Below are 527115 nucleotides of genomic sequence, written 5' to 3'. Positions count from 1 at the left end.
AGAACAATGTGATCACACCAGCCACAGAGTCTCTAAGATCTGTAGAAAAGAAATGAGAGGAAGAGCCTGTGGACAGCATGCAGCAAAGCAGCAATCAGTAAAAAGGGAACAATTTTCTTCTTACTGCTTGGTACTTGGAATTTCAATGCATTCTCATGATTAGAATAACAGCAACAAAGAGTGTAGTTCTCTGATATGGCCACCCATAAGAGTACTGATACATATTGCATTACAGTCTTAATCTTTATTCTGCAACACCTTTCTTCCTTATTTTATATGACTCAGATGCTACATGCTACATTTTAGGCATGATTGCTACATTTTAAACACTCCACAATCTGGTTAATTCTGTCTTCATTCAAGACATGGTCCTGCTGTTGGAGCTGCAGTCCCGGCTTCCAGAGCCCCGCTATTCAGAGTGTGTGGGCATATCAGCAGTGTTACCTCTAAACTTATTAGAAACACAGAATCTCGGTTCCTAGCCCCAGACATACCAAATTAGGAGTTTTCCTTTATAACAAGATCCCCATGTGACTTGTACACACATTTAACGACTAAGGAGTATTTCCATAGAAAGTCTGGTTTAGTGACTGTGCTCTAGGGATTATACACTTTTTTATAGGATATCTACATCTTTTTTTTAAAACCTTTATTACTTTTTTTTATTTAAGTAGAGTTGACACACAATGTTACATTAGTTTCAGATGTACAACATAGTGATTCAACTTCACTCTACATTATGTTGTGCTCACCATAAGTGTAGCTACCATCTGTCACCATGCAATGCTGTTACAGCATCATTGACTATAGGAATCTACATCTTAATAAGCATCCCAGGTTATGCTGGTTCAAATAAGCTTCTGAAAATACCTTCCAAAAAAATATAAAGGATCGTTTTAACAACAAAACTTGAAGTAATAGATTGATAACCAAATATAAAGTGATCAACCTAATATTAAGATATAGAAGAGTAATGTTTTGGGCATGGAACCCACTTCTCCCTCTGCCTGTGTCTCTGCCTCTCTCTCTCTCTCTCTCTCTGTGTGTGTGTGTGTGTGTGTGTGTGTGTGTCTCATGAATAAATAAATAAAATCTTAAAAAAAAAAGAGTAATGTTTCAAAGAGAGTGCAACCTACCTATCTTCTGGTTCAACTCCCTCATTTGACAGACAAGTAGACTGAAGCACCATCACAATAAAGAACATAATATGCCCAGGAGTAAGTGGCAAATCCAATTGAAATGCACGTATCCTGACTCCTAATCCCAGGTTTTGTGTTACATAAGAAAAGTAAATGGAAACAGAGATTCAAGACAAAACAAAAATAAGTGCAGTAAGTGTATAACAAGTCATGATCCAAAAAGCAAACTGAACATGAACAGGACTGGCAAAGCTCTCTCTCCAAAACCTTCAGGGTTATAATTTCCTTATGAACATAATATTTTTAAAAACTAACCACTATAGAAAAATAAAGTCAGAAAAAAAAAGAAAAGAAAAAGAAAGTCAGGACAGAGCAATTATATACAAAGATGAGAGCCCTGGGATATATTAGAGGTATGACTGGCTAAGAATTAACAGCAGTAAAACACCACATTTGGCAGAATTTTCCAGAGATTATAACACCTGAAAAAATATTTTCATAGAACTAGGTAAATTGTATGGAATACTTTAATTGCCTGAAAGTCCAATTTTATCTTATAAAGAAACTTAAATTAATTGGTCTATAAAATAGAGAATGGAATCATGCATTTTTACTTGCAGTAAAACTAGTTAACCCCAGCTTAATTAATCAAAACTTTCAATGAATGGAAATGTATATGTGCTGCTGAAGTAAGCAGTCAATGAATGAAAATGTAATATGTCCAATAGTTAGAGACAAATCATAGGGAAACAAACTCTTATAAGAGATATTTTTCTTCACAAAAATCTTATAGAAGATAAAGAGTCATTTCATATTTGTCTTCATCTCCTCCCCCAACTGTGAGGTCTGGAATCCTGGGCATGTAACCTCTTCTATTTCATTTATAATCCTTCCTCTTCTTTGTCTAGCTCAGCTCTTTCCTAAATAGTATATAATCTATTCTCAATAAGAATGAGTCAATTGTTGTGCACAGCACCTGGCTCAAAGTGTCTGGTATGGAGTGGTTACTTGACCAATATTTGTCACTTGATTAAAAAAAAAAATTCCAGTGCAATACAAGGGTTAATCAAGACCCACTCTACCCATATAACGTAAGAATTATTGTGCACCATTTCCAACATGAACACATTGCTCCAGCTGAACACAATACCCATTGAATGCTAGCTTCCAGGACCTACAAACATAAAAGCTAGAAACAATTTAAAACTCACATAGAGTAAGTCTTGTTTCTTAGATAAAGAAATGGAGGCCTGATGAGGTTTAACAGCATGGTTGTTATTGTTCTTCCTGCTGGGTAAAGCCATTCATTCTTTTTATTTTTCCCAATCACGGATGTTCCCCGCATTTGTACTAGAGACTGTCAGCTGCCTGCCAAAATGGACCTTCCTCCTCCTACTGCAATAGAAGGTCAAGTATGTGCCTGGCCAACTAGATTGCATGTCCCTGCCTCTCTTGCAGGGAGCTACAGTTAATGGAATATGAGAGGAAAGCAGGTGTTCATTCCAGGAGTAGACTCAAATAAAAGTGCACTCCAGCATCTCTGTGCTCCCTTCCCTTTGGCTGTCTCAGAGACTTGACCTGAGTGTCCTGAGATACAATACCGTGAAGGAGGAAAAGCAACTGCCAGTCTTAGTGCCTTTCCAACCATGGAGGGGAGCCACCCAGCTAACAAAAGCTTACCCTGGACTGCTATGTAAGAAAGAAACCAATATAGGGGTGCCTGGATGACTCAGTCAGTTGAGTGTCTGCCTTCAGCTCAGGTCCTGATCCCAGAGTCCTGAGATCAAGCCCCCCATTGGGCTCCCTCAGCAAGAAATATCCTTTTCTCTCTCTCTCTCTCCTCTCTCTCTCTCCCCCCACCTCCCTTTCTTGTGCTCTCTCTCTCTCAAATAAATAAAATCTTTAAAGGAAGAAAGAAACAAACAAACAAATAAACAAATCAATATATCCCTCTTGAAGTCACTGAATTATTCAGATGAATTTGTTGCTGCACCTCAGCCTGACCTAACAAATACAAACATTGCATAAAATCTTCTCTGTGAACTTGAGCCCACTCTGATCTCCATCTGTTTAAATTGTGTCTTCCAGTCTATGCTAGGCATCAGTAATAATTCTGTACACACGTTTTTAGCTTCTCTTATTATTTATACTTCTTCATGTGTCCTAGAAAGAAAATCGGTCTGGGAAAGCCAGAGATTACATTTTGTACTTAATTTGAAAGTCCCACAATGCCCAGATAAAGCCATTGCCTTTTAAATGGAATATGCATGGTAAGTTGCATTCAAAGATAACATAAGAAGTTATTTTCTTAAAAAATTGGTTTTAAGAATGACCTATATAAAAGAGTGATGGGAATTCTTAAAAGAGAGTGAAAACACAATTTAAGAGTCATGCTAATTCCACTTCAGCTACTGAGATGGGAAAGAGGTGTATCTGTTTTTTATTTTATTTTTTGCTAGTAATCCACTTACATAGATTCATAATTCCCAATTTACCAACACAGCATCCAATGCAAGATCTCTTTCCCACCCCTTTTCTATAGCCAAGCCTTTCCTATCTCAAGAGGAAAATCATAGTTTATACTTCTCATGTCTCCTGGCAGAGATATATTAATATATTTTGGAGTGCTTTAAATGATTGCAAATATTTTCTTCAGTTTTCCATTATGCTCCCTTTGGTGTGTATTCTGGTTAGCTGAAGCATTATGATGCATTTATTTGTTGTTTCCTTTTTAAATTTAATTTATCACTTTCAGATACCCAAATTCTAAAAATTAAAAATGCTATTCATAATTCCATCACTGATAAATCTATTTATTCTTATATTTTCTGTCTTGTCTTTATCCATATATATAGATATATGTGTATATATGTGCATAGCTTTTATGTAGTTGTAATTATGTACAGCATGGTAATTAATAAATAGAGCAGTATATCTCATGTATAAATATAACACTTGACTGGAAAAAAAATAACACTTGACTGGAATAAAAAGACACTAAGAACATTTCCTGAAGAAAGTATGTAGAAATTAGTGTATGGCTAGGTGTGAACTCAAAAATGGGATACCTTGAGACTATGTGTGTAATGAGATGCCCTCTGCTTTCTCTCGTTTTGTCATCTATCTTATGACAAATAGAGTGTAGAATGATTCTAGTCTGTGAAACATAAAATAGTTTTGCAGAACTTGCTGTATCAAAAAATATATTACAAATCTTAAGAGGATCCCACTCACAGTAGAATCTAGGAAGCCAATTCACTATCAGAGCCTCTATGACATCTCACATGGTAAGTGGAGCCTATCATTATCCCAATCCCACTCCACTCACTTTCTGAAAGGACCATGCAAATCACAGAAGTATAGGAGTAAACGAGTCTTTATAGATAAAGGGAGCTACTGTCCATTGAAGCCTACTATGGGCCCAGTACCATCCTAGATGCTTTACAAATGAGCACAGAGGTTAGAGTTGATGTAACCTGGATTTATGACCTGAATTTGCCACCAGCAAATTTGCACATAGCTGTGTGAACTTGAACCAATTACTCAACCTCTCTGAGCTTGATTTTTTTTTTATCTGCAAAATGAAGTTACATACTTGGCTCATAGTGGTGTTGAGGTGAATGTAAATATCACATATTGTAAACAATAACGAATGACAAGAACCTTAAAGCACAAGACTTTTATTATTTTTTTGCTATCAATACTTTTATGCATTGTGGATATACCAAAGTCTGTGCAAATAATTAGATTTCATTATTTTTTATTCAAAATCAATCTCTAAAGTTACCTGGTAAACCAGTGAAATCATTCTTATTAATGGAGCTCAAAGCTGTATACACAGGTAGACCAGTAGTTGGTCTTCTCAAGTGTCTTCAGAGAGATGGCTACTTAAGGTGTATTCTTTTTTCTTTTTAAAGAAAAAATTAAAATGTAGACATGGTGTCTTGCATAAAGAAAATAGAAGATTTTAAAAACAAAAAAATAGTTCTTTTCATAATATTCATAATCTAAAGCTCAGATTTATTTTTAAGCAGAGAATAGATATTGCACTAAACAAAAGTAAACCAATTGTACTTAATTAATAAATTCTATTTAACAAAATAATCATCACAAAAGGAAAATTTATAAGTAAAATGATGGCCAGACATAGTGGGCACCTAGTGGGTAATCTTGCCAGCTCCCTCTTTTAATGATTTTATTTTCATATAATCAACCTAGTGACATTGCTAGATTCCAGCAGCTATTTCATACAATATGACCTTGCCTGTTGGACTGTTTCAGTAGCACTGGGAATAAGCATCTCTTGTGTGTTGGGCCAATCTGAAGATTTCTCTAGGGATTTGAGTTAGGACAGGATCAAGAGACAGTTCATCATGGAATATTACACTTAAAGACCATTGCGCATGATGTTTTCCAACATACAGGTAAAGAAACAAATGAAGCTATCCTACAGAAAGAGAAAGAGAGAAGCAAACAGAAAGGAACAGAGAATAGAACAGGCAAGTCCTGAGACTACTTAAGTCTCTCATTCTGGTTTATTTCCAGGGCAGACTGCAATCTCTGCCTTTGGGTTCAGTAAGACTACTCTATATATCATTGTAATAAATGTCGTATTTTTCCCCCCTAGAGATAACTGTATTATTCGAGTCCCTGCAGAAAACAGAGATCACTCAGTTGGAGAATCCTGTGGGACAAGCCTATTGTTTGACTTTAGGCTTGGTTAAGTTATGGTGCTTTAGCCACTTGAATGGGAGTAGACTTGACCTTTGCCCTATCCAAGCAGAAGCTTTAAATGTAATTGTGGGGTTTGAGTTGGGTTCTCCCTTGAGTTTTCTGCCCTGTGTCATGAAAACATCATATCCTTTCAGCGAGGGATGTAGAATCAGAAGACACCCAGGATCTGAGCCACTGCTAATCCAGAACCCTCATGTTGGAAAAAAGCAAAGGTCTATCATTTTAGGCTGCTAAAATTTTGCAGTTGCTTTTTGTCACATTAAAAGCTGACAAATACTGTGATGCACCAATAGATGTGCAACAGCTAGAAGCCATTACCATTATTAGGCTAAAGAAGTAAGGAAAGAAAGAGTATGCTGGAGTAGTAAAGAAAGTGCTATGTAGCTGATGGGAGCTGTGGTCAAAAAAACGCAGCCACCACTCAAAGAAGTGCAGAGGGAAGAAGTGAACATCCAGATCTCTCTCTCTTCTTGCCCTCATTCATATCCTACAGCACCTCCCATTGCCAAACCCAACCAGAAGTCGATTAACAAGACAGTCCAAGAGAATGAGTGAGTCCCCAGGGCTCAGAATCCCGGAATATAAGCAACACAGTGGCAGACACTAATCACTAGCCAAAATATAGCCAGTGGATTGGTAGAGAGTGGGAATGGCAAGTGTAGAATAAACCAAGACATAGCTCAAATAGATTTATATTATAAGCAATCAAGAGTTCTCTTAATGTGAAAGATAAATTTGACTTACATAAAGAATAAGTGAGAGAAACATAATGATTTCAGATAAATCTCTCGATAAAAAACAGACCAGAGAGACCACATGTTACTACTAGGCTATAAGCTACTTTCTTGGGGGAAAACAACTTGATGGGAACAGGAATCACACTGTATTAAGCAGATTACATGATACCTAGCATTGTTCCACATACTTTGTATGTTACATAAATACGTGATTAGGGCAATGATGATGATGATAGATTTGCTTTCCTTCCAGCATCAATTTAGGTGGTGTATTTCTATTTTCCCAATTATGCAACATAGAAAAAAAACCTTTATTCTACAGTACTCAAAGATTTTAGGTAAAGAAAAACGGAGAGCATTATTTTGCAAAAGACAATCCCAAGATGTGAGATTCTACTAGTGATTTATTCTACTACGTCATGGGAAATAAATGTCCTTTCCAACTGACCGAGACTCTTTTCATTTGTCAACTATTGATCCCCTCCCACAACCTCTCTTCTTAGCTCCATGATTCTTCTAGAGGTTAAACCAATGAAGCTGAGTCCCATTTATTTCTTCCTACTTTATGCTGTGGTATCACCATCGATAACATCAGAGCAGCCAGCCACTCATCTTCAGTGAGCAGCACTGGCAGATACTAGCTAGGGAGGAGGTTTTAGAGGTTGTCCAGGCATTTCCTCTCAGGACCCAATAATATAAATTAAAACTTGAAAATAACTATAGAATGCATATTTTAAAAAATTATTTCCTTTAAATTTCATGTCTATCTACAACTGCATTGCCCTTTGTTAGCGATTCTAAAGAAAAGCAAGAAGGAAAATCATAGTAGACATCAGCAATTGCATGTTAAATAGGAGGCTGGTGGGTTACAAGAGGAAGAATAAAGGGAATGAGCCAAAATTAAGGATAAAGAAAAATCTCCAAGACTCATATACACAGTGCTCCTGATAATTTACTTCTAGGGTCCACTGACCATGTTCCTTTTGCGTTTAGTTTCTCAAATCCTGCTAAAGAACTTTCTACTCCCTAAAGATTTGCACTTATTGTTTCTAATTCATGAATCACTGCTTCCTATTTCTGAACTATGATACAGAGATGCTCATCTCCCTTTTACATCCTCCCATGAGCTTGGCATGGTTCTGAATACCCCAGGTGTTTGGAGTCCTCCACAAACACTTAGAATACCCAGACACTAGTTTATATAGTAGAAGCAAGAGGCCAAAAGAAAATGTATCTGTCTAAATAATTGCTTTTGATTCCCTTAGATGGAAGAGTGATTTTATCATTTGAGGGATATCATCATTTGAATTGCTCTGGCTTTCTTGTTAAACTGGAAGCTACTCAATTAAAAAAAAAATGTTTCTTCTCAATTTTTTCTGGTCTATGAAACATTAACAGCAGTCATCTGCTCTTAGTGGTGCCTGACCAATATTGCTAATATACAAGTAGTTCTATCTCTATTTATTGATGCTCCATCTTATCCAAGAAATTGTTTAAGGTGGCTTATAGGAATGGCCTTAAAATATATATATATGAACTGTTATAAATCAATAATAACAACTGAGTTTTATGCTTCATGAAACTTTATTGTTTGGTAGAAGAGGTCTAAATAGGTCTAATGACTAATAAAATGACTAATAAAGAAGAGTGACATTCAGTGAGCAAAGTTTGCCATAAGTGTAGGAGGAGAAAATATGGATGTGCCATCCTACTTTTTCTTTTTTTTTTTTAATTTTATTTATTTATTGAGACACAGAGAGAGAGAGAGAGAGAGAGAGAGAGAGAGAGGCAGGGACACAGGCAGAGGAAGAAGCATGCTCCATGAAGGGAGCCCGACGTGGGATTCAATCCCTGGGCTCCAGGATCACGCCCTGGGCTGAAGGCGGTGCTAAACCGCTGATCCACCCGGGCTGCCCCCATCCTAGTTTTTCAATGCAGAAAATGAAGCAAAGCTTAATGAAAATATAAGTAACTGATCATGTACTAAAGGTCTTCCCAAATATGACACCAAGGCGGAAACCATGAACAAAAGACTAATAAAATTGATAATTCAATTTTTAAATATTGAAACAGACTACATAAAAAAGATAAACATAAATTAAAAACTGGAAAATATTTGACAATATTTTCTTCTTTAATTGGAGTATAGTTGATACACAACGATACATAGTTTCAGGTGTACACCTTAGTGATTTGACAAGTTTATACATCATGCTATGTTCACCACAAGCATAGGTACTATCTGTCCCATTACAGCTCTATTACAGTATCATCGATTGATAATACTTATTAAATAAGCATTCTTACCCTTTAAGTTTAAATACCTCTTCTAGATCAATAACCAAATTATGGTCTTCACAATTAAATATGGAAAGAGAATATTATCAGCTGCACCTAATAGAAAACCCAAATTATGATGTCTTAAGGACACAGAGGTTTTATTTTTCTCATGTAATACAAATCTGGAGGTATGGTCTCTTGGGCTATTATGGAATCATCATGATGTAATCTTGCCAACAGGGACCAGGAAACTATAAGAGGGAAAGAAAGAGGGGAGGAAGGGGGATGGATGGAAGAAGGAGAAAAAAACTTAGCTCAAGAGAGATGGCTGGAGGAAAGTTAGGAAGAAAAATGGCTAATAGATATATGAAAACAGTTTTCTTTCTCATCATTAATCAAAATAATACAACTAAGATATTTTTCACATAACATATTGGAAATTTAAAAAATATTTTGATATTCAAGTCAAAAGTATACAAGAAAGAAAATTATGCATCGTCTGCCTTTCTTGAAGGCAATTCGGCAATATCTTCAAAGCCTTTATGGTCTTGCTTATTCTTTGACCCTGCTGGTGGACTGCTTAGGAGCAAGTCAAAGATGAGAGCAAAGATTGAGCAACAAGGGTATTCACTGGAACACCATGACTAATATGAAACACTAAAACAACTGGGATTTTCAGACAGAAGCCTGGTTAAGAAAAATGAGGCACATCTATGCAATAGGATTTTGTGCAGTCATCTAAACTGATGATATGAAAGAAGATCCTGTTGGGACAAGTTCATCAAAGGCAGGTGAACAGTAGCTTACAAAGATTATTTTTAATTCTTTACAGCACATAAAATGGTGAGCTTTGGGATCCTCAATATTTTATTCCACAAGCATGGTTACAATAGTTTGAACCTGACAATCATTCTAAGGCAGAGGAAACCAGACAGCTGACCCTCCCCCAACAAACTTAATAAGGCACCAATTGCCCACCTTTCAGCAGCACTATTTTCTGATAGAGTCTACAAAATGAACTATTTTCAAAATGTATGCCAAGGAAAATAAATAAAATTATTTTTCAACAAACCATCCTTTTATTCCCCCCTATCTTTAGCCCTCACCCAGTGGTCATGGTACTTGCTTCCCACACTAAAAATCTGCAGACCCTTTGACATGACCACCTTTGTGATGCTCAGACTTCTCTCTTATTTGCTCTCTTTAATTTGTCTTTTCTGCTTGTCCTTCACACATTCCCTACTGACCCTCTTCAGTGAGCAACACAGCCCCCCCACCCAAACCCTGGAGGCTGGAGCCGCTTACACCAAGCCCCACCCCCAGCACCCTGAAAGTGCATCTCCACTAGGGCAGGTCCACCTAAAATCAGCGCACCAGGCCCCTTCCCCAGAAGACCAGCACAAACCCCTGGCATATACCAAGTCTACTGATCAACTCTAGGGGAAATAAGGTCTAGCTTCTTTTTTTTTTTTTAATATTTTATTTATTTATTCATGAGAGACACAGACTGAGAGAGAGAGAGAGAGGCAGAGACACAGGCAGAGGGAGAAGCAGGCTCCATGCATGGAGCCTGATGTGGGACTTGATCCCGGGACTTCAGGATCACACCCTGGACCAAAGGCAGGCGCCAAACCGCTGAGCCACGCAGGGATCCCCGAGGTCTAGCTTCTTTTAACAAGCCGACCAAAACATACCAAGTTAAAACTTGCCACACGGTGGACAACATCTGAACACCTCCCACAGCAGGCAAGGAGAAAGTCTGCGGGGGAGAGACTTGAGGGAAGGAGCAGCCAAACGCATGTTCCCTATGTTATGTGCTCTCAGGCCCCCTCAGCCATTCCCAGGCTGTTTCCCAAATGCAGTACAATTTATGTGTGCTTCTCTTTTAAAAGTTTCCCTGCAGCAGTCAAGTTGGGACGGACCAGTAACGAGTCCAGCAAAAGAACTACCTCCCTATTCTTCGATGTTCTCCTTCAGTTAATGTCACCTAAGATCACACCAGTTTTCTTAGTAATCATGTACATAGAGTCATGTCAGATTTACTATCAACACAAACCCCCCAGATTTTCATATATTTCCCCCATTCTAAACATGCATAGTTCCATTTGCTTTGGCCCCAAAGTTCCATGTGTTTTGGCCCTAAGGTTCCAGTGTGACTCTATTATATTTCAATATATTGCAATAAGGCATTCTTACTCGTGGAGGACATTTACCACAAGGAACAACTTTAGTTAAGAAAAACTATAGGGCAACCCGTGTGGCTCAGTATTTTAGCACTGCCTTCAGCCCAGGGTGTGATCCTGGGGACCAGGGATTGAGTCCCATGTAGGGCACCCTGCATGGAGCCTGCTTCTCCCTCTACCTGTGTCTCTGCCTCTCTCTCTGTGTCTCTTATGAATAAATAAATAAAATCTTTAAAAAATAAAATTAAAAAAAATTTTAAAAAAGAAACTATAGCGTTTCTTTCTGGCAAAAATCAAGGAGTTGTTTCAAGTCTTTTCTAACTCCATATAATAAAATCCCGTCAGCTGCAAATAAAGAATGGTCACCTTGGGGCACCTAGGTGGCTCAACTGATTGGATGTCTGCTCTTGATTTTGACTCAGGTCATGATCTCAGGGTTGTGAAATAGAGCCCCCGTGCCAGGCTCCGTGCTAAGCATGGAGCCTATTTGAGATTTTCTCTCTCTCCCTGCCCTCTATTCCCCCCCCTGCATGATCTCTCTTTCTCTCTCTCTCTCAAATAAATAAGTAAATCTTAAAAAAAAAAAAAAAAAGAAAGAAAGAATGGTCACTTTTCTGTTCACTGCAGTGAGACACGGGAAGAAAACAGGCAAAATGCAATTAACTCACTCACCAATAATGTGTGTAAGAAACAAGTGAAGGAGAAGACATTTCAAAACATACCCTGGCATACCCCAACTGAAAATTTTTAACTCTTTCATCCCCAAACCTTCCCTACTGACTCCTATGTAGATCCTGTCTGAGTATCAACATAGAAGGTCCCATGCTGAATATTAGCACCTTAGTCCAAGGACAGGTCCATAAAATTACAAATCATTAAACATTATTTTTATTTAATTTTCTTATGAGGTGCTCATGAATATAACATAGTCTATGGCAGTATAGCCTTGTCTAGAGGCCATGTGCTCGTTGATAGATATTCTCTTGAGATGCAGCCTTAGTTACACGATGTCTGGCCAGGATACAATGTGGATGCAATGATAAAGAACAGATAAATTATTTGATTAAGCAAAACAGTGTCCTTTTGACTAGACTGCCAGCTTGCTTGGACCACTGATCTTTTCTTTGTTGTTCTCGTTCATTGTTCTTCCCTATCACTTAGCAAAGCTCCTGACTCCTGGTATGCTCACTTACTTGTGTGGTATTCAATTGAGAATAAGAGAAGACTACCTTTTGGGTCCATCCATTTAGGGCCATAATCCTAGAATTCTTAAAAGTCCACCTTTCAAAATGATTCTCTAAAAGCTTAGGTGATAGTCAATATTCTAGCAGGAAACGCAAGATACACTGAAGAAGTATTTTGAAGAAAATTTAATAAAAGGACTATTTTTAGAGCTGTTGCAAGAATAAAGGGAGTACCAAGGGATATTGAGGCACCCAGGGAAAGCCTCTGTGGGAAATCCCTACTATTCCTAAGCCTGAAGGGGAAGGAAAGGAAACTGTTACACAGACCCAGTGAGTTAGAACTACTACAGAAAAAGACATTAAATAAGAGCTGAAGCCATAAAAGGATGAAGACACACCAGAGTCTGAGCCTGGAGCAGAAAGAAACAGAGAAAGAAACACCCGACATTTCACTTTATTCCTCTACTATAAACAGCTATTAAAATAATAATAATGAGGTAAACATTTTTGTGCATATTTTTCTACCTCTCTGATTATTTTCCTAGGATAAATTCATAATGGCAGAATTGATGGGTCACAGGTGAAGACTGTTGAAATATGGATTACCTCCAGGAAGAGTGCAGCAATTTTTACTATACAACAGACCCTCAGTGTATGACTGTGTTGTGCTGTTTCTTAACATTCTTGCTAATTAACCTCCCTGCCTCCAGATGTCAAGTTCTCTCTCACCTCAATGACTTTATTTCTATTGTATACCGTTTATATTCTATTATATTGTGTGTGTTCTAGTTATTTCTATTGAATACGGGCTAACGCTCCTGACCTCGTCCTGAAAGTGTTTTCTAACTCATCTCTGCCAGCTCCTATTTGTTCTACATTTCTATCACACTCCTGGCACCTCACCAAGTACAATGCTTTGCAATCATTTGTTCATTTTTTTTAATCTCTTAAACTAGGCAGTGAATTATTATTTAGGAAAAGGATGATTTATGAATAGTGGTAGTATAAATACTCAACTCTGTAACCTCACCACCTAACTGAAATGTAGGACACACGCAGAGCTATGTTTTAAGTGAAAAAGATATGGAAACTGACCACCATCGTAGTATGACCCAAGGATGGTCTGTCCATCCCCACGCCTTTGTTGTTCCATTCAGCCTGGTTCTAGTGTGAGTCATGTATGGCTGGCTCAGCTGTGGAGAAGAGTGTTTCTCTTGAGAGTTCCACAATGCCCCGCCAGTTATAAGAAGCTACCCGGCCCATTCTTTAAGGGCTATTGTTCACCTATCCTTTGATTATTTTTTTTTGTTTTTATTTTTTTTTATTTTTATGATAGGCACACAGTGAGAGAGAGAGGCAGAGACACAGGCAGAGGGAGAAGCAAGCTCCATGCACCGGGAGCCCGATGTGGGATTCGATCCTGGGTCTCCAGTATCGCGTCCTGGGCCAAAGGCAGGCGCTAAACCACTGCGCCACCCAGGGATCCCTCCTTTGATTATTAAAAGCAGAAGAGATCATCAAGGAATGGGGAACCTGACTGGGGATTGGCCAAGCTCTAGACTAGGTGTCCCTCCAACATCTTTCTTCCAGGATCTGTTCACATTCATCAATATACTTGGCATATATTTTGTTATTCAGAAAAGACAGGAGAATTTGAATGCTATAAGAGTGGAGAGTGGATGGGAAAACCTGAGGGGGAAGTTAAAAACCAGAAGCAGGGATGCCTGGGTGGCTCAGTGGTTGAGTTGTCTGCCTTTGGCTTAGGGCGTGATCCCGGGGTCCTGGGACTGAGTCGAGCATCGGGCTCCCTGTGAGGAACCTGCTTCTCTTTCTGCTTATGTCTCTGCTTCTCTCTATATCTCTTGTGAATAAATAAATAAAATCTTTAAGAGGAAAGAAGATAGAAGAAAGAAGAGGAAAGAAAGAAAGAAGAAGAAAGAAAGAAAGAAAGAAAGAAAGAAAGAAAGAAAGAAAGAAAGAAAGGAAAAGAAAAAAGAAAAGAAAGAAAAAAAAGAAAAGAAAAGAAAAAAAAGAAAGAAAAGAAAAGAAAAGAAAAGAAAGAAAGAAAGAAAAGAAAAGAAAGAAAAGAAAAGAAAAGAAAAGAAAAGAAAAGAAAAGAAAAGAAAAGAAGAAAAGAAAAGAAAACCAGGAACAGAAGGACATCACTCCCCATTCAGCCAAAAAACTACACTTGAGTCTCTGTGACAAAATATAAAGGCAAGAAGAGACAGGACTGTTTTCATTAGTGTTTGTTATTTAATGAAAGTATTGAAAAGTCATCAGGGCTTTGGCGAGAGCCAGAAGCCGATGAGCCCCTGCACCTCTGAGTTCCAGCTGTGTGGCCTTGGGGCCAAGAGGTAGACAAAGGCAGAGAAGTGAAGGTGGGCACTGTGCCCCATGGCTGCAGGGTGTTCACTGAGCGACACTGGCTCCTGACCGGCAGCTCTCATGCACCGTGTGGCAGTTGTGACAGTGAGGCCTTGGCAAGTGGTTCTGCAGGTGAAGAAAGTGGACAATAGAGGAGGAACCACAGAGGGCGAGTGGGTTTGACCTAATAACTTCTTAGAGCTTTTTTATTTCTGAGTCCAGAGTCTATGATTCAAGCTTTAGATATTGAAATGCTCCTGAACGTGGTCCTCAAAATTCTTTACTGACTTTGGTGACCTCCTGAAATCTCTCGGTTTCATTCACTAACATGCTGATAACCCCAAATTTTTTTTTTCTTAAAGATTTTATTTATTTATTCATGAGAAACACAGAAAGAGAGGCAGAGACACAGGCAGAGGGAGAAGCAGGCTCCCCGAGGGGAGTCCAATGCCGGACTCAAACCCAGGATCCCCAGAATCACAACCTGAGCTGAAGGCAAATGCTCAACCACTGAGCCACCCAGGTGCCCAACTCCAAATTTTGTACCTCCAGCCCCTATCCTGCCTATCCTCCCCCTGTGAGCTTCTCACCTGCAGTTGCCCACTTGATATCTTCACTTGGCTATTCAATAGGTGTTACACACACAGTGTCTAGAAGAGAAGTCTCCATTTCTGTCCCCTCCTCCTTCTCCAGTCTCCACCGTCTCAGTAAAGGGCAGGACCATTTACCTAGTTTCTCAGACAAAAAATTTAGCAAACTTCATTGATTCCACTTTCTGTCAGGCTCTGCGTCCAATTTAACAGTAACTCCTGTTTGCTTTTCCTTCAAAACTATGTTCCATCAGACCACTCTTCAGCACTGCACCACAGGTGTGCCTTAGTCCCAGCTATCATCACGTCTCCTGTGAATCATCATCATAGCCTCCCCTGTCCCTACTTTGTAGACTCCGAAGAGCTTTCAAGTTCTTTTGAAAATTGAAATCCAAGCATATCACTCGCTTGTTTAAAATCCTCCGGTAGCATGCCAATATACTCAGAAAATAATACAAAGTCCATTTTATGACCTAAAGGCCTTACCTGCCCTAGTACATCCCCACCTCTCAAATTTCATCTTCTCTCTCAAGTCTGGCTCGTCTATGCTCTTTATGTATGCTGGCAAGAGATGGGCTAGCTGCTTCCCAAACCTGGACCCTCTTCTTCCCAAGCACACAGCTAGGTTGCATTTCCCAGCCTCCTGTGCCAGTGGAAGTGGCATGTGACTGGGTTCTTGCTGACAAAATAACAAAATGAGTGATACGTGCCATTTTCAAACCTGGTCAGTTAAAACCCCCCACAACATGTTTCCCTCATCTGCCAATGGGATACAGAGGACTCAGGATGCTAGAGAGTGGTAAAGCCACCAGGGGAAGGGTCCTGGGTCCCTGAAACAATATGGGGAAGCACATCCACTAAATTGACACTGGCCTCTGCCATGAGCAAGATATAAGCATCCTTTGGGGGCTTCGGGGTGGCTCATTTGGTTAAGTGGCTGCCTTCAGCTGAGGTCATGATCCACGGGTCCTGGGATCAAGCTCTGTATCAGGCTCCCTGCTCAGTGGGGAGTCTGCTTCTCTCTCTCTCTCTCTCTCTCTCTCTCTCTGCCTGCAGCTCTCCCTGCTTGTGCTCTCTCTCTGTGTGTGTCAAATAAATAAATAATATTTTTTAAAAGAGAATAAGCATCTTTTGTGTTAAACCACTGAGTTTCCATAATGGGCACGGGTTGTATTAGTTTGGTTCCCAATCTCTCCAAGAGCGTCCCAGATATAACTTAAACCAGCCCACGTGTAGGGCAGAGAGAGCCAGGCCACTCCAGATTCATAGGTGGCAGGTTTAATAAACAAGGGAACTTATTTACGAGGCTTGTCTTGGGTGGCCACATGACAAGTAGATCTCTTCATCCACTTGTCAAATCTTAGAAATTTACATAGACGTCTTAACTGGGTTCGGTTGTGTATACCATCCAGATAGTCTCAGGACCACATCACTGCTTTGAGGCGGGATCCTTGGGACAGTTTCCAGGACCAGAAGGGGCAAGCAGAATGCACATTTCAAGGGTAGGGAGGGGAGTGAGGAGTCTCTGACTGTTGGGGTCCAGTTCCAAGGTTATCCAGTGTTCATATACATTAAGTAACCTCCTCCAACATCTGTTAAAACATTTAGTCTCCCCTAACTAAAGCATGAACCAAACTTTTTCCTGTGTCACTTACTTCCTCTGCTTGAAAACTTCTTTCTGTGTTCATGTGGCCTATTTCATTAGATCTTTGCTTAAGGGACGCCTGGATGGCTCAGTGGTTGAGCGTCTGCCTTTGGCCCAGGGCGTGATCCTGGGGACCCAGGATTGAGTCCCACATTAGGCTCCTTGCATGGAGCCTGCTTCTCCCTCTGCCTGTGTCTCTGCCTCTCTTTCTCTGTCTCTGAATAAATAAATAAATAAATAAATAAATAAATAAATAAATAAATAAATTCTTTAAAAAAAAAAAATCTTTGCTTAAATGTCACCTCCTCCAAGAGGCCTTCTCTGACTACTCATCCAATCTAACCTAGCCCTATTTCCCTGTCTATTATCTTCTTACATTACACTAATTTTCCTCAAAGTGCCTATCATCACCTAACACTGTTATGTATTTCACTGTTATGTATTTCATTTTTATTTTTATTGGCTCTCTCACACTACACTATAGGATCCATGAAGACAGTACCAGCTGCTTTTTTTCTCTTTTTGTCATTTTTGTATATCTCATGCTAGATCAGGATCGTGTATTCAAAGGTGAGTAGCTGGAAATTGTGTGGCATCTTTGGGGGAGGCAACTGTATTTTGTTACAGCTTGAAAGGAATTCAGTGTGTGTGTGTGTGTGTGTGTGTGTGTGTGTGTGGTGCAGGAGGGGAGAGTAATAGGAGCTCTCTCACTACCTGAAGGAGTGAAAGAGTGAATGAATGAATGAGTAAATGAGGGAATTTTAGCAGCTCTTCAGCAGCATGGCCTTGTTTCAGCTGCTATCCCCACAAATCCAATTTCTGCTCACACACCCCATTTTCAGATATGCAGCAGCGCCTACCTCGTCACTCTCCATCAATTAAGCTCTCGCTTCCCTTATCTGAACAGCTCCAAATGAGGCAGCGTGCCTCCTGAAAGGTGAAATCCTGTCATGGCTTTAAAAGTTAAAGTGAAAAAGCAAAGGGAAACTCTAAGAGTGAGACTCTAAACTGTTTGGGAGTCTGATGGGGACAGAGAAGAACACGGTAGCCCCAGGGCCCCCACAGTAAGTGCGTCCCAGTTCTCCTCTCTGGAGAGTGAATGAGTAAATGAGAACTTCCGGGCCATCAGAACCTCTAGTCCTCCTCTAGTCCCCGGCCCCTTGGTTGAAAGAACATTAGTGCAGTTAAGAGTTGGACAGCCTTAGGTTCAAACCAAGTTCTAACCCCATCAAGTCCTCCACTCAAACTGAGGTCATACTCATTAATTGAACAATATTTATTTATTCCATGTGCAACTCTATAGTAAGTGATGGAAAAAATATCCACAAGATAAATGTATAGAATGCCTCTAGGAGTTTATAACCTAGTAGGAAAGACAGGCATGAGGTCACAATCTCTTGGTTACAACTGTAGTAAATTCCCTGATGAAGAAGCTACTTGTTCTGCGAAGGTTGACATTGGTCCATAGCCTGTGGGATCAGGAAACATTTCTGAAATATAATTGGGCTGAAACCTAAAGGATGAAGGATTAAACAAACAAAATCAGGTGACAAGGCAGGAGGGTGATGAGAGTATGCAGGGTGACCCAGGAAGGCCCCTAGATTATTTAGAAACATGGCCCAAGGCCAGAGTGGCCAGTACATGGTGAGCAGAGTGGAAACCCATGGAAGGGAAGCAAGGGCAAGATGGTACCAAAACTGTAGGCCAAATTTAGGATCTCAATATGGTGCTAAGAACGATGGGAAATCATTGAAACATTTAAGCTAGGGAAAGACAGCAGGGCATAATCAGTTCTGAATGTTGTAACGATGGTTCAGGTCTCTGTGAAGAGGATGGGTTGTTAGAGAGCAAGCATGGAAAAGAGGGTCAACTAGGTAGTAAGAACCACAGTATTGAAGTAAAGAGTAATGATTTCTTGGACTAGAGTTAATAAAGATGGAAAAAGCAGATGGACTTGAGAGATATTTAGGAGGCAAAGTCACTATGTCTCCTGGTGAATTTGGCATAGGCAGTGAGGGAGAGGAGTGCCCCCAGAAAGACTCCTGGTTTGGGTTTTTTTTTAATTTGTTTTGTTTTGTTTTTAGACTCCTGGCTTTCTAATTTGAGCAGCTTAAAAGATGTGCCACCATTCACTAAGATAAGATCCACTGGGAGCAAGACAGGCTAAGGGGAAAGATTGTAATTGTGATTTGGGACATTGTGACTTCGCAGTGGCAGCACTTAGGAGCCCATGTGTGCAATGGTGAGAACAGGACTAACCTAAAGAGTGATTATAAGCCTGGTGCATGGCCCACCAGAGCAAATGCTCTTTCCCTTTTCACCTCCTGCCTTCAGTCACTAATTCATTCCATACCTCTCAAGCAGGCTTCTAGACACATGAGCGAACCCTTGTTATGGGATTTACTTCCTAGAAGGGTAGACTGATGATAACATAAGCAGACGGTATTCTAGGCAAATGCTAGGAAGATAAATAAGGCAGGGTGAGGAGGAGAGCTGGGGACTGCTTTTTGTAGAGTGGCCAAAGAAGTCTCTCTGGGGAGGTGAGAGTTAAGCATAGACCTGAGTGCAATGAGGAAGCCAGCCATAAATGCAATGATGGCAAAGAGGGGTCCCAGCAGAAGGGACTGAAAATCATAAAGACCCTGGGAGGCCTTTGCTTGGTTGGTTCTAGGGCCAGCATAAAGACCTGTGTGGCTTGAAATCAATGAACAAGGGGAGCCTGGTAGGAGTTGAGACCACAGCTGGGCTCTGGCTTTCACATGGAAGCTGCTGGAGGACTGTGAGCTGGGGAGTGACAAAAGCCGTGCTCTCCAGGGCAGAATGTTTTAGCCTATGCCAGAAGCAGAAGCCTTCATCAATAGGACCAGCTCTCTCTAGTGCTCCTTTTTATTTTATTTTTTCTATTTCTACCCCAACTCTGTGAATGAATATAGAACAGCTGTAGAGGGGATCCCTGAATGGCTCAGCGGTTTAGCGCCTGCCTTCGGCCCAGGGTGTGATCTTGGAGTCACGGAATCGAGTCCCACATTGGGCTCCCTGCATGGAGCCTGCTTCTCCCTCTTCCTATATCTGTGCCTCTCTCTCTCTCTGTCTCTCTGTCTCTCATGAATAAATAAATAAAATCTTAAAAAAAAAAAAGAACAGCAGTAGAATCCAATATTTTTTTTAAAATGACATTTATGGAGTATTTACTGTGAATCTCCCAGGCCCTTTCACATGTGTTAAGTGGTTCAGATAGAAGCCTCCTTGCGTTTACACCCTTGCTGGAGATCAACCACTTGGCTCATGTGCTTGTACAGCATTTTATTTGGTGTTCATGTCAACCGAGGAAATGGATTTTATTACTTCCCTTTCCCAGATGAGGGAACTGAGGGTCAGAGAAATTAAATAACTTATGGAAAGTCACACAGCCAATAGATGGTGGAGTCAGGATTTCCCAATGTGCCCAAGGTTTGCTTGCACGGCTCAGTGATAAGATGTCCCAGCGGCACTGGAATCCCCCACCCGAGGGTGTTTTATATTAGAAGGAATGGATCTGAAAACAGGCAGATGACAAACCAGCACATAGTATGTTAGCATTTCAAAAAAAAAAAAAAAGTACATCACTAACAATGAATGGAAAGAGAAATTCTCAAGCATAGAAGTGGGAAGAATTTTCCCAGCAGAAAGGATGCAGAGTATACATATTGTTTAAACACCCATTCGACTGGTTCCCCCCTAACTACACATTAGAATCATGTACGAGGTGCTTGTGTGTGCGCATATGTTCACATATACACATATTTCCTGTGGCCCTTAGATCAGTGAAGTCACTACTAAAAGACCCCAGGTCTATTCTACTTTACAGCCACGATGCAAAATGCTGTGAGGTTTCAGTTGTCAAACTGTATCATCCACGCCCCTGGCCTCCTTCTCCTCCGTTGGGTGACCTGTGGGGAGCCGGGGAGTCTATATGTTAAATAGTGAGCCAGTGATTCCAGTGCTAGCAGTGCAAGGACTGAGAAACACTGGAAGCACAATTCTATAAATGGGAGCAATGGTCATATTTGCCAGAGGCAGCCGTTGCACCTGCAGGCAGGAAACAGGTAAAAGGCAGGGTGGGTGCTTAAAAGGAGAGGCTGCTGGAGGTTAACCAGAGTGGAAAAAGTCATGACTCAGCAGAGCTCAGTGGGGACTTTGAGGGACTCTCCGACTTTTAACCCGCCTAGTTGGAAAAAAAAAAAAAAAAAAAAAAAAGGAGCATCCATTACTATGAACAGGAAGAACAGGATTCATAGCATTTTGTTTTCAGAAAAAAAAAGTACTTTCTCTTTTCAGAGTTACCATTTTCCAAGTGGTTTCTAAGTGCTTTTAATATGGAGGGCAATAACTTGGGCTTTTTTTTTTTTTTTTTAATAGTGCAGAGCTAATTACCAGACGTAGCCGTACTGCAAGCATTTAATGCCTACATAAAACATGGGGCCATAAAAAAAAAAAAAAAAAAAAAAAAAAAAAAAAAAAAACATGGGGCCATAATGAAGATAATTGAAAGTATGACTTTCATCAATATTTAATTAGCATTTGGTGCTAACTCATTATTTCGGTACAATTAATTTGACATCTTGCTATAAGTCCTGAACAGATTTCAATCCAGAGGGCTGTTTTATTGGCGAGACATGTGTAACATCACACATGCCCCTGCCCAGAGGAAACAATATGAAATATGGGGGAGATGATTGACAGTTTAATATAGTTCTGAATAGCAAAGCCTAATATATTAAAACCAAATAAGCATGTTTACTTAGCAAGGCGAATCCAGTACTAATGAAACTCCGAGCCTTGCTTGCCAGTCAGGGCTAGAACCCCGCTATTTCAGCACAACTTCTGGGGTGTCATCTGTTGCAGCAGTCTGGGGGCACTATGCAGAGTAAGGGCATGCTGTTGGTCACCTGTGAGCCAAAGCTGACAACTCACACACTTGAAGGATCTAAGAAGCTCAAGGACGCATTATCCTGCTAAAGGCAAGGGATGCCACAGCAGGAGGGGGGTGAAGAACACAAGGCTCAGATCCAGGAATCTGGGTTTTATGCCAGTCCTATGATACGGCCACTTGTTAGCCTTTAGGCAAGTCACTGAACGATCCTGGGACTCAGTTTGTGTATGTGTGGAAATGACAAATAAGCCTGATTAGATCAGTGACCCTCAAACTATCTGTGGTAAAGGTCCAGTTTTGCGTCTTATACTTTGTTTTGTTTTTCTAATTTTCAAGTGGTTGTGAATTGATATGTCCTTAAAATACAATTTTTAAAAAATGAACAGAAAATACTGTGTTCCCAATGCTGTTCTGGGCACTGGTGCGATGAAATACCAAATAAAAACACAAACAAATTTCCTGAGTCTATGAACCTTATATTCTAGTGGGAAGAAGAAAAACGGTAAGAAAACCAATAGGGCAAAAGATAATTTGGGATAGTGCTGAGAGATGGGAGGAAAGAAACCAGGAAATGGGTTAGAGAGCGATAGGGCATGATGGGCTGTTTTCACTAGGTGGTCTCTGAAGGGAAGCTCTGAGGCAAGGATTGAAAGTTGAGTTTGAGGGGTACCTGGGCTTAGTTGGTTAAGCGTCTGACTCTTGATTTCAGCTCAGGTCATGATCTCAGGGCCCTGGGATCAAGCCCCACATCAGGCTCCTCGCTCAGTGGGTAATCTGCTTCTCCCCCTCTGCCCCTCCTCCTGCCCCCTCTCTCTCCTTCTAAAATAAATAAATAAATCTTAAAAAAAAAAAAAAAAAAGGTTGAGGTCAGATGGTAAGAAGAGCAAGGCATGCCTACGTCCTGAAGAAGAGCGCTCCGGGCATCTTTATTGCCTGCCAATTACACATCAGCCTCCAGCCTAGATACGAGGGTTGCTGATTGATATCAAACACTCCTTGCCTCTGAAAAGGTCATTTTCTAATTAATACTCATAAATAATTAGAAGATTTTGATGTAAGGGATTTGGATATTTTATTGGCCTCTTGATGTGACTAATGGTTTAAAAAAATATATTAACAGATAAAACCTTTATTGAGCACCTGTTATGCGCCAAGCCTTTTTCAAAGCAATTTTCATATACTCATAGACAATATAAAGTAGGTTTGATGATGATGATGACTATGTTATTACTATTTAACATTTAATAAAAAGGCACAGAGTAGGGGCACCTGGGTGGCTCAGTGGTTTAGTGTCTGCCTTTGGCTTAGGTCATGATCCCCAGATCCTGGGATCAGGTCGTGCGCTTCTCCCTCTGCCTATGTCTCTGCCTCTCCCTCTGTGCCTCTCATGATAAATAAATAAAATCTTAAGAGAAAAAAAAAAGGGGCAGGTAATTTTTTACCTACTCACTCAGCAGGCAGTCTGTTTGTCCCTCTCCATCTGCTCTTCCCCACCACTCGTGCTCTCTCTGCCTCTCTTTCAAATAAAGAAATAAAATCTTAAAAAAAATAAGCATGTGCTGTTTATGTTAGGTTTTCAACAAAACGGTTTGAATAGTTTATGTTAGTAGGTAATTTCCCAAGGTCAGTTAGCAAGTAAGAAATTAAACCCCAATAGTTTGATGCCAGACCCAGCACTCTAGACCTTTTGTGTTAATAAAAATGTTTTTCCTGTACAGATTGCAGAGGTCAATATGGTTTTTAAAAGGACACTCTTTTTATTTTGTAGCTGTATTTTTCTATGCCTATATTTTGTTCAGTTATTTTGCAAATGGAAAGTTATATATTCTTCACTAATTTATAACTTAAAAAAATAATAGAAAAAAACAATAAAAAGGCATATAAAGTAAAGTCCCAATTTTTAATTCGTAGGCCTAAAAGAAATACAATTACTCTTTGAAATTGCAATAATTGTTCCTATACTCTTCGAGTTTTGTACTTATCTATGTGGATCAGTGAACATTTGGGGATCAGACTTGGGCGCTGCTTTAGACTTCTCTCGGGAAGAACCAAGGAATTGAACAGATTTTGAAACAAAATGAAGAAAAAGTGAAAAGCACTCTGACTATAAGATTGGCTACTTCTGAGAGAAGGAGGAGCGGTAGCGCTGGCATATAAGGGAGGAGACTGTGGCTTTTCTTAAGATTTAAGTGAGAAACAACCGTGTACCTAATTTTGAGTCAGCCACCCCTCTGAGACTTCCTGGGCCACACGTTCAAGAATAACACACTTACTTTGAGTTCTGCTGGGAACAGAAGGGGAATAAACTAACTGGACAAATTGGGATGCTAATCGTATGTATGATATATCAAAACCTTGGAAAGGCAGAGGGGTTGGCTCTATGATATCCTAAGATGGGTGCTGTGTGTGTTTTGTTTCAAACCGTTTTGTTGAAAACCTAACATAAACTGCACGTGCTTATTTTTTTTAAGATTTTATTTCTTTATTTGAAAGAGAGGCAGAGAGAGCACGAGTGGTGGGGAAGAGCAGATGGAGAGGGACAAACAGGCTGCCTGCTGAGTGGGGAGCCTGACCCAGGGCTCGGGGCTCCATCCCAGGACCCTGGGATCATGTCAGACGCTTAACTGACTGAGCCACCCAGACGCCCCAAAACTGCACAAAGTGCACAGTATGATAACTTTTGACGTGAACATACGCATCACCTCCAAAGCCACTTTGGCCCCTCCCTTCTAACCTTCATCCCTTTCCCTCCCCTCCATCCCCCAACCCCAGTTAACCACAGCTCTGCTTTCAATTTATGGGCTAGTATTCATTTCTAGAAAATTATATAATTGGAATCAATACTATTACCTTTTTTAAATCTGATTACTTTTACTTTGCATAATTATGTTGAGGATTATCCATGTTATTATATTTATATATATTATATTTATTATATATAATAATTCATGTATGTATATAAATACAAGTCCTTTATCAGATATATGCTTTTCAAATGCAAATATTTTCTCCCACAGTAGAGTGACTTTTCATTTTCTTAATAGTATCTTCCAAAGACTGGATGTTTTAAATTTTTATGAAGACTAATGTATTTTTCACTTTACAGATCATGCTTTTAGTGGTATATCTAAGAAATCTTTAACTCAAAACCACAGGGATTATCTCCTATGTTTTCTTCTATAAATTTTGTAGTTTTAGATTTTACATTTTGCCTTTGATCCATTTTAAGTTAATTTTTTATATAGTGTGAGGGATGCATGAAAATTCAGTTTGGTTTTTGTTTTGTTTTGTTTTGTTTTTTTGTTTGTTTTGCATACGGGTATCTAATTGTCCCAGCACTATTTGTTAGAGTATCTTTTTTTCACTGAATTGTCTTTGCATTTTTATTAACAATCAATTGATCGTATGTATATAGGTCTATTTCTTTACTCTCCATTTTGTTCAGTTGATCAATTTGCCTATCAGGAAGCCAACACCACACACTGCCTCCACTACTGCAGCTCTATAATAACTCATAGTCAAGAAGTTTGACTTCTCTAACTTCGTTCTCTTTTTCAAAGGTCTTTTGGCCACTCAAGGTCATTTGCATTTCAATATGAATTTTAGAATCATCTTTTGAATTTCTGCAAACAAATCTGTTGGAGTTTTGAAAAGGACTGTGTTGAATCTGTAGATATGGGAACAGACTCCTCAAATGAGTCTTCCAATCCATAAGTGCACTACTCATCTCCATATATTTAGGTCTTCTTTCCTTTGACTCAATAATGTTTAGTTTTTAGGGTATTGGTCTCTCACTCAGCTTTTGTCAGAGTAATCCCTAAGGATTTCATATTTTTCCATGTTATTGTAAATGGCATTATTTTCTTAAATGTAATTTGACTGTTGGCTACTAGGATATAAAAATACAGTTAATTAAAAAAAATCATTCTCACTCACCATATGTCCAAGAAAACTAAACAGAGTTCTCAAAAGATGGTAGAATCTAGGAAATGCAGTTGCCTTTGAGAAAGAAGATGGTTAGCAGGACTTATCATGCAGAGCCCTAGGTAATGGATTGTTTTCTCCCTGTGCTCAGGAGAGTGGCCTAGGGCACTGGGCTGCCTGGTGGCCCTGGATGTGTAGGAAGCCATCCCATGGATAAGAGATGCTTACTTCCACTGGGGAGATCAGCTTAATGCAAGGTATCAGTTGTCATCCCTGTTAATGGAACCAGGGCAGAGTTTTCTGAGGAGCCCTGGGCTAAATATTGAGTTCAAAAGGCAGGAAGAAAATGAAGTCTTGAGGGAATGGGACCACTGGAGCAATTCTGGCCCTCGTGTAGAGAATTCACATCTCAAGAGGAGGGAGTCTAGGTTGAAATCTTTTGCTGGAATAACCAGCTCAGTGAGAACAGCTTCAGCTACCATCCTGAATAGGAGAGACCCCAGCCACCCCAGTTCCCTAATATACCTAAGTTTGGGGTACCTGCAGAGTATGGAGGAGACAAAAAACAAGAGTCTTACAGGTGGGGTATAACAGTCCCTATCAGCAGAGGACTGGGCTGCTAGCCATGTGGCCAAACTAGCAGCAGGATCAACCATTGCACAGATCATGCCATCAGAGAGATGTAGCTGTTTCTATAGAAGCAGTCATAGCAGGGAGCATCTACTTTTATTTTATTTTATTTTATTTTATTTTATTTTATTTTATTTTATTATTTATTTTATTTTATTTATATTTATTTTATTTTATTTTATTTTATTTTATTTTATTTTATTTTATTTTATTTTATTTTATTTTATTTTATTTTATTTATTATTTTTCCTTTTATTTTAATTCCCAAATAGCATATAGTGTTTTATTAGTTTCAGGTGTACAATATATGATTCAACAATTTTATACATTACTCAGTGCTCATCATGGTAAGTGTACTCATAATCCCCTTCACCTGTTTCACTCATTCCCCCACCCACCTCCCTTATAGTAACCACCAGTTGGTTCTCTATAATTAAGAGTCTGTTTCTTGGTTTGTTTCTTTCTGTCTCTTTTTTTTCCATTTGCTCATTTGTTTTGTTTCTTAAATTCCATATATGAGTGAAGTCATATGGTATTTGTCTTTCTCTGACTGATTTATTTGACTTAGCATTATACTGTCTTAATCCATGTTGTTGCAAATGGCAAGATTTCATTCTTTTTTACGCATCTTCTTTATCCATTCATCTATTGATGGATACTTGGGCCGCTTCCATAATTTGACTGTTGTAATAATGCTGCAATAAACCTAAAGGTACGTGTATCCCTTTGAATGGTATTTTTGTGTTTTTTGGACAAAAATCCAGTGTGCAATTAACTGGATCATAGTTCTATTTTTAAGTTTTTGAAGAACTTCCAAACAAGTAAAATATCAAAATTTTAAATGAAGACAATGTCACATCGAGCCCTATTGGAGCTTGAGGTAAAAGGAAGAATGTGTCCCCTATATGTATGCTTTTATTTTTTTTTAATGCCTAGTTTTTTTCCCAGAATATTAAAGTAGTCAAAAAAAATATTGAAAAAACTGAAAAGCATGTGTATTAAAACTCATAATATTATTTTAAGTATAAATATTTTATTTACTCTAAAAATAATTTGTTATAATTTAACTTTAATGGAAGCAAGCTCACAATAATATTTAAAAATTTAATCCTTGGCCTTGTAGACATCACTGTCCCAGAGCTGCTTGTGCCTCTCAGCCATGGTCGACCCCATCATATTCTTTGATATCTCCATAGAGTGAGTCCTTAAGCAGTGTCTCGTTCCAGCTGGTTGCAGACAAAATTCCAAAGACACCAGAAAACTCTTGTTCTCTGAGCACTGGGAAGAAAGGATTTGGTTTCAAAGGTTGCTACTTTCCCAGGATTATTCCAGAATTTATGTGCCAGGATGATGATGTCATACACCATAATGGTGCTGGTGGTAAATTCATCTATGGGGAGAAATTTGATGATGGGAATTTTATCCTGAAGCACACAGGTCCTTTCATCTTGTCCATAGCAAATGCCAAACCCATCACAGAGTTCCCAGTTATTCATTTGCATTGCCAAAATTGAGTGGTTGGGTGGCAAACATGTGGTCTTTGGCAAGGTGAAAGATGGCATGAATATTATGGAAGCCATGGGGTGCTTTGGGTCCAGGAATGGCAAGACTAGCAAGAAGATCACCACTGCTGACTGTGGACAAATCTAATAAATTTGACTTGTGTTTTATCTTAACTACCAGACCATTCCTTCTACAGCACCCTTTCACTCCCATCTGCTCAAAATATCCTATAATCTTTGTGCTCTGACAGTTCCATGGGTTCCATATTTTCCTTACTCCCTTCCAAGTCTAGCTGGATTGCAGAGTTAAATTTATAATTATGAAATAAAAACTAAATAAAACAAAAAATAAAAATCTAATTCTCAAAAAAGATTTTAGACATTAAAAAAATATAAAAATATGGATAAATGGGTGGGGGATACACTTTTCCTTTTGCCTCAGGATTCTAGCTTGATTCAGCACAGCATTACTTTGTGAGAATAAAACCATATGAAGAAAAACAAAACAGAGAGAAGTGACGGCAGGGAGAAGGTAAAGAGCCAGAAAGAGAACCACAGAAAGGGTAACATCCTTTGCATGTGTGCAGCTGACTGTATCAGAAGCAAGCTCTCTACCTGGACTTTTCAGCTATGTGCATTAGTTTCTGTTGTTGTTATCACTGTGTGATTTGTGTTTCTGTCACTTGAAATTCAAAAGCCGTGTGTAAGCTGGGTCTTTGTTTTAAGTCGGGTTCCTGAAGCAGACCTTGAGACGAGATGTGAGTTTAAGTAGTTTACTTGGCAGGTGATCCCCAGAAAGTACCAGGGCAGAATGAGAATGTGAGACAGGAGAAGGAAGGGAGGGGGAAAAAAGGAAGCTTTGTGAAGTGGTGTGCCACTTAAACACCTCTGGGGCTCTCTGTAGATCACATCTCAAATTCCCCTCACCCCACCTGAGGTGACAAGCTAGAGTATTTATCTCTAGCTCCCATCTGCCATTGGCCCCTGGGGGCTCGGACTCCCTAGCATTTCAAGTCTGTCTCTTGCTCAGGTCAAGACAAAGATGTTAACCAAAGAGTATTAGGTACTCGCAGTAGAAGGCCAACCAACCGTGTGCACTGGAGTGTTCAGGTGCACCTGAGTGTTCAGGGCTATGGTGAGAGCACCTGCGATGTCTATCACAGTCTTGAAGGATGAATGCCTTTACTAAAGACACATAGAAAAAAGTTTCTCTGTTTACAGGTCAAAGTGGGAAGCTGGTAATGTACAGTGGAAACCTCATAAGATTTGGATTTAGAAAGAGCATTCTTGAAAGTTATATTATCTCCAGATCTTACTGGTTGTGTAAATTGGACAAATCTCTTAATGTCTGTGATTCATCTGTATGCTTTCTCTTCTGCGGAATGAATAGAATAGTGATAAAACTGACCTCAGAGCAATGCAATGAGGATCAAATGAGATATGGAATGGATGAGAAATTCCTTTGAACAATCAATTTTAATTTTTTCTGTTAGGAGGTCTTAGCAAAGAAGTTTCCATGTTGTAGGGTATTCAAAAATCTCTTAGAGACCTTATTGAAAATAGAGGGACATCGAGAACTTCTGATTCAGGGCACCTGGTGTATAACCTTAGACTCCACATTTAGTGTTCCTCTGGAACACTAAAGCAGGTGGCCTGTGGGTCACACTTTTAGAAACACTGCAATAGCAGAGAATATATAGAGGGAGAAAGCAACTGGCTATGACTGAAAGAGAAGCCTGAGTAGAGAGGTGAAGGTCATGTAGGACACTAAAGGGAACTTGGATTTACCATGTGAGCTAAGAGGCAACATGTCAAATGCTTTAAAATAGGGGATTAAAGTGGTTAGTATCATACTGGAGAAAAATGCCTTTGGCTGCAGCATTGAAGATCAATTGGGGGGGCAGCAAGGTGAGGACTGAGAAAATTATGAGTAGGGGGGCTGGTAGGAAATGAGATCAGGAATTGGGGGAATAAATGTGAGAACAGAGTAACAAAGGACATGGAGAATGGGGAAACAAATGCTAATAACAGATTTTAAGAGAAAAAAAGCAGAACACAAAAATGTGTATGAATACTTTTTGGTCCTATTTTGTTGATACATTTGTGTGTATATATATGTAAACACACATACACATTTACACAGAAAAAGGAAAAAAGGAAATGCAACCAAATGTTAATGCTTATCTCGGAAGAGTAAGCTATAATGGGGACTTTAAGGATTTTTTTTAAATGCATATTTTTCTTCCAAAATGCTCCATAATAAACATGTATTACTTTTATGATTATGCAAAAATGAATGAATGAATGAGAGAAAGAAAGGAAGGAAGGAAGGAAGGAAGGAAGGAAGGAAGGAAGGAAGGAAGGAAGGAAGGAAAACTTCATTATAAAACAATTTCACACGGATGGCTGAGAAACAGCCAAAGAGGAAAATCTATAAAAGAACAAGGCATCCTACTTAGGGACTTAGAAGCAAATTCTGGTGAACCTTTGGCACTATTAGTTAACTTTCATGTGGCTTTTTAGGTGTTTTTTCAGCTACTACTGTAACCTCATATGCCTTTAAAATACAATTAAATAAAAGTTACTACAGGTTGATTGATGGCTGGAATCTTGCTTGGTTGCAAAGTGAGTACAAGTTGAACTATGTATATATTCCACATTCAAGGGGTGAAATGCTTTTCTGTTTCTTTAATGATTTTTAACTTTAAGGTAGTCAGATATACACAAGGGAGGGGACAAAAATCCATAGTTTTCAGAACTGACAAGAAAATGTGTAAAGCTTAGTAAAAATTGTGCCAAGTACCATGGTGTGGTAATATATTCAAGAAAATCCAATATATCGAATAGTTCTTAAATTAGCATATGTTAATTTTGGTTGAATGAAACTTGATGGTTGATTGGAAGTGAAAAAGAGTAAATGTAATTCATAACAGCAAAATTGGGGGTAACATAGCATGGAGCATTCAGGATTGGCAATTTTTCTACTTTTAATGAGCTTCTGATGAAGCTCTCATATTCATACTGTCATTTTACAGAGGAGGTCCAAAGGTTTCCTGGGCTCCTTAACACAGCCAGCAGCCCTGAAAAATCCTCACAGTGACTTTCTGTTGACATCTAATACAAGGAAACCAGGAGAACTTCAAAGAGAAAAGTCAGACTGGCTTCAAATAGGTAAAGTGCTAGTCACCTCACAGTGTTAATGAAGTGTATAAAGAGGGGTTTTCATGAAAAGTGAGGTTGAGCAGGGGCATCATCCTGGTGGAGGAGTCATAGGAGGATTTGTGCTCTGCTGTCTCTCCAAGCAAGGTAAAAGGCCCCAGCAAACTTCCAAGAGAGTAAAGACTGGTACATATTTAGGCAGAGCTTGTAAATAGGATTGCAAGGCAGAGTTTATATGCTAGAGAATATGGGAACAAGGGCAAAAATCTAAATAAAGCAATAACAAAATACAAGCAGATCTCAAGTAAACACTATGGAAACACCGGCTGTTTGCTGTTTACTACCCAAGAGGTCAAAATGTCTCCCTAGAGTCTTGTCCAGCAAAAGCAGTTCCTAATTTAGTGATTCCTACTTTGTAGACTGTGGAATTCTAAAGAACCAAGAATTTTGCAAGGAGTCTTTTTACCTATAGATACGCGAGTCTTCTCATCTAAGAGAATGTAGAAATGTAGAATTACCTGTAAAAATGTAGAATTACCTGTAAATGGCACTGACATTGTTTCTCACCTATATTTATGTGCGTACCACTATTTTTCAAATATATGTTGATTTTATTGAAATTGTTAGTAACTTTGGAAATTTGATCTTTTTGCAATCAGCACACACCCAAAATATGGCAACTGTGGTGTGAGAAACTTGTGGTGTGTTAAAGTTTTTGACATTCAAGGAATCTTTCCTTGCTCAAAAAAGCTAGGAAATCCTGCCTTAAATAATTTACAATTATCAGTATTTGATAGTAAATGAGTTTCTGATAATAGCTGAGAGCAGAGGTTCTTGATCTTGGCTGCATGTTCTAATTACCTGAGGAGCTTTTAAAAACTCCAATACCCAGATCATACTCAGAATCTATGAAGTGAGATCCCAGCATCAATATATTTAAAGCACATGTATTTCAATTTTAATCTCTTTGAAAACTGAAAAGACACACATGGTAAAAATTTCAACATATAAACAAGTATATGCAATGAAGTGTCCCTCCCACCTCTTATTCCAACACTTTTATCTTTTTGGACACTACCACTATTACCAGCTCTGGGCAATGAATGATGCAGATATAGCCTAAGCATATATAAGGATAAAAATTGATATTTTGGGCAGCCCAGATGGCTCAGTGGTCTATTTTTTTTAAAGATTTTATTTATTTATTCATGAGAGACAGAGAAAGAAGCAGAGACACGGGCAGAGGGAGAAGCAGGCTCCATGCAGGGAGCCTGACGTGGGACTCGATTCCAGGACCCCAGGATCATGCCCTGGGCCAAAGGTAGGCACTAAACCGCTGAGCCACCCAGGTGTCCCGGTTCAGTGGTTTAACGCCACCTTCAGCTCCAGGGCATGATCCTGGGATACCTGGGATGTAGTCCCAAGTCAGGCTCCCTGCAGGGAGCCTGCTTCTCCCTCTGCCCATGTCTCTGCCTCTTTTTCTCTGTGTCTTTCATGAATAAATAAATAAAATCTTTTTAAAAATTGATATTCTTTTTATCTCATGAATTATTAACAATGATCCTCACCAAACATAGGCCAGCCTATACTGTACGGATGGATGTAGCATAAAGCCATGATCCCATGGGTTGCAAAGAAACAAAGCTGCTAACCTGATCAGAATCAGTTGCTTCTAGGTTTTGCATAAATATTCCTTTGCTATTTGTTCATTAATTTTGCCATCTGTTAACTCTCAGTGACAGACAAGAAGTAGTAGACACCAAAGGTTAAGAAATACTTTGGGAGATAAATTTTAGTTTGAGAAAATTCTATCAGTTAACTTAATTTTTATGCAAATAAATGCCACTGTTCATTGCCTTGAAGGATTTGGAGTAGTGCTTGGGTAGAGAAAGGGTGTTTTATCCTGGCTCCATTTCTTTAAATATCCAAACCCTAGAAGAAAGACAGTGAGCCAAGCACAAAAAGCATGTCCCAGGATTTGTCCAAGATTAATCAGAATTTGCTCTAAAGACCATGCCTTGGGATCCCTGGGTGGCTGTGGTTTAGTGCCTGCCTTTGGCCCAGGGCATGATCCTTGAGTCTCGGGATCGAGTCCCACATCAGGATCGCTGCATGGAGCCTGCTTCTCCCTTTGCCTGTGTCTCTGCCCCCCCCCCCCTCTCTCTTTCCCCCTCTGTCTCTCATGAATAAGTACATTAAATTAAATTAAATTAAATTAAATTAAATTAAATTAAAAAAAAAGAACAACCATGCCTTTATCTTTTCATCCCTCTGGCAGTCTCTGGGTGTCCTCTTTCAACAACCCACCGTACCCTCCACCCCATCCTCTAAGGGCAGGAACAATATCTTGTCCTCAATGCATCCTGAGTCCCTATCACAATGGCTGGGCCTAGAAGGTAAGACCCACATGAACAGAGGAATCCCAGCAGATCTACTAGCAAAAAGGGACAACTCTCAAGTTGCAATGAATAGTGAGTGTGAGTGCTTGAAAATGGCACAAAGGGTGATCTGCAAAAGTCACCAAAGAATATATATTGTCCCAGAAGTTTTTCAGGGGAAAGAACAAAAATCAGAAAGCATAGGTTCAAGTTCCAGTACTGGAACGATCTCTAAGGCCTTGAGCTGAACAATCTCTGTGCCTTAGGAACTGGATATTTGGAAGCCTGGGTTTCCTTAGAGATGTGAGGTGGATGGGAGCATTGTGAGAAAGTGGCCACATGCATCAGACTTGACCATTCAGAACAGTGTTTGTCTTATATCTGGCTATGAGTTCTCCATAAAATCTTATTTGAACAAAGAGTTTCTTTGCTTTAAATTTGGTTTAATTCCACTAAACTGATCATTTCTGATATTTCCTCTGGCTCAAACATTGTAGGATTCAATAATTTCTAGATTTAGCGGCTATGAAATTAATATTTTAGACTCCTGAATTTTAAAATTTAGTTCTTCTTTGGCCTGGGAGTGACTCGTTTTCTAGAAATGTCATTGAAAACATTATAATAACGTTCTCACTCTGAAACCCTAAATGCACATAGACATAAATGCATTAATGGCTTTTCATTATTTCTTAAGAAAATCAATAATTCTCTTTTCTGGTTAGATTTGTATAACAGCAAATAGAATTTTCTAGGCATATGAATGACCCGCAAAGACTTATCTCTTCCGGTGAAAATTTCCAGTAAAAATCAAAATACAGAAAATATTTTTGCTTCCCCCCAACTTCCCAACAAGCCAAGGAGGAAAGTACCACTTTTCTGATAGCACCCACTTCACTTCATTTAAAGATAACAAATGAGAGAGACACTATCCTAATAGGAATCAGAGGACTGAGGATTAATTATTTTCCCGGCAGCTGACTCTCCCACCCTGTCGGAGGGCCGGGCTTTTCCTCAGGGAGCTCTCCTGCACGGCTGATAATGCTGCCTTATGCAGAGAAACAGCAGCATCTGCAGTTGTCACCCTAGACTTTCAAAGTCTCAGGGCTGAGCACTTAGAAAAATTTAAATTCTTAGACATATTGGGAGGGGTGCTGGACTGGCATCTAGCAAACCTGAGTTTTGGTCCTGGCTTCTCCATGTGACTTGCCCAAGTCTCAGATTTCTCATCTCCTAGATGGGAATAATGATCCATGTTCTACAGATCTCAAGGGATTTTCAGGAAACAAGATGCATGAAGGTTCTTTATTGAGGGCTGTCTTAGTCAGCTGGAACTACTGTAACAAAATACCTTGGTTGGGGCAGGATGGATGCACTTAAACAACAGACATTTACTTCTCACAGTTCTGGAGGTTGTGAAGTCCAAGATCAAGGTGTCAGCTGATTCAGCTCTTGGTAAGAGCTCTCCTCGTCACTTGCAGGTGGCCACCTTCTCATTGTATCCTCAGAGGGGAGAAAGAGAGAAAAAAAAAGAGAGAGAGAGAGAGAACTCTGGTCTCTTCCTCTTCTTATAAGAACACTAATCCCATCATAGAGGAATGATCCTATCAGCATTTATTCCAACTTCTTTCTAGGATGTCTTTCTGGATTGCAGGCCTGGAGGTTAAAAACATTTCTCAGATGACCTTGCAGCTGGTGATTATGGGTATGACTTGGACTTTGCTAACCACATGTGATGATGAGAGGCTTGAGTATGGAACTGAGTGTAGCAACAAGCCCAGTTTTGCTGGTGTCAGCTGTAACAGAAGTGGTACAGTTCCATGGCAGGCAGCTGGAGTGGCTGCCTCCACACAAGAAAGGCAGTTTTGTGATTGTGGTAGCAGCAGCAGTTCCCTTGTCAGCAGGTTCTGTGGTGTGACCTTCTTCCTTGGAGGTTCTGCTAGTTGGTTCTCTTAGTCCTTCCAGTGATTCTGTAAACCATTTAATAGTTGGCTGTCAGTCCTACCTTAAACTCACTAGAGTCAGAAGATATTTCAGTTTCTCCTTGAGTCAGGGGCTAAGGACAAATAGGATCTCAGAGAGGTAGAAACAGGTGTTCAAAGTGATGTTCAAATGTTAAAAATTTCTGTGTGGATTAAACAGAGAATGTCTCAGTACAGACCAGCAGGAGAAGTAGATTGAGGAGCTGATCACTGGACCAAATTTGAAGGTTCTTGTATGTCATGCTAAGGACATTATGCTTTTATTCTGTAGCTAATAGAGAACAACATATTCATGAGTGTGTGTTTCTGAATGATCCTCAGCCAGGATTACAAACAATCTTATAATTTTAGGGGCTTACAATAGGGAGTACTTCTTTGTCACTCATTCTGTCTACCTGTCTAATACAGTTTGATTCCAGCTCAACTCCACTTGGCTTCACTCTAGGACCCACTAATAGTGTACCTTCTTTTTACTTGGAACATTCAGGTCTTTCAACAAAGGGAGAGACAAGTTAGAAAACCACTTGTGGTTTGCAACATGGACAAACCTGGAGGGCATGATGCCAAGTGAAATAAGCCCAGAGAAAGACAAATACTGTATGACTGTATACTGTATGTATATGTGAAATCTAAAAAAGTGGGACTCATAGCAACAGAGAGTAGAACAATTGTTGGCAGGAGCTAGGAGATAGACAAGAGATGTTGGTTAAGATTATAAATTTTCAGTTATAAGATGAACAAGTTCTGGGGATCTGACTACAGCTAATAATACTGCATTATAAACTTTTGTTAACAGAATAAATCTTAAGCGTTCTCGCCACACACACACACACACACAATGGTAACTAAAAAGAAAGAAAACTGCAGGCAGGTCCTTAGAGCCTCTGCTTGGATACATCACAGGACATTCCCATTCCCATTTTATTAACCAAAGCAACTCACACAGCCACATCTGATACCAGAGCAGGGAAAGATAGGAAATCCTCTCCCTCCTCCCTCCCCCTACCTCCACCACAACAGAGCAATGGGAAGGAACATTTTTAAACATAATAGTTTGCCATACTATAGAAGTCTTGCAGAGAGGAGATTGTAACAATGAGCTCTTATTCATCCCATGACACTGAACATTCATTGGCTTTTATACATTCTGTTGTGATGGCACCAGAATGGAGGGGCTGATAAGATAGGCAAGGTCTTTGGCTTCATGGAGCACTTAGGCTCATACTTACTACATGTCATGTACTGTTATAAACACTTTCTCATTATCTCATTTAATCCTCATACTAATATTATCCCTCGTTTATAGATTAGTAAACTGAGGCTTACTGAAGATTTTACTTCATTTTTTAAATTTATTTTTATTTTTTATTTTAAATTTGACCAAGTCCAGACAGAATGTGGTAGACCGGATCTGAGCCATGCACTTACCCTCTGTGGTAAATCATCACTTGGCTGCAGTAGTCATAAGGAAGTATGGTGGAGACCAGTGAGATGGAGAACAGGGAAAGGCATCAAGGGCAGATAACAAGTAGTAGACATGAGTAGTGAGTGGGAGGAGTCTCAGATGAGTGAGGGCCCTTGACAGATAAGTGAGTGGTTTAACTTATCTTTAATATAAGTGAGTCAGAAAAAAAAAAAAAAAAGAAAAAAAATATATATCTGAGTCAGAAGAAGCCGATTTGTCAGGGAAGATGGTGAACATGATTTTGGACCATTAGGTTTTTAGACATCTATGCGTCACCCAAATACATTTTGGAAAAAATGGTTCGGAAACCAAGAAAGAAGTAAGGACTAGAAATATAGGAGCGTGGTCATGTAGGGTTTTCACTGATGTCATGAAGTAAGAGATTGTATACCATGTATAGATTAATTTAAAATGGTTAAGTAGCTAATTCCAATTGCTACAAATCAGAGTAACCTGATGGATTTTTTCTGTAGCATGGGAGATATTTTTCAGGTGATGCTTAATTTGAAAGTTATCTTCTTCCTGTCAAAAGTCACTCAGTAACAGGAGCTAGATCAAACACTGCAGCGTATGTGTTAGAGAAGAATAAACCTCTTTATGCCTCACAATTAAATGGATCTTTACTGTAGCTAAGGGGAATCGAAATAAGGAGGGAGGTATACAGAGTTGACATATACTCTGCACTTTGTGTCAGAATTAGAAAATTCTCTACACCTAGAATATCACAAGTAAATATGTGGGTCCATAAATGTATGAAATATGGACCAGGGTGTATGCCAAAAATACTCACCAAACATCATGCAAGACTGAGGGTCTGACAGGAAGGAAAGGGAGCGATTCCTCTGAGACACCCTTGATGAAGGCTTTCCCCAATGCTCTCATTGGATAAATGTGAGTTATTCCAGAAGGAACTGAGGATACAGTGTTTTAAAGTTGGAAACTGTCATAATGCGGTTTTTTTTTTTTTTGCAGTTCCTGGTGTTCTGCTCCAGAAACCATAATTTATCTTTGTGGCCTACCTTTTTATTCTGGAAAGAACCCTTCCTTTTCAGTCCCGCAAATGTAAGGTGAGCACCAAAACACTGCCCTCAGGGAAGCCTATGTGTAGCAAATATAAATATTTAAGACTGAAATACTAAGTAAACTGCATAGCAATGTAAATTGGGTGTTTTAGCAAAGTATATCCCTGAATCATTAAATTCCTCAGACTAAAACAGGAGTAGATTGTCCTATGCTTGAAAAATGTGGCTTTCCTGAGAAAGGCATGTGAATTCGCAACTAAACAATTATTTATAAGAAATGAGCACCAAGACCGGGCTGCTTGAGGAAATGAAACAGACTTGCTTTCTGTTCTCACTGGAGAAAACTGGTGCTGATGGAGGCTGCCCTTGGCACCTTGCTCCTGGGATGGGATGGGTGGTCTCCACAGGTGTGCTGCATGGCTCAGTGAACCAGACTGGGAAAGGAATTGTGGGCCAGACCCCATCCTGAGAGTCAGGAAGTGATCCACCTTCTCTTAAGAGGAGTAAGTTATCTGACTGCCAAGTATCCTTCCAAGAAGCTAGTCTCAGGGCAAAAACAAGGTGAAGGAGGTCCTTTCTCTCTCCCTCTCCCTTGGATTGCAAGTACTTTGAAATTGGGAAAGAGGATGGCTAGGCCAAAATCCCAAGGAAAGTTGGGGTTTGGGTGCATTCTGAGGGTGGGGGGTACATATTGAGTGGTCTCTGCACAGGGCTGCAAGTCAGCACCTACGTGACAAGGACCCATTCAAAGGATATTTCAGTCAGACCAATTCTCTGGAAGCTAAGCTTAGTCCTTCTAGTTGCCCTTGTTAAGTTCTAGTCTGTGTAGTACTTCTGTTCTCCCCTAGTTTAGAGCTAAGTCTATTCAGAAGTCCAATCACAGTGTGTCCGTGCTGGGAGGGTTTACAAGACAATGGGTGGGTCCTCCCAAGGCCAGTGGGGATTTCAATAGTGGTCTCCATCAGAGGAGAGCTGCAACCAGCAGAAGAGCCATCACGTGAGGCTAACAGCAGCAGAGCCCCCTGGGAGGGATTGTGCTTTTTTCCTAATTCTTGCAAAGGTTCACTGAGCTAGGGAAAGCCCTGACTTCTTTGCTGAGGAGAACCTCTCTCCCCTCAAGAATGGCCCCTGGGACCCTTCTATTTTCTACAAGGAAAGCAGTTAACAAAATTCCTCCATGTCTCCAACTTGTCCTTTCTATCCAAGGATGTCTGAACACTCAGATACTATGTTCCCCAAGGGTACTCTCTGGCACAGCCTCCAATTTCTAACCTGTGAAACCTGAATCACTCTCTTCCTTTCAGTGTGAATGCCAACAAAACATCCCCACAAAGAATATCCCTGAAGATGCTATCTTTTGAACAACACTTTAAATGGTGAAATACAATTCTGGACTCATGACTCCTGATTTTGAAATAACTGTAGATGTCTTTACTGGTTTTTCTTTCCCTTTATATTCTAAATCAATGTTTTTCTTTTTCTTGGTTCTCAGATTTTGCATGCGATAATTTGGCATAAGGTACCTGGAATTTTTTGTTATCCCCATAAAAAATTTCAGGCCAAGCTATTAATGTTATGTCATAGGGCAAATGTTATCCTGAATAGAAACAGCTCAAATGGAACACTTAAGTCAGTTTTCAGGTAGCAGGATCATACTTGAAATTTGAGGTTTATTTACATTAAAGTTACTAAGTGAAAAATTATTTGATTTTTTTCTACCCATGTCAGCCAGTGTGCTTGCTTTTTGCCTCCAGGTACTCATGTGAATCTTTCTTTGTACTTTTTAACACTTAGGTCCAGAGGAGCAAACAGGAAACTATAAGGGGGAGAAACCTTGGTTGAAAATGAGAAAACTTAGATCATTTACACCCTGTTTGAGTACCTTCTTACTGTTTGTCTTTGAACATGTCAATTAAACCTCTTACTTTCTATTTTCTCTTATCTAAAAGTAGTATTAGTACAAAGATATAAAGAGAGTAATCTGAAAAATTCTTGAAATTATAAAGAGCTTGCTAATGAAGTATTAATTTTTTCTTCATATGCTCTACTTACCACATTTCATGGGAACACTTGTGCTGACAGGAGTTTGGACTTTATTTTAACTGGATTTCCCTAGGATTCCTGAGAGTATTTGGCCTTTCTTTATGTTATTTGGTATAAATGTGAACAAAAAATGTGCACACAATAAATATTTAAACTTCAAGTCATATTTTGCTTTTGAGGTTTATGATAATTCCTGGGGGAAAATATTTAGACAGTGTTTTATCCTGCATTCCAGGGGGCAGAGCCTGAGGCAAAATGTGTGTGCTAATATTTATCAGAGAATACTATTCCCAGGTGGCAGGAATAAGGGAAGGGAGAGAGGCAGGCAGGGGTCACCAAGCTGGCTGCCACACACTGGATCTTAATGAAGACTCTTTTATGAAGCCTTGTAAATCACTGAGACTCTGGGTGGCCTGCTGTCTGGTAGAGAAAGGGAGAAGCATGTATTGCTTCTCCACTTTCGTTTCTCAGTGGCCAAAGGCTTGCCTCCCAGGTTTGCTCCCCCACACGTACAGTTTTACCAGCCTGAGTAGTCCAAACACCTCCCAACTGTAACCAGGGTGCCTCCCCACTGGAGCTGAGAGCTTCTGGCTGCACCTGTGTGAAGTCAGGGTGTGCTGCAGTATACCTGGGGGGCCAAGAAAGCACCCAAAGCCCCAGTGGGAAGCCTCACTGTAAGGATCTTAAATGGTGCCTAAGCAGTGGCAGCTCAGACTTAGTATTTACTTTAGGGATTATTTTATTTTGCAAAAATGTAATTCATTTGTATTTATTTTCTCCATCACTTTTCATAACAAATATAGGCAAGAGGCATTTATCAAAATGGCGCACTTATTAATTCTTATAGGTCCTGTGGACAGAACACCCAAAATACCATACAGCTTCTGAAATATTTAGAAATATTGCAAAGCCTCAGGAAATGCTTTTTTGGGGCTACATTTGAAGACTGAGTTTTCCCCCTGTTATGCACTACATCCACAGGTTTTGTGAGCTCTCAATCAGGAAAAGTGACCTGCTAAAAAGGGCTAACCAAGAGATTCCACGGATTTCTCAGCCATTTAACCACTGTCAGACTTCTAGGACTCACTCTAAGGCACTGTAAGGGTAGGCTTTCCTTTTATACTTCCACAAGTTTTCTCTGAGAACAATGTTCCCACCTTCCCATTTAGCCAGGCCTCCAGACTCCCCTAGTTCTCATGCTACTCCATGCAGAACTCAATTCCCATCCAGCCTTGAGTTTCCAGATACTCTGTCCATGTTCCTGGGCAGAGCACACTTCTCTCTTATTCATTCATTTAACAAATATACTATGAAGCATCTACTCTGTGCCAGGCATTCTTTTAGGCTCTGGAAATGCAGTGATAAACACAGACAACTCCCTAACTTTTGTGGGACTACATCCTAATGGAGAAAGCAGGTAAACTAATAAAAAATAATTTTAGATGGTGATAAGTCTATAAAAGAAATAAACAAGATCATGAAACAGTCTTGTAGGCTCTGAGAATCTAATCCTGGCCTAATTTATTCATGGCTGGCCACTCTTCTAATGTCTTGCTACAAGCCCAAAAGTATGATGCCTGTGAATACCTTTAGGCATCATAGAGTCTCTTACCTTTGCATCTTTGGTGTCCCTCAAAGTGCCCATTAACCATTAAATGCTAATGAGAGCCCAGGTCTTAGTCTAACAAATATGTGTTCTTGAGGAAGGGTAGATGATCACTTGAGGTACAAGAAGACTTCTTCCAACACTCCCACTCAGGTAACATGATGCCTAGAGGTTCTCCCCAGGAATGTTCCTTGGGAGATGTCCTATAATGAAAGCTCAGTGGTTTTGAAAGAATTTGGCCTGTCCACTCTCACCAGGAATTTCTTCTTTTATTATTAGATCTAGATTAACATATTTGGAATAAAGACTCACAACCAAATTCCAAACTAGCTCAATTTTTAGACTAATAATTTTCTCCCCAATGTACTCCTTACACTCTCGAAGGAAAGAGAAAAGATGGAGGAGGAGGCCAAACAATACAAACAAAGTAAGGTTTTAGAAGGCTTTCTGCTTTTATTATACCTACACATTATTGGTCAGGATAGGCTAGCCTATGTTGCGGTAAGAAATAATCCCATAATCTCAGTAGTTTAATTAAATAGAGGTTTCTTTCTTGCTCACAAAAAGTCTACTGTGTGTCCATATAACACTGTAGAGCCACTTTCCTCCATGTGTGACTCGGTGACCCAAGCTGGGTATCTCAACATGAATCCGAATCAGGCACTGTACCAGTTTATCTAGCCTTGGTCTGGATGTGACACACATCATTCCCAACCACAGGCCGTTAGCCAGAACCAATCATGTAACCCTGCCTACCTGTGAGGATGCTAAAAAAAGTGAGGCAGCAACTGGAATGTTTGTGAAACACCTCTCTCCCACGGTGGTCATGAAGGGTATCATGGAAAGAGCATAGAACAAAAGGGGCATTCATGAGCCCAGGGAGCCTGATCTTTGCCTGCCTCACACTACTACTACTACTACTACCAACGCCAACATAGGGAGGTTCAGGTGCAATTTTGCGCAACAGGTAGAATAGAAAGGACACCTGGAAATGTATCTCACTTTCCTCCAGATTTTGCCACTAACATCTGCTATCCATGGCTATGGTTACAATAACCTCTCCTAGAAGCTATAATTTCCAAGACAGCTTACCCAAAATACCAACGTTCCCCCGAAACAGTTCAAAATACTTTCATGACAAGTTCTGGAAATAGGGCCAAAAACATGTTTGCAAATAATCTACTTCAATCAGTTTGTGAGATAGTTATGAATGTAAGCAGTTTGATTTTGTTATCAGATTTTACATGTTGCTCAAATTCAGAGAGACTGGACACCATTATTTAATATTCTCCTTGGAAAACAGGAGGCTGACATCTGCCCAGTTTTTCACAGATTCTGTTGTGACCAGGAATAGATTCTGCAAACCACAAAACTCCTTCCTTGGGAGCCTGTTCTTGTGGCTGACGGAAAGGAAAGAAACTGTGTACATAGGCATTTGCCTGTGCTTTTGTGTGTGTGTGTGTGTGTGTGTGTGTGTGTGTGTAAACATGGACAATTAGCATCAAAGGCTCTTTTTTTTTGTCAATTCTCCCAACAACATACCACCAAATTAGGGTAGTAAGACTTCATTGGCAACTTCTGGAAAGGGAAGAGGATTGGGGTAATGGAAGAGATAGAAGAAAGCATGCCCATTTTCAAGCTAATGCCTACCAAAATATGGCAGATCATTCTTTTCCATTCTTAGGTACTCTTGGATGTCACTCATTCATTCATTCAATAAATAATAAGGACTGCTGTTAGTCCTTAACTGAGGAATGAAAAACACTGAGGAATCAATGGTCAGTAAAATTAACACAGTTCTTGCTCATGAAGCTCAGTCTAGATGGGAGAAAAGTAGTATACAAATAATTGCATAAACAAATATATAGCTTGCCAGTAGATGGCCTATGTTTGTTTGGTATCAAAGTTATTTTCTGCTCTTCCCCTGATCTGTTGCATTTCCTTTGCCTTCTAACTTCTTGAGACGTTCAGCCAACAGAAAACACAGTCAGGATTGGAGGATTGTATGAAGGGAAAAGCCATGAGATATTTCTTCTCCCTCTGTCTCTTTTGGACAGCCCTGGCTGTGGCTCTAATTCCCACTGTGTGTCTTCTCCCTCAAGATTCCAGCACCTAATCAAGCATCCGCAACTTTTGGGCTCTGAAAATATTCTGTCCCCATCATTCCTCCAGCCCCAAGGATGGTAGTGGTTTTCATCAACAGTTGCTTCCCACAAGTCCAGCATCTTTATAACCAGTTCCCTTAATTTTCCTCTAACATGTGTTTCCTTTCGGGGGAATCACACAATAATAAAAATTGTGAGGAGGGCCAAAAAAGGAAAGTATGTTGTACCTAGAAATTATATAATGAGAACTCTATTGTAATATTAATGGTCAGAGGAAGCTTTTCTGAGTAGGTGACATTTCAGCTGAGATATGAAGGCTGAATCAAAGTTAGCCAGACAAAGCATGTGATGAAGAGGGTCCTTAGGCAAGAGAACAGTGTTAGCAAAGGATCTAAATCAAAAGAGCTAAGAGCTGTTAAGGAGTGGAAGTACGGGTGGCAGTACCTGTGTACAGGGGTGAGAGGTGAAAGTGTCATAGAAAGGACAGCAGAGGGCAACCCTGCTGGTGCAGCAGTTTAGCCCACCTGCAGCCTGGGGTGTGATCTTGGAGACCCGGAATCAAGTCCCACGTCAGGCTCCCTGCATGGAGCCTGCTTCTCCCTCTGCCTGTGTCTCTGCCTCTCTCTGTGTCTCTCATAAATAAATAAATAAATAAATAAATAAATAAATAAATAAATAAAATCTTTAATTAAAAAAAAAAAGGAAAGGACAGCAGAGTCAGGAACAGATTGGATCATGCAGGCCTGGTGGGCCATGTTAAGGCCTTCTGTAGCTATCATAAAGACAATGGGAAGAAACTAAAGGCCTTTAAGCAAAAGACGAAGATGATACACATATTTTAAATGGTCATTCTGTCTATATAGTAAAGATATAATAGAATGTAGATGTGAAGAGACCAGTTAGGGTGCACAGAAATAGCTCAGGCAAAAGATGATGGTAGGTCCAGCAAAGGATAGTATTAGAAACAGAGAAAATTGGACGGACTCAAGAGATATTTAGGAGATAAATCAATTGGACTTGGTGATTGATGAGTTAGGGAGGGGTGATAGAGAGAGGGATGCCAAGGGTGCCTTCTGGAGTTAAGCTTACACAGGGGGGTGGATGGATAGTGGTGCCATTCACCAACACAGAAAACACTGGAAAAGCAATGGGTTGCATGTGCATGAATAGAGTAAGAGGAGATCAATTATAGGTTCAATTTTGTTCATATTGAATTTAAAGTGCCTTAGTGGTGTCTAAATGCATTTGTCTCTGGTAGGCAGTTGAATAGATGGGGCTAGAGCTCTGTGGCAGGCTAAATTTTTATTTCCAATTCTTCATTCTCCTGTAATAGAATTTTACACCCACACCCTTTGCCATGTAATTTTACAGTTATCCTCACCAGTGGGAGGAGCATTTGCCCCGCATTGATCTTGGCTCTGGCCATGTAACTTTCTTTGATCAGTATAATATTAGTGGATGAGATGTAAAAGGAGACTTTAAAACATGTTTTCATGTTTGATTTGTCCTCTTGTGCTCTTTTGATCTTCTGAGACAAGAGTATGTTTTAGGTAGCTACTGGCCTTCCAGCCTATGCCCCAGAATGAAGACACATGGAGCTGACCTGAACAACCTGAAGCGTGGGTCAGCCTGACCGATCTGAGCACTGCCTTGCTCAGCTGATGTGAAGATATGTGAGCTTTTGAAGTTATGCATCAAAAACCAAGGAATATTGCCAAAGAAAAGGCAGACAAGTCCAGACAAGAGACTTAAATTTGAGTCATTGACCTATAGAGATGGTAATTATAACCATGGTATAGATGAGACTCTCAGGGGTTACAACTATTATGAAATTTTTGAACACATCCACTTGGGATAAGGCTGGACAAAATTTCTCTAACTGGCCTGTCTTTGGCCCAGGTAGTTCATCTCATCTTAATATCTTTAGCCCTTCCTTTTATGGCACCCCAATCAAGTCTGATAATCAGGTACTCAGTCTCCAGAGCTGTGTCACTGCATTCACACCCAAACTCTTCATTTATCCATCTTTTGACTTATACATCTATGATGCATTCTGAATTATGCATTCTGAATTGGTATATGATTGAGTGACAATGGCTTATGCCTCTCAAACAATTTGCTTTTTAAATAGGACCTTCAATGCATTGGGCCAGAGTCAATCAGAGTATCAGGTTATATGAAGTTGAAGTCTTCACCAAGGGAAGCCTCCATCTACATCATCAAGAAAACTGCCTACAATCATTAATGTAGAATACCATTCAACATTCTCTAACTGCCAGTGGGAAGATTGAAACAGGATCATTTCTGAAGACTCAGTATAGATTACCAGATACAAGGAAGAGAAGGTGGATATGTGTGTTAGGCAAGCTGTTGCATGGTTTATTCAGCTGAGGAGCTTACATAGTTGCTTCAGCTTAGAGATAGCTCATATTCTTATCTCTCTTTCTCTTTTTCTTTTATTTCTTTTCTCTCTCCACCTGTTAACTGATTCATTCATCAAAACTCTTTACTTAGGTTTCAATAAAGGAAACAGGTTAAAATACTTAGATAAATCTCTTGTCCTATTCTGTGCAAATTCCTCAGCTTATGAACTACCATGATGGAAATTTGTATTCATTTTCCTCCATCCCTCTGCTTCTTTCTGAAGAAATCTCTCTCATATTCATTATATTTGCAATCTACTTCACTCTATTCCATAAAGGACTCCTTTCATCTTTCTGAGGACTGTTTCTAATAAAAATTTTCCTCTTCTCCATTTTAAATCAGCCTACAATGGAGTTGAAGCCCCTCGATACTTCTAATGCAAAAATCAGGAAAGACCCGATGGCATTCACAGCTTCTTCAGTGGGTGTTTAAGGGGCACTAGGCACATATTGGAGGGTCTGGCTTGCAGCTCCAACTCTTACACCAGGAGCTTTATCACTATAGATAGTGTTGTCCTTTTCTTCAAAATGGATACAATATCATGTTATTTGCTATATGTGACTATTGATCTAATTAAATAAGAAAAAACTTTAATATGGTTAAATATCGGGAGCTATAGCTGTTATGAGTGTAACTGAACAAAAGAACCAGTTCAACTCACAGTAACTTTAGGAGTTGGGTTTATTTTTCTCATAGAACAAGTCTAGGGTAGGCTTGGTTCAAGCATTAATAGTCTCTTATTCCCCCTTTATCAGGAGAGCATGAACTTTCTCAGAATGTACTCCCAACAGACTTGCACTTATTTCTCATGGGCTCAAAGTAGGTCATATGGCCTCACCTAGCTCAAAGGAGATTGGAAAATACAATGTTTGGAGGTCAGCAAATGGCAAGAAAACAGTTAGAAATATTTGGGGCCGAGTGTCATTTAAAATTATCTACCACAGAAAGCTTTGAATTAAAGTTACTTTAATCAATACACTACAATCTGATACCAAATCTAATGCATGGATTTCTTTTCCCACACCAAACAATTCTCTGACACCAGTTGGGTTTCCTGTAGCACAATTCTGACACCATCTACCTAGAGATAGCAGAAGATCCCACAGGTTCAGGGCTCAGTCCCACAAGACTGATTTCTACTTCAGATGTTAATCACAAGTCCAGGTTATCACCTGTATCTGACTGACTGACTATAGATTGGACCCCTTCTTTGGGTTTGATTGATTTGCTACAGTGCCTCACGGAATTCAGAAACATTTTGCTTACTAGATTACTTATTATAAAAGGATATAACTCAGGTACAGCCAGATGGAATAGATGGACAGGGTAAGGTATGTGGAAGGAGCATGGAGGTGCCATGTTCTCTCTAAGTGTGACGCTCTCCCCAAACTTCCACGTGTTTACCAACCTGGGACCTCTCCAAACCCCACCTTTTGGGGGTTTTATGAGGCTTCATTACATAAGACAAGATTGATTAAGTCATGAACCATTAGCAGTTGATTCAACCTCATGCCCTTCTCCCCTCCCCTGAGATCAGCAGGCTGGAACTGAAAGTTCCAACCCAACAGTCACATGGTTGGCTCCTCTGGCAACCAGGTCCCACCTTAGGTGCTTTGTAAAAGTTTAAGCTTGCAAAAGAACAAGGTTATTCACGAAAACTCAGGTGTGGTTGAAAGGAGTCCATTATGAATATGAAGACATTTTTATCACTCTTCTCACTTAGGAAATTCCAAGGGCTTTAGGAGCTCCATGCCAGAAATGGGGACAAAGACCAAATATTTATTTCTTCTTATAAATCACAATACCACACTCCTAAAAATTCCCATTTGAGAAGTTGAAGTTCTTCCATAGGTACAAAATGTCTATTTGTTCAGAAAGAGCAAAAACTAGAAAGAAGTTACTTGTATCCTAAGACCCATTGAACATTGTGCCTCTTCCTCAGCTGTGCTTCCCTGAGATTGGCCCAAAGCAATCAGGTGACTCAGTTGGCTTCATAAATAGAAGTTCTCAACAACAGAATGCTCTTCTCTGGCTCAGAGATGTTTAATCTAGTGCTAAAAGTGTGGTCTCTGAAGTCAGATGGGCATAGATTGAATTCTGACCCTGCCCTTTTCTAGCTGTTGATCTTGGGCAAGTTAATGCTTAAAACCTTCATATTACTCATTAGGAAATGAGAATGAGAGTGTTGCTTACCTCCTCTTACCACTATGAAGATTAGATGAAAAGCACTAAATACAATAAGCCATTGTATACTAACCACTCAGTAAATGGTTTCTCCTATCAACATTAATAGTAAAACTTTTTCAAATTTACAGATTTCCCCAACTTCATCTCAAAGATCCAAGTTAACAATAAAAGTTATGCTGAATAATGATCTATTTTTCCCTCCTTTGCATCTAAAATTGAACTACAGTTTCTCTTGCTGGAATCCATCCTAGATTCTTTGTAACTGTTAATGTTTGAATGACAAACTCCCCCATACATTTACTAAGGCCTGTGAAGAAAACTATACCATTCCTGAGTTTGGTGATCAGTCCAGATAATATATCTAGTAAGCTTATTAGTTGCCTGTGGTAGTATCTTGCCAAATTCAATTTGCAAAGACAACAACTTTATAGCCATTTCTTTTAATCTTGTTTGTAATATTGCCTATTAGATAGAAGCTGTACCATGCCAGATCTTGTTCATTTCAAAGCAAATTATAGGAGGTGACTATTGTGCACTAAGAGAGAGTCCAATGTTTCACCAGCAGGGCCACAAAATCAGACATCTGCTTTTTGACAAGCTGACAGATCCCAAGAATTGAAATTTGATGAATCTTAATGCTGTCTGTCACATACTACAATGTTCTTCAATTATTTCTTTGTGAAAGAATGACTAATGATAATTCCTACTAGAAGATCATTTGCATATTCAAGCTCCATGTTTTGCAGAGAAGAGAATGTTGATTTGTGGAGAGGGCAAACTCCTTCCCTCCAGATGAAAATGCTTCTTTTCTAATACAGCTATATTAGGCTTGCTGTTAAAACCCAGGGAGAGATAAAATAAAAATCAGGAGCTAAGTACAATCTATTTTGTTTCTAAGGGAAAAAAAAAACAGTATTTTTTTTTTCATATTTTGGACTAGGTTTCTTGAAAACGTGCTCTGCAGCTGCCATTGTTCATAAGGGAAAAATGATCTGGATACAATTGGCCTAATCAACTCTTAATCTGGGAGCATAAGTGGTTGATTACACCTAGTTTTACCCATGCAAGCAGCTGCTAACACCAGAGTCCTTTGGCAAATGCTGCCCCTGACTTAAATGCCAGGTAGGTGGCACTGAAGACTTCAGGCACAGGGGCTCAGACACAGAAGCTGAGCCATTGCATCTGGTGGAATCATCCTCAGAGCAAAAGGCTCTTGCCCAGATGAATAAGTGCTAAGATAGCTGTCCTGCCTAGAGCATGAGCAGCTACTGGCCAAGGTTGACTCTTTACAAAAGGTGGAGTTGGAAAGAATCAACCAAAGCCATGCCAGCGTGATTTGTTAGACAGTTTGGTACTGAGAACATATTAGGAAGACTGGCTGCTGCCATAAGACTGTGCATGGTTCTTCCCAATTGCAGAGGAAACAATAATATGATGCAAGGTTAGAAGAAGCAGTAGCATCCTCCTCTACTTGGCCACATTTTTTTAAATTTTTATTTATTTATGATAGTCACAGACAGAGAGAGAGAGAGAGGCAGAGACATAGGCAGAGGAAGAAGCAGGCTCCATGCACCGGGAGCCCGACGTGGGACTTGATCCCCGGTCTCCAGGATCGCGCCCTGGGCCAAAGGCAGGCGCTAAACCGCTGCGCCACCCAGGGTTCCCCTTGGCCACATTCTACTTCAGCATAAAGCCAAACCTTCCCTGGGCTGTCTACAAAGTCCAACAAAGTTGGAAGCAGTGACTGGTACATGAAGGATAAATAGGAAATGTCCAAATGAACAAAGAGGACAGGGTATTTCTCAAAGGAAGACTCTCATGAGTTCAACCTACAGGCTTGAAAACACCATGATAGTTGTATCAGTTTTGTAGGGCAGCTGTAGCAAAGCAATAGCAAACCTGATATCTTTTTTTTAATAATAAATTTATTTTTTATTCGTGTTCAATTTGCCAACATACAAAATAACACCCAGTGCTCATCCTGTCAAGTGCCCCCTCAGTGCCCACCAACCAGTCACCCCCACCCCCCGCCCTCCTTCCCCTTCCACCACCCCTAGTTCGTTTCCCAGAGTTAGGAGTCTTCCATGTTCTGTCTCCCTTTCTGATATTTCCTACCCATTTCTTCTCCCTTCCCCTCTATTCCCTTTCACTATTATTTATAGCAAACCTGATATCTTAAAACAACAGGAATTTGAAATCAATTTGAAGTCTGAAATCAAGGTGTCATCACGGCCAGGCTGCCTCTGAAGCCTGTTGGGAAGAACCTTTCCTCGCCTCTTCCAGCTTCTCGTGGTTCTTGGTATTCCTTGGCTTCTCGCATGGTCTTCTTATAAGGACACCAGTCATCGGATTTAGGGCCTACCCTAACTCAAAATGACTTCTTCCTCTTACCTGAATTATATCTACAATCACCTTATTGACAAATAAGGTCAGACTCACAAGTATGAGGTGTTGGGACCTCAACATACCTTTTCAAGGGAAAAATTCAACCCACAACATTAGCCCATGAAGAACAAATAGGAAGAAGCACTAAGTGAATATAGAGGAGAGGGTATTTAGAAAGAATATCATGAGTCAGGCTTGAAACACCACTATACTTGTACAGAAAAATAAGCAGTGCCATAGTCTGGGCTCTCCTCCCTCACTGTTTACTCCCAGCAGACCTGATCCTCGGTGCTAAGACCTCTGGCTCTGGTTACTCATTTATTGCACATGTAGAGAGGTCATTAATGTAATCACAATACATCAGCTCTCCCCTGACATTTGTAGGGCTCCAGATAAGAATACAGAGACTTGCATCACATATGTCTATTATTTAACAAATTGTTAAATAAAATATGTTTTGTTCTCTTGTTTTGACAAATACACCATCATTACACAAAATTTTAAAAGAAAATGGAAAGCTATGTTTTTGATTTAACTGAAAGTTAGCAAAATGTCAAAGATGATCCACCCGAGTGTTCTGTTGGAGGATTGTGATGCTAGGATGAGTAATAAAATAAAGATATACGTAATCCATAAATTATCATATATTTATCCCAAAGAATTTATTTTTCTTGCCTTAATTTCAGAAAACGTACTAATTATGTTGTTGTTATCAAGCTTTTCACATAATTTGTGTTTTATTGACAGGATTGCCAAATTATACCAAATTCCTTGAGTGATTATTGTTCTTAGGTAGCTTCTATGAATTTTAATCTTAAGAAACTGCTCTGCTGAGGCAAGAGCAACTGATATCTTCAACAAAATGCTTAAAACAATGCCTAGATTCAGAACGAACCATGAATTTTGCACATCATGTTCAAACATAGTTCATTTACATAGGAAAGTTTATCATTGTCACAGAAAAAATTATATTTAATCTCATTATTAAAATTGTTGTCACTTCTATATTACAGTTTTGGCCATTATTTAAAGCAATATCTAGAGCCATTTAACATTTATTTAATTTTATTTCAAATATTTCAATATTGAGATGTTTACATAGAAACCTGAAAAGAATTGTATCTTGTAAGATTCATTCAGATCTCTTCAAACAGGATTCTGTTTTAATCTCTAATAGCCAGAGGACAATCTACTTTTTTTTAAGATTTTATTTTTAAGTAATCTTTACACCCAACATAGGTCTCAAACTTATAACCCTGAGTTCAAGTCACATGTCTACTACCCACTGAGCCAGCCAGGTGCCCCCAGAGAATACTCCTCTTAAACATTAGCTTCAGGATTATTTGCATATATTATCTTCTTCTCCTTGAAGTCATTTTTGTTTCTAACTTCTAACTAATTTTCTCATATTTTATTGACTTGTAACTTTCATTGTGCAACTCATGTGTGGTCCCTTTTCTTTTGATTATAAAAATATATTCTGTATTTAAATACACATGTATGTGCATATGTATATACATGTGTGTGTACATATGCACACATGTGCATATGTATAAAATATTTGGATTATTTTATAAAACAAAATGTTTATCTATCACTATGTGAACTGAGGTGGATTAAGTGCTAATTCATGTATCTTCCCCCTATACAACAAATTGGAACAGAAAGAGAAACAAGAAAATGAATGCTGGGCACTACCAGGCAGATATTTTGGTAGGCAAAATCTAGGATATTTATGCTATCAAAGAAGGAAGATTGGACAAATGAATTTATTCACCTTTTCTTTTATCTAAATACTCTTCAAATCCAACTCTTCCTCAAACTCCAAATTGGTTTGAAGCAGTGACTCAAACTCTAAATTTTCACAATTAACTATTCTTTCAGAGATACAGTATAAGAAATTTGGTGTCTCAGGAACCTGATATATGTGTGCTAAAACATAGAAGGCTCAGAGCCAAAGAAACTCTTACTCCAGTATAAGGGAAATACTGCAGTCATCAGTGTCCTGGGACACCACTCAGCTTAGTTCACTGGCTCACTGGCTCACTATCATAGGGACCTGTCAGACAAAAGTGGCCACGATAATCACATTCATAAACTAGGGACATCTAAACCACATATGTGCATGTACACACATACATACTGACTTTAAATCATCCATGAATGTACCTTAACTGAAATGATACTACCAATAATACAATGATATTAATAATAATAATAATAAGGAGGAAGGGGGGGGAGGAGGCTACTATTTATCAAAGAATTACTATGCACCAAACTTTGTGGTTTCTGCTATAAACATACTATCTCATTTATTTATTATTTATTTATTTAAAGATTTATTTATTTATTTATTCATGAGAGACACACACACAGAGAGAGAGAGAGAGAGAGAGAGAGAGAGGCAGAGACACAAGCAGAGGGAGAAGCAGGCTCCAAGCAGGGAGCCTAATGTGGGACTCGATCCCAGGCCTCCAGGATCACACCCTGGGCTGAAGGCGGTGCTAAACCACTGAGCCACCCGGGCTGCCCTACTATCTCATTTAAAAACAAAACAAAGATCCAAAGAGGTTATAACTTACACAAAGTCACAGCTGGTAAGCATCAGAATCAGATTCAGATCACAGATTATTCTGACTCTAAAGTTCATGTCCTCATCCACTATAGTGCATGACTTTAACAGGGCAAGACAACATTAATCATTACTCTCTTTTTTCTCTATGTTTTAATTTTTTAAATGAAAAGAATTTCATGAAAGACAACACTTCATGTTAAAATATTCAAGAAATATAAAACTGTATGTAGCAAAAACCTAAGGTAATTATTTAACTTTCCACCAGGACCCTTTTCTCCTTCCCAGGTAATGACAGGGTGTAGCTTAGTGTACATAGACACATATATGGTTTCCTTTCACATCAATTAAGTCAAGAAATACGTGTAGTTTGTGACTTACCTTTTTTAAACATAGCAAAATGTCTTGAGATATTTTACATCTATATCACTAGATCTACCATATTATTTTAAATGACTAGCATTTTAACGGTTCCTCTATCAACTGGAATTTACAACACTTATATTTTCTGCTATTCCAAAAATGCTTTGTTGAATAGCCTTATACATACAAACTGGCATGTACATTGATTTTGAAGAATTGATTAATAGGATTTGAATTGCTAGTTTGCAGAGTATACTTATTTTACCATTTTGATGGAAATTGGCAAGTTGTCTTCCAACATTACTAATTCATATTCATACCAAGATCATACATGACTTTTTCTGCCATGAGAGATGGTTTTATTTAAGGGAGTGTATTTGGAACTCTGGAGCTAAACCATTTCTACCTATATTCAAATGGTGCCCAGAGTTTATATAAATCTGTTTAATGTATCCAGCTATCTGTGGTTGAATGAATAAAAAATCATTTTTCCAAAAATACTAATCTCTGCACAAATCCTTACTATGACATATGGCCTATAACCTTTTCTTCTATAAAAACAAGACCCTCAATTAATTGCAAATTAAATCTGAATTTTGGTTCTGTCAGGCTTAGAGATGCTAGTGATAAAACTTGCATTAATATTGCAGTCTTTAATTTTTTTCTTCCAGATTTATTGAGGTATGATTGACAAATAAAAATTGTATGTATTTAGATTGTATAATGTAATTTTTCCAGGTGTACAAGATGGTAATTTTAGTATACATATACATTGTGAAATGATTACCACAATCTAGTTAATTAACATATCCATCATTTCACATAGTTACTGTGTGTGTGTGTAGAGGAGGTGTTGAAAGACATCTTAAGATCTCTTCTCTTAACAAATTGCAAGTATTCAATATAGGATTATTAACTATGATCACCATTCTGTATGTTAGAATTTCAGAATTTTATCTTTTAACTGAAAGTGTGTACTGTTTGACTAACATCTCCCTATTAAGCCCTGTCGCCCAAGTCCTGTCAATAACATTATATTCTCTGTTTCCACAAGATCAATGTTTTAGGTTCCTGAAAGTATGTATAAAAATATAACCTCTAATAAGAATTATAATTGTCATATGATCCAACAATCCCACATCTAGGTACATATGCAAAGGAAACAAAATCAATATCTCAAAGAGATATCTGTACTCCCATGTACATAGCAGCATTACTCATAATATCCAAGATATGGAAACAACCCAAATGTCTGTCAATGGATGAGTGGATAAAGAATTCCATTGTTGTATGTGTGTGAGTACATTCAGGAGAAACATTTTCATAGAACGAGTAGACCAAGTCTCTGAATATAGTGCAAATCAGTATGTGATCAACATCCTAAGAGAGAAGCTCTAAGCATTCTAAGATGGAAAAATTAATTCTAGCTAAGGCAGCATAGGAAAAATTAGAAGGAGAAAAAGAAGGAGGAGGAGGAGGAAGAAGAAGCCAGCGTAAACATTTGTCAGCCACTGTTATATGCCTCACATCCTTCCCTGACCAACTAACACCAATACTCATTCCTACCTCTCTCATGAGACAGTTAGTCTTCCACGGGAACATGTCACAACTTAACAGCTAAACTACAGGAAGATTCTAGCACCCCAAATAGTATTATTTGCAGGAGTTAGAAAAAAAATGTCAGCAAGTCAAGACAATTTAAATTACTTGATATAGGTTGAATATTTATTTAGTACAAGTCATGATTTCTTTCAGAGCACATGGTCCCTGACAGCTATTTCTTAGAGATTTGTTGCATAGCCATGTTGCTGTGGACGGGTTTTAAACATCACCCTAAATATATGCAGTTGTTTTATATTTAGAATATATATAAAGTAGAATTTATAGAATATGTATAAATATAGCCTAGGATGCTATAGAGAGACAAAAAGAAACTATAATTGTGTTCATGAATTACACTTACGCAAAAAATATTTCCTCCAGTCAGTAATTGGTAGAACTAGTTGCTTATGTCTGTTCTCATATTAGGTAATTGTGAACTTGATCCCAAGAAGTAATATGACAGTCAAGAATAGTTACTGACATGTAAAAGGCAGCATTTCAAATCCAGCTTTGATGGGTGTTTAAATAACTGTACATCTGAAATCTCTTGTCTTGTGCAGCTCTTCAGAGCTCCTTCCTATCTACTAAGATTGGATGCTGTCTGATTCACACATAGCTGAATAAGTCTGCTAGTAAATTGTCTATGGAAAACTTTCCCTTCACAAGAATTGACATCTTATTTTTTATTGAATGCTACATCCAGCATAGAACACTACATTCAATGACTGCAAAGTACACATGGAATACTCAATAAGACAGACCACATGCTACGGCATAAAACAAGTCTGGAGAGATTCCAAGTGAAATTACACAGAATACGTTCATCAGTGACAATGGAACTAAGTTGGAAATTATTAACAATAAAATGTCTAGAAAACTCCTAAGTACTTGGTAATGAAACAACTCATTGCTAAATAATCCATGATTCAAATAATAAATCATAAAGGAAATTAGAAAATATTTCAAGTTCATTGATAGAAACATAATCAAATCATATGAGGCAACTAAAACAGTGCTTAGAGAGAAATTTATAGTGTTATTTAAATGCTTATATCTGAAAATGACATAAACATAAAATAAATTGTGTAAACTGCTATAAAATAAATTGTGTAAAATTCCACCTTAAGAAGTCATGAAAAAGTAGAGGAAATCAAACCTAAAGTAAGGAGAGGAAAGAAAATCATATGGATCAAATAAAAATCAATGAAATAGAAAACAAACAATAAAAAAGTCAATAAAACCAGAAGTTCATTCTTAGAAAAGGTTAATAAAATGGATAAACACTGAGTAAAATTGGATTGAGATGAAATGAGATAAAACACAAACTACCAATTATCAGAGGGTAGGTGAGCTTACAGACATTAAAGAGATTTTTAAAAGGATATTATAAACAACATAATACCAATAAATTGAATAAATTAGGTGAAATGGACAAATACCTTAAAAAACAGAACTTACAAAATGTAATAAAGAAATAAAGCAAATTATATAGCTTTATATTTTTTCAAGTTGTATATAATTAAAAATAATCCCACAATGAAAATTTTAAGCCTAAATGACTTTATCAAACATTTAAGGAAGAAAACAATGATCTACAAACTGTCAGAAAATAGAATCGTAACATTTCCTAATCTGTTTTTTTGAGGCCAGCATAACCTAATTTCAAAATATAACAAAGATATTATAAGATGAGAAAATTACAAACCAATATTCCTGTTAAGCATATATAAATATCTTTAATATTTGAAAATCAAATCTAACAATAATAAAGAGAAAATAGGAAGCAGGGTTTACCTCAGGAATAAAATTTAGTTTTAACTTTTGAAAAACAATATAATTGGGGGCAGCCCTGGTGGCTTAGTGGTTTAGCGCCGCCTTCAGCCCAGGGCGTGATCCTGGAGACCCGGGATCGAGTCCCACATCAGGCTCCCTGCATGGAGTCTGCTTCTCCCTCTGCCTGCCTCTCTCTCTCTCTCTCTCTCTGTGTGTGTGTGTATGTGTGTGCGCCTGTAATAAATAAATAAAAAATCTTTAAAAAAAAACAAATATAATTCACTATATGAAGAGAATAAAGAGAAAATGAGGATTATTACCTAAAAAATGTATTTGGCAAAAGTTAATCACCAATGAATAATAATAATAATAATAATAATAATAATAATAATTAAAAATTCTGAAAACCAGTTAACACACATGAATTTCCTCAATCTGATAAACTGTATTTATGAAAAGTCTGCTAATATCAAACTTAATGGTAAATATTGAATACTTTTCCTATTAGATCAAGACTAAGGCAAGGATGTAACTCCCACCACTGCTATTCTACATTGTATTGGAGGTCTCTGCCAGGGATTAGAGCAAGAGAAGTGTAACAACTGTATTATGATTGAAAAAGGAAGAAGAAAAACAGTTATTTGCAGATGATATGAGTATACGGATAGAAAATCCTACAGAGAGGCACCTGGGTGGCTCAGTGGTTGAGTCTCTAGCTTTGGCTCAGGTCGTGACCTCAGGGTTCTGGGATCAAGTCCTGCATCAGGTTCCCCACAGGGTGCCTACTTCTCCCTCTGTCTGTGTCTCTGCCTCTCTTTGTGTCTCTCATGAATAAATAAATAAATAAATAATCTTAAAAAAAAAAGAAAGAAAGAAAAGGAAAACTCTACGGAGCTATAGAAACCTATTTGAATTAGTATATTTGGCAAGGTCACAGGATTTAAGGTCAAATTACAAAAATCAAAAATCATTTGCATTTCTAAATACAACAAACAATTCTAAATTATTTTTTTAAATATCATTATCTTAGCATCAAAAAAATCAAATAACTAGGAATAAAGATAACAGGGAACCACTGAAAATAGAAAACACTTTTGAGAAAAATGAAAGAAGCCTTAAAAAGTGAATAAATATGCAAACATGCATGGAATTTGAAGGGTCAATATTGTTAAGATATTTGTAAGTGCTCCTCAAATTTATTTATAGATTCAGCGAAATCTCACTCAAAATATGACCAGGCTTTATTCAATGGAAAATGACAACTAATTATAAGATTTATACTGAAACAAAGGATTTAGAATAGTCATGACAATCTTGAAACAGAACAAAGCTGGAAAACTTTCACAACATGATTGCAAGCCTTGATATAAAGCTATAATAAAAAAATAAAATAAAATAAAGCTATAATAATAATACAAAAAAAGAAATCAAGGTATTGGCATACAGATAGATATATATTCCAACAGAACAGAATCAAGACCTGAACATATTGGTCAGTTTGTCAATGACTGATTTTTAAGAAAAGTATTCAGGGAATAGGGAGCAACTGCTTCATGGGTATGGGTGTCCTTTTGGAGTGATGAAAAAAGGTTTTGGAACCAGATGGAAGCTATGGTTGCACAACATTGTGAATGTACTAAATGCCCATTAAAATGGTTAATTTTATGTCATGTAAATGTCACTTTAACAACAGCAACAAGAGATATCAAGTGAATTCAATGAGGTAATGAAAGTATTTTCAACACAATAACACTTGAACAACAAGATATTCAGTTGAAATTTAAAAAAAAGAAGGACTTTGATAATTACCTCATGCCATTCACAAAAATCAATTCAAAATGAATCGTAAATCTGTATGTATAAGCTAAATTCCAAATGTTATAGAAGAAAACAGAAAAAAAATGTTTCCATGAACTTGGGGCAGGAAAAAAATTTTTTGACAGGAAACAAAAAGCACCAACCATTTTAAAAGATAGAAAATGGTATTTCACCAAAATGTAAACTTTTTTGCTCAAGAGTCCCCATTAAAAAAATGAAGAAATAAACCATAACCTAGGATGGAAAAAATACATATATTTGGCATAGGATTTGTATCTGGAATACACAAAGAAATAAAAATTAATAATAAAATTAATGACAAATAAATAATACATTAAATTGTATTAAAAATAAAATAAATAATAAAAATCTTAAAGTGGGTAAAACTCTTGAACACTTCACAAAAGAAGATATATGGATGACCAACAACAGTTAGTGTTCAATGTCATTAATTTAACAATTAAGTCACAATGATATCACTTAACACACTAATGGAGTGGCAATAACTAAAAATGTAGACAAGAATGTGGAATAACCATAACTCCTATAATTTGCTGTGGGAATGTAAAAAGGTACAACCATTTTGGAAAACTGTGGGTTGGTGTCTTATATAAAGTTAAACCTACACACAACCTATAATCCATTAATTCCACTCAGAAGTAGAAATGAAAGTCCAAAAGAAATTAAAATATTTCAAACTTACAAAACAAAACCTGTACATCAATGTTCATAGCAGTGTAATTCATGATAGTTCTTAAATGGAAACAATTCAAGTGTGCATCGACAAGAGAATTAATAAATTGTTATATAAACATATAAAAGACTATAGCTCAGAAATTTAAAAAAAGGGATCCCTGGGTGGCGCAGCGGTTTGGCGCCTGCCTTTGGCCCAGGGCGCGATCCTGGAGACCCGGGATCGAATCCCACATCGGGCTCCCGGTGCGTGGAGCCTGCTTCTCCCTCTGCCTGTGTCTCGGCCTCTCTCTCTCTCTCTCTCTCCGAATAAATAAATAAATAAAAAATCTTTAAAAAAAAAAAAGAAATTTAAAAAAAATTACTGATACATACAACATATTAATAAATTTCTACAGCATTATGTTGAGTGAAAGAAACCAGATATAAAAGAGTACATACTGTATAAGTTCATTAATATGAAATTCAAAAACAGGCAAAATTAGTCTATGGTGGTAGAAATCAGATAGTGGTGTTGCCTCTGGAGGAAGAGGATTGGCTGCAAAGGGGCATGAGGAAATTTTCTGGGGTACTGGAAATATTCAATATGATTGGGGTAGGTTGACAATAAGAAAAACTTATTATACTGTACACTTGAGATCTATGCATTTTGTTTTATGTAAGTTATATCCCAGTTAAAAATAGGAGAAAAGAAAAGCTATCTGAAAAAAAAACTAGAAAAAATTTCCAAAGAAAATTAAAAAAACAAGCGCTACAGAATAAGATGGATAGATTAATCATCTTTATATATATTATATATACAAAACCATATATAATGACATATATAATATATATAATAACACCATAAAATAATGAAAAAACAAATGGCAGACCAAAATACAAAGAGTTGCAGCATATGAAACGGTCTTAATAATCTTAAGATACAGAATTTCTTTCGAATCAGTAAGAAAAACATAAGCAGTTCAAGAAATTTAGCAAAAATGCTGACTAAAATAAAATATTAATATCCTTCAGTTCAGAAATTGCACTTCGTATTTTCACATGGAAATATATACAAAGAAGCAATATTTACAAGATATCCATTGTTTATAAATTTAAAAATTCAAGAAACCAAATGTATAGTTCATTATCCTAGAATTCTATTGACAAACTATAGTATAACCATATTACAGAATTAATCAAGGTAACTTAAAACAGATGAGGTAGTTCTATGTATAGTCACACTGAAAGATTTCCAATACATGCATTAAATAATATATAAAGCAAATTAAAATAAAGAAATGTTTCGATTTCAAAATTGATGTTTGGGTTTACAATAAAACAATTTTTAAAAGATATTTAGCTCTACTTCCTATTCCCCTACTCCTTCTTGAACGACTTAATCTCTCCAGTCATAATATGGGTTAGAACAAGATGGAACACCATAGAATAGAAAGGAGAAGTTGCAGTGTCCCAGAGTGGAAGGCCAGAGTCTGAACAAGGTGACAAGGATGCCCATGTGAACTTGGGAAGTGGTGTGGTAGTACAGATAGGAGATTGGCCGCACGCACTCAGGAAAACTGATAAAATAAATAAACCTGTTAAGGATAATGTAAGACACTTTAATCACTGGTAAAGAAGGGGTCTATCACTATGAAAAGGAGAGCACTAAAATGCATCCTGTGGTTTGGTATTGGATTTGGAAGTATCGATGTAAACCTGTGGTTTTCAAAATAGAGATGGATATAGAATAAGTATAGAAAAATACGTAGGTATATAAATGTATATGCATATACATATACACGTACATAAACATATATTCTCTAGCTCTGCACATTAAAATGATTTGGGAACAGAAACAGTCTAGTCACAATAAGCAAACCAAATGCCTAGATTCTGACTTCTAAAAACCATTCTCCACTAAAAGGAACTGGAGTTCCTTGAAGAAATGGCTGATTCTAGGGCTGAGGCAGAAATATAAGTCTGAAATATCTCACTGTATTAGGAAGAAAGTGCTTAAAGAGTATCAGGAGACGTGGCCAAAAAACCACAGAAGTCACCATGATGAAGCTCTCACTGGCCAGGTCAGGGACAATTTGACCAACAAAAGAAATGATAGTTATGTCTTATAACCCACTGAATAAAATAGAAAAGCATCCATGTTCATATGGATATAAGTAATACATAAGAAAAAAAGTAAAAAATTTGATGAAAAGTGGGATACTTAACTTGGTTTCAAAGTAACTCTTCACAACATGCTTACCTAATTACAAAAGTATAAAAGAGTGACATAATAGTGGAAAAGCCTGGCAGGCAGCACCTTAATTAAATGTCAAAGTGAATATAATCAGTAATGAGACCACCGAGAGTCATTTACCACTAGATAAGACACAATGAGAAGGACACAGATTTACTTCTGTGATACTCTTGCTAGTGTGTTCCTGGGTGTAATCTGAATTTAATCAGAAGAAAAAAAAATCAAATTAACCCATATTGAAGGACATTCTACAAAATAACTGGCCAGTAATCTTCATGAGTCAAAATCATGAAAGTTGAGGAAAAACTGTAGGAGACTAAAGACATTATAACTAAATGTAACACGTGAGGCTGAGCTGGATTCCTCTGCCATAAAGAACGTTACTGAGACAACTGATAAATGTGAATGGAGTCTCAGACTAGATGGTTTTAATGTTGATTATCTGATTTTGATGATTCTCTTGGATAACATCCTTGTATATAGGAAATTTGCACTAAATATTCAGGATTATAGAGTATCAGGTCAATAATTTCTTCTCAAATGATTGAGGAAAGCAAGTCTTTGTTCTGTACCTGCAAACTTTTACATCTGTGATTGTTTTTAAAAAATTATTCTTAAAGACAACTATGTAAAACAATAGTACATAAAGTACATTATAAATATGAAAATAGAAAAACAAAACTGCATAGTTTTACATACAGACCTGTGAAAACAGTGAGTTGCATTTGAGAAAAATGGTTGGTTGGAGAAGTTAAGAAGGATTCTTGTTTGTGATTCAAAATATTTGTGTTGCTTGGTTTTTTATACAGTGAATAATATATTCATATGTTGCTTATATAAAGTGGGAAAGAGGACATAAAACTGTCACTATTTGCAGATGATATGATTATATACTTGGAAAATAAAATTAACTTGAAAACTACTAGAAGCAACAGAATTCAATAAGGTAGTAGAGTAGAAAATTAGTATTCACAAATCAATAGATTTCATATATAACGGAAACAAGTTACAAAATGTAATAGGAGAAAAAAAAATCCCATTTCTAATTGCAACCAAGGAAACAAAACAAAAAAAAAGGTATACCTTCTAGATGAAAAATAACAAGATGTTGGTTCTCTCCCTAAATTAACTTCAAAATGTACTGTAATCACAAAAATATCAAAGGACACTTTTAAGAACTAAAAGAAACAAAAAACAAAAAAAAACCCAGTTATTCTAAAGCTTATGTGGGGGCAGCCCGGGTGGCTCAGCGGTTTAGCACTGCCTTCAGACCAGAGCGTGATCCTGGGGACCCGGGATTGAGTCCCACGTTGGGCTCCCTACATGGAGCCTGCTCCTCCCTCTGCTTGTGTTTCTGCCCCCCCGCCGTGTCTCTTATGAATAAATAAATAAAATCTTAAAACATGATAAAGCTTATGTGGAAAAATAACATGGAAAATTCTGAAAAAGAATAACACTGAAAAGAGACTAAATCTATTATATGTTAAAACAGATAATAAATTTTGCATAATGAAACCAATATGGTATACTGCAAGAATAAAAAAGGAAACAAAATAAATATGGAACAAAAAAAAAAAAATCCAGAGATAGACCTACATAAAAGTGCATCTGAAATGACAGGGGACAAGATGGACTTTTTCAATAAATGATGTTGGAAGAGCTAGATAGCCATCTAAAAAATAATGTTGGTTCAAATCTTTCATCTTATAAAATGATAAATTCCACACGAATCAAGTAATTATCTAAAAAGTCTTTTAGTCTTCAAGTCTTCTTGAGCAAATTTCTTTACAAACTTGGAACCTTTCTATGACTCAAAATCTAGAAGTTATTAAAGAAAAGATAAACAGAGGGGATCCCTGGGTGGCGCAGCGGTTTAGCGCCTGCCTTTGGCCCAGGGCGCGATCCTGAAGACCCGGGATCGAATCCCACATCGGGCTCCCGGTGCATGGAGCCTGCTTCTCCCTCTGCCTGTGTCTCTGCCTCTCTCTCTCTGTGTGACTATCATAAATAAATAAAAATTAAAAATAAAAGAAAAGATAAACAGATACACCCACCTCTATAAAAATAAAAACTTCTACTCAGTAAAAAACAAAACTACAAGCAAAGTCAAAATATAAATAATTGACTGGAAGAGTATTTATAGTTCACATTAGAAGTATAGTGCCAATTTTCTTAATATATAAAGAGCTTCTAAAAAATATATGAATAAGACCCATAACTTAACAGTAAAGGGAGAAAGGAGATGAATAGCCTCTTTTTAGACTGGGGTGGAAGGTGCACCACAGGGAGAGTTCCTTAAATGAAAACAAAACAAAACAAAACAATACAAAACAAAAAAACACTGAGTTTTATTCATAGAAATAGAAATACAAATTAAACCCCAAAGCTAAAATACTATTTTCCTCCTGTCATATATGCAAAAATTCCAACCACTTAATGATGGCTAAGCTTCATGGAAATGGCTTTTTCATTCATTGCTTGGTGGGAACATAAACTGCCCCTGCAGAAGCAATGTAATGGTAGTTATCCAAGGTGCAAATACTCTTACCATTGGACCCAGCAACTCCATTTCTGAGAATGTATCTTAATCCCACATCTGCACACATAGGAGGATGTAACGTCAGTGTTACCTACTACAACACTGTTTACAATGGCAAAGGATTTCCCTGATATCAGTAATCATCTTAAAAATACCACCAACCTGAAAAATCCATTATTTGGGGATGATAAAATAATCCATATAATATTCTTACAATGGAATATTTATTTACTTTTTTTTTTTTTTTTTTTTTACAAAGGAGAGGTGAGGAAGATAAGAAACTAATACATAAATTGTGGTGTTAAGTTTTTTTTTAAAAAAAGCAAAGCATATAACAGCAAGTACAGTCAACTTTTTTTTGCAAAAAAAATAAAAAGGAAAAATAAAGAATATGTTGGCTTTTGTTTTTTGCTTATATTGATTTAAAGATATTCTGGATGAAGATGCAATTACCATTAAAAGGGGCAATGGATTTGGAGATAGGGATGGGAACAATTTTTCACTATATTACTCATCTTAACAAGCTAACTAGACATGGGATTATGCTGTATGAAACTGGCAATATTTAAATAGTCTGATTTATAAAAAAAATTATATCATTTCTAATACTATTGCTGTTGCCATTTTATAGATTTTGAATGTATATGAGAGTCTTGAACATGGGAGATGCTGATATTATTGGTATGTTGTAATATGATCAATTGCATTAAGAAGTCAACATTTATAAAGATGTCATCTGAGGAGTTGGTACATTTCCTCTTATGGGATAATGTTAATTCATCAACTCTTTTTGCCTTGGCTAACTAGAATCTCAAAAATGTATGGACATTAATGATTGTCATGTTTTCTCTTGCTCTTTTCTTAATTTTTGTGCATGCTTTAAATTTTTTTTTCTGTGATTAAGTTTATCTATAAAAAGTATAGTACAAAAATGATTAATAGCTTAAATAGCTAGTGATCCTCTCTATCTAGGGGAAATGGAAGCTGTACATAGTAGTGGGTACATACCCGGACAAATTAAGCTTTGATGTCAGATAGTCACATAAGAGGTACTAAAAGTCAATGACTATACTGTAATCAAAGAGTCAAGATATACACAATATTTTTGTTGCCACATGGATCTCTGAAGATGTAAGGGATGTGAATTAAACATAAATAAAAATGCAGGTTGGACCTTGAGTTCAGGGGGCTGGCGAGACATATGATCTTATCCAAAGTTTTTTAAGGTTTTTTTAGTACCCTGAGTAAATATTTTCTCAAAATGACATGGTGAGCAGGACTGGGGTGGCAGCTCTCCTAGAAGCAGAAAGATAAAACTTCATTTCATAATTCTGAGAAACACTTCCCTAAATGCACACTTACTTCTGTTCGTGGCTCATGAAGTGTCCTTTCCTTATGAGATGTTCTCTGATTTCACCAATGGTTGCAATCCAGTCTCAGATCCAAAGGGTCTTCAGGAAGAAACTGTTCTCTTGCCTGAGGTCATCAGTAGTCATCTTGTCAAGGTGCACGGAGTCCTCCACAGGACCCAGGAGAGAGCAATGAGAACCAGCAAATAACTTCTCACTCTCTCCAGCCTTCCTTGAATGATAATGAAATCAAAGGGAAGGGGCCAAGGAGAGGAAGAGAGAACAAAGAAATGGAAGGTAAAAGGAGTAGGAAAGGATCTGCTAAAATTTATAGGTCTTAAGACTTTAAGTAGGTCACTCAATCTGAGACAATTTTGGAAAGAGGTTCTCAGCATCTTTTTTCACAAAACTCAATAGCCTATAAGACACAACATTGACCAAGAAGACAGGAAATCACTTAACTTAAATGTAGATGAAATATAGAGATACATTTTATTCCAAGAGCTACAAAAGGAATAAAAATATAGCCATTATATAAAGCCCTTTCTACAAATCTGAAAATAAACATTTTGGAGAAGAGAAGGAATGAAACACTGCCTGATTGGAAAACGCAAACAAGCAGGTGTCTGATCTAGGCAGAAGGAAGACAGACCATGTAAGGATCGTTTAATTTACAGATTAGCAAAATGCTGCAGCTTCATGTTTGCTCTGCTGTCTTTTCATTCCCATAGTTTCTAGTTCAGGAAGTTGGTTCAACATTCTTGTTTTGATAGTTGAGAAACGAGGGCATAGATCTTATTAAAAAGACCAATGGTTTCAGCCTTGATAAAGATAAAAGTCAAATTTAATATCCACAATATTAATATTTCATTTCTAATCACTGCAACAAACAGCACCTGGTTTTATCTCAGAACCAATTCAAGCCCAGTTTGATTTGTAAGACAAAAAGAGGATGTCCTAGGTTTATCCTTTATTTAAAAACAAAATTAAAAAAAAAAAAGAAGAAGAAATTAAGAAATTCTCTACTTAGCACAATAACAAAGAACATCACAAACTTTTCTTTTGGTATCTCTAGATCCTGTGTCCTGGCTGCCCCATTTTGCTGGAAGGAAACAAGACTTGAGAGGTCTCCTGCTAATTTGAAAGAGAAAGTCATTAAGCGCAAGGATGCCCAAAGGCTTTGGCCAGCATCTGCTCTAGGATGCAGCTGATCCATTATGGATAATTAAGAGACCGTAGCTAGGTACTAAAAGAAAAGAAGTCAATTTCTGAGAGTAGCCTGTCTGTGGTATGATTCATTCAAGTTTAGTGATTAACTAGAAGCTCTTAGCAGCATTAGGAGTGAACTAATATCCCTTTCTGGAAAAACTGTTCTATACTGCATTATCTCACTGTCCAGGCAGTGTCAAGTTTTATGAGGTTTGAGGTTTATACAATTCAGGGAGGTGCCTCCTTAAGAGAAAAAAAGAACTAAAACATTACTACAAAATTTATTAGAAAAGTATCTATTTTGAATGAGAAACAAAATTACAATAAATTACAAACTTTTCATAGCTTATATAGACATCACAAAATCAATATAAACACCATATTTTTACTAATTGCCTGACATATACTTTTTTCTTACAGTTTGCATAAACTTCGAACATTTTTTCATATTGACAATTTTGTGATTTATTGTCTTTAAAGAGGTAACAGAAACATAATTCAGCCTGAAACATGGCTGATGAGATTTGTTATAGTACTGATAGTTTTTTAAAAAACGTCAGCTTCGCAACTTGTTATTGGTAATGAGATGCATTATGTCGGGATGCATAAAACATGACTTTGCACCGAGTTGTATTGCATCTTCAATACTGCTACAGGTTTTGTGCTGAAATACAAACATTCGGATAAATTTCACACAAATTCCATCAAGAAAGAAAAGATGATCATGCATTGATAATTATATATGATGCATTAGTGAGTATATTAACACGACTTCTGTTTTTTTCTAGGTATTAATGAGAACTAAATTCACCTCTTGAAAATTTACACATTTGAAAGTAGACTTTTCTACAAGCCATTTGGCTCCATACTTTTCAAACATTGTTCCTCCTTCATTATTCATTACTTCAATGCCAGGTGCAATAGGACATGTTTATATCATGATACAAATTATGGTCCTGTACTTTTTTTTTTTCCATAGGTTTTAGGCAGGTGGCACAATGGGCAGTAGGGATTATCCCTGGAAGCCATTCCTACCAGAACAGCTAGCAGTAACTTAACTATACATGAACATTTGTGTCCCACATCCATACATCTCACAAAGCTCAAACTAAATGTATTCTCAACTCATCTTTCCTTGGTAGGAGCCTCAAAAGGCTGTGGCCACTCCAAAACCCTCTCAATACAAGGGGAAGAGTGACAAAGAAAGTCGAAGTGAAAGGCAACTATCTTAATTCCATTAAAACATTTTGCAGTTTCTATGAAAACACATGAATATTCAATCACATTACCAGATTTTCTCCCAGAACCCTGGAAGGAGTTCATCTGTGCGAGTGAGGGAGCTCTGAAGCTGAAGCTTTATTAGTTTCATGATGAATCCGCATTCACAAGCTGGCCACGTGAACAGTTTGGAAATATTGGGTCTGCCTCTACATTCACGCTCACAGCCATAAACCTGAGTTAAGGCCTCAGCATCTTTGTTCTATAATTGCTTTCCTGCTCTTCTTTCTGTCTCTAACTGGAACTTCTCTCCCTTTTCCTAACCTTCCATGTTAGCCTCATCTTTCTCCATTTTATTTTCATACTTCCCACATCAGAATTTTAAGATGATTGCTAATTGTGTCATTGAAAAGAAGAAAACTTGATTCTCTAAAGAGCAAGTTTCCTTAAACTTAGTAGAGCTGGTGTTTGGTTTAACTGCTGATGGATCAGTTGATGGTGGTAGTGAGTGATGAGAATGACTTCCTCCTGTAGCCAGGTTTGTGCTTGTATGTATGTCAGGTATGGCAGTTGCATTCATAACCACTCTGTCATTCAATCTTCACTACATTCCCATATGGTAATAAAGATATCAGTATTTTAAGACATGAAGCAATGAACTCAGAGTTTAAGTAATTTGTCCAAGAACACAAAGCTGGTAAGCAATAGAGGATTCAATCGCAGTGATACTAACTCCCAATTGCTTAGTAACATCTATGTGGGCTGATAGCAGGAAACACTGGTGGTCAGTAGACTCAAATTCTAATCATCAGGCTTAGACCAAATATTCTTCAATGTCGATGCAGCTTTCTCTAGACACTATCACCAGGCATATCAAATCCTTTCTCTAGGCCAGAGCACATCCCCAGGCTCTTCGAGATAGAAAGTTACACACAGGAGACTTTGTTTTGTATCCCCATTTGCTTTTAAGCCTATTTAACATTTTAGTTGTTTTTGTTTGTTTGTTTGTTTTTGTTTTAGATTTTATTTATTCATGAGAGACACACAGAGAGAGGCAGAGACAGGCAGAGGGAGAAGCAGGCTCCCTGTGGGGAGCCTGATGTGGGACTCAATCCCAGGACCCTAGGATCATGCCCTGAGCCGAAGACAGATGCTCAACCAGAGCCACCCAGGGGCCCCAAGCCTCTTTAATATTTTGACAATATACTATCCAAAGCAAGGAAGAAGCTCTGAAATTATAGTGATGACATAGAGTTATAATTTTCCTGCAGATGCTAACAGCTCTCTGATATCCATTAAACAAAGCTTACTTTGGTTATTTAGGGAAAAGAACACGTCTTCAAAAGACTAAGGTCTTTTTTATAGGGGAGTAAGCCTGAGACTAAGTGGAAGAAAAAAGAGAAATTATGAAAGGAAACATGCAAAAATAAACTAAGTAGCAGGCTATAAGGATCAACATGACAAGAAAAATAACCTTAAGTAAACAAATGGAAATTTTTTAAATAATTAAAAAAAAATCCTCTGTCATCACTGCTGGGCCTCAGGGAAAAGTTGGTGATACTTTGCTTGTATTTTTCTTTCATGCTGACTTCTTCAGACATAATAGAACCAGGACGCCCTTCAGTTTCTTACCACTAAACACAGAAACCTATCATCATCTGCTCTGATTCTATCATCTTTTCCTCTTGTTCAATAGACCAGAATAACTATCTTTTCTTATATTTAAGGCCACTTACTTTGTGGATTATCATACCAATGTGTGTAGTCAGAAATCTTACCTGGTACATTAGCCTGTTTCTTCCATACTCATGTTTTCCTCTCACTGGAATATTTCCATTAGCTTTACAAGTGTTTTAGTTACGAAATTTGTAATTGTGCGTAATATAAAAACTCAAATGGTAAAATTAAACCTGTTAGGAGAAAGATCAGTCCCGTACTTTAATGCCACTCTTGCTTCCCAGAGGCAAACTCTGCCAACTGCCAAATCTTTCCCCTGGAACTTACCTTCCCCTTTCCAAACTTCAAACTTACAATTATTCATTTTTTACTTAATTTTTTACTGTTTAGTTTCAGACATTAATTTCCCACTAAGAAAGATTAAGAACGTAAAATCACAATTTTTGGTTATGACCATATTTAGTGTTTATATCATGATGCCGGTATAAAAAACATCGTTTTTAGGTGGGCCACATAGTATGTTCTGATTTCATTCCCTCTCTGTAGAACTTATTTTGGTTCTCTTATGTTTTTGTTTGTACATTTGTTTACTTTCCAGGTTATCAATCACTAACTCATCCAAAACTGTCTTCAGAGCTCTCTAAATAAATATGATAAATAGATGGAAAGTCAGCTCTATGGGAATAAGAGCACTGAAATAGTAAATATGTGGGTAAATAGAATATATTTAATTTTCCTTTTTAATTTTTTAAAAAGAGCTATTTGCTGTTTAGAACGATAACTACAACATGATATTGTAGGGTTTATAATATACATTGAAGTAAAGCATATGACAAGAGTGGTGCAAAGGATAAAGCAGTGATAAATGAAACAGCTGTACATGTTTTATAGTTTACATGAAAGGATGCAACATTAATTGCAAGTAGACTGTGATATGGACACATAATGCCTAGAACAACTACCAAAAATGCAAAAGTACAGATTAAAAAGTAACAGAAGAAACAAAAGAATGTTAAAAACATTTTTTTAAGAAACAAAAAAGAGCAGGAAAGGAGCAAAAAAGGAACAAAAAGCAAGGAAAATACAAAAAGCAATATCAAGACAACAGACGTAAATTCAAACATATTAGTAACCATATAATGTAATTTATGTATTTGTTGTTTACACACACCAATTAAAAAGCAGACATTATTATACCAGATAAAAAAGTAAGACACAACTAACTATAGATTGTCTATAAAAGACTCACTTTAGATATAAAAACACAAACAGGTTGAAATTGAAAGAGTGGCAATATATGCATCATGCTAATATAAGCTTAAAAAAGCTGATGTAGCTACATTAGTATTACTAAAGCAGACTTCAAGACACCATCCTAAGAGGTGGAGGACTATTTTAAGATCAAGTCATTAGAAAAACATTAAAATTCTAAGTCTGTATCAAATAAAAGAGCTTCAAATACAAGAAGTAAACATTGATGGGACTCAAAGGAGAAATGAACAAATCCACAGTTATATTTACTAGGCTACTGCTACCTTTAGGATGCTGCATTAGTCTTACACATATGATTTCATTTACTTTTCGCAATTCCTCAGGTTATCTGGTTTATGATAGTTTAAGAGAAACTACTTTTCAGTATTTACCTCATTCATGTGTTGTGGGAATTATCAGTTCCTAGAAAGTTTGAAATCATTTCAATATAAAGTCAATCTAATTCCAAGCCTTTTTTGAAATCATTTCGATTTAAAGTCAACTTAATTCCAAGCCTTTTGTGAAGGTAATTATATAACTGTTTCCATTTTTTTTCCCTTGATCTAGTCAATTTGGGTAATTTGGAATTTTAAAGGGCTTTCCTGGACTTAGTCCTACTGGGATTCTCTCACTTGGATTTCTATCCCTAAGACAAGACACACAAACACAGAGGCACTACATATCAAAAAGCACTACCCTTCTTCACCTCTACTGAATTTCAGTAAAATCACCATTCCCTCTTACCCCTGGGCAGTCACAATTGTTCCTTTATAGGAAGTGCTCTTCTTCCTCTATGCCTGGCTAGCAAGTGTGGACTGTGAGATGTGCTACACAGCACCCTTTACTTTCCTTTCACAAGGCTTATATTTTGTTACTGATTTTAGTAAATTCCATCAGAACGGGGCATTTCTCTCTTATTACATTCCTAGCTAGCACAATCTGCTGAATGAGTTCATTGCTGAATAAGTTCTTCTTGCAGTAGGTTTGCTTAACATATTCCACTTGCCATACAAGTTCTGCTGTATCTTTGTAATTTTATCTTTGCCTTCTCCTTTTTTGTGTGTCCTAATTGGTTTTTCCCACTTTGCCACACATAAAATGTTTTGTTTATGCTTTGGAGGATATGTATGTATTCTATTTTAAATTGTACCAGAGGATAGAGTTAAAGCTTCTTAATTAAAAAAAAGTCCTTAAATGTCTATAACTCAAAGTTTAAAAACCAGTAAGAAAACATTTTTAATTCCCATGTATGCAAAAGGAAGAATTTTATACTTTTATTTCCCAATTCCAGTTCCCCATCTTCCTCTTGTCCGGTTTCTTTTTTATTTATACAATGGATGACCACTTTTACATTCGTATTTTTAACACTTTTATTTTTACATTTTATATAGGTTTTTACTTCTAAACCAGCCAGGGTTCAACAGCAAGGTAAGATGGCCCCTTTGCAGGGAGGCTAATACCTGTCTCCATAGGTCTTCCTGAAGGGAAGGAGAAAGGGCAGGCAGGGTTTGGAGCCTACCAGGTTGAGGTGACCCGGTTATGGTCAATTTTTACATTTATATATTTGTATATGTTACAATGTTAGAGCTCCTTCTAACAGTTTAATACTCATTGCCAGTCCTCTTAAGCCTCAACTTCCTATGCCTAGATCCATTTTTATTAATATTCATCATTGCCTATGCTTCGGGTACTGTTAATATACTACTTCTATGTAATTTAAATGTTAACTTTAGAAGTTACTACATAGCTAAGAGCTTTTGAGTCAAAATATTTTTCAAAGTATTGTCAGACAAATATGACTTTAAAATATTTATTTCTTGGATGCTCACACTATCTTTCCAATTTTCAAGTCACCCAGCGTCTCTAGGTTTGGGTTACTACTGATGAATTCTAACTGGAGCACTATAAATTTTCTCATTTCCAAAAATAATTTTTTAAAAAATATTTATTTTTAAATAATCTCTACACTCAACATGGAGCTCGAACTTACAACCCTGAGATCAAGAATCACATGCTCTACCCACTAAGCCAGCCAGCACCCCAAAATTCATCTTTTTTAATGAAAAATGATTAATATTTTTAGTCACTGTGTTCAATTAGTCCTTTGGTAATATCAACCAGATTGTCCAGTAGAAATCGTAGGCTCGACAGGCTCCAAATCAACTCTTTTTTCCCCCCAAATTGTTGTTACTCTTGTGATTACTGTACCTGTGGACGGTACTACCCTCCACAGTTAAATACTGTCTCTTCCTTCTACCACATGGAATTATTTCCAAGTCCTTGCAGTATTTCCTCATAGATATCTTCCTTTTGCTCTATTTCAGTGCTCCTAGCCTACCAGAGCACTGGCATTCATCTCTTCAGAAATCCCCTTCTTACCTTTTCCTCCAGCTCCTTGTAATTCATCTGAAGATTGATTGGTCATGACATACGGCACCTAAAATCCCTCAATGCTTAGGTTATATTGGATTCCTCTGATAGGTTCAAAAAATCATGATCTTCACATTCCGATTTACTCTTCCCTTCTCTTACACATAAGGATATAGCCATATTCATCTTCATTACCATACATGTTCTATATGAACCTTGGTCAACCTCTGTGATTTCACGTAATGGGTTGGATGACACTCCCACTAAGCTAACTTCTACTCAACTTCAATTTAGAAGACACTTCCTCAGAGGCTTTCTGGGATCTTCATCTCCATCCCAGATAAGGTGGCCCTCTTGTACTCTTATCTCAATTCACATACTGTATTACATAACTGTTTTCTTTAATAATATAGACTTATAAGGATATGGGCTATTTATAGTTTGTTTATATTATCAAGTTTGGTACAGTGCCTGGCACTCTATTTAATTACTTGGTGATAGAAATTAAACGGAATCATCTTTATTTTCATCTATTCTTGTTCTTGTGATCTGCGAGTTTTCATAAGCCTTGTCTTCTTTTGATTCAAATTTCTGCTTTACATTTCGGCATTAATCAAGTTTGATGCATCTAATTTTGCTTCTCTTTTTTAACAGCACATCATTTCTATTTTTCCTGATTTCTACCCATTCCACCATTTTCATGAACTGTACATCTTTTTGGCTAAAATTAAGCATATATTCTAATAACCTGCTATGGCAGTAAACCTGTTTTTGAGCAAAGTTTTGTTTTGGGGTTTGTGTGTGCTATTCTGTTATTCCTAAATTCTACAATTATTTGGGTATACCTGACTCCTTTATAAAAAACATTAAGGATGAAAGGCAATAGAAGAGGTGAAAAGGAAGCATTCGTAACCGAAAAGACAAACTTTTTTGCCACTATCCACTACAGATACATGCAAAGCTCTCTAATACCAAAAAAGGAGCAATAACATATCACAACAAGATTTCTACCAATGTGTCTATTTAAAAATACAAAACAAGTAACACTCTTGGCATTCTCTTAGAAATAAATGATTTTTGGGTGGTAGAACAGAGGAAACACTATATTCCAATGTTCTAAAAACTATATTCAGAGTGCTGGCTGTTGCAAAGTAGAAGGGGAATGGTTATACATACTTCATTTAAGGTTTAGAATTATGACCACTACCTGTCCTATTTTACTTTAACTGAATAGACAATGCTCTTAAGTTTTTTATTCTTCTAGGGGTAATTTTAGTGTGCGTGTCTGTGCATATGCGTACGTATCTGCTGGGTGTATGGAAGGTTTTCCACTGTGCATTTGTACCGCTACTTTGCCCATGATTTTATGCATTGATTCGGTTACTGTTACTAAACTGGGCCAGGAACACATTGCCCCAATTCTGTCCTTTTTGAAGCCAGTAAATAATTAAGTTGTCAGTTAAAATTGAGAAGGGACAGGAGGACCAAGGAAAGGTGATCTTTACTACATTAAAGTTACATGACATTAGCATAAATCTTTGAATAATAATGCCTACATCAAAGCACATATAGGTATAATATCTCAGTTAAGGAATAAGTTTTTAGTAGGTTCCCCAAAATGGTAGTTTTCCTATGTAGGAAAGATTACTATGCTTAAAGTTACCATATCAAAGTTACCACATGGCTCTTTTGCAAAGCACCATAGCAATCTGAAAATGAAAAAGAGTTCGTATTTTCAAATAAACACAAAATAAACCAATTAATTCTGAATAAGTAGTAACAACTTTATTTTAACTCAATGTGCTGAAATGCAAAAAATATTTTCAGCAACAAGATACAAAAAGTATGTATCTCATCATTAACATCAGCTGATTAAAAATGAGGCTGAAAAGTTCAATATAAGTCTTTACACATTTGAATCTTGAAAATCAAGTTCCCCCAAAATTAATTTCTAAATAATTTTAGCAGAATTTTATTTTCAAAAATGGGACTCACTTAAGTTATATCTTCATTCTAAAAAACTGGATGTGAAATTAACTAGGTTACAGTATACAACGATAAACTCTAACAAACAGAAAGATTTAAATATAAGAATTCCTTTTCAAACATAAAATCCACATACTGCAAACAGAAGACACGGTGTGGTGATTTTATTCCTAGTGAAGAGGAAGTCTTCCATATGGTAGGCACTCAATATTTGTTCAACTAGACCTAAAATTGACATCATTCCATGAACACTTAAATAAAGTAGAGCTTATAATCTGTATAAAAGAGGTTTGCAAAATACTCATGTGCTGAAAGTGCAGTCTTTATAATCTGAAAACAGTAAAACCCCCCACCTCCTTTTGCAAGAATACACTGAATATTTTTATTTTATCCATCAAAGAGCAAGAATGTCTGAGTCAGAATAATTCACCTTTCAAACACCTTGTTATGAGGAAAGCTTGCTGAGTTGGATTTTAATAAAATAATTTACTAAAGTCTCTAGTGTCCACGGGGTAGCAAATACGATCCACATTTTTATAAAGAATTTTACTTAGTTTTACATTTATGCACAAAACTTACATGGGTAAATAAATCAGTAATTATTTGGCAATTTAAATTCTAACTTAGGTCTAGTTTAAAAATAAGCTAATAATGTTCATGACAAGTTTTTAAGAGGTCTTTGCAAATATTTTAAAACTTAACTTTAAAACTGATGTCCTAAAAAGGCACTGTTTTCACATTTCATCATGCAATAAATGGTCACATTTGAAAATTATAATTTCCTGTCAACCAATTGTACCCCAAAATAAAGCACATTTAATGAAATATTTCAACTAACCTGAATTCTCAACATTTAACTGAGTCCTATTTTCAGAAATTCACTCTTCTGAACATACCACACACAAGTCCAAGCAAACACAAGTACGTGCGCACACACACACACACACACACACAAATGACATAATACATGCATGGTTCTCCAATTACTATTTCAATCAAGACAATGACACACGAGTATTCAAGGAGGTAACAATGGCAAGCCATAACATTATGGCACCTTCATATTTGTGCTCTAAATACCAATATATGTTAAAATTTAAAAATGAAAAAGGCACAAATATAGTGTTTCTGTATCTCAAGCTGATGAACAGTTCTCCAATGGTTACTTTGATAACATGTAACATTTAAAACGAATCACTACTTTTCTAAGGAAAGCTCTGTTTAGGTGATAAAAGGTAAACAAGAGCAGGCTGACAAAAGGCAAAACTGCTCAGGACAGAGTCTGTGCCTACAGAAAACAATGTGTGTGGTTTCAAAATGAAAAAATAAAAAAGTCTATTAGAGCACTCACATCAGAATACATTAAGTTTTTTTCATTGCCTCAAGAACCCACAATACCAACAAAAAACAAAACAAAAACAAACCTTAATAAATAAAAAGAAAAAATAAATCAACTATGATATGATTCTGTTAGTATAATGATAGGCATTATATTATCTAAAAAGTGGACATTTCTACAAACGTGGATATTCTCACAGCACAGTGTTTGACGTTTTTGGTACAAAATGTGCTACCAAACTTAAAACAAAAAACAACTTTATAATAAAACCCTTAAGATTTGCAATAAACACTAAAGTAAGTAGGTAGGAGCAAGCCGCAGTGTTCATTATATGGGTATTACTGAAGTCACTATGGTTAGAAATGTAGATGCAAGCAGTGAATTAATTCACAATGTGCCTGTGTGCATTTGATATAAACTGATACACCAGTACTTTTGATGTATTAAAACAAGGTTCTATAGCCTGAGGAATTTTAAGACTGTGGCAAAATATCAAAATCTTAACTTGTATATGTATGTGTGCATATTAAATTTGTACATTGTAAATTTAATGGACTCAATCTGGTTAAGGAAGTAAGTTTCTGCTGCCTCCAATATTCTTACACAAGGTGGAGTCCAATAATATGTAAGAATCCTTCCATCCCAAGAGATTTTTCTTCAGATTTAACACAAGAAAGATTCCAATTAAACTACACAGAAAGAAATGAAGATATCTGAAAATATCTTTTCAAACTACAGTTTGTTGTGGATAACACTTATTTGACAGTCTATGTTTAATGTAAATATGAATCACTCTTTATATAGTAAGACTGCTTCAGTGAATACCTAATAAAGAGATAACAAAAATAAAATCTATTTTAAAACCCCGGGCTTCATTTTTTTTGTCCTAAATTCAAAAATTAAATAAACACATCATACAAATTTTAATTTGGAGAATAAAGTATATATGTGAATATATAAGAATATGCGTTTTTTTTTTTTTCCAGTGACACCTTTTCCCTTATGGTCAAGTATAAACTTTGCCTAAGAAGCATATTGTCACTATTACAGGAAATCAGATGCAGTGACTTGCCACTGATCATTCCTATTTCTCTGGGACAATGCACCAGAACAGACCTCCACTGCGAACAGAGCTATCTAAACACTGAATATGTGTATGTGTTTAAAGCTAAATTCATTTATAATAAAGAACTGGCCCATGAAAAGCAGTTTATAAATAGTTTATCCTGTTCACATTATGCAGAATTTCAATATCATCCACAATGTTAGTACAGTAACTGAAACAGAAAGGAGAAAGCTTAGGGGGGAAAGAAAAGGTTCAGAGTGTGGCCTAACATATTTCTAAGGGCTCTCTCTCCTTTAGTCTGCAAATAATATCAGTTCACTGTTTTCAGAAGGAGAGTTTATTTTTGTTTATTTGTTTATTGTTCAAATCGCCTTCTCCAAAGTGTGATAAGGATTTGTTTATTGTTCAAATCGCCTTCTCCAAAGTGTGATAAGACAGGAATAAATTCAATGATAAATATCTGAAATTCAAACCAATTAACTATAATCAAGAATATCTTTCTTATTATCACAAACATCCCAACTGCCTCCATCGATCTTAAAAAATTCTTTCAAAAGTTAAGACACAATTAATTATACCCTATTAATACCCTCAAAAACAAAAAAAAAATATATGTACCATTTAGCATACAAAAGATACACATTAAAAGTGCATATATTTCTTAATTGGCCCACTCATTAATTTTACATTTGGTCATCCTTATTTTCAACATGGACAGAATTCTTCATATAAATGTAGGTCACTATAAATTAAAAAAAAAAGTTAGTTCCGCACAAAACATGCTTTCTTTTTATTGAAATCTTAACCTCAATCAGTTCTCAATCATTGTAAACCTGAATAAACCCACAAAAAAAAAAAAAAAAACAAAAACCACCCCCCCCCCCCCAAAAAAAAAACACACAAGCAAAGGTTTGTTATGCTTCTCTTAGTTTGTTGGACAGTCAACACACAGACAGACATCACAAATTTTACTAAAAATTTGGGCCAACTCATTGCATATTTGCCCCAGAAATGAAAAATAAATTAGAATTGAAGCAGTGTATTGCCGTAACTTACCTTAAAGGTAAGCAGGTTCTCCTATATTTATAGAACTTAGACTGGAGACATTATTAGTAATCTCCAATACAAGTGCTTTTAAGAAGAACCTAGTTTTAAACTTTGAGACAGCATAGGACAAACCTATAATATTCATTATGCTTTTCTCAAACTAATGGAAGATCCTTTTGAAACTTAATATCTTCAGTTATCAATATTACTGCATTATGGAGCTAGTGCAATCCTGCATAGCCTTAGTCAAAGTGACAAGGCACAATAAAAAATTAAAGTATATGAACAAGAGAAGTCACTGAAGATAATTTAAGGCCTTGAAGTGAATTAGAGTATAATCAGTCTAATTTAAAGCTGAAGAATAAACCATAAATTATCCACCTGAAATGCAAGCAATATGCTTTTTCAGCTTCTGTTCTGTGGACAAGACAACAGAAACAACTCTTGTTTATGGTTTGTGTATTAGAATCCTTCTGGACCTGGAGGAGTAAAAGTCAATTCCATTTTTCTACAGTTCATGGAAGATTTCAGGACTGTTTTAGCCGTTTGCGTGGAATGCCAAACTGTGGACACTGTGCAGACGCTAGTGCTCGGAAGGCTTCTGCTACTAAATGAGGGTGAGACTGAATCATGGACTTCCACCCTGATGTTTCCATTATGTCCGCTGCTTGGCTGAAAAATAAAATTAAGTCATATTTATTAAAGAGTTCTTTTCAAAATATTGTTATTTTAAAAAACAACTTTCAAATTTCAAAATGTTTTAAACACTTTGCCTCTCTATGTCATCAAGCCCTGTGAATTCATGAAAATACCACCTTTACCTTACTGGTATATTTTCTGTTGCAATGCAACTATTAAATTCTTCTGGAAGTGCTAAACTCTGGAAGTATGTATGTGATACTTTTCTCCATAGTCCCAACTTCCATTGTTACCATTTCTGTACTAGCTCTTTCAAGAGCTCTTTTTCCTGGCTGTTACACACAGGTTTTCTCTAAAGTTCCAAGGTTGGACCTCTGCTCTTCTCCCTTAACTTTCATTATTCATCCTATCGTATCCACTCTTCACAACTGTAACTATCATATTCCAATGATGGTAAGGACTGACTTGCTAAATCCTAGACCTCACCACAAGGTACATTCCCAACCACCTTTTTTCCTTATTTTGCTAGGGTCTGAGGACCTACACTTTCAGAATTGTCAAATAAGAACTCAATAGGTCCCTCTCCACACTTAAGTTCTTCCCTTATTTTCAATCAGCTAATGCTTTCACCATTACCCAGTTATTCAAGTCAAAAAATGTGAGAAATTCTAGACCCCATTCTTTTCAATCATCACTATTTTAATTCCCCAAGATATTTCAAATACCCAGTTAAGGTTCACATCATTTTGCATTTGGATTATCATAACAGTCTCCTAATTTGTCTTCTAGTTTCCTATCTTGCTCCTCTCAAAAGAGCTTTCATGAGCTGTGTTAGTAACAAATAGGTCTATATTATATCCTCTGGGATCTTCTCATAACCTCACTCTGATCCTATACTTTTCTTATCACCAAACTTTGCACATCTGATTCCCTTTTGTGTGGGATAAACTTTTACACTTCTTCCCTCTTCTTTACCAGGGTAACTCTTAGTAATACTTCAGGTGTTTATTTATACAATAATTCTTCAAAAAAGGCTTTCTTCCCCTACTTCTTTTACTATATGCTTGGATGGGTATGCTATACTTATATCTATTGTTTCACTTTATTTCAATTACTTGTCTAGTTCCTATTCGCCTCCTGCTAAACTATAAACTCCATGAAGGCAGGGGAAACATTTGCCATGTTCACCACTATATTCTTTGTATAAGCACAATGCCTAGGGTATTTACTGAATAATAAATACAATTATCTGTCAAATGAATCATCACTTACTGGTTCATGCTTCTACACTTTGGATTGAGCTATCCTTTCTGTTCACAATGTCTGTTATTTCCTTCTTAGTTTTGCTAATTCCTATTCATGTTTAGAAGACTCAGATGTCACCCAGGAAGCCATCCTTAAACCATCCAGCCTGTACATATCTTCTATCACATTACTTACCACATTTTAATGAAATAATACATTCATGTACTTGTTTTATTTCATTAGATAAATATCTCAAGAGAGGGATTTCTCCCAATTGTTTTTATATGCAATGCCCTAGCATAGTGCTTGAGACACAACAGTTTGGTTTGTGGAACCAAACAGTAGCTAATAACAAATCAACTTTTTTCAATCTGCCTGACATCTTATTACCTGCATGTCACTATGTTTATAATTTTAACTGTTTAGAATCATATAAATACCCCTGAATATACCTGACATTTTCATTTATTTAATTCAACATATATCTATTGAAGATCCATATATACCATAGCTTCACCAGGGGATATGAAATAAACTGGTACTTTTTAACAGTGAAAAAAGTTGCACAATGTAAAATATTTTAACAGAGTAAAACTAGAACTTGAAAGTGGCTAAGCATCAAGAATCATATAATTATCATTTACTGCTAATAAACTATATTTTAAATTCAAATGGATTTTTAGGATCATATTCCAGGATGATAATGTATTATCATACACTAACCAATATAAAGAACAACCAATAACTTGAAAGTATAGTCACTAATGCCTACTTTGTGAAAACAGAATTTACAAATTCATAATAGTTCAGAGTTAACCAATATCATATAGATAAAAACAGATAACAATGGGAAGTAATTAGGTCAACGCTCCTTTTATTGTCTCTAACTTTTTTTTTTTTTTTACTTATATCACCTTTTGATAATGTGTGAAAATGGAATTGAAGGATTTACAAGGCAAAAAACCAATCAAAAGCAGGTACAAAATCTTGACACTATCAAGTCTTCACCTTCTGATTTTGAAAAATTATGAAAAGTAGACAAATCACTCCAAAAATGTGAGAAGAAAACATAAGAAGGGAATAATTAAGTTTTAGTAGTTCACATTCAGAAGGCCCAGGCTTAGGAAGATGTAACAACTACCATACCTCTTACAGTTTTACCAGGGAAAGGAAAGAACAAAATGCTACCATTTGGAAACATTAGGCAGCTCATCTAAAATACCATGTGATTCAAGGTACTTGGTTAACTTAAGAAGCAGTGGGTGAGGATTCAAATGAAAAGACTTTCTAGGCAAATCTGGAGGGAACACTCCTCAGAGGATAAAATGAGTATTTCCCACATTTTTAGAAATGCTTACTGAAGGGGCAGGGAAAAGATCCCCGGTAGCCATTGAAATACCTGGACTCAGCTATATACTATGAGCATATGTGCTTAAGAAATTAAAATGTCCATCCCAGTTCACATTAAAAGCTGATCTACAAGGGAGCATAGCCTCAAGAATCCACTAAGTCAAATTATTATTTTTTAAAATTATTGGCAGTTTCATATAACTAATATCTGGATTCATACTTATTGCAGATGAGCAAAAGGCTATGCAAACACTTAATTTCATGTATGCAGATCAACTTTAAGTCAGAAACTGATGTCATCTTACTTGCTGTTCCAGTTTTTCCCATCTTTACACCCAAGCTGTCGAAGTACACTGCACCTGCATTGAAGATTTAAACACACTTAAAAAAAAGTCCGGTGAAAAAAATGTTGAAAGTGTCAGTCCACTGAAATACAGGCATATAGCTTACCTATTAATAAAGTCTATGGCTTGTGCTTTCAACTGTTCTGCACTGTGCAAATCTGCAAGGACAAGGGTATCAGCAACATTTTCTACTGAGAGGTTACTACACAAAGCTTCTTCACACATGACCTTCAGCCGTTCCAGTGCATACTATCCAAAAGGAAAACATAACAATTAAACATTTACTCAAACTACCAAGTTTTAAATACCTGGTACTTGTAACTTACAAAATACTTGATATCTGTAACTTAGAGAATAAAGTTAAAGTACACTACACTCTGAACTGAAAGTTAAAAAAGTCTTAAAGTTATTTTAACCTAATATTAAGGAGATACAAATGATGAATTCAAGATAAAGAGCAATTTTCTTTAGGAAATCTCAATTTGTGCAAAATACATACTGTCAATTTTAAAATCAGGGTTTTAATTCTTTTAAAAAACTCTTCTTGTTCAATACTCTTAATGAGTGAATTTCTATTCTCTATTAAATGCCAAAGTGTATCAGCCAGTACACTGTATACTGCCACTGCTCAATCTTGAATAAATTCTAAAACTGAACAAAGCACTTTGATAAACAGTTATTATGACAGCTCTAGCAGCTTTATTAAAAGTAAAATTGATATACAACAAACTGCACATATTTAGTTTATATTTTGATAAGTTTATACTATATGGTATTGTTAAATCATGACACTGAACATATTCATTATCCCCAAAAGTTTCTTCCTATCTATAATTCTCCCCTCTTGTGCTACCCCAAGCGACACCTCTGATATGCTTTCACATCCTTGACCATACTTAATATGGTCTTTGTAATTTCAGCTTACAGTATGCATATAGAAATATCTCATATGGTTTTAATTTATATTCCCCATAATAATTAATGATGTTGAGCAACTTTTGATGTAGTTAACTGACATTAGTTCAGGAAGTGTTTGTTCAAGTATTTTCTCTATTTTTAGAAGAAAAGATTGTTTTCTTATAATTAATTCCTGACAGTTCTTTATATAGATTGAATACAAAAGTCCTTCAGCAGGGGCACCTGGGTGCCACAGTCAGTTAAACAGCCAACTCGTGCTTTTGGGTAAGGTCATGATCTCAGAGTCATGAGATCAAGTGCTATGTCAAGCTCCTTGCTCAGTGAAGAGTCTGCTTGAGATTCTCCTCATCTCCCTCTGCCCTTCCCTCTCCTTATGCAAGTGTTTTTTCTCTCTCTCTAATAAATAATCTTTTTTAAAAAGCCCTTTAAAAAAAAAAGCCCTCTAGCAGATATATTCTGAATAAAAGCTGCTCATTGGATATATGCTTTGCAAAGTATTTTCTCCTAGTTTGTGGCTACTGTTTTCATTCTCCTGTGTTTTCCTGAAGTTTTTAAAACTTACATAAGTCTAATTTATCCATTTTTCTTTTCTGTGTTTGTTGTTTTCTGGTGCCAATAGCTAAGAAGTCTTTGCCAAACACAAGACTGCGAAGACTATGTTTTCTCTTAGAAGTTTTAGATTTTAGGTTTACAATCCCTTTTGCATTACTTTTTTATTTGGCTTGAAGTTCATATAAAAAGTTCACTTTTTTTCAGGCATTCAGGTATCCAACTGTTCCAACACCACTTGTTGAAAAGACTATCCCTTCTTCACTTAATTGTCTTTTCACTTTATCAAATTAGATATCCACATATATGATAGATTGTTTCTATACTTTCCATTCTGTTCCAATAAATTGTTTCTCTTGTCACCAATCAACATGGTCTTAAATGAAGCTTTATAAGTCTTGTTACCATGCAGTCAGTTCTAGTACTCCATTTTGATCTTTTTCAAAGTTATCTGGCTGTTCTAGGTTCTTGCACTTGCACATAAATTTTCAAATCCACTTGTCAGAAAGCAAAATAAAAATTCTGTAAGGGACATGCTGGCTCTACTAATGAATTTTAAAAACTGAAATTTAACAATATTAAGAATACTAGTCCATAAATTAATTTTTTAAAGATTCTATTTATTTATTTGAGAGAGAGAGAAGAGGGGAAGAGGGAGAGGGAGAGGGAGAGGCAGACCCCTTGCTGAGAGGGAGGCTAAGGAGGGGCTTGATCCCAGGACCCTGAGATCATGATCTGAGCCAATGGCAGCTGCTTAACTGACTGAGCCACCCAGGCACCCCCAAATTTCTCTCCATTTATTTAGGTAGTACCTGAATTTCACGTACCAATATGTTATAATTAACAGGTTAGTTTTGATCTTTTGACAGATTTATGCCTATATATTTAATATTTTTGATGCTATTGCAAATGTCATTTTTAATTTAAATTTTTATTGAGATAGTTACAGGTTCATGTACATTTGTCAGAAATTAGTAGATGCCAGCTTAGGAGAAAGATGGCAGTGGAATAGGAGGACTCTAGGCTCCTCTTGTCCCAGGAACACAACTACATAATTAGACTCATCCTAAATACGCTAGAAATAGACTGGAAGACTGACAGAACAAACTCCACATAAGGGAGAGAAGAGGTCCACATGGATAAAGGGAGGAACGTGGAGATATGGTTTAGGGGAGAAATGGCTGGTGGGTGCTATGGAGGGGAGGGAGCTGTGTTTATGGAGAAGGGTGAGAATAGAGGAGCACACAGGATAATGCAAAGGGGAATGTTTCCACAAAAATACTGGCTTGCAAAATGAGAGGAGCTGAAATTCATGACTTCCTACAGTACACAGATTTTAACGGTCCGTGGGCTTGGCCAGGATAGAGTTTGGAGGTTACTGTCCTGCTCCTTCCTGGACGGAAGGCAGACAACAACCTAGGCACAGGCTGTGTGAAAACAGCAATCTGAACTACGACTTGGACACACCTGGGTAAGAGTATTTGCTCTTCTCTGAGAGCATCCCCAAGAGGCAGCATTCATAGACACCTCTCCTAGAACATAGGAGCTAGCCAGTGTCGGCTAAATCCTCCACCCCTCAGCATAAACACAGAGACAGCACAGCACCAATACTGGGTGCCTTACTTGTTAACATCAAGCCCTACTCCCTTGCACTCTCCAGGATCATGCTTCTCAGTTAAGCTTTGATGAGTCCCAAACAGCAGGTCCTTCCTTCCCCCAGGAAACCAGCACAAACCCCTGCCCATAATATGGCAGGGCCAGGCACTTCTCAAGTGCACACAGGACATTCTCCAGAATAACGACAAATTAGGCTACACAAATTAGGCCTTAACAAGAACAAAAAAATCTGAAATCATACCATGCATCCTTTCTGACCACAATGCAATGAAACTACAAGTCAACCACAAGAAAAAACTGGAAAGACCACAAATACAAGGAGGCTAAACAACATGCTATTAAACAATGATGGGTCAACCAAGAAATCAAAGAAGAAATTTAAAAAAGAAAAACAAAAACAAATGAAAGTGAAAACACTGGTCTAAAACCTTTGGGATGCAGCAAAAGCAGTCTTAAGAGGGAAGTATATAGCAATCCAGACCTACCTTGAAAAGCAAAAAAAAATCTCAATCTAACTTTTCACCTAAAGGAGCTAGATAGAGTAAACAACAGAGCAAGCCTAAAGCCAGAAGGAAGGAAATAATAAAGATTAAGGAAGAAATAAATGATACAGAAACTTAAAAAAAAAAAAAAAAAAAAAAAAACCAAGAGAACAAATCAATGAAACCAGAAACTGGGGAAAATTAATGGAATTGATAAATCTCTAGCCAGACTTCCTAAAAAGAAAAGAGAAAGAACTCAAATAAAATCGCAAAGTGAGAGGAGAAATAACAATTGATGTCATGGAAATACAAACAATTTTAAGAGAGTATCATGAAAAACTATATGCCCAACAAATTGGCCAATCTAGGAAAAATGGGTAAGTTCCCAGAAACATATAAACTGCCAAACTAAAACAGGAAGAAATAGAAAACTTGAACAGACTGATAACCAGCAAAGAAATTCAATCAGTAATCAAAGAACTCCTAACAAAGAGAAGTCCAGGGTCAGATGGCTTCACAGGCCATCTTTAATACCTATTCTTCTCAAACTATCCCAAAAAATAGGAAAGGAAGGAAAACTTCCAAACTCATTCTATGAGGCCAGCATTATCCTGATACCAAAACCGGATAAAGATACCACTAAAAAGGAGAACTACAGGCCAATATCCCTGATGAACAAAATACTGCACACTGAATCCAACAATACAATAAAAAAGAAAATCATTCACCACAATCAAGTAAGATTTATTCCTGGGCTACCAAGGTGGTTGGCTCAGTATTCATAAATCAATCAATGTGACAGATCAAATTAATAAAAGAAAGGCTAAGAACCATGTGATCATTTCAACACATGCAGGAAATGCATTTGACAAAGTAAAACATCCATTCATGATTAAAAACCCTCAACAAAGTAGGTTTAGTGGGAACATATCTCAACACATAAAGGCCACATATGAAAAACCCACAGCTAATATCATTCTCATTGGGGAAAAACTGAGTCTTTCCTCTGAGGTCAGTAATAAGACAAGGATGTCTACTCTCACCATTTTAATTCAATATACATAGTCCTAGCCACAGCAATCAGACAATAAAAAGAAATAAAAGGAGTCCAAACTAGCAAGAAGTAGTAAAACTTTCCCTATTTGCAGAAGACAATAAAAAATCTGAAAGGCTCCACCAAGAAACTGCTAGAAGTTGTACATGAATTCAGTGAAGTCTCAGGATACAAAATCACTGTACAGAAATCTCTTCCATTTATTTCTAAACACTAATCATGAAGCAGCAGAAAGAGAAATTAAGGAATCCATGTCATTTACAACTGCACCAAAAACAGTAAGATACTTAGGAATATACCTAATAACAAAAGAGGTGAAAGATCTGTACTCTGAAAAATATAAAACACTGATGGAAAAAAAAGATGAGCAAGAAATGGAAAGGCATTCTATGCTCATGGATTGGAAGAACAAATATTGTTTAAAATGTCTATGTTATCCAAAGTAATCTACATATTTAATGAAATCCCTATCAAAATTATCAAAAACATTTTTCACAGGGCTGGAATAAACAATCATAAAATTTGTATGGAACCACAAAAGACCCTGAAACCAAAGCAATCTTGAAAAAGAAACGCAAAACTGGAGGCATCACAATTCTGGACTTAAGTTGTATTACAAACCATAAAAATGCTAAAAGAACACCAGCAATAACATTTGGCCACACCAACTTCTTTCTGCATGTCTCCTAATACAAGGTAAACAAAAGCAAAAATAAACTATTGGGACTTCATCAAAATAAAAATCTTCTGCATAGCAAATGAACCAATCCACAAAACTAAAAGGCAACCTATGAAACAGGAGAAGATATCTGGAAATGATATATCCAGTAAAGGTTTAATATCTTAAACATATGAAGAACTTATAAAACTCAATACCTCAAAAAGAATAATCCAATTTAAGAATTGGAAGAAGACATGGATAGACATTTTTTCAAAGACACTCCAACGGCCAACATACACATGAAAAGATGCTCAACATCATTTTCATCAGGGAAATGCAAATCAAAACTACAATGAGATATCACTTCATACTTGTCAGAATAGCTAAAATCAACATAATAAAGGAGGTGTTGGTGAGGATATGGAGAAAGGGGAACCCTCTTGAAGTTGGGAATGAAAACTGGTGCAACCACTGTGGAAAACAGTATGGAGGTTCCTCAAAAAGTTAAAAATAGAAAGAACTACTGTATTACCCAGCAATTGCACCCAAAGAATACAAAAATATTAACTCAAAAGGATACATGCACCCTGATATTTATAGCAGCATGTCTACAACAGCCTGTATCCATTGACGGATGAGTGCATAATGAAGTTGTGTTATGTATGTACAATGGAGTATTACTCAGCTGTAAAAAAATGAAATCTTGCCATTTGAAATGACATGGATGAAGCTAGAGAGTATTATGCTAAGTGAAATAAATCAGTCAGAGAAAGACAAATATCAAAATAATCTCACTTATATGTGGAATTTAAGAAACTAATGAGTAAAGGGGAAAAAAAAAACAGAGAGGCAAATCGAGAAAAATAGTCTTAACTATAGAGAACAAACTGATGGCTACCAGAAGGGAACTGGGCAGTGGGGGGAAGGGGGAAGGTGGCACGGGATGTTAACTAGATGATGGTAATAAAGGAGGACACCTGTGATGAGCACTGGGTATTTTATGGAATTGCTGAATCACTATACTGTACATCTGAAACTAATATTACATTGTACATTAAATATCTGGAATTTAAATAACAACTTGGGAGGGAAAATAGATTCTATATATACCTGGCCTGATAATGACCCCACTGATAACATTTTACAAAACAAGTACAATATCACTCTGTCCCCACCGGTGTGTTTGTGTGTATATGTGTGTGTATGTATATATATGTACATACATATGTATATATACATGCACATATTCACACACATAAGCACATGGACGAAAGTGGCATGAACATCAATACTTTCAGAAAAGCCACCCAATATGCTTTCATGGTTGAGAACTACTGGCTTTGAGATTCTTCTGGTATTTTTACATTGTTTCTCAAACTTTAAGAAATCACCATTATAAAAAAAGATTATAAAACTAAAATTTTTTCCTCTATGCTATCATGTTAAAAAAATCTCTGAATACAGGGAATTAAATTAGAAAAAATCTAATATTTTCTTTTTATTTTATATATTCTAACTAGCTCAAGATATTTTTATGCCTTATTCATTACAAAAAATCTTATTTCCTATTATCTTCCCCAATATGCTCAAGAACCATCTATAAATTGTATAAATTAATACTTCAATTTTAAGTTATTTGGAGTTTTCACTTGATGATAGCTTTCTAGATACACATGAAGCTTGAGGAGATTTTTCAGCTTTTTAAGACCTAATTACTTACTTTGTCTGCAGCTGCCAACAAGTTGTCAGCCATTTTGTCAAGGTTTGGTGCTTTCCCTGTGTAAATGAATCTCATCATTTCTTTAAAAACCTCAGGGTCTACATCATTTATTTCCACTCGATTCTGATATTGAAAACAACAAAAAAAGTTATACTCAAAGAACTTACACACACACACACACACACACACACACACACAAATGAACCAAAGCGAAACTTTGATGACAATTTAAGTAAATCTGCACCCACGTACTCTACTTTAAAATGGAGGTAAGTAAATCTTCAGTAAGCTAAGTAGGCAAAGTGAAGCAGGCAGGTCTAACAGGAGAAGCACTAACATGTAGGCATATAAAACCTCAATTTCTCAATTCAAGAGTACAACAAAAACCAAAACAAGCATGCCAAACAAAATGTGTGTTCAGTTTCTGACCTCTATTTTAGAAGAAGGCAGCTATTAACTTTTTCTTTGTTGAATTCTGAGGTCATAGTACAATGCCTAAGACCCCATAACCACCAGTGCTATTCCCAGCTTTAAGCAAAAGTAGGGTCAGGTACTTCAAATAATTCCACACCCACTACCTTGGAACTCTTCCTTTTGCAAAAATGGCATGCCATAGTATCTACTGACGCATCACCTCTTTGCTCAATACATACTGAAGTCCAAAGAGTAGTCATTCCTTTCTCACTCCTACATTTTTGTGTTTGGTTTCAGTCACAGGACCAATGAAGCTGAACATCTAACACTAAACAATACCACACTTTCCTGCCCCTTTGCTGACAATAATATTTGACATTATTCATGTCTCTTTACGTGGAGTCATCAGAAGGCTAATCATAGTACCTGACAGAACAACTAAAGGAAAGAAGCAGCTATGTGCTGCAGCCTTTAGTTCTACAGAAAGAATGGAGAGCCACAGAAACAAACTTAGGAGTTATTCAGTTAGAGCTCACATGTAATGCAACCAGCAAAGAATCAATCTCTGATCTTTAATCTGACTACATTTCAAGAATGACAAGTGAAGGTGAAACATTTGGGAAAACCAAAGAGGTAGTATATTGATTACAGTAAATATATAGTAACACTGATGTAATTTGTCATTTAAAAAATCTAATAAATATCTTATTTTAGTGGTAGAAAGAATGTAAGCATTATTTTTGTTTTTGGGGAAAAAAAGGGTTACAAAATCAACCCACAGTCTAGAAAAGATTAATAAACATCTTCACCAGAGAACTCTCAAACAGCTATAGACCCGAACCATCCGTTTGGATAACAACTACCTATTTATTTTGCCACCAGATGGATGTCAAAATAGCTATTATTTGGAATATTCAACCACATTAGGCTACATCTATTGCTCTACTACAAAACACATATTTTCCACTTTCTATTTCTTTTCCTATCTATTTCTAAAATCATAATGTAACAATAAGAACATGCACCGTTACTTTCAAAATATACATTTCCCTACTCTACATTTGCACAAATTAAATATTAGCCTTTAAACCATGTTTACCTTTTTGCTTTCTTCCATTTCATGTTCAAACATTGCATTAAAAACTGGGGATCGAGCTGTAACAAGATTAAGCATTATTATTTAATGCACAGATTTATGGAAAAAATGTGTAATATTACCCAAAAGTTAAAAGTACCTGCAAGTACAGATTTATGAGCTTTAAATTCTTGTCCTCTCACAAAAAAACTGCAATCTGTAAATCTTGTGTTTTCCCAGAGATTACCTAAGTCTTCTGCTAATCGACATTCAGGCACCTTCAAAGTATTTGTATTAGTATGTCCTGATATATTTACTGAATCTTGGACCACACTCACCTAATAAAAAGGGACAAGAAAACACTTTTACAAATTAGTATCAATAATTAGTTAAGTCTGTATTTAAATTTCTTACCATTAAGATCATTTGGATATTTCAAAGTACTCCTGATCAAAAATGTTAATATTTGGAAACTAAATTTAAGGACACAATTTAAAGGAGAGAATATAGAAAAAAATTAGAAACAAAAAAAAATTAGAAACAAACTAGATCATTTTCTTTTCTTTATTAAAAAGTTTTTATTATTTGACAGAGAGATAGAGCCAGAGAGTACAAGTAGGGAGAATGGCAGAGGGAAAGAGAGAAGCAGGTTCCCCCACTGACCAGGGATCATGAAATGGAGCTTAATCACAGGACCTGGGATCATGACCTGAGTCAAAGGCAGATGCTTAACCAACTGAACCACCCAAACACTTTCCAACTAGATCATTTTATTTTTTTTTAAGATTTTATTTATTCATGAGAAACACAGAGGGGGGGGTGGGGAGAGGGAGGGAGAGAGAGAAAGAGGGAGAGAGAGAGAGACAGGGGCAGAGAAATAGGCTCCCTCTGTGAAGCCCATGTGGGACTCGATCCCGGGAATCCGGGATCACGTCCTGAGCCAAAGGCAGACTCTTAACCGCTGAGCCACCCAGGCATCCCTAACTAGATCATATTCAAGTGACAATGTAAATAAATGGCTTATCGACTGGCTGGAATGCTTGGTTATTCAAGTAATTACAGCAATTATTTTTCAGGAAAATAAAAGTCACAAGATTATGTCAAACAAATAAGCAGGAGACTTTTTTTTGTGAGGTGAAGGAAGAAATTTCCCTAATTTTTATTTTCTCACACCACAGACCTATCAACATTTAAAGTTTACTACACATATAATAAACATGGCATCCCACTCATAATGACTTTTAATGGTATTTAAAAAAGGTTATAAAGCTATAATCTATGATATGTAATTTGGAAAGTATTTTAAGTATGATTCCATGTTTTGACTCTAGTAAAATTGATTTAAATATCTAGTAATATTGATTTAAATTGTAAAGTACAAGAATTCTCACAAAAGCAATTGCATTCATTAAAATTCATAGAAATCTTTTATAATAATCAACAGTAAGAATACAAATACAATTTAGTTCAATTTGTAGACCTCTTGTTTATGAAATAATAAAAGTTAGTATGATTTAAACACTGCTTTATAAAGATTTCAATATAATATGGATTAAATTTTCTCTCATTAAAGGTGACTATATACCAAGTAAAGTCTTATAACCACTAAGTCTTGTGCACCACTTTTAAGAAAGAGTATGTCATTAATATTAGAAACTTCATACTACATTTAATAAACTGAAGAAAATACTACTCAACTAGTAAAGCAAATATTTCAGAGTAAATGAACCATTATTAGTGCTATGTATTAGCTACCTACTGTTTTAAGCTTCTTAGCTTTGTGGTCATGTTATATAGCAGTAACTATTCACTAAAAAACATTTCATAAGGCATTTATTAAATAAAAGTAGGCATAAATAAGGACACATGTCAATATAGTAAACTATGTAGAAAATCTAACTTGGAAATGGATAAACTGGACCAAACTACTACCATGCTAACACAGAAAGCATAATAATGGTCCACTGTAAAAAATCTGGAGAACATTAAATCTCAGGAAGTTCTCCTTCATCCTGATGTATAAACCAGTATTTCATGGGAATGAATGGATACTTCTAAAGAAAAATGAAATTTTTCATTTTTCTAAGGATGTCTTTATTAACCACTTTGTTTTTCCAACTTGCATTATTAACTATTTGGAATAATACATATAAAGAAAATCATCTAATCCAATCACTTTATTTTATAAAAAGATTTCAAAGGAAGATCAAAGAAGGTAACTAATGTGTCAATGACACTGGCAATCAGTATCCAAGGAAGACTAGACCTATAATTCTCAGATTCCCCCCCCCCCTTTTTTTAGCCCATATTTCTACTACATAAATACTTCTTTGGGTATCTTTTAAAATCAGTGGTACTACTTTAACGTAACCATGGTTCAAAACAGGATTTATCCCAACAGTCTTGTAAGATGATTTTCTAAATATAGGAGCCAAGAAAGGGCTTACATAAATAAGCACATTAATAAATAATAAATAAATAAAGCAATAAAGGTTCTATTAATTTAATTGTCCAAATTATTTTTAAATGACTACAAAAAAGAAAAAAAGCTTCCACTAATTCTTATCTGATTGCCCTGTTACACCATCCATTATAATTTAATACTTTAAAAATGCTGGTATTGATATGCAGGGTTTATTTAGAGATCACTTTTTTTTAATCATAGACAATATTTATTTCTTCCTATGAAGCACTGCTTTTAAAAATTTCTAGACAGTAGGAAGTGGATCAGTTCAAGTATCTGCATAAAACATGCAGTCAAATCATTAAAATGTGACAACATATTTAATTTAGGAAAATATTTTTAAAATTTTATTATTATCCTAACTCAAAATAATACATTAACTGTAAAAATTTGGCCAAAATCAGGTGAAAGAAGAAACAAAATGATTAAAAAATAAAGCCATTTTTATCAGGCATAGATCTTGATGATGTTATATTTTTATTTTGTATATGTAATCATAATTCAGAAGAAGCTGTATTACTGACATATACAACTACACAGTATTATCATGGCGACCACAAATTTTATTTTATTTTTTATTTTTTTTCGACCACAAATTTTAACTTTAACATTTCATACTTCACGGTGTATTCAAAGGACTGTTTATATAGCAAAATTAATGATCTAATTAAAAATTAATATGGAATAAAATCTGATTATGTTCCTGATACCTATAATTAAAAAACGGGTAAATTTTTCATTTTTTCTAGCACATATTCAAGTATAGGTAATCAAAATTCTTACTGAATGGAACCTAGAGTAAAAAATTCAGAAAAAAGTCTGAGATTCTTTCCTATGGTTAAATTGTTCTTTCAAAATAAAAAGGCAAAGGTACAATATTCAAAATTGACAAATGCTGGAAAGTGAAACCTCATACACATGTGTAAATTCTAATCAGTTGTGACTACCCCAGAAATCTGGGTTTCCTATTAATGTGAACTGAGGTGACTACTGTTTCTAGTTTTAAAAAATCTTAATTCTCCAAATGAGTTTTAAAAACTAAGGATTTACAATGGTTCATAGTGGTACAAATTTTGCCACTCTAATCAACTATATAACCATCCCTCACAGTGGCTCCACAGTGAGAAACTTTCAATAGTCCAACTGCACATCATCCTCTAAAATAGTGGGTTTTAGACTTTTTGATTGTCATAGATAGGCATTCTTCTTAAAAATTTGATTGACAGAAACAGGGCTGTCAACTTTTCATTTTGCCATAACAGGGCTTTTTAAAGAATAAAATCTAACCTCATCTATTATCACAAGTATTTTAAAACAGAAGTGATATCTTAGCAACAACAACAAAAAATACGATGGGAAAAAAGGTGTATCCCTCTAAATGAATTAACTTTATGAAAAACTCAATATGTGCATGTATTTTACCTATATATGTATAATCTTCTGCAATAAGGGAATAATAGTATGTGTTTATAGATTATGAGAGGATTTAAACTCTGTTAGATTTTAAAAGATGAATTCATCTAAACAGTTTTCTTTTTTTCAAACATATTCCTCAATTCCTGTCTTCTGAATCTCTTTGGGAAGGAGACAAGGGGCAGAGCTCTTTACACTGCTAGAAATATCTACCTCTGGCTATTTGATTCACAGTATGGAACTTGCAAGATGAAGTTATGTCTTGCAGAAAAAGGGTAGCACCAAACTGCCTTACCTGTCTACAGCACCACTTGCAGGGGAGGGGGAGGAGGCAGTTCTTTAGGTAGAGCAGTGCAATGCTTCCTCCTCTTCTGCAAGCAGTGCTGGAGGTGCTGTAGAAGGAAGGGCATCAATGAGAGGTATGGAAGAAATGGTGGAGGGCATGAGGACTGTTTGTTCAAAGTACTTTTGCCCACCAATGCTAAATACGGTGCCCAGGGTAGAAGTCTCTACATCTGTAAAAAGATATATATTACAACTATCCAAAACTAAATCTGATCAATGCCAACTTAAACTGTAAGGCATGGTGGGTTATATTTTTAGGAGGTCAATAGCATGGATAAAAAACAGAACTTCAAAAACATGTTTTGAAAAAAGATCTTAATTTCAGCCTTCATTCTGAATTTCTTGGTTGACTAGGTTCCAATGTAATATGCTCAGGAAAATAGAGACACTACTTTAATTCTAAAAAAAAAAATTATTTTTTCTTAAAGTGTTTGTTTATATAAAGACTTTAAACTGCAGTAAATTTTTGAAACTGGATTATATAGCTTTTTAAGGTACTTTAAATTCGAAGATTTAAGATATCTGCTAAAATTCTGGAAGAGTCTACATTAAGGATGCTAAAATTTTCAAATAACCTGTATTTATTTAAAATACTACTCTGAATATGTCTATTGGCAACAAATGCTTTAGTATTTGTTTTACAAATTGTTTAATGATAAACTCTGCTGAAGACATCTGTGGTATGTGCTTTAACCAACCAAATAATTATATTCATAACAAATTCATCCTACAGTTCATTTAACTTGTCTAAGTGAAAATAAGATACACTATATTTGCATTAGTCTCTAGAGCCACATTTCAATTATTTTTCTGACAGCATAAAAATGTACAATTAGTTTATAACGTTGTCAAGAAATTCTACATATTTTCTATAAGGAGATTAAAGCTAATTTAGTAGCAGTTAAAGATACCATACTTCCAAGACGCTCGTTGGTCTACAATAACTTACTGAAATCTAACAATGAGTGTACTTGATCATAACCTTTCAATTAATATTCTTATGAAAATTATCAACTACCTTAAACATTTTTTTTTTAATAATAAATTTATTTTTTATTGGTGTTCAATTTGCCAACATACCTTAAACATTTTGATAAAACTATGTTACTGGTGTATATTCTCTATAAGTATATTGGTAACATAATATAATCCTTGAATTCACTCCAAAGAGGAATCACGACAATTTGTATAGATAAAACCATGAAATGATAATGATGATATAGCAAATTCCAGCCTTAAATTAAGAAAAATCTTAAGCGTAAATTATTACAGGGGCTATGCTGGTAACTGTTAAAATATGACATTTTATACAAATAAATATACCTCAGAAGTTAGTGAACAGGCATGGGCAAATCTTAATAAAAATTTGGGATGCTATTGCTTATAATGCCAATAACATCAGTTTAATTAAATGAACTCAATTGTCTGAATAAACAAAAAGCTTCCCAATCTTTTCAGGCACTCTCATTATGTACGTATGTACATATTTCAGTACGTATTCAAACTGATACACTACTAATCATGTTTAAAATGGTCAACCTGAATATAACAAAAAATAATGAACATCTACGTTAGAATTACTCAGGATGAAGAAGATACTTAGAAATTTTCATATAAAGACATATACATCCATAGTCTCCCTAAGAAGAAGAAGTATTTAGTACGTGGTAGTTTAACTATCATATATAACTTATAGCTATAGACAAGGCATATTTTTCAGAATGGGCTACTTACTATATTGATTTCTATGACAATCTAGTTTTACTGATAAAACATTTACAAATGAAACCTTATTATACCAGTTACTTAATTTTAAAAGCATACCCAATTACCCAATTTAAAAAAAAAGTATACCCAATATCATTCTATTTTATATTTCTGTTTTATCATGAAATAAAACTTTGGGGTTCCTTGAAATAAAAAATGTACCCACCTCACAAAATAATGTAAGCTTGTCATCTGGTAAAAGACCATTAGCTTCATCAAGTAAAAAATCCCTTCGAATGAATTTTTTAAAACCCCAGTCTTTCCCTTGTACAAATCGATATGCTCTTTGGCTTTCTGGTGGAAAACAGAATAGAAGTTTAAATTAAAAAATCATCTAAGAATGTTAATGATAACACAGTTAAATGAAACCTCAAACATAAAACTTGGCCAATATGCCCATCATAAAAATAATAGATACATGTATTCATACATGAAATGTCTTAAGAGTTATATCAGGTAGGACAAGATTGTTTCACAGCACGATTCAATTTTTGGCCACCATCAATGAACTCACTTTTAGATTTCTGGATCTCTTAAGTAAAAGAAAAGCCATATTAAATCTCCTGAAGAAGAAAGATCTTTCTAACAATGCAAGCCCTTGAGTAAAGAAGGAGGAACAGAATATACTGGCCTAGGCATACTCCTCATCAGAACGTGATTAGAAACACACACCTCATTTCTTGCTTCTACTTTAAAAATGTACACTCTAAATCACCAGGGCATTCTTTAACTTTCTTGGGGGCATCTATCCCACTAATTTAAGTTTTATTGACCTGGAGAAATATCCATAAACTGGTAAAAAAGCTAAAGTCTCTTATCACTCCTAGATCTTTGGACATAATTCCATCACCCCTAAAAACAACTTTCATAAAAGTCTAACCATCTGGTTTTAGTATTATTTGTAAAAGACTTTATCAATAATGTCTAAGGTACATGTTTCAAATGCCTAACATACTGTAGGACTGCATATTATATAAAATAACCGAAATCCTCAACAGAAAGTATTTACGATCTATTATACAAAGAATTAACTGGAGGTGAAAAACGAGTAGTAATAATGTCTAAGGTGCATGTTTCAAATGCCTAACATACTGTAGGACTGTGTATTATATAAAATAAACGAAATCCTCAACAGAAAGTATTTACAATCTATTATACAAAGAATTAACTGGAGGTGAAAAACCAGTAGTAATAAATCTAATTGAAGACTCCACATTATGAATGCTAGTAGCCCCTCAAAATTCTCATGTGGAAATCCTATCCCTCAATGTGATGGCATTAAGAGGTCAGTGATTGGAATTAGAGGAGTTCGTGAAGAGTGTATCCCTCATGAATGTCATTAGTGCTCAATTAAAAGAGACTCCACAAAGCTTCCTAGTTCAATCAGCCATGTAAAGACACAGTAAGAAGTCAGCAGCCTACAATCCAGAAGAGGGCCTTCACCAGAACTTCACCATGTTGACACTCTCTCTGATCATGAACTCTCAGGTGTCAGATCTGTTAGAAACCAATGTCTGTTGTTTATAAGCAATCTGGTCTATGGTACTTTATTATAGCAGCTTTAAACTAAGATACTTCACTACCATAAATGTCAGATACCAGGAAAATATGTGAAACTATGTATTACTTTGACAATAAAAAATATTATTTAAAACTATTCGGAGGAAATTTTTTTGTAATGATATTACTTGATTCTGTGATTTACTTCTAGAAATCACTTAAAATTTAATGTGACAGTTCATGATATATTTTCCTACTATGCATACTGTACATTTTCACAATGCTCTTCTATTATGAAGCTTTAGGCAACATCATTTCAGCTGGCTATATATGTGAAGCTTGAAATGAATGTAATAGACCCGGAGACAGAAAAATTGATTTCCTTTGGTCAGTGTTCAGTCTACTGCTCAAAAAAATTCTAGTGACAAAATACCAGAACATTCAAACTTTTATATTGTTCCACAGATTCTGTTAGCTGGCAAAAACAGCAAAGGGGAATTATTTCCTGACCACAATTGTATTTGCCAGGAATTGAACTAGGCACCTTGCCCTAAAAGCAACTATTTTTCTAAGCAACAAGTATCATTTTAGGACATGAAAAAGTAAAATTTTAATATTACTTTTAACAAATGTTGCATGTCTTATGACTAAGATTTTGTTTTGTTTTTTATATTTATATATTTACTTAACAAAATCTTTTACAATGCTTATTACATGCCAAGCACTAGTCCATGCTGAAATCTAAGCTTTAGTAAAACAACCATAACTCCATTTAAAAATAAACAATGGCCACATAGCATATTTTAGGTTAAACAGATTTCAGTGGGGGAAAAATATCCTTTTCTAGGTAAAAGTACATAAGTTAACATGTAGTTACTGAGAAACTTCTTTACTCCAATTCACTTACCCATTGCTTTTGTTTCTTCCCTTTTAGCGTTTAGAAGGGAAAATTTGAATTTTGCTCGAACTTCACTTTTTGGACAGCTGACTAAAAGCAAATATAAGGACAAGTAGTCTTTACTTTCATCATCTAATCCCTTTGGATTTACCCTCAGGCACCTAAAATAAAACAATAGGCTCATATGGAGGAATATAAAATTTAAAACATTCAAGAGAAAAATAAAATTAGTTATTAAATAATATCACAAATACTATCAATATCTCTAGTTCTTTATAATTCTCTATACTATTAGGAACTTATTAAAAATCTAATATAAAATTAGACTAATATCTATTAAGAAACAATAACAAAATCATAAAGTAGCTGAAGATAATTTCAAAAACAAAAATCTTACCATTTCATTTTGTCACTGGGGCTGGATGAGAATGTTGAACTTTTTAACACTTCACCCATCTCCTCTCGACAAAAACTGAAGTTATTGATGGTCCACATGTAGGAAAATTTCACTACTTTAACCTATGAGATTCAGAAGACCACTTTTACAATGAGGACTTTTTGCTTTTAACTTGTCATATGTTAAAAATCTCCTGACCCACTTTCCTAATACTTGGAATAACTATAACAAAATGCTTTACAATATTTTCAAAAGACTACAAAATTTTTAAGTGACATTAAGTAAGGCACTTTTAACAGCATGTACCTGTGTATAACACCAGCTTTCTGCTATAGGACCAGTAGACATATCTCCAGGGAGAGGTGGGCTAGGTTCCCGAGACATTGCCACTTTATTGCAGTCTTCCAAGATTTATACAAAATCCCACACAGATGAATGCTTTACTGCAAAGAAAAAAAAGTTTAACTTACTGAGCGAAAAATTTAAGTGACTGAATCAAAAGTAAACAGTCATAAAACGATTAGTTTCCCAAATTCGATTATGAGGGAACATGCAAGGATTTTGTTACTTTAATAATTAAGAAAAAATCATAACCATTTGTGACAGAACATTTAAAATCTAAACAAACTTAATGCTTATAGACATTATTTCATAAAGGTATACTTATCAAAATATCACAAACCAAAAATAACACTTAATAGTAAGGTTAATCATTGATAGCTTAATAGTAAGAGTATAAACATAAAATCATAAGATAACATGGAAGCTCACTGACAACAGTTACAATTGAGCTTTGAACAAGGTTGAGATTAGGAGCACTGAACCTCCAGCAGTCAAAAATCCACATATAACTTCTGACTCCCCAGAAACTTTACTAATAGCCTACTGTGGACCAGAAGCCTTATTGTTAATGTAACAGCTGATTAACACATATTTTGTACACATGTATACAACATGTATTTTGTATACATGGATAATATATACATATTATAATATACTGTAGTCTTATAATAAAGTGTAGTCTTATAATAAAGTAAACTAGAGAAAAGAAAACGTTATTAAGAAAGTTACAGGGCTATGCCTGGGTGGCTTAGCGGTTGAGCATCTGTCTTTGCTCAGGGCGTGATCCCAGGATTCTGGGATTGAGTCCTGCATCGGGGTCCCTGTGAGAGGCCTGCTTCTCCCTCTGCCTATGTTTCTCCCTCTCTTTCTGCCTCTCATGAATAAACAAATAAATGAAATATTTAAAAAAGAAAAGTTACAAATAAAATGCACTTACTGTATTTATTGGAAAAAAAATTTGTGTATAAGTGGAACTGCACAGTTCAAACCCATGTGTTCAAAGGTCAACTAATATCTGATGCACCTTGATCCTCTGATATATTCACAAAAATCAAAAAGGTTGCAAAGTTAGAACAGTCCTGAATATTACTCATCTGTCAAAGCCTTGCCCAAAACACAGAGTGGGAACTAATAAGCAATATTTTATATGAAGAATTACTTAGATTTCCACAAGTGTACCTCTATCTCAGACAAACAGGTTTCAAAGATTTTGTTCCTGTCAGAGTGCCCCCTACTAGATAATATGTACTTACCATAAAATTTCCTCCTAGTGAGCTATTCTTATACTACATCCATTTGGACACATAATTAATTCAGCATAACCTGGCCAGGACATTAGTGACCAGAGGATACTTTCTAACTTGGAAAGTCTATAAAAGAAAAGTGAAACCCAAGAGGACACAAGTAGTGTTAGTTTGCAGGGGTGTGGGCAGAGATGTTTTAAGATTGCTTTCAGACATAGGCATATCATCCAAAATTCATATATTTGTTCTGTGTCTAAAACAATGGAACTATAGTATGAAACAAGAAACTAAAGACTGAAGAAAGCTATCGGAAAGATGCATAGAAACAAAATGACCTATGAAAGTTATGAAAAAATTTAAAAGTACAAATGAAGAAACATATTAAAAAATCTGCACCAGAAATAATAAAACTACCACTGAGATATATTTCTGTGAAATTCAAAATGAGAAAAAAATGTTAAAAGGTATACATGTGTTTGTTTCACTATGGCCCTGTTTTCATTTTTAAAGGCCTGAGGATAACAGGATAATTACTATAGAGTTCTAAGGGGAAAAAGAACTGTAGCAAAAGGATTCTATGCTATATTATGTTTTTATTCATGTTTAAAGCAGCAAAAATTTATTTCCAGATTTGTAAAATATGTAAACCACCTCCACAGCAATTTGGCAAAGGGACAGATTCACCCAAGTTATTTTCCAGCCAGCCAAATGAATCAAAAGCAGAAATAGAGACAAAAACTTCCATCATGATGGAAGTTCTGATTTTTATACCTCTGAACATTATAATAAACCAAAATGTTTTAAAACTGAATAGAAATATAAAAAAAAAGTTCTCAGAGCACTGTGACAAAAGTCAAATGAAAACATGAAATATAAAGTATGAAAATACCTGTGGCATTATTTGATGGCCAAGAGAATAATTAATATAATTTCTGGCAAGTAAGAATAATTTCAAAAAGCATTCAGAAAAATAGTGAGATATATCAGCAATTCAAATGAAAAGAAAAAATTTAATCTCATTTGTAATCAATGAAATACCAAAGAAACCCCACATACAATTTTTTAAACTATAGTATAGTCAAAGATTATTTTAAATCATTAATCTCCATAGTCAGCAAAACTGCAGAGGCAAACATTTACTAGTTAAGTCTTTTAATTTTTTTTCAAGATTTGTGAGAGAGAAAGAGAAAGCGTGTACACACAAACAGGGAGAGGGGCAGAGGGAGAGAGCGCAGCAGGCCTCCTGCTGAGCAAGAAGTCTGCCACCTGGGCTTAGTCCCAGGACCCCAGGATCATGACCAGGGCCAAAGGCAGCAGTGTTACAGTCTGAGCCACTCAGGTGCCCCTGGTATTACAGCCCTGGAAAAGCATAATTAAGTATAAATAAAGTACATTTTGTGATCTACATGTAGAACTTCACAACCATTAAGAGTATTAGATTTTCTTAATGACAGGGAAAGTATTCAAGATCTGTTGTATGTGAGTATACTTTCAAATAATAGAATACATTTAAAAATATATAATATATATAATATACATATATTTATATATATATATATATATATATACACCCACACCCACACACACACATATATAAAGAGTATGCCTAAAAAGATCTTTTATAAATAGGATATAGAATTAATACAAGTATGGATGCATGAAAAGAACAGACTGGCACATAGATGCACTGAGTTGCACTTTCGCACTGCAGTTGCAACATGGATAAGATATACACCTAAATATTAATAGAGGTTATCTCTAGGTGGTGAGATTTTCTAATTTTTGTTTATATAAAGATATTTAAGTCATTTTTAAAAATAGAAATAGTTACTTGCACACCATATGAACCCACAGAAAACATACACGCATGTATTACTTTCCAAGTAGTAGATATTGAGGTGTTCAGTTAAACACTATTGTTAATCTTTAATTTTCTTAAGACACCAACTAATTTAACATTAATAAAATAAATAATTCTTTTAACCATAGGAGTAAATACTACAAAGTTCTTTAATGCCTCTACAAAAGTTACTACTCTCAAGTATAACTCACAACATAAACATAATTCATATATAAAAGCCAACTAAATAAAAGGCTACAAAGATTTTTGGTCTTTTCCCAACTACATCTGCAAATGATGCAGTTATGTAATGGGATATGGAGAATTCTGGTAAGCAGACTACTGGTGAGTGCTCACAAGACATTATGTATCTTGTGTATTATTCTTCAACAATTCTATGAGATGTGTGGTAATAATCCCATCTTAACCATGACAAAATGATCAGATAGGTTAGAAAGCTTTAGACTGTAGATAACCAGAAAGTGGTTGAACACAACGAATTTAACCAGCTCCAAAGTCTATATATACTTTTTTCCATGGAATCAGCTGTCCCTTCTGATATTACAGAGCTGAAACAGCCCAAACCTATCTAGCCCAACTCTCATTTTATAAATGTGGACCAAGAGGAGAGAAATGGACTAGAGAAATAAATTTTCCAAGTTTATATTGTTAAATATTAGAAGAAAGAAAAAGAACTCCCAAAGTCCATTTCAATGCTTTTTCCAGTATTTTATTTTTTTCCTTCTCTACAAAAAAAAAAAAAAAAAAAGAAAAAAAGAAAAAAGAATAGTAGACTATCAACTACATCCAGGACATTCAGGACTTCCTAATCTTGTTCTTACAGAAAAGCTTGCAGAAAGAGAGAGCAAAACTAAAATAAGATTTGGAGAATAATGAAAGATAATCGACACATATTAAGAAGTAAAGTAAAGGTTTCTTCCATATTCTACATAGGATTTTAAAAATTTTAAGTAGGGTTTCCCAGTTTTACTTATTAAAGGGAAACAAGACTTGTTACTGAAATAAACACATAATTTCCTACCTTAACAAAATGTTTGAGTGCCAAATTAGTGTTCATATGTTTGTCATAGACATATACATAACTCCATAAATTATAAAGAATTTCAAATGTTCAAAAATGTCATGGAACCATCTTCCCACTATCCTTGTGTGCCCTCTCGCCATTAAATCTCCTCTCCCTACTAGAAGTTATCTGTATCCTGAATTTATTATCATACCAACGAATTTCATCACATTATTAAACACTTGTGAATCTCTCAACTATATAGATAGAAGCTCACAGATGATATAATAAAGTATATGTACACAGATGTCACTAAAAGTATCAAAGTGAGGAACTCCAAAACTCCATCCCTTCACAAAAAGCAATGAATAGGCTGGCAAAAACTTTTCTGGAACTCTGGAATCAAATGAAAACTTAAAATCAGGAATGGATGATGAAGAATGTAGCTGCTAATTTTCAGGGAGTACGTTTTAGCATACATATAACCATGGCCCCTCCCTAGTTCAGCAGCAACAATGAAGACATCAGCCCATATTCCTGGTACAGGCTGCTGGTACCAGAGGGACCTACACAGACTTTTCTAAAAGAATTGTGGTTGTATGCTTTATCTAGGCTCTAATTCCCTGAAGGATCAGCTCTAGAGCCTGCCTTTGTTTCATATTGCTTCAGAGCTTCCATAGTGAAAGTGAGGACTAAGGCAGAGTTCTAAACAGCCTGCCTAAGGAATGTCCTAACAGAGAGCATCGGCTGCAAGGCTAGAAGTGGTTTCCATGTATTTATGAAAGGCAAAAATAAGTTGAAAATGAAAAGATGGGAAAAGATATACAAATAACCAAAGCAGACATCACTCAAAATTGTTATAAGACACAGAGAAAGACATACATATTGATAAAATGATCAAGAAAAAACAACTATAAACATATATGCACCAAACAACAGGATCCAAACTATATTAAGCAAAAACTAACAGAATGGGAGATATATACAATTCTATAGTAATGGCTGAAGGTATCAATAACTGACTCAACAATGCACAGAACAATCAGGAATAATAAACACAAAAACAGAGAACTTGGAGAGCATTTAAAAAAAAAACTAAAACTACAGACACCTATCAACAGAATATATATTCTTTTTAAGTGCACATGGAACAGTCTCCAGTTATACCATATGCTAGGGCATAAAACCAGCCTCTAATAAATCTTAAGACTGAAATCACACTAACCTAGAGGAAATGGACACATTCCTAAAAAAAAAAAAAAAGAAAAAAAGAAAAAGAAAAAACACTGACTCAAAAGCAAATAGAAAATCAGAACAGACCTATAATCAGTAGAGACTGAAAAAAATAAAAAAAAGAAAAAAAAAAAACAAAAAACTTCGAAGCATGACAACTTGAGGAACTCCACAGATTTGCTCTCCAGTAAAAATTTCAAAACTACAACCATTTGTTGTAGTTTTGGAAATAGTCCTGGGGACAAAGAACAAATGAAAAGATGTACTCAAGAAAATCTACTAGGGACTGTAAGAAAGGTAAGAGTTTGTGATGTTTGTACCAGGACCTACCTGCCTGATCTCTTTCTCCTAGCTCAGGAAGGCAAGAAACTCCACTACAGACTGGCACAGCCAAAAGCACAGGGCTCCCTCCCTCTTTCCCCAGTGGGCTCAGGGGTCTCTCTTATTAGGAAAGTTAGGATGTCAACATTTCTCATCCTGCCTCCAGCTACCTATTGCTAAAGCTAAGGTACTAGATAGATGTGGCCAAGAAGTATGTGTGAGGAGTGGGGGGCTCTCTCCTTCGATGCAATACACACTGATGGAATGTAGACTCTACCTTTGCATAAAGCTGCTAGAGCAATGGCTGCTATTGTTCCAGCTTCTAAAGTGAGGGTTCCACACTGGGAGAGCCAACCCAAGAAGACATGAGGGTACCCTCCCACCCCCATTCCACCAACTGCTCAGATCCTAGAGCAGAGATATCGGGTGAGAAATGCATCACTGTCCCCATTACATACTCAAGCTCTGATCTGGAGATACGCCCTGTGGGATGGTGAATGGAGCCATAAAACATATAGCTTCAAATCTCTTCCCTGAGAAATACTGACTTTGCAAGGGAATGAACAAAAGTGCTCTGAAAAGCAATGGAGGTCCTGGTGAAAGGCAACCAGGAGACTGGAGGAATGACTAGACATAAAGACTAAGCCACAGGTTTGGCTGGCTGGCTGGTTTGCCAGAGAGAACAAGAAAGGGAGGTAGGCAGAAGTAGGCCTCCTAGAGTCAGAACAAACCTGTAGCACTGACTTTAAAACTATCCTTCCAAAGGAATTCAAATTTGATTAGTCTGTGTAGCAATTAATGCCTGAGTGTACTGTTGAAAATGAAAGTGTAATTAGCACTAGATTAGGGGACATTAACAGCTATATGTGGTCAGGAAGAGAGAGCCTAAAAGAGCCCTGCCAAAACCAGTCATCCCAGCGTAATTGTAGGAAAACTCAAGGTTGTGCCCCTTCAGGAGAAACGTCCAAAGGTTAACATTCTGGTGTGTGTGTGTGTGTGTGTGTGTGTGTGTCTGTGTAAGGGGATGTGGGGGTAGAAGAGGAATGCAGACTCCACTAAAATAATCCAGCCAGACACTAAATAAATAAGTGAGATACAGTAGCATGCACTAGAAGGGAAAAACCAGCTCCAAGAATTTTTACATTATATAAACATGTCCAGTTTTTAACAAAAATTATGAGATGTGTTAAGAAGAAAGTATGGCTCATATAACAAGAAAAAAGGAGATAACAGAAATAACAGAAACCAGTTGCAAGAAGATGTTGACTTTAAGAGACAAAATCTTCAAAGTAGCCACTGTAAATAAATATTCCTAAACAACTAAAGGAAGTGGATTTAAATACAGAACATCAGTAAAGAGTCAAAAGTTACATATGCACAAAAAAGAAATTCTGGAGTTGAAAAGTACTATAACTAATATTAAAATTTCACATATGGGGCTATATTCATATACAGTAGATATGAATTGGGAGAGGAATTATTACACTTGCACAAAAATCAAGAGAGTAGACACTCTAGACATAAAAGAGATGAACAGAGACTCAGAGAAATGTGGGACACTATTAAACACACTGACATACAAAGGAGAGAAGAGACAAAAAGGAGCATAAAAAATATTTGAAGAAATGACTGAAAACTTCCCAAATTTATTGAAAATGATATATGCACATTTAGAAAACTCAACTAACTCCAAGTAGAATAAACACAGATATCCAAAGACACAGCATAGTAAACATGATGAAAGGCAAAAACAAGAAAGGAATAGTCACCATAATGGCTACAATTAAAAAAAAAAAAAAAAAAAAAGAAGTACTAGTGTGACCAGGTATAGAGGAATTGGCAAACTTGTATATTGCTGGTAGAAATGTAAAATGGTTCAGCTACTGTGTAAAACAGTTTGGCACTTCCTCAAAGTTAAACACAGAATTACCCTAAAACCCAGTGGTTTCAGTCCTAAGCATGTATCCAAAATAATAGAAAACAAGTGTTCAAGCAAAAACCTGTACATGAATATTCACAGCAGCACTATTAACAATAGCCAAACATTACTAGCTAAAATCAATCCACAGGTGAACAATCCAAAAGACCATCAAGAGATAAATGGAAAAATAAAATGAGGTACGCCCATACAATGAAATTTTATTCATTTTATATTCATAAAAAGTAAAGAAGTACTCATCTATGCTACAACATGGATGAACCACAAAACACCATGCTAAGTGAAAAAAAGCCAGACACAAAAGGCCATACATTGTATGGCTTCATTTATATAAAATATCCAGAACAGGCTGATATATGTATATATATATATATATACTTGTGTGTGTGTGTGCACACACACACACAGACAGACGGAAAGCATAGTGGTTGCCAAGGGCTGCAAGGAAGGGGGAGCAGGGAACTGAGTGCTCAATGGGTATGGGGTTTCCTTCTGAAGTAATAAAGTTCTATAACCAGCTAGTGGTGCTGGTTACACAACATCATGAGTGTACTAAATAAACACCATTGAACTATACACTTCAAAACTGTTAAGATAGTGAACTTTGTTAGCTGAATTTTAGTCCATTAAAAAAAGTATATGCAATACATGTCCATATTCACATAGACATACTTCTTTTGTGATTAAAAAGGAAATAATTATAGAATTTCTTCTATCATTGCTGAGTCTAAATTAGCTACTATTATATAATAAAGTGCTAAACAGATTGTTTTTAATGACTCTTAAAAACTACTACATTTTTTGACATTTGTCTTCAATTGGGTATTAGCTATTAAGTTTCCTAGTGTATTAGGTATCAAGTTTCCATTAATGAAATATGAATTAAACAGCAAAGTAGGGGTACCTGGGTGGCTCAGCTGGTTAAGCGCCTGCCTTCAGCTCAGGTCATGATTCCAGGGTCCTGGTATTGAGCCCTGCATCAGGCTCCCAGTTCTGTGGGGAGCCTGCTTCTCCCTGAGAAGAGTGCGTGTGCACGCTCTTGTCAAATATAAAAAAAATTCTTAGAAAAAACCCCAAAAAACAGCAGAGTTGTTTTTTTAAAAATCATCGTCTGAAGAATATTATCAAAATTCTATCCAGTCATACAATGGAACTACCATGTTAATGGGATGCCACTTTGTGATATTAATTATCTAGCATTTTATTAATTCTTCAAATAACAAAATGTAAATTACTCTTCAACTGTGAAATACTACCATATTTATGCTAAAAGTTACCTTAACCACATCAAGAAGTTATAAGTGAAAATAGCCTGAAACTGCTAAAGCAATTTTATATACATGATGACTACGATTTTGAAATGAAAGGAAATAAATCAATATGTAACTTAATATATTATGTTCAACAATTTTGCTAAGACTGTTGTCAGGAAGAATAACTAGACTAATACATGTTTATAAAAATGATAAAGTAATAAATAATGTATGTGTCATAAATTTCTTACTCTCCTTGAATTAAGAATATGATGACTTCGTGGGAGTACAAGAAGTATTTATTATATGCTTAGATATATCATGCACTCTGACCTTGAACCATAAAAATAATTAACATATAGTTTCTATTCTGCGGAAGATTATAAGCACTTTCAAGAAGGATATCCTGAAGATAGTCCCCGAGCTGGATTCTGGAGGAAGCAAATAAATGATAAGACCACAAACTATAGCACAGATTTAACAGCAAGTGTTCCATGCTGAGACCAGCTTGTGTCATTGTTTTGTCATGGATTCTACAATCTTATAGACATTGGGCCTTTCCTTTCTCTATTAAAGGAATTTTTAAATTTCTCTATTTACTTTCTCATTTCCCTTGTTTGTAAGTGAATAAAATGAAATTGTGTGTATGCTTACACTCTGCACAAACTGAATACTAGAACAGACATATAATAATGAAAACTTCACAAGTGACATTTGAGGATAAGCAGTAGTAAGGGCAGTGGTGGTAAGGGTGATAATGACCCAGACAAATAATTAAGGTATATAAACAGTACTTGAAGGCTATCACAGGGTCTTCTGTTTTGAGCATAACAGAATACCTGGCAGGCAACTTAGGTAACTTAGGTTCTGTTGCTAAAGTAGAAAACCTGAATTAAAAATAAAGTATCTGTTTAAAGACCTCTAGAGCTGCTCAAGCAATCAGGACCGGGATTCCAAGATTCTAGAGAAGAGGGAATAATCTAGAGGTAAACTGATAGATTCTAGCTACATTATTCTCTAAGAGTATCTGCTGCTCAGTCTAGCTAAAATGCAGAGTGAGAATCCAGGTTTTGCCCAGGTCAAGGGCTACTGCCAAGGGACAGAAATAAAGATTTTGCTCCCCTTGTAGGGTAGGAGATAAAAATAGGATACTTGAGGGGTTAAGACCCTGATTAAAAGTGCCCTTTAAGATTTCTGCCAAATGCTGACCTTGCATGGAGCAGGAAGCCAAGAAAAAAGCCTCCAAAAACCATAACAAAGTTTTCAGATATTTCATACTGCTGAGAAGATAAGGACTAGATAGAGTTCAGGATCTGCCAGGGAAAGGTACTAGAATAAGGACCTCAGGTACTCATTTGGAAAGCCTGAAAAGGTAAACTGAAAGATGGAGAAAATAGATGAAAACAGAGTTTTATTTTAATGCCTTAAGAAACAATCAAGTGGAAATTCTAGAACTGGAAAATAACTGAAGTTAACAACTTAATACCTAAGTCTAAGCAGCAGACTAGACAGCAAAAAATAGAATTAGAAAACTTTTAAAAAACAATAAAAGATACACTAAAGCACAAAAAAATATGAAAAATATAAAAAGTACTAGGACAAACTTGAGACACAAAGTCTCACATATGGGTGAGTGGATCCACAATATTTGAAAAGATAACTAAAATTTTTCGAAAATTGGTCAACAAAACAAACTGTAATGTCTTTTAGGACTTAAATATATGTACAATTAAAATGTGTGACAACAATAATGTAAAAGACATGAGGATAAATGGAATAAAAAGCATTATAAGGTTCGAGCATTCTTGGGGAATGGTAAGCATAAGTAAAAATATGATAAACAAGGGCACCTGGGTGATGCCATGGGTTAAGTCTCAAACTCTTGGTTTCAGCTCAGATTGTGATCTCAGGGTTTTGAGATACAGCCCAGAGTGGAGCCCCCTGCCCCTCCTCATCACACTTTGTCCTCAGCATGGAGTTCGCGGAGATGTCCTCTCCTTCTCCCTCTACCCCTCCAACTCGAGCTCTCTCTTTAAAAATTAGTGAATCTTAAAAAAATTATATGATAAACGAAAAGGGAAAAATATAAAAACAGAAAGTGAGACGGTACATAATAAAATAAATAACTACGATTATATATAAATGTTACCTATGCCAGTTATCAGTCTGGGTTAAACAAATACTCGAAGACATAACTACTAAGTACAATATCAGATCCTGGAATGGGAAAAATATAGTAGTGGGAATACTGTAGGCAAAAGTAATTCCACCAATGTTAATTTCTTTTTCTTTTAACATTGTTGTTTTATTCAATAATATTGAAGCATTTACATTTAATGGCTGTTTAATATGGGGCTTAATATGGTGTTATGGTGTTAACATGATGGGAGGCTGTGTGAAGAAAGGGAAAAAAAAATGCCACTATTTGCTGTTTGCAGAAGACATAAACATAAGGGTAAGAAAAGTTTAAATGAAAAGAATGGGAAAATGTATACCTTACAAATCTTATCCAAAACAAAGCAGGTATGCTATACTAGGATCAGACAAAACAGATTTTAAAGCAAGAAGCATTAGGAAACATAAAAGGGAAAGTAATAAAGAGAAAAAAAGGTCAATCACAAGAATGTAATTATTTTTTTTTAAGATTTGAGAGAAAAAGAAAGCATGTGCATGGGAGGGAGGGACTGGGGGTGGGGGGAGGCAGAGGAAGAGAAAAAGAATTCCAAGCAGACTCTCCTGAGCAGGGAGCCCATGTGGCTCAATCTCAAGATCCTAAAATCATAATCTGAGCAGGACACCAAGAGTTGAATGCTTAACACACCCCAGGCACGCACAAGAACAAAATTCTAAATATGTCTGCATGCAATAGGATTTTGCTTTCAAAAATCATTTAAGAGGACATTTAATTCCCTCAACAAGTGAAAGAACAACCTTAATGACATATATACACACATGTACAGGGAGAGAACATGGAACTCAATAGCAAAAGAATCAAAAGTCTTCTCAACTCCACAGAAAACATTTACTGAAACTAAACATATTATTGCAATATAAAGAAAGCCTTGCAAATAAATTTCAGGTCACAATGAAGTCAGAGTATGAATCTTTATCATACTAAAATTAAGTCAAAAATCAATAAGGAGAAGATAACTAAAAAATTAAATCCCCAGAAATTAAAATAGCATTGCAAATCTATTGGTGAAACAGAAATCACAATGGGAATCAGAAAATATTTTGAACTTAATATTAAAGATAAGGAATTTCCAAACTTGTAAGATGCAGCTTACAATTGATGTTTAGGAAATTTATAACCTTTCATGAATATACCAGAAAAAGAAGGCTGATAAATCAATGACTTAAGCTTCCAACAACAGAGGCTAGGGAAAAAAAGTTAAGCTCAAAGAAAACAGAAGAAATAAAGGTATAAGCAGAAACCAATGACTAGGGGAAAAGATACAACAGAGAAAATACAAAGCCAAAAACTAGCTCTTATGAGGCTATAATGAAAATGTTACTATTTAGTTGGTAATTCAGATAAAAAGAGAAACTATTTGAAAAAACATAACTTACCAAAACTGATCAAGAGAAAGAAAAAATCAGAAATAGTCCTATTTTGATTAAAGCTGAATTCATTATTAAAAACACTCCACAGGGCAGCCTGGGTGGCTCAGCAGTTTAGCACCTGCCTTCGGCCCAGGGCCTGATCCTGCAGACCCGGGATTGAGTCCCACATTGGGCTCCCTGCATGGAGCCTGCTTCTCTCTCTGCCTGTGTCTCTACCTGTCCTTCTCTGTATCTTTCATCAATCAATAAATAAAATCTTTAAAAAATAAAAATAAATAAAAACACTCCACAATGAAAACTTCCACAGATGGCTTTACTGTATAAGCTGTTCCCCAGAACAGGACACAAAAACAAATTTAACAGTATGTTTGATGAAACCAGTGTTAACTTTTATACCAAAATCTGTCAAGCACATTTTAAGAAAGGAAGATAAAGAAAATCTCTCATGAACACAGATGTAAGAACCCTAAATAAACTAATAGCAAAATCAAACCTACCATCGCATAAAAAGTATACTATTTCACAGCGAATGGGGCTTTGAGTAGTGCAAGAGCAATTAACATTAGAATTAATAATGTAATCATCCTGTTAGCAAAAAGGAAAGACAGAACACCTAGATAAATGCAGAAAAAGCGTTTGATAAAATCTGATACTCATTCTGGACAAAAATTATTTACAACTAGGAATAAGAAAAGCTTTCTTAATTTTACAAGTATTTTAAAACATACACCTATACCCCTAAAGTAAGAGTTCCTACTGAGATAAGGGACCACTGTCAGTGCTTTCATTCAACACTGTACTAGAAGTTCTAGCCTTAAGGCAAGAAAAATAAGAGGTATTAAGAACTGAAAAAGAAAAATGATCATCATTCATAGATAACATGAGTGTGCACAAAATAATGGAATTAACAAGCAATTTTGAACTGAATCTCTAAAATTACACTGACAGTTAAAGTATAAATTAACATAACCACTTTGGGAAAATGTCTCCAGTACCTATTAAAGTTAAACAAATGAACACCTTACAACCCATCAATTCCACTGCTGGGTATATAGCCAACAGCATATATACTAATGTTCATGAAAAACATGTACAAAAATGTCCACAGGTGGACTCTCTATATAAATATGAAAAAAAAGGATTAGAGTCTTGTGATAGACAAAAACTTCTTAAAAATGACCCAAATGTCAATCAACAACAGAATGGATAAATTGTGGCACATTCATATACTGGAATTCTATATAGCAAGGAGACTGCAGCATGGATGAATCTCACAAATAATGTTAAGACAAAAAAAGCCTGGCATGCTGTACGATTTCATTCATACAAAGTTTTAAAACAGGTGAAACTAAAGGTATAAGTCACAAGAGCAAAGGTATAAATGGCAAGATTTTGAGAACTTGTGAATGATAAAGTTTTTAATTTAAAAAAGTTAATTCAATGACAAAGGGTTCTGTAAGAGATAGAATAAGAAGTTGGGTTTTGTACAACTCAAGAGTTTGGATAAAGGAAGTAGGGGGAGTAGAGGTTGAATTACAAACATATTCAAAAAGGCCAATAAAATTATACATCATAATTATTATAATTTTACACAAGTATGCACAGAGCAAAATGAGACAATGAGATGAGTGTTATTTATTGGCTTCCTATGAACCCAATAATGCAGTTTTACTATTCTAGGAGGTGCTCCCTAAGAGGGAACAAGACTCTAGTAGCCAACCCCTGCAAATACGCTTGTTACAGATTCTAGCAAGCCACTAAACAAACTTCTTTTTCAAACATTTAAGTCATATAACTTAGGGATTTTTCTCTGCAAAAGTATCTTCAATATTACAAAGAGAATCAATGTGAAAATTTATTTTCTAATAATCTGCTTGATAGCCAACTTCCTGGAAACTCATCTGCTCTCTAAGTACTATCTAAAATGTATAACTTTGTCCTAAATAGTAGCAGCAACTTAATAATATCAAGAGTATTTTGTAAAGACTTCCTACATGCCAAGCTCCAGTATTTATCTAATTTGGTTTCCAAAATAACTCCATAAGGAAGGTAGCAAATGCCTCTGCCAATGTTACAGATGAACAAACAAGGGTGCAAAAAGGTTATTTAACCTGCCCAAGGTTTTAATGCTAAAATATGGCAATATCAGCCTTGACTTGAGCTTAAGCTTATAATAAATTCTTAAAGAGATCCTTTCTAGCACCTGTTTCTGTTAGTAACAGAAGGAAAAACAGGGAAGAGCTTGGTTCAAAAACCCTGAACAAAGGAGATTCATACCCTCTTCCAAACTCAAGTGGAAGATATAGAGCCTTCTATCAATTTTCAAATTCCTAAATACCCAGATCAAATATTGCACCTAGGATGGAACTCTGAAAACAGAGCATGGTTCTAGACAGAGAAGTGAGCACATTTATCTTTTATATCTTCTAACATTATCAATGAGATTGCAAGTTTTTTTTTTGTTTGTTTTGTTTGTTTTTGTTTTTGTTTTTTTTACAAAAGAATAAAGACATAACAGGGTTGGAAAATAAGGGTGATATTGGTGGATCAGAAATTTTGAGAAATTCAAGGCACATAAATGGGAATAAATTAGCAAAGACATTAATTAGATGGGAACAAATTATGGAAAAATTAAGGAAGAAAAATCACAATCCAAGACAGGAGAGATACCCACAGTTCTTTCAAAGAGGCCCAAAGAAGAACCGACCTTTCATCAAATACAAAGGGCAGGAAAAGGCCAAGTGGCAATCATAAAGTTAATTATTTTAGAAATAGTGTTTGGGCTAGCTGAGACAGCTGAGACCCTCCCCCTTTCCAAGGCTAGCAGTTGTGGCTTCTACCATCATGCCAAAACCCAGAAACTGCTCTCTGAGGGAAGGTGGCCACCTGTCTGGGGACATTCCTTATAAGACTGCTTGAGAAACAAACAGGACTAAGATAGGACACAGAAAATTTGGAATGGGATAGGGAGAAGAGATAATTCCTAACAGAAATTAAATGCTACACAAAATAAAGCCATCCTTACTTTGACAAGTGGGGGGAGGGGGTGGAGAAGGGTCCCCAACCTATGCACACAACCTAAAGAGAAGTAGGTAATGTTGAAATACTTTGTCCACTTAAAATGAATGCATCTCTAAAGCCTTCCCATTCAGGGAAGAAGCCTGATGGGGAAGAGACCTATGGAACTTCAGGGAAAACCATGCCAGCCAAACACCATTATTTAGTAACCTACTTATTCACCACAATATATTAATGGAAAACTAAAGACAACAGACATTTGGGAAAAGATCCAAAAATGAAAAACAAAACAAAATAACTGGTAGAAATAAATGGAGGCAATACAGAGGGCAGAATGGTATACTCAAAAAAAGTTCTCATTAAGTTCACTTGAATAAAACAAGAATAAGCTTTGAAAAAGTGGTCAGAAAAGATTAATTCTTGCAATTCTTATACATGGCCATAACTGATGCATGAGTGCAAAGTAAAGGATAAAAGACTACTTTTGAGGAGATAGACCAAAAATACAAAGAACATAGGAAATAAAAGAAACTAGGGACCTGAAGGTCAAGTTGAAGAGAGAATATTCACCTAATGAAGGAAATAAAAACAAGAAAAATGGGACATATAAAAAGAAAAAAACAGAAAGCGAAGCTACTACCATGATCTGAAGGAAGACACAAGTTTACAGACTGCCCTCACCAAGTTTCAACATACGCATTGAAGAAAGTATCTATTTAGAGACACATCTTAGTAAAACTGCTCAATTTCACCATGTTATCTACAAAGGAACAAGTTACATTGAAATCTGAATGCCATTAAAACATAGGATAAATGCTTTTAAGATTCATAAGGAGAAAAAAATTTAAACTTAGGATTCCATATTTAAATTTATTCATTAATGCAAGCCAAATAAAGGATATTTTCAGACAACAAATACTTGAAATTTGTCAGCCTATATAGATAATTATTCAATGAGGTATTCTGAACCCAAAGAAATCCAAATGCTTTTTGCATGACACACCTTTATGAGTGAAAACCATCTGAACATATGCTCTCAGTATACATGTTTATAAATAAATATACCATTATATTAATATATTTGTGTATTATAAAGCATATCAAAATTAAAAAATAATCAGATAAACATATAATTTCAGATAATATTCTAACACCCCTTAAAATTATTCTGTGTAAAAAAAAAAAAAAAAAAAAAAAAAAATTATTCTGTGTATCCTCTTTAATGTGGATGGATGCTTCATTTTGAAGACCACAGTTCTAAATCAAATGAAAAACAAATCCAAGGGGAAAAAAACATGGAATTGAAGAATAGAACTGAACATGTCTCAGAAGAAGAGAAGGAAATTGAAAAAAACTAAAGGAGAATCTACCAAAATTTGATATTTGAAAATTTTTCAATTGCAGTTTTAATGTACACAGGATTACATTTCGTTCTCTTTGAGACCATTCTATTTTGTTCTACAGGAAGTGTTAAATAATCACGTTGTAAATATTTCAGGGTTTAAAATTTTTAGTATTGATCTATAAATAAAGCAAAAAAGAATATACAGTTAGAAAAGAAAATGTAAATACCTTCATGATATAAAATTAACAATGACTAATTGGAAGATGAAGGGAGTATGGAGAGGACCAAGGCTATCTATCATTCCTAGAGGTAATACTATCCAGAGCTTAAAAAAAAAAAAAAAAAAAAAAAGAAATAATAAAAACCACTAACAGAAATAAAAGCAGTCCCATTTACAGTGAAAGGTGGAACAGGGAGTGGGAAGATTACTTCCTATCCTTTTCACTCTCATGTAACATGAATCTCAACACAATTAGGACTTCTATTTTTAAGAAGTAGTATTAGCCAGGAGTGGGGAGCAGTATATAATACAGTATGCCCATTTATTTTATTATTATTTTCTTTAGTATGCCTATTTAGAAAACTGAAATTCATTACTCATTTCCATAGCTCACATTAAACACTCCTATTATCATCTCCATCACCCCCTTCATTTAAGTGCATTTTACTACTTAATGTACTATGATCTCAATGAAGGTTTTTTTGTTTTATCTATTTCTGTACTGCAAAGCCTCAGTGTGTAAAAGAGGGAGAAGGATTAATTATATGGCTTAAGGGAATTAATGGAATAGCTAATTATAACTAATATACATACATGAGAACAGAAAAGTCATCTTGTAGTTCCCACTGCTTAAAAATCTAAAGTTCACTAAAATGTGTATACCACGAGAGAAAAGTCTCCTCTTCCAAACAGAAAGTTACTGACACTCAGAATGATTTAACTCAGTGGTAGTATATCCAGACACAGTGCTGAGAAGAATCTTTGGGGGAAGGGGCAGATGGTGATAAATACACCAATGGCAATATGTTAAACTTTCAAGAAAAAAACTGGCTATAGATGGGGAGAGCGTTCCTTCTTCCTGGCGATAAGGGGAACACCAAAAGAGCTGCAGGGAGTAGGAGGAGTACATGGACACCAGGAGCCATGGCTGCCGTTGATGAAATTATATGGGGCCTTAGTCTTAAGGAAAAAAAAATGCATGGGGTTGAAACAATACCTTTGTTTACCTTATAATCTACTTGCCTGGGCTTTTAATTCTTTCCTATTTTGACTACTGAGAGGCTTAAGTAAAATAACTGTCTTATAGTTTGAACTGTAATATCAAAAGCAGAAGAATATCAGTAATTTTATATGATCCAGCTTAATGGTCCCAGTCTCTATAATCACCCAGAAGGGTTGTTAAGCCAGAATGCTATGCCCAAACTCAGAATTAATGATTTAGTGGGTCTGAAATGGGCCCTAGAATGTGCATTTCTAACAAAGATCTGAGGTGGAACTGGTGCTGCTGATCTAGGGATCTCACCTTGAGAACCACTATCCGAGTATGAGGGTTCGATCGGAAAGCTATTAAGATTATAAATACAAAAAAAAAAAAAAACCCTCATCATCACTACCCTAACTATCCAGGTGTCCCAGCTCTGACTAAATCTTTCACTTTACTTAAGTGTTATCCTGCAGGATTAGGTCAGCTTTCAATTTTTTTTCCAGGGTCTTATGGACTCTTCTTTTGAAATTCACATCTGATCACTGAAAGTAAGTAGGTAATTTAATTGCATACATACATGGAAACTTTACAAGGATAGGCAAAACACAGACATTTAATGACAATTCTTTTTCTATTTGATGATTCCTAAAGGTCATTAATACATTGTGGTGAAGGTATCTACAGAGATTTAAAGCCTCTGCTTATTGCTGCCTGGTCAACACCAAAGTCCTCCCTTAAAACAAAAACCAAAAACGGGATCCCTGGGTGGCTCAGCGGTGTGGCGCCTGCCTTTGGCCCAGGGCACGATCCTGGAGTCCCGGGATCCCTGCATCGGGCTCCTGGCATGGAGCCTGCTTTTCCCTCCTCCTGTGTCTCTGCCTCTCTCTCTCTCTCTCTCTCTGTGTCTATCACAAATAATAAATAAATCTTAAAAAAAAAAGACTAAAAGTCAACCCCTGCATATGCACATTGTAACTTCAAAAAAAATCACTGCATTTCTGTTGCTTTATTAAAATTTCAGAGAAAGGATTAAAAGTAAAAAAATCACTTAACAACAATCCTAGATATAGATACGTCATTTTCCTTAACAACGGATAAAAATGAGGGAAAATAAGCTCTTGGGTCCGTGTATTCTATTCCTAGCCATTTTCTGCAAACACTGAGCTTTAGCTATACAAAGAGTCTGGGGAAAGTATCATTAAGTCCCACCCGGTTCTACAACGACTTAATACAGTAAAACTCATACCCTGTAGACTAAGACTTACTTGATATCACCACATAATTTCCTCACACTGTGATGAACTTCTTTAAAAAAATAAATAAACTACAGATCATTTCAGAACGAGATTGCTTTTTCTACAGCATAACATAATTAAGGACACTCTGGATCTCTGGAAGCTACTTTTAAAAATCATTTGCAAACAACTACAATTTTATGTCCTATGAGTTGCTGAAAGTTTAATTGTTTTCTTACTACTTATGTAATACATCAAATACAAGCACAATCAAGATATTCTGTATGTTAGTAAATTGAACACCAATAAAAAATAAATTAAAAAAAATAAAAAAAAATAAACCAAAAAAAAAAAAAAGCACAATCAAGAAAAATACAAGCCTATCTGCAAATATATATTTTACTTTTTAAAAGGAGGTTATTTCCAGAAATCTCATAAAGACAGGAGGGGTTTTTAAAAATCAGCTTTCATTATCATGACAGTTTTTAAGCATGGTTAATAACCTCATAAGGTAAGATTTTAAATTGTGAACTCAAAAGGGGTAAGACTTTTGAGTTTGAGCAGTCAGGAGACTATTCATTCAAAGTGGCTAAGTTGCAAAACATTTGTTTTTTCATTTTTTTAAAATCAATTATTCATTCCTTTAGTCTCTCTCGTATTCACTGACCGATTGGGGAACCTACACTCATTTAGACCCTACTGAAACTAGGAAGGATGACAGATAGCCCCTGACCTCATAATTTGAACTAGATCTTGTAGGTCTCTTAGGGAAAAATCTTCCATAATTTCAAACGTGCTTAAGAGAACAAACAAAATGTAAAAAAACCTGATCATGTCTTTTTTGGTAAAAATTTCAAAAAGCTAAAACTAAATGTTGTTACCCAAATACACGTGTGTGTGTGTGTGTGTGTGTGTGTATTTTTTAAAGTAGTCTCCATGTCCAGCGTGGAGCCCAATGCAGGGCTTAAACTCACAACCTGGAATCAAGACCTGAGCTGAGATCAAAAGTTAGACGCTTAACCAACTAAGCTACCCAGGTGCCCCTATATGTATATACTTTAAAGTAGCCCTAGTACAACTAAGGGAACAAGATCATCTAGATACTTTTAATACCAAAGCATTACCTTGAGTTCACGATAGTCTCTAAAATCAAGTTTACTTAGGCATTAGTCTAATTTTTGAAAATTTTAGCAATGGCTTAAAGATCCTAACAAGACAATCAGAAATTACCTATGCATAATTTGTTTTGTTTAAAATGTATGAAAAGCATGACAATATATGTTACAAACTTTTTGATATAATTTAAAAATGTTAATTTGCCTAATTTAAGAACTAATTTATAAGTTACAGTACCATACCACACTTCTTTTACCCAACTCAATGTAGTAAATTATCTCAATTAACAAATGATAATTTAATCTTATCCTTTCTATAAGCACCAACACTTTAATCTGTACATCTTAAATGCCACCTCTTCTATAAAACTTTTACTAACCAATCTATAACCCCCCATCATATTTCCTCAGTAAAATTAATTACTCTCTAACTACTCAAGTACTTGTATAACCAATGCCTTTTGCGTAGAATTTATTGTAGTTATGAGTACAATAATCCATAAGATTTTACTTTACACTTCAGAACTTTACTCTTTCATGTATTAGCTAATTGGATCCTCTAAACAACCCTGTGAAGTAGATACTTCTATTTTGCAGATAAGGAAACTGAAACACAGAAGCAACGTGATTCATGGTCATACAGTTAAGAAACAACAACAAAGTAGTCAAAAATTAAATCCAAGGGTTTTAGTTGATAATACACTTTTTCTTTATATATATATTTAAACATTTTACTTATTTATTCATGAGAGAGACAGAGAGACAGGCAGAGACATAGGCAGAGGAGAAGCAGGTTCCCTGCGGGGAGCCTGATGTGAAACTTGATCCCAGGACCCTGGGATTATGACCTGAGCCAAAAGGCAGATGCTCAACCACTGAGTCACCCAGGTGTCCCATAATACAACAATTTTTCTAATTCATCAAATATGCCTAACTAGTTAAGAGTACTGTATTTTTATATTTACGTAACCATGGCTTCATACCGAAGGCAACAGATAGCAAAGATATACTACCTGGTTTGAGTTAGCTATGGAAAAAGTATTATATATTTTCTAGGCAGCATATAATTTATTGCCACCTAGAAAACTAAGTAGCAAATATAATTTTGTATTACAGAATGATCCAGGAAATACCATCAGGGTTTTTAAGAATTTGGTTTCTGATATTAGACTTAAATTCAAAACCTGAAGCTGTGTGAGGTCTCTGGGCCTCGGTTTTGTTTGTAAAATAATAATAAATGGTAATACTTCAACAAATGAAGTAATAAATGGCAATTACCTCCTATGACTAGTGTACTATGTGGAAATGTATAGAAAACATCTAAATTGCGCCTGGTATACAGAAAGCGCTGAATAAATGTTTATTGCGCATACCAATATTAAACTCAAAGATAGAACTAGTTTACAAGACAGTAACAGTCTCATAAACTACTAAGAGGAGCAAAGTCCAACTTCCTCTAAGTATGTTATTTTCAGGTCTTATTTTTGTTTTTTCAACCTTTATCACTTGGCTGTCCAACAAATTGTATCAGCTATTAACTGCTGCTCTCACATTGCTTATCTCTAATGGCTTCAGTTCCTTTTCAATGCAAGTAATGTGGAGGTATAACTGGAAAAAGAATGATGTTCAAATGTCTCTTAGGAATCATGTAACATTCAAGGAAACTTTTTTTTTTAAGATTTTATTTATTTATTCATGAGAGACACACACACACACACACACACACACACACACACACAGAGGCAGAGACACAGGCAGAGGGAGAAGCAGGCTCCATGCAGGGAGCCCGATGTGGGGCTTGATCCGGGGTCTCCAGGATCAGGCCCTGGGCTGAAGGCGGTGCTAAACCCCTGAGCCACCCAGGCTGCCTGCAAGGAAACTTTCTGGTGTAATGAAAATGTCCTGTATCTTGACTGGGCTGATGTCACACAGGTGAATATATTTGTTAAAACTCACTGAAATATAACTGGAAGACCTGTATATAAAACAATGGAAATTTTTTAAAAATAAGGACTTATAACCCTTGAACAAGTTACTTTTAATTTCTGGCCCTTAGCATCCTCATCTTCAGAAAGAAGAATTCCTCACCCAGGAAGATTTTAATGAGTATTAAAGGAGATAAGATCTGATAAGTACTTACAGTAGTTTCTGCAGTTAGTTGCCAATTCTGGATCCACTAAAATTAACCCTAGACATTTTTCAAATTTACCTAAGTCCTAAAACAAGGATTCAAGACAAAAGCTGTATTTCCCTTTTCTTACTTTTCACAACTTTGGTGTTTTTGCCCTCAGTTATGTTTTGTTGTTTTTATTTTTTACAAAGTCATAATCTTTAGCTTTCATATTTCTCTTCCTGCTCTAGGTTTTGCAGGGATCAAAATTTTTTACCTTTAAAGTGAAGACTTCTGTACCCATCTTGCCCAAAGCTAATCAATCTACTACTATTCCTTCCTCCAAGAGTTTAGTGCTTCGATGACAAAACACAGAAACCCACTGCCAGAGATAAGAATTGTAATAATTGTCTAGAGATCTGAAAGATATACAATTTTGAAATGTCATCTAGTCAGCCTCTGAAAATCAAGAATAGTCTCCAAATATTTCAGCGACCCTTAATAACCCACTAAGAAACTACCATCCACTGATTTATGTAAAGCTATATAATTTATTTCCGGTATTACTCTTTCAAATGTAAAAATGTCTAATTAAAATTGGGGTAATTAACTCCATTTTTGAAAATACAATTGTGTTAAAGAAACAGTTCCTTTTAATTCTCAAATAATTTTTTAAAAGTGTCTAAGCAATGTCCTTTGTTCTAGAATTCTAGGACACTGAAACAACTTCACATTCATCTAGCATGTACTGAACAAACATTAAGTACCTAAAAGGTAAGGTACCAGGCACTGGAGAAATAAACACAAGGTCAGAGAGGCAAATACCTAAAGAAGCTAAGACAGAATTGCTAAAATAAAGTCCTTTCCTTACACCTGTGAAGAATCTAGAAAAAGGAGACAGACCCAGAATTCTTTCAACCTCCCAGTGTGGCTTCCAGACCACTTTTCTAAACTTCTGCCAAAACTGTATGACAACCACATGAATCGAGTGTTATATTCTCTTACCCTCTTCTCCCTTTTATCATCTTCTCATCCCTCTTCCAGTCAGGCTCCTTTATGGAGGACTTCAACACTCGTCTCCATGTCTTTTTCACAGTTCTTGCCATCACTTTGTATGGCCGAACTCCTGTTCAGTTCCAAACTCCCAGCATCAGAGTTACTTCACCTTCCTGAACGATCTTATCCACTTGAAATTTTAGCAATCTTTTTCAAAGATACTGACTTAGAACTTATTACCTAAAATAGCTTGAGCAAATGATGAAAATTAGGCTTCAGTATACCATTTTTATAATAGAACTTATTCCTTTCTGTCACCAAATTAATCCCAATACTGATTCACAACATTTCATTAAGCCCTATCCATTCTTGTCATTATGCCCATTTTGGCCTCACTTATTCTAATCAAACTCAAAACACTCACAATACCTCACTTCAAACACTCTAGCAAACATCCGTCACATTTCTCTCCTTTGCTATTTTACTACAGTGATTCTGTAAACCTTCCACTCCATGTCAATCTATCCACCCACAATTTGCTCTTTCATTTGGGTTTCTGAGCAATGGTGTAAAAAATCTTTATAAGCAGAAGAGTCATTTCTTAAGTGGATGCTTTCATTAAGTACACAGTTCTGTTTTTAACTATTTGTTATCAAAAGGGTTTGTTGCACAATAAGTCTTAACAAATAATAAAATAAATTAAATTAGAAATTCAGTTCCTCAGTTGTATTAAACTCATTTTAAGTGCCCAATAGACACAAGTGGCTAGTGGCTACCACAATGGAAAGTGGAGATTCTAGAACGCTGCCATCATAGCACAAAGCTTTATTATACATTGTTGCTCTACACATTCCATGGCAGGATGAGACAGCCACTATCTATTTCAGCTCAAGGAGCCTATAATTTCCCACTGCCTACTGCCATCCTTGTGACTCTAATCTTGTAGGCTACAGCACCCGACATGGAACAAGTTGGTACCTAAAGTAGTCAATAAGGGCAGTGGCATCACCTATCTCTTAACACCTGAGACCAGAAGTTGGTTGCCCACCTCCTGGTATTTGCATCCCAGACCACTTAACAATCATAGAAATCCCCATCTTGATAACTGTCATTAAAGGAAAGAAGGGTTAGAAAAAGAGAGTTGTACTTAGTAGATTCCTTTCAGATTTTACCGCCTGTTAAAGACAGAACTCATTATTACACATTCATTTTATATATCACTAGACTAGATCACAGCAGCAGCTGGAAGTAAAAATCTACCAAACCCACCCAGGCTTATTATAATTCAACAATTAGTAAATAATACTTCATTAAAAAGATATCTACTACAAATGCTAAATAGAACAAGGACAATGAGACACAAGACTAAATTAGTACTACCTAAATAAAAGCAGGATAAACCATTGTCCTCAAAAAAGGTAAAAGAAACTACACTTACTGGATCTTTCAGTTATTAAAATCTATGGAAAAAAATTGGCAAAATAGTATGCCTTAGGATAAAGGGTAGTAGGGATCCACATGTCTACATCATTATATCCAGTATGTACATCGCCATTAAAATGACTTTATTTTCCTTAAAGAAAAACATTTTATTGAAGAAAAACATTTCAGATAGCTGCTTAGTTTACAGGGGAGAAAAAAGAAAAGAAAGAAAACGAAATCAAAAGAGAAAGGAATAAAGCAAAATGACCCATGAAGAACAATATGTTAGGAGATCCTGAATTTTAAGCCAGTCTTTTCTGAAATGATGTAGCACATGGTCAAACTGGAGTTAACAAAAGGTTATTGTATCCACCTATCAGCCCTACCTCTCCACTAGGAAATGGTTTGCAAAATAACCTGAATCGTTTTTTAGGCCTCATGGGAACACTTTAAGGACATGAATGCCATCTCAGCTCTTCTGATGAGCTAATAATTCCAAGATTCTCATGACTAGCAATAATCAGTAACTACTTACGAATGTGTAAAGCACAAGTATTTATCAAATGGCTGCTCTACCCAGGAACAGTATTTTCCAGCAGTAAGAAATGAAGTCAGATATAAAAATATTAGCTATAAAAAAACATATGAAAATGTTAAAAAAGGGGGTTGTGGCCTGGGTGGCTCAGTGGTTGAGCGTCTGCCTTCAGCTCAAGTTGTGATCCCAGGGTCCTGGGATTGAATCCTGCATCAAACTCCCTATAGGGAGCCTGCTTCTCCCTCTGTCTATGTCTTTGCCTCTCTCTGTGTGTCTCTCAGAATAAATAAAATCTTAAAAAAAAAAAAAAAAAGCAAATGTTAAAAAGGTAAAACTATCTTAACCTGCAGTTATCAGTTTATATGTGTGTTTTAATAGAAGAAATTAAGAATAAAAGGTACAGGAATGACACTTCCTTACATAAACTCTAACATGATCTACATTCATTGAGGAATAACCACAATCTTAATACTTTCAGGATACACAGGTAGAAATATTTTTTGCATCCTTGGTTTTCACTACACAATTTAATAATGAAAAATATATTAGCACCACTGCATTCTGTTGACACAAGATGAAACTCCACATATAATAAAAAATATTTTTTATAATAAAAAATTAAATATAAAACAGTACACAGCATGCTGTGGGCATATGGTAAAATTATGTCAACTTTCAAGGTCTGAAAACTGAGTAAGCCCTGCTGTGTAGATATTTTCCTTATTTAAGGGGTAGCAGACCTTAACAACAAAAAAGTGAACCTACACAACCTACAATTTGGGTAGAAAGTTAAGTAAGAGCAAGTTCATTCCAGCATTGTGTAATGAGAGCTTTGAGCCAATGTTGCAGACTCACTCCATAAACTAGCCTACAAAACTTTTCTCCAGCTTGCAAAATCTTAAAGCCTTCCCCATGTTTAGCAATAGTTAGGCAGAAATACGCCATCTGTCAGAAAGTCAGTGAACTATACAGTGAAGCTATCATTTTCATGACAGTCTCATTTTCCTTAAATTATACTTAAATTTGTTTTATATTCTGCATCTTATCAACTGACAAGACAGCCAGAATCATCTGATGGGTTTTGTGAAAATAAACATGTCTCTATTCCACTTTTCCTTGGTGTGCATGCGGGTATGAGTGGGAAAAGGAACCATGCTTATTTTGAAAACCTAGCCTTTTCACAATGCAATACCACTTTACATCCACCAGAATGGCTAAATAAATGAGACAATATCAAGCAAGTGTTGCAGAGTATATGGGACAAATGGAACTCTCATTCACTACTGATGAGAGTATAAACTGATATAACCAGTTTGGAAAACAATGGATAATACATGCTAAAACTGAACAGAAGTACACACCATGACCCCACTACAAGGAAAATACACTACACAAATGTGTATGTGTGCAGCAAAAGACACATACATAAGAATATTCTATAGGAGCACTATTCACGGCAGCTCAAAACTGCAAACAACCTAGGTGTTCATTCACAGTAGAGTGGAGGGGCACCCAGGTGGCTCAGTCAGTTCTACATTTGCCTTCAGCTCAGGTCATAATCCTGGAGCCCTGGGATCCAGCCCAGCTGAGCTCCCTGCTCAGTGGGAGCCTGCTTCGCCCTCTCCTCCCTGCTCCTGCTCTCTCACTGTCACTATCTCCGTTTCTCTCTCTCAAATAAATAACGAGAATCTTAAAAATAATAATAATAAGCCAAAGAATAAAACACCCAGTAGAGTGGGTTTTATGGCATAATTTATGGCATATACAGTAATACAGTGACACAATATTATAGAACAATTAGAATGAATAAGCTACTGCTATGCACTACACCAATGGATCATATAAAAATAAATGGTTCTGCCAGCACCTGGGTGGCTTGGTCAGTTAAGTGTCTGATTATTGATTTGAACTCAGGTCATGATCTCAGGGTTGAGCCCGTACTGGGCGTGGAGCCTGCTTGGGATTTTCTCTCCCTCTCCTCCTTCTGGCCAACCTGTGCTTCCTTACATATACTTTCTCTCTCTCTCTCTCTCTCTTTCTCAATAAAAAAAAAAATAAAATAACAATAATAATGATGATGATAATAAAAATGAATAAATATTTTGGGTAAGAAGCCAGACAAAGCTGTACATGCTGTATGATGCTGTATGATATGCTGAATGCATGTCTTCAAATGTATATTAAACTTCAATAAAAATTTACCTAAAATAAAAAAAATACATAATAGCAGCTTAATGCCTAAATGTCTGTGATAAAATCCTGTTCCCAGTGCCAAGTTCCTAGCAGTCTAAAATCAAAACACTTTTTAAAATCTTTCCTCATGACAATTTAAAAACATTTTTATATTAAAACAAAGAAGGCTGTATTAACATTATAGAAACCAAGAGTCAAATCCTTTTCTGGAGCAAACACTAAAAATATTTGAAAAAAAAAAAAAATTTTAACACAAAGCTCTCCTCCACCACTACCTCGACCATTCATACAGACCTTCACCTCCCTTCCATCAACAAAGAATTCACTCTTCTGCCAATCATTTAGAAGAAACCCTTGAAAAGTAATGACCTACCCTAGCAGGGTAGTTATAAGGATTAAAACTAAGAGTGCAGCATTGTGCCCAAGCATTCAATGATTAGACAGTATTTATAAATCCCAAATAATGAGGATTCCAGGTCAACTGCTATTTCCAATTCATCAATGTAAAAATAGAACCTAATATTTAAGAGCTGGTCAATAACCATTTACGGAATAAATGAATGATGTGAGCTCAAAACAGAAAGAACAAAAACAAAGCAAAAGTGAAAATGAAGAAAAAAATCAAGTTCAAAGGAAGGTCTTAACCTATTTTTATTATTAGAGCATATGACAAGATTTTAAATATCAAATGAATCAATCATGAAAATAAAAACTGCCAGTATTATTTTTCCTCCATGTATTTCACAATGCAAGAAGTGGGATGTTTTAACTAAAATTAAAACACTGTTCTTTAATTTGAAACTCTTTAAAAATATTTCTGAATGAATTTCTTATGAAGTTGACAGGAATCATTAAATATATCACAGGTTATTTTCAATATATTCATCATAGCAATCAATATTCTGACCATGTCTTAACACACATGAAGACTATTTTTATGAAAATAAAATGCAACTTAGATATCAAAGTTGTCAAGACTGCCATCTCACATTAGTTTTAAAAGACATAAAAAATAAAAATAAGACAAATCAACAAAACACTTTAATCTTCATTGGGTGCTCCAAATACCAATGGCCCATTTAATAAGGCCCCTTGTCCCTCCCTTTCAAACACATTTACCTGCATATCCTAGATCAGAAACAGCAATATTGTTCTTAATTAACCAACATTTACACAAAGCATTTAATTATGTAAAAAGTACTATTCTAAATGTGACTATAATTTGGTTCTTACATAATACTCTTTTAAGGTAAGTACTGTTACCATTTCCATTTTATAGATGAGAATGTTGAGGCAGAGATGCTAAGTAACTACTTAAATTCAAAGGTTTTAAAGGTTATTATTTATTTGAGAGAGAGAGAGAGAGGGAGAGAGAGAGAGAAAGCATGAGACAGAGCAGAGAGCACAAGCAGGGAGTGCGGAGAAGCAGGCTCCCTATGGGGCAGGGATCCTATGTGGGGCTCAGTCCCAGGACATCAAGATTGTGACCTGAACCAAAGGCAGACATGTTAAAGCAGGATAAATTTTCGTTTCATGTTTGGGAGGTTAGTTATTTTGAAGAACTTTGGTCATAATCACGAAATGCAGTATTAATGCCACATTTCATGAATTCTAAGATACCCATTTTTTCCCTTATTTTGATATTCCTAAAATTGATGGCATTTTGCAATTGTAATTGATAGTGTTTTCTCCCATTGGGTACATAAAATAATGGTGCATCTTGTAATTAATGGCAAATATCATTCAAAAAATTATAGTATTATCTATACTTAATGAGATTATTTTCTAAATGTATTTGACAGTGTTGGGTACAAATGCTTTAAAAAGGGCAGTTCTTTGAGAAAATCTATGAGAAAATTCTATGAAAATACCTTTACACTATAGTAAGTTGCTAGTTTCTCAGGCCCATATTCAAATAAACTTGATTATACTTTGTGAGAAAGAAATGCAGATTTTGTTATACAATTCAATGATGCAACTTTCATTGATAAGTGATTTGCTATGGGGGGAAGCACACAAATAAAACAGTGAAAATAAGATACTTGAGAAAATAAAAATCATCAAGACTAAAACATAAATCAAGGTACTCCCAAATACCACTTGATTCAAGCCAGTTTCTCAAATGTCACTGATAAAATACATGAAAAAAATATTTTCAAGTTTTAAAAAATATACTTTAGGGGCATCTGAATGGCTCAGCCAGTTAAACGTCTGACTCTTGATTTTTAGCTCAGGTCATCTCAGGGTCCTTAGATGGAGCCCTATGGCAGGTTCTGCACTAGGAGTGAGCCTGCTTAAGATTCTCTCCCTTTCCTTTAGCCCCCCTCTCTCAAAAATAAATAAATAATACACTTTTAATGCAATCAGAAATGACAAATTTGCTTAGTGTCTGCCCACTTGAGCTCTAACAAAACTGGACATATTAAACTTGAAGCTCAAATGCCATGCAGGAATAACTAAAAAAGGTTTAAACTGATACTAAAAATTGCCGAAGTTTTTAATTAAATCAAATTCAATTGATTTTTAATTATTTTGTAGCTTCCTATGTTGATACTTCAGAATGAACTCATATTCAATGATTGTGTGTGTGTGTGTGTGTGTGTGTGTGTGTGTGTGTGACTTCCAGGATGAAAACTACCTTTCAGGGAAATTTCCCACTAAAACAAAAATTGTATCCAAATTACAACCGAGTAAAGCGCCTTGAATCTATTGCACTCTTTACCTTAAAATCGCTTAATTACCTTGAGGGAGAGGGGTGGTGGGAGAAGTACAAATGCATATACACACAATAAAGAACTGTTAAATTTCCTTCAAAAAACATGTCCAGACAGGAAACAATAGTTTCTTCTTTGCTAACTAATCTCAAATAGTATTTTAAAAGCACCATACTACTTTTAAATCATACTACAACCTTTGAGATCTTGCATTACTTAATAGGAGAGTAAAGCAACTCTTTTTAAATTGTCATTCCTATTTATTCTCATATCTAATAAAGAATGAGAGTAAATACAACAATCTCAAAGGAGTATTTTCTCAGCACACTGCACGAATTTTCTCACATTTCTTATATATTTTCTCATACTGCACGGATGAATCACTTCCATCACACAGTTGCTTTTGGTGTATAAACAACCTATGGCAATCATGGTTTGAGGTAACACCATTTTATATTTGTAAATAATTTTATTTGCTATCTTTAACTTATGTAAAGTTTTGTTTCACATACAGTAGTTATAGAACACGATTCAAAATATAATGCTAATAATTATTCTGTCCTCCTTTAGAACATACAGAACATCAGAGCTCTACATATATGTATAAATAGGAGGCCTCAAAAGGTATGCCTCTAAGAACCATAGCAATACATGAAATATATACAGTTGCTACGCAAGATTCAGTAAGATTTAAGGAAACAAAAACCAGGGAGAAGGCAAGAACAAAAGATATTAAATAATAAAAATAAACTTTAAGTAAGAGCTACAATTTTCCTAACAAAATTTAAGGGAGACTGCCTTAGCCAATCAGAGTTAACATTTCTATAATAACTCACTGAATTCAGAAGCAAATTTTGATAATGCCCATTCCCCTTTTATTTTAAAGCAGACAAATTCTAGAACCTTTACTCCTTTACTGTGTCTTTAAAATCCATTTAACTTCATTTTCCCTTTTAACACACTATTTTTTTTTTATCTTGCCAATAAGTTTTTGCCAACCACAGTGCTCTTCAGAAAAGTAATCCCTGCAGATGACCTGTGTCCTACTATAGTGCAAGAGAGTAAATCCAGGGACATTTAGACAACTATCTAAAATAGTATTTATGGTATCAGGGGCCTGTTCTTATTCTATGGAGTCCAAAAGCACTATGAATAACCATATACCTGAGGTTTAGTAGTAAACTCTTAAAATCCTTACCAAAGCCTTCATTTTTAACTAAGTTTCAGAAAAAGTTTGTATGCATTACATTTCTCCCATTAAAAAAAAAAAAAATCAAAACATAACCAAGATTTTTTTGAGTTATGCTAATCAATTACTTAATGATTCTAATAGTATGGATGTAATATATAAAGTTAGCCAATAAAAATAAAACATCACCTTGAAAAGAAATGCTACAACAAAGACTAATCTTCAACTTTTGAAGATATTCATAGGTGTCTCCATATTTGGTGTCCACATGGGTAGTGATATTAATTAAAATGGCACACAGAAAGAGGTACACAAGTGCAAGAGAAAAATTTTTGAACGGCACAATCTACCATGCATATGCTAGAGCCCCAATCCCTTGCCTTTGCATGCTTTCAAAATACTTGAAGTATCATTTCTTTAAACTACTCCACCACTGCACTGCCCTCTCCACCTCTCTTCTTGTCTTTCAGAAAGAGTCAAGTGTCATTTTTCTTAGGAAGCCTTCCCTGATGCCTCTTCTCCGTGCTTCCAAGGCAACCTGAATAAGCTGCAATGACAGCACTAATCACACTAACAATATTTAAACTGTCCAATGCCCTTAGTCTCTTAAGTTTAGTCACAGTTCTAGAAGTTTAATATTCAATACCTGATGAATAATAGTTCTTTAAAAACATTCTGCCTGAGTATGTTCTGAATGAATGAGTTGTAGAAAGAATTCGAGATGCTTATAGAATATCTACATGGTGATAAATAGAAATAGAGTCTAAATTGAGTTAGGAAGATGGCTCATATTATAGATATGATAATTTTGTCCTAAATTTGGGATTGTTGCTTTGGCAGATTTAAACAAATTTCATCATCAACTAGTTTATGGATAGACTACTGAGAAATATAAAATTTTCATGTTGCAGGGTACCTCAGCAGGTTGTGTCTGACTCTGGATTTTAGCTCAGTCTCATGATCCTGAGATCCTGGTGTCAGGCTCCATATTCTGGGCATGGAACCTGCTTAAGATTCTGTCTCCCTCTGCCCCTTGCCCCCAATAACTACCTAAACAAATAAAAATAATAAAATTTTCTTCATGTTGCTTAATCCAAAGAGTACTTTTTAGTTGTCCACTTGAGTTCTCAGTTTCATTCAACATAGCTGACATACTTGATGATCCACTCCTTCCTTTTTCAAATAGCCTATTGTCTATTGCCTTGGCTTCAGTGATGTCAAGGAAAATTTCTTCCCAACACTGGCTATACCTTTTCAGTCTCCTTTGCTACATGTCTTTTTACCAAAATTTAAATGTTGAAAATTCACAGGGGACTACTATATCCCTTTATCATCTCTCTCCCTGGGCAATCTCATTCCCCATCTGTCACAGTAAGATATCAATTGTAAGCCATATACTTAGGATTCCCAAATGAATTATGATCAATACTCTCTTTGCTTCCCAGAAATTAACAAAAAACAAAACAAAAAAGCTGCTTTTCTCCCCAGTATTCTCTGTTAGTCACAAGAATCGTCAACCCTAGAAATTCTGCCTTTTCTCTCTAGACCTTTTAATCTAATTTATCACCAAATCCTATCAAATTACCCCCCCCCCCCCTTTAATCTAGCTACTTTCTATTCCTGCCATACTGGACCAAGATTCCATCATCTCTTGCCTACAGTACTATATTAGCTGAACTCAATTCTACTCAAAGGTGTGGTCTGCAGACCAAGAGTCATCCATGAACTGTTACTGGTCTGAAACAAGGTAAATACAGTATCTAAAAGAAGTATTTAGAAATTTGTACAGCAATTTGACAACTGCCACAACATCCATTTTTTTCTGCCTCATGAAAGTACCAGTACAGGTTAGAAACCAATCGAAACCAAACCAAAACAGGTCCTTCTCCACAGATAAGTTTGAGAACCCCTAGCCTAACTGGTTTCCCTGCATTTATACTTGCCTTTCTCCAATGTGCCCTCTGCAGAGGAGTCAAGTATATTTTTAAAGTAAAAAATCTAAGTAACTTATTCAGCTTAACATTATCCAGTGGCTTCCCACTGCCAGAATTTAAGTAAAAATGCTTAGCAATGATTGACTATTGTGATCTGCTCTAATCTCATTTTGCATCACCCAGCTTTTCAGTTCTAGAAAGCTGAAATTGCCAACATTACTTGAGTAACTCGTTAATCCTTCAGATTTAACCTAAAAGTCATTTGTCCAGAGGAGAATTTCCTGATACATTAGTAGGTTTTCATTGCTTAATATTAAGTGTCCTTTGTGGCAATTATCATAATTTTAATTATTATTTTTGTAATTAGCTATCTAGTATCTTTATTCCAATAGCTTTTGCTTCCAAGAATACAGGTACATTCTTTCCATTAACACACATTACCAGAGCCTAGCAGAGTGCCTGGCACATATTATTTGTTCAATAAACTTTTCTAAGTTGAATAAATCTATGTCAGGAAACATAATGGTGAGCAGGACCACCAAAATGCAAATGCCTTCAATATCTAGTCATACTTAAGACTTGGGATAAGTCTGTGCACTTACTATGTGCTTCACAAAAGCTACATCTCCTTTACTTCTCTAAACAACCTAAAAAAGGAAACTTCACTGTCAGAATTTTTTTTTTTCTTTACCCAGAAAGGTGAAGAACTTTGCCTAAAGCAACCAACAGGAACTGGAAGATCTGAGAGGCAACAAAAAGTAATAGATTACCCAATATCATCTGGCTCCATTACTTATAAATCTGTGTGATTTTATGGAAGTCAAATAATGTCTCAGTTTCTCAGGTTCCTTATCTGTGAAAGAGATATAATAAAGCCTTCTTCAAGAGATAGTTATGAGGTTTAAACAAGATGCTAAATTATTTGAAACAGTGCGTGGCACAGTGTTTTTTAAGTGTTAGTGACTACCATTACCTTTTATATTACCACTACTCTCTAATAAAACAATTTTACCTGCTTACTTGCTTATTGTCTGTCAGTGCCACATTAAAATAAATTACAAAAAAGCAGATTCCATATTATTATTCTCTGATGGAGCTTTTCTCCAAAAATTAAGCCCTAAATAGAAACTGACTTAAGTGATTATTTACTCAGTTCTCTCAATGTACAAAGCTAGTACCATTTCAGGTCCATAAGAGAGGAGTTAATTCATTATATGCCTTGGATACCTTAGAGCAATTAGGGCTTGATATTCACTAGAACTCTTGGCCCAGAAGGGCTGCTCCTGTGTATCCTCAATGCCTAGCATGAAGTAAGTGCTCATTAAATAATTTTAGAAAGAATATGTACGAAATCAATGGAAGAGTGCTCAGCACAGAGAAGATGCTGAATGTCAATTTCATTCCACCCCCTTCAAAGTTCCTACAAGCTTTCAAAGTCTTACTCTAGGGGAGGAGTCATTTTTCTTGAACCAGGGCTTACACCATTCAAAGCCAAAAATGCAGAATACAGACAACAGGAAAGCTAAAAGACAAAGAAAGCAGTGTTGGCAGAAACTATGTGAAAGATAGGTAGAATCTGGATATGTGGGGAAAAGAGCAGAGGTTATTTTAGGCCAGAGAACAGCATACGCAAAGGTACTGTCACTCAAAGTTTGGAGTACGTTTCACTGGTGACACAAAACAGGATTTTAAGCTATATGCGGGAAAACATCTTTATTTTGATAGTTGCATACGTCACTATTTATAACGTTATTAAACTAAGCAGTACCGATTTGGATTTTAATGGAATTGTCATGGAATACACAGGAGGTAAGCAGATATGGCAAGAGCTGTCAGGGTTTTCTTTTTGTTTGTTTTCTTTTTTAAAAATAAAAAGGTTTATTTTTTTCATGAGAGAGACGGAAAGAGAGGCAGAGACACAGGCAGAGAGAGAAGCAGGCTCCATGCAGGGAGCCTGACGAGGGACTCGATCCCAGGACTCCAAGATCGTACCCTGGGCCAAAGGCAGGAGCTTAACCGCTGAGCCACCCAGGTGTCCCAACTGTCAGGGTTTTAAAAGAGTGAGTGAAATTTGGGGAAATATCAAGGCACAGTCATATTCATAAACATAATACGTTGAGAGAGAAAAGCTACCAGTCTTTTGAGTGAAGCCAAGCTCTTCAACATAAGAGACTGATGAGAATAATCAGTTTTAATTATTTAATTAGCAGCATACTGAAACTTTTATCCATAAAACCCTCCTTTGCCACTATGATAAACCCGCTATATATTTCAATTTCATTTATTCTCAAAACAAATACAAAATGTTAAGGATTACCTGAAGCTGGGACCGACCTGCTTGGGGGCCTGGAAACTTACCTGAAAATAGGGAGCTACAATTCTGCACTTTTCACACAAGGAGGAATTGATTCTTACAATACAAAATATGAATCATAACAACATCAAAAAAAAAAGGGTGTTAAATGAGAAGAGCAAAAAGTAGCCTCCTAGGTCCATCTTTCTTCCTCAAAATTAATCTACCAATAGCCAAACCCAGTAAAGCTAAGGGATGATGATGAAGAACATTTACCAAGCACTTCCCAGGTGCCAGGAACTGTTGTATTTTATCTGCGTAAGTTATGCTCTTATCACCATCATCTTATCAAGTATATCGCTAGCCCCATTTTATAGCTGTAAGAATACTGAGGCACAGAGAGATTAAATAAGTTGCCCAAGGCCGGAGCTGGTAGTTGGCAAAGCAGGGGTTTAGATCCTGGCAGTTGAGTTACATCCGAGCTCTTAACCACCAGGCACCATTTCTCCCAAGAATAACAGGATGATAATTTGAAATATTCCACTTTTCCCATTATGGCAGCAGAGATGTAATTTTCCAAGGTATAAACCTTTTATTACTCAAATTTCCTGTCTAAGAAATAGTGGATTCAGCTGTAAGGAAAAACTGGGGAAAACAAGTATGATGGAACAATCTAGGCCCAGGATTATTCAAATACAGACAAAGCCTCCAAAAAAAAAAAAAAGTATGGCTGAATGACACAGTTCACGGAGAGAGAAGCCAAAAGTTAGGATAAGCGAAAAGGTCGACCTTATTTCTACTGGGTCTCACTGCTCTGAGAAGAAGGCGACCACCGTGTCTCCCCTTTACTCAGTGCACAGACTCGGGAGAGGGGACCGGGGACACCTGGGCCCTGGGCCGCAGAGTTAGTTTGCCGCGAGCTGGTGAACGCGAGGGAGCATCTGTGAGGGGGCGGCCAGAGCGCGGGGAAGGTGGAGGGCACGACCCCGCAGCAGGCACCGGGTGGGCCGGCTGGAGTGGAGGACGCGCCCCCAAACGGGCTCACGGGGTAACTTCACAGACACGTGTCGGGGGTGAAAGGTGCGGGGCGGGGGGGGGGGGGAGCGCTGGGGGGGGGGGACGGGGCAGAGCTCCGGCTGGGAAAGGAAACAGGTAGGTATCCCCGGGCGCGCGGAGGCACCAGGTAGAGGGGCGGGAGCCCGCGGCAGGGGAGGGGCGAGGCTCGGGGGAGCAGCGGCTGCTCCGCGATGGGGGGGGGGGGGGGGGGGGGGGGGGGGGGGGGGGGCCGAGCGGCGGGCGCGGGAGGCAGCCCCGAGGGAGCGGGGCTCCGGGGCCGCCCCCCTGCAGCGCCGGAGGGTCGGAAGCGCCGCGGGCGACGGCGCGGGGGACGGAGGCGCGGCGAGGACCTCGGCGGGGGAGGGGACCTACCCGGACGCGCGGGGCGGCGGCGGCGGCGGCGGCGGCGGCTCCTCTGGCGCTGAGGCGGCGGCGGCGGCGGCGGCGGCGGAGGTGATGGCGGCGAGTCCCTGTGGCGGCCGCCTCCACCGAGCCGCATCCCTCCTCCGCGGCCCGCCCTCCTTCCTATCTCCCGCTCCTAAACTTCTTCCCCGGGATAAACAGACCCGCCGCCAGGGGCGGCCGCCTCCGCTGCTCCCGCCCCCGCGCAGCGCGCCCCCCCCCCCCTCCCGGCCCCGGGCCCGTCCGGGCTCCGGCTTCCGAGTTGCGACTCCAGCCCCAGCCCCAGCGCGCGAGGGCGCGTGCGCGCGGCGGCGGCGGCGGCGGCGGCGGCGGCGTGGGCTCGCCCGGCTCCTGCTCCCTCCCCCCCGCGCCGGGCACTTCCGGCCGCCGGGATCCGCCGCCGGGTTTTGGGAGCCGCCGCGCGGCCGTGGGGAGGACGGGGCGCTCCCCTTCCCCGGGGTCCGCCCCTGCGCCCGGCGGCGAGCTTCGCCTCAAAAGCCCGCCGGGGATGCCTCAGTCGGTGGACGAGGGGCGCGAAGGGCGGCAGCCGGTTCTCGGTGATTCTCGGGGCCGTGCTGGGCTGGGAAGCCACCGCGCAACTTTTACTGAAGCTCCGTGGCGAGCTCCCACCTCCGCGAAGCGGCCCGAGGCAGCGGCGGACGGTGTCCCGCGGGAGCAGAGGCCACCCGGGACGGTCCTGGATGGAGGACGCGGGCCTCAGGCCCGGGAGCGGGGGCGGCCGAAGCGCAGCTGAGGCGGCGTCCCGGGACCCCTCGTCGGCTACTGGCGCTGCCGCTGAGGCGCCGCCCGCACAGAGGAGACCGCCTCCCGGAGTGCAGAGAAAGGTGACGGAGGGCGCAACATTTTTCAGCACTCGTGAGAGAGAACTTGCTCTAGCTGACAAGAATACTCTTTTTTTTGTTATTTATTTATTCTTGAGAGACTCAAGGAGAAGCAGGCTCCATGCAGGAGCCCGACGTGGGACCGGATCCCGGGACCCCAGGATCAGGCCTTGGGCCAAAGGCAGGCGCTGAACCGCTGAGCCACCCGGAGATCCGAGAATATTCTCATTTAAAGAGCTTTGAGGGACCAGTGCAGGCACGAGTATCATTTAAAGACCCTCCCCCACTCCCAGTTCCTTTCAGTTTTTTTAAACTGAGCACCAGTCAACTGTTTACCCGTTTTCCTAAGAACGGGAGACAGAGAGAGATGGAAGAAAAGCATTTTGTTATTTCACTAGGTGTTGAGCCCTGAAAGCACAGACTCACTCGTATGATCTTTTAAAAATCACTCCCCCACCCCCCCTTCCCAACAACTTTCCAGTTTCATGGTAGAGATGATTCGCACCTCACAGATAAGAGCAACTGAGGATCAGCAATAAGAAGTATCTCGTTCAAGGGTAAATGGAGTTTGAACACTGGGAAAGCAGATCTCCCTCCCTTCAAATCAATAGTACTTTGTATTATTCGTGTATTTAACACGCAAAAAACAAGCGAGGGATACGACCAGTGCTAAGGAGTTTCAGAAAAAAAAAAAAAAAAAAAAAGATCAGCATAACCATAAAATCCAAAATGGCCTTAGCCAAGGCTTAAAAAGCAGAAGTGTAAAAGTGAGCATTAGTGGGCTAGGGACTGGTGGGGAGAGGAAATAGCAATGCGAAATTCTCCAAAACGTAAGAAAGTATAGTTAAGGGCAGCCCCCGTGGCCCAGCGGTTTAGCCCCTGCCTTCCAGGGTGTGACCCGGGGGTCCCGGGATCGAGTCCCACTTCCGGCTCCCTGCATGGAGCCTGCTTCTCCCTCTGCCTGTGTCTCTGCCTCTCTCTGTGTCTCTCATGAATAAATAAATGAAATCTTTTTTAAAAAGAAAGTACAGTTAAAACGATTTGCTGTACCCATTGTTGGACTGTTAACTTTATGATATGTGACAGAAACAGTGGACATTGTGTATGATTTCCCGTCCAGGCCTTTTAGCTCTTTCAACCCCTTAAATTATATCCTACCATCTCTTCCACTAATCATTCTTAGGCACTGATGTAATATACTCAGGCAATCAAATTATAATAAATCCTTGAGGTCGATTTTTTAATTAAGAAATGAGTAGTACTTGGGTGACCCTTGACATTTAACAGGGTTCTAGTTCCACCATAAGAATGTCAAATAGCTCATCAGGATGTTCTAATAGAATCCTTTCCCTAGGCTTGATCTTTTTGCAGAGTGAGGACATACCATTCTTTTTCTTGGTGACTTTATCCATTGATAAGGTAATACTAAGAGTAAATATGGCTTATAACTAACGCTAATAAAATTGTGATGGTTTGGCAAAGTAAAGGATGACTCTGGTCAATAAGCTTGGATTAAAGTTCGGTACTATGATACCAATACCCTAAAGAACTACCTTTCTTGATTTGATTTAGAACTTAACTGGATACCTATTGGAAAAGTAGACTACTATAGGCTATAGTTTATTGCTGCCGTAACTGATTTTTATAACTATATAAAGAAGTAACAGCTTTATCACTGGTGTAGAGCACACACTGGTGGTGTGCTTCCACCAGTCATTTATCAGGTTTGCATTGCTTAAGGCATTAACTGTTAGGGTGTTCCAACTCCTTAGACACCAAGAAACTTTTGATACTCCTTTTTCTGTTCACTGCCAGTTTTCTGTAGAAAACCATTCACACTCAGTGTAAGACTTGGAAGTCCTACTTACTGTAATTAATAGGTTGGCAGTTTATAAAGATCAGGAGAGCCACTCTCTTTCATGAGCATAAATGAGGACTAGACTTTGGATCTTCCTGACCCAACTCTATGAGGCTGATCTGGAGAGCCAACCAAGCATCCCACTTTGATATTTTAGTGACTGCAGCATTTTAGTTCTCTTTTCTAAATTAAAAACACAGGTGCTCCCATTTCATGACCGGGTACAGACAATGGACTCACTGCCTTCCATACCACCACCTGTTTTGTGCTATCATTTTCCAATTCTAGCTATCAAAAAAACTACAGCGTGCCATGGCAAACAGTTCACAAATTCATTTTTCTGTTAGTCAAGAAAGTGGCAGTATGCTTTTTAGCAAACATAATATCCTTCATGAATCCTACATGAAGTACTCTTGTATTTCCCGGGACATTTTGCTTATACCCCATCCTTCCCAGTGTCCACCAGGCTCTCCTCTCCTAGTGAGCTGGCTTCCCCATATTTTTCTAACCATTATCCCTTCCTGTCTTAAATTTTCTTCAAGGGAAACAAACTCCGACCTTAATTCCATAAACTAACACGTGTGACCAGACATTTAAAATAACATTTAGCTTTTGGAATTTATATGGAAAGAACAACTTGGTTGCTAATTATTTTACACTGTTTTAAATTTTAGGTCTTTTACTTGGAAAACACTAAAGCTCTTTAATAACTTGTGAGTTATTTTATGGATAATTTTATTTTCTCATATCTCCATTTCTCTCTCTCTGGCTTTTTGCCTTGCATATGAATTCCTAGTTTTGTAATACTTTCGCATTATATGATACTCATTACGGATCTGAAAACTTTAGAATTATACCTACAACCCTTGTGCAATGATGCCTATAGCAAGAAAGAGCCTGCAAGTTTGATGTACTTAACATTCAAAAGGCATTTCCAGAAAACTGAGATGGGGCCCACCTAGAATCTTGAGAACAGGATCATTTTTGTGTCCTTTGTTTAGGTCCCTCTTTGGCACCTTTATTTTCATGTCCCCAGCCACATTATTTCAAATATTTCAGTATACTATTGTTTTAAATTAAATGTGCATTCATATATTTAATGCTTTGGTCCTTTGGATAATCTGTGGGGTCTACTGTAAGATGATTTTTGCTATTTCTCTTTTATCACCATGTGAAGAGTACGAGCTGAGTTGCAGTTCATTAGTTGGCATACTGTTAACGTTTTATAACCATTCAATCAAATATTAATTTTAATCAGTCTTGAAATATTATTGAGGCTCTTAAAACATTAGCTATCCCTAGATTCTGGATCACTAATACCCAGTGAATGAGAAATGGCAATACCTCTACCTAGGCAATAAATCGTCTTGGAGGGATCCCTGGGTGGCGCAGCGGTTTGGCGCCTGCCTTTGGCCCAGGGCGTGATCCTGGAGACCCGGGATCGAATCCCACGTCCGGCTCCCGGTGCATGGAGCCTGCCTCTCCCTCTGCCTGTGTCTCTGCCTCTCTCTCTCTCTCTCTCTCTGTGTGACTATCATAAATAAATAATAAAAAAATAAAAAATAAAAAATAAATAAATCGTCTTGGAAAAGATCTTGGTTACCCTATCTACAAGTTTTCTGTTTACAATGGAATGGGATAAAAACAACAAAAATAATCTCTTTGACAAGTTTATCCAAAGCCCCTACAGCATCCCTCCAGGCATGCTGTGAGAACTCATTCTCATCAAGGTCACTTACAGTTGCTGGAAATCTTTTAGTGTGCCAGGATCCAGGCGGTTGCTGCTGCCATGATCTAGTAGTCCATGATGACCTCTTTCTTCTTCAGCTTGGCTAGGTAAAAGCTCTTTCTCCTCTGCTGGGGCCCTGGCCCTGGCCCTGGCCCTGCCCTGCTGTCAGGTAACCCGAGAAGTTGTGGTTGATCTTGGACCTTGGAGATAGTCCCAGGAGAAGCCTAACGCTCTCCACTGTGCTCTCCAGCCCGAGGTCACCAGCCTCTGCAGCAGCCTCAAATGGCTCTAGAGGTACAGCTGCTCAGTCTCCTCCTCTTTTTATCTCTGCTCAGTCATCACAATGTCCCCGGGTCAGGGTCTTTGGTCCCCTCCCAGAGAGACACACCCTGCTGCCTATATGAGGATGATTTCTGGCTAGAGGAGTTTATTTAAAAAACTGCCCCTGCCAAGCCCACTGGGTGGTTCCTTGTCTCTCTAGCTTTCTCCCTGAAAATTGGAATCTATTCACTTCACTCTCCTCTGACTCTGATTTGAGAAGTAACCGCTCCATGGTCATTTTCTCTGGACACAATAAGGGGCCCTCCCTCCCTCCAGAGTAATCTCAGATGATGTCCTGTTTCACTTAGACTATGAAACCCCTCCCCTCAAGGAGGAGGCATATAGAATTGGGGCCTGCTTCCAATCTAGAAGTCCTAGAGGTCCCATTGGAGGAAATGTTCTAGCAGTGTTCCTGGGATTGCCCAGTGGCCAATCACACTAGGTGAACTTGGGAGCCTTAGAACTTCTGTGTCTCAGTGTTCCTTGACTCACTGATTTTCACTGCTCTACTTTTAGTCCTTTAGAAGGACTGAGTTCTCTGACTCAGTCCTTTCTTCTGCCTCTTGCCCCTTTGGAAACTAAGTTTAGAAACTTTAGAAACTAAGCCCTGCTGTCTAGCTTTTGCCAAGTTTGCATTCATACCCCTCCATAACACTGAGTGGCCACCTGCCTCCAGATGGTTCTCTACTATTCAGTGTCCTTTGCTGCCAGCTTGCCTGCCAGTTTGGAAACCCTGGTATGACCATTTCCAAAATTAGAAACTAGACTGTGCCATCTCCAGGGACACTGTGTTGTACCTCCCAGCACCCAGTCAAGCCCAACCTCTGCATATGTCTCAGATACCCTTTCCCTAAGCCTCCCTCTCTTCCCCACCCCCACATTTCTGGCTTTGGTGATTTGGGTTTCTGCCTTCCTCTTGCCTGCCCATCCTTGCTGAAGTTCTAACACCCTCTTGACCATCCCTGCCTGGACTATGGGAGGCTAAAGAAGGGCCAACTAAAGGGCTACATAATCCCTGGATATTCTATTAGAGGCCTTATTCCACATCCTGTCAAATATAGTCATATCTCAGATGAAAAATACAATGTTTGGCTATGCAAAATGAAAGATTCATATAATTTTCCTCTTGAAATATTTATTAATCTCATTTTGCAGTTTTCTGTATATTTTAGAGCCAAGATATTTTTTTCCAGCTCGTAATTTGATAAAACCTGGAAAAGCATATGGGCTCTAGGGGCTGTGCCTTTAGTTAGAACCTGAGCCTTAAAATGATTAAAAAAAGAAAAAAAAAAACTGGCTCTGGGTGGGAAGGACATAAGCACTTCCACACTGGATTCAGGTTCACGCCTTCCCTCTACCTTCCATTATCACTTAAATCTTTTTCTTTTCCAGTTTTTGATAACTGGGCTTCTCTGTTTGATCCCCTGACTCGGTCACTCACCTTTTATTCGACCTGCTTACACAGACACTCCCTTTATTCCAAATGCCAGCTGGCCTGCTGGGATTTCACAGCATCACAAGACCCCACATTTGCTTTCACAGTGCTCCTACCACTGGGGGCCCACTGTTACAATCTTAAAGCCTCCTCCCCTTAGGAGACTATAGCTTTTGACTATGGCATTTGTTTGCTTGACCCTGTAGCTATGAGGATGTTCTCTGCACACTGGACTCTCATAAATCTGCAGCTGCATCCACCTCTCTGGTGGCTCCTCCACTCAAAGAGACAGATCCAGTACTGCATATGGATGCTTCAGTCTTACCCTGTCTGCTGGGACTGACCAGGGATGACCACTTGTGTCTGAGGTATGATAGCTTCCAGGAATCATACTTTACATTTTTGTACTTAAAGTACCTGTTCACATTTATCTGCTTTAGTTATCTCATTCCGTAAAGGAGGACTTTTATGCCTCAGTTAACAACAGCATCACTGTTACACTTTTCTGGAGGTTTTTCTAATCATTGACTATTGCAGATTGAGAGTCTGCACAAGAAACCAAATATCCCAGTAATTACCCTGGATTATATCTCTTCTAAATTTAACCATTACTTAGCTGAAAGAACCATTAGAAATTTAGTTTTTCCTTTCTATGATTTCTGATTTTATAGTAGTGATTCTGCAATTTCAAAATATTTCTTAAAATTAAATTATGTATATTAAGTACAGATAGTGAACGAGTTAAGAGGGAGAGCCTACAGTAATACATTATGGCCTCTTTAGTCTACTTTCTCAGTCTTTTTCCCCAGAAAGAACATTAGGCCAGCCTTTTAAAAATTGTGTTCTCCTATAGGCTACAAATTTGAGAGGAAAGGTGATGAATGTTTTTATTTTCATGTTGTCAAGAACTCAGAAAGAAATTGCTTCTGTTTTGAATGTGGAGCCTACTATGTGCACACAGATTTCCTTTCTGAACATCTATTAGAGGGGGTTTTTTGTTTTTTGTTTTTATATATCCTTATTTCTCTAAGTTGTCATTATTTAGGTCTAGATATTTATGTAAAATGTTTTTGTGCTCCATCTGTCAAATTCCTTTTCTGAGTTTGATTTTTAGTTAACTTATTTATTGGGTCCAGGATAGACCTAAGATCTGTTTTTTTGTTTTGTTTTGTTTTTTTGTTTGTTTTTTCCTTAAAGGAAAACACGATTTAATACTGGAATAATCATTTGATACCTTGAACTAATTTATGGTGTCCTTGTATTGGGAAAATGCCCACAGGACAGTGTGATGGCTCTGAGCTTGTGTCCTTCAGATCCATCTTTTGGCTTTTCTGTGCTCTAAATCTCAGACAGCTCCTGGCTATTTCCCAGGCCCTGTGTCAGCTGGCTTCCTATTGAATTAAGCCAATAGAAAGCACTGTCAGGAGCCTGGAGTGTGGGAGAATGGGAGAAACCAGTGTATTTCTCCCCCTCGCTTTCTTCCTCAGGCATTGTTCCAGCAACAATTACGTATCCTCCCAGGTTTCATCCCCTGCTTGACAAGCCTACCACAGAATCAGCCCTGGGCCCTGGCAATACGGTTTCCTCTCTCCTGCCTGTTTCAAATTATTATGGCTTCCTGTGGTTGCTAATCCCTGGATTCCTCTCAGTTTCTCCATCACCTGTACAATGAATTCCTTATATCAAATTCTGTTTGAAGTAATGACTGTGGTCTCTCCTTTTCTGGTTGGATTCAGCACCTTTGTCCATTTTATGTTTTTATAAGAATCTTACCCTTTTTATAGAGGAAAGAATGATTTTCACAAAGAAGTGGTCATTTTAAACTTGGGATGTGTCTGTGCGTATCCTCATGACTTGACTAATGTCTTTGTTCTTTCCGCTTCTTATCTCCTATACTTGCTTCCCACCTCCCAAAATAGCCAACCCATTCCCCATTCTCTGCCACTTTCCACCCTTAAAGCATACGACACCTGTCTTTTGGAGTCGTATCACCTTGGATGCACAATGATTTATTTGCTTTTTTTAATTTTTAAATTCCTTTTTATATAATGTTCTTAACAAGACTGTGATAACTGTAAGATAGCAAAAAGGAGTACTGGATTTTTCATCCAGAATTTGAATCTGTGGAACCTTGCTTGAATCCTTAAGCCTCTTCTTGTACAACAGGCCCTTGGTAGTAAAACAGAGAAAAGATGACTTCACCAGAGCTATGAACAAATGAGATTAAAACATGAAAGGATTTTGTAAGTGATAAAATGCTAAGCAAATGCAAGAGATTATTTAAAGCTGTAAATAAGAGTGGTTATTTTTTTCTTAAAACAAATGTAATTTTAAAAGTCTCAGCAAAGGTATTTCACAGTTGGAATTTATGCTGAAGTTTAATAGCTTCATATCTAACACATGACTTTTTAATTTCAGTTCTGTTGACATTTGGGACTAGATAATTCTTTGTTGTAGGGGGCTATTCTGTACACTGTAAAATGTTTAGTGGTATCCTTGTATCTGTCTGCTAGATGCCAGTAGCACCCTCCCCTTCAGTTTTGACAACCAGAACTTCTATAAACATTACCAAATGTCCCCCTGGGAGAAGAGAGAAGCAAAAGTACTAATCTAACCAAATCTACTTGGGAAAATGTCACCTCTTTTTAATTTAAGTTGTTAAAAATAAATAAAGGAGTTTGGCTTTCTAGAAGACTATGGGGAAGGACTTCTAAAAATGCAACTATGAAACATAACTTAAGAGATCAATAAACCTTGCAATGAAAGTGAGTAGTTATTGTCACAGCAGCAATGTATCTCACAAAGTATTTATGTTGGAGAGACTAATTTTCCTGCTTAGTTTTCTGGTTAGACTACCTAACCAAGATGGGCTTTCTTCATAAAATTAATCCTTTTGTTATTTATATTAGGTATTTAAAAACACTAATACTTTATATCTATCATATGTTGCTATCTTTTAATGTCCTTTAAGGCTTCATTAAGTGTTTGTAGGAACAAATATTTCACTAATATTATGACTCAAACATTGTGGGTCTGTACTTGTGTAGATTGCCTTTAGTAGCAGTAGGAGTTAGAATTTTATAAGCATCATGGCTAGCCTCATATTATTATAATTCCTAATATGATACTCTTTTTTTTTTTTTTTTTTTAAAGATTTTATTTATTTATTCATGATAGTCACAGAGAGAGAGAGAGGCAGAGACACAGGCAGAGGGAGAAGCAGGCTCCATGCACCGGGAGCCCGATGTGGGATTCGATCCCGGGTCTCCAGGATCGCGCCCTGGGCCAAAGGCAGGCGCCAAACCGCTGCGCCACCCAGGGATCCCCTAATATGATACTCTTAATTATCATTAAATTACCATTGGAAGGCAAACCATAGCTACTTAAAATATAGAAATTATTGTTTTAAAAGTATTGATTCTAGCTTTCCAAATATGTCTTTTTTAGCTTATATTGTCAACAGGTTTCTAAGAGTGGTTTCTCATCTCCAACTGTGTTGGTTAGCTTTCTTCCTAGCTTACAGAAATATTGACCAGAGCAGATTGTAAAACAGGAGAAGCAGGGATGTCTGAGTGGCTCAGCGGTTGAGCACCTGCCTTGGGCCCAGGATCGGGCCCAGGATCACATCCTGGAGTCCCGGGATCGAGTCCCACATCCGGCTCCCTGCATGGAGCCTGCTTCTCCCTCTGCCTGTGTCTCTGCCTCTCTCTCTCTCTCTCTCTCTCTCTGTATTTCTCATTAATAAATAAAATCTTTAAAAAAAAAAAAAACAAGGAGAAGCAGATTGTAATGATAAGGCTACTTTTGTTGGGAAGACAGAGATGTACTGTCCTTGACATGAGTGTATTGCTAACCTTGTGGACACACAGCATCTCTAAGACTGTTAAAAAGAATACTTACTGCTTCAGGAGAATTAGATTCATTTCCTCATCTACTATTTTGCATTCTTCTGGTTAATCTTTCTTTGGGGGATGATGGGCCCTCTGATGATTAATAATGCTCTTTTAAGGATTTTTTTTTCATAGAGTATTTCAATAAAAAGTCTTATGATTGAGGTAGATACTGGGAGTTTTGGATGAAGACAGTGCAATGAAATCGGGCCAGAAAGTTAGGACCCTCTTATTTGCTGTCATACTACCAAATTTGAATTACTGGATCAGGCCTACCTTTACATTCACTGCCATTTCCCTGGTAAATTACATATTATATCTGCCCTGCAAGTTCTCATCTATTAGACCCCTGTGGAGAAAATTGAATCAGTAAACTATCAGGACAAGTTTGGGCTAGCATACCACACCATGAATGAGTTTTCTACAGTGGAATTCTCTTGTTTCTGGAGAAGGAATCTGTCTGTGGTATCAGTGTTTGCTTCATTTGTTTTTGATTTTTAAGATCTAAGAAACAAAAAATGTGAGTGTGGATGCCAAATTTCCCATTCTCATCAAATAAAGAAGAAAAGACGTGGACCATTTCAGAGACCTTCTTGCTAACTCTGCTTCATAAGAAAAGCTCACAGATGGAGTTACAGGGTCTGAATTCACCTTCCTACCTTCCTTCCAACCGAAACAAACAAGAAACAAAACCAAAAAAGATAAAATACTTTAAACAGTGCTTTTTAAGGCACTAGATATCAGGCAATAAAGGACAATGATTCTTGGAAGATAAGAAACAAGAGATGAGGCCTACTATTGCCCCAGCGTACTAACTTGAGAGTGTTTTCAGGCCCTGACATATGGAAGGAAAGCTGAGGTGAAGCCTAGTTAAGACCAGGAATTTAAGAAACAGATGTGAGAGTCCAGGGACATCAGGGCAGTGAGAGTTGCTGGGATGAGGGGCAAAAAGCAGGGAGTTGCACAGAAAGAAAATAGGCAATGCGCAACTGGTACAAGTGTCAAATATTCAGCAAAGTCTTGATCAGCACATGCTGTGAGGAAACTACTTGAGACCCTGAAAGGAATAAAGATAACCTATGTGTGGAGCACATAAAGGGCCAGAAATAAGGGCGCCTGGGTGGCTCAGCAGTTTAGCGCCACCTTTGGCCCAGGGTGTGATCCTGGAGACCCGAGTCCCACCTCAGGCTACCTGCATGGAGCCTGCTCCTCCCTCTGCCTGTGTCTCTGCCTCTCTCTCTCTGTGTGTCTCTCATGAATAAATAAATAAATCTAAAAAAATTAAAAAATAATAATAAAAAAATAAAGGGCCAGAAATCATGCCCATTCCCTCCAGCCTGACTAGAAACACTTATAGTTCATAAGACACTGGGTAGATTACTCAAGAATGTCTTGCTACATTAGCAGGGGATAATTAGCTCTAGACTCAGAACCGCTCCCAATCTGTCAAACCATGAAAGCAAAACCTGAAAGGATCTATTTCCAATAACTTAGCATCATTCCTGAAGTAAGCTCAAGAAGCTTTATGAGAATTCAAAAGTATCCAGCACCAAACAAAATGAAAATCACAAAATATGCATGCAATCAAAGACTACCACACATGCAATGAGATAGAAAAATACAACCCCCAATGAGAATAACCAAGTGGTCAAAACTGTCCCAGAATTGATACAGATGATGTAATTAGTAGCAATGGACATCAAAACTTTCGTGATTATATTATATATTCAAAGAGGGTAAGTAGAGATTAAAAAAAAAGACCCCCATCAAATTACTAGAGATGAAGACTACAATATCTAGGATGAAAGATAGGTTGGATGCAATTAACAGCAAATTAGTTGTGACAGATGATAAGAATTTGAAGGCATAGCAATAGAAACCGTCCAAAATGAAACACACAGAGAAAAAGGAACTCCCCACATTAAAGAGTATTGGTGAGTTGCGGGAGCCTAAGGTATGAGTAATTAGAGTTTCCACAAGAGAAAGAGGGGTAGGGCAGAAATTTTTTGAAGAAATTCAGAACCTTGCCAAACTTGATAAACCCACAAATCGAAGAATCTCGATGAAACCCAACCACAAGAAACATGAACAAAATTACAGCAAGGTCTATAATCACCAAAATGTAAAATGACGATAGAAAAGGAGAAAGCTACAAGTACCCAAAAATAAAAGACATGTACAGAACAACAAAGATAAGACAAAATAATTTTTTTAAATTGGAAATAATGCCAAGTGAGAATACAGTGGAGCAGCATCTTTAAAGTAATGAAAAAACTTATCAGCCTAGAATTACATGTCCTGCTAAAATATTTTTCAATGACAGTAAAGATATTTTCAGACATAAAAGCTAGAAGAATTCATTGCCAGTACTACAAAAAATGTAAGAAGTTAGTCAAGCAGAAGGAAAATAATACTAAGTGGAAACAAAATACACAAAGGAATGAAGAACTCCAGAATTGGTGACTATATAGTTAAATATATCATTTCTTTCCTACTCAAATCCTTTAAAAGATAATTTACTGTTTAAGCAAAAATACTAACAATGTCCTTTTAATACATATAAGTAAAATGCATGATAACATTAGCATAAATGTCAGGAAGGGAGAAATTAGAGTTTTTATAGAGCTTAAGTGTTTTACTATCACTTGAACATAGACTGTGAAAAGATAAAGCAATAAAATAGCTAAAGAAAGATATAGTGAATAGCCCAACAAAGCAGAAAGCAAATTCATTAAAAAAGATCCAGAAGATGGTAGAAAAAAGGAAAGGGGGAACAAAGAACCTATTTATCAAAGATAAATAGAAAACAACCATATAAATAATCACATTAAATATAAATAGTTTAAGCATTGCCATTAAAACAGTAAAATTATCTGATTGGATTTGAAGGCACAATCCAACTAACTGTAGGCTGCTTACAAGAAATGCACTTCATATATAAAGACAAATATGTTAAAAGGATAGAAAAAAGATACAACATGGCTAAAACTAGTCAAAAAACACTGAGGTGACCATTAGATATTTCCAGAGCAAGACTATTACCACACATAATCCTTCATAATCCTTATGAAATGATTTTTATTTCTATTGTAAACTTTTCATTTTGTAATGATTGTGATGGTCATTTCATACGGATTAAGTAGTCAAAAGGATGTAATCCTAATGATTTATGCACATATTAATAGTGCTTGAAAAAAGTGAGGTAAAAACTGATAGAACCACAAGGAGAAATAGACAAATGAACTTGGAGACTTGAACAACCTTCATGACCAACCTGATCTGATTGACTGTTATAAAACGCTGCACAACAAAAGTAGAATACACATTCTTCTCAACTGTACTTTAATCATTTACCAAGATCGGTCATATTTTGTGCCACAATACACATCTCAGAAATTAAAAAATATATATATATTCCAATCATACAAAATCTGTTCTCTGACCACAATGGAATTAAACTGGAAATCAGTAATATAAAAGATCTTTGAAAAATTCCTAAATATTTAAAAATTAAATACTGCACGTTTTAATGACCCATTAATCAAAGAAGTCAAAAGAGAAATTAGAAATCATATTGAATTAAATGAAAATAGAAACAACATAAAAGAATCAGTGGGATAATTCCCTTGGAAATTTATACCATTATACCTATATTTTAAAAAAAGAGTGGTCTGAAATGAATGACCTTCCACTATGAAAAACTAACAAAGGAAATTGAGCCCAAAGTAAACAGTACACATGAAATAATACAGATCAAAACAGAAATAAAGGGTGCCTGGATGGTTCAGTTGGTTAAGCATCTGCCTTTGGCTCAGGGCATGATCCCATGGTCCAGCATGGGGCTCCCTGCTCAGTGAGGAATCGACTTCCCTTCTCCCTCTGTACCTCCCCTGCTTGTGCTATCTCCCTGTCAAATAAATAAAATCTTTAAAACAAAAACAGAAAGCAAAAAATAAATAGAGAAAAATCTATGAAACCAAAAGATGATTCTTTGAGATCAGTAAGATAGATATACCTATAGTTGGACTGATCAGGAAAAAAAAAAAAAAAGAGATACATAATAAAAGGAATAAGAAAGGATATCACTACCAATTTTAATAGACAGTGGAAGGATAAGGGAATATTTTGAACAACTTTATGCCAACACCTTTGACAATTTGGGTGAAAGGTATATTACTTGAAAAACACACTCAATAAGAAAGAGATATACTGAAAAGACTGATATCTGTTATAGAAATTGGAAAGCCATTTTTTTCCTCAGAAAGAAATTCTATAAAATTTGCAGGCCTCAGGCCTACTTGGCTTCACAGATTAATGCTACCTGATTTTTAAGGAAGAAATAATATCAATTCTACTTTAACTTTCCAAAAAAAATTAGAAGAGGAAGGAAAACACAACAACTCATTCTATGAAGTCAGTATTATCCTGATATTAAAACTAGACAAAGACATTGCATAAATAACTCTGAAAAAAAATAAAGATAGCTAATAGTCTTTGATTTCAAGGATTATAATGCTACAGCAATCCGAGTATCATGGTAAATGAGTTCAATGTTTTAAGATCAAGATCAATACAGAAAATCTAATAGTTTCTATTAGTAGCAAATAACCTGAAAAATGAAATTAAGAATTCTATGTACATTACTATCAAAATTATATTACCACATAACATATCAAAATCAATTCAAAAGAGAGAAGACAAAATGTCAGAGCTACAGCTATGAAACAATTCAAAGAACACATGGATATAAATATTCAACCTTGGCTTAAGCAACAGTTTCTTAGATATGATACCAAAAGCACAATCAACCAAAGAAAATCTAGATACGTTTGACTTCATCAAAATTAAAAACTTTTGCATATTAAAAGATACTATCAAGAAAATGAAGACAACCAATAGAATGGGAGAAAATATCTGTAAATCATATATCTGATAAGGAACTTTTATCTAGAAAATGTAAAAAACATTTACAACTCAAAAAATAAGAAGATGAATAACCGAATTTAAAAATGGACAGAAGATACAGGTATAATTATTTTAAACAACTGTCTTAATCCAGAAAAAAATTACTAGAATCAATGAAGAGTTCGGTATGATGGTTAGATACAAAATTAATATAGAAAAATCAATATTTTCCTATATATTAACAATATGTTAAAGAGTGAAACAAAAGGCACCTATTCTCAACAATAAAAACATAAAATACTTAAGAAAAATATGATTCATGTTAAAAACTGTAAGACTACATGAAACAAAAAAGATCCAATAAATGTAGCTACAAAGCTTCTTCCTAATAGACACTACTTTTCAGATACAAATCCTCCCCAAGGTAATTTAGAAATGTAACCCTAATCATTGTTTATGAAAGTTAAGCTGATTCTAAAGGTCAAATGGTAGAGAGAGAATAGAAAGTAATATCCTGGAAAACGTGGAAGTAAAAGAGAGGTAGTAACTTCTCTTTCAGGAAAAAAAAAGGAGGGGGGGGAATATAATTATAAACTTATGGGGTTGGTGCAGGCAGAGCTATTGCTGAATAAGATTGAATAGAATTTAGAAACAAGAGTCTGTACACTGGGATTTAGCATTGTAGTTAAGAGCATTGAATCTCAAGCCAGGCCTTAGTGGTTACACATTCCTGAGCAAGGTGCTTAAACTCCATGTTGTACTTTCCTTATGTGTAAAATAGGGAGAAATGTACTACCCATATCTTACAGTTATTGTGAAGATTAAATGAGTTAATATGTATTTTTAAAAATGGACAAATGATTTGAATATGCATTTCTCTAAGGATATACGAATGATCAGTAAACAATGTGTTAAAAGATGTTTACTGTTATTGGTTATCTGGGAAATACACATCAAAACCACAGTGAGATACTCCTTCATACCCACCAGCATGGCTGTAATTATAAAGTCAAATAATAATAGGAGTTGGTAAGAATGTGGAGAAATACACATTCCTTGTACATTGCTGGTAGGAATATAAAATGTTGCAGCCTGGAAAGTTCCTTAAAAGCAAAGCAGTCTGGAAGTTCCTTAAAAGCAAAGCAGTCTGGAAGTTCCTTAAATCGCCAAATGTACAGCTACTATATGGCCTAGCAACTTCACTCTTAGGTATACCCAAATGAAATGAAAACTTATGTCTACACAAAAAGTCATGCATAGGTGTTTATAAGAACATGAGTCATAGCCAACAGTGGAAACAACTCAGTCTATATACTGATGGATGGATAAACAAATGTGGTATATCCATACAATGGAAAAATATTCAGCCATAAAAAGAATGATAGAGAGTTACCTGGTGACTCAGTTGGTTAAGCATCTGTCTTCATCTCAGGTCACGATCCCAGGGTCCTGGCATGGAGCCCCCCATTAGACTCCCTGCTCAGCGGGGAGCCTGCTTCTCCCTCTCTCTCTCTCAAATAAAGAAATAAAATATTTTTTAAAAAATGAAATAGTATTGCACACAATATAGATGAACCTTGAAAACATGCTAAATGAAAGAAACCAGACACAAAGCCACATGTTTGTATGAGTCTATTTGCATGAAATGTCCAGAATAAGCAAACCGATAAAGATAAAAAGTAAATTAGTAGTTGCCAGGAATTGGAGGTTAAAGGATGGATTGGAGAAGTTGAAAACTGACTGCTAATGATTATAGGGTGTTTGGGGGAGGGCAATATTCAAAATGTCCTAAAATTACAATAGTGGTAATTATTGTACAACCTTCTAGATATATTAAAAGCCACTGAACCTCTAAATTATACACTTTGAAGGGTAAATTCAATGCTTGTTAATTAATATCACAATAAAAATGGATATAATCAGAGGGGAACAAACTTATATTTCTGCCATCAAACCAGTGTATAAGCTCTCCTCCCATTCTCTCCTTAATCCAGTTACCACAGGCGCCTCAGTGCCTCAGTCAGTTAAGTGTCTGCCTTTGGTTCATATCACTATCAAACCTTTGGTCATGTCATGTTCATGGGGTCCTGGGATCAAGTACTGCATCCCATCTCCCTGCTTTTCCCTCTCCCACTGCCAGCCACTCTCCATGTTTGTGTTCTCTCTGTCAAATAAATAAACAAAATCTTAAAAAAAACAAAACACAAAATAAAAACAAAAAAATTCCAGTGACCACTCCAAAGACAGCATCATCTCAAGATCACTGATAACCTGCATTTATCTAATCCATTGTCAACTTCTGTCCTAATTTACTCACCCTTAGCAGCATCAAAAATAGTTTGCCAATACCTCCTTTTTGATATTTTTTCTAGAGTTCCATGAACTCACACTCACCTACTTTTCTCTTACCAGATTTGTATAACTAGGGGCATAATCACACTCTTCAGTTAGATTTCTGATAGGTTCCTAAAATTTTGAATGTATGAGATAGAATTCTATTTCCTATAACCCACATATGCATAGTAGGCCTGGTCTTTCTCATGAAAAGTTAACATATAATTTACTTAGGGACTCAGGCAAAAACTAAGGAGGCACTTACCACATTTGATTATTCCCTTTCCCTGATCTTACACATTCATTTCAGTGGCAAGTTTTAATAGTTCTACTCTCAAAATATATGCTGAATCTGTCTAACTCTCATTTATTCAAAGATGTCAAAGAGTCTTTGTGGAATAGTGCCTGGGATATTAGGTTCTATGTGGTCCCCTGGGCCACTGTAAAGACTCTCACCTTTAGTTCAAATGAAATTCAAGATTTTGCCCAAAGTAGTAACATGCTCCAGCTTACATACTTAAAGATCACTCTGATTTTTGTGTTGAAGTTAAATTATATGGCAGTAGTGCAAAAAAGAAAATAGGGAACACAATGAAGAGACTATTAGTATTTTGAAACAAAATTCACAGAAAACTTCTGAGAGATAGAAGATAGTGGCAGAGTAGGAGGACCCTAGGCTCACTTGTCCCATGAATAACTAGATAATTAAGAACTCAGAAGTTCACCTGCAGACAGAAAAACATCTACAACTAAAGGAAGAGAAGAGGCCACATCAAAGAAGGTAGGAAGTGTGGAGACATGGTTTAGGGGAGAAAGAGATCCTGATTGCTGCTGAGGGGAGGGAGCTGTGGTCATGGAGAAGGGTAAAAGTAGAAGAGCACTCGGGGGAATGCACAGGAGAACATCACCCCAGGGCCATTGGTTTGGAAAATGAGAGGTGCTCAATTTCATGAGTTCTTGCAACCAGCGGAGCTTAGAGTCTGGAGTTTTAAAGTCAGTGGTCTTGGCTGGGAAAGAGCACCATGCTGCTCCAGGGTAGAAGGCAAGCAAACCACCCAGGGATGGACAGTGTGGAAATAGTGAACTGGAGAGTAACTGTGACACACAGCAGGGAGATTATTTCATCTTCTTGGACCATGTCCATGAGCGGCAGCATTCACAGAGACAACTTCCTGGGAACAAAGGAGCTGGCCAGTGCCATTTTTCTCCTTTACCCTCAGGATAACCACAGAGCCACCTGCGGGAAGTAGTGCAGTGTGGACACTAGCTTTCTAACTTAGTTCAGTAACCTGTATACCCCTGTACTGTTGTGGAACAGCCCTTCTCAGTCATACCTACTTCAGTACCAGTGTGGCAGACCCTTCCCCTAGAAGACTAGCACAAACCATTGTTCACACCACATCTCCTGACCAGAGAGTTTTGCAGCACCTCAGATGAGATGGTAACAGGTCTCATTTCACAAGCAGCCTAGAGAACACCTAGTTAAAACTTGCCACATTTAGGGTAGGATGAAACACTGCATCCAGCAGGCAAGAAGAGTACTGTAGACAACTGGCCTAAAGGACAGAGTAACCAGAACACAGCAGTAGAGTGCATGCAGAACATACTGGAAATACTCCTTGGAAGTGCCAGGCTCTGAGCACTATATAACCTCTTCTTTAGGCCATTACTTTCAGAAAAAAAGAGACATAACTGGCTTTTCTAACACAGAGAAGCAGGCTGAGGCATAAACCAAATGAGAAGACAGAGAAAATTATCAAAAATGAAAGAACAAGATAAGGTCATGGTCAGAGATCAAAGTGAAACAGATAAAGTAACATGTCTGATGGAGAATTTAAAGCAATGATCATATAAGGATACTCACTGGACTTGAGAAAAGGTTGGAAAAAATCAGTGAGACACCCACCACAGAGAAAAAAAAAAAAAGGAAAATCAATCAGAGATGAAGAATATAATACACAGTAACAGAAACAGGCTTGATACAGTGAACAGCAGGCTGGAAGAAGCAGAGGAACAAAGTCATGAACTAGAAGAGAAAATAATAGTAAATAATGAAACTGAACAAAAGAGAGAATTGTGCAACATGAGAACAGACTTGGGAAATGTTATTACATCAAATGTAATAACATTCCTATTACAGACATTCCAGAAGAATGATAGGGACTAAAGGGGCATAAGATTTACTTGAGGAAATAATAGCTAAAAATTTTCTTAATCTGGGGAAACAAACAGACCTGCAGGTCCAGGAGGCACAGAGAACTCCATCAAAATCAACTAAAATATGCCCATACCAAGATATATTGTAATTACATTTGCAAACTATAGTGATTAAAAAAAAAATCTTAAAAGCAGCAAGACAAAGAAGTCCTTATAAGGGAAGATCTGTGAGGCTATTTATCAACCAAGATCTGTGGGGGGATCTATCCAACCAAAGATCTGTGAGGGATCTGTGGGGGGATCTATCCAACCAAAGATCTGTGATCTTGGTGATCAACCAAGATCTGTGAGGCTATTTATCCCCAAGATCTGTGGGGGATTTATCAACCAAAATCAGAAGAGAGTGGCATGTCATATTCAAAGTGCTGAATGGGAAAAATCTGCAGCCATGAATACTCTATCCAGCAAAGCTGTCATTCAGAATAGAAGGAGATATAAAGAGTTTCCCAGACAAACAATAACTAAAGGAGTTCATGACCACTAAACCAGCCCTTGCAAGAAATATTAAGGGGTACTCTGAGTTCAAAAGAGAGTCCAAAAGTGACAAAGACAAGAAAGGATCAGAAAAAGTCTCCAGAAACCATGACAAAACAAGTAATGGCAATAATTACATACCTATCAATAATTACTTTGAATGTAAATGGATTAAATGCTCCAGTCAAAAGACATAGGGTGTCAGAATGGTCTAAAAAAACAAGACCCATCTATATGCTGCCTATAAGAGACTCGTTTTAGATCTGGAAACCTGCACCTTGAAAGTGAAGTGATAGAGAAAATTAACATGCAAATGTATGGCAGCAGAAAGCAGAGTAGCGATATTAATATCTGATAAACTAGACTGTAAAACAAAGACTAATGAGACACAAAGAAGGGCACTATACCATAGTAAAGGGGACAATCCAACAAGAAGACATAAAAATTATAAATGTTTATGCACCCAACATGGAAGCACTCAAATACATAAAACAATTAATAAGCATAAAGGAACCCATTGATAATACAATAATAATAAGGGATTTTAACACTCTGCTTATACCAATGGACAGATCATCTAAACAGAAAATCAATACAGAAACAATGGCTTTGAATGACACACTGGACCAGATGGACTTAGCAGATATCTTCATCCTGAAGGAATAGAATATACATTCTTTTCAAGTGCACATGGGACATTCTCCAAAATAATCACAACTTAGCTTACAAAGAGGCCTTAACAAGTACAAACAAACCTGAAATCATACCATGCATCTTTTCGGACCACAATAAAATGAAACTACAAGTCAACCACAAGAAAAAACTGGAAAGACCACAAATACAAGGAGGCTAAACAACATGGTATTCCACAATGATGGGTCAACCAAGAAATCAAAGAAGAAATTTAAAAAAGAAAAACATAGAAACAAATGAAAGTGAAAACACTATGTCTAAATAAACATAGGATGCAGCAAAAGCAGTCCTAAGAGGGAAGTATATAGCAATCCACAGACCTACCTTAAGAGGCAAAAAAAAAAATCTCAACCTAACTTTTCACCTAAAGAAGCTAGAGAAAAAACTACAGAGCAAACATAAAGCCAGGAGAAGGAAGGAAATAATAAAGATTAAGGCATAAATAAATGATACAGAAACTTAACAAACAAACAAGAGAACAAATCAATGAAACCAGGAGCTGGGGAAAATTAATGGAATTGATACATCTCTAGCCAGACTTACCAAAAAGAAAAGAGAAAGAGCTCTAATAAAATCACAAAGTGAGAGAAGAAGTAACAATCAATGTCATGGAAATACAATTTTAAGAGAATATAATGAAAAACTATATGCCCAACAAATTGGCCAACCTAGGAAAAATGGGTAAGTTCCCAGAAACATATAAGCTGCCAAACTAAAACAGGAAGAAATAGAAAACTTGAACAGACTGATAACCAGCAAAGAAATTCAATCAGTAATCAAAGAACTCCTAGCAAACAGAAGTCCAGGATCAGGTGACTTCACAGGCCATCTTTAATACCTATCCTTCTAAAACTATCCCAAAAAATAGGAAAGGAAGGAAAACTCCCAAACTCATTCTGTGAGGCCAGCATTGCCCTGGTACCAAAACTAGATAAAGATACCACTAAAAAGGAGAACTACAGGCCAATATCCCTGATGAACATAGATGCAAAAATCCTCAACAAAATACTTGCACATTGAATCCAACAATACAATAAAAAAGAAAATCATTCACCACAATCAAGTAAGATTTATTTCTGGGCTGCAAAGGTAGTTCAGTATTCATAAATCAATCAACATGACAGATCAAATTAATAAAAGAAAGGATAAGAACCATGTAATCATTTCAACACATGCAGGAAATGCATTTGACAAAGTAAAGCATTCATTCATGATAAAAACTCTCAAAAAAGGTTTAATGGGAATGTATCTCAACATAATAAGGGCTATATGTGAAAATCCCACAGCAAACACCATCCTCAACAGGAAAAACTGATATTAGGAACAAGACAAGGACGTTTACTCTCACCATTTTTATTCAACATAGTACTGGAAGTCCTAGCCACAGCCGTCAGACAACAAAAAGAAGAACAAAAAGAAATAAACATCAGCAGCAAGGAAGAAGTAAAACTTTCCCTATTTGCAGATGACATGATGCTATATATAGAAAACCTCTAATGCTCCACCAAAAACCTGCTAGAGCTGATAAATGAATTAAGTAAAGCTTCAGAATACAAAATCAATGTTCAGAAATGTTTTGCACTTTCATACACCAATAATGAAGCAGCAGAAAGAGAAATGAAGGAATCAATCGCATTTACAATTGCACCAAAATCAATAAGATACTTAGGAATAAACCTAACTAAAGAAGTTAAAGACTTGCACTCTGGAAACTTTAAAACACTGATGAAACTTGAAAACACTGAAAACACTGTTGAAATTGAAGATGATACTAAAAAAAAGAAAGAAAAAAGAATAGACATTCTATTGTTAATGGATTAAAAGAACAGTTATTATTGAAATGTCAAAATTACTCAAAGCAATCTACACATTTAATGCAATCCCTATCAAAATATCAACAGCTTTTTTCACAGAGCTAGAATAAACAATCATAAAATTTGTATGGAACCACAAAAGATCCTGAATAGCTAAAGCAATCTTGAAAAATAAAAACAAAGCTAGAGGCATCATAATTCTAGACTTTAAGGTTTATAATAAAGCTATAGTGATCAAAACAGTGTGGTACTGGCACTAGACATGTAGATCAATGGGACAGAATAGAAAACCTTGAAATGAACCCACAAGTATATTAAGTTAATCTTCAACAAAGAAGGAAACAATATCCAATGGGAAAAAAAAGACAGTCCCTTCCACAAATGGTGTTGGGAAAACTGGATATCAACATTCAAAAGAATCAAATGGGACCACTTTCTTACACCATACATAAAAATAAGCTCAAAATGGATTAAAGACCTAAAAGTGAAATCTGAAACCATAAAAATCCTAGCAGAGGACATAGGCAATAATTTTATTGGCATCAGCCATAGCAACTTCTTTCTAGATCTGTTTCCTGAGGCATGGGAAACTGCATCGCTTGCCATCAGGGAAATACAAATCAAAACCACAATGAGATACCACCTCACACCAGTGAGGATGGGGAAAATTAACAAGGCAGGAAACCACAAATGTTGGAGAGGATGCGGAGAAAAGGGAACCCTCTTACACTGTTGGTGGGAATGTGAACTGGTGCAGCCACTCTGGAAAACTGTGTGGAGGTTCCTCAAAAATAAACCTGCCCTATGACCCAGCAATTGCACTATTGGGGATTTACCTCAAAGATACAGATGCAATGAAACTCCGGGACACCTGCACCCCGATGTTTCTAGCAGCAATGTCCACAATAGCCAAACTGTGGAAGGAGCCTCGGTGTCCATCAAAAGATGAATGGATAAAGAAGATGTGGTTTATGTATACAATGGAATATTACTCAGCCATTAGAAATGACAAATACCCACCATTTGCTTCGACGTGGATGGAACTGGAGGGTATTATGCTGAGTGAAATAAGTCAATCGGAGAAGGACAAACATTATATGTTCTCATTCATTTGGGAAATATAAATAATAGTGAAAGGGAATAGAAGGGAAGGGAGAAGAAATGGGTAGGAAATATCAGAAAGGGAGACAGAACATAAAGACTCCTAACTCTGGGAAACGAACTGGGGGTGGTGGAAGGGGAGGAGGGCGGGGGTTGGGGGTGAATGTGTGACGGGCACTGAGGGGGGCACTTGACAGGATGAGCACTGGGTGTTATTCTGTATGTTGGCAAAATGAACACCAATAAAAAATAAATTTATTATTAAAAGAATAAATAAACTATTGGGACTATATAAAAATTAAAACTTTTGAACAGCAGGGTTGCCTGGGTGGCTCAGCAGCTGAGCAACTGCCTTTGGCTCAAGGCATGATCCTGGGTCCTGGGATTGTGTCCCACACTGTGCTCCCCAAAAGGAGCCTGCTTCTCTCTCTTCCTGTGCCTGCCTGTGCCTTCCTTCCTGCCTCTCTCTGTCTCTCATTAATAAATAAAATCTTAAAAAAAAACAACTTATGAACGACATAGGAAATGGCCAAAAAAACTAAAAGATAACCTATTGAATGGGAGAAGATATTTGCTAGTGATAAATTCAGTAAGGGATTAATATTCAAAATACATAAAGAACTTATAAAACTCAACACTCCAGGGATGCCTGGGTGGCTCAGCAGTTGAGCGTCTGCCTTTGGCTCAGGACATGATCCTGGAGTCCCGGGACCAAGTCCCACATCGGGTTCCCAGTGAGGAGCCTGCCTCTCCTTCTGTCTGTGTCTCTGCCTCTGTGTGTGTGTGTCTCTGTGTCTCTCATGAATAAATAAATAAAATCTTAAAAAAATAAAACCCTCAATACTCCAAAACCAAATAATCCAATAAAAAGGGGCAAAAGACATGAATAAGCATTTTTCCAAAGGTAACATATAGATGGCCAGCAGACACATGAAAAGATGCTTAACATCACTCATCATCAGAGAAATGCAAATCAAAACTAGATGAGATATCACCTACCTCACATCTGTCAGAATGGCTAAAATCAACACAAGAAACCAAGTATTGGTGAAGATGTAGAGAATGGGAAATCCTCTTGCACTATTGGTGGGAATGCAAACAGGGGCAACCACTCTTGAAAACAGTATAGGAGTTCCTCAAAAAGTTAAAAATAGAACTACCCTACAATTTAGCTTTGTACTGCTAGGTATTTACCAAAAGACTACAAAATCACGAATTCAGAGGGATACATGCACCCTTTTCTTATAGCAGCATTAATTACAATAGCCAAATTATGGAAACAATCCAAGTATCTATTGATTGATGAATGGATAAAGAAGATGCATGTGTATACACATACAAAGACACACACACACACACACACACTGGATTATTACTCGACTATAAAAAAAAGAATGAAATCTTGCCTTTAACAATGACATGGATACAGCTAGAGAGTATTATGCTAAGTGAAGTCAGTCAGAGAAAGACAAATACCATATTATTTCACTCATATGTGGAATTTAGGAAATGAAACAAGCAAAAGAGAACAAAAGTGAGAGAATAAAAGAGATAAACCCGAACAGACTCTTAAGTACAAAGGACAAACTGATGGTTACCAGGGGTGGGTGGGGGGAGAAGTTAAATAGACAATGTGGATCAAGGAGTGCACTTGTGATGAACACCAGGTGATGTATGGAATGGTTGAATCACTATATTGTACAACCTGAAACTAATATCACATTGTATGTTGACTAACTGGACTTTAAATAAAAACTTGAAAAAAGAGTTTAAGAGTGTGATTGTTTGGACTAAGGTGTTGATAATGGAGGTGTAAGTGGTGGTTGAATTATATACATAACTTTTAATGTAGAGCCAAAAATAATTTCCTACTAAAGTAGATGCGGTGCATGAGAGGAAGAGGAAAATCACATAATGGTACCAGGTAAATGGTCTGAGCAACTGGAAGGAGGTGTATGCCATTTCCTGAGCAAGGGAAGACCATTGAGGAAGTATGTTTGGATAGGAGATAAGAAGTTTGAACATTTACAGTTAATTTCTCAGATATCCAGATAGAGATATCAAGTAGGATATTTGATATATGAGTTATGAATTCTGAGAGGGCCCAACTATAGAAATAAATTTTGGAGTTGTCAATATATATGTGGTATTTAAAGCCATGAGGGGATCTCTGGGTGGCTCAACGGTTTAGCGCCTGCCTTTGGCCCAGGGTGTAATCCTGGAGTCCCAGGATCGAGTCCCACATCAGGCTCCCTGTAAGGAGCCTGCTTCTCCTCTGCCTGTGTCTCTGCCTCTGTCTCTCTTTCTGTGTCTCTCATGAATCATAATAAGAAAAAAGATAAAGCCATGAAACTGGATGAAATCATCACTGTAGGCAGCATAGTTTTGGAAAAGGCTATGGCTGAGTCCTGAGGCCCTCCCATAATTGGAAGTCAGAGGGATAAGTTGGAACCAACAAGGAAGGCTGTGATAAGATGGCCAGTGGAGTAGAACAAAAACCAAGTGAGTATGTTACCATTTTAGGATGGGTGAAATTTCAGTCTATTTGAATCCTGAAAATCATGGCCTAGTGCAAAGGGGAACATTGATTATGCCGGTAGAGAGATACAAATTGCTGGAGTAATGTCTTTGAATAGGCAAGAAAGTATGGGATTAAAATACTAGACAACATATTGGTCTAGATAGGGGCAAGGGCAGTTCATTCATAGTAACAAAAAAGAAGGAAACATGACACAGATGCCAAACAATGGGTAGATACTGTGGTGGGAAGTTCTCAAGGTTCTCTTTTGATAGATAAGTATGCTGGAAATGGGAAGACAGGTCAAGGAACTGAAAGGCCAGGGTAAATATTATAATCACCAAGAATTATGATAGAAGTGTTGGATAGAATGACAATGAACTAGGGACTAAAGTCTTCAAGGAATGAGGAGGATTCTTCAAGTGGTACTCCTAGGATGACAGATAATGTTATTATGGTGGAAAGATATGAGATTCAAAGATGGAGTTTTTGGGGAAGAGGGTAGGGAAATGATCTAGAAGCAGCAAAGAACCATAAGGAGGACCCTTAGCTTACTACCAGGCCCAGGAGTTTGAGGCACCTGAAACGAGTAATTGGCACTGCTTATAAGCGCTATACAGGAGAAGCTTTATTTCCAGGGAAAGACATGTGGAAAGATGGAAATGCAAGGAATAAGGTTTGGGTTGTCACAATGGCTAATAACTGAATGGCTATATAAGTTTAGTATCGAGAGAAGAGGGATGCTAAAATTCCTATAATGTAAGGACAAACCTGTGTAAAACATAGGCTTATTCTCCCCAAATGCCAATAGCATCCTCCATTAGGAGTCTAAAGGTAGAATGTACATTTAGGGAAGAGCTTGATTATTCTCTTAGTTCGGTTCATCTAGGAAGCAACATTGATTATAAGTAGTTTATTTGGAGATGCTAAGAAAACTAGTAAAGGAAAAGGAAAGTGATCCAAGGAAAAGAAGTCAACCAATGGTGCACTATTAAGCTAGGTACCTCCATTGGTAACTGGAGCTTAACCTTATGGGAAGTTAAAAATGGGGAAAACTGAGAAAGAAGCAAAACACACTTCTCACAATTTTTCACTGTCAAGGTTGAGAGAGCTGAAGTAGATATACACATCTGAGAGTCCTTGATTGAGGGATGCAGAGGAGATGGATATGGGCAAAGCAGTAACAACCTCTATACAGGGATGTAGGATGAAGATTTATCTGTAGGATAAATTACACTAAGCAGAATTTCAGGGCCTGAGGACAAGTACATTTGTGATTTTGATAGACACCTCTAAATTGTTTATCACACAGCATATACTTAGAGTCATAGCAGAAATGTATGAGAGTGTCTATTTCTTCATGCCCTCCTCAAACCTATAATCTGTTTAACTCTTTGCTTTTTGCCAGTCTTTTGGTTAAACAAATATTTCAGTGTAATTTTAATTTTTCACTTATCTTATTAGGAGTAAGGGTGGGAAGCTTAAAATATTTAGAAGCCTTTATATTTCCTTTTCTGCAAACTGCAAATATATATATATATATATATATATATATATATATATATATATATATATAATTTCTTATTGATCTGTAGAAAACCATCCTTTGTGTGTTGTAAATATTTTTCTAGTTTATTGTGTGTCTTTCTTGTGAATCCTTATGGAATTCCGTCTGTCACTCTCTCCACTGCTGGTCCAAGCCTCCATCAGCTCCCACCTGGCCTAGAGCCCTGGCCTCCTACCAAATTTCTACTTCCACTTCTGCCTCCTGGATACTGTTCTCTATGTACAAGACAGCATGGCCTTTGTAAAATATGAATCAGATCATACTGCATCCCTACTAAAAATACCCTAAGTTAGGACTACTTCTCAGAACACTTAAATCTAAACTCTATGCCATGGTCATCATGACCTTGCATGATTCACACCTTTCCTACTCTTTGAACTCATCTTCAGCTCCCTTTTGGAGAATGACCTTTCAGACCCTGGAACAAGCTGAACTTGTTCATGCTTTATGGCTTTTATGCTTTGTGTTTAATATTCATTGTGGCTGCAATGTTTTCCTCCAAATTACATGTTTCTCTTTCTTCCCCATTTGGCCATCAGCATGCACATTACCTGAGAGGCGCCTACCCTCCCCATCAAAGTCAAAATGACACGCACACACAATCATACCACACTCCTGGTTTTCAGATCTCTCTCAGTCTCTCTGTTGTTGTTGTTGTTTGTACTTAGTGTAATGTCTAGAATATAATATACTCTTAATATTTTACCCAAAAATATGCCTCAGAATAAAAGGATATTGTATTACATTCAGATTCTTATAAGTCATTCATAATTTAGGGTATTTTCTAAATTGTTTTATTTTAAAAAATATGGGGAATACAATTAAGTTGAAATGGGCAAAATCAATGCTAGTTTTAAAACTATGTTTATATAGGTTACTTGACTAAACTATTTTAAAGGGGCAAAAATGACACAATAATATAAACAGATTTAGTTTCTTGGAGTGGGGTGTTAATCATCCACTTAAAATTATGAAGTTAATCATCAAAACAAGCTTCTCAAATATCACTTAAAAAGAAATGTAAGAGAGCAGGTAAAATGGGTGAAGGGGATTAAAAGATACAAATTTATAGTTAAAAATAAATGTCATGGGGTTGAAATGTACAGCATAGGGAATATAGTCAATAATATTGCAACAACTTTGTATGATGACAGATAGTATCTAGACTTACGGGGATCACTTCATAATGTATAAAAATACTGAATTGCTATGATATACACCTGAAACTAATAGGTATTACATGTCAAAAAAAAAAAGGCAATGTAACAAATGTAAATATTGTAGAAATAGATTTTTAAAAAATCTATTCTAACATTATATGAATAGATATTTGTAGCTTTGAATAAAAATTACAGTTGATACCATTATACACATATTTTAAAAATGCTCTCATTCAAATAATTTTAATAAAGTCATATGCTCTGAAAACTATTAGATGATAAAAGCAGCTAAAATTTCTTGAGTCTAAAAAAATTTCTTGAGTCTACTTATGAAGCATATTTGCTTGAAGAGTTAGCTTGACTCACAACAGATTTATAACAAACAAGAAACAAGTCTTTGTTTTTATAAGCTCTGAAGATTTAGAGTTGTGGGTTTTTGTTTTGTTTTGTTTTTTGTTTCCTTTACCAAAGTATAATGTAGCCTATATCAACAAATACAACTATCGACAATATAACCTTGAGTCAACCTAACCATCTAAAGGTAGATTCACATGGTTTATATCTTTTCAATCTCCCCTACGTTCTTTTAAGGACAAAGCAATGTATAAAATAATACTTATATAAATAAGTAACTCTGGACATGCTGCCCAGGAATATCCTCACCTTTAAGTATAAAATTTAAAAACTATTACTCTTTAAAAATTAAAATAATTCCTTAATGTTGTCAATCATATAGAGTTTATACTAATTTGTTTTAAAATATCATAACCATCATGCTTAAAAAAATCAGCTTGTGGATTTTATTTTTAAATGTCTGCATTTTTTCAAGAAATATAAAAACTTTTCTTGTTTTATTCTATAGAACATGAAAGGAATACGCATGGTCACCTGAACTTAGAGTTAGGAGTATTGATTTACCAGAGGGAGACATTTGTCCATACTCTTAATACAAAGATCAAATTTCCAGTTTCATAAAATATGCTAAAACCATATGAGAGAAATACCTGTTTTAGTTACTTTAATTACATTTTAAAGCAAGATGTACTTTTAATAGTAAACTGTATTTTCCATATCCCCATTTCCTGCTGGTATGAGGATTTCTCAAAGTTTGACTTGACACTATCTGTGGAAATACTACTTCTCTCTTCTTTGTGCATGCTGTACAGTAGTCTACTCCCTTGGAGAATCTGAGTTTTGACTGAACTATGCTTAGTGGAGAGTGATGGCATTCTCTGGAGCAAGGATGGCAAAATGAAAAGTTCATCATTTCCATTTGGAAATGTCCAGTCCTCTATCCTGTATCCACTGCTTCTAGATTCATTCACCAAGCAACAGAGGGATCAGGGCAAATTTATTACCATACTGTACCAGCATGTGCTACTACATCTTTTTGCATAGCTGTTTGTTTCTCTCTTTACAATTCTTGATCCTAGAGTTTTATCTCAGACCAGAATATATTCACCATGATATGTAGGAATTCTATAATTATATGCATTGGCACAAGAATCTAAATAATTACCAATAATGCCTCCTATTATTATTTATCATTTTATTAAAAAGAAAAAATGTGTTTTATTGCCTACAGTATTCTACAAGCCCTTCATTTGTTTTAATTATGAAGTTGTTATTGTGAAGATACTCTTTAATCATCATCATCTAGCTTGGAAGTTCCACAAACTCAATTACTAAGTTAATGTCTATGGCCTGGTTTATAATAATATGGCTTAAATTAGTCACAATTCCAAAAGAGAAACAGCATGGTGTGGCAGTAGACCAAGGCCCTGCATAAGAGGCAATTGTTCTGGATTCTCGTGTCCCCTGAGTTGCAATGAGACATCAGCATAACATTGAACTTCACACCATAAAATGAAGACACAGGGGTAGTTACATCTTACTGATTTGAATGCAGGATAGGGCAAGATGATCTTTTCAGGCCTCTTATAAAACTAAACTTCTGGCTGACTTTGATTTAGGGTCATACAGAGAACTGAAAGTTGTAGAAAATACTTGACTCTTTTGAGTGGAGATCTGTTTATCCAGGTATTATATATCTATCTACTCAAAATATTTAGCTAGATAGAAAAAATTACTGATCCCTTAAAATATACCCAAGATAACAAGATTTTTTGAATTTTGTTAGTAAATATGATGATTCTGGGAAAGAAGGAAGAAGAAAAGCCAATGGATGAAATTTCTGTGAATCAGACACCTCTTAAAAGGAGTGACTTCATATTTTTCCCTTACATGTGTCACAGAAGGATAGGTGAAAATTTATTCCAAGTTTTACAGGTCCAGGTTGCTATAACTGTGTACTAAAAGGAAAGCAGTGGGACTAGACTGAAGATAAAAGTTTTTTTGGTACTCTAAGGCAGTTTCCATCCATTTTCTTAAGTCTTCTCTTCCCAAAGAAAGTAGAATGACAGCAAATTTAGATTTGGGAAAGTACCGATTGATAGAACACCTTGCCACCAACACTCTGGGATCATTTGGCATGAAATAGGGGGGAAAAAAACAAAACCTTCAGCCAGTTCATTAAAAACATATGTTTGAAATCTCTTTTTGATTTCTGGCTCTTCTTGATGACTTTTCCAGACATCTGCTTTTATTTTCCTACAAGTTACTTCAAAGGATAATGAAAGGTGGGTAAAAAGATTTTTTCAGGCTCTATGTGGAAAAAGAAAGTATAGATTATTTTTGTCCTTGCTTTGATCATTCTTTCTATGATTCTCCAGTCGGTTTCATAAACTATTACTAAGATCAAAACATAACAATTTCTGCTATCATTCTGAACGAGTATCTACCTGAGTAAATGTGCAGAAGTTTCTTTTCGTTAGTCTATTCAGGAGCATAGTTCTTAGAAACATATAACATAGAACTCCCATAACCCTATTCATTAAAAACTGATTTGTCACTGGCAAGGGTTCCATGGACTCTCAGCATATATAACAGCTTTGAAATAAGACTCAAGCATCATTCCTTTTTATGTAGCTACAGACAAGTACCTGTTGTCTGTAATGATCTCATTTTCCCTACTTTTGTTATCTCCAGTTCCTCCAAGCTGGAAATAGAAGTGTCCATCTCATGCTGGACCAGGCTGACCCCAGTTCCATAGCAGAGCCTGACCAGTTCAGGAGGTTATAACAGTTTCGTTAGCACCACCTATTGATGGAGCCTACAGCTATTCTTCTTGGATTATGATTGGCTTGGTCTTTGGAAGCTCTTGGATTGGAGCATACAAATATTTTGTTGCAGGTTTTTTCCTCCCTGTTACCATCTTAGTGTAGATCATGAATCTGCTCTGCTTTCTTTGCTGGACTTGAGATACTCCCTGAACTGGAATTCACTTGCCTGTGGCTCCAATTCCTTATTTGGCTTGCATCAAGCCTCTCTTTCTGTGGACCCTGGCTCCTGGCAAGAGGCTTCCCGTGAAGAGAATTATAATCAGCATCAGATGGATTTCTGGTGTTCTTCTTTGCCTGACTGATGGGAACCCTTAGTTCCTCAGCCTTGAGGCTGCCATGTCCTTTGGCTTAGAAGCATTTGATTTTCTGGCTATTCCCTCAGAGGCTAGCTGCTCAAGACTGGTTGGTATTCTCATGCCCTGTTCTTCAGTTTCAGCTTCTCCTTTCTTGGTCATACATGTTGCTATGTATGTGTCAAGTCTCAATCCACCCAATTTATGATAGCATAGCATTTATTTCTACATGCACATACAAATGCATTTGTTTCCAGTACTTTAAGATATTCTCAGTAAAGATTAAGGCATTGTATCTCTAATGTTCCCTGGAATTCTCAAATACTACTGTGGAAGAAGGTAGTCCTGAAGCCCTTTGGAACTTTTCAAGCCACTATTCATTGACCTAGAGAATTATACTTGCTGTTTATAACTTGTCCATCATCTTCTGGAACTTTGGCATGCCTGAGTGACACTTCGTATATCCACCTGAGACTAATCGAAATCACTGCTTATAATTCCATCACTTGATGGTTTCTGGACTCTCCATAACTTCAGAAAGCATCCCTTCTCCTAATAATCCATTTCACACCTAAAGTTGCTTTAAACTTTGCCTTTGACCCAGTTGAGCAAAAAACATGATGCTGATATCTAAATAATGTGTTTTTATTTTAGAGATTCTGGCAACTGAGAGGCATCAAAATTGTTACTCTAGCACTGGAGCTTTATTTCCCACAGCACAACTTTAGTCATACTGAGGTTCTTCCCATCTACTAAAAGCATTGTTCTATAAACCCAAGTTTTAATTCTCTTTAGCATCCTAGATATCTTCCCCTTCCTGGCATCTTTCCCAGATCATTTCTTCAACCCTATTCAGAAATTTTCACTTTTTCTAGTGTATCAAATCAGAGAAGCATTAATTGCTCAGACATTTTTTTAACCTTGTCCTTTGTAAGAGAGATTAGATTCTTCTTTAGAACACAGAACACAAAATTGATAATAATCTCAGGCAAAAGCATAATTTAGCTCATCTAGAGCACTGGAAGAGTCTCATTGGTGTTCCTACTTCCTGTGGTCACAGTGAACTATAAAATATAAAACTATAAAATTCTGTAGTTCTACCAATAAATAGCCAGGCAACTTGTTTTTGTCCTGGTCCTTAAGAACACCTGTCAATATTGATTAAAAATCTGGATTTTGTCTTCCTCTCAAGCTATTATTCTCTGCTCATCTGAGACATATTAGTAATTTTCAACTTATGAATATTCATCCTGTCTCCCTAACGGTTGTAAGACATCCTATTCAACATAGTCCATAACTGTTACCCTGGGGATTTTTGATCACCATCATCCTGGGATTCTCTGTCTCTCTTTTAGGTTAAATTCCTTGTTTACTTGATCCTAGTCTTCCTCTTCCTTTTTGATGAAGTATATTCTCTTTTAGTTCCCTGAGAAAGGTTGTGTGGAGTATATCAGTCAGGATTCAACCAGGAAAAAACAGAACCAGTAGGAGATATACAGTAAGGGGATTTATTTCAAGGAACTGATTTATACAACTGTGGGAGCTGGTTAGGCAAGTCTGAAATCTGTAGGGTAGGCTGTCAGGAAAGGCAAGCTGGACACCTCAGAAGTGAAGCTGCAGTTGACAGATGGAATTCTTTTCTTTTTGCAAAAAACCTCAGTTCTGTTCTTAAAGCCTTTCAACTGATTGAATCAAGCCCAATAGTGTATCTAGAATAATTTCTTATACTTAGTCAACTGATTATAGATGCCTATTTTTTCATTCTTTCTTGAGATCCTGAAAGTAGTCTAAAAGCTATAAGAGAAGCTTGGTGAGCCATTCTTATTCAATGAATTGACCTCAGATGACTTAGATATAGCAATCTCTTTTTAGATAGTGTTGGATAAATTTTTATTTTTGGTTCCTTTTTTAGCCTAGTTTGAATGACTGTGCTTCTATAAATTCATCCCCATCCTTTCTATAGAAAATAAATGGATATGTTTAAGTTATTGCTTTTCTTATTTACATTTGATTCTTTGCTTGGACTTAGATCTCCTCAGGAAAAAAAAATCTCTTGAATATGGATCTATATGTTCTATGTAGATAAGAATGTATATTCTATAGCTGGCTACTTTCTTCTACTCTGTTTTAATTCTCATTACTTTCAGTTTCATATTTTGATCTTTTTCTGACCTTACCTAAACTTTGGTAGTTTATCATTATAGCCATCCAAATAGTATAAACCATATATATATTTGAACTTCTATTATGAAAATTCTAAGAATCCAGAAATTCTGTCCTTTAATCATTAGAAGGTGAATTATAAAGTTTAGCATCCAATTTTCTACTACAACATGGGAAAAATTCATTCCAACTTCATCCATAACAATAACAAATTACAATTCATAACCTTACACAGTTGGCTTTAGAAGTACTAGCATTCCCTTCCCACATCCTTATCTATAGCTTCAGCCTCCAACCAAGTCCCAGAGACATATGATTCTGTATTTTTTGGAAGGTTTGCAATAATTCATTACTACATTCAAAATCCTGTGAGTCTAGCTTCAATGCTGGGTAATTACTTTAATGTGGAGAAGAGTCAAACTGCATGTGAACATGCTTCTCCAGTAATTTCTAATCCAAATCTTCAAGTAATAACACATCTTGCTTACCTTGTACAACTGTAGGGTGGGAACTCAGTTAAATATTGTTCATAATGGTACTTTGGACAGTAAGCATTGGAAGTATACTGGCTTTATTCAACACTGTACCTTTAGTAAGTATTCAAAACTATTTCTACACCAAAGAAAGGATATGTTAGCATCACTGCTACTATTCAATGGTAGCTTTGTCAGGGCATAACTAGATCAACCAGATGAAATATTCACAATCAGTAGTTGGGGCAGCATTACTTGTTGCCAAGCTATTTTTATGCTGTGGAATCCCAATATATAAAAAGAATAAGAAGGGATTGCTGAGGTTGAGGAGTATGGGATGCATAGAAAGAAGTGAGTTTATCTTTCTCTTCATATCATGGTGGCCACCAAAGCACATCTATAGAATCCTGTAGCTTTGCAGAACGTTAGGGAAACCATAGTCTACATTATTTCCAAGAACATTTTGGCTATTTGCTTAATTATATATTGCTTAATTTTGCTATATAAGGATGTAGCCAGGAGGATTTGGGAAGACTCATTGTACATAGCCTTAAAATAAACATCCATGGGATGAAATTGGAAAATTTCATGGAAAATAAAACCTTTGAGTCTGGAGAGAATCTGAAATAAAAACAAAAACAAAAACAAAGACACTACTATGGAAAAAAATGGGAGCACAAATGAATATAATCACAAGCAAATATTTAAAACTATACTAAATAGGACACACCTGATTTTGTTTGATCTGGGAAACTAAGTGGGCTAATCTTGATAAGTTTGTAGACAGAAAATGTCTAAGGTTACCAAGAGCTATCTACATAAAAAATTTTTAGAGCAAAGATGTAGTTGTGCTTACTAGAGATCTATTAAACAAATGTTCTACTTACCAGCACCTTAGCACAGATGTTTTGCTTGTTGTGAGCACAAATATAATTGAGACACACCAAGATCCTAAAGTGTTTTATGAGTCAACAAGAGAAGATTACACTATATCCAACAGAGGTATAGTTATGATTATAATATAACATGATGATAAACGTATAACTATATATTGTTATTGTTAGAAATCTGTTAGAAATCTTATAAGGTGTATCAGAAGCATAACTTTGCAATAACCAGAATATTTGTAGGGCCTGCATTTGCCTTAGCTGACTGATTATACTTAATGAGAGATGTTCTGTGTACAACTTCTAAAGAGCAGCTAAATTCATTGAAGGAACCAGAATCAAGGGTATGAAACAGGAAAGTGTTGAGGACTTTAAACGTTGAAAGTGTTAGTAAGAAAAGTAGAAGGTATAAATTATAAGATGATTACATTCTGGGAATTTCATGTAGATCATGGTGACTGTAGTTAACTACTCTGTATTTTATACTCAAAATTTCCTAAGAGAATAGATTTTAAATGTTATCAGCACACACACGCACACACACACACACACACATACTGGTTACTGTATGATGTGAAGGATTTGTTTAATGTTATTGTGGTAATCATTTCACAAAATTATACTTGTATCAAATCATCACATCTTAAATTTATACAATGTTGTCAATTATATCTCAGTAAGGCTGGAAAAAATTAAAAATTTAATTTTAAAAAGGAAGAATCTTCTCTTGCTTACATGGGCTTAAATTCACTTTGTTTTTCAATTGGTATATTTATAGGGCATTTGTTTTTCAAAAGTAGATCCGTGTTTTAATAACAATGGCACTAATGTTTCGTTTGTACCCCTATCTGAATGACCGTGGCCAAATCAGAGTGGGCAGAGCATAGAGCATACATTTGCTTCTTTCCGTTGTTGCTTCCTTTTAGTGGGTATGCCGTATGGATAGCATTCAGAAATAGCGGTTGTATCTTCATACAGTGATGGGCTAGTCCTTGGTGATTCTAAAGGCTGAATGTTTCAATTCTGCAACCAAATGAATATAATCATAGAGACTTTAGTCTATCCTGACTAGGCTTTCATCCTTTCATTAATTAACATATGTAGTTAGTTTTTTATAGGCACTTAGGCATTGTATAGCTGCTATAGGACATATAAGGTTTAATCCAATATGGCTCTCTCCCTTAAGGATCTTGTTATGGTTATTCTTATATTTTCCCTTCTGGCCATCGCTGAAAATTTCTCACTTTTCTTCTTGGAACACCATACTAGGATTATATTTGCTTCCAAGCACTGGCCATGGCTTAGAAAAATCAGTCTTTTGCTTGCCAGGATCTCCATACACACTCTGCCGAGTCAAATTTAGTGCCAAAGGGAATGTGTGCTGTGTTTGATCAGCACTGATTTCTGAGCTGGGCCCTGGAAAAAGCAAACATGAATTTTGTCAGTATCTAAGGAGCCAGAGAAAAGTGTCCTGATTGCAATCTGTCCTGATTACAGCTGTGCTGGTACCAAGTGTGGCACTCAGAACATCTACTGTGGTCTCATGGCAACGAAATTTAATTTCTGAATGCAGCAAATGTTAGGGCCTGTTAAATAGATGAGCTGTACAACTGGTAAAGTATCCAATTCTTGAGCTGGAAGTGACTTTGTCTTTGATAACTTAGCCTTCCTCAAGAAAATCTGCTCTTACTACCCACCCAGAATTTCTTCCAATCCCCATGATGACACATAAATACCTACCCTGAACTCATGATGATAATTGGATTCAACATTGTAATTGCACATGCCTGACTTTTCTACTTTGTCAACAGCCTCTTCCCTGGAGTGTCTCTCAGTGTGCATGCCATATCCTGTTAGGTAGATTTTGAGACTGTAGGACTGCATCTCATAGTTTTATAAGCAAAGATCACATTTAATTCTGTCATTTTCAGCATTTAACACATTGTTAGTGCTTTAAAAAGATGAAATAATTTCTTAACATATGTAGGTATAGGGCATTTATAAATTTTAAAAGTACTTTTGTGTCTATTACACTCTGAAATTCCCACAATTCTCTGTGAAGGTTGGCAAATCCCTCTTTGACAAATAAGGAAATTGATGCATAAACATTAAGTGGCTTCACTGAAGTCACCATAGATAGTGACAGAACTAGATGTAGCATTGAGTTCCCCTGACTCCTAGTCTCAGACTCTTTTGTTAAATATTGTCTAGTCATATCATTACTCCTCAAGAGCTATTCCCACCAGAAGTTTCATTTTAATTATCTATTTCATCTCTGAAACTCTGTCCTGTGGTTAGCATTAACAAAATCATACTGAAGGAGGCAAGGACAAAACCATCACAGATTTTCTCTATGACTCTTTGAGATAGGACAGTGCAACTTCAGATCCACCTTGATACCTACTTATGTTGAATTAAATCTTTAGCACAGGCACTGCTGGGTGTCCTTCTCACAACCACTCCAGCGTGGTTTTACAACAGCATTCAACAATGAGACTCTTTGTCAGAGCTTTACTGGGCTTCCTGCCATATCAGTGGATCTATGATTGTGACTTTACTTTTAGAGCATGGAATTGATCCTAAGGATCATGAGTCACATTTTACAAATGAGAATAGAGGATATGGACTTAAGTTACTTATAGTATTAGGGTCATGGGGTCAGTTAGGCTTCTTAATTCATTAACTGATTTACTAAGAAAATATTAATTTGAAAAACCTATTTTGTCTCAGGAAGTATATTGGGTACTGGAAATATAGCGGTGGGGAAAAAAAGGAAAGACAAAAATCACTGCTTCAATGGAGTTTGTTTATATATATAAACACACACATATTTATATACACACGCGCACACACACATATATATGCACAACACACACACATAAATATATATTTATATTTATAAAATGATTTCAACACAAGAGAAAAATAATACAGGTGTCTTAGTCTCTTTGGGCTGCTATAACAAAAAATCACAAACTGGGTAGAATAAGGATAACAGAAATTTTCTTATCACAGTTCTAGAGAATGGAAGTCAAGATCAAAACACCAGCATGGTCACATTCTGGACAAGGCTCCTTCTGGTTCATAGTTGGCACCTTTTCACTCTTATGTGTCCTCATATGATAGAAGGGGTTACAGAGTGCTATAGCATCTTTTTTTTTTTTTTTTTAAGATAATAGCACTATACTAATCCCATTCATCAAGTTTCTAGCCTCATGACCTAGCACCTTCCAAAGACTCTGCCTTCTCATACTATCACATCAGGCATTAGAATTTCAACATATGAATTTGGGTGAGGTAGGGGAAGAACATTCAAACCACAGCAGCAGAAAAGGAGAGTAATGAGTTCTGGGGGCACTGGGTAAATTTTAAATAGGTTGGTCAGGGAGATTTTCATTAACAGGGTGATATTTTTGAGCAATAACACAAAGGAGGTGAAGGAGTAAAAATGAGAGTATCTGGGGAAAACCCTGTACAAAGCTTCTAGGCAGGAGCATAGTGACATCTTCCGGAGACCAGGGACAGGTGGCAGGGACAGAATGAGCAGGATACATGGTAGTGGGATACAAGGTCTTAGAGATCATGGGGAACTAGATCTGTATAGGACCTTGTAGGCCATGGCAAGGACTTTGGATTTTACTCTGAGTAAGATACTGAGATATTGGAGAATTATGAGTGGTGGAATGATATATTTGGTCTTAGTTTCAAATGAAAAATCTGGGTTTTTGTGTTGAGAATAAATTAGAATAAGAAGAGGGTAATACCAGGGAAACTGGGGCACTTGGGTGGCTAAATGGTTGAACATCTGCCTTTGACTCAGGTCCTGATCCCGGGTCCTGGAATTGAGTACCACATCAGGCTCCCCACAGTGAGCCTGCTTCTCCCTCTGCCTATGTCTCTGCCTCTTTCTGTGTCTTTCAGAATAAATAAATAAAATCTTAAAAAAGAAAAAAAAAAAAGAATGAGGGAAACCTGTTGTTAGGGGGCTGTTGCAATAATTCAGGCAAGAGAAGGTAGCAGCTCAGATAGGTGGGAGTGGAAGATGTTTGTAGTATTTGTGGAAGGTTATGGAGGGATTATGATCTTGAAAGTAGTCCTAAAGTATGTTGTATTAGATCAAACTAAGTGTACTTTACAGAAAAAAGGATGTGAGTACATATAACTGAGGTTTTCTAATAACTAGCTTTATGGGAAAGCTGCTTGTGAATAAATGTGGTTTTTCCCAGGAGCAAAAAAGGGAAATATCAGTTTGAGATGGCACAGATATCCTCTTTGGGAAATTAGGTTTTGCTAGTTGACTTCTAAAGCCACCATGAATTATTTTCGGAAGCAAAGCAGGGAGTGTATACAGAAGTAATGTCTTTTCTTTTTAAAAAATATTTTATTTATATATTATTTATTTAGTTAAGAGAACACAAGCAGGGGCGGGGGTGGAGAGTGGAGTCAGAGGGAGGATAGAGGAGAAAGGAGAGAGACAAGCAGACTCTGCACTGAGCACAGAGCCCCATGTTGGCCTTGAATTTGGGGACTCGATGGGAGACTCGATGGAGGGCTTGATTTCACCACCCCAAGGTCATGACCTGATCCGAAATTGAGTTGGCAGCCCAACTGACTGAACTGTTCAGGCACCTCAAGAAGTAACCTCTTTAGGTCCCTACCAACTTGCAGAATTTTCAGTTGTTTTTAATGTACTCAAAAAACCGAGGACTGGCTCATACTTTCATCATGATTTTTCTCTTTCCTTCAACCCAGGAACTCTCTGGTGGGGTATAGCAATTAGAAACCCTTTCCAGATAATCTGCTAAAAGTTTTCCTCCCTACTGTGGCTAATATGAGAGTGAACCAGAGTGTAAAACTTGCATTGCTACTAACTTTGAACACTGCATGTAAACCACATGACAAGAGAAACTGTTATATGAAGAGTCTGTACTTAATGACTTGCTATTACTAAGTTTTGTAAAATTCTAAAACGCTGTGAGTTCCTTCAGAGTCCTTATCTACCCTTAATGGAAATCTGTGTCCTATATGCTGGAGAACCCATAGAATCACATCTCTATATTTCATTCTGTGAGTAAATTCAGGAGCAACATGTCACACACCAATAAATCCAGCTTTTTTTCTCATCTTTTAAATGATTTATAGATATCAAATACTTGATATCAAATACTTAATTCTACCAAATGCCTCATTGTAATCAAGGAAAACAGTTATTGGCAGTTTGCAAAAAAAGGTTTTAATTTGCATGTAATAAGTGTTCAAAATTCATTTCAAAATGTACTCACTGTCTTGTTCTGAATTCTTAGTGTCTTTTTTTTTCTTTGAGTGTTCTGTATGTTATGATTTTTCATTCAGTGGCATTCCTATACATACATCTCTGTCAGAAGTCCAAAAGCACATTAGCAGTGGTAAAACAAAGCCCTCACAGGTAGGCATATTTTACTGTAAGATAACATTCCCCTTTTAGGCATTGTTTGCCATGTGTCTTTGAACACCTAGGAATTGTATTATCTCATTGTAGCAGAAGGCTTAGTGTTTTCTAATGTAATTATGTGATGAAGGAAAGTGTAGTTTAGAATGAACTATATTGTGCTACTTATGTTTTTAAATGACAGGTTTAATAACAATAAAACAGGTAACTGTAAGTAGCATACTAAGTGAAGAATGTAAAACTACATCTAACTTGAGGTACTGAGGACTTTCTAGACTAAGTCTCTGAAATGAGTAAATGAGTCTTAAGTCACCTTAATTTATTTGGATTACTTACGGCAAATCTTTCCCTTATAAAAATATAGTAATTCTAAATAAGACATTTTGCTATTTGATTTGATTTAATTTCATTTTTAGCAGTCCAACATCCTTCTCTTCCTTCTGATTATACCACCATGATTTCCTTTTGGGAATTTTTTTTTGCCTACTGTTTGTAGCCTTAACATGTCAGTCAAAGTGCCCTACCCTCACCTGGTTAAGAGGTAAGTCCATGAACCTATCAGATGTTTGTTCTTTCCCAAGATTTGACTCTTGGAAAGAATAATAGAGAAAAAAAATAGAGTCCATTTATCCTCACAGAGGGGACCTGAGTAAATTCCAACTGGTTCCTGATACCTAGTTCTTACTACTAGCATCACTGGATCTCTTTGCTGAGCACACTCCTGCAGTTGCTTCTTTGGTTCTGAGTCACCCCATGCCCTTCTAATAACTCCTTTTTTTATTTTTCAAGTTTTCCAAACTGGACAGCCCATCTAAAGATCCCTGATTGATATGCAAGAGCTTACACTCCTCCTCAATCTATGTTATCTTTCAGTATCAGTATGTAGATATGAAATATTTTTGCTCCCTTTCATGGATGTGTGTTTATATGTATATGTGCCTGTACACATGTGTGTTGGTATGTAAAACATATATGCAAATACCAGAATTACACCGCATCTTAACAAAGACTTCATCTTTCTTAATTAGGGGAAATTACCAGACTCAAAACAGAAAACAGGTGTATTCTGAGGAATCTCCCTTGAGCATTCTCTCAAGTTCATTGGTGAGTTTGTAAGCCCTAACTTACAACAGAGCTTGAATGAGAAGAGAAAAGCTCTTTTAAAGTCAGTAAACTATGCTAAATACTTACTAATTTCATAACAGGTTTGTGCTTGGTACCTGAAGAAAGAATTTATAACTAGCTAAGTTCTATTAATTACTATGATTTCCTTTAAGGAAATATTAAAAATATTGTAACCATAACAGCATTTCTGGAATGTTAGCATAAATTCCTTAGGAGGCTTAAGATAATCTTTTTTTTTTTTTAAAAGATTTTATTTATTTATTCATGAGAGACACAGATAGAGAGGCAGAGACATAGAGGGAGAAGCGGGCTCCTCACAGAGAGCCCAATATTGGGACTTGATCCTCGGACCGGGGATCATGGCCTGAGCTGAAGACAGATGCTCAACTACTGAGCAACCCAGGCATCCCAAGAGGTTTAAAAGAATCTTAAAAAAAGATATGATGGTCTAGAGATCTGAGGCCTATCAGGACTAAGATTTTGGACTTAGTCTTGCCTCTGTCACTGTATGCACTTTGATATTCATTTTACTTTTCCTAACCATAATTTTCCTAACAGTGGAAAGAAGATGGTAATTTCTTTATCTTTATCTTTATCTTTATCTTTATCTTTATCTTTATCTTTATCTTTATCTTTATCTTTATCTTATCTTTATCTATCTTTATCTTTATCTTTATCTTTATCTATCTTTATGACCTTCATTTAACTCAGAAGTTGTATGAATGTCAAACGAGATTTTGTCTCATTACGCCAAGTGAAATAAGTTACACAGAAAAAGACAAATGCTGTGTGACCTCACTTATATATGGAATCTAAAAACACTGAACTCATAGAAACAGAGAGTAGAATGGTGATTTTTGGGGCTTAAGGGTGGGGAAAGTTGGGAGATATTGATTAAAGGGCACAAACTTTCAGTTATAAGATCAGTGAATTCTGGGGATCTATTGTGACTACTTATTAATAGTGTATTGTATATGTGAAATTTGCTAAGAGAATTGATTTTAAGTATTCTCACCATAACAATAACAGCAACAACCAAATGGTAATTATGTGAGGTTAAGGATTTGTAACCAACCTTATTGTGAAAAATATTTATATATTGGAAATATACTTTCAAATTAGAAGCCTGTAAAACTAAGATCATATGACAAACAAAAGAAATAGAAAATAATGTAACCACCACATGGAAGGAATTATATAATTTGCATGGGGGACCCAAAATAAATAAAAACTGAAAAGCAGATTTAAAACAATGCTAATCACAACTGTGCAAAAAAGTGAGTATTCTTCAAATGGCAATTTTATGAGTGAACAACCAATTTTCTTTTTAGCAAGAAGCACATTTTACAGGTGTCTTATAAGTGGGAATTACTATTAACTACCTACCTATTTCTTAGCACCTCTGTTAGCTATATCTTTACTGTTTCATTTAATCCCCCAAATGATGTGAACTAGGAATTCATTGTATAGAGGAGGAAACTGAGACTCATAGCAATTAAATTACTTGTCAAGGTAAAAAATGATAGAGTTGAGATTCAAATTCCTTGGGTACAGATATGCTGCATTTTATTGCACTTTGCTTTATTGCACTTTACAGATATTATGTTTCTAAATTGAAGGTTTGTGGCAACTGCTTTAAGCAAGTCTATGGGCATCATTTTTCCAACAGCATTTGCTCACTTCGTGTCTCTGTCACATTATGGTAACTCAGAATATATCACGCTTTTTCTTCATTATTATGTTTGTCATCATGATCTGTGATCAGTGATGATAGCTGGATGAAAGCTTAACGATGGTTAGCATTTTTTAGCAATAGTTTTATATTAAGATGTGCACTTTTTTAGATGTAATACTATTATTGCACAGTTAATAGATTATAGTAAAGTATAAACATAACTTTTACATGTGCCCTGGGAAAGCAAAAAAAAAAAAAAAATTGACTTGCTTTATTGCAATATTTGCTTTATCATGGTCTTCTGGAACCAAACCTGCAATATCTCCAAGGTATGCCTATATGCCTTTCCATACTTCCATGTAGGTTTTCCATATGCCAAGCCCACGGTTTGGACTTGACCATGTAATTTTCTTTGGCTAATGGGATATTAGCAAGCCTGATGTAAGCAGAGGCTTAAAAGCACCTACACTTTGGGGGCTTGTCTTCTTTGCAGTGCTTTTTCTTGGAACCCTGAGACTACCCTAGAGAGGACATGTGGAGGAGAATTGAGGTGCCCAGTTGAGATGTAAAACAAGGATTCCAAGCATGTAGCCTCAATTGAGTTATTCCAGCCATCCTCAGGTACTTAAGCTACCTCAGCTGAGGCCCCAGACATCATGTAGCACAAAGAAGTCATTCTCACTGTGTATTGCCTAAATACCTTACCTACAGAGTCATAAGTGTATAAGACAATTGTCACTTTATACTACCTAAATGTGTAGTGAGTTTATCATGCAGCAGTAATTGATAGTAATTGATATTTAATTTAGGCTCAGTCTAAAGCTGGAGTACTCTTTATCCTACAATATGCTCTCTCAAAGTATTGAGCCTTTCTATATCTCCTCTACTGAAGTCTAGTATGTTTTGCAAAGACATGAAATATAAAACTTTTACTTAAAAGCAAAAGAACATCAAAATGATTCATTACATTTCACACCAGATTAATAGTTATTAACATTTTGGCTTGTTTCCAGTTTATTTTTAATAAAATAAATTATTCTATCTTTTCTTATAAATATTAAACATATTTATTATAAATAGTTCTAAGGAGTGCCTGAGTGGCTCAGTAAATTGAGCATCAGACTCTTGGTTTTGGCTTAGGTCATGATGTCATGAATTGTCGGATCAGTCTCTCCCCTTATCAGGCTCCATGCTTGGTGGAGAGTCTACTTGAAAGATTCTTTCCATTTTCCCCTCTCCCTCCTTGCTCTCTCTCACTCTGTCTCTCAAATAAATAAATAAATCTTTAAAAAAATAATTCAAATACTGCAGAAAAGCACAAAGATTTAAATATCAGTTAAATATCACCACATAAAAAGAAACTGTGTTAATATTAGATGAATTTTTTTTTAATTTTACATCTCTGCTTTCCTACTGTAGCGCCCCCCCCTTTTTTAATTTTATTTATTTATGATAGTCACAGAGAGAGACAGAGAGAGAGAGAGAGAGAGAGAGAGGCAGAAGCAGGCTCCATGCACCGGGAGCACGACGTGGGACTCGATCCCAGGTCTCCAGGATCGCACCCTGGGCCAAAGGCAGGCGCTAAACCGCTGCGCCACCCAGGGATCCCCATTATTAGATGAATTTCTTATCCAGTCATATATTAAAAAATAGACAGATACGAAGGAAGAAAAATAGGAAGATACAAAGGATTATATTATGCATGTTTTTCTAAAAAAAAAAAAAAGCTTCTATTTGACTAAAAAAGAAAAAACAAAATAAACAATAACCCCCGCTAAAATCCTAGTTGAAGTGTGAACTTCAAATAAATATTTCTTCCTTTTACGCACAAGATATTTCATAAAAGATTCAACTAAGTTTATGAAAGAAATTTTGGAAAGAAACAAAGAAGTTGGAGTAATTTTGTTTTTTTTAGGTCTCAATTTTAATAAAACAAAGTGAGTTCCTGCTATATACATAGTAATGATATTAACAATTGCATATTTTCTCTCATCTCACTGTATCCACTTTCTAGATTTACTTAAGCATTATTTTTTAACATACAAAAGTATTACGTATTATAATGTTGATTTTCTTTCCCTTAGAACTCTGTAGAACCAAGTTCTAGTACAAAAAAAAAAAAAAAAAAAAGAAAGAAAGAAAAGAAAAGAAAAGAAAAGAAAAGAAAAGAAAAGAAAAGAAAAGAAAAGAAAAGAAAAAGACCGTGTGATTTCTTCCCTCATGATAGTGACTGGCTTTTTCTGTCTTATGCTTCAATATTTTTTCCTTTATTCTTGATAATAGCATAACTAGCTTACAGAGAATAGCATAACTAGAATATAAATTGGTGATGTTTCCCTGCATCAAGTTTATTCGAACACAGTGCGCTCCTCCAATTTGCACCATTTATTTTCTTCATTTTGGGAAAATTTTTCTGTTTCATTTTTTTTCTTTAAGTAGTCTCCATGAGCCCAGTGTGGGGCTTGAACTCACGACCCTGAGGTCAAGACCTGAGCTGAGATTAAGAGTTCAACATCTGACTGAGCCACCCAAGTACCTCCTGTTTCATGTTTTCAAATATGTTCTTTCCGCTTTGATTTTTTGTGATCTAATATCTTTATATCTAATATCTTTAGACTCTTTTTGTCTTTCATATCTATTAGTTTTCTATAATCTCTTAGATCTTCCTCCCTTTTTTTGCATTTTATTTCTAGCCTTTTCTTTGAGAGCAGTTCTGTATTCAGTAGATACTTTTTAATTTTATTTGCTCTTTTGAATTTATTTATTTTTTTTTTTTTTTTTTTTTTTTTTTTAAATTTTTTTTTATTTATTTATGATAGTTACAGAGAGAGAGAGAGAGAGGCAGAGACACAGGCAGAGGGAGAAGCAGGCTCCATGCACCGGGAGCCCGATGTGGGACTCGATCCCGGGTCTCCAGGATCGCGCCCTGGGCCAAAGGCAGGCGCCAAACCGCTGCGCCACCCAGGGATCCCTCATCTTTATTAATTCTCTTCTCCTACTGAGTTTTGGCTGTATTTGCTGTTCTTTCTCTAGGTGTAAGGTTAGGTTGTGTATTTGAGACCTTTCTTGTTTCTTGAGAGAGGCCTGTATTGGTATATATTTACCTCTTAGGACTGCCTTTGCTGCATCCCAAAGGTTGTGAACAATTGTGTTTTCATTTTCTTCTGTTTCTATGAATTTTTAAAAATTCTTCTTTAATTTCCTGGTTGACCCTTTCATTCTTTAGTAGGATGCTCTTTAGCTTCCATGTATTTGAGTTCTTTCCCAATTTCCTTTTGTGATTGAATTCTAGTTTCAAAGCATTGTGGTTTGAAAATATGCAGGGAATGATCTCAATCTTTTGGTACTGGTTGAGACCAGATTTGTAACCTACTGTGTGAAGTATTCTAGAGAATGTTCCATGTGCACTCAAGAAGAATGTGTATTCTGTTGCTTTAGCATGGAATGATCTGAATATATTTGTGAAATCCATTGGGTCCAGTGTGTCATTCAAAGCCCATGTTTCCTTATATATCTTCTGCCTAAATTATCTGTCCATTGCTGTGAGTGGGATGTTAAAATCCTCTAGTATTATTGTATTATTATCGGTGTGTTTCTCTAATTTTGTTTTAATTGGTTTATATAATTGGCTGCTCCCATGTTAGGGACATAAATATTTAAAATTGTTAGATCTTCCTGTTGGATAGACCTTTTAATTATGATAAGGTGTCCTTCCTCATCTCTTATTATAATCTTTGCTTTAAAAATCGAATTTGTCTGATACAAGGATTGCTACCCCAGCTTTCTTTTGATGTCCAGGAACAAGATAAATGGTTTTCCACCCCCTCACTTTGAATCTGGAGGAGTTTTTGGGTCTAAAATGAGTCTCTTACAGATAGTATATTGATAAGTCTTGCTTTTTTATCCAATCTGATACCCTGTGTTTTTTGATTGGGGCATTCAGCCTATTTACATTCAGAGTAATCATTAAAAGATATGAATTTGGTGCCATTGTATTACCCCTAAAGTTTCTGTTCCTTTCTGGTCTTTTTTACTTTTGGGTTCTCCACTTAAGGGATCCCTTTTAATATGTCTTGCAGGGCTGGCTTAGTGATCATAAATTCTTTTAGTTCCTGTTTTCCTGGAAGCTTTATCTTTCCTTCTATCTTGAATGACATTCTAGCTAGATAACATAGTTTTGGCTGCATATTTTTCTCATTTAACACCATGAATATATCATGCCAGTCCTTTCTGGCCTGCCAGGTCTCTGTGGATAGGTCTGCTGCCAGTCTAATGTTCCTACTCTTGTAGGTTATAGACCTCTTATCCTGAGCTACAAAGGATTTTCCCTTTATCTCTGAGATTTGCAATTTTTACTGTTATATATTGGAGTGTTGACCTATTTTTATTGATTTGAGGGGAGTTCTCTGTGCCTCCTGGACTTGAATGCCTGTTTCCTTCCCCAGATTAGGGAAGTTCTCTGCTATAATTTGCTCCAATATACCTCTGCCCCTCCTTCTTTCCTCTTCTTCTGGGATCCTAATTATTCTAATATTGTTTCACTTTATGGTATCACTTATCTCTTGAATTCTCCCCTTGTGATCCAGTAATTATTTATCTATTTTTCTCAGCTTCTTTATTCTCCATCATTTTGTCTATCACTAATTCTCTCTTCTTTTTTAATTTATTTTTTATTATTTTTTTTAACTAATTCTCTCTTCTGCCTCATTTATACTAGCAGTTAGAGTCTCCATTTTTGATGTAAACATGAAAGTTAAAAAAGATTTTTAAAAGAGTTGATAAAATAAGAAGTTGGCTAAAAAAGGAAAGAGAAAAAAATTAAAATTGAAAGACTAAAAAGAATTGTGGAGAAAAAAAAAAAACAAACATGAATTCTATATACTATTTTCCCCTAATGCTGGAGTTTTGCAGTTCTCAATGATGGTTAAACTTGATCTTAGCTGGATGTTCTTGTTTATCTTCTGGGGGGAGGGGCCTGTTGCATTGATTCTCAGGAATCTCTGCCCTGGGTGGAATTGCACTGCCCTTGCCTGTGGGCCAGCCTAAGTAAAGCTCTCAATATAGTTCTATGTGGCTTTTGTTCCCTGAAGGCTTTCTGTGTTGCTATAGAGGATGAGAATGAAAGTGGCAGCCTCCCAATCTCCATCCCTAGAGCTGACAGCTCAGGGCCCCACTCCTCAGTGTGCCCTCAGGGAAAAGCAGTCAATTTTTCCTGTTTCCCTGATCTCCTCTGCACTCTGTGCTCTCCCAGCCTGTGATAGCTTTTCTATGTCAGTTATGTGACCTTGTTTTAAACAAACCCTGCAGACTCATGTGTGTGCACCCATGCTGCTCCTTCTGGGAGGAGCAATTCTGCTACTTGCAGGGCCCCTGCTCAGAAGTTGCCAAACCATACTGCAGTTTGCAGTTTATGGCAACCCTGAGTAGAGAGTCCACTCCTGGGCTAACTAATTACAGTCGGCTTCCCCACTTCAATACCTGGGAACTCTGCCACATTTAGGCACCCTCATTCTTCCTATGACCCTGGGAATCCTGAGACCCTACTGTCCACTTAGGATTCCCCCCCCCCCCCCCCATCACCTGAGCACCTTTCTGACAGGCACATCCTCACCAGAGCCAACTTCTAAAAATTCTGGTTTTGTGCTCCACTGCTATATCTGGTGCTGGCTTACAGAGGCTCCCCTCCCCCATTCTATCTTCCCATGTATTATCTTGGATTCACTTCTACCTCCTACCTTGTAGAAAATGGTCGCTTTTTTATTTGTTAAAGTTGCAGCTATTCTTTTCTTAGAATTCCAATTGAGTTCACAGGTGTTCAGAATGATTTGATAGCTATCTAGCTGAATACCTGGGACCAGGCAAAACTAAGGTCTCCTATTCCTCCACCATCTTGGGCTATCCCCCCTGAGTTGTTTTTTTAAAAATTGAATTTATATTCTTACTAAGTTCTTTTATAGCCTGAGGCAATTGTGAGTCCCCCCACCCCCAATTTAAACTATAATTTCTTCTTCTAAGTTGGGTTCTTTTACTCTGTATTAAATATTTGTTTTTGTCATGTTCTTATTTTCATCTTGATCATACTCAGGTAATACTCCATTTTTGTAATATTACAGTGTTGATGCCTTCTCCCAACCACATGAGATAGATTTATTTTCTTCACACCTACAAGTGGTAGACTGAATATTTAACATTATATTCACCTTCCTGTAGCCCGAGAAAATGGTGTGTCAAGGGGCCAGCTCAACTTAGGGGAACATGTTTAATCTTCATCTTGGTTACTGTGACTGAAATCTGCTTTCCCTCATGAGGGTTGCTCAGAGCTTGGCACCTGCTGTTGTTCTGGTCCATGGAGATGGCCTTTTCGGTCTGCATTTGGCAACCATTGTTAAAGAATTTTGGAGTAAAGTACAGGTCAGCCATCAAGGAGTTAAGTAAGTTGACTTTCTTATATGAAGTCAGAAGACATTAGATATAAAAGACAGCCTAAAGTTTTTCTCTGAGAGGGCAGATAAATTTTACTTGGCTCTCTTGAAATCTATCATCTAGAACTAGCAGAGACCTAATTCCATTCTGATATTGGCTCTATCAATTAGAAAGAAAGAATGCCAACTGAGATATTGGGAAAGCCCATGATTCCATCATTCTGGAAACCAAAACTTAAATAAAGGAATTGGGTAGAGATGTTTCTGAAAGAGTACAATGAGAAATAAATCAGTAAAAGGAGCTAAGACATAGCTGACTTAATTCCATCCATTTTACAGTTCCATGAAATCCAGAGAAACTCACAAAAATAATTATGCTACATAGTTTCTTGTCAGTGTAATTTGATCATGTTGTTTCCTTTAGTTAAAAAAAAAAATCTTTAGAAAATATTAAAGGAGTTCTGTGTAACGTAGATATACTTTTTTTTTTTTTTTCTTACTAGCATCTCTCTGGTGAACAATTCCTGAATTTTTGCTGTAGCTTTGAGGAAAGAGACAATGGGGCAGGGGTTGTGTGGGAAGACACAGGATTATTAGCTATAAGGATGATGTAATCCTAGAGGTCCTGCTGGACCCCTTTGCCACTTTGTGTATGAGAATATGCCCAGAGCAAAAGGAGATAGAGTAAGAAAGTCAAACACTTGAGGGCACAGTTTAAGTATTATGATCTAGCCATGCCTAAAGTTTATTGCTTGACTTTCTTGGTTACAAAGCTAGAAAAATCTTTGTTTCAACTATTTTGGGTAGGATTCCTGTTACTGAAAGAGTTCTTTTATTAAATATATTATGTTTCCTATGGATCAGTGGGTAAGAGAAATAGCTAGACTTCAGAAATAGCTAGGGCTGCACTTTGGAAAAGAGGCCTTGTTGGAGAGATGAATGTAGCCAACAAAGAAAAAGAGTACTTAGCAGCTATGTGGGAAGAAAATACAACAAAACAATGACAACAAAAGAGGTGAAGAACTTGGTTCCCCAAGTGACCCCACCTGGAAATAAGGCAATTTGATGATGGCATTTATCATCCCAGTTGATGTCTGATTTCCCAGCTAGCTAAGTATCTTTTCCCTCTGTTTCTTGTATTTTCCCCACAAAACTCCTCATAAGGTAGAAGACAATTTTGAGATTTCCTGATGGAGGGAAGAACCATAGGAAGTAATGTTGGGATGTTATTATCACTGCTGTTTCTATTTGTGTTTTTGATCTCCCCAGGAGACTGAAGGTTCTTTGGAAACATGAACTGTATTATGTCTTGCTTGCTCATCTCAATACACCAAATGTCTGTTATAGTACTGAACAACCTTGGAACTTAATACATGTTTGTGGCAAAAACCAGTAACTTTGTCTCAGGATCAAAATCAGTTGCCTTAGATCTGATGGAAGTATCTCATTCAGAGAAATAGCACAAAAATAGAAGACTCAGAAAGGTAAGGGACCAAATGTTGGCTTAGAAGTATCATTAGCACTTGACCTACTCTGACATTGCTAAAAAATGGTCTCCAGAGAGACAAACAAAACAAACAACAACAACAACAACAACAACAAAAAACCCAAACACAGCAATATAGTATACATCTGTTTTGTATCAAAATTTAATGTACTAATTTTTGTCAATGACAAATGATCTATTTTATAGCACAAATTTAATTTTCAAGCCATCACTTTGTGACCATAATTATTTTGCCTTTTAAATTCTAAATAATAGCATATCATGGATAACCCATGAAAATGGAAACTTTGGAGGTCAAAAGAGAAACAGCATAACTTAATTTTTTTAATGGAAAGTTGTAAAGCATATCTTGAAACACTGTAATAAAGATTCCAAACTCAGCTCAAGATTTGCTTATCTAATTACTTGATTTAGTGAAATATTACTGAACCAGCTGACTAGCTCTTCAAAATTAGGCAGTAGGATGGAAAAATATGACAACATCATTTGAGATAGCCCTAGACAAAGTTATAAGGCAGGTGAATTTGGCCTTCAGAAAATGCCACCTTCTTTTTATAACCTGATCCCATTTTTTATTGCTTTTTCCTTCTATGCTGACCATATCTGAGAAAATAATCAAAATACTAATTGGGTTATGTCACCTTTGATTGAAAGTGTGCTAATGACTTTTGCTTGCTTGTAGGATAAAACCTAACTTCCTTAGCAAGATAAACAAATTTTGTTTTTATGATCTGAACTTCTCTTATCTCAGGAATTTGCCAATGTATTTAATCCAGTTCTAAATTCACTGTTGTTTCTTTTGTCCCACACTATTAGAAGTCAAGGAGGTCTTCTAAACAGCATATTAAATTCTTCATCCAAGTATAAAGCCAATTGAGAAATAAGACAAAAGTGTAATGTATGTAGAGACCAAAATAGGACCTTTTTTAACCAGAGCTGATATGATATGAATTTCCCATTGGTGGACAAATGGGCTTCCTAATACCAGTATCCAGAACTATTGTCTCCAGTAGGTAACAAAATTATAGACAGTGCTTAATGAGGGCAGGTCTCCCTAAGCTTGGTCCCCATGTGCCTTACAAAGTACTTAGATGCAGGCAGCCTAGGTCCCAAGCAAAAAAGAATAAAGGCTGTTTTCCTTCAGCCCAGTCTCTCCTTTCATATTTTGCAGTCAAGTTAACTTACTCTTTCTTAGAGAAGGATTGAGCAAGCTGTGGAAGGGGTGGGGTGAAGAAGGCCAGGATTGTGATGCACTGGAGGATCTTCCATGTAACTTCCATGTAACTTCACTAAACCTAAGAATGAAGAAGAGGCATCACTCTAACAAAGTGGATTAAATTTCCAGCTTCTCCTTATTGCCAAAGCAGAGTTCTTTTACTGAGGATTTATAGATGGTAGACCCTTCATTGCTTGTATGTTTGAAAGCATCTTTATTTTTCTCTCACTTTGGAGAGATTATTTAGCCTGGTGGCTTCCAGATGTTCCACAGATATTCCTCAGTGGATACTCTGGTGAGAAGGGGAAGGAACAGGGCTAAGCTGGATGATGTGGGGATGATCCAGGTCCTGCCTTCCAGCCACAGACACTCTGTCTTTATTTCTTTTATGTATTGGGTTTCTGCATTTTATTTTGAACAAGGATCTTATCCATAGATAAGGTTTGAAAAAATTTTATTGTGGACTAATCCTTCTTATAATAATCGCAAACACATAAATAGCACTTATATGCCAGGTATTAAGTGGTGTGTGTGCGCGCGTGTGTGTGTGTTGTGTGTGTAGAAACATATTAATTTAATTCTTAAAACAACCTTGTGAAATAGTTATAATGATATTCCCCTTTTATAGATGAGGTATTCAAGGCACAGAGAGGGATCCCTGGGTGGTGCAGCGGTTTAGCGCCTGCCTTTGGCCCAGGGCGTGATCCTGGAGACCCGGGATCGAATCCCACGTCGGGCTCCCAGTGCATGGAGCCTGCTTCTCCCTCTGCCCTGCCTCTCTCTCTCTCTCTCTCTCTCTCTCTGTGTGTGACTATCATAAATAAATAAAAATTAAAAAAAAAAAAGGCACAGAGAAGTTAAATACTTTTTAAGAACTTTTGCAACTAATAAAAGGTGTGATTGGAATTTGACCCTAGTATCCTGAATTTGGAGTATATATAAACCATATTGAGTTTTGAGTTCCAGAAAGTTAGAATGAATCCCACATCTAAATAATGGAAGAAAGAAAAAAAAAAAAAAAACAACCTGGATTTCCTTACTTTCTACTTGATTTTCCTGCTACTCCACACCACTATTCAAGATGGTCACTTACTCTGTGCATAGGTAATGTGGACCTACATTAATTTTCAAGCCATCACTTTGTGACCATAATTATTTTGCCTTTTAAATTCTAAATAATAGCATATCATGGATAACCCATGAAAATGGAAACTTTGGAGGTCAAAAGAAAAACAGCATAACTTAATTTTTTTAATGGAAAGTTGTAAAGCATATCTTGAAACATTGTAATAAAGACCAACATCATGTTCACTGCTACTGATTTAGTTGTGATGACTCCAGACTTGGGTATTCAACATCCTACTTGATTTCACCAGTTGGATGACTCATAAGCGTCTCAAACTTAGGAAGTCCCAAATAGAACTCATGATTCCACACCCCACAAACCTGTTCATCCTACCCTCATCTGCTTTCAGTAAATAACATCATCCTTTGTCATTTGTTTAAGCCAGAAACTTGTTCATCATTTTTAATTTCTTTTTCTCTTTACCTCCCACATCCAGCCCACCAGCAAATCTTTTTGATACCAACCTCAAAATACAGCTGAAATCTATATAATTCTCTCCAACACCACTGCACCACCCTAAGAAAGAAGAACACAGTACCTATTACTAGTCATATTTTTTCTTTTATCACAAAATGAGCTCCCTCTCTACACCATATATTTTCCCAAAGGTTTTTTACACTCAATACACTCAACAACAGCAGTCTATCCAATCCTTTTTCTACTTTTTAAACTTATTTTTTGGGGAAATAAATTAGAAACTATAAAAAGCTCAAAAATTACTGAGAAAATCACATTTCCCCTCAATTTTTTTCAAAAGGCATAAGAAATTATAAATATACATAGACCACAGCCATCTTATCCCCTTTTGTTTAATACTTAATCTAATTTCTAATTCATATGGCTGCAAAGTTGTTATATTTGGAGTAAGCTCTTCTGGCATATTTTATGGAAATTTAACACCAAAAACTTTTGCTATCAGTTTTAGTATTTAACTATTCAAGATTTGATAACAAAATATATACTTGGGAAATTTTAATTTCAAGCAAAGTATTTAAGCAGTATTGAACTTGTTTAGTTTAGACATATTTTAATCTTCTTGTTATTATATTGGCATGTTACAATTAATGGCCTATTTGAAATTCCATTAAATCTTCTATTATCAGAGGTTCATAACTGCAGCATAAATTTTTTTTTCAGCCTGAAACTTGTTATACAAGGTCTCAGTCTAGAACCAATTAAAAAAATTAGTCATTAAATAGTTTGTCTTTGAATGCAGACTTGTCATTTTCATTAATTTTTTGACTAAGCTGTTTAGCCAGGTCTATACTCCTCCATGCTGATACTCTAAAAATTGTTTGTGAAATGTTCATAAGAATAGTGATGAGAAATATAAGGAAAAATACTTTCTTATTTTAGAGTGGGGAATTGATGGCTCCTCATGCCCTCTAATGCCCAGTGTCCTCTGGATCACCATGACCATCATGTAACCTCCATTCTTCTTTCAAGGTTGGGAGGATCCATTGCCTGTCTGTACAAAATGAAAGTGGAATTTTATTCTGACTTTTAGTGAATCTTCCTGTTCTCAAACCCCCATTCATCTTCTGCTTTTAGAGATACCAGTAGCACCAGTTTCTGAGCCTCCTCAAGGTTCTGCAATGAAAATCAAGTTGCTTCTTAATTAAGCAGATGGAATGATGATAATGAGCACAATTACTTGGGTTTATATCTTGTATGCCATTCCCTGGCACTTTAATCTTAGATCAGTTATGCAACTTTGAGCCTCAGTCTTCTGATCTATAACATAGGGATAACAAACTCATAGAATTTTTAGTTTTAGTGAATTAATGATGAGGTTTAAAAAGTAACAGAAGGGCAGATTAAGACAGGAAATGATAGGTCATTGTAAGACTTGGCTTTTACTCTGAATGAAATGGAGAATCACTCCTAGGTTTTGAGGAGTGAAATGATCAGGGGATTTTTTCTTAAAGTATAAAAAAGAGAGATTTTTGCCATTAGGATTTTCTGACACATTAGAAGAGTCAGTTTTGATCCCAAGGATTTGGGCCTGAGCAATGATAGAATTCCCATCAAGCATGATAGGAAACTCTATGAGTGGAGTGGTATCAGGAGCTGTATTTTGATTTTCTGCTGAACATCTAGATAAGATGCTGGGAAGAGATTTGGGGGCAGAACTTGTAAATTTGAGAGTCTTTGCATACAGATTGTATTTAAAGCCAAGAGAAGGGATTAGATAAACAAGACAGTGAGTATAGATAAAGGGTACTAAGGACTAAGCCTTGGGGCTTCACAGCACCAAGTGCTCAGGATAAAGAAGAGCATTGGAAACTGAGGAGTGATCAGTGAGGTGTGAGAAGTCTGAAAGGGTTGGTATCCTAGAAGGCAAGTAAAGAAAGTGGTTAGAAGTGAGGATCGATTATACTCAATGTGGCTAATAAGTAAGATTAGGACCATGAATTGACTATTGGATTTAAAACAGTGGAAGTCATTGAAGATGATGAAAATAATTTTCATGGAGGATTTGAAAAAATAAATGAAGTGATTTTAAGAGAGAACAAGAGAAATTGGAGACATCAATGTAGATAACACTAAAGTAGTTATTTTTCTGAAAAGAGAATAAGAGGGATGGGTGATACCTTGCAGGAGTTGAAGCAAGAAATATTTGTTTCTTTGTTTGTTTTGTCTTTAAGAGTGGAGAACCAATAACTTAATGGTATGCTTTAGGAGTCAACCCTCATGGACAGAACTCTAAAATGCTATTGTCTAATTCTATATGCAGAATCTATACATATACTTGCTAATAAATTGAATCAGTGGTAACAGCTGTGTTACTGTGTTTGAGTGAAAAACATTTGTAAGCATAAAGCAATAATGGTTAAGTGTATGTATAAATTTATGTAATCAAAATTCTTAGCTTCAAATTCCAACACATATTTATGCTAAAATACATAAATACACACATATATATGAAATAGGTTAATTATGCTTATTTCAAAAAGTTTTGATGAGGATGTCTTCAGTCCACCAATATTTATTGAATACTTGACATGTACCAGGCATTGTTCTAGGTGCTGTGGTTATATACAGAATAAAACAGAGATAATAAATGCAAACGATTTTTCATAATGCCTCACACATAGAAACCACTTGATAAATGTAGATTGTTCTCATAATTATTTTCATCTATTATCATTCTCATCAGTATATAAATACTAAAGAATATCGGGAGGAGACAAAGGTCATGAAATACTTAGAAATCTGGACTATAATAAATGCTTGAACAGTGAAATATGAGAAAAAGGAGCAGAATTAATCCACTTATTAAAAAATCAGAAGTAGAAAAAAGGTAGAAGGAGGGATATTATAGCTTGGTGTAAAAATGAAATCTCATAAATTGGGATGGCTAACTATAAGGGAGTGATTAGGTCTCACAGGTACTGTGTAATTGATGAAGGATGGGGCAAGGGAATATAAAGAAATGTGTTTAAGGAATAACCATCAGGAATATCCTATTTGGAGTTAGGCTTAGGAGTTTCTTGGATCACTTATGGATCTAAAATGTAAGAATTTTATAAAATTTCTACAAGTATAAATTATTTGTCCTGCTTGGAATTTTGACTCTTTTGTTCTTAGACGAGTCACTTAACCTCTTTGGGTGTCAGTTTTGGGTCTCATTTATATAGTGAGGCCACTGTCAATCACTTCTAATGGCTTTTTAACTCTAAAATACTGATACTAATTAATGAAAGCCATCAAAGACATTTTTCCCTCTTGTTTTCATTTTCCCCTCCTTTAAAGCTAGGAATGTGAAGATCTCTGGTCTACTCATAGTATATAATTCTTACTTTTTCCCCTTTTGACTTTAAAAATTAAAAACTACATGAATTATATTTGAAAGAAACTTTGAGCTTTGCAGATAAGCAGAGATGCTTCAGCAAATAAAAACTATATTTCAGGGAGAATAATGTGCAGCATAGGTAAAGTCAAATATTTACTCTTCTTTCTGAAACCTAAATTATTAGAAGTGAAAATAATGGCAAACAATTGTTGCTGTGAGAAATAGCTCTTGCTTTGTAATCTTAGGATGCCAATTTTGATCTGTACTGAAGGCTAGTTCTGTGGCACCTAGAACTATTGAAATTAAGACAACTCTTCCTACTACATGCAGTTCTTTTCCCTTATATCTTTTCTTTTTTCCTTTGGGGCTCCATCTTTCTCTCTTACTCTTCTCTTACTTTCCTGTGCCATTTCTTTTTGTTCTTTCTAAATCAACAATTCTTCAAGCATATATTATGTGCTCAGTGTAATTGATGAAGGATGGGGCAAGGGAATATAAAGAAATATAAGGCTTGGTTTCTGATTTTAAATAATTAGTAGATTACTTAAGGAAGGAATGATGGAAGGAGAATGCAATAAACTATGCTCATATAGTGACCTTGGCTTTGTTTTTAGTGCTGGGAAGACAAAGATTCATGCTTTCAAGTAGTTTATAGTCTAGTACTTGGCAGACATTGCTTATTTAATCCCCTCAACAATTCTATAAGATACTTAGCAATCCCCATTTTACAGATTAGAATTTAAGAAATTTGTCCATATGAGTCTGAATCTAAAGCTATACCTTTTTTTTTTTTTTTTTTTTTACTACATTGCACTGCCTTACAGAATCAACAGAATATATTTGGATCAAGTGCATTGTGGGGTGGAGTAAGCCAGATTTATAACAGGCATATGAGAAAAAGATATTATAGGTTGGTAGAAAGGTGAATGGGAACTTTATGGAGAGATCAGGACTTGAGTTAATTTCTCCATTCATTCCTTAATGAAATATTTATTAAGCACTCTATGACAAGCACAATGCTATAACTGGCTTAGCTCTTTGTGACACACTGATTTTAAAAATGATTGATGCCTGTAGACAAAAGTATAACCAAAATCTTGTAAAGTACATCATGTAGTAGGAAATAGACTTATTTATACTATTATTTTTCAAGTTCCACTCACATAAATTAATTTCAACTTCTTGAATTAAGATGAATTCCTAACATCTTAAAAAAGGCAACCAAGATTCCTGCATTATATTTGGTTTTCACTTAAAATGAACTTGTAACACTATGTTTCCCCAAATTAGTTGAGCAAAGTAATCATCTGGGAACACTTACAACTGGGGATCCCAGAAGAATCTCAGTTGGATGACTGGGCCAGATGGACTTGAAATTGGCCTTAAATTTTAATGGGAAAATAGCATTCCAAACCAGATTTAGGTGAATGAAATTTAACAGAATTAATTTTTAACCTATTAATGAAAAAAAAAAAGAACAACTGAATTCAAATTAGTGCTATTTTGAAATTCCTAACACTTAGCTTTTGAGAGAAGAGAATCTGATAGTGTAGGTAAAACGATAATGGTAGTATCATATATTTTAATTTTATGCATGTATATTTAAAGCAAAGCAAATATGGTGGGAAAAGTGGAATCTGGTTTTTAGGAGATCATTGTTTGGTTTTCAGTTTTAACAGTTGAAGACTGAATAGCATAGTAATGATCAAGAATTTTAGTGAAAAAGTTTTCAGATGCTATTTGAATTTGGTATTGTTTTACATATAAAATTTTGATAAATATATATTAATGGTGATTGTGATAAGCTTATTTAAACTCAGAGCATTTTTCCTTTATTTTTTCCTTATTTTTTTGATCTTATTAAATTCAATTTGCCAATATATAGTATAATACCCACTGCTCATCTCATCATGTGCCCTCCTTAATCTTTTATTTTTTGATTAAGCAACTAAGGCTTATGGTACATAGAAGAGTACTTTTTGCTTTTTAGTCCTTAGTAATAAAGACTAATGTGGTGTATTTTGGATATTATTTAATAAGCTTAGTTTGGGATTGCTCCTAGAATTAACCTGTGTGGTCTTGGGAAAACTACTTACCTGGTCTGGTTTTTGTTTTCAACCTCTGTCAAAAGAACCTAGCAAAATATATTCTATGCATCTTAGAGGATTGTGAGGGTCAAATGAGATAATGGGTATAGATACAAAGAGTTATTAAACTCCACTGATAATAAAAAGTTCTATATATTTTGTTTCAAAATGGTCTGGAAATAATTCCACACGGTTTAAAAAATATATTTCTTCAGGAAACCTAACTCAGGTGAAGGAAGGCCCCAGTAAATTCTTGAGATCCTTCCAGTGCCCATATTATGTTGGGTGACACAGTTTGAAGTCCACTTCAGCACCAGAAATACTTTCAACATCAGAAAAACAAGAACAGTGGTGTTGGAGCCACTTATAAACCTTCTCATTCCCTGCTCTATTTGTATAGCGGCTCAGTCCCTATCTACTGCTGTCCCTATCTACTGCTGTCCCTATTTACTGCTGTCCATTTTCACCCTTTTCATGGGCCTGTAACTCAGCAGCTTATGTTCCTTCCTAATTTAAATGCTGTTACTCACTTGGAATGCCAACTGGGAAAATGCTGGCAATGCAAAGGTTAATGGAAATGCTGACACAACCCTAATTATGGCAGCACAAATGTATCTCTATAATTGTAGCTAGCACTTATCTCGGTTTCTCATACTCCTTCAGCCCATTGAGATCAGCCTCAAGCTGAAGATGAAAAGGGGGCCTCCAGAGTTGCTTGAATGACCAGGGGCTGATAGAGCTATCAGTTTTTTGCAGATGGGATGCCTGCCACTGTTGGATATGTTGTCATAATCAGTGTTTAGGCAAAACACCTGGACTTCTGCAAGGACCACTACTCCCCTCCCCACCTCTACTGTGTACTAGTGCCTAGTCATTCCGCTGACTGGGAGGGGCAGATGAAACTGCAAGGGATAAAGGTGCCAGTCTGAACTGGTTTTCAGACGTTTGACTGAACATTTCCCATTAGGTCATTGTTTATTCTCATTTGAATATATGTTTATTTTCATACTAAGGAAGGCATTGGAATCGTGCCCAACACATCCCCAGCAACTGACTCTAGCATTTAAAGCCCAAACATGCTGATGCTTGTTAAGTGTAATTGGCCATGCTACATAGTGATGGCTTTGGGCGGTGGAGATGCTAATTTTGCAACTTTGGGATCTCAAGTCAGCTAATTTAATGAGGACCCAGATTCCTCACTGTCTAAAGAGACTGAGATTGACCATTACCATTGTTTATCTTGTTGTTATCATTGACTTTTTAGCTAAATGGTGTATCTTTATGATGTCAATTAGACCAAAGTTGTTGGGTTAATATGTGTAGATGGAAAGGTTGGAGTTGGGTTTCTTAATTTTAATTTTCATAGTCTTTGTGTGATTGGTGCTGATTAAGGATTTCAGGTAGGTACATATATGTGACATTCTCAACCTATTTATTATTTATGTGTAAAGTAATATTTTATTACAAAAGCTAGTTATGGGTTACTTGTGTGACACTGCTATGTGTATATTTGGCAATATTTGTGCTTAATATTTTTACCTTAATCCTGGGTGGATCATGGAGCTAACATTTCTCAGATGAAATGTCTATATTCATAGAAAGACACTTCTGAAACTTTGTATTAATTTCAAAGACAAAGGCCTTTGTCGGCTTTTGCAGACTAATGCTTAATGCACAGATTTGCTTTTGACACCTGGAGTCATCCATTGGAGAACATTCAATAGTTACACTCCCTATCCCAGAAAGATCCAATACACTCAAGATCCACACTTCTCTCATTCAGTTTGATCATTTATTTATGCCAATGGTTTTGAAAGGTCCCATTTTCAGTAGCATTTTTGTTTGAAAGGGAGAGGGTGGAGAGGGAATTCTTAACACAATAAAATGAATTACTAAAAATGACAATTCCAGTGACAAGGATGCTTTTAGAGAAAGAGTCTCCCATAGTAATCATCATTCCCATAATCAGTTTTGGGAAAGAGGCCCCTACACTGAACCCTAAGCCTAACAACTTAAGTCATGGGGGTGAGTGGGTTATGAGCGTATGGATTTGTGTACTGGGAAAGACAAACTGCAGAAGAAATTACTACTGAAAATTATAACAGTTCTACAAAACATTGTGAAGGAAGCAACATTCTGAATAAAGAAATATATATGCAAATGACTAGAACTCAGTTGTAGTATCTCACATGGCTAATAATAGTAATAATACTAATAATGATAAGCATTTGTTGAGCTCTTACTATGGCAGGAACTATGTAAAGTGCTTGAATGAGTTCTCTTACAAAGTCCTTGCAACTACTCAGTGAAATAGGTGCAGTTCTTTTTTTGTTTGTTTGTTTATTGTTTTTTTAAAAGATTTTATTTATTTATTCATGAGAGACACACAGAGAGAGGCAGAGACACAGGCAGAGGGAGAAGCAGGCTCATGCAGGGAGCCCGATGTGGGACTCAATCCCAGGACTCTGGGATCACACCCTGAGCTGAAGGCAGACATTCAACCACTGAGCCACCCAGGTGTCCCAGGCATGGTGCAGTCCTTAATTTTGTTTTATATGGTGAGCTAACAAATAAGGAACCTAAACAAATTGTTCAATTAATAAGTTTTTGGAGGTTGTGTCAAATCCATGTTGATTCTGATGCCAAAACCTGTGTCAGTCTATGCTTCTTCCAATAAAGCCAGTTCAGAGTTTTCTTTAATTTTTGTTCTCTTCTTTGAGGATTTTATAGGTCTGCTCAAATCAACGAAGAAAAGATGGCTAATTAAGGCACAAATTATATGTATTCAAACCATGAACTCTATGAACTACTGTACCTCTTAAACATCTACTCATTGTCAATATCAGGTCAGATAAAAAGAGAAATCTTGAAGATATCACTGAATAAACTGATTGTGAAGCTCTACTTAGTAAGTCCCTCTGATCTCTATTTTCAGAGCAAAAAACATTATGTGTTTTATTTTAAGTAGGAAAATTGTATACTTATTCTTCAGTTTTCTTTACTTCTTTTGGTTTATGTATAAACTTATTCTTAAGATTCTTTAAAATTTTGGTGTTGCAAGACCTTTTTAGAAACTGTATTCATCTTTTTCCTTACTGAATTTGAACTCTAGTATAGGGCTGGCCTCTTAACATGAGGAAATAGGTGCAATAGAGAGAGAGAGAGATTAGCATGAGATGCCTGGATTCAATTCTTAGCTCTGCCTTTCTAAATTTTCTAAGGAAATTGTTAAAACTCAAGAGTGGTGATCCCTTCTCTGGAGCCCCTGATTCAGTAGGTCCAGATTGGACCCAAGAATTAGCCCAGGTGATGCTAACACAACCAGTCTGGGGCCATGGTTTGAGAAACACCACCGTAATTCTTAGTATTCTCATCTTTAAAATGAGGACACTTGTGGGCAGCCCGGGTGGCTCAGTGGTTTAGTGCCACCATCAGCCCAGGGTGTGATCCTGGAGACCCGGGATCGAGTCCCATGTCGGGCTCCCTGCATGGAACCTGCTTCTCCCTCTGCCTGTGTCTCTGACTCTCTTTCTCTCTGTGTCTCTCATGAATAAATAAATAAAATCTTTAAAAAAAAATGAGGACACTTGTATCTACCTTATTAGGCCACTGTAGGGTTTAGAAACAGAACATTAAGCTGACTTTCTTTTTTTTTTAATTTATTTATTCATAGAGACACACAGAGAGAGAGAGAGAGAGAGAGAGAGGCAGAGACACAGGTAGAGGGAGAAGCGGGCTCCATGTAGGGAGCCTGATGTGGGACTCGATCCCGGGTCTCCAGGATCATGCCGGAGGCCGCTGTGCCACTGGGGCTGCCCTAAGCTGACTTTCTTACCTGTACATGTAAGCCCTACACAATAAACACTAGTTTATTTAGTGTGTAAAGTTCACCATTCAGATCTTCTATTTAGATTATTAAGAGGATGTTGATGATCCAAGTGTCTTTGCAGGGATTACTTCTTAAAACTTACCAGTTACCAAAATTGTGTAAGTTGCAAAAATAACAGGCATCTGAGAAGGAGGAAGAACAGAACCAGAGATCTGTGCTTATTTAGGGTAGGGAGAAAGTACCCAAAATAAGCCTTCCTTCCTGGATGTATAACATTGGGGAAGATCTCTCCTGATGTTCGTTATATTCTAAACAAAAAGATGAGAAAGATATGATATCATGAGAATGATATGATTCCTGTCCTCAAGGAAACTTTATTTAAAAATTCTTTGAATTCTGGGTCCCCTGCTGTAATTTTAATGCATTTATTATTTTGCATATAAAATATATACATATATATATAGATCTAAATAGATCAATTATCTATGAGTATTGAACAGCACATTTTTCTCTGATCATTATTAGGTTTTATGGCTGGTACAAGGAAAGTATAGTAAGTGTCTCTGAATTTACAGAGATGAGCTTATTAGCCACTATATATTTAAATATTATGCTCTGCCAATGCTAAACTGTGTATATTTATTAAAAATTAAGGAGTGGTCAGAGAAGAAACGTAAGGGAGATTTCCTTCTGACTGAACATGATTCCAACATCGGTGAGTCTCCTCCTCCCTATAATTCAGAGCTATTTTAAAATTAAGTGTCATTAGAAATATGAACTTTGACCTCAATCCAAACTTAGAGCCTAACTCAAATGAGGCTCAGCCACAACAGTAGGGTGCATGCAACACATATAGGAGACACCCCTAAAGCACCAAATTCTGGTAAACAGGGGACATTGTACTACATGACACTATAGGACTTCTTCATAAGATCACTACTTTCAAGAGCAGGAGATAGCAGGAGTCTTTCCTAACATATAGAAACATATACAGAGAGTTAGACAAAATGAGGGGAGAGAAGAATATGTCTCGAATGAAAACAGGAGAAACCACAGCAAGAGACCTAAGCAAAATGTATATAAGTAATATGCCTGATAGAGAAGTTAAAGTAATGATCATAAAGATACTCATTGGACTTGAGAAAAGAGTGGAAGACATCAGTGAGACCCTTAACAAAGAGATAAAAAAGAACCAATCAGAGATGAAGAACACACTAAGTAGAATTAAAAATATAGTAAATGGGAGGCACCTGGGTGGCACAGTCAGTTCAGCATCCAACTCTTGGTTTCAGCTAAAGTTGTGATCTCAGGGTCATGAGATCAAGCCCTGTGTTGGGTTCTGTGCTCAGCACAAAGTCCACTTGAGACTGTCCCCCTTCTCTCTCTGCCTCTCCCCCTACACACTCTCTCTCTGAAATACATAAATCTTAAAAAATAATACACTAGATGGAATAAGTAGGTTAGAGGGAGCATAAGAATGAATTTGCAATTTGAACGACAGAGTAATGTAAAGCAATCTAGCTGAACATGTGGGAGACAAAATATGCAAAAGGAGAATAGACTTAGGGAACTTAGCAACTTCATCAAGTGTGATAACATTTGCATTACAGGGATCCCAGAAGAAGAGAGAAAAGTGAAGAAAATTCATTTGAAGAAAGGGCACAATACAACAAGAAGATATAACAATTGTAAATACTAAATAATGAATGGGTCAACCAAAAAGTCAAAAAGGAAATAAAAAATACATGGAAATAAATGAAAATGAGAACAAAATGATCCAAAATATTTGGAATGAAGCAAAAGCTGTTCTAAGAGGGAAGTTTATATTAATACAGACCTACCTCAAGAAACAAGAAAAATCTCAAATTAATAACTGAATTTTATACCTAAGGAGCTAGAAAAAGAAAAACAAAACCCAAAGTCAGCAGAAGGAAGGAAATAATAGAGATTAGAGCAGAAACAGATAGCAACTAAAAAATACAATAGAACAGATCAATGAAAGCAGGAACTGGTTCTTTGAAAAGATCAACAAAATTGATAAATCTTTAGCCCAACTCATTAAAAAAGAGAGGATTCAAATAAACAAAATCAGAATTGAAAGACAAGCAATAACAACTAGCACTGCAGTAATACAAAGCATTATAAGAAAATGTTATAAAAGATTATATGCCAACAAATTGAACAACCTAGAAGAAATGAATAAATTCCTAGAAATATGTAACCTCTCAAAATTGAATCAGAGTGAAATAGGAAATTTGAAAAGACCAATTTCAGCAATGAAATTGAATCAGTAATCAAAAAACTCTCAACAGATAAAAGTCCAGGACCAGACTGGTTCATAGGTGAATTTTACCAAACATTTAAAGAACAGTTAATACTTTTTTTTCTCAAACTATTCCAAAAAAATAGAAGAGAAAGGAAAGCTTCCAAATACATTCTACAAGGCCAGCATTACCCTAATACCATTACCCTAATACCAAACCAGCATTACCCAATACCAAAACCACAAAAAGAACTACAGGCCAGTATCTCTCATGAACATAGATGCAAAAATCCTCAACAAAATATTAGCAAACCAAGTCCAACAATATATTAGAAAAATCATTCACCATGATCAAGTGAGATAATATCCGGGATACAAGGGTGGTTTGATATTTGCAAATTGATCAACAGGATATATCACTAAACAAGAGAAAGGATTAAAACCATATTATCATTTCAATAGATGCAGAAAAAACATTTGACAAAGTACTACATCAATTCATGATAAAAATCCTCAATAAAGTAGAATTAGAAGGAATATACCTCAATATAATAAAGGTCATATATGAAAAACCCAGAGCTAATATCATACTCAATGATGAAAAGATGAGGGCTTTTCTCTTTAGATCAGGAAAAAGAAAAGGATATCCACTCTCACCATTTTTGTTCAACATAGTATTAGAAGTTCTAGCCATAGCAATCAGCCAAAAAAAAAAAAAAAAAAAAAAACCAAAACCAAAAAAACCCAAGACTCCATTAAAAAACTACTAGAACTGATAAATGAATTCAGTAAAGTCACAGGGTACAACATCAATGTATAGAAATATATTGCATTTCTATACACCATTAGTGACACAGCAGAAAGAGGAATTAAAACAATCCTATTTACAATTGCACTTAGAATAATAATATATCTAGCAATAAACTTAACCAAAGAGGTGAAAGACCTGTACTCTGAAAATTCTAAAACATTGATGAAAGAAATTGAAGACAACACAAAGAAGTGGAAAGACATTCCATGCTCATGAATTTGAAGAACAAATCTTGTTAAAATGTCCCTGCAACACAAAGCACTCTACAAATTTAATGCAACCCCTATTAAAATACCAAAGCACTTTTCACAGATGTCTGGGAGCGGTGAACCTGTTCTCTTTGTGTAACTTATCCAATTAAGTACTAGCTAATACCTGTAAACTCAAGGTCACATATTTTTAAAAATATACATAAGAGCCTTTTGAAGTATTTTTTAAAGATTTCACTCTAAAATTTTTGGGTAAATTTCAACTCAGTTAGCATTTTTGACTTAAGTAAGAACAAAGGAAGAAAAATAAAGCCATTCTTTCAACTCAGATTCTTACAGTTTTTTGAAAAGTAAAAGACAGATTTCTTTATCCCTGGGTTACCTGATGAATTTAATAATAATTAAAGTTTAACTTTAAACAATAAAGCATTAAAGTATTTCTATTTTCAGATGGTGTGATTATATGATTAAAAACCCCAAAGACCGGGGAATCCCTGGATAGCTTAGTGGTTTAGCACCTGGCCTAGGGTGTGATCGTGGAGTCTGTGGATGGAGTCCCACATCAGGCTCCCTGCATGAAGTCTGCTTCTCTCTCTGCCTATGTCTCTGCTTCTCTCTCTCTCTCTCTTTGTGTCTCTCATGAATAAATAAATAAAATCCTTAAAAACAAAACAAAACAAAACAAAGACCTATGTAAAATCTACTACAAGCACTGATATAATTTAATTAAGATTGACAGATAAAAGTTGAATAAACTTCAGACATATATATTTAAGTGCATATATATAAACAAAAAGTATTTGAAATTATAATACAGTAGCAGAACCAATTCATGATTAAACACATACAGATACACCTACATAAAGAAATTGACAATAAGAAATTGACAAAACCTCTGTAATAAAAACTATCAATTACTGCTGAAAGAATTAAAAGTACACTTGAATAAATAAAAAAATATATATATGTTTTGGACAGGACAGCTTAACATAATAAAGATGTCAGTTATTTTTAGGCGTATTTACTTACTACAATCTCAATAAAAGTGCCATTATTATTTTTCCTTTCTAATGCTAGAAATGTTGTCTATAAAGTTGATCTAGAAGGAAAAAAGTGAGAATAAACATGAAAATCTTAAAAAAAAAAAAAAACGGAAAAGAGCAATAAGAGGAGCCTAATCCTATGGTACATTGAATCGTATGACAAGACTTTTATAAGTAAAATAGTATAGCATTATAGCATGAGTAGAAGAGAAAGATAGACTGAAATATATATGAAAACGTAGTGTAAAATTATTTCACATCAGTAGGGAAAAGGCGAACTCATACTCATTTAAGTACTGTATTGGCTAAGTGGATACTAATAGAGAAAAAGAGAAAAGAAAATTTATCCCAGTTTTTATTGTGTACACCAGAACAAATTCCAAATGTGTCAGAGAGTCAAATTAAATCACAGAAGTACTTGAACAAAACAGGGGTGAAAACCCTGTAGCTTAGGCGTATGAGAAACTTTCCATACCATAACTCAAGATACAAAAGCATTAAGAGAAAATATTGATAACTTCACAGCATAAAAAATTAAAAATGACAGCAAACTTTTGCATGGCAAAAACAAGTAAATAAAGAATACCCAAAAAAAAAAAAAAAAAAAAAAAAAAAGAGTACCTACCATGAGCAAAGTACAAATGAGAAAATAGGAAAAATATTTGCAATATATATTAGAGACAAAGATTAATAATTTTAATATATAAAGAGCTTAAAAATATAGGGAAGAAAAACATTCTATAGGTCCTATGGAAAAATGGGCAAGAGATTTAAGTGGACAGATCATAGGAAAAAAAATATAGATAGTCTTTATTTATGAAGATGCTCAACAACATTGATAATTAAAATGCAATTTGAGCCTATTTCCCATTTATGCTATACTATGCAACAATAAAGAGAAATGAGAAAGATCATATTTACTACTATGGAGTCTTATCACTGGAATTAAGATTAAGAGAGAGATTTGGGAGACCTAGCCACTCATTATAATGTATAGATCTTATTCATGAGTTGACAAAATTTCTGTTAAGGTCCAGATTAGTAAATATTTTAGGCTTTGTGAGTCATACCATCTTTGTCACAACTATTCAACTCTACCTTTGTAATGCAAAAACAGCCATAGAAATATGGAAACCAATGGGCTGGATATGTCTGTGTTCCACAGTTTTACTTACAAAAATGGACAACAGTGGTGTCTGGGTGGCTTAGTCAATTAAGTGTCTGCTTTCAGCTCAGGTCATGATCTCAGGTCCTTGGATCAAGCCCCTTGTTTGAAAATCTGCTTCTCTAGAACTCTGATCATCTGCCTCTTGTGCTTTCTCTCTCTCTCTCTCAAGTTAAATAAACAAATAAAAAAATAATAAAATCTTAAAGAAAAGAAAGGAAAACCCCACCAAAAAACAAAAGTGGGCAACAGTTGGATTCAGACTGCAGGCTACCTTTTGCTGATAACCTGAAAACTATTAAAATAAATACATGAGACAAGTTGAACACTAACTGGTTGGAAGAATAGGGATAAGATAACCAGAGTAAGCTCATCTAGTTGGAAAGGAGAACAATAGGAAGCACTGAGCAGTTACCGGTCCATAGAAATTCTGAAATCCTATTGAGTAAGATCCTCCTGCCCTAGAATGGGGACTGTTCCAAGTTAACATGCTAGTTTCTGTTCCTAGGAGTAGATTTTCAGTTTGTTCTATTTCCTCACTGTTAACTCTACCTTCTGGGAATTCATATATTTATTCTTGGTAACATCTGAAAATTCCTTGGAAACTAAGCAGACCTTTAGCCTGTGCTAGATTGTCTATTGTTGTCTTAGCACCTGAACTCCTGTCTAAGGCTGGGACTACATTTCTCAGAATCCTCTTCTCTGAATAGTTGTGGCATAGAGTTGGCCAGCTAGATGAACTTTTATGACATTTGGAAGGCAGATGAGAGCTGAGGACATTACTCTATGAAAGTTATCATGGTCAGACATGATGCCTAACAGAGGGGCCTGGTGGATTGCCTGTTCTCTCCTCCTGCTCCAGTTCATCTTGGTTGCTGGCCATGCCGACCAACAGCTGTCTCAACCCACAAAAGCATGGCTATAAACCAATTTGCATAGAACTGTCCACAGTTCTTCCTTTGCCAGGTCCTTTCTGGCAGTGAGATGCAGAGTCTTGTATTTTACTGCAACTTCCAACTTGTCTCTGTGCCAGTGCTTCAGATGAAAGTCACTAGTAACTATTTCTCTGATCTTGCAACTCATACTTCCAAGACTTTCTCTTTCCTAGGTCCACCTACATTTAAATAAACTGTAATTCCTGTATTATATCCCTCATTCCTTGTAATATGTATAGTTGGTCTGATTTCCTGAAAGCCTCAGTTGATAGACTGCCCATTGAAAGTTGAAGGTTAAGAGTCCTTTTATATCTCAAGTAGTCATTCTTTTTAATCCTCCCCAATAAAGGGGAAGATAATATTTTGGCTAATGATATAATCCCTGTTATTTCACCACATCTCAAAAGGATCTTGGTATCAGCTTTATGCTTGTTTTCTAACCATATTTTTTTTCCAACCATATTTTAATTGACCAGTTGGATTCTATATCCCATGATACCAGAGACCTATTGTCCAAAAAAATAAAAAATAAAAAAATAAAATAAAATAAAATAAAAATAAATAAATCCTACTCAGAATTAAACATGAATTAAATTGAGAAAATATATATCTAGTGAAGAAAAACTATTAATTCAAGGAATTCTATTGTAAAATATTCCTGCATGGTGATTAATCTAAAATGTTAATATTAACAATTTCTTTCCTGAAAAATATTTATCTACTGGATATGGCATGACATCTGGTTTTTCATAAATTTTCTGTTTGGGAAAAAAAACAAAAAGTAACTCAAAATATGCATTGCCTGAGGATGTAGACTTAGAAATGGAACATTTATAATCATTTTTTATCCTCCAAGCTTAAATTTACAACTACACAAATTCTTAGTTATTATACTATTATTTGTGGATTTGCTTAAAAGAAAGCCCTTTAGTGTTTAGTCAGACAGTAGACAAGCTTCAGTAGGAAACATTATTTTATGACAGATTCAGGAGCTGAACTGTATTCATTTTTTTTAGTCTACTGAAACATTTGTTTGGTACTTATTTATCATTTTTTGCAAAAGATATCACATTAATTTGTGATGGGCTTCTAATTATACAGTTTTTTTGTAAGATTACTCCTTTTCCCAGAAGCATATTTTAAAATATACAGGGCAAGCCATGAAAGTAAGCCTGTGCCAAAATTCCAAGGAAGAAGTAGGGTAATTGAAAAGGAAGAACTGTGCCTTTAAGTGAGGTAGATTGAATAACTAATCCTAAATCTTCCTTTGTTCTAGTAAAATAATCTATTTATTCCTTTGTCATTACTTTGTTTTGGATAGAGTGTGCTTCCTATCTCCTTGACTTTATATTTGGCTATATGACTTATTTTAACCTATGAGAAGTTAGCAAATATGGTGAAAGTTTGCTAGGTTGAGATTGTTCTCTGTGTTTCCCTATCTCCAAAAGAGCAAACCCCATATAATGTTGTTTCTCTAGAATGGGTCCTAGAATGAGATATGAGATAGAGCTCCCCAGCCTACCTACACACACATGAGCCCCAAATACAAGCTATGAATGTTGTATTTATATGAATAGGAAGACAAAACATTTTATGTAACAGCTTTTAGGTTGATTTATAATATTTACATATTTAAACATATGGTATATGGGCCTTCATTTTTTTTTTTTTTTTTTTTTTTTAATCTTGACCTGGGATTGCAAAAGTAAAAGGCTGGTCTGAAGTCAAATAAAATTCCACCATTTCAGTAAGAACACTTTTATTTGTAGTCTTCATATACATTATCTGCCTCTGCGTGTGCCTGTGTATATATATGCGTGTATGTGTGCTTGTGTGAACTAGGATTATGTGGAGACCTCTAAGGTGCGGGACCTGGAGGGGAAGCCTGGATTGTTTGTGGGGAGGAGAGGGTGAAATAGTAAGTCATTCACAACATTAACACCCATTTTGAAGGCATTGAGTAGTGGGCCTTTTAGTTGTTGCTTTGAAGGTTTTTAGCATGTTAGAAAGTATTGGCCAGAATTATCACAACCTTGGATTTCAAAAAATATGGCAAATGCTATAGACTGAATGTTTATGTTCCTTCCATATTCATATGTGGAAACCGAATCCCAGACAATGGTGTTTGGAGTGGGGCTCTTAGGAGGTGATTAGATGACTAAGGTGGAGCCCTCACAAATGGGATTAGTGCTCTGTATAAAAGAAGTCCTATATGGGACTCTTGGGTGGCTCTGCAGTTGAGCATCTGCCTTTGGCTCAGGACGTGATCCCAGTTGGGGATCAAGTCCCACATCAGGCTCCCTGTGAGGAGCCTACTTTTCCCTCTGTTTATGTCTCTGCCTCTCTCTCTCTCTGTGTCTCTCATGAGTAAATAAATAAAATCTTTAAAAAAAAAGTCCTATAGAGCCCCCACCTCTTCTGCCATGTGTGACAGCTGTCTCTGAGCAAGGGAGTAGGTTCTCACTAGACATTGGATCTGCATTTTGTTTTTGATCTTGGACTTTCCAGCCCACAGAAGTATAAGAAATAAATGTTTCTAAGCCACCCAATCTATGGTATTTTGTTATAGCAGCCCTAATGGTCTAAGACAGCAAGTCTAAGCATTTCCTTTCCTTTCCCCACCTAGCAGACATTCCTCTGAGTTCCCCCCCTCCCCCCACTGTATGTTGCTCTTTGCCCTGTTGTGGCTTCTGTTATCCTTCAAGATTGTGACCAATGTGTATTTAAATTTAAATCTGATTACTGAGTCAAAGTGTTAGAACATAGAAGACCTAGTTCTAGGCTTTGGAGTCCTAGGTACTTTTTGAGTTCATTCTATGTAGGCAACAACCATAACAAAACTGGAAAAACCAAAACATTGTCTCCTTTGCATAAAATTATCCCAGAATACAGACAATGCAGATTTTCTCTCTTGGCCTAGAAAGATTCTTAATACTTAATTCTGATTCTCTCTTTGATAGTTTTGATGGAGCCATAACCCACTTAGCTGGACTTTAAGCAATACCTCTATTTCTAGGTACATTTATAATGTTAAGGATATTCCCAGAATATACACCAAAGGAAAAAAAAAAAGAAGATGAGGGGAACACTTTCACATTGCAGGATGATGACATGTGCTTGTGCTTAATCAAATTCTCAGCTAATCATAAATACCAAAGTCATTGAACAAATTAATTATTTTTGCATACTGAAACTCTGATTTCGATTTTTCAAGCCTCCATAATTTAAAAATCAATAAACATTTATTATTGTTTCTACTTGAACCTCCAAATAAATCACTGTAAAATTTTACCTCTTAATTCTCAAAGGTGTAATATAAAAATATTGATTTTAACAGTTTTTTGTGCTTCTAAAAGGATATGTAATTTATACATACACAACCCTTTGGCATGATGCCTAAGGCAATGGAGATACTACAAGTAATGTATGAAAAGCTTTTTTTTTTTTTTTAAGATTTTATTTATTTATTCATGAGAGACACACAGAGAGAGAGAGAGAGAGAGAGAAAGAGAGAGGCAGAGACACAGGCAGAGGGAGAAGCAGGCTCCATGCAGGAAGCCTAATGTGGGACTCAATCCCAGGTCTCCAGGATCATGTCCTGGGCCAAAGGCAGGCACTCAGCCACTGAGCCACCCAGGCATCCCATGAAAAGCTTTTATTTTAAACATCTTTTATAGAATATAGATAGCAGTCTTACAGAAATGTGCACACAAATTACGAGTTTTCAACTTGGTGGCTTTTTGCAAAGTGAACATACATGTATAGTCAGTCTCCAGATTAAGAAATAATAGAATATACTAGCACTCCAGAAACTTTCCTCTTTCCCCTCCCAGTCACTATCCCCTGAAAAATATATAGTCTGATTTTTAACACCATTGATTAATTTGGCCTAATATTAGACTTTACTTAAGTTGAATCCCATGTTAGGGAAAACTGTTGTACCTGCCCTAAAAATAACCAAAAAACAAAACTAAATCCCCTCAACATTATGTTTATGAACTTCATCTATGTTTTTGGATTTAGCAATAATTTGTTCATTATTATGTAATATGCTTCTGTATGAATATGCCACAATAACTTTATTCATTTTCTGTTGATGGATATTTGTTTCCAGGTTTCAGCTATTATGACTAGTGGGATTATGAATATTCTTGTATATGTCCTTTGATGAACACATGAATGCATGCATAGCCATGAATTGCTTCTAGGTCAAATAACATGCCTGTGTACAACTTTAACTTTGGTTGGTATCACCAAACGGTTTTCTAAAGTGGTTGTATCAGTTTGTACTTGTAGTAGCAGTACATTGTTTATTTTCTCAACTACTTTGTCAGCACTTGTTTTTCTCCATCTTTTTTATTTTAGCCATTCTGGTGAGTATGTAGTGGTAGCTCATTGTGGTTTTAATATACATCATTTCTTTGATGATTAATGATGTACATATTATCATACATTTATTGGCCCTGGAGATCCCTTCTCTGAAGTATTTGGTCAAGCCTTCTGCCCAATTTTTGTTGGGATATTTGTCCTTATTTAAAAAAAAAAAAAAGATTTGCAAAAAAAAAAAAATTGATTTGCAAAAGTTTATTTTTATCATTTTAACATGTGGATTTGAGTCTTTTATGTATAATACATTTTTTTCCTCCCACATTATGGCTTAGCTTTTCCCTTACTTAATTCTGTTTCTTTTTTTTTTTTTAATTCATTTATGATAGTCACAGAGAGAGAGAGGGAGGCAGAGACATAGGCAGAGGGAGAAGCAGGCTCCATGCACCAGGAGCCTGATGTGGGATTCGATCCCGGGTCTCCAGGATCGCGCCCTGGGCCAAAGGCAGGCGCCAAACCGCTGTGCCACCCAGGGATCCCCTTAATTCTGTTTCTTAATGAACAGAAGTCCTTAATCTTAATATAGTAGTAATGTAACCACTTTTCCTTTACTAGTGCTTTTTTTGTGATCTGTTTAAGACATCTTTGCTGGACCCAAAGTGATGAAGATACTCTCCAATATTTTCTTTTAGAAATATATATAAGATAGCTTTATTTCTTAGAAATAATTTTCTTACTTAGAACAGCAAAATAATACAGCTAAGTGTCAATGATATCTTGCATTTCTATCTTTCTTATGTTGTTTCAATTAACTTACATATTTATATTATTCTATAAATACCCCCTGAAATGGTGCTTACATAAGAACAGGGGAGCTGATCTCAAGTAGCTTCATATCTAACAGGGAAGATGATGAGAATAAATAAATGACTACACAAAGATAGAAAGGCATAAAAGATGTATATGAGGAATCATGGCATATACATATATACATATTTTATCTTTTTTTTAGGTCGGTGGCAGGGAAGGTTACATGGAAAAGAGGGCATTTAAACCAAACCTGGCTGTATGGGTGGAATTTAGGACATGATGAGATAGATTAAAGGTATTTCAGTGGGCAAGCACAAAACAAACAAATGGCCAGAATTGAAGAGATGTGGTATATGTGTAAGGAAAGGGGTAGTTTAATCAGATAGGTTATATGAGCTGTGACTAAGAAGTTACTGACCTTGAATATTAAAAAGCAAAAACAGAAAATGCAGGTCTAAATGCTTGCCGTTTCCTACAAAGTAGTTGTATTAGCCAGAACTTTCAAGTTACATTAACAGAAGCTAAATCGAGACAGTTTAAGCCCAAAGAGAAATTGGGTGACCGAGTAGTTCATGGAATGTAAGGGCAAGATGAGCAAATGCTTTGGGAACCAGTGAGGACTAGAGTGTGCCACTCTACAGTGACCCAGGTAATCCTTTCAGTTCCTATTTATCAGTCTGCCCCTCAAGCATGTCTTACTTATTCTGCTCTCTTGCTGTAGAATGGTGTCTTAGTCTGTTACAAAAAAGTAGATGGGGTGGCTTCTAAACAATAGAAATTTATTTTTCACTGTTTTGGAGTCTGGTAGATCAGTGTGACAGCATGGTCAAGTTCTGGTAAGAACCCTATTCTGGTTTTCAGACTACTAACTTCTCATTGTATCCTCACATGGCAGATAGAGAGCAAGAGAGTTATCTGGGCCCCTTTTATAAGATCACTACTCCCATTCATGAGGGCTCCACGATCTTGACCTTAACACTTTCCAAAGGCCGACCACTTAATATTATCATATTCAGGGTTAGAATTTCAACAGTGAATATTGGGGGAATATGAACATTCAGTCTGTAACAAATGGCTTCTGAAATCAGATATTATAAAATAACTTCTAAGTATTCTTAAGTAAACTTCCTCCATTCAAGAGATCAGACAGATGTACCTGGAATCCTATATCCCTGGAGGAAGGGACTCATTGGCTTTGTTTGGGTCAAGTGTCTATTCCTAGTCCAATCAATTATGATGGTGGGGGGGGCATAGGACTCGTTTGTAGGAAGCATCATGTTTATTAATGTGATTCCTTAGAGCCTTCACATTAAAACCAAAGGGATATTTGAGGTTGGAGAGAGAGTTGGTGATCAATTCAGAGGGTGTTACTTTTAGAAGACTCTGGCAATAGCTAACTTGAGGATATAATATTGAGGATAATTTATTGAGCAGGTTAAGCAGGCCAGATCCTAGTTTTGTTTTTTAAGTTTTTATTTTAAAATTATTATAGATTTATAGAAGAGTTGTACAGATAGTACACAGAACTCCTGAATACAGTTCATCCAGCTTCCCCTAAAGCTAACATCTTATATACTATGGCACATTTACTGAAACTAAGAATTAACAATGTCCACTATTATCTAAACTGTAGACTTTATCCTGGTTGCACCAGTGTTGCCACTAATGACTTTTTTCCATTCTAGCATCTGATCCAAGATACCACACATTACATTTAGTCAGTCATCATGTTGCCATGCTCTTCTCTAATAAACGACAATTTCTCCATTTTCCCTTGTTCTTTGTTATCTTGCCTCTTTTGAAGAGTACTGGTCAAGTATTTGTAGAATGTCCATCAGTTTGGATTTGTCTGATGTTTTCTCATGATTAGACTGGAGTTATGGGTGGAGAGAATACCATAGGGGCAATATGTTCTTTCTTCATATCGTGGTCATGTTATCAGGGGAACAGAATAGGGACATGACTTATGACAGGGATGTAAACCTTCATCACCTGGTTTAGATGGTGTCTACCAGGTTTCTTCACTGAAAAATTACTATAAAGTTGGAAGCAAATGTTAAAGCCACCACAGTAAGTAATGAGTATTTCAGGCAACACTTTAAAGTGAAGGAAATATCTTCTTACTCCATAAAATTTCACCTATTTGAGCATTAATCTATGGATCTTGCTTGCAGCAGTTGTTTCTATGTCTAATGGGGATGTTCTTTTCCCTTAATCTTTCTCTATTTATTCCTTTGGAATACTTTCATAAAGAACATTTATTTCTTCTCCCCAGTTTATTAATGGATTCAATCATTTGTGTAGCTCAGTATGGCAATGGATATTTATTTTTGGGGATCATAATCCAATACTAAATTTATTTGTTGTGCTGCTCAAATTGTTCCAGCTTTGGCCATTTTGAACTCTTTCAAATTGGCTTTTATATCCTTTTGCCATGTATTCTACCCCCATGCCCTCTTAAGGCACTTTCTTTTACATCTTTATAAGAAGGTCAGATTTATCAGTATTTTCCCTGTTCCAGTTCTAGAATTTTCCATTTCTCCAGGAAATCCTAGTTCCTTTTATTGGGAAATGATATTTAGAAACTCAGATCTGGATCTTTGGTGTGCTGATGGCTATAGGAGTATTGCTGCTCTAGGTCTTCTCTGCTCACAGAGCTAGGAACTCTTTGTATGTTAGAGGAACTGTATGTATATTAAATCATGTATACACAGATATCTATAATTATTCCTGTATCTATCTTCAAACATATAAAAATAAACATGAGTTCATGCTAATATCTCTGACTCCAGTGCAGTACCACAGAATTTGTTTTAGCCTTCCTCCTTTATTCATTTGCAATTTTATTCTCCAATAGTGAGAAAACTCATGCAAGTGCTTTTTCTATGATATCATATTAAATTGTCTCAGCTATGCTTTGAGGATTATCTCCATTTTACTGTGAGGAAACACTTAATGTAATAAGCTTAAGTAATTGTCTGCAGGCACAAAGAAAGTAAATGGTGGAGCCAGTGGATTCAAAGTTACCTAAGTGTCACAGTTACTCATGGACTTATGCTAAGGATATATGCTTACTATGATATAACTATCTTGCTCAGAATATTTTTAGAGCTGGTCTTTTTAAATAACAATTCTACTGAGTTATAATTCGCATCCTGTAAAATTCACCCATTTAATCCTTACAACTCATTGCTCTTTAGTATATTCATAGAGTTTTGCGATCATCAACGCTTTAATTTGATAACATTTTCATCCCCTCCCATACCCCCAAATCTATAGCCATTAGCCCTAACTATCCATTACTCTTAATCTTCATGCCATGGCAACCACTAATCTGTCTTCTGTCTCAATAGATTTGCCATTTTGGGATATTTCAAGTAAATGTAATCATACAATGTATGGTCTTTTGTGACTGACTTTTTCACTTAGCATAATGTTTTCAAGGTTCATACATGTTGTAGCAAGAATCAGTACTTAATTTCTTTTTTTTAAAGTAGATTTTATTTATTTATTTTTTTAGAGCTCTTTTAGGTTCACAGAAGAGGAACAGAAAGTACAGATAGTTTTCACTACTCTACACAGCCTCCACCACTATCAGCATTCTGCTCTGGACAGGTACTTTTGCTATAATCGATGAACATACATTGACACATTATTATTACCCAAAGTCCACAGTTTACATTAGGGTTCACCCTTATTGTTGTATATATTTTATATATGACATTTATTCACCATTATAGTGTCATACAGACTTGTTTCACTGCCCTAAAAATCTTCTATGCTCCATGTAGTCATCCCTCCTTCTCTCCGACTCCTAGCAACCAGATCTTTTTACTTTCTCCATAGCTTTGTCTTTTACAGAATGTCATCTTGTTGGACTCATATACTATGCATTCTTTTCAGATTGATTTCTTTCGCTGAGTAATATGCATTTAAGTTTCCTCCATGTGTTTTCATGGTTTGATTGTTCATTGCATTTTAGTGCTGGAAAATATTCCATTGTCTGGATGTACCACAGTTCATTCATTCACCTACTAAAGGACATTTTGGTTACTTCCAAGTTTTAGCAATTAAGAACAAAGATGCTATAAACATTCATGCACAGGTTTCTGTGTGGATGTGTTTTCAGTTCCTTTGGGTTAATACCGATGAACATGACTGCCTAATTGTATGGTAAGAAAATGTTTAGTTTTGTAAGAAACTGCCAAATTGTCTTCCAAAGTGGCTGTACCATTTTTCATTCACACCAGCAATGAATGAGAGAGTTCCTGTTGCTCTACCAACATTTGATATTGTCAGGATTTTGGATTTTGGGCATTCTAATAGGTGGGGATTGGTATCTCATTGTTTTAATTTGCAATTCTTAATGACATAGAATATTGACCATGTATTTAAATGTTTGTTTCCACCTGTATATCTTCTTTAATGAGGTATCTGTTCAGGTCTTTCTGCTTTTTTAAATCATGGCATTTGGTTTTCACAATTATCATTATTTTGAGGCTGCTGGTTGTCAAAGCTACCACAAAGCTGGTGAGAGGGGAATAGGAATAAGGCAAGCCAAATTACCCACAAAGATTGATGTTCTTTTCAAGATTAAACTGTTTTTCTTGACTTATTGAAAGCCTTTGCTTAATATTTAGAGTTCTGAAAAAGTTGATCTTGACAATTATTCTCAATGTTCTGACTTTTTGATGTAGGAGCTGATTTTTAGAGGTCCTTATTCCATTATTCTGGAAGTGCTTCTCTTTTAGCTAGTCTTTGAAATTATACTGCAGGGCAGCTTGGTTATTCATTTTAATTTTGGCATTAGTATTTTATTATGTCTTCTAGAGCTTGGTATATTTCACTTTAAACTTTGGTACTTTAAATTCATACCATATTTAATTAGATTGCTACTTCACTTTTTACAGTTTTTCTTAGACACGCTAATCTTAAAGGTATAGAAGACCTTACAGAATTTTAAAACATTAATTGGGGTTAGTTCCTGTTTTATTCTTCTTCTATGTAATATTTAAAAAGTGGAAAATGTGCTGAGAATGAAAGTGGCTCCACATAGACTTAAGTGCACTGAATTAGTTGCAGACTGCTGACCATGTCATGCTGAGAACATTCTTCTGTCCTACTATCTCCCATAAGAGAGGTGTTCAATCTGTCTGGTTCTTCATCACATCCAATCCAGGGGAGACACATTGAAGGTTATTTCCTTCTTCCCTTCCATTCCCTTGTAGTTCCTGGCACATGCTTTGGTAGAATTTCCCAAAATCTACTGTTATCTATGACAGATACCATGGGCCTAAACATATATACTTCATTTATAAAATCAGTAATCCAGTAAATCATATGCACTGTCTGAACATATAATGTCATGCAGGATTACACATTAATGTGTCATATTGGTCAAAATCATTTTGGTTCATAACAAAGGAAAATTGAGTTAAAATAAAATTCAATTAAATATACCATTTTATGTAATCATATTATTGAGCATTTGGAGAGAGGCTTTGCAAATATATTGTTAGCAATTTAAATCTTCTTCAGAAAAAATTTGCTTTTCTTTACGTATATATTTCTATATTATTCTCAGTCATCATTGTACTCTCAGAAATATCTTTGTTTAAATATTTTATTGATTGATTGTGTGGAGTTGGGGGAGGAGCCAAGGGAGAGGGAGAGAGAGAATGTCAAGAGTTGCTGCTCTGAGGGCTCCATCTGGGATGCAGGGTTCCATCCCAGGACTCTGAGATCATGACCTGAGCTGAAATCAAGAGCTGGTTGCTCAACTGACTGAGCCACCCAGGTGCTCTGTACCTCAGAAATATTTTTACTACAAAGGTTTAATGCATAAAAAAAATCTAAAATTAGGGTGTTAATTGAAAAAATAGTGAACAATTACTATTTATTGGAATAACTTAAGTGCCCTTGATATAGACTGAAGATTATTTCCTATTATTTTTTTCTTTCTTTCTTTAGTGATAGAAGCTCTGGTTTATATCTTAGGGAAAAAATATAAATTATCCTCTCAATAAAAATTATCCTCTCATCCCTGTTGCCATTTGCTAAGTTCTAACAAATAGGATAAGCCTGTAGGTATAATATCATACAAATATTGTTATGCCCATTTTACAGTTGTAGAAGTTGCACCATGGGACAGTTAAATAACTTGCCAAAAAATTGCACAGCTCAGGATCTCGTAGGAGCTGGAATCAACCTGTGTCCTTACTACTTTAAATATATATTTTTAATTCATGAAAATTATTTTTCTTGTTACTTCATTACTTTTTCTCTTGGGTACATTTAGGTTGATTGTTACAACTAATCCTTATTGCGATGTAATTCAGATACTTTATCTAATCCTTTGTGATTTAAAACTTTGGATGTTCCATATATCATTGAATCTAAAACAGTATTAATTTTAAAACACCATTGTTTTAAACATCATTGAGATATAAAATAACGCTATTAAATTTAACTATAAGATGACTTCAGTTGTAATATGCATTCCAATTTCAAAGTTGCTAGAATTAAAAAATTAATGTCTTAGATTAAAAATATCAGAATCTCTTTGTGTTGGTCATTTAGGTTTAGGTTTCCCATTTTTTGCTATTTCAAAAGCAAGCAGCAACATAACACCTCACACCCATTAGGATGGTTACTATAAAACCCAGAAAATAACCAGTGTTAGGGAGGATGTGGAGAAATTTGAATCCTTGTGCACTGTCAGTGGGAGTGTAAAATGGTGCAGCTGCTATGGAAAACAGTATGGCAGTTTCTCAAAAAATTAAAAAATAGAATTGCCATATGATCTAGCAATTCCACTTCTGAATATATATCCAACATAATTGAAAGAAGGGATTTGAAGAGATATCTGTATCCTATGTCCACAGCAGCATTATTTACAATAGCTGGAAGGTCGAAGATGTCCATTGACAGATGAATAGATAAGCAAAATGTGATGCATTTGTATTATGGAATATTATACAGCCTTAAAAGAGAAGGAAGTTATAACATGGATGAACCTTGAAAAACATTATGTTCAGTGAAATAAACTAGTCACAAGAGGACAAATAGTGTGTGATTTGCTTATATAAGGATTCTAGAGTAGTCAATTCAGAGAGAAAGTAGAATGGAGAGGGGAATAGAAAGTTATTATTTAATAGAGAGTTTTAGTTTTACAAAATGAAAAACATTTGGAGATGAAGGGTAGTGATGATGGCACAAAAATACTTAATGCCACTGCACTTCACTTAAAAATGGTTAAGTTGGTAAATTTTATATTATGTTTATTTTACCACAATAAAAAAATGAAGAGCAATACAAATTGATTGGCTGACAGTACAGTAAAAATTAAGCAAAACAAACAAAACAAAACAACATACCCTTGTTTCAATTCTTGCTTGAAGGTGAAGCCTGTTCATGATATGTTAACCAGTATGTTTTTAACTTTAGAGAATTTTTAAAAACTTGAAGAATTCTAACTTATAAAAGTTTTTAAATTTTTTGATAACTTAAAATTTGAGGAATATTCTGGTTTAGAAAATCTATAGTGCTGACTAATTTATAAATTACAGCAGCTAAATTATTTCCCTGGCATTATTTTTTCATTCATTCAGTGTAGTATATTGAGTGCATTCTATGTGACATATTCTCAAACAGGCATATAGAGCTCTAAACATATACGTTATCTGTCCTTATGAAGCTTCTAATCTAGCAATTATTTTCTGGCAAGATTATCTGACAATAGGTTAGGCTAGGTTTCTCAAGAAACCCAAGATAGGGATATTTCTAGAAAGCTAGTATGTTTTTTTAAAAAACAAATTGTAATAATTTTTTAAAAATAATGAAATATAAATTGATCGTACATAAAACGTGAAAATTTCCCCCTCATTACCATCTCCTTGCCACAGTCCAGCTACTTACTTAGAAGTAAATGTAGTTGACAGTTTGATGAGTATCCTTATAAGTCGATTGCAAAATGCATTGATAGACATATAGTTCTATACCTCATTTAAAATAACTAACAGTGTATCACAGATATTATTCTATGGTAGTCCACTTGGATTTTCCTCATTCTCTTTTTAACAATTACTTAGTGTTTATTTCTATGTATTACAATTATTTAACCATCGATGGACATTTAAACACTTTGCAAAGTTTTTGCCTATTACATATAATCTTCTATAAACATCCATGTATAACTTATTACTAGCTTATATTGATTAATAAGACAATAGATGGGAAGAGAAATATATAGGCCAAAAATGTGCACATAAAAAATTTGTTAGCACTACTAACTCCCTCCCTCCAAAGGTTGTACCAATTTAGAGTTCTAGAAGGTGTTATAGGGTACATTTTTTAACCTCCTTGACAACATTGGATTTTATTCATCTTTATTTTATACCAATCAACTGGGAAACACATGATATCTTATATTTGTCTGAATTTTCGTAGTATATGCTGACCATTGAATCTACCTGTCTTTGTTCCTTTCTTCCTTACTAACAACTACAAATATTAAAATATCATTGAATGCAGTGAAGCAGGCAGTTGCTTTAGTGACAAGAATACAGCAATGAAAAAGAGCCAGCATTCTACCTTCGTAGAGCATGCACACTACTAAAGTAGACTTCCATGTAAACAAGGAAGTGAAATAATCTCTGGAAGTGCCAAGTGCCTAGAAGAAAATCAAAGGGCAGTAGTGTAGGAATATAGTGTATGTTGGGGCAGAAGATAGAGTGGTCAGAAAAGACCTCTTTGTGAGGGAAAAGTAAGTAGAAATCAAAAGATGAAAAGTGTGCCCCTTTTTAAGAGTTGGAAAGACAATCCCTTGTAGAAATGCCCTGAGAGGGTTATCCTTGGCTTTCCTGAACAACTTTGGGAGGTTAGAGCTGCTGGAAAATAGAGACTGAGAGGAAGAATCATGGGAAACGGGGCATCAGTATCTGTTGATTTGGGGTTCTCCCCCCTTAAATTTTAAGAATTCTCACAGTAGTCTACAAATAACTGAAATCTCTGAACGATTGAATATTTTTTTGTGAAATTAGAGATTCATTTTGAAAACAACACATTCTATTTTCCTTAAACTATGTGCCACTCTCAAATTATTCTTTGCTTTACTTATCTCAATTACTCTCCTAGAGTCTCAGAGACAATTTTCTTTATCTTACTTCATATTACCTTACTTACATATTACCTTACTTCATATTATTTGCTCTCAAAACAAATCCATTTCAACCCAGTCATGAAAGGGAATCTATTTCTAATCCCAAAGTTGCTTACACACAACTGATAGAACTGAGAAGTTCCTCTATGCAGAGCCACACATATGACTTCTTCCACACAATTATCTACTTTTAGGATTAATCTTATTATGTTAAATTTACACATATTCTAAAAGTGACACAGTTTGCTCCCTGCAAAACAGCTTTGTGTTGGGAATTAGAAGATTCAGTTCCAGTTTACCCTCTCTCACACACTAACACTGTGGCTTTGAGTGTCCCTTAATCTTCTTGAAACTAAGGTCCAATAATTGTTGAAAAGACGTTAGAAATGATTTTGAAAGGATTACATTATTTATCATTATCATCCCTAACACAAGTTATGGTAATTGTCACATGGTAGATAGTCAATATTTTAATGAAATAATGTATTCAGTAACATTGCTTCTCAAGGGTACAGTTAAATGCTCCATTAGATAACCTACTAATGATCATGATGTTTTCTTTCCTAGAGTGTTTGATGGAGAAGGGAAGGACCAGAATGGTGTAAGTCAGCAAACATTAATTAAGCCTTCATATGTGTCAAACTGTGCTAGTTACTAGAATTCCAGGAAGGAATAGGAAGAATGTTTGCTCACAGGTATTTGTGTTTGTTTTGATCCATGTAAGGAAACCAACTACCTACCTGTTTACTGATAGGTTTTCTGTCCCTCATAAATTCTGTGAAATGTTGAGACTATTCAGAATCATTAGAATTATTGGGCTTTAAGTTCAGATCAACTGCATAAACAACTCTTATCAATTAGATTTTATTTTAAGCATTTCTTTTAATTCAGTAAAGCCAGGTTCACAATACATGAGAATTAGCCCTTCTAAAACAGTGGGTTGCAACCGGGCTCTTCATTGAAATTATCTGGGGAGACTTGAACCACCATCAGTTCCTGGGCCACACTCAGAGATTTTGATTTCATTGGTCTGATATAGTCCTGATCATTAGTCTTTTTAAACATCCCCCCCCAAGTGATTAAAATATGTGGGTAGAATTGAGAATCACTGTTTTAAGGATATTGTTGTCGTATTTTTTCTGTGTCTTTCAGGAGCAACTAATTTCACATATATATATTTAAAATTCCTTTTTTTTTTTTAATGAAGAGGATTTAAATCCTATGTGGTCTTTTAATAGCCAGTAGTCAACAATATTGCTGGTATCACATGGGAATTTTGCTCTCTGAGCAGTGCAGTCTAGCAATCTAAAGCTCTTTGGCTAAGAGGTCTCTGAACACATGCAATCTTTAAACTGGAGAAATCTTGGGTCACAGTCCATTGTGCCTAAGCCAGTTAGAACCCACTCCTCATAATGCACACACAAAAAGTATTTTTTCTGGAATGGACTCTAGGAGGATCATTGGTCTTCAATGGTTCCCCTAAAATTTAATTCAACATATTCTATGTAGGTACTAGTGGGTATTTTGGGGAAGAGAAGTTTCCTATTTTAAATCAGATATTCAAAAGGGACTGTGAACTCTTCTAGGAATGTTAAAAGAACCACTGCTCATTAATATAAAAACACATGGAATACCTCATGTTTGAAGAAGAAAGTGCTGAGGTTTGATGTCTCTCTAAAAACCAGTCTGATAAGAGTTAGGAGGGTGGTTCTTGACACTCCAGAAAAAAATTTGAGAATGCCTCCTACTTCTTCCCACTATGTTTCTAAGAATGACTCCACGGCAGAGGAAGGTGAATGTGAAAGGCTTCAATATATCCAAGTATCTTTCTTTTCTGGAAGTGAGTCATTACAGTTTCTTCTTATTGCACTTACTGTTCCTTCAGAATTTAAAGAAAACTTTTTTCACTTCATGCATTTTGAAACTTTGCCTTATACTTATTGTTGTTTGACATTATACTTACGTGTATTTGTTTGTTTATTATCTACTTTGCTCAGTAGATAAGCACCATGTGGCCTGAATGCTGTCTTGTTACAATAATTCTATTTTTCACTGATGCTGCTTAGGACTGTGCCTGACATGTATTAGTTGCTCATGAAATGTTTTCCAAATGAACCATAAATCAATGTTCAGTGGCAAATGTCGCTATCCCCTTCTTCACTTGACTTCACTTGATTATTGCAACGTCCATTCACTCTCTCCATTCATGGATATTTGCAGCCAAGAAAATTTCAACAGAAGGTATAATTCAGTTTATGGACTAAACAAATAAATATATACAGCAGCACAAATGCCATATAATCATGATTGATTCTAAGACCTTTATAAGTCTGTCATGCCTCCTAAATGATTGGTTGCTTGATCAATTGAGTAACAGACCACTTGACTTCATTCTCAAGGTTTTTATTTTTTTTTTTTAAGATTTTATTTATTTATTCTTGAGAGACACAGAGAGAGGCAGAGACATAGACAGAGGGAGAAGCAGGCTCCCTGTGGGAAACCTGATGTGGGGTTTGATCTCAGGACCCTAAGATCACAACCTGAGCCAAAGGCAGATGCTCAACCACTGAGCCACCCGAGTGCTCCCATTCTCAAGTTTATATGTAAAGGCTAATGGGAAGTACAGGGAGGTTCAGTAGGAAAAAAAGAAAAAAAAAAAAAAGAAACAAAAACACTGGAATGGGAGTCTAGATACTTGGGATCTAGATTTATCTCTGCTACTATGAGACCTGGGAGCAATCAGTTTGTTTCTGAATGAGTGGGTTGAACCAGCTGATTAATAAAGTCCTTTCCATACCTAAGATTTCAGGCATGTTTGCTTCCCAGAGCAAGTATGGATATAATAAATATGAGGGATTGACATATAGGATTCACGTCTCTTGAAAATCTTTAAAACAGTACTGAATAGCAAAGGAATTTAGCTTTCTGTGTTTAGCCTCATTGATAAGCAGTGTGTGAGAGTCTTTTGTGATTTGGTCTTCAAAATACCCAGCTTTTTGATAGTCTGAGCTCCTATTTTCTTGTAATTTCTTAAGTATGCCTAGCCCTTTCTGGGATGTTTTGCAAATACTACTTTTGTATTAATAGAATTTGATCCCTCATTCTTGTAAGACTTGGGCTAGATGTCCTTTTTTTGCCCTTTTAGAGGTTGCCACACCCCTCTGAGCTTACCTATATTCTAAACAGCCTGCAACATTTTCCACACCATACTGTTTCTATTTCTGACTAGAAAGACTGCGCTTCAAAGGATAGGCATAGTAAGTACTTAGCCTATGGTAGATGTTCCTTCAATTTTGGTTAGATGAATGAATAAATAAACAGAACATTTGCTATGGTTACAGTTAAATAAGCCAATAAATCAAAGTTTGTGCTATATTATTGAAATTAGAATAATTGATTTCCAGAAAATGGTATTACACTGGGATTCTTTCTTTTCAAAAACTCATTCCCCATGACCACCAAAACGATATTGAAGTTCAAATGGCAATGGAACCATATGGTATAATTCTATACTTCCTTGAAAAAGCACAAAATCACAGTGTCAGGTAAAAATCTCACCAAATGTTAGAGCTAGAAGAAACTTTGACTATAACATAGTCATTTTGGTGGTTAGGAAACAGAAGCCCATGAGTTAATTTGCTCAAGCTTCTTAATAATGAGTCCATAAAACAAAGCCCATAACCCACGCTTTCTCATTTCCCTCATGTCCTTTAACCTTCCTGCACTGAATCTATGCCTGGACTCAGAACAAAATTATAAATTCTTGTTGCTTTTTCTGTTTTCTGCTTTTCAGCTTGGCAACACCTTGGGAATTGAATATCTGCAGTAGTGTCCTCGCCTTCATCTACCTCACAGCATTTCAATGCAGTTCACTTGCTGCACTAGGTAAGATTCCTCCCTCACTTATTTCCCTCTTTGTTCAGCCTTTGAATGGACCTATAATTCAAGAAATTGACAGGGAGCATGAAAGGATTGGAAAGGCAGCAGATGGAGTGGAGGGAGGAGGGAAGCAGGAGTCTGGAAATGGCCTGGAGGCAGCCACTACCTGGTGGCCTAAGCACACAGATGCATTGCCTGACTTTGAAGAAGTTTATACACATATTCTCATGAATATTCTCATATGACAGTAATATCATACAGTTGCAGAGCACGTTGCAAACATCTGAAAGAGGTAATAGAGAATGTGAGGCAGCCTGGACTTAAGTATTATTAAGACTACAAGTGTAAAAACTTAAATAATTTACTGTAAAATAATCTGTGGGTTTTTCTGTGGGCTTTTAAAATTCTCTAAACTTCAGTTTCTTGATCTATAAAATGGAGTCTATGAGTTTCCTAGGGCTGTGTTTTCCCTCTGACTCTGCATGGCTTTTCCTCCCCGTTTGTGCATGTCTGTGTCCAAATTTCCTCCTCTTATAAGGACATCAGTTATATTAGATTATAAACCATTCTAAAGACCTCATATTAACTGAATTATCATTTTAAAGGCCTTTTCTCCAAATATGGTTATTTTGTGAGATACTGGAAGTTGAGACTTCAACATAGGAATTTTGTGAGGGACACAGTTCAGTCTATAACATGGAACATATTTTATAATCCTTTTAGGATTTGTCTTTGAAGATTCAATGACTTTTATATGTGAAGTACTTTTCAAACTTTAATTTGCTATATAAATGAAGAGCCTGACATTTAGCAATAGGAATGTTTAAATCTTTATTTTTAGAACCCACAAGCTGGATGGTTAAATGTTCAGTTTTATAGATTTATTACAGGGTCATGATGTTTAAATATTAATATACTTCTATCTGTTGTGATATATATTTTTCCTTTTTTGGTGTTTCATGCACCCCTTTCTCTCCCCATCTCCCATCTGCCAAACATATCCTCTGGTGTGAGTTGCATAAGACAGACAGAGTAGAGAGGGATCTCCCTGCATTTTGCAACCCTAAAAGCAGAGATGGAGTGAGTGCACATGAACTCTAGACAGGCAGGGCCTTGACAACCCCACAGGCATTTCTGGTCCCCAGTGTGGCACAGAAACATTAGTAGGGAGAGTTAGAAGAACTGCAGGTCAAAGTGTATAACAAACATGAGGAAAGTTGTTGTGGAAACCTTCTGATCTGACAATCAGGAACCAGGCAGAATGAAAGATATCTCAGAATCTCAATATGGAAAATGGACATCTGGAACTGTATCACAATAAGAAACTGCTGTGGGATCATTTGGGGAGGGACTATTTACAACAGGAAAGATTACAGATATGTATGAACACAGTGTAGATAGAGCTTAGGAACCCAGGGTTAGTAGCAACAGGCTGCTAGGAACCTAGGGCTAGCACTGTTAGGGCTGCTAGGCCTGAAGGGCTGAAGGGAGGGCAAATATTAGAAACCAGAAGAAAAAGAATCCTATAGAGAAAAGGCTGATTCTGTTTGGAAGCAGAAGGAAGGGAACCCTCTTGATGTTCTCCACTCCACTCAGGCTCCAGGACAAAGAGCTAGGGTGGAAATGATTTGAGAATGAATCTGGAGGGAGCAAATGGAAGATTTTCCTGAGCCATACTTCTTGGCACTATACATGCCCCCAAACATTGGCATAATCCTGGGAAAAGGGAGCAGTGTGGGTATGAACTAGTTAACACTGAGTTTCTACCACTATAGCAGAATGGGGACCTGAAATAGAAAGAAAACTGAATTATAAAAAAAGACATATGTTATACTTTTTGCAAAACATGAGATTTGGACTGAGAATTGTATCCATCTCAATAATCCATAAATCCAGTGTTATATATACCATACACATGTGTATCCATCCCCATACACACACACACTGTACATCGATTCTATATCCACCAAATGACAATATAAATGACATTTACATTAGGGTATAAAGTAGACGAAAAAGTGCTGGCAAAGAGAAAAGACGAATAAGATGAGTAAGAAATCAGTAGGAGTGCATTAAGTCAGAAATGTCAAGCGAAGAATGAGGAAATGGGACTTGGGATGGCAGGAGCCACTGGTATTATGAGCTGGAGACTTCTTGACTGACATTGAACATTCATGGTGAGTGGCAGAGCAGCACTTTCTTCTTGTCCAGGATGAGGCCAGGAGGCAGAGCAGCAAGTATGAGCTAGGAGAAGACAAGAAGGAGGACCTGGGTCCCTGTAAGACAGAGGGAAACCTGATTTTCTGGTTTCTTATTCTCATTTCCAGCATACTTCCAGGGTGGCTATGCCTCTAAGTCCCCAGTAATCTCCTCTTTCAACCTAGTTTGAGTAGAGCTCAGTTCCATGTCTATTGTAAATTTTGTAATTATTTTCTACAACTTACTTGAATTTTTGAAACTGAATCCCCACTCTTCATGACACAGAAAATGAAATCTAGAAATTCAATCAAATTTATTTGACTGATTATTCAGTCACTTCATGTTGGAAATTGTCACAGTCAAGATTGTTTTGCTTTCTTTTCCTTCCTCCGCCTGGGTTAAGGCTCTGAGGACCTTTAAGCTATGGTCATTGATAGCGTTAGTAATGAGGGGAGGTCCATTGCTAGTATTGTGTTTCACATGCTATTTGCATCCTTTAAGTTATAGCTAGTATTATCTGGTCCTGATGTTGTCCTACTGACCCTGGTGATCTGTTGAAATGTGGTCACATATTCATCTAACCTCCTGCAGAACAGTCCACACCCTTTGAAGTAGGGTTCCTGCTTCCCAGCCATCAGATTCCTTTCTCTTCATCCTTTCAACTTCACATGTACATTTACCCTTGAAGAGTATAAAAACTCTAAATTACAGTATATGGTGCATGCATTCTACTGATATTCAGATAGTATTTCAGAAAAAAAATGGTCTGGAGAGAGAGAGAGAGAGATTGAGAGAGAGAGAGAGAGAGAGAGAGAGAGAGATTGACTGATTCTTTCCAACTAAGGGTATTTTCAACAAATATAATTTTTTATTCAGAGTGACCTAGGTTCAAATCCTATTTTGACTACTTATTAATTGTGTGGTATTGGGTAGCTTGGTTAAAATTGCTGAATGTATTTCTACAGTTGCAAAATTAGGCAAAGAATATTTACCCTGTCTGAGGTGAGGGAGGAAGAGGTGTTACAAATACCTGGAACACTGTAAGTGCTTGAAAAATGTTGCCTGCCTTTTGTCTTATTCTATTAATGATGTAGGGGCTTATTGTGGGTACAGTGAGAAGAAAGGAATGACCATAAACTAAAATGCAAACTTTTGGGGGTACCTGGGTGGCTCCGTCAGTTCAGCATCTGACTCTTAATTTTGGCTAAGGTTATGATCTCAAGGTCCAGAGATTAAGCTCGAGGTGGAAGTGGAGCCTGCTTAAGATTTTCCCTTTCCCTCTGTCCCTTCCCTGCCCTGCTTGCACACATGGGCCTGCACTCACTCTCTGTAAAATAAATAAGTAAGTAAGTAAGTAAGTAAGTAAATTTTAAAATGTAGACTTTTCTCAGTTATTCTTTATTCTCCTTTGTGCCTCCTCCTTTCTTGCCTTGGCAGTTTCCGAAACCCAGTATGTGTGAGAGATAATTATGGGTGATGGTTGCCTCAGGGATCTTTAATCCCAGCTCCTTTTTCAAAAGGAAGTCAGGTACAATGGATAATATATTTGATTAATTTTGGTACCTTGTAAAATTAAACTTTATTATGTGTAAAAGTTTTTATACATCATAATGGAAACATTATAGATCAATGAGAAAGAGAAGGATTATTTAATAAATCTTATTTGGACAATTGTTTAGCAACTTGAAAAAAATTAAATTTGGATTCTTATTTAACAGTATAAACCAAAGTATATTTTGTCAAGATTAACAAAGCAATTTTAGAATATTAAAGTTAATTTGACCTAATAGAAACAAAAGATGATTATTTTCCAATTTCTGGATGAGAGAGGAAAAATTCATAAAGGAAAAGAACAATAGATCTGACTGTAGAAAATATAAAATTTCTCAATATGAGGATTATCATGAACAAATTTAAAAAAAGAAACAAAGAAGCTATTTAACTCTACAAATGACAAATTATTAATAGCCCTAATATTTAAGGCAGTTACATAAATTGATATGGCTCCAATATGTTAATGGGCAACAGACATGAACAGATAATTTATTTAAAAGGTACAAATGATTAATGCATGCTTTAAAAAGCACAGTTACTAAATGCTCAAAAAGATCAAAGTTAAAATGAGATAACATTTTCATTTGCTGAATTTAAAAATATGAGAACACCTAATTTTGCTGAGGATCATTTCTCATATAATGCTAGTGAGAGCTTAAATTGGTTTACCACTTTGGAGAATAATTGGACAATGTGTATGAAAATCCTTAAAAATGGTTAAGTTGTTTAACCAAGAAATCTCAGGGTATATATGATAAGATAATATTCTAAAATTTAGGAAAAACTTCATTGTAATAGCCTTTATTCATTAATTGCTAACTGTGTGACTGGCTTTACTCACATTGTATAATTCACTTCTCACCAAAACTCCTCTAAGTCATTGGGCCAGGATTTGAACTAACATCTGTCTGCTTCAAATTCTGCTTGGACTCTTTGTTACAATTTTATCCTACACAAAGATATCTTTCATTATATAATAATGAAAATTAGAAATACTTAAAAATCTATGAATAATGTAATAGTAAAATAAACTGTAGTTAATCCATTCCATGCAATACCATGCAACTAGCAATGACAGAAAGTGCTTATTCTCAATTATTTTTATTTTCATTTTTAATTTATTTTTAAATTCAATTAATTAACATATAGTGTATTATTAGTTTCAGAGGTAGAGTTTAATGATTCATCAGTTGCATATAACACCCAGTGCTCATTACATCACATGCCTTCCTTAATGCCCTTCACCCGGTTACCCCATCCCCTCACCCATTTTCCTTCCAGCAACCCTCAGTTTCTATCCTATAGTTAAGTCTCTTATGGTTTGTCTCTCTCTCTGATTTTGTCTTATTTTATTTTTCCCTCCCTTCCTGTAAAATCCTCTGTTTTGTTCCTTAAATTCTGCATATGAATGAGATCGTATGATAATTGTCTTTCTCTTATTGACTTATTTCACTTAGCATAAAACCCTCTAGTTCCATTCATGTCTTTGCAAATGCTAAGATTTCAATTTTTTGATGGCTGAATAATATTCCATGTATATTTCATATAATATATATTTATTCTATACACACACACACACACACACACACACATATGCACCACATCTTCTTGATCCATGCATCTGTCAATGGACATCTGGGCTCTTTACGTATTTTGACTATTGTGGACATTGCTGCTATAAACATTGGGGTGCAGGTGCCCCTTCTGATCACTGTATCCTTTGAGTAAATACCTAACACAGCAATTGCTGGGTTATAGGGTAGCTCTATTTTTAGCTTTTTGAGGAAACTCCAGAGTGGCTGGCTGTTTTCCAGAGTGGCTATATCAGTTTGCATTCCCACCAACAGCATAAGAGGATTTCCCTTTCTCTGCATGCTCACCAACATCTGTTGTTTCCTGACTTGTTAATTTTAGCCATTCTGACCAGTGTGAGGTGATATCTCATTGTGTTTTGTTTGTTTGTTTTGTTTTTTTCTCATTGTGGTTTTGATTTGTATTTCCCTGATGCTGAGTGATATTGAGCATTTTTTCATATTCTCAATAATTTTAACTGAAAATAGTGAAACAAATTGATTTATTTCTGTGATTTTAACTAATTGAAGGAAATAGATACAAGGAAGGAATACTAATTAATGTAGTTACCTTTGATTTGTAAGACTATACTGATCATTTTCTTTTTTTGTCTTTATGCTTTTTCTGGTTTTCTCAAATTTTTGCAATCAAAATAGATAATCTTATATTCAGGAAAAAGTAAAGTAAATTTGAAATAAAAAGTTGGTGGAGGTCTTTAGGTTCTCAAGGCATAATAGGAAATAATTTGGCTTCATTAGGTTAAATTCTTCTTTTTTTAAAGATTTTATTTATTTATTTATTCACAAGAGACACACAGAGAGAGGCAGAGACATAGGCAGAGGGAGAAGCAGGCTCCTTACAGGGAGCCTGATGTAAGACTTGATCCCAGGACTCTGGGACCACAACCTGAGGAGAGGCAGACACTCAACCACTGAGCCACCCAGGTGCCCAAATAGGTTAAATTCTTAGTAATATACTCTGTAAAAAGAAAAATGCTCTTAAAAATGGACAAATTCAATGAAAAGAGGCAATAGTTCTGAGGTTAGGTTATTACTAGCAAAATTAGATAATATCTCTTAGTGTCATATAATAAAAATATCTGTCTCAACACTCTAGAATAAAGACGGTTTATTTAGTTCTTGAAAATACATGGATTGAGAACCAAGTTATAAACCTAATAAAGTTTCCAACATTATCAAAAAAATATTTTATCTTAGTAATAACTTTCCCTGTGATATTTATGATCTTTAGGAAATTAAATATCTCAATGAATTGGCTGAGAGTTTCTTTCTTAGACTTATGAGGCAAAACAAGGATAGTCGATATCATTAAAACCAGCACAACCTGATTTTTTTGAAAAGGCAATTTCCATAGAAGTGCCATCTTTTTTGAGCCCCATCTAGCTTTAGAAAATAAGCTTTGCCATAACACATTTAGAACAAAGGCAGTGATTTTATATTTATTTTTATTTTTGTGGTTACAATTCCCTTAATTCCATAATTAACATTGTAATGATTTGATTATGATCAGTTTGTGAGAATATTAACCACTCTTGGTTTCTTCTCACCTCATTAACTAGCAAACTAGGCACTGAGTGTTGACAATAACCAGTTTCTCATGGACTGTTGCTCAGTATTACCAAATCTTTTAAGTTTTATGAAGCCATTTCCATTAGAGAGTGAATAGATTTTCTGTTGTTATTTTTTTTTTCCTTTTCAGCACATGTTGGGATCACATTAAAATAAATACGACTTTATCACCTAGCTCACAAATATTTTTTCCTAAGAGAAGCAGCACCTATTCAATGTTTCAAGTAGCTTTGGGTTAAAAATTGTTTCTTAAATTAATGTTTCCAGTAAGTGGAACTAGTTTAGCTAAAATGGCACTGCTCATTTAACCTGGTATCTCACTAACAAGAGTATCAGGAAAAAAGAGTTGAAATTTAAAAAATAGTAGTGGTAGCTTGACTTTAATTATTAACTAGTAATAACATTGAGTTTGATTAGTAAGCTGGAAATATTATGATTACAGTAACAAACCAAATTCAGCCAATTGGATAGTGTACTTGTTCTAAGGTCTCTGATAAATGTTTATAGTCTAAGTAAATTAGAGTCCACTAGCATTGCTAAAACACCTGGAAGGGATGTGCATGAAAGAGAAAGTATTCTATCTTATACCTCTATTTCAGATAAATAACTATTTAGATAAGAAAAGAAGAAGTAAAAAAAAAAAAAAAAAAAAAAAAGAAAAGAAGAAGTAGGTCATCCATCATTTAGAACACTATTTTCTCAGCATTCCAATTTTCACTGCTTTTCCTCCTTTTTAAAAAAAAATTATTTTATTTATTTATTCATGAGAGACAGAGAGAGAGAGAGAGAGAAAGAGAAAGAGGCAGAGACGCAGGCAGAGGGAGAAGCAGGCTCCATGCAGGGAGCCCGATGTGGGACTCGATCCCAGGACTTCTGGGATCACACCTTGAGCCAAAGGCAGACGCTCAACCACTGAGCCACTCAGGCATCCCAAAAGTTACATGATTTAATTAAGCCAATGGAGCAGTGTTTCCTAAAATTTCTCCTGTGGATCATTAGATATGAAGCAGGTATAATCATATACACATGCATATAGTTTAGTGGTCAAATTAGTTTAAGAAAGACTGTATACTATTTAAGCTCTCAGTGATTAACAATACATATTATATACCAAAGACAGAAATATTTTTGCAGCAAGCAAAGTAATCTATTGCCTTAATCTGTTAAGCTTATTTTAATGCATAGTTTTGTTTTGTTCTTACATCTTTCTTTTCTTTTGCTTATTTGAGAGTTTTTTTTTTTGTTTTCTTTTTGCTTCTTGAGTTAAACACCTGATATATAATCTTTATTGTTTTTCGATAATTGCCTTTTATGTTATAAATTTCCTTCTAAAAACCTCTTGAATTGTAGCCTGGAAGCTCTAAAATGCTGTAATTCATTGCCATATAGTGTTAAATATTTTGATTTTTACTTTGGGATTTCAGGTTTAATCCATAAATTGCTGAAGATATTTTAATAAGTATCATTACTCTGTGTATTCCCAGCAGGCCACAGTTAATTTACCTCTTTCGATAATGACATGGCATGGCATATAGTAGGTACTTCATACAAGCTTGTTTAAGTGAACTGAATCTTTTTTGAAATCATTCAGATTATGATGGAAATGAGGCTCAAATATGTATCTATTGACTTTTTTAGTCAGGTTTATTGAGGCATAATTTACTTACAATAAAATTTATCCATTTATAAACGTGACACATGTATATAGTCATGTAACCACTGTCACAATTAAGATATAGATGATTAACATCCCCACAAAGTTCCTTTGTTTCTTTTTTAGTCAAAGCCCCCCTCCTACCTCCAGGCAACCACTGAACTCTTTTTGTCATCATAATTTTGCCTTTCTCTAATGTCATATAAATAGAAGCACATAGTAGAGGTAGCCTTTGTACCTGCCTTCCTTCACTCAATGCATTTGAGATTCCTTCATGTTGTTGTACCTTACTCCTTTTTATTGGTGAGTAGTATTCCAACGGATGACTATAACATAGTTTGTTATCCTTTCACCATTTGATGGATGTTTAGGTTGTTTCCATTAAGATTGTTTTAGCAATTATGAATGAGGCTTCAATAAACACTCAGGTACAGATGAATGAGGACATACGCTTTTATTTCTCTTAGACAAATATCTAGGAGTAAAATTGCTAGCTGTTCTGATAATTGTATGTTAGTGGTGGGGATTGGGGTGGTGGTAGAAGAGGAGAGGTGGACTCTCTGATGTCCTAGTGCAGAAGAGCATTTCCTGGCCCTTCCAGCAATGACAGCACACCTCTAATGGTATTAACATAAAATCGTAGGGCTGAAATACTACTTCCTGGCTCTCCTCCAGGGGTAATGGATTTTTTTCTTCTACATTTTCCCATCAGCAATGGGTCTTTACCTATGCCTGGTAGTGACAGAGTTTTCTCTGCCTCCTCACAGAATCTTAAAGTTTTGTTACTAATGAGAGGATAGTCTTGGCAGGGTAGTTGAGGTTCATGCTTTCCCTACACACCAGATGCTCCCCTCCTGCTTGCCTGTATGACCCCTGGGGACTCTCTCAGGTTATCTACTGTGCCACCATCTTTCTCATGAGCTGCTGGAGACAGTGGCAAAGAGCGTGGGAGGAAGTACCAATTCCTCTGTGTCTGGTGCTGCCAGAGGTTTTATACAGTCATACTACCTACATTCAAACTTTACCAAATTCTTTAAAAGTTCAGTTACTCAGTAACTCAGTTAAACTCAGTTGTAGGGTGGTCAGTGCCTTTTCTCCTATTCTCTTCCACCTGTGAGCCAGTCCAATGGTGCTTGATTCAATTTAATTTCATTCAAATAGAAAATTAAATTAAAGGCAATTAAAAACAGTTTAATTTATTGTATGGCTTTTCTATTGGGACATCAATGGAGGGAAAGTTAAATGATTGGGAGGATCGTAATCTGAATCCAAACAGACGTGGTTCTCAAACTAGCCCTCCATAGAGCACTGGGGTTTTGCTACAAAATTGGACTAAGTGGATATTTTCCCAAATACTCAGAAAATAGTTAAGTGTATAGATTGGATTTTCTGAATTCTAAGTTTCTACCTCATAATTTGTTATTATTTTAAAACTTTGGTAACTGCTCCTGATTGCTCAGTAGTACATGTAGCTGAGTAAGCAATAAGGATGAAAATGGCAAATTAGACAGCCAATCATGCCTTTTCATCACTTTATAAGGTAATTGGGTTCATTTTATATGATTTTAACTTGATTAAATATTTTCCTGAAAATTTTCGTGTATTTTGGGAATATGAAAACCCATACCATCTTAGAGATACTTGAAAATTTTGCATTCCCTGTAGAAACTCAGAGTAGTTTTGTGGAGAAACACTACAAAGCAGTGGGGATAATGTAGCCAAAAATTAGGATCAATAAACGGTCTTTGATCTCAATTTCATGTTATTTCTGTTACTTTGCAAATTTTTACAACAGTGGCTCATGTTGTTTAAAGTCATTTGAAAAGCCAGGATTTCAGAAAAGCCTACTAAAAGACCTAAAGGAAAAATATGTTGAACCTAAATACAAAGCTTACACTTACAAAAATTTTTTTAAAGATTTTATTTATTAATTCATGAGAGACACAGAGAGAGAGAGGGGCAGAGACACAGGCAGAGGGAGAAGCAGGCTCCATGCAGAGAGCCCGACAGGGGACTTGATGCCGGGTCCCCAGGACCACGCCCTGGGCCAAAGGCATGCCCCAAAGCTTACACTTAATCATGGGGGAGAGAGTAGGGGTGTTTCAATTAATTTTAATTTATGCCAATTTTTATTTTATAAAAGGATATGGGAAGACTTCCAGGACTTATTTGAAAATAGCTGAAACATACTGAAGAATTTTCAACTTTTGTAAAATTTAGTGAGTGAAATAAATGATAATCCTGTAAGGCATAGGATGTTAGTATTTATTAGAATTGAAGGCATTTTGGATGTAAGATCCCTCTCCAAATCTGAAATATATTTACATATCTAAACATATACATTGTTAATATAATTTGGTTGTGGTAGAGAGGATAGGTGAAATAGGTGGAGGGGAGTAAGAGGTACAAACTTCCAGTTGTAAAATTATATATAACATATATAATTTTGAACTATATATATAATTTATACAATTATATAAGTGTACAAAACTATATGTAGTATAATTATATAAATACACAAATATAAGTAAATATATATAAAAACAGCTGGTATCTGCATATATTTTCTAGTCATATTTTCTTCTAAAAAATGTGTTTCTAATTTATAAAATAGAACTAAATATATCAATATATCATGGCATTCCACAAAAAGCACTAGGATTTCCAAATAATTTATCACATATAAATGTTTGAGTTGGCTTTGCTGAGTATTCCTTTGTATGTTGGATGTTAGAGCATAATTTTGAATAACAATTTGGTTCTGGATAGTGATTGTGTTTTAATTTCCTCATCTGTACAATGGGAATAATAATAGCGCCTCCTTTGTAGGATTGTTATAAGGAGTAAATGAGGCATTGCTTGTAATCTACTTGTTTCAGTGCCTGGCTATAGAAAGTGTTCATTAGGGTTTAGCTATTATTAATATCTAGAGCATAGAGGGATTATTTTGCAGGTCCTGTAGAAGAGCTTTGTATCTTTGTAGAGATACCTCCATTTGAAATAGAGGGGACAACAATGATGATGTTCTTTGGCTTATTAACTTATAGCAGTTGTTTTAAGCATCAACTGAGATAGTACTCATTAATACTCATTAATCCACATTGCACCTTTAAAGTAGTCTGCAAACCTATTATTTTGGGTGTACGAGTTAAAAACTATTCACAATAAAAAACCGTCCTTGTTATTTTATACATTCATCATTTTAAGAAGAACTGTTGACTTTTATTTTACGTTTTTAATCGTTTTATTTTCCTAGGTTTCTTTTTTTTAAACAACAGCTTTTTTAACTTTAAATTTCAGATATCTCTTTCCATAGCGTCTTTCACATCTGACAAGCATGGGTATTAATATGGTGTGTTAAGTTGGGGTTGTAGGAAGCCCTTGTTGCCAGGATGTCAGTAACTGCAGAGGATTTTCCAGTTATCTTCTTTCTCTATAGAACCAGCAGAGGGAGCACCAGTCTCTCCCTATCCAAACAAGCGTGATGACTTTTAAACATATGGTGGGCCTTTCATGATTAAATTAAAAAAGACGGTCTTTGAATGAAGATGTAAAATTCAAAGTGTGAATGTCCATTAATTATTTTAATAATACTGGCAAGTTTAAACTGATTCAAAGTGGAAATGTTCTTTTCAAGACTATAGGTCATTATAGAGTGAAACTGGGAAATACTGTGTAACTTTACCACAACGTAATTTAAAATATATTAATTTTCATTGGAAGTAGAGGGAAGGAGGAAACTGAGAATGTCTGGAGTCACTTAATAAATATTTATTGCGTACTTTCTAAGTTTCAGGTCGTAAGCTAAATTATGAGGCTATGGAGATGAATCACACTAAGTCTGGGGAGGCATAAGTAGAGGAAAAGATTGGGAAAATTACTTGAAAGTGTCTAATTTTTAAGTGAGAATTTTAAATAAAATGTTTGTTGAGAGAACGAATTATAGTATATGTATTAATAATACAAAATTAACATTTTTATATGGTGCTTTGGAGTTATTGTGCTTTCACATGCATTACTCATTTAATTAGACTTAGGAGAGCTTTAAAGTTTCACAAATAGTAATTGCAAAGCTAGGGGTCTACACATCCTAAGACCTTCACTGTTGCTTTGTAAGTACTATATAAGGTTTTTATAATTTGTATTCTAAAGGTAAGGATTATCTGCTTGGAAATAAATTCTTAGAAAATGAACATCCTCCTATAGTATTGAGCAATAATCCCTTTTAGAAGTTAATTTCCCACTCATTGGAAACTATTAAATATCTATGGGTAGAAGATCAAGAAGGTTGACCATGGGGAAAAAACTAAATATACAGCAAAAGCCTAAAAAGAGTTTCTTGGAGATAATTAGTCAAACCTTAGCTGAAGGAAGTACAGGGTTATGCCATTCAGAAAATGTTATTATGGGATGCCTGGGTGGCTCAGCGGTTAAATGCTTGCCTTCAGCTCAGGGTGTGATCCTGGAGTCCCAGGGTCAAGTCCCACATCAGGGTCCCTGCATGGAGCCTGCTTCTCCCTCTGCCTATATCTCTGCCTCTCCTTCTCTGTGTCTCTCATGAATAAGTAAATAAAATCTTAAAAAAAAAAAAGTTACTATATACTGAGAAGAAATGATCCAAGAAAATTAGTATTAAGTCTGATAGAACATCTGGGGTAATAGAACATGTACCTCTGCCTTCAGAAACCTAAAACAACTTTTTAGATTAGACAGTTTACCTAATATACAAACCTAAGTTTTGGACTAGAAGAAAGTAACCCAATTAGTTAATTTTGAGTTTATTGAATTTTTTTGATAAAGCAAGCTTTTGGTTATTAAAGAAATAAAGTGAATGGATATTATGATACTTTTGGGAGACCATAAATAGGCACCCCAATCTTTCAACGACCAGACTCATTCTTACCAAGGAGAGACAAGAATTCCAAATTGATCAAATACAAATGAATACTGTAAGGTTATGATAAATTTGATTTGGGAATAAAAACAATAGTTAGCCCAATTTTATATTAGATACAGACTAATTCAGTTTTTCTCAAGACAAGATTTAGCTTTTGACTCTAACAATCCTTTTTCCTTATGGGGGGCTTAAAACAACCACTTTATTATCTCTCTCAGTTCTCTTGGCAGACTGGACTCAGCTGGGAAGCTCCTGTGCAGGGTTTTGCTCGAGGCTGCCCCCTGCTTTTTTTTTTTTTTTATTTTTTTTAACTCCTTCACCCATTTCTTCCACCTCCTCTGACCAGCCCACCTTAAGCAACTGCCAACCTGTGCTCTGTTTCCATGAGTTCAGTTTTTCTTAGATTCTGCATATAAGTGAAATCATATGATATATGTTTTTCTCTAATTTCATTTAGTATAATGCCTTCAAAGTCTATCCATGTCACAAATGGTAGGAGTTCCTACCCTGCTCAGAGGGGTAGTGTTTGAGTTCTTCTTCTGTTCTGTCTGCCAAGTGCAATGGGTTTCCACCAGTGTCCTTAGGTGACGGTTTTCACTGCTCTTCCCCCCATATATTAAGGCTTTTATTTTGTAGGGAACATAGAGATGATAGGCTGAGCCAAGGTTTTGGCAGCAACTACTGTGTCCTCCCATACCAGCACCCTAAGAAAAGCCTTCTCAGGATTATCTGTGATATTCCCTGTGAGTGTTGGGTGAGGTTCATGGAGTCAAAGCCTGTGAAAGTATATGAAGTCCCCTTTAGGTGAGATCCTTATGGGTTTGGCACTCCCAAGCTAGCTCATCCACATCCTCTAGCAATTTTTAAGATTTTTTAGCTTCATCTTTCCAGCTAAGATGATATCTAGTGTTGTCTACCTCGAGGCAGTAAATGCTCGACCTTGTTTCTCCCTGAAAACATCGTGTCTTCCTCAGAGTTCAGGTTACTTGGTGTCCCTGCAACTCTAGTTCCTTAATGTGTTTAAGAAAAGTCATTAATTTTCAATTTGTATAGCTTTGTCCTTACTATGAGACTGGAGCAACACTCTTTCTCTTTCTTTACATCTCTGAGATTAAAACACTTATCTTGATTTTACTCATCATCTGTGCCATTTTTTGTCTTTATTCACCACCACCATGTTTCTCAGGATTTACTATGCATAAGAATCAACTGAGAAGTATGTTAATAATATGATTTTCTGTGTCCCACTCCAGAAATTGTGATTCAGTAGTCTCAGGTAGACAAAAAGAACTTGTGTATCGGAAAAGTTCCCCAGAGGGGCCCCATGCTAAAAATGAATTTGGAAGACAGTATCTTCTCAAAAGTAAACTCTCCTTGAGGAATGGCAGCTTGCTCATCTTTATTATTTATTTATTTATTTATTTATTTATTTATTTATTTATTTATTTATTGTTTTAGATTTTATTTATTTGAGAGAGAATCTGCATGAGCAGCAGGAAGGAGCAGAGGGAGAAGCAGATTCCCTGATGAGAAGGGAGCCTAACTGGGGCTCTATCTCAGGACTCTTGAGATCACAACCTGAGCTGAAGGCAGATGCTTAACTGACTGAGTCACTCAGTCACCTTGCTTGCTCATCTTTATATTTCCCATTGTGTCCAGGTAGATGCCTTATATATGATAGCTTCTCAATAAATGTGGAAAATATGCATTGAATTTAAATTACTTGCATAGGAGCTGAGTGGGAAGAAATTTCCCCTGATAAAATATCCTATGTTTTTGAAACCTATCCATAATACAAGGTTCAGCTGAAGTTCCAAATCTTCCCACCATCTTCTCAGAGTACATAGCATTGGAGGAGTTTGGAGGCAGTGAGTCAAAAAACTTGCTTTTAACTTCTAGTGTTAGCTTCTAGTTTTGTCAGTAGTTATGTGATTTGGCTAAAACACTTAAACTCTTCTGCAATTAATTTTTGGCTTTGACTAACAAAATATAAGAATGGAGTAGACTTGGATCATAAACATGAATAATCATGAAAATCATTTGGGGAGGTGTTTATTTTTACTCCTGGTATATGAATATATATATATATATATATATATATATATATATATAAACACACACCTATGTTATACATACATACACATACATATATGCACAAATATACAATAAACATATTGTTTACATTATATATTGTATATATAATTACAGATTCCAGTGCCTTCATCCATAGAGATGCTGAATCAGTAATCTCAAGTGTTTTTTATTTTTTATTTTTATTTTAACCTCTCTAGATGATTCCAATGATCAGTGATGTTTGGAAACCAATTAGATGCTTCAAAAATTCTCAAGTCCAGCCATCTATCTCCCTTTACTCAACTTCATCTGATGGCCATGCACTACCAAAGAGTAGTGACTAAAAATATAACATATTCAGGTTTCATTTTTCATTTATATTACCATCCTCAATACAGTGCAATATGCTTAGTGATAGAAAATATGTTCTATTTTTCTCTTGAATTGGGTTTTTAGCACAGTTTATACAATCCAGCAAGCAAGTTAGTAAACTTTTGTTGATTGATAGATTAAAAGTAGCCAGAAGTTAGAAGTCAAGGAGGAAAGGGAAGTTAGAGATGGGTGAGGAGACATAGCTGTCTTGGTCTTAGTCCTATGAATAGAATATCTTGGCAGGGGGGTTTTAAATAGATTGGATAGGTGACAAAGGAGAATTGGCAGAGAAGAAGGTGGTAGTAGTCAAGGTAACTAAGCAGTTGATGAGCATCTGAGTTGGGAGTTTCCAGAATGTGGAGGAGGAAATGACACATGTGAGTATGTGAGGGAGGAGTATGAGAAAGGAAGGGAGAGTTAATGAGGGGAGGCCACTGCATTTCTAAAGACTAATGGCAATTTTCAGAGAGAGAAAGAGAACAGTCTGGAGTTGGGAATGAGCAAACGTGTAGCACAAAGACTCCAGAAAGCTTTAATTCCTGGAGCTCAAAAGAAGTTCAATTTTTATATGAAAGGCAGCTGCCCTGGATATCAGCTGGGTTCTGTAGCCATCTTTGTGAAAGTGAGACATGAACTCCTGCTGTGTAAAACCAGTGATATTTGGGAATCAATGGCATAGCCTAAGCCTAATCTATCCTCCCTGAAAAAAGCCATAATAGAATTTATATGGGATATTATTATTGATCCTGATGGATCAATCAATTTGAGTTAGTAGTAAAATAAGACCCCAGGTATCTGAATGAATTTGCCTATTGAATGGATTTGTGTATTGCCATTATTGCTAATTATGAAGAACATTTTGCTCAAAATGAAAAACGTGAATTTCAAAATTTGACTTAACCATTAGTTATGAGAAGTAAATGCTCCTCAGGAGAGGCCATGTTTCCTACCAAGTAAGAAAGTGGGATTTTGATTGACTTCATCAATTTTACTAGTATAGTAGCATTAGGATGTATATCCCATAAGATATTTAAAAATAAAGTTTGTGACTCAATACTGAAGTCTCACTGCAAGGACTGGAGTGAGCAAAGATCAACGACTTTGAATGGTCTTATTCAGAAATTACCATGGTGTCCTTGTTTCCTTGCAAAGGAGAATCAGTATTCGGTTGTTATGCCAAAGAAATGAATTCCTTTTTTTTTTTTATGAATTCCTTTTTAAAAGGTGTACCATATTGTATAGTTGCAGCCCAGAGATGACTGATCCTCTGAAGAGGTAGTCATCAGAGAAGACACAGCCGTAGATTAGAAAGTTCACGTCTGAGAGGCAGTAGTGTTAGTGCTGTTAGTGTAACAGATATATTTGAGGGAGGGCAAACTTTGGCTTTAAATAAGTACAGGAGCAAAGATGTTGGGCCCTTAAGACAGAAGAAGGGGTCCCAGCATCATAAATTATGGAACCCAGAGAGGAGATTCTTTTGTTGGCCAAACCACACTCCCTTAGCCTCTTTGTTCCAGGTTTATCATAAATTCTATGGGAGAGAAATAGATTTCAGAACCTCTTATGTATACTTTCTAGTTCACTGTATTTTAACATGTATCTAGGTAGCGTTATCAAGTATGGAGTTATTTGATCTTAGTAAAATTTTTGGTCGTCTCTATAAAGTTTTAAATAAAAGCACAACTCCAGGTACCACTGAATGAAGATACTGGAATTAGGAATAATTTACTCAATACTCATGGTTGGGCAGCCCGGGTGGCCCAGCGGTTTAGTGCCACCTTCAGCCTAGGGCCTGATCCTGGAGATCTAGGATTGAGTCCCATGTCGGGCTCCCTGCATGGAGCCTGCTTCTCCCTCTGCCTGTGTCTCTGCCTCTCTCTCTCTCTCTCTCTCTCTCTCATGAATAAATAAATAAATAATTTTAAAAAAATACTCATGGTCAAGGTTGTGGTGCTGAAGTCAGTATTGCAGAGTAGATTCTGCTGTTTTATTGTTTGGCTGCCTAACAACCATCAACCATTCTTAATTTTACTGGAACTTTTGGGATAATTTTTTCTTTTCATTTAGTGGGCAATTGGGTAGAAATATCAGTCATGTGTTTTGTGTGACCTCGGTGAAAGCCAAGCACAGAACTCCAGCTGATTCATCTTGCCTAGAAACTTGAGCTGAGTCAAGAAAAAAGTTGTTTGAAGTTCATTTACTCCAGCATTCGGACCCAGAAGCCAGTTGAGGTGTTGAACTGCCTTGGTTTGTGGTTCTTCCTGTTCTTTCTCAAAGCCTAGTCTTGTCTTTTCTGTTTTTTTTTTTTTTTTGGCAAATAAAATTATATATTTAAAGTATACTATATGTTTACTTGATATATGTATATATTGTGAAGTGATTCCCATAATTAGCAGACATCACCTAATATAGTTGCCTTTTTTTTTGGTGAGAATATTTATGATTTACTCTTTTAACAAATTTCAAAAATACAGTACGTGTTATTAACTATACTCATCATGTTATACATTAGACTTTCAGAAATTATTCATCTTATAACTGAACATTTGTATCCTTTTAATAGCTTCAAAGCCTTCTTTTCCATTTTCCCCTTTATTCTGTGAAGCACTTGATACCCTTCCAATAAATTATATATATATATATATATATATATATATATATATTTAAAGATTTATTTATTATTTTAGACAGAGGAGAGAGGTGGGGGAGAGAGGCAGAGAGAGAGAGAGAGAGAGAGAGAGAGAATCTCAAGCTGACTCCCTGCTGAACATGGAGCCTGATACAGGTCTCCATCTCTCAACCCACAGATCATGACCGGAGTGTTGGATGCTCAACCAACTGAGCCACCCAGGTGCCCCAAATAAGTCATATTTTTAAGTTCACCAAAATTTATCTTTGATGTTGAACTCTTTGCAAATGTAGTGCAAACTCTTTTAGTAAATACAGTGAGTAAGTCTCAGAGGAGAGTGATTTATCTCAACTGGAACTTCATATTATAAAGGCCAACAGGAGGGCAAACAGGAGGAAGAGAAATATCAGACACAGTTTCGTTACTTGTGGGCCTTTCAAATACTCCTTGCTGGCAATGTTAGTTCAGTGTGGAGTCCACTCACATTAGGTCCATCCTTCTAATGTCAGTTTATGGGATCAAGTGCTACAAATATTATCTGACCAGATTCAATGAGCATTGGTTTGCCTTTAGTCACATTGGCTATACAGATGATGGAGCCAACAAAGGTCAAAGAGGATGAACAATCAGGTCTCATAGGCAAGCAGGCTATAGATGTCAAGCAATAGGAAATATAGACTCAAGATATGAGAGTGGGCATTAAAAAGGGCAGGCACTCAGGTGCACAGATGATATAAAATTTATTCAAGAGTCCAAAGCAGAGCACCTGAGCACCATGTGATGTGCAGCTAAGCAAAGGCATAGATACTGGAGTGCCTTTTCTCACATTCCTCCACTTACTAGCATTGTGACCTAGGCAAGTTACATAGTTTCTCATCTCTTGGTGCCTCTGTCTCCTCATGCATAAAATAGGAACAATTGTAATACCTACCTTATGCATATTTACTGAGGAGTAAGTGAGTTAATAGAAATACAGCCCTTAGAGCAGTGCTTGGTGCATTTAATAAATATGATATATAAATAATCGTGTTGAATAAATATGAACTATTAAAAGTTATTGGTAAATACAGTTCTACAGTCAACTTCTATTCAGGCACTTGACTCCGTGTGGGAAGGAAGAGTAAAGAGCACTTAGTTGGAATCAGCACTGAGTGGGTGAGGATCCAGGAATGCTGGATCCTGGATTCCCAAATACAAGCCTGAATTTAGAGACAAATGAGTGTGGCATAATACACCCTGGAGGGAAACTTGCTTAACCCACAGGGGAGAGACCTAGATATAATTGTCATTCATTTCTCACCTTTTACTTTCATTATTATTTTTAAAAAATCTGCTCCTCTATAGTGGCAGGCAAATTTCTAACCTCTTTGAGCATCTATAGGTTAGATACATACTGTGTAAAATGAAATTACCTGTATGAAAGCATTTTGCACAATTATATGAAGTTTGTATTATTTAGGACTCTTTCAGTTGCAAGTGATGGAAACTCAAACTACCTAAGAAAATAATTAATAGGCTAGATGAAACTGGACAGGATGTTGAGTTTTTCATAGGACTGAATGACATGCTGTAGGAACCTAGTCCTTAGAGCCTGGAACCAGGTATTCAAGGTTTCCTAGAATTTTTCTTTTTCCTTGTCACTAAAACTACTTTGTGGCACAACTCCAGAGGGAACTGTTCACATGGTATTCCAGAGGAATGGCATGTAAGGGACAAGGTGACGTAACAGATGAATGTAACAGATGCCCTTTGGAGATGTGACAAAGTTTCATCTCTGATTTTGCTTCTTTTTGTACCTTTTTCTCTTTGATGCCACATAGGAGTCTTCCCTAAGGCTGGGAAATATGCTCTACATATTGGCCACAAACACCTCTAGCTTGTATCCTTCCAAAATGGTAACAGAAAGAAAACAGGATCTTTCTTGTAGGTTTAAGAAGAAAATTCCCAAGAAGGATTTGGATTGGCCTGAACTGGGTCACATACCTATTCCTAAACCACTGTGGCCTAGGGGATTGGGTTCTCTGATTGCAGGAGCCTGGATCATATTTAAGATTATACATGGGAAATATGGGGAGCATTTGGGATTGAAAACCCAAAGAAGGGAAATATGAAAGACAAGTTAGTGTTACCATAGTCCACTGTAAACAAAAGCATTATTATTTCCTGATGTTTAAGATTATTCATCACCCTTCCAGCCAACATTAATGTGAAGAGTGTGTGTGTAGTAGTGTAGTTATGTACCTATGCGACATATATTAAGCTAAGATTTTCCTACTGGGAAAATAGGCTTGCTGAATTAAGATACTTCACCACAGCTGTGCTGTTTTTCTTCACCATTACCCATTAGGAGCACTCAAATATCGCCATGAATGAGAAATTACTTTTCCATATACTATCTTCATGTGGGCACGCTTTTTAACAATCCTGAAAAGAGCTGGTAACTATCTCTGTTACTAAGTGGGAAAAAGGTGAAAGTGGGAATTCAACAGGCATTCATTTGCTTAGTAAGTCTCCTGAGTGTGCTCACAATACCAGGAGTCAGTATGGCTTCAGGAAGGAAGCGTGTGTTTATCAGATGTTCTTGCTAAGGCGCATAAGCAAATAGTACTGGGACTGTGGAAATGATATGTGGATATGTTTCTAGAAATTTAAACAGGAGTATTATTCAGTGTGCAGAAGCCTTGGGCTGGGAACTGATAACCCTTTGGGGGCTGCTAGAAAGATCAGATATGTATAGATGAATAATAGCATGCATAAAAACTGAAGGTGAACTGGTAGTCAATCCAAATTTAATATAACAATAAAGAGTGGTTCCTCTTTCCCCTCCAATTTTTTTTACTAATCATTTCTAAGTTTCTGTTTTAAACACCATTCTTTCTAGGCTATATATAACCTTTTTGATAGAGTTTTACTCTTTCATTTTCTTTACATCTGGAATTTTTATTGCTATTATGGTCTTCACTTTATAGATAAGGAAACTGGCATAGAGAGGTTAAGAATCTTGACCAAGCTTGCAAGGCTGGCTAGTGGCAGAGTCAGGATATGGACCAAGATAGGCTAGCTCCAGAGCATATGCTATTCTATCTTGCTGCATTTTCACTAATTCAAGGTCAATGTTTGAAATCTAGTGCATAGTCAAATTCTCCTTTTGCAGGACAGTTTTTGCATGATCAGATAAGATCATTGTATTCATCCCTTTGTTAAATGTAGCAATAAGATTATAATTTTTTTGAACATGGATGTGTTCCAAACACAGGTATAATTTGAGTGTTAGAATGGTCTCATCCTTTTACTAGCTGTGTGAATATAGGTATACTCAGATTCTTCATTCGAAACACAGGGAACATACCACCTGCTTGACATGTCTTGCAAATTACTTGGAGAAAGAGAGATAGGAAGTGTGAATTGAGGAAGCATTAAGAATATCTGCATCATGGAAATGAAGCAAATTGAAACCAACACCAGCTTCTCACGACCTTTTGCCACCTCATTTTCCCAGTTTTTCCTGTCTAATTTAGATCATAAACCCTCCAGTCAGAAACCATCACCCCTTATATGGAGTACTATGAGTGGTGTCACTATTTAATAAAAACACAAGAAGCAGCTGCAAAGGTTTGAAATTAAATCTAAAAACCTAAGGTGAAAGTTATATTGAGTTCCAACTTTAGTTCATTACAGCAAAGTTAAGATAAGGCCATGGATTTATTTTCTTCATTCTCCTAAAACTAGTGGAAGGTAGCAATTAAGAGAATGTGGTCCAGAGTCAGATTTCCTGTGTAACAATTCTGGCTTGGCTTCTTAACAATTATACAATGTTTTGAACAAACCATATTTTATAGATTCTGTGAAATGCAATGTTTTACATTTTTACATCTTGGAAATTGAGATTCCTTATGCAATGAATGATATTCTATGATCATCATTGCCCATGTGGCAGCTAAGACATAGCTGGCATTGCCTGAGCATGTTTATGTGCTCAAGTGTGCATGGGCACACACACACACGTGCATACACACTTGGTCACTGCTGTTCATGTTGTCATCAGTTGACCTGAGTTATGGGCATCGATGTTAATGCACATGCTCAGTTAATTTGCTATTTAAACTATCTTCAGAAAAATGACACAATGCATTTGGCTTTAAGACAAAAAGTTATTGTATATGCAGAAACAGTAGTGGGGTTTAAATTTGATATTTATGAAGCAACTATTCATCATTAGAGGAACAATTGTTATGCCAGGTTTTCTCACAAAGAAAAAAGAGTGCTTTATGATATCCAAGAAAGGAAAATACCCTCAGGTTGTTGAAACTGTGTTCCTTTTGTTACTGAGGTGCAGCAAAAGGATTGCTTATCATACACCAAGTCATGCAACTGAAAGCCGGGGAAATCCCACATCCCTTGGTATATTGAGAAAAAATTGCAAAGGAGAGAGAGGCTGATATAACAGAAGAGCATTTCCAACAAGTATACAATAAAAATTTGAAGTGACAAGAAAATATTATATCAGAATGTATTTGGCAGCATTTCCCCCCTTATTCATTTGTATATTTAAAAAATCACGATGTGCTCTTGGCTTCCTTGAAATGATGAAATATAGAATATCTCATAGGCTATGTGAGGATTAAATGAAATAACGTAGGTAAAGTGTTATTGCTGTGCTTGGTAGAGTGTAATACATGTTGATCATTATTATCATCACCAAATTACAAAGGCCTTTCATTTTCATATGTGCTCTCTAATAGAAAAATGGGGATTGGAAACAATTCAGGTGGGATACATTTCATTTGAAAATAAAATGCAGTTTTGTGATCTCAGGGAGAGCTCGGAAAAGGTTAATAGGCAATATGAAGTGAGGTGTTTCACAAGTGAAGGGATGAGTGAAGTAAAGTCTTTTCACAGTGTGGCCAACATGGGATGACTTTTCCTTTCTTTGACTAGAAGCTACTCTGGTACTACCTTAAAAAATTGCTGCCTGGTTACATGAGAGACACAGCCTCAGCTGTGTTTCCATAGCCAAGAAAATTTGAGACATCTCTATGTACCACCTTGGTGTTTTATTCAAAAGTGTAGTGTTAATTTCAGTGTACCATTTCACAAAAAAAAAAAATTCATAGCTTTAGAATTTGTGATTTTAGCAGCTATTTGGAGCTGCAAGCACATTTAAGGATTTTATTGAAAAGTTCTCAAGTAAACAAATGTGGGCCTCAGCTCAGTGAATTTACACAATGTTCAAGTACACAGATGAATTCAACCTCTGAATTTTAATTTTCATCTAACTTAAGCTGTTTCATTCCTCAAAACATAAAAGGAAGACTTATAAAGTCATGAGTGACACTAATTGGGATGTGATTTTTTTCAGAATCTATTTCCTGGTTAGAAAAATCAACATTTTGAGATACATTCCCAAAGTGTCTTTTAGATAGTGTGCAAGAATCTCTATTAAAAGTTAATTCTTTTTTTTTAAATTAACTTTTGAAGTCTGAAATATCTACTTGAATATATTTGATTTTCATTTGTCAAGATAACTAAATGCAGAAAAATGGAGTAAAGGCATGTCATACACCACTCCTTTGTCACACACAAACATTTTTTAAGTTAATATTTGTTGTTTTTTAAAGATTTTATTTATTTATTCATGAGAGACACACACACACACAGAGGCAGAGATATAAGGCAGAGGGAGAAGCAGGCTCCTGCAGGGAGCTCAATACAGGACTCCGTCCCTGGACGGGGGATCATGCCTTGAGCCAAAGGCAGATGCTCAATACTGACCCACTCAAGTGTCCCTGTGTGTACTTAACTTTTACCACTTTTGTTATTTCAAGAGAAAGAAGATGATAACATATGATAGTTGAGATCTTAGGAGTGAAAAATCTCTCTTAAGGACAGAGGAATTACGGAAATTTTAGTGCAAAGATAATTCTGGGCTCATTCATTTGGCCAAATTATTTTGTCTTGCTTTTGCATTATAATTTTGATTGTCAAACTCTAATTTCTTTTCTAGTCCTGAAAACTATCTAGAAATATTTGGCTACTAAGTACCATAATAACTGTGTCACAAAACAGTTGTTCAGTAATAAAGTTACCAGTCATGATACACTATCTCTGGATTAGTGGACTTGTGTGTGTGTGTGTGTGTGTATGTGTGTGTGTGTGTGATTGCAATTTAACTTGATGTGTTCACTCATTAATCTTAGCAAGGTTATCCTTTTAAAAGGTGGAGAGTGAAGAAAAATGCTGCTCTGGAATTCTTTTTTTTTAAGATTTATTTATTTATTTTAGAAAGAGAGAGGGCAGGGTTGGGAGGGGGCACAGAGGGAGAGAGAGAATCTCAAACAGACTCCCCACTGAGCATAGAGCCTGATACCAGGCTCTATCCCATGACCCTGTGATCATGACCTGGACCAAAATCAAGAATTGAATGCCTAACTAACAAGCCACCTAGGTGCCCATGCTCTGGGACTTCTTTGCTGACTTAAAATTTTCCCTCAATGTCCAAGTAAGAAATGTCTTTTTAGTATAAGCTACTCAAGAAGAATCTTCTATTTTTCACCTTTGGTTTTTTAATTTTCCTGAAGGGTCAGATAGATAAACCTGCTGATAAACATGACTGCTGAATATGATCCAGTTCTTCAAATTTATACTGATAATCGATCTTTCAAGATAGAAAAGAAAACAATTTTCCTTTTCATTTTATACTTCCTCTAAGTTTTGTTTAAGAAAAAAAAAAAGCGTTGGTATAAAACTCTAACCAATGATGGTAGAACTTTCCCAAAATGTTGCCTTTCATTATTATTTATTTGGTATGAAGTACTTTGACTAGTGTTAGATAAATTACAGAATGGAAGGGAATTTTAAGAAAACAACAATTCAAGTGTTTTGTTGTCTCTTTCCATTTGATGGTCTACTCTATTTTTAGAAGTCCCTTTTAAGCTCTGGGATTGTAAAACAATTACCTTTCAAACCACTGAAGTGCAACCTGAATGTAGTTAACACCTCATCTGGCTTCCAGGGTGTAAATTAACCTTGTCTACAGGCCATCAGGAACACTTAATGTTCTTTATTTGTGAATCATCAACTTTCCAAAATTTGACTAAGTATAATAAATGATAAGCAATGTAACAAATTCTTGAATACAATTAGGAAGCAAGGCATTAGTTTCATGATTTTATTACAATGTGGAATACACCTTTCCCTGATCAGTTTATGCATTAATTCCTTTTCAGAAGGGCCCCCCAGTAATGTAAGGAATCAGTTTATGCATTAATTCCTTTCAGATGGCCCCCCAATAATGTAAGGAATCAGTATCCACCCACCTCCTGTCACTTCAAATGCACACATATTGACAGAAAATCCAGGGGCCCCAAAATGTTCCCACACCAGCCCACAGATCTGGGAAGGAGACAGCAGTAGGCACAGAATAGCAAATCAGGAAGGAAAGCGTAGTCTCAAAGTCTCTGCCACAGGAAGGTCCCACCAGGATAATTTTCTAGTGGAATGCTTGAGTAATACATGGATTTGACTTCTCCATTAACTAAAATTTAAAAACTTTTGTTGTCTCTTTCCTCTTTTCCTTCCTTCCTCTTTCTCTCCTTTCTCTGTCCTTTCTCTGTTTCTTTCTACTTCTGGTCTCTTTTTCTATCTCAGTTCTTCTGCTATCCCTTCTTCTCCTATTCTTTGTTTATGTATTCTTCCTTTAAAAGCACATTTCATCTATGACACATCAGTATACACATCATTATAGTTCTCTGTCTCCAGCCCTGATCTCTTTTAACTCTAATCTGCCATTCCCATCTGGCTGTTGCATACTTGCATCTATGGTTCTTTAAATACTTAAGATTCCTCTTGTTGTCTGTTAAATTTATCAGAGGAATGATACTCCTCATTCTTCAAAGCAGCTCTTGATCTTCTCTTTTCTATTATCAATGAATGTTCTCACCAATCTTTCGTTACCTCAGCCTCAAATCTTGAAGTAAACCTTGAGTTTTCTTACTACATCCAATCAGGCATGAGTCCTCCTGACTCTTCTTTTGTTATATCCTTAGATCCATCTTTTAATTTTTATTTCTAATATCAAGTAGTAGACCCTTATTATCATTCATCTAATTTGGTCTTCTCACTTCCTTTTCTGGTCTTTACTAATCTACCCTCCAAGTCAAGATATCTATAAAGCACAAGATTTCTAACATAGCACAAGAATCATTTTATCCCCTCATCAAAAGCCTTCAATGAGAACCAAGAATACACAAGACAGAGAGTTGAAAACAAAGTTGAGTATGTATAATACTAGATCAATATATATTATAAATGATTTATACCACAATATATAAAATGCAATTCAGACACTATGGTACTTAAGCAAAAGTAGACAAATAGAGTAGATGGAAAAATTGCAAAGCAGTCGGTCTGGTATGATAAAAGAACTCTAAGTACAGACATCACAGAGAGTCCAGAAATGGACTTACACTACCAGTCCCTTGATTAATGAGAAAGATAAAAAAAAAAAAAGAGAGAGAGAGAAAGATAATGCTGTGGTGTGATGTGGAAGGTTGGCCTTCTCAATAGGTGCTGCTGGATCAATTGAATATCCATGTGGGAAAAAAAGAAATGTTGACCCCTTTCTCACATTATAGAAAACCAATTTTAGATGGGGCATAGAGCTAAACATAGAAAAAACAACCAAAGAAACACACATGAAAAATTAACTAAAAAGCAAATTAATAATAAATCAGATTGTGTTAAAATTAAGAAATATAAAGAAGTGAAAATGCACACCACAGAGTGAAGGAAGATGTTTGCAATACATCTATCTGACATTGGAGTAGTATAACATATATAACAAATTCCTACAAAATAATAAGAAAAAAACAAGTAACTTAGTAGGAAAATGGGCAAAAGACTTTAACAGGTAGTAAAAGAGCATTTATATACATGAAGAAATGCCAATATACACATGAAGAAATGCTACATTTTATTAGAGACTTAAGGAACTGCAAACTAGAACCTCAGTAAAGTACTATACACATCAACCAGGATGGGTAAACCCAAATAATACCAGTGCTGGAAGAAACATGAAAGAGGTAGAACTTTTATAATCCCTGCCAGAAATGCAGAATTTATACAATTACTTTGAAAGACTGTTTGGCAGTTGTCAACTAAAGTTGAGTTTATGTACACTCTCTGACCCAGAGGTAGGTAGATAGTATTGTAGGTAAATAACCAAGAGAAATAGGTAAGCAAGTGCATTAAAAGATATGTATAAGAATATTCATAGCAGCACTATTAATAATAGTCTCAAATGGAAAGCTACCCCAGTGTCCATCAATAATAAAATAATGAATACCTTTTATTTCATTTCTTAATATACACACATTCTGCCAACACTTTGGAAGCCATTATCTTCCATAAACATTCTTTCTTTGTACTTACTTTGCACTCCCCTAAAGTACTATGCATGGTGGATCCAGTGAAATTCCATGATCTTGGGGCATCCAAAAAACTATGTGCAAATGGAGCAACAAAACATAGTAGAGACATTTTGTCAAACTCCTTTGCTTACGCACATGCTCCATTGTATCACTGGACTTCACTTATAAAACACAAGTTCAAAAAAAAAAAAGAAAAAAAAAAACACAAGTTCATGGATAAAATTATTAAGAATTTCAGCAGCAGAGCAATAAACTAAGCATGGGCATGAGTTAGGAGAGTTCCTGTGAACCCAGCCTTTCATGTTAATCATCCTTTAATAAAGAGTTTATTAGAAGCAAAGTAAACAAATATCTCTGCTGGCTTCTTCATTATTGAACAAATAAAGTTGAATCCTTTAGGCTAAAATAGTTTTGAAAATTTGGGGTTGAACTCTAGCTTGCTCATCTTTCATTTTCCTCTCTACACACTGACTAATTCTCCCTCAATACTGATGCATCTCAAAACCTGAGATTTATCTTTCACTTCTTTCTCAATTCCTCACAGCAGATCTGATTGCCTTAGTTTCACATATGCATCCACTTTCCAACGGAGATTAATTATTCTAAAATAAAACCCATATGGGGTGCCTGGATGGCTCAGTCAGTTAAGCAACGGATTCTTGATTTTGGCTCTGGTCATGATATCAGGATTGTGAGATCAAGCTCTGCCTCTGGCTCCTCACTGGCCATGGAACCTGCTTTAGATTCTCTCTCTCCCTCTGCTTCTGGGTTATCTGCCCCCCTATCAACCCTAATCTCTCCCTCTCTAAATAAATAAATAAATAAATAAATAAATAAATAAATAAGCCCATGGTACCCGGGCTCCTACGATAGGTGCCTAATCTAATAAACCAGCAATATGCTACAGAGCAAATGAAAGCCAATGCCAAACAGCCTAGGGCTGAGGGTGTAGGGAAACTTCCATTCACCCTTCTTCCGTGATTCCCCACAGTCATTCTCTGAATAGTAGCCATTGTACCCTTTATAAAATGCCCAATCACTCTTACTCAATTTCACTCTAGAGAATGATATCCAGACCTTCTACTCTGAACCAGGAGACCCTGTTCACATACCTCTCCATCCTCGTCTCTCTCCTGTTTACTCCACCTCGGTCTCCCTGACCCACTTAGGGCTAATTCCTAGCTTTTAAATTTGCCTAATTTTTCCTGTTAGAATGCACATTTTCACACAGCTATTACCTTCCTGTTAGAATGCAGATCAAAAGTCCCCTCCCTGAAGACATCTTTGCCTACCACCAAATATGAAGTAGCTCTTTCCCACCAATTCTGGTCATTGTTAACATAGCACCAAACTTTTTCCTCCTAGCACTTACCACCACTGGCAGTGATTCAATTGATGATTTTGTTTACTTATTTAATGTTTTTGTCTTCTCTCTAGAGTATAAGCTCCAGGCTATCCTGTTCACAGACAAGGACAACCTTTGGCACATAGTATATGCTGAAAAATATTACATCTCATCACTTGCTTTTGGAAGGGTGATTGAAAGCTCTCCTCATCCTCTTGGTTAGTTTTGACATTATTATTATTATTATTATTTATTATTATTATTTTCCCATTTATACTTCTCAGCCAGCTAGCAGGTTTTTATTTTTGTGAGGGGATAGATAGTAAGAGGCATATGAGACAGAAAACTAGGGCTTATGGCTGGGACTGGAGAGTGGGAAAACGGAGAGTAGTTATATATGTTCTGGAGAAAATCTTTTTATTTCTGGGAAAGAGAAAAGCATTGTTTAAATTGGATTTTGGAGACTTCTGTTTTATGAGGTGCCATCTAACCCTGTTTCCCTTTTCCTCAGAAAAACATTAGTAAAGCCTACATGACTCATGAAGCATTTTGGAGGTTTTAGGGGGAAGGGAGGATTGTCCCATCATGTGCTAATATGGGGTTTGTATATAAGGCAAGTGTAGGGAGCCTAAACAACCTGTACTCTTTCAGGTTATGCTACTCTCCTTCAACCAATATGGACTGCTAAATTTGTTAAAAAAAAAAAAAAAAAAAAAAAGCTTTTTTTTTTTTTTTTGGTCTATTCTATTTGTAATATTGTTGCCGGACATTCTTTCCTAGGCAGCCTACCATGGAAAATAATTTATGGGTAAGAGCAAGAGTCTGACCTCTTTTAAAGTACAGCTCTATCCCTCTCATTTTCTCTTGTTCTGTCTTGCCTGCATTCTGAAAACAGGCTTTGACCCATGGTATGGAAAGTGGATGCTGAAGACCTGGAAGGTATACTGAAGACATCAGATTTAGATCATCCCATTTTAGAAATCTCATTTGATAGGGAACTTCTCTCTCCTAGGACCTGTGCAGCAAATCCAGCAAAGGATTCTGATTAGCTTCCCTTGGGTTTTTTGGGGGGATTGAGGGAAATAGGTTCTATAATTGATCAGACCTGGATCATATGCTGAATCTGACTCTAAGGTAGAATCCATTAACAGAAAGCAGTGCTCACAAAAAGTGTTGGGCTATCAAAATAATAGATTTCATAGTCTCCTAGAGTCCTCTTTGCTGGGTCAGAAGATCTAGAAACCAGGGTACTAACGGCATAGACAACCAGCCTTCTAAAGGTATCAACAGCCTTCTAAAATTCTTGGAATTCCCAGAATCAACTTTAGGTTAAGGCATAATTTTGAGGGTAGACTTGCACATTATATGGCTGTAAGGGATCATGAGGAAGAGGATGCTGAGCAGAGTGAGAAAGGGCTGGGTTTAGATCCTGGTTCTGATACATACTCTGTGACCTTGTGCAAGTTTTATCTTAGGACCCGAGTCCTCTCATTTGTGAAGGATTTTTGCATGGATGAAGTGCTTTAAGTTAAAAATTCCATGCATATATGATGTATTGAGTTTCTTACTCTTAGTCTCCAAATCACCAGAGCTTAGCTTTTTTGTGGCAGAGCCTTTCAGTGTCTGTTAGGATCATGGAACTCAACTCCCAAGGATAAGTTTAGATGCTATGTCCTTATAACCTTGTCTAGTTGTAAACTTTGGGACCTAGAGTCTAAAATAAAGTTGAGTTTTCCTGTTCAAACCAAGAGGGAGAATTAGCAGAACATTGAGACTACCAAAAGTCAGGGTGGGGAGAGCTGCTTTGAAACCCAAGTTGCCTGGGATCTACTATAAGCAGACATTTCCTGCGTTGGTGTTGAGAAAACTCTCATAATGCATTTTACAGACCTTCCTGTTTCCATTTCTTGTTTGTAGGGCTTAATACTCTGGAGGTTTAAAGATAGCTACTGAGTATATCCTAGCATATTTTATAGTTATAATACTTCTGCCTATCACTTCCTATTTAGATCATCAAATCTTCAAGAACAAATATTCATTCATTCAGTAAACTAAATGAGAAAGAGTACATGTAGACTGGAACCACAATGTCTAGGTTTGTGTGGCAGTTTACCACTAAATAGCTGTGTGACCCTCGGCAAGTTATTTATCCTTTCCATACCTCAGTCTTTTCCTCTGTAAAATGGGGATAATCATTATATTTAACTTGTATGGTTATTTTAAGACATGAGTTTTTCAATGACAGTAAGGCAGCACTTATTATGTGGCAGGTGCTATACTATATTTACATCATCTAAGTTATTCCTCATAACACCTCCTGATATTGTTAGCACTTCCCTCAATATACATTTGACAAATCTGATCAGTGGAGCTCTTTGCCCAGGGTGACACAGCTAAAAAATGGTGTGACTCATGTTTTCAAGAACGTTTTACATTGCCTTTTTACCTGGGGAGTCCCTGACTTCGATGCTGTGCACCCAAATGATCCTTTATAGGACCATGTGTGTGGAGCAATTGGTGCTCATAGAGTTTCCAGATTTGATTACTGTCTTAGCATCAGCCCAGGGTTTTTCCTGGAGCTAACTCATATCATAGTTTCACAATACAGAGCTGAATGTGGAGGCTGTGAGGAACCATTTTTTTCCCTCCTTGTCATTTAAGGTCAGGATTGGGTACAGCATGTTGAAATATATATTGTTCACAGCCTTTTTCTGTTCACTGAACTTTCCAATTAGTGTCCACTTAAATGGATGCCGGGGAGAATTTCTTACAAGTCATGGTGTCATGTTGAATTGTGGTGATTATGAAGGCTACGGTGACAGGAAAAGACCAAAGATATTTTTTCTCTCCTCATGTTACTTGGCAAAAACTGGTTGTGAAAAATAAGCCTTAAGTTAAGAATTCTCTGATATAAAAGGACATTAAGCCTTTTTTTTTCTTCTTGCCATTTTTTTTGTTGTTGTTAAAAGTCCTTCTAATTTAAATGTTCCATTTCCTTGAGTTTTGTTTTTAAGATTATAGTTGTATATGGCACCCTCAGGGTAATGTTATATTGATTATCAAATGTCTCCAGTGCATTTCTGCTCTTGGTCTATTTAAGTATAGAACAAAATATCTTTCATTCTAAATGTCATTTGCTGTGAGCTATTTTCTTGTACCCAGTTGCTTTCTTTTCCTTTTGTTTATCTTATTTTGCATACACTTTCATTTTTTTATGAAATTGACTATAATATGAGATTATGCTGTGTTCTGAGGGTGAATTTGAACATTAGAACTGATATTTTATTTTGTGACAGAAAGATTAGGGTATTTTTCCCCCTTTTATTCTCCTTCAAAAAAAAAAAGAAATGCCCCAGTCAATGAATAATTTAAGTCCTTGAATTCTGAAGAACATATTTGAGTATTTCATGGTACAGGCATCTTTATTTTATGTTTCTTTCCTCAAGGCAGGAGAGGTACCAGGTATTATAATATGAACTCAATCAGTCATGTCCTTTCCCCGAGCTGCATGGTGATGAGAGTCTCACCTCTAAGAGAATTTAATTCATGGACAGGAAGAGAATTCAAGGAAGGCCGCTGTCACCCTTATTCAATCTCCATTGCATTTTGCATAAGTCTAGGAGCACAGGCTTTCAGCTTCACTCATGTTAAAACCAAGAGGGACAGTTTTCCTATGAAAATACAGTTGTCTCTGGAGTTTTTCTGGGGATCACCAGGTTGAAACCAGGGGTTTGGAATAGGTTGTCTAATTACTTCCCAGCTCAATTAACAGATCAGTGGTAGGAGTGAGATAAGGGAGCGTTTCTAAACTTTACTTTGGTTCTGGTCTCTAGATTAATTTTATCAAGATCTATTGTGACATTCTGGCTATCTCAATAAAAAAGAAACATGTGCAGATTATAGGAAAGTGTTAAGTTTACTAATCAGCAATTCAGAATATAATGGTAGCAGAGGATAATTTATGTTGAATTGTATTTCCTCCAAAGTTTCAAGGCCATTTCAGGATGTGGCAAGTCACTACTACAGCTAGTTAGTCTGCCTTTTAGAAATGTATTGGGCTTCTTTGTAAATTGGCTGTTTGGAATTTAGGAGCATAACAGTCCATAGAAACATTTTTTTAAAGTTTTTATTTAAATTCCAGTTAGTTGTATGTAACATTAGTTTCAGGTGTACAGTCTAGTCATTTATCCCTTACATACAACACCCAGGCTCATCACAAGTGTTCTCCTTAATACCCATCACCCAGTGCATAGAAACATTATTAAAAATACTGACATAATTCCTAAGCTACCCCACTAACATCTATTTAACTCCCAGTGCAATTGTACTGGCGTATACTAGTACAACAAAACCCAAACCAACAACCACTTACATTTAGAAATGTGTTTGGAGTTCCAGTTGCTTCCATTGTGGCCTTGGCTTTATGATCTGATATTTTCCCTCCACTCCCACCAGCTCCACCACTTCCCCATCTTGCCACAAAGAGACATTTACCTCTCTATCTCATGCCTTGGAACTCTACATTTAGCTTTTGCTCTGATCTTTCTCAGTTCTTTTCAAATGTTTAGTGTTCCATCTTTCTATCAATTCAAGGCCCTCATTGTGTGTGTGTGTGTGTGTGTGTGGTATTAAACTGAAATCAGTGCATCTGCGTTAAGATTTCCAAATCTTAAAAAAACAAAACAAAAAAAGATTTCCAAATCTTTACTCATAATTAATGTTGGCCTATAGAATAAATGTATACATATAGACGTAAACTTGTTAAAATCAAAAGTGAAATTACTACCAATCTAAAACAAAATGACAAAAACAAGGCCCTCATTTTTACTGGCCACTCTAGCTGAAATACTCCCTCTACCATACTTCTATAGGCTAACTTCCATTTGTCCATCACCTTTCTGTAAAAACTTCCATGGTTCCTCCTTCTCATGTTTCAAGTTTATGTTAGATTTATGCATCTTCAAACTGTCCAAAACCTCTGAGATTATAGTTAGTCCAAAGAAGAGAGGGTGACCAGTCTAGCTTCTATATTCACATGGACAGACAACTGCTGTTTCCATTGGTCCTTGGTGGTACTTGTTCTTGATGAGCATTGGCTCTAAAGAGATGTCAGAACATGCTCTTCCACAACCCTGCTCACCTGACAACATACTAATGTGACGATGGTGAGACTCCTCCAGGGACTCCCATGTTTGTTTGTTTGTTCTTAAGATTCTATTTATTTATTCATGAGAGACACAAAAAGAGAGGGAGAGACACAGGCAGAGAGAGAAGCAGGCTCCCTGCAGGGAGCCCAATGTGGGACTCGATCCCAGGACTCTGGGATCACACCTTGAGCCAAAGGCAGACACTCAACCACTGAGCCACCCAGGCATCCCTTCCATGTGTTTTTGAGGAAGGGTGACACCCCAGTGTGAGTGCTAAGCTCAGTCATAACTACCCCACTCTTGGCTCCCAGGATTGGATCTAGTGCTCAGTTTCTTAGTTCATATGGATAGCCCCCTCCCTGAGAAATGAGGTCCCACAGACACCGAGTCATGATTGACCTCACAGATCCAGACTATTCTCTTCCAAATAAGAGAAATTTATTTTCTTTCAGTTGAGGAGGCTGGAAGTTTGAAATCAAGGTGGCAGCAAGACTAATACCCCCTTCTAAGACTCTAGGGAAGAATCCTTCCTTGCCTCTAGCAGTTTCAGATAGTTGACAGCAATCCTTGGAATTACTTGGCTTGTAGATATACCATTCAAATCTTTGCTTTTATCTTTAAATGACTTCCCCACTCTGTGTCTGTGTCCCTGTGTCCAAATTTCCTTCTTATAAAGATACTGGTCATATTGGATTTAGGGCCTATCTTAATTTATCATGACCTTAACTTGATTACATATGCGAAGATCTTATTTCCAAATAAGATCACATTCACAGCTTCATGGTGAACATGAATTTGGGAGAGACACTATTCAACCCAATATAAGCAGTTTCACCCTAAATGTTCAAAATCCAAATGGTCTTATACCTGTTTTCCCATATTCCTATGGAAGATTACTCCTAATAGTTATAAGATTATTCATCCTCATAAAGGAGATTCCCCAAAAGGGATGGGAAGTAAGGAGGCAACTAGAGTACAAAATTTAAGGAGGTGCTCATTCTGTGTCATGCAGGTACAGGGTTGTACTTACATGAGCCTTAAGTTTTGGGTATAGGTGTCTTTTTGCTTTACCCAAGTCCCAACCCTGTTTCCCAAGGCAATATGAGGAATATACCCATGAAAAATGCCAGTTGAGGTGAGCAACATTCCCAGCATCTTTGTAAACAGAAAGAGAAAAAAGTCTATAGTTTTCGTTGGTGTCATGTCATCCTGAGACATAATGATAACAAATGATGGGGTGAATCCTCTGTGTAAGCACTGAACTAAGATCTTTCTATATAAATTATTCTTCATAACCCTAAGAATGTATTATATTGTTCCCATTTTATAGATGCAGAAATATAACTGCAGTTCTCTTTCATTTCATAACAATTTGAATATCATAGTACCTGACACAGCAGATATTCAAAAAAATGTTTGAATGAGAAATCCTGGAATATTCTGAAGAACTTTGTTTAGCTGACCACTAATCACCATGGTTCTTTCTATATTTGCTCAAGCTGCCATAACAAAATACCTTAGTCTGCGTGGCTTAAAAAACTTATCTTGTCATAATTCTAGAGGTTGGGAAGTCTAAGATCAGGATGCTGTCTGATTCAGTTTCTGGTGAGAGCTATCCTCTTGGTTTGTAGATGGTCACTTTCTCACTATGTACTCATATGGTCTTTCCTTGGTAAGAAAGAGAGAGAGAGAGAGAGAGAGAGAGAGAAGGTGAATGAGAAAGAGAGCTCTCTGGTATCCCTTCTTATAAGGATATTAATCCTGTTCGGTTGGGGCCCTACTTTTGTGATCTCATTTGACCTTAATTATTTCCTTACTCCAAATACACTGCTATGGGGGTTAGAGCTTTAACATATGAATTTTCTGGATACACAAACATAGAGTCTGTAATGCTCTGTGTCAGTTATTGTTATGGACGTTAGCCATGTAAAGATGAATGGGACATCATTTTGTTCTTGAGGAGCTTAGAATCCATGGCAGAATTTCCCAACTTGAGGAACAGGGAAGGAAGATTAGAATTACCTATGGAGCTTCTCCAAAACTAACAGGGAGTCACTTTAGGAACCACTAGATTTTTCATCTTGCAACTTGCTTAACTTAGAAGTACTTTATTTCTTGAGCTCCAAGTCACTCTAGTGCCCAAACCATGAAAATGCTGTTATGCAGATCTCCCTCCCTGTCCAATAACTGAGCTGTGCCTAAGGGCTGCGTAACAACCTCGAATTGTGCTATTTCCTTAATAAAAAAAAGGAGATATTTCAGAACATCCTTCCTCTGAAATCCCTCTGCATTAATTAGCCTTAATTGTGTAAAGTGATTTGATGATTAATTAAAAGCTAATAAATTATTAATATTCTAATAAATAATAATATTCAAAATATGCTAATGATGACTCATATTTATAAACGATTTAATTTTTTAACATAATTTATATTATGTTATAATTTATATTACAAAATCTAATGAAAAACATTATAAGGAACTCTGCACTTTGATTGTGGTTCCATTTTAATCTACATCTCTGATTCACTTTTTTTTGTAAAGCAACTAGTAAGTTTATTATACTGAATAAGTCACAGAGAGAGAGAGAGAGAGAGAGAGGAAGTGGGATTTATTTCATGTGTCTAAGATTCTGTGTCGTCAGATCTAGGAGGAGTTGGAGAGAATGGGCTTCCCGAGTTCCCATTTAGCTCCCTAGAATCATAAACAATTCCTTAGACTGTAAGTTTTATAGACTACAATATTCAACATCTAACACGATGCTTAACAAGGGAAGATGCTTAAAAAGTATTTGTTGAATGAGTGAATAAACAAATAGCAAATCTGCGATTTAGCCCTCTTCTTTCTTTATCCTGCTGTTTCTCCAGTGTTGCTGGTGTGAAATGAACTGTTCTCCTCATAGGAGAAATAGAAATTGTTCAATGGCCTTAGAAGAGGGCCTAACAATGATTCCTTTCTTTATAAACAGAGATCTAAAATGTGTGTTAATAAATAGGTATATACATATTATGAGTATATGCACATATGATATACATACAAAGATAAAATAAAAATAAAGTTATGTATAAAATATATTGAAAATTAAATTTCTTCATTTGGAGTTAATCTTTTGTTATGTTATAGATTGATATCTATTAACAGTAAAGTTCTAGAATCTTGTCCCAACATGTTTTCACACAAAAATAACTCCCTAACTACTGGACAGAAATGAAATGTTTTAGTAGAAAATGCAAGTACAGAACATTGACTTTTCTTTTTTGAAGAGCTGGGAGGGTGGAGAATATAATTGGTTTGGATGTTAATACACTGCCAACTTGCAAAGAGTAAACAACTTTATTTGCTTCCAACATGTGCTTTTATTACTTAGCAGATTCAACCTGTATTTAATCAGATTGCTAAATATTTCTTCTTGTAATGGTATTAGAAAGATAATAATGTCCCTAGGGAGTTTTCCTCAGGCAGGAAGTATTTGCAGGAAAACATACATAGTTATAACATGCTTTTTAATAATTGGACAGGATTTTCCCATCACTCACCCCCTAGGTCCTAGAAATATTTAAAGTAGAACCACAGATTCATTTTGCCTTAGACTTAATATCTATTGATAAGAAGACATGCTAGAAACTAGAAAGGCAAAAATTGTTTTCTTGCCAATCAGTGATGTTTCAATTTAAACTTAAGTTGTTTGGTACATAAAGTGTCTCAGTTACTGCTTGTGATTGATAGGGGTTGTTTTTCAAGTGCTAAACTGTAAAACTATTTTATATAGCTGAAAGATATGGTAATTTTTTTCTCACTGATTTGGAAAAAAAAGTAGTTTAAAAAATAAACTCTGAACTTGCAGAGTTATTTCTGTGGAAATGAAGAAAACAACTTAGGATATTAAGTATTAAAAAATTCACACTGAATCTCGAAGCAATTGTAAAAATGTATTCATATTCCTAGGTAGAGCATTTTCTTTCTTTCTCTCTCCTTTTTTTTTTTTTTAATAATGAGATGCACCAAGTTTATTTGGGTTAAGTAAAATTTCCCACTTTTAATGTATGCTGGAAAGAAGCTTGTCTTCTATGTTAATGTTTAAAAGGCTAGCAAAAGCAATTTTGTGTTTTGAGAGACTTTTCAGCTTCACTGTGACTATCTGAAGAATGAGAGAAAGATAATGGTTGTGATTTGACTGGGATTGACATTGCCTGCTGTGGGGAGCAGTAGTGATTGTTATTCCTTGGTAAAACTGGACAGAATTAAATTCTGCTTCCTGTCCCACCTTCTGTTCTGGTTTTCCCAGGGTACAATGTAGAACTCAGGAAAGCATTTGAACTATTTCAGTCTCCAGTATCATGTGCCTTAGAAGACCTGTGTCCTTAAGGACTTGTTTTGGAGGAAGCATTGAAGAATCTGAGTGTTGAAATCTGTGAAAATACACTTTAGAGATACTGTCTAATTCTTTTGAGCATAGTCCATAGGTAGGGCCAAAACAACAAGAAAGGTTTGCTCCCATTATGCACCAGTTGTGGTGAGATATGATGGGGAGTGCAACTAGTTAAGGTTTAGTCTCTTCTTCCAAAGAAAGGTGGGGCAGGAATTTATCTGTGAATATGTGAAAAGCAGAAATAAGACAGTAGGGAGAGTTGGGGCCTGAGGTAGTGGAGGATGCCTGCCAAACCCTTTGAATTTAATGTTTACCAATATTGTTCTGACCAAACAGGTTACTCAGTGGCATGATTTTTGACCCCTGGGCTGGCTGTTTGCAACCTTTCATAGAGGGGCATGGGAAAGATAGTCAAGCAACCAACTCCAATACAATGAAATATGTACTATAGTAAACATAAGTTTAAGATGAACTGCTATGGAAGCAGAGAAGAGGCAACAGTTAGTTCTAAGGATATTGGGCATGATCTCAGGGAAAAAAATGACATACGAAGACATACATTGTTTATGTCTTGAAACTAATATTTATTGAGGGCTGACTGTGTCAGACAGTGGTCATATATAATCACATGGGATAGAAAGGAAGGACAGTTTATTCCAGAGAGAAGGGGGGAGACTGAGCAAAAGGTAGGGGAATTTGAATGTGTGTTTTTGCAAATGCCATTGACATTCTGGGGAGAGTAGAGAATACAAACTTGGAGTCATGTTGCAAAGTTTTTAATGTCATTCTAGGCAGAGCTTGGTCACTCAGCAGTCTCAGGAAGTAATTGCATTACCTGGTGAGAGAGTGTAGAGGAAGAAGTCAAATGTGTGGAGGGCAGGACCTTGGAAAGTGGCCAGAAGGCAGAGGAAAGTAGTCATTTTAGATGACTGAGAAGGAACAATTAGCTGGATAGAAGGGAAACCAGATAATAGTTTAGCTAAGCTGGCTTCCATGAAAAAGCTCCATGGAGAGAGAGATGCTTATCCAGCCTCCAGCTTTTCTGGCCCTCCCAGTCCAAGTGCCAGATATGTGAATGAAAATGTTGTCTTGTATTTTCCAGGGCTCATGTGGTGGGTCAGCTCCATGAATTTATCAAGAAGATAACATCCTTGCCCCACTGTCTTACTATTTCTAGGATGTTACCTTCATCTTCATCATTCAAGATGGTACTGTGATGTTCCTGGCAAGAGGATGGAGGAAGGAAGGAAGAAGAAACAAAGAACATACCTCAGCTGCTTAAGGTATGTTTCTGCAAACTTATGGTAGATTCCTATACAAAAATTATGTCTCATTGGTCAGAACTTCTTCACATGACCATATATACTTATAAGGAAGACTGAGAAATGTAATATTTTTCAGAGAAACCCTGTATCCCATAAAAAATCAATTAATATTAAAGATAAGCAGCAGGGGTCTCTCATATTCAAGCACTGATATTGGGGAAATCAAGATTTCATGTAAGTTCAGGTATTCTTGGAAAAGGGTAAGACTATAAGGGAGTTTTAGCAGTTTATAGATCAAAAATTAAAAAACAGAGACACACACAATCACATTATTATCCCAAGTTATAAGAATTTTGGTTGCTTATCTACTTTTCTGTAAAACTTCCTAATATTTCTAGGTGTTTCTCTCCCCAAATATCTCTGAAGCTCTACAGGGGAATACATAATGTTCAGGAACCATGTCCTGCCATTTCTTCCATGCTGCTTCCTGACAGACCCATATTGACCACTCTTTCTGAGACCTCCATGCCACCATTAGTGAATCTAGAAATCTACAACTTCCTGTCTATTTCTTCCTGTCATGGATGTCATTTGATTTGTCAGCAAATGCTTTCAAACTCCTTCTCTCTTCTATGCTATTGCTTTTAGATGCTCTTAGTTGGAATCTACCTTGAGCCAGACCCTTGCCAGTTCATTGACTTATTGTAATATCTTTGCATGTCAAAGGCAAGGGGGTAAGGTACTCGGATTCATTCTCCTTTTTCTATATAAGTCTTATTTGTTATGTATAATTTGTTTTCACAAATAATTGCAACGAAGAAGGCAGGCTGCTAACTTGGCAGCATCCAATGATGAAATTAACGCACCTGAGTATATTGGAAAAGGCATGATAGAACTCCATGGGTAAGCAGGGCTTAAACCCTCCACCCATCTGCCCCATGTGACACTAGTCATAGAAAGAAGATTTAACAGGAGTTAGAGCAAGGCACTAGGAAAGATCAGTCAGGAAGAAGTAGTATGGCCCGGAAAGGAAAGGTCTATGACAGGGGTGATGAATTGTGATGAATACAGACAATGGACTGAAGAAGCATGTCTTTTGCATGGTAATTATACATCATGAGGAAAAGGATAATGTTTGGGAATGGGATCAGGGTTATCAAAAATAAAGAATACCACCAACAAAAAAATTGGGAGGGCTCCTGAGTTTGATTACCTTCCTTGTTTTTCCACAAGACCAGTAATATATATAAGCATTTTGAAACTATCCCCCAAAGTATTTTTAATAATTACAAACCATAACTAGTTCAACTTTAATATCAGTTCTAAAGAAATGACAGTTTTCTTGTGCTTTAAAAAAACTATGCTATTAATTAACTACTTTTGAATATATTAGCTTTATTCTAGAGAGATGTTAGAAATTCCCCTACTCTCAAGTATTTTCTTCTGTAAGTGTCCATTGTATGTGTCTTGGGTCTTTAGAATTTTAACCTTTTAATAGGGGTTAATAGAGGAGAAGTTAATTACATTGCATTATGGAATAAAGAGATTGAACATGATTTCATTACTATTTCCACACATAGTAGAATGGTGAACAACGAACCTACCTCCTATTTTGTGGATAGAGAGGAAGGAGGAGAGACTTAGCAGAACAAGGTATCCAAAAACATGATTATGGACAATTGGTAATTGCTACAATTGGAGGAGGTTTTCCCACAGGAAAATCCAATATTCCCTGAGATGATATACCTCGGTCCAGGCAGGAAGCCCTGGGAGAACCGATTCCAAGGGGAACTAAGGATGTAGGTATCAGAACAGCAGTTCTGAGGAGTGTTTATAAGAACAAGGCACTAGGGGTCCCTTGAAGGATACTAAAGGAAACATTCAAGTATACAGAATAAGAAGGAAGGATAAGGTCAGGGCTTTAAAGGATCATAAACTGAATTCATCTGTAAAGTTCTCTATACCTTCTAGAGGGAGTCTCATCAAGTGTAGGGAATTGGGGCTCATTCCATTTCCTGAACCTTGGAGGATTCCATTTTGCTTGACTGGAATTATGACATATTCACTGCTACTTAACCATAAGCACCCTCAGACTTAAAACTGACAACACATTCTCCAGTCTTTTTTGTCTTGTTTTGTCTTGTCTTGTCTTGTCTTGTCTTGTCCTGTCTTGTCTTCTCATCTCTGCTCTCCTCTCCTCTCTCCTCTCCTCTCTCCTCTCCTCTCCTCTCCTCTCCTCTCCTCTCCTCTCCTCTCCTCTCCTCTCCTCTCTTCTCCTCTTCTCTCACTATGTGATTATGCAACTGTATTGAAAAAAAGACTAATGAATATACTAATAAGTATTATTTGAGTATAAGATTATGCTAAATATGTCATAGCTATTTCTTCATTTAATTCTTAAATCTTAAAACTATTTACATATTAGGAAACTGAAATGGAGGAATTGGGATCTGGGTCATTTTTCTTCAAAGCTCTTAGCACATGAAGTTTTTATATATAAAAATATTGTGTAAACTGCCCCCTCACCCCACAAAGTGGGGCAGTTTCTTACCCTAACTCCCTTACAATCATTCAATTAATGAATTGTTTGATACTTGACATTTTTGAGACTTCCTTTCATGTTGACTATAGCTCATTAGTAATTTACAAGAGAAAGTTCCCTAGTACAGCTGTGCTTTGGGACATCTGTGGGAGATGATACAACATCGTAGATAATTATATAGCCCTCAGCTTCCCATAGATCTTGGTTTAAATCAAGTTTTTCATTATATCAGATGTGTATCCTCAGGAAAGCCACTCATCTTCTCTAAGCCATTTTCCTCATCTGTAAAATAGGGATAATAAATAAAATAGAGTTAGAGGATTAAATGGATGTTGTGTATAAGGAGGTATGGCCCCTGCTTCATGCAGCTTAAAGTCTAGTATGGATAGATAAACAGAAAATCTAATAAAACCAAAATAAAATGAAAACTATCTATAAGAAATATATATTAACAAATCATAAAGTTCTGTGGAAATAATAACTATTTTATTTGAGACATAAAGGTGGCAAGGTATATGATTAAAATTGTACTCGTGCTTTATCTTAAATACAATGGGAAGTTCTTGAAGGTTTTTAAGAAAAAATGACATCATGAGATTTTCACTTTAAATTGGTCATTTGGTCTGCTGTGTGGAGAATGGATGGAGAAGGGAGAGAGGTGAAAAAGGAAAAAGGACAAATGCTGGAAGGCCAAGTAAGCAAGCAATCAGAATGCTAAGTGAGATGCAGATGGATTTAAGTAATATTTTGGAAGTCAAATTAATAAGACTTTATAATGTACTAAATATAGGAGTCAAGGAGAAGTGATAAGATATTAAGGACAATTCTCAGATTTCTGGTTTTAGCAGTATAGAGTTACGTCTAGAGATGGAGCAGATTTAGTGTGGAAGAAGAATGATCAAGTGATCAGTTTCGGAAAGGCTAAATTTTAGGAACATTTGAGATATTTAAGCATATGTATAGAATGACATCAGGCTCTTATGTCTGAGGTCTGTACTGACATGTACATTCAGGAAGCACCAAATTTGTATGGTTTCATAGCCATGGGAAAGGATCAGATCATTGAAAGAGTGTGTAGAAGAAGAGGGTGGAAAAATTAGCCCTAAAGATACCCAATATTTGAAAGTAAAGGAGCTCTCAAAAGAATAAAAAGTTCTTAAGGGTAACAAAAATAGAAAATGAAGATTTATTGTATGTTTGGCACAATTTTATACTTCAATAAAATGTGGAATTTTCTTTTTCTTATCTAGTTGTATTATTTTTCTAATGAGATGAACATTTCTAGGTGGAGATTATGATTCTTCCTTCTTTGGTGCAAGAGTCCAAGAAATATTTTTGATTAATTTGAGAAAACGAAATGATGAAATAAAGATTGTAACTTATGTCAGAACACGGAAAGTCATCTTTCCTTATATATCAACGCTTATAGTCTTTAATGGACCATTAGAAAGATTTTAACTCATCTCTTAGCATAAACGAGAAGGAAACTTCATAGCAAAACTTTTTTATTCCTTGTCTTCTTAAATCAGATATCTTATTTGTTAGTCGATTAGGGCCATTCAATTGCAATAAAGACTCTAAATCAGAGGTTGACAAAATAGGCAAGTATCTGATTATGTTTCTGGACTTATTCAATGGCTAATCAAAACTATAATCTTTACTTGATTACATGTAAGAGGGGTAACACTTCAGTTCTGTATCAGTTAATCATGAAACCAAAAAAATCTGTTAAAATACTTCATAGCCTTTATACTATCTGCCCACAGGAACAGTAATTACTGAAAGGCAAAAAGAAGAGTAGGGAGAAAGATTATTTCTAAGAGGATTTTAGTTTTAATACTTAGTTAAATTATGGCTGTATGATTGTTGAGACAGAGATTTACAGAATAAATGAAAAAGCTTTACTGGAAGATAACACTTAAGTTTAAAAGTAAGAAATATAGGTAGTTGTGCTTATCATCTGACTGTGATGATGCTCTCACCTCTGATTTTCCATCTACTTAATTGGGGGAACTGGACATTCATGGGATGAGCCTTTTAACCAAACAAAAACAAAAATAGCCCCCCTCCCCCAACAAAAACAAAAAATCTTGTTCTTTGGGTACATCTATTGTGTTGCTTTGGGTGAATTCATGTAAATAAATAAATAAATAAATAAATAAATAAATAAATAAATAAATAAATAAAAAATATATATTTATATTTATCTATTTATTTGAGCAAAAGATAGAGCATGAGTGGGGGAGGGGCAGAAGCAGAGGTAGAGAATCTCCAGCAGACTCCCAGCTGAGTGTTGAGCTGGACACTGAGCTCAATCTCACAACCATGAGATTATGACCTGAGTTGAAATCAAGACTTCGATGCTTGACCAACTTAGCCACCCAGGTGTCCCTTTATTGAAGTTTTTTGAACAGTGTATGTATAGCTTCCAAAAAACATGTATATATATATATGATATTTATTGAAGCTTTGTTGTATAAGTATTGATATGTGCATAAATATCTATGTACATACACATGTCATGCAATGTATGTATGCACAGTGTATTACATGCATAGCACGTACATATGTATATGTAATATATTACAATTATAGGATATGTGTATGTGCATTCATATAGATATGTACCCTAGGATAGATAGAAAATACTAAAAATGATCTTCAGTTATTTAGATTATCTGTACACCAAGGACTTTTCTAGGGAGACAGCTTACATAATTTTTTCTCTATTTTATTTTATTTTTTCAATCTTATTGTTTTATTTATTTATTTTTCTTTCTCCAAATTTTTATTTAAATTCCAGTTAGTTACAATACAGTGGAATGTTAGTTTCAGGTGTAGAATTTAGTGATTCATCGCTTACATACTTAACCTTCCTTCCTTTTTTGACCTGTTTCTCCTTTCATTTTTTCCAAATTTTTGAATGATACATGATAATAGAAAACATCGTCTTCTAACTAATTTATAGAATATGCCTCTACTTTTTCATTTTAAATATTATTTTTAAAAATATTTGCTATAATATTAGGGATATCATAGTAGTTCTGGATCTAGAATACCTGAGTACAACTTCCTAGCTGATGAACTTGAACAAGTTTTCCTGAGTCTTTGGGACTCAGTTTCTTGCCTGCAAAATAGAGACGATAAGAGTGCTAATTCTGAAGGGTTATTGTGAAGACTAAACAAGCCTTTTTTCCAATGCTACCCGGGCAGGGATCTACAAGGCATTGTTGTGTTGTTTTGCATTCCCATTCTAACTTAAAGGGAAACTTTCAGAATGTCTGGAGCCCTTAATATCCTACAAATGAAGGAGGAGGACGTCCTCAAATTCCTTAGGTGGCACCAACCTTGACTTCAAATGGAACAGTACATCTACAAAAGGAAAAGTGATAGCATTTACACTGTATATCTGAAAAACCCAGGAAAAGCTTCTGCCAATGGTAGCTCCTACCATCGTTGTGCTGAAAACCCAGCTGACATCAGTGTCATATCATCCAGGAATACTGGCCGGCGAGCTATGTTGAGGTCTGCTGCTGCTACTGGAGTGACTCCTAGGGCTGGCCACTTCGATCCTGGAAACTTCAGTAGCCAGATCCAGGCAGGCTTCCTGGAGCTGAGACTTCTGGTGGTTCCTGACCCCAGGGCTGACCACCAGCCTCTCACAGAGTTGCCTTAGGTTAACCTGCCTACTGTCACTGCGTAACACACTTTCCTCTGCCTTGTGTGGACATTGGCATTCCTTGCAACAACAAGGGCATTCCCTCAGTGGGTCTGATGTGGTGAATGCTGGTCCAGGAAGTTCTGCACATGAGTGGCACCATTTCTGGTGAACGCCCAGGGGATGTCATGTCTGACCTCTGCTTCTACAGAGATCCTGAAGAGATTGAAAAGGAAGAGCAGGCTGCTGCTGAAAAAGGCTGTGACCAAGGAGGAATTTCAGGGTGAAATGGATTGTTCCATTCCTGAATTTACTGCTATTCAACCTGAAGGTGCAGACTGGTGTCTCTCTTTGAAGCAGTAGTGCAATTTAATCTATAAATCTGGGCATAAATATCTCACCAAATTATTACACATTATAATCCAGTATTATTTTATGAAGTAGAGATCTTCTTAAAAATCTGAGTTTAATGAAATTATAATCCATTTTTCACTTCTTTGATAATATCTTTAATATCAATTCCTCACTAAACAGAAGTTAGTATTTGGTTGATTTATAAGCATTTAATGTATACACCAGACATACAGAACATAGAAAAATTAGCATTAATTTACAAAAAGTAATCACAGAAGATAGAATATGAAATATATTTTACAAAACTGTTAGATTTGATAAACAATTGTTATTAGAAACAGATTTTTGAGGTGGGTTTCTTGAAAAACTGATAAAAGTTCAGTTTTCAATATTGAATAAAATATTAAAATATGCCCCACAAGAATATGCATAATGACACCATTCATGTAATGCTGCAAAAGTAATGATTTTGTATATTTGTAGTAAGTATTCATATTGGAAGTTCCTTAATAAAAATAGACTATAAAATTTTCTCAAATAACATAAAGATGACAAGAAAAATATTGGTCTCCCAAAAATACATTGAATTTAAGAAGAGTTATGTGTTAGACGATGAGATGTAGTTTAGCTTTTAAAACTATTTATTTTGAAAGCTATGCATAGAAATAGGCTTTTTCAAAACAAGATATTCAGAGAATGTTTTATTGAAATTTATTTGTGACCAATTCAGGTATTCATTAGAAGGTGAAATCTTTGAGGACAGGATTTTTGTCTGTTTTATGCCTTAATATTTCTCTAGCACCTAGGAGAGGGTCTGAAGCATAGCAGGGGCTCCTAGACATTTATTGAACAAATGAATACCTGAACTTATCAATAATCATGCTGACATTTTTCCAGGCTAAACTTATTGGAGCAAAATTAAATGCTATAGAACTTTGAGATCTCAACAATACTGTAGTCTGAATATTAACTATTAACATTGATCAAAAAGAATGCATAAGGAAAACTTTGATCCTGTCCTTCATTAATCCCTAAGCAGATGCAGGATATCTTCCAGTTAGGTTTACGTCCTTGTAAGGTGAGATTTTTATGAAAATGCTGTCTTATAAAACCCAATCTCTACTGTTAAGGAATAAGGGTTGGTTTTTAACTAACAACACAAAAGAGCAGAAGTCCAGGGGCTAGAGTCAAACTCATTGCCCCTTGTAGCTGTCAAAGTCTAAATGAGAGAATTAACCTTTAAAGAAGATTTATTATACTCTAAGCATCCATTCTTACTTCCACACAGTCTTAAACCTATTCCTTTATTAATTACACCAGCATAGAGCTAACCCCTGTAACTGTGAACCAGCCTCACTTCTTTGGTAGAATTGGGCTTTATCATGATGATACCAGCTTAGATTAAGAGTACTACAAGGAATGGCCCTAGGATATTATAACTGTTTTTGTTATGTTTATTATATCATTTGAGGGGATTTTGTTTCAGTTTTCACACCAGGACTAGCTGTTTTTATCTAATGGACCCTATAAATTGTTTGATGGATCAGTTACCATGGTTCTCTGTTAGCTTAGAGATAAACTCCTAGGCCACCTATTACAATGCAATTGTTTTGATGTTAGTGTTCACATGTGTGTATGTGTGTGTGTGTGTGTGTGTGTGGTGGGGGGGGTGACATTAGCTTCACCTCCAGTACCATTTTATGCCTTATCCTTATTTTGCTTTCTTCTTTCTTAAACACATTAAATGATATTATTTTATTTTATTTTATTTTTAATTTTTATTTATTTATGATAGTCACCCAGAGAGAGAGAGAGAGGCAGAGACACAGGCAGAGGGAGAAGCAGGCTCCATGCAGCGAGCCTGACGTAGGATTCGACCCCGGGTCTCCAGGATCGCGCCCTGGGCCAAAGGCAGGCGCCAAACCGCTGCGCCACCCAGGGATCCCTAAATGATATTATTTTAATAAAATTACTTGTCCTTATAAAGCAAACTTTTAAATAAAATACCTCTTAATTTTGTTTATTTGTAGTTCAAACCTATTCTGATAATGAAGGTAAGTATGGAGAGGAAGGAAAGGCAATCCCAAATAAATAAATGAATAAATAGATAGATAGTATCAAGAAAGAAATAAAAATGAGAACTTTTAGCTGCCTGCCTTTGGTTCTCAGTGCATTCTTAGATCTTGGATCTCCCCAAGGAATAAGTGATATCAGAATCAGGCATTCCAAGGAACACTTTCCAGTTTGATGGGAAAGTATTTGTTTTGTTTTGTTTTCAAGATTTTATTTATTCATTGAGAGGCTGAGAGAGAGAAAGGCAGAGACATAGGCAGAGGATGAAGTAGGGGGGGTCCCAGAACCCTGGGATCACACCCTGAGCCAAAGGCAGACGCTCAACCACTGAGCCACCCAGGCATCACTGTTTTATTTTCTGTTTTTAAAGATTTTATCTATCATCTATCTATCATCTATCTATCATCTATCTATCATCTATCTATCTATCTATCTATCTATCTATCTATCTATCTATCTAATCTAGTGTATGAGTGGGGGAGGGGCAGAGGAAGAGAGGGAATCTCAAGCAGACTCTCCACTGAACGTGAAGTCCTATGTAGGGCTCAGTCTCATGACCCTGAGATCATGACCTAAGCCAAAATCAAGAATCTGATGCTTAACTGACTGAGCCATCCAGGTTCTCAAGGAAGATAGTTGTAAAGATTTGTCTGAGCCACTAATGTCTGAATCTCTCTTCTGTCTATGATCAAGTCTCATCACACTAAACTTCAGGTTTCTGAATTCTTACTGAGCTGACTCTCATGGTCATCTGAGGAACACTATTATTCACTGCTTAATTACCTGCCCAAATACCACCTCCCAGAATAGGGGTTCAATCTGATAACTGCAGCTTGGGCACATCCACAGATATTATCTTAGCCTCATATCCTGTGCAGGACAAATGAGGCTGGATGTGAGGATGTTGAAAAGGCTTCAGGATAATCTAACTGAGTCAGCAGAAGGGTCAGTCTTTAGGGCCCTAAGGGAAAGCTTAGCAAGGCAGGTTGTAAATGGCCGGGGAGTTTTTGGCAGGGTTGTATTTCTTTGGGACTGGAAGGCAGATGACCTTAAGATTCCTGAGAAGGTTCCAAATAAGTAGTATATTATGGCTTTACTGTACCAAATTCCCCTTTTCCTCCTAAGCACTCAACCAGACACTCCTCATTTACTGAACTCATAAAATTTCCACTAATGGATGGAACTAATTGTTCCCTAGTTTCAGACCTGTGTTCTGCTGCCTCTACTTTTTACTATTAAAAGTAGGATTGGGGCCAAATCATTACAGATGGTGCCAAGGTGTCTAATTATGCACTTGAGAGGTCAAGGAATGCCTTTTTCCCCCTTTCTAAAATGTATGAATCAATTTATATCTTAAAAAGAGTTTAGTTTTGAAGGGCTACATAAAGCCATGATGTTCTCTTCAAATTTTGTTTTCTCTCAATTTAATAAACTCTCTGATTTGAAGCTCTGGTATTATTAAGAAATAATATTGATTTAATGATCTTGAAGTCCTTATCATAGAAAACCATTTCTTGGATTTGTTCATTTGTTAGGTTTTTTCCTCCCAATTTTAAAGTAGGGAACAAGGGAAAATCATTAAGAATATCAGCATTTAGCATGCCATTGCTCAAATTTTGAATTTTGACATGAAGTAGAGCAGTGTTTCCAGGTAAGGAGGATGAAAGGAAGAGAGGTGATATAAACACAATCTGAATTACCTGGAGAGCTTTGAAAAATACGGTGTTCATTTTCTTTATTTCTTATGGTTTGGGTGAGAGAAATGAGGAAAAGAATGGTAGTAGTGAGTAAGTACTCCTTGTGTATTCCTTTTTTTCTGGTTAGAAAGCATTTGACACTTTGAGATAAGATATTAGCTAATTTGCAAATATTGTTTGTGGTGGGCCTTGACTTATTTGCTTTGAAATCCATTCAGGTTTACTTAGTATCATTCAATACAGAACATGGTGGGGGAGAAGCAATTTCCTGATTTCATGATTTCAAATTCCTCCGGGTAACCTTGACTGCTGTCTCTAGGCCTCCGGCTGCTACTGCTAGTCCTCAGGTTGCTACCCCATCCCATTTGGCTTTCAGCTCTTTCATCACCTGTGATACCAATTCCCTGTATTAACTTTCCTCTGTTTTAAATACTTAGAGTAATTTTTATTTTCCTGCTTCAAACTAAATGATATATCATTATAGCCTTTAATTTGTGCATAAAATAAAGAAAACTAAAATGTGTAAGTAGACCTGCATTAGTTAATATTCATTCAATCATAAGATGGAAAAAAAAAAAAACAACTTCCTTAAGCAAGATAGTATAGTTAGTGGCTCTCGAAAGTAAAAGACCAAGCATTGTAGTTTAATTTGGAGATCAAATGATGTTACCAGACATAAGCTGATTGGGTGATTTTTTTGTTGTTGTTGTTCCCTATGGATCATCATTACCAATTTTAGTATCGCTTTATCATAACACAAATTCCGAAAGAAGAAAGAACTGACTTCCCTAATAACTACCAGCCTCCTGGAGGCAGCCAATCATGATTGCTGGGCCAGTTCCCCAAGTTCTGCCTCCTTCAGTGATGATGTTTCTATCAGCCCAGATTGCTCCACTTCCTGTTCAGTCTATAGAGCCAGACTCTATCCTTTTCCAGTTTCTATGCTTTTTGACTTTAACAGAGAGATGCTCTCTCGCTCTCTCTTTTAAAGATTTATTTATTTATTTTTGAGAGAAAGAAACAGAGAACAAGCCAGAGGGAGAAATAGGGGGAGAGGAAGACAGAGAACCTCAAGCAGACTTCCCATTGAGCACAGAGTCCAGCGAGGGGCTTGATCCCAGAACCCTGAGATCATGACCTGAGCTGAAACTAAGTCAGACACTTAATTGACTGAGCCCCCCCAGGTGCCCCAGAGATGATTCTCTTTGAAGAAGTTGACAGAGCTTGTCATGTGATTTATGAAGTTCAGACAATAGGAAATTAAAAGAACTGCATTTCCTAATGGTTACTACTAGCTCACAATGAACGCATAACCCATAAGGCAATGAAGTGAACAACCATAAGTGAATAACCACATTTTTTTGAAATTTAAATAGGGGCCTTGTTAATTATCCATCCGTAGTAGAAATCTAAGTTATTTAAACCTCAGTGTAATATGCATTCAAATAAAGAAAGTCCCCAAATCTGAAAGCAGAATACTAGGCAATAAGACTGGCAAGGTTTTAGGGACCAATAAGTAGCACGCTTCTCTTAGTTTCTTGAGTTTTGAGCAAATGTATGTAAATAAACTAAGGAGTCAGAAAGACAGAGGAAAAAAAATACAATTTTTCTTATTGGAAAAGCTGGAATGGTCTTTCTAAAACAGATACACTCACTGCGGGCTATTGATTTATACTCCTAAGTTCCCAAACAGAATGAGATGGCTCTTCAGAATTGCTTCTAGAAGGTAGCTCTTGGTCCTGACCCATGTGTGATTGCCCTCCTGGAACAGCAACAGAGAAAAATGAACTCATCCAGTTAATCCAGAGACAGGAGAAAGGGCCCACATTGAGCGTGCTCAGCTGCCTTTCAGTTTTACCAATGAGATGTCAGTTTTACCTTTGGGAGTGAGTAGAAATTACCAAGTAGTTAGAGGATTTTATTTTCTAGGCTCAGGCTAGAATATTTGGAATAGAAATGATCCCCAGAAATTAGTCCCTTTCTAAATACCTATAAAGTATGTGTAATATTTTTTGATTTAAGAAAGTTTATCATTGGATAAAGGCTCATAAATTTTTTAAAAATTTTTTATTTATTTATGATAATCACAGAGAGAGAGAGAGAGAGAGAGAGAGAGAGAGGCAGAGACATAGGCAGAGGGAGAAGCAGGCTCCATGCACTGGGAGCCCGACATGGGATTCGATCCCGGGTCTCCAGGATCGTGCCCTGGGCCAAAGGCAGGCGCCAAACCGCTGCGCCACCTAGGGATCCCAAGGCTCACAAATTTAATATATTAAGATGTAAAACACATAGCAAATGACTCCAAAAAAGTCAGCATAATGATTATCAGTTAAGTGAGACTTTAATACCAAATCTTTAGTGGACTTAGCATTAAAAAAAAAAAAAAAGATTGTGGCTAATAGATCAGATCATTAGTATTATTGTCTGGTGATTGTAAAAAGCACAAAATTTTGGAGCTTTATTCTAAAAGCATGGTATATCAATCAAAAGAAATTATTTTCACATTAAATGGTACTTGTTCTCCCACAGGAAATTTAATGTGATTTTACATGACTGATGACACTAAAACCTACATTCATGAAGTAGAGGGACAAAGCTTTTGGTTGAGTAAGTACAACAAAAACCAGAGAGAAAAAATCTTTAAGATCCTGCTCTCTTCTGCTGGGATAATGGGCAGAGATTGAGGCACAACCCTTTCAATTAAGACATTTTCACTTCTTCACAGAGATTTCTGGAAAATGTTTTAACCCCTAAGAATGATTGAAATAAAATTAACGATGTTGAATGGGGACGTAGAGTGTATTTTGCTGTGAGCATGCCACACTTCCCACATGGCTAGGGTCTCAATATTTAAGAAGCCTTAAATGTATAAAATATATATAAAAATATAAAAGTGTGGCCTGAAGCAATATTTATGATTAGCTCCAAATTGTGTTCGCTTTGTTATTGTTGTTGTTGTTAAAGCTTTTTAAGAATGACTTTGTTTTGAAATAACTTCAAAGTTAGAGAAATTTCAAGAATATAGAGAAACTGGTTATATAAACTGCTATATAACCTTTACCCATTGCCTTGATTATTAATGTCTTGCTACATTTATCATTCTCTTTCTGTGTCTGTCTCCCTCATCTTCATATTTACTTATATGTGCCTATATATCAATTTCTATACATGTAAATTTTTCTGAGCCATTTGAAAGTTGCAGATATGATATTTCTTTATCCTGAAATACTTCAGTACATATTTCTTAAGAACAAGGGCATTCTTTGACATAATCATAGTACAGTTATCAAAACTGGATAATTAACTTTGACACAATATTATTATCTGATATATGGATCTTGTTCAAATATTGCTGATTGAATAAGTACTGTCTTTTATATAGTTGGGCTTTTAGTTCTGACTTTCTCAGACTTCAGACAAAGCATAGATACAGAAAGCAGGATATCCCTGATAGTGACACACAGGTGGCTTTTTCTGTACTTGGATTGCTTGTTCTCTTATATAAATATAAACTTTGAGATGCAATGGGAATCCCCAAGGCTTGCTTTCAGAGAAGCTTTCCTAATATCTTTTCTAAGTCATAGTTAATGTTAAATAACAGACAAAGATCTCAGGATTCTTTAGGCTTTCTGTCAATTTCTGACCTCCCCATAGACGGTCCCACGGGTACTTCTCAGCAAACACTTCACCCAGTATGAGGCTTCTGCCATTATTTTTTCTGAATTTACTCTGCTTCCCAGGTGTGTCATCCCCTCAATATGTAATACCATACTCCAGTGTTAGTCCATATATTTTGTTGCTTCCTATTTGATTACCTTGAGAGATGTCACTGGGTTTTGTGATCCCACAAATTTGGATGAAACCTGACACGGTGCTCTCAATTCTCTTTCCATGTGAACTATTTCTACATTATGTTCTTTCCCTGCTAAATCCTCCCTCGCCTCCAACACATTCCCATTCCCATTGAGCTCTAAGCCAGTCCTTTGGGCCTGAGATTCCTAATTTACTCTGAAGCTTTTGCTACTCATACTTATCCTATCAGGATGAGGCTGGCTTCATGGTGTAAACCTTCTTAGACCTCTGACACTGATCACTGGGGACCAGCCTATGCATCTCATGTTGTAGAAAATACAGGAAAACTCATGTATCCATATTCATGTGTGCACACATACACATATACCATGTGACTAGATTTAAGTGGGACCTTTATACTGTCAGGATCAGAACCTTTTATCTTACCTTTATGTGAGGCAAGAGATGGAGTCAATATTAGATTGGTTGTTATTGTTCAGATAGCTGGTCTAATATTTCGTAGCTAGCCAACCCCAATCTCATGATTTGTATATATATATATATGACTTATATATATATATATATATATATATATGACTTATATATTTATAAATTGAGCTGCCATTTGATGGCAAGCTAGAGTGAGTCAGCTACTAGCAGGACAGGCAAAAGAATAGCTTGTGAGTCACAAAGCTCGGAAAACTAAATGCTCAATGCTCCTTCACTGAATAAATGATAGAATAAAGAACAATTTAATTTAAATATGCTAGGATTAGCTCCAAGAAATTAGATTCAAACAAGGTGCTTACCTGCAATTTTGGTAAGATTCTTTTGAACAACCATTCCTAGGTTAGCAAATGTTTAAAAGATAAACAGAGAGTTAAGCTTTCAATGCTCTTGAGAAAGCAAATTACAGTATTTTTGTTTGTCATATAATTATGACAATTAAAAAACAGGATATGTATTGACCACTAATTACCTATATTCACATATTTAGAAAGGGATTTTTAAGTAAGTGCTACTACTTGGCCCAGATAAACACCTTTTCATTTCTATATATTTATTTTAAATTACTACTTAAACATCACTCTGGTTTACTTCCTAGAGGTCAGAGATCTTCCCTGTCATTCTTGCAGTGTGCAGCAATGCTATGGGGCTTTCCACATGTATGACCTCTGCTAATTGCTTGGCCTTATCTGAAATCACTGTTTCTGGCCTGTTTGGTGCCTCTTATGCTCCTGATTGCTGGGTTTCTTCCCAGTTTTTTTCTCTTTAACTTTCCATTGATTTTGTAGAAGGAACCACACATTTCCTGATGGGCACTCTTTGGTTCTTTCATTTTCTCTTTGATCAATTAATTTTTAAAAAATTAACAAGCTTTATTTTTTTAGAGCGGTTTTAGATTCATAAAAAAATGAGGGTCAGTAGAGAGAATTCCCACATCTCTCCCATCACCCTCATGTTTTCCCCATCATTAACATCCTCTCCTAATGTAAATTAAGGGCGTTTTTTTTAGTAATGATATATCAATGTTGTTTCGTGGATTGTAACAGCATTGATACATCATTATATATATAAAAAAAAGGACCCCATAGTTTACATTAGGATTCATTCTTGATATGCATTCTTTGGGCTTTGAAATATATATAATGACATGTATCCATAATTATGGTATCATACACAGGAGTTTCACTTCCCCAAAAGCATCCTGTGCTCCTCCTATTCAACCCTCCCTACCCTAATCTCTGATAACCACTCAACTTTTTACTCCCTCCATAGTTTTGCTTTTTCTAGAATGTCATATAGTTAAAATCATACAGCATTTTCACATTGGGTTCTTTGACTTAACAGTATGCATTTAAGTTTCTGTCATGCCTTTTCATGGCTGAATTGCTCATTTCTTCGTAGTGGTGAATTATATTTCATTGTCTGAATGTGCTAGTTTATTTTTTTTGTGTGTGTGTGTGCTTCTATTTTCATTTCATTTTATTTTATTTTATTTTTTACATTTCCTTTTTTTTATTGGTGTTGAATTTACCAACATACAGAATAACCCCCAGTGCCCGTCACCCAATCACTCCCACCCCCCGCCCTCCTCCCCTTCTACCACCCCTAGTTCGTTTCCCAGAGTTAGCAGTCTTTACGTTATGTCTCCCTTTCTGATATTTCCCTCACATTTCTTCTCCCTTCCCTTATATTCCCTTTCACTATTATTTATATTCCCCAAATGAATGAGAACATATAATGTTTGTCCTTCTCCGACTGACTTACTTCACACAGCATAATACCCTCCAGTTCCATCCACGTTGAAGCAAATGGTGGGTATTTGTCATTTCTAATAGCTGAGTAATATTCCATTGTATACATAAACCACATCTTTATACATTCATCTTTCGATGGACACCGAGGCTCCTTCCACAGTTTGGCTATCGTGGCCATTGCTGCTATAAACATCGGGGTGCAGGTGTCCCGGCGTTTCATTGCATCTGTATCTTTGGGGTAAATCCCCAACAGTGCAATTGCTGGGTCGTAGGGCAGGTCTATTTTTAACTCTTTGAGGAACCTCCACACAGTTTTCCAGAGTGGCTGCACCAATTCACATTCCCACCAACAGTGTAGAGGGTTCCCTTTTCTCCACATCCTCTCCAACATTTGTTGTTTCCTGCCTTGTTAATTTGCCCCATGCTCACTGGTGTAAGGTGGTATCTCATTGTGGTTTTGATTTGTATTTCCCTGATGGCAAGTGATGCGGAGCATTTTCTCATATGCATGTTGGCCATGTCTATGTCTTCCTCTGTGAGATTTCTGTTCATGTCTTTTGCCCATTTCATGATTGGATTGTTTGTTTCTTTGCTGTTGAGTTTAATAAGTTCTTTATAGATCTTGGAAACTAGCCCTTTATCTGATACATCATTTGCAAATATCTTCTCCCATTCTGTAGGTTGTCTTTGAGTTTTGTTGACTGTATCCTTTGCTGTGCAAAAGCTTCTTATCTTGATGAAGTCCCAATAGTTCATTTTTGCTTTTGTTTCTTTTATCTTCGTGGATGTATCTTGCAAGAAGTTACTGTGGTCGAGTTCAAAATGGGTGTTGCCTGTGTTCTCCTTTAGGATTTTGATGGAATCTTCTCTCACATTTAGATCTTTCATCCATTTTGAGTTTATCTTTGTGTATGGTGCAAAGAGTGGTCTAGTTTCATTCTTCTGCATGTGGATGTCCAATTTTCCCAGCACCATTTATTGAATAGACTGTCTTTCTTCCAATGGATAGTCTTTCCTCCTTTATCGAATATTAGTTGACCATAAACTTCAGGGTCCACTTCTGGGTTCTCTATTCTGTTCCATTCATCTATGTGTCTGTTTTTGTGCCAGCACCACACTGTCTTGATGACCACAGCTTTGTAGTACAACCTGAAATCTGGCATTGTGATGCCCCCAGATATGGTTTTCTTTTTTAAAATTCCCCTGGCTATTCAGGGTCTTTTCTGATTCCACACAAATCTTAAAATAATTTGTTCTAACTCTCTGAAGAAAGTCCATGGTATTTTGATAGGGATTGCATTAAACGTGTACATTGCCCTGGGTAACATTGACATTTTCACAATATTAATTCTGCCAATCCATGAGCATGGAATATTTTTCCATCTCTTTGTGTCTTCCTCAATTTCTTTCAGAAGTGTTCTATAGTTTTGAGGGTATAGATCCTTTACATCTTTGGTGAGGTTTATTCCTAGGTATCTTAGGCTTTTGGGTGCAATTGTAAATGGGATTGACTCCTTAATTTCTCTTTCTTCAGTCTCATTGTTAGTGTATAGAAATGCCACTGATTTCTGGGCATTGATTTTGTATCCTGCCATGCTACCGAATTGCTGTATGAGTTCTAGCAATCTTGGGGTGGAGACTTTTGGGTTTTCTATGTAGAGTATCATGTCATCGGCGAAGAGGGAGAGTTTGACTTCTTCTTTGCCAATTTGAATGCCTTTAATGTCTTTTTGTTGTCTGATTGCTGAGGCTAGGACTTCCAGTACTATGTTGAATAGCAGTGGTGAGAGTGGACATCCCTCAGCCTAGGGGAAAGGCTCCCAGTGCTTCCCCATTGAGAATGATAATTGCTGTGGGCTTTTCATAGATGGCTTTTAAGATGTTGAGGAATGTTCCCTCTATCCCTACACACTGAAGAGTTTTGATCATAAATGGATGCTGTATTTTATAAAATGCTTTCTCTGCATCTAATGAGAGGATCATATGGTTCTTGGTTTTTCTCTTGCTGATATGATGAATCACATTGATTGTTTTACGGGTGTTGAACCAGCCTTGTGTCCCAGGGATAAATCCTACTTGGTCATGGTGAATAATTTTCTTAATGTACTGTTGGATCCTATTGGCCAGTATCTTGTTGAGAATTTTTGCATCCATGTTCATCAGGGATATTGGTCTGTAATTCTCCTTTTTGGTGGGGTCTTTGTCTGTTTTTGGAATTAAGGTGATGCTGGCCTCCTAGAACGAATTTGGAAGTACTCCATCTCTTTCTATTTTCTAAACAGCTTTAGGAGAATAGGTATGATTTCTTCTTTAAACGTTTGATAAAATTCCCCTGGGAAGCCATCTGGCCCTGGACTCTTGTGTCTTGGAAGGTTTTTGATGACTGCTTCAATTTCCTCCCTGTTTTCTATTTCTTCCTGTTCCAGTTTTGGTAGTTTGTGGCTTTCCAGGAATGCGTCCATTTCTTCTAGATTTCCTAATTTATTGGCGTATAGCTGTTCATAATAAGTTTTTAAAATCGTTTGTATTTCCTTGGTGTTGGTAGTGATCTCTCCTTTCTCATTCATGATTTTATTAATTTGAGTCTTCTCTCTCTTCTTTTTAATAAGGCTGGCTAATGGTTTATCTATCTTGTTAATTCTTTCAAAGAACCAACTCCTGGTTTTGTTGATCTGTTCCACAGTTCTTCTGGTCTCGATTTCGTTGAGTTCTGCTCGAATCTTTATTAACTCTCTTCTTCTGCTGGGTGTAGGATCTATCTGCTGTTTTTTCTCTAGCTCCTTTATGTGTAAGGTTAGCTTTTGTATTTGAGTTCTTTCCAGTTTTTGAATGGATGCTTGTATTGCGATGTATTTCCCCCTTAGGACTGCTTTTGCTGCATCCCAAAGATTTTGAACGGTTGTATCTTCATTCTCATTAGTTTCCATGAATCTTTTTAATTCTTCCTTAATTTCCTGGTTGACCCTTTTATCTTTTAGCAGGATGGTCCTTAACCTCCACGTGTTTGAGGTCCTTCCAAACTTCTTGTTGTGATTTAGTTCTAATTTCAAGGCATTATGGTCTGAGAATATGCAGGGGACAATCCCAATCTTTTGGTATCGGTTCAGACCCGATTTGTGACCCAATATGTGGTCTATTCTGGAGAAAGTTCCATGTGCGCTTGAGAAGAATGTGTATTCAGTTGAGTTTGGATGTAAAGTTCTGTAGATATCTGTGAAATCCATCTGGTCCAGTGTATCATTTAAAGCTCTCGTTTCTTTGGAGATGTTGTGCTTAGAAGACCTATCGAGTATAGAAAGAGCTAGATTGAAGTCACCAAGTATAAGTGTATTATTATCTAAGTATTTCTTCACTTTGGTTAATAATTGATTGATATATTTGGCAGCTCCCACATTCGGGGCATATATATTGAGGATTGTTAAGTCCTCTTGTTGAATAGATCCTTTAAGTATGATATAGTGTCCCTCTTCATCTCTCACTACAGTCTTTGGGGTAAATTTTAGTTTATCTGATATAAGGATGGCTACCCCTGCTTTCTTTTGAGGACCATTCGAATGGTAAATGGTTCTCCAACCTTTTATTTTCAGGCTGTAGGTGTCCTTCTGTCTAAAATGAGTCTCTTGTAGACAGCAAATAGATGGGTCCTGCTTTTTTATCCAGTCTGAAACCCTGCGCCTTTTGATGGGGTCATTAAGCCCGTTCACATTCAGAGTTACTATTGAGAGATATGAGTTTAGTGTCATCATGATATCTATTCAGTCTTTGTTTTTGTGGACTGTTCCACTGAACTTCTTCTTAAAGGGGAATTTTAAGAGTCCCCCTTAAAATTTCTTGCAGAGCTGGTTTGGAGGTCACATATTCTTTTAGTTGCTGCCTGTCTTGGAAGCTCTTTATCTCTCTTTCCATTTTGAATGAGAGCCTTGCTGGATAAAGTATTCTTGGTTGCATGTTCTTTTCATTTAGGACCCTGAATATATCCTGCCAGCCCTTTCTGGCCTGCCAGGTCTCTGTGGAGAGGTCTGCTGTTACCCTAATACTCCTCCCCATGAAAGTCAGGGATTTCTTGTCTCTTGCTGCTTTAAGGATCTTCTCTTTATCTTTGGAATTTGCAAGCTTCACTATTAAATGTCGAGGTGTTGAACGGTTTTTATTGATTTTGGGGGCGGGGGGAATCTCTCTATTTCCTGGATCTGAATGCCTGTTTCCCTTCCCAGATTAGGAAAGTTTTCAGCTAGAATTTGTTCAAATACATGTTCTGGCCCTCTGTCCCTTTCAGCGCCCTCGGGAACACCAATTAAACGTAAGTTTTTCTTCCTCAGGCTGTCGTTTATTTCCCTTAATCTATCTTCATGGTCTTTTAATTGTTTGTCTCTTTTTTCCTCAGTTTCCCTCTTTGCTATCAACTTGTCTTCTAGGTCACTCACTCGTTCTTCCACCTCGTTAACCCTCGTCGTTAGGACTTCTAGTTTGGATTGCATCTCATTCAATTGATTTTTAATTTCTGCCTGATTAGCTCTAAATTCTGCAGTCATGAAGTCTCTTGAGTCCTTTATACTTTTTTCTAGAGCCACCAGTAGCTGTATAATAGTGCTTCTGAATTGGCTTTCTGACATTGAATTGTAATCCAGATTTTGTAACTCTGTGGGAGAGAGGACTGTTTCTGATTCTTTCTTTTGAGGTGAGGTTTTCCTTCTAGTCATTTTGCTCAGTGCAGAGTGGCCAAAAAGCAAGTTGTATTGGGAAAAGGAGAAAAAGAGAGGAGAGAAAGAAGGAAAGAAAAGAGGAAGAGGAAAAAAAAAGGAAGAAAAAAATGAAAAAAAAAGAAGAAAAAGAGAAAGAAAAAGAAAGAAAGGAAAAAAGGGGGGTGGGGGAAGGAAACAAATCCGAAAGCAAAACAAAACAAAACAAAACAAAACAAAACAAAAGAACAACAACAAAAAAGAAAAAAAGAAAAAAGAAAAAGAAAAAAAGAACCACGGCGGAGTATCTTCTGATTCTGTGTACTTTAAGTCCCTTGGCTTCCCCTGGAAGTTGTCCGTCCAGCTGGTCTTCTGGGGGAGGGGCCTGTTGTGCTGATTTTCAGGTGTTAGCACTTGGGGGAGCTGCTGTGCCCCCTGCCTGGTGCAGGGCTCAGTGGGGGTTGTTTACCCCGTGAGGCCCCAGGAGCAACAGCCCCAGTGGCGGGGCCAGCTCTGGAAACCTGGATTCAGCTCTGGCAGTAACTCCGGAGCTCTCCGTCTGCAGGGCCTGGAGGCTCCGGGGAGGGGCCGCTGATCTGCTCAGCTGGGGCAGGAGCATCCTTGCTGTCCTGGGCCCTCCCGGCCTCTGCCTGCCCAGGGGATAGGCCGGATCCTGGGCTGTGTCCCGGCGCCCTGTGCTCCAGGGCCTGCACTGTTGGATTCGCGCTCCCGGCCGCGCAGCCCCCTCTGCGGAGCCGCCCCCGAGCCCCTCCGAGCTGCTCCCGCCCCGCAGCCGCCTCCGCGGAGCCGCCGCCTGAGCCCCCCCCCGCAGCTGCTACCGCCCCGCAGCCCCCTCCACGGAGCCTCTTCCTCTGCCCGAGCTCCCCGAGCTGCTCCCCCCCGCAGCCCCCTCCGCGGAGCCGCCCCGAGCCCCTCCGAGCTGCTCTGGGTCCCGCCGTGCGCGCTGCAGCCCTTAGGGAGCTCGGCGCACTCTCCCGGGGCGCAGGTGTCTGTTAGTGTCCCCAGGAGCCCGAGAGCATCCCCGCCCTCCTGGGTCCTGCTCCACCTCCCTGCGGGCCTCTTTCCACCCGGGAAGGTCGGTGCAGCTCCTGCTCCTCCGGGACGGGGCTCTCCTGTCCTGGGGTCACTCGCCCCGGCCTCAGCCCGGCTCCTCGGGGCCCCTGCCCCTTGGAGGCCTTTTGTTTCTTTATTTCTTTTTCCCCGTCTTCCTACCTTGATAGAAGCGCGAACTCTTCTCACTGTAGCATTCCAGCTGGTCTCTCTTTAAATCAAAGGCCGAATTCGTAGATTTTCAGGATGATTTGAAAGTTATCTAGGTAATTTGGTGGAGACAGGTGGCTTGGGGACCCTACTTCTGTACTAGTTTATTTATTCATTCACCTTCTGAGGGACATCTGTTACTCCATCTTTGCTAACATTTGACATTCTCTGTGTTTTGAATTTTAGTAACTGTTATTTAATTTGAAATTCCCTAATGATACATGAAGTTGAACATTTTTTCATGTTTGTAATCTGTACTTCATCTTTTTAAAGGGTCTTCAGATTATTTGTTCATTTTAAAATCAGGTTGTTCATTTTCTATTGTTGAATTTTAAGAGTTTATTGTATATTTTGAATAATAGTCCTTTATCAAATATATCTTCTGCAAATATTTCTTCCAATCCAGGCTCATTTTCTCAACAGCCTGGCAGAACAGAAGTTTTTAATTTTAATGAAATCCAACTTAACAATTTTTTTCTTTGATGGATTTAGTGCATCTAAGGAGTCTTTGCCAAACCTAATGTTGTCTAGATTTTCTCTTATGTTATCTGCTGAGAGTTTTATCTTTTTTTTTTTTTTTTTTTTCATTTAAGGCAGTGATCCATTTTGAGTTAATTTTTGTGAAGGGTGAAGGGCTTAAGGTCTATGGTCTGCTTTCTTTCTTTCTTTCTTTCTTTCTTTCTTTCTTTCTTTCTTTCTTTCTTTCTTTCTTTCTTTCTTTTTCTTTCTTTCTTCCGTTTTGCATGTGATTGTCTAGTTGTTCCTCCACTATTTGTTGAAAACACTATCCTTTCTCTATTGAATTACCTTTTACTCCTTTGTCAAAGGTCATTTGACTGTATTTGTGTGGGTCTATTTCTGGGCTTTCTATTGTGTTCCATTGATTTATTTGTCTGTTCTTTTGCCAGTACCTCACTGTCTTTGCTGGATTTATAGTAAGTTTTGAAGTTGGGTATATCTGTACTTCAAATTTGTTCTTTTCCTTCAATATTGTGTTGGCTATTCTGAGTCTTTCATCTCTCAGTATAAACTTTAAAATCAGTTTGTCAATATCCACAAAACAACTGACTGGGATTTTTCCTGAGGTTACCCTGAATCTATTCATCTATTTGACAAGAACTGAAATCTTAATAATATTGAACAATATTAACAATATTGAAACTTCCTTTCTACAAACATGAATTATCTCTCCATTTATTTAATTCTTTGATTTATTTCATTAGAGTTTTGTAGCTTTCCTCATGTAGATCTTGTGTATATAGTTGATCTATTTGATTAGATTTACACCTAACTATTTCTCTCTCTCTCTCTTGCTGTCTCTAACACTAATGTAAATAGTATTATAATTTTAATTTCAAATTCCAGTTGTTCATTGCTGGTACATAGGAAAGCGATTTACTTTTGAATATTAACCTTATGTTGTGTAAGCTTGCTATAATTGTTTATTAGTTTCAGTACATTTTTTTTATTGTTGTTATTGCTCTTTGGGATTTTCTACATAGACAATCATGGCATCTGCAAACAAAAACAATGTTATTTCTTCCTTAATCTTTTTTCTTTTCTTGTCTTATTGCATTAGCTGGGACTTCCAGTACAATGTTGATTAGGAGAGATATGGGAACATCTTTGTCTTGTTTCTGACCTTAATAGGAAAGCATTTAATTTCTCGTCATTAAGTATGATATTAGATGTTAGTTTTTTGTACATGTTCTTTATCAAGTTGAAGAAGTTCCTCTTTATTCCCAGTTTGCTGAGAAGTTTTGAATAGGTGTTAGATTTTTTCACATGGTTTCTCTGCATCTACTGATATGATCATGTGATTTTTTTTCTTCATTAGCCTGTAGATGTGATGAATTATATTAATTGATTTTAAAATGTTGAACCAACTTTGTATACCTGGAATAAATTCCATTTGACTCCACTTTTATATATGTTAGATTTAATCTGTTAGTATCTTGTTGAGGATTTTTGCGTCTGTGTTTATGAGAGGTATTGGTCTATAGTTTCTTTTCCCATAATGTCTTTTCAGGTTTTGGCATTAGGATAATGTTGGTCTTTTAGAATGAGTTATAGAATGAGAAAGTATTTCCTCTCTTTCTGTTTGGAATAGATTGTATGGAATTATGTAATTCCTTCCTTAAATGTTTAGTAGAATTTACCAGTGAACCCATCTGGGCTTGCTTATTCATTCATTCATTCATTCATTCATTCATTCCTCTCCTAGTTTAGAATATTCTTGAAGAGAGAGATGAAGGCCATCAGTGTTGTCTCTTCCAATGAATATCAGTGTTGACCTTTGTTAGATTTAATGATGAACTTAGCGATATGTCCTGTGCTTTAAAATTTATACTAAAAAGGAAAAATTAAGCCTGCATCTTTTACAATTAAGTTCCCCTTTTTCCTCATCTAAACAGACTTAGAATTTCTTCTTCAAGCTTCTGATCAAAATGCTTACTTTTGGTTCATTCCAAATCTGAGTCTTTGAAAAAATTTTGAACATTATTTAAACATTTTGAACTCAGTTTTACAGTGATTATTTCATTTTGTCTTAAAGATTGAGATTCTTATGTTTTACCATACTGCATTGGTATTGCTATTTGTGTGTATATCGTGACTGGAAAGACGTAGGGTCAATAATAGTTTTTGCATTCAGTACTAATGAGGCCATTATAGTTTTAAGTTCAGACTCCTTTTGGTGAGCTGCCCTTTGTAGAAGGATAAATCCAGCCTGCAGATGGGTGATTACTGTGCTATAATTTAGGACTAATATACTAGTGTTTCCTATTTATTATATCCGTATTAAATGTCAGGCACTTTATATAAACAACACCTCAATTATCCTTATGACAACCCCATAGTCCTCATAATTCACTCAGGAAAATAATGCTGTGGTGACAAAGCTTGCCACACATCATACAATGACAAAGTCAGAATTTGAACCCAGGTCTGTCTGACAGCAGCCTATGTTTTTAATGCCTATGGTAAATAATCTCACTTAATAAATATCTATTGAGCCTCTAAAATGTTAGATACTACTACAGTATGATACAAAGTTTTGCTAGGTCCATTCTTTCATAGGTCTTATAATTTAATTAGAGCTACAGGAAGATGCAAATGACATACCTTAAAACACAGGGAGGGAAAACAGGGTACATCTGCAATTGTTAAAAAATTGTTAAAAGCATCATTGGGGTTGTGATGCTCAGACAAGGGTTTGTATGAAGGACAGGTTACAGAAACATGGTAGGATATGGTTGGCTGTTGAAGAATGGCACAGAATGGGCAAAGATGAAAGTAAATGAGCAAAATATGCATTCAGTTGTGGCTTCATGACAGAATGGTCAGTATCTGATTCATTTCTGAATCTAGAGTACCCAATATGATGCATAATAATCAGAAATCCAATGAATGTTTAAGAGGTGAGACACTGAAGAATTGTGCCTGGGAGTGGACAGGTTTGAATGTTTTGGAGGAGATATAATGAAACAAGTATTGGAAAAAGGAAACTAAGATGAGAGAGAGAGAAAGATGACAGGGAAACTAATTAGTAAGACTATTGCAAAAACCTAGTTATGAGGCAAAAAGAGTATCTCTCAGCCTAACAATAAGAAAATGCTGGCTAGACTACAAGATCTTAACTTTCGCTGACACTATCAAAGTTGGTATGTTCACAGGGCAGCCAATTAGTCTGAAATCTAAGAAAAAACAGATGCCTCCAAAAGCGAGAAGGTGAGCACTGACTTACCTATGGTAAAATGTGGGTGGAATTAGGCTGCCATAGTGAGTAAGAAGCATTCCGCTAAAAAAATTTAAGGAATTGCTAAGTAGATCCATAGATACTGCAGACATAGGGATGTTGGCACTCATAGGCTCTTCTCCATGACTTTCCATTGGACGCACTAGAGAAAGATTGAAAGTCTCCAAGGAAAAGGTTGAATCTCAGCTAAGACCTTGGTCTCCTATAAACAAAAGCCTGAGGCCCCTGGAAGCAACCCTGTTGCTCCGGGGCCCAAGGGAAGATCCCCTGCTGGATCTGCCGGGGGCAGAAAACTTTCCTGGCTCATGGCCATTTGCAGATTCCTGCTGCTGGAAAAGAGCAGGGAACACTGCCCTGTAGAAGGCTCACCTAAGACATAGGATGCAGTTTAGCTGCCACAGACAAGAAGATAATCACTAAGCTCCACTGCCAAGACCCAGTGACACAGGATATACCTGAGACTGAGGCTGGACCAGGACAGTAGAGAACCTCCCAGCACCACCACCCCCACCTCTGTAAAAAGCAAACCCTGTCCAGCACAAGGGAAAGGACAAGAGTGTGTATGTAATGAGACATTTTCTGAGGCACAGACATAGAGATGTCTGAAAGCTGAGCATTCAGTAAAGAGGGAAAATCCTTACATTTTTTGTGCTGTTTGGATGATAAACTGTAGGGAGGTGAAGATCCTGGCAGGGAAACCAGGTAGGCAGCTATTGCAATAATCTGGGTGAGAAAGGATGGCAATTTAGATAGAGTGGCAGCAGTTGAGCAAGTATGAAGTGGTCTGATTTTGATTTTGTTTCTAAGCCAGAGCCTACAGGATTTGCTGATATATCAGATATAGGATGTAAGAAAAATATAGAAGTCAAGGGTGACTGAAGCTTTTGGATGAGCAATTGAAAAGTGGTGTTTATCATTTACTGAATTTGGGAAGACTAAAGTGGGGAGAAAGTTAGAGGGTAAACCAAGAGTTCTGGATATTTATTGGAGAAAATTATTCCTAATCATTTAGATACTTTGAAATTATCTCCACATTACCCTTTATATCCCTGAGTATATAGGAAGCCAGCCCTGTACATGAGATGCTAAAGGAAAGGCTTGCCGAAGAATTGCATTCTTATCAAGGTGCTTCTTCCATGAAGAACTGAACATTCCCCTGGTCCTTTTATATTAGCAGCCTTGCTTTCTTGTTTTGTAAGATGGGGAGCTTTTCTCTTCATCCGCAGTCTTGGTTGTCTTGGTTGTCCCCTTCATAGGGTAGAAAATGTGATCAGAGAGTTTAGAGATGATATTTACCACTGTGTTTCAAACTTGTAATTAGATTTGTAACTTTCATGGTTCCTTAATTTTTTTTTTTTTGGTTCCTTAATTTTTTGATACCATCTTCCCTTCTCCTCAATCTGGAGTCAGCAGTGCATGCGGATTCATATGCTAACATGTCTTTTCAAGTGAGAATTATAAACTTTAGTGGAAGAAAAGGGAGGGATTGAGGATCTTAATAAATGGTTTCATTATTTGGTCCCTCAGAACTTTTTAAGATGCTCACAAGGGAAATTGTGTTTCAAAATAAAACAGATCTGCAGGTATTATTTCTCACTGGCTTAAAATCGAAGAGACAAACTGCTCCTCTTCAAACTAGACTTCCATGGTATTCTGACCATAGGAAATGAAGTAGGGCTTACTTGCTGGGGGTGAGGGCAAAATACTTTCTTCAAAATGAGAAATGTTTAGGAGTAGGATTGTAGAAACAAATAATGCAGCCTTCCAACCACCGGGATCATAATTCTGCAGTGCTGCAAGTCTCAAAGTGACGTTTGCTGACAGTGGCCATTAAAACACCTGAAATGCTCATTAAATATTCAGTTTCTTAGGCTTCATCATAGATTTCCTGCTTCACATTCTGGTGCCAGGACCAGTACTTAGGATTTTTAAAAAGCTTCATGTGATAACCCCAGTATTGGGTGTCTGTGCCCTGCAGCTTCTGGTTTTCTCATTTGTGTCTCACAAATAATATTTATCATGTATTGAATGTTGATTACGTAAAAAGCATTTTGAAAACATTATCTCGGGGCACCTGGATGGCTCACTGGTTGAGCATCTGCCTTCGGTTCAGACTATTATCCCAGGGTCCTGGGATCGAGTCCTACAACAGGTTCCCACCAGGGAGCCTGGTTCTCCCTCTGCCTATATCTCTGCCTCTCTCTGTGTCTCTCATGAATAAATAAATAATAAATAAAATCTTTGAAAACATTATCTCTTTGAAATTTCACCCTGAAAAGAATGTACAATGCAACTATACTCAGAGAGGTTACATAGCTTGTTGAAGTTTATATAGCTGATGAGTTTTGAAACTGAATTTGCATCCATGTTTGTGGATTTCAAAATCTGTACATTTTCCTGTTGTGCTTTGTGGTCTCTTAAGTTCTCATGAAAATCAATATTTTTAGGCCGTATGGTTGATATATGTCAACCACTTAGCATTACTCTAACCAGTAAGCTCCTATGTATTCAGCAGAACTGGGTGCTGTTATTATTCTGATTAACAAAGTCACCGTAGTACATATAAAATACCAACTTCCAAAGAACTGGGATACAATTAGACCTACATAAAATAATATCAAATGAGTTTAATTTTCTTTGGTAATCCCAGAGGTACTGGAGTATTTTGCAGTAACTTAAGGTTATTATTATGAACCTCAATTATCATTATGCAGTATTGAACAAAAGAATTCTTTTCATTTTAGTGTTCTTGTTCTTTGGGTAATTAATGACAGACAACACATGGAGTTGCATATGACAAAACTGAGTGCTGTGTTCTTTTGTAGATTCAAAGAACATACAAATCTTCTATCAACTCTATTCATTCCATGAGCAAGGCAGCCTTATTTTCCAAAGGATATAGCTAGCTTATGTCAGTGGCTTCCAAATCTGGCTTTATAGTAAAACACGCAGATGAATTATAGATTATAAAAGACTAGAAAATTCTTAAAAATACAGATTCCTGGGTTTTACTGCTAAGCATTTTGATTTGGCAAGTCTTAGGTGGAGCAAGAGAATCACTGTTTAGAAAGCTTCCAAGTGATTCTCATGGAGCCAAGTTTGGGAGTGTCTGCCTCGTGTAATTTGAAAATGAATGAATTTGAAGTTGATACTAAGAGGATATAGTCACACAAAATACCTTCTATTTGTAAGTTTTTGAACTCTAGAATTTTTCTTTGGGACAGCCATTCATTTAGATTCTTCCCTTTGAAAACTGATTTTACAAACGTCTTGACCTCTGTGAATACATGAAACTAGGACATAAGGTATTTGTGGCTGCTGGTGCTTTCCTTTGTCAAGAGAGTGTTAGAAACTTTATGAGATAATAAGGGGATGGAAGATTGCAGGCACATGGAAGGGTTCAGAACATCAAAGTGAGGACTACCAAAACCAAACTGGTCCCTTCCATACATATTCCTGTTAGTATTGTCTTTAAGTCAGTATTTGTTTTCTTTTTGTTGTTATTGTTTTGTTGTCAAGTTAATTCACATATTTACAAGATCCTCCAGGGCAACTCCTTTTTTAACATTCTTGGAAAGAAGAGGAAACATCACTTCCACTATTACTTTAAATTATTTCTACTCTCAGACTTGTAATTGTGGAACTTTAGCATCTTGTTTTGTGGGATCAATAACTCCTACTCATAACCATTCAACTTCAAGGAGAAGTTGGTTAGAAACTTCTAGAAAATAGAAAAAAAAAAAAAAGGAATTATGTTTCCCTGGTTTGATCTGAAATGAAGTGGCACTCCAGACCACTAATATGGATAGGTTACATTTTTGGAGGAAGAAGGATCCTAAGTCTCCATAACATTTTAAACCAAGAACATTTTCTTTACGTGTTATTTAGTATGATGAATATTTTTACATTAATTCTAAATTATTTCTGAATTCTTAATGAGCGGCTCAATTATTACTTTGCTTAGCTATATTCCAGAAATAAAAATGTGTGCATAAAAAAAAATGTGTGCATATGTAATAATAGCCAAAAACCAAGCCATTTTTCCTAATTGGACAGAGGTACTGTATTCTAATGAAAATTTATTTAATCAGTTTTTCACCAGAGGATAACGGGAATTACTGGTTATCTGCAGCTTGAGAAGTGTTGCTAATTTCTAGTTTGCCAATATTACTTAAGAATAAGTGCTGTATGCTTATCAGATATTACATGAAAGAGATCCCAGAGAATCAAGTCTAGCAATGACCCATAGGCATCTGGATTCAAAAAGAATCCGACTTAGAAAGAAAGAAATGCTAGGGGCAATAGCAGAAATAATCTGAAAGGAACAATTTTAAAATATTTTGTTTTAAAATATTTTGGTAAAGAATGCTGGTCTCCACTTTTCCCTCAGTATTTAGATTCTCTAACAGCTGGGCATGGGTCATCTAGAATAAAGATTATATATCCCAGACTCTGTTATGGTCATGTGGATAAGTTCCAGCCAGTACAGTATCTGCAGAATTTGCTTGTGAAGATTCTGGAAGAAGTCCTTAAAAGAGAAGAGTTTTACCACCTTTTTTTTTTTTTTTTCTTCCTTTCCATTTTCTGACTGGAATGGGTAGTGTTAGAGTAGCCATTTGAGGTGTGATGTAGAAGCTGTGTATAGAAGATAGCAGAACAACAAAATTAAGGAAACTTTGGCCTGGGTTATTGTATATTCTTCTATCAGCTTGGCCTGGCTTGCTTACCTGGAATTATATATGCGACAGAATACACTCATTTAGCTGAGGGAAGTTTAGCACCATAGTAAAGAACATAGACTCAGAAATCAGAAACCAGGTTTGATTGGGCCTTGGCTCTTATTTTTTACTAGCTATGTAACATTGAGCAAATTCAAGTAATGAATGGTGCCTCCATATTATCTTTTATAAATAGGTTAATAGTAACACTTAACCCATGAAGTTGCTATAAGGATTAAATGAGACAGTGTATATAAGATGCTTAGAGCTAAGAAATAAATGAGACAGTGTATATACATACAATGCTTACAGCAGTGTCTGGCATGTGGAAAGCACTATATAAATAATAGCTATTATTATTTGAGCTATAATTATTTTCATATTTTTGAAGTCACAGAAGAAACTAATCCTAATTAATGTAGATGCTCTAGTACACTTAATAGTTCCTGGTACAAAATGAGTCCTTAATTAATATTTTGAATGATTGGTGAAATATTTCTGTTTACCTTAAAGTTCATATACTGTAACAACCTGAAAAGTGACATTATTTTTTTTTTATTTTTTCAAAGATTTTATTTATTTATTCATGAGAGACACAGAGTGAGAGGCAGACACATAGGCAGTGGGAGAAGCAGGGGCTTCCTGCGGGAAGCCTGATGTAGGACTTGATCCCAGGACCCTGAGAACATGACCTGAGCCAAAGGCAGATGTTCAACCACTAAGCCATTCAGGTGCCCCCTGAAAAGTGACTTTATTTTTTTTATTATTTTTTTTTATAATAACTCTGTTTTTTTTAATTTTTATTTATTTATGATAGTCACACAGAGAGAGAGAGAGAGAGAGAGAGGCAGAGACATAGGCAGAGGGAGAAGCAGGCCCCATGCACCGGGAGCCTGACGTGGGATTCAATCCCGGGTCTCCAGGATTGAGCCCTGGGCTAAAGGCAGGTGCTAAACCGCTGCGCCACCCAGGGATCCCGAAAAGTGACTTTAAAGAACATTGCAGCATTCATTAACTATTTGATTTATGAGCAAACCAAATAGAGACCAAAGACGATTATTAGCTTTGTGTTCCAATGATTATTTAAATATGATAGTGTCCTGTGGTACAGAGCCCCAAGCATCAATGACCATTCACCACTTGCAAGTTCAGCAATTTCTCACACGGTCACTGCTTTCAGTTCAATAATTTAGGAAGAAGGTGCTCAATGATTCTATTTCTTTCTAAGCACCAATATGGGTTAACTAAATTTTAAGAATGCATTGTATTTTATGAGCTATCCCTATGTTTATATTCTATATGTATGGTGTGCTTTTTCAAGTAGTGTTGAAAGTAAAGAACATGCCAAACTTCAGGAAAAACATAACATCTGCAATATTTATAGAAGCCTATTAATAGCTTGGCTACTATATGGTTAGTTTCAAGTTGTTCTTTTGTAACCAGTCCATACATTTTCTTTAAATTTAGTATACATTTAGACCTTGCACTTATCTGGAATTTAACTGCCTTGTAAAGGTGGAAAACATTATAGTAAAGGCATAAAATTGATAAAGAAATGTATGTGACACAACAATTGTATACCTGGTATTTTCTTTTCCTTATAGGCACAGTTTAAAAAATTTCATTACTCAATGGCCCAATTTTGCATTTAAATATGAATTCATTTAATTTTACTTTGCAATCAGGTAAATTAGTGAGAAGGAATCTAAACAATATGCTTTAATTGCATTTATAAATTATTCTCTCTGTCCTTCATGAGCATTCTTTCTTTTTTAGATATTGAAATGTAGTGTCTAAATATAAAGTGCAGTAACATCTGGTTCTAATTGCTGGTTTGAATAATATAGACAGACCTTCAACATTTCATGCTTTTGAAAGGATGCATTTAGTAGGAGGTACTGAGTCAAAGGTTGTAAAAATTTTGTACCACTAAAAATAGTTGAAATTTCAGATGCATTTAAAATGGAAATTACCACTTTCTGAGCGAATAGTTCCTTCAGTATAAGGTGTATGTATGCTAGAAATGGTTCATCAAAAGAATCTTTTTGCTTTGCTTTTTTTATATCCCATATACCATCATTCTTATAACTGTAGTACTTTTATTTTTCACAGAATCTAATTCTTATTCAAATCCTGAAGTAAACATTCATTTCAATAATCACTGAACCCACATGTTATGCAAGGTTTTATGTTTAGGGTTATCTTTTAGATTATTTTTAGATTAACCATAATAAGCTGGAGTGGAAGAGTTCAGTTGCCCTCAGGGGTAACTGAGGCAGATTGCCTGTTGGACTGGTAAGAGTGTGTGCCCACATGTGTGTGTATCTTAGGTATGATGTGTGACAAACCACTATCTCACCAGAAAGTCCCAAAGAGTGCATATGTGTGTATTTAAGCCTTTCTTCCTTCCCCTGACCATAAAATATTTCCCCTAAATACTTATGCCATTCATAAACATTTTCTGAATTCTAATTTTGTTGTTTTATTGCTGCAACACCCTTGAAAAAGAAATATAAATGCAAAGAGACTTTCACTGGGTAGGTTCTCAACAAATAATTGCTGTTTTATGCTTAAATCAATGAAATAATCTGATGCCCTGGAACATCTTACAACTATTGTATTTAGAGTAAAATCTAATATATATCTGAATTCAAGATCTCCTTACAAAGGTAAGCATTGCTCCCTTCTGTGAAGGTCAGTACTCCAGAGAAGGTAATCTGAATTCTCAGGAAAGGTCTTTTTATAATTTCTTGGACACCTGAAACCATCTAGGCCATGAATATTCTGAGAAGTTGAAAGTGATCACTTCTGAAATAGTATTTTACAATTCATCTTGGCATATTCCTGCTTTGAAATTATCAGTTAAACTGATATTTTGAAATGATGGTTATGGGGACCATTTGAGACATACCAGCATTTCTCTCATGGCAGCACAGCAATGGGCTTGCTGCTTAGTGCTGGGCACAAAACCCACTGTGTTTAAAGCACATGGACTCGGGGCCAGATTTCTGGGTTCACACCCAGATTTTCTATTTATTACATGTGTTACCTTGAGTAATTTAACTAGCTTCTTTGCACCTCATTTTTCTCATCTGTAAAATGAGGAGAATAATAGTTCCTACTTCACAGATTGTAGTGATGCCTAAAGGAGTCAAATTACATTAACTGACTATTATTACTGAGATTGTTTTGGACTCTTTTTTTTTTAAATGACTTTATTGAGAATCTAGGATCTAAGTAATCTCTCTGTAGGCATATTCTAAGCAGAGAGCTTGGTTAGTAGAGCAAGTATGAAGGTAGAGAATTCAAAGAAGGGTTGAGCCAACTCTAAACAGAACCAGCAATGACTTGAGTGGGCATTTTTTGGAAACAAGCACAAGGCAACTAGTCATAGTTCAGATATTTGATCCTCTGGACCAGAAAGAAAGTGAATCTGCCCCAATGTCTATGGAAAAATAGTTTTTACCCATCAAGACCTCTTAGGAACCATGCCTTCTAGTAAAGCCAGGTTGTGGTGTCATCAGGATTTCAGCGGGTTCTGGAGCCTGGGGTTAGAAAAATGCTCAAATTGCTCCCAACACATTAATCTTCCTCCCGAACTTGGTTGCTTCCTGATCTAGAGACTTCTTGACTGGAAGCACTTCATAGTAGTCAATAGTTTTGTAGCATCCAAATTAGCACCTTATGCTCTATGAAAATAAAAAATAAAATGCCCCCCAAATATGGCTGTTAAAAATACTACTACTGATAATCTCCTGATAATCTCAGCTATAGTGAACTTAAATAAAATTGGTTGAGGGCAGCCTGGGTGGCTCAGCGGTGTAGTGCCGCCTTCAGCCCAGGGTGTGATCCTGGAGACCCAGCATTGAGTCCCACGTCCAGGCTCCCTGCATGGAGCTTGCTTCTCCCTCTGCTTGTGTCTCTGCCTCTCTTTCTCGGTCTCTCTCTCTGTTTCTCATTAATAAACAAATAAAATCTTAAAAAAAAAAATTGGTTGAGTATATAACTAACATGGATTGAGGTGTCACACTTTGTCAATTTTGATCAATGGAAATTTTAAAGAATTAATATCTCTATTAAAGTTTTTTGCTCTTTCATCATCCTGCTAGAAAAGTTCATTCAGTTTAAAGGGAAGTTTTAGTTTTAAGCATGATTTGTTGCAGTTCATGCCACTGTGTTGGTCCTAAATATTTCTTAACTAAATTTGCAATAAATACCCTCTGACTTGGGGTCATCCAAACTTCCAATCAGATCCCATATCATTGCCAAAATTATAATTTTTTAAATAAAACTTTTCAAATCTGTTCTATGACTCTTTAACTTAAAACTCGTGAGTAGTTCTCCCATAACCTAAAGAAGAAAGACCAAACCCTTATCTCCTGTATTTGGTTCTTCAGAATATGCTTCTGCTTTTCTCCAATGTCTTTTCTCCTTGGCAAACAACTGTGTTCAGCTAACACTGAACACTTTGCTATGTCTCATGCTCCTTCTCATCTCTGTGTGGCTGAACACACTCTTTCTATATGAAATGCCTCTCCCTGTGGTATCTACTTGGTAATCTCCTATTCATCCATATTGCCTTCTCTGTGAGGCCTTCCTAAGGATCTCTGATCTAGGCTAGATAGTTCTTGTTTTGGGTTCCCATAACCTTTCTATACCTCAATTATAGCTCTTATCGTTTTGTGCTAAACTGCCCATTTATTCTTTTGTTATCCGCCTCCCACTCACAAATAAACTGTGTTCCATACTCATGAGACCTGCAATCAAGGAGTTCATGTCTTATTCCAAAGCAAGAAATAATAACTAACAAATATTTGGTATCCAATAATTGAATGAATTATTTTATTTAAATTGTTTTCTGAATCTCAAGGTTCAACCATCAAAAAATATGGTGTGATAATTACTCTTGTTACTGGAAAGAGGCTGTTTTAGATTGAAAAGAATTCTATAGAGAGAATTGGGGTGCCCGGGTGGCTCAGCGGTTTAGCACTGCCTTCAGCCCAGGGCATGATCGTGGAGACCCGGGATCGAATCCCACATCAGGCTCCCTGCATGGAGCCTGCTTCTCCTTCTGCCTGTGTCTCTGCCTCTCATTCTCTCTCTCTCCTCTCTGTGTATTCTCATGAATAAATAAATAAAATCTTTAAAAAAATAAAATAGAATTGTGAGGGAGGAAAAAGTGACTCAAATATGAGATCTTCATCTTAGCAGAAAATAATTCTCCCAATCCAACCCAGCATAGAGAATTGCCATTAAAGATAATTAGGTGCTCACCAAAAATGTGTCTCGGCCTGTGGAAGGACATGGTTACATGAGTGTGACTAGCTGTTACTTAATCAGGGTGAAAGTTTAGATAAGCCAAAAGGCTATTTCCTCATCCTGTTTAATCTGATTTTTTAAAATGCCTGTTTCCCCTAGATATGTTCTGTTGGATCCTAGTCCTGAAAGATGCTTCATAAAAGGATTCTGGGCAGCCCGGGTGGCTCAGTGGTTTAGCGCCCCTTCAGCCCAGGGTGTGATCCTGGAGACTCGGGATCGAATCCCACATCAGGCTCCCTGCATGGAGCCTGCTTCTCCCTTTGCCTGTATGTCTGCCTTTCTCTCTCTGTGTGTGTCTCTCATGAGTAAATAAATAAAATTGTAAAAAGAAATAAAACAAAAAAGGATTCTATGGTCATATAAGCTGGACAAATGTTCCAAATTCTATCTCCTTCTTATAGACTCCACATGCATGTAAGTATCTTAAAGAATCTGAAAAGCTGTGCAATGCAGAAGTATTTGACTTTGCTTGACCCATAATTTCCCAGACTTAGATGGCCTCAGAACTTTTGTTTTTCATATCATTCCTTAACATTTTGTTGAAAGAACATCCTATGGAACACACACTTTGGCAAATACTATTCGATGCCAAACACACTTGAGTGTGAAGGCCATGGACTCACCATGTACTCTCAGTCTAATTTCTTCAACTCTGGTGCTACATCTTTGTCAAGTCTTCTGAATACAGCTACTTAGAATTTTAGAGAGAAAGCTATCATTTTGTTTACCTTTGCATTAAAATAAGAAAATGGAGTTCTGGACAGCTTTTTGGGCTTGCTTATTGCTAACAAGCCGGGTTGCATTATTACCAGTCTCACCATGTTTTGTTTCAGGAGATTTAGGCTCTTCCTCTATCAACACTGGGAAACCATGCCCTTGAAACTGTCTCATCACTCAATGCACTTCAGCTCTGCATCAACTTATTTATGTCCCAACATTTTACAATATTAACTTGGGTATGTGGAGACTTTGCTTTGCATGCTTTTTTTTTAAGATTTTATTTATTTATTCATGAGAGACAGAGAGAGAGAGAGAGAGAGAGAGAGAGAGGCAGAGACACAGGCAAAGGGAGAAGCAGGCTCCATGCAGGGAGTCCGATGCAGGACTCCATCCCAGGACTCCAGGATCACGCCCTGGACCAAAGGCAGGCGCTAAACTGCTGAGCCACCCAGGGATCCCCAGCCACCCAGGGATCCCCATTGTTTGCATGTTTGTTTCTTAAACTCTGCAGTGATTTTTATTCTCCAGTCAAGTATTAACTTCTGAAAGGAAATAAGCTGAAATTCTGTATTTTAAGTATTCTGATGGAAAAATCTCAAGACTTCCTAAAGAGTGTCTACTAATAATATACTCAGAAAATAGAGAAAAGTCATTAGAAAATAGGAAAATAACAAAGTAAAAATAAGCAGTATACTTATAAGACCTATTTTATCCAATTATTCATCAAAGAAAGGGAAAATACAACCAAATGAAATAGTATCTTTTCATAAATTTATCAAATAATTTTTATTAAGGTACCCAAAACTGTTAAGAATGAGAACAAATAAGCACTTCTGCAGCTTGGACAAATACTTTTGTATGGTACTTTGGTAATGTCTGAAACCTTAAAACCCTGCCTGAGGTGTTCTAGACTCATTCTCTTAAAGCATGAAACATACATTTGATTATTTATCCAATGCAATGTGGACTAATGGTATCAGGATATTTTTAATAGGGTACATTGGAAAATAGCTAAAAGGCAACAAAAAAAAAGGAGCCATAAGCCATTGCATGGCCAATGCAATGATACATAGCTACTAAATTTATATTCATATAATTATTTATTTATGTGAAAAGATGTTCATAGTACATCGTTAACTTAAAAAAGTAAGGTTAAAATGTGCATATCCTATGACCTCAAGTTTTGTCAAAAGTATGTATATATTTTAGCTGCACTTGGCTTATAGACAATATTTAAATAACACTGAATTAATAAATAGGAAAAAATCTGGAAATACATATAGCAAAATGATAACACTGATTAGTGGTGTTGCAGTTCATATTTTTCTCTTTTTTGTTTATATTTGTTTTATATAATAAACTCACAGAAACTTTGTAGTAGGAAAAATATTTTTTTATAATACAACACAGCTGTTCAGTTAATATTATTTTCTAGCAAAGCAATAATCACTATTTAACCCATTTTGTCTGAGGTGCTTCTAATAATATTTAAATGAAGATGGTCACATCTCATTTCCTATTTCTTCAGGGCTACTGTGGAATTGTACCCTTACCAAGCCTCCACTGTCAACCATGTGTATTACAGGAGTATCATTTTTAAGTGGCTCAGTTTCTATGTTCAGAATCTCTTGAATGCCTAAAGAATAACTACCCACCCACAAACCTCATTGTGCTCTGCTTGGCAAAGCTCTCTTGTCACGTACTGTATTTTCCAGGAACACATTTTATATAGAAAAATGGCCCCCAAGGAGTGACTGAAGCATGTGTGCAGGCACTTAGAATTGACATATTGTGGAATGATCGAGAATTTATTTGGATAAATAGCCTGTAATATAGTCAGGGACTTCCTATAATTCTGGAGTCAATGAGGCCCTCCGTGGTTTTATTTCCCTCACTTTCAAGACACTGGGATTCGCGTAGACTATGGATTTATTCATTAAATGCTCAGTGTAAGAACTTGTCATCACCATCTTATTTTGGGACAACTAGCATGGTTCCTCCTGGTAAAATATGAACACAAAATAAACATTACAATCTATCTTTGTTCAGTCTTCCCTGTGAGCAACTGCAAGGTGCTGCTGTATTGAAGTAAGATTGTGCTCATAAAGTAGAGAAATGCCGGGTCTGTGGTATTCCACTCTGGGATGCTGTGATGTCCGAGATTCTTGCTAACACATTCCAAACCAGCTGTACTGTGTGCTACAGGAAAAGAGGCACGAAATTCCTTGAAGTATGTGAATATTGGACCTAGAAAATTTTGATTTTGATAATTGATAACTTTTTAAAAATCTTGATTGAGTTTTAAGGAATAAATTCAATAATGTTTGAAACATGCTTAAAATTGACTAGGTTATATTAAATACTCAAAAATATAAATTCCTCTTGTTATTACAATCATTATCATCATTATGATTATCAGTCCAGAGAAAGGAATCTAGTTTTATTGTCTTGGCTGTGTGTCAGTTGACATTTGTGCTCTATGCTATAGGAATGGAAGACAGAAAACTAAGGAAAGATAAAAGTAGTGAGAAGTGAGGAAAGAGGAGTGGGGAGAAGAATGGGTAAAGAGAAATTTCAAGGTTACTGAAGTAGTCACAGATCTTGGGATACCTGACACCTGACTTAAATAAGCCAAAAGGCAAAATTTGATAGGAGGGTACCAACCAGCTAAACATTAGCCAGCTGTCTACATCAAGTTCTTCTAAGGTAACAGAGACACATTCTTACAATGATGCACAGCTCTTCACCTGTGCAAGATAACTTTTTAATCATGTAGCCACTATTTTAATAGCTCTGCATTATACTCTCCCTTTTCTTTGTTGGTGGTAGGTGGTAGTGATGATAATGATGATAATGAAATGATAGCAGTAGTAGCTCTCAGTTATTAAGTTTCTATGATGAGCCAAACACCACATTTTATAGGTAGAAACTTTAAGTCTTAGATGGTAGAACCAGAAATCAGCTTCTGGACTGTACCTCAAAATAGATATACATTGGTGTCCATATGTTTTCAATCCTAGGATCTTTCTGCAACACTACTGTCTCTATTTCCGTCCTTCCAGATTAAAAAACAAAATAAAACAAAACAATTGGCGTTAGGGTGCTTATGATTCAGCAGATTGTTCTGCTGTCAAGCGTGTAAAGAAAAAGGGCGATAGAATCAGATTACCTTGATCTTAGAAAGTACACAAGTTCCTTACGGGACACTCTTCATTTATGCTGAACACAAGTACCAGATTTTCCTGCTACTTTAATTTTCCAAATATCAGGAGTTCAGTGAGAATTTTTAAAGTGAAGAAGTTTCCTACTGCCTCTGTCAGGTTAATTTGCCAGAGATTCATTAAAAAAAAAAAACAAACTAATTTTTCTAAAACAAATGAAAGGACACCTGGGTGGCTCAGTTGGTTAAGCATCTGCCTTCGGCTAAGGTCATGATCCCAGGGTCCTGGGATCAAGCCACACATCCGGCTCCCTGCTTGGCAGGGTGTCTGCTGCTTCTTCTCCCTCTGTCCTACTCATGCTTTCACTTTCTTTCTCTCAAATTAATTAATTAAATCTTAAAAAATAATTACAATTAAAATCAGTTTGTCAAAGAGTATTTTTGGTTACAATAATTTTAGTGAGCAATACTGATCATTTTCAGCACACTTCTTTTTCAATATGAAGTATAGAATCCTTTTACATATTCTTGCCTTTTTTAAAAAAAAGATTTATTTATGTTAAAGAGAAAGAGAGAGAAAGAGAATGAGCAGGAGGGGCAGAGGGAGAGAAAGATAGATAATCTCAAGCAGACTCCACACTGAGCCCAACCTGAGGCTCAATGTGGAACTTGATCTCATGATCCTGAGATCATGACTTGAGCTGAAACCAAGAATTGGATGCTTAAGCACCTGTGCCTCCAAGTGTCCCTACATATTCTTGTCTTTTAGGTGCTTTTCTGTTTTTCTTATTCATCAAGGATTTTGCAAACAGGCTGAGAAGTATTTGCTTAATTACTTAAATGGTTATTTGCTTAAATCTCAAAGATGTCTCCTGGGAGAAAGCTTATCTTGAAGGAAGAGGAAAAGATGCTTGATCCAGGGTCAAGAACATGTGACATTGGAGAAAGGGACTGGTTGTTTTTCCACTTTGAAATCCAAGTTATAAATCATTGCTTATTTAGTTATTGCCAATTGAATTGTTTCAAAGGTCAATCAATCAAATAAGTATTTATTGAGTAATTACATGCTCAGTATGTAATTAGTGCTATAATTGGATATGCATAAAACTTGATAGCTACTCCATTTCTTTTTCATCTTTGTATACCCAGGATCCACAATAGTACCTGATTTATGTACATGATCAATAACTAACTGATGAATAAATGACCTGGTGAATTTATATTATACCTTGGTTATGGAGGCAACACAAACAAGAAGCAGCAGCAGTCTTTAAGTCAGAGAATGTGATTCAGTCTTGAATTATGTATATTGTAGTAGACTGAATTAATATGTGGTTCCATTTCTACAATGTTTTTTACTTGGTCAGGGACCATGCATGTTACTAAAATAAGTGAAGCCTAACAGATTTCTAAGATATTTTCAAGTTGTAACATATTTTGATTTGATAGAAATGAGTTCCGAAATATCCAAGACTTCTCACTCAGAAGAAACCAGTGGAAACTGGAACAAAAGGGGAAGGCTTCAGTGAAGAGTAAATATTTAATTTGGGTAGGATTTTGATTGGATAGAAGAATGGCAAGTAGTATTAATTTCCTTCTATGTAGCAGATGCTTAAATAGATATTTTCTTTAAATTTCACAATATTAGGAGGTTGTTTAATCACTATTTTTATAGATTTAAAAATGAGGGTGAGAATAGAGACCAATATCACCAGTTGAGAGAAGTCAGGATTGGAGGAAGAGCAGTTATACTCTAATTCACTTGCCCTTCTCTGTGCACTCCATTAAGGGGAACAGGTGATGGCTTGTTATATAAGGAGTTCCCAGATACTTGGTATGCATATCTGCATTGCTTTTGTAAATTAACTCTTTTGGCTAGGAAAGGCTTGTCACCAAAATGAAGTTGTTTTTTTTTTTTTTAAAGATTTTTTTTATTTATTCACGAGAGACACACAGAGACGCAGAGACATAGGCAGAGGGAGAAGCAGGCTCCCTGTGGGGAGCCTGATGTGGGATTCAATCCCAGGACCCTGAGATCATGACCTGAGCTGAAGGCAGTTGCTCAGCTACTGAACCACCCAGACGCCCCCAAAATGAAGTTTTGTACAATTTTCCATCTGTGGTAGACAATGCTAGTTGTTTATTCAATATCTCTCCTCCCTTTGTTTTACTAGAAGTAAATATTCAAGTTAATAATACATAACTCCCTAGATTCACTTGTAGCTAGACATGGCCATGTGGCACATTTGGCCAATGTGCTGCAAATGGAAATGTACTAGTTGGAAGGCTACGAAAACAATTATTTTCCATAGCAATGACTTCACCTCACATATTTTTTGTGTTTTGTACTGCCCATCTCTTACTATGTGGAATTCAGACATTGCCTAGAGGTAGAGCAGACATTCTGTAGGCATGATGACAAAAGTCACATGCTAAGAATTTCAGTACAGAATGAGTAGAAGAAATTTGGGTTGTTAGCGACATGCTGAAACCTGAACCACTCACAACACTTCATGACGCAAAGAAACTAAGTAACTAGGGTAAGGTTTCAGTAGCTTGCAGCTAACTGATATATCAGGGGGAAGATAATATGTTCAGTAGTACAAATTTCTGGTTCCATTTTTCAAATGCAACTTGGATGATACAAAACAAGCATCTTTAGGTAAACTGAAGAATATTAGACCTTAACGTGAAAAAAAAAAAGTGGTTGAGCCCTTGTATTAGTTTCCTAGGGCTGACATAACAAATTACTACGTACTCTGTAGCTTAAAACAACAGGAATTTATTCTTTTGGAGTTTTGGGGAGCCAGAAATCCAAGACTGAGGTATTGGCAGGACCATGCTTCCACTGAGGCCCCCAAAAGAGGTCTTCCTTCCTTCTTTCTTAGCTTCGTGACCCCAGCAATCCTTGCCATTCCTTGGTTTGTAGCTGCATTACTCCAATCTCTGCTTCCGTTTACTCACATATCTTCCTTGGATTTCCTTGTGACTCTGTGTGCCTGTGTCCTTTCCTCTTTTTATAAGGACAACAGTTACTTGTTTTAGGGCCCAGCCTAATCTAGTATGACCTCATATTAATTCACTAATTATGTTTACAAAAACCTTAGTTCCTAATAAGTTCCCATTCTGATGTTCTGTGTGGACATAGGTTTTTGGAAGACACTATTCAACCCACTACCATCCTGATGTGGGAAAAATGCTTAATTTTAGAATGGCATAAAGGCAGACATCACAGATAGGAGATAGGTGGGCAGTGAGAGAGCTTTCTGGTTATGCCCTTTTATCTTCCCCATGTTCTCTCAGAGACATCATTGCCATCCCTACCACTTTGTAAGGGCGTGAAAAGGCCAGAGGTATCATGGCGCCACAGAGTAGTCCTAGAGCTTGGGTTAAGACGAGAGCCTGTAGCTGCAAACAGAGAGGAGATGGATGGGCATTGGGGCTCCCTCTTCTTCCTATTCTCACATTTTTTGGCCAATGAATATGACACAGGTAGAAACTGTTAGAAGTAAGGGCTTCCAAGGTGGAGGCATTGAGAAGTGCCTTAAGGATCAAGGTCACATGAAGTAGAGTAGGCATAGGAAGGCCATTTAAAATAGGGTGGTCAATGAGGAATCAGCTAAGATTGTAACACAAGAGGCTCTCTGATATGAGCAAACTATATCTGACACCATAAATTCACCTAGAATAGCACTAACTGTGGCCTAGAGTTTGCTTTCCTAATTGTGCAAAGCAAACTAGCTTGTATCCCAGTATCTATGAACTCCTGGGGAAAACAAGAGTGTACAACTATGAGAAGAAGAAAACAAGATTTGACAAAATAAAATCTTCACTTCACCAACTTCTCTTGCAGGTAGGAGTATCCATAAAAGGGAGTTCTAGCCAATGAGATGCAAGCTTGCTGCGGGGTGTCTGGAAGAATTTTAACTTACAAAAGGAGCAGAAGTCACGGTCTTAGTTCACTTAGGTTGCTATAACAAAATGCTATAGACTAGGTGGCTTTATAAACAACATTTAGTTCTTATACTTCTGGAGGCTGGAAAGTGTAGGATCATGGCACTGGCAGATTTGGTATCTGGTGAGAGACTCCTGGTTAATAGATTGCTTTATATGGCAGAAGGGATTAGGGCAGGGGTCTCTTTTACAAGAACACAAATCGCATTTGAAGGCTGAACCCTCATGACATAAGCACCTCCCAATGCCCTACCTCCTAATATCATCGCCTTGGGCAATAAGTTTCAATGTATGAATTTGGGGTGAATAAACACAAATATTCAGCTATAGTCATCACCAATTCTATCCTTCCCCTCTTGTTTTTGCCTTGAACATGGAAGTGATGCTAAGAGGTATGGGAACCACCTTGCAACTAAGAGAAAAGGAAAAAGAAAATTGCAGAGATGCTAAAACTGACATTGTCGAACTGATGAGCTATTGCCAACAGCCACTTACTTCAAGATTTCTTTTTATGTGAGGAGAGTAAACTTAATTAAGTCATTATTAATTGGTTTTCTGATAACTTTGATCCAGAACACTTCAAATTGAGATGATAATCCAGCCAGAAAATAAATGAACCCAGAAAGTAGAAACATATAATTTGGGAAGGTTTATTATTTAAGTAAGCAATGGCTACAACAAAAATAAACAAAGAACAATCCACAAATAAAATTTTGGAAAGATTCGAACCTGAAAAGATGAATGGTGGGAGGGGGAAGAAGAGCCAGGGGCGAGGTGGAGGGCACATAGTTAAAATGAAGGAAAAAGAAAGTAGGAAAAAAAAAAAAAAGAAAGTAGGATAAGTAATAAATACAAAATAAAATGCAGAAACAAGTCTTTACATAGTAGTATTTATAATAAATGTTTATTAACTCAAGATTAACTCAGATTAAAAAAATTATGTCAACGTGATTACAAAGAGCAATGTTTGTCTAAAAGAGATGTTTAACACACTGAAATACAGGTAGGGGAAAATGAAAAAAATGATTTATTATATAGTAAGTGAATGCAAACTCCTCCCCCAGTCAGATTAATAGTTTTAATACCAGATAAATACAATTCAAGGCAAACAAATAAATAAATAAATAACTGACAATGAGTGCACTGATAATAGGAATATTAGGCATAATAATTCTGAATATTTGTACAACTAATACTATATATTCAAAAAAATAACTAGTAGCTCTCTGAAGACAAGTAGATAATTTAACAGTCGTAATTGAAGACTTTGATAGACAAATCTCAGAAAGTGATAAATTAAAGCAGACCAAAAATATGCAACAAGACTATTGAGCTTAAGCAGATAGATACATAGAAGTTTATAGACTCAAATAGAAGATATAGAAAGAGCAGATATGAAAATGGACTATCTACTGGCCATAGAGGAATACCTCAGTATAACCTAATTCACCAATACCATGTAGACTCAGATTACAACTCAGTGGAATTAGAAATAAATAACAAGGAGATCCCTGGGTGGCGCAGCGGTTTAGCCTGATCGAATCCCACATCAGGCTCCCGGTGCATGGAGCCTGCTTCTCTCTCTGCCTCTCTCTCTCTCTCTCTCTCTCTGTGTGACTATCATAAAAAAAAAGAAAGAAAGAAAGAAAGAAAGAAAGAAAGAAAGAAAGAAAGAAAGAAAGAAAGAAAGAAAGAAAGAAAGAAAGAAAAGAAAAGAAATAAGTAACAGGAGAACTCAAATGATCCTGTGTGCCTGAGTAAGTGACTTCTGTTAAGAAATCATAAGAAACTATGGAATTCTTAGAACTAATATACATACTATTTGATTGTAGGACAATATTTGTGGGATGAATCTACAGCTTTACTTAAAGGGAAATGTATAGATTTAATTATATCATGAAACAAACAGAAGAGAAAACAAATGAGATTAAAATTTCTCAGCATAAAGTCAAACGTATAAGGACAGAAAGAATAATTACAAAGGCATACATTTTCAAGACACAGAAACTCCCTATTATAAATAAATTGATCTAAAATGCAAAAAAAAACCCAAAACAAAAACAAAAACAAAAAAACAACACCACCAAACTTGGACAACTCATAATATGAAACTGTAAGCTTTGACTTCCTCAGACTGCTGACCCAGGCCCCCTAAGCAATAACAAAAGTAGAGAGAACAGCCTAAACTTCAGGTTGTCTGGACTTCATCCATTACACTTCTTCTCAGGCCATGTTTCTTTCCAAACAGTGAGGCCAATTAGTTCACTGAACAGCTAAGGCAACACTACACAACTATGGCACTATACAGCTTTTTTCTTCACTAACTCTGACTAGAGTCAATGAAAGGACCAACAGTCAGGCAGTATGGTAACTAATGTGTTCTAAATGCTAAGCAGTTACATTTTATACAAAATTGAAAAGAGCCTTGTTTTCATCATTCCTTCTTTTCACTCTACCAAGTTGCTAAGAACCTACCTTGGGATGTGCCAACAGTGTTGGGATCATTTTAGGCCCAGGCTTCCAGGTCTTTCCATTAACAGGTCAGTATAACATGGGGTCACATTTGGAGGCCTAGGCTCTCTTTTTTTCTGTGTGTGTCCAATCCTTTCTTTGTGGTATGTTTTATACCACTTGGTTTTCCAACAAGAACGTAGAAGTTTTTTTATCACCATCATTATTATTATTTATATTGAACCTATATAAGAGCTAGATTTTCTGTTGTTAGGATAAGAATTGTCATGACATGAGTTGGTATTAAACCAATTTGTTTATTTTTCACCTTCTTACTTTTGGGTCTATTTCTTGTCAGATAATTTCTATGGTAGGTTATTTTTACATAGATCTACTTGTTTTTAAACAGCTATGAGACAATACTCTGGTTTTTTTATGACTTCAATACCCTGATATTTAAATTAGAAAAAGATTGTTAAAGTATACAGAATTACAGACTGATTTAAAAAGGCATAAAAATCCTTAAAGGTAATTAAAAAAACCTAAAACTTCTTGGGGATCCTGGGTGGCTCAGCGGTTTAGCACCTGCCTTCGGCCCAGGGCATGATCCTGGAGTCCCGGGATCGAGTCCTGCATCGGGCTCCCTGAATGAAGCCTGCTTCTCCCTCTGCCTGTGTCTCTGCCCCTCTCTCTGTGTGTCTCTCATGCATAAATAAATAAATAAATAAATAAATAAATAAATAAATACCTTTAAAAAAAACTTCTTATGTATGCATGTATTTATTTAAATTATGCCATGGTCTAAAGAATTTGTACTGGAAACAAAAGGGTGTTTTGACACAGTATGCAATAATTCACCCGATTTTGGTCCTTTGGAAAAAGAGTCCCATAATTATTTCAGTAAATGCACTGGAAAACACATTAGTAAGGTAGGAATAAGAGGGAACTTCCTTAACCTGATAAAGGTTATCTACCGAAAAAGATAGAGCAAGTGTATAATGTGGAGTGTTTACATACATTTCCTTTAAGTTGATGAATAATACTAAGTATTTAAGAGAGCACCACCATGTTCCTTATAATACTTTTGGAACTGACAAAAATAAACAAGAAATATGAAAACACAGAAAAAAAAAGAATCCAAATTGCTTATTATTATTTCCAGATTATCTGCATAGTAAACTAAGGAAGTATGAATCTAAATGTCTCTGGATACTAATTTTCTCTCCTTTTTTGGAGGCATATCTGATAGCCAAACACATTTGAATTAGCTCAATGGGGAAATAGGCTGATCTAGTTTGAGTTTTAAAGATTCTCTTTTTCTAAAAGCACTACTGCCTCTATTTAAAAAAAAAAAAAAAAAGTTTCCTTTAAATACTGTGATATACTGTTCCCTGTACCCTGTTCTAGAAATATGTAGAGTATTACAGGAGCAGGGTCCCTTTCTTTTGGAAATTTGCCCTGGCATATTCAGTCCAACTTGGCACTGCCTAAACTATGGAATAATGAGAGTTCACAGAAATGTGTGTGTTCTACTATTTTTCTACTTTTAAGAGCCTCCCTCCTCATAATTATATCTGTACCATATGGTACTAATATTACCTGTCTATAATTCCTTGGCATATCACAAAATAAAAGTCAAAGACAAATCATTATAACTGTTAAGATAGTTTGGCAAGTTTTTGGACCATATTTATTTAATGGGAAGAAAAGTCTTTTCAAAAGTTGTGTTAAAAAAATCTAGATACAATATAGAAAATAAAGTCGTATAGATATGCTTTTGACCTCCTGCTACGAACCAGAATTAACTCAAAATGGATCATATATCTAAATATATCTAAAAGTTAATGCTTTAAAATTTCTAGAAAACAGAAGAAAGACATTAAAGAACTGAGCTTAGGCAAAGATTTCTTCGCTAGAAAAAAAACTTTAGCTATAATATTGATAAATTAGACTTCATCAAAATTAAAAAGTCCTGTTCTTCCAAAGACAAACTTAAGAAATCAAAAATTCAGGCCACAGACTGGGGAAAATATTTTCTATATATCAATCTCAGAAAGCCTTAGAACCAGAATATAAAGAACACTGAAAATTCAATAATAAGACAGCTCACCTTAAAACATTTTTAAGGGCAGCCTGCGTGGCTCAGCGGTTTGGCACTGCCTTCGGCCCAGGGTGTGATCCTGGAGACCTCGGATCGACTCCCACGTCAGGCTCCCTGCATGGAGCCTGCTTCGCCCTCTGCCTGTGTCTCTGCCTCTCTCTGTGTCTCTCATGAATAAATTAATAAAATCTTTAAAAAAAATTTCTTTAAAGATCTGAGCAAATCCTTTCCAAATGACGCACAAAAGCCAAAATGCATACGAAAACATGTTCCACACAATTGGTCCTTAGGAAAATGCAAATTAAAACCACAATGAAGTACATTGCACACTCACTAGAATGACTAAATTTAAAAATACATTATCAAGTGCTGTCAAAAATGTCTAGCAGCTGGAACATTGATGCATTACTGGTCAGAATGTAAAATGGGCTACCACTTTGAAAACTGGTAGATTATTTTTTTTAAGATTTTATTTATTGATTTATTTGAGAGAAAGAGAGAGATTGAGTACAGGGGGAAGAATAAAGGGAGAGGGACAAACAGACTCTGTGCTGAGCCCAGAGCTCGATGTGGGGCTCAATCCCAGGAACTGAGATCATGACCTGAGCTGAAATCAGGAATTGGACGTGCCATAAACTGGCATATTCTTGAAAGGTGTGATGTACCCTTACCATGTAACACAGAAAATCTATTTTCTAGAGTTTACTCGAGAGAAATGAAAACCAAGGTCCTATCAAAGACTTGTTTATAATGCTCATGCAGCTTTATTTATAATAGTTCCAAAAGTGGAAGAAGGCCAAATGTTCTCAACAGGTGAACTCATAATCACTGTGGTGATTCAGTGGTATATTATTCAGCAATAAAAACAACAAACTATGATACACACAACAACATGAATGACTTCCAACAGTATCCTGTGCAGAAGAAGCCAGACTGTTTAGAATATATAGAGTATGGTTCCATTTATATGGAACTCTAGTAGAGACAAATCTAATTTGTAATGTCAGAAAGCACATCAGTGGCTGCCTGAGACTTACTCTGCACCAACCCTGAAGGTAACACAGGGCACCAGAGATGTGCTTAACCAAAGCTGTTGGATTTCCATTTATTTTCAGGCTGGTTCTCCCCTCATCTACACCTCTGTCTAATTCAGTGGGTCCCAACTATTCACTAGTTCATGAACTAGTGTGCTATGAAAACAAAAAAACAAAGGAGATAGGTGGAAAGTTTTTCAAGCTGCTAAATGTATTCAGTTGTGACTATTTATTATTGCGAAATTATCTCCTTGTAATTTGGTGTTAAAATATCCATTTATTTTATGCAATGCTGACAGTCAGAGATGAAGTTGAATTTTTAATTGCCTTCATTTGGCAAAATAGATATTTGACAAGTCTAGGTATTAAAAAGAAGAAAAAGAGGAGTAGGAAGAAAGAATGTTGGAGAATGTCCTGTTCTTCCATCTTGTACTAGGGAAAGATATTTATTTTAAAAAGCCACAGCAGTGCAGGGCACCTGAGTGGCTCAGTTGGTTAAGTGTTCAACTCTTGGTTTTGGCAAGAGTTTATTTAATTTATTTAAATAAATTTTATTTTCTCCAACTGACTTATTTCACTCAGCATAATACCCTCCAGTTCCATCCACGTCGAAGCAAATGGTGGGTATTTGTCGTTTCTAATGGCTGAGTAATATTCCATTGTATACATAAACTACATCTTCTTTGTCCATTCAATAGATACTATGTTTAAAAAATTAATCAAATAATCAAAAATTAATAAAATAATTTAGCACTTTAGGTTTCATGTGAGAAAGGATCGGGTGAGCTAATGACCAAGAGTAGCTCTAATAATCAAACCAGCACTTTTCTTGATCACCATACAGTGCTCTGTGTGTTTATATATTACTTATCATTAAAGCATGCTCTGATATTTTTCAAAATTCTGATTTTTCTAAATTCTTCTTTAGTAATAAATTCTGCAAGGCTGATTCCCTGATTTTTTTTTTTTCTCCATGATGTTTGACATATGTTTCAAGTGTTAGGCACTTAGTATTTAGCTCTTTGCATTAATAGAACCAAAAAGCTGGGATTCTACAGGATGTGTCTTTCTTAGATACATTCTTAAGTGATTGCAATAGATGTATTGAAATGCTGGACGTACTTTCACCCTCATAAAATAAATATTGTCACTCCCTTACAATGTTGTTCTCAATGTATTTTGTTTTGCTAGCAAGAGGACATTTTCTGTGCTGGGTGTTTTGGGTGTGTGTGTGTGTGTGTTGATACCTTTGGGTTTTAATAGATTTTCTACAAGAGTTTTAGATTCTTTATGGAACATTATAAAAACATTGTTTGTGGACTTCTTATTCCATTGAACCTCTCACCCCTCTCCTCCCACTACACACTGACTTCCATTTTCTTGCTATGTTTTGGAAGTTTTCTTTCTATTCCTCCTCTGTCTTTTCTACTAGTAGTCATTTAGGTAGTAGAGGGCTGTGTAACAAAGAGGAGAAATTAAACAGTCATAATTGTGCAGAGGCAAGCCCTTTCTAAGCCAATTTCTAGCTGTGTAAACTTGGGCATGTTATTTAGCTTCTCTGGGTCAGCTTTCTCTCTCTCTTTCTCTCTCTCTGTCTCCCTCTCTCTCTCAAAAAGAGTGCACACATGCACAAGCAGGGAAGGAGCAGAGGGAGAGAGATTCTCAATCAGGTCCCATGTCCAGCACAGAGCCCTGCCAGGGGCTCATCTCATGACCCAGAGATTATGACCTTAACCAAAATCAAGAGTCGGATGCTTACCCAACTGAGCCACACAGGTGTCCCTCAGCTTTCTCACTTCTGATGTCAAGAAAATAATACTTTGTTGATATGGTTTTTGTGGGCAATTAATATTGTTAAAATGGAACATTTATACCATCAGGCTTAATTTTTTGATGTACCCATTTGTTTGCTATGAAAAAATATGTGATATGTGATATTAAGTTGTCCCTCCAAAGAAATAATTAGGTTTTTGTGGTTCTGATTGATTGATTGAGAGTAATAAGCAGAGAGACTCACTCCACTCTTAAGCTTTACCCAATTATCAAGTCTCGTCATGCCTTGAGACTTGTCCTATTCTTGATACTGCGATCTATAATTTTTGGTCAGATTTCTGAGATAGATTTAGAAGTAGAGTAAGACTTTAGGAGGAAATGATATAGTTGGGCACTTTCATGGGTAGTGAAACAAAACTGAAAACAATTTATTTTCAGGATGTGCTGCAACATCTCCTGAGCTAAATAAAACAGTGTGATAGCCCTTGGTAGAATTTCTATTCAAGATGGCAGAAAGAGAGAATGATAACTCATAAAAATCCTGAAAATAAAGGAGGGAGTGACAGTAGCACATCAAAGATTTGAATAAACTTTTGGAAGACAGAAGGTGTAGAGAACCATGTTGATAGTTGAATCACAGAAAAGAGAGCTGCCATTCAGAACAAGAACATAATATTTTCAGTTGAGGAGGGAGCTATCTTTCATGGTGGAGGTCTCTGGATTTAGCTTGTGGAGAGAGTGCATATGAAAAGTAGAAAATAAATTGAGACCATTGGTTAAAGAACTGTTTACAGATAGACTGTACCTGAGGGCTTCTTATCCTCTCCACCTTGAAATGATCCCTGCCCAGAGTTGTTATATTGTCAGAGTTGCAACTGGCCAGCAGCTAGACACATGATCTCTGCAGGATATTGAGCCTTCCTTCTGTCTGGGAACGAGGCTCTCTGGCTTACTCAAACTCTAGGAGTTAATTGGTAATCTGAACTCAAGACATAATTCGGGTAGTGCTATCTAGAAATAAAGCAGGTATGTTTAAAACTAACACTACCAACCCCATCCCAACCAATGCTTTGTCTTTTACTCATTTCTTAAAGAGTTGTAAAAAACAAGAATGATGTAAATACCCTTCTTAGCAAGAAATATTGATCCCAGCTTCTCCCATTTTTCCCAGCCTCCATGGGCAAAGAAGCACCTGGTAGCCACTAGCAACTCAGAAGTGGTGAAGATCTAACAGAGCAATGTACAAAAGTGTTAGTACTGATGAGAAATGATCAGAAGAAAGAAAGACAATGCCAAACCTTTAGAGAGAAAGTGAGATTCCTCCCCTCTCTTTCTGTGGTTGGGGACCAGCATCTGTATGTGTAGGAGGAACTGTGGCATCCAAGCATCATTGTCCCATACTTTCTGGAGAATTCATATGAGTGGACTTCAAGCTAACCAATCCAGTTTACCACCAACTTCTGAATTTATTTGCTCAGGCTTAAAAACATGTTTACACGTGATAACCCTCTTTTTTCAGAGTTTGACCCTTGGCCTTTATGTTTCACCAATTGTATGATCACTGTGAACTATCATATAGCTAACCCACCAGGCTATAACCCCCAGCACTTACTCTCCTCATATTAGTGTTGACTAGTTTATCCTGGGTCCACTATATCCCATGAACATTGCCAGTTTATCTGGCCTTCTCAAACACATGCCTTACTGGTGAGCCAACCTTGATTAAGATTAGCCTCCCAATCTCAATCCTTTAGTTGTCCTCCTCCTTTCATGCTTGCTGAATTATATCACAGGCTTCAGATTTATCAGTTTATCGGAAAAAAAGACTTAACAGTAGAAGACTTTGTCAGAGATAAGACATTGGGTATTTGACTACAATTTACCTAACTAAATTTGGTGAATAGGGATGCCTCGGTGGCTCAGCGGTTTAGTACCTGCCTTCACCCCAGGGCATGATCCTGGGGTCCCAGGATCCAGTCCCGTATCGGTCTCCCTGCATGGAGCCTGCTTCTCCCTCTGCCTGTGTCTCTACCTCTCTCTCTCTCTCTCTCTCTCTCTGTCTCTCATGAATAAATAAATAAAATCTTTAAAAAAAAATTGGTGAATGGCTAAGAACATACAAATTAACCCTGTTTCTAGTCAAGAAAATGTTTCATTTTTCTTAAATTTGGTTTGTTCTGAAATCATGAGTTCCACTTAAGGATACCAACAATAATTTCACTTAAGGATACCAACAATAATTTACAATAATCTAATGCTTATGAAATGGATTTCATCAAATTCTCTAGTTGACATCAAGTGGTCAGTTGAAGAATTTATTCCAAAAGGAATTAGGTGTCAATATTTTACTACAGAAATGGATTCTCCTGGATAGAGCTAGTGACAGTGGCTATAGGGACCCAAGGGGGTCTCAGTACTTCTGAATTACTTGTCTTCAGGATTTTTCACATGATCAATCTGAGTTCTCAATTATCCGGGTAACTAATCTCCAATCTTCTAAAAGTCATGTAATTTCAGTTGAAACCTGAGTAATTTCCAAATTTTCTTTGATTAAAAAGTCTTAAAATTTACTGTGATGGACATTTTTTTTAGAAAAAACAACTGCTAGTGTGGTTTTAGGAGCTGAAGCCAATGTCATATTAACATTGTAGTCTCTGTCTTCAAAGAGCGACCACATCAGTGGGAAAGACAGCAAGTGAATTAATACTGTCAGTGTAATGTGGTAAGTGTAATTAGTAGCTATGGAACAATCCACAAACATAATTCACAAGTGCTTCCAGGTGTGCATAGAAAATGTAAGTTCCTTTCCTTTCTGTAACTTCATTTTCACTGCAAGCTCTTACCTTACCAGGACGGTGGGATATTTTAATCTCCATTTTGGGGAATTGTCCCTGGGGGCTTTATGTAGGTCCAGGACCTTGAAAATGGGTCCAAAGGCATACAGGTTGCTTCCATGGACCATGCTAGTATATTCCTTCAGATCTTTCCACCCTCTGGTGCTTTTGTGCTATGGGCCACAGGAATCTTGGTAAGATTGCACGTTTGCCTTTTTTCTAGGGGTTCTCCATGTTGACTGAAAAATATCAGTGCCTGAGTTTCACCCCTAGAGATGCTAATTCAGTTAGTTTTGGGATGACACTCTGGGCTAAGTGTTCTTGAAAGTTCCCTAGGTGACTCTAACATGTCATTCAATTGAGAGGTACTGGCTTGGGGGCACCTGTACCACTTCCCTCTGTATCTTTAGTGCTTCCAGGTACAGCTAGAATGTCCCTTCTTCTTTCTTTCTACTCTACCCTGGGGGTAATCTTTTGTAGGGAAAAATATGTGGGGGCCTTTCTTTGGACATTACATTTAAGTGGGCCCCAGATCACAAGGATAATACCATGTGGTTGCATCTGTTATTTGGGACCTGGTGGATTGTGTCCAAATGACAATAATGTTTGTACATTGTGTCACTGTTGAAGCCAGAGGCAGTGCTTGGGTGTGCAGGAAGAATTTGAGCAGTGGAATGGTGTGGATAAGAGAAAAAAAAAACTTTTGATTCTTTCTCTCAGACAGATGAATTAAAGTGAATTCTTGTCTAATGAAGTAGAACTGCTTCCTAGTATTTTTGAATGACTGTTGTCTCATTTGTCTGTATAAGGCATAGTTCTGGAGAGAGGGTCTCAGGAAATTGATATTTAGAGTTTGATACTACACGGTGGCTGAGGAACATTCTGCATTATTAAACAGTTTATATTGCTCTTGAATTTGTTGAATATGTAAATCTGTAAAAGTGTGGCATATCAACTTTTTACATTAGCAACTGTGTAGAAATTGAATGCTAGAATTGTACATGATTGAATTTTATAAAAATAGTTAATATATTTTGGGGTACTTGGGTGGCTTAGTAAGTTAAGTGTCCAACTCTTGGCTTCCATTCAGGTCATGATCTCAGGGTCATGAGATCAAGCCCAAATTGGGCTCCATGCTCTGCAGAGAATCTGCTTAAGATTCTCTCCCTCTCCCTCTGCCTTTCCCATCCCCCATGCTCTTTCTCTCTCTCAAGTAAATAAATATTGTTAAAAAAACTTAAAAATATTTAATACTTTTTAAATCAAATTTTCAAAATTAGACTAATAAGATTAAAAAGATAATTTTTATTTAAATTATTTGTTAGTATCTTGTCTGTTTGGGATGCTGTAACAAAATACCATAGACTGGGTGGCTTATAAAAAACAGAAATTTATTGCTCATAGTTCTGGAGACTGGAAGTCTGAAAACAGAGGGCCAATATGGTCAGGTGAGGACTCTCTTTCAAGTTTCAGACTTCTGGTTGTATTCTCACATGGCAGAAGGGGCTAGGGAGCTCTGTGGAATCACTTTTTAAAAGAGTACTTAATTTCATTCTTCAGGGCTCCACCCTCATGATCTAATTACCTCCCAGAGGCCCTGCCATATAATAATACCATCACCTTTGGGGGTTAGTATTTCAACTTTTGAGTGGGGCAGGGGGAAGACACAAACATTTAGATCATAGAAGTTATAATTTCTATATTTTTATTTTTATAAATAATTTTGAATATTTTAGAAAAAAATAACTTTTTGATAATATCTTTTATGATTTAATAGATTTTAATTTTTAGGACAGATTTAGGTTCACAGAAAAATTGAGCAGAAATAGAGTTCCCATTTATCCCCTGTCCCCACAGAGACACAGTTTTGTCAACTATTGACATCCTGTACCACAGGTGGTCATTTTTGTTACTGTTGATGAACTTACATTGACATATCATTATCACCCAAAGTACATAGTTTCCATTAAGTTTCACTATTGGTGGTGTACATTTTATGAGTTTTGACAAATGTATAATGACATGTATCCACCATTATATCATACAGAATAGTTTCACTGCCCTAAAAATCCTCTGTGTCCCGCCTATTCCCTCCCTCCTCCTTAACCACTGGCAACCACTGATCTTTTTACTCTTCCATAGTCTTTTCTAGAATGTCATAAACCTGGAATCATAAAGTATGTAGATTTTTTACAATGGCTTCTTTCCCTTTGTAGTATGTACTTAAGATTACCCCATGTCTTTTCACGGATCAATACCTCATTTCTTTTTAGATCTGAATAGCATTCCATTGTCTGGATGTACCATAGTGTATCCATTCCCCTACCTAAGGACATCTTGGCAATTATGGATAAATCTACTGTAAATATCTATATGCAGGTTTTTGTATAGATGTAAGTTTTCAATTTACTTGATTAAATACCAAGAAGTACAATTGCTATATCAGAAGAGTATGTTTAGTTTGTATAAAACTACCAAACTGCCTTCAAAGTGACCATATCATTTTGCATTCCCACAGCAATGAATGAGAGTTCTTATTGCTCTACCTCCTCACCAGCATTTGGTGTTGCCAGTGTTTTGGATTTTGGCCATTCTAATAGATGTGTAATGGTATCTTATTGTTTTAATTTGCAATTCCCTAGTGTCATAGGGAATAGCTGCTGAACATCTTTTTCATATGCTTATTTGTCATCTGCATATTTTCTTTAGTGAGATGTCTGTTTAGTTCTTTTGCCTTTATTTATTTATTTATTTATTTATTTATTTATTTATTTATTTATTTATGATAGTCACACACAGAGAGAGAGAGAGAGAGAGAGGCAGAGACACAGGCAGAGGGAGAAGCAGGCTCCATGCACCGGGAGCCAGACGTGGGATTCGATCCTGGGTCTCCAGGATCGCGCCCTGGGCCAAAGGCATGCGCCAAACCGCTGCGCTACCCAGGGATCCCTCTTTTGCCCATTTTTAAATGAAAATAATTTATTTTCTCATTTTTTATAGTTACTTACACTTTTATGAAAATATATTAAAATTTTATAGACTGAATACAATTACATTTCACTTTTTAATTACTGTCAACAGAAGAGAAGTTTTGTGAAAATCTTTATTAAAATAACTTAATTAGTGATTGCACTAAAGGCAAGAAAAATACATTTTATGAAGAAATTACATAATTGTTTATAACTTATGTGTATTCATATTTTATTATTAATCCAAATATCTTTGGCACATGAATAGGACAACCAGATACACACAAAATGTAGTTATTTGTTTATCTTTAATACTTTATAAACATTTAACCATTTAAAAGCTCTAACTTTATACACACTTGTCATTGTAAGGGTAAATTTCCAAAGTAAGATAATAAAACATTTTGTTTACCAGTTTGATAGCTTTAGTTACAACTTTTATGTATTTCCACATGTGGTTATGGGGCTTCCATTCTTACTCTGTCCTAGGCTCCAGCAGTGTCATGGGTGGGACTAAATCTTGTTCCCACACTGGCCAAGACAATTTGTTGTGTGCCAAAGTCCCTCACTCCAGGGGCTTCTAAAAGAAAGCCATAAGATCACTTTTATTTTTCCCTCGTGACATCCCCCTGCTGAGGCTGTGCTCAGTCTCAAGCATCTGCTTGTATAATAGAAAAGGGACAGGGAAAATAGAGAAATACAAAGTTTTGTTTTGTTTTGTCTTTTTTAAAGATTTATTTATTTATGAGAGACACAGAGAGAGAGACAGAGACACAGGCAGAAGGAGAAGCAGGCTCCTTGCAAGGAGCCTGATGCGGAACTCCATCCCAGATCCTGGGATCATGCGCTGAGCCAAAGCAGATGCTCACTCACTGAACCACCCAGGTGTCCCAATACAAAGTTGTTTTTAAAACAGATGACTATTTACAAGCATTGCCTTACCATACATTGATAGAAGTATAAACAGGATATTATGGGAGTGTAGAGAAGGAGTATTGGCAAACGCTCCACATACATAGTCAGTTTAGGGACATTCTTTCTGTTGTAATTTGCAATTTTTAATTGACCTTTTAGATTATGGATTATGGGCCCTGAATGCTATGATGGTAATGCATCAAAGAGAACACAAGATGACCAGTTAGGACTCAATAATAAAATAATAAAAGTAAATGTATATATGTGTACATATATTTAAATTATAAATACATTTTTTGAGGATTATGCTTTTGCCCACATAAGCGTTCTTTACTATTCTGGTTGTAAAATCAAAAGAGTTAGATATCAGTGAAAAATTTCTCATATGTAGTCTGCAGACCACCTCCATACTACCTCTGATGTCTGTGGAGGTGTGTCTAGAGAATCGGTTTCTATAACAAGCTCTGTAGGTTCTTGTGCATGCTAAAGTTGGAAAGCCATTGTAAGATTTAAGGAAGGTTGTTCCACTGCACTATGAAGCAAGGAAGAAAGGGCCAAGAAACCAAATTTAGAAGCACCTACTGTGGTTTACCGATTTGACAGTGAGATAGTGCATGTCAGCTGTAAGGAGGGTGGCAATGGGAACAGAGAAGGAAGGATGGATACAAAGAATAATTTTAAGGTAAACTATATAAACTTATTGCCCAAGTAAATGTGGTTTAGTAACAGAATAAATATTAGAATTAATATTTTAGAGAATTATATTTTCTTTTTATTTATTTTTTTATTTATGATAGTCAGAGAGAGAGAGAGAGAGAGAGAGAGAGGCAGAGACAGAGACACAGGCAGAGGGAGAAGCAGGCTCCATGCACCGGGAGCCCGACGTGGGATTCGATCCCGGGTCTCCAGGATCGCGCCCTGGGCCAAAGGCAGGCGCTAAACGCTGCGCCACCCAGGGATCCCTAATTATTTTTTCTAATAAACTATCTAGCTGCCTGCTTCCCTCCTATCCTTCCAGTCCCCGATTTGTACACCCACTGAGAGAGTGAGTAATTTGCCCCAGGTCACATGCCTACATAGGGACAGACTGTAAAACAGAAACCAAGACTTTAGGCCCTAAGGCTAGTAGTCTGGCCACTGAACTATGAGTCACATGTTTCCAGGTTTTAAGACTGAATGACTGAGAGAATTGGCTCACCATTCAATAGTTTATTGAGGATTGTGTATGTGTTAAGCAATGGACATTGTATTAAGTGCTGAGATTACAGTGTTGAACCCAATAAATATGACTACCTGCTCCCCATGGAGCTCACAGTCTGGGTGATAGAATGGCAATACTAATGCCAGAAAAACATTCTTAGGAGTGAGAGGTTGATGTGGTGATGAGAATGTGCTAAGTTATTTTAATTTATGTTAGTTTGGGACATGATAGATTTGAATGTCTATGTTTCATGTACATACAAATTGACTAATTCTACCTGCAAATTATATGTACGTGTTCATTTATGTATAATGTATGGGTTAAGAAAACCTTCCTTAGGTGTCTTTTCAGATAAGAGAAAGAGAAGAGTAAATAGTGAGGAGAAGATTTATCACATCCATTAAAAATACTAAGCTTGTAGCAAGTGACCTCTGGACTGCAGAGAAGAATATAAGGTTGTTTTACCAGATGGAACAAAGTTGCAGGTTTTTGACATGATTTTTATCATTACTGAAGTATGTCTGTCTCCTGTAGAATGTGTCTTGTCTCCAGGATGTGTTATTTTTAAAAATTTGTCTATCCTTTGGAAAGAGGTAGAGCACAAAGGCAGTATTAGCTATTTGTAGGATAGACTCTGTGAATTGGCCATTAGCCAGGTTTCCTCATAGAGATAGGCAGTATGCCTTTGGCTCACCTTGTGTGGGGAATAAGAAAATGAATTAGCTTGGACATGCTTTGGATGATTTTCAGCATGAAAACTGATATCCATAGGTTTGAAATGAATTTATTCTCTAAATATTAGCACTCAAAACAGCTTAAATGAAACTACTCTGTGACGATTCAAAGATAGAACATTGAGAAATAATAAAATTAGTATCATTTCAGAGAATTTAAAAAAATATTGAACAAAATGATTTATGGTTGGAAGTGGACATAGCTCTGACTAGGGCTGTTTGAATATACTTCTGAGAGACTTTCCTAGCTTATAAAGACAATTTCCAAGTTTGGAGAGAGGCTTGGGTTTGTTTGTTTTTCTTTTTATGCTCACATAATCTACTTTTTTCCTTCTCTCAAATAAGGAAGAATAAATATAAAGGAAAAATTGAAAACTAATATTTTCTAATTTACTAGTAGCAAAAAAAGTCTTAATGCCCTTTACCATTGTGGTATTGAATACTAAAAAATTATAATAAAGTCATGAAATCAAGTTCTATATGATTGCAGAGGAGTAGAAACATTTTTTTTCTTCTTGGTTTGTAACTTGGATTTAAAAAAGATTAGGAAGAGGAGAAGGAAGGAAAGCAAAGGAGGAATATTTTGACAGAGTTTTCTAATTTTTTTGAAGATTTTCACTTTTTGTTAATTTAGAGAATTGATTTTGTGTTGTCCTACTGTAATTCTGATTTGTACAGAGATAGACCATATCAACTATTGTTAATTTGATCTAGATATCTTTCTCATATTTAGGCATTATGTTTATACAGCTAATAATTACCATTAAGGAAATAAAGTGTTCTCATATTAAATGAGATAAAAGTAACTTAATAAATGTTTATGCAGTCATAAGTGTTACAATTTGAAAAACACTTTTTATATTTCTTAATTATTGATATTTATTTATGAGAACAATTTTCTGCTTATCAATTACCATTAATTTTGACAGCTTTATGCTTTACATGCATGCTACCTTAGACATGAGATAATCACTTTGGTTAACAAATTGTGGTATTCCTTAGAGTTTTCTAGATTTACCTCAGAAACTTGGCATTCTGCAAAGCCTTGAACTAAAAGAAAGGATTTTCCTGAGATGATAACTTTTTTCCTTTTTGAAAAAATTTTAATTCCAGTATAGTTAACATACAGTATTACATTAGTTTCAGGTGTATAATTTCCATACCTCACCAGGTGCTCATCACAAGTGCACTTCTTAATCCCCATCACCTATTTAACCTGTCTCCCTACTCTCCTCCCCTCTGGTAACTGTCATTTTGTTCTCTATGGTTAAGAGTCTATTTCTTGATTTGTCTCTCAAGAAGAGAACTTTTGGAGCACCTGGGTGGTGCAGTTGGTTAAGTGGGCTAACTCTTAGTTTCTGCTTAGATAATGATCTCAGTGTTGTGAGATTGAGCTTCATGACAGGCCAGTAAGGACTAAAGGTAGCTAGTAAGGACTTCTGAGCAGGCTAAAGGTAGGGACTGATCATTAGTGAGGACTTTGAGGTCTAGGAATTTGCAGTTCCAAGGAAAATTAAGATATCTCTTCATTTCACCATACCCCAGAGTCCTAATCACTAGTTAAAATATTAGACTCCATGGATTTAATAATATTTAACAAAATTTCTCAGAAGAGAGTTACATGTTTAGCAAGAAATACCCATGAGTGATGCTTAAAAGTACTTACAGTTCTCTTATGAAGTCATTCGGCAAAGACTTGTTATGCTCTGATTAGCTTATTAGTTCATTCTGGATCTGATAGAGAGTTTTAGGGCATTGTCTGTCAACTTGCTAGGAATTAGGACAGCAAATGCCTTTGAATTGTCTTTGCTCATTTAACCATGTCTCTGCAGATGTTCACTATTTTAATATGTCTTTTATTTGGAAAGGGCGCTATTTGTACAATCATTTCGAGATGTACAATTCTGAATAAATGGAGAAGTTTATAAGTAGATTAAAATGCTAAAGAGACATATTTCTCCCTAAAATGAGTGTCAACTTGCATATCAACATATGATTAATTCTGTGTGTCAAAAGATCATTTCAGGCTTCTAGTTAGTTCACGCAGTGATAATAAAAAATTACACAGTGTAGTGTCTGAAGGTAGCCCATAATGATAATTTAGCTTGTACTTAGGTTATTTACAAATGATCATAAATTGCTTTTTATATACGAATGGAAATATAATAGAGCTGCTTTAAGGATTAAATTATTTAAAATAATTATCTAGAAACATTAGTGGCATTTTCAAGAACTGCAATGCAAAACCCAACTCTCATTATTTGTTTTCCCCAACTCCTGTCTATTCTTGTTACTTTAATATGAAAGAGTTAGTGAGATGACAATATAGTGCAGTAAAAAGACACTACACTTTTGAGATAGATATAGGGTTGCTGAACTGGAGAGCTACACAGGGTGCCATTCATATAATAGGCTCTGTGAATGGCATTCACTGAAGTTGTGCAGTATACAATTCGAGTGACCATACACAGTAGCTCTAAGGTAGATTAATGTTGAAGACCTGACTAAACAGTGTTGGCCAAAGTTCTTGGGTCTCTTTGAAGTTTTATTTCCTTTTCTATAAAATGGAAATTACTTTATTTACCAGATAGAGTTCTTTTGTCAATTACAAAAGAATTTACCTAGCTCTTTTGTGAAGATGGAGTTTTACAGGGTTTGTTATCATAACAGCACTTACCATAGTACCATCACATAGTAAGTGCTTAACAACCATGAGCTCTGAAAGTAGGTAAATGAGATGAGGTAAATGTACTTGGTGTGTAACATCTCAACAAGTTAACAAGAAGAGGGGAAAATGACGTTCACATAGGGTCTAAAACTTAAAAGAAAGGAAAAATGAAATCAATTTGGAAAAGGTGGCATAAAGATTTGTGTAGTGTCTGAGGTTTGCTCCAGGCACTGAGTGAAGACCTTAAGAAGGCAGGTGACAGGGAATGGAAATGTGCATATTATCAGAAGTCTGAAACTTCAAATATTTTCAATTCTGTTTATGTTTTATGACAAATAGCAAAAGTAAGTCAGAGAGTGGTTCTTTCCATTTCACTTTTAAAATTCTTTTAAAGTAATACACTTTCAGTATTTCTGTATCAACCATTTTTTTCTAAATGCTCTAGAAAAGACGTTTTAATAATTAGGAATGCTATACATGCATGCACATGCATGTACACACATAAATATGTGCCCACACACAGCCTACAAAGTTTGGATACTTAACTGAAAAGTATTAATTTCCATTACATACATTTTAGACTTTTCCAAGAGAATAGAAGGCAGAAATTGGAAATAGTTTTCTAGAAAAGGAAAAGACATTACAACAAAGAAAAAAGGTAGAAGAAAGTTTATATAATTCAATATAATAAAAATAAAAGTATAATGACAATTACTACAGCTATCAATCTTCAATAATTTGTGAAGAATCCAGCTTCAATGCAATGAAGCTTTATAAGATTTGTGATTACAGAGTGTAAAATATAACAGATGCTACAATATTTAGATGCCTGCTGGCATTTACCTTTTTCTCTGCACAGTTCATTTCAACTATATGAAAATTTTATGTGCTATATAAAAGTAGAGAAAAAGATATTTATTTGTAAAATAACCACAGGAAAATTGATAATGTTTCAGCAATGTGGTATTTGATTCTCTTTGACCAGATGAACTATGTGAGAAACTGGAGAATTTGATGATACAGTATTATTTTCAGTTTTCATAGGGTCAAAAAATGACATTGATATTGAATTCAGTTACTTTCTCTGGCTGTTCAGAGCTGAATTTTTAGGATGGGAGCCCTACTATTCACTGGAGAGACTGAGAGGATTGCAGTGGAAGGGTACTAGCATTGGTGACTTCGGAGAAATGGCCAATGTTATGATTTTGGAAGAAAGATAGAGTGCAACACCTTGTTTTTAAAAGTACATTTTGCAGATTATCACATTATTAGTCTTGTTCTTTAAAATATGTTTTTATTATTTTGTCTTTGATCACGTTGTAAACAAAATTTTAAATTCCAGATACTCTAAATAAGGGGAAAAAAACCCAAATGACCTATTTTTGAAGATTTATGTTCCTTCTCTTAAAAGGTTTCTAGGGGTGCCTGGGTTGCTCAGTTGATTAAACGTTTGCCTTTGACTCAGGTCATGATCCCAGGTCCTGAGATTGAACCTTGTGTCAGGCTTTCTGCTTAGCAGGATGTCTGCTTCTCTCTTCTTCTCCCTCTTCCACTCCTCACTGCTCATTCTCTCTCTCTCAAATAAATAATAAAATCTTTAAAAAAATAAATGGTTTTTAATTTCCTATTACATCATATATAAATGAATATATAAACATATAGATAATATATATTTCAGAAAAATATTGATAAAATAATGAAAAGTTTTCTAGAGCTGTAAACTAGAAACCTAGAAGTCACTCCTGGACACCTTCATTTTCATTTTTCCCATATTCAATGCATCAATAGTTTCTATCAATCTGATCTTCTAAATATTCATTACATCTGTCTGCTTCCCTCCACTACCACTTCTGTGCTTGCCTGGCCTCTCTCCTGGAATGATGAAAATGACTTTTTATTATTTTCCCTGCATCTACACTTCCCAAGCAAATCCATTTTACCTGTTTCGAAATATAAACAAACTTTTTCTACTTTTATTTACTTCAAGGGATTCCCACTGATCTTAGAATGAAGACCTACATTCTCAGTAGGGTGTGTGAGCACTGCATGGGCCTTGAAATCCTCTACTCAGCTGCATCTTCTGTTTTCCCCTGGTTCCCTGGGGTATAGAAGCCACTTCCAGGTCCAGAAAACCTTTCTTTTTTTTTTTTTTTTTTTAATTAGAAACTTTTCTCACACCAGCAGGACCTTGAACCAAAATGAACATACCCTGGATGTGCATAAAGGTCCGCTGTGCACACTGATAATTCTAAGAGTCGGTTTCTAGATCCACGATGTCCATATGGAGTTTTCCTGCAAAGTATCTGCCTCAAGACTGCCTGCTGGGGAAGCATCCCGCTGCTGCTTCTCTCTGTTTTCACTTTCACAATCACTCTTTTGCCTTACAAATGAACAAAAGAAGGTGGAACTTTTCATTCATTCTGATTCTTACTGTGGAACACTGAATCAAAAATTAGATTTTCTGGGGCACCAAAGGAGGAACAATTCAAACTATTAGCGCCAATGAAGGCTTCTCTCTCTAGTCAGGGCCGAGGTATCAATTGGATACATATTTCTGTTAAGGGAGAAACTGGGATATTAGAAATGAGGTATTTTGGTCTGCATTGGAATGTTCTAAATTCAGATTTTTGTGGAGTGGAGCAGTAGGAGTACTAACTGGTTTTCTTTAACCACCTTACTTTTTTCACCCCCAGGTGGTATCCAGTTCTTGAGGGAAGGAGAGCAAAACACAGTGAGGGTTGGTAGAGATAATTAAGGTATCAGTATTTATTTCATACAGATGGCAAACTAGGAGAGCCTCCTGCTTTATCTATTTGTTCATCTTAATTCCTTTCTGATTTTATTATCTGTATATTTTAGAATATTCAAGTTTTATAAAAAGAGGAAAATGACCAATTTGCTCTGGATTTTATTTTTACCAGTTTCATTAATTGGAAAGACCTTGGGGATTACTCTCATTCATCTTTTCCATATCTTACTTACACAAATTCATCTTTTTCTGTATCTTAGTTACACAAATATCTCTACAAGATCCTGTTTTCAATTCTTTTGGATATATACCCAAAAGTGGAATTTTTGGATCATATGGTGGTTCTATTTTTAATTCTTTTTGAAAAAAAAAATTATTCATTTACTAGAGAGAGAGCATGTATGCACATGTGCGGAGGGGTAGCAGAGGGAAATGGAGAGAGAAAGTCAAGAAGACTCCTCCTCACTGAGCATGAGCCCATCTGGGGCTTGATCCCAAGACCCTGAGATCAGAACCTGAGCTAAAACCAAGAGTCAGATGCTTAACCAACTGCACCAAATAGGAACCCTATTTGTAATTTCTTTGAGGGAACTCCATACTGTTTTCTATAGTAGCTGTACCATTTTACATTCCCATCAATAGTGCACAGGGTTTTAATTTCTCCACATTCTTGCCAACATATGGTATTTTAAAAAACCTTTTTTTGTAATGGCCATCCTAACAGAGGTGAGCTGCTACTTCATTGTAGTTTTTATTTGCATTTACCTGATGATTGAGCCTCTTTTCACATACCCATTGTATATTTAGATCTTCTTTGAGATGTCTTTGCCCATTTCTTAATTGGGTTGTCTTACGTGATGGAGTTGTAGGAGTTCCTTATATATTTTAAGTCATAACCCTTTATCAGATGTATGATTTGCAAATATTTTTTCCCATTCCACAGATTGCTTTTTGGCACTGTTAGATTGTTTCCTTTAATACACAGAAGCTTTTTAATTTGATATAGTTCTGCTTATCCACAATTGCTTTGGTTTCCTGTGCTTTTGCTCATCTTTGGGAATACTGACAATAGTATGTTTTGTTTAAAGTTTTTTCTCTTTGCATAGTGTATTACTTCCAAGTTGTTTTTGTTGGTTCTTTCATTTTAGTCTTTATCTTTCCTATCAAAGGATTTCCTCCACTTGATTGCTCATATTTTTTAAGAATGGAGGGGGGGGTGAATTGTAAAAGCTTTGAATGGGTGCATGGGACTGGTTGACTGTGGCATTCATAGCAGAAGAGTATGGTTTGCCTTTCCTGGGGATACCCTTATATCAATCTCTTTAGGGTTTTTTCTCTTGTGCTGGTCAGATTCCCCAGAGAAAATTTGTCCATTCTCCTGCCTGCAGTATAAAGACTTGGCTGCCAGTATTCCAAGAGCTGATTGAATTTAGAAAATTTAAATATAATACATGGATCCATTTTTGGGTTTTGTAGCGTAATTTCCTTTCTTGCCCAGCAAGACTATTTTTAATTATTATAGCTTTATGGTATATTCTGATATCTGCCCATTTCCAATGGTCTTATAGTTATGTATTTCTATTATAAGAAAGTTGTCTTGTACTAACTTTGAAATTATAGATTATTTGGTTGAACATGAAAATTTATAATCCAGAAGTATTATGAGTTTCTATTATAATCTCCTTCCATGTTTTGTTTGGTTGTATAAGACTTTCTCCAAAAGGTTTTGTTTTGTTTTATATATTTTATACTCCACTAGTATTGTGAACATGTTAGACAATGGCATAGGAAGAGCTAGAACTTTGCTTTGTCTTTTCTTCAAAGTTTGGGCTCTTTCTCACATACTTCCCAGCCTTATCTATATCCAAAGTTCCTAAATTGAGCTGTTCACAAAATTCATGGGACGTACTTTTAAAATATCCACATGCTAGTCCCACCTCTCAGAAATTCTTATTTGATTAGTCTAGTCTGAGCTGGAGTGTTAGCATATTTTTAAAACTCTCCAGCAAAGTCTAATGTTTGAACAAATTTGAGAATCACTGCTCTGTACCAGTAATTCTCAACCTTTGCATACAATGGAATCATTTGGAAAGCTCTTAATTAAACAAACAAACGAACAAAGAAACAAATGCATGGGCTGCATTCTATAGAAATTAATTTAGAATCTTTGGGGTGGGGTGGGTGCTTTAACATAACAGCAGTATGTTAAAAAATCTTCAGTTGATCCCAATAGGCAACCAAGTGTAAGAACCATCAGCCCATACCCTTGGCGTTCAGATGGTGGTCTGAGGACCAGCAAAATCACCATTGCCTATAAGCTTCCTAGACATGTAGAAGCTCAATCCCAACCCCAAGTGATTAGTATGCTCCTTCAAGTTTGAAGTACGTTGCTTTTCACAACACAATTGATAAATGTGTTCCTAAACTTTCCTGTGCATTCAACTCAATTCAGGAGTTTTAAAAAATGCTGTTGCTAAGCCTTAGACTAGATTAAATGAATTAGTATCTCCAAGAGGTGGGGCTCAGGCATAGTTACATTTTACAAGTTTAAAAGTTTTGTATTTAAAAGTCATATTTAAAAGGAGATTCTAATGTGCAGCCAAATTATAGCCATTGACCTATATATGAAGGCAATCACATTTCATATCTTCTCTCATCTAATAAAAATAACACATATACTCTCTATGTCTATCATAAATAAGAAAATCTTTAAAAAAGGCAGGGGGATCCCTGGGTGGCTCAGGGGTTTAGCGCCTGCCTTTGGCCCAGGGCACGATCCTGGGCTCCTGGGATCGAGTCCTGCATCAGGCTCCTGGCATGGAACCTGCTTCTCCCTCTGCCTATGTCTCTGCCTCTCTCTCTCTCCCTCTCTCTATGTCTATCATAAATAAACAAAATCTTAAAAAAAATAACACATATGTAACTCTTGTCTGAACAGTCATTTAAAAAGGGGTTGCTGTGTTCTTAACATAGTTTCAAATTATTTTTGAACAGTATTATCTTTTATAAAAATGAAATAGGATAACTTTATCTAGCACACATGCCAAAAATAGGCTTTCTTTACTTCTAAGAAACACAGGCAAATTGAATCTCCCTAGATTACATATGCCACACATGGAAATAAGTAATGAAAGTAACATTTGTGTTGTACCCAAGATTATGTATCTGAGAAACCACCAAGGAGCCAACACCGATGCAAACACACGAGCTCGTTTTGGGTCCAAGCTATTTACAAGCTCGAGCTTGGGTCCAAGTGTACCCGACACAGCAGAGCAGGGACTTGGGCCCCGAGGTGGGTTCCAGCTTAGTTTTATGGGCTGGTCTAGGGGACCTCCAAAGGGGTGGAGGAATTTCTCAAGTTCTGTTTACATTCTGATATGGGGCTTTCAAGGGCATTGAGCTCTGTTCTCATTCTAATATGGGGCTTTCTAGGGTGTTAAGCTATAAGCTGTTTTTTTTTTTTTTTTTTTTTTTTCTGTAACTGAAGTAAGGTAAAGTTCAGCTCTTATTCACAGGGGCCTGGGATGGCTGTACTTGTGCTAGCCGAACTTAAGGTGGAATGGCCTTAATTTTCTCGGCCTCTACATTTCCCCCTCTCAGAGGAACCTAAGGAAGCACCCAATCATGGGTCCAGGTTGCTCTCAGAGTGAGCCAGGGGGAATGATTAAACCAGGATTCGAACCAACCTTGTTGCTTTCTCGCTCCCATTTACATCCCAGGAAAGAAGCAACATCCTATGTTTAAGGCAGCACAGAACCCCCTCACCCCGCTTGTTGTAAGAAGACTAAGTCTAATCCCCTTCTATTTTGAAGGACAATCTCAGACTAGGAAGTCTTGAAGGTGAGAAATAAGTGAGAATAGTGGAGTCTTAGCTTTAGGGGATTGCCCTTGTCTGGTTGGCTTTTCCATTCTGGAACACAGTCCTTGAGAATGGCGTGTGGGTCAGCAGGCTGGACGTGGGTGTAGTGGACCCAGGGAGTAATCCCGTCAACCTTGAGAGCAGTAGGAGTGGTCGGGATCACGATGTAGGGTCCCTTCCAGCGAGGTTGAAGTATCTGGTGTTGGTATCTCCGCACGTACACCCAGTCACCCGGCCGATATCGATGGGGGTCCGGGGGTGGCCCAGTCTCATAGAGGGCCCTCAGCTTAGGCCACACCTGCTCATGGGTTCGTTGTAACATTTGGAGGGAGAAAAGGAGTTGGTGATCATCAAATTCAGCAAGCACCTCGGGTTTTAAATTGGGGATAATAGGTGGAGGAACACCGAACATGATCTCGTAGGGGGTCAGTCCCATTTTATAGGGTGAGTTCCTCACCCTATATAGGGCAAAGGGGAGGAGAGTCACCCAGTCCCTGCCAGTCTCCAGGGCTAATTTAGTTAAGGTCTCCTTTAATTTTCTGTTCATCCTCTCTACCTGTCCTGAGCTTTGGGGCCTATATGCACAATGTAATTTCCAATCTGCCCCAAGTACTAGTTCCACTCCCAAGAAATATGATATAACCTTAAAAAATAAAAAGGCTGAAATATTAAATGTATAGTATATCTGAAATATTTATTACAAAGCAGATATCTCTTACATATGCATAGTAAGAGATTAGAAAGAAGTCAGTCAAAATATTTATTGTTGTGCCCAAGATTGCGAATCTGAGAAACCACCAAGGAGCCGACACCGATGCAAACACACGAGGGTTTATTTACAAGCTCGAGCCTGGGTCCAAGTATACCCGACACAGCAGAGCAGGGACTTGGACCCCGAGACTAAGAGGCATAGCAGCTTTATAGGGGCCAGTGGCCCATGGGATACACAGAAAGTTGCACAGTCATGTCGGTCCACACTCAGGTGGCCAATTGAATTACACCTTACCCTATAGTATCCACTTGAGCTGGCCTATTACTTTGGTCAGAATTGGCGCGCAGTTTTGGGGGGCACAAAGCAGGGTTACATTGTTATGAGCCGATTTCCGATTAGGGTGTGCCCAGTGGCTTGACTAGGGTGGGGCAGCGCCTTAAGCAATAAGCAGGTTATGTGGGGGTCATACAGGAGGTGGCAGGTGTAGCACAAAATGGAGTTAGTCCTGCTCTGCTTGTCCAGGGGTAGAGGATTTTTGTTAAATTTCCTGGGTCCCACATTTATCACTGGGTTGGGCCTGAGACTCACTGACTAATGTGGGGAGAGTGTATTCCAGAATGAGAGAGCATGACATTTGGAGGTAGAGTCATGGCTTTTAAGCCCAGTTCTGAATCCTTGAGGAAGTTGCTTAATATTTCTGAATATAAACCTCATCATCTGTTCAAAACAAAAAGTACATATATGCATAATTTGTAGTTTTTAGACCATTTGTGAACTAAAATATGTAAAAGAATCCAGTCTAATTCCTGGCTCATGGAAGGAGCTGAACAAATATTAAAACTTTTAACTTTACATATTTTTTTATATTTTCCAAGTTTCCTACCAGTGAGCTTGTAATTGATTTTTGGAATTGGAAAATTTTCTGAATGCTAATTACCCTTTTCCCCTCTGCTTTCCATTGCACCTAACTTAAAACAAGCAAAACATCACCTATACCTCAATTCCATTAATATTAGTTAACAGCCCAGTAAAGGAAAACAACAACACATAAGTCAACTTATATTAGTGCTTATATGTTGGCTAAATCTATTAACTCTCTGGAAATATATGATTTAAAAGACTTTGCTTCTGTCTGCCCTGTAAGCCTTGCAGAGATGAATCCTGGTCTGTTATCTGATCTAATCTTAGCAGGAAAACCAGCAGGTTCTCGGTCACGGTCTGTGCCGTTTCATGTTTGGTGGGAAATGCCTCTGTCCATCCTGAAAAAGTATCTACAAACACTAGTAAATACCTGTGTCCATATTTTCCAGGTTTTACCTCAGTGAAGTCCACTTCCCAGTAGACTCCTGGGTGGTCCCCTCGGAGCCGGGTGCCTGGGTTAGATCCATGGGCGGAGGCATTAGTTAACTGGCATGCATGGCAGCTCGCCACAATCTGCTCTATCTTTGCTCGAGAGTCTTTAATAGTGATCTTTGCATGTCATATGAGGTCTTCCATCTTCCTTGTTCCCACAGGAGTACTCCTATGCATTTTGGATAGGATTCATCATCCTAGCTCCTCAGGCAGGATGATGCTGGAGTCTGTGGCCCTCCACAGCCATGCAAGCACTGGGTCATAGGCAAGCGTTTGATCCAGTATAAGTCAGCATCAGTATAGGTGGGGATGTCTGGCAGGGTCGGTGCCCCTAGATCGGGTCTCCATTTCCGTGGTTACGGCTGCCCCCACATATCTGATTCCTTCTCGGATGAAATTGCTGCCGTCCATGTACCAGGTGGCACCTGCATTCGGCAGTGGCTGGTCCTGGAGATCAGCTCTGATTCCATGCACCTGGGCCAAAATTTCTTGACAGTCATGCAGAGGGGGGTCCCAGTCTGAGTTAGGGAGATGAGAGGCATGGGGTATTGGCAGACCCTGACAGGGTCTGCCTCCGGCTTTAGTTCTATGTATATGGCCGGTCGGTGCTGGGCCAGCCCAGTTCCCTCAGTTTCTGCCCATGCTTGGGGAAATTCCTGTAGCCAATGGTCAATTTCAGTCATTGGGGCTGAGAGTGTTTGGTGGAGATGATATTCGTCTTCTAAACTCAGGACAAGCACCTGAATTGGGTTCCCCTCCTTGTTTAGGATTTTTGCCCCTTCGGGGTGGAAGCGAATTTGTGCCCCCATCTTGGTGAGCAAATCCTGACCTAACAACAGGTAGGGACACTCAGGGATGACAATGAAGGAATGGGATACTGAGCCCATGCCGAGATCCACAGTTCTTCGGGTAGTCCATGAGTACTGTTTGGTGCCCGTGGCTCCTTGCACCTATGAAGTCTTGCTTGCCAATTTCCCTTGGGGTTGTAATAAAACCAAATGTTGAGCCCCACTGTCCACTAGGAATTCAACGGGTTGCCCCTCCACTCTAAGAGTTACCCTGGGCTCCAGGAGGGGTGCCGAACCCCTACTCCCCTAGTTGTCCAGGTCCTCCATTTCCAAGATCTTGGAAAGGGCCTTAGATCTTTTGTTAGGGCACTCTTTCACCCAGTGGCCCTTTTCTTTGCAAAATGCACATTGGTTTTTGTTCAGCTTAGGGTGCTCCCGATGGGGACCAGGGCCATCCTCCTTACCTGTCCCTGAAGCCAGCTTCTTGAGGTGCCTCCGTCTTTCCCATGGGTCATCCATGGTTGTGGCCAGCAGGATCTTGGCCAGGTTTCAGGTCTGCTGGTCACTTAGTTTGGTTTGTTGTTCTTCTGTACTTTCTCTATTATTATAGACTCTTTCTGCTACTATTACTACTTCCTGCAAGCTCTTCTCTCCTAGTCTCTCTACTCTTTGCAATTTCTTTTTCATGTCCAGAGCGGCCTGGTTAACAAAAGCCATGATAATTGTGGCCTTTGTTTCCGGGGCTTCTGGGTTCATAGGGTGTACTGCCTAAAAGCCTCTATGATTCTAAGAAGCCTGCTGGACTCTCATCCTTACCCTGTCTCACATCATAGACCTTGGCCAGATTGGTCGGCTTGTGCGCAGCAGCCTGGAGACCTGCCATTAGAGTCTGGCGGTGGACCCGGAGTCTCTCCTTACCTTCAGCAGAGTTGTGGTCCCAGGTGGGGCAGGAGAAGGAGAAGGCAGCGTTTATGAGGTCTGGGTTTTGAGTCGGCTGTCTGTCCTCTCCCAGGACAGACTTCCGGGCTTCCACCTGAATTCGTTTTCTCTCTTTGGTGGTGAAGAGAACCTGCAAGAGCTGTTGGCAGGCATCCCAAGTAGGCTGGTGGGTAAAGAGAACAGTACCTAAAAGCCCGATTAGATCTCTCAGATTATCAGAGAACTTTGCATTTTGGGTTTTCCAATTATATAAATCACTGGTGGAGAATAGCCAATATAACATTAGCTGCCTGCCAGTCTCGTTGGGGGGCCCCATGGCATGGAGAGGAAGGGCAGTGGAGTCTGCCGGCCCGCATTTGGAGGTGGGGCTGCCCAGTGGGTCTGATCGCGTGTCCCCGGCCGCGCATAGGGACTCCCTCGTCAGGGAGGGGGTTTGCCCCTTCTGTAGCCCCAGGCGCCTCCAATGGGTGGGTGGAAGGGGGAGGGGGTGCCCGGCAGGGCGGCAGGAGAATCAGGTCCTCCGGGGAGGAATCCTGGAAGACCAGATAAAGGGGCGCTTGGGGCGTAGAGTCGGTCTCCTTCTCGGCTTTCCACAGGGCTAGAATCTCGGTGGGTCCTGCTTTGGGGGGTAAAAATGGTTTTAGCCAAGGAGGGGGATCCTCGATCATGTCCTGCCAGATCAGGATATAGGGCACCTGGTCAGAGTGGCCATCCGGTTTGTCCCTGGAGATCACGGCCTTAACCTGTAAGATAATAGGTAGGTATAATTATCTATTATAATAGATAATCCCACGCCAAAGATTGGCCATTCTGACATGCAATAAATTTGAAATCTCTCTCTCCGTATGTCTATGCTCAGATTAGGAGCTCTTTCCCTAACATCCGAGAAGTGGGAGAGCATAAGAGATGGGAGTGGTTTGTGTCTCCCCTATTATGTCCCAAATCCACACCAAAACACAGACAGTAAAGATGATTAACAAGGACCCAACAACACAGACAAACGTTCCAGTGCGGCCGCAGAGACGAAACAGAAAATAAACCGAAGGGCTGGCAGCCGGCCCTCCTTACAGATGAGGACCCCCGTCCTCCTTACAGATGAGAACCCCATCCTCCTTTCAGATGAGGACCCTGTCCTCCCGGTGGGGGCAAGGGACGTCTCCTCAAGACCTCCGGTCAACGGCCCACCAGCGCATCCACCTAAGCCAATGCCGACCCAATACAGATTGGAATTCCTACAGGTAAAAGTACAGTTTAGAGTTCTCAGAGAATATGTGCGCAAAAGGTGGAAAAAGTTGAGTGTGCTTACCAAGCGTGAAACCCTCCGGATGGGGTCCTGGGGGTTTCTCGGATCCCGGACGAGCCCCCAAATATTGTGCCCAAGATTACGTATCTGAAAAACCACCAAAGAGCCGATGCCGATGCAAACATACGGAGAGTTTATTTACAAGCTCGAGCTTGGGCCCTGCTCTGCTGTGTCAGGTATACTTGGACCCAAGCTCGAGCTTGTAAATAAGCCCTCATGTGTTTGCATCGGTGTCAGCTCCTTGGTGGTTTCTCAGATACATAATCTTGTGTGCAACAATTTGAAGCTCAACTAATATGTGCTGAGATTATTTGCATTTTGAAGGAGTCAACAGGCCACCTTGTGGACCCACATGACCTATCAGAGATTTCATTTTCAGGCCCCCTATGCTAGATTATAGATGCTTCACAAGCTGGAATACTTTTTTGATTGCTGTATTTTAATTCATAGAATGGCATTGTTGATTGAATGCCCTAAGCCAAGTAAATGAGCCACTTATTTTAGACACTTGTTCACGTTCATAAAAACAACAAATAATATTATCTTGATCAAGGCCTTCCTAAGAAATAGTGATTAAAAGATATCTGGTGTTTGTGTGCATTTCTTTCCAAGAGGTGGAAGAAACTGATTTGCTTTTGATGAACCTGTATTGCCTACAAATTGATGGCCACAGATTTCCTACTTTATTAATTGTCCCAGCAATTTAGCCAGCAATGAATTATATGAAATATTCCCTCTTGTTGCAGGCTCTACAGTCAGCTAATTGATTGCTATATGAATTATGCATCCTAAGCCAAATGCAAGGGTGCATGAAAGATGCGGCCAAGGTCATTTTCCACCAAAGAGAACTGAAGTGACTCAATCCCTTTTAAAGACAGACTTTATTGCTTTAATTTTGCAGCTTTCTTCATATATACATCAAATCCAGAGTAATGTGCAAACTCTAAAGTTACACTTTTAATTTATAAAAAGATGCAAGCACCTACAGTTCAATGTTCTGCAGCATGACAGGGGCTGTAATTTAATTAATTTGGTATAGCTAAGGAAAAAACCAGAAATGGCATACAGGTGCTTTTCATCTGATTCCAAAATATGCCAAATCCCATCAGATTTTACTATAGTTTATTAGCACTCAAAAGTGACTGCTCCAAAAATAAGAACTTTGATTAGATGAAAGGACATGCTGGGACTAAGTACAAAATATTTGGCATTTCAGCAGATGATGGACAGTTTTGAAAAGTTACAATCAGTTACCATTTATTAATATTAAGTGATGTAAATGATGTATACATTCTAGAGTATGTATAAAGAAGAATGATTCTTTACTAAAGCTTTCAGAATTAAAGCAATCAAGTTGGAATAATGAAAAGATCTTGAGTTTGATGTCTTAGGGGCTTAGTTTGAATTATTGCTTAGCCATTTATTAGTTGTATGACTTTAGGCTAAATTTTAATGAACCCTTCTAGACCTCAGTTTCCTTATGCAAAAATGGGCATAAGACTTTATTTGCATAACTATTGTAAAGACTGTAAGAATTAGTGAAATCAGTAACTTAGCCTTAGACTAGACCTTAGACCTTAGCCAAGTAAATTGTATACTTATACAATAGAGCATATTACTGGCCCCTTTAGCATTCCTTGAATTACAAGTTGCATGTGAAGTTTGTAAAGAGGCCTTCCAATTTGTTATTATAATCAGCCCCAAATGGCCGTGGGATCACATTATTTTATACCCCCTAAACCAAATAGTTTCTGATATGAATGCTCTATGTGCCTAGAGAATTCAGGCATTAACAATCCACATTAAAATACATGTTTCAAGACAAACTATTGGTACCAAACCACACTTAGACTGTGCTGGATAAAATGCATGCTATGATTACACATCAGGGGTACCTCACAAGAAAGGAATCAATCACAATCCCTTCAGACCAGTACTTCCTGCCTTAATGCACATAGCAATCAGCTGGGGACCTTGTTAAATTGCTAATTATTGTTCAGCAAATTTGGGTTGGGGCCTGAGATTCTGTAGTTCTAAGAAGCTTTCTGGTGACATAGTACATTTGATTCATGGACCATAATTTGAGTTTCAAGTCTGAGGGCTTTTAAAACCTGCCTGCACATGAGATTCACCTAAAGATGTTTTTTTAAAAATAATGATGCCTGGGATCTTCCTCAGATCAGTTGAATCTCTGTGGTTGAAGCCCTTCTTCAGACCAATTGAATCTCCATGGTTGAAGCCCTGGCTTAGATAATTTTTAAAAGTTCCCTGAATGATCTTTACTTGTAGAGGCATAGTTGAGAACTAGCATTTTAGACATAAGGGAAATGCTTCCATCAATTGTATCAGATGATCTTTTTAAAATCACATGTTGGTAAAGCCCAGGCTGTAGAACATAAAGAGCCCAGGAACCCATGCTTCTGAATATACAATATGTGCAGCAAGGCTCCTCCTGGTCACAGCGAAGTTCTCTGCACACTTTCCACATCCTCAGTCAGGAAGAGTGGTGTAGTCATGATAGCTTCTCACCAGGCCATGAGACAGAGTCAAACTGTCAAACTCCATCCCTTCCTTATAAAAATATTATCACACTATTGGTAATTCTGGAGCTGTGCTTTGGACGTGGAGTGGAAAGAAATGCTACATAGCATTGAAGAATTATAATATTAACAGATTTTGCCTACAGAGTAACATGTACACCATGATAAGGAAGTTTTGTTGATATCAGTTCTACTCACAACTACCAATGATATCATGTTTTTTATATATCATGCTTTTAAAATTGGTACCTACCTATAATGTTCTCTACAAGTGAACTCTACTTTTCCTAAATTCTAAATTCCCACAGTAAGTTTCTCTTCTTACTTATTATATTTTCAAACATTATAAATTCTATTCAGTATCTGGTTTCTGTTATGGTGACATCTGCATCAGATCAACTGGAGGTTTATAAGACAATATTGTTATGGCTATTCCTCATAGTTCCTGGTTCAGTAGGTCTGGGGTGAGGGCCAAGAAATGACATTCCTCACACATTACTGGGAGATGTTCTTAGATACTGGTCCAGGACCCCCTCTCTTTTGAGAACTACCACTTTTTTATTTCATGATCTCCATGGGAAGAAATATTGTGCCTGTAGATTCTCTATTTTACCACCATGCCTAATGCCATGAACAAATATCTTTTAAATAAAAAGTGAGAGCTAAGCCCTATTTTATTTATAGTGAAAACATGTATGGAACACTGGAAAATTTCCTCCAGCCCATTAAGGTTAATACTTGCTAAAGAAGCTCAAAAAATAACATTGAATTAGGGATCTCTACTATTGTGGACTCTAGAGTGTTGGGGGGGCACTTCCTATGAATTTTTTTTTTTTTTTCCTCCTGAGCCACTGTTTTATGGTAATGAAATCAGCATGATATCAACAGGTTGATTGGCTGTTCAAGCTTCCATTCAAGGTGTCTTGAAACAGCAGAACCAACAGAAGGTTCTCCTTCAGGACCATCTGCTTTCAATTTTGTAGTTGAACATCTTGAAGATTCACCAGGTGCCACAAGAGAAGGAGACTAAAAGTAGAACATACCGTCATAGCAAATAATGTTCCTGTTATTGTCAAAGTACTATAGGGATTACTAAATATTAGCATTCTCTTACAGCCTAAAAATATTAGTGCTTTGGTTCAATATTACTGCTTTATAATTAAAAAAAAATTCTTTATATTCACACTAGTGTCTTAAGGCAAATTTTCTCAGACTAGGTTTTGAAGCAGTAAGGAGCTGTTACACTGATATTTACTGCTTTTTGACTCACTTACTATTTGTTTATTTAAGATTTTATTTATTTGAGAGAGAGAGCATGCACAAGTTGGGGGAGGGGCAGGAGAGAGAGAAGCGGACTCCCCACTGGGCAGGGAACCTGATATAGGGTTTGATCCCAGAACCCTGAGATCATGACCTGAGCCAAAGGCAGAGGCTTTACTGACTGAGTCACCTAGACATCCCCAGACCACATATTTATTTAATTATCATTATTAAATATCCATTTTTGTAGAGATTTTCTGATTAGAAGGTTTGGTTCTTGCCCTTTGAGAACTCAATCCAAACTTGGGAAAACAACATATGAATGTAAAGGCTAAAGAACTATAAGAAAAGATGAAAATCTTGCTATTTGCAACAACATGGATGGACCTTGAGCATTATGTTAAGTGAAATTAGACAAAGAAGATCAAATACTGTATAATCTGACTTATATGTAGAATCTAAAACAAACAACACCTGAGCTCATACATACAGACAAGAGATAGGTAGTTACCAGAAAAGAGGGGGACAGAGGGTGGGCAAAATGGGTGATGGGGGTTAAAATGTACAAACTTCCATTTATAAAATAAGTTATGGGAATATAATGTACAGCATGGTGGCTATAGTTATACTGTTTTGTATATTTGAAAGTTTCTAAGAGAGTAGACCTTAAAAATACTCATCTCAAGGAAAAAAATGGTAATTGCATATAGTGATGGATGTTAACTAGACTTATTGTGATCATTTTGCAGTATAAACAAATATCAAATCATTATGTTTTATTACAATGAATACAATGTTATGTGTCAATTATGTCTCAATTTTAAAAATTAAAAAAAATCATTGGGAAATACAGTGAATCAGCACAAAAGTCAACAAACATGTATTTTAGCTGAGGCTCTACTGATCTAAAGACAGTATTTATGTATATTAGAGACCTGGTAACTTTCTGTCTGAAGAAAAAGTCTTGCCTGGAAGACTAAGACTGGAAATGTAGGGATATGTTTTGTATAGTAAATTTTAGAATCAGAGCTAGAATTGAGGAGTAGAAGGTACTGGGAGACATTTCATTTAATATATGAAATCATTATCTAAAAAATATTATTGCTTTTATACCAATAACTATTCTAAGTGTATTGATACCAGTATTAACATTGTTTTCATGCATATTAACTAGTATATAGAAATCCGCTTTACACATCAGAGGTACATGGTGGAGGAGATTTCTGCTTTAGTTTGATATTGTACTAGATGATTATTGATGTCTATCTTTACTCTTAAATCCTATAATCAAATAATCTGGATTTGATAGGTTTCCTTCATTTATTGAACTGTTGATATCATTATATTGCTACTTATTTGAGTTTGCCTATATTACAAACCATGACGCAGCAAATTAAGTTTTAACCTGTTGCTGAAATCCACATTTATAAAGAATATAGACTGATTCATAATATGGAAAATGATTATGGCAGCTCCAGTCTTTACAGTGACTATAGTCTATCCAGATTGTCATGTATAATCAGAGAAATAGCTTTAGGGAAACCTGAAATCATATTTATAACTAAATTACTTTGTATAATGGAGTCTGGTACTGTCAAACATGATTTGACCAACAATAGGGCAATTTAAAAAGTGTAAGTGAAATAGATTTGCCAATTAGATATAGCACTCTATAAATGTGGAGAACTGATCCTGAGAAACTAACAAGTATCTGGAGAACTCAATAATCACTTTAAAAAGTAATCAAGGCATGTAATTCCATCTGAGTTTTCATATCATGGGGAAAATTGTCTGAATCAAGAGAAAGAACATAGAGATTTCAATTCATCTTTGATACTACTTAATTAATTTTGTTACCATGTTGCTATAAATATCATACCATTTTCTATAGCCTGTTGATTATCATCATTTTGAAATCTAATCCAGGATTAGGTAAAAGAAATAAGAATAATTTATAGTTTTTTTCTTTTAATATAATGTAACTTAATAATTACAAATGAGTTGGGGGAGTTAAACTTATTTGATGTTCTAAATTAGGAGTATAGGAAGAGATGATGTGAGTCTAGATGGTCTTTTGTTAGTAACTTTTATTTATACTTGAGAAATCAATCCATAATCCCAGTCATTCTATAAGGAACACTACACCAGTGCAAACTAATTAAAATTAAAACTCTCTCTAAGGAAGCAGAAATTTATAGTGAATATTTAACAAAGTTTCAAGTAGAGCTAGTGAGATGTCGTAGGGCTAATTCTGGTAGCTACAGAGTTAAGTGAGGCCACATTTTCAACCCAAATGAGTCACAAAGATACTTAGAATTCAATTTATAAAAACTTAAATTGATTTTTTTATTCTTTCATATGTATCTTTTCTAAACTCAATCACCTTAAAATTTTCCTCCTAGTCTATTTGTATGTTACTACTACTTATGCGAAAAGTGAGTATGAAAATAGAGATTCTGATAGAATCCAAAAAGACTCATTAGAAAATCATTAAGAGATCTTGTATACCAATACTTATCTTGAAATTATATCTACTTAAGATTTCTCAGAGTACTTAAGTATCAACCTGAAAACAGAGAAAAATCAGTTCAGAGCCAATAATAGTTATTGTTTTCATTCTGATCTTTTAACAAGTAGTATGTTAAATTTATAGAAAGATGCCAAAAGGTTTTATAACAGGAGAAAATACTATTTAAATGCTGAAAATTGGGAAAATTAGATGCATCAAAATAGGAAGAATAAATTATCATAAACATAAATGTCCACATTTTCCCAAATCTGTAGCTTTTAATTTTTAGGAACTTTTTCTAAAGTGCATGTTGTGTAACACCAGTCCTTGGAAATGCTACACTACAAAATAAATTTAGTAGGAAAATAACTTTTAAAGATACAGAAAGATCTATCTCTCCTTTATGTGAGAATGCATATTAGATAAAGTTCAGAGAAATCCCCCCAAAATGTTTATTACAGCATTTGCAAAATTTATTTGGCCACAAACCATTCCCTTTCTTTTTAAAATTTTATTTATTTATTCATGAGAGACACACACACAGAGAGAGAGAGAGAGAGAGAGAGAGAGAGAGGGGCAGAGGCACAAGCAGAGGGAGAAGCAGGCTTCATGCAGGGAGCCTGACATGGGACTCAATCCCAGGTCCCCAGGATCACGCCCTGGGCTGAAGGCAGCACTAAACCGCTGAGCCACCTGGGCTGCCCTCCCTTTCTTTTTTCAAGTAACATATCCACCATCTAGTCCAAAGATAATTTGGCACAAAAACAAAAATATATATCAGAATAAGATTTTCAGAAAAAATTCAAAATCATAATCAGTTCCAGAAAAATTTTAAGTATTGTTATTGTTGGACTGACTAAAAGGCAACTGTGCTTATACTAGTAAAAGGAGCAGAAAGCATTGAAGATATTTTGGAACCAGTAAACTATGAAAAGTGACTTGAAATAGTAGAATAGAATAGTAGATTTGAAAAGTAAATAGGAATATTTATAAATGAAATTTAAACTACCCATAGTTAAATATAATGGATGCTATACAGGCAGATTTGAGGGCTGAAGAATGAATTAGGGAAAACAAGACATAAGAATTATACAGAGTGCAGTGCAGAGAGATGAAATAAAAAATACAGAGAATGGATAGGATGAGAGGGTCTAATACAATTTTGTAAGAACACAGAATCAAGGAGTGAGAGATTTGGAAGAGGCAATATTTGAAGGCCTAATAAGCTAAAAAATCTCTATAAATACTAAATGACATGAATTCATAGATTAAAGAACTAGAAATGCCAAGTAGAGTAAGTAAAAATAACATTCAGATACATTGTAGTGAAACTGCAATAAACAAAATACCAGAAGAAAATTGTAAAAGAAGCCACAGATGAAATGGAGAGAGGAAATATTATCTTCAAAGAGTGACAGACTGATGCTTAAGTTCTCAAAAAGATCAATGGAAACCAACCAAACTAAACCAAAAAAAAAAAAAAAAAAAAAAAAAAAGAACAAAAAATCCCTGTAGGATAGCATCTTTGAGTACAAGAAGAAATCACAGCCAATCTAAAATTTAATTATAAATCTAAATAAACTATCGTAAGTGAAAATTAACTAACATAGTTTTAGACAAATACTAAAATAATTCTAAGGGATATAATTCAAGCAGAGGGAATAATGTTTTATTTAAATACACAGATCAGGGATCCCTGGGTGGCGCAGCAGGTTTAGCGCCTGTCTTTGGCTCAGGGCGCGATCCTGGAGACCCAGGATCAAATCCCACGTCGGGCTCCCGGTGCATGGAGCCTGCTTCTCCCTCTCCCTCTGCCTATGTCTGGGCCTCTCTCTCTCTCTCTCTCTCTGTGACTATCATAAATAAGTAAAAATTAAAAAAATACATCTTTTAAAAAATAAATAAATAAATACACAGATCATTAGAATGTCAAAAACAAATTTAAATGATATTTACAAGAGACAGCTAAAATATAATGATATAAAAAATAAATGATGAAAATACATATACTATGCAAATACTAGCACAAAGAATACTTAATAGAGCTATATCAATATCATAAATAATAGATTTTAAGGCAAAATCATTATTATAAAGAATGCTATTTTATAATGACAAAGAATTTAATTCTTAAAGTACAGACTTTGTTTCTGTGGTTAATGTAAATATGTGTATGAATTTATAGAATTAAATGAAGAATTAAATAGATCCAAAATAATAGTGAAACATCTTATCATGACTTTCAGCCACTGAAAGTGACAAGCAGATAACATGTTTTTTTCAAATATCCATGGATCATTTACAAAATTTGAGCATTTTGAGCATATTGTGAGTAATAAAGCAAATTTCAACAAATTCCAAATGACTTATATAGACTGTGCCCTCTGATTATAATATAATGAAGCCAGAAGTCAATAAATTGAAAGACAACTGGGGGAAATATCTTTGGAAATTAAGAATTTGCTCTGTAACAACCCATATATTTAAAAAAAATTCATAAGGAGCTAAGCGTCCTTCTTAAGACATTAGAAATAGAACAACAAAGCAGTCAAATATATTAGAAAAATAATTGTAAGTGTTCATGAAGAGGAAAGTAAATATATAGAGGATTGGCAAAGACACAAATATAGTTTTTGGAAAAGCTAACATAAATAAGTGCATGATGAGAGTAATCAGAGGATGAGAAGAGAGAGAGAAAGAAGAATAGAGAGGAAGAACCTTTCCTGATATCAAGGAAGAAAGAACATCACCTTAGATACTATTTATGTTAAAAATTAATAATATTCAATTATAAAAAAACTTTGACAGTAGATAATTTAAACTCAGAAAATATAAAGAATACTCATGAACAATTATAAAACACAAGTAGATCTGTTACCTTGGAAGAAATTGAATAAGTAGTAAAAATTATAACACAAAGAAATTTGGTGCAGATGATTTCAAAAGACATTTACAAACACTCACAAGTGAGCTAATTCTCTTTTTCTCCCCTAAGTTTTTATTTTAATTCCAGTTAGTCAACATACAGTGTTATATTGGCTTCAGGTGTACAATATAGTGATTCAACAATTCCATATGTCACAAGTGTTCTCCTCATTCACATCACAAGTGCACTCCTTAATCCTCATCATCTATTTAACCCATCTCCCCACCAACTTTCTCTCTGGTAACCATTGTTTGTTTTCTATAGTTAAGTCTGTTTCTTAATTTGTCTCTCTCTCTTTTCAAATTTTCCCTTTGCTCATTTGTTTTGTTTCTTAAATTCCGCATATGAGTGAAATCATATGGTATTTGTCTTTCTCTGATTTATTTCACTTAGCGTTATACTCTAGCTCCATCCATGTTGTTGCAAATGGCAAGATTTCATTCTTTTTTGTGGTTGAACAATATTCTATTGTATATTTATGCATATATATACATACACACACATACACACATACACATACACACACTAAATCTTCTTTATCCATTCATCAGTCAATCACTGGACACTTGGGCTGCTTCCATAATTTGGCTATTGCAAATAATGCTGCTCTAAACATAGGGGGGTGCATCTATCCCTTTGAATTAGTATTTTTGTGTTCTTTGGGTAAATACCCAATAGTGTTATTGTTGGTTCATATATGGCAGTTCTATTTTTAACCTTTTGAGGAATCTGCATACTCTTTTCCATGGTGGCTGCACCAATTGCATTTCATCAACAATGTAAGAAGGTTTCTTTTTCTCCACATCCTCACCAATACTTGTTTCTAGTGCTATAGATTTTAGTCATTCTGACAGGTGTGAAGTGATATCTCATTGTAATTTTGATTTGCATTTCCCTGATGATGAGCATCTTTTCATGTGTCTGTTGACCATCTGTATGTCTTTGGAGAAATGTCTGGTCACGTCTTCTGCCCATTTTTAAAATGAGTTATTTGGTTTTTGGGTGTTGAATTTTATAAGTTCTTTATATATTTTGGTATATAAGTTCTTTATATATTTTGGTATCTGACCCTTTATCAGATATGTCATTTACAAAATGATATTATGTAGGTTGCCTTTCAGTTTTGTGGATTATTTCATTCACTGTGCAAAAGCTTTTTATTTTGATATAGTCCCAATAATGTATTTTTGCTTTTGTTTCTGTTGCCTTAGGAAACATATCTAGAAAAAAGTTGCTGCTGCCAATGTCAGAGAAGTTACTGCCTGTGTTCTCTTCTAGGATTCTTATGGTTTCAGGTCTTACATTTAGGTCTTTAATTCATTTTAAATTTTTTTCTTTTGTACAGTGTAAAAAAGTGGTCCAAGTTCTATCTTTTGCATGTTGCTGTCCAGTTTTCCCAACACCATTTATGGAAGAAACTGTCTTTTTTCCCATTGGATATTCTTTCCTGTTTTGTCAAAGATTAGTTCACCATATAGCTGTGGGTTTATTTCTTGGTTTTCTATTCTGTTCTATTGATCTATGTGTCTATTTTTGTGCAAGTACCATGTTGTTTTGATTACTACAGCTTTGTAATATAACTTGAAATCTTAAATTGCGTTGTTTCTAGCTTTGCTTTTCATTTTCAAGATTGTTTTGGCTATTCAGGGTCTTCTGTGGTTCCATACAAATTTTGGGATTGTTTGTTCTAGTTCTGTGAAAAAAACTGCTGACATTTTGATAGGGATTGCATTAAATGTGTAGATTGCTTTGAGTAGTACAGGCACTTTAATAATATTTATTATTGTTGTTGGAATGAGCTTGGAAAGCCTTCCATTTCTTTATGTCATCTTCAGTTTTTCTTATCAGCATTTTATGACTTTCAGTGTACAGGTCTTTCAACTCTTTGGTGAGATTTATTGACATATATATATATATATTTAGTGCAATTGTAAATGGTATTGTTTTCTTAATTTCTCTTTCTGCTGCTTCATTATTGGTGTATAAAAAGCCCAATGCATTTCTATACATTGGTTTTGTATCCTGTGACTACTGAATTCATTTATCAGTTCTAGTATTTTTTTTTTTTTTTTTTTTTTGGTGGAGACTTCTGGGTTTTCTATATAGTATCGTGTCCTCTGCAAATAAGAATTTTGTCTTTTCCTCAGTGAGTTGGATGCCTTTTAGTTGTCTGATTGCTTTGGTTAGGACTTTGGTACCATGCTGAATAAAAGTTGTGAGAGTGGACATGCTTGTCTTGTCTCTGACCTTAGGTGAAAAGCTCTCACCTTTCACCCATAAACATGATGTTAGTTGTGGGAACAGCAGCTGCTGGTAAGGATGTGGAGAAAGGGGAACCTAGTAGTACGATTTCTGGGTCATAGGGTAGTCCCATTTTAATTTCTTGAGGAACTTTCATACTGTTTTCTAGAGTGGCTGCACCAGCTTGCATTCCCACCAACAGTTTAAGAGGGTTCCCCTTACTCTTAATGATAGACAACAAACTGAAGGTGGAGGGAGGTGGGTGGAGAATGGGCTAAATGGGTGATGGGTATTAGGGCGCATGTTATGATGAGCACTAGGTATTATATGTAAGTGGTGACTCTCTAAATTCTATTCCTAAAACCAATGTTACACTATATGTTAACTAACTAGAATTTAAATAAAAATTTGGAGGGAAAAAAATGAAAGCATATTGAACAACTTGACACATGAAACCTGAGAAGTACTACCTCAGCCAGGTGATAAAGGTTAGTATCAACAGTGAAAATTTACATTGATAGCATGTTTTTTTTGTTATGATATGATGAAATGGCACTTTACTTTTATGATATTCCTCCCAAAAGCTACAAACCCAATTTTATCATGATAAAAATGTAAGGCAAATTCCAGTAGAGGGGCATCCTACAAAAACATTTGACAAGTACTGACCTCAAAACTGTCAAGGTCACTGAAAACTTAAGAAAAGTCTCAGCAAGTGTTACAGCCAAAAAGAGCCTAAGGAGAAATGACAAACAAATGTAATATAGTGAGCTGGATGATATCATGGAACAAATACATCAGGTAAAATTTAAACAAATATGATTAAACTAAGACTTCTATAAAGTATAAATTAAATAAATAAATAAATAAATAAATAAATAAGTTTGGTAGAACATTGTGAAGCCATCTGATTCTAGACTACTGTTTTGGGGGAGTTTTTTGATTTCTGATTCAGTTTCTTTGCTGATTATCCATCTGTTTAAGTTTTCTATCTCTTTCTATTTCAATTTTGGCAGTGTATATGTTTCTAGGAATTTATCCATTTCTTCTAGGTTGTCCAATTTGTTGGCGTATAGTTTTTCATAATATTCTCTTATAATTGTATTTCTAAGATGTTGGTTATTCCTTCTCCTTTCTCATTTGTGATTTTATTTGAATGCTTTTTCTTTTCTTCTTATAGGTCTGGCTATAGGTTTATCAATATTATTAACTTTTTCAAAGAATTAGCTACTGATTTAATTGATCTGTTCTATTGTTTTTTTAAGTTTCTGTGTCATTTATTTTTGTTCTAATCTTTATTATTTCCTTCCTTCTTCTGAATTTAGGTTATGGTTGGTGTTCTTTTTCTGGGTCCTCTAGGCCTAAGATTAGATTGTTTATTTGAGATTTTTCTTGTTTCTTGAGGTAAGCCTGTATTTCTATAAACTTTCCTCTTTTTCCTCCACTTTTGCTGAATCCCAAAAGTAATGGTGTTTTCATTTTCATCTATTTCCATGTGCGTTTTTATTTCTTCTTTGATTTCTGGGTCGACCCATTGTTTATATCTGTTTATATCATTTTTTCTTGTGGTTGAGTTCTAGTTTCATAGTGTTATATTCAAAAAAGATTCATGGTATGTCTTTGATCTTCTTGAATTCATTGAGACTTATTTTGTGGCCTAAATGTGATCTGTTCTGAAAAGTGTCCATGTGTACTTGAAAAGATTCTTTATTCTTCAGTTTTAGGATGGAATGTTCTGAATATATCTGTTAAACCCATCTGTTCCAATGTGTCATTCAAAGCCATTGTTTCCTTGATGATATTCTATTTAGATGATCTGTCCATTGATGTAAGTGGGTGTTAAAGTCCTATTACTACAACTGTTCTTGTATTCTTAACAATTAGTTTCTTTCTGTTTTTTATTAACTGTTTTATGTATTTTGGTGTTTCATGTTGGGTGCATCAATATATATAATTGTTAATTGACAATCTTGTTGGATTGTCCCCTTTATTATTACATGCTGTCCTTTTCTCTTACTACAGTCTTTTGTTTTAAAGTCTATTTTGTTCAATATAAATATTGTACTCCAGCTTTCTTTTGACATCCATTTCATGAGTTTCTTCATCTTCTTACTTCCAATCTGCAGATATTTTTAAGTCTAAAATGAATCTCTTGTAGGCAGCATGTAGATGGGTCTTGGCCTCTGTTTATCCATTCTGTCTCCCTATGTCTTTTGATTAGTGCATTTAGTCCATTTACATTTGAAGTAATTATTGATAGATAAGTATTGCCATTTTATTATTTGTCTTATGGTTGTTTCTGAAGATTTTATCTGATTCTTTCTTGTCTTTCATTCATGGTGTGCTGATTTTCTTTGTGATATATTTGGATTTCTTTCTTCTTATTCTTTGCATATATATTAGTGGTTTCTGATATTTGGTTACCATTAGGTTTGTATATGACTTCTGCATATATAAATCTCTATTAAGTTGATGGTCATTTAAATTTGAACTCATTTCTTACTCCTTTCCTTCCCACATTTTAGGTGTATGGTATCATATTTTATATCTTTTTATATTGTGAGTTCTTTGGTTGTTTACAGAAATAATCATTTTTACTGCTTTTGTGTTTTCTGCCTTCAAACTGTCACCTTCAGTTTCTTTTTTCCACTCAGAGAATCCCCTTTTATATTTCTTGCAGGTGTTCATTTAGTGTCATGAACCCCTTTAGTTTTTATTTGTCTGGGAAACTCTTTATCTCTCCTATTCTGAATGCTAGCCTTGCTGGATAAAGTATTCTTGGCTGCAGGTTTTTTTTTTTTTTTTTTTTTTCCCCCATTTAGCACTTTGAATATATTATGCCTCTCCTTTCTGGCTTGAAAAAGTCCTGTGGAAAAATCCCCTCCTAGCATTTTAGGGTTTCCTTTACATGTTACTGTCTTCTTTTGTCTTACTGGTTTTAAACATTTTTCTTTGTTATTATATTTTGTAAATTTAATTACAAAATGCCTTGCTGTGGGACTCCTTTTGGTTTTTTGGTGGAGGTTCTCTGTGCCTCCTGGATCTGGATATCTGTTCCCTTCCCCAGAATAGGGAAGTTTTCAGCTATTATTTCATCAAATAAATTTTCAGCCCCCTTTTCTCTCTCTACTTTTGGGATTCTTATAATATGAATGTTACTATATTTGATGGAGTCACTGAGTTCCCTAAGTCTTTTCTCATTTTTATAGTTCTTTTTTCCTTTCTTTTGTTCAGCTTGATTACTTTCTACTACTCTGTATTCTAGGTCATTCATTCATTCTTCTGTTTCTTCCAGTCTGCTCTTCATTCCATCAAGGGTGTTTCTCATTTCGTTTTTTGAGCCCTTTTTCTCTGCTACGTTATGCCTTTGTCATTCATGTCTTCCATTCTTTTCTCAAGTTGAGTGAGTATCCTTATAGTCATTGCTTTAAATTCTCTTTAAGGTTGTTACTTATTGGGATAAATTTCTTTGTTTTCTCATTTTGTCTACATCTTGGTACCTGTTTCTCTGTGTTAGGAAAGTCAGCTATGTCTCCTGCTCTTGAGGGTAATGACCTTATGAAGAAGAGGTGCTATAGTGTCTTGCCATGTAGTGTTTCATGTGCTCCAGGGCATGGCAATTCTGGCAATGTCTCCAATATTTGCTGCATGTGCTCTACTTTTTTTGTGTTGGCTGCTTTATCCTCCAGGCCAGTCATCTACAGAGGCTCTCTTTGCCTGTTGTGGTAAGTGTTTGGTCCCTGGATTGAATGTGGAACATTTTGACTAGATGTGCTTTAGTCCGCTTTTGAAATGGAACGTGTTGCCACTGCCAGCAGAACCAAGGCTCTGCAAAACTCCCAAGCTGGGAGGAGAGGTGTGAGCAGGGGTTTGCTGGTCTTCTGGGGGAAGGGGACTGCTGCACTGGGACTAAGGAAAGTGAGACTGGGAAGAGCAATTCCTTTAGAGTGTAGGGGGTTGGGGGAGGGTTGGGACAGGGCTTAGTGTAAGTGACTTGGTTAGTGACTGTAGGCATTGCAGTTCCTGCTAGTGGCCCTGTGCTTATGCGGGAGAAAAATGGCCCCTGGAAGTTCCTTTGTTCCTGGAGGGGGTCTCTCCCGAATGTTGCCTGTCTGGTAGGCACTTTAAGATGAGCAGATAACCTCCCCACTGTGCATCCCAGATACTCTTCAGATTGCTGTTTCCACACTGTATGTCTGGAAGTTGTTTGCCTGACTTCTCTCCAAGAGCATCACAATGCCCTCCAGGCTCTATCCTGGCCAAGCCAGTTGACCTTTAAAACTCCAGGTTTTAAGCCCCACTGGTTGCCAGAAGTCACAAAATTCAGCCTTCTTACCTTCCAAGCCAACTGCTATGGGGATTTGTTTTCCCTGTCTGTTGCCCTTCTCTGTAACTGAGGCTCCCTCCCCAAGGGAGCAAAAAGGATCTGTTCCTTTCTCAAACCATGTCTTTGCATTTCCTACCTTCTTCAATGTTACCTCTTCTTTACCTTTAGTTGTGAAGATTGTTATGCCAATCTTTAGACCAATATGTGGGATATTTAGCCTAGGGTCCTCCTACTCTGTCTCCATCTTCTCCACTAATCCAGGTGAATTAATTCCAAGTGTAACTAATTTTTCCAGAGAATAGAAAAACATGGAATATTTCACATCTCATTTTATAAAGCTGGCATATCTTTAAAAATACAAAGACAGTGTGAGAAAGGATAATTACAAGACATTCATATAGATAGAAGATAGATATTTACATAAAACAATTTTAGCAAATTAAATCTAAAAACACTAAAAAACAAAACAAAAAACAAGTGGCTTTTATTCCAGAAATGCAAAAATGGTTTTGCATTTGAAAATAAATCAATATAATTTATTACAATAATTCACTAAAAGAAATCATAATATTATCCTAATAAATGCAGAATAATGTTTGATAGAACTCAACATGCATTCATGATGAAAGCTTTTTGCAAACTAGGAATAAAAAAACTTACTTTAACTTGACAGGAATATCTAAAAAGAGGGGCAGAGGGTATTTCAGAATAAATAAAGTGATATTCTTTATAAAAAATATTGTTGCATGGAGCCTGCTTCTCCCTCTGCCTGTGTCTCTGCCTCTCTCTCTCTGTGTGTGTGTGTGTGACTATCATAAATAAATTTTAAAAATTTAAAAAAAAATTTAAAAAATTAAAAAATTTAAAAAATTAAAAATATTGTTAACTTTCTATTTGTGTTGTGCATGAGAAAAGAATTCCCACTATAACCATTTCTATTCTACTTCTTACTGAATTTCTTAACTAAAACATTGTCAGGAAAAGGAACAAAAATTATTGGATAAAAAGAAAAATGACAATTTATGTCATCAGTATATATAGAAAAGTCAAATTAAATTATTATTAAATTATTATTATTTATTAAATTATAAATTAATTATTATTAACTAGTCTTAAATTATTAAGACTAATACATTATTTAGCAAAGCTGTTTCATTAAAAGTATAGAAAAATTGTATTTTTATATAATAACCACAAACAGAATATGTAATTTTAAAATATATCCTTTATAATATTTTTAGAAATATCATATTCATAAGAAAAAATTAAACATAAGTTATGCAATATATCTATATAGAAATATGTTGAGAGACTTTAAATAAGACCTAAATAAATAGAGCTATGTGCCATGATAATGGTTGGAATTATGTCAATTCTTCCCAAGGAATAACATCTTTATAGAAACAATTTCAGTGGGTATAAATGAGTAAAGTAGATCTCTCATGTGCAAGAGTTCCTGAGTATAGAATTGTCTCAAGCCATTGGTTTGGTAGTAAACAGAAGGATATATCATGTGTTTGCAAATCCACATTGCCTCATGATCTACTTAATTCCATTGCTGCATGGAAAGAATATTGAACCAAAAAAAAAAAAAAAAAGAAAAGAAAAAGAAAAGAACGCAAATCTTTTGCAAGGAAGTACAATGTAGAAGTACAGAAATTGTTTAGAGAGGGAATATACCTAACTAAAGGTTTGAATTTATTTATGTTTCAGTGTTTCCAGTACTGTTCTGATTACTTTGACATCAATAATGTTTTTATGCTAGTGGAAAGAAAAAAATCATGTTAGCTTGACTATTTGGCAACGTTTTATTTAACAAAATATTCCATTTTGTTAATGTTACCAGACATTAAAATCAAACTACTTTATTATTAGTTTTAGCTGAATCTCTAAAATTTCAGAATGCCTACTGCTTTCACATTCAAAAGTGAGAAATCTTCATATAGAAAGTAAAAAAAGATGTTGAAAACTGTGTTTTCATCTCTTAGATGCTTACCCACATGAAAGGTATAGAGATCAGAAGGTCTAAGGAAAGAGTATACTTTTTGGAGAGTACTGTTGGTATCTTGTGAGTCCCAACACACCTTTATTAGAGCATTTTTTAAAATTTTTATTTATTTATGATAGTCACAGAGAGAGAGAGAGAGAGAGAGGGCAGAGACAGAGGCAGAGGGAGAAGCAGGCAGAGGGAGAAGCAGGCTCCATGCACCGGGAACCCGACGTGGGATTCGATCCCGGGTCTCCAGGATCACGCCCTGGGCCAAAGGCAGGCGCTAAACCGCTGCGCCACCCAGGGATCCCCACACCTTTATTAGAGAGTGTTGGGGAATTGATCCTAAATTAAATACAAGAGAAGGTAACCTCATGAGTCAACTCCAGGAGCTCAATATATGTTCCTGGGAACTTAGAAGGTACAGTTGGTTGGTATCTAACATAGATCTCTGAAATCTGGTGTATAGAGACTATGCCTGACTAGCTTCTTTAAAAAGAGAGTACAGATAGTGTACTGCATTTTGCAAAGGATCACACAGAGATTCTGAGATTATTGATGCCTGCATGTTTTCCAAGAAGCAGATTTGGGACACATGTGAGAGAAAGGACCAGAGTGGCCCTGTTCAAAAGGACTGCCTGGAAAGACATGGCATCTACCATAAAGATAATGGGCCAGTTTGTTCCCAGGAGCTGAGAAAGAAGATACTGGTGTCAAGTGAGAGGAAAGACCTTAATTTACTTGTGTCAAGGGAAGACAGGTGAGAGAACCCAAAATGTGGCTAGGAGATGTCTATAAAGGATGTACAAAAGCATCCTTTGAGAGAAAGCTTATCTTCAAACCTGAAACCCAGGGAGTACTAATACCCGCTCATGACAGTCTCACTGAGTCTTCCACATTTTTTTTTAGTCTTCCTCATTTTGATATCAACCGTGGAAGAAACTAGAGGCTGCCTAGTGTGTGAGGGAGGAAAAATCAATGTGCTACACTAGGACTTGGAGATGAAGCAGACACTCTCCCCCTCTAATACAGACACTTGGCCCAAGGCCAGCCTGAGCTGATTGATATAGAAAGCCTTAACTTTATATGGACTTGGATGTTTTGACAATTTGAAATCTTGTAATGAAGATTATTTTGTGGCTTGAAATGACCTGAGATAAGAAAGAGAAAGAAAGAAAGAAAGAAAGAAAGAAAGAAAGAAAGAAAGAAAGAAAGAGAGGAAGGGAGGAAGGGAGGAAGGGAGGAAGGGAGGAAGGAGGAAGGGAGGAAGGGAGGAAGGGAGGAAGGTAGGAAGGGAGGAAGGGAGGAAGGGAGGAAAGGGAGGAATGCTTCCTTATCGCTGCCTTTTATGCCTGGCTTGCCTTTCTCTTTCGTCCTTGCGGCCTTTCTTTCCTTGCGTCCTCCCCTCCCGCCCTCCCTCCCTCCTCCCTCACCTCCCTCCCTCCCCCCCCCCTCCCTCCTCCCTACCTCCCCCCTCCCTCCCTCCCTCCCTCCCGCAAAAAGCAGCACGACAACGACACGCCCGCAGCCCTCCCTCCCGCCAAGAAATTGGATGCCTGGGTTGCTCAGCAGTTGAGAGTCTGCCTTTGGCTCAGGGCATAATCCTGGAGTTCCAGGATCAAGTCCCACATCGGGCTCTCTGCATGGAGCCTGCTTCTTCTGCCTATGTCTCTGACTCTCTCTCTCTCTCTCTCCCTCTCTTTCTGTGTGTGTGTGTGTCTTTCATGAATAAATAAATACAATCTTTAAAAAAAAAAGAAAAAAAGAAATTACCTGAGAGCTGTTTATTTTCTAGGATAAAACAGAAGAATCATAACCACTACTCTTATTTTCATCCAAAGAACTGGAGGAGAATTATCCACTTGCTAACTTTACTTGTCAAGCTGGTTAGGCTATTGTGCCCAGTCGTTTAGGCCAAGCATCAGTCTAGATATTGTTGTGAAGGTGTTTTTTTAGATGTGATTACCATTTAAATCAGCAAATTCCCCTCCACATGTGAATGGGCCTCATCTAAACAGTAAAAGGCCTTAAGAGCAAAGACAGGCTTTCTAAAGAAGGAATTTGGCCTCAAAGCTGCAACATAGAAACCTTGCCTGAATTTTGAGCCCGTTAGCCTGTGCTGAGGATTTCAGAGTCAATAATCTTACCTGAATTTGAGCCTGCTGGCTTTTCCTACGGCTTTTGGACTTGCCAGCACCCACAGCCACATGTGTTAGTTCCTTAAAATAGATCTCCCTTCCTCCTTTCTTCTGCCCTCTGCCTTCCTTCTTCTTTTTCACTTTCTCTGGATGTAGACATAGATGTATACATATATATGTGTGTGTGTATATATGTATATATGTATACACATATATACATATATATTCTCATTTACATATAGAAGGGTTTAAATGAACAATGGGAGGGAAAAAATAAGTTGCCTTATGACCATAACTTTCATCTTGCTTAACATTTCCATTTTAATATCATTCTATCATAGTAAGTGCTTTTGACTGTGTGGATGCATTTAGAAATCTAGGGACCATTAGTTTTGGTCTGAAATTTAATGTTTCTTATGTGCAGCCCCACTTCCTTTCTGTTCTTGCTCTGAAATAAGCCCTACTCAAACTTCTACATGTGAGCTCTAACACGTCTACATGTGAGCTCTAGCACTCACTTTATTGATTCATGAGGAGGTCATCTGACAACTGATTCTTTAGAGCTGTCCAGCTCTGATTTCAGTATATATTGACCCAGTAGAAATAAAATCACAGTTGTTACTAGTTAGATGCTTGATTTTAGTTCATTGGTGTGTGTGTGTGTGTGTGTGATTTTCCTCAGATAAAGTTTAATTTTGATCTGTCTCCCAGGAGTGATATGAAGCTTAACTAACTTTGGTGAAATACACACTCCAACTTTTGTAGGAGTGATCATTTTGTAGGTTTACACACTCAAACTTTTTTACAGCCTGGTTGTCAAAAGAATAATTAAGCATGCAAATCTCAGATACATTCTAAGGCAATTACATATTAAACTAGGTTAAGTATTCTGTGATTTCAAGTTATTATAGCCAAAGGTCTTTGCTCCCCATGATTTCAAGAAATAGAAGTGTAATTTTACAAATACTTGAGTTTCTGCCTCTTGTGCATTGGAAATAGAGCATAATTACAATTCACTCTGATTTCTGCTTCTAACTCATTGTCTATTGGAAGGAAAAGTCTAAAATTCTTCCCTCAGAGTGCCTAGCACAGTGCGAGGTTCAAATTAGCATAAATAACAGCTTTCTGATTGGATTCATTATCATGATGGCTACTCTCCATATTCCTAGAGCCAAACCTTAAGAGACCACAGAGTTTAATCTCTGACTTTAGAATTATGAGGCACTCCAGATAGCAGATATTTACTTCTTTAGAAAAATCCACACAAGTGGAGTCTCACTACTGTTCCTTGGTGGTCTATTCCAGTGTGTCATTCTCTTAATATTAAGCAGACAATGCATTGATATCTGTAGTTCTGGACACTGAAATGAAATGATGATCAAAACAGAATCTCTGATCTTATGAAGTTAAAAACTTGTAAAATAATGACAAATAAGCAAGAAGGAGCCTCAGATATCATCCCATCTTCTCTGACTCTTTAGCTTCATAGGTCAGGAAACTTGCACTCAGAAAAGTTAAATATCTGCTCAAGATCCTGCAATTGGAGTTTGTGTTTTCAATTGTTCTTTGTCGTATACCATATATATGCATTTAATTTTTATATGTATACCTTATACCTGTGATCTAATGTAATTAATTTATTATTTCTAGTAGTTTCTTTTGTAGGTTCATTAGAATTTATATGATAATGTCACATGCAAATAAAAAGTTTTGCCTCTTCCTGTCTTTTTTTTTTTTCCTTGCCATATTGCCCTAGATAGAGCTTTCAGCACAATGTTAAATAGAAGTGGCAAAGGCAAACATTCCTGATTTTAGGAGAAAAATCTTCAGTCTTTCACCTCAGTTTTTGGTGTTAGTGATAAGTTTTTTGGTAGATATTCTTTATCAGATTGAGGAAATTCTCTTATATTCCTAATTTTCTTAGAGTTTTTATGTTTGTTTAATTTTATCAAATTAATTTTTTTATCTATATTCTCCCTTTTTTCTGTTAATATGGTGATATAACATTTATTTTTTAAATATTACACTAACCTTAGGGACGCCTGGGTAGCTCAGTCCATTAACTATCTACTCTTGATTTCGGCTTAGGTCACGGTCTTGGGATTGTGAGGTGGAGCCCTGAGTTAGGCTCTGCACTCAGCAGGGAGTCTGCATGAGATTCTCTCTTTCCCTCTCCATCTGCCTCTCCCTGTGCTCTCTCTCATTCTGTTTCTAAAATAAATAAATACATCTTAAAAACAAAACAAAACAAAATGAAAAAACAAAACCTAACCTTGCATTCCCGAGATAAATCTACTTGATCCTGGTGTATGATGATTTCTGTGCATTACATCTGGTTGAGGGTTTAATATCTAGCATTCCCTGGGGTATAAATGCTTGGCCCAGCACCATGCCAGAGCATTCTGATGGGCTTTTCTACTGATGTCCTTACTGCTTCTGATGACTGGGCATTCTTTGGTTCTTCTTGGATGTAGGCCCTTCTGAGTCTCTGCCATGTTGGTCATATTGTTCATGGTTCAAGCAGTCTGTTTCTTGACATTAGTGTGAATATCAGCCATATTGTGAGTCTGCCGGACTCAACTCACATTTCCCACCAAAGGAAACCAAGTGTCTAAAATTAGTTGTTCTGCATGCTAATACTTTGAGAGAGGAGGCAGGAAAACACATCTGAGTAGAAATAATAAAATTTGGTCTATTATCTACCTTGTCTACATACTTTCAGCTCCCCCCCCCCCCCGCCCACACACACACACACACACACACACAATGCTCCAGGGCCAGAAAACTTTCTTCTTCCTTATAAATTAAATAGTGAGTGTACTTTCTTTTTATCCCACATAATCCCATAGCCAAGTAGAGACTTCCTGGTAAGGGTTTGATATTTATCCTTCCAGACTTTTGCCTATCTTAAACATATCTATCTACCTCTCCATCTATCCATCCATCTTCCTACTTATATTTGCATATATTTGTAATCAGAAATGATATGGCACATATGTTATTTGGCATATTGCTTATTTGTATTTTTTTATAATAAATTTATTTTTTATTGGTGTTCAATTTACCAACATACAGAATAACACCCCGTGCTCATCCCATCGAGTGCCCCCCTCAGTGCCCGTCACCCATTCACCCCCACTCCCTGCCCTCCTCCACTTCCACCACCCCTAGTTCATTTTCCAGAGTTAGGAGTCTTTATGTTCTGTCTCCCTTTCTGATATTTCCCACACATTTCTTCTCCCTTCCCTTATATTCCCTTTCACTATTATTTATATTCCTCCAATGAATGAGAACATATAATGTTTGTCCTTCTCCAATTGACTTACTTCACTCAGCATAATACCTTCCAGTTCCATCCACGTTGAAGCAAATGGTGGGTATTTGTCGTTTCTAATGGCTGAGTAATATTCCACTGTATACATAAACATTGTATACATCTTCTTTATCCATTCATCTTTCGATGGACACCGAGGCTCCTACTTTATTACCTTTCCAAATGAACCCATAATTTGCTTTTAAGCCTCTCTAATATATCTGCTGTCTAGCAATAATTGCTTGCAAACTTCAATATTTATTTAGTTCATATTTTTGCTTGTATCAATAATTTGTTTTTCCATTGCTGAGTGATATTCCATTGTATGCATTTCAACAAATTGTTGATCCATTTACCAGTTGACAGACATTTGGGTTCTTTGCAAGTTTTGACTAATATAAATACAGTTGCTTTGAACATTCATAAACATATTTGTTTTTGGTGGACATATATTTATGTTTCACTTAGGTATTTGTCTTGAAGCATAAGTACTCAGCCATATGATAAGTATACTGTATAATGAATTGTTAAACATTTCACCAAAGCAATTATACTAGTGTAATACCAACAACATATGAGAGTTCCAATTACTCCACATTTCCAGCTGTACTTGGTATTGTTACTCTCTTAAATTTTAGCCATTTAATAGGTATTCAGTATCATGTTATTATGATTTTAATTTCATTTCCCCAATGATTCATTGTTTTGTGATCATAGACTGTGAATGTATATTATTTAGAACTTTATCTAGAAGAATTATTGGAAGGATTTTCTTTTTTTAAGATTTTTATTTGCTTCTGCCAATTAGCTTGGGGCTCAATTGATTTTAACCACTTTTAATTTTCCACTTGGTGCTTCTCAAGTGGAACAGGTAGTATAAATTCAAGCCACAAAATGATAAGTGAATAAAACATCTCAGGGAACATGTTTTTTCTCTCCTCCATTAGGACCAATGTCAACTCAGGCAAGTTTCTTCCTGTGAAGTAAGTTTATTTCTTGTTCACAAGTGATCCATTCAGATTTTCAGCTTTAACAGAAGATTGTTACCTTCCCTATCTTTCATAAATCCTAGCTATCAGATGTCTTCTCTAGTAGCTTGTTTGACCATCAAAACAGAAGCACACATTAACTAGTATTTAGCAGTTTCCCTCAGAGCAAAAGCTGTGCCCAATTCCTTGTATCTCCAGAGTTCTATTTTCAGTATTTTTTAAAGTCCTTCTGATTTTTTTTAAGCCAGGTTAGTTATTCATTTAAAAGCAAATTTTTAGGGCAGCCCAAGTGGCTCTGCAGTTTAGTGTTGCCTTCAGCCCAGGGCCTGATCCTGGAGACATGGGATGGGGTCCCATGTCGGGCTCCCTGCAAGGAGCCTGCTTCTCCCTCTGCCTGTGTCTCTGCCTGTCTCTGTCTCTCATGAATAAATAAATAAAATCTTAGAAAAAGAAAAAAAAAAAAAGAAAATTGATAAACATAGTTTTGGCTTCAGTTGAGGTACTATTTTATTTTCTTCTTTGACTTAGTAATAGCAATTTCCTATATTTGCTTGTACTGAATATACTATTATTAAAATATAATTTGGGCAAGGTCTATTCTATTAATGTCCTACTTTTATACTTTCAAAAACTTTTGTTAGCATTTATAAAAGTATATATTAATATATCATGATCATTTCTACTATTATTAATTTATTGCTAGGTTATTTTTACTATTTTGGTATTTTTAATATTACTATTTTAATAATTTACTGTAATTGTATATTTATAATATACTATATAATTTACTATATAATATACTATGCTGTATACTATATAATAATAATAATAATACAATTACTACATAGTAACTAAAAGTATATTTTCTATCGCTGCCAAATTTTACTATCAAGCATTTTCTTTTATTATGGAATTATTACTTGAAGGTCTAAAAGTTTGAAATGTGAAATTTTCTGAACCCAACATCATCACAAGAGGCACAGGGAGGGGGTAAAGAGTAAGTTTCCTCCATGGTTGCCGTTCTGTTTATATATATATATATATATATATTTTTTTTTTTTAAAGATTTTATTTATTTATTCATGAGAGGCAGGCAGAGACAGAGGCAGAGGGAGAAGCAGGCTCCATGCATGGAGCCCAATGTAGGACTTGATTCTGGGACCGCGGGATCATGCCCTGAATGGAAGGCAGGTGCTCAACTGCTGAGCCACCCAGGTGTCCTGCTGTTCTGTTTATATTTTTAAATTTATTTTATTTGTTAAAGATAACTTTGTGTTTAGGTATAAAAATAATCTGCTAGGACAGCCCCAGTGGCCCAGCGGTTTAGCGCCGCCTGCAGCCCAGGGCGTGATCCTGGAGACCCTGGATGGAGTCCGACGTAGGGCTCTCTGCATGGAGCCTGCTTCTCCCTCTGCCTGTGTCTCTGCCTCTCTCTCTCTCTGTAACTCTATGAATAAATAAATAAAATCTTTAAAAAAATAGTCTGATAGAATGACTAATTTATTTCTCCCAAACGGACCAACACTAAGAAATATGAGACAAAATATTTTAATGCTTTCTCTTAAGAAAGTAAATTTATACAACTACAGTGAAGAGTTACAAATAAAATGAATTGATAGATAAGGTAGTCTTCATAGTATTAGTGTGAACATTACAACAAGGGTGATGTATTAGTTTCCTAGGGCTGGCATAACAAATCACTACAAGCAGAGTGGCTTAAAATAACACTAATTTATTCTCTCACAATTCTGGAGTTTAGAAGTCCAAAATTAAGGTGTCGGCAGGGCTTGTGATCCCTCCAAAGGCTCCAGGGAAGAATCTTTCCCACCTTCTTCTGGAGTCTTATGAAGATAATAGTGAATTTAGGGTCCATGCAGATAATCTAGGATGATCTCATCTCAGAATCCTTAATTTAATTACATCTGTAAAGGCCCTTCTGCCAACTAAGATCACAAAAACAGCTTCTGGGTGTTAAGACATGGACATATCTTTCAGTAAGCCACCATTTAACTCACTACAAGTGATATAATTAAGTGTCTTATAATAATCATATTCAAGCTAATACAATTTGTTTTAACAAGAAGTAAAATCAAATCTTATGATAGTTATAGTCCCCAGGTTAAGGATTGCATACAAAAGTTATGGCAATAAATTGTTTACAGTTAAATACCAGAACATCAAGACCCTACTTTTCTAAAAGCTAATAAAGATATGTACTCAATCTTGTGATGCCAAGATACAGAATATATAGAAATATAACTTAAATAGATAACTTCTTTTTCATATACATTCTCTTTAATTTGTGTTTGCTTTTGATTTTACTTGTCTTTATCATAGCTGGTTTATTATATTTATAATAAAAAATAAAGACCATCCTAGACTTTATATTTATTCTAAGAGGCAACTGGGTTAACAATTTCCTTTTCTTCTCAAGCTTTTTATTGAATAAAATTGTGGCATCTGTCCTATGGTTTTAATTAATATTTTAAACAAGCTTGAGCAAAATTTTTAAGATTTAAGATTTTTATTTTTATATAAGGTCGTTTTTGATCATTTAAATTCTTTTGAAAAAGTCCTATATTTCAACCATGTGTTCAAGTTTATTTGCAAAAAAAGAAAGAGAGGGGAAAAAAAAACAAAGTAGTTATTTAATATTCCTTTATTTTCCTCTGTATTTGGGGATATTTTCCCATTATCATTGCTATTGTGACATATTTGTATTTTTTTCCTCTTTTGTGTTTTGAATTGGTTAACCAATGATTTATGTAAATTCATTAATTTTCACAAAAAGCATCCCTTTAACAATGTTATTGGGTTTTTTTTTTTACAATTTGTTTCTCCTTTTGCTTAGTTTTATTCCTCTGAGTTTATTTGGTTTTTCATTTTAATTTATATTTAATAGCTACAGGTGGCTAGTGGCTGTTATTTTTGATAGTGCAGCTTAGATGAAAGCAACATTGTGATAATATTAATGGGTTGAGTTTTGAGGGCTGCCACCGAAGGAGGGCATAATCAACAAATCCATGGTGTTTGAAGGAAGGATAGTGGTTATTCTGTTGAATATTTATGGTAGTTAGAAGGTGGAATAATAGGGTTTCTGGTGTTTTGTAATGTTTGTCTTGGTCTGTATACTGTTTCATGAGTTATGTTTCATTGTAAAAACTCCTTGAATTTACCTTTTAATTTGTGAAGTTTTCAAAAAAAATTATATTAAAAAAGAAATATATTATGACTAAGTAGAATTTTTTTAGGCATAGAAGCATAGTTGAATATCAGCAATGTATCATTAAATTTTGTCAATTGTCATTTGACAAAATGCAACACTCATCTTTGACAAAAATATATAATAAAATAGTAATTGATGAATACTTTCTTAATATGTACTGCTTTTTGAAAGGCAACTTCTTTCTAATAGGGAAATATTAAATACTAAAATAAGAAAAGATAAAGTAAGCAATTTAACCATAAATATAAAAAAGTATATTGACAAATATAAGTTTCATTGTATGCTGTGCTATGTAACTGGGAAAAAGGCATACATATATTTCTACAGTCACAGAGTGGAATTTGGCAATATCTGTTAAAAGTTCACATCCCTTTGCCCTCTAATCCAGCAATCACACTTCTAGAAAACTGTCCTCAAAGAACTGGCAAAGATATTAAATAGCCTATGTATAGGTGAGAAATAAAGTAGCTTAAGAAAGAAGCTTCCACATAATCTTTCCCATTGACAAGAGAGCATGCATGGGCAGGTGGCACGCTTATGGAGAAGTCTGGCTTTTGAATGAAGACTGAAGTATTTAAAAAAAAAAAAAAAAGACTGAAGTATTTATTATAATTTTGTATTTTATATGTTATATAATATTGCATATAATAATATAATATATTAATATACACATATATTAACACAATATATAATAATACATATATTAATAACATAATATATTATATTTAATAAATATAAATATAATTTATTATAATAATATATGCAATATTATATTTGTATTTATAATACTATATGCAATATAATAAGCATTCAAATAATGTATGCAATATAAAATTCATTATAATAATGTATGCAGCATTATATTTATAATACATATTATATTTATTAGTAATATATATAATATTATATTTATATAACTTATATTTATTATGATTTTGTATTTTATATGTAAAATAATATATGCAATATCATATACCATATATATTGCATATATAATACTGCATATTATATACATACAGTAATATACATGGATATTATAGGTTATAATCATTAATATACTGGTCTGGGCCTTTTAGATTACTGAATTAAGACTATGTCCAATACTTTTACTATTAAAGAGTGATCAGAAAAGGCACAAAGCTTTCCAGAGTTCAGTTGCAGAGGACAAATCTTAGCCAACTGCATATATTGTTAAGGGAATGTGAGAGACAAGAATAAAGATATTTTGATTACATACTAGGAATTGTGTTTGTTTCAAGTACTACTTTTTACTGTTACTGTTCTTAATCTATAGTTTCTGTTACCATTTTTTGGACTGTGAAGTTTTGTTCCTCTGAGTGCCCTCTCTTTGCGATTCTGTAATGCTCCAAGATGATGGGGTGGAGAGAATTTATTCTACTACCTTTTTGATGGGGAGATTAGAGAAACCTCCTGACTTGAGTTAGAGACCAAAACTGCTATTTTCTCCTCACATACTCTGACAAAGAGTTCTACCTTGATCAAATAAACTCTATTCAGAATTCGCCCTCTGAGCCCTCTTTTCCACTAGGCTGCTAAAAGAATTTACTGCTTTTCAGCCAGTAAGAAGGTAGAGCCCCTGTTTTCCAGGCTCTGTAGGATGATAGGCACCTAATAGTAATGAGCACCAGTTGGCGAATGCAGATGAGTTTCCCATGGACCAACCCCTTCCTGCTTTTTGTCATTTTTCACTTTCTGACTCTGTGGAGCCCCTGCTCACTCCTTCCCTATTTTGTCACCATCCCTTTAAAACACCCCATCACCTCTGTACAAATTGAGTTCAGTTCACACTGGACCCTTTCCTCTATTGCAGAAGTGTATTACTGATTAAAATCTATCCTTACTGCTCTAGCAGGTGTCTAGCTTTATTTTGACACTTTTGACACTATAAAATATGTTTGTCTATTTGCACCAGAACAAAATAGAATTTTACAGTTTGACCCAGTCTGTTCCAAGCAAGTGTCATTGAAAAACTTTTCTGAAAAACGTTACCAAATTTATAAGAGAAAAAAAATTCCTTTGCAAAGTATTTGCATTCTTTTTTTATTTAATAAAATTCTTTGCAAAGGAATTTTATTAAATAAGATCTAAACTCTGTTTTATTTTTTCACCTTTTTTAATTAAGTTTTTTATATTAACTCCAATATAGATAACACTATACAGTGTTATACTAGTTTTAGGTGTAAAATACAGTGATTGAACATATCTATACATTGCACTGTGCTCATGATGTAAAGTGCACTTCTGAATTCCCGTCACCTAATTCACGCATGCCCCAACACCTTCCACTCTGGTAACTAGGAGTTTGGGTTTCTCTATAGTTAAAAGCCTGTTTCTTGTAAGCCCTGTTTTTAACTTGAGGAAATTTTCAGGAGCCTCTAATGTACTAGTAGGCTTTGTAAGCAAACTTCCAAATGGAAGATTTGGAATGCAGCATTTTCTTAACATACATGACCACAGAAATCTGTGTTTTTAGAACACAAATCCCCAAACATAGCAGAACTAATGTTCTAAGGATAATACTTTTTTGGAAATACTGGATGAAGCATTTCAAATCCACCATCTGCTAATTACACTTACAACTCCTTAGTCCTGCAAGCTATGGAAATAGCAGATCATGGCCAATTTACTCAGAGTGTGGACTTTTTACCATCTTATCAGAATCATCTCAGTGTACTTGTTCAAAATGCAAATTACTGGGCCGTGCTCCAGGCCTGTTGAATTTATATCACTCGGAATGCCAATGGGAGGTGGGATATAGAGTCAGAATTTTGATAGTAACCCATGTTGGAATCTTTTCTACACTAAAGCCCAAAAACTCAGTGACAAGTATTATCTCTGACTGCTCTTTCAGAATCCACTACTGAAATCATTCCCCAAAATTTTCAGTTTCTTTGGAGTCTGTTTTCCTTCCCAAGCAATAAGCAAAGGAAGAAGTAAAAAGCTACTTAGATTCTTTCTATTTGGAGAGAAAAAGTTCAGTGATTAATTTTTCCCACTCAGCAGGTGCTAACTTTCCACTGTGCTCTTAAAGAAGAAACATTTCTTCCTCCCAAGTGATATTTCCAGGCGTATTTGCTGGCTGTGTTACTTGAAAATTAAATATAGTGACTTCCTCCAGCCACTCCTTAAAAATTGTAACAGTTACACACTGACTCTGTAAGCAGTAGTAGTAAAAACTTATTTCTAAAAGAATATAAAAAAATCTTCTTTAATCATGCTTTTGAAATTTAGATTTAAATTGCTTTTATTCAATATCTCTGGATTTAGAGAGATAAAAATTAAATTGATTTTATTCAATATCTCTGGATTTAGAGAGAGATAAAAAATAACCATCTTAATTTTTTAAATCTAGACTAGTTTGGTTTTTATAACCTTTCCAAGTAAGATGGGTGTTTTTTTTAGTGCCTTCTTATTATTATTATTGTGAGGTCTCTCAAGTTAATTTTCTTCCCAGTATAGAAAATGAGATATTTATTAACTATGCATATTATAATGAAATCTGTTTAAATGTCTTTTGAGATCTTCTATTTCTATGGCTTGCAAAATATTCTGTTCTGTATTAGGGGTATGAGCTATTTAAGAAAATACTTCTTGAGTTTCTAGAACAGAGATCCTTAAAGGCTGAAAATGAAAGAAAAGTCAGTTTGAGGAGAATAGTTTTATGTGTAGCTCTGAGTTTTTAAATAATTGACAAAAGAGGGATCCCTGGGTGGCGCAGCAGGTTTGGTGCCTGCCTTTGGCCCAGGGCGCGATCCTGGAGACCTGGGATCGAATCCCATGCCGGGCTCCCAGTGCATGGAGCCTGCTTCTCCCTCTGCCTATGTCTCTGCCTGTGTGTGTGTGTGTGTGTGTGTGTGTGTGTGTGTGTGTGTGACTATCATAAATAAATAAATAAAAATTAAAAAAAATAAATAATTGACAAAAGAGGAAGAAAAACAAAAAGAAGCTGAGTAGAGCAGTGCCATCTTCTCTATGGAAAGAAACTATGGTGTGTAAATCAATAGTTCTCAAACTTAAGTGCACATATCAAAATTCCCTGAAAAGCTTGTTATCACAGATTGCTGGGCCCACTCCCAGGTTTCTGATTCAGCAAATCTGAGATAGGCCCTGTGACTGACATTTCTAGCAAGTTCAAGGGTGATGCCTGCGGTTGCTGCTGGTCCAAGTGACCTGAAGGAAGGAAAAAGCATAGAGAAAGAAGGTAAAACCCACAAAGAAGCATGTTATCAGCATCTTGAAAAGTTGGCAGTCACAAACTTACTTCCTTAGAGGCATTATCTGTTGTGGTGGATCATTTCAAGTGGAGTCCTGGTCCCAGTGTGGGACTCAGTCTACCAACCAGGATGCTTTTTTTTTTTTTTTTCCTTATAGATAGGATGCTATAACAAAGAAATAGTAGAGGATTGGTGAGGAAAGTAGGCAGATGTTATTTAAAAGTTGCTCTAAAACATGATTTTAAATGGATTGGTAACATGTTCTCTAATATTAAATAACTGTTTATATTAATAACAGATAAAAATTCATTGGAAGATCTGTGAAATGTTGAACAGAAATACTATCTAAACTTTATTCTGTATTTTGTAGGGCAGTCTCTGGATTAATTTTTTGGAAGCTGTATCCCATACATTTCATGGGTTACAGTTCTAAGCCTCGAATTACTAAGTAACAACAAACCTTAACAAACTATCTTTAAACTTTTTATTACCAGGTAGTGTATATTTCTTCTAAAATCCTTCCCAAACACAACATGAAATGATAAAGCCTCTCTTATGCCCTCCTCAGCTCAAATCCTATGTTTTCACTCAGTGATGACAATTTTAGCAGCTTTCTGTAAAAGAGGCACTACCTTGCTGACTTCCTCACTCGGTGGCCAGTATGTCACGCTTCTTTTCACCTTGCTTCTGGGTCTAAATAGCATTCTCCCTCCTGTATTTGAATTATTCATCTTTGAATTTGAAAAATTCATCTAGGACTTTCACACTCAAAAAAGAGTTAAATTCTGAACATTAAGGTATAATGAAAGAGCCTACAGGATAATTTAAATACACCATTAACTGGCTAATACGACAAGGAAATTCCAATCAACCTTTATCAGTTGCATCTCTCTTCAATGACCCTTCAACCCACTTTCCTTTAAACTACTTTGAGCTGTAGAACTACTTTGCAAATTCTCCTGAGGAATGTAAATGGCTTGCATTTTTAGTCACCCCCTGACAATTTTCATTCACTATTTAACAGGCAATTATCTGACCATCCAGAGTTACAAATAACTCTCCCAGAGAATGGAGTGTCCTTTGAGTTCAGTGAAGAGCTGCGAATCCATATGCCTATAATACCCATGATTTTAGTCTTGTACCTTTCTTTTCTCCTTCAAGCCTCTTTCTCCTGATCTTCTGAGTGTGACAGATATATTATTAGAACAACATCTCCCAAGAATTGGTAAATCATAAATTGTTTGCAAAAAGTATTAAACACCTTGTATCTCTTAAGTCCTCACTTAATAAAAATTATGCATGCTACACCTTATAACCACGAAATGAATTTCTTATGCTATGAAGACTAGCATAGTAAAAGTTACTTTCTTAATATTTACTATGCACCTTTACTTTTCTGGGTCTCTTTTAGAAGTAAGGAGCCTACAGAGGTAAATAAGATGGCAACTTTAAATACATACAATTAAAAGGGAAAATGGAAATACTCATATTCACAATGGAGATGATATTATAATTGTTATGATCAAAGTCTAAGAGAGGTTTGGACAACATATATGAAGGAAAGAGGGTAGGGTACCAGAAAGCAATAATTTCTTTTTTATTTTTTAAGATTTATTTATTTATTTGAGAGAGAGAGTGTGTGTGTGCGCACCACGAGTGGAGAGAGGAGCAAAGGGAACGGGGACAAGTGGACTCCCCACTAAGTGGGGAAACAATGCAGGGCTTTATCCCAGGACCCTGAGATCATGACCCTAGTCAAAATTAAGAGTTGGCTGCTTCACTGACTGAGCCATCCAGGTACCCCAGGAAGAAAAAATTCTAAATAGCTTCTTCATGTTCCAATTAGCTATGGTCAACCACCACTAAATCAGTACATTTGGCTTATCCTTTTAATTCAAAGTTTTTCTGATATTTAAATAAGAATGAAAGAAAAAATATGTCAAGTAATCACTAACTTAATTCATCTTCAATTATATGTAATTATATACATGTAGTTATATAATCTCTTGGTTCCCCAAGAGTTCTATACACTCTATACAGTTCTATAGAATATGTATTATTTATTCCAACTCTTGAATTTTTTTTTCTATGCTCTCACTTATCCCATATCTACGTTTTTCCTCTGATTTTTTTAAGTGATAAGGATTACAACCTTGCTGTTTACCTGTATACCTGTAAACCTATGATAGAGTAAAATCTGGGGGGAGAGATTAGTAGATGACAGATGAGCAAGGAGAGACAAGAGCAGTTTCAACAACAACGACAACAACAACAACAACAACAACAAAACTCTGTATCAGAAATTACATAGAAGCCTGCTCATTTCTGTTTTTTTTGTGATTGTGCTTACCAGGACTCACCCACTGCCTGCTTCTTTTCTCTCCCCTGAATCAATCAGTCATTTTCAATGTCTTCTCTTTCTCTCTTTCACACGCACACATATTCCATCACTATACAAAGCCCCACCCACAGATCAACTCAGTACATTTATTAAAAACTAAGGAAAGTTTTCTTCAAAATTTGAATTCTAAAATTTGAATGCAACTAACTGGGTGATAGTCTAAGGAATATAGGGACTCTTCTATGTAAGAATGAAAATAAAAATGGTTGAATCTGAATGGAATTTAAAATTTCCACAAATCTACATAAAAATAATAGAGATTTCTAACTTTTAAAAAATTCCATTAATTCTTGAATTCAGTTGGTGATATTTTGTGTTAACCTAGTTCTTTATCTTTCATCAAATTACTTTTGCCATCTAAGTGTTGTAATTTCTCATCCTGCTTTTTATCTTCCTCTTCTCTATGATCTTGAGATTCACTTTGACTTGGTCTTTGGGGGTATCCTGAATAAGTTAAATTTAACTCCTCATTGCTATTCCATGATTTGCCTAATGAGAATACATTACCACCAATTCTCTTACTTTTATCATTAGGCTGAGTTTTTATTTTTGTAAGCCTGCCAATACTAACTCTATCTAGTACATCCAGTGCTTTTTGTCAGTGTGAGTGGCATCAGAGACACTGGGAAAATTTGGAAGAAGTGATAAATGGGTAGACAACTGTAAAAAACGAACTGTTTCTACTTTTAACTTTTATAGCTCATCTGTTGTGATCTAATTAGGTGTCTGAGGATTTAAAGTGCAATATCAGGATTTAGATGACAAAGCATTTTTGGTTTTGTAAGTCTCTAAAAGCCCTACAAATTCTTCCCCAAACTGCTTCTTAGTTAATATAGCCTATTATATTTCATTAATGTATTCCATTCTAATGCTAATGAGTCAGTTGATTAGAAGCCCCATTCCTAAACAGGGTTGCATTATGACCTTCCTGGGCCTTAGGCACTTTGCCTTGTGGGCCCTTTTCTCCACCAAAACCCAAATATGCATATATCATATATACAATATCACACACATGTGTAAAATTAAAATATGCTTTATATATATTAAAAGTATATTTTATTATTGTTTTGATTTGATACAAAGATAACTTCAGTCCAGTCTTTGTTAAAAATTTAAACATTTCCTTCAACTCTTAAGAGTTCATTTTTTTCCTTCTGATGAAAAAAAAAAAAAAGTAAAATATTTTTATGGGCCCCAAAAGTATGGTGTGCCCTAGGTACTGTACCTGCCATGTCTACTGGGAAGTCACCTCTGCTCCCAGGAATCTACACTGCTCTTTCCTTATATCTTTCAAGTCTTTGCTTCACTGACACCTACCTTGACTATGTTATTTAAAATTATACTTTCCTCATGCCCCCAACACTTTGATTTTCCTTACCTTGCTGGAGTTTTTCTTTTCTTTTCTTTTTTTTTTTTTTTGGTTCTATCACTTGGCACCCTGTATTGTACTGCATCCTAACATTCACTTGTTACTGATGTTTGTCTCCCCCAACTAGAATGTAAGGTCCATGAGATCATTAATGTCTCCTCACTTCCCTGAGCAGTGTATGGCTTTGAGTAAGAGCTCAATAATTCTTGTTTGTGAAAAGGAAATGAATTTTTGACTATCTTTTTCCTTTTGTGTTTTTAAAAATTATATTTTATTTTTTTGATGGCCCAGAAACAAAGGGAGAAATGTTTTCCTATACCAATGGACAAATGTGTAATATGGGAGTGGTTTTAAAGGATGCACAAAAGATAAGCTCTTGCTTTAAAAACTTAAAAAAATGAAAATGTTTTATCAGTTGTCAGTCTTGATGCCTCTCTCCAAGGTTCTCATTATTTAAATTTTCTCTGAAAGTCTACAACTATACTTGAAGATACTAGGCCCTTTTCAGAATGTAAGTATAGTTTTAGCCAAATCCAAGCCATAAACACATCACAATATATAGAAACCAGAAGTAAATATGAATAGTCTCATTTACTGTTACAGTAATAAGGAGAAGAAAGAAGAAAAAGGAGAGGAAAATGCATTATTTTCAAACCTATTATGTACTGGGCACTGTTAGTCTCTTTATATACAATCTCTTGAATCTTCAAAACAGTTCTGTGAAATAGGTATTAGTATGCCTGTTTTTAAAACAGATGTATGTTCTGTTCTATTCTATATTACAGAATTTGCCTGAGAGCACACATTTGGGAAAGATGAACTGGGATTTAAACCAGTATCTATTAGGCTTCACAGATTGAGTACTTTGAATTACATCTTCTCACAGAGTATTGCAAATACTGTTTTAGAAAAAAAAATTGTGAAGGATAAGGCTGCAAAAAGATTGCTAAGTTTGGAATATCATTGTGTACGATACGGACTTCATATCATGCATTCCTGTAGTGAAGAATAATATAACAAATGGTTATACACTAATGGGACAATTTGGGTATTGTCAGTGGACTTTTTAGTTTAGTTCATGGAGAAAAACCCCTTTCACCAATTTTATCATGAAATTTCATTTATTATTCCTATTGATGAGATATGACTCAAATCAGGTATGATTGATACTGGCTTTTGTGTATTGAGACAAATCTCCTGTATTAATTTATTTCTCTTAAACATATTTGTGTCATCTGTCCCTGCATAGATAACTAATATTTGTGTAAAGAAAGACAGTAGATTATCTGAAATCATCACATCTCAATTGATTACAATTATTTCCATTAGGGCAAGAAATTGTATATTTCCCGAAAGTTGTTTTCTTATTGTTTTTTTTTTTTCCTTTTTCTTTTTTAGGTAGCATCTAATTTACTAATTTCTTGTGACTTGAGCTTTATCAGATTAGAGTTACTTGTTGGGTACCTTGGAAGCCATGACGGGTTAGCATAACTAGACTAAAAGAATTTAAAAGTGAATTTTAAAACCATGTTAGTTTCATGTGGAAATAGAGGTTAAATATTTAGGGATCATGTCAATGTAGTATTAATATTGTGGACATCTGTGGGAATTAGATTTAACATTAGAAGGAAGCTTAGTGAACATACAATGAACACCATTTATTCATGCATTGATATTTTCACTTATTTATTTATTTTATTATTTATTTATTTATTCATGAAAGACACACATAGAGAGAGGCAGAGACACAGGCAGAGGGAGAAGCAGACTCCTCGCTGGGAGGCTGATGTGGGACTCCATCCCCGATCTCGGGATCATGCCCTGAGCCGAAGGCAGACGTTCAACCGCTGAGCCACCCAGGTGTCCCCATATGTTCATTTAACAAACATTTATGGAAAATTAAACCTGCCAGACACGTATTTTAAAAGTTATGTCCACAGAAACTAAATAACTTGTTCTAAAACAAGACCAGTTAGGATCAGAGGGAGTCAAGTTTCCATTCCATCTTCCTAGGCATCCACAAACAGTTCACTCTATTTTTCCAAGGGAAATAATTCACAAAATTCTGTCTCCTTCCTTTATTAAGAGAAACTTATTTTTATATTTGTCAAACTTGTTATGGTAGAAGGATTGCAGGTAGTAGAATAAGGAATTTCTGAATTTGGTCACTTTTCCAGCGCTTGTTAGCTGTACAACCTCATATTTGATAACCTAGTTTTCTTATTGGTCGAATTAGGAAAAAAGTTATCTCTAGTGTTGTCCTAAGAAATTAAAATTAACTTGCATAAAGAAATAATATAGAGTATGAATCATAGTAAGCGCTCAAAAATTGGAAATTGTTATTTTTACTGTCCATTTGATTCATTTCCAGAGTTGGTTTCTGAGTTCTACTTCTGAGTTACTCATTCTTTCATTATGTTCTTTATGGAACACCTTAAGAAACTAAAAGTCAAATAAGAATTACAAAATAGCAGTCTGAGTACACAAAAAGAAAAGGAGACAATTTCTATTGAGTATAATTTTAATATTATCTATTCTTAATTATCCCCAATATCAGCAGCAAGTACTTAGGTTACCGAGAGTGAGATGGAAAAGGAAAGAAACCTCAGTTCTTTTGCTGTCACAATGAAGAATCAGGGCAGCGAAATGAAAATAAAGCAGAGCAAAGTTTTATTAAATTACATTCCAAGGGAGGAGTGGGCCACTCAAGAAAGACAAAAGCCAGGGAAACTCTGGGGTGCAGGTTTATGGCAATTCTTTTCTTTGGGTGGATCCTGTGGTTGCCACATTTGAGTGCCAAGTCTGGAATCTATGATAATTAGCCAACTACCCATGTCCTTTCCCAAGATGTATTCAAAATGCCTGCACCAGGTAGGAAACCACATTGTTTCTTTCTTTCTTTCTTTTTTTTTTTAATTTTTTATTTATTTATGATAGTCACAGAGAGAGAGAGAGAGAGAGAGAGAGAGAGAGAGGCAGAGACATAGGCAGAGGGAGAAGCAGGCTCCATGCATCGGGAGCCCGACGTGGGATTCGATTCCGGGTCTCCAGGATCGCGCCCTGGGCCAAAGGCAGGCGCCAAACCGCTGCGCCACCCAGGGATCCCCAACCACATTGTTTCTATTCTAGAGACATAGGTCAAATAGAGACAAGTGGCTGCTGCTTTCTGCACAAGTGCAATAAGCACAACAAACTTAACTCTTCGTTTGCAGGTATGTTATGACTGCTAGGTGGGTGGAATGGGTGGTCCCTGGGCTTCATTGGTTGGGGCTCTCCCTCAGAACATCTAAGGTCCATCTTCCTGTCATTCATGCCTAACTTCCTTCCTAACACTTACTTCATTTATCAATTTATCAAAAATGTATTGAGAGCCTATGTGAGCCATGTTTAGGATTGTGAATGCAAGAGAATGCTATTGGCAACATTCCCTGTGCTTTAATGGGGCATTCTATCAGATTCAGAAAAACAATATGAGATAAAATACAACATGATGTCAGTATTGATCATATATGTGCTGTTAAGAAGAAAATAAAGGAGGTTGATGGGAAAGAAAGTGATGGTTGTATGGGGAGAGAGGGTACCTTGGAAGCCTACTCAGAGGTGGGGACATTTGAGTAGTCATAAATAAAGTGATATCCACAAGATGCAATATGTGGGAAAGAGTTTTTCTGGCAGAGGAAATATCAAATGCAAAGGTCCTAAGGTAGAAACATACTTGTTGCTAGTGTGAGTCAGAGGGAATGGAATGGCAGGAGAAGGCTCAGAAAAGGAGGGATCAATGGTCAAACCAAGGTTTCTCATGTGCATACTGGCCCAAGATGTTAACATTTAGAGCTCATGTCACTCAGTAGGGCTTGACACCCATACCTTACACCCCTTAACTTTGACTACTCTGATAAAAACAGCCCAACTGCAAAGACAGACAGTGGGAAGGCATATCAAATACAAAATACTTGAGGGGGAAAATGACAAAAAAAAGAAGGGAAACAAAGTGAAAAGAACAAAAACCTAGCCTAGAATACCTAGAATAAAATATCCAAAGGAATAGAAGGACATTCTTCATATATTACTATGGATATGGATCCAGTTAAAACAAAATGAGATAATTAGGGGGATTGGAATTGGAAAAAGACCAAACACTGATAAAGAAATAATAAGTAAAAGAGAAAGAACAAAGAACAAAAAAGAGAGATAAAACTGAAAATAATGACACAGAGGAGAGATCAGAAATAGAGTGAATATAGAAAGAAATAGGGGAAGAAGGAAGGGAAATATTTTATAGCCAGTAGAGAAAATCCATGAACAGAGAAAAATGAGCTAACAACAATGTCCCTGAAGAAGAGATTCTCACAAGTGAAACACGAAAAAGAAATAGCCGCCATAATTTTAAAGAGAGAAATTTTTCATTAAATGAAGAAAGAACTGATTCAGCAAATTGAGAGAAGACACTAAGTTTCAGGAAAATATGAAAAGACAATGTTGAGTTATGTTCTCATAAGGTTACTTAGTGTTAACAAAAGAGGAAAAAAAGTACTCATTCAGCTACAGAAAACCTTGGAACCATGGTAGAAGTTCAGGCTAACTAACATGAGCCTTGTGCTCAGCAACATTCAATGCCAGAAAATAATAGAACAATACCTCAAAAGTTCAAAGCAATACCTCAAAGTTCTAAAGAAAAATGAAATATCCATATGCATTTAAAAATAGACAAACATATTCTAAATGGAAGAGTACAAGAAGAGTGGCACTCTTGAACTCTTGAAAACAGCACTTGAAATCTAGCAAAGAATAAAACAAAGAGCTTGGAAATAAAGGCTACGATTAAAGAATTGATTGTAGGTACTGATTTTAAAAATAGAACCAATCCGGACATTTATGAGACACAGAATAGAATTTAAGTAATTTGAATTTTGGCAGTGTATATTAAAATAATTAAGTTTGAGAGAAGGAGGAGATATAAAAATATGAGATTGCTGTTTTCTTCATTTTTTATAGCAATGAGTAAAAATATTCTCTACAATGGAAACGTAGTTTTTTAAAAAAATATTTATTTATTTATTTATTTATTTATTTATTTATTTATTTATTCATGAGATACACACAGAGAGAGATGGGGAGAGGCAGAGACACAGGCAGAGGGAGAATCAGGCTTCATGCAGGGAACTGAAGCAGGACTTGATCCTGGGTCTCCAGGATCCAGCTTTGGGCTGAAGGTGGCACTAAACCACTGAGCCACCCAGGCTGCCCAGAAATGTAGTTTAAAAGAAACTGGTAACAACCTTTTTGTTTTGTTTTGTTTGGTTTGGTTTGGGTTGGGTTTTTTTGTTTTGTTTTGATTTTTGTTTTATTTTTTGGGGTGACAACCTTTTACTATCTTTAAAAAAAATATTCCCAAACTTATGAACTGTAAGCAAATATTTTCTTTGGTGAAGGAGTGGTTTCTAAAGTCTAGCAATGGTTTTAATATTATTACAGTGTGTTTTTCTTCAATTAAATTCAATCAAAGAAGAATTCAATATTTTGACTTGAATACTTATAAAGTATGAACTATTTTTATATAAAAGTATTTTATCAGGGTATCTGAGTGACCCAGTTGGTTGAGTATCTGCCTTCAGCTTGGGTTGTGATCCCAGAGTCCTAGGATCAAGCCCTGCATTGGGCTTCCTGCTCAGCGAAGAGCCTTCTTCTCCCTCTCCCTTTGTGCTCTCTCTCTCTCAAATAATAAATAAAATCATAAAATAAAATAAAATAAAGCTGTGCTGCTGCTTCTCTAAAAAAAGAGTATTTTATCGATCTATCAAACCATTGTATCTGTGGACATGCAGAGAATAGTATCTCAAATTTTGTTGAATTAGGATTAATATATGTTATTTCTGATGGAATGTGGGATTCTCTTGTCCTTTAAAAGTATTTTTCTTAAATGCCTATATTCTTTGTAATTAGACATCACTTTTACAAGGAGAATAGTAATTTTCCTTAACTAAAAGAATCATTCATGTACACACACCTAACCTTTGAATTTGTTTTGGTGAATTCCCATTTAACCCTTTTGCATGTTTTTCAATTAAATGTTTTTCCCCATTATCTCGTTATAAGACATCTTTTTATATTTGCTACAATAACTCATTTTCAATCATGTCTTATCAATTTTCTTCCTAGTCTTATTTTTAATGGCATCTGGTGTCTGTTATATATAGATATGTTTGCAATCAGAATGAAATTCGCATTATATATCCTCTGGCATTAAATACTTATTAAATTTAAGTATATTGTGGATAGTATATTTATTTCCTTTATGGTTTATGAAATTCTCATCTTGCCTAAGGATGTCTCTTATAGAAAGTTGTATTAATACTTCCTACATATTCACATACTGTTTTTAGTATTTATCAGTTGTATCAAATGTATTTTTGTGAAAAATGAACAGGGAATGAGCTGTTTTCTTCCAGATAAATAACCATCTATGCCAACCTATATTGATTTCTTTTAAAATCCCAATGAACTAAAATTGCAAACTTAGCTCATTCCACATAATTCTGGCTTATATTTTTTGTTCTAGCCTATATACCCATCCCAGTGCTTGATTGTGGCTTCATGGTAACTTTTAATAATTGGAAAGCAAGCTCCTCTTCAGTATTCTTCTTTTTTTATTGTTTTTATTATTCTCAGAGCTTCATTCCATCATCTGCATTTTAAAATAATTTCATCTAGTTCCCCAAACAAAACAAAACAAAAAGCATTAGGATTCATGATGGGATTGTATTCCACTTAGTAATATTATTTTATATTTGTTTATATTTAATAAGTTTCTTCATATTGGCTCTATGTCTTTTCAGTAAATGCATTTCTAAACAATTAAAAGACTAGTAATTCCATTTTCCGTTTCTGTATACTGGTAATAAAGAGAAAAGCTATTACATTTTCTATATTTGTATTAGTAAAATCGTGTTTTTTTAAATCACTGTTTTATCCCATATTCATGCACATTTAAAGCAAGATAGGTATCATTCCTTATCCATCAGATTGATAAAAGTGTTAAGTAATGATAACATCATCTACAACATCTAGTTCTTGTGAGTATTTGAGGGAACAGGCTACCACATAAGACTGGTAGCCTTATGGGTTACTTAAGAAGTTTGAGCTTTAGTTATAAAAATTGTTCTTTAGTTACAAAAATTAAAAATTACATTTATGGGATGTTACTGTTATTTTCCTGAAAGTCCAAACTAGTTGAATAAAGCAAGAAAAAATGGCATAAAGACTTAAAAATTAATTAAAAATTTAAAAAATTAAAATTGTCTTCATTTATAGATGGCATAATTGTTTACATAAAAAATCACAAGGAATTTACAAAAATATACCAAAACTAGTAAGTGTATTTAGCAAAGTCATGTGATATACAGAATACACAGAATATAAACTAGCAATTGAGTACTGACAATGATATTTTAAATTTTATTAGCATCAAGATTTATCAAATGCCAAGAAATAAATCTAATCAGTGATAAGCAAAAACTCTACATAGTAAGCTACAAAATATTGACAAGGAAAATGTAAAAGATGTAAATAAATGGAGAGACATACCCACTGTGGTTTGGAAAACTCACTTTTTTTTTAATGCCCGTCCTCCCCAGATCGATCCATACATTGATTATGGTCCTAGTCAAAACTCAACAGGCCGTTTATAGATATGCACCAACTGATTCTGAAATTTATATAAAAATACAAAGGACCTAGAATAGACAAAACATGTTTGAAAAAGAAAAACAAAGTTGGAAACCTTATAATACATGATTTCAAGACTTAGGATAAACTGAAGATAATCAAGATACTGTAGTATTGTGGTAAGGGCCAACAAAAAATAGAACTAAATAGAGTCCAGAGTATGCTCACGCATATATTACCAGTTGATTTGTTTGTTTGTTTATGGTGGCACCAAGAGAATTCAATGGGCCAAGGAGAGTTTTCAAGAAATTATTCTTGAACAACTCAGTTGTTATAATAGAAAAAAAATGAACCTCAACCGTTACCTCATAACACAAAATTAACTTGGAGTGAATCATAAAAGTAAATATAGACACTATAAAATTTCTAGAGAACACAGGAACAGTCTTCATGATCTGTAGTAGGTAAAGATTTCTTAAATAGGACATAAGAAATGTGAAACAAAAAAAAGAAACTGAAGTCCAAAAATTTGGACATTATCAAAATTAAACATTAATTTTGAAAGACACCATTTAAAAAAATTAGTAAGCTACCAACAGGGAGCAAATAATTGCAATAACTATCTGACAAAGGACTTATATCCAGAATATATATTAAAACATATACATATATATATGTAGGGAGAGACACACACAGAGAATCACACTTGATTGCCCTGGGGATGATTAAATAAAAAAACATTATAAAACTTGGAATGTTCTATATCTTGGTTTGTGTGGTAGTTATATAGTTATAAAAATTGTCAAAGTGTGAGAACTGAAACTTATGATCTATACAGTTTAGATCTGTGTATTTATTGCATTTAAGTTATATCTAAATTCAAAAATGACAAAAATAATAGGAAAAAAGGAAATTTGTGTTCTATCTACACATAAATTTGTAATGTAAGTTCCTTTTGCTGCCACTATCCCAATAGAGGGCTTGGACCTGTGTGATACAGAAATATGGTTTGCATGCCATCCTAGTGCATCCATAAGGCTCAAACTCTTTTGGTGGATCATTTTATTTTATTTACATCGACTCTGCTTTGCTCTTTGTTTCATGTTCTGAGTTGAGACATTTTATAAACTGCTATGGCAGGAATTATGAGATCTTGATAATTATGTTATTATAATTCTTTAATTGAACAAACTTTAATGAAGAGTTGAGGTTCACCTGCAGACATTGTTGGTTTTAAATGCTCTGCTCATGGGACTCAGGAAATTTCTTGTATCTGGCCTCTTGGACAGGTGTGAAGAAAAGAGAACTGGGATGATTCCAATCAAATCTGTCAGGAACAGGGGGTGGGAGAATGGACTTGAGAACAACCTATCCACTTTTGGTGAAAGGGCCACTGGGAAGCTAAATGGCTGACCCTTTTTAATTCATTCCTTTGCTCTTTGATTTCCTCCAAACAACAATTACATTACTGTGGGGGGAAAGTATGTGGCAGTAAACTACAAGGTTAGATTTACTTCTCTTAAAAGAGATGGACCATTCTGTAAATCATAATTCAATATATAGAATTCCAAAGTGGAGTGGTTTGTCATTTCATTTCTGGAATCCCATAGATTGTCATCTGGAGGAACATTCAGAGCAGTAAAAGTGGCTCTTTCTGATTTAGAAATGTGGAGCCTTTAGAATTTATTTCCTGCAACCAGTGTTTCATCATATTGGCATTCTATGCTCTTGCAGTGTCCTGCTGAGCAGTGACTTAACACAGCCCTGGAGCTGGATTAGATCATACATTTAGATTCATCACAGCACAACAATTTATATGTAGTTTTCCCAAATGAAACATCAGTGAAAATCAGTTCAGAGCTAAACTGGGTAAATCTCTGGAATTGAGATTGATGCCCTAGATCTCAAATTATCCTGAGAGCAAACATCCTGTATACAGTACTTTAAATTCAGGGGTTTCTAAAACAGTTGATTGGAGAGTCAACTCTCCACCTGGTTCTCCGTCTGAGGGGTGGCTGTTAATTCTTCAATCTTGAATTCTTAGTGCCCAACGTTGGCATTGTTCTGCACTCTAGCCATTTGCCCCAATTTAAGTTTCGAATTGACCAGTTTCAGTAAGAGCTGAATCACTGGTTTTCTCAATAGCTGTTCAAAATGTTAATAAAGTTTTGTTGCATGGTAACATAAAAAAAAAAGATCATAGAGCAAAAAGTTTTGTAATGAATAAGTATTAGAGATTGTTGGGTAAGTAAGTTCAATGTACAGAGATTATGGCCATTAATGATTTCTAGATGTGAGTGGAAGGTCCAGGTGAGCAGAAAGGACAATGGGTAAGATGGACACAGCCAGCACCTAGGGCTAGAAACTATCTTTAAAAACAGGACTTTGGAACTTCAAAGACAGGATCCTTCTACCATATAGTATTTGTACTTTCATGTAGCCAGTCATGCTTAGAATACTTACAGAATGAACTGCATATAATTTTATTTGAGGTGAATTACACATTTATAATGAATCATTTTGAGTTATTTCTGAAGAACTAAGTTACTTGCCTCCATATCTGATATTGTTAGACAGAGATGTAATAGATTAACACAACAGAGTTTGGAAGCTAAGGGCCTGGATCTACCTGCCTTGGTGTCAGTTAACTTTCCCCCCCATAGTTTCTTTACATTTATTTATTTGTTTGTTTGTTTAAAAATTTTTAATCGAAGTACAGCTGATATGTAATATATTGGTTTTAGATGTACAACATAGTGATTTTTACCATTCTACACATTACAAAATGCTTGCCACAATAAGTATTATTACCATCTGTTTTTTTTTATTACCATCTGTTACCAAACAAAATTATTATGAATTATTGACTATTCCCCATGCTGTAATTTTCATTTCTATGACTTATTTATTTTGTACTATTTTTTTAAAGATTTTATTTATTTATTCATGAGAAAGAGAGAGGCAAAGACACAAGCAGAAGGAGAAGCAGGCTCCATGCAGGGAGCCCAACACGGGACTCTATCCCGGGTCTCCAGGATCACACCTTGGGTGAAAGGCGGCGCTAAACCGCTGAGCCACCCGGGCTTCCCATGAGTTAATTTATTTTGAAACTGGGAGTTTTACCTCTTAATCTCCTTCACTATTTCCCCTATTTTCTCATCCTTCCTCCCCTCTGGCAACTACCAGTTTGTCCTATATATGACTCTGTTTCTGTTTTCTGGTTTGTTTGTTGTTTGTTTTAAAGATTTTATTTATTTATTCATGAGGGACACATAGAGAGAGCCAGACACATAGGCAGAGGGAGAAGCAGGCTCCCTGTGGGGAACGTGATATGGAACTCCAAGATCAGCCCTGAGCCAAAGGCAGATGCTCAACCACTGAGCCACCCAGGTGTCCCCCCCCCCTTTTTTAATGTTATTCATTTGCTCTGTTTTTAATTCCACATATAAGTGAAATCACAAAATATATTTGTCTTTCTCTGTTTGACTTATTTCACTTAGCATAATACCCTATAGGTCCATCTATGTTGTTGCAAATTGTATATAAAATATATATATATATATATATACACACACACACCACTCTTCTTTATTTACTCATCCATAGATGGACACTTAGGTTGCTTCCAAAACTTGGATATTGTAAATAATGCTGCCATAAACATAGGGGCGCATATATCTTTTTGAATTAGTATTTTTGTTTTCTTTGGGTATATCCAGAAGAATTACTGGATCATATGGTATTTCTATTCTTAGTTTTGTGAAGAAACTCCATACTGTTTTTCTGAGTGGCTGGACCAATTTACATTCCTACCAACAATGCATAAGATTTTCCTTTCTCACATCTTTACCAACACTTATTATTTTTATCTCTTTGATGCTATAATTCTGATTAGTGTGAGGTGATATTGTGATTTTGACTTGCATTTACCTGATGACTATTGATGTTGAACATCTTTTATGTGTCTGTTAGCCATCTATATGTTTTCTTTGGAGAAATGTCTATTCAGGATCCTGGCCTGAATCAAATTATTTGTTTCTTTGTTTGGTTTTTGGGGGTTGCAAAATGGGATTGATGATAATCTGTCATAGAGCTGTCATCAAAATTAAAAAGTGTATACTTATGTAAAGCCATGAAAACAGTGGTACATTGGAAGTGTTGAATGAATGCTCACTATTGTTATGATCATTATTTTCTGGAATGGATGGGCACAGCTGACAAGGGCAACTGAGATTTTTGGTAACTAGAGAACCGGACAAAGTAGGCCATTTCTCCAAGATAGTGATAGTCATGAAGCTTATTTCTTATAGGTATTTACTCATAAGATAAGAAGATGAGGCCTAACCTAATAGTTGGTTAGATGAAGAACTACCTCCAATAAATAAGAAACTAAATCTCAATACAGTAAATGCATTTAGAGGATACCCTGCGGAAGTTTATTTTATTGCCTGCCACATCAAAATCTGTGGGTAACCATCTAAATATATATAATATATATAGATTTATCGATATTAGAGAATTTAGTAACACTTCTTTTGCTTAATTTGAAGCTTTTTTTTTTTTTTTGAGCTAAATTCTATGGAAGATCCACAAAGGGAGGCCTTGCCAAATCCCTTAGATTCTATGATGGAAGCAATATGAAACCATATAGGAAGCGTTGTAGTAAATGACTTATTTCCTTGAGATGAACTCGTAAGAAGTTCTCCTGAGTGAGAAGAATATTAACAAAAAGCATAAGAAACATCACAGTTCTGTAAAGTGGTCCTTTTAATAGAGATGGATACAGCATTATTTATGTAACTCTGAGAGCACTGAATTAGATGGGCAGAGGTGAGGTAGATTTGGCACAAAATGACTTTTGACACATGCCATGTATTATTTACCAGAAAATCCTACTGCATGTATTAATATGACAGGCATAGTCACTTGATTAAGTGAAGCCAATTGGTCAGTACATATAGTAAAATTTGGCTCAGGTGTTTTTGGGTATGAGTAGAGAGAGGAGGACAATAAGAAGTCCAGTCAGCTGCCTCCCAAACAGAAGATATTGTCTGAAGTGAGGTGATCAGATGAGAAATGAGAGATAGGTGACAAGTTCTCAAGAACATGAATCCAAAATCTATAGGCCATGGGCCACTCTCACTACTCCTGGCTTTTCTTGTCCTACCTATAAAATAAAGGGATATCTCTTGTGTCTTTACCTCAGAAAAATTCAGTGATGATTAAGAGAGGAGAGAAGGAAACTGCTTTGAGGCGTTAAGAAGAAAGAATTCTATTAAATAGAATCTAATGTATAATTATTTTTTGCTCTTTGAGATGGATTTGTTCTCCTTATATTCCTACTCTAGCCTTATTTGTACAAGCCTCAATTTGGACCCATCAACCTTATAGTTTTTCATGAGGACAACTCAGTGCTTTGTTCTCACCTTGTGAAGCCTCTGAAAGTGGTCTCCATGTCCCAGTCTAAAAAATTGATTTGATTATTTTTTGTCTTTCCTCCAGCCTCATGTCTCCCCTAGGACAGCTTACCATACACATGAAATATGAAAGAAGTCTACAGTTTTTATAGTGACAGAGCCAAAGCCTTTTCTGTTATCATTTGTGTAGTCCATGGGGAAATATCAGAGTGGGGATTGATTTTGGCAAAGATAGTCCACAGAGGTGGTTGAGTTTAATAAATCTCTGCTATAAAAGACTCATATTTAAGTCCCAGCAAGTCTCAGAGCTCATTCCACCAGGGCTATCTAATCTCTTCCATTCTCAGTTACAAATTAAATTTCCCTTTGTCACTATTTCTTTGGAGTCTATTTCAAATGAGATAGAAGATGCAGGTCCTCCATCAGTCCATTCCCTGCTTTATAGAAAGCTGAGTCCCTCAAGCTAATTACTTTGATATGTGTTCCAGAGGAAGTGATGGTTTGGTAATAAATATAACTTAGCCTTGGTGATGCTACCTTTTGAGGATCATGGAAGTTCTATCATTCATTGCTTTTTTCCCCCCAGACTTCTTGAGAGAATTCATTTTACTCATGGGGTTCAAGGAAGAAGAGATACAAAAGTAGATTAAGCAGTTCTTTTGGCAAATGATGCCTTGGATCCAAATGTAGTTGGTTCTAATATGATAAAATTGACTGACAGTTCTGAAAATAATCTGCTAACAATTACATATCTATATCTATCTACTCACATTTATATATGCAGAAAAACATATAAATATGCATTGTTATATATAATATATAGTATTTATATACATTGTACATTATATAATATATTTATATAAATACATAAATATGCATGAATATGGTGTGCATGTATATATTTAAGATTAATTACATAATAAATTATCCTATGACATTAAACTTTCTTGGCTTTAGTTTTCACAACTTTGAAAAGACTAATTTGGACTAGGCAACCTTTTAGTTCTTAAATTTTATAAGTAACTTCAGGCCAATATCTTGTTATATAGTTATATTTATTATATATAATGTTTATGTTAGCTCTCAAACAAATAAATTTGAAGTACACCAAATAGCAACTCCATCAGAAGCATTTTCTCTGGGATGTGGAAAGGAAAATAAATAGGCCTATTTGAATTGAGCTTATGACCTCTCCCACTGCTTCTTGTTTGTTTTGTGTTGTTGTAATTAGGCGTGTAAATCACCCAGTAGATTATGATTTATTATGGGGACAGAATCCAATCTTCTTCATTTGTTAGTCCAAAAGCAAGAATTTGCACACAGTTGGCATTCATCAAAAGTATATGGCCAAATTCTTAAATAGCTTAGATGAGTTCTCAATTGTCATTATGTTGACTTTTATTAATAGCATCATCACTGAACCATTCTAACACCTCCACATACTGATATCTCTCCATGTGAGTAGTGCTTTTATTACCTTCTGTGTTAATATTGTGTGGTATGGGGCAGCAGCCCCATTTACCTCAAGTGAACTATTGGAATGGGCTTATATTTATGGCATTTGATTTAGTAACAATGCACCCGAGGCTTTAAGCTTTGTCTGTACACACAATTCATACATATTCAGCATTTTGAACTCTACGTGGTGTTTACTTTAAAAAAGTCACATTGATCTTGAATTAAAGCCCTAAAGATGAGCAGAACCAAGCTGCCTGGTTATTTTATTAATAATATTTCAATCTTTACCACCAGTTAGGATCATAATGATGACAAAGCTCTTGCTGAGCCTTATGCTCACAGTCCCAATAGAGGTCTTCCTGAGAGTTGTGTTCTAAGAGTAATCAAGCCATTGAGGTGGCAGTTGAACCAGATACCTTTTGGTTTTCTTTATAATTTGGAAATAAATAGATGTTCTTTAAAAGGATTAGCAACTTACTCCCACTCACTAATTTGTAAAATCCATCCTAAAGACTAGTCTGACACTTTAGTGAGTATTGAGAATAAAATTTTATTATTTACTGCCATGAAGAACTGTCAGAAGGCAGAGAGGCCAGGAATACAAAGTTTTCTGCTTTGGTCCCCAAATTGTTCTTTTCAACAGTTAGAATGCCAATAACATGCTTTCAGTGTGTTCTGTTCTCACTTTAGAGATATTCAAGGAGAAAAAAAAAAACAGAATAGTAAGAGGGAACTGCCCTTACATTAACTAAATATGTCTTTAAGCCTCAGTTTATTCTATCTGGAGTGAGGATGATCTTTAAGAAGACCTGTTTCTACTCTTTTTTTTTTAAGGTTGTAGGTATGTATGTACATATGTACATATGTATGTATTTATTTATGAGAGACAGTATGGATGGGAGAGAGGCAGAAGGAGAGAATCTCAAGCAGACTCCTCTCTCTTTTTTTCATTTGCTTAATTGAAGTTCTATTTGCCAGCATATAGTATAACACCCAGTGCTCATCCCATCAAGTGCCCCCCTCAGTGCCTGTCATCCCATCAAGTCACCCCATCCCCCCACGCACCTCCTTTCTGCAACCCTTTGTTTCCCGGAGTTAGGAGTCTCTCATGGTTTGTCTCCCTCTCTAATTTTTCCCACTCAGTTTCCCTCTTTCCCTTATAATCCCTTTCACTATTTCTTATATTCCCCATATGAGTGAAACCATATGATGATTGTCCTTTTTGATTGACTTACTTCACTCAGCATAATACCCTCTAGTTCCATCTATGTGGAAGCAAATGGTGGGTATTCGTCCTTTCTGATGGCTGAGTAATATTCCATTGTATATATAGACCACATCTTTATCCATTCATCTGTCGAAGGACAGCATGGCTCCTTCTACAGTTCGGCTATTGTGGACATTGCTGCTATGAACATTGGGGTGCAGGTGTCCCAGCGTTTCACTGCATCTGTACCTTTGGTGTAAATCCCCAGCAGCACAATTGCTGGGCCATAGAGTAGCTCTATTTTTAACTTTTTGAGGAACCTCCACACAGTTTTCCAGAGTGGCTGAACCAGTTCACAGTCCCACCAACAGTGCAAGAGGGTTCCCCTTCTCCACATCTTTTCCAACATTTGTTGTTTCCTGTCTTGTTAATTTTCACCATTCTCACTGGTGTGAGGTGGTATCTCATTGTGGTTTTTATTTGTATTTCCCTGATGGCAAGTGATGCAGAGCATTTTCTCATGTGCTTGTTGGCCATGTGTATATCTTCTTAGGTGAAATTTCTGTTCATGTCTTTTGCCCATTTCATGATTGGATTTTTTGTTTCTTGGGTGTTGAGTTTGATAAGTTCTATCTTGGATACTAGCCCTTTATCTGATATGTCATCTGCAAATATCTTCTCCCATTCTGTAGGTTGTCTTTTAGTTTTGTTGACTGTTTCTTTTTCTGTACAGAAGCTTTTTATGCTGATGAAGTCCCAATAGTTCATTTTTGCTTTTGTTTCCCTTGCCTTCATAGATGTATATTGCAAGAAGTTGCTGTGGCCAAATTCAAAAAGGTTGTTGCCTGTGTTCTCCTTTAGGATTTTGATGAATTCTTGTCTTACATTTAGATCTTTCATCCATTTTGAGTTTATCTTTGTGTAAGGTGTAAGAGAATGGTCTAGTTTCATTCTGCATGTGGCTGTCCAATTTTCCCAGCACCATTTATTGAATAGACTGTCCTTTTTCCAGTGATATTCTTTCCTGCTTTGTTAAATATTAGTTGACCATAGAGTGGAGGGCCCATTTCTGGATTCTCTATTCTGTTCCATTGATCTATGTGTCTGTTTTTGTGCCAGTACCACACTGTCTTGATGATCACAGCTTTGTAATACAGCTTGAAATCCAGCATTGTGATGCCCCCAGCATTGGTTTACTTTTTCAACATTCCCCTGGCTATTCGGGCTCTTTTCTGATTCCACACCAATCTTAAGATGGTTTGTTCCAACTCTCTGAAGAAAGTTCATGGTATTTTGATAGAGATTGCATTGAACGTGTAAATTGCCCTGGGTAGCATAGACATTTTCACAGTATTAATTCTTCCAATCCATGAGCATGGAATATTTTCCCATATCTTTTCATCTTCCTCAATTTCTTTCAGAAGTGTTCTATAGTTTTTAGGGTATAGATCCTTTACCTCTTTGGTTAGGTTTATTCCTAGATGTCTTATGGTTTTGGGTGCAGTTGTAAATGGGATTGACTCCTTAATTTCTCTTTCTTCAGTCTCATTGTTAGTGTATAGAAATGCTACTGATTTCTGGGCATTGATTTTGTATCCTGCCACACTGCCAAATTGCTGTGTGAGTTCTGGCAATCTTGGGGTGGAGTCTTGGGTTTTCTACATACAGTATCATGTCACCTGCGAAGAGGGAGAGTTTGATTTCTTCTTTGCCAATTTGAATGCCTGTTATTTCTTTTTGTTGTCTGATTGCTGAGGCCAGGACTTCTAGTACTATGTTGAATAACAGTGGTGAGAGTGGACATCCCTGTCGTGTTCCTGATCTTAGGGTAAAGGCTCTCAGTTTTTCCCCATTGAGAATGATATACAGGCCCTGTTTTTGTGGATTGTTTATTTGTGCTTCCTCTTTCTTTTACAGGGTCCCACTTAATATTTCTTGCAGAACAGTTTGGTGGTCACATATTCTTTAAGTTTCTGCTTATCTTGGAAGCTCTTTCTCTCTCCTTCTATTCTGAATGAGAGCCTTGCTGGATAAAGTATTCTTGGCTGCATGTTCTTCTCATTTAGGACCCTGAATTTATCCTGCCAACCCTTTCTGGCCTGCCAGGTCTCTGTGGAGAGGTCTGCTGTTAATCTAATATTTTTCCCTATAGAAGTTAAGAATGTCTTGTCTCTCACTGCTTTAAGAATTTTCTCTTTATCTTTGAAATTTGCAAGTTTTACTATTAAATGTCGAGGTGTTAAATGGGTTTTATTGATGTTGGGGGGAATCTCTTTGTCTCTTTGATCTGAATGCCTGTTTCCTTCCCCAGATTTGGGAAGTTCTCAGCTATGATTTGTTCAAATATCCTTTATGGTCCTCTCTCTCTCTCTCTCTCTCTCTCTCTCTCGGCCTCTTCTGGAATCCCAATTAGATGTATATTCTTCCTTCTCAAGCTATCATTTATTCCCCTAAGCCTTTCCTCATGAGCTCTTAATTGTTTTTCTTTTTTTCCCTCAGCTTCCTTCCTTACCATCAACTTGTCTTCTATGTCACTCACTCTCTCTTCCACCTCATTAACCATAGCAGTTAGAACATCCAGTTTGGATTGCATCTCATTTAATCTATTTTCAATTTCGGCCTGATTAGGTCTCAATTTTGCAGTAACAAAGTCTCTAGAGTCCTTTATGCTTTTTTCCAGAGCCACCAGTAGCTTTATAATTGTACTTCTGAATTGAATTTCTGACATCATATTGAAATCCATATTCTCTAACTCTAGCAGTACTGTTTCTGGTTCTTTCTTTTGTGGTGAATCCTTCCTTCTAGTCATTTTGTCCAGTGTAGAGTGGCTGTAGGAGCAGGGTGAGTCAAAAATATCAACCATGACCTCACTAAAATACACCCCAGATGATTCTGAAGAGGTCAGAGACCAGAAAATAAGAGAAAAAGAAGAACAGAACAAAATAAACAAAAGGACCACTAAAGTGAAAAACAAATTTTAAAGCAAAGTAACAAAAATAAAAAGCCAAAAAACAAAAACAAAGAAGAAGAAAAAAATAAAAAGAAAATAAAAGTAAAGAGGGAAAAGAGAAGAAAAAAGGGGGGAGGATGGTGGTGATGAGGAAGTGGTAGTGGGGGGGAGAATGTAGTCTACCTGAGGGATCCTAGAGGGTGATCCTCTTGGTTCTGAGTGTATTTTTTTCTGTGCGTTAGAAGATGCTCAGTCCCAAATTTATATAAACCAGCAATACATATATAAAACCCCAACATTGACCACCAAAACATAAACAAGATAAAAAAGGGGGGCAGAATGGGAAAGAAGAGAGAATATAATTATAATCTCACAGAGTGAACCAACACTGTTTTCCACTTGGTTCTGGACTTATGTTGGTATGTTTAGAAGGTACTAACTTCCACCATTGTAAAAATGAGACAGAAAAAAAACAAAAAACAAATACCCATATCTCGTATATCTACCAAAATTAAGTTGAATACGTTGAAGGGAATACAGAAGTGAAAAATATATCTAAGACATGTAATTGTAGAAATATGAAAGTCAAAAAGGAAAAAAAGTAAAAAATGAAGAGTTGGTAAAATATTGTAGTTAAGGTGGGAAAAGAAATAAAATATTGGAAATTTTTAGTCTGATATAAAAATGAAGCTGGCTCCTCTCTCAAGCAGACTTCTCACTGTGTGGGGCCAGGTCCTGGCTGGCCTGAGCAATCTCAGGAGGTAGCCACTGAGATCCCTGAGATATCAGAGCCAGAATCAAGAGTCAGATGTCTAACCACTTGAGCAAATCAGGTGCCCCTTTTCTTTCTCTTAGTTCCTACCTAAATGAGCCTGCAAAGGAATGGATAAGACACCACTCTAATAAGGGAATTCCTGGGAAGTGGTTTTTCAAATGTAGATTCACATTTCAGTCTATAGGCCAAAGCTTGGAGGGTAGTTTGCCTTAGGCTAATTTGTCAGAGAAATGCTCTTTAGCACTCCTTAGTTAGCTGAAGGGAACTTTATATTCAACAGAGGACTTTGGGGAGTAGATCTGACTGTGGGGTGTAGATCCCCTTGGGATAAAGAAATACTCATATATTCTGCATATCATTTGAGCTTAGCTACTTCTTAGCCTTACTGGTAAAGATGTATGTGTTTGTGAGGTGGTGGTGGTTGTATACCCTAACCACACACCTTGTACTATCCTTAGGTGGTGTCAACTACAAGGGATAGTAAAGGGAGTTTTTGTTTTGGTGACCATCTACATGCTCAGTACTCTTATACACAAGTCTGTCTACTAGTACTTTCTGATGACATTTTAACTCAGCATGTCCAGCATGAAGTTCCTTTTCTTTCTTTCCACATTTTTTCTCTCTGTGTGTTCCAGTCACACCCAAGTACACCAATGTCCAATCATTTGCACAAGGGAAAATTCATGAGGTCACTCTGACAGATTGCTCTTCTTTGGTCCCAGAATCCCATGCATCAAGTCCCTTAAGTTTTACTTCTAAGTGTCTCTCAAATCTGTGGATTCCTTCCATCTCTGCATATACCACCCTCATAACACCCACCATCAGGACTCACTGGGATTAATCTCACATTCTCTTGGCACTCCACTCTAGTTTATTTTCTATATTCCTTCTAGAGGGAGCTTTTTAGCACTAGGACAACTCTGTTAAAAGCCTCTAATGATTTCTCATTATTCTTAGGATAAGAAGACAATGTCTAACATGGCCCACAAGGCCCTACACAATTTGGCTCAGGCAAACTCTTCAGATTCAACTTGCACAACTCTTCCTGACTCTCCATCTCTGTGCGCCAGCTAAAACAGGCTCAAGTGAGCTGAGTCATGCCTTGTTTCCTTCCGCTTCAGACTCAGTGGTTGTCTCCTTGCCACAATTTTCTCTCCCATATCTTTGTCTTGTTAATTTTCACTTGTTTTTCATGTTACGATTTCAATGTCAGTTCTCCAAGGAAGCCTGATGTTATGGATTGAATATTTGTGTGCTCTCAGGATTCATATATTGAAATCCTACCCCTCAATGTGACAGTAGTAGCAATTGGGGTCTTTGAGGGATAATTTAGGTTTATATGAGGTCATGGGGCATTAGTGTCTTTATGAGAAAAGGAAGAGACCAGTGCTTCTTCCCTTGGCCATGTGAGGACACAGCCAGAAGGTGGCCATCTGCAAGCCAGGAGGAAGGCCCTCATGAGGAACGAAAATCTGCGGGCTTCTTGATCTTGGACAGCCTCCAGAAATATGAAGAACAAATGTCTGTTGTTTAACAGACCCAGTATACATGGTATTTTGTCACAATAGCCTTAATTGACTAAGATACCTTCCTTAAGCTCCTTTGTTGGACTATATGTATCTATTTTGTTGTCTTGTGGATTTTCTTCATAACAACTATCACAGTTAATACCTTACATGACTGCTCAATCAATGGCTCCTTCCTCTAAGGTCAAAGACTGGAGGCTGTCCGTGTTCATTGTCATAGCATCTAGCACAGTGCCTGGATCACAGTCAGTAAATACCTACTGAATGAATTTAAAAAAGATCTAGGTAAATCAGTTGATTCATTAAACGTTTAAAGTGAAAATGTCTGTTTTCATAGATCATTTTGAATTGTAGGAAATAGGCTTGCTAACAAACATTAAGAACATATAGGAGCCTATTACTATTAATCCATTTTAAAAATCTTTCAAGGAAGTAGGTATTACCTTTTTACCTCAAAAGAGGAGACTTTTCCCAAAATAGTTGTCAGCAGCTCAATTTAGATATAATCAAAATGATTCTGTAGCTTTCCTTTTCCTTCAGTGACATTAAAAAATATAAAATTTTTATTTTTACCCATAAACATGCCTCTACAGTTATTCATTTCAAGGGTGAAGAAATCTAGAAACCATGTCCTGCTAGAAAGTGGCTTAAGCACCAAGATACAAGAAGAGTAATTAATAAAAGGTATGGGGCAAAAAAAAAAAAGGTATGGGGCAGCCTTCAAATGTTTATAATACTCTGGGATATAGGAGGAGGTAGCGGTTTTCTTTGAACGAAAGGTAAAACTAAGAGTAATAAGTAAAAATTATATAAATCTAGGTTTTATTTTAATTAAAAGAGCTTTTTAACATCATACAATGCATGCTTACCAGTGAAATGGGCCATATCCTGGCCAAATCAGAGATGTAATAAAAAAAGATTCTTACTTTAGTCTCTGTGCTATCAACATAAAGACTTCTCCCTTATTGGGATTATAGAAGGGACAATAGCTATCCGGGGCTCTGTTTGATACTTAAAAGGTTGTCCTTCTATAAATCAAAATTTGCTTGAAGGTCTCTTCTTAATTGACAAAATTTGTTCTTTTTTTAAGATTTATTTATTTATTCATTTATGATAGACATAGAGAGAGAGAGAGAGAGAGCAGAGACACAGGAGGAGGGAGAAGCAGGCAAGCAGGCTCCATGCCGGGAGCCCGATGTGGGACTCGATCCGGGACTCCAGGATTGTGCCCTGGGCCAAAGGCAGGCGTCAAACCGCTAAGCCACCAGGGATCTCCCCAAATTTGGTTTTTATATAGATTGAATCCATATCTATAGGAATCGCTAATTCTTGCATGTCTTTGAAAAAAAAGAAAATACAAATTAAAAAAATTAAGAAGAAACTTTTTTCAGTTCAATTTAAGGAACATGAGTAATAGTAAAATGCATGACATTTTAGAAAAACTGACTATTTTACAATTAATTGTTAATATTTCAAATGAGCACTATATTTCCTATCTAGTTATTTTGCCAATATTTGATTATAGTGAAGCAATTCATAGACAGGTTAGCTTGCTGTTTTTAATGAGCTGGATGTACTCTCTAATGGAATTGCTAAATTGGTGCTAAATTGTAGCTTGGGGACTTATTATTGTGAGATTCTATCTTCTTTTTGTTAGTTTTCTTCAACATGGAAAAGAGACTTGAATTGGCTTCAGGTAGAATAGTGGATAATAATTGTCAGTTTTTGTAGGAATTACCTTATATCACCTAACTTAGTTTAATCTTTATCAGATATTTAGTCTATGAAGAATATAAAGACTCCTTTACTTTGTATTTTTATTATTGAGTCTAAATTATCCTAACACTGTGAGTCATATTTATGGCCTTAATCACAGATGCTTTATCTTTTAGTTTGTGGAAGAACTTAGTTATAAACTCAGTATTAACAATAAGATCTATCACATCTTGAATTTTTTCTACATCATATGAGATTCTTCTGAGCCCCAACTAACTGCTTAGTGAGAGGTTCCCTCCTCACTTCAATAGGATGGAAGGGAACTTTATGTGGTCTGCCTAGAGACCAAAGGAGAAATCTCTTCAGTAGCATACCTGGTTTGGCTAAGTGTTCCTTAATTTGGAAAACTGACCATGTTGTTGAGAATCTGGGGCATTTTACAGTGCCAGAAAAACAGGAAGTAGCCATGTTCGTGGTGGAGGCACCTTCACTACTGCTCTCTCTCTGTTACCTGATACCAGCATTAATGTGGACCCTTCATCATCCACTATCTATGCTGCTTGGGGCACGCCTGAGAATGCCCTTGAGGATGTTCCAGTCTTCTGACCACAAACTTATTTACAGAGACTCTAGCCACTGGTCTTAAGGCTCCTGTGCATGGTGGCAACCTCTACACACATGTTGAAGAAGTCACCCATTTGGGGGATTCTCCTATTTAGAAACTTTCCAAATACTATTTTTTTTCAGGCTTAACTTTTATTTATTTTTTTTTAATTTTTATTTATTTATGATAGTCACACAGAGAGAGAGAGAGGCAGAGACATAGGCAGAGGGAGAAGCAAGCTCCATGCACCGGGAGCCCGATGTGGGATTTGATCCCGGGTCTCCAGGATCGCGCCCTGGGCCAAAGGCAGGCGCCAAACCGCTGCGCCATCCAGGGATCCCTCAGGCTTAACTTTTAATACATAAACTGCTCCCCAGCCTTTTTGACCCCTCTTTGTTACAGCAATTTGCTCTATGTTATCCTACCTCTTCCCTAAAAAGACTTGAATTTAAAAGCCATTAATTTTTCCCCAGTGTTGAAGATAGCATAAATAGTGGCCTCCTTTCCCCATGTATGGTTAGAGGAAGCTATAATTTAAATAATTGTTTTGTCACAGGTTTTGTATATACTTTAATAATTGATCCTTTTTTTTTTCAAGATTTTTATTTGTTTATTCATGAGAGACACAGAGAGATGCAGAGACATAGGCAGAGGAAGAAGCAGGCTCCCTGCAGGGAACCTGATGTGGGACTCATCCAAAGACCCCGGGATCATGACCTGAGCCAAAGGTAGATGCTCCACCACTGAGCCACCCAGGCATCCCAATAATTTATCCTATTACATTTAGAATATGTTTATAAGTCTCATTTATTCATTCCAGTATGCAAATTAGCCACTTGGTCAGGTATAGTCCTGTGCTTTACTTTGTGCTCTTATTGGATTCTAAGTTTTGTGTTTTTTATTTTATTTTTTTTATTTTTATTTTTTTAAATTTTTATTTATTTATGATAGTCACAGAGAGAGAAAGAGAGGCAGAGACACAGGCAGAGAGAAGCAGGCTCCATGCACCGGGAGCCCGACATGGGAATCGATCCTGGGTCTCCAGGATCGTGCCCTAGGCCAAAGGCAGGCGCCAAACCGCTGCGCCACCCAGGGATCCCAGTTTTGTGTTTTTTAAAAAAAGATCTTATTCATTTATTCATTACACACACACACACACACACACACACACACACACAGAGAAAGAGAGAAAGTCTCCCCATGATCAGGGCACCTGACACGGGGTTCAATCCCAGGACCCCATGATAACAACCTGAGCTGAAAGCAGATGCTCATCCAACTGAGCTACCCGGAGTTCCAAGTTTCTTAAAAACAAGAGTTTGCATCTAATACATCACTGTGTCAGCCCCCAAGGCTAATATAGAGTCTTGCATATTGCAGATTCAGTAATCACTAATTGAATGAATGAATGATTTGTTCACAAGGATCCATGTCTCCTTTCTTCCAGACATTAGTTTGACCCTATAGTACTGAATAGCTTGCAAGACTGTCAATGTAAAGAGGTCTTACATAGAATGCTAGGAATTACTGCCTGCACCAGTGGAGTATGTATGTGTGTGTATGTGTGTGTGTCCCAAATGGTTAAGTGCATGAATAAGTATGCAAAAATCATTATATAGATTTAAAGGATATTAAATTGATTACTAGATCCTCTATGTCCCTTCTATCTTTCATTTACCTGAACTCAAGTGAGTTACCCAAGTATTAAATACATCTGTTGGATTGGAAGAGTTTAGTCAAAAAGTTATAGTGTCCTGGGTGAGTGTTTAACCATTGTTCTGGATTGGATTAGGGGAGATGGTTCTATTCACCATCTATCCCCAAATTTGGATGTAGGGACTTTTCTCCTCACGATCAAAGGTCCTCAGTCTTACCTCTGTTTTTCTTGTGCTCATTATTCTTAAGGGACATTGAGTGTATGTCTAATAGTTTATATAGATGTGTAAGTGGGTGTTGGGGGAAGGTAATCTACAGAGTCTTATGGAACCCTAAGAGCCTTGGGTACTTAACTTTCAATAAAGTATATCAAATCAACAAGTTGTACAGCTTAAATTTACGTGAGGTAATATGTCAATTCTATCTCAATATGTCAATTAGATCTGCTCCAGGTTATAGTGGAAAGGATAGCTGGTGCACCTGCATGAAAAGCAAGACTGCTGTGCACGGAGATTCAGCTTCTATCAGCTGAAAATACCTCTCATATTGTCCCTTCACTTCATTGAGCTGTCCTACACTCTTGTCCCCTGGCCCTCATGAACAGACCTCTAGAGCTAAACCACCCACTCATCTCTGCTCTTCCACATTCCCTTTGACATTTTCTGTTCATTAGATTGAATCTCTTCATCTCTGTTTCTGCATATTCCTCATTTCCCAAGCTCTCCTTTACCTTTACAGCCCAACTCAGAGACCCTGGGCATAACCCCTTTAACTGACATGTTCTTTTGAACACAAAAGCAGGAATAATTAAGCTGTATTCTTTTTACCTTCTTTTAACCAGCTGTGGGAGAGGGGGAAATCCTACTTGAGTTAAGATCTCAAAAATATGACCTGGCCTTATAACATTGGAAATACATGGTTTTTTTCCTATGGCCCACATTACTCTTTAGTAATTAAATACTTTTCATTGGATAAACTACATTATGTGGAAGTACATAGTGCCTCCCAAAAAGCTCAAGATTCCCCTACTCCACCCCACCCCCAATATTTGTATAATCAGAAAGAAGTCTCCACAGTCCCCCTGGAAGACATAATATAGCATATGGAGCATAAATAAAATTCATTACAGGTGTCCATACTATAATCCCATTGCATACCAGCTATGCTCCTCTTCATATACCCTCATCAAGACTAAGAAACATTCTATCTGATGTGACAGTATTCAAAAGCCAGGTAGATGGCCACCCCAAGGAGCATAATCACAATCCATGTGTGTTTGTGGTGACAAACTAATTTGATGTAGATGAAAGTAATTCATTGCACTACAGCTGCTAAAGCACAAGGAAAGAGTAAAGCTTAGCAACTTTGAAATGTACACTTATATAAAGATAGCTTTCTCCTTTTGAGGAAAAGATGGACACCTTTTGTGAGGAATGTTAGATTTTTGAAGACACCAATCAGAATCATAGAAAAAGATTTTCCTGGTTAATATCAGGAAAAAGCGGTTACTGAGATAGTAGCTTCTTTAGCTATTTTTCTGTTTGTTTTTCTTTCTTCTTTAGTGACATCTCCTTCCTTCTCTTTTCTATTTTTACTTCTTTTGTTCTATTATATTCTTATCCTTTTTTCCTTTAACTTCTATATTTTCTTCCTCTTCACATACTACCCCTGCCTCTCTACCTTCTGCTGCTAATCCTTAGTCTAAACACACATCACTGGGATTCAATTCCAGAGACCACTGGTCAACTTGGTAACTCACTTCTATCCATACCCCTACTTTTGACAATTCATCTCTGTTCATGCACATGTTGTTACTTTTTAAATCACTGTCTTGGAATTAATGGTTAATTTTATGAAACTGTTGGCAACCTTTTAGATGCTTAAGAATGCATCTATTTCTGGAATATCAAGAAGTGCTTTCCAGAGAATGTGACTCATTTTAATCTATTGTGTTACTGCATTATAGAATTTTATAATACATTTTAGCACACATTTTTATGAGAACAGTGGGGGATACACAGGACGTGTTCAATGACACTCACTTGAAACATCACATTTTATTTATAGCAGACCTTTGTGAATCTCTACAGATGTTAATTGGACCCATTTGTCTGTCCCAGAGCCAATCAGGTGGCCAATGGCCAAAGCAGCACTCATTATTTGATCTGCATATCAAATATACATATGGACAGGCTGAGAACAGAGTATACTTCCACTCATATGGACACTTTCACAAGTGAGTTTCTCAGCCACTCACAATCCCAACCATGAAAGAACATGGTCCTAGTATATGTCACTCTGACAGCTATCAGAAGGCAAAGAGGTTATAGTCATTCCTCCCAGAAGCTTACAGTTGAACTATAAAGACTAAAATGGTCCCTGTAAAAAGGAGCATGTACAACATTACATGTACATGTACATGTTTATACAATGGAGCATGTACAAACATTACAGTGACTTTAACTAAAAAGGGTGTGGTGGAAATGGCTGCTGCTATCATAGTCTGTGTCCAGACAAGAGAGATTTCTTGGGACTTTGTACACAAAGAAAATTTTAGTTGCTATGTTCATTTTAAGTTTTTAATAAATGCATTTTGAAGTCCAAAATACATTAGTGGATTTTATATTTTGTAAGTGATCATCTATTTATATTGTTTGTTATACAATTTCATTTGATTCTCATGATTCCTGGATTAAGAAGAGAAGCTATTATTGTCCCCATTCCACAAACAAGGAAACAAATTGATTGATTTGTTCTAATACAAGATTTTACTTGGTAGAGAACCAAACTAAAAGCCAGATTTTCTGACCCATAAATTGAAAATTTAAAAAAAAAAAAAAAAGTGTTTCTCCATAACGACAGACTGTGAGATGGGTGTCTTTACTGGGAAACTGAGGCCACATGCACACATAATGCCTTGAGCATAAGAGTGTATACAGTGAGATCTAGTTAAATTTAACTTCTCTTAGAAGTTAATATTTAATAACAAGACAAGTTAATATGGGAGTTACTTGAAAACATTGGAGGTAGTTCTTCATTCACTAAACATAAAGGGACAAAGAGACTGTGTAAGCTTCATCTATCCATGCTAAATTTTGACTTATTCACTTACCAGGATATGAAAAAAAAATATTGAATATAAAATATAGACCTTAATAATCAATGTAAACAAAAACCCTACCTAAATTAAAATACTTCTGAAAACAGACACTGTTGACTCTGCTAATTCAGCATCAACTTTCTGTAAGCTCTTTGGCTGAATTTCAAAATTCCAACTCATTACTACATTAAAAAATGCCTTGCTCTAATAAATGTCATACAACTGTCACGAATGTGATGAAGGTTTTTTTGTTTCATTTTTCTTTTTAAGAAAGTTATTTTTATATTTTTGGAACCTATCTATACTATAATTTATACATATTAACAGCTTTTAAAGTCAGGCTTTGTTTGTTTTAAAGCCCATAAACCAAAGCATGGTTTTATTTTATGTAATTTACTTTTCTCCACTTTTATTGTTGTTGCATATGTTAATGTTTTGGCTTCAGAAATAAAGTATTATGTAGGTAAGCAATTAGCTTCTTTGTGTAATTTTTCTTCAATATGGAGAATAATTGAGCAATTTTCATTGAGTAAGAAATATAGATAATGATAAATTATATTTTTCTTTGGAATGTTCAGAAGATATGATGTGATTAACAATCATGTAATCTACTCTGAAGTATTGGACAGGATATGAGTTCCTCAACAATGACCCAAATGAACTGTATTTTAGATGTTTATATCCTCATTTCTGCCTATGGTAAAGATTCAAGTGTAAGGCTCATGGAGTTTGCTTCACAGTCACTGTCGGTGGACAATTAAAGCAGAATCAGTTTATTTTGTATGAATGATAACTTCTAACGGAATAAAAGAATGACTGAATTTCTGATAGATGAATACATGTTTTTGTTGAATAATCTAACCTATGTGGATCAGGCAGTTAAGAAGAAGCCTCTGCTGTATTTAAAAAAAAAATCTTTGGAGTTTGGATTTGTTTTTTGTTTTAATCTTTCAAAGGCAGAGATAATATTGAATTTGTGTTTTCTAATCTGTTCTGTATATTCCAGAGCCAAATATGAGGCTATGTTCTTCAGGGGTTTTATGATTCTTTTCCCGGTGCTTCTGAGCAAATAGCAAGTACACTAAGCAGTGTCCTAACCTTTCTGTAACCCAACCAAAGAACCAAGAGACTGCTTTCATACTCAGCACTCATTTCTTTCTTTGGAGGGAAGTTTCTGACTTTTAGTAATCTGGCAAGAAGATTATGAAGTTATAGACTCTTTTATGGACCTAACAGTACATTTTTATGTGGTAGAAGCATGTGCACAGAACTGTATGCTGAGAAGTGGAATGTGTTGTACTAGAAAGAGCAGTGGAGCCAGGAGACCTGAGTCTATTCTTTGTCTTCCTACTAGGGCTAGAATTTTCTTCTTGTGTAAATTCTTTATCCAAAAAGGAATACTTTTCCATGTGCTATCTAACTCAACATAAGGTTATTATAGGAATAAAATTAGTTTATAAATGTGAAAGATTTTCCAAAAGATTTTAAGATATGCTACAGAGTGAAAATTTTAGTCTTGAAGGGTTGGGACTGGATTGTTACCTCCAGGTGACCCAAAGTGAAGTATGTCTCTCTTAACCTTTAATATCTGAATATGAGAGGAGAGCCATGTTTTCTGACCAAGGTAAGAATCTCTTTGAGATATTTAGAACTAATGAGAGGATATTTAGGACTAATGAGAGTGACTCTGGGCTTTTCAAGGTGGTCTCATTGTCTTTGGATTTGGACTTCTCATTTCACTCAGCTGCAAAACTAACTGAGTAGTTCTTGGTTACAATAAAATGAATGAATACAAAAATTTTATTTCCTGAAGTGACTGAAAGCTCCCTGAGCACTCACCATATTCATTGCTGCTTCTCTTATTGAATAAACAAGTCATTGACTAGATGCAGACTTTAGAAATACAGTGCTCTGAATTTGATCAATCTATGAAAAAATAATGATAAGAAAAAAAATCCGTTTGCCATATCCTAGAAAAATATATATCCTTTCCAGTGGCCCAGATATCATGACCCTGGACCCAGCATGACTCTGGACTATAGCAATAATTCACTTTTTTTGACCTGAAAGTAAGTAATAAGTAAACAATACATCTAGAATTAACAATATAAGCTTTTAGGGACTACTTATACACAGAGATTTGGCTGTGATTTCAAATGAGAAGGTAAAAATTAGTAACACCACATTTTAAAACAAAAAGAAATTTTATGTAGCTAACAAAATGTACAGAAGTCCAGAAAGAAAGCTACAGAAGAGGTAAGAGTATCAGGACCCTCATCTTATAGAGTAGTGTTAGGAGATACTAATTAGACTAGAAATAATAATCGACTCTTGGAATCCATTCTTCCTTCTTTGTGTTAGTAATAGAACCCTTTGAAATTTTAGCTGAATATACAGCTACATTTCTCAGCCTCCCTTACTGAGACCATGATACTAAGTTTTGGCCAATTGAATATAAGTTGAAAGATCACATCACCTCCTTTACAGACAAAGTCACTTCAGCCATCCTCTTCCTCTGGGAAATGGCAACAACTGTAGCAGCATGCCTGGACCCTGAAGTGGAAACAACTTGAGGGGGAAGGTGGACCCAACAGGTCATAAAGCAAAGCTATTCACCAACCCATCCAACTGTGGGCTATTTACCTGCCCTGGGCTACTGCAGGAGAAAAATAAACTTCTGCTTATGTAAGTCAAAATAAATAAAAATAAAATATGCTACAGATATAACATACACTATAAACTTAGATCATTGAGAAAATGATACGGATTTTCCTATCTTAGTGGCTAAAATAATTGATCTTACACTCAATTATTTAATAGTTATTGAGTGCCTTACTAGGATGATTCAAATAGATATTAGATACAGTCACTTCCCTGTAAGAAGTTACACTATAGTTTAAAAGGTTAGGCATAAACACATGCACAGTTAAATAAAAACTCAAGAGTTAAAAATATTAAATATAGAAAGAATACATGACATCACAGAACAGCTCAAGGTTAACTATCAAATGGACGACTATATATACTAAGTTCAGAATAGGGACGTATCTTGGGTACTGGAGTGATCTATGGTCGATGGGGGAGGGGTACACTGGATTTTTGCCATAAAGAAAGGTGGGACTTAAATGAGTTTAAAGGCAGAGAGATTAGCAAGAGAGATAAGAAAATAAAGTATGATTTATTTTGGTAATAATTAATCAACCAGTATGCCTAAAGAGAGTATTTCCTAGATGGGAGGATTAATTCATTCTTGAGCAGGGATTAGTTAAAATGTGCCTCCATATTTCTCCCCTTGTCTATCAATCAGAGCAATAATAAAATATTTAGACTCCTAATAGTCTCCATGTTCCTGCACCAATGTTCTCCATTGGTTCCAATGCTCAGCCTTTGTCCTGCTTGTCATCTGCCTGCTTGAATGATCAGCAGAGACTCCCTCAGTAGTTAACTGAGCAGATTCCTTGCTCATATGATGGGGGCATGGATGAGAGAGAAGCCATACATTTCACCAAAACTCCAGTTAATTTTATTGTGAGCAGGAGACTGAAGAGCTTGATGAGAAAAGCCACAGTGAGAACTCAGGAAGCAGAGGCTAAAGGAGTGGAAGTACAATTTCTTAGTTGTAGTGATTTGAAATGCTGCTAATTCTCCCAATATCTCGACTCCTTATTTATATAATTCAAAGTAATATAAAGTTTGAGTTAAAGTAGTTTAAGAAAAATATCTACTTCACTCATCTGTTCATTAATTTTTTCATCCATCCATCCCACATATATTTATTTGTTTCCAAGCACCTCAAAGATGAACTAGACATGAACATATCTCTCCAAAAGCATATATGTTGTAGGGTAGGAGAGATACATAAATTTATGTATATAAAACAAGTACTAACAATATTTTAAGTATAGTGATGAAGCCATATAGTTATTCTAAGGCCCAGTGAGTGCCATATAATCTTTTCTTGGTTGAATGGAGGGAAATTTCTTCTAAGAAGTAACACTTGAAATAATACTAATGGGCTTAAATACTTAGAAATTAGCAGTAAATATATGGGGATGAGGAAAAGCTAGGAGGGAGGTTAGGGAACATTTCACAGGGAATACAACATGCATGAAGTTATGATAATAGCATGAGCCCTGCTCATTCATTTTTCAGAATGAAAAATTGAGGCTCAGAAGTTATGACTTATCAAGGTTATAACCATGTTGGTGACACATCTAAAGAGGAATCATTGATTCCTAATTTCCACTGAGTACATACAACATGCATATATGTTTTCCACAAGAGCCCCTGATACAGGCATGCATGTATGTTTTCCACAAAAGTCCCTGATACAAGCAAATATATAATAACTAGGGAGAATTATGAAGTTGGAATGAGTTAAGTACCTAGTTTTCAGATAGAGAAAGAAGTTCTAAGTGAATAGAATCCAGGACAAATGAATAGAAAGAAGTAAAAAATTCAGAAAAAGAATATGATTCTTTTATTTGAAAGAAAGAGAATATGATAAGGAAAGAGTAGAGAAGAACTCTTTTCCTTTTAAATATTTGGCCACTTGGCTAGTTTTCAAGGTGCTAGGGGTTGTAGGACCATTACTGTCCTAAAATAAGGACATGTGAAATCTAAGTAAATCCCATACACACAGAGATTAGTCATGAGGATAAATACAAGAATGATTCCTTGTGGCATGAATCAGCCTGTGCTAATTTACCTTCTACTTCTTCTGGGTAGAAATAATATGGTATAGATTTTATGTAAGAGCATCTGACAATAATATCAGTTATAATTAAGTCCCTTGAACAATTGGATCAGTAAAATAGAAGTCTTATGCTTCTCAGATTGTTAAAAGACCATCCTGCTGTAGAAGGAACAGACTTTGATACTCACTTTTGCTAGGGGGTGCAGCACTGTCTAATGTACCAGGAACATTTATTTCCTTCCTTCAGTCATAGAGATGGCTTCTGCCTCTCTAATAGTAGATCCTAATTATTTGGGGGATATAATTTTTCAAAGACTGGCAATTGGGTTAATTTCAAATACAGAAGCCAATTGATTGAAAAAAAAACTCACTCTACTAAAAATGACTGTTTATTGAACAATTTCTATATGCCAAGAGTAGTACTAGTGGCTTTGCATGTAATATAGATAATTTGCAGTTACTTGTGCAGTCAACTTTGTACTCTGGTTTGCTTTTTCTCCCATGTACTTGGAAGGATAGCACTTTGAAGTGACACATGGTGGAAACATGAACAGAAACGACTCTCAGATGAATTGGGGCAAAAAATTGATTTATGAAGATAAAGAAATGGATGGGATTAAATATGCTTTCAAGCATCTCAGCCAGGAGAATTCACTTTACTGGTTTAACCACTCTCCATCTAAAATACTGTTTCACCTACAGTAGGTCCTCAGTAAGCTTTGTTGGCTTTGAATAAACACATGCAAAAGAATGACAAAATTGGCTTACCAGGTTTTATTGGATGAAACACTTAACAGTTCTAGACTGAAATACTTATAGACTGAAAAAAAACTATATACTGTAATAATAAAAAAGGAAAGAAAAAACTAGATATTTACTGATGAGTCTTTTAGCTTTGCTTTTTGAAGTATATTTGCTTCAACACTTGGCTATCTGTTAGGTTCAAGATTCTTACTAACAAAATAAATAACAAAATAATAATCCCACTAAACTTCCAATTATTCAAAATCCAGCAAACAAAATGGTTTCTTCTTGTCGAGGGATTTCATAAGTGAGAGAATATAGCAGGGACTTCACACTTGCCCTTAGGATGAGGAAAGTGGTTTGGTGTTTGTAGCAAGTGCAGTTAACAGTGCTCGTGAGTGATGGCTGTGCTTAGGCAGACTGCTGATGCAGGAATACAAAACCGGAGAGATATCAAGCAGTCTGATTTAGGGCTCAGAGACAGTGGGGAGCTGTGAGATTGATAGCCCAGAAAGGAATCTTTTGGTAGAGGTCCATGGCCCGCATCAGAGCTTTTGGGATTGATAGCATACCGTGCTATCAATCTCAGTACTGTAAATGGGACTACTATTCTCTATGAAAAATGGTTCATATTAAATACTCTGACATTGACTAGATTGAGAACTGCAAAATGACTAAGGAAGAACACATGTTTGCAGGGATTTGCTGTACCATTTTGTTTACAGTTTGCTGAAGAAGGGGAATGAAACTCAATTTTAGTTACACATATCTTACAGAAGTGATCATGTGGATGATATTGTTATTCTTAAATTGAAATTAAAATTGATGAGAGCATAATATAGCAGTAACTGAGATCTTGTAAGCTTTGAAAGGATGTTAATGGTAGAATTATAATCCCTCAGAAATAATTCAATAAAATGGAAGCAAATGAGCATATGGCTAGCTAAATTGATAAAGAATAAAAATTGACCCTCAATTTGTGAAATGAAAGATTAAAAGAATGGGTGTAATTTTAACCCTAAGTTTTCTTGAGAAAAAGTGTTGTGAGTGAAATGTTTCTTGAAATGAAAGCAATTTTGTTCCAGTAAGACCTGGCATAAAACCTGCTCAACTGTGAAAGAGATTTGGTCATTGCCACTCACAATCATTCTAATTGATTGCTTCTCTGCACTTAGCCTTACTCAATATCATATAAAGGATGACATAACCAATTAAAGCTGACAAAATTAAAACATTATGGAATTCCATAGTTACCATATCTTTATAATAGCTGCACTTTAAGCAGTATGACACTGGTGAAGCATTTTGAAGAAAACAGGTCAAATGGTATTATGCACATCTCCTATGTTGATAGTATACACATTTTCTATCCCCTAAAAGAATTTGGAAAGTATGTATTCCCCGTACACACTTTAGGGTAATACTTAATAACTTTCTTGAGGTTAAATAATGCAATTTTGGGCCTGTTGTGTACAATGAAATTTAAAAACAAAACTTGTGCTTCAAGGCCCTTATTTTAAAAATGCCTAGGTTTGCTTGGGTGGCTTAGTAGGTGGAGTGTCTGACTCTTGGCTTTGGCTCAGGCCATGACGTCAGGATTGTGAGATTGAGCATCATTTCAGGCTAAGTGCTCAGTTGGAGAGTCTGCTTGAAACTCTCTCTCCTTTTTCCTCTGCCCCTCCATGCACCTTGAATGTGCGTACACATGAGCTTGTGCTCTCTCTCTCTTAAAATAAATAAGTAAATCTTTAAAAAATAAGATAAAAATGTCTAAATATGATAGTGACTTCAAATCCAAATCATCTCATGAAACAGGCAAAGTCTTCTGTAACAGCAGAAATGTTACATTGTTCCTTTATCTTTGAACTTTATTTTTAATTCACTTCCTTGATATAATTTTATTATAATTCAATAAATTTTATGCCCAAAAGTTATTTATTGGTTAACTTGTTATAATGCTCTGAAATTAAAAGAATTTAAAATTATTACTATTTAAAAAATTTCCTAGGTCTTTTGGATTTCAGTGTTTAAAATTCTGGATTGAGTTATTGTAATATTATAATACATATCCCACTGATCAAAATAAGAGTATATTTACAATTTTATAGATAGGTATTTAATATAAAAAGTAAAAATTTTTAAAGATTTATTTATTTGAGAGAGAATGAGAGTGAGGGTGAGAGTGTGTGGGGGGGAAGGGAAGTGCAGAGAGAAAGGGAAAGAGAAACTCAAGTAGAATCCATGCTGAGCGTGGAGCCTGACATGGGGCTGTATGTATATCATGACCTTGAGATCAGTCCAGAGCTAAAACCAAGAGTCAGACGCTTTAATGGACTGCACCACCCAGGCACCCCAAAAGTAAACATTTTTGAGACGTTCATCTCAGTGCAATATGTGGGATTCTTTTTCAATTAATGTAGTCTTCAATAAATATTACTTATTGTCAGAGCTGATTAGAATTCAGTATCAATTCTATTCATATTTTCATTTTATAGGTAGTTCATCATTTCACTTCAGATCAAATTTGTCTGTATAAATAAATATAGAAGATTGGATAGTATTCATTTTAGGATTTTTTTTCCATTAGCTGTGAAGATCTGTTTTGTGATAAATTTAGATTTTCATAGTTATATTATTAGTGCTTTAGAAAATGTGTAAAAAATTAACAGAGAGAAGAACTTAAGAAACTTCAAAAATAAGTGATTTTATTTCACGATTGAATGGCATTAAATTTATAATTTGTATACTTGGTAAAATTAAAACAATATATCAACATCTAAGTAACCTAAATGAAATACAGTTAAATTTAAAAAATATTTTTTTTATTTCATGAGTGACACACACAGAGAGGCAGAGACATAGGCAGAGGGAAAAGCAGGCTCCATGCAGGAAGCCTCATGTGGGACTTGATCCTGGGACTCTAGGATCACACCCTGAGCCAAGGGCAGATGCTCAACCGCTGAGCCATCCAGGCATCCCTATAGTTAAAATTTTAAAGTTCAAGATATTATGTCCTAAATTGCATTTACAGAATTTATTTATTCTTCACCTATACAGAAAAAGACATTCTGCTTTAAAGAATATAGTTAATTTACTTTGGGGGAATTATTATTTTTTTAAGATTTTATTTATTTACTCATGTTAGACATAGAGAGAGAGAGAGAGAGAGGCAGAGACACAGGCAGAGGGAGAAGCAGGCTCCATACCGGGAGCCGGACGCCTGACTGGATCCCAGTACTCTAGGATCGCGCCCTGGGCTGAAGGCAGGCGCTAAGCTGCTGAGCCACCCAGGGATCCCCAACTTCGGAGGGGATTATAAGCTTAAAGAAAACAAGGATATTGGGCCTCTAGTAACTTTAAGCCTATCAATGATGTAGTAATGACAATTGTTGATGCATTATTTAGCATGGAACCTACCATATGATCCCATTAATTTAATATTAGGCTAATAAATGCAAGGCAGGGGTGAAGGCATGAGCAGAAAAGTAGATGATGAGTGAGAGAAAGCAGGACACTTATCCCAAATTAAAATAGGACCATAGATTTGTAATGTCTAATTATTGCTTGAGGAAAACTAAAATATTTCTCCTCCAAGTCTGAGTATTTATCCTGGAAATACCAATCATTTATTTTGATATATGTTCCTTTTTTTCCAAAGATGTAATATTGATCTAGTATAAGTAAATAGGCTTGTCATCTGTTCTCTTTAAAATGATTCCAAATGAAGCCACACCGATACATGGGACAAAATGTTCACCAAGCCATTCTCATTCTTAAGAATACTAGGGTCTCCTGGCTTGCTTGGTCTATGGAGCTTGTGGCTCTTGATCTTGGGGTTGTGGATTCAAGCCCTGTGTTGGCTGTAGAAATTAAAAATGAAATCCTTTTTAAAAAAGTGCTAACAATGTAGAGATGGCTCATTCCTCATTTCATAGCAGATTAATATTTTTTATTGTGCTATTTACAAATCTTGAATATTCTAAAGATTAAGATAAATAGATGAATGAGTTATGTAGTCTTGCTTGGATGAAGCAAGGTACTGTTGTGCTAAGTCCCTTTTACCTAAACTTCCAGTGCTTCATTCTCCTGAGATCTCATCTTCAGGGGTGAGGCATTATTTGACAATAGTTAGGTGAAGGAAGAGGTAAGGTTGTTAAAAGTGTCATTGTTCCCCAAGCCCTTCCTCTTCTTCCACTACATATACCTGGATCTAAAAAATACCAACATGGGCTAGTGTTTTTAATGCTTTTTTGCCTCTGAATGAAATATTTAAAATAAGGAGGGATGGGAGATGGGACACCTCCTTCTGGTTTATGGTGCCACAGGGAAGGTTTTTGCTGACACTAGTATTTTATATTGAAATTTTAGTGCCTCAGTAAATTTTCTACTTTCAGGACAATGCAGCATACTAAGCTTGGGGATTGGTGAAAACTTTTTTTCTCTCAAATTGGAAAAGAGCCATGTGAAAGGGTAAATGGAAAGAGAAGCTGCTTGATACCTTGACAGTAGACACCTTCTCAGGTCCATCTACCTTGAAGTGGATCAAAGGTGCTTTATTTAAAACTATCCAGCACCCACATTACTCTTGGGAAGTTTTCATGTACCCTAGTACACAAAAATTACTGTACTAGACAGAGAAACTAAGAGCAGAAACATTAAGTGACATTTCCAAGTTTCTATAGTTGCTATTTGTAGAGTAGGGATGGCAATCAAAGCTAAAAGGTTTAAATTAAGGAGGTCTTGCAATTTACAAATTACATGTTCCCCGTGCAATCTCTTTTCCCATATGAAAGACTCAAATTAATAAGAAACTAAGATGACCCCCATGGGTTCACTTAGGAAAAGCTTGGGGCTGGTGATTATTGTAAAGTGGTTATGCATTATCTCTAATTTTGTATTATAAAAGTAAGACAATATTTGTGAATTATTATGTAGTCTGAAATGAACACATAACCAATTCTTCTATCAAAAAACTCTAAGGTAATGTTTACATTTTGCTATTGCCCAGAAATTTTATATTGACATTGTCTAGAAGAAGTACATTAGGAATATGGGCTTTTAAAAATTTTCCCTAGAGATATTTCTATAATATAGACTCCAATTTGATCTATATAGTGTACTAATTTTAATAGGGAAGTAGAAATTGTACAGACCACAGACTCAGGCTGCCAACATATGGGACTATTGAATTAATTGGGTTGACAGTGTAAAAAGTATTTGAATTGAGACTTACTCCTAAAAATTATGTGAAATGTTTCCTTTTAAAGTTAGCAAGCTGTGTCCAGGAAAAGCACATTAAAAATTTAGCTGTAACTTGCCTTGATGACAGTTTTGAAAACATGTGAAGGGAAATAGAGATACACACAATATTATATAACCTTCCCTAAATAAACAATGTTGTTATAGAGACAGGGAGAAAATAAATTTAAATTGAGGTTAACAGAAATAACTTCTGTTTTACCCACATAAACCAACAATAATGAACATTGGAATAAATACCTGAAATAAAAGCTAAATGAAAAAAGAAAGCTACCCAGAGATAATCAATACAATTAGGGAATTATTATGTTTTGAAAAATCTGCTATCTTTACGTAGTATGTAATGGCAATTCAAAAAATCCAAAACAAGCAGACAATTATATTAAGTAAGAAACTATATTCTGTAGTGCTAGATGACAGGTATTGCCAAACTCATTGTGTAGTTTAACATTTGACAATCTACACTGGGTGTGGGTTACTTGAATAACAAAGTTGCTTTGTATAGATACTTCTATAATCAGATTATAGGTACAAATTCTGGGGAGATGAATATGAAAGATTTTTTTCTTGATAGAAAACAAAAATGGTGACTGAAGATAAAATTATTATTATGTGCTTTGAGTATGTGTTTGTATTGAGGGATAGGTGAAAAATATGATGAATTAGAATTCAAGCTGATATCTTAGACTGCACAGTAAGATTGTCATGTAAAAGTTATCAATAAACTGAGAGATTAAAGTAGCGATTAGAAAGTATCCACAAAGTTATATACAATTTTATATTTTCATTTTCAACACATACCCAAGTGGAAAATTGTTAGTTTGACATGTGATCATATAGCCAGATAACACTTCCAGGAAGATTGTATCGACCTAAGATTATTCATCACTTCATTACCTCCCAAAGTAACCTGGTGTTTCTGACGCTATACAGAAGCATCTAGGTGAATACAAAATAGGAAAGGTCTAAATTCCTCTACTACTCTCCATGTTTTGGAGCAGAGAGAATGCAAATTACTTGACTTTCAAAAGCCTTTGACCAGGTCCAACAGTTGTTCTGAAAAATTAAATCAGATTTGAAAAAAAAAATCATCATGTATCCCTATAGACTGAGTTTCTACCCATGAAACAAAGAATAAGAATAAACATATCTAGATACAGAAACTATAAACTGAGAAATCCTTTAAGGATTGGTCTCAGAGAACATTTTTAGATGTGATCTGGAAGATGGAGTGCACAGTGACATCTCCAAATTTGCTGATGACACTAGCTCTTCCTGATAGTGAAATGCCAGGGTGACATGAATAAATTGCAGGGACATCTTGAGAGACTGTGGGAGTAAGCCAAAAAATAGTAACTGAGCTTCAGTTTCAGAAAGTGTAAGGAAGTGTGTTAAATTCAGGAAAGTAATCTAAACTTTATTGGATGAGTCATTCATTCTTCATATAAGTATTTGTAATGTTATGGACTGAATGTTTGTATCCTCCCCAAATTCAAATGTTGAAGCCCCAACCCCCAATGTGGATGGTATTTGGAGATGAGGCCTGTGGGAATTGGCTCTGGATGAAGTCATGAGAGTGAGTCCCTCAAGAGAGGCTTAGTGTCCTTCCAAGAAGAGGGCGAGAGACCAGAGCTCACTTACTGTCTCTCTCTCCCTCCTCTCTGTGCCATGTGAAGATGCAGCAAGAAAGCAGCTAGCTGTCTGCAAGACAGGAAGAGGGCCCTCATGGGGAACAGAGGCAGGTTCCCTCGACTTCCTAGCTTCCAGACTATTAAGAAATAAATGCCTATTGTTTAAGCACCCAGTCTATGGTATTTGTTATAGCAGCCTGAACTTACTAAGATGGGGGAGAAGCTGAAAAATAGTAACAGTTTCTGTTTCAGAAAGTGTAAGGCAGTGTGTTAGATTTAGGGAAAATAATCTGAACTCTCTTTATTAAAAGAACCATTCATTCTTTGTGCAAATATTTGTTGAGCACCTACTATGCCCTCAGCATAGTGCCAGGCACCAGGGATAGTGAGCTAAAAAAGGGCATGGTTGTTGGTGGACTGGGGGGATATAGTGCCATATAACTTATAATATTGTGTGACATGTGCTATTTCAGGAACAATAATAAAGGGCTCTGGAAACACAGAACATGGAGCCTGAAGGAACCAGGAAGGCATCTCAAAGTAAGTGACATTTGAGTTACATCTTAAAGGCTGGGAAGGAAAAGGGGAAATTTCCCATGAAGGGAGGAAGGCAGGGGAACACAGGGCTTGGTTTAGTCAGCTCCAACTGATTTTTTTGAAACTTTCCTTTATTTCTAAATAAAATGCTACCCAGAAACCTAACTTGTAAGACAGATCAAAACAGCCTTTTAGCCTGGGCTGGCTCCACAGTCTTCACCTCTCCTCTGCCCCGGTGTCCCTCAAGACATGCCACAGATCATGGGGACTCTTGGGACATTCCATGAAAACTGATGTGGTCTTGCTTTAATTTTATAGATAGATGACGAAAAATGGGGCCCATATATTTTAACTTACCAGTCCAAGTTGTCAAAGAAAGGGAGAAAGACAATTTTGTATCTTGATTTATGACTTGGTTAGCAAACATTTAGAAAAATTATTGGAGAATGTTTTCCTTAACAAAATTAGCTGAATCTATTGTGGTAACCCAAGGGCAACCAAAGCTGTGAGACATTATCAGGGAGCACATTAAAAGGGAAAGAAAATTCTTCTACCTCATATCCCTTTATAGCCATGGTTTTCCTGCAGTGAGATAGTGCATGTGTCGAGTTTCCATCATTCAATAAGCATCATGCATCTGGAGAATACTGGAAGAAGAACCAGTAAAATAGGCAAGAGGATTTGGATGGCCGCTTCAGGACTTAGGTTAACCCACTTGGGACACACAGAGTGAGGTCCTCCAGCACTTGGGTCCAGCTACCAGTAACCATAATCAGACAGAGCTGGAAATATCCTGTATGCTGAGGAGGGGATTTGACTGAGACAGGTGACAGAGCTGGATCTAAGTTCCAAAGGAAAATCGTGGAGACAATCTAATGAAATCAGAGATAAAACCGAAGGGACCCACACGTGTAGAAAGAATAGCAAATACCAAAGGACAGACCAAATATAAGGATTATCAAATCAGAAATGAGACTGGAAAGGAAGATTCTAGAGCATGAAATTAAATCTCAGAGCCAAATCAGCAAAGGACTGAATATGCTAGACTAGGTCTTGGCAGTGAAACTGGAAAAGAATCAATTGTCCAAATAAAGATGTGCAATAGTTGCTTTCAATGTTGGGAGGGAGGAGAGCCCTTTGAGCTGCTGACTTTGAGTCTTCTGTTGTGGGTATTATAGGCTTCCTTGATTCCATATGAAGACACACTAAAGTCTTTAAGCTGCATGCAAAGACAATGGTTAGATGATCCTAGACTTTGATGTCAGATGGACTCCTGAGTATAACCTTGTCTCTGCTACTGGATACGTATCAGGTTTTGGGGAAGTTGTATAATCTTTATCTGAGGTTTTTCACCTGCAAATAGAAATTACAATGTATACATGCTGCAATGGTTGTACTAACTGTAAAAAACTCACAAAAGATTTAGCACATGGGTGATTAATAAGTGGTAGCTGTGAGAATGTTGATGATAATTACAAACATGAGCTTGCTGAAGACTTTATTATCTAAGCAAAAAAAAAAAAAAAGAAGAAGAAGAAAAGAAAAAGAAAGAAAAAGAAAAAAGTGTATAAAATAAACAATTGTTGATGAAGTCCTAGAATAGTGGTAGAGAATACTTTGCAAAGAGGTAAGTTTAGGTGAAACAAAAATAGTCATACTTAATAAAATAGTAAACTAATAGAATTCAGTTAAACTTAATTTCTTCTAAAGAGTGATATACATGGCTATTAGGTTACAATTAAATAAGATGGAAATGTTTGGAAAATAGATTTTATAAATAACAGAGGCTGACAATTGATCTTTACAAAATAAAAATATTAAAATGTCTAAAATGTTTTGGAAACAATGAAAATCAGGTGTCTTCATTACAGATTTTCTCAGTGGCTTGCTTTATTTATGTATAAGATTTTTTATTTATTCATAAAATACAGAGAGAGAGAGAGAGAGGCAGAGACACAGGCAGAGGGAGAAGCAGGCCCCATGCAGGGAGCCTGACCCAGGACCTGATCCCAGGACTCCAGGATCACACCCCGGGCCAAAGGCAGGCGCCAAACCACAGAGCCACCCAGGGATCCCCTCTCAGTGGCTTTAATACACTGTTAGGAATTAAGACTCTCCAAATTGGGGGCTTTAGTATATATATCAATTCCCAATGTCTACAAACCTTTTATTTTTCTTAGGAAACCTCAAAATGGCTAGTTTCTCTGTGTCATATATGTTAGGAAATGCAGCAATAACCAAAAAGACACATTTCAGAGATAAATAGATCACACATAGAATCTAGGTGTCCTGACACAAAGCTCAGTTGCTCTTTCTACCAAAATATTACTATTTCCTCTGATTGGATGGATATGACACTATGGAGAGCAACCATTTTCTTCCATAAAACACTATCTGCTACTTTTCTAACACAGTCGGCTGGAGGTGGTAATTACTGTGTTCAGACAGCACTAAATGCATTTGTTTGCTGTTTTTTTTTTTTTTTAATTCTCATCTAGTTTTATTATTTCCATGTGTACGAAGCTCATGTTTCCTTTTCAAAGCCCTCAGAGGCTATGACTCAAGTGCTATGTTAATTTTAAAATGTGAAGGAATGAAACATCTGTTATCATGACAGGCCCTCAGGACTTTCATTTTTGAATGAGAAGGGTGAGAAATAGATTTAGAAGTGAGGGAAGATAAAGAGACCCAGGTGATATTCATTTAACACAATCCCTAGATCCCAGGAAAAAATCATAGATATGGGTCAAACTCACAGAAATATCTTGTCCCTCTCTCTGTGTTATAAAGTAACCTTTGGCTGGCTGATCTGTGTCTTGCCTTGACTCTTCGATGCTGTCATCTGAACCAACTGCAATGTTAACTTCTGAAGATATATCTCTTTGCCAAGGGGAAGATGACACTTTCAGCTGGGAAATTAAGTTTTGTTTTTGTTTCTTAATGTGAGATCTGGGTTACCATTGTCTGGTCACCTCCCCAAATTTAGGATTGAGTGCAGGGAAACAGAATTTGGGGGCCAGCAAAAAGGAGAAAAGAGAGTCCCTGGGCACCAACGTGAGATAATGGAGTTGATAAGCAGCTTCTTGGATAGAAATCCACACCAAAAAGAAGCAGAATGTAAAAACAAAACAAAACAAAAACCACCCTCAAAGGAGGTTAGGAGTGCAACAAATTTCTAAGTACAAGATAATTGAGGAGAAAACAGGAGAGAATGAGAGGATTCACAATGAAAGACGATGCTTACATTCTGTGAAGCATCCATCAGACTCAAACACAGCAATGGCATAGTTTTCAGAGGGTGTGGTGGCCTCTGACAGGCAGAGAGGCATCCAGTGAGGGCTCTTGCCTAGCTGGGAAAGTGATCACCTTTTATGTTGTCAACAGTGTAATCAACAGAAATTTTCATTTAATCTGAGTAAACCATCATGTGAAGAGAGCAAAGTCACAATCTAATTTTGAAAAAAGTCGGCTATCATTGTTATCTTTATTTTCCCTCCAATTATTGAACACCTATTACATATTCTATGAAAAACATACTATTCACTCTATCCAATTCCATCTTATGAGCCTGTAGAGTGTTCTATTATCATTTTATCGATGAAGAAAACATGTCTCATAGAGGTAAATAACTTGCCCTTGGTTGTACTTGTCCTAGTTGTAAATACAGACTAATACCTGTTTTCTAATGCCATAATACCAAGGGGAGCCACTCCTAATTTTCTCTCTCCCTGTGCTTATTTCAGACATTATTAATCAGTCCTGAATCTCCTTCCTACTGAACATGGTTTCAGAACCCTTCCCAGCATATTAGAGGAATCCACTACGAATTGAGCAGTGAATACCCCTGCTCTGCACCATTCTGTGTCCCTCTGTTATGCAGGCAACCGGGTGTAGACAGAGGAGGCTAGCAAAATAGAACCAAGATCAGAGCTCAGATAACTAATGGAATTTCTGATTAAGAAGAAGAAAAAAAATCAGGCAAAAACTTGAACCCAAGAAATCAAGTAATACAGGGAAAGATGGAAAGTTCTCTCAGTCCTGGCAGAGCTTAGAGGGTCAAAAGAGTGGTGCTAGTGAGTAGTAGAAAAGGCGAGCTGAGATTTCCAAGATGTAGTTGTTTAATCTTAGACTTGGTTTATGCTGCTTCTTGAGTGTGGACAACATTAAGACAAGAAGTTTTTGCTGGAGTCATAAGAAAATAAAATAAGGCAGAAGTAATAGAGCTGAGACATTCCAGACTGGGCTTGCAAGATTTAGTTGGCTGTAGAAATCTGTAAGTACAAATATCCGGCATGGACTGATGAGACATTCATTGGAAACAACAAATTCATTGGATTTTTCACTTCATTGAATTAAGTCAACCAGTTCAAATTAGCATCTTTAGTCAAACAAATATTTGACTCAATGGGGGAAAATCTATAAAAAATAACTCTTTGGAAACAGGAAAAAACAGTTGTTGTACTTAAGAGTTCATAGTTTAACCAGATGGCACAGGGAATGCCCGTGTCTACTTTGCTGGAATTATTTTTAAGGTCTACAAAATCACATATATTGACACATGTAATATAATAGCTCTACACTGAATTCCAGAACTTACAATGAGTTTAGAAACTTAGAGATATTAATGGTGGATACTGAGCCCTAGAAGATTACATCTAGTTGGAGGCAAAAGACATGTAAGTAAATAGATGAATTTTGATATATGCAGGGGTAAACATCTATAGAGTAAGAAGTATTACAGGGGAAAACTCAATTGTCTCTTGGGGGTAGCTGAGAATGGCATCACACAGGGGCTGATGATAAGCACAGAACTTGGTGAAGCAGACGAAAGGAAGATGAGGGAAATGAGGACAAAGAGGCCATTAGGTACAGGGACTAGAACTTGCAAAGGGCTAAAACAGTAAAAAACTACAGCAATAGCGAGATTACAAATAGCACAGAATGACTGAAAGTGCAAGGCTGTAGGAGATGAGGGTGGGAGCTAAGGCTGATCAGGAAGGCAAGGACAGGGCTGCCAAGGGTCATATTTCATGGTAAAGAGGGCCAGTGATGAGAGTGATGAAGCTTTTAGGCACTTGTGGATTTTGGACAGACTGGCGTACAAGTTGAGTGGAGGAGGCATGATGAGATGGGATCCAGAAAGATTTGTGAACAGAAAAAAGTGATGAAGACATGAACTAAGGTAGTAGTAAAGAGAGTAGGGGAGTAAGTTCCTGAGACACTGAGCACCAACATAACTTAGCTGCTGTGTGCATGGGGGGAGCAAAGAAGTACACATTCAAGGATGGCCCTGGGAGCAGGTACACAATGGATCAAAGACATAAAAGAAAAGAGATTTAGAAGTGTCTGGCCTGAAGCTTACAATTACAACAGAGCTATGTAGTTGAAAATATTTCAATAACATTTTTTATTAGAGGAGCAAGAATAGTTTTGGCAGAGAGGTTGGAATATGAGAATAGGCACAAATTTTTTTTAAAAAAGCCATTCATAATCCCACTACCCAGAGATAAACTATTGGTAACATTTTAGTATACATGTAGATGATTTTCACAATTTAAAATTATATTAATTAGAAGTTTTTGTCTTGCTTTCCCTATAGTATTAAGAAAATATATTTCATTTACTAAAGATTCTTCAAAAAAACATGATGTCTACTGAATGTATCATAGTCGTATAATGAACTATTGGACGTGTCACCATTCCCATATTTTGGGGCATGTAGTTCAGTATGACTACATCCTAAGTATAAGGAAGTCTTCTAAATCTCTGTTCATATAACTTTTTCTTAATTGCTGATTGTTTCCTTAAGATAGGTTAATGCATTTTTGCAAATTTCACATTTACTTTAGGAATACAGATGGTTTGGTATAAAAAGGGCATGAACTTACATGTCTTCTCAGCATGATTGAATTCTATTCTTCCCCAGTTCTAGCATTTTCTCCATTTTATGTATATAATGTACACTAGGTATTAATACCTATTAGCAGTTATTTTAAAAATGATAATTTTTGTCTGAATTCAACTGCTGATTTACTAAAAGGTTTGCATGGTAGGGAATTTACATATCTGAAAAATACTTGAACATATAATACTGAGGGATTTTTATCTTAGTAAATTTAAAGGGATTTATCATTTTCAAACCATCAATTCAATATCTCTTACATATAATACAATCCAAAATCTTTCAAAATTTTTGACACGCATTATCATTTGTAAAGTTTACTTTTTTCTCTTAAAACATATTCCATATAACACTGCTGTTTTCACACGTGACAAAAGAACTTAATGAACTAATTTAAATTTTAGGTGACATGGTAAAAGTCCCATCAATTCCTCATGTTGACCTGCATAATCAAATAAGCTCAGTTAACGTTTTTGAGATGTTATGTCATTTTGGGGCTATGTAGTATCTTGAGAAACCATTTTGTTTTTCTTATGTTTAGTTTAAATGACTTCTATGTTTTCACAATGCTGAATTAAGCAAATAAAAAATAAAAATCATTCCAATCAACCTTTATTCATCATATGATAATGATCAAGTAAATGCTTATATCAAAGATTATTTCACTGCATTTAGCCTCCTTTATTTTTTTCCACTAACTTTAGTCAAAGAAGATTTTATGTTTATTTCTCCTTAATCATCTTGGATCCTTTGGAGTTTATTCTCTCTCTCGCTCTCCTTTTTTAAGTATGCTCCATGCCTAGCATGGAGCCCAACATAAAGCTTGAACTCATGACTCTGAGATGAAGACCTGAAAGGAGATCAAGAATCAGTTGCTTAATTAACTGAGCCACTCAGTGCCCTGGAATTTATCCTCTTTTGAAAATTTCTAGAGGAGTAGATTTTATAACGAACACTTCTATATGAAAACTCATACTTTCAAAGCTCTTCCATTACATTTGTAGGGATCAAGTAGTCCTTGGGTGTCTACAGATTGCATCATATGGGAAGTGAGCCAGAGGGAATTCATTTTCAATTCACCAGAGCTTTAAGAATGTCTTTAGCTATTACCAATGATTTGCACCTGGTGGGCAGGCAGGTGAGTGGCCACAGTCTCCAGAAAAGTTGTGAGAATCTATTAAAAATATATAAATAAAAACACATATACATGGCAAAGGGAGCTGCTCTGTTGACCCATGAACACCTCACTCTGATCTTCATTGCTGTTGTCAGGGGGGCTCAAAGGCCGAGGTAGCTAGGCCCCTAATGCTTCCTAGTCTAGTGCTCCTGTGTTGCGTTCTTTGTGTATAACTCCATTTAACAACATTAAAGGAATTTGCATTCGTTGGCTGTTGCATCTTTCTATCCATTGGGACATTCTCACATTGCATAATCTAATTTCTAATTCTATTAGGTTTAGAGCATCTTTTCTTCTGTCCTTTGTAATGCCATCTTTGTATGAAATTTGTTAACAGGCTCCTAGAATCTGAGCATCTTATTTGCTTAAGTCTGGTAGTATTTAATCTAGCTAACTCTGCTAAGAAGTCAGTTTTCTCTTTAACGAATTCTTACTTGATGTTCAAGGATCTTCTGTGTTGCCATCCTGTGGCCTATGAGTCAGCAGGAGTGAGAATGTGAGGTCTATGAGTGTCATTCCCATGCAGGAAGAGCAAAGGCTCTGGAAGGAATTAGGAATAGTTGGGTAGCACTGCCACTTACCATTAGAAAAGGTCTTTCAAACAGGAGAGCGAGAGAGTTGAGAAGCATTTACAGTGGTTGTCCATCACTCTGCACAGTAGGAGAGATAAATCACACAGGGAGAAATTAAAGCAAATTAAATGTTTCTCCTAGAAAATCTAAAAGAGAAGAGCTTACATTTAGTTTGTCTTTAATTTTAGTACTTCCTGAGAAGAATTGGGACAACTTTTTTTTTTTCTTTTTACCCAACTTTATGTCTTAAGGGTGACTTTAACTCTTGTTTTCTCGTAATATTTCATTATAAAGAACCGATTTAGCCCACCTTAAATTCTTTTCTTTTCTGTCTTTGTTATTGCTGTTACTTTAGTTTGGTTTTATTTTTGCACTTCTGAGGAAAGATTGGCCTGAATGCTTGTTTTGGTTACTGCAAAGAACCGGCATCACTCCTAACTCTGGGAAACAACTCTGGGAACAAGCGGTGGTGGAAGCAGAGGTGGGTGGGTGGGGGTTGGGGTTGGGATGACTGGGTGATGGGCACTGAGGGGGTCACTTGACAGGATGAGCACTGGGTGTTATATTCAAGCTCCAATAAAAAATATACAAAATAAGTAAATAAATAATAAAATTAAAAAATTAAAAAAAAAATAAAGAACCGGCAACTCCCTGGGGCCTTTCTACCAAAGAACAGAAAATTGAGAGAAACTAAGCTGTAAATTAGGACATGTCCTCAAATTCCTAATCCTTGAGCCAAGACAGCTTCCTAAATTCAGTTCTATGGTAAACTTTTTATTGATTCTTACCAAACTTACAAACCCATGTTCCAATCATGAATCAGGGGTTAGGAATGGAGGGGGAGGGGAGAATTTGCTTGGCATGAGTAGTCTGTTAATAAATCATCATCATGCAATAATGTCGAACAAAATAAGGCCTTCCAAAGCCATGAGCTTTGTCCTTGTATAACCACATGCAAATTGGAAATGATTACCTTGCCCATAGATGTGGAGTATTCCAGCCAGCAGTGATTGTCAGGCTATGTTCTCAGAGCAGAGCAAACAGGACGATAAACACTGAAAACACAAACATAGAGAAGGAATTTGCAAATAGTAGTTTTCCCGTTAAGATGTATTGTACCGATTGCACAGAGGAGAATTCTGGTCCTAATTTAGTGCAGGTTTGTATTTGGCACATGTTACCTGTAGAGTATTTGGGTAAATTACTGATGTCAGTTGTATTTCTCTTGGAGACGAGGGAAATAGGTTATTGGCACAATAAAACATCCAGAGGCATTTAAAATGTCAGTCTAATCGCAAGAACCAGTAAGGCTTTTAATTACCTTCTGTGCAATTTTTTTTAATTGCTCTGATGGCTGTAGCGCTTGGTAAGTTCCTGACAGAGCAGCTGCAACAAACTTAATTTAAACATTTTTTTTTTTTCCTAAAGCTCTCTGGAAAAAAAGGAATCTGAGATGGAGGGTAAGCTTTGGGAGTTTCCTTTGTCCCATGCTCTCTGTAGGAATTTTTGTTATTTGGTCACTGATAAAATCCTACCTCCATGTTCATCCAACTACCTACAGAGTTTTGTTTGTTTGTTTGTTTTGTTTTGTTTGGTGATGACATTCTTTAAAAGGTATGTGTTTGTCATAACCTTCCTTCTCAGAATAGTCTGAATCAGCCAGTCCATGGTATTAGACCGTCACTAACTCCAATATACTCTTCAGTTCTTGTTTAATTCCAAAAAAAAAAAAAAAAAAAAAAAGAGGCTGCATAATTCCTTTTTTGAGATTGAGGTGAGGGAGAATTTTGTTTCCTATATGACCTCATCCCCTTTAGCTCTACCTGCCACCTTGATAGAGAGCTATTCTTTACTAATTCACAAACACCCTCTATTCTTAAGGGCTTAATTCTCTCCTTCTCTAAAAACTAGTCTCTTATTATGGAGAGATGTGGATTGGCCTAATGTCTATGACTGAATCCCAATTTGCTATATACCATTTCTATTTAACCTTAGTTTCATATAAAAAAAAAAGCAGGAATAATAATAATGCCTCCCCAGGAGAGTTTTGAGGGTTCAATAAAGTAAGGTATAAACAGTGACTAGCAGAGAATAGATTTTCAGTGAATGTTAGTTTAGCAGTAATACCTACCTCCACCTCTACCTCCAATGCTGGTTCCCTCAGGTACATGTATATAATCACACTTGCATTACTAACTTTGTCCTGATACATGGCAGGTTATGCTTCAATTAGACTATGAGTAGCAGGGTAGTCCCTGAGATTTTTTTCCACGTTTAAGGTATCAAGTATAATGCCCTTACCAATCAGTTTTTTTTTTTCTAAGATTTTATTTATTTATTCATGACAGACACAGAGAGAGAGAGAGAGAGGCAGAGACACAGGCAGAGGGAGAAGCAGGCTCCATGCAGGGAGCCCAATGTGGGACTTGATGCCGGGATCACGGGATCATGCCCTGAGCCAAAGGCAGACACCCAACCACTGAGCCACCCAGGTATCCCACCAATCAGTTTTTTTAATTGATGTGCTAACAGATTGAACAATATTCAGGGAACTTAAACGTGTTAGGAGGTGGGTTGCTACATTAGGTTGGGTTTGAGGCTAAATTTTCCTAAGGCATTTTATGCCCTATGAAGGCTAAGAATTAATTAAGTAGAATCATAGAATGTTGAAGCTGGGAGGAAACTAATATCATGTCGTTCAACCTGCTATTTCATACAGAAGGCAAGCAAGACCAGTAAGTCAAAACTAGTTAATGTCTGATTGAGCCAAGAAGTTTTTTGATCTCATATTCTCTATTTCTTGGTTGTTTCTACCATGCCACATTCCTCCATCCCATTGGTGTTGCTGCTGAACTCCTGACATTTGCAAACTCTATTCTATATGCTAAATTTAGCTATAGGGTATTGGGGTTTCTTCTCAGCTGAGCTGGTGATGTAGTCAGTAACACTAAGAGTATTCTACCATATTTTTTGGAATCTCAGGAAAAGATTAAGGTGGGCATACAGAGAAAGCAGGAAGAAAAGTGACAGAAATAGTTAAGCAGATAGAGTGAAAAAATCTCCCAAAGAAAAATAAGAAAAGAAAAAACAAATGAGATAATATTTATTTAATGCTTAGAATATGCCATGTGCTTAGTGTATGTTAAGCATTTGAAGCGTATTATCTAGTAAGCCAAAATAGTCCTGGAACGTGAATATCCTTTCCTTCATTTTTCTAATTAGTTATATCACATCTTCCACCCAATCAGCTGAACATAAATTCCTATGCCTGTATCCATGGATTCAAATCAAATCTACCCAGTTCTAAAGCCTGAGCCTTTATTCATTAAACTCCAATGCTTCTGCAAACACAACCTGATAAAAATATTGGGCTAAGAGGATTTTCAGGGAGAAGTAGAGGAATTATGAAAATAAGGCAAATTGTAGGCAAGCTAGATAATTTGGTTAATGGGGAGAAAGAAATAAGATCCTGGACCGTATTATTAAAAAGTAGAAATAGGGGCACCTGGGTGGCTCAGTCAGTTGAGCATCCAACTATCGATTTTGGCTCAGGTCATGATCTCAGCATCCTGAGATCCAGCCCAGTGTTGGTTCCGGCCTCAGTGGGGAGTCTGCTTGATATTCTCTCTCTCCATCTGCCCCTCCCTCCGCTCTCTCTAAAATAAATAAATCTTTTAAAAAACCCGTAGAAATGGATGATTAAAAACGAAGTTGCTGGAGAATGCCGAAATGGTTCTCCTGGCTTTGGTGGTTGGGATTTATTACCATGTAACTATAGCTATTAAACTGTGCAGTAAGTGTTGCCCCTTATCCTATCCTACCTATTGCATTAGCAACCTACCTTTGCATTCACTAAAATCTCTTAGTTTTGATGGTGTGTGTGTGTGTGTGTGTGTGTGTGTGTGTGTGTTGGAGGGAAGGGGTGATGGTCCAGGTAGCTTTGTCCTGAGGAGCAGCAAGGTGAATCCTGTATCTCTAGTAAGAGTCAAATGTGGTACTATAAATGGAGAGAAATGTGACATGGAGTACAGAGGTAGAGGAGGAATGGAGTGAAGCCAAAGGATCAAAGACAATTGCAGAGCAGAGGCAATGTGTGGGAGAGGGTGGGCTTCCTTTACAGACTCACAGTGAAGCTAGACATCTATACTCTAGACTGGGAAGTAGTCCAGGAAATGTCCCTTTGGTCAGATTAACCTTAATTCACCCCTTGTTCTGAGGCAACCACTTCACGCTATCTTTGATATTGTGTAACATGGTTTTCCTCTATTTTATATGGTTATATACTTGCCACATGCATAAAGTAGTACTTTTTGAGGCACTAGAGCTACAGATTATAATTAATATAGGCATATGGGAATTTTTGATTTCCATTTCCCAGCAGAATTCATTTTAGCACGTCTTATTTTCTCCTTTTAGATTTAGTTCTAGCCCTAGGACCATAGGGCCTCCTAGATGACTGACACTTTTTGGCATGGAGGTCTTTCCTTGCTTTTCCTGGTGGCTCTCAGGCCACAGGGATTATACAAAAAGAAAGGGGGGGCATAACCCTGACAAGTTGAGGAATAGAATACCAGGAACTGAGAAGAGCTATCTGAATATTGAGGGATGCCTGGGTGGTTCAGCGGTTGAGTGTCTGCCTTTGGCTCAGGGCATGATCCCATAATTCCAGTATCCAGTCCCACGCCGGGCTCCCTGCATGAAGCTTGCTTCTCCCTCTGCCTCTGCCTCTCTCTCTCTCTCTGTCTCTCATGAATAAATAAATAAAATCTTTAAAAAAGGGGAATATTAGTCTAAAGAAGACAGAACATGATATTGAATCAGAAGTTCCTAATAGCAGATTTTCAATGTCCAGAAGGAATTCGCTAGAACTTTTCCTTTCTATTTTCATTTTTGTATGCTTCCTCAAAACTTTCCTATGTTCCTGTCTTTTTAGGGTGGGAGGTACACCTTCACCTCACCTACCCTGCTTCTGCATATATACTGCTTCTACTGTCCTGGAAATATTGATTGTGACCTTTCATTGATAATTGAATATTTAAAAAATCTAATTTCAAATGTATTATATACTGATACATTTATTGAATAAATATATAAATATATGTTACATTACATAAAAATACATTTATGTAAATATATAAATACTATATTTTATATATATTTAAAATAATATATATAACATCTTTTTTCTTATAAAAATACTTCAATATTCCAATTTTACAGATGAAAAAAATTCCAAATGATGCTAAGAGGTGGCTAATTTTAGATTCATATTGAATTCATTCATATAAGACTCGATGAGGGCACCTAGGTGGCTCTGTGGCTGAGCGTCTGCCTTTGGCTCAGATCATGATCTCAGGGTCCTGGGATCGAATCCTGCATCAGGGAGCCTACTTCTCACTCTGCTTATGTCTCTGCCTCTCTCCGTGTGTCTCTCATGAATGAATAAATAAAATCCTAAAAAAAAAAAAAAAACAAAACATGGCGCCCAAATATTGTTGACGAAAGGTCTGCGGCGGGCGTGGGCGGGGGGGGGGGGGGGGTGGGGAGGGGAGGTGAGGGGCGGGAGGGGCGGGGAGGGGGGGAGGGGAGGGGGGGGTGCGGGGATGGAAGGGAGGGGAGGGGGGGGATGGTGAGTTTTGGGGAGGGCAGGAGGGATGTAAGGGGAGGGGGTGGGGGGGGGGGGAGTGTTGGTCTTTTTTTTTGGACTGCATTCCGTAGTTCACGTCTTTCCCTTCCTTTCCTTTCCTTTCCTTTCCTTTCCTTTCCTTTCCTTCTTTTCTTTTCTTTCTTTTCTTTTTCTTTTCTTCAGGAATAAAAGGTCACCTAGTTAAAACCTTAATGTTTGAAAGTCTAGTTAGGAGAAGGAGCACTTCTCAAGCACTTCTTGAGTGTTTAACATAAGGGCCATGTCAGAATCTCTTGGAAAATTTTGAAAATCTCTAAGATCCATTAATTCCAAAATATTTTCCCTGCTCACTAAGAATCATTCGCATAGTGAAAGAAAATTACTCATGGAAGGATCAACTGCCACTTAGCATCAGAAAGTTTGAGAACTCCTGATCTTGGCATTTCCTTATACTTTTTCCATCCAGAGCATGCAATTCTGTGTATGTGTATGTGTATGTGTGTGTGTGTGTGTGTGTGTGTGTGTATGTGTGTACCAAATGCAGTGCTTGAAAAACACTGGAATTTATTAACTTATCATATTACTTATAATTAATGGAATTAATTATATTGATGTATATTCACATGCATGTGCATGTTCCTGTCCCCCACTTCCCCCCACCCATCATACCTATAGGGCCTATGGGAAGAAATCTGCCCCTTTGTTAATATCACAATGAGGATCTTTGTGGGAAATAGTTGGCACCCTCAAACTGGGAATAACTGAGGAGGGATTATTTACAAAGCTGTTGATTAAGAAGCCAATAAAGTGCAATGCCATAGGGTGTAGGAACCACAATAAGCCTTTATCACTCACAGTCTGAAGGAACAAGGGGATCAGGAATTTACTGGAATCCAAAGCAAGATGGTATAAAGAGATTCACCTGTCCGATGCTGTGACCTTTAATAGAAGGAATATAACCAACCTGTGATGATCCAGAAAGGAAGTTATGGGGATAATAAATACCATGACCTCACTTCCTCCAGTCCTCTGATTTCCTTCCTTTCCCTCCCATTGGCCAACCCAATAGGGGACTGGAGGGCACAAGAACCCACTAAAGCAAAAGATATGGGGCAGCTTCTGGGACACAGAAGGGTGAAAAAAGGCTAGCTAGTGAATCTATTATGACACACAAAAGACATCTAGCTAGGTAAATATATTGGCATATCTGTAAATTGTCAGAAGGGTCTTACCAAAGCTCGAGAAAACAATATGGACGACAGCAATACAAATTCTAAATTACCTCTGAACCATCTTGGATTACTATTTGATGAAGGTTTACTATTTACCAGGTACTGTGCCAAACTCTTTAAATATATTGTATCTTCATTCATGACAATAGCTCTTAGGAGATTGGTACTACCATTTCTATTTTACAAGCAAGAAAACTGAATTGCCTAGCTCTCAGAAACTTGTCAAAGTCCATGGATAACAAACAGGAGACCTTATATTCGAAGTTCAGCCTGACTCCCTAAGCTATTCTTGCTTAACATTACAGTTTACTACAGACTAAATGAAGGAACAGTCTAAGCAATTGCTTGTGGAAAATCTGGGCCTTCTGTATAATGTTAATAATATTCAGAGAAAGCAATAGAATTTGAACCAGAACTAAGCTATACCATTTAGTTTACATGAAAGTTATTTAACATTTCATTTTTTAAAGTATGAAGGTAGCAGATGTTGTTGGTGCCCCATCCCTTAGATGCTATTATTTCAAGGTGCTCTAGATGGTTTTTAATTTCCATTGTCTGCATCCAGAAGTGCCGAAGGCCATGCTGCCCTTGTGTGTGGCGAGCCATAAGTACTTGGAAAGAAACATCCCTGAATAAAGTCTTCAATCAATGACTCTTACAAGTTGGTATAAAAATGTTCCAGTCCCTTTGCCACTTGTGCAGGATAATTCTTTTCCCCAGAACTTTCCCACAAGATTAAGACCCAGTTTCCCATTTCTGGTTAATAATGGGAAGGCTTAGTAATACACCACTTATTGGCTTTCTTTTCTTCCCTGTACTATTTTCCCATTTCCCTTAGGGGTGTTCCCTGCACTCAGATCTTTCTTGGACCAACTAAACTAGATGAATTTCTGCCAGAATTCTTATACTATTTTTCCTAAGAAGAAGCTCCTCAAGAAGGGATTCTAAAATAGAATCACTTGCTGGACAGATGGCCACAAGGAGATCATTGCTTGTGGAAGTGCAGTGCACCACAGTTACTAAGATCCTCATCTGTAGTGAACTAGGATGGAATAGAGGTAGCAGTGGTTGCATTGGCTTATGCAATACCTCAAGTAATAAGAAAATGGCTGCAATCATAATTAAAAGAAGCATGGATTGGGTTGGAGTCATTAATACAGTGATGGCTAAACATGACTGGTTTAAGTAAATCAACTAATAGTTCAGAAGCCTAAAGTGAAAACCAGAATGTATCTATGGTAAAAAAGACTTTTACCTCCTGCGGTCATAAGGTAGAAACTCCTAGGCTTTATGAAATAATTATCAGCAAGCACAAAATATCATGATCTTGGAGGAAAAGGTAAAGATGTGAAACAGATTGGAAGACAGAATGGTGAAGTCCCTGTATTCCCTAAATATTTGATTGGCTTATACTTGAGCAAGCACTTTTCCTGTGTGCAAATTCCCCAGGAAAAGATGAAATCTGCAAAGCTGTGAAGAACACGTATCTTGGTTGAGAGTTTGGGGAGCTAAGTTTCAGTGTCTTCTCTTTAACAAGACATTGAATTATTCCAAGCAGCCAGTACTCTCTTCCTGATAAGAGCATAGGAACAGAGCATGCTCTTATACCACTTGGGATAAACAATTACTCTGAAAACTGGGACAGTCAATCAAATAAATAAATAAGATACTCTAGGCAAATAGCCATCTGCAAATTAAGTGTACAGTTGGTTGCAAAGATGCTGAATAAATGAAATTTAATCTGCAGTTATAACCTAAAACAAACTTTCTAACCACGGAGTCAGAATTTCCAGGTATTTGATGGAGGTACAAGGTTAGCCCAGAGGATCTGAAGAGGAATTTTTTCCCTGGGAATAGAAGCAGAGGTGAGTAGGGAGCTGAAGGCAATTCTTCCTTGAACCTGGAGATGGTTCTCCTGGTAAGGGTCACCTAAATCTGTGGGAACTCTGGATGGGATTGGTATTATATACCTGATGGTGAAGGATGTTGTGGGATTATAGACTGATGTGAGGAAAATACCAATGAAGAAAGCATCATAGTCCCCCATTTCCCTTTCATAGATGTCCCAGTTTTGTTGATAATGTTGCTACCTCAAAGTAACTGTTATTCGCAATACTGCTCACTATCTCAGAAACTGGGTGTTTTAATCCCTACCTCAGTCAGTGTGAGTGGTGGGAAGCTTGTGCAGTACAGAGTCAAATGACCTGAATTTGAGCTCTCTGTTCATTTCTTATTAATTATGTCAAGTATTTTTCTTCAGCTAGAAAATTAGCATGGCAATATTTTCTTTGCAGTGATGGTGTGAGTATACAAAGCAGCTTACCAGTGTTAGGTGTTATTATTATTAATCCTTTGAATCAAAATTATTAGAATTTGGGATGAGCCACATGTGACCCATGTTTTGTGGTATAACCAAGGTCCAATTTTAAGATTATGGCAATCAAGACAATGCAGCTATCAGATTTCCAACAGCAAGGAAATTGTTAAGGGCTTCAGCTGCTGCTCCCTAAAACCCAATGTGGAGTTTGCACAGAGGCCATGCTTCTTGTGAACTGTTCCCAGATAATAATTCAGCCCAAGGAAATATTAAGGCAGACCCATCATGGGAAGCATGAAACTTCTCTGAAGGCTGACCTTAGCTTGAGGAGCCTCTGACAGCTTCACAAACTTTCCTTAGAACTGCACTGCAGTTGTAATGCTTCCACCCAGCCTGCCTCCCTTCCTCCCTTCTTCCCCCCGCTGCTTGCCTGCCTGCCTGCCTTCTTTCCTTCCTCCCCCCTCCTTCCCACCTTCCTTCTTCCTTTCTTCTTTCCTTCCCTCCCTCCTTCCTCCCTTCTTCCTTCCTTTCCCTCTCCTTCCTTTCTTCCTTCCTTCCTTCTCTCACAGTCAGCCTTGTATCACAGTCTGACAGCTCTCTCCCAGCCTCTCTCAGCTCCCTCCTTATTCTCTCACAGGTATTTTTCCTAATAAATTTCTTGCATGTCTAATCACATTTTAGCATCTACCTCTTGAAGGACTAACACAAGAATAAAATATTATAAAGTTGTGAGGATACCGCTGCTTTTCAAATATGTAGAAGTATTGCTATTATTGTGGGTAAATAACAATGCCACTTATTTATATTTTTCTATAGTGTAAGAACATACACATTTCATCCCTGGTACTCAGTGCAGCTATTGGCACTTTAAATGGGGTTGAGGAATGGCCCCAATTTATTATTTCTGTATTGGACTCTATGAAAGCCGGTGAACTAACACTTCTCTGGCCAATGATACCAGAATGGGTCCTGCCTCCAAACTCCCTTCATGTCCTTTCATTACTGGTAATTATTTTCCTCGTCCTTTCATTTAATTTGACTCTTCCTTAACCTCCACATCCAACTTAGGTGTTCTCTAAGAAACTTCTCAGACAATTCTAAAACCATACTAATTTTTTATCTCTACCATCTGCTTTAGTATATTAAACTTGGCTTATATATTAAACAACTTGGCTAGTATATTAAACGACTTGGCTTTATTAAACTGATACTTCTTGTTTGTATGAAAAAGTTAATTTCATGAGAAAAATTATTATTCTGAATATTAATATTCAAAATGTTAAATATAAATATTTTATATTTAATAAAATAGTTTTCAAGCTCTTTAGCAAGCACTTGCTAATATGTTAATTGCAATTGACCCTTAGCCATTTACTACAGTAGAGCCAGCAGGAATTCTCCTGGGGACCATTTTATGGACTTGAGTGAGTTTCTAGGTATGGTGATCCAAAGAAACTACATTTCTTCAGAAATATTCAGTAGCATACCGACTCTCTGACATATGCTAGTTAGTCCTATATGCTGTTCAGTTCTAGATGTTTATTCATGAAGAATTTCTTTGAGACAGATGAGGAATTGATGGAACTTTGTAAGAGAATAAATAGGAAGAAACTAAATCTAGATTAGGGACCAAGAATTTTGGTCTAAAATTAAGGTAAATACTTAAGTCTTATAACATTCTCTGGGACCATCTGTCCAAAGCCAACCTGACTTTCTTCCTACTGAACCACAAGCTCTTGAAGGGCAGGAACCCTACTTCATAAGTGGTTAAGAAACTTCTAGAATGTGCCTGTGGCTGGAAGGATAAAAGGGGCCAGAAGTCCATGAGAAGGTTTACACTGCTGGATATGTTTGTGAATCTCTATCCCCTAGGACTGCCTGCCAACAAAATTACTTAGTAGATATAGCGATCTTCCAGTGCTGCCTTCTCTGTCTCTCTCCCGGAGGATATAATAGTGACCAGTCTGCCTGATGGTCTTCCACAGAGCACAGCCCCGTTGGAGGGTGCTGGGCCAGTCCTGCTTGTTTCCTCTCTGTCTTCACTCTGCCGATGAGAATCAGCTGAAGTCACTAGTCAGACACCCAATTTGTAGTTACGTTGAACTAAGGACATCCAGAGCGCAACTCACTCAAGGTCACAGCAACAGTCAGTATGTGGAATACTGTGGAACGTGGAAGCCATGCTTTCTGACACCTGGCTTGTTGCCTTTTCTATTAGAGAATGTTATTTTGTATCTGCTATGTGTTGTAAAGGTACTCTAACATTGCCCTATATTTGCACTTAGAAGGCATGAATTTTCTGTTTTATCTGCTTCAGTTTTCTACAGTCCCATCCATATTCTGTGTGCAAGCCCCAGTGGATTGAAGAGAGCCACAGTAGGACCAGGTTCTTTTCCTGAGGAAAATGTATCCTTCTTCCTTCTCTTTCTTTAGTTAGAGCACACCTGGCATTGCAGTCAGAGGCAGGTGTTTTTGCCCCTGTAGCAACAGCATCTTTGGATCTTGAGGCAAAGGCCATGAAGTTTAAAGTAGTTTGAGCTGAGATGCATAATTCAAGGTGCCTTTCCATCCACGCATATCCTGAGTATTCCAGGAGCATTTAAGTTTGGTGGCAAAAAAATCCAGAAGTGAATTTTCAGGCAAAGTAGCATAATTTGTGATTAAGGTTATCGGTAATATCTAACCTTTAGTAAATGCCAGCTGCATAATGATGGCTAGCGTACTTTCTACAGATACTGCACTGCAGTCAGTTCAGCCAGGCCATAAGAATCTATTTAATAGAACCCTAATGGGAAATGACCAGGATCTGACTACAGAAGATTAAAAGTGACAATGCTAATTGACTGCAGAAGTATCTACATGAAGAGGGGCCAGAAAAATCATTTAAGTCTAAATGAAATTGGACTGATTTGATATTTGAGAAAAGTATTACCTTCCTGCTATATTTAGCAGGGGGAATTAACTGCTTCATGTTTCTTAGAGAAGAGTCTTTGTGGAACAATGGGATACAGTTGTTGGGAAAAGAACTTTCCTCAGCTGATTAGAAAAAAGAATTGCAGCTAAAGGTTTCAGGACTCCTGCAATCTTAGTGCTTAATATTGGTGAACAGTACTGGTTGTAAAGGTCCCAGAATAGTGAAGGTGGCCCACTCCTCACCCCCACTGAGGACAGAATAACAAACAAGTGCAGCTGCTGATGGAGAATGTAATTTAACTCTTTATTTAGATGATCCTTTTTTTTTTTCCCTAGGAAGGACACAAACTAATGACATTTTAAAGTCAATATTATCTCTCTTTTCTGAGTTGTTTTTAAAAATATTTTATTTATTTATCCATGAGAGACATAGAGAGAGAGGCAGAGACATAGGCAGAGGGAGAAGCAGATTCCCTGTGGGGAGCCTGATGCGGGGCTTGATCCCAGGACCTGAGATCACGCCCTGAACTGAAGGCAGATGCTCAACCACTGAGACACCCAGGCGTCCCCTGACCTGTTTAATTGTACTTAGGATCTTCTCTCATTTTGGTAGAATTAATGTACAACTGTCTTGTCCATCAACTCTGACATAGTCCCAATCACATCAGGGAATTTACACACACACTGCAGCTAGTTCATGGGTCGCTGTGAGGTCCACAGCCTGGACCAAGGTCTGTTTGCCTATTGCCCTGCACACAGGTGGGCAAGACTCCTCCAGGTGCCTTGGCATATGTAGATTCCACAGGTCCTTCAAAGCACTTTTGTTTGTGGATGGATGCTGAATGTGTGCAGTTGCGGGAAACAAAAATTAGGGACATCTTATGCTGCCATGATGCTGATAACACTTGTGATTTCTATCATCATAGATTAATTTGCTTGCTCTTGAATTTTATAAAAGTACAGTGACTTTTACTCTTCAACATAACAATTTTGAGAATCATCCATGTTGTGTGTTCCAGCAGTTTGTTCTTTTTATTGCTGAATAATATTCCATTATATGAATACAACATACTTTATTTACTAATTCTACAGTAGAGGAACATTTGGGTTGTTTTCAATTTGAGGCTTCTCTAAATTAAATTTCAGTGAATATTCTATGTCAGGCCTTTTTGTGGACATATGTTCTAATTTCTTTCAGGTAAACACCAAGGAGTGAAATTTCTTTGTAATAGGGTTGGTGTATGCTTAACTTCATTAACAACTACCAAATATTTTGCCACAGTAGTTGTAGCATTTCATATCCTCATCAACAATGTATGGAAATCTCTGTTTCTGTACATTCTTGCCAATAATTATTGTTAATTGTTACTATTAGCCCTCTAGTGTGAAGGGTTATCTTATGATTTTTTTGTTTTTCTGTTTTCCAGATGACTAAGAATGTAAAGAACTATTTCATGTTCTTATTGGCCATGACTATATCTTTTGGAGGAGATATATATATATATATATATATATATATATATATATATATATATCTTTATTTCAGTTTATATCTTGCACTTACATTTTATTTTTTAAAAATTTTTTATTTAAATTCGATTTGCCAACATATAGTATGACACCCAGTGCTCATGCCATCAAGTGCCATCCTTAGTGCCCAGCACCCAGTTACATTTTCTCAATGTGACATTTTGGTAATAGAAGGTTTAAATTTTGATAAAGTCCGATCGATTTGTCTTTGTTTTTTTTTTTGTATAATAAGTGCTTTTTGTATAATAAGTAATCTTTTCCTCTGCTAATACGCTTTAAGCTATTCTTCTATGTTTTCTGCTACATTGTTGAAAGTTTCATGTTTTAATTCTCCAACTTTATATATATATATAATATATATATATTATATATTACATAGAGAGAGAGAATGCGAGCAGGGGGAGGGGCGGTGGGAGAGGGAGGGAGAAAATCCTAAGCAGGTTGCACACTGAGAGACATAGGGCTCGATCTCTCAACCCTGAGTTTATGACTTGAGCCAAAATCAAGAGTCTGATGCTTAACTGACTGAGACACCCAGGTACTGCAACCAAGTTTGTATTTTTTAAAGATTGTTTTGGCTATTGTAGGTTTTTATAGTTCCATATAAACTTTAGAATCATGTAGTGAATTTATACAAAAATGTTTGATGGGCTTTTGATTGAGATTGCATTAAACTTATAGACTGGTTTAAAGAAAACAAGATATTTTAATAATATCGAATTTCTATAATGCATAAACAAGGTTTATCTCTCCATTTCATTAATTTTAATTATTCATTATTAATTTTTCACTTTCATTATTTTCTCTCAGCTAATTTACAGTTTTTAGAGGTCTTATACATCTTTCATTAAATTTAAGATTTCATTAAAGATTTTTTCCATAGTTCTGTCAGTTTTTGTTTAATGACTTTTCAAAGGACATATATCAAAATTTTAATGAATGGTGCAGTGAATCCATCATACTTTATTAGTTCATTATGAGCATTTATTTTTATGCTGTTTTATATTAGAGTACACAACAAGACCAGATGTCCATCAGGCATGCTCAGTTATTAGTGTTTCTGCTGGCTTTCTAATATCTCCTTCTTTTAAAAATGAGTGGGAAATATCAGAAAGGGAGACAGAACATGAGAGACTCCTAATTCTGGGAAAGGAACTAGGGGTGGTGGAAGGGGAGGTGGGCGGGGGATTGGAGTGACTGGGTGATGGGCATTGAGGGGGGCACTTGATAGGATGAGCACTGGGTGTTATTCTATATGTTGGCAAATTGAACACCAATAAAAATAAATTTATAAAAAAAAGACATACTTACATAAAAAAAATCTCCTTCTTTTTCACCCATAGATAGCTTATAGAAGTTCCTCCCCATACTCCACCTGTAAAGTAATCTCTCTGAGTCTACTTAGCAATAATATTAGTTTGCTGAGGAAAAAGTAAAATTATTAAGTAAATCATTTTGATTTTATAATCACATAAAGAGAATAGTAAAGGTGTGTGGGCTTTGTGACTTTTTTGTTCCTTGTAGAGTACTTGTGTTTTGCTTGTTTGCTATAATGCTCATCTCCATAGATAACATATGTACACAACATACTATAGTATAATATGTAAAATATATATGCATATTATTACACATGAAGAGGTTGTAATTATATAACCATTGTTATTTACATGAGTGAAAAATAAAACCAAAATTACATTTTTCAAAACAGTTATTTCTTTTTTTTTTTAATTTATTTTTTATTGGTGTTCAATTTACTAACATACAGAATAACACCCAGTGCCCGTCACCCTTTCACTCCCACCCCCCGCCCTCCTCCCCTTCTACCACCCCTAGTTCGTTTCCCAGAGTTAGGAGTCTTTATGTTCTGTCTCCCTTTCTGATATTTCCCACACAATCGGAAAACAGTTATTTCTTAAGAAGAGTAACAGTAATATCAAAAGAAAGAAAAATAGAACAGATGTTAATATACTCATACCAGGATGGGCATCCTTAATATGTCATTTAAAAAAATCTGTCTTGGGATCTTTGGGTGCCTCAGTGGTTTAGCGCCTGCCTTTGGCCCAGGGCATGATCCTGGAGTCCCAGGATCGAGTCCCACATCGGGCTCCCTGCCTGGAGCCTGCTTCTCCCTCTGCCTGTGTCTCTGCCTCTCTCTCTCTCTCTCTCAGGAATAAATAAACAAAATCTTTAAAAAAAATCTGTCGAGCTATTTATCAGATTCTAGAGAACATTCACAATTTCAATAACATAAAAATAATGTATTTTCTCATTTATCTGCTCAGTGTGAAACTAGAGGTCGGTTACAGTAATTGGTAGGAAACCAAACTTCAGTGCACATTACAGTTGACAATGGGTCATCTTAATTTTCATGTCTTAACATAGGAACTTATTTTAGGAACATTAAAAAATGTCTCCAGCTCAATTTAAGAAAAGTGTAGAGAATTTAACTGGATCTTCTTCCTTAGAATTATGGTGATCTACAGTAAAGTAGCCCTGTACTTGGAGGCAGAACCCAAATCTGAAAACTCCACAAGGAGGATAAGTGCATTAGGTAGAGCCCCAAAGAACACTGTGTGTTCATGTACCCACCTTACTAAGCAGGCCAGAAGGTGGCAAATGAGAGTTTTATTCCGTACAGTTTTTGGTATTATGGAATACCCTGGATCCCTCTTGTGTGTTTATACCACAGCCTCTTCATGTTACCTGTTCACACCTCATACTACAACATTCTTCAAAGGATTGTTCTTGGACCCATAGGCTTAGAGTTTCCCTGAAACACCTTAGTGTCATAGTCCCTGGGGAGGTCTATAGCCAATGACTGAGTGAAGATAGGATAAAAAGTCTGATTCTTTGCCTGCAGGGGAGGCAGTCTTCACTGCAGTCTTCAATCTTCAGAGCTGCCCATAGGATCAGACTGAGTCTAGCATGGCACCTAAATTGCACTCTTGCTTAGTTTCTTACTTCTCCCTACTGAATGTCTCCTACTCCCTTAACCTGTTTCTCCTGGGAGCATCTCCTAAGAATTCATTTGTATACAAATACTTGTCTAAGCATCTGCTTCCGAGAAAACTGACCCTAGATAATGGATCTACTTCTCTAATGCTTTCCATTCAAGGGTCCAAAAATTAAAATAAAATTGTTAACGCCATACAGGGCATTAATTGTGAAGTAACTGAAAAATTCATGGTGTTGGAAAAGAGCAATAATCTTTAGTTATGACTGTCTGCATTGACCATAGTCTGACCATTGTCAGACCAGTGGTCTGAGGACCATTTAAGAGGTAGGAAAAAGAGAAGAGAATGGGAGGACAGATAATAAAATAGAGGAAGAACTCAGGCTATGATTCAATAAACAACTTTTTAACATCATCAATATGTCAGACTTTCTTCTAGTCATAAGAAATGTGATTCCTGACTATGGATTTTATATTTTAGTTGGAAAAGAGAGAACAACAAAACTGTTGTTGAGGGAAAAAGGAGGTATTTGTTCTTGGTGGGAGCCTGTTTTTACAATGCTGCTTGTTGCTTGGTCTTCCAAGAACACAGTTTATGCTCTTACTCTTAATTAAATGCAATATGAAGGCTGACTATTGACCTCATCAAGGTTTAGATTCAACTCAACCACAACATAAACAACCAAACCACATTCTAAATTTTTACTTCTTACACTCCCATTGAAATACCATTTCTATAGAAACAATAGACACCAGTCTGCTTTCTCTTTTCCTCATTTGTAAAGCTAACCTTAATCACTTGCCATTTTGTATATTCTCCTTCCTAGAGTTGTTTGCAGATTAATTTTTCTCTAAAAATATTTGTGCTATGTAGAAGGGATTGCAGGAATCATTGAGCCAGTAAGGTTGGACTCTTTCACTAAATCTGCACCCTTTTCTTCACTCCCAATTTCATAGCATATGCTCTGATTTCATGTGATGTTAGTTTGCCAGCTAAAAGATCTCCTCTACTGACATTTCATAGAAATCTGTTTCTCAGAGGTGATTACATCAGTACCTGGTCTTTAATAATAATAAAAGATCAAATTTGCCTTAAAAATGTTGCAAATATACATTAAACAATTTTAAACATTTAACATATAAATGTGAAATTGTATGGTAATTTTTTGATGTAGGCCAATGGCTTTTCTTTGATGAGGGTCCATAATTAGAGTTATATTTTTTATCATATCACAATATATTTACCATAAATTCCAGTTTCACATTTTTAAAATGAAAAAAAGCTAAATGAATTTGTGAAGCAGAGTTTAAGAATTCCTTTCATTAAAAAAATTATTTATTCACGAGAGATACATGGAGAGAGACAGAGACATAGACAGAGGGAGAAACAGGCTCCCTGCGGGGACTGATCAATGTGGTGCTTGATCTTAGGACCCCAGGATCACAACCTGAGCTGAAGGCAGATACTTAACCACTGAGCAATCCAGGTGCCCAATTCCTTTATTTTTTGTAAATTCTTTTTGCCCTTATCTATTCCAATTTAATTTTCTTATGACTAGCAGTTATTGGGTCTGTGAAAAACTTTCAATTTATTGTTTGTAGGCACAACAAAACTCTTTTTACTTTCATATTTGCATACTATTTTATTTCAGTTGTTTTTTAACTTTGCATACTATTTAATTAAATTACATAATAGAGTAACAAGTCCAACTTGTTGGTTTTGGAACCAACAATTAAATGATGGTGAAATAACTTTTTGGTCTTATTAGGGATTACCCAGGGAATTAAGTGATCCATGGGAATCAGTTTCCTTTACAGAAGGAATTGAGAAGTTTAGCTATTTTGGAAAATTGCTTATATGGAGATAAGAAAGATTCTACAGAATATGCCCCTGCCTTTGGAAAATAGAGATCAATAGCACTAGGAATTGGTGGATAGAAGGAAGTGGAGCAGAACTTCTAGGTATAACATCCTCTCAGAAAAAGTGAATAATTACTGGGAGCACTCCAGGCTAAACATCCAAAAAACCAAAGTTGTTCCAGTTGTCATGATCACACTCCAGTTCAACATACATATGAATCTTTTTTTTTTAAGATTTTATTTATTTATTCATGAGAGACAGAGATTGAGAGAGAGGCAGAGACACAGGCAGAGACAGAAGCAGACTCCATGCAGGGAGCCCGATGTGGGACTCAATCCTGAAGGCGGCGCTAAACCAATGAGCCACCAGGGCTGCCCACATATGAATCTAACACTATTGTTATAAGTTTTTTGACATCATCTCAGAGAAAGACTTATCTTTATATCTTGAGATTAAATCTCTAGTATGAAGTTTCTTCTCTTTCTTAAATCTTGCTAATAGGGAGTTATGCATTGTCTTCATTGTCTTTCTTGGGTTCTTTTGTTAATTTCTAATTATTCTTATCATTAGAGCACATTAAATCCCTAAGCATCTACCCTGAAAGATTTTTATCAGCTATCCTTTATGAAAAGGGCTGTGATAGAATGAGAACATTAAGTGACTCTGTGTGTGTTAGGGGGTAGGTAATGAGAAAGGAAATCTAGAAAAGAGCCTCAAAAAGATGGAAAACTTGAAGCATAATTTTCTCTTTCCTAATTTTCTTGAGTGCTAACTCCCCAGCCATTTGGTCTATATGCCAGCCAATGAGCTACTAGATGAAGACTGATGACTTTTAGATAGTTCTAATTTCAAACTTCTATCATGGAGAATATCCAATCAAATAAAAGTGAAACAAGTCACAGTGATCGGTAAAAAAAAAAAAAAAAAAAAAAAAATCTGTAATTTTGATGAAAAAATAAATTTCTCCAACAAATAATCTGATTAAAAATGGGCAGAAGACATGAACAGACATGTCTCCAAAGAAGACATATAGATGGCCAACAGACACAGGAAAAGATGCTCAACATCATTCATTATCAAGAAAATGCAAATCAGAACTACAATGAGATATCATCTCACACCTGTTGGAATGGCTAAAATAAAAAAACACAAGAAACAACGGGTGTTGGGAAGGATGTGGATAAAAAGGAAGACTTGTGCACTGTTGATGGGGCTACAAACTTATATAGCCACTGTGGAAAACAGTATGGAGGTTCCTCAAAGAGTTAAAAATAGATCTACCCAATGAACCAGCAATTACACCACTCGATACATAATAATAATAATACAAAATTATTATTGAATAATAATAATACAAAAGCATGAAATAATACAAAATGATATAATACAAAAGCATGAAATCAAAGGAATATATGTGCACCCCTATGTTTGTACTAGCATTACTTCTAAGAACTAAGATATGGAAGCAGATCAAATATCCATTGATAGATAAATGGATAAAGAAGATGTGCCATATAAATATATATATATATTTATATATACATATGAAATAATGAAATATTGCCATTTGCAACAACATGGATGGATCTGGAGAATGTAATGCCAAGCAAAATAAGTCAGTCAGAGAAAGAAAAATACCATAGGATTTCACTCATATGTGGAATTTAAGAAACAAAACAAATGAGCAAAGGGAAAAAGACAGAGAAAGCCACACCAAGAAATTGACTCTTAAGTATAGAGAACAGTTACCAGAGGGAAGGTCAGTGAGGGTATGGGTGAAATAGGTGATGGGGACTAAGGAATGTGCTTGTGATGTGCACCAGGAGTCACTTGTAACAGGTGGAATTGTTGAATCATGATATTGTACAGTTGAAGCCAATATAACACTGTTGACTAACTGGAATTTTAAAAGAAACTTTAAAATTTAACAATAATTTCTCCATTAAAACTTTATTCACTGTTTTTTAAGTTGTCAATATGGTATGTACACCATTTATAACCCGAAATGCCTGGATTATCTATCATTGCTACTAGATATAAAAATTGCTGTAGTTTTTTTCTTTTCATCAACTTACTATTTTGACATGTAAAGAAGAGTCATTTTGTAAAATTCTAAAGTTTTACAAAGGTAAGAAATAGTGAAATAATAACAACATTTGTCTTCTGTCAGGAAGTATTGACACAGTATTACTATAACAAAATTGGTTTGTGTTCTGAAGTGTGTCTCATAGATAAATCAGATTTTAGATTTTTTAAGATGATCTAAATTGTTCTTTTTATATTAATGCCTATAAAAACATCAGGGCATATAAGGATGGAAAAAAGATTCTATGAAGTAGGCATAAAATTTGGATAGAAACCATGAAATTCCCTGAACACTCATTCTCCATATTTGACATTGACACAAGGTCATTTTCAAAGTATAATGTGGCATATTTCATATTTCATTACTGTCTAAATTATGGACTTCTTGGGCAAACAAAGCCCTTTGTAAATGGCAACGAAATGTCTGTTTACTCTCTTTGCAAGATTCTATCCAGAGAATTTAGGAAAGAAAGGGTGCAGTATGCGGATGAAAGCATAAGAATTTATATAGCAAATTCATGTAATGGAGAAGAGCCCAGAATAATTAAAATATTGGCAGCAAAATCTCTTAGCAGTGAAAGTAGACTATAGTCTACTAGTCAACAATTTCTGACCTTGGAAATCTATTTCACTTCTTGCTTTTTATCTATGCCCATCAACCACATGCCAGAATCAAACACCTAGTGCCATATGTCTAATCAAACAAGCATAACAATAGGGCATGAAAATGCAGACAAGGATGCCTTTTATGTTTTTAACAGCTTTATTTTTATATTAAGAAAAAAATGTCATAAGCGAAATGTGACTTAATTTAATTGACTTTTAAATTGTTTAACTGAGAAATAGTAATATTCCAACTCATTTTCTTTCAAATTGATAGCAGAAAATTAAAATTCAACTCACATTTATTAAAATACATATAAGATTCATAGCATGTTCCAGGCAGAATGAAGGAACACAGATGAATAGTAGGGAGTAAGTAGTATGCACTATATGCTCACTGGCTGCTGCAGCCTTGTGGGTTTGGGATACTGCAAGAGCTACTATCCTAAGAGATGAGGCTGGCAGGACAAGTAGGGGTTAGTTGAAGAAGACCTTGAATGGGATGCTTAGCAATATTGTCTCTGTGTTATAGTAAGTAAGGAAGTAAGGAAGGACCTTGAATGGGATGCTTAGCAATATTGTCTCTGTGTTATAGTAAGTAAGGAAGGAGATACTGCCTAAGGTTTTTAATGAGGGAAATGAGCCACTTAGGGAGATTCAGTTAGATTCAACCTTTCAAAAGAGTAGTTAGGGGGATCCCTGGGTGGCTCTAGTGGTTTAGCTCCCGCCCAGGACTTGACCCTGGAGTCCTGAAATCGAGTCCCACATCGGGCTCCCTGCATGGAGCCTGCTTCTCCCTCTGCCTGTGTCTCCCTCTGTCTCCCTCTGTGTCTCTCATGAATAAAAAATAAAATCTTTAAAAAAAATAAAAGAGTAGTTATATATAAACACTTCATTCCATTCACATCGTGGTGGCTTAAGGAAGGGAGAAAGAGTAAAGAAGAAAGAGACAGCTCTGGAGCCCCAGGAATAGAAGGGAAGGGAAAAGAAATGGGTAGGAAATGTCATAAAGGGAGACAGAACATAAAGACTCCTAACTCTGGGAAACGAACTAGGGGTGGTGGAAGGGGAGGAGGACGGAGGGTGGGGTGAATGGGTGATGGGAACTGAAGGGGGCACCTGACGGGATGAGCACTGGGTGTTATTCTGTCTGTTGGCAAATTGAACACCAATAAAAAATACATTTATTATTAAAAAAAAAAAAGAAAAGGAATGCCTAACCCATAAAAAAAAAAAAGAAGAAGAAGAAGAAGAAGAAGAAGAAGAAGAAGAAGAAGAAAGAGACAAGGCATAAGGAGAGAATCCAGAGAAGTACGAAAAAGGAAAACATTGTAAGGAAAGAAAAAAAGTGAGAAAAAGATTAAATAGGAATGTAAGTAAATTTTGAGTTGAGAATTAAGTGCAGGGTATAATCTACTGTTTCTTGAATATGTCAGTTCTAAGAACTCACTAATCATTTCCTAAAACTAGAGGTTACACTGGTTGCCTACAGACTGTAAGCACCTAAAGGCTTAGAATTATTTTACTTTCTTTTTATTTATCTATTTTTAATTTATTTACTTATTTTAAAATTTATTTTCATACATTTTAAACATATTTTATGTTTGAGTGTCTTTATGAGGCTATGCCATTCTATGATTCACCATTCCCTATTTTCTTGTATCTGTGTTTATATCCCTGCCTCATGTCTATAGATGACTAAGTTTGTGGTTCCAACTAGAAGACCCATACTAAAGACTTTATTACTGAAAATTGGTAAAAGTATTTGCATTTAAGCATACCATAAAGTAAAAAAATAATAATATTAAAGCATACATGTTCAGAAATTTTGGGAGATATATGCTCCCATCCAATATTTCCAAAGAAGATAGTGGGCTCCTTGGAGAAATATATCAGATGTTCTCAAAGTGCCTGGCATTCTGTATCAGCAAACATTAAAAGAAAATCTGCTATAAATATTCAACCTCTGTGATGTTTACATATACTCTGTTGTATCACTTTAGGCAGGAATTATTTGGTCCAATCCCAATTTTGTTAATTTCTTTTTCCCTTGCTTCAAAACTAGTATATTTCTTTTCTGCTTCTTTTTTATTTTTTGAAAAAAAAATAGGAATCAATTAGGCATTATTGAGTGGCACAGTATAGGATATTCTTCTGGTTTTGTCATGATTGCTATTCCATAAACAATAGCTCTGCTGTTGGTCCCATTATATGTTAAATATATTGCCAACTATAGTGGTCTCCCACTTATTTTCATTCAGATCTATGCCAAACATCTATAGTTATTTTCTTCTAAATGTTAAGGGCATATAATTCCTCTACTCTTACCAGGAAGAGTGCATGTATTTTCCATGTGAGTTTAAGGTAGAAAAGGACATGTAATTATGATGGTTCTGTATGTTACTATTGAGTAGGGCATTTCAAACATCTAAGGTCCAAAAATGTTATAAAATTTTATACTTATAAAAAGGTGGATTTTATTGTACATGAATAATGCTTTAATAAGAAAATATTTTTGTAAAGTATAAGCTATAAGGTAACTGGATAAACAGTGGCCTAGAACAGATACATTTATATCTGCTTCTACTTCAAATCCTATCAAAATAAAGGTAAAGAAACAAATAAAAAAAATATAAATCCATAAAAACAAAGTGATCAGGAGTAGAAAACCAATTAATTAAGTAGAAAACCAATTAATAAATACCAACAAATTTAGAATAACAGAAATGAAAAAGAAGGACCTCAATCCTTTTATAATTTTTTTAAAATTCAATTTGCCAACATATAGTACAACACCCAGTGCTCATCCCATCAAGTGCCCTCCTTAGTGCCCTTCACCCAGTCACCCCATCCTCCCATTCTCCTCCCCTTCCACAACCCTTTTTATGTTTCCCAGAGTTAGGAGTTTCTCATGATTTGTTTTCCTCTCTAATTTTTCCCCACTCAATTTCCTTCCTTTCCCTTATAATCTCTTTCACTCTTTCTTATATTCCATATATGAGTGAAACCATATGATGATTGTCCTTCTTTGATTGACTTATTTCATTCAGCATAATATCCTCCAGTTCCATGTACGTCAAAGCAAACGGTGGGTATTTGTCCTTTCTGATGGCTGAGTAATATTTCATTGTATATATAGACCACATCTTCTTTATCTATTCATCTGTCGAAGGACATTGTGGCTCCTTCCACAGTTTGGCTATTGTGAACATTGCTGCTATGAATATTGGGGTGCAGGTGTCCCAGCGTTTCACTACATCTATATATTTGGAGTAAATACCTAGTAGTGCAATTGCTGGATCATAGGATAGCTCTATTTTTAACTTCCTGAGGAACCTCCACACAGTTTTCCAGAGTGGCTGCACCAGTTTTAATTCCCACCAATAGTGAAAGGGGGTTCCCCTTTCTCTACATCCTTTCCAACATTTGTTGTTTCCTGACTTGTTAATTTTCCCCATTCTCACTGGTGTGAGGTGGTATCTCATTGTGGTTTTGATTTGTATTTCCCTGATGACAAGTGATGTGGAGCATTTTATCATGTGTTTGTTGGCCATGTGTATGTCTTTGGTGAAATTTCTGTTCATGTCTTCTGCATATTTCATGACCAGATTGAAAAGAACCTCAATCCTAAATGCCGACAAAGGTGGGTACAAAAAAGTAGTCAATTATAGGCCATCAAATAATCACAAAAGTTCTCAGAAATGGTCTTGGATACTTCAAATGGATGACCAGAGTACAGAGCTAAAAATAGGGTGATTACATCATGCCATAAAGGACAGCCTGACTTTGAAGATTGGTGAGAATGACAACTCAAACTCGGTTAAAGATTGCCTTCTTATTTTACTAATAGATTAGTAAGCAAGCTTTACCAGTATAATCTCAAAACAAAGATAAAAAGGCATTTCCTGTCTGTCAATGACTTTGAATTTCCATCACAAAGGTACTGTAATAAAATGGATTCATGTGCAAGAAATCCACAGGTTGGAAGGTTCTGAAGCCACCGATGTCATACCATTATAAAGGGCAATAGAGGAACACCTGGGTGGCTCAGTGGTTGAGCGTCTGCCTTTGGCTCAGTTTGTGATCCCAGAGTCCCTGGATTGAGTTCTGCATCGGGTTTTCTGTATGGATCCTGCTTCTCCTCCCTCTTCCTATGTCTCTGGCTCTCTCTCTCTCTCTGTGTCTCTCATGAATAAATAAATAAAATCTTAAAAAAAAAGGGTAATAGACCCCATTATTCTTCAAAGATCTGCTTAGCACCTTGTGATATTTATTATTATTATTATTATTATTATTATTATTATTATTATTATTAAGTAAGTTCTAAGCCCAAAGTGGGGCTTGAAATCATGACCCTGAGATCAAGAGTTGGATGCTCTACTGACATGGCCAGCCAAGCACTCTTGTGGTGTTAATTTTATGTATCAATTTGACTGGGCTAAGGGTTATGCAGTATAACATTATTTCTTAATGTTTATGAGGGTGTCATCAGAAGAGATTAGCATTTGAATTTGAGCAAAGAAGATCACATTCACTGATGCAAGTGGGCATAATTCAATCCACTGAGGGCCTGAAAAGAACAAAAAGGCAGAGGAAGAACACATCATTCTTTTTGCTGAGCTGGGACGTCCATAACCTCTTGCCATGGACATTAAGCACACCTGGTTCTTGGGCCTTTGGACTCAGACTGAATTATACCACCAGCTTTCCTGGTTTTCTAGCTAGAAGATGGCACCTTTAGGACTTCTTGGCTTTCTTAATCACATGAACAAATTCCTATAATAAATCCTCTATCTCTTTCTTTCTCCTGTTGGTTCTCTTATTCCAATAACTTTGACAGATACATCCACTATGAATAAATCTTTTCCATGCTCATAGTTGTATCCTGTTGAGTTCTGTAAAGACCTATTACAGGTCTAGCCATGGCCCAATTCAAGGTGTAAGGCTGATCTCCAGGGGCAGTTAGACCGCCAGATAGCTCAATGACTCCTCAAAGGTTTGCTTAGCACCCTATGGTGTTTCTTTGTTTGTTTAGTATTAAATAAGCTCTAAGTCCAAAGTGGGGCTTGAAATCATGACGCCAAGATTAATAGTTGAAGGCTCTACCAACATGGCCAGCCAGGCACCCCTGTGGTGTTAATTGTATGTGTCACCTTGAATGGGGGATAGAGCAATGAGCAAATTAAAGAAAAATACTCTGGGGGTGCTTCAGTGGTTAAATGTCCAACTCTTGATTTTGGCTCAGGTCATGATCTCAGGGTCATGGGATCGAGCCCCGAGTTGGGCTTCAGGTTGGGTATGCAGCCTACTTAAGGTTCTCTCTCCCTCTCTTTCCTTCTTCCTCTGCGGCTCTCCCTCATTGCCCTGCCCCATTCACATGCTTGTTCTTTCTCTCTCTCTCACAGGAAAAAAAAAAAAAAAAAAGTAGGACTTAAAGTCAAATAATAAAAATAGACTTAGAAAAAATTGCAGAGAACAGAAGTGTGTGTGTGTATACAAAAATATATTTATAGATAGATATATTAGATGGAACCATATAAAACTGCTATTTTTGTAGATAAAATGATCAAATAGCAATTTCATACAGCTCAACAAGATTGTAAATATAGATCTTGGTATATATTTTATACTCTCTAAAAGATCAATAAAGATATGCATCTATAAAGTAATAATAAGATTCCATAAACACACAAGAAATAAAATAATAAAAGTCTTTGGAAATTAAAAATTACACTGGAAAATTTTTAAAAAATAGAAATATTGCAAGATAAAGTTGGAGATTCTTCCTATAAGTAAGGAAAAAATAATTGAAAACCATAAGACATAAAATATAAGAAAATTACAGGGCCATTATTGACCTTATATTAATATTAATAGAAGTTTCAAAAAAAAAAAAAAAGAGAAAGAAGAAAAAGAGCATAGTTTAGGGAGGGGGATACAGGGGAGCATTTCAAAGAAATAATGCCTGGCAATTTTATGGAAACAAAGGATATAAATCTATTTATTAAAAGGATGCTTAGGGAAGGTATACCAATGCAAAATTTTTGAACATGAGGAAAAGGAAAAGATGCTAAAAATATTCTAGGTGGAAAGAATAGTAACAATTAAATATGGTCATCCAATTATATGAGGATATTGGTTATCTTAGTGACAACATGAGAAGTTGGAAAAAAATGGACAATGCTTTTTGTAATGCGGAGTAAAAAAATTTTCAAGCAGTAATTCTCTCCTGGCTAACTGAGTGAAAGAAATAATTTTCATACTTGCAAAGAATAAAAATATTTAACCTCCTACCTATGCACTTACCTCAGGAATATACTGGAGGATGAATCTTACTAAAATAAGGTTGAAAGATGACAACATGGGAAATCAGGCCCTGACCTAGGAGGGAAGTGAAAAGAATTCCCAGAACAAAAGCAATGGGAATGCAGCTGTGCACTGATCAGGCAAGCAACTTTCCAGGGGCAAGAGGAGGCAGGGCTCTGTCAGAAGTTTCTAGTATGAAATAGAAATGATAGCAATCTAGTACATCTTACCATTTACAAAATGAGATTGAGAGGCTGTTGAGTGGTCAGAGATAATTACTTATAGGTTTATTAAACAAATGACAAAATGAGGCAACTATTAACAAAAAAGTTCTATGAGTAAATAAAATTAGACATTATTAGGTTCAGCAATGACCAATGCTTGCATTTAAAAATAATATAAATAGTGAATATTGATATAACTCCAAAATTAACACATAAATGACCTTTGTTGGGGAAAGAAAACAATGAATGAGGGAAATTGTAAGAGAGCTAAATCTCAGTTACCAACTAAGAAGTCAAAAGATAATATCTAGTTGGTATTCATAGTAGCCTAATATTTTAAAAAGTTTTGTTTGTTTATTTGAGTGAATAGGGGGAGGAGCAGAGGGAGAGGGGACAAGCAGACCTCACTGAGTGGTGAGCCCAATGTGGGGGCTCAATCCCAGGACCCCCAGATCATGACCTGATCTGAAATCAAGAGTCAGATGCATAACTAACTGAGCCACTTAGATACCTCCTAGTAGCTTAATTTTTAATAGCCAGATGTCCATCAATAGTTGAATGGATAAGGAAATAATAATTATCCTATCAATGGAATACTACTTAGCTATGAAAAGAATGAACTGTTGGTACATGTTCAGTATGAGTGAATATCAAAATAATTCTACTGAATGAAAAAAGCCAGGTTATAAAAGTACATACTATATGATTCAATTTGTGCCAGATTATAAAAGTACATACTATATGATTCAATTTGTGTAAAACTAGAAATAAACTAATCTGTAGTGACAGAAAACAGACAAATGGTTGCCTGGGGATGAGGAGGCAGGAGTTATGGAGGGAAGGATGATTTCAAATGGGCATGAAGATACCTTTGGGAGTGATGGGAATATTTGTTACCTTGATTATGGTAATCTTTTCATGAGTGTGTACGTGTGTGTTAAAAGTCATCAAATTATAAACTTTAAAAATATTAAGTTTATCATGCATCAATTACATCTTAATAGAACTGCAAAAAAATTTTAAATTGCAATATTGATGAAATAAATATTAATTAAAAACATTTATTTTAGAAATAGAAAAATATATCTAAACAGTGGAGGACAACCTGTGATAAGCAGGATGAGAAAAGAAGTAGATATTGTTGGTTCTTAATGTAAGCCTGATAGTAAAATTTGATTTTTTAAACCATGTATACTCATTATTTTCAGGAAATTTAATGAAATCTTAGGTCCATTTTGAAAGATACACATACTCCACATATTTACTCACATATACTCATGAGGCTTTCCCCAAAGTAGACAAGAATGTGTATATGATAGGTTGACTTTTGTGTTTAGTGTTTGTTGCTGAATGAATATTTAGAAAATGGATGGCAAGTGCTCACTTTTACTTTCCTGAAAGTAGAGGTCTAGAAAGAGAATCCTCCACTTGCCTTCTAAGACTATCTGATTATATTTCTCTAGATTTCCACTGACCTGCAAAGATAATATTGGTATAATTGATAAGAGAAATTTGGGAGAATTAGACAAATAAATCTGATTCACCTTTAACTAGTCTCAAACCAATTTTCCAAAAATAGGAAGAATTTTTGTCTGAGTTTTCCAGTGGCCAGTTACTATAGGTGTGGAACCCTCCTATAGTGCAAGTCGCCTGTCAATATATGTGATGAATTGGCTACTATGTTCTCAGTATGTCCACATAATCAGATGACATGAGTTGAAGGTAGAGATTTCAGAAAAAAAAATGTTTTCATAATGAAAATTTATTAAATAAGTCAGAGTAAATATATGAACAAATGTACTATCACCAATACTTAACTCTATGGCCTAATCAATAGTTAGAACATAGCATGTAAGTGAGGGAAGTAAAGCTCAGCTAAGGCTAATGCAGGTGATATTCCTCTCACACTGTCCATTCAACTTTGTGCCACAAATCTTCTTGGATTGCTAGGACTGTGAGCTGAGACATATATAAGAGAGTTCTTTACAAACAATCAAATTGGTATAGTGGTAACTTATCATTAATTATGCTTTGGCTCTGTAACATGTCTGCCATGGTGTCTTGCAATGAATATTCAGAATAGTACACTTTATAGTAACTTTAAAGAACTTCTAAAACTTGGCCATAATCTTGACCATTGTAGCATCACCTCTGCATCTGATTTTGATAATAGAATTTATCAGCATCCTATTAAGAATGTAAATGCCTTGTTAAGTAACTCTATTAGATGAGCCTTCCTCATGTGGAAACTCTTAAAGGCTATTTTAAATAACAAAGAAGATCAGCCACCTGGACTTGATGACTTTATTGCTTTATAAGAACAGACTGTGCTCCTTTCAAAGTCATCAGAACAGGGGTGGAAAACCCTGCCTGTCTTACAAATACTTCTTAATGAGTTCACAAGTTCTTTTTTTTGTTGTTGTTTTTGCCTCTCTTTTTCTCCTAATTAGTACAAAACTGCACAACTCAGTATTTCATCACCCAAATCTTTTTTCAAGACACTTTGGTTCTTTGCTTAAAATTGAAGGGACCTATATTCCTAGTCTGTTTGCTCTAAAACAAAAGAAATTTATGGTTTTTAAACTAAAGAAATTAATTTATCAGCTTTAAAGGCTAGGATGTTTAAGATCAAGGCACTGGAACAGATGCAGTGTCTGGTGAAAGGCCACTTTCTAGTTCATAGAGGGTGCCTTTTTCTTTGCGGTCCGGTCCTTACATGCTGTAAGGAATACAAAGAGCTTTCTGGGATTCCTTTTTTAAAAGCACTAAGCCCATTCATAAGTGCTCTTCCCTCATTATCATATCACCTCCTAAAGCCCCTCCCCCCTTAACACCATTACTTCAGGGGTTAGGATTTCAATTTATGAATTGTGGGGGACACAAATATTCAGACCATAGTACTGCCTGAAAAAACAAAAACCTAGGACAAAGAAAAATTAGAACATCAAACAGTGTGTGTAGAGATATCTATCAGAAAGTTGATTGAATCTATATGTGGACTCAAATCTTGTCAAATGAATCATCTTCACTTTTCTTTATCAGCATCTCCTTAAAATATTTTACCTTCCCAGTTACTCCCCACCACAGACACAGACAAACAGGTGGAAATGAAGGCTTAGAAGATTCATTATTAGACTTAATTCTTATTCATTCTCAACAGAAGTTGTTGCATAGAGAGATAAACAATTTCCAGAAGAGAAAGATGTTTTATTATGACTGATATAAAAATCAATGATAAAAGATAGGAGGGGGAAAAACAAAACCTCATATACCTGACCACTGGCTTTTATTCTTTTCAGTGAGGTGGTAGGAGGGAATACAGATTCTGGCAAAGGAAGTGAAGAACTTGAAAATATCAATATGAATGAAAATATCATAACCTTTTCAGGTGACTGGCCATGAGCATGAATTATAATATGTCTGTCTATATTAGCAGTGAAAGAAAGCAGAAGGTCCAAGTTCTTCCTAGCTAAACAGAAAATAGTCATGTACTGTGTTTTAATATTTATAAACAAAAACCAGAACAATTAAAGAGATACTATTACTCACTAATTTCAAGTTACAGTCATTTTCTAATTAGATTTGTATGTAGACAATAAGCTCCAACAATGCTGAATCTTTGGCTGTCTTCTGCATTTTATGTGTTTGAATAACATGGAAAAATCCTTTTATTTCCCTGGCTTGGAAGAATAAGGCTAATGATACCATAGTTTTTTGTGGCATCAGGAATTTTATAATTCAAGTCAGTGAGGTTACAGAGAGCACAAGTGGCTTATTAGTACATTCAAAAACATGTAATAAGAATCCAGTTTCTCCCAAAAATCTTCTAAGCAAGGAAAATCTCTGGTGCCATGGCAGGAACATGGTATGTAGAGACACGGATCATGTTGGGAGATGATAAGCATAGAATTTGGGGTCAGAAGTGTTTGGTTTAAATAGAATTCCAGATACTGGCGTGGTAACTGCAACCTGGAACAAGCCTTTTGACCTTTTGACATGCTTCTTTAGCTGAAGCCTGGGCATCAGTATACCTGTCATGCCTACCCAGAGTAATTATATAGAGATCAAATAAGATAACATGTAAAACTGTCATATTTTATAAAGTGTGATACAAACATAATGCATTTTTTTTCTTTCTTGGGTAAAACTGAAAAAAAATAACCGATTCATTTTAGGATCATCTGAAAACTTTCTAACCTAATCTATATTAATTGCTATGGAAAAGCACATTTTATTTCCTTTCATTAAATATTTTCTTTATAGCAGTGTTCTGAATAAACCCAATCTTATTTGATTTTGTCAATTGCTAGAGAGAGATCTAGTTTTTAATGAAGTGATTTTAAAATTTCATCTTCACCCTTTTGGTTTTGGGGTGGCCAATTTTAAAGATGGTGGGACCAACTTTTAAAGAACAGAGAAAGATTGAGGTCAAATAGGAGGTATTATGTTGCACACAAGTAATAGGTATTTTGTCTTATATAATATACAATCAGTATTTCCACATGGCTTTCAAGAATCATGTTGCAAATATTTACCAAGAGATCATCTTTACTGTCTTTATTTACAGGGAATTACACCCCTGAGAAATATTAAATACCTAACAATCCTAGGTTGGGATTTTCATTATCTTTGTCTTGATGGCCTGAGCATATATGCCTAAAAATAAATAAATAAATAAATAAATAAATAAATACATACATACATACATACATACATACATACAATTACAAATATCCATCTAGGAATTTAGAATTAATAAAGTAATTTTGGGGTGCCTGGGTGGCTCAGTTGGTAAGCATCTGACCTTGGCACAGATCATGATCAGGGTCCTGGGTGGGATCCTGCCCCACATCATATCAGGCTCTGCAGTCAGCAGGGAGTCTGCTTGTCCCTCTGCCCCTCCCTGTCACTTGTGCTTTTGCTCTTTCTCTCAAATAAATAAGCAAAATCTTTAAAAACACGAATAAAAATAATTTCAATTCCACACATCCTAAGTTTTACAGTGACGATGACTGCACTTGTCTATTGCACAGATTCTAAGGGAAGAACCGGCAATAATGTGCAGATTCTTTGCAAGAAGGCCTAGATCTGTAATCATTATGTCAGACTGCTTAGCCGTGGACTGACACCCAAACAGCAGGTGCATGTAAGGCCCAACTGTGGCTCAATGTCAAGAACAAAATTGCAGCAACCTGAGCTCCCATATCCAAGCATTGACTGATATACCACTTGGACACATGGCTCCAGATGGTTTCATAATCCCTTTCAAAGCTATACTGCCTTACATTGTAAATGCTTCCAGTTTAGATACAGTGTTTTTCTAAAGAATCTGCAAGACTATATACATAATAAGAAATTAGTTCCATGAACTACATTACCTTAAGTTATTAAGTTTGGGCTTCAGGTTCCTCATTGGAAGAATGGTTTATTGAGCTCTTTCTGTCTTATAAATGTATGTGTATGTGAAGGTAGGAGATATATATACTAAGTGATCTTGTAAATTCACTGCTGGAATTCCAGTCTCCTGACTCTAACCTGGCCTTTTCCATCAAGTGATGCTATCTGACATGGTATCACTTCACAGCTCTGAGAGCACACTACTATTTCATCAGACGGGCTACAGGCCCCAGCCAAAACATTTTCTCTCCAACAATCATGCAGCTACCACTTTATTCCCAAGCAAGACTGTTGTGAGACAGTTTATATTCAAAGGCACATCATCCCAAATGGTAAATGGACTTCACCTCTTCTAGCTCCTCACTGTAGACTAGTACAGAAGCTCCTCTAAGTAGGGAGCTTTTTTGCTGTCTCTAGATCAGTGAGGAAGCAAGCAAAAGAGTTTATTCCCTCTTTTAGGTTTTGCAGAAAACCCATGATGCTCACATACCCACAAACATAATTCAGAGAGTCATTATTATATACAGTCATAATATATCCTGAGGATATGAATATCGTTAGCTGGTGCTCTCTTGCAGGGAGTTGCACTGAAGGTACACTGCCACGGCTGCCAGTGATATCTGAGACCTCCAAATTCCTTTTAGCTCTGACATTCAGGATTCTTGGGCAGTCCTGGGAATAACAGCATACGGAGCTGGCAAAACCACAGAAGTCTGCTTCTCCCTCTGCCTACCTCTCTGCCTCTCTCTGTGTGTCTATCATGAATAAATAAATAAAATCTTTTAAAAAATTAAAATTAAAAATAAAATCTAAATTGAGGCCTGTATTGGCTCTCAGAGTATTAACAAAGTAGTTAGATACTTTATGAAACTTTACTTCACTATTATTACTATAAAATGTCAACATGAGATGAAGCCATGTATATAACGGAGAAACTTGAGTCATCACAGGAGTATTGCCCAAGGAAAACAGTAGGTCATGTATTCTTTGATTATAAAGTCTAAAAATCACACCTTTAGTAGGTATAAAGTTGCAATGCAGTATTCCATATCAGTCAAGATATATTTGGTAATTGTCAAATCACAATTACTGCCTGTGCTTTATTCTTGTTGTATGTGTGTGCACACATGCCTGTGTGTATATACAGTTGCAGCTGAATTAGACCTGGATCTGTGGCACACTTCAACTTCTGACAGGTGCCCAGTAAAACACTTAGTCAGCACCGATGCAGCCATTCCTATGGAGTCTTGACCCCAGTAGTTTTAACAGTTTGTCACAAGTATTATTTTATAAGTGTCACCACTGTTTGTGCTATTAACAATTGGATACTTACATAAAAAAATGGATCAAGTTAGATTTACTTGCTCTTGACAGCTTGGGGAGACACATATATAACACTGGAAGAAATCCGTTCCGTGCCATCCATGAAATAAAGAATATTTTTAAAGGGAATAGATATAAAGACTTTGAGAAGCTTCTGAAAAAAATATGTTTTCGTGCATTCCAAGAGATATGTATTTTCTTCTATTACCTTTTGTTGATACCATTTTTATCAATAAAGGTATTTGTCTAGTTGCAAAAGATACAAAGAGAACTCTTTTCATATCATAGTGAGAACACCTTGATGTAGTTTCCCTGGCTTTGAATTATAATGTATGTCATCAGTAATGTAAGTTGTTATAATTTACTTCTGACATTAAGATGTTGCTTTAGGGCATATTGTTGCAAATGTATCCTATTCACTTTCTTGCCTTCTAAATGCCCTTCATGTTTCAGTAAAACAATCCAATCAAAACTAAAGACCAAAAACACTGTAAAACAAATCAAGCATATAAACAGTTCCTAAGCATTCCTGTTACATTTTAGCCCTTTAGCCAGAGGCTCTTAAATGTCTTAAGCTGTATATAGTAGTTTAACTTGGCAAACTGACCACAGAAAATGTCATCGGTGCACACTCTTTTTAGTTAGGTTCTTAAAGACTGTTCCCCTCAGAAGACCTGGAGGATACTGGAATTATTTGGAGGACCAGGAGCTGCTCCAGGTAGAACTCTCTTAGAGCATATCCAAGTTTAATAAACCATGTCCCTTCTCCTTGTGCCAGCTTGGGGCAGGAACTTTGAGTCTGTGACCTCATTCTGGAGCATTCAGTAAGCAAGAGCCCCACTGCATTTATCCACTAAGATGTTCCCAGTAAGATAGGGATTACTTTGGAAGGATTTGGATGTTTGTGGTTGGTGGCAGAAGCATTAATTCAAAAGTTGTTAAGGAGTCTTCCTGCTGTGCAGTCTCTGGAATAAGGATTTTTATTATTGTTGCTAATAGTGATAAATTAAATTTCTGGAGCAGGATATGAATTCACTGTAGGAGAATATTGCCAGATGTTTATTGCAAAAATATCAGGCCACTAATGGCAGAAGTAGTGAAAAAAGTTATTTCTGTAGGGATACTTTCCTTCCAGGGTCCAAAAGAAGGTTCTCAATATTAACAAATAGGATGATTTCATATTAATTCTTAAACACCCTATTCTCAGACAATTTAAAGAGAGAACATGTGTTTATGTATGTATGAATAGTTCTTCACTTTACAAAATGACACCAGAGCCTGAGTCCTTTTAGGTAACATCTTCCCAAACTTCTGATTATTCCATGTATTTCATAATATGTATCAAGCAACTGCTTATTATGAAGCATAGTACTCTACTGGGTACTAGGGATATACCAGTGATTAGTATAGACATGGTCCCTGGCCTCATGGAGCTAGCATTCTACTTGGGGCAGGCAGACAATGTACAAGTAAAGAGATAAACAATACACTTTCAGATGGCGATAAACACTCAGAAGAAAATGAATAGGCTGGCGTAATTCACAGTGACTGAACTTAAATATTGTTGCTTTACATCACCAAGACTTAGATATATTATGTGAACTGAGAGGCAAATAGCCAAAGAAATTTGTTCAGAGTAAGTGCAAGGCACAGGGAGGGAACAACTTTTGCTTCAATGAGAAATAAAGGGGGAAAAGGTCATGATATCCAGCAAACAAAAGGAAGATAATGCAACAGGTAGGCAGGGGCAGACAATGAAGAGACTTGTAGGCTGTGGGAACAAGTGTGGATTTTGCTCTAAATGTAATAAGATGCTGTTGAAGATTTAAGTGAAATTAATAGCATCAACCATCATCTTGTGTAAGTTTTTTAAGAGTTACTTGGGATAGTCTTGGATGATGGTACAGGGTACAAAAGGGGAGGAAAGGAGACCAGGAGACTATGAGAATAAAGGAAAGATGGTAGTGGTATGGGCTAGGATGGTGGCAGTGGACAGAGAGAAGGGGCCAGATTTGAGTAGAATTAGAAGTAGAATCCTTAGAAGTTGCTGATGGTTTGTTATAGACAGGATTATAAAATGGCCTGGAAAGTTCTCCCCCTGGTGTACATGCCCTGTATAATCTCTCCTTGCCTTGAATGTGAACAGGACCTATGAATATGATGGGATAGTCAACTCCCATAATTACCTTATGTTGCTTGAGATTTCCTTACAGCACACTGGAATGAAATTTTTCTGCTGGTTTTGAAGAAGTAAGCTGCCATGTTGTAAAAGGGCCATGTGACTAGGACCTGAGAGTGGCCTCTAGGTCCTTAGAATGACCCTCATCTGATAGGGGACCTTAGTCCTAAACCACAAGTATGTGAATTCTACCAACAACCTGATGAGCTTGGAAGATAACCCCATGCCTTGGATGAGACCACAGCCCAGCTGACACTTTGATCACTGCCTGCAAGATCTTGAATGGCTAACCAGTGTCTGAATTCCTGATCAATGAAAAATGAAAGAAAATAAATTGTGTTGCTTTAAACTGTTAAGTTGGTGGTAAGTTGTTACATAGCAATAGAAAATTAATACATGATTTATAATGGACAGGTCAAAAGAAAGGTATAAAAGAAGAGGAAATTCAAGATTTTGGCTTGGTATCTACCATCCTTTATGAAGAGAAGAGCTGGTTCTGGGGCTAAGTCAGAGAAAGAACAAAAGGAGCAACAAATATTTTGTCATGCTAGAAGAGAAGGCAGTACTCAAAGAATAAGGAAAATGGGCATGGGGTCAGTCTGAAGGGGACTCCCACTGGCCAACCCTAAGACCACTTGAGCATCAAAATTAATTATAAAGTAATGATTTATAGCCCATTAAAGGAAATAGCAATTTGTAGGTCCATAACATATAAATAAGTGAAGAGATAAATAAATTAGAGAGAAGGGAAAATTCTTCCTTAGAGCAGAATGCTAACTAAAAAATTTAGAAGGAATTTTAGGTATAGAAAACTCAGCATTTGATAAATATCATAGCCATGACTGATTGAAGTGAAAGGTGTGAAAGTATGCTAAGCCTGCTGGGGGGAGGCTTAATGGGAACAGATCAGTCATGGTTCAAGCAGAGAGGCAGAGCCATCAAGAAATTATAAATATGTATATTTATGAAATATATATGACTTATAGCCATATGATATAGATCTTGTATATCATTTAAAATATCTATTTTATAATTATAATATTGTATATTTATATATTATAACATTTATATTACATACAACTTCTAATTATAGTAATTATAATAAATATTTATACTACATCTATGTCTCTATCTATCTCATATCCTTGAAGAAAGATTTGGCCATCTACAATTGTGGAAGCCAGTTTAAAAGGTTATGCAGGCTGCTCTCCCAGTGTGATGCTAGAGGTTTGTGTCCAAAGGGCAGACAGTAAGAAAGGGAAAAATGGATGTAAAGCAATTGAGGCACAAGAGAAGCCAGAATGAACTGGAACACAAGCACAAGGTGCAAACCATGAATATGGACTGAAACCTGAGTCAGGTGATGATGTGTGTGTGTCCTGCAGAAGTCAGAATCCTTCAACCTGGCCAAAGCATCAGAGTAACTGAAAAGGGAAGCAGGGAAAAGTTGTAGTCTTGGCCTCTGCACACCAGTGAGAAAAGCCTAAAGGTAAGTGACGAGGCATGAGAGCACAGAATGGCTACAGCTTCACTTCTTCTCTCTAAATGAGCCACAAGAACTGTATATGGCCCAGCATACTCACAAACATTCTGGAAAGTGCAGCTCAGTCTAGCCAAGTTGACGCACTACAAACCTTTCAGCTGGGATATTTGTTTAGACATATCTTTCCTCAAAATATTTATCATTTGTAAAGGGAAAAGTGATTTTAAGGTAGAAAATGGTGGCAGATATCAATTTATGATATCAATTTATGATATATCAATTTATGAAGGCTCATATCACCCCTTGTAGGAAGGATCTTCCTGAAGTCCTAAGAAGGATATAGCTTAATTTCTTTGGTATTTCTAGCAATAATGCAGGACTCTTGTTTGCACCTGGGGAAACCCAGGCTGACTGACATCCTACAGAATGAAAGATCCATACTGTTTAAACACCAAGGACATAAAAGGCAGAGAAAGGTGACAAAACTGTTCCCGATTTAAAGTGACATCAGAACTAAATGAAAAGCTTGACCCTAGATGTCCTCTTGGAGCAAAGGGAAAAGAGACCTGACTGAGATAGTTGGGAAAAATAAATGGATTTCATGTTTGGCCATAGTGATCAATCAATGTGGATTTCCTGTTTTGGATGGTTGTGTGGCAGTTTTGTTGGAGAATGTCCTGGTTTTGGTAAGCACATACTGCAGTATTTAAGGAGGAAGCAGCACCATAGCTGCAAGCTGCCCATAAGTTGGCCAGAAGAAAAAAAAATAATGCTAATGGAATATACATTGTATGTATTCACAGGAGGAGAGAGATGGAACAAATGTGGTAAAATATAAACAATTGGGGAAGCTAGCTAAAGGAGATTTGGGAGTTCTTTATACTGTTTTTGCAATTTTTTTCCTTAGTTTAAAATTGCTTCCAATTATGTGTGTGTGTGTGAAATTAAAAAACACAATAAACACTGACCATGGATTTTCCAACTATTGCTGTGAATTGGGAGCTGAGAAATGGAGAACTAATATGGATATTTGATCTTGAGGAAGGGTTTTAAATGTTGGCCGATACAAAGAAGAAGTCAAACTCTCCCTCTTCGCCGATGATGTGATACTCTACATAGAAAACCCAAAAGCTTCCACCCCAAGATTGCTAGAACTCATACAGCAATTTGGCAGCGTGGCAGGATTCAAAATCAATGCCCAGAAATCAGTAGCATTTCTATACACTTAACAATGAGACTGAAGAAAGAGAAATTAAGGAGTCAATCCCATTTACAATTGCACCCAAAAGCATAGGATATCTAGGAATAAACCTAACCAGAGAGGTAAAGGATCTATACCCTAAAAACTATAGAACACTTCTGAAAGAAATTGAAGAAGACACAAAGAGATGGAAAAATATTCCATGCTCATGGATTGGCAGAATTAATATTGTGAAAATGTCAGTGTTACCCAAGGCGATTTACACGTTTAATGCAATCCCTATCAAAATACCATGGACTTTCTTCAGAGAGTTAGAACAAATTATTTTAAGATTTGTGTGGAATCAGAAAAGACCCCGAATAGCCAGGGGAATTTTAAAAAAGAAAACCATAGCTGGGGGCATCACAATGCCAGATTTCAGGTTGTACTACCAAGCTTTGGTCATCAAGACAGTGTGGTACTGGCACAAAAACAGACACGTAGATCAATGGAACAGAATAGAGAACCCAGAAGTGGACCCTCAACTTTATGGTCAACAAATATTCGAAAAAGGAGGAAAGACTATCCACTGGAAGAAAGACAGTCTCTTCAATAAATGGTGCTGGGAAAATTGGACATCCACATGCAGAAGAATGAAACTAGACCACTCTCTTGCACCATACACAAAGATAAACTCAAAATGGATGAAAGATCTAAATGTGAGACAAGATTCTATCAAAATCCTAGAGGAGAAGACAGGCAACACCCTTTTTGAACTCGGCCACGGTAATTTCTTGCAAGATACATCCACGAAGGCAAAAGAAACAAAAGCAAAAATGAACTATTGGGACTTCATCAAGATAAGAAGCTTTTGCACAGCAAAGGATACAGTCAACAAAACTCAAAGACAACCTACAGAATAGGAGAAGATATTTGCAAATGACGTATCAGATAAAGGGCTAGTTTCCAAGATCTATAAAGAACTTATCAAACTCAACACCAAAGAAACAAACAATCCAATCATGAAATGGGCAAAAGACATGAAGAGAAATCTCACAGAGGAAGACATAGACATGGCCAACACTCACATGAGAAAATGCTCTGCATCACTTGCCATCAGGGAAATACAAATCAAAACCACAATGAGATACCACCTCACACCAGTGAGCATGGGGCAAATTAACAAGGCAGGAAACAACAAATGTTGGAGAGGATGCGGAGAAAAGGGAAACCTCTACACTGTTGGTGGGAATGTGAACTGGTGCAGCCACTCTGGAAAACTGTGTGGACGTTCCTCAAAGAGTTAAAAATAGACCTGCCGGGGATCCCTGGGTGGCGCAGCGGTTTGGCGCCTGCCTTTGGCCTAGGGCGTGATCCTGGAGACCCAGGATCGAATCCCACATCGGGCTCCCGGTGCATGGAGCCTGCTTCTCCCTCTGCCTGTGTCTCTGCCTCTCTCTCTCTCTGTGACTATCATAAATAAAATTAAAAAAAAAAAAAATAGACCTGCCCTACGACCCAGCAATTGCACTACTGGGGATTTACCCCAAAGATACAGATGCAATGAAACACCGGGACACCTGCACCCCGATGTTTATAGCAGCAATGGCCACAGTAGCCAAAGTGTGGAAGGAGCCTAAGTGTCCATCAAAAGATGAATGGATAAAGAAGATGTGGTCTATGTATACAATGGAATATTCCTCAGCCATTAGAAACGACAAATACCCACCATTTGCTTCGACATGGATGGAACTGAAGGGTAAGTGAAATAAGTCAATCGGAGAAGGACAAACATTATATGGTCTCATTCATTTGGGGAATATAAATATTGTGAAAGGGAATAGAAAGGAAGAGAGAAGAAATGGGTAGGAAATATCAGAAAGGGAGACAGAACATAAAGACTCCTAACTCTGGGAAACGAACTGGGGGTGGTGGAAGGGGAGGAGGGCGGGGGTTGGGGGTGACTGGGTGACGGGCACTGAGGGGGGCACTTGATGGAATGAGCACTGGGTGTTATTCTGTATGTTGGCAAATTGAACACCAATAAAAAATAAATTTATTATTAAAAAAAATGTTGGCCGATAGAATTTGTTTTGTATGTTCATGACAATATTACAAGTAACTGAGAAGAACACAGAGAAAGTAATTTCAGGAGCAAAAGCACCAAAGGGATGATGTCCATGTGACAAGTAGATGGGATGGTCTTTGTGAGAAGCAAAGATGTTTGCTCTTTGCAACAGAAAGGAGGGTCAGCCCAGGTGGCTCAGCGGTTTAGTGCTGCCTTCAGCCCAGGGCCTGATCCTGGAGTCCTGGGAGTCCCCCCACCCCCGTTGGGCTCCCTGCATGGAGTCTGCTTCTCCCTCTGCCTGTGTCTTTGCCTCTCCCCCTCTCTCTCTCTCTCTCTCTCTCTCTCGCTGCATGCCTCTCATGAATAAATAAATAAAATCTTAAAAAAAAAAAAGAAACAGAAAGGAAAAAGTGAATTTAAATCCATGTTCTAGCAGGATTTACTAAATATATTATACTTAAAAGCAGAAATGTACCCAGCCATGGATGATTAGTAATTATCCAGAAAAAAAGGTAAAGCAAAAATAAATTATGTTATAGGATTTCTTTTCCTTTAGTACCCACCGTTCTTAGTCACGCCACTTCGAACAATGAAGAGGTAGACCAGACGAATGAAGAGTCATGGGCAGCAAAACAAAGCTTATTGAGTGATAATAAAGCAAAGTTCATTGGGAGTACAAAATTCCCAAAGAGGGAGGGGATACAAGAGTTCCCATTGGAGTTTGCAGGTCTAGGGATTTTTATGGGTTTGTTGGCAGGCTGTTTTAACCTGATTAACCTTCCATGCACCTGTCACCCAGTCAGGTTTTTATCTACCTATCCCGTGGGAAAGGGTGGAGGGCTCCTTCCAAGGTGGTGTAAAATCCTTTTAAGGGTGTTTTTCTCTTAGGACAGGGGCCCCTTGTTTCTGCCTGCCTTTCTTCCAACTATCCTTCGGTAAATTATTATTTTTTTTTAAATGAAAGGAAGCCTATGCCAGCTCTGGGGAAGTTTATGTGATCCTACCTGGTCAAGTTACCCAAAGATTTGCTGATTTAGGCTCTGGCTCCACTCTGGAACTCTCAGCAAAGGTGAAAACTAATTTCCATTTGAAGCAGAAAAATCCTTTGGTTAGAGAGGGAATGTGTATGACTGTCTAGTGGAACAGATAATTGAGGAATTACACCAGTGTCTTTTATAAAAAATTCTTCAGGCTTTATGGAGATCTGTCATTGAATCATAATCTTTTTCACAAATACTTTAAAATTTGAGCATTTTAAATCTGTACATTGGAATTAGTTACTTATTCATCCAAGCATAGTTGTCATATTTTGTATAAATCTACAAAATTATCCTTCTAGAGTATTGATGAATTTGCCAATGTTCTTCCCTGCTGTGTACATTTTTCTCTGTTTATGTTTTCAGCTTAAATACATATAATTATTCTCTGTTTTATAAATAGTCTGTTTCTAGACTCTTTGCTAAGAAAGGAAATTGTATCTTTTTGAAATGTGTACACAATGCTACCTCCACTGGCCTTGTGAATTGCACACTGGTGCTACCAGGGGGCTCTAATCTAAACCAGGGGTTTACATCTCAGCTCTACTACTTATTACTTTCTTACTTTCTTGACCTTGGAAAATATTTTTTTTCCTCTATCTTGAATTTCCTGAAATGTAAAATACAGGAGGAGTTATGTTGTGCTCCATTTGAGTGTACTCCTTTTATAATTCAACCTTTCCCTGGGGTTACACTAAGTATTTTAATTCTTCTCCTGGGATTTTACTATGTAATTAGTTTAAATCATGTGTATTAAGGTCATTGAGACTTAATACTAAGAGAGAAACAAACAAACTCTTTAGGAAAGCAGAGACTCTAGAATTATCCATCCAACCCACATTTACCTCTAGGGGTTTTCTCGTTGTTTTTTATGTTATTTAGTAAATAGTTAAGGGCTAATTTTAGAACCTCATCCTGCATAAAGTGGTCCTGCCCTGCGGAGCCTACATCATTGTGATGTTGTACAGATTAAATGAGGGCAGGAACACGTTGCACCCTCGTGAGGTTTCTGGCACATAAGAGTGTTGTTAGTAAATGTTAAAGTCATCATTGTTGTTGGTTGTGGTTATTCCAGATGCTCTCTTTTACTAAAAATCATGCTGTTCTTCAGAATCCAGACTAGTAATATACTTCCCTTGAATAACCAAGTTTGGAAAATGGTTTTATACCAAAAGGTATAAAAAAGCATTCCTTGAATAACCTTCACAAGGACACAAGGACTCCCAAGCTAGGAAATGTCCCTATCAACAGCAAAACCCAAGTCTTCTAATTGCCTTTCTAGTCCTTCCTACTAATCGTTTTAGTAGAGATACTCCATTGTGTTCCCACACTGCTTCCAATTTAGTCTTTAAAACAGCTTCTCATTACCCTAGCTCAATTGGGGGATAATCTATCACATCACTTAGATCACCACACAAAATATCACTCAGGTGAGAATTCATTTGTTTCTTACTCTTCTGATTCCATTCTCTTATTAACAAAGATAGATATTCATTTCCTGTCCTTACCATTTCTTTCTACAGAGAAGTTAGAAATCTCAATTTTTGTTGTCCTTTTCCAGTGTTAAACCCAGTTTCATTTTTACTTTGCTAAGGTTTTCTAATTTAATGGGTAAGTATGTTTGCTTTTAGCCTATTGATTTGATTAGCTTGCGCCTCTGCATTTCTAGAGAGGACCTAGGAACTTTGTAGTTTATGAAAGTCTATGTTTTCACCAGTTTAGAGAAATCTTTCACTACATCCAATATGGACAAAGGCATTTGTCTATATTAGAAATCACTACATAGATTTATGTTATTATGACTTCTGCATTAGTCATGAGAGGACCTCCAAGTCCTTTTGGCCACAGAGAAATGACTGCCTCCATACAAGAGTGGTCTAAACACAAATGATTATCAATGTCCAGGAGTTTAAACCCTATTAGGGACCATGCTAATGATGGATAATTTAAGTACAATGAAACCTAACACTGTTCTCCATTTAAAACCATTTTGCCAGCTTCTTAAAACTTAAAATTGAGAATCATTAAAATGACCCGGAAGGTACAGGATTGTAACACAAATAAGTAGAAGACAGATTTGTAAAATTACCTTCGATATGATCCTATCATAGTGTGTCAAATTACTAGATAAAAGGAATGGGAGGGTTTCAGAAATATTTCAGTACTTACTACCATTCTTCTACTTTTGTTTGCTCTTCATCACCTCCTGCCATGTGACACTAATTAGCAATTTAGGATTACTGTGTCTTCATATTTTCAAATACCTGAGCTACAATTGGTCATTCTGAAGTTGGAAGGGATTTGAAAAGTTCTAGTGGAAACTTTCTGACTGGGAGCGATGCCTTTAATCTTTGGGGATTGAGAGAAGGAGGGACAAGGTACATCTTATGTTGAGAGTAGCCACTGGACCGTGGATGATTTATGATTTCAAGGAGAAAGGTGTCAAGAACTGATTGTTTTCTCCTCAGCCTGTCTTGGGATCTTCATGTTTGAATTGAACACACGTAAGAGATGGGATATTGTGTGAACCCAAATTACAGGATGGTTTATGTGAAACCAGAAGACCTCAGGTTTGCATTCAGCAGCCTTTCAGACCACTAGTGTGGAGCAGAAAAATATTTTCTTTTTTCCTTCTTGGTTCCTTGGCTGGCACAATAATTAAATTGCCATAAGGTAGATTAATAGGAGAGAAAAAAATTTAATTTTGTATATATAGAAGCCTCATAAAAATAGACTCAAAGAAGTAATGAAAGCAGGAAGCTTTTATACCTTTTAGGTAGAGAAACCATAAATGTATAAAGAATTGACAAGACCCAGGGGTTTAGGCTTAGGATAATGAATTAGTGAAGAAACAACGTTAGTTTATACAGCCTTCCAGCCACTAAATTCCCTATTGCAGGTGATAAGAATGGCTTCTACCTACCTCGGACAGAAGGGTACCCTTTACATGGGAGATTTATCTGTTGTTTTCAGGGGAAACAAGGCATATCACAGTGCCCTTTTTGCATTGGCTATTTCTTAAGTACTGTTAATTCAAAATAATCATCTTGCCAAAGTGGCAGATTTGGGGGTGACATATTCTTCCCCCTTCACTACAAAGCTTTTTGGTCTGGAATTTCTTTTTTTTTTTTTTTTTTAATTTTTATTTATTTATGATAGTCACAGAGAGAGAGAGAGAGGCAGAGACATAGGCAGAGGGAGAAGCAGGCTCCATGCACTGGGAGCCCGACGTGGGATTCGATCCCGGGTCTCCAGGATTGCGCCCTGGGCCAAAGGCAGGCGCCAAACCGCTGCGCCACCCAGGGATCACTTGGTCTGGAATTTCTATAAATGACTGGCAATCACCAAAGCCAAATGAATCCCCAATTTACATATATGTTGAAACTGAGTAGTTTCTTTCTAGATCTTTCTGGTTGCAAAAGTCTGGAAGAATTTGCTGAAGCAGGACCTTACTCACATTTTTGGCGCCTCTACTTCACTGATTTCCTGCACCATATTTAATCTGCCTTCTTTTAACCTGTTGGTCAATTTAGAAACTTGGTATTTCTTCATCAATGTATCTGTATTTGTTTATCATATTTGTGAATTTATTGTGCTTATGTTATATGCTAGGGGCTTTGGAAACATGGAAGATATAGCAATGAACAATAACCTACCTCTGCAGTCAAACAACTAACAGGTTAGTAAAGATGACATACTAGTAAACCAGCAATTATATCTCAGTATTGTATGAGCCACAGCAAACAAAATGTTGAGAGACAAGGTAGCACAAAAGAAACAGTAATTCAACTCTAGTTTGGGACAGGAAGGTTTCTCAGAGATGTGGTCTAATCAAGATCTAAAAGCTTGGTAGGTGTTTTAAGGAGAATGGAGATAACAGCCCAAGTATCTGCAAAACCCACAAGATTATTTCATACTCATTTCTCCCTCCCACTCATGTTTATTGGTTAAATTGAATTACCATTTAATTCATTTATATTGGGAGATTGGTAAATAGGGCTGATCTGCTCACTATTTAATAAGAGATTTTTGAAATTGAAAATGAATCAAGAGAAGAAAAATGGAAATCAATTTAGATGCCAGATATTAGAGCTTACTCCTGGGCCATTAGCTTCAGATCTGTGATTTTTAGGTTCCATTTCTTACAGCAGCTTGGGCTCCGGAGGGGTTTGAAATGATCAAATTGGCTTCAAGAAGACACTCAAGAGGTTCATCACCATGAAGCATCATGCCATGGTTACCTATTCCCGGCTCTTCCATTCTGTTCCTTAATGACAGGGCGGAAAGCCCTGACTCCTTCCACCGGGAGCAGTTTCCCTGGGCAAATTCCTCAAACTCTGTAGGCATCATTTCCTCTATTCATAATATGGAAAAACATACACCTACTTACTGGAACACTTATATTAATTCTCAAAAACAGAGCAATGCACATAGTAAGTGCTCAATTTATGTAATTAGTTTTACATGATTACAATTTATGTAATTACTGTTATTATTAATACTAGTTGTATTATATAGAAAGTGATCTCTACTCACACTTCAGCAGCCTAAAGAAAAGTTCTCTCAAATTTTTTTGATTGTACACACTGGCTGTTAAAAAAAAAAAAAAAAAAAGTAAAATTTGGGATGCCTGGGTGGCTAAGTCACTTAAACACAAAATTCTTAGTTTCAGCTCAGTCATGATCTCATGGGTCCTGGGACTGAGCCCTACATAGAGCTTCTCACTTACCCAGGAGTCTGCTTGAAGATTCTCTCCCTCTGCCCCTCCCTGCAAATTATGTGTGCTCTCTCACTTTCTCTAAAATAAATGAATCTTTTTAAAAAGTAAAATTTCAGGACATCTGGGTGGCTCAGCAGTTGAGCGCCTGCCTTCCGCCCAGGGTGTGATCCTAGAGTTCTGGGATCGAGTCCCTCATCAGGCTCCCTGCATGGAACCTGCTTCTCTCTCCGCCTATGTCTCTGCCTCTCTCTCTCTACTTCTCTCATGAATAAATAAATAAATAAAATCTTTTAAAAAAATTTTAAAAAAGTAAAATTTAACATACATATGAAACTCATATACATATTACATCTATTTTTATACTAACATACTAATTAATATACTAATATCTATTTTTATGCTAATATACTAATACTACTGTACTAATATATTTTTTAAGTTAAAAAATACGCTAAAATCATGGCACCTAGGTGGCTCAGTTGGTTAAGCATCCAACTCTTGATTTCAACTCAGATCATGGTATTGGGGTCCTGGGATCAAGATTCGAGTCAGGCTCCATGTTCAGCAAGGAATCTGCTTAGATTATCTTTCTCCCTCACCCTTTGCTCCTCCCCGTCAAATAAATAAATAAATGAATCATATATATATATATATATATATATATATATACATATACACACACACACTACAATTGTACTGAAATTACATTGAAATGTATCAGATTGAAAAATAAAAGTGAAAATTCTAATTTCTTTTCCTCCACATTTTCTTCTTTGATGATACCCAATAAAGGGGTCTTAATTCACTTGTAGTCTCTTATCTAAGAGCATCCATACTCAACAAATTGTTGCTAGTTATTTAAAAATCACTCTATATTGCACAATCGATAGGCTATAAATATGTTGAAATGTATAAAAGATACAGTGAAAAATGATCTCTTTCAGAAGGCTGTTGGTATTTAAGTCTCATTGGATGTGGTAGGTTAAGCCAAGTTATAAGGTAGCTTTCCTTGGACTAGATTTTGATTCTTTTAATCAAATAAGTGGGAATTTTAGGAAACAAAATAGCAGAGGACACCAGACACTGGCCTTGAGATTCATAGGCTCTATTTTCTATTTTCTCTATGTGAATGTCCAAAGGATATCTGTATTTTACGACACTGCTCTCATTTCTCTGCCTGGTGATGGTCAAGTTCAATTTACCTGGAGCATGCTGGGCACCAGAACTGGCAAGAGTCTTTGGTATTTGGATTCCTGATGATGACACAGTGGTTGTCTCTGCTAATTTTCTCCAGGTTCCTATGGGCTACTGTTGTTGTAAATCTTTTTATTTTGACTCTCTGACAAGGCTGTAACCTAGTTATAAATGGTCATAAAAACTCAAGAGTCTTAAAAACAAAAACAAAAACAAACAAACAAAAAAAAACAAAAAACAAACCTCAGAAGACTTTAGACCATGTAAAAAAGCCAATATAATCTTCCTTTATGTTATTTGGAAATGAAAGGGCACATGTAGAAGATGTTCATGTGTAATTCATTCTTCTTGGAACAGCTGTGAACATATCTTAAAGGAAAAGCCCAGTGACCTTGATTGTCACACTTTCCTCACCAATATGTTGCAATATACCTTCCTAAGAAGGAAAAAAAAGATTGCTAGAGGGAAGGTAGCAAGATACTCAAGTTCCATCTGAAAAGTTTCCTCAGGATCCCTGAAACATACCACAGAGTGAGAGATTAGACTTTTCTACCTTGTGTGGTAGGTGATATGTACTTCTGTCCATCAGAGATAGATGTGACTTCTCATGATTTCAATGATCTTGAGGTTAAAAAAAATAAAAATGATCAGGACAAGAGAGGATAAGAATTACACAGCCATCACTAATTCATAGCAAACATCAACTCCTGCTGGATGGGAATAGCACAGATGCCCTGCTCTGCCTGTAGAGTCAGTTGTTTGGTTAGTCAACATGGCAGCTCTCTAGGGAAATCTCCCTTATCCATTATTCTCCATACTTTTGAGTTTGCCCTCTGAGGGGATCATCTCTGGTGTTCAAATTCAGGCTGAATCCCTTTCCAGGGGATACACAGCATGTATACCTTGTGTGTCTCCTTCTGAGTCTGAGGGTGCAAGATAAGGATAAATGAGTATAACCAGAAGGTGGCTACTTTATCATCCCACCTCCAAATCTACTCACTTATATGCATCTGTACCCAATTTTCTGCCTGTGCTCCCTGAGTATGGATAAACACCCTTATGTGTGCCTGAGGCATTTCTTCTAGGGTTGTTCTGCATTTCATTCCCTCCTGTCATATCAGGTGTAGGAGCCACTTTTGTTTTGCCCTCCCTACTCTACATCATGATGTTCTCTTTCTATCCATGATTTATTCCCTAAAGGGCACAATATGCTCTCGTGTCACCTCTTTAGTGAGTATATTATTTTTTCACTCTCCTTACTAAGTAAACTTCTTGAATTTGTTCTGTGTAGTTGTTGTTTCTATTTCCTTGCATCATTTCTTTAGCCCACTCCAAGATGATTTCTGTTCTTGACTCCTCCAAGAACATACTTGTTCTGAGTGTCATCAGTGACCTGCAGTTGGCCAGGCCAATAGTTCCTTTTCTCACTTGACTCGTCATCTCTCACTTGCTTCCACTGCCGCTTTGGATACTGTTCACCATATACTTTTTCTTGAAAAACTTTCTTCTTGGGTTTCTTTGCATTCCATGGTTTTCTAAATGGGAGAGTGCTCTTAGACTCCTTCTTAAGTCGGTTCTCCTCTCCATCTACCCACTCTCTCCCTAGATGACCTCATCAAGTCTCATTGCTTTACATGCAAACTATTTGGAAATAATTCATAAATATGTATGTCAAGTCTGATCCCTCTTGGAATTCCAAATAGACATATTCCACTGTCTGCTTACCATTATCACTTAGGTATCTTTTTTTTCCCTCAAGGTTTTATTTATTTATTCATGAGAGACACAGAGAGAAAGCAGAGACATACACAGAGGGAGAAGCAGGCTCCCTGTAGGGAGCCCGATGTGGGACTCCATCCTGGAACTCCGGAATCATGGCCTGAGCTGAAGGTAGACGCTCAACCACTGAGCCACCCAGGTGTCCCATCACTTAGATAGCTTTTAGGCATCTCAAATTTAGTACAGACATCATGTACTAGTGCAGACACGTTGTCTCAACATTTTCATCTAAACTGGCTTCTCTTGAGCTTTCCGCTCTCAGTAAAGAGCATCACCCATAATCCAGTTTATATGACTTATCTGTATTCTGTTGTTCATACTCAACATCCAATTCATTTTCAAGTTCTGTAAATTCTACCTTTAAAATATATCACAAATAGGTCTAGTCATCATACTCTTTCACTTGTACAGCAATAGCTTCCCAAGTAGTCTCTCTAATGCAACACATGTCCTTCCCATTCATTCTCCACATAATAGTTGAAATAATCTCCTAAAAAGGTCCATCAGACCATGTTCCTATGTATCTGCTTAATGCTTCAAACCCTCTGAAGACCGCATCATTCTTAGAGTCAAATTCAAACTCTTCACCCTGTATAAAATATCCTAAATTATGGTCTGACTCCTGCCCACCACACTGATCTCATCTCTTATTATTTTCTTTTTACCATTTGCCTGTTCCTTTGTTTCTTATTCCCATCTTAGGGCCATTGCATTAACCATTCTTTCTCAACTTAAAAATCATCTCCTCAGAGAAGTTTTCCCTGGTATTTGGCTTAAGGATCCCTTCTCAGTCGCTTCAGGCATTTTTTTTTTTTTAAATCTGTATCACTCTTATCTCTATCTGCATTTTTTCTTGTTTATTTTTTGGTCTTATTCCAATTCTAGAATGCAAGCTGTGTGAAAGCAGGGATTTTCATGTATCTATTATTGTATCTATAGAGCCTGGAAAAATTCTGGAACATATTCAACAAGTATTCTTTGCTTGTAACACTTTTGCTCTTCAAAGCCAACAACAGCAGTTTGAGTCCTTCTTATGTTGCTATCTCTACGGTTTCTTCTTTCTTTCTTTCTTTCTTTCTTTCTTTCTTTCTTTCTTTCTTTCTTTCTTTCTTTCTTTCTTTTTTCTTTCTCTCTTTTCTTTTTTTAAAGATTTTGCTTATTCATGAGAGACAAAAAAAGAAAGATACAGAGAAATAGGCAGAGGGAGAAGCAGGCTCCAGGTACCCCAGGATCATGTCCTGAGCCAAAGGCAGATGTGCAAGCCACCTAGGCGTCCCCTCTCTGGTTCTTTTCTATCATCATATCTCTCTCTCTGGTGAACTATAGCCAGGAAGGATCCTCTGCTTTTAAAGACTCGTGTGGTTAGATTGGGCCTCCTTGCATAATCCAGAGTATTATCCCCATCGCAAGGTTCATAGCCTTAGTAACATCTGCAGAGTGCTATTTGCCATGTACAAGGTAGTATATTCACAGGTTCCAAAGGATTAGGCTTTGAATATCTTTACAATTATTTAGCCTACTATACCTCTTAAGACTCATAGGTTTCCATCTCCCAGCTTCTGGACTTCTTCCAGAAACTCAAGAACATGTATGGGGATCCTAATCCTGTACAAATCCAGATGGCTTTAGGGCCCAAGAGTATGTACCTGTAGGTATCCTGCCTCAATGCTTGTAAATGAATGTGTTGAGAAAGGTGGGTGGGCTGACACAGAACAAGCATAGTGATTAAAATGATCATTTGAAATGTTATTCCGCTTTTATCATTTTAAAAATATAATATTTAGAAAAATCAGCTGCTACCTTTATATGAGGTGGCTTTTTATATCTAATTCTCAAAGCAACCTGGTAATTATGAAGATGAGTGCTGCACAATGAAATTTAATTTCACCAGGATAATAACAAGAGAAATTTTTTTTTTATTTTCAAGGAAGATTGGAAATTACTCCTTCCCATCTTCCTTTGCGACTTCTAGGCTATGCTCTCATAATGGATTTTTATCTGTTTTATAAGTAATTTCCTTAATATTTCAATGGTCACAGATAGTGAGGATTGCATGTCTCTTCAGGAAACATATATTTTATCAGTGCTGTCACAGTCTAGAGTCTCAGAGCTTGTAGACTGATGTTTTTGCCCATTTTTGCTATCAGACACATAGCATAGAAATAAATGTGTTTGTCTATTTGAGACTTTAATGAAATTGAAAAGATAGTAACATTTTTCAATGTCAATAAGCTCATTTTCTTGTTTAGATGCTAATGTTGGTTTTTCCTGAGGATTCCATCCTCTAATTGTGAGTTATGACTTTTTTTCCTAGGTCCAAATGCTTCCTGAAAATGACTTGAATTATGCTGGGTGGTTTTCAGACCGAGAGAGGACTAGATATTTTTATTTGCCTAAAACCTATGATATGGGCAAGGAGATCAGAGTGGAAGGGTAAATGTAGTGCTTGAACTTTGCTAAAAAGTGTTTACCATGATTCTGAGGGCGTAGGCACCCAGCATTGTGCTAGTATCTGAGCAGACTCTCCGTGTCTATACTTGTTTGCTGGTGCTATCTTTATTCCCAATTTACTGATGAGAAAGTGAACTCAGAGGCAATAACTTGCATAGGTTTTTACAATAATTGTGTTAGGTATTTGACTCCAAAGCTTTACCAGCTTTTACTGCCACTGGATCTTCACAACTACTACCTTTACTCATCCTTCTACTGAACCCTGGATCAAGTATGAAGGAGGGAAAGCTGTCCTGTCTTTTACTCTCTTCCATCTCTGTTTGTTTCTATAAATTTTAATTCTATGGTCTGGTAATTCCACAACACTTTCACTAGGCTAAGACTAGTTTCTGTTCCCAACTCCAGAGTGTCAAGGGTTTCTTTAAAAAAAAAAAAAATCATGATACCAGATCTTGGTTAATTCATACTCTTTTGGGGCCCTTTGCCATTCATTAATAATACTATTAATATTATTAATTTATTAATATTATTAACAATATGTTTTCTTTCATTTCTTCACTTATTCATTCACTCACTTGCTCACATACTCAGTCCCAAGCCTTTTATAATCTGGCCTCTACACCCACCAATTTGCTAAAACTACTTTCTCAAAAAGTCTTCACAAACCTCTAATATCCAAATATGAATATTCCTTCTTACTCAGATCCTCACGTTCTTTGTCACACTGACACTGATGAACAGCACCTCTTTCTTAAAATTAAGTCTCCTTGATTGATGAATAAGAATTACTCTAATTCTCTTACTTTGCCTTAACACTATTTGTTCACCTCCTTTAAGATTTTTTTTAACATCACCTCTAAATCCTCATCACCAACTGTATAAACCACCACCATATTTTGTGCTCTCAATGGCATCACCCTTCACTGATTTGCCCAAGTCATGTTTCCCTCTCCTTTAACCCAGAAGTGCTGTTCAGCCAATACTGCCCCACGAATATCTCTCAGTTCTCTTTAAAATCCCTCAATGATTTCTCCTTGTTCTCAAATTAAATTCCAAATCCCATAACATGACTTATGATCTGGACCTATTTACCTTTCCCACTGTCTCTTAAGAGAAATCACCCTCTCCCTGGACTTATCATCTTTCTCTTGTCCTTGAGAATTTTAAACATTCCATTCGCTTTACCAGGGATATTTTTCTTACTCTTGACTTGGGTAATTCTTATTCCTCCTTTAGTTGTTCAGTTTAGGTGTTACTTTCTGTGTAAAATCTTTCTGGTCCTCTCCCTAATTTGTCCCATACACTTCCAAATTATAACACTTAACACCATATATTAGAATTGCCTCTTTGCTTCTTTATATTTCTAACCAGATAATAACCTCTCTGAGGGAAGTGATTTTGTTATTTTCATTTACATCATGTTCACAGTGCTCAACAAATATTTGTTAAATCTATGAACCCATTGCCTCTTTCTATTTCATAAATGTAGGAGTTACCAGAGTCCTATCCTTGTTTTCATGTATAACTGAATCTTAGAAACTAATGATATCATCTGAACTTTCTCTCTCTTTATAGTTAGTGTGTTGCTCAAAGCCCCAGACATACTTTTTTACATACTTAGCCTCCTCAACCCATTTGTCCCTACAGACTTATCTTCTTCTTCGTACTCCATCCAGTCTCTGTCATATTACATGTCCTGTCATGCACTAAATGACCATATCTTCTAATTTCTGAGTTTTTGAGCATGTTATTGCCTCTGCCTACAATGATATGAATAATCTCTACTCATACCTTCATCTCTGATAAAACTTCCTTGAGTTGTCAAGACAAGTTTCAGTCTCCCTTCTAAGTCATCCTGTAATATATGCTTATCCATATCAGAAACAGATCACATTGTATTTTAATTACCTTGTCAAGTTTCCTCATGTCTATTTTCTTTACTATCTTTCTCCAATATGTAGCACAGTGACTGGCACATTATAAATGTTATATATGTAATATATGTATTTATATATATTTATATATAAGTATAATATATTTATATATAAATATTACATATATATTTGACTAATATACAAAATTAATTTTTATATTTGAGGACTTTAATGTCAATATTCATAAATAAACTCAGAAACTTTCACTCAGCTTTTGCCATAATAATGCTGCTTAATATACCATACCAAAACTAAGTGTCTTAAAATATCAAGATCTTATCTTTCCTTTATGAGTTTGTAGGGCGCCTTCAGCTCAATTTGATTAAGCTGGACTCCAGGCTCTAGGCTGTAGGATCCCAAGAAGGTTCTGATGTGCACCACATAATTTTCACCCTCTTTGGACCAGTAGTCACCTGGCCATTTTCTTCTCTTAATGAGTATCAGGAGTCCCAAAGCCAAGCCAAACCCTACAACATATTTAGGGCCTCTGTTTGTGTCACCTACTAACTTTCCAAGCCCAATATCAACAAGGCAAGGAAATTTACTCTTCTTGCAGTGGGAGTAGCAGGGGAATTAATATTTGCCGAACAGTAATCTAAACTATCACAAATCCTGCTAAAGAACACTGGCAAGAATAGATATTGAGCTTTCTCTACTGTAAAAATCAGTAAAAAACAAGATTAAATATCCCCAATATAATAATGCTCTTGGCATTGTTTCTGCTTCTCAATTTCCAGTTGGTTCACTGGGGATTCTTTGGCAAGCTAGTAAAGTGATGAAAATAAAAAGATTCTCTCAGACACACAAAATCTTAAAAAAATAAAATAAAATAAACACGTTGCCTGGGTCTTCAAATAATTTTATTATGATCTGAAGTAACATCATATATCTCCAACATTCTTTGTAGACATGTATTTGATCTGCCCAGTCAGAATATAAAAATGAGATCAAAATCAGTACAAGTTAGGATTAGAAAATATCGAACTTGAACATGAAGCCAAAACTCTAAATCCATCTCTCCTCACAGGCTCTCCTTTGTATATATCTGTCACCTTTGTGTAGCTGAATTTGTTTTTGTTCTTTTTCTGTGATGGGAGTGAGTGGTGGTAGGGATGATTTTAAATAGCTTGAGAAATACAATCATTGCACATGCCATTCTAGGTAACTTTTGATACAGAAAGTATCTGAATATTATAGCTAGCAGCCACTTTACTTTTTGGTAATCATGAGATATCCATTAACAATAAAGAAATTACTCTGTCCAATGCTTATCAGTGTATAGAGATGAAGTAAATATTTTTAAAAACTGTATTTAGAAAAGATGATGACTTTTTAAAAAGATTTTATTTATTTGAGAGAGAGAGGGAGCACGTGTGCATGAGCAGGGGAGGGGTAGGGGAGAAACAGACTCTCCTCTGAGCAGGGAGCCAGATGTGGGATTTGGACCTGATCCTGGTATTCTGGGATTCTGGAATCATGACCTGAGCTGAAGGCAGATGCTTGCTTAACCGACTGAGCCCCCTAGGTGCCCTAGAAAGGGAGTTGATTTTTAACTATGCTGTTATACAAGAAAAGCGTCCACATAACATACTCATTTTTAGAATAGGAATCTGTACTCTCTAAGAAAACCTTTTCAGAACATCAACTAGTCAGTTGCATATCATGAAGTGCTGTTCTAGACCAAGATAAATCTATCACATCAGAAGATCAATTCTGCCAAAGCAGCATTGGAATTAAAAAGAGCTTAATTACTTGAGTGATTAGAATCAGACATGTTAAAATACAATGAGATACCAAGGGTAAGCAAAGATATGGAGCAACTGGAGCTTCCATAAGTGGCTGGTGTGAAGATAAATTAGGTACAACTACCTTTGAAAAAAAATTGACAGTATCAGCTAAAGTTTTTTTTTTTTTTTTAAAGATGTTATTTATTTATTTGAGAAACACAAAGAGAGTGAACAAGAGAACACGAGCAGGGTGAGGAGCAGAGGGAGAAGCAGACTCCCACTGAGCAGGGAGCCTGATGTGGGACTTGATCCTGCAACTCCTGGATCATGACCTTTAGCTAAAGGCAAATGCTAAACCAATCGAGCCACCCAGGCACCCCCAGCTAAAGTTAAATATAAACACACCCTGTGACTCAGTTATTAAAACTCCAGATTATAGAACAAAAATAAGTACTCACAATTACTCAAAACCATGTACAAAAACCTTTATAGCAACATAAGTCATACTATCCCCACACTGACAGCAATTTATATATAAATTTAGAGAAGGACGGGTTAATCATGATATAGTCATAAAATGGAATGCTATGACAACACAATAATAAAAAACAAGCTAAAAATAAATAAAATTAAAAAAATAAAGTCACATGCAATAGCACTGACATATGTCAGCAATATAACATAAAATGAAAAACCAAAATGCAGAACAATGCATACTGCATGATTTTATGGATGTAACATTGGAAAGCAGATCAAACTAATCTGGTAAGTGGTCATTGAAGGGAGCACTAAGAGACCTTCTGAGGCTTTAGTTTATCTATTTCTTCACGTGGGTAGTGGTAACCAGGTACATTCACTTTGTGGTAGCTCATCACTATGCCTTTATGATGCACATATTTTTCTAGATGATTGTTTTACTTGAACAGAAATTTGCTAATTAGGAAAAAGAGCAAATAAACCAAAACAATCCTCAAATATGCACTGTGCCGGGTGCTTTCATAGTTTATAGAGCTTTTCATTCTCATGTCTAATCTGTGAAGCCAGTATCCTTATTTCCAGGTGTAGAAGATGAATGTGAGGCTCAGAAATGTGCTGACAATATTGAGTTTAGACAATAACATGCTACTTTCACAAAAATTCTGCAATAGAGGTGCCTGAGTCCTCTCACTCAATTTTCCCTTTAGAACCTGTTTTAAGAAAAGGGTCTTAGAATATGTGGAAAGAATGATGGGCCAGATTTGACCTATGGTCCAGATTTTTTCACCTCTGCTATAGATGAAAGACATGAATATGCTATGATTGGGATCTGGTTTTGAATTCCAGCTCTGTCATTTACTATGTAACCCTGATGTTCTTACTTAAAGTTAGGATACATACTGAGTTCAGAGGACTAGAGAAAGGATTGAATGATATAATGCATATAAAGCTTCTGACCTGGAGCTTGCCTAATATATTTTCATTTTGAAATTCCCTTATAGAAGGGATACCATTAAGTAAAGTAGCAAGATTAGGGAATGGTAAAGAATCCCACTTGTGATAATATGTGACAGATCCCAGGGAGCCATTCAATGCATGCTCAATAAGCAACAGGAAATATGGATATGTACTTCCAGGACAGGGTACAGAGAAGAGGTGAGTTGGAATTTTAATTTGGTTAATCAGGGTTTCCTCATTGAAAAAGTGACTCTGAGCAAAGACTTAAATGAGTTAAAGAAATTGGCCATGGGAGTATATGTGGAAAGAGACTTCTGGACAGAAGAAACACCAGCATGTTAGACTTGACAGGAAACATACTTGAAATGTTCAGCCAATAGAAGGGAGGCCAGCATATATGCAGCAGAATGAAAAAGTAGGAAATTATAGGAGATGAAATTAGAGAAGTAAGAAGGAAAGTAGTCACGTGGTATCTTGCAAGTCATTGTAAAAACTGGCTTTTTGCCTAGATCCATGACACGATGTGATTTTCATTCTAAAAGCATCTCTCTGTTGTGAAGGAAAAGGAAAATCTATAGTGGGCAAAGATGGAAATGAGGACACCAGTTAGGAAGGGAATTTGGTAATCAAAGTGAGACCTACTGGTGGCTGTCACCAAGCTCACTCCAGTGGAGGTGGTGAGAAATGATCTTGTTCTGGATATATTTAAGATAGAGGCTAAAGGGTTTGTTGGCAGATTGTCCAATGGATTTGGAATGTGTAACAGAGGGGGGGCGGTCAGGGATGACTTTGAGTTGGAGGTAGACAAGATTATATATAAGATCTCTCTTAATTTTTTTTTTTTTTTGAGAGAGAGACAGAGCAGGAAGGGGGCAGAGAGAGAGAGAGAGACAGAGAGTCTCAAGCAGGCTTCATGCTTAGTGAAGAGCCTGATGCAGGGCTCCTCTCATGACCCTGAGATCATGACTTGAGCCCAAATCAAGAGTCAGACGCTTAACCAGCTGGGCACCCAAGCACCCTTGAGGATAGGTTTTCTATATTCACAGATGCTCTGAAACCAAATCCTCTGCCATCTTTCCTATGACCTCCCAAAAGCTGAGCCACGTCTAGGAGTAGCTGTTAACACTGGGTCACCTGCTATATCTATACCCAAAAAAAGTGTTCCTGGCTACTCATACATCATTATTCCACCTCGGCCAGAAAGCATTCTTTCTGTATGTATCTTTCTGTCCTTGTCCACAATAAGTGGCTTTCCTTTATTTCTAACATTCTCAGTATTAAATATTTTCTATTCAGATCAAATATGTAAAATTGCTGGGAAGATTTAGAATTTACTATATTATTCAAGTGAACCCACAAAAAACTACATGTTCTTATTTATTCTGCTCTTTAATATATAAGTGGTCAAAAGCAGTAGGTAACATACTTTTTGGCACATTAGAAACTACCAAGTACTTTTCATATATATATTTTAGGCCTCATAGCAGTGCTACTAAATCAGAATTGCTGGCCTTTGGGTTTGGGAATTGTGTTTTTGTTTTGTTGTGCTTTAATCTCCCCAGAAGATCTTGATGCAGTTGACCTGGATCAAATTTCCCAGAATGATGCTTTAGGTCTTCCCACAATTACTGTAAACACAGTATTTAGAAATGATTCCACAGCATTTGTCACTAAAGAATTGAATGAAGGCTCTAAGAAATTGTAGCCAGATATGATTTCGGGCAGATTTGTCATTCACTGTGAACCTGTGATCTGACCATTTGAGATAATAAGCTCAGTTCAGTCCCCTCTCTATGAGACTTCTCTATGGTATTCTGACATGATCACCTGTAACTTTAACTAACTCTTGGTTACCAAATGACCAGCTTTGTGGCCTATTTGGAGAATGTAATGTTGTTTGTTAGTTTATTTTCATCATCAGTAACTTGCTGATCCCTGCCAAAGTTCACTGAAACAGCCAACCATACAGTCTTCAAAATAATTCACATCAATAACATGAATTTAAAAGCCCTCTCACACCTTTCTTGGCAGGAACAAACTGCTGACTCACACACCTTTCCCTGTCGAGTGTATTTAACTTCATATTGCAGCTTAATAGTTTCATTCCAAAACAAAGACTGGAATTGGAAAGCGCAGGGGGAAAGCACATGAGGTGAAATGAAAGTTTCAATCTATGTTACCATATATAGGAATCTTAAATTGCCTCTAAATAATACACAAGCTATGACATAAGGCTGAAATGAATCTGTGACAGAATGTCTTATCCAGACTCAACTTCCCATCTTTTTTCCTAGAAAGGATAAGAAGAACAAACACACTTTGTGGAGTATTTTCTAATTAAGGCATATCTATTTCAACCTTAAACTTATCACTTAAGTTTCCAGATGACCCAGGGAAGAAAGCTGGTTCACCCATCATTTCAGCCAAAATACTGGCTCTTTATTATTGAAGCATGATGTTATTAAATCAGTTGCCTTTCCTAGAACAAAATTCAATATGTTATAATTATAGCCTCGGTTTGTCAAGCATCCAAAATTATCAAGTTCAAGAAAAGTAGTAGTCAATTTCTGGCAGCTATACAGTGAAACTCCCCGGCCCCCACCACCTCTGCTCTGGGGCAAGATTATAAAATCAGCAAGTAAAGTCAAGGGAAAAATCACATGCATTATGGTTTTCTAAAAATGATGAGCAACTCTTTGTAAGGTTCTGACAAAGCTATACACATATTTTTCCTGGATTTCTTTGGGAGTCATAGTCCTGAAAATTCAGTAACTATTAAAACCATGTAAATTACTTTGTGCTTATATGTAAAATGGAATTGAGGTCTTGACTCAGGTAATTGTACACAAGTTTCTCACCAATATGATGTCCGCTGGGCACTCAACATCATGTGTGATGTTAGGATTCTTTGCTGTGTGGGAATGTAATATGCACCAAGGCTTTTCTAGCATCCTTGGCCCCCATACAATAAATACCAATAGGAGACTCATCATTGTGATAAACAAAACCCTCTCCGTATAAATTTCCAAATACATCAAAGAAGTGGTACCATCTCCCTCAAGAATCACTGATCCAACTGATGAGGAAATAAACATCCCTCTCACTCACTGAAGGATGGTAACCCAGCCAGAGCCTTGCAAAGCAGGGGTTATTACAATGTAAATTGACCTCTGTATTTTAAGAGAATTCTCAATTTTTTTGGACAGAGTGGTGAAGTGAGTGGAACTGTTTATTTGAAGTGAGAAGACCCAAGCTCCAATCTTGGTCTGCTTTAAATTCAATAGCTATGTGAGTCTGGGCAAATCACTTCTTCATTTTGAGTCTTATTACCTTTATCAACAAAATGGAGATAAAAATAATGACTGTCTTGCATTGCCCCCCAAAATCAGAATCAACATGTGGTTTGACTTTGTCATCAAGTTGGTTGTTAGAACAACACAATAGTAACTCTTGGTGCTCAGAGATGCCATGAAAAGATGGAAAGATGGATTGTGTGGTCTCTAGGGATTTTTACAAGCCTAGAACTGGCTGATATTCTTGTTGTAGGGATGGAGTAAGTGTGAGTTCACTGTGTCCAGTAAGTGCTACTTAAATCAATGGTTTACATCCAAGGGTCTAGGTTGGATATACTTCTGTCTGCCTCCTAAGCATGTTTCCTATGCTGTCCCTGAGGCATAGCTTCCAGGGCTTTCTCTTCTTTCTTTTATTCAGTCTCCTCCCCACCCAGCACCTGCTCTAAGTTATCCCTTTCTCATCCACTTATTCCCTCTGCCTTATGAACCCATTCTCCCTCACACCTGCCCTTCTCTCTATAATAATTTCCACTAAATTCTAAGAATGTGTAACAGTAGCTCCTAGCATTGACTGCACACTGGAATCACCTGTGTGATTATTCCTAGCTTACTAGTTTACACGGAAGTAATTTCATGTCTGGTGCTATTCATTTTTTAAAATCTCCAATGACGTTTAGAAAGGCTGTAGTAGACTGAGTTAAACATTGAGTTAAATTCATATATTCAGCATGGAAAATCTGAACTATAGACATCGAAGAGAGATTTCATTTTAACTCATGAGTGCTCCAATCCAGGTGGATCTTAGACCAGTCGAGAGCAAGGGGCTAGACCTAGCTTCTATTCATATACTTGACCAGAGCTGTGTTCTCCTATGTGTTTAAATCCTGGCTACTTTACCACCACTCACTCAGAGTTCACAATCAGCTCCTTGACTTGAGAGACATGACTCCTAACTCAAGTTTTTGGATTCAACCTCCAGGATCTTTATGAAAGTTTGTGAGCTTAAACAGCACCCTGAGCTGGGTCAGGCAGCTTCACAGGAGAAAGGCAGTGTTGCTATCAGCAAGATTCATTCCTGAACTCATACTTTCTCCATGGTCACTGAGGACCTAATTTTGTACCTTTTTTCCATCTTCTGTGTTTTGCATTTCTGCTGATGACACGGTAAGACTTTGGTGTAATTGGCAGTGAAATGGGATTCAGAAGGCTCAAATTTTAGCAGGCTCTGTCACTACCAATGTAAATTTAGATCACTATTAAACTTTTCTAACCATCAATTCCTTCTTCAAGAGAATGAGAAAGTGACATCCTGCTTATTCTGTCCTTGAATTGCAATATAAATCAGATGAAACTAAATACAAACTATAGGAAGAAATACAAGTAGAAATTAGCTATTTACCTGTTCATTCACTCTCAAAGAGTTCATTGAGCCCCTACTTATGTGTCAGAGAGACCTAAGCCCGTGAGCTATCAGCCAAGTAGATGATGATGATGATGATGATGATGATGATGATGATGATATAAATAAGAAATCATTCTGACAAATGTAAGTTACAATTCCAACATAGGCAATAAGGGAGAGGTTTGTGGTTCATATGATATGTGAGATCCAACCTTCTTATGTCATTTAGTAAGCTATGGAGAATGAAGAGAATTTAACTAGGAAAAAAGGGTAAGCCAGAGAATTTCAGTGACTAAAAATAGCATAGGTTAGGAGGGAGCATGCAGCTATAACGGATCACCAATAAGCCAGTGTGTCTGACTGGGGAAGAGGATGAGGTTGTAGAAGATGAGGCTTGGAAGGAAGGTATGCAACAGATCACACACTGCTTTGTTGGTTATAATAGGAGTTTTGGCTCAAATCTAAAAGCAATGAAGTTTTTAGAGGAGATGATGGAGGGAGGGAAGTGATATGGCTGGATTTACATTTTAAGACCATCCCTCTTATAGATAATTGACTGCATTTCTTTTCTTATTCCTTCATTTTATCTTTCATTGACCCCACTTCAAATCATTTTGTTTACTCTGGAGGGATGGTTAATGCCCTTAGAACTTAAAATTTATGGCAAACTTGTACTTAAATTTGGAGTCCTCCGTTTATCAAATTGTATAATATTGCAGAAGGTACTTATTCTTTTGTAAATTACCATACTCTATAAAATGGTGATGATAATTCATCTCATAGAGTTTTCTATGAATAAATGAGATATTATTTGTAAAATTCCTGGCACATAATAAGTCAATAAATGCTAGTATTTTTACCCACTCCCTCTGATAATTTACTCCTCTTGTAATCACATTTTTCAAATAGATACATTTTAGCTTTCTTTTTTCTTGTTAATAAGAGGGTGACAGTGGATTATCAATTGCCAATGGAAGATTCTATATCATTTACTTCTTTTAGAGGGGATGGGTTTGCATCACATCATTTACATTTGCTTCTTATGACTTCTAAAATGAATACCCATGTTCTACATTACTTTATTTAGCAATAATTTGCCTAAAGTCAGGAATTAATATTATTACCTCTTTAAGATTTTCCAAACTGAGTATAAAATGATCCCAGACTCCAAGGAAATTTAGCATGTGTTGGTACCACCATCCATAGCAGTCCAGACAATCTTCTGCTGGATGGCTCTTATCTTTTCTTTTTTTTTTTTTTTTTGGCTCTTATCTTTTCAAGTGGATGCAGTGACCCCATATAAAGCAGGTGTAGTTGGTTTTACAGTTTTGAAAAATGGTTCCCCCTACCCAATAAGCTGTTGGGTGTGTGAGGATTTCAATAATCCAGCTCCAGGAAGTATTTTAAATAAAAACGGCCACTTTGAGTAAGACTCATTGTTAGGTAGGGTGTGACCTACAAAAAATAAAAACATCAAAATTCATTTGGGGGAAAAAATTAAGATTCCTCTCACAGTCTCAAAGCTTTCTTCTCTAATCACAGTGCAGACACTATCAGTGAACAGAGAATCTTTGTATTATTTCCAAGTTTCTCCCATTGTCAGTCACTGTGACAAAGTGCTGGCCAATCTGACACAATGATGAATCACTCCAGACATTGAGTTTTCACATAGCTGTCGAGGGTTCTCAGTAGACTCTGTTGTCTGGAAATGCTACAGACCAGCACTGGGTGCTCTGCTCATGAACAAAGCTGGGATTTGATAAAAAATAAACATGTGCATTTTTAAGAAAGAGAGATATGTAATAAACATTTGCTGTCTTTTTATCATGTCTTCATGTTGCTATTGATTTGAATCCCTATTAAGCAAATCTTCACTTTCCAAACCCTTTCTTGTCTGTTCTCTGCTGAAATTAGATTTGAGAGTACATTGGGAAGTTTAAATATTAAATAAATATCTTGTTTATTGTTTTTGTCTATAAAATGACATTGGGGTTCTCCTTACCCTTTATCCTTGAAATTTTAACAAACAACATAATTCTTTGCTAATAATTTTTTAACTGATTAGGTCTTATAAACCCAATGCTGTTGGAATTTATGATGGATTGATGCATCGTCCAATGCAAATGTACTTGTAATGTCTCCCTTAGTTTCCTGTTCGAGAGCTTGTCAATACACCAGTGCCTCAAATCCATTTTCTCGGTAAAAATGTTGCAGTTTTCTGATTATTATTCACAAAGGCAGCTTCCTGAGTTATTTCTGCTCCTGCACAATATTCATGATAGCAATTTGATACCTTAGCAGTTTCAAGGTTATCAAATGATTGAAAATCCTACTGCTTACTTCAAGGTGTAACATATACAACTGTGCTGTCATCCATTATAGCAGTATAATAGTTTTTCGTAATGCCTTTCATGAACTGCTGATTTAGAAGTGTAAGCCTAACTTCTGAAGGCACTTATCAGTCTCAGGCTGGGGAAGTGTTGCTTAACTGGAAAACATCAGTTCAGGACTCTCTGTACTACTTAGAAAAAAGAAACCAAGTTTCATTTCTCTTTTAGATAGTGCTAGAGTCCTACCCTCTGAAGTCATTAAAGTGTATTTGCAAGAAGAAACAAACAAACAAACAAAAGCCATGGTTCATCTGGTTCTCTGAAGGGCTAATGCTAATCAGTAATGAATCTTGGAAGGAAGTATTGAATTTTGCAGCTTGTGGAGATTAAGTTAGAAGTAAAGAATTACCGAGAGAGATGATAGAGATTTTGCTAAATTAAAAACATAACAAAAGTCAAGCAAATTCATAGTAAAGCTGGGAAGTACAACTAATCATTATTCAAAGTCCCCCTTTTAAGCTCGATCCACACATTGAATTTTGGTTTAGGGGTCTCTGGTTGGAGCAGAGGGTTGCTTGAGTAAGTTTAGACGGTGGCATCTGTTTAAGTAACAGATGTCTGTGTCACTGAGGTGCTATGTTCTCACTTTTTATATATGGGGAAATTGCTGCTGACAGAGTTTTATTGTCTTTATGCAAATGAAAATACCATATTCTTCTCCTGAAAGGGTTCCTCTTCCTGATACAAATCTACAACAATAAAGGACTTCAACCTCATTTTATATCTATATCTATATCAATATCTATATCTATATCTATCTATATCTATCTATCTATATCTGATAAAATTTTTTATGAACTATCAATTATGCATGAAATGAGGTTTGGAATTGCAGGCATACTTGCTCTTGTTTAAAGAGGCCCCACTGAGTTGAAGCAAATTGAGCAGGGTAAAAGATGGTGCTGTTGGCTGGCCCCTCACCTGCTGTGGCACAGACCGAGATGAGACCTGGAGAGGCACTAGCATTCCCACTGCCCCCCTCCCCCGCCCTTAAGTAGCTCTAAGGGTTTGGGGCTGCCTTATGGAATGATTTTAACTTCATTCATTTGGTGGTCAGTTTTTAGAAACCTCTTTGCTCCTCTTATTTTTAAAAGAGATGAGGGAAAGTAGAGCCATCCAAAAACACCCTCCATGTTGACACCTAAAATTAACCATCACAAATATTCTGGTGACAGGTACAAAGTATACATAATGAACTGTTGCTTGTAGAAATACAATGGTATCTTTAAGAGAAACACTTGTGCAATTGTTTGGGTTGCAAGCTGAACTACTAATTTCTTTCATAAATGTCATTTTTACTTAAAAGTACAAAAGAGAGACAAACTATGCATATTCAGATGTGGGTATTTGGGAGACATTATGAAAATGAATATCTGTCACTCTGAGAAAAACAACTGCAAGTATTTGTTGTCAATGATAAAATTTAAACTTTCACTTAAAAATTTGTATCCATCACTATGAGCTTTGCAGCTTCCCGATATTTAAAGACTTTTCTAATAAGATTGGTGATATAATTAATAAACGTGATTTTTTATATTATATAATGAAATGTGTCAAAACTTGTAAAAATTTCATACATCAGTGAACCGATCTTTTTCAGGTCACCAATGAATGATGTTGTAGAATCACACATGGTAAAAAGATTCATTCAAAGTGCAAGATAAGCTAATGGACTATAATGTAACAGAGTAAGAAAAGTTTGTCGATAAGGTTTCAAATTCCACAAACAACTAACCTTTAAAAAACTACTACTTGTTGATTTTTGGTGTACTATCAGCAAAGAGTATTTACAATTATCTGGAAAGGCAATTAGAGTTCTCCTTACTTTTCTAACTACATACCTATTTGATGCCAGATTTTCTCCATATATTTCTGGGAAAAACAACATACAACAGATTGCAGAAGCAGATATGGGGCATCCAACTATTTTCTATTAAGCCAAACATTAATGAGGTACATTCACGGAAGTCTCCAGAGACTAATTATTGAATTGACTGTCTTATTAAAAGAAGTCTAAAAGGCCTTTTGTCAAAATTATTTTCTTGTGGACAATTATAGATATTAACATGATTTAAGAGCTTGTGAAGGGGTAACTGGATAGCTCAGTAGGTTAAGCATCTGCCTTTGGTTTGGGTCATGATCTCTGAGTCTTGGGATCAAGCCCCACATTAGGCTCTCTGCTCAGCAAGGTGTCTGCTTCTCCTTCTCCCTCTGTCTCTACACCCCTATACCTGGCTCATGCTCTCTCTCTCTCTGAAATAAGTAAATAAAATCTTAAAAAAAAAAAAAAAAAAAAGAGAGCTCATGAAGAGTCACATTTTCCAAGAAGAATTGATTCTACATCCATGGAAATCATGTAAATGTGGTAGACCAAATATTCCTAGTTATCAGCAGCCTAATATCTCTGAGGTCAAATGAACATTAAGGCTGTATCTAATTCATTAAGCCCCATCTGCATATTTCAGAACCTCGGCATTCCGTCTACTGGGTCCTGGATTGCCCCCACAGCACCAGAGTTTCTGAAGCGATCAAAGTGTTTTCTACGTATGTTTGTGAATCAAGTAAGTCTAGCAGAAGCCTCTTGTCCTGCTTCATGTAGTTCAAGCCAGTGTTCATATTGTTCATGCTTTCCCTCAGGCCACTAAAAATCAGATGGACTTAATGTCATTGTCATCAAGTTACATCAGTCACCACTTGCTCTGAGAAAGCTGGGAGAATGTCCTTTTTCCTAGGAAATGGAAATGTAATGAGCCTCCCAGAAAGGACTATGAGCTATGAAATTTAGGATGAGAACTGCTGCTCATTTAAGGTGAGGGGGGAGGGAAACAAAGAGATGGTGGTTTCTGAGGAAAGTTGGATATTAGTGCAAGAGACCAGGTATAGGGTCAAGCTTATCATTTGGCAGAAGATGGGTAGTAGGAGGGGGAAGGAGATGAGGTAAGAAGCTGAGCTTCCAAAAGGGCATGGCTCTGTTAGAAATCCAGTTTGTGAAAATGTTCTGGTAATATAAAATTGGTCACAGAAAGATGTAGTTCCCATGACTTTGGATGTCTCTAAAGTATCTACAAAGCCACTCCAGCTAGAGGAGAGGATGATTCAGGGATCTATGGCTTCTCCTTTGTCAAGTCTTATCATTCCTGCTGACCTTGCTTTATATCAGAAACTAATAGAACAATGACTGTTTAGTGACTAACTCTCCCCAAGGAGGAGAGTTTTCTTAACTCAATGAAGTACATTTAATATTGAAAATTTCAGAGGTAGTTTGAAGAGAGCAAGAATTTCAGAATTCCTAACACCCCAAAATAGCTGCAAACCCCTCTCACTCAGAGGTAATTGCCTGATCTGAAGTTTGAACCATTTTTCTCTATTTCTCCTACTTTCGGTTTTCTTCATTTCAAAAATCAATTTGGGGGAAAGAAAGCCTCTGAAGATTAGGAATCTTATAATATGCTCCTTAAACACTCATGTGAACTGCTGGGACCCTTAGCCCCTCTGACTAACCGAAAGTGTTTATGGATAATAAATTTGAATACTTCAGAAAGCACAGCACTGGTTGTGAAAACAAGGATGACTTTAAATAAGGTTTTTATCATGACTCAAAATTATTTTGAATTATAAATGCTGAAATTTATCTCTACTGTTGTAGACTAATATGATTTGATAATCCTCAGAAATCAGTTTTCAGAGATTGTTATCAAAGTCTAATGGGGGTGTTTGAATTGAAGGAAGTAGAATATACCAAAAAGTCTCATAAAAATATGCACAGGTCAGTATTATAACTATAATCACTATGAAGGCAGGTGTGGAGCCTTCATCTAAAAATAGCGAAGTGCACATCATCTCTGTATGTTTATTTGTAGGAAACTATTTATAGATGTCATTAGAATGGTCATCATTAGTCTCATGTTTCCCCAGATAACCTAGAAATGAGAAAAGGACAGCATGGCAGCCAAGTGGAATGCCAGTTGAGACAGCTGGAGACTTAGTCACATATCTCAATGACCACAGTTGAACACCTAGAGACACATCAGATATCTGGGTGTAGAGATACACAGAAAACTGTACTAACTCTCTCATCATCATCTTCATTCCACTCCATTCCTGTCTTCAAGAAAAATGTCCCCAAATCTTGCCTGGATATTATGGAGGCAGGAGGTCACAGAGTAGCGTAGAAAGCAAAGTGATGTGGAAGTGATGCTGAGAAAAAAGTAAGAGCCCATGACAGGGCAGTCATGGTAAGGGGTAGAGTAGGAGCAGAAAGCTCAGGGTCAGAGGGCAGGTGCTTACTTGGCTTCAACTGAACCTAGATCACAAGATGGGGCCTGAATGAACAGCCAAGTGTTTAGGAACCCTCTAGATCATGGAGAAAATAAATTTCTTCTGGTGAGCTGAAACCATTTGGTGGATAATGTATCTGGCACTCTGTATTAAAGCAAATTTTCAAGCTAAATTTAGGTTGAGGGGGAGAAGGTTGTAATTCATTTGCAACATCTGCCATAGGTATGAAGAGGGTGATTGCAACCAGGGGTATTTATCACTCTGCTCCACGTGATTCTGAGTAGCCAGCTAAATGTGCGACTACCTCTTACTTCCACATTCTCAGGTTCTGAGGGCACCTTGATGCTTGGTGACATTGCCTGCTGTAAGAGATTGGCATGTATATGACAATTCCTGGCAGGGTCACTTCTATCTATTCTTGTCCTTCCATTTCTAGAAGACATGAGGAATTTAAGTCTTTATGTTCATTATTCTCACAATCCTCTTCACTGGTCATGATCCCAGAATAATTTTCCTAAAACTCTGCCAGAAATGCCTTCCATCAGTCTCTGTATTCTCCCAAATGAATGACAAAGACAAAAACTAAACTATTTATAAGGGAGAGAGGTTTCGGGGACTATTCCCCTGGGCCACTTAGATCCTATAATAGTTCAAATGAAATGACAGCCAAATAACTTCTTTATTTGTTGCCTTCCCTTGACTAGCCACCAGAATGTGAACAGTTTTTCAGGAAACCCAAGTTAAAAATTGCTTGTTCCCTCTATTTATATTGCATTTTAATGTAATTGGTTGCTTTCCCCCATTTGTTTCAGGGTGGTGACACAGCTCTGGGGGCCTGGTGATGATGAAGTGAATGAGGAGGGAGAGAGAAAGAAAGCACACACATGAAAAACCCCATCAGCAATACTTTCTCTTATTTATAGTGACAACCCCAAGCAAAATATAAAAATATATTTAGGGAGATGACAGCTTTGTTGCTTCTTGATCACAAACCAGCACTTAGGAGTTCACTTTTGTAAGCAGATAAAAAGGGCTGCATCTTGATAAAGCAGGATGAGGAAAAAGAGAGAGAGAAACCAGGAGAAGGACAATCTGTCCTAGACAAAACCAGTATAAGGACTAATATGCTAAATGGAAGAGAGATTCTCGGTTATTGCCTGTGGGTGTTCTGGACTGCAGGTGGATAAAAACCTCTTCCCATCCACGAAAGAGATGCCAGGAAGGTGAAAAGCCTTTAGATTTGCCTCCTAGTAGTAGGATTTATATTTGATAAAACAGTGTTCAATTTACCTCGTGTCAAAACAAGAAAGGAGGAAAAAGTGTGCATGAAAATATTTGAGGCAGGGTGCCGGGGTGGCTCAGTCAGTTAAGTCATGGTCCTGGGGTCCTGGAATTGAACTCCCTGCTCAGCAAGGAGCCTGCCTCTCCCTCTTCCTCTGCCCCTCTCCCTGCTCCTGCTTGCTTGCTCTCTCTCCCTTTCTCTCACATAAATAATTTTTTTAAAAATTAAGCCATTACTTATTCCTGTGTTAAGTAGAGGTGGTTGGCAACTCATAAATGGGTCTGTGTTTCAACAATTCAATACAAATGTGCTCTGTGCTAAGTCTCAGCAGTATAATGATAAAAAAGACACAGACTTTGCTCACAAGAAACTTGCCGCAATGGAACCAAAAATTTATTTGGAAGTTGATTTGAAACTTATAATGCCTTCTCCCTAGAGATAAATATATTAAAAACGGTAGTTGGTTTTCAGTTTCCAATCCCTTTGTTCTGGAATATTACTCCAATAAGGCTATTTCAAATGTTCTTTCACTAGCACTGTTACCATTTTTTTCTATGGTGGGAAAAATCTTTTTTAAGCTCCAGTGTAGGGCACAGGAAGTACTTTTCTGAAAGAACCTATTCAAATACCTGACTTCCCTGGTGTGAAGTCACTTGAAAAGAGAAAAGAGCTTGGGAAGAAGTGAAGGGCAGAAGGCTCCCTGCCTGCAGAGATATCAACAGTGACCCCTTGCTCCATGAATGAACACCTGATAGTTCCAGTTCTAACTTTAGTTGATGATATTTCATCATTGCTTTGGACACATTTCTCTGGTTCTGTCCTTCTTATCCATGCACACTGGTTCACCTAACCTAACTAATTTTTGAGAGCACATGCCATTTTACATAAATGTCCTTTCCCACTCAGGACCATGCCCCACTACCTCCAGCCCAGCCTTGTTTCTGTTCTTGATTCATCTCCTCTTGCTGTCTCAGAATTTCCACCCTGGCTGACTCTTACTCTGAATACCTAGTCACTATGAGTCTGCCTTGGTCATGACTGAGGCATCTTCCTTGATATGTGGTTCTGCCTTCCGGAAATCATTCCATTACTACCCGCCCTGACTCTTACATACATAAATGAAGAAAAGAAACCACAGGAGTATGAAGTATGAAGTATGAAGGAGTATGAAGAAGTGAAAAGGGAGATATTTACGAGCTCTGGTTAGCTCATTACTAACTATATAATTATTTAAGGGAATTACCCTTCTAAGTCAGACCATGCACTCACCCCCACCAACCCAGCCAGTTGATTTAAAATGAGATTCTTTGGTTGATATTGGGGTGGATCACTAAATCCTCAACTACCTTTCTGAATAAAGCTTTTGTCATTAGTATTAATTTATGGGTTTGGTGGTAGTGGTTCTCTCACATTTGCTCTATTAGAATCATCTCAGAGCTTTCGGAGATCCTGAACTCCAGACTGCATGTCATATCAATTAAATCCAAATCTCCAGTAGTAGAATATAGTTTTCCTTAAAGTTTGAGAACCAATGGCTAAGCAGAAGGAATAGCAGGAATGAAAACATTGTGGAGATGGAATTATGTGGACTGTCAGAAGGACTGAGTTCAAGATCTCTGCATCTCAATGACTTTGTTCCTTTAATAAGTCATTACACCTCTCACAGACTTGTTTTCATTAGTTATAAAGTGGAGTTAATTATAACTGCTCAGACTAGCCCTCAGATTCTGAGAAAGATGATCATGGTCTTTTGGATGATCATAGCCTTTTGGATGATCATGGTCTTTTGTGGTTTGGGAAGTACTTTTTGAACTATAACATGCAGTTTGAATGCAAAGTATTATTAATAGAGCATTATAATATGGCAAGGCAGATTTTCAGAATCTCTAATCTCTCACTCCGCTCAGTCAACATTAGCAAACTTGGAAGGTACATGAAGCATGATTGGCACACTCTCTCCAATTCCATTTTTGGCCACTCTCTCCTCTCTTGGTACTTATGGTTTGATTCCTAGTGTCATTCACTAACTGCCTAGATCCTGGACATGGTAGCCATTTGGTCTGTTTTCAGCATATTCAGGATGGTGAGAAGAAGAAGGTGCTTTGGGGAGCCAAAAACTAAGCTTTAATCCAGAATTTGGTGACTAGAAAAGTGTACTATGTTTACTAGGATTTCAAGAACAAAAAATACTGATCTATTTACTAGAACTACTCTGTTATTTCCAGTATAGATACTATTTTCTTTCTTTCTGACTGGAAGCATAATCTTCATGCCACCTATTACCTTCTTTCTGCATCTTGGCTTCTTCTGAAATTGTTTAATATCTTGACGTGATTCTTACATGTTTTAATGTGTATAGCTTTTGTTGAATCTTTTCATGCAGAGACTAATTACTGTATTTCTGATTTTGACTGTGGCCCTAGCTTCTACTTTTGACAACTATTTTGCTGGCATGTTGGTTTTGGACTCACACTACCTCTAAACCATGATTAGCACAGGGATAATATTCTTTTCCTCTAACATATCTGTATTATTTCTGCTCTGATATTGTTCAATTATTATCAAATCTTTGTTCCTTTATCTACTAAAATATTTAATGAGCTGCTACAGGATGATAATAATGGTATGGATTTTTACTATGGACACTTGGATGTATCACACTATAAACCAAAGGAATGATTGTCTAAAAGTGAAAAATCAGGCATGCTGGGAACCAAATCAAACCACATGAGAGTTTATAAAGTCTGTGTCTGTATGGAAATGGCTTATCACCTGAACCCTTTGTTCCCTCTCTTACACATTTTCCTCTACACACTTCATGAGTGCCTCATTTCCCCTCAATTCTTCCCCCAATACATGAGGTAAACTGAGAACATACATGAGCAATATTTACTTCCTTGGAAATAAGTATAACAACACCAAGACTACCTAAACAAGAACTGAAATCAAATATACACTATTTATAACTTAATGAAAACTTTAAAAGACTTATAAAGAAAACTATATATATATATATATATATATATTTTAGGTTTTATTTACTTATTTATTTATGAGAGACACAGAGAGAGAGGCAAAGATCTAGACAGAGGGGGAAGCAGGCTTCCTGCGGGAAGCCTGATGCAGGACTCAATCTTAGAACTCTGGGATCCCGACCTGAACTAAAGGCAGATGCTTAACCACTAAACCACACAGGAGCCCCCAAAACTAGACATCTTAATTGTAGCACCTGATACAAATTTTTAAATGAACAGAGAAATATAGTATTCACTCTGTGACATAAAACTGAAATTGTAAAAAATATAAAATCCTGCCAAGTTAATTTAGAAGTTCAATGTAATCTTAACAAAAATTAAAAGTTTGAGTTGTTTTAACTTAAAGACTCTAAATTTCATCTGAGTGAACAATCAAGTAAAGATAGGCAGTGCTATTTTTAAAAAGAAGAATAACAATGAGGAACTCACTTAGCTTGATCACAAACCATGCAGTAATTCCTTAATAATTTGAAATAGGATGGTGTTGGTGCAAGATTCAACCAATAGATCAGACCAGAACAAAGTGAACACCCTACTGACAGATATTAGTCTATGGAGCATTTAGTATATGGGAGCTCGTAGCATAAATGAACAAATAATGCTTGGTCAGACATGGGGATGGGTAACAATTAAGGTACCCAGTATATGTACCAAAAAATTCCAAGTAGATTAAGAATTAAAGTAAATAAAATCCTATCAGAACTAGGGGGAAAAAAGAATATCTATAGCTGTCCGATTTAAATATGAGGAAGAACTTTCTAAGCATAATAGCCGTGAAGCAAAGCACAATTAATTTGACTACTTAAAAATATAAAGTTCTGTGTCATATATAAATTTAAAGACAAAAGATACATTGGGAATATATTTGAAACATTCATGATAAATGATAGGAGTCATCAATCTATAATATGCTCATACAAATTGATAAAATTAAAAAATCCTAAGACCAATAGAAAAATGATCAAAATAACATAGCAAGCAATTTTTACGAAAAGGAATACAAATGTCCAATAAATACACAACACATGCTCAGCTTCACCAATAATCCAAGCGTTAAGCAATAGGAAACTATTTCTTACACATAAGAGTGCAAAAGATAAAAACAAAATCTCATTTTTTTTGAGTAGTTAGTATGTACCAGGCTTTTCCCTGGATGCAGGGATACACTGGTGAACAAGACCAAGAGGTTTTGGGTATCTTGGAATGTATCACTAAGGAAAAGAATATGTAGAGCAAGAGCAAATACAGTAAACAATACAATGCCAGACTTCACTAAGTGCTAAGGAGAAAAAAAAAGAGTATCTTGGTGGAGAATCAGGGTTTGTAGAGTGATTGTGGAAGGGCTTTATTAGAGTAGTTAAAGAAAATTGCCAGGAGGAGAGATAATTTACACACATATGCACACACAAATATATCTGTATAATATACAGTCAGCTCTAGTAATTATGGAGGCTGAAAAGTCCTAAGATATGTAGTCAGCTGGAGACCCAGGAGAGAGAAGCTCAATCTCATTCAGAAACATCTTTACATGCACACCCAGAATAATGTTTGATCAAATGCCAGGGCATCCTGCGATCCCCAATCCAGTTGTCACATGCAAATAACCATCATAACCAGTGAGATTAGAGAGTGATGAGCAAGGGGGAGAGTGGCATAAAATGAGATTAGAGAAGAATGCTGGAGTCAGATCATTCAGGGATGTATAAGCAATGATGTAGAATAGATCATGAGCAATATAGGATCATTTAAAATCCTATTGGACGGCACTGTTGGGAGGAGGTCATTGAAAGGACATGACCACTGCCCATTGACCCATGAACTGGACCCCTTCAGTGAGAGGCTCCTCACCTTGGCCCTCGTCCTTGGAAGGTATATCCACTCACCATTCCCATCATAGGAGCCATTTCAAGGATGTAGCCTTGAGAGAATAATGCATTATTCAGATCATCTGGATGGTACATGTGCCTGAACCCCATTAAGGGGTTGATATAAACTCTAAGGATTCTGAGGGATGGGTATGGTGATCTAAATGTCTTGTGACTGTCCAAGACAAGCCTTGTAGACATGTTCCCTTTGCTTATTAAAATAGTCATCTAATAACTTGAGTGACTTGCCTTTTTCTTTGTTCTCTCCCTGCCCTCCACATGTAAGGGTCAGTTTTGAGTTTTACCCAAGGAGCTCCCAGTGTTGTGAACCAACAGGCACTCAGAGGAAGTAGAACTAAACTGGCCATAGGTATATTGCTCAGGATTATATGGACAGAGGGGTAGAGAAGAACATAGCATCTATCTGAACAATAAGATCGTGACATAAAGCAGATTTCTATTATAACTGATATGAAAGTCTTTTGTTCCTTCAGTTATTCCATCATTGTTAGAGAGTAGAACTGAGCTAACTTTTCCTAATAGTACTTTTATTTTAACTAACATTTTATTTATTTTTTAATTTTTTAAAGATTTATTTATTTATTTATTTATTTATTTATTTATTTATTTATTTAAGAGAGAGAGAGAGAGAGAGGCAGAGACACAGGAGGAGGGAGAAGCAGGCTCCATGCCAGGAGCCTGACGTGGGACTCGATCCTGGGACTCCAGGATTGTGCCCTGGGCCAAAGGCAGGTGCCAAACCACTGGGCCACCCAGGGATCCCCTTAACTAACATTTTAGACATGTTAGGTATAATCAATGTGAATGAGTATCTGAGTTTTTCCTTTATCATAGTACCTTATGTTTTATAGCATAAGGAACTCAGGAATAGTTCCAGAAAATTGAAACACCATCTAAATGAAAAGTATCAAAAATTGTTTGCACTTTAAAATTAACAATAAAAAATTTAACCATAAAAAGCAAATGGACAATAATGTTCAATCCTATCAGCCTTATGAGGCTAATGATGAGTGCGACTGGACTGATCATATTTTTTTAAAAAAATAAAATATTTATTGTGAAAGAGTAAACACAAATCTGAAATCTTAGCAATGCAACATAAATGAACAAAAAAATTCCGTTAGATTTCAATGTTTGGTCTATTTAATTTTATTGCAGCTAAACTCATCTCTTCCCTGTGAGCAGATTGCAACATAAATTGATATTTATGACATTTTATAACTGTTCACAGTTCAGTGTTAAGAAAACATCTGAAAATGCTTTTTATTTATTCCTTTTAAGATAGGTAAGAAAGAAGTGAGGTTCTCTGTTGTGCCTTTGTTGTGTTTTGCTTTTTTGCTTCTCTTATTTTCTTGTTATATGCTACAGTTTAACTGACTGAGAGAAAAAAAAAATTATTTCCTATTCAACTCACATACTAAGCCCACATTCAACCATTATGGCTCCTTCTACTTCTTTTTCCCCTTAACATTTGAAATGCCCATCTCGTTGAAATCCAATCTGAATCAGCTCAGCTGTTGCTTTCTCTACATTCTCCCCATTCTGCTATTGGAAGGTGCCCCATGTACCCCGAGTTCAGAATCTTCAACTCCCTCTGGGCTTCTAATGCTGTAAATTGTGGAGGCCGAGAAAATTAAGGCCATTCCACCTCAAGTTTAGCGTTAGAACAAGTATAGCCATCTCAGACCCCTGTGAATAAAAGCTGAACTTTACCGGGAAAACCGCAGAACACCCTTGACAGAGAGTCCCATATCAGAATGAGAACAGAGCTCAGAAAGCCCTCGACAGAGACAGAAAATCCCGTACTGGAATGAAAATAGAGCTTAAGAAATTCCTCCACCCCTCTGAAAATCCCCTAGACCAGCCCATAAAAACCCAGCTGTAACCCCCCTTGGGGCCCAAGTCCCTGCTCTGCTGTGTCGGGTATACTGGGACCCAAGCTCGAGGTTGCTAATAAACCCTCGTGTGCTTGCATCTGTGTCGGCTCCTTGGTGGTTTTCTCGGATTCGCAGTCTTGAGCACAACGTAAATAATACTGAACATTCTTCATCAGTGTCTCATCTTTCCCATGCCATTTCCCTCAAGACCCCAGCTCAGCACCCTGCCTCACACTTTGTCTTAGGCATAGAAAACAGATGTCTTCCTAAGTGTCCTCATTTTTTTTCATTTCTCCCTATCCACTCGGTCTTAACACTTAACACCCACTTATCTCCACAGCCTCTCATCCTCACACCCCAGTGTGGAAGCAGTTCTTGGGTCATCTGGGCTACTTTCCCTGCCTCTGCCCTGGTGTCTGCTACCTGCAAGCCCAGCTAGATGCAAACAGACACACTTCCCCAGTCATCTCCTTTTCCATTCTGTCATCTTCAGCCACTTCTCTGAACATACTTCAATTTCTTTCATTTAAAATAAATAAATAACAGTAGGGCATCTGGATAGCCCAGTCGGTTAAGCATCTGACTCTTGATATCTTCTCTGGTCATGATCTCAGGGTTGTGGGATCAAGCCCCTCACAGGGCTCCTCATTCAGCTCGGAGTCTGCTGGAGATTCTCTCCTTCTCCCTCTACCCCTTGCCCTACTCACATGCACTCTCTCTAAAAAAAATAAATAAAATCTTAAAAAAAGTTAACAACTACAACAAAGCCCAAACATACACATTTTCTTACTATTAAGCAATATCTCTTTCTTTTTACAGACAAGCTTCTTAGAAGAGAAAACCCACTCTGAATATCGCCCTTTCCAGAGACCTCTCCTTGCTATTATCTGGGCCTCCTCACTATTTCACCAAATTGCTCTTACCAGCATCATTAATGCTGTTCCATTGAACAACCTTTATCAGCCTGTGACATATAGACATTTAAAGAGTTAAAGGAGGAATAGGAGACTACACAGGTTATTGAGAAGGATCTTCCAGAGTAGTAGGAGGAAAGCCATGGGCCAGTGTTACATAAAACTCAAAGGAAATAATGTTAGCAAAGAGAAAGCAAGCAACATTATCCATGGCAGCAAAATGATTAAAAACAAATAAGAATTGAGATCTGTTCAATGGAATAGTATTAATGTATAGAACTGTTGGATCACTATGTTGTATCCAAAACTAACATGACTCTCTATGTTAACTACACTGAAACTAAACCCCTTATCTTCACATTTACAAACTCTCTGTTGACTATCTGTTTCCATGTAGCAATTTTCTTATCACTTCTAAGGACTAGCTATAATCATTGCTAACTTTTTCAGGTCCAGAACCTTACAACTTGGTGATCATATGATATAATGTCCTGATTTGAGCTCTTTTAAGAGTGAAAGGGGACACTAATAACTTCATTGTGATAACAAAAAATAGACTAGGACTCTCCTTAGCAAACCAAGTCATATGATTACTTTATTTAAAACCAACTAACATTCTCAAAAAATTTAACATACAGTTACCATATGAACTAACAGTGACATTCTCAGGTGGCATTTTTATGTTCACATAAAACTTTTTTATAAATGTTCATAGTAGCATTTTTCATAATGGCCAAAAAGTGAAAGAAACCCAAATGTGTATCAACTGATGAATGGATAAACAAAATGTGGTATATCCAGACAATGGGATATTATTCAACCACAAAGAGTAGTGAACTGCTGATATATGCTGCAATATGGGTAAACCTCAAAAGCATTATGTTCAGTTAAAGAAGCAGACACAAAGATTATATGATCCTGTTTATATTAAATGTCCATAGTAGCTAAATTCATAGAGACAGGAAGTATATTTGTTGTTTCCTAGGGGCTTGGGGAAGGGAGTGACTGGTAATAGGTATGGGGTTTCTTTGTGATAATGAAAATGTTCCAGAATTAGGTAGTGGTAATGGTTATACCACTTTGCAAATATACTAAAAAGTACTGAACTGTCCACTTGAAAAGGGTGAATTTTATTTGAGTTTTAATTTTTTATTTTTTATTATAAAATTTTAATTCCAGTGTAGTTAATGTGCAGTATTATATTTGTTTCAGATATACAATATAATTATTCAATAATTCTTATACATTACTAGGGTGCTCCTCATGTTAAGTGTACTGTTAACGCCTTCATCTATTTCACTCATCCCCCTCATCTACCTCCCCTCTGGGAACCAACAGAATATCTCTATGGTTAAGAGTCTGTTTCCTGGTTTGTTTTTCTCTCTTTTCCTCTGTTCATTTGTTCTGTTTCTTAAATTTCACAAATGAATGAAATCATGTGATATTTGTCTTTCTCTGACTTATTTCACTTAGCATTATACTCTTTAGCTTCATCCATGTTGCTGCAAATGGCAAGATTTCATTATTTTTTAATAGCTGATCTATATATATGTGGTTATGTATAATTATATATAGTTTTATATCACATCTTTATTGATGGACATTTGGGCTGCTTCCACATCTTGTTTATTGTAAATAATGCTGCAATAAACATAGGAATGCATATATCCTTTTGAATTGTTGTTGTTTTACTCTTTGGGTAAATAACCAGTAGTGGGATTATTGGATCATAGGGTAGTTCTATTTTTAACTTTTTGAGGAATTTCCACACTGTCTTCCACAGTGGCTGTACCAGTTTGCTTCCCCACCAACAGCGCGAGAGGATTCCTTTTTCTCTACATCCTAGCCAGCAATTCTTATTTCTTGTGTTTTGATTCAAGCCATTATGTTAGGTGTGAGGTGATAACTCGTTGTACTTTTGATTTGCATTTCCCTGATGAAGAGTCATATTGAGCATCTTTTTATGTGTCTGTTCCCTATTTATATGTCTTCTTTGGAGAAATGTCTGTTCATGTCTTCTGCCCAGTTTTTAATTGGATTATTTGCTTTTTTGGTGTTGAGTTATATAAGTTTTTTACGTACTTTGGATACTACCCATTATCAGATATGTCATTTGCAAATATCACCTCCCATTCAGTAGGTTGCCTTTTAGTTTGTTGATTGTTTCCTTCACTGTGCAGAAGCTTTTTATTTTTATGTACTCCCAATAGTTTATTTTTGGTTTTGTTTCCCTTGCCTTAGGAGACATATCTAGAAAGATGTTGCTATGGTTAATATCATGGAAATTACCATTTGCACTCTCTTCTAGGATTTTTATGGTTCTAGGTCTTGCACTCAGGTCCTTAATCCATTTTGAGTTTATTTTTGTGCATGGTGTAAGAACGTGGTGCAGTTTCATTCTTTTGCAGGCCATTCTCTCAGTACCATTTGTTGAAAGACTGTCTTTTTCCCATTGAATATTCTTGCCTCTTGTGTCAAAGAATAATTGACCATAGAGTTGAGGGTTTATTTCTGAGCTTTCTATTCTACTTCATTGATCTATGTAATTTTTTCGTGCCAGTACCATTCTGTTTTGACTACTACAACTTTGTAAAATAACTTCAAGACTGGAATTGTGATACCTCCAGTTTTGTTTTTCTTTGCTTTGGCTATTGGGGTCTTTCGTGGTTGCATACAAGTTTTAAAATAGCTTTTTCTAGTTCTTTGAAAACTGCCATTGGTATTTTGATAGTGACTAATTTAAATATGTAGATTGCTTTGGGTAGTATAAGCATTTTAACAATATTCGTTCTTTCCATCCGTGAGCATGAAATGTCTTCCATTTCTTTGTACTGTCTTCAGTTTTCTTTCATCAATGTTCTATAGTTTTTTTTTAACTTTCTGATACTTAAATATGACTTATTTTATTGAGGTAAATTCATGTAAAATAAAATTCACCATTTTTTAATAATAAATTTATTTTTTATTGGTGTTCAATTTGCCAACATACAGAATAACACCCAGTGTTCATCCCGTCAAGTGCCCCCCTCAGTGCCCGTCACCCATTCACCCCCACCCCCTGCCCTCCTCCCCTTCCACCACCCCTAGTTCGTGTAAAATTTAGTGGCACTTCATACACCCACAGAATTGTACAATCATCACCTCCACCTAAAATTTTTTCTTGTTGTTCTATAGTGTTTAGAGTACAGGTCTACTACAGTACCTACAGTCTCACCTCCCTTTAATTCATGCTCCACGTAGCCAAGAGATTACTCTAAAACAATATCATTCCTTTGCTTATACTTTTACACACAGAGGCTTCCCATAGAATCCAAACTTTTTACCACTATATAGAGGCTCTTCATAATCTGATCTCTGGGTAGATTTCAACCCCAACTATTGTGTTTACCCTCATACCCTCCAACAACAGCTGCTTGAAAGTTCCCATAAAGTTCCCTGCTGTCTTTTTTGGACTACAGCCTTTGTCTGATTAACTCATACTAATGTTTCATGGACTCAACTCAGAAATCACCTCCTTAAAGGAATATTTATTGACGTCTTCCTAACACCACCTCCTCCCATTCTGTGTTAGATGCCTCTTTGGTGACCTCTATCACAGCAGTTCCCTTCTGTATTATAATTGTCTCTTCTCTTTATTCCCCCAAAGTATTGTATGTAAATTCTAGAACACCAGCATGGTATTTATCTGCATTCTCCAAAATGTCTATGGAATGAAGAAAGGAAAAATTAAAGTCAATAATAGTTGTCTATGGTCTATCCAGACAGGGACACAGGCAGAGGGAGAAGCCTGCTCCACGCAAGGAGCTCGATGTGAGACTTGAACCCGGGAATCCAGGATCATGCCGAGCCAAAGGCAGACTCCCAACCACTGAGCCACCCAGGCGTCCCAGGACATACTCTTTGAAGAGCTTTTCAGATTCTGGAGTTAGGTGATTTTGAGCCATGCTTACTATCTTATGTACAATTAGCTAAGGGGGAGGAGGTACACACTCTGGTGTCCATTAGACCCACATTGGATCTCTGCCCCTTCTCTTTACCTCTCTAAGTCTCAGTTTCCTCCTTTGCAATAAGCTTGCCTGGAGCAATGTTCTAAGATGGGCTTTTGCAGATGAACAATGATTGCTAGTGAGCTATTATAATTGTGACCTAGGACTCTCCTTGTTTGGGCAGCTGCTCAACATAATGAGTTGATGAGCTGAACAAAACCAATTGTTTCATTTGACAGACTACATCTTGCCATACTCTCTAAAGTCTGCCTCCTTCTTCCTTACATCCTGTGTCCTCACCTTCTCTGACTACTCTATCTAAATTAGTTTTCACTATGCCTGCTCCCACTCCCTCCAGCTCACAGGTCCTCCAGGTCCTCTTTTGTCATCACAACTCTTCAGTTCTTTCGTGGTGTTGATCACCATTTGTAATTCCAGAGTATAAGTCTCATAACTGTGTTGTTCAGCATGATAGCTCCTGGGCCTCACCCAGAGTCCAGAACAGAGCTATTAGGCAATCAATCAATATCTGATAAATGGATAAATTATACCACATTATGATCAATCTGGGCAACCAATTTGTATAGAATTTTTTGGGAGTTGTTTAACTTCAGTGAGATTCCTGGAAACTGTTTCTGCTCTCCTAATGTGAGAAAGACACATTTGTTATCAAATGGATCAATTCCAGGTACTAGGAGGTCACGATCTCAGAGACTTCCCCTCTGCTCCCCGATTCCCAATGGCTTCAGCACTGAAGAATATTGAAAATCATGTCAAAGAAGGTTCTATTCTTGCAGAACAATCTGTAAGTCTGGATCATCCTCAAAAGTTCTTAGCAACATACGAACAGAGAACATCTAGAAAAATAGTTTCTCAAACAAAGCTTCTGTCAAAGAAAGGAATATAATGAATATAAAATCTATTGGTCATGCCTTAAAATGAGCATCACAACCTAGCTACCCGCATTTTGCCAGATGCTGAGGGATCATGCCACAATGCGGTAGAACACTGATCATGCCCTGCAGTCACTTCCAAGCTGGCTGGAGAAGCCGAGACTGACATCCTTGAAATCTGGAGAGAATACAAGTCCACATAAATTATGGGCTAAGGCGTGTTTTACAGAGGACTGCTAAAGTTACTGTGACTTTAGTGCAGACGCCCAAGGAGAGGGAAGATCATTGAAAGCTGAAAGCTTCCCCGACTGGAGCTTGAGGAAAGGGTCAAGAATGAGGAGGGGAGGCCAGCAGGAGGGTCTGATATAAGGGTAGCTCCCCTGCTGGTGCTAGGCTTGCCCTTCACAAAGGGCGGCGTGCGCGGGCAGTCGGTGGCAGGGCCCTCCCGAGCTGGCACACGTTGCCCCCCCCACCTGCAAAAGTTGTGGCTTCCCGGCCACTTCTCTGCGGACTCCTGCCTTCTCCTGAGCAAAGCAAAACTAAATCAACACGACTATAATAACTGCCACGAAAGGATGCAATAGATTCTCTACCCACAAGATTGGCAGCAAGTGGAGATTCCATGCTTCTGCCAAAGGAAACATAAGGACAAGCATTATAAAAATGGGGCTGGCTAAATAGTTGTTATTTCTGATAAAGGACGAAATGCTGAAAACAAATGACAGCAGGACATGCAGCATGTCTGGTTGGGAGTATGTGAGTGTGGGGTGTGTTCATGCGTGGTGTGTGTGACTGTGTATGTGTATGTTCATCTTGTATGTATGGTATGTGGTGTGTACGCACGTGCACTGTATGGTGTATATGCATGCGTGTGTGTGTGTGTGTGTATGTGTGTAGAGCACATGTTTCTCTCCCTCCCGGGGCACCTGCTAGACTATTCTTGTTTTATGGCTCACTGAAGGAGGTTTGGGGTTCAGTACCCTTCTTCCTTTACCCCTTCCAGCCCACTTGGCATCCCATCCCCCTTATGACCAGTGCCCACCTTCGGGGACCCTCCCTCCCACTGGTTTCCTTTGCAGCAGCAGGAGGTGAGCCGTGCCCCGCCCCTGAGAGCCAGGAAAGCAGAGGAAGTGACTTTGATGGATCACATTGTACTGGAGGCCCGGCACTAGCAGATTAGAAAGGCTGCAGCTCCTGCGCGTGGGCCTCCATCCTGGGGTTGTTCTGATGAGATAATTTTTCTCATTAACCTTGATAACTCTCTGCTGATATATGGATCTGTTTGCACTAACATAGAACTTTATCTTTTTTTTTTTTTTTTTTTTGTCCATCTAGACTTTCCGGGGAGGAGAGTGCAGAGCCTGGTGGCTCAGCCCTCTTAGTAGTCCAGGTTGCCAGCTTGGGGGTGCCCAGGGCGGACCTCGAGGGAGGAACACAACAGGAATGCAACGGTGCCTGTCTTTGGCTTTTCGTAGCTATTAAACTCTCAACAAATACAGCAGAAGGTGGAGGGAGTGAGAGGTTCAGAGATGGAAGTATCCCGCGTGGGGAGGTGCGGCAAGTCTGCTCCCAGTCCTGCTCGTAAGCATTACGTGCATGGCCTAGATTTAGCCTTCAGCAAAGCCCAGCCAGCTGCTCTGGCTCTTTCCCATTGCCCCCTTAGCTCAGACACTCTAGCCTCTGCCCCAGTTGTTCCTGCGCTGTGAAGCAGTGTGGCACATTCACAATCCCTAATTTAGGGTGTCTATCCCAGAACTCTGTCTCTTCTCCACAGACAGCATGAATTTCTGTATTATGTAGACACTTCACTTACAGTATTGAAGTCTCTTCCCTTGGTAGGCTGTGAGCACTTTGAGATACAGGCTCTCTTTTTCATCTCTGTTTCCTCAGTATTAATACAGTGTCTGGCACATAGCAAGTTCTTGATAAATGTTTGTTGATATGAATGAGAATAAGATGCGAAATTCAGAAGTACCTTAAATGCAGGGGGAATTCAGGTATAAGGGGAAGTTATTAGCATAAGTTGCATTGTATCCATTTGGGGCCTAATGTGGTATCCTTGCATCTGCTCATCTGGACACAGTATTTTCCCAGAGTTTCTCACAGAAGGAAAGGCCAGGGCAAGTTAATAATACCGAGGATCTGGTCCATTATCATGCAAAAACAGGACCCAAGAATGTAATATATCAACAGATTAAATACTTTCATGGAAGCCCAATGCAAGATGATTATGTTGTTTATAAGTATATCAATCATTTTAAAAATAGTTCACAAGTGAGTATGCTCCTGATATAGGACACAAGTGAAATGACAATCATTCACATAAACCAACTTAGAAACTATATCAAAATCCAAAATTAAAGCTCTTTAACAAGCTCATTAACAAGAGGCGCAAGCAGAAGCTTTTCTGACTCCTTGTCTCCAATCTGATCCTTCACACCAACATGCATACCCCAAACACCTTCTTCCCTCCGCTAGGCAGAAGCCATTCAATAGCCTTGGCTTATAGACTGATGCTCAATTTCAGAAAGATGCTATTGTTTCAAGTAGCATCATAATTAATTAATGAGGCCAGCAAAGGTGTTATGTGAGGTGATAGGGTTAGGGGAGTGGAATTTAAAGAACTCTCCAGGCAGTTTCCTTCCCACAGAATGCAAGAGGGGTCAGCTGGCAGCTGCTGTGAAGTTAGACCCAGTGCTGATGTTTGAGGAAGGACACAGACTAGACAGAGAGGGATGGCATTCTCCCTTTCAATGGGGGTGGTTCTCAAACTTAGGGAACTTGTCATCACTGACACTGCTGGTGCTGAGAGCCGCTGCTTTATAGGAAGCTGACCTCAGAAAAAGCAAGGTTACCTCAAAGCTATTGGTACTGGGAGAGGAACCAGTGAATATTATTTGAGTTATAGAGAACTGGAAGCTGTAAAGGATCTTATAAAGCTTCTGATCCGCATCTTCATTTTATAGACAAAGAAACAAGGATTCAGTGAGGCCAAGTAGCATCATTTTAAACATAAGTGACTCAATGTTATACCAAGAGAGATACATTTTTGGTCATGAGACAAACCGAGACCACTCAAATGGTTGATTAAGCTACTAAATGTATTGTAAATATTACAGCACTATATACCATGGGATTAAGAAGGAAGTACTTGTTCTTTATATAAAGGTTCTGGTTCCTGAATTTGATGTGAAGAAAACTATGTTCAAGTTGTGCTCCATAAAATGATCTCTTCCTACTATGTGCCAGACACCCTGTCAGGTCATGGGAATAGAGCTCACAGTCTGGTGGAGGAGACATAGTTTTGACAATATGGTTAGAGTTGGCCAGACAAATTCTTAAAAAAGGTTGGCCTCCAGCTTTTTATGAGCATATCACATTTATATGTTATAGATGAGTAGAAGAAGCTGAAATGGTTACAAAGAAGTGGAGTTCCCTTCAAATGTGTCCCAGCCTTTTACAAATGTACAGATACGTATGAAGTCAATGAAAATTGTTATGCTGTTGGCTGGCTCTCACTTTGAGGAAGCCTGGCAAGTCCCAGGCAGAGCTAGTAGTTCTCATTTTTGCTTTCAACCTATCTCAGTCTTAGTTTCTTGTCTATCTAATGAAATGAAGATTTAATAAAATGAGATCTGAGAGTAATGTGCCTCACATAGGGCTGGCATGTGGAAGACACACAATAATATTGTAGCTTATGCCAAAGTGAGAGAAAGAATGCTTTAGCGAATTCCAAATAATATTTTAATTTTGTTTATGCTTTACCTCCATGCTAGGAAATGGATAACATTATTATCCTCACTTTGCTAATAAAAACAAAGGTTCAGAAACATGAAGAAACCTGCGTAAAGTCATGCACTTAGTAGGTGTGGATCGTGAATTCAAACCCAAGGGTGTTTAAATTAAATTTGTTTTCTTAATGATGCATTCTTGATGACACTTTAGCCTGTGAAAGAGAAAAAAATGTCTGAAAAGAGTTTCTACCTAACCTAAGGAAAGAGTTGACCTGTATACAGTACGTTTCTTTCGGTGCTGCAGTGTATTATCACTTCAGCTTTCTTAATATTACTTCGTGAAGTAAGAGTTAAAAACTGGATCTGTGGCCAATTGCTACATCCCTCACTACCGCCGTTTACCTAACACTTAGTCTGCTTTGTTAATTTATATTACCTGTCTCTTTCCTTTGGCATATGAACTTATGGCTCCTGAATATTCATTTTATACTTTTTTTCTTGTAAAAGCACCCTGATAAATTACATCAAGTCTGTACAGATAAGTGCATTGCAGATTTACTCAAGCAGGAAAACAAAGAAAAAACAAAAAATGGAAACAACCCATATGCCCATTAATAAAGAGTTGTGGTATAGCCACAAAATGGAATATAATAGCCCCAAAGTGGAATACACATAGGAACATGGATGAATCCTGAAAACATTATGAATGAAAGAAGACACAAAGAACACATAGTGAATGATTCAATTGGCATGATATTCTATAAGTATAGTTACATAACCAAACTCATTTATAGTGACAGAGAGCAAATCAGTGGTGACCTGGGGTCAGGAGGTAGAATGGATAGGTATTAACCTTGAGATATAGGAAGCTTTTTGGAGGGTGATGAAAATATTCTATATCTTGATTGTGGTGATCACACAGTGTATATATTTGTCAAAAGGCATTGTTCTGTATATTTAAAATAGATGCATTGAATTACATGTAAATTATATCTCAGTTAAATTGAGTTTTAATACTGGCTCTTGTTGAGGTACCTGGGTGGTGCAGTGGGTTAAGCATCCATCTCTTGGTTTAGGCTCAGTTTGTGATCTCTGGGTTATGAGATCAAGCCCCATATCAGGCTGGCACTCATCACAGAGACTGCTTAAGAGTTTCTCTCTCCCTCTCCCTCTGCCCCTCACCCCCACATGCTCATGTGCACTCTCTCTATTTCTCTCTCAAATAAATAAATCTTTTTAAAAAGTAGAAAATTTTTAAAAATTAAATTTGTTCTTGCTTTGGCCAGCAAAAGGATGAGGGACAGCACAAGGTCTTTGAGAAAGGAAACTCCTAGGTAACAAATTAAGGTCAAACTATGCCCACTTGGCAAATGTGCTGAGGGCTTCATGGTAGCAAGCTTCCTTGCATCTTTAAAAATGTCTGTTAAGCAATATTTGCCTGAAAAATCCCAACTCTAGTACTCTGGATTTATTTCATAGAGATGGTAAAAAGAAAGAAAAATAAGAAACTTAAACTCATACTATGGTGGAAAACATATTTAAGGAAATGACCCTTCAAAAAGACTGCAGCATGCCATGATTCTAGGATTTTACCAGGAGCTTGAGCTCATGGTGGCAAAGAACTGGGTGCGGAAGTGATGGGAAGAGTGAAAGGATTGATTCTGAAAAGCCATCTGTCATTAAAAGACAGAAAATCACATTACTCCTTACTTGAAACAAAGAAAGGGAATTCCAAATATTTATGAATGAAGAGGAGACTGAGTTAAGGAATCTAGTTCTCCAAATAAACTAGATAATATATAGCCCAACCCCTCAAGAACCACAAACATTGGAAAATATTCCACACAGGACCTTTTGTTTGTGATATTTGATCTGGAATCTGACATCTTGTCAAGATGCAAATAATGGAAGAAACTTAAAGATTAGCTAATGGAAATGTAGGTAGCTTACATGTAAAATCTGGAATTCACCCCAAATGCTTTATTTTTTTATTTTTTGTAATTCACACAAATCCCCTAGTGTGTTACCTGGCACAGAATGGGAACTAAGTAAATCTTTGCTAGAAAGAAGAGAGGGAAAGAGATGTGGAAGGAAGGACCATATTTTAGGTTTCGGCTGACTCCATATGTCTTAAGACAAAAAATATATATATATAGATATTCGATTTAAAAAGTTCAATATGTAAAAGACACCAACTTTAAAAAAAAAATTGATCATGCCTTCCAACCTATCCCCCTCCAATAATCTATTGATAAGTGAGTTAAAATATATATTTAGAATAATTTTAGAAGTCCATAGTTATGAAAGGCATACATTGGGATGGGTACTTAAAATGGATTTCTATTTCTGTATTCCTCCCTCAGCAAATTCTGGGTGAGGAAAGAGAAAACATGCTTAGACTACTCAGTGGATGTCACAGCCTCAACTAAGCATTCAACTTACAGAATCAGAAATGGGGCATTATTATTGAGTAGCCATGGCAGTTCAGCTGATGGATGATCAATGGACATCAACTCAGATGCACAGTTTGACTGACAGAATAAAATTGTCATTCAGCCTAATGGAGGACTTGAATTGGACTCATGGTATTAGAAAGTGAGAAAAGGGTAAACCTTCCCAAATGAGAAAAAATAACCTCCTCTGTGAGTCCATCCTTTTAGCCTGCATCCTTTGATAGTCAACAATATAAAAGTTTGCATTTTCAAATGATCTTTTTCAGTTAGGATTTTATCAACATTCTTTGTTGGTATTATTTAGTATCTTTTCTCATAAAGAGGATAGAAATTGCCTTCTTTCCTCCAGGAGAGAGTAACTGAGCATTATAAAGGTTTTCTGCCAAAAGCATGGAGCCTCAGATAAGTAATCTCATCCTTCACCCATGATAAATAAGCTATTAAAAATCAAGGAAAAAAGGTAACAGTTGGAATGTCTGCAATGCACAATGTTGTAGAAACCTCATTTGTAAGACCACAAGTCTTCTCCATTGTTTAGCCACAATGCTGGAGTCTTCTCTATTTATATTTTTGTTTGGGGATTTTTCTCTTCCCCAGGCTGAACTGCTTTTGTGCATGAGATAGAAAAGCTGCCAGGACTAGTCCATCTGGCTGGCCAAATGGATTGAGCTCACTGGAGCATTGCCAGATGTGTATCAGTAGAAAGTTTAATTCCTAGGCAGTCTAAGCCCTCAATTCCTTTCTCAGTTTAATGGAAACTATGTTTCCATTTTCCAGAAACTCCTGCAATTGGCCTGAGTATCGTCACCCAGTCTTGCCTCCTATAATCTTGCTCCCAGTCTCTATAGCCATCACCCTCCTCAAGACTGCAACATCTCCTCTCTGTCAAGTCCAAACCAGTGAAATGAGTTAGAAAAGGTTTATGCCAAGTGAAAAATCACTGTGTTACATTTGATTACATTTGTCTGACCTTGAACAATCTTAGGAGCCAGAGTAGTCATTTTAGTTAAGTAATTTAGTTTAAATTGCTTAATTAAGAAATAAAATTTCATGGAATTCCCTAGATTAATTTGCACTTATACTTAAGAGCATCAACATTTATAATCAATTTAAAGAGGAAATAGGCCTAGAGTATTTTATAGTTTGCAGTGAAACCTAATTGGATTCATTTGGGTTGAAATAGGAAATACAGAGAGATCTGATATATTTTTAATTTCCCACATCTTAAGGACAAATAATGGGCATTTAATCTTTGTGAGGCACCGAGTTTTAGACTTGAAATTGCAGAAACTGTGGATTTCAGAGATAAACTGGCTGATTCTCCTGTGTTCTTACGTTTTGGGGAAGGCATTCAGCAGAGCCGGATTGTGGCAAGAACTCACAGGCTGGGTTGTCCTACACGTGGTAAGTAGGTGTTGGCCAAGGAGGAAGGTGTTTGGAACCATTATGGATGGGCCTGTTCTTGTCAGCCCTCTGTATGTGCTCGCTACCTATACCATTACTCCCCTCTTTCTCTAAAAAAATAGGTTAAAGGGAGTGTCCGATTTGAATATTTAAGAAGATTCTGTCAGAGGCATAGGGAAGGGATTTGAGGAGAAATGGAGAGAGAGAACAGGTGATCATTGTTAAGCTCAAAAGTTTATCCTAGTCACAGATCTGAGATCCTGAATGGAGACAGCAGTAGTAGTACAAAAGAGGAGATATTCTAATATCTAATATCTAATATCAAAAGGACTTGGGGGGCATATGAGTGGCTCAGTGGTTAAACATCTTTAAACATCTACCTTTGGCTTAGGTCATGATCCCAGGGTCCCAGGATCAAGTCCCTCATCAGGCTTACTGCTGGGAGCCTGCTTCTCCCTCTGGCTATGTCTCTGCCTCTCCCTGTATATCTCTCTTGAATAAATAAATAAAATATTTAAAAAAAAAAAAAAAAGGACTTGGGGATCTATTGTGAGAAGATGTGGGGGGAGGGGAGAAATGAAGGAGTGAGGAAAAAGCAAGGAAAACTGGCAAGTTTTGGTCCGGGGTGACAGCTAGTTATCCACACATCCAGACATCCAGGTTTGTCCAGGGCTGTGCTGGTTAAGGCCTGTAGTACTGGTATTTTATACTCTAGTGTGTCTCATTTTGGCAGATAGATTTATATGGTCACTCTAGTAGAAGAATGAATGGCAATCACATTGAAAATTCTAGGATAGAGATGTGTTGGAAATGGAGATTTTAGACTTGAGATGCTTATGGTATAACTGTGTTTATTCATTCACCTCCTTCAAATCTTTGCTTAAATATCCCTTTCTCAGTGAGGTTCCCTTGACCATCTAATTTATCCTTCAGCGCAGCCCAGGTGGCTCAGTGGTTTAGCACTGCCTTCAGCCCAGAGCGTGATCCTGGAGTCCCAGGATTGAGTCCCATGTCGGGCTTCCTGCATGGAGCCTGCTTCTCCCTCTGCCTGTGTCTCTGCCTCTCTCCCTCTTTCTCTCTGTGCTTGTCTCTCATGAATAAATAAATAAAATATTTTTAAAAAGGTTAAAAATATTTTATCCTTCAACCCTCCCCCTTGACCTATTCCTGATCCCCCTTATCTTACTCGACTTTTTCTCTAATCTTATTACTTAACACCTTCCATATGTATACTCAACTTGATTAGCATGTTCATTGACCATTGCCAATCTGCTATGGTGGGAGCTCCTCGAGGATTAGGATCTTGATCTCTTCTGTTCACAGACTTATTCCAAGTACCTAAAACAGTGCCTGCTATTTAGTAGGTAATCAATTATTATTTTTTAATGAATAATGAGTGAATTTTCAATGAGTGAATTGAAAGAACTCAACAAATACATATTGAGAGCCAATTATTTTTGGGCTCTTGTGTGTGTCAGAGATGTTCAGTAGATTCTAGGATGCTCAATAGAAAGTGAATAAATGTGACTCTGAGGCTTGAGAGATGGTCTGGACTAATGTTATAAAAGCGTATATCAGTATTAAGCAGATCGTGTTTGCACTATGGCATGATTAATGCCCCTTAGAGAAATCATTTTAAGAGAAGGGCTCAGGATTGAGCCTAGAGATTAACAACAATTAGGGAAAGGTGTGGGAAGAGAAATTTGAATGGAGACAGAGTAGGAATAGCCAATGAAAAAGCACAATAAAGGGTAGTGTCATGGAACTTGATGGGGACTCAAAAATAAGGAGGGAGTTATAAAAAGTATGAAATAAACCACATTATCCAAGTAAAGCCAGAATTGCCATTGGATTTATTAGGATAGTTGCAATGGGATGAATTGTATTCATATTTGGAAGCCCTTATCCCCCTAAAATGACAGTATTTGGAGCTAGGGCCTTTAAAGAGACAATTAAAGTTAAATGACTTCATGGGGCGGGGCAGTTACAAAAAAACTAGGACTAGTGTCCTTGAGAGATATCGGGTGAGGATACAGAGAGAAGGCAGCTGTCTGGGAACCAAGGAGAGAGATCTCAGGAGAAAACAACCCTGTCCCCACTTGGATCTTGGACTTCGAGTCTCCAGAACTGTGAGAAAATTCATTTCTGGTTGTTTGAGTTACCCAGTCTGTGATATTTTGTTATGAAAGGTTTACCAGCCTAATATAATGGCCATTATTGTTATTGAAATAATAATATTTTCAAGAGGTAGTAAAAGCTGGTATCATAGAGCAGTAGGGTAGGGAAAGAATGAAGGTGAGTAGCTTCCCCATTATATAGAATTGTGGCTAATTGTGAGAGAAAGAAAGAGCCCAGGAACCAGAGAGGCTGTGTTGAAACCCTGGGAGAGCACAATTAAGTCGTGGTTACCATAAATTTCCAAGAGATGAGTTGATCATCTTCACACTATAATATGCATAATTATGCATGTTGATTAGAGCATATTTCTTTGTTTTGTAACTGAAGGAAATCTTGGGAGAGTTTTTAATTTGAACCAGGCAGGAGAATCTTACAAGGATATTAGCAATGAAGTTGCCATTAGCACTCTTTCGGTGTGATTTTAGGGTCACTAAATCATCTGGACTTCACAATCTAAATTCTATCATGCTGATGCTATGCCCCAAGTTGTAGAAAGTTTAGGGTTGTTTTAAGTCATCTCTCAGAATTTTTTAATGCACGTCTGTGTGTTTTTCTCAGTTTGTCACTGACAATTTAAAGTCAGGACTAAGTTTTTCTCTCTGGAGGGCATAGTTACTTTATAGCTACATTAGTTACATAGTTCTATTACTTGACTTTATAGTTACATATAGTTACATAATTATATTACTCCTACTAAAAGACTTTCCCAAATTAGCAAGTTACACTTTTCAAAGTGAATTTGAATTTATTGTCTCCTGATTCCTCTCTTCCTCTCAGGGAATTTGCTTTTGCAGATACTCTACATCTTCCTCAAATCACCCATTTCCCACCACAATACAAATGTTTGTCTCCAATGTTCAAAATAATAACACCTTCTACCCACATTGTCCAAGGTATCGTTATCAGTCTTTGTTCTATCTTCTCTACAAAATTCACTTCTGATGGTCTTAACATGATTCGCAGATGTACACATCACCTCTAAGTTAATGACTCTTTACCTTCTGCCGGGCTTCAGTCTGGTAAACCTAAGCATTGGAAATTAACATATCCAAAACAAAACAAAACAAAACAAAACAAAAAAAAAGGAAGCATCTTGATTCTCACTACCATCTCTAATCAAGCCCTTATCATTAGTAGTCTACCAATAAACAGCTTAATTGACCCAGGTGCTCAGGCCAAACCTCAGTGATCACCTTTGAAATTTTTTTTTCTCAATCCATCACCAAAGTTGTATTTGTTTTACCTTAACATGAGACACCGATTTTAAAAACAAAGCAAAATGAAGAAACAAAAACCCATGGTGCTCATAAAGGTGGTGCAGGTAGCCAGAGGTAGTGCCTACTGCCCTAAACATCCTAAGGGTTCACTTACTCTGTGTGTCCCCAATGGCCCCTGCACAGCCCTCATACCCCCATGTGAAGTGTATGTGAATTCAAAGAAAGATTCAAGTTTTGATAGCAGATTCCTTCCTGTCTTTGCCTCAAATTCCCTTCTCTCCAAATGTCTCCAGTTTATCCCCAGAGCTGACATGGACTCACCACTTGGCTGCATCGAGTATACAAAAGGGGTAAAATATCTTCTATATAAATAAAAAAGGTGAGCCGAGCATCTCAGGTTTCTAGGGACTGCCTCCTGGCCTCTTCTCAGCTGTAGCCCAGCCTGGGGCCCTGCACTTGTTCTGTGTAATTTCCCCACAGCACTATCTTGCAGCCCTCATTGGGGCTTGTCTGGCTGAGGCCTCCAAACCCACTGGGTGCGTCCCCATGCTTCCCAGCGGGGCGGAGCATTCACCGAGGGCGAGCCCTGCCAGGGCACATCTGACCGGCCCCACTAGATCTTGCTTTTGCTCCACAAGCAGTTCTGAGACGGATGGACTCGACCGCGTGAGGCTCCAGACAGAGCCCCTGCGCTGCCTTTGCCTACCCTCCCGCTAGTGAGTAGCAGCGCGGGTGCAGCCTGGATGCGGTTGCTAATCGGTTAAGGACTCAGGGTGACCGGCGGTGGGGGTTTGTCTTTAAGATGGATGGAGGTGTAGGAGACAATGGCCTGGGCAGTCGGTTGGGCCAACAGGTCCTTTTCATGCCGGAAGGTTCGGTGAAGGACTTGATGACACTGAGGTTGTACAGCTGGCTGACCTTGAATGAGGTTGGGCACTTCTTTTCCACGCAGGTGCACCCGTTCTGTCGCGACCACCGTTGAAGGCCAGGTGTAGCAGGTTCCTAGCCAGGACCCTGGAGAGCCTGGGGCGCAGGCTCGTTGGTCTCCTTGCTCTATCCATCCGGGCGGCCGAAGGACCAGCTGTTAGTGCCGCGCGGCCCTGCAGTAGGACCTGAACACCGAGCGGAACTGCGTTGGCCAGACACGTTTGAGAACTCCAGCTTGACCCGCTGGCCTCCCGGCAGGATGGTAGTTGTCTAGTAGTCCATCCGGTTGCTGTTGGCTTCGGGGTCCTGGCAGTACCTTCTGCATGCGCTCCAGGATATTGCCCTGGCTCGCCCCTCGCTGTCACCCACCAGCAAGAACTTGAGCAGGTAATTGTAGCTCTTGACCAGGCAGGGTCCCCATCCTTGCTCCAATGCACGCAGGCCACAACCCTGTGCTTCTGGTGCTGGCTGGGTAGGAGCGCGGGGACATCTGCTGGGAGCCCTCGGACACCCTATTTGAGGTGTTTCAGGAAGCAGTGCCTGATGCCCGGCCTTGGCACCACCTGCCCCCCCTCAACCTGAGGTTTCTGCTTCTGCTAACAACCTCCATACAGTTAGTATGTCTTTCATGGGTAACTGAAGTAGTTTCTAAACCGGTATTCTTGCTTCTGCTTTTGCTTCCATGATACATTCTCCATATAACAGCCAAGATGGTACTTTACACGTATAAATCATATCAAGGCTCTCCTATGATAGTCCTTAATACTCCCCACAGACCACACTGCACCCATGCCCCTTTGGATACACGGTAGGATTGTGTTTACCTGCCTTATTGTGGGTGAGAGGCTTTTTGTGGCTTGTCCTGGACAATAAGTTTTGAGGGTTTTTTTTTTTTTTGAGGTTTTTTTTTTTTAAAAGATTTTATTTTTTTTTTAAGAGAGAGCGTGCATGTGTGAGAGCATGAGTAGGTGGTAGGAAGGGCACAGGGAAAGGCACAAGCACTCTCTGCTGAGTTGGGACCCCAATGCCAGCTCCATCCCAGGACCCTGGGATCATGACCTGACCTGAAGGCAGATGTTTAAGTGACCAGGCCAACAAAATGCCACTGGTCAATGAGTTTTAAGCAAAAATGACAGCTGAGTTACTGAGGCAGAGTATTTAATTGCTGTTTCAAGACTCTCCAGAATCTACTCTTGCCCCTGCCATGGAGACTGGCATGTTCTAGACAGTGGTGATTTCATTAGCATGGGTCCTAGAGTGAGGCTAAGGATGGTTACCATAGCAGAATCTTTAGCTAACCGATGATAGACATACAGTGCAATCATGAAGAATGTCTATTTTTTTAAGTCACTGAAATTTTCTTTTGTTACTACAATATAACCTCCCTATCTTGATTGATGTTCTCTGCTGCTTGAAACATGTCCCATATGGATAGAGTTCCAACATATTTTGAATAAAATACAAATCCCTTACTATGACCTGTCAGCCTATGTGACTTGTCCCCTGCCTACTTCTTGATTCTTGGTTGTTATACTCTAGGCATACTGCCGTTCAATTCTACTCCTGAAACCAGTATTATACAATATAATAACTAACCAGAATTTTAAAAAATGAAAAAATAAAATTAAATTAAAAGAAAGAAAAGAAAAAAGAACTCTGTGCTAATAAATTTAAGTAGTTTAGTTAGTAATTTGTTACACAGCTATAGTTAATCAACACAGCAGCTATGACCAGCACTAATGTGGGTTCCCTGATCTGCTTTTTCTCTCCTCCAGAATGACACTGAAGATTCTTCTCTACTCTAGGACAGCATCCTAACTGTCTGTGGTCATGGCAGGCCATTTGACTAATGGTTAGTTGAAGTCACATTTGTCACTTCAGGTATATCACAAGTTGGGGAAACACCAAGGGCAGTGTATCTAGACAAAGTAGACAGAGGACAAGTCACACAGGCTGACAGACCATGGCAAGGGATTTGCATTTTATTCAAAATAATATATATATATAATCATATCATATATATCATATATATCATATATATCATATATATATATCAGGGTGCATGTATCCATTTGAATCTGTATTTTTGTATATTTTGGGTAAATACCTAGTAGTGTAATTGCTGTATTGTAGGGAAGTTCTATTTTTAACTTTTTGAGGAAGCTCCATATTGTTTTTTGGAGTGGCTATACCAGTTTGCATTCCCACCAACAGTGTAAGAGGGTTCCCCTTTCTCTGCATCCTCACCAACATCTGTCATTTCCTGATTTGTTCATTTAGCCATTCTGACTGTTGAGAATGTGATTTTGATTTGTATTTCCCTGATGCTGACTGATGTTGAGCATCTTTTCATGTTGTCTGTTAGCCATCTGGATATCTTTTTTGAAAAATGTTTATTCATGTCTTCTGTCCATTTCTTAACTGAATTATCTGTCTTTTGGGTATTGAGTTTGGTAAGTTCTTCTTTTTTTAAAGATTTTATTTATTTTATTGAGAGAGAGAGAGATAATGAGAAAGAGCACAAGCACAGGCAGGAAGAGAGAGAAGCCCAAACTGGGCCCAGTCCTAAGACCCCAGGATCACAACCTGAGCCAAAAGCAGACAACCAGCTGAGCCACCCAGGTGCCCCAGAGTTTGGTAATTTCTTTATACATTTGGGACACTAGCCTTTTGTCAGATATATCATTTTCAAATATTTTCTCCCATTCTGTAGCTGCCTTTAGTTTTGTTGATTGTTTCCTTCACTGTGCAGAAGCTTTTTATCTTGATGGAGTCCTAATAGTTCATTTTTGCTTTTGTTTCCCTTGTCTCTGGTGATGTATTAGCACACAGTTCTATAGGTCAGAAGTTTGAGTGGGCTTAATTTGGTTTTGTGCTCAAGATACCATAAAGCCAAAATCAAGGCTGAGCTGAACTTTTGCCCAGGAAAGGATCCACTCCCAAGCTCATTGAGGTCATTGATAGAATTCCCTTCCTTGCAGTTATAGAACTGAGTTCTCTGTTCTTTGCTGGCCACTCTGTGTTCCTGGAGACTACTGGCATCTTCTCACGTGGCCTCCATCTTCAGACCAGCAATGGGACTTGAAGTCCTTCTCATTCCTCCGCTTATATCCTTTCTCTGCTTTTCTCAGGAAGCATTATCTTCAATCTACTGTATTGTTTTCAGATCTCTCATTCATCTCTTTTTCTTCTTTTGCCATCTAAACCTCATTTTCTTTACCTTTTTTTCTCCTATCTCTTCCTAAGACCAGTCTCATTCTTTTCCTCTCTCATGGAATCATCTTTTTGTCTATATAAACATTTCAAATATTTGTCTTGCTGGAACTTTTATGATATCTACACTTTCATGTTACATTTGAATAAGTAATGCAGGTCCCCACCTCATCCTCACTTACTGGGAGATGCTTTTGCCCATCAGATCAATCTTCAGGATGAATTTTTCCTTGGAACATCCTCTTTGTACTAATTTTCCTCACTAAAATTTCAGTCATTCTTGTCTCTCTAATGCTCTCTCTAGGAGTTCTCACAGAAAATCCAAGGTCACAGTGGCTATTTCTTTTATTACCCCTATGTGTGTTTTTTGACTTTCCATATATCATTGTCTAAATTTAATCTATCATATATACATATGTGAGAGTGTGTATATATATGTGTGTGTGTCTATGTATATACGTAGCGATTGCACTATGTATATACATGGTGCATGTGTGTGTATATGTGGGTATATATTGCAAGCAACATATATATGGAAAAGGCCATGTGTGTGTATACATCAAGTCCAAATAGTCTATATTGTCTATATATGTATACGTATTGCCCTTTCCAATACTGCTTCTGAAAATTTTCCAGACTAGGTTTTGCCAATCTCAATGAAGTGGAAGATTATGGTGTCTTTCCCAAGCACTCTCTAAGATAAAATATTTGCTCTGTGTTTATACTCCACCCAGTTAGAGCCTTATCCGTGAGGGGAAGACTTGTCTTTCCATCTGTGTAAAAATATTGGTTAAATTTTGTTTAGGCCATAGGAGAATATTACTTCAACAAGCACTTGTACGGTCTGGAAAACTTTAGGAAATAGACAAAAGTTAAGGCTGCAGGATACTAATCCTTTAGTTGCTGAATAGAGAATATAATCTTTATTTGAGAGACAGCTCTTCTTTAAGAGATCTAATTTGTACAAAGTGATATTGAGAGATTATCGTATTTAAAATGTGTACTCTGTATTCTCTTCTAAATATTAGACATTATATCCCACTTTTTTTTTCATAGACTTTCAAGCAACCTTTGCCCATTGGGACCTACTTAAACTTTTTCATTTTCTCAGCAAGTGTTGCTACGTGAGACCACTCTTATGTGCATCATATCATCTAAATTAGAGTTATTAGATTGGACTCTGGTATCATGCCTCTGACCTTCATCAGAGGTCTCTGTAAGGACTGTCATGATTCTTCTGCATTTGATGTTAAACAGGGGCTGAGAATGTTTACTTTTAGATCATATATACCCTCTTTTCAATGTAGGAAATCTATAAGTTTGATATAAAGAAAAACTGTGTTTCCTTGAGGAACAAAATACAGTAAACTTCACCATATTTCCTCCTGCATATTGGCTGTTGAGAAACTGTGTATTTTAAGTTCAATCCCAGAAGTTGTGTTGATCCCTATTGTTGGAATATTGTCTGTTGCCTTCTAACTCAAACCTCCTCAGGCTACCATATGTTCAAAAAGGGAAAACTGCATCCTCATGTCTAAGGTATGTGTGTGACCATGTGAAACAGAAATAAGGAGAAAGAACAAATGTTAAGGTAGGGGAAAGTAGATGAAAGGAGGAGCATCAGGATCCAATGAAACCACCTGCCATCAACTAGATTGTTGCTTGAATCTCCCATCTGGCATTTAATTGTCAGAACTTAAATATCCTCTGTAAGCTTAGGTTTTCTCATCTGTAAATTGGTAATGAAAATACCTGCCTCTTAGAGTTATTGAGAGGATCAATAAAAATACCTCTGTAATTAGTATAATGTCTGGTTCTTACAAAAAACTCAATCAATGGTAGCTCTGATTGTTCTTTTTATAAATATTATTGAAGAAGAAAGATTGGGGAAATATCAACAAAAAAGTCATCGCTTCTCGGCCTTTTGGCTAAGATCAAGTGTAGTATCAACAAAAAAGTCAACAGCCTCAAAATAAAACTATTAGGGAATTGTCTTTAATATATTTTATGAGATTAAGTTGTGCAAAGCCTCAAACTCCAGGAAAACTATGACATGGTAATGTTTTCCCTCCAAGAATTCTTTTTTTTTCCCCTTTCTCTTTCTATTACTTCTTTCAGGATTCATAACTAATTGTGGCCATCAATTGTTCATGTGTTCATTCATTCTTTTATTTGTTCATTCATTCATTCATTCATTCATTCAAAGGTATTTGCTATAATCTGCTTTTTCCAGATACTGAGTTAGGTACTGGGGGCATAATAGTTAAAACAGTCACAGCTTTGCCTTTGTGGAGAGCCCAGCCTAGAGAAGGAGACAAAGTCTATTACAAGGGGTAATTGTATATGCCTCCTCTTATTGCAAGCAACAGTGACCCAGTGAGCTATTTCTCACAAAAGTCTTAATTAATCCTTCTAGGATTATTTATGACTAATGAAAAGCTCCTGAAGAGGTGAAGGCTTAATCCAAATAAATGAATATCTAATGACAGAAGTTCTGTTAATGTGGCACCAAGAGTAAAACAGATATTTAAATCAAATGCTCTGCTGAGAACTCCTCAAATCCCACCACATAGTTAACTCCTATTTTGCCAGGAAGTAGGGTTTTGATATTCTTTGTGCATAGTGATTGTTAAACAATAAAGGATGTTCTGAGCCCCATGCCCCCAAAGTGACACTTTCCCTTCTTATATATAAGCTGAAGGCAAGCAGAGTCAGTTTTATATTTTAAAGATTAAAAGCTCTTCTTGACTGGATGAGCAAATGAGGATCCACAGTTGGAGGAACAAGAGGCTTTTTAATTCTAAGCTGAAACATTTACACATGGAAATATGGAAAATATAATTAAACTACAAAAGGAAATGTGATGATTCAAGGTGAATAGAATTAAATGTAAAAATAGTCTTCAAATCTTGCTACTTATTAGAATCACCTGAGAACCTCTTTAAAAATGCTCATACTCTATTTTAGACCAGCTAAATAAGCAAGCTTGGGATCTGGACATTGTATTTTATTTTTTCATTTAGATCTTCTAGGAGATTCTATTATGCAGCCCAGGTTGAGAACACTGGAGTAGAGAGGAGTTTCAGGGACTGAAGATGAACCATAAAGGCAGAGTCAGATTTTGATACATGAAGAGGAATAAAAATGGCAGCCTGGAAGGAGAGTAGTGTGAGAACAAATAGTCATACCTGAGTATGACCCCACTTTGGGCTGTGAAGAGATGGCCTGCTTCTTGCTAAAAAGATAGAAGATAGGTCTGGGCTAGGTATATAGGAATTCTTCTGCCACAAATATCCTTACTTCAAGTTCTAATGTAATTGTGAAGGTTTCCTTGGTTAGCTTTTTGGGAACAACAAATCATGTTGGTTGCAGTGAGTTTGAGGTACTTCTTTTGGTGTATCTGGAAATAAGGAGGGGAAAAAAGGATTCAGAAATCAAAAATAAAAAAGTTTAACCAAGAGGTTTTTTGTTTTTACTTTTATTTTTTGTCCCCCTCCTGAATCTCCTAAAGGAAAGAAAGTACTGAAATAATTAAGCAAGGCACTAAATTTGGGGTCACAAGTCCGTGCCTCCAGAGGCCAGGCAGGTAGCACAAATGGTGGTAGACTACTGCAAGGCTCCCCTTACTTAAGGCCCTTACCTCAGGAGTTCTGCTGGCCAATGTGGCAATGTCCAAAGAGAATCCTTTGAGGAAGTGATCATAAATGAAAATTAATTGTATATTTATTTTTTCATCCTTTTTTCCTCCTTCCTTCTTTCCTTCCTTTCTTCTTTATTTTGCTAATTTAAGAAATCTAGATAGTAATTGGTATTCTTTTTGTTCCATCTATATTGCCTTGTTTCAAAGAATATGAAAGTATTTATAAGGAATTCTGTAGTTTCATTTACAATGTTAATACTTCACCCTAATTTCTCTATAGAAAGGTAAATTTTCCAAACCCAAATTCTAATGAAGTAAAGTTCCCAGACACCTAAATCAGGCAGTTAGAAAGAGATATCTATATAGTTAGAAGTTACGCCAGTTAGTGTTTGACAAAACTTAATAACAGTTAAGACTGTTACCCATTCTAATTTTTTGCATTGCCAAGTTTAAAAATTCTGAAAGTAAGCATTAAAGCATAGCCCATTCAAGGGTATGATCTTTTACTTGGGGTCTGTTAGACTCTGCTATATTCTTAGGAATGGAAAGAGTTAGAGAAAATTGAATTTACAAATATTTGTCTTAGGATGAGTATTACTTGTAGTTGAAAGGAATAATGTTAGGGGATACTTTGGGTTAGGATGGTAAGGCTGTGGACAGCATAACTGAGTAGCAGCAGGTGGTAACTAGACTACCTTCCAAAGGAGGTAGTAGCACTTAAATGCAAGGATTTATTTTACTGAGTGAGTTTCCAAATCTGACTGCTGTCCTGAGGATTCTTTTTTCTTTTCCCTCCCTTCATAGCCCTTTATTTCTTCTCTATATAAACCTATAACAAATATTTTTAATTTTTTATTGGAGTATAATTAATATACAGTGCTATATTAGTTTTAGATATATAATGATTCAACATTTGTATACATTACTCCATGCTCATCACAATAAATGTACTCTTAGTCTCCTTTATCTATTTCACCCATCCCCAACCCACCTTCCGTAGAGCAAATATTTTTAAAATGTGAGTTTAAAAATGTGCCAAATGTTAGTTTTACTGGGATGGTCACATTATTGTCTCTATCTCTGTCTTTAACCTTATCTTCTTGAAGTGTGTTGGTGGTCCCAAATTCTCCTGGATGCCCTTCCCAATATTTTGCCTTTTGTACCTATTGCATTGGGCAGATTCTAAAATTAGCGCTATCCCCCATGCTTCCTGCCAACTTGTATGCATGGTCGCTTATAATTCCCTTTCTTTCATTGTGGGTGGAAACTTTGACTTGATTTTTCTAGTAGAATATGGCAAAATAAAGGATGTCACTCCCTTGAGTAGGTT

The 527115-nt window shown here is 36.6% G+C and overlaps 2 protein-coding genes and 2 pseudogenes across 5 annotated transcripts; 3 read left to right on the top strand and 1 right to left on the bottom strand.

Moving 5' to 3' along the window:
- Positions 1-27484: 27484 nt before the first annotated feature.
- LOC106560059 lies at positions 27485-27975 on the top strand (annotated as a pseudogene).
- Positions 27976-75013: 47038 nt separating this feature from the next.
- SPOPL (speckle type BTB/POZ protein like) lies at positions 75014-142079 on the bottom strand. 4 transcript variants are annotated; one of them, XM_038565101.1, is made up of 11 exons: positions 141502-141798; positions 99847-99983; positions 99541-99662; positions 99153-99304; positions 96912-97039; positions 90917-91094; positions 90781-90836; positions 89268-89390; positions 82373-82515; positions 82228-82281; positions 79216-79360 (listed from the first exon to the last, which is right to left on the bottom strand). In XM_038565101.1, the coding sequence occupies exons 2-11, from the start codon at positions 99922-99924 to the stop codon at positions 79216-79218; spliced, it is 1179 nt and encodes a 392-aa protein (XP_038421029.1). In that variant the 5' UTR covers positions 99925-99983; positions 141502-141798. The 4 variants fall into 4 exon arrangements, with proteins under 4 accessions (XP_038421032.1, XP_038421031.1, XP_038421029.1 ...); XM_038565102.1 differs by lacking the exon at positions 141502-141798 and adding an exon at positions 123334-123516; XM_038565104.1 differs by lacking the exon at positions 82228-82281 and having other exon boundaries at positions 75014-79360; positions 141502-142079.
- Positions 137117-416625, top strand: LOC119864364 (translation initiation factor IF-2-like). The gene is made up of 6 exons (XM_038564535.1): positions 137117-137619; positions 137674-137907; positions 225645-225736; positions 255135-255260; positions 265736-265841; positions 416513-416625. Exons 1-6 carry the CDS (start codon positions 137117-137119, stop codon positions 416592-416594), a joined length of 1143 nt encoding a protein of 380 aa, XP_038420463.1. The 3' UTR covers positions 416595-416625.
- A 107428-nt stretch (positions 416626-524053) lies between these two features.
- Positions 524054-524232, top strand: LOC119864518 (annotated as a pseudogene).
- Positions 524233-527115: the final 2883 nt, after the last annotated feature.

This window comes from Canis lupus, chromosome 19 (assembly GCF_011100685.1).
Source record: "Canis lupus familiaris isolate Mischka breed German Shepherd chromosome 19, alternate assembly UU_Cfam_GSD_1.0, whole genome shotgun sequence".
In the NCBI taxonomy this organism is placed as follows: domain Eukaryota; kingdom Metazoa; phylum Chordata; class Mammalia; order Carnivora; family Canidae; genus Canis; species Canis lupus.
Note: the sequence above shows the minus strand (reverse complement) of the source record. Positions and strands in the feature narration are given on the sequence as shown.

Excerpts from the sequence above, each read along its gene's own strand:
- SPOPL (XM_038565101.1), bottom strand. The coding sequence starts at position 99,924 with ATGTCTCGGGAACCTAGCCCACCTCTCCCTGGAGATATGTCTACTGGT. Across the intron at positions 99,663-99,846 it reads AAAGCTGGTGTTATACACAG|GTTAAAGTAGTGAAATTTTC; the intron begins GTACATGCTGTT and ends TGAATCTCATAG. Across the intron at positions 90,837-90,916 it reads TCATAAATCTGTACTTGCAG|CTCGATCCCCAGTTTTTAAT; the intron begins GTACTTTTAACT and ends ATCTTGTTACAG.
- LOC119864364 (XM_038564535.1), top strand. The coding sequence starts at position 137,117 with ATGGCGGCGAGTCCCTGTGGCGGCCGCCTCCACCGAGCCGCATCCCTC. Across the intron at positions 137,620-137,673 it reads AGGGCGGCAGCCGGTTCTCG|CTCCGTGGCGAGCTCCCACC; the intron begins GTGATTCTCGGG and ends CTTTTACTGAAG. Across the intron at positions 225,737-255,134 it reads CAGTTCACTTGCTGCACTAG|AGTATAAGCTCCAGGCTATC; the intron begins GTAAGATTCCTC and ends TCTTCTCTCTAG.